Source organism: Hemitrygon akajei, chromosome 11 (assembly GCF_048418815.1).
Source record: "Hemitrygon akajei chromosome 11, sHemAka1.3, whole genome shotgun sequence".
Classification (NCBI taxonomy): domain Eukaryota; kingdom Metazoa; phylum Chordata; class Chondrichthyes; order Myliobatiformes; family Dasyatidae; genus Hemitrygon; species Hemitrygon akajei.
Genome location: NC_133134.1, coordinates 68,929,817 through 69,475,571, shown reverse-complemented (window position 1 = coordinate 69,475,571; position 545,755 = coordinate 68,929,817). Strand labels below are relative to the sequence as shown.

Sequence of the window (545,755 nt, the reverse complement as noted above, 5' to 3'; positions counted from 1 at the left end):
GGATGACATAGGATCAGAAGGTGTAGAGTCACTGTGGGTTCAGTTAAGAAATTACAAGGGTAAAGGGACCCTAATGGCAGTTGTATACAGGCCTCCAAACAGCAGCCAGGATGTGGATTATGAATTACAGCAGGAGATAGAAAAGGCGTGTCAGAAGGGCAAAGTCATGATAATCGCTGGGGATTTTAACATGAAAATGGATTGGGAAAACCAGGCCAGTACTGGACCTCAAAAGAGAGAATTTGTAGAATGTCTAAGGGATGGCTTTTTAGAACAGCTTATTGTTGAGCCCACTAGGGGATCGTCTGTGCTGGACTGGGTGTTGTGCAATGATCCGGAGGTGATAAGAGAGCTTAAGGTTGAGGAACCCTTAGGGAACAGTGATCACAATATGATCAAGTTCACTTTGAAATTTGAGAAGGAGAATCTAAATTCCAATGAGTCGGTATTTCAGTGGAATGAAGAAAATTGCAATGGCATGAGAGGGGAACTGGCCAGTGTTGACTGGAAAGGGACACCAGCAGGAAGGACAGCAGAGCAGCAAGTGCTGGAGTTTCTGTGAAAAATGAGGGAAGTACAAGACAGATATATTCCAAATAAGAAAAACATTTTGAATGGAAGAAGGACACTACCGTGGCTGACAGGTGAAGTCAGAGCCAAATTAAAAGCAAAGGAGGAGGCATATAAGGAAGCCAAAGTTAGTGGCAAGACAGAGGATTGGGAAGCTTTTAAAAACTTGCATAAGGAAACTAAGAAGGTCATTAGGAAGGAACAGATGAATTATGAAAGGAAGCTGGAGACTAATATCAAAGAAAATACTAAAAGCTTTTAAAGTATATAAAAGGTAAAAGAGAGTTGACAGTAGATACAGGACCAATAGAAAATGACGCTAGAAATATTGTAATCAGAGACGCAGAGATATTGAATGCCTATTTTGCATCAGTCTTCACAGTGGAAGACATCTGCAGTGTACCGGACATTCAAGAGTGTCAGGGAAGTGAAGTACGTGCAGTGAAAATTATGACTGTGAAAGTACTCAGGAAGCTTAATGGTCTGAGGGTGGATAAATCTCCTGGACCTGATGGAATGCACCCTTGGGTTCTGAAGGAAGTAACTGGAGAGATTGCGGAGGCATTAACAATGATCTTTCAAGAATCGATAGGTTCTGGCATTGTACCAGATGACTGGAAAATTGCAAATGTTACTCCACTAATTAAGCAGAAAGGAAACGATAGATCTGTGGATGGGATGTTGTTGGAATCAACTGCTAGAGATGGGATTATGGAGTACCTGGAGGCACATGAAAAGATAGGCCAAAGCCGGCATGGTATCGTAAAAGGAAAATCCTGCCTGACTAACCTACTGCAATTTTTTGAAGAAATTACAAGAAGGGTAGACAAAGGAGATGAAGTAGATGTGGTGTACTTGGATTTTCAGAAGGTCTTTGACAAGGTGCCACACACGAGGCAGTTTAGCAAGATATGTGATGCACCATCAATTACTCTCAGAGACGGGAGGCGATCGATAGGCTTTTATTAGCAGCAAAACGGAGCACAGCATCTCGGAGACTGAGAGGGGAGCAGTGCCTCCAATTGCCTTTATACAGGGGTCTGTGGGAGGAGCCACAGGAGCAGTCAGCAGAGGGGCGTGTCCAGACAGGTATACATAGTTTACCACATTATGAGCCCATGGAATTACAGGGAAGTTACTAGCATGGGTAGAACATTGGCTGATCAGCAGAAAATGGAGAGTGGGAATAAAAGGATCCTATCCTGGCTGGCTGCCGGTTACCAGTGGAGTTCCACTAGGGTCAGAGTTGGGACTGCTGCTTTTTACGATTTATGTCAATGATTTGGACTATGAGATTAATGAATTTGTGGCTAAATTTACCAATGATGCAAAGATAGGTGGAGGAGCGGGTAGTGTTGAGGAAACAGAGCCTGCAGAGAGACTTGGATAGTTTAGGAAAATGGGCAAAGAAGTGGCAAATGAAATACAGTCGGCCCTCCTTAACTGTGGATTCCGCATGCGTTGATTCAACCTACCAAGGATCGGGAAAACCCAGAAGTTAAGCATTGTTCACCTTGCGTCTTGTTCGTTCACTACTTGTGTTGTGAGCGAGAGGAAGAAGTTTAAAGCTAGTAAGGGATGGCTGGCTGCTATGTAAAGCGCTACAGCCTGAATAACTTAAAGATCACGGGAGAATCGGGATCGGCTGATGCCGAGGCGGCATCAGCGTTCCCAGAAGAGCTACGATGGTTGCATCTGTACTGAATGTGTACAGATTTTTTTTCTTGTCATTATTCCCTAAACAATACAGCTTAACAACTATTTTACATAGCATTTACATTGTATTAGGTATTATAAGTAATCTAGAGATGATTTAAAGTATATGGGAGGATATGAGTAGGTTATATGCAAATACTACACTATTTTATATAAGGGACTTGAGTATCTGCGTTTTTTGGTATCCGCGGGGGGGTCCCGGAACCAATTCCCCGCAGATAAGGAGGGCCGACTGTACAATGCTGGAAAGTATGGTCATGCACTTTGGTGGAAGAAATATACAGGCAGACTATTATTTAAATGGGGAGAGAATTCAAAATGCAGAAATGCAAAGGGACTTGGGAGTTCTTGTGCAGGATACCCTAAAGGTCAGTTGGTTCCCAACCACTGGGCCACAAAGCACGTGGTACCGGGCCACGAGGAAACGATATGAGTCAGCTGCACCTTTCCTTATTCCCTGTCACGCCCGCTTTTTAATTTTAAATGCACGCGAGGTCATTACCCACGTGAGGTCATCAGTCGTTATACCCTTGTGCTAGGGATCACTGGTTGGCGTCAGGTAAGTGAAGAAGTCAAGAAGTGCCGTTGCTACTGGCCTGGAGCACAGACAGATGGGCGCCACCTCCAACCTGGTGCTAAAATATTCACAGATGACCTAATTTGGGCTCAGGGTCTCATATGTAGCATAGCAGCTACCTCGCTGCGATCTACTGAAAGTCATCCCTTGAGCCAAACTTTTGTCGGCCGATAGATCCTACCTATTTACAAGGGGGGGGGGGGGCGGGCGGGCACCCTGTTGCACTCCTCACTCGGTCGGTCGCTCTCTCCAGACTGCGAATACCGCGGCCCTGGTACGGAGACCTCCGGTCCTCACCATGTCCTCTCACTGGTGTGTTGCAATAATTTTATATGTTCATATGAGGAAAGTATGCGCTGTGTTTAATATTAAATTTGTTAGATAAACCCTTTTAGAAACGAATTTGAGTGTATTAGCCACTTATAAGTGACTTATAATTGACTTACCACCTATATTCCAGTCGAGTTTAACACCCACAATGCCGTCCCTCCCCCCCCCACCGGCTGGTCTGCAAGAATATTGTCAATATTAAACCGGTCCGTGGTACAAAAAGGGTTGGTGACCCCTGCTAAAGGTTAACCTCCAGGTTGAGTTGGTGGTGAAGAAGGCGAATGCAATGTTGGCACTTATTTCTAGAGGTATAGAATATAAGAACAGGGATCTGATATTGAGGCTCTATAAGACACTTGTGAGACCACACGAGGTATTGTGTGCACTTTTGGGCTTCTTAGTTTAGAAAGGATATACTGACATTGGAGAGAGTTTTGAGAAGATTCATGAGAATGATTCCAGGAATGAAAGGGTTACTGTATGGGGAGCATCTGGCAGTTCTTGGGCTGTATTCCCTGGAGTTCAGGACAATGAAGGGGGATCTTATAGAAACATTCTGAATGTTAAAAGGCCTGAACAGATTAGATATGGTAAAGTTATTTCCCATGGTAGGGGAATCTAGGACGAGTGCTCGACTTCAGGATTGAAGGATGTCCATTTAGAACAGAGATGCGGAGAAATTACTTTAGTCAGAGGGTGGAAAATCTGTGGAATTTTTTGCTATAAGCACTGTAGAGGCCAAGTCATTGGGCGCATTTAAGGCAGAGATGGATAGGTTCTTAATTAGCCAGGGCATCAAAGGGTATGGGGAGAAGGTAGGAGAGTGGGGATGACTGGAAGAATTGGATCAGCCATGATTGAATGGCAGAGTAATCTCATGGTTGCCCAAGCCTGCTATTTGAGAACAACTTCTTCTGTGGGACACATCTATTCTGCTCCTTGTAAACTATTCCCAGCTGTCTCTGTTCTGCCATCATCCCCTCCAGCATCCTCCTCCAATCCACCTGGGCAAGCTCCTCTCCCATGCCTCTGCAATTCCCTTTATTCCATTGCAATACTGATACATGTGACTTGTGCTTCTCCCCCTCCAACTGCAGTATGAATTCAATGGTTTGGGAACGATATTCCTACCTTCATGGGGCCTTCTGGAAACATCCATCAGGGGAAATGGATCTCAATTTAATACATACACCCAAAAGAGGACCCCATTAATATTCACCCTCTGACTGACCCTCCCTTACTTGAATGCAATTTAAATATTCAAGCCAAAGAAAATAAATGGGATGATAGAAGAAAATGTGATCTCGTGAATAGGATCTATATAGCCACCTGCACCCTGTGGGATATGGTGGGGTCAAGTCCCTGGGGTCAGTTTCTCCACTTGGACCTAGCAGCTGCTTAGAAAAGAGGAAATGCAGCTGGGTGAGTGTAGTCCAACAATCAAGAAGCTTGATAGGATCCAGGTCAAAATAACCACCTGATCAACACTCTTAAACATTCACTTGGTCACAGTGTAAACCATTTACAAATTTTCAAACTTCCTTTGAATGCCCCTCACAGATCTGTGACCTCCACTACCTTAATGAAAAAGGGTAAAATGCTCATGGGAATGTTACAGCCTGCAAATTCCCCTTACAAGTTACTCACTAACCTGGGTTGAGAAACACTGTTTATTGACACTATTAAATCATGGAAATCCTCAGCCAGCATTTGTTGGGACAAACTTCACTATAAACATTGCTCTGGTACTCAAAATTTAGACGGGCCTTTCCAAAGACCCTCACATTGCATACATCCATTAATACATATAAACGATAAAGCACCAATAGAGGCTGAGAGAATTTGGTTCAGATTCAATTACAGAGCAGTAGAATCTTGTAATAGGTATTAACCTTGAAACACATTAAATAGGAAAGCAGTGACCAATCAAATGCAGATATGTTATTTCTCTCAAGTTTTAATGATTACACACAGCATCAGATTAACTATTCAACATCACCCAATTGCACTGTTTTATAGCACTAGGTGTTAAGCATTTGCCTCCAGATGCCCATAGAGGAAAAACTATTTTCATCATATTTCTTGAATGAACAGCTTATGTAGGAGACCCAAACAACACACAAAACATGCTGGAGGAACTCAGCAGGCCAGGCAGCAAAAACAACTAGCCTTCTTTGGCTTGAATATTTAAATTGTTGCTGCCTAGCCTGCTGAGTTCCTCCAGCATGTTTTGTGTGTGTTGCTTGGATTTCCAGCATCTGCAGATTTTCTGTCGTTTACGTAGGAGACCTATTGCTATTGCCATTCTTTTCGACTGAATTACCAAGGAAACAAGCAGCATATGATGATACTGGACAGAATAACTTTAACAATATTCTTAACTTGTATGAATGTTGCATAACAGCTTTACATGTCTTCATGCTGCACAAAATATCCTTAGTTTTTAATACTAGTGCACAAATTCAGGATATCTGATGCAATATTACTATGTGTTAATTATATTGCATCAGGTATCCTGAACTCATTCTTCAAAACTACCGTTTTCACTAACTGTAATGGACCTTTACACAAATAATTTCCTTAAATGCTACAAAGCTTACAGTCCTCTTCAGAATGTCCTGGTTTAGGAGAGCTGCTGGTTACTTTAACATAGTTCAAGTGGACAGCACAAACATTTCACTCACTAACATTCTGAAACTCTGAAATCCTGGTGTCAGAGCTGAGGCTTACTAACTGCAGTGTAAGTTACCATCTTGCAGCTCAAGTGGCAAAATCAGGTCTGCTATTAGAATATGCAGAAAGGTTCCAGCCCACAGCAACTTGGATCATAGTGACTCATTACAGCAAATGGATAGGAATCCATTTCAATGTGCTTGGAGTGGAAAAGGACACGGAGAAGGAAAGGTAGGCACGCATCCTTTGGAGATATTCATCCCAGGACACTGTCATTGAAGGCCAAGCAAACAACGGCTTTCTGATGTCCACTGTACTCCCGTTTAATTTCACCAGTCTCCACACACCACAACCGGGCAAGGTTATCTGAAGAAGCTGTGTTTGGAAAGAAAGATGTTAGCCTTTTCATGTAAAGAATGAAAGCTTCTAGATTATAATCATGTATATTGCAAACTCCATCCTCTCAAACAAGCTCTCTTGCTGGATAGTCACCAAAGCAAATGAACAGCTTGTCTGGGTTAACATACATTTAAAAATAGCAAAATAGTATCTCCCATTTATGCAGTGCCTACGGGATGTGCCTGCACATTTTTCAGCTAAATACTTCTGAAGTGTATTCACTCTTATAATGCATTTGTCAAATCAGACTTGGATAGGTTTTATGATGTTGGTTGAAAGATTAATGTTGAATAGGGTTGAAGAGACCACCCTAATAGTCTTCAGGATGCCTCCATAAATTTTCTTTATCTAAAAGAAAAAAAAATGGGATTTTAATTTAACACCCTACTTCCAGCAAAACAGCATTCCCTTTTAATGCTATGGAACGATAGCCTAATTTACAATGTCAAACCTTGGAGTGAGAACCGAACTCACAACCTGATGTCTCAGAGCCGAGACTGAGTATCTATCTATCTAACTAAAACGTGGAGAACTGCAGAATTTCTTAAAAGGGTATGTAAGTTATCCAGCTACAAATGCAATTTCATTCTTAATCCAACACAACTCCAAAAAGATTTCCTACAATATTTCTGACGTCCACTGCCCAAGAGATCTAACTTTGGTATTGTGTTGGCAAACAAGGAATTCTTGAGAGGTTTTCCCAGTGGTCTAGATTACAAATTATTCCAGGAACCTAATTGTACTTCGGAGACACAAGAGGAACTTTAGAGTGAGTGCATTTAGTCTATATGAAATTGGGTGCAGATATCAGAACAGAACTGTGTACTGGAATAAACAATGCTTAAATAGCACCAATCCCTTATTTGCATAGTTCACTTCTAACCTGTGACAATATATTGTGAGTCCCCTGAAAATGCACAGTCCCACATCCAGCCACGTGATGTCTCTCCAGGGTTATTGCTCTTGATGCTAAGCTCAGTCATTAGGGAGAAGTTGGATGTCCTCCAAATTTTGCAGGTCTGGTCAGCTGAGCACGTGGCAAGAAGTCTGTTGGTAAGGAATAACAGAGCTTAACGCAGTATATAATAGTGTAATATATCACACAATTGTAGGAGAGCTGAAACAGGAATACACAACAAGTGATGTTGGAATGATCATTCCATACAACATTGTGGGCTGAAGGGCCTGTAATGTGCTGTAGATTTCTATGTTCTATAATACATATCCTTTGCAACAGTGGTCAGATATACTGTACTATTAGAATCACAATTAAACCACCTCAGCTCCATTTAGATGTTGGTCCCATGGTGAGGAGAGAATTAAATCAGCATGACAAGTAAAAAAGCCAAAGCTCTAAACAGAAAAGTAGACACTGTGAAGAAAGGATGAAGAAGAAACTAGATACGACACAATCACTACAAATGTATTTGTCAAATATATGCCATACAAGCCTGCTCCACCATTTAATATGATCACGGCTGCTCTGATAGTAATCTCATCTACACAGTCCTATCTTTCACCTTCTTGCTTTCTATTGCAGCTGTTATCAGATTCCATTGAGACACCTAGCAGCAGGAGTTTGTCAGCATTTCTGATTCAGCAAGTACAAGACGTTAACGTCTCACACCTAGAAGGCTCAGCAGGTTTCCTTCCCACTGAAATTCAGAGCTGACGCTGTCAATGAATAAATTATACAATACAAAGTTATTGTATACAATACAAGGTATCTGTAAACTATAAGCAGATTGTGGTACTGAGGCATTCTTGACTGAATTTAAAAACATTCGTTTAAGATAAATTGCCATGTGCTTTTACTGGGAAGTTAACAGCATTCCCTTCTCAGTTCCCTATTCTGTGAATGCCTCAAGGAATAAATAACAGAAAACATGCTTATAGGCTTCTTAGTGTGACTCCAGAACCACCGCTTAAGTGTTTTGCAACTACGTAGCTGATTACGTCTAGATTCTTGGCGGCCACTTTCTCATAGTGAGATGTCCCCAATGACACTGAAACAACTGATCCACCAACATGTTTCAATAGTGGTAATTCAGCTAGGAGTCTGATTCCTCTGCTCAAAGAAAAGTCAGCAGAGGCGCAAAAAAGCTAAAATCAATTCAATAAACAGGTAATTTACATTGAGGGCTTAGGAAAGTAACAGCAGAACCAATGTGTACTTGATCTGACAGATGAAAGTATACAGGCAGCACAATCATCTTAGCTTACTCTTGCCTTAAGCTTTAGTAGAAGATAACACAAATGCAAGGTACGTACAGTTTTCACATACAGTGCCTATAAAAAGTATTCACACCCCTGGGAAGTTTTCATGTTTTATTGTTTTACAACATTGAATCACAGTGGATTTAATTTGTTTTTTTTTACACTGATCAACAGAAAAGACTTTTGTTCAAAGTGAAAACAAATTTCTACAAATTGGTTTAAATTTATTTCAATTATTAAACACAATATATTTGATTGCAAAATTATTTATCCCCTTCAAGTCAGTGTTTAGTAGATGCACCTCGAGTCTGTGTGAATAGGTCTCGATCAGCTTTGCATATCTGGACACTGCAATATTTCCTCATTCTTCTTTGCAAAAGTCCTCAAGTTCTGTCAGATTGCATGGGGATCATGTGTGAACAGCCCTTTTCAAGTCCAGCCACAAATTCTCAATTGTATTGAAGTCTGGACTCTGCAGGACACTAATTAACTTTGTTTTAAAGCCATTCCTGTGTAGCTTTGACTTTATGCTTGGGGTCATTGCCTTGCTGGAAAACAAATGTTCTCCAAAGTAGCAAGTTTCTTGCAGACTGCATCAGGTTTTCCTCCAGGATTTTCCTGTATTTTGCTACATTCATTTTACCCTCTACCTTCACAACCTTTCTAGGACCTGCTGCAGTGAAGTATCTCCACAGCATGATGCAACCACCACCAGTGTGTAACATTCTCGCTCGGGTGTAACGGACCCGAATTAAACGTCGAGTTAAACCGGAGTCAATGAAAACAAGGTCGCAGTAAGATTAACCATTTACTGTTCACTCTTCACATTAACGTATGGTGAAAACTGTTGATAAAACAATACAAGATTGGTACAGTGTTTGTTTCCTTCTAAATATCACATTTACATCGTGAATACTTGCAAAGGTAAAACTACAATAACTACATTACATTAAAGTGCAGCATACAGTCAGAATCTACCTGCTCCATTGACTGCTTTAAATACACTTCAACACAAACTATCCCGACTCTTTAACTAACGAAAACATAAACCTTATCGACCGTCGTTACTTTTAACAGAATCGGCATTAACATTTTAACTCAACATATCGATTATCTAATGACTTACAGCGTTGCTTTCACTGTGTTTTTGGTGCGTAGGGAACTACCTACTGGTGCTGAACTGCCACATGTGAGCGACCCCCACCCTTGCGTTTATCCCAAACCGGTATTTTCCCACAAGACGCGGCGAACCCGGATGTGACGTCATCGCAGCCGCGATATATTACAGACAAATGAATTTACTTAAACAATCCTAACTTTAACTAAAAAATGCTAACAAATTACTAAGCGAAAATATTATAAACTAAATAACTGCCATAAAGGCAGCACACTCCCCGCTTGACCTTCATAAGGTCACAATGAACATAATACAAAACTTCAGTCTCTAAATCAGTCATTAGGTAGAAGTAGAATGACTTCTGTAACTGGCCTTTGGTAAATTTTCACATCGCCTTGGTCGGTAGTTTTCAACTCGACTTTCCTGACATGTCCATCCCGACTAGGGAATGTGGCAGTGATTCTGGCCATTGGCCAGCAGTTGCGGGCGATTTGCTTGTCCCTGAGCAGGGACTCCAACTTGAAGGTTCCTTCTCCATTGCTTTGTGTACAAATCCTTATCAGAGAAGTCCCCTGGTGGAGGGGCAGCTCCTGCCTTCTGCGTAAGGAGCATTGATGGCGAGAATATGAAGGGGTTTTCCGGGTCAGAAGACACGGGTAGGGGTGGTCGTGCATTTATAATGGCTGTGACCTCTGCCATTAGTGTGCACAGTACCTCGTGGGTCGATCGGGTGCGTTGCTGCATCTCAGGTTTCCTTTTCATGGTTTTTTGCAAGGACGTGAACCGCTTGACTGCCTGCTCTTTGTTGTTTGGCAAGCGCCGGCGTGGTTCTCTGAAAGGTAGTGAGGCAACCCCACTATTTGCTTTGTCTCTGAAGACCTTGGTGTCCTCTGTTTTTAAGATGATGGCGTCTTGAGCCAATGGAGCAATTTTATTATCATGCTCCGTTTGAGCGAAGACTGACTGACCCAGCGTCTCATCAGTTACTTTGCGCTTGTTAAAGCCTTGTTGTGCTTCCTGGACGCACATGGAACTTGTGCGGGGTTGAAGAATCGAATGGCGGCTACTCTCTAGCACATTGGTCTTGAGTGTGTTAACCGTTGATTTGTGTTCGTTGCCAGGGCACACCTCTCCTATCACCACCCAGCCCAGATCCAGGCGTTGCGCAAAGGGGGCGTCGTGTGGTCCATTGACCTGCTGCCTAACCTTGTGTACCCGGAGAACATCCCTCCCTAATAGCAGGAGTATTTCTGCTTCTGGATCCAGTTCTGGGATGTGTTTGGCAATGTGGTGGAGATGTGGCTGGTGTAGCACCACACTTGGCGTCGGGATCTCAGTGCGGTTATTCAAGATTTCATCGCACTCTAAGAGTGGAGGGAGACAGATGAGGACTTTACCATCCAGCGACTCGATCTGGAAGCCTTCAGCCCTCCTTCCGTAAGTTTTCATGTTGCCTGAGCAAGTTCTAAGGTAGTATGGGAACTGCTCACTCTCAATGTTGAACAAGTTAAAGAACTCTGGACGGACTAGCGAGCGATTGCTCTGATCATCCAGAATTACGTAGGCTTTGGTGGCCTTGTCTTTGGCTCCCTTAGGGTACACCTTAGTGAGACAGATCTTTGAACAAGAACGGCTTGCCTGAGCTTGGCCGCAAACTTCCGTACAGCTCGAGCTGACAACAGTTGTCCTGGAGTGAGCTTCTCCCTCCCCACCGTCCTGTTGTGGGGGTGAAGGAGCGTTGTCGGTTCGCGGTAACGGGCCGGGATGCATAGCCCCGTCGTGATTAGTGCTATTACATTCCGGGCACTTCACGGCGATCGTACACTCTCTAGCACAGTGAGAGGTCGAGGAACAGCATTTAAAACATATTCTTTTCTCCTTGAGAAGGGCCTTCCTCTCTTCAAGGAGTTTTTCCCTAAACGTTCTGCATCTTTTGAGGGGGTGGGGTTTGTTATGCAATGGACAATTCTTGCTAGGGTCGTTGTTAGTTGTAAAGACTTCAGTCTTAAGCGCTGAGACTGGTTTAGTAATGTTGAAATTATTCGAAGAGGATTTATCTGGCTTGGTGTAAATCGTACTGCTTCCTGGACCTATGAGGCTAGGATCATTTCGCTTCTTCGCCTCCTTGCACACAAACCTAGTGAAATACTCGAAGGGAGGAAATCGACCTCCGTGTTCTTCCTTGTACTCTGAAGCAACGGACAACCACCTGTCCTGCAGCCCAAATGGAAGTTTGTCCATGAGTTGTCTAATCCCGGTTGGAGTGTCTAGGTATACTAGACCAGCTGAGTAGCCATCTTCTTTGGCGCCTTGAATCTCCATGAGTAAATCTCCGAATTCTCTTAGCTTGGTGTGGTCCTTGGCTGACACCTTAGGAAAATTTCCCAAACGTTGGCATAGCGCCGCTTCAATAATTTCGGGGGCTCCATAGCCCTCCTGAAGTCTCTGCCATGCTTTCTTCAATGCTAGCTCGGGTTTGTTGATGTACACTGAACGTATGCGTCTCACCTGTTCACATGATTCTTTTCCCAGCCATTTTGCCATAAGATCCAACTCCTGGGTTGCTCTGAGCTGGACTCCGTCGATAGCGTTGGTGAATGTGGAGTACCATGCACGGTAATTTTCAGGTTTATCGTCGAACTGGTATAGTCCTGAAGTGACGAGATCCCGTCGTGCAAAATACTGTGCTACGGGTTCGTCTGCAAGTGGCATGCAGGCTGAGGGAACATGTCTGCAGGTACACGACTGAGGGCGTACATTTGTTGTGGAATTTGCTGTCCTGAATTCGACCCTTGCCTCTCTTCTCCCCAAATCTGGTAAGTTTGGTGTCGAGAAGTACTGGTCATGAGCCCTTTCATTCCTGGATTCATCGCGGAGTTGCGAGGGTAAATTATCTTCCTCGGATGGATGTGATGCAGTCGGGCCCCTCTGAGCCTCCTCATGAAGTGGGACGTTATCAAATAAGTAAGGAGAGGAAGAAAGAGTCTTCCATTCTATTTGAGATTGGACATAGTCGCTTGTGCGTTCCAATCTGATCTTTTCTGAAGTAGATTTTCTGTCAACCCGATCATACATTTCTTCAGCATCTTCTATTAACTCTGCTTCCACCCTGGCAGCAGCTGCTTCTCGTTCTAGTTTCAGCACTTCTAACTTTGCCTCTACCCTTTTTCTTTCCAACTCATTTTCGGCTTCTCTGGCAGCCTTTTTCCTCTTGTTTTCGGCTTTTCTCCTCTGGTTTTGCTCTTCCAACTCGTTTTCGGCTTCTCTGGCAGCCTCTTCCTTCTGGTTTTCAGCTTCTCTGGCAGCCGCTTTCATTTTTACTTCTAATTCTTGTTTGGCAAAGCACGCTCGCACACTGGCGAGTTCTGCTTTAGCTCTTGCTTGGATGGCCTTACTTGATGCCCTACTGCGCCTGTCGCAGGATGGCAATGACTTGATGCTGGACCGAGTTGACATTGCTGCACTTGAAACACCTGATAATGCCGCTTTTTCACTGTAACGTTCTCGCTCGGGTGTAACGGACCCGAATTAAACGTCGAGTTAAACCAGAGTCAATGAAAACAAGGTCGCAGTAAGATTAACCATTTACTGTTCACTCTTCACATTAATGTATGGTGAAAACTGTTGATAAAACAATACAAGATTGGTACAGTGTTTGTTTCCTTCTAAATATCACATTTACATCGTGAATACTTGCAAAGGTAAAACTACAATAACTACATTACATTAAAGTGCAGCATACAGTCAGAATCTACCTGCTCCATTGACTGCTTTAAATACACTTCAACACAAACTATCCCGACTCTTTAACTAACGAAAACATAAACCTTATCGACCGTTGTTACTTTTAACAGAATCGGCGTTAACATTTTAACTCAACATATCGATTATCTAATGACTTACAGCGTTGCTTTCACTGTGTTTTTGGTGCGTAGGGAACTACCTACTGGTGCTGAACTGCCACATGTGAGCGACCCCCACCCTTGCGTTTATCCCAAACCGGTATTTTCCCACAAGACGCGGCGAACCCGGATGTGACGTCATCGCAGCCGCGATATATTACAGACAAATGAATTTACTTAAACAATCCTAACTTTAACTAAAAAATGCTAACAAATTACTAAGTGAAAATATTATAAACTAAATAACTGCCATAAAGGCAGCACAGGTATACTTTTGATGATATCATCAGCTGTCCAGACCTTCAACATTATGAACGCTTGTCAAAGATTTCACAAATGTTCAAAAATCACGAAATCTTTCAAAAATAAAACTTTAAACATAAAAGGCTAAATATACACTATACTTAGAAACATATTAAGTTACAAGTAAATCATAGAGAAATCTCAACGATTTAATTGCAACATTTACTTACATTTCACTCAGCAATAGTTCCTACTTTTGAACGGTTTGAGTGTATTAGCATTAGGATAACTTGACTGAAGTGTCGTGGAAGTATACATTTGGGAATAGCCGGGTCACAGGCTGATCTGCTCCAGTATTTCTACTGCACACTTCACCCTTTGCAGTTATTGTTCAACCAGGGCTCACTTGCTCATAAATTACTGTGCAATTAGGATGATGTTTTGGATCATAAGTGTGGTCGTTTATAGTAGGTTCAAATATACGTCCCTAACACCCATGTAACCCTCAGATTTGGCTAGTGGCAAAAAAGAAAAAGTGCCCATTCTCAATAAACAGTCTAATGTGCAATGTTGGAGCTCACAGATTTCCTGTCTATTTGTTCTCCATTGATTTTCCCCCTGGTCACCGACACCCAACCCCATTCCAAGCCCACTCCATCCTACAGTCTACGACTTCTCCATTCTGGCATCTTCTCTCTCCATCTTCTGCCAAACAAAAGCTCACAAAAACCTCTCTCGGCCCCACAAGAAAGAAGAAACACGCCTCTCATTGGATGGCGCACATTCCAAAGCCCTCATAATCTCGAGTCATAACCCATATATTGCTGCTACAAAGAAACCATTACCTTAGCAGCGAAACATTACAGAGAAGCCATTACATTAGCAGTGAAACCTTACAGAGCGTTACACCCTCACCCCACCAAATTTAGTCATGTCTTCATGATGTTGAGATAATTTGCCAACCCTTCCTGCAAAACACAAAGTCCAATCCAGGTGTAAAAGGCAGTGACAAAGCTCCCCAAAATAGTAGGGGCCACACTTTGTTCTCCCAGTGCTACATAGGCCAGCCTATCTGGTGGTCTTCTAATTCTGAGACCCCTGCACCCTCTCATCTAACTTTTCAGTTTCAGACACGACTGGGGATACTTCTGGACTACCTGGCGATTCTTACCCCTGGCCTCTCACTTGTGTCCATCTGCAGCTCCTCTGTCCCATGTCCGAGCCTCGCTTCATCTCTTGCAGGGTCCAGCTGCAACCCAGGCTGTCCAGATAGCCTCCACCTCCCCCCCCTCCAACAACTTCATCTGACTCAGTGGAAGAGGAGTTGGGAATCTCTTTCTCAATCAATGGGGAGTTAACAAAAGGCAGCATATACCACACATCCAGATCCTCATTCTCTGAATCAGTATCCTTCTCAGGGGTGGGGGCTTATCCTCTCCTGCTGTGGTCCCTGCAGTTGCCCCAGGTCACTGTAAAGTCCTCTTACTGGGTATAGACTTCAGGTTGGGCTCTGGGTCAACCTGCACCACTTGTCCTAGATGCAGGTGGTTCCAGCGGAGAACCTCAACAGGCCCATTCCCATCTTCTGGTTTCACCCGGAAAACTGGTAGGTTTGGCATCTGACTCTCCATCACATAGGGTGTAGCCGCCCAGTGATCAGCCAACTTATGCTTCCCAGGTAGCCCCAAATTCCTTATGAGGTCTCGGTCTCCCGGCAGGGGTTGGAGAACCTCACCTTTTGATCACACCTATTTCCTTGATTCTGCTGGGCAGCCACAACCTCAGCTAATTCATAAGCCCTTTTCAGCTCCCTTCTCATATCAGACAAATATTTCAAAAAAGTCTTTGGTGGTAAATCACCCTCATCAGTACCAAAACAAAGGTCAATGGGAAACCTTGCCTCGCGTCCAAACATCAGATAGTATGGCGAGTACCCAGTAGCTTCATTTCATGTACAGTTGTAACTGTGGACCAGATGTCCAATATATTGACTCCACCTGCTCTTCTTGCTGATCTCCAAGGTCCTGAGCATGTCTAGCAAAGTCCGATTAAACCTCTTGGGCTGGGGATCACCCTGCGGGTGATAGGGTTTGGTCCTTGACTTCTCTACTCCAAGCATGCCCAGTAACTCATGGATGAGTCTGCTCTCGAAATCGCATCCCTGATCACTATGTATCTGGTTGGGAAGACCATAATAAATGAAATGCTTCTCCCATGACACTCTGGCCACCGTGGCTGCCCTTTGGTCCTTGGTAGGAAAAGCCTGAGCATATCTGGAGTAGTGGTCCGTGACGACTAAGACATTCGCCGTGTTGCTGGCATCGGGTTCTAGTGACAGGAAATCCATACGCACCAGGTCCAGGGACCCTGCACTCTGAAAGTGGGACAAGGGAGTAGGCACGTAGGCAGTGTCTTCCTCGAATGCACGAATGCACAATTTGCAGTATTCTTCAACCTCCGGCTTCATTTGGGGCCAGTAGAACTGATCTCTGAGCAATCCAGAGGCCTTTTCCAGGGGTCACCAACCTTTTTTGCACCGCAGACCAGTTTAATATTGACAATATTCTTGCGGATGGGGGGGGGGGGGGGGGTGGTGTAGATATTGATATCGACCGGAATATTGGTGATAAGTCAACTATAAGTCACTTTTAAATGGCTAATACACTCAATTTTGTTTCTAAAAGGGTTTATCTAACAGATTTAATATTAAACACACAACGCATATTTTCCTCGCATGAACGTATAAAATCATTACAACACACCAGTGAGAGGACAAGGTAAGGGCTGGAGGTCCCCGTACTGGGGCTGCGGTGGTCGCAGTCCGGAGAGAGCGACTGACAGAGTGAGGAGTGCAACAGGCTGCACGCCCGCCCATGTAGGTAGGTAGGATCTATCGGCTGACAAAAGTTTGGCTCGAGGGATGACTTTTAATAGATCGCAACAAGGTAGCTGCTCTGCTACTTATGAAACCCTGAGCCCGAATTAGGTCATCTGCAAATACTTTAGCACTGGGTTCCCCATGAACATTTGGTGTGCTAAACAGGTTTAGAGGCAGCACCCATCTCCAGGCCAGTAGCAACGGCACTTCTAACCAGCCGTGCGAGGTGGCCGGTTACCCGAGGCCAACCAGTGATCCCTGGCGCTGGGGTATCACTGTGTTTTGGCGACTGATGACCTTGCATGGGTAATGACTTCGCGTGCGTAATGATTTTGTGTGCGTTCAAGTTCAACAGTGGACGTGACAGGGTATGAGGAAAGGTGCAGCTGACTCATATCGTTTCATATCGACAAATCATATCGTTTCCTTGTGACCTGGTAACGCATGCTTTGCGGCCCAGTGGTTGGGGACCACTGGTCTTTTCAAAACCCAAACATCCAGAATCTTCATTAAGTGACTTCAACGCAATCCTCCGATACTTCTCTGGCAGAACCAGCTGTGAACGCCAAGGTCAGGATATATGTTAGGGGATTGTTGTCCGTTCTTACCTCAAACTTGACACCACAGATGTAGTCACTCAGCTTATCCACCACAACCCATTTCAACACCAGAAACTCCAATTTGTGCATGGGATAGTTCTTCTTGGAAGGCGACAGACTCGGATGACAAATGCAATGGGTCTCAACCCGGTGCCCTGATCCTGATACAGTATACCCACTTAGCCCTCTCGGCTAGCATCCGTATGCAGTACATACAGCAAGCGGGGGACTACAAAAGCCAGCACCGGCACCTGGGTCAGCAGCTCCTTCAGCGCCTGAAAAGCCCCTTTACATTTCGCATCCCACCTCGGTCCAAAGGGCTCTGATGGGCTAAGACACTCTCCACCCTCCTGTTCTTTTATCCCCCTCCATTTCTTCCCCAAGGGAAGGTAACCACAGAGAAGCTAATTCAACTTCGTGAAGCCTTTCATGAACCTCTGACAGTAACCACAGAACCTGAAGAATGAGCGCAGAGATCTCACAGTCTGGGTCTTGGCCAAGTGGTAACTGCCTCTATCTTAGCTGGGTCTGTAGCGACCCCATCCCATGAGACTATGTGCCCAACAAAGCTAAAAGACGTTTTGCAGAACTGGCACTTGTCCAGGGAAAGTCTTAACCCTTCAGCCTTCAGGCGGCCCAACACCTTCAGCAGCTTCGCTTCATGTTCTTCCAAGATGGACCCAAACACTATGAGGTCATCCAGATACACCAATACCTCAAGCAAGTTCATATCCCCCACCATCTTCTCCATGACCCGCCGGAAGGTTGCAGGAGCTCCCAATATGCCCTGGAGCAACCTTTCAAACTGGAAGAATCCCAGGGGACATATAAATGCCGTCTTCTCTTTGTCAGCCTCACTCATTGGGACCTCGTAATATCCACTCCTCAAATCCAGCACACTGAACCACTTTGCACCACTCAGACAGGCCAGCGCGTCTTAGACCCTCGGGATCGTATACTGGTCAGGGATGGTGTGCCTGTTCAGAGTCTACACACTACCACACCTTTCCATTCTTTTCTACTATTGGAGACGCATAGGGGCTTCGGGACTTGGGGATGATCCCAGCTTTCTTCAACTTACACAAATGTTGCCGTATGTCTTCCACCTCTGCAGGGGCCAGGTGCTGTGACCTCTCTGAATGGGGTGTCCTCGGTCACCCGGATAGTGTGACGAGTGATCATGGAGCAACCCACATCAAACTCATCAGTGGAAGAGACACTTTCCAGCTTCAACATCTTCTCTACCAACCCTCCTCTTCCAACCCACAGGAATCAGGGAGTCCTCCAAGTTGAATGACTCAGCGGTCAACTTTCCCCTCTTTTCCAATAGTTTCTCCCCGGCTTGTCTCACAGGGAAACTAGGCAATACCGTCACCTGGAATAAATGCGCCAGGGGCGTCCCCTGCTTGAATGTGACTTCCCGCTTCATAGTGTTCCTGATGATCACTGCCACTGCTTGCCTCTACAACCAAGGGCTTCGGCAATTCAGGCCTCACCAGAAGCCCAGCAGGAAATCCCGACTCCCCTCTCGTGGTCTTCTAAGAGGGACTCGCCCTCAGGTATTCTGGGAAATTTGGGGGTCCCCATCACTCTCGATACTTCCCCAGGCCATAACACTATTGGCTTTGACTGGGTGAACCACACAGTCCCTCATTTAAAGTCAGTACCTGGCCCAATGCAGCCATGCACTTCTTCAAAAGCAGCTCGGAACACCAGGTGCACGGACAATGTTCCCAGAAAGCTCTCCCCAGCCTTCTCCTTGCAGGAGCCCATCAGCCTCCTCACCAGAGGAGTGTTGGTCCCCACCAGGATTGAAACACTGCCCTTGTCATTGGGGTCCGGATAAACCAGCACTAGTGTATCAAGGACCTCAGACACTCCCACATCAGCCTCTTAAAACCCCAGTTTCACTGACAAATAACCATTGTATGGATAATCACCTGCACTAAGACCCCAGATCTCTAATGCACTGAATGGTGTCAATGGTAAATGCGTCAGATACCTGTTGTAAAATGAACGGTAGAACAACTTGACCTGTGACCCGGTGTTGAGTATGGCTTTAACATAAATACCTTCTATCTGAAACAATACACTGGAGCATAGCACCACTAAGGTCTTTTGCTTTCGGGGGTTCCTTAGTACATTGCTGGGAATGTGTTCCCCAGAGATGCCAGGCTGTTCCCTCACTGGGTCTCCTCTAAGTTTTCCCAACGACTCTCTGCTTAGGTACCCGGGGGCTCACTCCCCTTCTCGCATGACACTGGCTGCTAGCAATCAGGTCACTTCACCACAGGGTCCACGACTGAGGACTGTACCCTGCTGACTGAGGCCTCTCGCACCTCTGGCACATTCTCCTCCTCCTGAACTTCTCCGATCAGTTCAACAAATGAGGGAGAGGGCACATCTTACGACAGTTGGAGACCCAAGCAATCAGATCCTGGGATTGAGCACCCTTTGCTATCTGGTCCATTCTTAACCGATCTACCACAGCCTCCTCAAAGGCTTCTCTGCACCGCAAGCAATTTAGCTGCCTCTCCAGCCAAAAGATGAAGGCAGAAAGCTTCTCCCCCTTCTCCTGACGCATGTTCTGAAACCCAACCACGAGCTCCACTGGGCTTCCTGTCAGGCCAAAGGCATTTTCTAGTGCTTGCATGTAATCGCCCATAGTTGCTACGGGAAACTGCAACCTGATGGCTCTCACAACGACAGCAGTCCGCCCACTCAAAATCTCAATCAATCTGTCACTTTACGTCATCAGAGCATTGCCACTCATTTAACAACTGACAGGTCTGCTCCACCCAAGTTTCATACTCCTCTTCTCCTTTAGGGACGGGCTTTGTTACCGAGAATATGCGGAGCCTACCATAGCTGGGACTTTGGCGAATGAATGGAAAAATGATTCAGAGAGGCAAGGGCGGATACTAACTCAGAATTCTTTTTTTTTGTAATTTATTTTTTTATTGAAGTTCATCATCAAACAAACATTTCCATAAGATGTATTTCAGACATTGTACCTATATATCATATAATCATATATATCACAAATCTCCACAAAGTATTTATCTGAGGTATACACTCATAGAAAAGAGTGGAAAGAAAAAACAAGCAAAAGGAAAGAACTATGTACAAGTAGGGAGTGATCTTTTTTTTTACAACAGATTCATTGATTTGTGAGAATAAAATCAGGCCTATGAGGCATTATGTAGTTAAACCATTTTTCCCAGAATGAATCAAATTGTTCCAAATTGGATAAAATTCTCTTATGTTTGATTGGATTTAATAGCCCATTGACATTAAAAGAAATGAATTTACCTTGTCCTTAGCCATCTGTATTTATCTGTCAATGTACCATTGAAATTAGAATGAAACTTAATCGATCTACTCCCTGAACAAATAAGAACCAAGAAACACAAATAACAACAAAAATGGCAACAAACGTGTGATTCCAAGGCTGAGGTCTCTAGTAGATGACCCTGCGTTGAGCTAGAGGAAATGTCTAGCTGTGGGGGATAACCCCTCCTACTTGTGAGTTGAGGGCCCCCAATGCAGTATTCATAAAAGTCAGTGAACAAATTCACACACACACACACACACCCCTATATATATATATATATATATATATACACACACACACACATACACTTGTACATACACATATATATATTCTCATTTTGGTGGGGTAAAAGGAGTAAGTGAGCGAATAAAGAATAACAACTAAGTAATATAAAATCCACATTATAATAAGTATTTTTCGAGATAGGTATATCACCGTGTACTTTTGCTTCCATTTAGCTTCTCAACATTTTTAAAGTTAGCCAAACCTTATGGCTCTTCTGAAGGGGGTGAGGACTGTCTTTGGGAAACTCCCAGTTTCTTCCTGATATATTTCTCTCGGTCTCCTCCCGTCTCCTGCCTTCTCGATTCTCGCACTATTTCCCAAGCGGAGCGAGATAATTCCTCAGTCAGGCTTTCCCTCGTTTTGGTGACACTAACGGGCAACCCTCTGGCCTTCATGTCTGTAGTCGCCTCTTCCACCGTCTGGTACAACGGCGTCCCGTTGTCATAAAACACTCGAAGTTCAGCAGGGTACGGAGTTTGAGATCTAATCTTGTTTTGCTTTAGTACTCGCTTTACTTCAGAGTATTCTTCGTGTTTCTGCAGGACCGTGGGGGGGTAATCTTGGTCGAAATATATTAATTTATCGTCGTAAAACACTCTCTTCTTACCCCAGGCCCTTTGTAGAATCTGCGCCTTGGTGCTGTACCGAAGAAATTTAATTATTATTGAGCGTGGCTTTCTATCCTGGGTAGGTTTCGGAACAAATGCACGGTGGGCTCTCTTGACTTCCAGCTCCATAGCCGAAGGAAGATCCAGCGCGTCCCGCAGTAACTTTTCGACAAACTCCGTCATAGACAAGCCCTCCGCTTCTTCGGGAACGTTGTAGATTCTGATATTTTTCCGCCGTGATCTTCCCTCCAGGTCAAGCAGTTTACCTTCTTGGTGATGTATTATTTTTATTGTCTTGTTCAGTATCCGTTCCATGTTTTGAACACGATCTTCCACCTTCTCAATTCGAGTCTCTGCCACCGCTATTTTTTGATTAACGCTGGCGAGCTCTGATTTAAAATCACGGAGCTGCTGCTTTATTTCTTTCTGGACTTCGAAGATATTCGCCGCTTTGTCTGAATGAGGCCCAGCACCCTCCTCGCTAGCACGCGGTCGGGTCGGAGAGCCACTTGCTGCACTCCTCTCGGACGCAGGCTCTGCAGTGTCACTTTTTTTATTTCCATTTCTTCTCCCCATTCTTGCCCCTCTTTTCAGTTCAAATATTTTTTGAAAAATATTATATTTGATGGGATAACGGGGCTTAATACGCATTTTTCCGGAGGAGCTAGTGACTTAAGCTGCCATTCTCGACGATGATGTCACCAGAACTCTAACTCAGAATTCTTATGGTTGAAGTTTTGGCTCGTAGACTGGAGAACATTGTACCCCCAATTATTTCTGAAGATCAAACTGGTTTTTATCAAAAATCATCTTTTTTAAAAATAAACGGAAGCTATTTAATACCATATATTCACCCTCAACTGGGATTCCTGAATGTGTCATTTCTCTTGATGCGGAGAAAGCGTTTGATCGTGTGGAGTGGTATTATCTTTTCACGGTTTTAGAAAAATTTGATTTTGGACAAAGTTTTATTACGTGGATTAAATTGCTATATTCATGTCCCACTGCTTTGGTTTTGACTAACTCTCAGCAATCCCAGCCCTTTAATCTTAAAAGTGGCACCTGGTAAGGGTGCCCCTTAAGTCCCTTACTTTTTGATCTGGCCATAGAGCCACTGGCTATTGCGTTTTGTAGCTGTGCTGAATTGATGGGGATTTGGAGGGGAGGTGTTGAGCATAAAGTTTCTCTTTATGCCGATTATCTTTTACTTTTTATATTGAATCTGACTACTTCTTTACCCCTAATATTTTTACTTCTTAATAAATTTTGCCAGCTTTCTGGATATAAGCTTAATTTACATAAGAGCAAACTCTTCCTAATTAATAGAGAAGTACAAATATTAGAATTTCATGACCTCCCTTTTAAAGTAGTAAATAATAAATTTACTTACCTTTTAAACTCTACAAAACAGAGTTTGGCACAGTGGTCACCCCTGTCCATGTCTCTGGTAGGTCGAATTAATGTTGTTAAAACGTATATCATTCCTAAATTTTTATACTTATTTCAATCTTTACCAATTTTTATTTCTCAGGCTTTTTTTGATTCGTTAGATTCTATTATTTCGTCCTATCTATGGAAGGGCAAATGTTCCAGACTTAATAAGGTTCACCTTCAAAAACCTAAATGGAAGGTGGTATGGCCTTGCCCAATTTTTGTTTATATTACTGGGCAGCCAATATTCGTTGTCTTACTTTGGTCTTTCGTTCATCATCAGCCTGACTGCCCAAAATGGGTGGCAATGGAGTTGAACTCTAGTAAGGATTTTTCCATTTCTGCATTTCTTGGATCCGCGCTTCCTTGTCATTTGCCTAGACTAATTGTTAATCCTCTTATTAGACATACAAACCCCATTTCCAGAAAAGTTGGGATATTTTCCAAAATGCAATGAAAACAAAAATCTGTGATATGTTAATTCATGTGAACCTTTATTTAACTGACAAAAGTACAAAGATTTTCAATAGTTTTACTGACCAACTTAATTGTATTTTGTAAATATACACAAATTTAGAATTTGATGGCTGCAACTATTGAAAATCTTTTCTTTGTACTTTTGTCAGTTAAATAAGGGTTCATGTGAATTAACATATCACAGATTTTTGTTTTTATTGCATTTTGGAAAATATCCCAACTTTTCTGGAAATGGGACTTGTACTTTGAGAATATGGGCTCAGTTCAGAAGATATAATGGCCTTCACGGTTTCTCTCTTTCTAGTCTTTAAATAACCATCTTTTTCGACCTTCTATGCAAGACTTAACCATGACTGGTACAGAAAGGGCATTAGGCGCTTTGAAGATCTTTTCATTGATAATCGTTTTGCAACTTTTGAACAGTTTAAACAGTCTGCAAAGTTTAGCCTACCTAATACTCATTTCTTTAGATATCTTCAAGTTAGATATTTTATTAACCCTTTAATATCAAACTTTCCTGAGATACCTGAGAAAGATGTTGTGGGCTTGTTTCTTTGTATAAAGCCATTGGGCAAAGTTTTAATATCTACTTGCGATAAGTTAGCAACCTTGAGGCGTGCCCCCTTTGATAAAATCAGAACTGCCTGGAAGCATGATTTAAATATTTCTCTGTCCGATGAGGTTTGAGATTCAGTTCTTAAATCAGTTAACTCAACCTTTTTATGTGCTCGCCACTGCCTTTTGTAGTTCAAGGTTGTTCATAGGGCTCATAAGTCTAAAACTAAATTATTGTGGTTTTATCCTGATATTAGTCCCTTTTGTGATAAGTGTAAAGGGGGCGAGGCTTCTCTTATTCATATGTATTGAGCCTGTCCTAGTTTGGAGAAATTTTGGAGTGATGTTTTTTAACTTTATCTTATACTCTTGGGTTTATCTTTATCTCATACTCTTGCCATTTAGAACCTAACCCTCTGATTGCTCCTTTTGGGACCTTGGGTGAAGTTGACATGCATTTGAGTCCGACTAAACGTTGAACATTATCTTTTGCATCTCTTTTGGCTAGATGGTTAGTTCTTCTCAAGTGGAGAAATGTTGCCCACCCACTCATGCTCAATGGCTCTGAGATATTATGTCCTATTTAGACCTTGAAAAAGATTCATTATTCACTTCTTAATTCGGACATAAAATTTCATAAGGTGTGGGGACCTTTTCTCAAATATTTTCATAATTCCTCTTTAGATTAAAAGTTTATCCTTTTTTTTGTACTACAATCCCTTACTTTCAGCTTTTTTTTCTCTGGTTAAGTTTTACGTTTTTTTATGTGAAATACATTATAGTTCAGGTAGTAGGCATTATACTTTTTTATATTTACAGCTCTGTGGTGAAGAAAGCTCTGATTAACTTTTCTTTACATTGTAATGGTTGGTTTGAAGGTTTGTAGTGGGAGGGTGGGGAGGATACTAACTTAATATGATTTCATTTTGGGTGCTTTTTCTGTATTGTTATGAATTGTATATTTGATACGCTTGTTTAGCACTGTATAAATCTCCATTTTGTTGGCATTTTTTTTCTGTTGTAGTGTAGAAATTTATAAAAGATTTATAAAAATTAATTATTCTTCCTTGGGAGACGAAGACTAATTAGACATTCCGAATCCCACCACTCCTTCCCCTTACTCCTCAGAAGTGATAGAAATCTGCCTTTGAAATCTCTGCCCCAGCTGTGGGAAAATCGACTTGTGATTCAGCCTGCTCTGCCACCGCTGGTCTGCATTAAAATGAGAGCTGATCCTGCCATTTTATCAAACCTCTGCCCATAATTGCAACTTTAACAGAACTTAACAGGCAAATTAATAATTCATCTGGAGTACGAATATCTCCCCCACTGGTTCAATGCTCAGGGTAATCACACAGTATCCAATGATGGTTTTCCCATCAGTTCATCCTCCAATGATTTTCCCCTGGTCACCGACTCCCGACCCCATTCCAAGTCCACACTGTCCTGCAGACTATGACTACCCCAATTCTGGTATCTTCTTTCTCCATCTTACGCCAAACAAAAGCCCACAAAAACTTCTCTCAGCCCCACAAGAAAGAAAAAAACATGCCTCTCATTGGATGGCGCACATTCGAAAGCCCCCCCCCCCTTATCTCTAATCATAACCCAATGTGTGCTGCTACAGAGAAACCTTTACATTAGCAGTGAAACCTTACAGAGTACACCCACATCCCCAAACAAGAATGCTGGGGACTAGAAAGCCATAAAAAGGAAAACACTTACGTGGAATCGGGGCTGAACTTACAGCGAAGAGCATAGCGTTTGTGAGCTGGAATTTTGGTCTTAGGAATGAGTTGAGTAACATCATCACCAATGCCCCCTGTCAGGTTCCATACATAGCAATTACCCTAGCAGGAATGAATGAAGAAAGTAGATAGTGACCCAGAAATATCAGGGCAAAAATAAAAAGTAAAATGAAGGATTAGCTTTGTCACATACATCAAAATATTGAAACATAGAGTGACATGCATCATATGCATCAATGACCAACACCATCTGAGGATGTGCTGCGGGCAGCCCACAAATAGTCATGCTTCTGGCACCAAGATAGCTTCCCCTCAAGTTACTAACCCATATGGAATGTGGGAAGAAAGCCACACAGTCACTGGGAGAATGTACAAAATGCTTCAGGCAGCACCAGGAATTGGTACTGTCAAGCACTACTCTAACTGCTACACTACCATGGCACCTGAGAATATCCCTGAAATTTGAAAGAGAAAACAAAGTGCCAGAAACACACAGCAGGTCAGTCAGTACCAGTGGGAAGAGAAAGACTCCCCTCAACCTCACCTTCTCCCCTCCAGCCTCCACATTCCACAGATCACTAGCTTCAACAAAATTCTCCCACAAGACATGTATCTCCCTCCCATCTCCGTAATCCAAATGTGAGTTTTCCTTTGTGATTACCTAGTCTACTCTTCTGTTCCTAGCAACCTTCCCTTCATCTTATGAACCAGGGGACTTTGAGAGATGGTTCAGATGCTTAGAGATTTCGGGTTGCAAGCAATCTGACTCAGGCTTCAGAAGAGCATTAAGTAAGCACACTGATATACTGCACAGGGACAAAGCAGATGACAAGTGAAACAAAGAGCAGTTACAATGTGCAACTGCAGGTTATGCAGCGTCTCCATTTCAGCAAAAAAAGTGAAATGCCACCAATGCAGTAGAGTTGGCTGTTATAAAAGCTAGTCTCACTCAAAGACATTTCTTCAGAAGGTCAAGGAAGACCATGATTCATACAAAGAGAGAGCTTTCCTTGGTGCTCTAGATTCAAATAGACAAGGCTGGTGTACTACAGCTCAGTTGCAAAATGAGACAGTGATGTTCAAAATGGCCACTGGGGCAGATATCACAGCCATCCCCGAATGTCTGTTCACAAAACTAATGAAGAAAACAGGCATTACACTAAATCCGACAAAAGCAGTGCTCATGGGATCAGGGAAACACAAGCTCAGTGTGAAAGGGATGTTTTCTACTTCCATCATAAAAATGAGAAACAGTTAAAAGAGGATATCTATGTTCAGAATATCTTCTCACCACTACTGGGACGACATGACATTGAGAAGATCAACCTCATTGCAAGGCTGGATTCACTAAACAATGTTTTCATTTTTTTAATATATGTTAAAATTCTTTTTCTTTTTACTAGCCCATTAAGCCCATTAACATTAAAACTTAAAAAATTTAGTAGATTAGTCATTATTTTTTTTATTATATTACTCCAATCTATAATAATACCTAATCTTTCAACTTTCGTGGTATCCTGGGAAATCTTTATAAAAATCTCCATGTTACTATGTGTGTCCCCACCAATCATCCAGGCAAAAAGATAGAAGAAAATTAAAATATAAAGAAAAAAACAAAATACCCCCCTACTAATGTTGTGGGAAAAAAGCAACCGCCATGATTACACACGTGAATCCCGCAGTAACCAATCCAAAGCTCCCCAGCCCCCCCGCAACACAAAAAAGTATATGTATAAGAGAGAAAAAAAATACTATTCTCATTTAGTATTTCTAAAATTTTGCTTTTCTCTTCTATAATATCCATAAATGTCCATCACTTCTGTTCGTTGGGTCTATCTTCATCTTTAATCCATTACGTTTGGAAGCCTCTATGTGTAATTAGCGAATAGATGGAAGTTCTTGTACAAACTCCTCTGCTTTTCGATAATTGGGAAAAAAAATTTTCCCTCCTCCAAAAAAATTATTAGTGTTGCTGGATGACGCATTGTAAATTTATAACCCTTTACCCATAAGGCTTTTTTCACTGGGTTAAATTCCTTCTTTCTCTTCAACAGGTTGTAACTTATATCAGGATAAAAAAGAACTGGTTTCCCTGCTATCATCAATGGCCCGTTTCTATTTTTGGCACTTTGGGCAGCGGCCTTCAGGATCTTTTCTTTGTCTTGGTATCATAAGCATTTTATCAAAATTGATCATGGGTTTTGATCAGCTCGAGGTCTTGGCCTTAAGGATCTATGAGCCCTTTCAATCTCAATTGCAGTTTCTCCTTCCATTTCCAATTTTTCAGGGATCCATTTTTGAAAAAAATTTATTGGATCTTCTCCTTCTATATCTTCTTTAAGTCCAACAATTTTAATATTATTTCGTCTACTGAAGTTTTCAAGCTTATCAATTTTTTCCATAAATTGTTTTCTTTCTGATGCCCAAGCAGTACCGTAGATTTCGCACTACAGAGCGCACCTGATTAAAAGCCGCTGGCTCTAATTTTAGAAAGAAAATCAATTTTGTACTTGTACAGGTCGCACCGGATTTTAGGCCGCAGGTGTCCCACGTTGTAATATGAGATATTTACACAGAAAGATATTACACGTGAGGATTTTTTAACTTTTAATTAAATCCATATGGTAGCAAACAAATACATATTGCAAATGCTTTTTTTCGAACCGTGCCTGTAATACGGCTACTTTTAAATATACATATGTATCGGTAACACACAAATTACGTTGCATATACATTCCAATATCTCCTAGCGACTGGTAAAAATATATATACTGCAGCCTACCAGGAAAAGTTATTGATCGCCTTTAACTTAAAAGCAGCGTTTTGGCTCCGCCGCTCCCCCCCCCCCACCTTCCTGTTTATCGCAAACCGGTATTTCCCACAAGACGCCGCGAAACCGGATGTGACGTCTAGCATTCCGGGCTGTAGTACAGAAAACATACTAACAAATGAATTACTAAGCGAAAATATTATAAACTAAATAACTGCCATAAAGGCAGCACAATGCTTTTCTTCGAGTGTTTTCCATGTTGATGAGGGTGAGTACAAATGACTGATTTACAATAATTTAATTGTGAAAGTGCGCTTGATTTATCGTACAATTTCATTGGACCTCTGTGAACTACTCATCAATTTTATTGGTCTACTGTTACGAGGCAAAATGTTTTTGGCGGCATGAAAAAAAATCATGCATTAGCTGCACCGTAGTAAAGGCCGCAGTGTTCAAAGCTGATCAAAATGTGGGAAAAAAGTAGCGGCTTAAAATCCGGAATCTACGGTATTTTCATTTTCTATTTTGTCCATTCTTTCAACCATGTCCTCCGTTGTAGTTTCCAAGTCCGTAATTCTTTTTTCCATTTTTTCCTGTCTCTTTGTCATTTTATCAAGCATAATCTCCATTTTGGTCATTTTTTTTTCGAGTATTTTTTGATTATTTTTAATTACTTTTAATGTGTCTAATTTACGCATTATTTGCCTCAAAGTCTTTTCTATATTTCTAGAAGGACTTTTAACTCCTTCATCTGATCCTTCCGAGAGATTTAACTCTCCCTCTGATTCACTATCACTTTCAGTTGCAGTGGTAGCTGGGCTTTATAGTTTTTGTTGCTCCCGTTTGCGCATGCTCCATCCTTCGCGTTTGCGCAATTCACGATGGCCTTTTCCTTTAGGAATGGCCAATGTTGCCGCAGTCTCCTGTTCCGTATCGCCGGTGGTATAATGTACCTGAGCCCGCGGTTCCTCGGTAGACGTGGGCCTTGTTCTTGTTCCAACTTGCGTAGTCTTCCCGGTATTAGTTTTCTTCATCTTCCTTCCTTGAGGCATAGCTTGACACAATCCGGAGTAGTTTATAAGTAACTTTTAGAAGGTACTGACTAACTTTTCTTCATTTAGACATTAATTTATTAACTTTTTTCGGGGGAGCTGGGTTCCAGCGTCTCGATCCTACGTCATCACATGACGTCCCCCCACTAAACAATGTTGAGTGGATAAGAACCCAGAGTTGTTCACAGGCTAAGGGTGCTGAAAGAAGAGTACCTTATCCAACTGAGGCCAGGAGCAATGCCCTACTCTCTGACCACAGTGAGGCGTATAACAGAGTGAATAAACCTACTAACTGTGTTCCTGGTTCCCAAGCCAGCTGGCACAGTAAGGATCTGTGTTGATCTAACAAAATTGAGTAATACTCTGAGGTTGGAGAAGTTCATTCTACCCTCTGTTGAGCACACATTGGGTATGGTGGGTGGAGCAAAGTTCTTCACCAAATCTGATCCATTTAGCTCCTGAGTCACAGAAGTTCACAACCTTGATCACACCACATGGAAGCTATCCTTCAAGAGACTCCCTTGTGGCATCTCATCAGCCCCTGAACTCTATCAGATGAGGATGAACCAAATTTTGGAGGGACTGGAAGGAGTAGTCTGCCACATGGATGATATACTCATCTTGGGAGGCTCAAATTAAGAACATGACAAAAGAATGGAAGCTACCTTGGTCAAACTGAAACAGACTGGAATCACCCTGAACAAAAATAAATGAGAATTTGCAAAGATGGAGGTGAAGTTCTTGGCCACCAACTATCCTCAGAGGGAGTGCAACCAGATTCAGACAAACTGGCAGGAGTTCATGGACAACCTATGAATGTATCAGAGATTCGCAAATTCCTTGGCATGGTAAACCATCTGCAATTCATTCCCAATTTGGCACAGAAAACAAACCCACAGTGTGACCTCCTCTCTCAGAGAAAAGTTTGGACCTGGGATGCATTACAGGAGAAGTCATTCTCATCACTTAAATCAAAATTTAAATCTCCACCAACATTGGCGTTCTTTGATCCAAACAAAACAAACAAGGTCTCAGCAGACACCTCTTCCTTTGGCCAAGGGGAATGCTCATGCAAAACTACAGTGGTGCATGGAAACCGGTGACATATGCATCAAGAACACTGACTCCTACTGAACAGCATCATGCCCAAATCGAAAAGGAGATGTTCGCTCTCATGTGGGCTTGTGATCACTTTAGTGATATGCACTAATTTCCTATTTGAAACAGACCACAAGCCTCCTCACCTCAAAACACATGGGACGACTTAAATCCATGTCTGCAAATATTCAGAATGAGTTTTATTCAATATTGTTATGACAATGAACATGCCCCGGCAAAGTGTTCACAACACCAGACACTCTATCCAGGACGTCATCCAAAAGTGAGTGGATGGAAGCCAACTCTGCCCTGATGGAAAATACCGACATCTACTTAGTTCAGGTATGTGAAAGCTTTCTAGCATCAGGAAAACTGGACGAAATTTATGTTGAGTTGAAAAGGGACTAAATCTATAACAAGGTCATGCAATACTGTGAGCATGGATGGCCAGCTGTTCCAAAAGGAGCTCATGAGCTCAGACCTTACTGGCTTGAAAGAGACACATTCATCATTCTGGATGGTTTGCTGCTAAAGGGCTCCAGATTCATCATTCCTTCTTCTATGCATGCCAAAATCATCAGTTATTCCTCCAAGGACATGAAGGCATAGGTTTTTGCAAATAAAAAGGTGTGAGGCATTGCATGTTAAAGAAAAACTGTAATAACTCATTTATTGTACTCCAAATATTGAACACAAAAAGCATGGTAAAAGAACTTCATGTAATATGTCACCGCATCAGACCAGCCTCTTAAAATGAACTGTAACTCAATGTCAGTGGTTGTGAATTACGTATGTTTCACCAATTACATTAGCCTACACAGACCCCCCCCCCCCCCCCCCCACCGCCAGAGTTCACCAAAACTGGCATTATGAGCATGTCTGGAGCTCGGATGAGCCGTCTGGCTTGGGTCCCATGTTCCATGGGTAGAGGAACAGCAGTTACCTCTGGCTTGTCCAGAGGTGCATTGACACGCTAAGGTCATGTTGTGATGGCAGGAGCATGGTAGCAAAATCTTCCAAATCTTGGCTGGCCAGTTTAAGGCGATCTACCAAAATACATTTGGGGTTATCCCTCGTATCTGTGATAAAAGTCTTTTCTCTCTGTACCAAAACAGAATGGGCCATCATAAGGGAGCCAAAGGGGATGTTGGTATGCGTCATTGCAAGCTCATGACACAATTAGAGATATTGGTTGTTATGACGTTGTGGGCATCACTGAGTTGTGGCTGAAAGAAGGCCATAGTTGGGAGCTTAACACCAAAGGATGTACTTTGTATCAAAAGGACAGGCAGGAAGGCATAGATGGTGGTGTGGCTCTGTTGGTAAGAGATGGAATTACATCTTTAGAAAGAGGTGATGTAGGGTCAGAGAATGTTGAATCTTTGTGGGTGGAGTTAAGAAATTGCAAGGGGTAAAAAAAACATTATGGGAATCATATATTGGCCTCCAAATAGTAGCCAAGGTGTGGGGTTGGGATTGCAAGGGGAGCTGGAAAGAGCATGTCATAAGGGCAATGTCACAATTGTAATGGGGACTTCAAAAAGGGGTGATATGCTGAACACCATGGTTCTGGGCTATTGCAGTCCAGAGGTTTAATATGAACTGGGGAACATGGTCAGAGGAAATATCAGATGGGGTGCCAAACCAGACAACCCTGCTGCTGATGAATGCTCGAGCCACGTCTGTGGCCGTCGTCGATGTCAGAGGGAGGACCTCTGGCCACCTGGTGGTACGGTCCACCATGTTAAGAGGTGTGAAACTGCAGGACAGGGGAAGAGGACCAACAAGGTCCACGTTGACATGGTCAAACTGTCTCTTATGGACCTCATAAGGTGCCAATGGCACCTCAACATAATGGTTAATTTTTGTCCGCTTCACTCCAATCACATACATGCTTTCTATGGGTGTGCACACACACTTTAGTGCAACCAGATTCTGTGAGGCTTTCCCAGATGCAAGAACCCATGTATGGAGTCAAAAATAGATCACCTGGCACTGTGGGGTGAGGCTGACCAGTTGAAGCCTCACACAAGAGAGAAAACCCAGCTTCCCAGAACTTAATGTCAGCCAGCCGCAGGTCCAGGCTGTGAGTAAGCCTGGATCTCTGGGTCAGTAGCGTGGTTGGCTGCCAAGTTGGCATAGTCAACCCCATGTATATAGCTTCAACAGCTGACCGCAAGAGGCAATCTGCCAAGTCATTATTTTTCCACTTGATATGTGGTGTATCAGTTGTGAACTCTGATATATAAGCCAGGTAGTGTTGCTGCCGTGCAGACCAAGGGTCCAATATTTTGGCCATTGAGGGGTTTGTGTTCAACAAAATGGTGATCCTCCAGAAGAAAGCAAAAATGGCGGACAGCTAGATAGAGACCGAGAAGCTCACGGTCAAATGTGCTGTACTTCCTTCCCTTTGGATGAACAGATCTGCCAACTGAAGGTGGCGAGCAGATGCCACACACCTCCAGCCAACTGTTCGTGCACAACAGTCATAGCATAGTCTGAAGCTCAGTAGTAATGGTTGGGGACTGGGAGCTTCAGTAGGATCACGTTGGGAAGAGACTGTAGTCTGCTATCCATAATAGCAGCTAACTTTGACAGGAGGGGCTTTGGACCTTCTGTGGAGATGCAATGGCCAAGAAAGTCAATGGTTGACAACTCAAACTGGCATATAGCAGCATTAATAATCAACCCATGTTGGTTTAAGCACTTGAAAAGTAGGGGGAGATGAGATGTGTTCAGATTTGGATGCACTGGTGACAAGTATGTCATCCAGGTAAACAAAAAGAAAATCTGAGTCTTTTAATAGAGTCCATCAGCCATTGGAAACTCTGTGCTGTTGTTTTCAGTCCAAATAGCATGTGCAGAAACTCAAAAAAGCAAAACAGGGTTATCATAGTCGCTTTGGGAATGTCATCTGAGCCTGATGGTAGCCCCTAACAAGATCAACTTTGGAAAAAAATTAACTTTCCAGCTAACATGCCAAAACGTCTTAGATGTGTGGAACCAGGTACTGTTTGAGGGTGGTGGCCTCGTTAAGACATCGGTAATCCCCAAATGGGTGTCAACCACCATCGGACTCAGGGACCATATGGTGGGGCAAAGCCCAGGGGCTATTCGACCAGTGTACAATGCCAAGTCTTTTCATGTTGGGAATTCATCCAGATGCCGAGTAAAACTCACATCTGGTGGTGCATGCATTTGACAGAGTTGTTGTGGGGAACTTACTGGGGGAGCAGTGTAACAACCCAAAGTCCCTGACACCCACAAGCCGGCAGTTCTTAAGATCGACTAACAGCCCTTGGGCACACAGGGTATCTGCACCAAGCAAAGATCCAGCCACTTTAACCAAGATTCCTAACATTCATACCAAAGGGATCATGATTAAAAAAAAGGCCAGTGTCATTTGTTTTACAGTCACAGGCATGCACGTGTTGGTGATTTGCTGACCAGGCTTATTGAGGCAGGGAAAGGAGGAGGAATTATGTATCTCTGCCTGGCTTAGTCTAGACTATCTGCCATTTTAGTAAGCTTCCTATAGTCCATCACGGGTGCATTAGTGAGGTCTATGCAAACTTGATCAGGCATTTGTTGCATGAAGAGTCTTTAAAAATAAAAGGAGGATGGTTTCTCACTGTTACCATCAGGCAGGAGGTACCGGAGCCTAAAGGCACACACTCAGCGATTCAGGAACAGCTTCTTCCCCTCTGCCATCAGGGAGGAGGTACCGGAGCCTAAAGGCACACACTCAGCGATTCAGGAACAGCTTCTTCCCCTCTGCCATCAGGCAGGAGGTACCGGAGCCTAAAGGCACACACTCAGCGATTCAGGAACAGCTTCTTCCCCTCTGCCATCAGGGAGGAGGTACCGGAGCCTAAAGGCACACACTCAGCGATTCAGGAACAGCTTCTTCCCCTCTGCCATCAGGCAGGAGGTACCGGAGCCTAAAGGCACACACTCAGCGATTCAGGAACAGCTTCTTCCCCTCTGCCATCAGGCAGGAGGTACCGGAGCCTGAAGACACACACTCAGCGATTCAGGAACAGCTTCTTCCCCTCTGCCATCAGGCAGGAGGTACAGGAGCCTAAAGGCACACACTCAGCGATTCAGGAACAGCTTCTTCCCCTCTGCCATCAGGTAGGAGGTACAGGAGTCTAAAGGCACACACTCAGCGATTCAGGAACAGCTTCTTCCCCTCTGCCATCAGGCAGGAGGTACAGGAGCCTGAAGGCACACACTCAGCGATTCAGGAACAGCTTCTTCCCCTCTGCCATCAGGCAGGAGGTACAGGAGCCTAAAGGCACACACTCAGCGATTCAGGAACAGCTTCTTCCCCTCTGCCATCAGGGAGGAGGTACCGGAGCCTGAAGGCACACACTCAGCGATTCAGGAACAGCTTCTTCCCCTCTGCCATCAGGGAGGAGGTACCGGAGCCTGAAGGCACACACTCAGCGATTCAGGAACAGCTTCTTCCCCTCTGCCATCAGGCAGGAGGTACCGGAGCCTAAAGGCACACACTCAGCGATTCAGGAACAGTTTCTTCCCCTCTGCCATCAGGCAGGAGGTACCGGAGCCTAAAGGCACACACTCAGCGATTCAGGAACAGCTTCTTCCCCTCTGCCATCAGGCAGGAGGTACCGGAGCCTAAAGGCACACACTCAGCGATTCAGGAACAGCTTCTTCCCCTCTGCCATCAGGCAGGAGGTACCGGAGCCTAAAGGCACACACTCAGCGATTCAGAAACAGCTTCTTCCCCTCTGCCATCAGGGAGGAGGTACCGGAGCCTAAAGGCACATACTCAGCGATTCAGGAACAGCTTCTTCCCCTCTGCCATCAGGCAGGAGGTACCGGAGCCTAAAGGCACACACTCAGCGATTCAGGAACAGCTTCTTCCCCTCTGCCATCAGGCAGGAGGTACCGGAGCCTGAAGGCACACACTCAGCGATTCAGGAACAGCTTCTTCCCCTCTGCCATCAGGCAGGAGGTACCGGAGCCTAAAGGCACACACTCAGCGATTCAGGAACAGCTTCTTCCCCTCTGCCATCAGGCAGGAGGTACCGGAGCCTGAAGGCACACACTCAGCGATTCAGGAATAGCTTCTTCCCCTCTGCCATCAGGCAGGAGGTACCGGAGCCTAAAGGCACACACTCAGCGATTCAGGAACAGCTTCTTCCCCTCTGCCATCAGGCAGGAGGTACCGGAGCCTAAAGGCACACACTCAGCGATTCAGGAACAGCTTCTTCCCCTCTGCCATCAGGCAGGAGGTACCGGAGCCTAAAGGCACACACTCAGCGATTCAGGAACAGCTTCTTCCCCTCTGCCATCCAATTTCTAAATGGACATTAAACCTGTGAACACTACCTTACTTTTTAAATATATATTATTTCTGTTTTTTTGCACGATTTTTAATCTATTCAATATACGTATACTGTAGTCCTGACGAAGGGTCTCGGCCCGAAACGTCGACAGCGCTTCTCCCTATAGATGCTGCCAAGCCTGCTGTGTTCCACCAGCATTTTGTGTGTGTTGTTGTACGTATACTGTAATTTATTTAGTTATTTATTTTTCTATATTATGTATTGTATTGAACTGCACCTGCTAAGTTAACAAATTTCATGACACATGCCGGTGATAATAAACCGGATTCTGATTTCCCAGAAGAGACAGAATGCAGTCCAGTAGCTCCAGTGCTTTATCGTTGCAGAGGCTGGGCAAGGTTTGTCGCGCTCAGACTCTGAAAGTACAAAAGTCTATAGAAGGTGAGTTATCAGTGATCAGTATTTATCATCCTCAGGCGGGTGTTCTAGTAGACTCACCACTCTCGTAGCCATGGAGCTACAGCCCATCAGAGCGTAAATGGGCTGGAGACCAAGACAAGCCTGCCTATTCTTCCTTCCCTTCTCTAGGTCTACTGGACTTAGACAAAGTGAAAAATTTAGAGACAACACAGCATGAGAAAACAAAGAGCATGCATGATCTCAAACACAAAACAAAATTTAGTCAGTGCTCAGGAGTGGTGAAGCTGTTTGGATTACAGAACAATTCACCAAAGTATCAAGAGTCCGGCAGCATGCATGACGATTGTTTGTGATCACCACATCACAAGGTGAAATCTGGCGGAACAGGCGTGCGATCGTGTAACTTCAAAGTCCACGAAAAGTGGAGAAAGAAATAGAGTAGCCTGATGCTTATGAAGAGGATTTCTTACCTGAGGTGGCCACACTTTTCAAGAATCTTCATCTGCTCCAACACTTCCACGAACTATACCAGATATGGTCGTTTATCTGTCCCACCACAGAGATGTACTGTACTCTCTATTCTAACATCTTCGAGCAAATGACCAAAGAGGGAGCATAATCCTCTCACTTTGCCAGAGTGTTCAGATAGATTACCCTGACCTCCATTAGATTTTTAAAAAAGGGTTCTAATGTTGAAAATGTAAGGAATTCTTTTTATGCTCATGTAAGGAGCACAAGTTATGTGATATGAGTAAAGTGAACTGAATCATGTAATTCAGTAACTATATTTTCAATGCAGTTCTATAGACAAGAAGAACTTAACCTAGTTTTTCTTTTTTTCCCCAAGTAGTTTCACAAACACAAGAAAATCTGCAAATACGCAAATCCAAAGCAACACACACAAAATGCTGGAGGAACTCAGCAGGCCAGGCAGCATCTATGGAAAAGAGTATGAAGGGTTTCAGCCCGAAATGTCAACTGTTTACTCTTTTTCATTGATGCTGCCTGGCCTGTTGAATTCCTCCAGCATTTTGTGTATGTTCTGGTAGTTAATGGGTTAATCCTAAGCCACTCAGTTCGCCACTCCCACATGGGAGTAGTTCATATATTGTACAAGCAGTGTTATCAATAAAGTTCAGTTGAATAGTCTGCATGATGTGTTTCTCTGCATTCTTCCTCAATATCAAACACAATCCCCGCAATACAGATGTTCCCTTTCTTCTATCCATAATGCCTTACCTCTGCAAATTTAAACTAATTTTCTTTGTCTTTCTTTATAAGAATCAATGAAGTAGTCTTTAACCAACCATATTACCCGTTCCACTTGCACAGATGTGCTGAGCAAATGAGTGTTCCAGCATTCTTTCAGAAACATCAAGCAGACCTCCCTTCCCCCTCCCTCAAATTCAGATATGAAAATTATTCAGAAAAAGAGGGGGTGGGGATGGTCATCTTTATTGCCCACCTTTAATAGTACTTAAAACTTGAGATGAATGGCCTTCTGGAACCACAGCTGTGGAGCAGTGTCCAGGAATTTGATTGCTCAGGCAAATTTGGAGTGTAGAAGGTTGAGGGGGGACTTGATAGAGGTATTTAAAATAATGAGGGGGATAGATCGAGTTGACGTGGATAGGCTTTTTCCATTGAGAGTAGGGGAGATTCAAACAAGAGGACATGATTTGAGAGTTAGGGGGCAAAAGTTTAAGGGTAACACGAGGGGGAATTTCTTTACTCAGAGAGTGGTAGCTGTGTGGAATGAGCTTCCAGTAGAAGTGGTAGAGGCAGGTTCGGTATTGTCATTTAAAGTAAAATTGGAAAGGTAAATGGACAGGAAAGGAATGCAGGGTTATGGGCTGAGTGCGGGCCAGTGGGACTAGGTGAGTGTAAGCGTCGGTACGGACTAGAAAGGGCCGAGATGGCCTGTTTCCGTGCTGTAATGGTTATATGGTTATAAATATTGCCAAATCAGAGTGGTGTATAACCCAGGGAGAATTTGAGGATGGGAATATTAACTGGCACATAATGTTGGTTTGAGAGGTGCTGTGAAGATGCTTGGCAAGTTGTTTAGCCTATCTTGATGATTCCAGTCCCACCTTACAGACAGCTCACTCTACCATCACCAATGCCACCATCACACAAGTGCAGACCTCAAGCACATTGTTCTTATCTAATTTTGAGCACATCACGAAGACGCGTGCTATGATTGAGGTTCCAAATAATTTACCGAACTGTTTACTGCTGCCATGTAGCTTGCATCCGGATCAATGTGAACAGCATTAACTGATACATCTGGCTCAGGGATCAGCTGCTCATTGTGGTCAGTTTTCAGGTCCCAGATGTGAATGGCTCCACTCTGATCACCAACAATTAGCTCTGCCTACAAAGACAGAACAAAACAAATGGATACAATCTGCGCAGGTAGGAAGAGTCCGAAATGGAACTGAAACTTGTCAAGGAGAATGAACAGGTGTGCAGATATGTGAACATCCTGGAGATGCTGTTAATAATACACAATGGCATGCTTGGGGATTTTGGGATTCAGTATCAGACATCATCAGGAACAGTTATAAGAGACTGCAGGAAACAAGGTCATTCTTAGAATACAGAGGCTGAGGGAAATTTAATGAAAGCCTTTGATGGATGAGATGTAGATTTACTATTCACTCTAGAAAGTGGATCAAAAACAAGAGTTTACGGATTGAACATTTAATTAAGGTTCAGTAGATTATTTAAAGCATTGTGGAGGTGCTCACTTCCAGGCAAGTGTATTCCATCACAATCCTGTGGTGTGAGTGGTGTCATTTCAAAACCAAAGCTGTGCTGTAGGGATCACAGTCAAGGTCAGTATTCAGTCCAGCCCTGAATGCCCTTCCTGCAGTACTAGTGGTAAAGGTACACCCCTCCCCTGCGTACTCCCATCCCCTCCCCCATGGTGCCCAGTGGCTAGGGAGTTCAGTGTCCAGATCCAGCAATGTGAAGGAATTGAGTCATATGGCTTCAGAGTACAGTTAGATCCCTGGTCAACAATGAGCAATTACAGGGGAGTACTCACAAAGGTCAATGTCTTTGAACATCAAGGGGAAAAGTTTTTAGATTTGCTTTTCAGTGCTGGTCATTGTCTGGCACTTTATTTGCCCTTTATCCACACCAAAAAGATGTTCTACATGAACAAACTGGTACATTCACAATAATTGCAACTAGAACAGGACATTAAGCAGCCATTTGCAAACATCTCCACCTCTGACCTCATGCTGGAGGAGAGGCCATTTCTGAAGCAAATGAAGATGCTTGTGCCCATGACTATGCTCACAGCATTTTCCACAGTGAGATCTTTCTAAGATGTATGGCCTTCTGCAAACCCCATTTTCATTTGCCAAGGGATGGCTCCCACTACTGGACTATTCCCTTCAAATTCCAAGGTCTTTCATTTCCCCCGGACCACTTATTGTGAGAGAAATGCTGCCTTGATCAACCCACCTCATTTCTGAAATTGAGCTCTTATGTCCACGCTTGCTCAAGCGTGTAATGAGGTCTGGAGTGTCAAATGAGATTAGGCTGGGTTGGGGGATGTTATTTCAGAACCAAAAAGCTACAGAGAAAAAACTTTGTAAAGAACAGCAGTGCCACACACTGGCAATTAATGTAAACTGAAGCATGCATTTCCAGCTGCAAATCCCTTTGTGGTGGAGAGAATGCAGAGGTGATTCAGCAGGATTTTGCCTAGACTGGAGGACTTTAGATACAGGAATAGGCTGACCTTGGTTCCCTGCCCCAATTTTATATGTTTTATTATCTATATATCTATATTATATCTATCTATGGGGGTACTTTTTTGTTTACACACCAAGGGGTTGATCGCTAGAACACGCTGCCAGAGAAGGTAGTGGAATCTGATGCAATTTGTATGCTTACGAGACATTTAGAGAGACTTTTAAATAGATAAGTCCAACAAGGATGTTAATGTGGGCAAATGGAATTAGTATAGATGGACTAAAGGGCTGGCAGTGAGGGCTGACGGGCCTGTTTGTGCTGTATTGCTCCTGGCTCTATACATCTCCACTGGAAACAACAATAGACAAAGTCTGAGGGGCGGTGGGGAAGCGCTGTCCATTCTTTTGGAGTCGTGCAATATTGCACCTTACCTGATTGGGATGCAAGCAGACACAGTTTATTGGAGCATTGACCTGGAAGATTCTCTGGCACTGCAGGTTGCGTGACCTGTTGGAAGACAGAAGGATATTTGAGGTTCTATATAGACTAGATTAGCAGTTGTGCCTTGATTAGAGCCAGCGTTCAGAAGTCTCCTCTCTTCTACCTTTGACCAATAGACTTGTTGTTTCTAGGTTGATGTAGCTCACCAGTTATTCATTTTGAAGGTCTATACATTAATTTAGCTACTGCCAATAGCAATGCAAAAGAAATCAGAAGCTTAGTGAATCCTACCCCTTCATTCAACATTCAAGCAGAGGAATGGTCAGGATTGTACTTCTTAGTGTACCTATACAGCAATCAATTATTGAGTTGCATTTGTATCACTTTATCAAGTTCCTCATACCTAGCAGACAAGATCTCACGCTGGAGAAACGTTTATCAACTCTTCCTTTCAACTAAGGCTTCCCCATCCAACTATTACATGAGAGTACATGCACTTACAGAGTCACAGAGAGATCCAGCACCAAACAGACACTTCAGTCCACACTGACAATCAATGACCCATTAACAATAATGCAAACACTCAACATTCTATCAGCTCTCTGCAGATATAACCACTCATCTAGACACTAGGGGCAATTTACAGTGGGCAATTAAGGTAATGACCCCACACATCTTTGAGATTGGGGAAAGCAGAAACAGCCAGGAGAAATGCACAGAGGCAAAGTGAGACATATCTGTCAACAAAACATGTCTGGCAAAACATTACTAAGATCCACCCAACTACATGATCTAATATCTTATCCAGAGGACATCACTTCGCTTCTGCAGCACTCCCTCAGAACTGTCAATGTAGAGTTTCTACTAAAGCAGAACTTGAACTACCCTAATATTGGTGTAAAAGTGGCATCAACCAAGTCAACTTGTTGTGGGCCCCAATAAATACCTGAGGTCCCAGATTCGAGCCATGCAGTCCTCACCACCAGTATACATCCAACGTCCATCCTCGTGGAACCCAACTGAGGTGATGTTTTTGCTGACCCCATCATAGCTGACAACTGGGTTTGGGTTGTTGGAATTCAAGTCATACATTCGGATGTGCTGGTATCCTACAAGATGAAGCAAAGAAAATATCCAAAAACTATCTGCACTATTTATCTTGCTTCTGCCACATGTTCCAAACAGTAACAAAATCAAAATTCTGTTCAAATTTGTTGGTACAGATGAGGCAAAGATGCACTGTGTCTTTCCTTGACTGCTTGCGAATACCACTAACTTTCACCTTTCACAAACAGAAAACTCAAACTCTGAGGGAAGACTAAAGAATAAAAAAAACATGTTCCTCTCCTCTCCCCCTACTACAGGCCAAAGGATATATGATGCAGCACCTCTAAAGTAGAAATAATGTTAATTTTACAGAAACTACTTCCATCTCATGCATCCAGAAATAGTGTATTAAAACCACCTTTAGACTTTCAACAAGAGGAGAGCAATAAAATACATATTTCAGTGAGCTACGTTGTAGAGGAACTCCCATTTAGTGGTTAAGGAAGCAGAAGCACACTGCTGGATGAAAGTACAAGTGCTCACCTGCTGCTGCAATCATACTGCGGTCCGGAGTGATTTCCAAAGCATTCACCTGCTAACACCTTTGCTAAGGAAATGAAAGGAATGAAGTAATTCACAGCAACTCAAACTCAACTCTGAATATATTCAGAGGTGGTGGAAAGGAGCACCCCAGTACCACTAGAAAGGAAACAGAACACTCAGGCTCATCAAAAATAGACAAATGCAAAAACCTTTGTAAAACATAACAGGAAAACAAAAAATATCATAACAAATAATTGGATGATGGTGGAGGTTGCTTTTATGATTGAAGCCTGTGCCCAGCAATGTACCAGAAGGATACAAAGTTCAAAGTAAATTATCAAAGTACATATGTCACCATATACAACCCTGAGATTCATTTTCTTGTGGCATACACAATAAATCCAAGAAATACAATAGAATCAATTAAAAATTGCACCCAACAGGATGGTCAACCAACTAATGTGCAAAAGACTACAAGCTATGCAAATACAGAAGTAAAAATAAATTGAAAGTATGGAGAACATGAGATGAAGAGTTCTTGAAAGTGAGTCCAGTTCAGTAATGGGACGAGTGAAGTTCTCCCCTTTGATTCAAGAACCAGATGGTTGAGGGGTAAGAACTGTTCCTGAACTTGGTGGTGTGGGTCCTGAAGTTCCTGTACCTTCTCATAAGACCATAAGATATAGGAGAAGTACACCATTTGGCCCATCAAGTCTGTTCTGCTATTCAATCATGGGCTGATCTAATTCTTCCAGTCATCCCCACTCCCCTGCCTTCTCCCCATACCCTTTGATGCCTTGTCTAATCAAGAAGCGACCTATCTCTGCCTTAAATAAACTCAATGACTTGGCCGCCACAGCTGCTCGTGGCAACAAATTCGACAGATTACCACCCTCTGACTAAAGTAATTTCTCTGCATCTCTGTTCCAAATGGAAGTCCTTCAATACTGAAGTCGAGCCCTCTTGTCCAAACTCCCCTACCAGGGGAAATAACTTTGCCATATCTAATCTGCCTTTTAAAATCTGGAATGTTTCTATGAGATACTCCTCATTCTCCTGAACTCCAGGGAATACAGCCCAAGAGCTGCCAGACATTCCCCATACAGTAACCCTTTAATTCCTGGAATCATTCTTGTGAATCTTCTCTGAACTCTCTCTGATGTCAGTATATCCTTTCTAAAATAAGGAGCCCAAAACTGCACACAATACTCTAAATGTGGTCTCACAAGGGTCTCATAGAGCCTCAACATCACATCCCTGCTCTTATATTCTATACCTCTAGAAATAAATGACAACATTGCATTTGCCTTCTGCACCACCAACTCAACCAGGAGGTTACCTTTAGGGTATTCTGCACAAGGACTCCAAGTCCCCTTGCATCTCTGAATTTTGAATTGTCTCCCAATCTAAATAACAGTCTGCCTGTTTATTTCTTCCACTAAAGTGCATGACCATACACTTTCCAACATTGTATTTCATTTTCCACTTCTTTGCCCATTCCCCTAAACTATCTAAGTCTCTGCAGGCATTTTCCTCAACACAACCTACCCCTCTACCTACCTTTATATCATTGGCAAATTTAGCGACAAATCAGGAACCGTGGTGTACAAAGACTGTAATAAATCTAGTCAAGAAGAAAAGCTTACAAAAGGTTCAGAGAGCTAGGTAATGTTAGAGATCTAGATTATAAGATACTAGGAAGGAGCTTAAGAAGGAAATTAGGAGAGCCAGAAGGGGCCATAAGAAGGCCTTGGCAGGCAGAATTAAGGAAAACCCCAAGGCATTCTACAAGTATGTGAAGAGCAGGAGGATAAAACGTGAAAGAATAGGACCTATCAAATGTGACAGTTGGAAAGTGTGCATGGAACTGGAGGAAATAGCAGAGATACTTAACGAATACTTTACTTCAGTATTCACTACGGAAATGGATCTTGGCGATTGTAGGGATGACTTGCAGAGGACTGAAATCGTGAGCATGTAGATATTAAGAAAGAGGATGTGCTGGAGCTTTTGGAAAGCATCAAGTTTCATAAGTCACTGGGACCAGGCTACTGTGGGAGGCAAGGGAGGAGATTGTTGAGCATCTTTGCATCATCAATGGGGACGGGAGAGGTTCCCGAAGATTGGAGGGTTGCAGATGTTGTCCCTTTATTCGAGAAAGGGAGTAGAGATAGCCCAGAAAATTATAGACCAGTGCGTCTTACCTCAGTGGTTGGTATGTTGACAGAGAAGATCCTGAGAGGCAGGATTTATGAACATTTGGAGAGGTATAATATGATTAGGAATAGTCAGCATGGCTTTGTAAAGGGCAGGTTGTGCCTTATGAGCCTGATTGAATTTTTTGAGGATGTGATTAAACACACTGATGAAGGAAGAGCAGTAGATGTAGTGTACATGGATTTCAGCAAGGCATTTTGTAAGGTACCCCATGCAAGGCTTTTTGAGAAAGTAAGGAGGCATGGGATCCAAGGGGACATTCTTTTGTGGATCCAGAACTGGCTTGCCCACAGAAGGCAAAGGGTGGTTGTAGACGGGTCATATTCTGCATGGAGGTCGGTCACCAGTGGAGTGCCTCAGGGATCTGTTCTGGGATCCTTACTCTTTGTGATTTTTATAAATGACCTGGATGAGGAAGTGGAGGGATGGGTTAGTAAGTTTGCTGATGACACAAAGATTGTGGATAGTGTGGAGGGCTGTCAGAGGTTACAGTGGGACATTGATAGGATGCAAAACTGGGCTGAGAAGTGGCAGATGGAGTTCAACCCAGATAAGTATGAAGTGGTTCATTTTGGTAGGTCAAATGTGATGGCAGAATATAGTATTAATGGTAAGACTCTTGGCAGTGTGGAGGATCAGAGGGATCTTGGGGTCCGAGTCCGTAGGACACTCAAAGCAGCTGCACAGGTTGACTTTGTGGTTACGAAGGCATACGGTGCATTGGCCTTCATCAGTTGTGGGATTGAGTTTAGGAGCCGAGGGGTAATGATGCAGCTATAGAGGACCATGATCAGACCTCACTTGGAGTACTGTGCTCGTTTCTGGTCGCCTCACTGCAGGAATGATGTGGAAGTCATAGAAAGGGTGCAGAGGAGATTTGCAAGGATGTTGCCTGGATTGGGGAGCATGCCTTATGAGAATAGGTTGAGTGAACTCGGCCTTTTCTCGTTGGAGCGAAGGAGGATGACAGATGACCTGATAGAGGTGTACAAGATGATGAGAGGCATTGATCGTGTGTATAGTCAGAGGTTTTTTCTCAGGGTGGAAATGGTTGCTACAAGAGGACACAGGTTTAAGGTGCTGGGGAGAAGGTACAGAGGAGATGTCAGGGGTAAGTTTTTTACTCAGAGAGTGGGAGAGCGTGGAATGGGCTACCGGCAACGGTGGTGGAGGCGGATATGAGCTATAGACTTTCTGTGTTTCTATGTTTCCCTGTAATTCCATGGGCTTTTATCTTGCTAAGCAGCCACACGTACAGCACCTTGTCAAAAACCTTCTGAAAATCCAAGTACACCACATCTACTGCATCTCCTTTGTCTACCCTTCTTGTAATTTCTTCAAAAAATTGCAGTAGGTTAGTCAGGCAGGATTTTCCTTTCAGGAAACTGTGCTGGCTTTGCCCAATCTTGTCATGTGTCTCCAGGTATTCCATAATCTCATTCCTAACAATCGATTCCAACAACTGCCCAATCACTGATGTCAGGATAACAGGTCTATAGTTCCCTTTCTGCTGTCTCCCACCCTTCTTAATTAGTGGAGTAACATTTGCAATTTTCTAGTCATCCAGTATAACCATATAACAATTACAGCACAGAAACAGGCCATCTTGGCCCTCCTAGACCCTCACCTAGTCCCACTGACCCGCACTCAGCCCATAACCCTCCATTCTTTTCCTGTCCATATACCTATCCAATTTTGCTTTAAATGACAATACCGAACCTGCCTCTACCACTTCTACTGGAAGCTCGTTCCACACAGCTACCACTCTCTGAGTAAAGAAATTCCCCCTCATGTTACCCTTAAAATTTTGCCCCCCAAGTCTCAACTCATGTCCTCTTGTTTGAATCTCCCCTACTCTCAATGGAAAAAACCTATCCACGTCAACTCTATCTATGCCCCTCATAATTTTAAATACCTCTATCAAGTCCCCCCTCAACCTTCTACGCTCCAAAGAATAAAGACCTAACTTATTCAACCTTTCCCTGTAACTTAGGTGCTGAAACCCAGGCAACATTCTAGTAAATCTTCTCTGTACTCTCTCTATTTTGTTGACATCTTTCCTATAATTCGGTGACCAGAACTGTACACAATACTCCACATTTGGCCTTACCAATGCCCTGTACAATTTTAACATTACATCCCAACTCCTATACTCAATGCTCTGATTTATAAAGGCCAACATACCAAAAGCTTTCTTCACCACCCTATCCACATGAGATTCCACCTTCAGGGAACTATGCATCATTATTCCTAGATCACTCTGTTCTACTGCATTCTTCAATGCCCTACCATTTACCATGTATGTCCTATTTGGATTATTCCTACCAAATGTAGCACTTCACACTTATCAGCATTAAACACCATCTGCCATCATTCAGCCCACTCTTCTAACTGGCCTAAATCTCTCTGCAAGCTTTGAAAACCTACTTCATTATCCACAACACCATCTACCTTCGTATCATCTGCACACTTACTAATCCAGTTTACCACCCCATCATCCAGATCATTAATGTATATGACAATATTGGACCCAGTACAGATCCCTGAGGCACACCACTAGTCTCCGGCCTCCAACCTGACAAACAGTTATCCACCACTACTTTCTGGCACCTCCCATCAGTGGTGCCTCCAACCACTGTTGAATCCATTTTACTACTTCAATATTGAGACCTAACGATTGAACCTTCCTAACTAACTTCCCGTGCAGAACCTTGTCAAAGGCCTTACTTAAGTCCATATAGACAACATCCACTGCTTTATCCTCATCAACTTTCCTCGTAACCTCTTCAAAAAATTCAATATGATTTGTCAAACATGACCTTCCATGCACAAATCCATGTTGACTGTTCCTAATCAGACCCTGTCTATCCAGATAATTATATATACCGTCTCTAAGAATACTTTCCATTAATTTACCCACCACTGACGTCAAACTGACAGGCCTATAATTGCCTATAAGGTTTACTCTTAGAACCCTTTTTAAACAATGGAACCACATGAGCAATACGCCAATCCTCTGGCACCATCCCCGTTTCTAATGACATTTGAAATATTTCTGTCAGAGCCCCTGCTATTTCTACACTAACCTCAGCACCCAGAGATTTATCCACTTTTATATTCCTTAAAAGCACCAGTACTTCCTCCTCTTTAATTGTCTTAGTTTCCATAACTTCCCTACTTGTTTCTCTTACCTTACACAATTCAATATCCTTCTCCTTAGTGAATACCGAAGAAAAGAAATTGTTCAAAATCTCCCCCATCTCTTTCCGCTCCACACATAGCTGTCCACTCTGATTCTCTAAGGGACCAATTTTATCCCTCACTATCCTTTTGCTATTAATATAACTGTAGAAACCCTTTGGATTTATTTTCACCTTACTTGCCAAAGCAACCTCGTATTCTTTTAGCTTTTCTAATTTCTTTCTTAAGATTCTTCTTACACTCTTTATATTCCTCAAGCACCTCATTTACTCCATGCTGCCTATATTTATTGTAGATATCTCTCTTTTTCCAAACCAGGTTTCCAACATCCCTTGGAAACCATGGCTCTCTCAAACTTTTAACCTTTCCTTTCAACCTAACAGGAACATAAAGATTCTGTACCCTCAAAATTTCACCTTTAAATGACCGCCATTTCTCTATTACATCCTTCCCATAAAACAAATTGTCCCAATCCACTCCTTCTAAATCCTTTCACATCTCCTCAAAGTTAGCCTTTCTACAATCAAAAATCTCAACCCTGGGTCCAGTCCTATCCTTCTCCATAATTATATTGAAACTAATGGCATTGTGATCACTGGACCCGAAGTGCTCCCCAACACATACCTCCATCACCTGACCTATTTCATTCCCTAACAGAAGATCCAACACTGCCCCTTCTCTAGTTGGTACCTCTATGTATTGCTGCAAAACAAATCCTGCACACATCTTACAAACTCCAAATCATCCATCCCTTTTACAGTATGGGCTTTCCAGTCTATGTGTGGAAAATTAAAATCTCCCACAATCACAACCTTGTGCTTACTACAAATATCTGCTATCTCCTTGCAAATTTGCTCCTCCAATTCTCGCTCCCCATTAGGTGGTCTATAATACACCCCTATAAGTGTTACTACACCTTTCCCATTCCTCAAATCCACCCAAATACCTCCCTAGACAAGCCCTCTAATCTATCCTGCCAGAGCACCGCTGTAATATTTTCTCTTGACAAGCAATGCAACACCTCCCCCTCTTGTCCCTCCGATTCTATCGCACCTGAAGCAACGAAATACAGGAATATTTAGTTGCCAATCACATCCCTCCAGCAACCATGTTTCACTAATAGCTACAACATCATATTTCCAGGTATCAATCCATGCTCTAAGCTCATCCACCTTTCTTACAATGCTCCTAGCATTAAAATAAATGCATTTAAGAAATTCTCCACCTCTTCCTCTCTGTTTATCTCTAACAGTACAAAGAACTTTACTGTCTTCTTTTTCTTCCTTCTCCCATACATCTGTTCCTACACTCTGGTTCCCCTCCCCTCTCATATCTAGTTTAAATCCACTGGAGCCTCTCTAGCAAACCTACCTGCAAGAATATTTGTCCCCCTCCAGTTCAGATGTAAACCGTCACACCGGACGGTACAATGCCAGAAACTATCGATTCTTGAAAGATCATTGTTAATGCCTCCGCAATCTCTCCAGTTACTTCCTTCAGAACTGAAGGTGAATTCCATCAGTCCAGGAGATTTATCCAACCTCAGGCCATTAAGCACCCTGAGCACCTTCTCAGTTGTAATTTTCACTGCACACACTTCACTTCCCTGACACTCTTGAATGTCTGGTACACTGCAGATGTCTTCCACTGTGAAGACTGATGCAAAATACGCATTCAGTTCCTCTGCCATCTCTGCTTCCCTCATTACAATACTTCCAGCATCATTTTCTATTGGTCCTATATCTACCCTCAACTCTCTTTTACCCTTTATATACTTTAAAAGCTTTTAGTATTTTCTTTGATATTAGTCGCCAGCTTCCTTTCATAATTCATCTTTTCCTTCCTAATGGCCTTCTTAGTTTCCTTTTTTAAGTTTTGAAAAGCTTCCCAATCTTCTGTCTTCCCACTAGCTTTGGCTTCACTGTATGCCCTCTCTTTTGCTTTTACTTGGGTTTTAATTCACTTGTCAGCCATGGTAGTGTCCTTCTTCCATTCAAAAATTTCTTCTTATTTGGAATATATCTATCTTGTACATCCCTCATTTTTTGCAGAAACTCCAGCTGTTGCTGTTCTGCTGTCCTTCCTGCCAGTGTCCTTTTCAAGTCATCTTTGGCCAGTTCCCCTCTCATACCATTGTAATTTAGTTTCTCCTTCTCAAATTTCAAAATGAAGTCGATCATATTGTGATCACTGGTCCCCAAGGGTTCCTTAACCCTAAGCTCTCTTATCACCTTCGGATCATTGCACAACACCAAACCAGCAAAGACGATCCCCTAGTGGGCTCAACAACAAGCAACAATTGCCTTTCTGGCACACCTTTTTTATCTCTTGCTGTAATTTGTAATTCACATGCTGGCTGTTGTTTGGAGGCCTGTATACAACTGCCATAGAGTCCTTTTACCCTTTCCATTTCTTAATTCAACCCATAGAGATTCCACACCATCCAGTCCTATGTCATCCCTTTCAAATGATTTAATATTATTTCTTATACACAGGGCCACACCACCACCTCTGCCTACTAACCTATCTTTCTGATACAATAATATCCTTGGACGTTCAGCTCCCAATGGCAGCCATCCTTTAGCCAAGTTTCAGAGATGGCCACGACGTTGTACTTGCCAATCTGTAGCTGAATTTCAAGATTGTCCATTTTATTTCTAATGCTGCGTGCATTCAAATATAACACTTTCAGTCCAGTATTTGTTGTTTTCTGTTTTAACTGTACTATGCCTCTATTGCCCTGTAACTCATCCTACTGGCTGTGACTATGCCTCATCTCATGCCTGTCCTTTCTATCATCTCTGTTGCACGCTATCTTTGATTTATTTCCGTTTTCCCCTTCCTCAGCCCTATCACTCCGGTTCCCATCCCCCTGCCAAATTAGTTTAAACCCTCTGTAACAGCTCTATTAAACCTACCTGCTAAGATATTGGACCCCTTTGAGTTCAGGTGTAACCTGTCCTTTTTGTACAGGTTGTACCTCCCCAGAAGAGGCCCTAGTGATCCAGGAACCCAAAGCCCTGACCCCTAGTCTTTCAGCCACACATTTATATGCCTGATCATGCTATTCTGGTGCTCGTTAGCATGTAGCACAGGCAGCAATCCTGAGATTACTACCCTGGAGGTCCTGTTTTTCAGCTTCCAACCCAACTCCCTGAATTCTCTCTTCAGGACCTCCTCCCTTTTTCTACCTGTGTCATTGGTACCAACATCTACCAAGACTGCTGGCTGTTCACTCTCTCCCTTCAGAATACTCTGCACCTGATCTGAGACATCCCATACCCTGGCACCTGGGAGGCAACACACCATGCAGGTATCTCTATCAGGCTGTCCGTTCCCCTCACTATGGAATCCCCTATGACTACCGCATTCCTCATCTTCTTCTCTCCCTTCTCTCCCCTCTGTCAGGGCACCACCCCCCAACAGCATCAAAAATGAGGTAATGATTACTAAGGGGGATGGCCACAGGTGTGCTCTCTACTATCTGAGCTGTTCCCATCTCTTCCCTGACCGTCACCCACTTCTCTAACTCCTGAAGCCTCAGGTGACTAACTCCTTGTAGCTCCTATCTACCTCCTGCTCACTTTCCCTAATAAGCTGTAGGTCATCAAGTCACAGCTCTGGATCCCTACCTAACATGGTATCTCAGTAGCTGCATCTCAATGCACCTGGCACAGATGTGGCCATCTGGGAGGCTGGAAGAATCCCAGGATTCCCACATCTGACACCCAGAGCAAAGTACAAACCCTACAGACATGTTCTCTATTCCTCAAAAAAATGCAGTTTGTTATACACATTAACAACTAACATGAGAGGGCACAGTTTTAAGGTGCTTGGAAGTAGGTACAGAGGGGATGTGAAGGGTAAGTTTTTTTTAAGCAGTGAGTTGTGAGTGTGTGGAATGGGCTGCTGGCGACTGTGGTGGAGGCAGATACAACAGGGTCTTTTAAGAGGCTCCTGGATAGGTATGTGGAACTTAGGAAAATAGAGGGCTATGGGTAATCCTATGTAATTTCAAAAGTAAATAGTAAGTACTTGTTCAGCACAGCATTGTGGGCTGAAGGACCTGTATTGTGCTGTAGGTTTTCTGTGTTTCTAACTGACAAGTAAATGCAGAGGCAACATTTGTAAGTTTGCAGATGACACAAAAAAAGTGTGGTTGAGTGACAAGAATAGTGTCAGGCTACAAAATGTTATTAATCAGTTGGTAAAACAGGCACTGCAACGGCACATAGACTTTAATTCGGACAAGTGTCATGTAATTGCTTTTGTTTGGGGGGAGATTGTCTACTAAGTGCAGGATATATATACCATGAATGGAAGGGATCCTGCTGTTAATTTCATCGATCCCTAAAGGTTACAGCACACGTAGATAAGGTGGTTTACGGGATGCTTGCCTTCATGAGCCAGGACATAGGGAGGACTTGATAAAACTGTCTAAAACTTTGGTTGGACCACAGCTGGAACATTGTGTGCAGATCTAATTGCCACACGACAGAAAGGATATGATCATACTGGAGTGGAGGCAGCAGAAATTTACCAGGATGTTGTCTGGTATGGAGAGTTATAAGAAAATAAATAAGTTGGGTTTAGTTTTTTTTTTAAGAGCACAGGAGGTTGAGGGGACACCTGAAAGATACACAAAATTGTATAGGATAGGTAGCAGGAAACATTTTCTTCATGGCATAGATGTTGATGTGTAATGGGCATAGGTTTAAGCTGAGGAGTTAGGAGGTTTGGAGCGGATCTGAGAAATAATTTTTTCACCCCGAGGGTGGGTACAATCCTGTACACACTGCCTGGTGGTGGTAACAGGTTCTCCCTCTCCCTCAACATTTCAGAGTCTGCACAGCAGGGCAAAGTAAGCTAAAGACCAAGTACTGGTTAATGGGATCAATTTTGCTCTGTGCAAACAAAGAAATGAAATGTTGAAAATCTGAAAAATGAATGTTATAAATTTAACAAATCTCAATACAGTTGGATCTATATAATTTGACAAAATAGTAAGCACACAATTCAGTTTGATCTGCAGAGTTGCTGTTCATGCAATCAGTCAGCCTCAGGGTCGACAAATCAGATTATGTTTAATACCATGGATAGCATCTCAGTTGGGTGATCACAAACGTTGCTACCAGTCTTGAGCATGATACCCAGACTGACAGTGCACAGAATAAGTACAGTGCTTTCAATATAGTGTAGGGAAGTCCATAGTCATTTTGCTGGAAGGAATACAGGCGTAGACTATTTTCTAAATGGGGAGAAAATTCAAAAATCAGAGGTGCAAAGGGACTTGGGAGTCGTTGTGCAAGATTCTCTAAAGGTTAACTTGCGGGTTGAGTTAGTGGTAGTGGAAATGCAATGTTAGCATTAATTTTGAGGGGACTAGAATATAAGAGCAAAGATGTGATGCTGAGGCTTTATAAGCAATTAGTCAGACCATACGGAGTATTGTGAACAGTTTTACGCCATCCAAGAAAAGATGTGCTGGCATTGGAGAGGGTCCAGAGGAGGATCACAAGAATGATTCCAGGATTGAAAGGGTTACCATATGAAGAGTGTTTGATGGCTCTGGGACTGTGCTCATTGGGGTTTAGAAGAATGGGGGGTGGGGGGAATCTCACTGAAACCTCTCAAATATTGAAAGGTCTAGATAAAGTGGATGTGGAGATGATGTTGAGGGACATCCACTTAAAAAAGAGATGAGAAGGAATTAGCCAGAGGGTTGTGAATCTGTGGAATTCATTGCTGTGGAGGCCAAGTCACTGGGTATATTTAAAATGGAGATTGATAGGTTCTTGGTTGGTCGGGGCATTAAAGGTTACAGGGAGAAGGCAGGAGAAAAGGGTGAGAGAGATAATAAATCAGCCATGTTGGAATGGCGAAGCAGACTCGATGGGCCTTATCGCCTAATTCTGTTTCTATATCTTCTGGTCTTTATGGAATAGTGAGTGAATGCTGCACTGTCAGAGGAGAATCAGAATCAGAATCAGACTTTAATCGCCAATTACCTATGCACATACAAGGAATTTACTTCCGGCAGATGTTGTCTCTCTACTCATAACAATAATAATGATAAATATAAATGAAAATATAGATTATACATACAGGTAGTGCAATCCAAGTAATAGTTGGCCGACAGTTAACCGGCAGTTAACTGTTCAGCAAAGTGACCGCAGTAGGGAAAAAACTTCTCCAGTGCCTATTAGTCTTAGTCTGGAGGGATCTGAAGCGCCTACCAGACGGAAGCAGATCAAACAGTCCGTGCGCAGGATGGGAGGAGTCCTTTATGATGTTCCCCGCCCTCTTCTTCAACCTGGAAGAGTACAGGTCCACAATAGAGGGCAGGGAGGCTCCAATGATGCGCTCGGCAGTCCTCACTGTGCGCTGTAGTCTGGTTCTATCCTGCTTGGTGGCGGCTCCAAACCACACAATGATGGAGGTGCACAGGACAGACTCAATGACTGCAGTGTAGAACTGCAGCAGCAATTCCTGAGGCAGACCGTATTTCCACAAGAGCCGCAGGAAATACATCCGCTGCTGGGCTTTCTTCAGGATGGAGCTGATGTTCTGCTCCCACTTCAGATCCTGAGAGATGGTGGTTCCCAGGAACCTGAAGTTCTCCACGGTGGACACAGGGCTGCTGAGAACTGTGAGGGGAGACATAGCGGGGGGATGTCTCCTGAAATCCACTATCATCTCCTTTGTCTTGAGCGTGTTCAGCTCCAGATTGTTTCGACTGCACCAGAGCGCCAGTTGGTCCACCTGCTGTCTATATGCAGACTCATCACTATTCTGGATGAGTCCGATGACGGTAGTGTCGTCTGCAAACTTCAAAAGCTTCACATAGGGGTTGGAGGAGGTGCAGTCATTGGTGTAGAGGGAGAACAGCAGTGGAGAGAAGACACAACCCTGGGGGGCGCCGGTGTTGGTGATTCGAATATCCGAGGTGACCTGTCCCATCCTTACCTGCTGACTTCTGTTGGTCAGGAAGCTGTAAGTCCAATCGCAGAGGTCAGGTGGCACAGCAAGGTGAGACAATTTGGAGCAGAGGGTATGAGGGACGATGGTGTTAAACGCCGAACTGAAATCCACAAACAGCATCCGAGCATAGGTCCCAGGACGATCCAGATGTTGCAGGATATAGTGCAGTCCCAGGTTGACTGCATCGTCTACTGACCTATTTGCCCGGTAGGCAAACTGCAGGGGATCCAGCAGGCTGCTGGTGAGGGTCTTCAGGTGGTTCAACACCAAGCGTTCAAAGGATTTCATGACTACAGATGTCAGTGCGACAGGTCTGTAGTCGTTCAGTCCTGTGATGGTGGGTTTCTTGGGGACCGGGATGATGGTAGAGCGCTTGAAGCAAGTCGGAACCTCACTCAGCTCCAGAGATCTGTTAAAGAGCTGAGTGAAGATGGGAGCCAGCTGATCAGCACAGGCTCGTAGACAGGAGGGGGAGACCCCATCTGGGTTTGGAGATTTTCGGGTCTTAAGTCGCTGGAACAGTCGACATACTTCTCCTTCGCTGATTCTAAGCTGTGATCCAGGGGGGCTGGGCAGAGATGGTGGGGAGGTGATTGCAGTGATTGGGGGATGAGTGCCAGTGAGTGACGGTCGAGGGAAGGCAGGAAGAGAGACCGAAGAGTGGGGAGGGACAGGTGTAAGATGGACCCTCTCAAATCTACAGTAAAAGGTATTAAGGTCGTCAGCCAAAGCTTTGTTAACCTCAGCAGGGGGGGGCAGGGCGTCTCCTGTAGCCAGTGACCTCCTGCAGGCCTCTCCACACCGACAATGAGTCGTTAGCTGAGAAATTATTCCTCAACTTTTCGTAGAACCGCTTGGCCACTCTGATTTCTCTGGTCAGTGCATTTCTGGCCAGCCTGTACAGGGCCCTATTCCCACTCCTGTGGGCGTCCTCCTTAGCTTGGCGAAGATGTCTGAGTTTGGGGGTAAACCATGGCTTATTGTTGGCGAAGGTCCGGAAAGTTTTTGTGGGTACACGTGCATCCTCACAAAAACTGATGTAGGATGTCACAGTATCTGTCAGTTCATGTATATTGGTGGCTGCAGCTTCAAAGACACCCCAGTCAGTGGTGTCAAAACAGTCCTGAAGTTGCTGTTTTGCCTCACTGGTCCATTTCTTCACTGTCCTCACCACAGGCTTAGCAGATTTAAGTCTCTGCCTATAGGCTGGGATGAGGTAGATCAGACAGTGGTCAGAGAGTCCTAAGGCTGCACGGGGAATAGAACGGTAAGCATTATTTAGGATAGTATAACAGTGGTCCAGAGTGTTACTGTCCCTGATGGGGCAGTTAACATGTTGTCTGTATTTCGGGAGTTCGTAATTCAGTTTAGCTCTGTTAAAATCTCCTAGGATGATCAACAGCGAATCTGTGTGTTCCCGTTCTAAACGCATAATATGATCAGCCAGCCGCCGAACGGCCTTGCTCACGTTGGCCTGAGGTGGAACATAAACACCGACAAGGATAAATGAGGAAAACTCTCGCGGAGAATAGAAAGGCTTACAGTTCAGAACGAGAAACTCCAGGTTCGGGTCGCAGTGTCTGTGAAGAACCTTAACGTCAGTACACCAGCCTTCATGGATGTAAAAGCAGATGCCACCACCCCTTGATTTCCCCGATAACTCCGTGACGCGGTCCGCTCACAGCAGCTGGTAGCCGGGGACGTGCAGACCTCCATCCGGAACAGAATCACCGAGCCACGTTTCAGTGAAACAAAGAGCCGCAGAATTCGCAAAGTCTCTGCTGGTTCTGGTCAGAAGAAGCAGCTCGTCCATCTTATTAGGAAGAGAGCGAACGTTGGCGAGGTGTATCGCTGGGAGCGCGGAGCAGAACCCCGCAGTCTCAGTTTAACAAGCACACCTGCTCTCTTCCCTCATTTACGACTCTTCCATAATCCATACAGAACCGCTGCTCCGCCGACCAAGATCTCAGAAAAACTATTCGGGTCAGAGTGGAAAGTTGGAAGGTAGTTGTTAATGATCTGCCTGGTGTTCAGGAGCTCATCCCTGCTGAATATGACTGGATCTGCTTGAACAAAAACAATAAAAAGACACAAAAACACACAAAAAGCCAGAGAGCTCGGCACAGAGGCCGCCATCTGCGGCGCCATTTTGAAAAATATATATTACAATATACAATACTCTATATTACAAGGAGTTCCCCCCCCCCCCCACGACTCTCCGCAAGTTTAGCGTAAAAGGTTTGAGAGGAAAGCAGATGAGTTCCTAAGCAACACCATAGTGAAGTTAGTGGATCTACTGCCTCACATCTCCAGTGACCCAGGTTCAATTCTTACCGCCAGTGCTGTCTGTGTGGAGCCTGCACATCCTCCCTGCGACTGTGAAGGTTTCCCTCCACATCCCAAGGATATAAAGGCAGGTAGATTAATTAGCCACTGTGAATTGTCCCTTGTGTGAAAGTGAGTGGTTGAATCTAATGGGAGTAGATGGGAATGCTGGGTAAATGAAATGGCATTCATGTGGGATTAGTATAAATGGCAGATGTTTGACGTCACGTGGACTTGATAGGCTGAACAGTTTATTTTAGTACCGTATGACTAAGATTTCTTCTTTGAATTTTACCAAATCAAACCAGTTACTCATTTATCTAACTACAGTTTGTTGGACTGCGAAAAATGTAATTTGCTGAGATGAACTTCAAGGATACGGAGTCCTGATGCTGTACGGTCCGGGTGCAGATCCCACTGTGTGCCTGCCAGAAGCGAACAGTGTGATCGTAACCAGCAGTGGCCAGGATGACAGGGTCGCTGCCCACAGTGCCTGGACTTGTGTTCATGGTGTCACCCTGCGTAGGTAACTCACACCTGTAATAAGAAATGAAATTAGCATGGCCATCTAGGCTGCTACCATCACAGTCTTTAAAGAAATGATAAAGATTTGTCACATGCTCATCAAAACACACAGTGAAATGCATTGTTTGCATCAACGGCCAACACAGTCTGAGAATTGTGCTGGGGGCTGCCCACAGGCATCACTATGCTTCTGGCAACAAATTGGCATCACTAATTTTAACCATATGTATTTGGAATGTAAAGCACTTGTGCTAATTGCTACGTTACTGAGCCACCCGCTAACATTGCCAGCTTTAGCCAGTGTGGTAGCACAATGGCAAAATACTGGACCACAAACTCAAAACTCTTAGGTCTCCATCACTGAAAGTGATTAAACTGAATTTACTACCAAATGGATACATACAGCTACTGAATGCTGGGAAAATGCCAATGTGATCATGTAACCATAGCAACCGAACAGCCTGTAACTCTGCAGACAGCTCAGTCTCTCTCTCCCTCCTTCCTTTTCCTCAATCCATTTCTCTGCCTCCCTCAACCTCCTCCACCCCCACTCACCTCTCCCCCTCCCTCCAGCACCCACACACTTTATCTCCATCCCCTACACTGAACCCTCTCTCAACCCTTCCTCTGTCACCCCTCACCCACTCCTTTACTCATGTCTTTTTTCTCTTCCCTGCTCTATTCATCCCAACGGCCCCTCTCCACTTTCCTTGCAACATCCTCCCTCCCTGTCCCCAACTGCCAACTTACCATGTTCCTTCCTCAAATCTTACTTTCCCCCTCCCTGCCCACCACCTCCAAACCTCCCTAACCCCAACACCCCTCTCCGAATCCCTTCCTGCCTCTCCTTCCCACGCCAATCTCAACTCAATGACTCCCCTTTCCCACACACATCCTTATCACCCGCTCCCTTAAACCCCTCCCTCCCCACCCTGATTTCCCCTCCCCACCATGCCATCACCCGTCACTACTCACAGTCCCTCCCCACCTCTCTCACACTCACATCTCCCCACCCCCCCCAACACACTCATGTAATATACAAGATATAGGAGCAGAATTAGGCCATTCAGCCTATCATTTCTGCTCCACCATTTGCTCCTGGCTGATTTATTATCCCTCAACCCCATTCTCCTGACTTCTTTTACCAATCTGAAGTAGCGAGAGAGACACTGCTGCAAAATGGAACCCATTTGGGAAGAACAAGTCTTGTCAGGAGTGAGTTTTATTTGAGCCAATAAAAAGGGAGGTGTAAGTGGAGGCCAGTGCTAGAGGAGGCGGCGTTGGCAAGAATCAGCTTGGGCAAGCACAGGCAGAGGTTCCAAGTATGTTTTAATAAATTTTCTTTTCTCTTTCTTTGTCTGTTATTGCATGGCGATGAGAATCGGTCCAGAGTCAGTGATATGTTCTTTGTTTTATGTGAGATGTGGAAACACTGAGAGACCTCCAGTCTCCCTGATAACTACATCCACATGAAGTGAATCGAGCTGCAGCTCCTGAAAGACTGTATTAAGGAACTGAAGCTACAGCTCGATGACCTTTGGGAAAATGACATGGTAGCGACAGGGAGGTAGCCACTCCAAATTGCAGGAGGCAGGGATCAGGAGAGGGGAAGGGAATAGGCAGCCTGTGCAGAGTACCACTGTGACCATTCTGATCCCGCTCAATAATAAGGCAACAACTTTAGATACTGTTTGGGGGGTGGGGGGGTGCAACCTATCAGGGAGAAGCTGCAGCAAGTAAATCTCTGGCACTGAGAATGGCTCTGTGGTTCAGAAAGGAAGGTGGAGAAGAGGAGTACAGCAGTGATAGGGGATTCCACAGTTAAATAAGCAAACAGGAAATTCAGTGGAGAAGAAAGAGACATCCAAATGGTATTTTACCTCCCAGATCCAGGGTCTGGGATGTCTCTGTTCAGGTCCAGAGAATTCTAAAGAGAGAGGGTGAACAGCTGGAAGTCGTGGTATATATTGGTACCAACTAAGTATGTTGGAAAAGGGAGGAAGTCTGAAAAGAGAAAATAGAGAGTTAGGTAGAAAGCTGAAAAGCAAGTATTATGACCTCGGCCCCCTCCTTTGTGAGAATCGCAAGAGCCCTAGTCAAGGGGGGGTCAACTGACCCAAGAGGGGGAGAGACGTGCTGAATAGACACAGGAAATGGGAGAGAGAGAGGGAGACGTGCGGAAGACCACGTTCTCCCGAGAAGCAGAATAAAGGTGACATTGACTGTTTCTCATGGAGACCACGTGAAAAGCCCTCGGGCAAAGTGGGCTGGTTGAGAGAGAGATCGCATCACCTGCAACCTGATTGACACCTGCGATCCCGTGAAGAAGTATAAAGGAGGGTCTGAGGGGGGGACAACCCTCAGACGCACCAAGGAGACACCAAGGAAGCACAATACCGATTCCCGTGGGAGCGGGAAGGCATTTTGAAGGAAGCCACGTGCGTCAGATTCCGATTTTTGAATCTGTGGCTGGAACCATCGGAAGACCGCTTTTAACTAACAACGGGGAAGCCTGCTCCCCTGATTCCAAGGATTTGCTCTGTAAAGACAACGGGCAAGTGTTTATCCTTTCTCAACCATCTCTCTCTCTCCACAACGTGAAACCCCAGCGGTTCCCAAAAGGGAAAAGCCTGCAGACTTCTGAGTGACTCTTTATATTTCAATTGGACTCAGTATTATCCCCTAGACAACTATAGAGCTTATTTCTGATTGATTATTATTACACCGGCGTTTTAGATTGAGTTTTGACGATGTATATGATCTGAATGTTTTGTATTAACCATACGTTTGTGCCCCTTTTTGAATAAAACGTTTGAAAATAGTAGCATCCGACTCAGCTGATCCCGCTATCTTTGCTGGTAAGTTACCTGGTTACGAGGTTACGTAACAAGTGGGGTTCTCGTCCCGGATTTGAAACCAAAGGGGAGGGTCAGTGAATTGGGCTGTAAGTCCAAACTTAAATCTGGTTACGCAGGTAGCCAGACAGGAAACCAGCAAAGATGGATGTGGATGAATTTACGAGAAACCTGACGGTAGAGGCGCTAGGGAAGGCTACAAAATCAGACTTGGTAAATTTGGCGCAGGCGTTAGACCTCACAGCGGTGAAGCCAGCAATGAAAAAGCAGGAAGTGCGAAAGGTCATAACACAAGATACTTAGGCAATAAACTTTAGATTGCTGCCTATGCCACACACTACACGGGACAAGAATAGGCAGATGAATATGCGGTTGAGAAACTGATGCAGAGTTTCAGATTTCTGGATCATTGGGATCTCTTCTAGGAAAGGTATCATCTGTACAAAAACTATGGGTTACACCTGAAACCCAAAAGGAACCAATATCCTCATAGGCAGGCTTGCTGGAGCTGTTGGGGAGGGTTTAAACTAATGTGGCAGGGAGCGATAGGGATGACGATGGGGCAGTTGGTATACAAGTGGATGCAGTGCACAGTGAAACTGTGAGGAAGGACAGGCAGATGATAGGCATGAGTTGAAGTGTAATATGGGGACAAAAATCAAAAAGGGGGATAAATACAGGACTGAAGATGTTGTATTTGAATGCATGCAGGTTGGCAAAGAGGGTGGAGTGGCTCTGTTGGTAAAAACATTAATCCAATCCTTACAAAGAAGCAACATAGGATCAGATTATATAAAATCCTTGTGGGTAGAGTTAAGAAACTGCAAGGATAAAAAGACCCTTTTGGAAGTTATACACAGGCCTCTGAACAGTAGCCAAGATGTGGGATACAAATTACAGAAAAATATAATAATGGCAATGTTACAATAATCACAGAGCCTTTTACAGGTAGATTGGGAAAATCAGGTTGGTGCTGGATCAGAAGATAGGGAATTTGTAGAATGCCCATGAGATGGCTTTTTAGAGCAGTTTCTGGTTGAGCCTGGCAGTGAAAAAGGCGGTGATCCTAACATGACAGAAATCACCCTGCTGTTTAAGAGGGAGAAACTAAAATCAAAAGTATCAGTATTACAGTGGAGTAAAGGGAATTAGAGGCACAAGAGAAGAGTTGGCCAAAGCTGATTGGAAGGGGACACTAGCAGGGATGATGGCAGAACAGCAGTGGCTGGAGTTTCTGGGGGAAATTTAGAAGGTTCAGGATAAATACGTCCTAGAGATAGAAGAAGTATTCTGAAGGGAGGATATGGCAAGGAATTCAAAGACAGCATAAAAGCACAAGAGAGGGCATATAGTATAGTAAAGAGGGGTTTGGCAAGCTTTTAAAAACCAACGTAAGGCAACTTTAAAAAAAAACCATAAGGAGAGAAAAGATGAAATATGACAGTAAGCGACTCAATAATATAAACGAGTATACCAAAATTTTGTTCAGAAGTAATGAATATGAGAGAGGGGAGGGTGGCCATCTATAATTTTGCTGATGATACATCCATTATTGGCAGAATCTCAAGTGGAGATGAGAGGGTGTACAGGAGCGAGATATACCACCTAGTTGAGTGGTGTTGCAGCTACAACCTTGCACTCAATGCCAGTACAATCAAAGACCTGATTCCCAACTTCATAAAAAGTAGGACAAGGGAACACGACCCAATCTTCTTTGAGGGATCAGAAGTGGAGAGAGTGAGCAATTTCAAGTTCATGATTGTCAAGATCTCTAAGGATCTAACTGCTCTCAACATATCCATGCAGAAACATATTTTTTATAAAGAAGGCAAGATAGTGGATATATTTCATTAAACATTTGAGGAGATTTGGTTTGTCATCTAAAATACTTGAAAACTTCTACAGAAGAGCATTCTGACAGGCTGCATCACTGTCTGATATGGACAGGGAAGGGAGGGTGTGTACTGAACAAGATCGAAAGAAGCTACGGAAAGATATAAAATTAGTCAGCTCCGTCACAGGTACTAGCCTCCGTAGTATCCAAAACACCTTCAAGGCACAGTGCCTCAGAAAGGCGGTGTTCATTATTAACACCAGGTTAATGCCCCAGGTCATGCCTCTTCTCAGTGTATGAAACCATCAGCACCCTGAAGAATGTACACCCGGAGGCTGCTTTCATTGCCGCTGGAGAATTTATTTGAGCGTCGCTGACTAAAGTGTCTCTGAAGTTTTGTCAACACATCCAGGTGAGCACATAGGGAGACAGCATACATGACCACTGCTACTCTCCCTTCCGCAATGCTTACAGAGCACTCCTCTGCCCGCCACTTGGGAAGTCTGATCATTCCTCCATCCTTCTTTCAGGCAAAAGCTGAAACAAAAGGTGGCCATATTTAAAATTGTCTACTGTTGATCTGACCAATCAGTCTCCATGACACAGAACTGCTTTAATGACATCATTTGGAATGACTTTGGTAATGAGGATGACTCCGAGTTCATGGAAGGGGTCACAAACTTCATCCAGAAGTGTACCGAGAACGTTGCCCCCCCCCCCCAAAATCGGTCAGAGTCTATCCAAACCAGAAATCCTGGAACAACAGTTCCATGAGCGCTGCACTCACCACATGAGACTGAGCTTTTGCCACCGGTAACCACCAAGAACTCAAGAAATGCAGCTACGATCTACACAAAGTAATCAAGGCAGCAAAACGACAATACAGGGACAAGATCCAGACACAACTCTCCACCAACAACACACACAGCTTATGGGAAGGTCTGCACACCATTGCAGACTTCAAAGCTAAACGTAGTGGTGCTGCCAACATCACTGCCTCTCTCCCAGATGAGCTAGATCTTTTTTACAGTTGGTTTGATGTCGACAACACTGAGCTCCCGAGGAGAGCTGCTGATGCGACTTGTACCTTGGTCATCTCGGAGGCTGAAGCATGCAGGTGTTTCCAATGGGACCAGGCGGGTACTCAGAGAGCGCACAGCACAACTGGCTGGCTGGTGTGTTTGCAAACATGTTTAATCTCTCCCTCTCCCAGTGTAGAGTGTCCTCCTCCTTCAAAGCATCTATCGTTGACCCTGTACCTAAAAAGAACAAGGTAACCTGTCTTAACGACTGGCATCCTGTCACACTCACCTCAATAATAAGCAGATGTTTTGATAGGCTGGTCAAGGACTACATCTGCAGTATGCTACCACCCACATTGGACTCCCTACAATTTGCCTACCGACACAACCAATTGAGAGATGATGCAATAGCCAGAGCTCTACACACTTGGAGAGGAGAGATGTTTATGTGAGAAAGCTGTTCTTGGACTACAGTTCAACATTCAACACCATAATTTCCTCCAGGCTTGACGAAGCTCAGAGACCTTGGCCTTCACCCTGTCTTGTGCAGCCGGATCCTGGACTTCCTGTCAGATTTCAGGCAGGTGGTAAGAGTGGGCTCCCTCACCTCTGCCCCTCAACACAGGAGTCCCCAGGACTGTGTCCTAAGCCCCCTCTTTTACTCTCTGTACACCCATGACTGTGTCACCACCCAGAGCTCCAATCTGCTAATTAAATTTGCAGATGAAACTACATTGATTGGCCTTACTTCAAATAATAATGAAGTGGCCTACAGAGAAGTCATCACTCTGGCACAGTAATGTCAAGAAAACAACCTCTTCCTCAATGTCACAAAAACAAAGGAGTTTGTTGTGGACTACAGGAGGAACAGAGACAGGCTCGTCTCTATTGACATCAATGGATCTGGGGTTGAGAGGATGATCAGCTTCAAGTTCCTTGGCATACACATCACCAAGGATCTCACGTGGTCTGTACATACTGGCTGTGTGGTAAAAAAAAAAGCACATCAGTGCCTCCTTCACCTCAAATGTTGAAGAAGTTTGTGATGAATGCCCAAATCCTAAGGGCTTTCTCCAGGGACAAAACTGAGAGCATCCTGACTGGCTGCATCACTGCCTGGTATGGGAACTGTACTTCCCTCAATCGCAGGACTCTGCAGAGTGGTGCAGACATCCTAGTGATCTGTGGAAGTGAACTTCCCATTGTTCAGGACATTTACAGTGACAGGTGCGTAAAAAGAGCCCGTAGGATCATTGGGGACCCATGTCACCCCAACCACAAAGTGTTCCAGCTGCTACCATCCGAGAAACATTACCGCAGCATAAAAGCCAGGACCAACAGGCTCTGGAACAGCTTCTTCCACCAGATCATCAGACTGATCAATTCCCACTGACACAATTGTATTTCTAAGCTATATTGACTGTTCTGTTGTATATCTTACTGTACATATTATTTATTACAAATTACAATTTGCACATTCAGAAAGAGACGTAATATAAAGATTTTTACTCCTCATGTATGTGAAGGATGCAAGAAATAAAGTCAATTCAAATTCATTTCAAGAGGGCTAGAAGAGCAAAGCTGTGATGCTGAGGCTTTACAAGGCATTGTTTAGACCGCATTTAAGAGTTTTGGGCCTTTTATCTAAGAAAATATGTACTATTGGTTCCAGGAATGAAAAGGTTAATGCATGATGAGCATTTGACAACTCTGGGCCTGTACTCACTGGAGTTTTGAAGAATAAGATCATGAGACATAGGAGCAGAATTAGGCCATTTGGCCCATTGAGTCTGCTTCACCATTTCATCATGGCTGATCCAATTTCCCACTCAACCCGAATCTCCTGCCTTCTCCCCATATCCCTTTATGGCCTGACCAATCAAGAATCTATCAACCTACGCCTTAAATATACACAAAGACTTGGCCTCCACAGGTACCTGTGGCAACGAATTCCAGATTCACCACTCTGTGGCTGAAGAAATTCCTCATCTCCATTCTAAATGGACACCCCTCTCTTCTGATGTTGTATGTAAGGGGGAATATTTAAAGGCCTGGATCTAGTAGAAATAGAGAGGATGTTTTCAATAGTGGGTGAGTCTAGGACCAGAGTGCACAGTCACAGAATAGAGGGATGTCCATTTAGAACAGAGAGGGGAGGCATTTCTTTAACTAGAGGGTAGTGAATCTGTGGAATTCATTGCCATAGATGACTATGAACGCCAAGTCACTGCATACAATTTAAAGTGAAGGTTGATAGGTTCTTGATTACTCAGAGTGTCAAAGGTTACAGGGTGAAGGCAGGAGAACGGGATTGAGAGCCGTGATGGAATGCTGGAGCAGACATGATTGGCTGAATGGCCTAATTCTGCTCCTATGTATTATGTCTAATCAATAACCCATTAACCTCAGCTTTAAATATACTAATGACATGGTATCCACGGTCTGTGACAATGAAATCCACAGAATCGTCACACTTGGTGAAAGAAATTCCCCTTCATCTCTACTCGAAAGGAAAGTCTTTCTATTTTGAGGCAGCGACGTCTGGTTTCCACAATAGGAAACATCCTCTCCTTGTCCACACACTCTTAGCCTTTCAGTAATCAACATATTTCAATGAGAACACCCCTCATTTTTTGAAACTGCAGTGAGTACAGGCCCAGAGCATTATACGTTCCATAATTAACATTACATAATGAAACATAATTTCATTACAGTATCATTGTCGAGAATCTCCTTAGACTCTCCAATGCTAGCAGATCCTTTTTCATATAAGAGGGCCAAAATTGCTCACAATCCTCCAAGTGTGGCCTGACCATTCCTCTTTCCTCTCTACCTATTTAATCCTACATTCATTTAATTCCCGCTCCTTCCACACTCTCTTCCCTTCACCCTACCTCACTTACCTTTCCCCTCATTTCCCCACTCCCCATTCTCCCTCTCCTGCTCCTCATTCCTCCTATTCCCAACCCTTCCCCCTTCTCCAACTTCTTCCCCTTCCCTCAACTTCCTTCACTATTTTCTCAAAACTCCCCTCTCCCGACTTCCTTCCCTTCCCTTCCCCCTCCCCAACTTGCTTCACCATTCTCTCGTGACTCCCCTTCCCCAGCGTCCTTGACCATTCTCACAACCATTCCCCTTCCCCAACCCTCCGCACTACTACCACCCCTCTCCTCCACCCCACCACCCCAAGTCTCTCACCTATTCCCCGGTACGGATTCACCCACCAGCAAATCCTGGTCCGTGCTACTAAACCATCCGGTCTGCCACCACAACTGGGAACTATCGGCCGGACCGAGCCGAGCAGTGAACTCCGTTCTCCTCTGTACCCCAGCTCCCTCCGGTTTCCTCCGTCCTCAGCCACACGGGATGGTAGATGATACACCGCCTCTCTGCCCTGGGTCTCATTCAACGAATGGCGTAGTTGGGACCTTGTGGGAAATGTATGCAAATCTAATCGGGGTGAGGCAACTATCAGTAATAGCATGAACTGTTTAAATAACATTATTATTCATCGTCAGGATGTTCCCAATGATCTAGAACGGGATGCTTCCCCGGATATCTCTGACACCACCACACTCCCTCCCTTTCTGCTTCAGTCGCCCACTCCCCCACCCCTCCCCCTCCCGTATCCACTACTTTTTTGGTGAGTTTTTCCGTTCATGTTTACATATCAGACCGTGATGCAACCAGTCAGGATTCTCTCCACTGTGCATCGAGAGAAGTTTTAGAGGACACGTCGAATCTGCGCAAACGACAAAGATAATGCCAAGGAATTTAAAGTTACTGACCCTTTCCACCGCCAATCCCCCGATGAAGACTAGCTCGTACACCTCTAGTTTTCAGCTCAGTGTTCTAGATAATCTAAACAAGCAGAACGGGGAAGTTGGTGGCAGGTGCAGTACAACAGACAGGGTGAGTTTCATTTCAATGTTAGAAGAACCAGAAAGGCAGAATGTCAGTGTCCTGTTCCTGCTCCAACTCTCCAAGCTTCTGAGAGTGCCTATGTCCCCGACGCATTCTGGTTACAGTTTTTACTGGAGCATGGCAGTAAAACTATGCAAGCATTCATCATCGGTAGTTTCAATGTTGTTAAATGGCAATAGAAGCTAGCAGGGTGGCTTAGTGGGTGAGGGGGACCCAGTTTCAGGATGCACAGCTATCTTCCCGAGTGCTGTAGGAAGTTACAGAAGACACGGGTAGAAGATTGTGTTTCTTTAATTAATACAACTTCATAGTAAACGTCTTGATGACCCCCCCCCCCCCGTTGGTTTGTCATTCATGTACATCAGAGCTGTTTTATGTGACTGAACTTCACCCAGCAACACAAAATTACATTGCCCAACCGAAGATGTGAATAGGTATCTCCAACGGCACAAACTCTGCCAGCTCTGTAAGAATGAATATCTGTAGTAAAGACAAATAACACAACAATTGCTATTTAATTTCAAAGAAAACTCTATTTACAATCACAGGAGCCAAAGTATAGTAGTGGATAGCTGGTGTTTTTCTTCCCCCAGGGTGGAAATGTCTAACACTAGAGGACATACAGTTGTCAGAAGGGGCAAGTTCAAAGGAGATGTGCGGGGCAAGATTTCACACAGGGAGTGGCAGTGCCTGAAATACACTTCAAGTGTGATGGTAGAGCAAATAGGACAGAAATGCTTAAGAGGCTCTTCAGCAGTGGAAGGATTTGGACATCATGTAGTCAGGTGTTTTTTTTAAAATTAGTTCAGCAAATCATTGGCGTACTGTTCTATGTTGGGAAGATGTTGGAGTCCATTTTTAAGGATGAGGTTTCGAGGTACTTGGAGGCACATGATAAAAATAGACCAGACAGAAAGTCAAAGAACGAGTTGGCATAGACCGGTGAGCAGTTTCCGAAAAGGGTAATCTTGCCTGACAAATCTGTTGGAATTCTTTGAGGAAATAACAGACAGGATAGATAAAGGAGAATCGGTTGCATTTTCAGAAGGCCTTTGACAAGGTGCCACACATGAGGCTGCTTAACAGGTTAAGAGCCCATGGTATTATGGGAAAGATACTATCATTGACAAAAGAATAGCTGACTGGCAGCAGGCAAGGAGTGGATATAAAACAGGCCAATTCTGACTGGCGGCCAATGACTAATGGTGCTCCACTGGGGTTGGTATTGGGACCACTTATTTTCACATCATATGTCAATGTTTTGGCTTTGAAGGGGGGAGGGGAAGGGGAGTGAGTGAGGGTAGGTAGAGGGGGAGAGAGGGAGGGAGGTAGAGATGGAGGGAAAGGGAGCAGGCTATGGAGTGGGGGAGGGGAGAGAGGGAATGGGGAGGGGGTGATGGAGTGTGGGAGGGAGGGGGAGAGAGGGAAGGGGAGAGAATGGGGAGGGAGAGGGGTGGAAGGGGAGATGGAGGGGAGGGGGAGCAGAAGGGGAGTGAGGTGGAGGGGAGGAGAGGGAGAATGGAGAGAGATGGGTGGGAGGGGGAGATGGAGGGGAAGGGAGTGAGGGGGAGGGGAGGGATTGGGGAGAGAGTAATGGAGTGGGGAGGGAGAAGAGATGAAGTGGAGTATGGGGAGGGAGGGTGGGGAGAGAGGGGTAAGACAGGGAAGGGTAGAGAAAGGGGAAGAGGGGCAGAGGAGAGAGGGATGGAGTGGAGGAGGGAGGACGAAGAGAAGGGGGAAGAGGGTGTAACTTTAAATTTGCCAGACCAATAACCACACCACAACAGTTCATTACTTTATCCTTTCACCAGTTTATTTGTTCGAACTCAGCTGGCGAGAAACTCGGAGCCAAGCATCAAAGAGACAGAATACCTCTCTCTCTCTGGCGGCTCGTAATGAGCTTCTGTCTAACACCCAGAAATGTTACAATTTATAGAAAAGCAAGACAAAAAGCAATCAGTTCAACAGATATTCCCGCCGAGTCAGTTAGAGCAAAACTTAATACTTAGATAAGAGAGTTCACTAAATCAAAGTTTTAATTACGGGTGGATGTACTGTCCAATCATTATCAGTTATTCCCTTTGCTAGGCCCTGACTTAATTACAGACAGTTGTTCATTCCTGTATCTGTGAGAGTGTCCTCCCTATTGCTAAACAACAAGAGCACTTAGCTCAATACATGTGAAACCATAGGTCAGGATGTGTGCGAGCAATAAGCAGACCCCAACTGTCAGAGCATAACAGTCAGGAGACACCAGCAAGGTCGTTAGTCTCAAACCTGCCTCAGGTGGGATTACTCACAGTACAAAACAGACTTTTGTACGCAATTTGTAACCTGTTTGTTACAAGAGTCCAAGAATCATTTCTTACGTCCCCAATATCCTTAAAACTTCATCAAGAGTGAGGGGAACAGTGTGGAGGGAGGAGGGATGGAGTGGAGGACGGGAGAGGGAGTGAGGAGAGAGGGGAAGGGAAAGAGGGGAGAGAGGCATGGAGTGGGGAAGGGATGGATGGAGTGGAGGACAGGGGAAAGGAGGCGAGAGAGGGACAAGATGGAGGGGAGGGGGAGAGCAAGGGGAAGGGGAGAGGGATGGAGTGGGGGAGGGAGGAGGGATTGAGTGGAGGACGGGGAAGGGAGGGGAGTGGGAGAGAAGGGGAAGAGGGGAGGGGAGTGAGGGGGAGAGCGTGGGGATGAGGGGGTAGTGGGGAGGGGAGTGAGGGCAGGAAGGGGAAGGCAGGGGAGGGGAATGAGGGTGGGGAGGGGGATGGAGAGGGAGAAGGAAGGGGGAGGTGATTGGAGTGATGCGGAGCGCGGAGGGGTGAGGTGTGTTGGGTATGGGGCGTGAGGGGAGGGGAGGTGAGAGGAGGAGGGGGGAGAGAGATGGACAGGGAGAGAGGGGAGGGAGAGGGGATGGGGAGGGATGGTACGTTCCTCGTATGTTGACCCTTGATAATTCTCATTATGCTCCTCTGGACCCTCTCCACTGCCAGCTCATCATTTCTTAGATAAAGGGCCTAAAACTGCTTACAATACTCCAAGTGTAGTCTCATCAATGCCTTATAAAACCTCAGCATAGCATCCTTGCTTTAAAACAAAAGGACCTAGTGCTTTCCAAGCATATAAGACGAACAAACTCATCTTGGGCGTTCAGCCGGGTACAGATATCAATCCTAACAGACATTTTGATGACATACTCTGCCATCTTCATCAAGGATGAGGCCTGCCACGTCTAGCCTAGTGGTATTTATACCCCCATAGTCCATCCCTCCCGATTGGTTAGATCTCATCCACTTAAGTTTCTGCTCTCTCACTTTGTTTACAATCGCATTTAACAAAGACGAAGGTCTCGCTCTAAGTAAGAAGTGGAATTCGATTGTGAACAAGATGGGGGAGCAGAAACCTGCTTGGATGAGGTCTAACCAATCAGGAGGGACGGACTACAGGGGTTTAAATACCACCAGATAAGCCATGCCCTGGCATCATCCCTGATGAAGATGGCAGAGTTTGTCATCAAAATGTTGGTTATAATTGACACCTGTAACCAGCCGGAAGCCCGAGAAGACTTTATCCTTGCTTTTATAGTCTAGTCCTCTTGAAATGACCATTGCATTTACCTTCTTTACCACCAGCTCAACCCGCAAGACAACCTTTAGGCAATCCTGCACAAGGATTCCAAAGTCCCTTTGCACCTCGATAATAGTCTATGCCCTTATGCCTTTGACCAAAGTGCATGAACATACACTTCCCTGCACTGTAATCCACCTGCCACCTCTTTGCCCATTCTCCTCATCTGTCTCAGTTCCTCTGCAGACTCCCTGCTTCCTCAACACTACCTACCCCTCCACCTATCTTCGTTTTGTCCACAAACTTGGCCACAAAACCATCAATTCCATCATCCAAATCATTGACATATAATTTGAAGAAGCAGTCCCAAGACCAACCCCAGTGGTTTCAAATTCCTGGGTCTCTGAAAATCTATCCTGGGCCCAACATTTTGATGCAATAACAAAGAAGGCACCCAAGTTTCCTCAAACTCCTAATGAGGTATAGACACTGTTGTGCCTAAAGCTCATTAGGAGTTTGAGGAAACTTGGTATATTACCAAAGACACTCACAAATTTCTACAGACGTACTCTGGAGAGCACTCAAACTCATTGCATCACTGACTGGTATGGAGGGGGCCACTGCACAGAATAAAAAAAAAGCTGCAGACAGTTGTAAACTCAGCAAGCCCCATCATGCCTACCCAAAGTCACCTTCAAAAGGCAATACCTCAAAAAGGCAGCATCCACCATTAAGGACCCCAACACCCAAGACATGCTCTGATTCTCATTGCTCTGATCAAGTAGGAGGTAAAGGAGCCTGAAGGTACACACTCAACTTTTCAGGATCAACCTCTTGCCCTCTGCCATCAGATTTCTGAACGGACAATGAACCCATGAATACTACCTCACTATTTTCTCTCTCTTTTTGCACTACTTATTTAATTTTGCATATGCATCTTATTGGAATTTATGGTTTTATTACTATGTATTGCAATGTACTGCTGCTTCAAAACAACAAATTTTACAACATATAGAACCATGGAACACTACAGCACAGTACAGGCCCTTCAGCCCTCCAGGTTGTGCCAACCCATATAATCCTTAAAAAAGTACTAAACCCACACTATCCAATAACCCTCCATTTTTCTTTCATCCATGTGCCTGTCCAAGAGTCTCTTAAATACCCCTAATGTTTTAGCCTCCACCACCATCCCTGGCAAGTCATTCCAGACACTCACGACCCTCTGTGTAAAAAACTTACCCCTGATGTCTCCCCTAAACTTCCCTCCCTTAATTTTGTACATATGCCCTCTGGTGTTTGCTATTGGTGCCCTGGAAAACAGGTACTGACTATCCACCCTATCTATGCCTCTCATAATCTTGTAGACCTCTATCAAGTCCCCTCTCATTCTTCTACACTCCAAAGAGAAAAGTCCCAGCTCTGCTAACCTTGCTTCATATGACTTGTTCTCCAATCCAGGCAACATCCTGGTAAATCCCCTCTGCACCCTCTCCATAGCTTCCACATCCTTCCTATAATGAGGTGACCAGAACTGAACACAATACTGTAAGTGCGGTCTCACCAGAGATTTGTAGAGTTGCAACATGACCTCTCTACTCTTGAACTCAATCCCCCTGTTAATGAAGCCCAGCATCCCATAGGCCTTCTTAACTACCCTATCAACCTGTGCAGCGACCTTGAGGGATGTACAGATTTGAACCTCAAGGTCCCTTTGTTCATCCACACTCTTAAGTAACTGACCATTAATCCTGTACGCAGTCTTCTGGTTTGTCCTTCCAAAATGCATCACCTCACACTTGTCCAGATTGAATTCCATCTGCCATTTTTCTGCCCAACTCTGCAGCCTGTCTTTATCCTCTTGTAACCTTTGACCACTTACAGCTCCATCCACAACTCCTCCAATCTTTGTGTCATCCGCAAACTTACTCACCCATCCTTCCGCTTCTACATCCAGGTCATTTATAAAAATCACAAATAGCAGGGGTCCCAGGACAGATCCCTGCAGCACTCCACTAGTCACCAATCTCCAGGCAGAATACTTTCCTTCCACAACTACCCTCTGCTTTCTTCCTTTAAACCAATTTTTTTATCCAAACAGCCTTATCCCATGCCTCATGACTTTCTGGATGAGTCTCTCATGAGGGACCTTGTCAAATGCTTTGCAAAAGTCCATGTAGACCACATCCACTGCCCTACCCTCATCAATTTCTTTTGGTACTTCTTCAAAAAACTCAATCAGGCTCGTGAGGCATGATCTTCCCTTCACAAAGCCATGTTGACTATTCATGAGTAGACTGCACTTCTCCAAATGCTCGTAGATCCTATCCTTAAGAATCCTTTCCAGTAGTTTGCATACCACCGACGTAAGACTCACCGGTCTATAGTTCCCAGGTTTCTCCCTATTATCTTTTTTAAACAAGGGAACTACATTTGCCATTCTCCAGTACTCCGGCACTTCCCCTGCAGCCAAAGAGGATTCAAAGATCATAGCTAATGCTCCTGCAATCTCTTCTCTCAATTCCCACACCAACCTGGGGTGTATCATATCCCTGGGGATTTATCAATCTTACTGTTTTTAAGAAGATCCAGCACTTCTTCCTTAATCTCCACATTGTCCATCACACAGGCCCGCTCTACTTCGACCTCATCCTGATCAAGATCCTTTTCACTTGTGAATACTGAAGCAAAGTATTCATTTAGGACCTCCCCAACCTCCTCCACTTCCAGGCACATGTTGCCCTCTTTATCCTTTAGCGGTCCCACCTTCGTTCTCATCGTCCTCCTATTCTTCACATATGCATAGAACACCTTGGGATTCTCCTTAATCCTACATGCCAAGGCCTTCTCATGCCCCCTTCGAGCCCTCCTAAGTCCTTTCTTTAGCTCCTTCCTGGCTACCCTATATTTCTCATAAACCCCTCCTACTTCCTGCTTCTTATATCTAACATATGCTTCCTTTTTCCTCTTGACGAGTTGCCTCACGTTTCGTCAGCCACGGTTCCCTTTTCCTACCATTTTTTCCTTGCCTCAGTAGGACAAACCTATCGTGAACCCAGCTCAAGTGGTCCCTAAACTTCTCCCACATTACTTCTGTGCTTTCCCTTTTGAACATCTGTTTTCAATTTACTCTCGCTAGTTCCTGCGTCATCCCTTCAAAGTTAGCCCTTCCCCAGTTAAGCACTTTACCATTTTGTCTGACTTTATCCCTTTCCATAGCTATGCTGAAGCTAATGGAGTTGTGGTCACTCTCACCAAAATGCTCCCCCACCAAGAGGTCTGTCACCTGACCAGGTTCACTACCCAGAACTAGATCCAGTACAGCCTCTCCTCTCGTCGGCCGGTCCACATACTGTGTCAGGAATCCTTCTTGAATACCCCTGAAATTCAGCCCCATCTATCCCCCTTGCACTCAGGAGGTGCCAGTCAATATGAGGGAAGTTGAAATCACCTATAACTACTACCCTGTATTTCCTGCACCATTTTAAAATCTGCCTGCTTATCTGCTCCTCGGTGTCCCGAGGGCTATTTGGGGACCTATAGACAACTCCCAGCACAGTGATTGATCCCTATCTAGGAGATCTAGGAGTCCTTGTTCATCTGTCACTGAAGGTGAATGAGCAAGTGCTGCAGGCAGTGAAGAAGGCTAATGGAATGTTGGCCTTTATTACAAAGGGAATTGAGTATAAGAGCAAGGAAATCCTCTTGCATTTGTACAGAGCCCTGTTGAGACCACACCTGGAGTATTGTGTACAGTTTTGGTCTCCAGGGTTAAGGAAGGACATCCTGGCTGCAGAGGAAGTGCAGCGTAGATTCACGAGGTTAATTCCTGGGATGTCTGGACTGTCTTACGCAGAGAGGTTAGAGAGACTGGGCTTGTACACACTGGAATTAAGGAGATTGAGAGGGGATCTGATTGCAGCATATAAGATTATTAAGGGATTGGACAAGATAGAGGCAGGAAATATGTTCCAGATACTGGGAGAGTCCAGTACCAGAGGGCATGGTTTGAGAATAAGGGGTAGGTCATTTAGGACAGATTTAAGGAAAAACTTCTTCTCCCAGAGAGTTGTGGGGGTCTGGAATGCACTGCCTCGGAAGGTAGTGGAGGCCAATTCTCTGGATGCTTTCAAGAAGGAGCTAGATAGGTATCTTATGGATAGGGGAATCAAGGGATATGGGGACAAAGCAGGAACCGGGTATTGATAGTAGTTGATCAGCCATGATCTCAAAATGGCGGTGCAGGCTCGAAGGGCCGAATGGTCTACTTCTGTACCTATTGTCTATTGTCTATTTCTGACTTCCACCCAGACTGACTCCGTGGACACTCCTTCTGCAGAGTCCTCCCTTTCTATAGCCGTGATACTATCCCTGACCAGCAATGCCACTCCCCCCTTTTCTACCTCCCGTCCTATTCCTTTTAAAACACCTGAACCCTGGGACCTGCATCATCCAATCCTGCCCTTCCTCCAACCAAGTTTCAGTAACGGCCACAACATTGTAGTTCCACGTACTAATCCATTCTCTAAGTTTATCCTCCTTGTTACTAATACTCCTAGCATTGAAATAGACACATTTCAACCCCTTTAACTGGCTACAATTATGTTCTGTCCCCTGCCTGTCCTTCCTCATCAACTCAGAACTCTTAGCATCATGCCCTTGTCCTTCTACTTTAATCCCTGCACTCATTCTGATTCCCACCCCCTTGCCAAACTAGTTTAAACCCTCCTCAACAGCTCTATCAAACCTGCCCGCCAGGATATTGGTCCCCCTGGGATTCAAGTGCAACCCGTCCTTTTTGTACAGGTCACACCCACCCCAAAAGAGGTTCCAATGATCCAGAAATCTGAATCCCTGCCCCCTGCTCCAATCCCTCAGCTACACATTTATCTTCCACCTCATTCTATTCCTATTCTTACTGTTGTGTGGCACAGGCAGTAATCCCAAGATTACTACCTTTGAGGTCCTGCTTTTCAACTTCCTTCCTAACTCTCTGTAGTCTTCTTTCAGGACCTCTTCCCTTTTCCTGCCTATGTCATTGGTACCAATATGTACCACGACCTCTGGCTGTTCTCCCTCCCACCACAGGATATCTTGGATGCGATCAGAAACATCCCGGACCCTGGCACCTGGGAGGCAAACTACCATCCAAGTTTCTTTCCTGCGTCCACAGAATCACCTGTCTGAACCCCTGACTACACAGTCCCCTATCACTACTGCCTTCCTCTTCCTTTCCCTACCCTTCTCAGCCACAGGGCCAGACTCTGTGCCAGAGGCACGACCACTGTCGCTTGCCCCAGGTAGGCTGTTCCCCCCAACAGTACTCAAACAGGAGTACTTATTGTCAAGGGGTACAGCCACAGGGGTACTCTTGGAAGAGTACCTGACTCTTCCCCTTCCCCCTCCTGACTGTGACCCACTTGTCTGTCTCCCGTGGCCCTGTTGTGACCACCTGCCTATAACTCCTCTCTATCACCTCCTCACTCTCCCTGACCAGATGAAGGTCATTGAGCTGCAGCTCCAGTTCCCCAATAGGAGTTGCATCTCGATGCACCTGGTGCAGATATGGCCGTCCGGGATGCCGGGAGACTCCAGGACCTCCCACATCTGACACCGACCACAGAAAACTGGCCTCAACACACATACTGCCTCCTTTTGCAATCAACAACTGCCTCACCTCGTACCATTACTGCCGAAGCCCGTTGAGCCAAAACCCTTTCACTCTGCTGCCTCTCACTCCACTGCCTGCTGGATATGGCTGCCTTCTTTTTAAAACTGTTCGCGCTCAACTGGCTGACGTCACGCGCCTGCACAGTCTGGCTTCTCTCTTCTCCTGAAAATATCTTCCTGCTGGAAATCCTTAGGTGCTCTCCCGCCGCCTTCTTGTTCCGAATCAAAAAAAATGCTGATGATATTATACCCGATTCTGATTCATCCTTAACAATGGACTCCAACATTTTCTGAGCAACAGAAGCCAGGCTAACTTGCTCACTGTACAATTTCCTTTCTTTTGTGTCCCTCCCTTCTTTAAGAATGGAGTGATATTTGCAATTTTCTAGTCCTCCAGAATTGTTAGTGATTCTTGAAAGGTCATTACTAACGCCTCCACATTCTCTTCAGTTATCTCTTTTTGCCACCTGGTTCAGGTAAGTTACCTACCTTCAGACCTTTCAGCTTCTCAAGCACTTTCTCCCTAGTGATAGCAACTGCACTCGCCAATGTCCCTGACACTCTTGAACGCCACCCCCCCCCCCCCCCCAGCAAGTAACTACAGCATTTTGATGCTCCATATTCTAGTATTCCAGTCACTTTAGTCTCACGTCTCCAAATTTAAGAGATGTTGATATTCGATTGTAGTCATGAGGACCACCCATCTAGATTAGGAATTTGTTCGGATGGACTCAGTAAGTCAGTCTGCTTAATCAAGTTCCACAAAATTGTGAAAGGTCTGAACAGGGTGAATTCAAAACACATTTCCCTTTAGAAGATACAGCAACTTCCACTTATCACCTCTCAGCTTAACATAATTTCCACTCTCCCCTCTCACCTTTACTCCTCACCCATTCCCTCCACCTCTTTATAATGGCTATCATCTTCCCTGTATCTTTCAATCTTAATGAACAATCTCAAGTTGAAATGTTAACTGTCTATTTCCCTACATGGATGCTGCCTGACCCGCTGAGTTCCTCCAACGTTTTGTGTTGCTCCAGATTCCACCCTCTGCAGCCTCTTTGTCTCCCCTCCGGCAATAACTGAGGATTGGAATTAAATTCACTGTTGGGCACAGTGGATAACTGAGGGAGGCTTTTGGCCAAATAGCCTAATTCTGCTCCTATGTCTTATGGTCTTTTCAGAAAGCAGGAATAAGGAGAGCCAATAATTCACTGTTCAATCGATGCAGAATCTGTTTTCCACAAGAACTGTGTCAGTGACAAATTTGGTCAGTTGTTCTGTCAGGAGGCATGTTGTACGTCAAGATGTTTAAATGTATGGATGACATCACCGAACAACAACTTCTGACTTAATGGCGGTTGGCAGTCGAACTTAAAGGTGCATTGGCGCCACCAACTGGACTGGAGTGTGGTGTAGAGAATTGGGAAATAAAACCCCTACTAGTTCTTCATCAAATGAAAACTAAATTACCCCAAAAGATTGTAAATAATGAAAGACAATATTGTGAATTAAAGTCATTTCCCTAACTTACAGTTTTGAACTGAAGACTATCAACCCCTAAAGATAGGAGTAACTTCTTTCAACCTTATATGCTTCACAATGTAATAGAATGTGTTCAATTGTTTCATAATGATGACAACACCTGCACACCCCAGAATGATGTTTTCCAAGAAACAAGGAATAATTAAGCATACTATACCCAATTCTATGTTGAGTTAATATAATTCCTTCCCTTCTTGTTTTACCCCATTCTCCCATCAATCCAACAGTTTTATGTATTCTGTAAAGGTGTCTCCCCTTATGCCCATTATCCCACAAGTCTTGCCATTATTCCCTAATTCTTAGCCCACTAGGTCCTTAGTTCCTGATTTGCTAAGTTGAAGGTCTATACCCACAGTTGAACAGCTACTTTAGCTAAACAATCAACCTGCTCATTCCCCTCAATACCTTTATGTGCAGAGACCCACAAGATAACAGGTAAAACAATACTTTGAATATGAAATGAAGTTTGAAGAACTTCCAGCAGTAAATTTGACCCATTGCTAGAATGACCTGTGTTAAGACTAATCAAAACCAAAAAATATCTAAACAAATTACAACATTGCAAGGACAAATTTCCCCCACCTACTGTAAACCCACAATGATGGCAACCAATTCAGCTGAATATTCTGATAAATGGTTAGTAAGACATTACTTTATCATTACCTGACACAAAAACAGCCACACCAGCATTCCCAGTTAAATTATCTTTTGATCCATCAGTAAAAATGGTGAACATACCAAAATAATTTTCCGTAACATATTGATGAACCAACACTCTCAGGCATATTTGGATTCTTGGACTTCATTAAATCATTATAACGTAAAATGAACTAATGTCACTGGGGGAAAAAAGCAAGAAGAGGTTACTGAGAAAGCTAGAATGGGGCATATTGCGTAATCCAGCACCTATGTTCCAAGCGTGGGAACCTAGCCACCCAAAATTAAAAACACTCTCCATGTGAATCTTACCACTACATTTCTTCAAGAGTTTGGCCATATACTTTCAAATCAAGTGCAGGTCTATTGCTCCTCTTTGTAAAACACATAACTTGTGTTTTAGCTACTGAAAGCTTAAAACCCATGTATTTGCCCTCTCTTTGACTTTATTAAACGCTAATTGCATCCTAAATAGTTAAACTGAAATTTCTACCTTTAATCCATAAAGCTCCACCACCTACAAAAAATTATTTGCCCATCCCTAACTCAGGGAAAATATCATTAATCATAATATTAAACAATAAAAGGCTACAAATACTGCCTTGTGGGGTCCCGTTCTCTACCTTATAGAATCCTGAATATAGCTTATTTACCCCGACCTACACAGAGCATCCCAAAATTAAAAACACTCTCCATGTGATTTTCCCAAAAGTCTTCCAACACACTTTTGACAGAGTAATCATTTCTCTGCACCCTCAAATTAATCTAGTATGTTAACACCAGCTTCAACAGCACTGCTCCAAAGAGCGCTATGAGGCCATTCTTACCCTCGGCCATTAAGCTCTATGAGTCAATCTATAGCCAGGGAAGTGATGACCCTCCCTCCTATTAGAATGTTTGTGGTAACTTATTTTTTATTCTTTCTACTTCTTTTCTAATATTTATATCTGTGCACTTGTAATGCAACTGTGACACTGTAATTTTACTTGGGATCAATAAAGTATTTATCTATCTAACCTCTGCTACTGTAAGGGTATTTGTCTCATTTCAACCAGTAAAGCTGAAACAGGAGTTGACCTTACAATACAAATTTAAAGCCTGTGCTTGGATCACATCCAAACATTTGAAATGTGCAGATGAAGCTGATCCATAAGCCACACAGCCTGAATAAAGAACAGATAAAATTAAACAAATATATATGGTCAATGAAGATTTTCGTGAAAATCCACATAGACACCAAGGATACTTAATGCTCCTTTACATTTATCAATTATTTTACTGATATGGCGTTTCCATGTCAGCTAATTATTCAGCCACATGCTGAGAAATCTTACCACTACATTTCATCAAGAGTTTGGCCATATACTTTCAAATCAAGTGCAGGTCCATTGCTCCTCTTTGTAAAACACATAATTTGTGTTTTAGCTACTGAAAGCTTAAAACCCATGTATTTGCCCTCTGTTCGACTTTATTAAACGCTAATTGCATCCTAAATACAATTAAATTGAAATTTCTACCTTTAATCCATAAAGCTCCACCATCTACAAAAAATTATTTGCCCATCCCTAACTCAGGGAAAATATCATTAATCATAATATTAAACAATAAAGGGCTACAAATACTGCCTTGTGGGGTCCCGTTCTTTATCTTATAGAATCCCGAATATAGCTTAATTTACCCCGACCTACATAGAGTATCCAAATAAAAAACTCAGAAAAAATTACATAACCTTCCTCTCACTCCTAATTTCCCTAGTTTAAGTAAAAGACATCCCCTCCATAACACATCACATGCTTTTTCAATATCAAAAAATACTGCTATTACAACTTCTTTAGTTATCCATGTTTTCGTAATATAATTTTGTAAACATAAAACTGAATCCAAAGTCATTCCACACTTCCGAAATCTGCTCTGATCAAACACTGTATCGCCTTTCTTTTCCAAAATGTAATTCAACCAGTATATTAGTATCTGTTCCATAAGGTTACACAATGGGACATGGCAACGGTCCATGCCCCGCGAGCGGGCAGTTTTGGCGCGCTCGGAGTCCCGCGTGCAGGTGGTTTTGGCGCGCTCGGAGTCCCGCGTGCAGGTGGGCTGGGCGCGCTCGGAGTCCCGCGTGCAGGTGGTTTTGGCGCTCTCGGAGTCTCGCGTGAAGTTGGGCTGGGCGCACTCGGAGTCCCGCGTGCAGGTGGGCTGGGCGCGCTCGGAGTCCCGCGTGCAGGTGGGCTGGGTGCGCTCTGAGTCCCGCGTGCAGGTGGTTTTGGCGCACTCGGAGTCTCGCGTGCAGGTGGGCCGGGCGCGCACGGAGTCCCGCGTGCAGGTGGTTTTGGCGCACTCAGAGTCTCACGTGCAGGTGGGCTGGGCGCGCTCGGAGTCCCGCGTGCAGGTGGTTTTGGTGCGCTCGGAGTCTTGCGTGCAGGTGAGCTGGGCGCGCTCGGAGTCTCGCGTGCAGGTGGGCTGGGCGCGCTCGGAGTCTCGCATGCAGGTGGTTTTGGTGCACTTGGAGTCTCGCGTGCGGGTGGTTTTGGTGCACTTGGAGTCTCGCGTGAGGGTGGGCTGGGCGCGCTCGGAGTCTCGCGTGCGGGCGGTTTTGGCGCGCTCGGAGTCCCACGTGCAGGTGGTTTTAGCGCGCTCGGAGTCCCGCGTGCAGGTGGGCTGGGCGCGCTCTGAGTCCCGCGTGCAGGTGGTTTTGGCGCACTCGGAGTCTCGCGTGCAGGTGGGCCGGGCGCGCACGGAGTCCCGCGTGCAGGTGGTTTTGGCGCACTCAGAGTCTCACGTGCAGGTGGGCTGGGCGCGCTCGGAGTCCCGCGTGCAGGTGGTTTTGGTGCGCTCGGAGTCTTGCGTGCAGGTGAGCTGGGCGCGCTCGGAGTCTCGCGTGCAGGTGGGCTGGGCGCGCTCGGAGTCTCGCATGCAGGTGGTTTTGGTGCACTTGGAGTCTCGCGTGCGGGTGGTTTTGGTGCACTTGGAGTCTCGCGTGAGGGTGGGCTGGGCGCGCTCGGAGTCTCGCGTGCGGGCGGTTTTGGCGCGCTCGGAGTCCCACGTGCAGGTGGTTTTAGCGCGCTCGGAGTCCCGCGTGCAGGTGGGCTGGGCGCGCTCTGAGTCCCGCGTGCAGGTGGTTTTGGCGCACTCGGAGTCTCGCGTGCAGGTGGGCCGGGCGCGCACGGAGTCCCGCGTGCAGGTGGTTTTGGCGCACTCAGAGTCCCGCGTGCAGGTGGTTTTGGTGCGCTCGGAGTCTTGCGTGCAGGTGAGCTGGGCGCGCTCGGAGTCTCGCGTGCAGGTGGGCTGGGCGCGCTCGGAGTCTCGCATGCAGGTGGTTTTGGTGCACTTGGAGTCTCGCGTGCGGGTGGTTTTGGTGCACTTGGAGTCTCGCGTGCGGGTGGGCTGGGCGCGCTCGGAGTCCCACGTGCAGGTGGTTTTAGCGCGCACGGAGTCCCGCGTGCAGGTGGTTTTGGCGCACTCAGAGTCCCGCGTGCAGGTGGTTTTGGTGCGCTCGGAGTCTTGCGTGCAGGTGAGCTGGGCGCGCTCGGAGTCTCGCGTGCAGGTGGGCTGGGCGCGCTCGGAGTCTCGCATGCAGGTGGTTTTGGTGCACTTGGAGTCTCGCGTGCGGGTGGTTTTGGTGCACTTGGAGTCTCGCGTGCGGGTGGGCTGGGCGCGCTCGGAGTCCCACGTGCAGGTGGTTTTAGCGCGCTCGGTGTCTCGCGTGCAGGTGGTTTTGGCGCGCTCGGAGTCTCACGTGCAGGTGGGCTGGGCGCGCTCGGAGTCTCGCAAGCAGGTGGTTTTGGTGCACTTGGAGTCTCGCGTGCGGGTGGTTTTGGTGCACTTGGAGTCTCGCGTGCGGGTGGGCTGGGCGCGCTCGGAGTCTCGCGTGCGGGCGGTTTTGGCGCGCTCGGAGTCCCACGTGCAGGTGGTTTTAGCGCGCTCGGTGTCTCGCGTGCAGGTGGTTTTGGCGCGCTCGGAGTCTCACGTGCAGGTGGGCTGGGCGCGCTCGGTGTCTCGCGTGCAGGTGGGCTGGGCGCGCTCTGAGTCCCGCGTGCAGGTGGTTTTGGCGCACTCGGAGTCTCGCGTGCAGGTGGGCCGGGCGCGCACGGAGTCCCGCGTGCAGGTGGTTTTGGCGCACTCAGAGTCCCGCGTGCAGGTGGTTTTGGTGCGCTCGGAGTCTTGCGTGCAGGTGAGCTGGGCGCGCTCGGAGTCTCGCGTGCAGGTGGGCTGGGCGCGCTCGGAGTCTCGCATGCAGGTGGTTTTGGTGCACTTGGAGTCTCGCGTGCGGGTGGTTTTGGTGCACTTGGAGTCTCGCGTGCGGGTGGGCTGGGCGCGCTCGGAGTCTCGCGTGCGGGCGGTTTTGGCGCGCTCGGAGTCCCACGTGCAGGTGGTTTTAGCGCGCTCGGTGTCTCGCGTGCAGGTGGTTTTGGCGCGCTCGGAGTCTCGCGTGCAGGTGGGCTGGGCGCGCTCGGTGTCTCGCGTGCAGGTGGGCTGGGCGCGCTCGGAGTCCCGCGTGCAGGTGATTTTGGCGCGCTCGGAGTCCCGCGTGCAGGTGGTTTTGGCGCACTCGGAATTTCGCGTGCAGGTGGTTTTGGCGCGCTCGGAGTCTCGCGTGCAGGTGATTTGGGCACGCTCGGAGTCCCGCGTGCAGGTGGTTTTGGCGCACTCGGAATCTCGCGTGCAGGTGGTTTTGGCGCGCTCGGAGTCTCGCATGCAGGTGGGCTGGGCGTGCTCGGAGTTTCGCGTGCGGGCGGTTTTGGCGCGCTCGGAGTCTCGCATGTAGGTGGGCTGGGCGTGCTCGGAGTCTCGCGTGCAGGTGGTTTTGACCCGCTCGGAGTCCCGCGTGCAGTTGGTTTTGGCGCACTCGGAGTCCCGCGTGCGGGCGGTTTTGGCGCGCACGGAGTCCCGCGTGCGGGCGGTTTTGGCGCGCTCGGAGTCTCGCGTGCGGGTAGGCTGGGCGCGCTCGGAGTCCCGCGTGCGGGTGGGCTGGGCGCGCTCGGAGTCCCGCATGCGGGTGGGCTGGGCGCGCTCGGAGTCTCGCATGCAGGTGGTTTTGGCGCGCTCGGAGTCCCGCGTGCAGATGGTTTTGGCGCGCTCGGAGTCCCGCATGCGGGTGGGCTGGGCGCGCTCGGAGTCCCGCGTGCAGGTGGTTTTGGCGCACTCGGAATCTCGCGTGCGGGTGGTTTTGGCGCGCTCGGAGTCCCGCGTGCGGGTGGGCTGGGCGCGCTCGGAGTTCCGCGTGCAGATGGTTTTGGCGCGCTCGGAGTCCCGCGTGCGGGTGGGCTGGGCGCGCTCGGAGTCCCGCGTGCGGGTGGGCTGGGCGCGCTCGGAGTCCCGCATGCGGGTGGGCTGGGCGCGCTCGGAGTCTCGCATGCAGGTGGTTTTGGCGCGTTCGGAGTCCCGCGTGCAGATGGTTTTGGCGCGCTCGGAGTCCCGCATGCGGGTGGGCTGGGCGCGCTCGGAGTCCCGCGTGCAGGTGGTTTTGGCGCACTCGGAATCTCGCGTGCGGGTGGTTTTGGCGCGCTCGGAGTCCCACGTGCGGGTGGGCTGGGCGCGCTCGGAGTTCCGCGTGCAGATGGTTTTGGCGCGCTCGGAGTCCCGCGTGCGGGTGGGCTGGGCGCGCTCGGAGTCCCGCGTGCGGGTGGGCTGGGCGCGCTCGGAGTTCCGCGTGCAGGTGGTTTTGGCGCGCTCGGAGTCCCGCGTGCGGGTGGGCTGGGCGCGCTCGGAGTTCCGCGTGCAGGTGGTTTTGGCGCGCTCGGAGTCCCGCGTGCGGGTGGGCTGGGCGCGCTCGGAGTTCCGCGTGCAGATGGTTTTGGCGCGCTCGGAGTCCCGCGTGCGGGTGGGCTGGGCGCGCTCGGAGTCCCGCGTGCGGGTGGGCTGGGCACGCTCGGAGTTCCGCGTGCAGGTGGTTTTGGCGCGCTCGGAGTCCCGCGTGCAGATGGTTTTGGCGCGCTCGGAGTCCCGCGTGCGGGTGGGCTGGGCGCGCTCGGAGTCCCGCGTGCGGGTGGGCTGGGCGCGCTCGGAATCTCGCGTGCAGGTGGTTTTGGCGCGCTCGGAGTTCCGCGTGCAGGTGGTTTTGGCGCGCTCGGAATCTCGCGTGCAGGTGGTTTTGGCGCGCTCGGAGTCCCGCGTGCGGGTGGTTTTGGCGCGCTCGGAGTCCCGCGTGCGGGTGGGCGGGGCGCGCGGCACGTGATGCGGTCGATTAGGAGAAGCCATTGCGAGGATGTGCTGGAGCGTGTTGGCATTGCGGAGCCTGGCGGTGTTTACCGGCGCTCTGTTGACAGCCGAAGGCCTCTATTACCTGCTCCGTTACGTGAGGAAGTTTCGTGAGCAAAAGCCCAGGGTGCTGTTTTTCCCGACACCGGTCACCTGCTTGCGGCCGCTGCTGTTGAGCCCCAGACACTGTGATTGCAGCCTGCCGCACGGGGAAAGCGCGCTGAGTAGCCTGGCCCGCCTGTTGCTCGGTGCAGGCCGCTCGCTCGACGTCTGTGTGTTCACCATCTCCAGCTCTGACTTGGGCAGCCTGGTGCTCGCCGTGTACAGCCGCGGGGTGCGGGTCCGTGTTATCACCGACTCCGACTACATGGCACTGGCTGGCTCCCAGGTGGGCATATTCCGGAAGGCAGGTGAGTGATAATGGCCCTCAACTAACCTATGCTCAACACCTGAAATGGCCGGTCAGCGTCACTGTCTCCACATGCAACTCCCAAACCCATATCTCTGTATTCCAACCCCGACCCGGTTTGCCTGCTCCACCTGCGCGCAGATTAGCCTTAATCTGCTTCACTGGTAACTAAACCACGATGCCAGGTATTCCATGTATTAAAACGAACAGACGGCACGAAAATTGAAATATAAAAGACTGCAGATGAATTGAACTAATGGTCTGGCATATCTGAAGCCCGATACAGGGTCTTCACTTGAAATGTCAACGTCCTTCCACCACACTGAACGCCCATGCTCTCTACCTGCTGTGTTCTTCCAGCAGTTTGCTATTTTTTGCTTTAATGCTAATACAATGTGATTGAACAGTTCAGCAGTTTAAAAAAAACTGGTAGACCCTTGTAGCAAATTAGAATTCAATTGAGTGGTTCCAGGAAACAGCGGAAGATAGAAAACATTTGTGGAATTGTTCATAGGTCTCATTAGATAGTTAAAATGTGCTTGGTATAAATAAGCACATTAATGGTATGTTTAAAGGGGAGACTTTAAAGGTTTGCGGGTTGTTGGCTGGAAGCTATGTGAGAGGATGTGTTGATGACTAGCATTTAAAGAAGTACAGAATTCACAGCAAATAAGTTCCTTAGGCACAGAGACATAACTGGAAAAGTGGTGCAGCCATGAATTACAAGAGAAATTGCAGTTGGTACCAAATGTAAGTTGCACAGTTGCCATAAAAATGCAAGTATGATTTATTTAGCAATACAGGGTGGAGCCTCACAACCCTAACTCTAACCTAATCACAGGACGATTTTTTACAGTGGCCAATTAACCTACCCTGGGAGGAATCCAGAGCGTGTGGGAAAACCCACATGTTCCGTGAGGAAGAGGTACAGACTCCTTGCCAGAATTGAACTCTGAACTCCGTGTTGACCCAAGTTGTCATAGCGTCCTGCTAACCCTGCCAGAAAAGGTGTGCAATTTGGTAAAAGGTGTCGAGGGAATTGAGAAGGAAAACTAAAACAAAATTAGAGTAAACTATTAAGAAACACAAAAGCTGAATTTCTATACTTTAGAAATAAAATAGCTAGCAGGAACAAATGGGGAATATTAAAATTTAAAGCCAGTAAAATCAGAATAAAAGATCCCAATCCATTACTGCTTGCCACTTCTGGTAACTTTCTTTGCCTTTTCCTTTGATTTAACTTTTTTTCTTTTGTATGGACCACTGTTTGTGCTTTTATTGTGCTTTAAAGGAATTTTGTTTTGCAAGTAATGTTATTTCTGTAAATGCTAGTCCTAATTTACTACAGCCACCTGGCCTTCATACTTTCACAGTAGTCTTGGTTAGATTTAAAATTCTATATTCACCGACTCTTTAAATCACTGCTGTGCCAGACGGAACTGGACAAGAGAGGTCTAGGGTACCTTTCTCGGGAGGTCTCAAGATGGCGCTTATGGAGTGAGACAGTTTTAGGCTTTGCTCCAATCCTTTTACATTTTTCTACCTACAATCACCCCCTAATTGACCTGTCTATACCTATTCTAAAGGGGTTGATATTTATGAATTTTTTTCGACTGTTTGAATTATTTTTCACCTCGTTAAAATGTCTAAACCACGAGAACCTAACGAATTGAAACTCGAGAAAGAACCTTTAACTTTGGAAGCAATTGCGAAACTTATGGATGAGAGACTTGAGAAAGTGGAGAATAAACTAACTCCAAAGCTTTCTATGTTCAATGAAACTTTAAAGACAGTTAATGCAAAACTTAAATCACTCACACTGGATTCTCAACAACAAGAAGCAAGAATTTTAGCTCTCAAAGATGCTGCTCGCCAGAGAGATCGCAAAATTGAAATTCTGGAACAACAACAATCTTCGACTTTGCAACTGCTGGATTGTTATAAATCTAAACTTACTGATCTTGAAAACCGGTCTCGAAGACAGAATCTCCAGATAATTGGGCTTCTGGAAAATGTGGAGAAAGGTGATCTGAATGTATTTTTCTCTAAATTTTTAATGGGCGTCTTCAACTCAGAAGTTCTCGATACCCCTCTAATAAACGACCGCGCACATCGCATTTCTCGTTTTCAACCAGCTCCAGGTACGAAACCACGGCCAGTGATTCTTCGGATTCATTATCCTCATACTAAATGATTCATACGTCTGATTCGGGCTGCCTGGAAAAAGGGTGTGATCAGCTTTCAGAATTTCAAATTTCGTATTCTGGAAGACTACAGTCCCGAAGTTTTGAGGGCAAGAGTGGCTTTTAAATCGGTTATGTTGGAAATCCATTGGAAAGGCTACAAACAAGCGTTGTTATTTCCAGCACAATTGAGAGTCACTCTCAAAGATGAGACTTGTCGGTTGTTCAAATCTCCAGCGGATGCCCAAAGATTTCTTGAAGAATAGTACTTTTTCACTACGAGTTGACTGCTGTATTTTTACTATTTGTATTAACTTTCTTCTTTATACTGACATTTAGTCTATAGATTCAGACCTTTTATAATTTGATGATTCTTACGTAATGGTTGATAGTGCACTTTTTACACACTTAAGTAAAAGTCCGGTTTTTTTTTTGGTTTATTCTGAGTTCGTTCTTTTTAAATTATTCCGTTAGTTTTGTAAGTAACTCATTAGATGTTTTTTAAGCTTATACATATTTTATATCTTTAACACTTAAATATTAAGGTTTTTTTTTAAAAAAAAACTTTTTCTAAGATGTCATTTCTTCTTCCCATAAGACCTTAGTGCTTGGATACGTCACATCTGTTTGGATGTGTCTGAACAAGATTGAGGACTTTCTTTTAAAATATTAATATAATGTTATCCACTTTTGGGTTTTAATGTTCCAGTATTTTTCTTTTTTTTTAAAAAATCCTTTTGTTTTGTGTGTGTGTGTGTTATATATATATATAAACACTAATTTTATAGTTTAATCCTTGTTATGCTAACCCCTTTTTTAATATGGGTGGTTTGTGTCTGCTTTTTTTTTTACTTTTTCATTTCAGTTGCCGTCTTGAGACATGGGGGTAAAGTTAGTATTAGTTTGCCTGCTTGCCTCTTTCTGGTTTTTTTCTGGGGTTTTGAGGGTGGGGGAGGGGGATTCTTCTTTTGCTTTTGCTTTTTGCTTAGTTTTACTTCATGGGCTGACTCAAAACTACCAAAATGGTTGAAGTGTCGTAACTTCCGGTTCCTCCTTGAACTTGCTTTCCTCTTCCGGGTTCATGAGTTCTTCTTTTTAACCTTGTGTGTTAACTGCGATAAATATTGGCAATATGGATAAGATTATCAATTTTGTTTCTTGGAATACTAACGGTTTAAATCATCCAATCAAATGGAAAAAAATATTTAAAGTATTCCACAGAATGAATGCTAATATTATCTTTGTACAAGAGACTCATGTGAGGAAGGAGGATAGTCAATTTTTTCTAGGTTTTGGAAGGGACAACAGTATCATTTGAATTCCCAAGCCAAAGTAAGAGGCGTTTCCATTTTTATAGATTCCTCAACCTCATTTATACACTATGAAACAATTATGGACCCACAAGGTAGATTTTTGCTTCTCACTAGTTTACTTTTTAATCAAAAAGTTGTTTTAGTTGACGTTTATGCTCCAAGTACTGATTGTCCTGAATTTTTTAAGTGTTTATTTACATCTTTTCTTAATTTAAATGAGTACACGTTGATAATGGGTGGGGATTTTAACTGTTGCTTAAATCCCTTGATGGATAGATCTAAGCCCATCAGGCTCTTCCGAATAAATCTCTTATTAATTCCTTTATGGTTGATTCTGGAATTTCTGAAATTTGGCGATTCTTACACCCCAACGACAAAGAATTTTCATACTTTTCTAATGTTTATCATAATTATTCAAGACTTGACTACTTTATTGATCATCGTTTACTTACAGATGTTATTGATTGTAAATATGATTCCATTACCATCTCTGACCATGCACTTTTGAAGCTATCTATTAAGACAATGGATTCATCTTCTAATGCTAAATCTTGGAGATTCAACTCTACTTCAGGACTCAGACTTTCTTAACTTTATTAAACAACAAATTGATTTGTGTTTTTCAACAAACTCTACAGAAGAGATCTCTAGTGGAATACTGTGGGACACTTTTAAAGCATTTATTCGCGGACAGATTATTTCATACTCTGCTGGAGTTAGGAAACGAACTAATGCTGAAATACTAACATTGGTCGATAAAATTAAAGAAATTGATAAGATTTATTCAGTGACCCCCCAGTAAAGAACTTTATAAAAAGAGTTGAACTTCAAATGGAGCACAGTTTATTATTATCCTCCTCGATTGAAAATCAGTTACCGTAGATGCCGGATTATAAGCCGCTACTTTTTTCCCACGCTTTGAACAGCTTTGAACACTGCGGCCTTTACTACGGTGCGGCTAATGCATGTTTTTTTTTCATGCCGCCAAAAACATTTTGCCTCGTAACAGTAGACCAATAAAATTGTTGAGTAGTTCACAGAGGTCCAATGAAATTGTACGATAAATCAAGCGCACTTTCACAATTAAATTATTGTAAATCAGTCATTTGTACTCACCCTCATCAACATGGAAAACACTCGAAGAAAAGCATTGTGCTGCCTTTATGGCAGTTATTTAGTTTATAATATTTTCGCTTAGTAATTCATTTGTTAGTATTTTCTAGTTAAAGTTAGAAGTGTTTTAACTATATTTGTTTTCTGTACTACATCCCGGGATGCTATGACGTCACATCCGGTTTCGCCGCGTCTTGTGGGAAATACCGGTTTGCGATAAACGGAAAGGTGGGGGGGAGCGCATTAGACGAGCGCATTAGACCCGTGCGAGAACGCTGCTTTTAAGTTAAAGGCGATCAATAACTTTTCCTGGTAGGCTGCATTATATATATTTTTTTACCAGTTGTTAGGAGATATTGGAATGTTGTTCGTGCACTGTTCAGTAAAAAAGTATACGCAACGTAATTTGTGTGTTACCGATACGTATGTATATTTAAAAGTAGCCGTGTTACAGGCACGGTTCGAAAAAAAGCATTTGCAATATGTATTTGTTTATGTTAACCATACGGATTTAATTAAAAGTTAAAAAATCCTCACGTGTAATATCTTTGTGTAAATATCTCATATTACAACGTGGGACACCTGCGGCTTAAAATCCGGTGCGGCTTGTACAAGTACAAAATTGATTTTCTTTCTAAACTTAGAGCCTGCGGCTTTTAATCAGGTGCGCTCTGTAGTACGGAATCTACGGTAATTAAATCTAGAACCCAGTTATATGTACATGGAGATAAATCTGGCAAATTATTGGCTAATCAATTGAAAACTGCTTCGGTTAAACGATAAATCATTAAGATTCGTAAACGAGATGGCACTTTGACGATTGATCATAAAGAGATAAATAAAGCCTTTCAAGATTTTTATAACCCTTTATATCAATCAGAATTTGTTGAGGATTCTTCCATAATGGATGAATTTTTAAGAAAATTGAATATCCCGACATTAACTGCAGAAGATTGTGTATCTCTAGATGCACCTGTTACGGAAACCAAAATAAAAAAGGCTTTTTTCAATGAATTCAGGTGAAGCCCCTGGTCTGGACAATTATACTGCGGAATTTTTTAAATCCTTTTCTTCTATACTCTTTCCTTGGCTTTGTAAAATTTTTAAAGATGCGTTAACTGTAGGTAAATTACCACAATCTTTTTATGATGCCTCCATTTCTCTAATTCTTAAAAAAGATAAAGACCCCACTGAATGTGCAACCTATCGATCTATATCCTTGCTGAATATGGATTCTAAGATTTTTACCAAAATTTTGGCCACTAGATTAGAAAATATATTACCTCAAATTATCTCTGAAGACCAGACTGGATTTATTAAAACATTATTCATGTTTTAATATTAGAAAATTAATTAATATAATTTATACACCTTCATCTAAAATACCAGAATACGTCATTTCCTTAGATGCTGAAAAAGCATTCAATAGAGTTGAATGGCCATATTTATTTAATACGTTGCATAATTTAAATTTTAGCTTAATTTATATTATGGATTAAATTAATATATTATAAACCTTTGGCTTCGGTTCTTACCAATAATCAGAGATCTTTTTTTCAATTGTCCGTAGTACGAGGCAAGGCTGTCCTTTAAGTCCTCTATTATTTGACATCGCTTTGGAACCTTTAGCCATTGCCATTCGTGAATCACCTAATATTTTTGGTATTGCCCGTGGGGAAGGGACTTATAAGTTATCATTATATGCTGATGATTTGTTACTATACATATCTGACCCTGAGAGATCTATTCCTGCTATTTTATCCTTGCTCAGTTTAGTAGCTTTTCTGGCTACAAACTGAATTTTAATAAGAGTGAATTATTTCCATTAAATATGCAAGTTTCAATCTATAAGCACTTACCATTTAAAGTTGTCACAAATCATTTTACTTATTTGGGTATTAAAATTACCAAGAAACATAAGGATTTATTTAAAGTTAATTTTTTACCTTTAATTGACCAAATCAAGCAACTTATTACCAGGTGGTCCCCATTATCTTTGTCATTGGTTGGTTGAATTAATGCTATCAAGATGATAGTATTACCCAAATTTTTATATTTATTTCAAGCATTACCAATTTTTATTCCTAAATCTTTTTTTGATATTATTGACTCCAAAATATCCTCGTATGTGTGGCAGAATAAAAATCCTAGATTAATTAAAAAATATTTACAGAAGCCTAAGAAGGAAGGAGGTTTTACTACTGGGCAGTTAATATTCGATATTTAACATTTTGGATGCAAGAATCGGTTATAGTACCTTGCCCACAACGGGTAAATTTGGAGATTAAATCTGTACAAGACTTTTCATTGTTTTCTATTTTAGGATCTTCGCTTCCTTTTGCTTTATCTAAATTGAATAAACAAATAACTAATCCCATAGTTAAACATACATAGCGAATATGGTTTCAATTTCGTAAATTCTTTGGCTTGAATCTTATCAAGCTCTATTATATCTTAACTTTTTTTCGACCCTCTTTTATGGATCAAGCCTTTGTGTTATGGAAAACAAAAGGTATAACATGTTTTTGTGATCTATTTTTAGATAACAGTTTTATGTCCTTTGAACAGCTATCCAATAAATATAATTTGCCTAAAACTAATTTTTTTAGATACTTGCAAGTTAGAAATTTCTTGAATAATATTTCCAAAATTGTCCAATGGACATTACGGAAAAAATTTTAGCTCTGAATCCTTGCCAGAAGGGTTTAGTAGCCATCATTTATAATATGATCATGAAAATACAGCCAGGAGTATCAGGAAAAAATTAAGAAGGAATGGGAAAAAGAACTTCTCTGTCTTATACCCACAGAGCAGTGGGAGAAAATTTTACAATTAGTCAATTCTTCTATTTGTGCTAAACATGCCCTAATACAATTTAAGGTTGTACATAGGGCTCACATGTCTAAGGATAAACTTGTTCGATTTTATCCTTATGTTAATCCAACCTGTGACAGATGTCATTCTGAAGTTGCTTCATTGACCCACATGTTCTGGTCTTGCCCCTGTTTGCAAAATTATTGGAAAGATATTTTTGGTATTATTTCAATAGTTCTGAATATCAAATTGCGACCGCATCCTATTACTGCAATTTTTGGTTTACCAATGGTGGATAATAGTTGTTTATCTCCCCCCCCCCCCCCCCCCCCCCAGCCCGGTGGATGATTGCATTTGTTACATTAATGGCTAGAAGATCTATCCTATTGAATTGGAAAGAAATTAATCCTCCAACTATATTTCAGTGGTTTTCTCTAACTATTTCTTGTTTGAGTTTAGAAAAAATTAGAAGTGCTGTCTTTGACCCTTCAGTTAAATTTGAAGAAACTTGGAGACCATTTATTCAACATTTTCATATGAGCTAAACTGACTTTTCCTAAACCTTACTTTTGTTATCCCTAATTATTTGGATGGAGGTGCGGAGTTATTGAAGCTACTGTGTATATTTGATATAATGCAATGGCCCATGTTGGTTAGGTTTTTCTTTTTTCTTTGGGTTTTTAAAAATTTTCTCCATTTTTTATAACCACTATGAGTTTGGGAGGTTATTATATATGGATTATCATCTATTTGTATTTATACCTTAACCTATTAATTATGTACTCTCAAACTCTTTGTATTCATGTTTCATTTATATTTGTTTAAAATCGATAAAAAGATTTAAAAAAGAAAAGGATACCTTTCTCGGGGGTGAAGGGAGTTCAGAGAGGTGTGACTAGAAGGACCCCACTCAGGTTGAAGAGACCATCCCTGCGATTCCAGCTTAACTCACTGCAGAAGGCACACTCACTCCCTTCTGAATATCCACATTCAGCTCCCTGTTCTATAACCCACAACCATTCACTTATGTTATCCCTTCCTACTTTTCACCTTTCTTGAGTTCCTTTTGCTGCTTGCACGTACCCCACCTCACTTCCTACAGCTCCTTGGTGACTGAACTCCTGTCCCTGCACTCTTGCCCTGTCAGTGGCCCTCTCCTCAATCCTTATCCACTTTCACCATCCAGACTGCGGGTCCCTGATCTCCCTCTCAGGAGCTCTGATTGGGTACCAAAGACTGGCTGTCCATCTCACTGCTCTATATTTATTGTGCCCATTAACAATGTGTCTCCATACACAAAAAAAAACTGACTGCATTTGGAAATGCATTGCCCCTTCGTGATTTTCATCCTTCTGAAGCATTCTTTACTGGTTGTTGTTTAATAGTCTACAATATTAATAAAGTAACTAAAACACCATGTAACTGTGGGCATAAAGTCATCAATTCTGCAAATATTTTACTGATGCAAATGAGGCATTTTTCATTCCATAAGGACCAATACATTCTTCATTTTTTGCCAAGAAACCTATTGGCATGCAAGTATGATTTGACAAAGGTCCATACTTAAGTGGAGGTAAAATAATGTGCCAAATCATTTAACTTATTTGATATTTAAAAATACTTGGCAATTTAAACATAACTGCAGAGTGCATCATACCTTTCTTGGGAGTCAACAGAGAGACTGTAAAGAGAATTTAAAATCATAAGTGATATAATTTAACTTGAAATCAGGGCCATATTTCAGATTATAGGAAAATCACTGAAGTATGAGTTGACTGTGCTAAATAGGGAAATTGCATTAAAAGTTACGACAGTAAATTATCAGTAGCTGATTTATATTACCTTAATCAGCTGTGATGTTTCTGCTGCTGGACTGTCGAGTCATCAGCCAGGTCCATCCATCTTCAGATGTTTCATCCCCTAACCTGGAACATCCCCGGGATGGTGGGACAGCAGAAGCTGATCAATCTACCCCCGACGGTCAGACATTCAGCTACTATCGTCCCTTCGCAGCCAAAGCCAACTGGATGCTCTCTGCTGCTTGGGCCATGGTGTTAACGGCTCTCTTCCTGGTTCTCCCTTGTATTCCTAAAGCTGCCATCATCTTCCAGCATGACATGGCAGGAAATCCTCTTGCCCCCAGATCGACAGGGCAGTTCCACGTCTGCCAGCCCTGCCATCTGCAGTCCACCATCAGGTCTTTGTACCTCACAAGCTTCCTCTCGCGAGCCTCTTGGCATCGGGTCTCCCATGGTACTGTTAGCTCTATCACCACGAGCTTCTTTGCACTCTGACAATAGTAGAACGTCTGATCGAAGTGTGGTCTCTACTACTGGTGGAAACACCAGCTTCTTTCCAAGATCGACCTTCATCTCCCAGTCTTTTGCCATGCTCAGGATACTGTCTCTATACTTGTTTGTTGCTGCAGCATGTTCCCTGGTCCTGATGAAGTTGTTGAAGTTTAGTTGGCTGTCCTTTTTGTGGTCCTTTTATCTCTCGGTTTCCAAAGTGTGGGCGAGTGCTCTCAAAACCTGGTCGTGTCTCCATCTGTACCATCCCCGGAAAAGGGCAACCTGGCATGAGGAAAGAATATGCTCTAGGTTGGCTGGTTTCTGGCACAGATGGCACATTAGGTCTTTTGTTACTCCCCGGTTCCGCAGGTTTGTTGGAGTTGGTGGTACATTGTACACAACCCTCAGAACTGGATTTGGGAAGATGTATATTTCCATGTCATCCCATGCTCTCTGTTCTGTTTCCCCACTTCGTCCAGGTCCCTTGACTCCCCATCTCCACTGCTCGCACATATCTAGCCGTCTCCTCTTTCTTCCTTATCTCCTGCTGGACCAAGTGCTGTCTGGCCTCCCTCCACCTGGTTGTCGACTCACATCCCAGGCCTTGTCTGCCCTTACTCTTCTGACAATGTCTCTGTGGTGAAGTCGGGACTCTGCTTCTTCTACCGCCTCTGCTGCCTTCCATTTGCTCCTTGTCTGTATCTTGACTCATGCTTCACTGACCTTGTTGTCTTTGGAGTCTTTGAGGGTCATGATGAGGCCTACTTTCCTTGACTTAAATTTCTTTATGACCGAGGAGAGAGGCAACCGGAGCTTGGCTGACTTGCTGTAGAGCCCTATTGAAGAGAAGCATTTTAGAAACTGTCAGACGAAAGAATAATCTAACTGTTGCTGTCAAGACAGCTGTCAAAAATTTTAGACTGAAGGAATTACTGTACTTTTTCCCACATCTCAAATGAAAATATGTAGATTGGTAAGTTATTGTCCCTACTTTATAAATGTGCAGTAGAATTTGTAGGGGGGGAAGGGTGGGGGAATGGGGAGGGAAGAATAAAATAAAAATGGGTGCTTGAGGATTACCACGGATCCAGTAGCTGAAGACACTGTTTCAGTGCTGTATCTCTCTGATGTTATGAGATTAGAACCATCATTGTCACACAGTAGCAAGACTAATTTGGTAAATTGGGACCAAGGTAGTTATAATGAAAGGAAAAAAGAGTGTGATCAATGAAATAAGGCATAAAAAAAACTTCAGTTGATGTAGAAGAAGGAAATATTACCAAAAGTTAAAATGTTGGCAAAGACTAATATATTTTGAGGAGCAAGAAAACAAAAGTGAAATTGAACAAATTTCTTCCATCTTCATGGAAAAGGATAGATAAAAGCTAGTAATATTGGGGTGCTATGGCGTTGTAGTGGTTAGCGTGACGCTATTACAGCTTAGGGCTTCAGAGTTTGGAGTTCAATTCCAACACCATCTGTAATGGATTTTGTATCTTCTCCCTGTGGAATGTGAGGGTTTCCACTGGGTGCCCCAGTTTTCTCCCACATTCCAAAGACTTGCCAGTTAATAGGTTAATTAGTCATTGTAAATTGTCCTATGACAAGGCCACAGTTAAATAGGTGGGTTACTCGGCGGTGTGATTTATTGGGCTGGAAGAGCCTGTTCCGCGCTTTATCGTCAAATAAATAAAACAGAGTCGGACTACAATTTGGGCTACATGTGCTGCTGTCTCTCTACAGACCCTAATGCCATTCTGTCTCAATTTCCAGCCTCCCATTTGGCCTGTTGAGTCTACTCTGGTATTCCATCATGACTGATTCATTTCCCTCTCAGCCCAATCTCTTGCCTTCTCCCTGTATCCTTTTGTGCCCTGCTCCAAACTTTGGATTCCACCACCACTGGGAGCATCTCATCATCTTGTTCACTCCAATGTGTCCTGAGGAGTGTATCTGCTGTGCCAGATAAGGAAGCAATGTAGTTGGACCTACTAAGTCTGTAACTAGTGTCATAATCACTGTATAATTTCCAACCATTCTCCATCCATATAACCATATACCAATTACAACATGGAAACAGGCCATCTCGGCCCTTCTAGTCCGTGCCGACACTTACACTCACCTAGTCCCACTGGCCCGCATTCAGCCCATAACCCTCCATTCCTTTCCTGTCCATATACCTATCCAATTTTACTTTAAATGACAATACCGAACCTACCTCTACCACTTCTACTGGAAGCTCATTCCACACAGCTACCACACTGAGTAAAGAAATTCCCCCTCATGTTACCCTTAAACTTTTGCCCCCTAAGTCTCAAATCATGTCCTCTTGTTTGAATCTCCCCTACTCTCAATGGAAAAAGCCTATCCACGTCAACTCGATCTATCCCCCTCATTATTTTAAATACTTCTATCAAGTCCCCCTCAACCTTCTACGCTTCAGAGAATAAAGACCCAACTTGTTCAGTCTTTCCCTGTAACTTAGGTGCTGAAACCCAGGTAACATTCTAGTAAATCTTCTCTGTACTCTCTCTATTTTGTTGATATCTTTCCTATTATTCAGTGACCAAAACTGTACACAATACTCCAAATTCAGCCTTACCAATGCCTTGTACAATTTTAACATTACATCCCAACTCCTATACTCAATGCTCTGATTTATAAAGGCCAGCATGCCAAAAGCTTTCTTCACCACCCTATCCACATGAGATTATACCTTCAGGGAACTATGCACCATTATTCCTAGATCGCTCTGTTCTACAGCATTCTTCAATGCCCTACCATTTACCATGTTTGTCCTATTTGGATTATTCCTACCAAAATGTAGCACCTCACACTTATCAGCATTAAACTCCATCTCTCATTGTTCAGCCCACTCTTCTAACTGGCCTAAATCTCTCTGCAAGCTTTGAAAACCTATGTCATTATCCACAACGCCACCTACCTTAGTATCGTCTGCATACTTACTAATCCAATTTACCACCCCATCATCCAGATCATTAATGTATATGACAAACAACATTGGACCCAATACAGATCCCTGAGGCACACCACTAGTCATCGGCCTCCAACCTGACAAACAGTTATCCACCACTACTCTCTGGCATCTCCCATCTAGCCACTGTTGAATCCATTTTACTACTTCAATATTAATACCTAACAATTCAACCTTCCTAACTAACCTTTCGTGTGGAACCTTGTCAAAGGCCTTACTGAAGTCCATATAGACAACATCCACTACTTTGCCCTCGTCAACTTTCCTCGTAACCTCTTCAAAAAATTTAATAAGATTTGTCAAACATGACCTTCCCACGCACAAATCCATGCTGACTATTCCTAATCAGCCTCTGTCTATCCAGATAATTATATGTACCATCTCTAAGAATACTTTCCATTAATTTACCCACCACTGACATCAAACTGACAGGCCTATAATTGCTAGGTTTACTCTTAGAACCCTTTTTAAACAATGGAACCACATGAGCAATACGCCAATCCTCCCGCACCATCCCTGTTTCTAATGACATTTGAAATATTTCTGTCAGAGCCCCTGCTATTTCTACACCAAATTCCCTCAAGGTCCTAGAGAATATCCCGTCAGGATCCAGAGATTTATCCACTTTTATATTCCTTAGAAGTGCCAGTGCTTCCTTCTCTTTAATTGTCATAGTTTCCATAACTTCCCTACTTGTTTCCCTTACCTTGCAAAATTCAATATTCTTCTGCTTCGTGAATACCAAAGAAATGAAATTGTTCAAAATCTCCCTCATCTCTTTCGGCTCCACACATAGCTGTCCACTCTGATTCTCTAAGGGACCAATTTTATCCCTCACTATCCTTCTGCTATTAATATAACTAGAAACCCTTCAGTTTCATTTTCACCTTACTTGCCAAAGCAACCTTGTACCTTTTAGCTTTTCTAATTTCTTTATTAAGATTCTTTTTACATTCTTTATGTTCCTTGAGCACCTCATTTACTCCATGCTGCCTATATTTATTTATAGATCTCCCTCTTTTTCAGAACCAAGTTTCCAATATCCCTTGAAAACCATGGCTCTCTCAAACTTTTAACCTTTCCTCTCAACCTAACAGGAACATAAAGATTCTGTACCCTCAAAATTTCACCTTTAAATGACCTCCATTTCTCTATTTCATCCTTCCCATAAAACAAATTGTCCCAATCCACTCCTAAGTCTTTTTGCATCTGCTCAAAGTTAGTCTTTCTCCAATCAAAAATCTCAACCCTGGGTCCAGTCCTATCCTTCTCCATAATTATGTTGAAACTAATGGTATTGTGATCACTGGATCCGAAGTGCTCGCCAACACATGTCCGTCACCTGACCTATCTCATTTCCTAACAGAAGATCCAACACTGCCCCTTCTCTAGTCGGTACCTCTATGTATTGCTGCAAAAAACTACCCTGCACACATTTTACAAGCTCCAAACCATCCATCCCTTTTACAGTATGGGCTTCCCAGTCTATGTGTGGAAAATTAAAATCTCCCACAATCACAACCTTGTGCTTACTACGAATATCTGCTATCTCCTTACAAATTTGCTCCTCCAATTCTCGCTCCCCATTAGGTGGTCTATAATACACCCCTATAAGTGTTACTACACCTTTCCCATTCCTCAATTCCACCCAAATAGGTTCCCTAGATGAGCCCTCTAATCTATCCTGCCAAAGCACCACTGTAATATTTTCTCGGACAAGCAATGCAACACCTACTCCTCTTGCCCCTCCGATTCTATCACACCTGAAGCAACAAAATCCAGGAATATTTAGTTGCCAATCACACCCCTCCTGCACCCATGTTTCACTAATAGCTACAACATCATATTTCCAGGTATCAATCCATGCTCTCTCATCCACCTTTCTTACAATGCTCCTAGCATTAAAATAGATGCATTTAAGAAATTCTCCACCTCTTCCTCTCTGTTTATCCCTAACGATGCGATCAACTGTATTTTTCTTCCTTCTCCTCTACATCTTCGGTCTGAGCGCTTCCCTTCTCTATCACCTGCCTATCCTCCGTCACACACTATCGACAAGCTTTCTCTATTTGTGAACTAACCTCCTCTCCCCATGTCACTTCAAATTGATTCCCACCCCTGAACTATTCTAGTTTAAAGTCTCCCCAGTAGCCTTAGCAAATCTCCCTGCCAGGATATTGGTCCCCCTAGGATTCAAGTGTAACCCGTCCTTTTTGTACAGGTCACACCTGCCCCAAAAGAGTTCCCAATGATCCAGAAACTTGAATTCCTGCCCCCTGCTCCAATCCCTCAGCCACGCATTTATCCTCCACCTCATTCCATTCCTACTCTCACTGTCGCATGGCACAGACAGTAATCCTGAGATTACTACCTTTGTGGTCCTTCTCAACTGCGTTCCTAACTCCCTATATTCTCCTTTCAGGACCTCTTCCCTTTTCCTACCTATGTCATTGGTACCCATATGTACCATGACCTCTGGCTCCTCACCCTTCCACTTCAGGATATCTTGGACGCAATCAAAAACATCCCGAACCCTGGCACCAGGGAGGCAAACTACCATCTGGGTCTCCTGATCGCATCCACAGAATCGCCTGTCTGACCCCCTAACTATTGAGTCCCCTATTTCTGCTGCCTTCCTCTTCCTTTCCCTACCCTTCTTGAGCTACAGGGCCAGACTCTGTGCCAGAGGCACGGCCACTGTTGCTTCCCCCAGGTAGGCTGTCCCCCCCCCCCCCCCCACCAACAGTACTCAAACAGGAGTATTTATTGTCAGAGGGTACAGCCACTGGGGTACGCTCTAGTACCTGACTCCCGTGGCCCCGGTGTGACCACCTGCCTGTAACTCCTCTCTATCAACTCCTCACTCTCACTGACCAGCTGCAGCTTCAGTTCCCTAACATGGTCCCTTAGGAGCTGCAGCTCAGCGCATCTGGCGCAGATGTGGACTTCCAGGAGGCTAGGGCACTCCAGGACCTCCCACATCCGATACCGAGAACAACAAGCTGCCCTCACACTCGTACTTCCCCTTTCCTCAAATAACAGGAAAAACTGAAACCTAATCCTACCTTGCCTTGCTTCCGCCTAAGCCCTTAAGCCTTCACTCTGCTCCCGGCTCACTCCACTACCCACAAACGATGCTGCCCACTGTATAAGGCTGTGTCCTTTTTAAATCTTCCCCGCTTCACTGCCCACCGTCACACGCCTGCGCAGTCCCGCCTCTCAACTCCAATTAGAATAAGAAAAATTCAAGATGGCTCCCGCTGCGCTCCCGTTCTGATCCTCCGACTTCCTTCTCCAAACGAAAATCGATTCAGGATTTCTGCCCTTTTATAACCACTTTTGCAGAGTACTGAGTTTGAATCTGAATATATTGTACAGTGTGTGATAATTCAAATTTGTTTCTATAACTGTTCTGTTGGTTCACTTCATCTGCTTTCTGTACTTCTAATTCTTTGATTTCTTTTACTACCTTTATCCCTTCTGGCTTGCTTTTTCACAATTTCGCCTGCAAATGCATTTCCATAGCTTTCCATTGTATTCCTTTTGGAGTGGCAATCAGCCACTTCTGATGGCAATTGTATAGCATACATTAGTTCTTTATAAGCTAGTCGTTTTTGATTGGATGTCTGCAGCCATAAGAAATCCCCTTTGCTTCTGTAAGTTTCCAAAGTTGTGAACAACTCCAAAGGTATATTGCAAATCTGTGTAGATGTTAGCTGATCTTCCTTCTGCCATCTTAAAGGATTCAGTCAGGGCTTTCAATACTGCCTGTTGTGCAGCAATACCAGGAGTCATACTTTCTGATGAAACCATAGCCCATCCAACCGTTCAGACTCCTCTTTAATCATTGAGGAGCTATGTGTGTTGAATCAGCTATGGGTCTAATAGAGGCATTTTTCTGTAATGGTTTGCATCACCATGGCATGTTATTGTCCTTGTACAGTAATATCCTCATAGTCCTCCATGCTCAATGACAATAGTGTAGCTGAACTCACTAGACCTGTTCATTGGATGATATTATGTGCCTCAAGAATGATAGATTATTTGACCATTTATCAGTCTTTTCTATTTCAGGTGGTTGATGGAAAAACCATCTGTCTCCTTTCATGGAGTTCATCTCCAGATCTGCATGTCTTCACTTATAGTCTTTATTTGGGGCTTGTCATATGGCTGCCAACATCCTATTGTTCCATCATTGCCATTCTCACATAAACCACTGGGGGTCACTGTAGTTTGTCTTGTGCATCGCCTAATTACTGAGGTCAGGTGATGGTGCTGCTTCGGAGGACTGTGATGTAGGGACTGTATCCTGTGGAGGACTGCCACTAGTGGAGCACCCACTTGAGAGCCCAGCTGGGTTTTCTTATATTAGTTCAGTTTGTCCTTGAGTGTCTGCATTTCAGTCTGATTACACTGGTTCTGTTGTTTGCTTGCTTAGTGAATGAAGACATTTGCTCTTTATAATTTGTACAGTCTTATCCTGTTTTTGTAGTTTATCCCAGTTTTCCTTTTCCTTTATTACTTGTTCTATAAACATTTCAACCTGCATATTTGATCTTCAGACTTAGCTTGATCTCATTCCAATACACATACTTGATTTTCTAGCTTAGCACGTTCGCGTTTCTTTAACTGATAAGATTGCTAATGTTTTTTCCTTCAGGCATTCTCTAGATCTTACCCCATGCCCTTTTAATTTTGTCTAGCAGCCAAATTTCATTAGATTCAACACTGAAAACATTGTTCTAATTTCTTCATTAGTCTGGTCAAGTAGAAATACTAATATTTTATTGTGCAGAACATTTAATTTGTGCTTGCTTTTACCTTCAACTTGTACAATCTGATGATACTAATTTTACTGCTACTCCACCAGCATGTACCTTTTTAATATTATGGGTACTTAAGCTTGTGCCAATTTTTGTCATGCAGAACACTTAATTTGTGCTGGTTTTTATCACTAGATTGCAACCAAATTTCATTTTATGTGCATTTAACTTTACCAAAAGAGAGCAAATTATAATAGTTTTCCTTCACTCTTAACACTTCAGATGGTGTATTGCAGCTAGAACTAGACAATTTCTATGCAATAGAAAAGTAAGGAGGAAGGTCTTACCTCCTATTAAATATATACAGTAAAGCTTTTCCCTTCATCTGGGATCCTTCAATTTCCTTAAATCTTTGCAACCATTCCTGCCAACTATGCCAAGGTGTTGGATCCTGATGCTTTTGCAATCCAAAGGTTTTTCAGAATTCAAGAATTAGGCGTAAAGCTTTTGCTTTTGATTGTTTTATCAGCTATTAAAAGAGTAAAGAAGAACAAGATGAAGTGTTGAACAAACAAGAAAAGACCAGACTACAAAGTAGTAGACTTCTCATGCTCAGATAAAATTGCATTGATTACAATTAACCTATAAAATAGCCAGATTTATGCAGCATGATGACTGCTGCTAAAAACTAACAAGTTTCTAGAAAGATACAGTAGCAACTGTACCATAATTACTGGGAAATTCACTGAACAATCACATGCATATGGGCTATTTTCGTCACAATAAAGGAAAGATTCCATTAAGCTGGGAAGTTTTTGTTATTTTGTTGTTTGTCCTTCATAGTCAAAGACGACCACGACTGCTGTCAGGTGGAGGGTTTGTGACAGTGGGTCTGGAGGTGACTGCTGAGGCCAATCCGGCCCCTGAAAGCTCGCCCACATGTGGGACACATGAGGGTAGGTGCTGCAGTGGAAGTGGAGGTAGCTCGAGCCTTGCGCGCGGCGAGTTTCCTCTGAACCTCTGCGGTGCATCTGATTTCTGCTGCATACGCTCCTTTAGTGGTCCTGTTCCACCAGGTTTGGCGGTCCAGAGCAAGCGATTCCCGGCTGCTCTGGAAAGTATGTAGCAGCAATTTACAAGGAAGGTGCTGTGACTTGGACTGAGTTACAGAGAGAGGTCGAGCATACTGTGGCTATTTTCATTGGAGAGTTGGAAAACAAGGGTGATCTCAGAGATATAAAAAAAAACCATGATGGATATAAATAGAATCAATGTGTCGTCTTTTTCCCAGGGTTGCGGAATCAAGGTTCAAGGTGGGGGGGGGGGGGAGAGAGGAACCTGAGGGGTAGCATTTTCACCCAGAGGTTGATCAGTATATGATAACTTTAGCTATATTCTGGTATTCTGGCCCCTCGCTTGTGGCTAAGGATGTTTTAAATACCTCTGCCATGGCGCCAACATTTTTTCCTCTAGCCTCCCACGAGGTCTGAGAAGGATACCTTGTCAGGCCTTTGGGACTTATCCATCCTAATTTACTTCAAGAAAGCAAGCAGCACATCCTCTGTAATCTGTGTATGGTCCATGACTTCAGTGCTGTTATGACTTGGTTCAGTAGACTCTGTCCATCTGCTGAATGGATACGGATGCAAAAATACTCCTTAAGATCTCCCCTCTCTTTCAGGTCCATGCGTAGATGACCACACTAATCTTCAAGTGGACCGATTTTATCTCTTGCTATCTTTTTGTTCTTATATCTCTAGAATCCCTTAGGATTCTCCTTCACCTTTTCTGCCAGAGTAACCTCTTGCATTTCTTTAGCCCTTCTGATTTCCTTCAAGTATTCCCTTGCATTTCATGTACTCCTGAGCACCTCATTTGTTCCTTGCTGCTTATATCTGTTGTGCAGTCCCCCTTCTTAACCAGGGCCTCAATATTTCTCAAAGACCAAGGTTACCTAACTTGTTATAAGACCATAAGTTGCAGGAGCAGAACTAGGCCATTTGGCTCAGCAAATTTCCTCTCCCATTTTGTTGTGGCTGATCCATTTTTCATCTCTGCCCAAATTTCCTGCCTTCTCCCTGTATCCCTTCATGCCCTAACTAATCAAGACACTATCAATAAAAACACAAAATGCTGGCAGGACTCAGCAGGCCAGACAGCATCTATGGGAGGAGGTAGTGACGACGTCTCTGGCCGAAACCCTTCACCAAGACTCTATCAATCTCTGTTTTAAATATGCCCAATGACTTGGCCTCCACTGCTGCCTGTGGCAGTGAATTCCACAGATTCACCATCTGGCTAAAGAAATTCCTCCTAATCTCCATTCTAAATGGATGCCCCTCTATTCTGAGACTGTGTCCTCTGGTCTAGACGTCCCCCACCATATGAAGCATCCTCTCCGCACCCATTGTCAAGGGCTTTCAACATCTTTCAATATTCAATAGATTTCAATGAGATTTCCCCGATTCTTCTGAATTCCAGTGAGTACACGTCCAGAGCCAACAAACATTCTTCAGTTCTAGAATCATTTTTGTGAACCTCCTTTGAACTGTCTCCAATGTCAACACATCCTTTCTTAATAAGGGGCTCAAAATTGATCATAATATTCCAAGTTAGGGCTCACTGATGCCTTATATTACGTCCTTTCTGTTATATTTTAGTCCTCTCAAAATGAATGCTAACATTGCATTTGCTTTCCTCACCACTGACTCAACCTACAAATTATTAACCTTTAGGGTAGTGGTCGCCAACCCATCGATCGCGATCGACTAGTTGATCTTTGAGACTTTCCCAGTAGATCCCAAAAAAAGATGAAAAATAAATGCACAAATACTGTTGAGAGATTGCTTCCGGGTTGTGGGGTTTTAGTTCTGTTCTTTCTGCCCAGTGTGCATGCGTGTAGCTCCCCCGCACTACACAGTGTAATTCAGTGGTCCCCAACTACCGGGCCACGAGGAAATTATATGAGTCAGCTGCACCTTTACTCATTCCCTGTCACGCCCACTGTTGAACTTGGGACTGAAGGACTGATGACCTTCGGTGAGGTCATCAGTCGCCGAAACGCAGTGATACCCTCGCGCCGGGGATCACTAGTTGGCCTCAGGCGGCCAGCGGGAAGTGCCGTCACTACTGCCCTGGAGCGCTGCCTCTAAACCTGTTCACCACACCGAATATTTGTGGGGAACCTGGTGCTAAAATATTCGCAGATGACCTAATTCAGGCTCAGGGTTTTGTAAGTATCAGAGCAGCTACCTCGCTGCGATCTACTGAAACAAGCTTTTGTCGGCTGATAGATCCTACAAGGGGGGCGGGCGCTCTGTCGCACTCCTTGCTCAGTCTGGACTGTGACAGCTGTGGCCCCGGCACGGGGACCTCGGGCCCTGATCTCGTCCTCTCACCCCACCCACGACCAGCTGCACCAAGCCAAGGCATCTGGTGGCGGGCGGGCGGGAGGCTGTCTAATGAGGCATTGAAGCCCTCAGAACTGCTTCGGTACCTTGAGTCCAAGCACCCTGCAATTAAAGACAAACCCATTGAGTTTTTTCAGCGGAAAAAAACGTGAGCAGCGCGGGACAGAAGCTAAGTGCCGAGAGCCGCGAAAACTAAATTACGGAATAGACTGGACATAAGGAACCTGCTCCGAGTATCGCTGTATTCCCATCGTGTTTAACACCCCCCCCCCCCCCCCCCACCCCGTTGGCTGGTCTGCAAGAATATTGTCAATATTAAACTGGTTTGCGGTGCAAAAAAAGGGTGGGTACCCCTGGTGTTTATACATTATTTCTACTTCCGGGTTGCGGGGTTGGTTTTACTTCTGGCCTTTTCTGCCCCGGTGCGCATGCGTGTAACTAATTGATCTGGGGGTTGATCTTGCCTTTTACTAAGCTTAAAAAGGTTGGTGCCCACTACTTTAGGGAATCATGCATGAGGACACCCAAGTCGCTTTACACCTCATTTTTTTTTTATCTTCACCCCATTTGGAAAATAGTCTCGGCTTTTACTTCTACCAAAGTGCATGACCACACCCAACGCTATTCCATCTGCCACTTGTTTGCCCATTCTCCTCATCTGTCTAAGCCCTTCTGTAGCACTTCTGCTTCAACCTTACCTGCCCCTTCACATATCTTCGTATCATCTGCAAACTTGGCCACAAAGCCATCAATCTTGTCATCTAAATTATTGCTATATAACGTAAAAAGAAGCAGTTGCAATACAGACCTCTGTTTGAACACCACTAGTCACAGGCAGCCAACCAGAATAGGTGCCCTTTATTCCACTGTTTGCCTCCTACCAATTAGCCAATGCTCTATGCATGATAGTATCTTTCCTGTAATACCGTGGGCTTTAACTTGCTAAGCAGCCTCATGTGTGGCACTTTGTCAAAGGTTCTCTAAAAATCCAAGTACACAACATCCAATGATTCTCCTTTGTCGATCCTGCTTATTTCTTCAAAGAATTCTAACAGATTTGTCAGGCAAGATTTTTTCTTAAGAAAACTATGTTGTCTACAGCCGATTTTTATCACGTGCCTCCAAGTACCCCAAAACCAGATCCTTAACAATTTACTCCAACATCTTCCCAACCACTGAGGTCAGACTTACTGACCTATCATTTCCTTTCTTCTGCCTTTCTCCCTTCTTAAAGAGTGGAGTGACATTTGCAATATTTCAGTTGTCCTGAACCATTGACTCTTGAAAAATCATTCTAATACCTTCACGATCTCTTCAGCTGCTTCTTTCAGAACCCTGGGGTGTGGGCCATCTGGTCCAAGTGACTTATCTACCTTCAGACCTTTCAGTTTCCCAATGGCAACTTCACCCATTTCTGTCCCCTGACACAGTCGAACTTCCAGCATACTGCTGGTGTCTTCCACATGAAGACTGTTGCAAAATAATTAGTTTGTCTACCATTTCCTTGTTTCCCCCATTAATAACTCTCCAGAATCATTTTCCATTAATCTGATATCTATTCTTGCCTCTCTTGTTAGCCTTGTGTCTTATTAAAACAGGAACATAGGAACTCTCTGCACTCATTTCACTTTTGAGGGCCTCTCAATTACCAAGCATTCCTTTGCCAGAAAACAACCCATCACAATCCACATACTTTCTGATGTGATCAAAATGATTCTTTCTCCAATTTAGAATCTCACCCAGAGGACCAGACCAATCCTTCATAATTACCTTGAAACTAATGGAATCATGATCGCTAGATTCAAACATGTTCCCCTACATACACTTCTGTCACCTGCCCTATCTCATTCCTTGATAGGAGACCCAGTGTAACACACTCTGATTGGGACCTCTATATTCCTAAAATAATTTGACAAACTATCCCATCCAGCCTTTTTACAGTTTGGGAGTCCCAGTTAATATGTGAGAAGTTAAAATCATCAGCTGTCACAATCTTAGTTTTCTTGAACTGTCTGCTGCATCTCTACAAATTTTATCCTCTAAGCCCCACTATTGGTTGGTCAGTAATATGATCTCATTAACATGGTCAGTAGGGTAAATTTTTCAGCTGTGTCAAATCTTTTCATGGCATCTTGGAAAGGGTCAAAATAAAAAATAACAATTATCAAAAGTCACTTCTGTTTGAATCAGTGCCCGTTGGACCAAACAGATAACATGACACATATATGCAGCTGATGCTATTTAAAAACTGTCCACTCTTAAGCACAGTGTAGTATCTAATGGCCACACAACTGCATGCAACTGAGGCTAGTTTAAAAACTGTTCGGCACCAGTCTGCAGTGGCAAGGTGACCGAGGTAAACAAAGGGAATCCCAGCTACTTTCTCGATTAGTTTTACTTCCTTAAGAGTTGTTCCAAATATGCAGCTACCCCAATTGACCTTGGGGAGGGATGCACGCACACATACACATGCTCCAAATCCTTGTAAATCCTTATTCTAAGAATCTTCAATAGCTTCCCACCAATAATGTAAGACTCACTGGTCTATATTACCAGGGTTATCCCTGGTACCTTTTTTGAACAAAGCACTAACATTTGCCACCGACCATTCTTCTGAATGTACTACTGTGGCCATCTCCAAAAGCCGAGCAATCTCCTGCCTCACTTCCCGTAGTAATCTGGGGTATATTGTATCTGGCCCAGGGACTGACCTATCCTAATATTCTTCAAAATTTTCTTAGCATCCTCTTTATTAACATTGATAAGTTTCAGCAAATCAGCTTGTTCTGTGTTCAATGTAGGTGAACGGTGAATTTATTATAGTTCTCTCCAACCTCTTACAGGCATATGTTTTTCTCTTTCATTCCAGTTGGTCCTATTTTAATTAGTCATTCTCTTGTTTGTAAGCTCCTTGACTTCCCTGTAACTATAGAGCACCGTATGATCCTTAATTCTTAAACCTACAGATTCCTTGAAAGTGGCATCACAGGTAGATAGGGTCATAAAGAAAGCTTCTGCAGCATGGCCTTTTATAAATCAGCCTACAGAATACAGGAGTTGGGCTGTTACATTGAAGGTGAGGTCAACTGTAGAGTGCAGTTGTGGTCACCTACCTACAGGAATGATAGTGATAAGATTGACAAAGTACAGACAAGATTTACAAGGATGTTGCCAGGACTTGACAAACCTGAGTTATAGGAAAAGGTTGTATTGGTTATGACTTTATTCCTTGAAGTATTGGAGATTTGATAGTTGTATAAAATTGAGAGGTGCAGATAGGATAAATCCATGCAAGCTTTTTCCACTGAGGTTGGGTGAGACTAGAGCTAGATGTCTTGGGCTAAGGGTGAAAGATGAAGTTTTCAAGGGTAACCTGAGGGGAACCACTCAGAAGGTGGTGTAAGATCAAGCTACTGGTAGAAGTGATAATGGGGATTTGGATAAGTATATGAATGGGAGTGGTATGGCAGGCTATGGTTAAAAGTTTATGAAGAGATTATCTTTTATATAATGTCAAAAACAAATATCAACGGAGAATCGATCTACAACAAGCTCAAAATGTATATTGAGGATAAAAGTATTCTGATTAGAAATGTGATTTCTTGTGAAACAGATGGAGCACCACATATGACAGGTTGCTATGCAGGTTTAGCGGCATTTATGAAAAAAGAAATTCCAAGTCTGTTTGCAATCCATTGTGTAATTCATCATCAGTGTCTCTCAACCAAAACCTCAGCCAGTGGCTTTTTTCAAGCATGACTCTCGTAATCTGTGCCATCAACAAAATTGAAGCTTATCCATTAAATAGCAGAAGATTTCACCAATAATGCCAAGATAGTGATGAAGAGTTTATACACTTGCTTCTTCACACTGAAGTGTGTTGGCTGTCAAAATCCTGCTGCTTAAAATGTTTCTTTAATCTTTTTGATACTGGTTGAATTTTTGCTCAAAGTTGACAAGGGCATGGGAAATATGATTGAACTTCTGTGTGGGGATGTGGCATACCGAGCTGATCTGTATGATAAAATTAACATTCTAAATATGAACTGCAGGGTGAGAATTTCAAATTAATTTCAAAGTGTCCATTTTTATTGGAAGATAGGAAATGCATAAGAAAAACATTGGGAAAAGAATGTTCTCACAGTTTCTCCACATGGAAAATATGGCGCACTTTCACAGACAGTGATTTGCAAGAGTACTGCTTACATCTGTGGTCATTGAAGAAGGATTTTCAGAATTGGTTCAAGGATTTCAATGATCTTGAAATCCTGGACTGGGTAATTAACCCATTTCTTTACAAGGTAGAAAAACAGGAAGAGAACTTGCAAGAAGAAATTATTAAAGTTCAGAATTAAGAAGAAACAAAAATGCTTTTCAAAAATGTCGGCTTTTGTGGTAAACGGCTGCACAGTTATACAAAGTTTCCTGGTCTTTGGAGAAGAGCCAACCTGCTCTTCATTACATTTCCATCCCTACCTTGTTGAAAGGTGCTTCAGTACAGTGAGCTACATGCTCACAAACAGAAACCGCTTGGATATTATTACGCATGGGGACTTGTGGCTTTTGCTGTCACAACTTGAACCAGATATTTCAACTCTTGCTAAAAAACCATTAAGCTTAAGGATCACATTGATATTGAAGCTGCTGTACAGTGCACAAGTACTGTGTTAGCTAGGTTTAAAGACCTAAAAATTCAGAATTAATTTTTTCATGTTAGCATATGGTAGACATGTATTTTACATTATGGGGGTGCTGGAAAGTGTATTGATCCCAAGAGACTGTTCGCAAGTATGAAGGTGCTTTGGGGGAGGGGATTGGGAAACACTGCTCTATTCTGAGGCTGTATTCTCTGGTCCTAGAATCCCCCACCATAAGAAACATCCTCTCCACACTCTGTTTTAGCCTTTCAATATTCAATAGGTTTCAATGAGATTTCTCCCTCATACTTCTAAACTCCAGTGAGTATGCCCAGAGCCATCAAACACTCCTTATCTGTTAAATCTTTCATTCCTAGGATCATCTTTGTGCACCTCCTTACAGTGTCAGCAAATCTTCATATTGTACGCAAATTTGGCCAAAAAGCCATCAATTCTTTCATCCAAATCATTGACATATAATGTGATAAAAAGCAGTCCCAGCACTGACCCCTGTGGAACATCACTAGTCACTGGCAGTCAACCAGAAAAGGCCACATTTATTCCCATCTTTGCCTCTTGCCAGTCAGCCAGTCTTCTATCCATGCTAGTATCTTTCCTGTAATACCATGGGCTCTCGTTAGTGCAGGTAGTCCCCGAGTTACGAGCGTCCGACTTACGGACGACTCGTACTTATGAACCAAGGAAGGAGAACGCCGTCCGCCATTTTGTCAGATCACGATACCGTCTGCCATTTTAAGTCGTTGCCGTTGACATTGTGAGTGTTTAACTTTGTATTTGGCTTAAATTTTTCTTAGTAAGATTCACCCTGACCCCGCCCCTCCCCCCCCCCCCCCCCCCCCCATTCTGGTTGGCTGGTGGCACAGTGAGATCAGCGCCGCGCTGGAGAACAGAGGTTCCTGAGTTCGATCTAGTGACAGACCACTCCTGTGCTGGGTTGATGTAGATCCAGTGACTCCCGTACCATCTGTGCCAGGTTGATGTCGAGCTCGCAACTCCACCTCATTTAAAAAAAACACTGCCACCTCCAGTTTAAATTCCCACGCGGAATATTGTGGAGGCTGAAATACCCAAACCCAGCACAGCCCCCACTTGTCCTATTTAGCCTGTCTTAGTGCGGTGGTCCTTAGGACCCAGTGGACCTCGGGAGCTGGCGGAGCTCGAGACCCACCGCCTGCAGTGTTTCTGTTCTATTGATGGGAAGCAATCGCGATTGAAAATAAAGTGGAAATTATAAAGCGTTTGGAAAGAGGTGAAACGCCATCGGTCATTGGAAAAGTGTTAGGCTACAATGGTCAACGATTGGAACAATTTTTAAATTTTTTTTTATTGAAGTTCATCATCAAACAAACATTTCCATAAGATGTATTTCAGACATTGTACATATATATCATATAAACATATATATCAGAAATCTCCACAAAGTATTTATCTGAGATATACACATAGAAAAGAGTGGAAAGAAAAAACAAACAAAAGGAAAGAACTATGTACAAGTAGGGAGTGATCTCTTTTTTACAACATATTCATTGATTTGTGAGAATAAAATCAGGCCTATGAGGCATTATGTAGTTAAACCATTTTTCCCAATATGAATCAAATTGTTCCAGCTTATGATTACCAGATGCTGTTATCTTCTCCGTTTTGTAAATGTCCATTGTAATTTCCATCCATCTATTTAAAATTGGGCTTTCCTGTGATAACCATTTCCTAGTAAGAGTTTTTACCAGCCACCAACAGTATATTTATTAAATATTTATCTCTTTTCAACCATTCTTGAGGAATATATCCAAAATATATGGTCTTACTCTCCAAGGGTATTTCACATTTAAAGATGTCTTGTAGGGCATTGTGTATCCCCCTCCAATAGTTTTTGATAACAGGGCAGTCCCAAAAAATATGATAATGATTTGCATTTTGATTTCCACAATTTCTCCAGCAAACAGGGAGGTTACTATCATAATGGGATTTCTGAGAGGGTGTAATAAAATATCTTATCAAGTTTGTCCATCCAAACTCCCTCCATTTCTGTAAACTGGTACACTTCCATTGATACCTCCATATTGTTGTCCATTCTTCCTCAGGTATAATTATCCCTCCTTCCTTCTCCCATTTTGTTTTAATGTATGAAGTCGAATGTGTTTTAAGATTTGACAACCCCTTATACATGCTTGAAATGATTCTACTACCATTATCTGAATTAAATGCTTTTCTAAGTAGCTCTATCAAGCATGTACTTGCCTTGGTTACATTTTTAAGTGTCTTATTAACATTGTCGTATCTGTAAATACTGATTTTTTTAAAAAATCTTGTTTTTCTAATAAGTGTTTTTCTTTAAGCATTTCAAAACTGAACAGTGTTCCTTCTTTCATGATGTTGCAAAGAACTGTTATTCTTTTAGCTGTCCAGTCCTTAAATCTAGCATCCAATTTATTTGGTGTAAAATCAGAGTCATATGCACACCATTTAAGAATTGCAATATCTCCCTCTAGATTATATTCTTTTATAGTAGTTTTCCACATTTTAAGAGTCAATTTCACCAATGGGTTATCAATAGTATTTATGTACCTTTGCAGGTTATCAGCCAAAATTGCTTCTTTGGGGATGGGAAGTACCCGCTCCTCAATGTTTTTCCATTGAGCGTCATATGATGGGTTACACCAACATATCACAGCTCTCAACTGTGCTACAAGATAATAATCTCTAAGAGAAGGTAGGCCCCATCCTCCCTTTTCCTTTGCTAATAGCAAAGTTTTGAGACGAACTCTAGGCCTTTTACACTGTCAAATATACCTTGATAACATCCTGTTCCATTCGTTGAATTGATTTTGATTAATCTCTATTGGTAAGGTCTGAAAGAGATATAACAGTCTGGGCAGTATATTCATTTTAATAGACTCAATCCTTGAACTGAGACTGAAAAAAGGGATCTGGTTCCATCTTGCCACATCTTCCTTAATTTTTTTTATATAAAGGCTGATAATTACATTCTGATAATTTTGCCAAATCTTTTGGCATAATGATGCCCAAATATTTGAAAGATTCTGTGTGCCATGCCCAGGGGTATCTACTTTCAATTTCTCTTGGTCGGTTATAGTAATATGAAAGTAATTGGGTTTTATCTATGTTGATCTTGTATCCTGATAATTGACCATATTGTTCAAAGGATTGCATCAATTTAGGTAAAGAGTATGTTGGTTGCCCTGGATAGATCAAAATGTCATCCGCATAACAAGCCAATTTATGCTCTGTCCCTTTAATAGTAATTCCCTTGGTATCTTCATTTTGTCTGATATATTGAGCTAATGGTTCCAGATATAAAGCGAAGAGTAGCGATGACCATGCACAACCCTGTCTCATGCCCCTTTCTAGAGTAAGACTATTTGATAAATATCCATTGATTTTAATCCTAGCAGTAGGATTGTCATATACTGTCTGTATAGTTTTAATAATTGTCTTGGAAACCAAATCTATGTAAAACTCTGTAAAGAAAATTGCAATTAACCGAATCAAATGCTTTTTTCAGCATCCACGCTTATCATTATTGCTTCGATTTTATTTTTTTGTATATGATCCATAATGTGAAGTGTCCTTCATATATTGTCTTGTGTCTGGCTTTGTCGTATAAAACCTGTATGATCGTTACGTATCAGTATGGGTAGAAACTCCTCTAATCGTTTGGCCATGATGGAGGTAAATATTCTATAATCTACTTTAAGAACGGATATTGGTCTAAATGACCCGCATTCCGTTTTATCCTTGCCTTCTTTCGGTATAGCTGAGGTTATCACTTCCTTCCAACTGGGTGGCATTTGTGCCTTTTTTAGAGCCCAGTTTAGTGTGGGGAGTGAAACAGGAATTAACTCATTTTTAAATTATTTGTACCACTCTGCCGTATACCCATCTGATCCTGGTGACTTGCTTAATTTAAGCCTACTAATTGCAGCTTTTAATTCAACTTCAGTTATGTCAGCAGTCACCATTCTATTTTGTTCTTTGCTTAAAGTGGGTAACTAGAGAATTCCAGAAGGTGTCAATTTGGGTTATGCTTCCCCCTGGAACTTTGGAATATAGAGTTTTGTAAAACACTTCAAAAGCTTCTTGAACAACACACACAGATTGGTGGAACACAGCAGGCCAGGCAGCATCTATAAGGAGAAGCACTGTCGACATTTCAGGTCTAGACCCTTCGTCAGGACGAAGGGTGTGTCCTGGCGAAGGGTCTCGGCCCGAAACGTCGACAGTGCTTCTCCTTATAGATGCTGCCTGGCCTGCTGTGTTCCACCAGCATTTTGTGTGTGTTGTTTTAATTTCCCCCATCTGCAGATTTCCTTGTGAAAAGCTTATTGAATTTCACTTAGTTTATTTTTTATCACTTTCGTTCTTGGGTCCCTAATTCTATGAATTGTATTTTCTGCTATCTTTTTTTTTTTCAGTTTCCACGCCAGTATTTTCATAGATTTCGATCCACTTTCATAATGTATCTGTTTCAGAAACATTAAATTTTTCCTGATTTCTTGTGTAGCCAAACTATTAATTTCATTCCTAATTCTTTTAATTTCCCCTAATGTATCCTGTGCCAAATTCAATTTGTTTTTCCTCTAGTTCCTTCAGCCTATTTTGTAATTCCTCATGTTTTATTCCTTATTTTTTTCTTATATGAAAGATATCATTATAATTTTCCCTCTCAAGGGAGCCTTCAGAGTATCCCATAAAATGGGAGGTGAAACCTTTCCATTATCATTAAATTCTAAGTAGAGACCAATTTCTTTAATTTGTTCCTTAAAGTATGGATCATTGCGTAGACTTGAATTTAGTTTCCAAATAGTATTCTTTGGTTGTAGGTCAAAATCAACAGATAAATATATAGGTGCATGGTCACTTACATCTATTGTCCCAATTCCACAGGTGTTTATTTTGTCTGTCTTTTCCAAATGTTATGAAATAGTCTATTGTATATACAGAATGGGGAGCAGAATATGAATGTATTCCCTTCTGTGGGGTAAAAGGTCCCTCCATATATCAATTAAACCAACATCCTCAAAAAATGTATTAACTTTCTTATGTAAAGATTTTGTTTCATAGGTTTTTCTATTGGAAGAGTCTAAGTTTGGTTGTAATTTTAAATTTAAGTCTCCCCCCACATATCAGGTGGCCTATTGTTTCCATTACCATAATATCAGTAATTTTCTGAAAGAAACCAATATCACTTCCCGGGGGTGCGTATATATTCAATAGAGTAACTGAATTTCCGTCTATATTCCCCCTTACCAGAATATATCTGCCCTCTTTCTTTCTTTTTAAATCTTTTTATTAATTTTTAAACAAACATAAATGAAACATGAATACAAAGTGTTTGAGAGTACATAAACTGATAGTTTAAGTAGACATTCAAATATATAATAATCAATATATATAGCCTCCCAAACTCATAGTATTTATGAACAAAAGAAACAAAAAGAAAAAAAAACCCCAAGAAAAGAGGAAAAAAAACACTAACCAACATGGGCCGTTGCATAATGTTAAATACATACAGTAGTGCCAATAACTCCAAACCTCCATCCAAATAATTAAGGATAATAAAAGTAAGGTTTAGGAAAAGACAATTTAACTCATATGAAAATGTTGAATAAATGGTCTCCAAGTTTCTTCAAATTTAACTGAAGGATCAAAAACAACACTTCTAATTTTTTCTAAGCTCAAACAAGAGATAGTTTGAGAAAATCAGGGAAATATATTTGGAGGATTAATTTCTTTCCAATTCAATAAAATAGATCTTCTAGCCATTAATGTAACAAATGCAATCATTCGTCGAGATGAAGAGGATAAACGACTATTATCCACCATTAGTAAACCAAAAATTGCAGTAAAAGGATGCGGTTGGAAATTGATATTCAGAACTCCTGAAATAATACTGAAAATATCTTTCCAGTAATTTTGTAAACAAGGGCAAGACCAAAACATATGGGTCAATGAAGCAACATCAGAATGACATCTGTCACAGGTTGGATTAACATGAGAATAAAATCGAGCAAGTTTATCCTTAGACATATGAGCGCTATGTACAACCTTAAATTGTATTAGGGCATGTTTAGCACAAATAGAGGACGAATTGACTATTAGTAAAATTTTCTCCCACTGCTCAGTGGATATAAGACAATGAAGTTCTTCTTCCCATTCCTTCTTAATTTTTTCTGATACTTCTGGCTGTATTTTCATGATCATATTATAAATGATGGCTACTAAACCCTTTTGACAAGGATTCAGAGCTAAAATTCTTTCCGTAATGTCCAATGGACATAGTTTCGGAAAAGACTGTAACTCATTATACAAAAAATTTCTAACTTGCAAATATCTAAAAAAAAAAAATGGGTTTTAGGTAAATTATATTTATTAGATAGCTGTTCAAAGGACATAACGCTATCATCCAAAAACAAATCACGAAAACATGTTATACCTTTTGTTTTCCATAAAAGAAAAGCTTGATCTATAAAAGAGGGCCAAAAGAAATAGTTAGATATTATAGGTCATGATAAAATAAACTTATTCAAACCAAAAAATTTATGAAATTGAAACCAAATTCGCAATGTGTATTTGACTATAGGATTAGTTATTTGTTTATTCAATTTAGATAAAGAAAAAGGAAGTGAAAATCCTAAGATTGAAAACAATGAAAAGTCTTCTACAGATTTACATTCCAAATTTACCCATTGTGGGCAAGCAGCTGTAGTCAATTCTTGTGTCCAAAATATTAAATATCGTATATTAACTGCCCAATAGTAAAATCTCAAGTTTGGCAAAGCCAAACCGCCCTCCTACTTAGGCTTCTGTAAATATTTTTTGCCTAGTTTAGGAATTTTATTCTGCCACAGATAAGAAGATATTTTGGAGTCAATAATATCAAAAAAAGATTTAGGAATAAAAATTGGTAATGCTTGAAATAAATATAAGAATTTGGGTAATACCATCATCTTAATAGCATTAATTCTACCAACCAATGACAAAGATAGTGGAGACCACCTGATAGCAAGTTGCTTAATTTGGTCAATTAAGGGTAAAAAGTTAGCTTTAAATAAATCTTTATGTTTTTTAGTAATTTTAATACCTAAATAAGTAAAATAATCTGTAACAACTTTAAATGGTAAATGTTTATAAATTGAAACTTGTATATTTAATGGAAATATTTCGCTCTTATTAGAATTCAATTTATAACCAGAAAAGTTACTAAACTGAGCAAGCAAGGACAAAATAGCAGGAATAGATCTTTCAGGGTCAGATATGTATAGTAACAAATCATCAGCATATAATGATAACTTATACGTCCCCTCCCCACGAGTAATACCCAAAATATTAGGTGATTCACGAATGGCTATAGCCAAGGTTCCAAAGCAATGTCAAATAGTAAAGGACTTAAAGGACAACCTTGCCTTGTACCACGGAATAACTGAAAAAAAAGGAGATCTTTGATTATTGGTAAAAACCGAAGCCAAGGTTTTTTTCGAGGTAATATATTTTCTAATCTAGTAGCCAAAATTTTACTAAAAATCTTAAAATCCGTATTCAGCAAGGATATAGGCCGATAGGATGCACTTTCAATAGGGTCTTTATCTTTTTTAAGAATTAAAGAAATAGAAGCTTCATAAAAAGATTGTGGCAATTTGCCTATAATTAATGCATCTTTAAAAATTTTACAAAGCCAAGGAGAAAGTATAGAGGAAAAAGATTTTTAAAAATTCTGAAGAATAACCATCTGGACCAGAAGCTTTACCGGAATTCATTGAAAAAATAGCCTTTTTTATTTCAGTTTCCGTGATAGGTGTATCTAAGAATACACTATCCTCTACTGTTAATTTTGGAATATTCAATTTCCTTAAAAATTCATTTATTATAGAAGAATCCTCAGCAAATTCTGATTGATATAAGGAATTATAAAAATCTTGAAAGGCTTTATTTATCTCTTTATGGTCGATCGTCAGAGTGCCATCTTGTTTACGAATCCTAGTAATCTGTCGTTTAACCGAAGCAGTTTTCAATTGATGAGCCAATAATTTACCAGACTTATCTCCATATACATAAAACTGGGTTCTAGATTTAATTAACTGATTTTCAATCGAAGAGGATAATAACAAATTTGAAGTTCCACTCTTTCTTTATAAAGTTCTTTGCTGGGGGTCACTGAATAAATCTTATCAATTGCTTTGATTTTATCAACCAATGTTAATATTTTAGAATTAGTTCGTTTCCTAACGCCAGCAGAGTATGAAATAATCTGTCCACGAATAAATGCTTTAAAAGTGTCCCATAAAATTCCACTAGAGATCTCTGCTGTAGAATTTGTTGAGAAAAACAAATCAATTTGTTGTTTGATAAAATTAACAAAGTCTAAGTCCTGCAATAAAATAGAGTTGAACTTCCAAGATTTAGCATTAATAGATGAATCCATTATCTTAATAGATAACTTCAAAGGTGCATGATCAGAAATGGTAATAGAGTCATATTTACAATCGATAACATCTGTAAGTAAACGGTGATCAATGAAAAAGTAATCAATTCTTGAATAATTATGATAAACATGAGAAAAGTATGAAAACTCTTTGTCATTGGGGTGTAAAAAACGCCAAATTTCGATAATTGCTGAATCAGTCATAAAGGAGTTGATAAGAGAGGCCGATTTATTTGGAGGAACTTGGGTGGGCTTGGATCTATCCATCGAAGGGTTTAAACAACAGTTAAAATCCCCACCCATTATCAGTCTGTACTGATTCAAATTGGGAAAGGATGTAAATAGACACTTAAAAAATTTAGGACAATCAGTGTTTGGAGCATAAACATTAACTAATACAACTTTTTGATTAAAAGGTAGACCAGTAATAAGCAAAAATCTACCTTGTGGGTCTGAAATTGTTTCATGATGTATAAAGGAGGTTGAAGAATCTATAAAAATGGAAACGCCTCTTACTTTGGCTTGAGAATTCAAGTGATATTGTAAAGCGTTGACTATCCACCTTCCTTACATGAGTCTCTTGTACAAAGATAACATTAGCATTCATTCTATGAAATACTTTGAATATTTTTTTCCGTTTGATCGGATGATTTAAACCATTAGTATTCCAAGAAACAAAATTAATAACCCTATCCATATTGACAATATTTATTACAATAAACACATAAGGTTTAAAAAAAATGAACTCATGAATCCGGAAGAGGGAAGTAAGTTCAAGGAGAAACCGGAAGTCACGGCACTGCAACCATTTTTGTAGTTTCATATGAGCCCATGAAGTAAAACTAAGCATAAAGCAAGCAAAAAGAAAAGAAAGAAGAAAAATCTCCTTCCCTCCACCCTCAAAACCCCAGGAAAAAAGCCAAAAAGAGGCAAGCAAGCAATCTAACACTAAAATTACCCCCATGTCTCAAGACAGCAACTTAAACAAAAAAAAAGTTGAATAAAAGATACAAACCTCCCATATTATAAGAAAGGGTTGGTATAACAAAAATTAAAATATAAAATTAGTATTATATATATAAAACAAAAGGATTTAAAAAAATTAAAATGATAAAACCCATAAATGAATAATACTGAAGTAGTGTTTTAAAAGAGAGTTTGAAACTTATTCAAACACATCAAAACGGATGTGACGTTCCAAGCACTAAAGTCTTTTGGGAAGAAGAAACGACATTTTATTTTTTTTTAAATCTTAATATTTAAACGTTAAAAATATAAAAAAGTGTATACGAACTTAAAAGAAAACCCTAATAAATTACTTTCAAAACTAACAGATTAATAATATGAAAAAATAACAAACTCAGAATAAACCAAAAATGAACTTTTACCTTGTATAAAAAATACATGTAAGCCATACATAAAAAAAACATCATTTTATAAAAGATCCAAATCTTATAAACTAATTATTACATTAGTCAACCCGATAAAATGTTATTCTTCCAGAAATCTTTGAGCATCCTCTGGAGATTTAAACAGCTGATAAGTTCCGTCTTCGAGAGCAACCCTCAAATGTACTGGAAATAACAGCGCTTGCTTGTAGCCTTTCTGATGAATTTCCGACATAACCGATTTAAAAGCCATTCTTGCCCTTAAAACTTCGGGACTGTAGTCTTCCAGAATACGGAATTTAAAATCTTGAAAGCTGATCACACCCTTTTTCTGTGCAGCCCGAATCAAACGCTCTTTGGTATGAGGATAATGGATCCAGAGAATTACTTGTCGTGGTTTCAAACTTGAATCTGAATGAAAATGAAAAATGCGACGTGCACGGTCAATTATTAGAGGGGAATCCAGTACTTTTTTAAAAAATATTATTTATTTATTAAATTTTAGAGATTACAAAGAATAAATGTGATAAAATAGTAAGAAAAATGATATTAACCCTCCCCCCTCTCCTTAACCCTCCCCCCCTTAACCCTTATCTAAAGAAAGAAGAGAAAGATTGCCTGGATATCGGAGGATCCCCACATGCTCCATGGAGTTCAAAATAATTTTTATTTTCACTTTCCCCAATTACTATAATTTTATCTTCAAAGGACCTATGTATCTAATCCTATCTTTTGTAAGTATGGGGACCAAATTTTCAAAAATATATCATATTCATTTCTTAGATTATACGTAATTTTTTCAAGTGGAATACAACTATGTATTTCATTATTCCAACGATCCATAGTTAAATTTAAATCAGATTTCCAAGTAACTGCGATAACTTTTTTGGCTACTGCCAATGCAATTTTTATAAATTTTTTCTGATACTTATTCAATTTAAATTTCGTTATTGTCCCTTCAATGTCTCCTAATAAAAATAATAATGGACTATGTGGGAGTTGTACTCCAATAATTTGTTCCAGTAAAAGTCTTAAATTAATCCAAAATGGTTGAATTTTAAAACAAGACCAAGTAGAATGTAAAAAAGTACCAATTTCTTGTTTACATCAAAAACATTGGTCAGACATATTTGAATTTAATCTATTTATTTTCTGTGGTGTTATATATAATTGATGTAAAAAATTATATTGTATTAATCTAAGTCGAACATTTATTGTATTTCTCATACTATCAGAACATAATCTTGACCAATTTTTTCCATCAATTTTAACATTCAGATCAAATTCCCATTTTTGTCTTGATTTATGAATTCCTAATTTAATTGTCTGCTTTTGAATCAAATTATACATACAAGATGTAAATTTTTTAATTTTTCCTTTCTGAATTAATATTTCTATTTCACTAGGTTTTGGCATCAACATTGTTTGTCCCAGCTTTTCTCGTAAATAGGCTTTTAATTGAAAATAACAGAAAAGAGTGTTATTTGATATTTGATATTTATTTTTTAATTGATCAAATGACATCAATATACCTCCTTCAAAACAGTCACCTATATATTTAATCCCCTTTTGAAACCAATTATGTAAAAGTGTATTATCCATTGTAAAAGGAATAAGCCTATTTTGAATTAAAGTCCTTTTTGCTAATAAAGATTTCTTTATCTCATCGTCCATATTTACCTTATTCCGTAAATCAATCAAATGTCTTAATATAGGAGATTCTTTTTTTTCCCATATCCATTTGGATTCCCATTTATATATAAAATCTTCTGGTATATTTTCTCCTATCTTATCTAATTCTATTCTAATCCATGCCGGTTTTTCTTCATCAAAAAAAGACGCAATAAATCTAAGTTGATTTGCTTTATAATAATTCTTAAAGTTTGGAAGTTGTAACCCTCCTAAATCAAATTTACATGTCAATTTTTCCAATGATATTCTTGACATCTTTCCTTTCCATAGAAATTTCCTTACATATTTATTCAGTTCTTGAAAAAACTTCTGAGGTAATTGTATTGGTAAAGTTTGAAATAAATATTGCAATCTAGGAAATATATTCATTTTTACAGCATTAACTCTACCTATTAATGTTATTGGTAACATCATCCATTTATCAAGATCCTCTTTTATTTTTTTAATAATGGCAAATAATTTTGTTTATATAAATTTTTTACATCATTATTAACTCTAATACCTAAATATTGTATCCCATTTATTGACCATCGAAATTGAGTTGCTATTCGACATTGATTATAATTTCCTTTGGTAAGGGGTAAAATTTCACTTTTATCCCAATTTACTTTATAACCCGATACTTTCCCATATTCTTCCAATCTAAAAGATAATCTTTGCAAAGATTGCAATGGGTTTGTTAAGTAAATCAAAACATCATCAGCAAATAAGTTAATCTTATATTCTTCTTGATTAACTCTAAAGCCCCCAATATCTGAATCTGTTCTAATTAATTCAGCTAATGGTTCTATTGCCAATACAAATAAAGCAGGTGATAATGGGCAGCCTTGTCTAGTTGACCTCATTAAACAAAATGGTGTTGAAATCTGACCATTTGTAACTACTTTAGCTTGAGGATTAGTATTTAAAATTTTAATCCATTGTATAAAAGATTTTCCTAATTCATATTTTTCCAATAGCTTAAATAAAAAATCCCATTCCAATCTATCAAATGCTTTTTCTGCATCCAAAGCAACTGCCACACTCATTTCCTCTCTTTTTTGTGCCAAATGAATTATACTAATTAACCGGGTTATATTATCCATTGATTGTCTATTTTTAATAAAACCTGTTTGGTCCATATGTATTAATTTTGGTAAATATTTAGATATTCTATTAGATAAAATTTTTGCTATTATTTTATAATCTGTATTCAACAAAGAAATAGGCCTATATGATGCTGGTTTTAAAGGATCTCTATCTTTTTTTGCCAGTACAGTTATGATCGCTGTTAAAAAAGATTGTGGGAGTTTATGCATTCTTTCCACTTGATATATTAATTCCATAAAAGGAGGAATTAATAAATCTTTAAATTTTTTATAAAACTCAGGAGGAAAACCATCTTCTCCTGGAGATTTATTACTCTAAAGTGATCCTAAAGCTTCTTCAACCTCTTTTAATGTAAAGGGCATATCTAATCCTTTCTGTTCTTCCAAATTTAATTTTGGAAGAGTTATTTGTGATAAAAATTTATCTATCTCAGCAATCTTATTTTTTGATTCTGATTGATATAGTTCAGTGTAAAATTTCTTAAAAGTTTCATTAATTTCTAAAGGCTTATAAGTAACCTTATTTACACTTGTTCTAATTGCATTTATTGTTTTAGAAACCTGTTCTGTTTTCAACTGCCAAGCAAGAATTTTATGTGATCTTTCACCTAATTCATAATATTTCTGTTTAGTTCTCATAAATACTTTTTCTGTACAATATGTCTGGAGTGTATTATATTGTAGTTTTTTGTTAACAAGTTGTCTTCGTTTTTCTTCTGTCATGTGTCTTTGAGATTCCTTTTCTAACTTTATAATATCTTTTATCAACTGATCTATTTCTGCTGCGTATTCCTTCTTAATTTTAGATGTATAACTTATAATCTGACCCCTTAAATATGCTTTCATCGCTTCCCATAATACAATTTTATCCTCTACTGAATGTAGGGAATCCAGTACTTCTGAGCCAAAGACATCCATTAAAAATTTGGAGAAAAAAACAGTGAGATCGCCATTCTCAAATTTTTCCGGAATCCCAATTAACCGAAGATTTTGTCTTCGAGAGAGGTTTTCAAGATCAGTAATTTTAGATTTATAATGATCCATCTGTTGAGAAGTCGAAGTTTGCTGTTGTGGCAAAGTTTCAATTATACAATCTCTCTGGCGAGCGGCTTCTTCAAGAACTAAAATACTTGCTTGTTGTTTTCGTGACTCCAGTGTAAGTGCTTGAAGTTTTGCGTCAAATGTCTTTAAAATTTCATCGAACGTAGAAAGCTTTGCAGTTAATTTACTCTCCAGTTTTCCAAGTCTGTCGTCCATAAGATTTGCAATTGCTTCTAAAGTTACCGGTTCTTTCGTTTGTTTCGATTCCTTTGCTTTAGACATTTCAGCGAGTTGAAAATGATTCAAACAGTTGAAAAAAATTTCATATGTTTAAACCCCTTTAGAATAGGTATAAAAAGATCAATTAGGGGGTGTTTGTAGGTTAAAAAAAAAGTAAAAGGTTTGGAGCAAAGCCTAAAACCGCTTCACTCCATAAGCGCCATCTTGAGACCCCTCTGCCCTCTTTATCTCCCATTTTGAATACGTTTTCAAAATTTAGCTTACTTGAGATAAGAATAGCAATTCCTCTCCTATGTCCTGATTTATATGAGGAGAAAAACAAATTAGTGAAGCCCATTCTCTTTAGTTTTTTATGCTCATTATCACTTAAATGAGTTTCCTGTAAATATACTACATGGGCTTGTTCTTTTTTCATTTTGGATAAAATTCTATTACATTTGATTGGATTTAATAGCCCATTGACATTAAAAGAAATGAATTTTACCTTGTCCTTAGCCATCTGTATCATTGAAATTAGAATAAAACTTAATCGATCTACTCCCTGAACAAATAAGAACCAAGAAACGCAAATAATAACACAAATGGCAACGACCGTGTGATTCCAAGGCTGAGTTCTCTAGTAGATGACCCTGTGTTGAGCTAGAGGAAATGTCGAGCTGTGGGGGATAACCCCTGCTACTTGTGATTTGAGGGCCCCCATTGCAGTATTCATAAAAGTCAGTGAACAAATCCATTACACAGAAAAGATAACCCTGTGTATGTGTGTGTGTGTATGTATATATATATATACACACACACACACAAACACACACATACACACAAACACACACATATATACACACACACACATACATACATACACACACATATACATATATATTACATACATACATATATATATTCTCATTTTGGTGGGGAAAAAGGAGCAAGTGAGCCAATAAAGAATAACAACTAAGTAATATAAAATCCACATTATAATAAGTATTTCTCGAGATAGGTATATCACCATCTACTTTTGCTTCTGTTTACCTTCTCAACATTTAAAAAGTTAGCCAAACCTTATGGCTCTTCTGAAGGGGGTGAGGACTGTCTTTGGGAAACTCCCTGTCTCTTCCTGATATACTTCTCTCGGCCTCCTCCCATCTCCTGCCTTCTTGATTCTCGCACTGTTTCCCAAATGGAGCGGGATAATTCCTCTGCAAGGCTTTCCTTCGGTTTGGTCACGCTGACGGGCAACCCCCTGGCCTTCATGTCTGTAGTCGCCTCTTCCACTGTCTGTCCCGTTGTCATGAAGTTTAGCAGGGTACGGAGTTTGAAATCTAATCTTTTTTGGTTTTAGTACTCACTTTACTTCAGAGTATTCTTTACATTTCTGCAGGACCGCCGGGGGGGGGGGGGGGGTAATCTTGGTCGAAATATATTACTTTACTGTCTAAAAACACTCTTCTTACCCCAGGCCCTTCATAGAATCTCCACCTTGGTGCTGTACCGAAGGAATTTAATTATTATTGAGCGTGGCTTATCTTGGATAGACTTCGGGGCTAGTGCACGATGGGCTCTTTCGATTTCCAGTTCCATAGTTGAGGGAAGATCCAGCGTGTCCCGCAGCAACTTTCCGACAAACTCCGTCATAGACGAGCCCTCTGCTCCTTCAGGAACATTGTAGATTCTGATATTTTTCTGCCGTGATCTTCCCTCCAGGTCAAGCAGTTTACCTTCTTGGTGGTTTAATATTTTCATCGTCTTACTCAATATTCGTTCCAACGTTTTGAGCACGATCTTCCACCTTCTCAATTCGAGTCTCTGCCACCGCTGTTTTTTGATTGACGTTGACGAGTTCTGACTTAATATCATGTAGCTGTTGCTTTCCTTCTGGAACTCCCATATCTCTTTCAGGATATCGATCATATTTGCCGCTTTGCCTGAACAAGGCCCAACAGCCGCCTCACTAGCATGCAGTCGGGTAGGAGAGCTGCTTGCTGCACTCCTCTCGGCTGCAGGCTCCGCGGTGTTGCTTTTTTTATTTCCATTCTTTTTCCCCATTCTTGCCCCTCTTTTCAGTTCAAATATTTTTCAAAAAATACTATATTTGATAGGTTAACAGGGCTTAATATGCGTTTTTCCGGAGGAGCTAGTGACTTAAGCTGCCATTCTCAACGATGACGTCACCGGAACCTCGATCAGAACGATTTTAAAGGATAAAGTGAGAATAATGGAGCATGTGAAAAGCCCTGCCCTGATGAAAGCTACAATTATTACTAAGCAACGCAGTGGTTTTATTATTGGAATACGTATGTTTCTTAAGTGTTTTATATGCATAAAAAGATAAAATATATATTATACTAAGACAAACGTTTGACTCACTGACGCTAAATAATACCGGATGTACTTGTTCCAACTTATGTACAAATCTGATTTAAAGTCGGACTCAGGAACAGAACTCGTACGTAACCCAGGGACTGCCTGTAGCCTTATATGCAACACTCTGTCAAACAAAGGCCTTCTAAAACCCGAACACACAACGTCTACTGATTGTCCTTTCTCTATCTTCCCTGTAATTTCCTTGAAGATTTGTCACACAAGATTTCCCCTGAAGGAAACCATGCTGACTTTGGCCTGTTTTATCATGTGTACCCTAAAACCTCATCCTTAATAGATTCCAACAACATACATAGAATCAAGAGAAAATCTGCAGACGCTGGAAATCCAAACAACTCAAACAAAAATGTTAGAGGAACTCAGAAGGCCAGGTAGCATCTATGGAAAAGAGAACAGTCGACATTTTGGGCCAATACCCTTTAGCGAGTCCTGATGAAGAGTATGGCTTGAAATGTCTACTGTTTACTCTTCCCCATAGATACTGCTTGGGCTGCTGAGTTCCTCCAGCATTTTGTGTGTTGCTGGGTTTTTCAACTTCTGCAGATTTTTGTCGTGTTTGTGAATAGACTCCCAACATCTTCCCAACTATTGAAGTCAGGCCAACTAGCCTATGATTTCCTTTCTTTTGCCTGTCTTCCTTCTTAAAGAGTGGAGCGACATTTGCAAATTTCCAGTCCTCTGGAACCATTCCAGAATCTAGTGATTCTTGAAAGGTCATTGCTAATGCCTTCACAATCTCTTCAGCTACTTCTTTCAGAACCTTGGGGTGCTGTCCTTCTAGTCCAGGTGACTTAACAATCTTCAGACCTTTCAGCTTCCCAAGCACCTTCTTAGAGCAATGGCACTCACTTCTGCCCCTTGACACTCGTGTTTCTGGCATTCTTCTAGTATCTTTCACAATGAAGACTGATGCAAAATACTTTTTAAGTTTACCGTTTATTTGTCCCCCATTACCACCTTTCCAGCATCATTTTCCAGAGGTCCGATATCCACTCTTTTAATCCTTGTAGACCTGAAAACAAATTTTTGATATCTGCTTTGATATTATTGGCTAGCATATTTCGTCTTTTCTCTTATGGCTTTATTTAGTTGTCTTCTGTTGGTTTTTAAAAAGCTTCCCAATCCTCTACCTTCACACAAATGTTTTTGCTATATTACATACCGTCTCTTTTCCTCTTGTGCTGCCCTTGACTTTCATTGTCAGCCCACGGTTGTGTCATCCTACCATTTGGAATACTTCTTCATTTTTGGGATATATCTTTACTGTACCTTCTGAATTTCTCTCGGAAACTCCAGCCATTGCTGTTCTGCCGGCGTTCCTGATGGTGTCCCCATCTAATCAACTTTGGCCAGCTCCTCTCTCGTGCCTCTGTTATTCCTTTTATCTAAATTCAGTGCAATACCAATAAATGCAATTTTAGTTTCTCCTCAAACTGTTGATACATACTATGATCACTGACTCCTTAAGGGTTCCTTTATCTTCAGCTCCCTAATCAAATTTGTCACTCTGTCCAGAACTGCTGTTCCCTTAGTGGGCTCAAACATAAGCTGCTTTGAAAAGCAATCTCATAGGCTTTCTACAAATTCCCTCTCTTGGGATCCAGCATCAGCCTGATTTCCCAATTTACCTACATATTGAAATCCCTCATGACTTGCTACATTACCCTTATTACATGCCTTTTCTATCTCAAGTTGTAATTTGTAGCCCACATCCTGGCTATTGTTTGCAGGTCTGTATATAACTTCCACAGAGTATTTTGACCCTTGCAGTTTCTTAACTACCCATAAGGATTCTACCTCTTCTGATCCTATGTTACCTGCTTCTAAGGATTTGCTTTTACTTTATACCAGTATCACCCCAACCCCTCTGCCTACCCTTTCCATACAATGTGTATCCTAACTGCGATCTTTCAGCCATGACTCAGTGATGACTTCAGTGATATACCGGTCTATCTCTTACTGTGCTACAAGATCATCTACCTTAATCTGTATGCATTTTTGCATGCATTTAACTATAACACTAAAAGTCCTGTGTTCATCACCGTTTTGGATTTTGGCCCCTTGATGCACTTTAACTCATCCCACTGACTTCAATTTTGCACTATCATCTGCCTGTCCTTCCTCGCAGTCTCACACACACTGCATCTAGTTAAATATCAATTGCTCCATAGATTAACTATGATTTTAATGAGTGACAAACTAAGGACAAGAGGAAAATGGCCTAATTTTACTATGTTTCCCCTTGACAGGTATAGAAGTCCGACATGATCAGGATACAAACTACATGCACCACAAATTCGCACTGATTGATGGATCTATTCTTGTAACTGGATCTTTGAACTGGAGTGCCCAAGCTATATTTAGAAATAAAGAGAATGTAATCATAATTGAAGACTTTGACATTGTGAAAGCATTTATAGAAGAATTTGAACGACTTTGGAATGAATATGATCCAACAAAGTACAGCTTTTCTCCACAAAGGCAACGAGAAACAACTAACTGAATCCTTTAAGGAGTCTATTGTAGTACATTGACAAAAATTGTCAAATAACACAAATTTCTATATATATCTTGTTTTTCCTTGATGCTGTATATTATTATAAAATATTCACGATAAAAAGACAAATGACTATAATCCATGTTGTTGTATGAATGAAATCACCGGAGAGAGTTACTGGTAGTTACTAGCAGCTTCTTTATTTGACAAAACAGGGTACAGCAGGCATCATATGGAGACGCTTTCAGTGGAAAGGTCTGCTGGCACAATGTGGGGATTGATGTTTATTTGCTAAACACAAAGGACAATCCATATTTACAAAGTATAGACAATGCTTTCTTTTAAAGCTACATACAACCTTACACCTTCTGATTCACATCCATCCCACAGATGCCAGCAGGTCTGTGGACTGGGATTCACAGCTTCTAGGAATGCATTATTCCAAATTAAATCAACAATACATTTTCAAGGAACAGAAGACTGGTAGCCAAAGCAATTTGCTAAATGTAAATGACCTAAACCCCAAATCACTCTAAAATGCATATTCAGAAACGTGTGTTTCTTACTGATGTTTTACTTTTATGATAAAATGTTCCAGTGTAAAATTGGAAAGGAGAAAAAATATATACAAATAGAGAAATTTGGCTCTGAATTAAAACATTTTAATAATATTTAGCATAGGCAATTGAATATTGAAAAGAACACTGATGCAAGTAAGAAAGAAATTAAATTTTGGTTCATGTCAAAGGGCTTTAAGGAGTGTTGAATCAGTAACTCAGAAATACAGAAGAATTACTTCTGGAATTTGGGGCCACAACAGCTGAAGGCACATTTGCCATTTGTGGGTAAAGTGTGGGTTGTGTGAAAGACTAGATGTGGTAAACCATGTATATATGTCTGGACACGCCCCACTGCTGACTGCTCCTGTGGCTGCTCCCACAGACCCCTGGATAAAGGTGATTGTGTCACTGCTCCTCCCACAGTCCAGGGCAGTCATCCGGCATGGACCTGCTCTGTTTTACTGCTAATAAAAGCCTTTCAGTATTTACTTCCGGTCTTTTGGAGTTATTGATAGTGCATCAATTTTATTAGCAGTAATTTTAAAGCATGGAGTGCGCTTTGAGACCCAACAAATTGGACATCGACCCATGAACACCTGAGGCCGGCAACACTTTCGAACTCTAGCCAGCCTGCTTCGAATCATACCTGGAGGAGATTGAAGTGAAGCACAGAGTTCTCCTCTCCAGGGTCAGTCCACGGGTCTACTCGATGATTAGAGACCAGCCGAGTTACGACGGCGTGATGAGCGGCCTCAGAAGACAATACCTGTGGCCGGTACATACCATCTATGCAAGACATCGCTTAGCAACACAGTGGCAGCGGGCAGGAGAGTTGAGCACTGAGTTTGTCCGGGCTCTACAGACACTTGTGCGGGCCTGCGATTGCTGGGGGCTGACAGCCGAACAGCATGTGGAGCTCCTTGTAAGAGTAAGAGCTCCTTCGTCACAGGGATCAGGTCAGTGTACGTACACCAGCGGCTACTGGAACATGCCGATCTTACCTTACATTCGGCGATTGAGCTGGCCGACACGCTGGAGGCTGCTCTGCACAACTCTGACGCTCTCCAGGTACGCGATCTCCCGACAGCGTCGTGGACGCCGCAGACCCCACAACCCCCCCCCCATGCGAATCGACCATGGCTGCTGCCAGTCACGAGTCTGCGAAGTGTTACTTCTGTGGACTCGAGAAGCACCCCAGAAAATGCTGCCCGGCCGGAGAAGCTACCTGCTCCAGCTGCGGAAAGAAGGGCCACTTCGCCAAGGCCTGTAAGTCCAAACTGTGAGCGGGATCGAGCAGTGCTGTGTGCGAGGCATGGGGGTCACCATCTTGGCTGTTGCCATCTTGCCTGCCCACCGCTGCATGCAAGGCATGGGGGTCGCCATATTAGCCATCGCCATCTTGCCTGCCCGCTGCCACGTGCAAGGCATGGAGGTGGCCATCTTGGTCGGCACCTCCTTGCACCGCCTACGACCCACGGGTGCTTACCGGGCACCCCACTGTACCGGCGATTCGACTCTAGCCTCCGTGACCCTCGACCAAAATGCTCCCCACCAGCTGGCAACATCAATGATGGACATCCTGGTGGAGGGACGCAGAACAAGCTGCCTGTTTGACATGGGCAGCATGGAGAGTTTTATCCACCCGGAGCAACGCTGCGGACTTGTGACATGGTCGGTAAGCCAAAGGGTCACCGTGGCTTCTGGGTCGCATACAACAGACATCCGTGGGGGTTGTGTAGCGACACTAGTGGTGCAGGGCACAGAATATCGAGACTTTACATTACTGGTCATGCCTCAACTGTGTGTCCCTGTGCTATTGGAGCCTGACTTCCAGAGCCACCTGAAAAGCGTGACAATGGAGTATGACGGGCCCCTCCCACCAATCACTGTCAGTGATCCCCAGTTCTGTGGGAATTCATCACATACCCCGCTACTGACCACACTCACACCGGCCTACACATCTCACCCAACACCATGCCAACAGCCACACTATGGACACCACTTGTGGCCTCTCCACCCTCAAGATGCCACCGCTGTTCGCCAACCTGACCCCCAACTGTAAACCTGTGGCAACTAAAAGCAGGAGGTACAGCGCGGGGGACAGAGCCTTCATTAAGTCGGAGGTGCAGTGGCTGCTCAGGGAGGGGATCATTGAGGCAAACACAAGTCCTTGGAGGGCCCAGGTGGTTGTTTTCGGAACGGGGAGAAAAACAGGATGGTCCTGGACTATAGCCAGACCATCAATAGGTTCATGTAGCTTGACGCGTACCCCTACCCCGCATCACAGACGTGGTCAATCAGATAGCTCAGTACAAGGTGTACTTGACCATAGACCTAAAATCCGCTTACCATCAGCTCCCCATCCACCCGGAGGACCGCCCTTACACCGTCTTCAAGGTGGACGGCAGGCTTTATCACTTCCTGCACGTCCCCTTTGGTGTCACAAATGGTGTATGTCTTCCAGAGGGAAATGGACCGGATGGTGGACCAGTGCCAACTGAAGGCCATGTTCCCATATCTGGATAACATCACTATCTGCGGTCACGACCGTCAGGATCACGACAACAACCTCCAAAAATTTTTCCAAGCAGCCAAAGCTTTTAACCTTGCCTATAACAGGGACAAGCTTGTGTTTGGAACAACCCATCTTGCTATCCTTGGGTGTGTCGTGAAGAACGGAGTCATTGGCCCTGACCCTGACCGTATGCGCCCCCTGTTGGAGCTCCCTCTTCCCAACTCCCTCAGAGCCCTCAAAAGGTGCCTAGGCTTCTTTTCCTATTATGCCCAATGGGTCCCTAACTGCGTAGACAAGGCCTACTCCCTGGTCAAGTCCACCATATTTCCCCTCTCAGCCAAGGCATGCGCGGCCTTCAGCCGCATTAAAGGGGACATTGCCAAAGCAGCATTGCATGCGGTGGACGAGACCATTCCCTTCCAAGTGGAGTGTGACGCCTCCGACCGCGCTGGCTGCTACCCTCAACCAGGAGGGCAGACCGGTGGCATTCTTCTCCCGTAACCTTCAAAGCCCTGAAATTCGGCACTCCACAGTAGAGAAAGAAGCCCAGGCCATAGTGGAAGCTATTAGGCACTGGAGGCACTATCTCGCCAACAAAGAGTTCACCCTGCTGACCGACCAGTGCTCAGTCGCATTCATGTTTAGCGACCAACAGCGGGGCAAAATCAAAAATGATAAAATTTAGAGGTGAAGAATTGAACTCTCCACCTACAACTATGACATCACGTACAGGCCTGGAAAGCTTAATGAGCTCTCCGATGCCCTATCCTGGGGAACGTGTGCCAGCGCACAGATTGACTGGTTATACGCCCTACATGCGGATCTTTGCCACTCAGGGGTCACCCGGCTTTTCCATAGAACACTACGGCACAGTACAGGCCCTTCAGCCCTCCATGTTGTGCTGACCCATATAATCATTTTTTAAAAAAAAGTACTAAACCCACACTACCCCATAACCTTCCATTTTTCTTTCATCCATGTGCCTGTCTAAGAGGCTGTTAAATACCCCTAATGTTTTAGCCTCCACCACCATCCCTGGCAAGTCATTCCAGGCACTCACAACCCTCTGTGTAAAAAAAAAAAAAAAAAAACAAAAAAAAAAACTTACCCCTGATGTCTCCCCTAAACTTCCCTCCCTTAATTTTGTACATATACCCTCTGGTGTTTGCTATTGGTGGCCTAGGAAACAGGTACTGACTATCCACCCTCTCATGATCTTGTAGACCTCTATCAAGTCCCCTCTCATTCTTCTACGCTCCAAAGAGGAAAGTCCCAGCTCTGCTAACCTTGCTTCATATGACTTGTTCTCCAATCCAGGCAACATCCTGGTAAATTCCACTTAGTGAAAGCCCGGCACCTGCCTTACTCCCTTGAGGAGATCAGGACGATGAACAGGGACTGTCAAGTCTGCACAGAGTGCAAACCGCACTTCTACTGACTCGAAAAGGCACAACTAATCAAGGCCACCCACTGCTTTGAGTGACTGAGTATTGACCTTAAAGGCCCCCTTCCCTCCACCGACCGCAATGTGTACTTTCTTAACGTAATCGAGTACTCATAGTTCCCCTTCACCATCCCCTGCCCCGATACCACTGCCACGTCAGTCAAAAAGGCCCTGCGCAAGCTCTTCACTCTGTTTGGATACCCATGCTATATCCACAGTGACAGAGGGTCCTCATTTATGAGTGACGAGCTGTGCCAATACCTGCTGGCTAGGGATATTGCAACTAGTAGGACCATGAGCTATAATCCCCGGGGGAATGGACAGGTGGAGAGGGAGAATGCCACGGTGTGGAAGGCCACACTCTTAGCCCTTAGGTCAAAGGGACTGCCAGTGTCTCGCTGGCAGGAGGTCCTCCCTGAGGCACTCCACTTCATCTGCTCCCTGTTATGCACGTCCACCAATGCCACCCCTCACGTGCGACTCTTTTCTTTTCCCAGGAAGTCGACCACCGGGACCACCCTACCGTCTTGGCTAACGTCCCCGGGGCCAGTGCTGTTCTTGAAACATGCGAGGAGCAATAAATACTCCTCGATGGTTGAGAGGTTCACATACTTCATGCGAACCCCCAGTATGCCTACGTGGTCTTACCTGATGGGTGGGAGGACATGGTCTCCATCCTTGACCTGGTGCTCGCAGGAGCACCAGACCCCTAGCCTGAACACTCCTTTGTGACTATGAACCCCATACCCACGGATATATATGCCGACGAGACACTATGCACTCCAAGCCCTACACAGACACCATACAACACTCCCATACCGGGCGTGACACACAAATGAGGGATTACTGATGCTTAACGGGCTGGCACCTCAAGTCAGGCTGGAGCCAGCACAACCACCGTTGCTGGTGCAATCACCACCGGTGCTAAATAGATCGCAGCAGCAGACTCGACCGCCTGATAGACTTGACCTGTAAATGTACTTGTCTTAAATATTGTCAGTCACTTCACCCCGTGGGACTCTCACCCCTCCTTTTTAAAAAGAATGTGGTAAACCATGTATATATGTCTGGACACGCCCCTCTGCTGACTGCTCCTGTGGCTCCTCCCATAGACCCCTGGATAAAGGTGATTGTGTCACTGCTCCTCCCACAGTCCAGGGCAGTCATCGGCATGGATGTGCTCTGTTTCACTGCTTCATTTTACTGCTAATAAAAGCCTTTCAGTATGTACTCTACTTCCAGTCGTTTGGAGTTATTGATAGTGCATCACTAGAGTTGTAGGAACAGAAATGGGAGAGGGAGGGAAGAATGAGCAAAGCCATGAAAAGAATTTAGATTGATACTCAGAACTCAGTTAATTTTGTCGGCCCTCCTAAAACAATTTGCAAAGTGTATTTTGGGCTATTAATGGTAAGACTCGGCAGTGTGGAGGATCAAAGGGATCTTGTGGTCCGAGTCCATAGACACTCAAATCTGCTGCGCAGGTTGACTGGTTAAGAAGGCATATGGTGCATTGGCCTTCATCAATCATGGGCTTGAGTTTAGGAGCCGAGAGGTAATGTTAGAAACATAGAAAACCTACGGCTCAATACAGGCCCTTCAGCCCACAAAGCTATGCTGAACATGTCCTTACCTTAGAAATTACCTAGGGTTACCCATAGCCCTCTATTTTTCTGAGCTCCATGTACCTGTCCAGGAGTCTCTTAAAAGACCCTGTCGTATCTGCCTCCACCACCGTTGCCAGCACCCCGTTCCACGCACTCACCACTCTCTGCGTTTTCTTAAAAAAAAACAAGAACTAACTAACTTACTCCTGACATCTCTTCTGTACCTATTTCCAAGCACCTTAAAACTGTGCCCATCATGCTAGCCATTTCAGCCCTGGGGAGAAAGCCTCTGACTATCCCACACAATCAATGCCTCTCATCATCTTCTACACCTGCATCAGGTCACCTCTCATCCTCCTTCGCTCCAAGGAAAAAAGGCCGAGTCCACACAACCTATTCTCATAAGGCATGCTCCCCAATCCAGGCAACATTCTTGTAAATCTCCTCTGCACCCTTTCTATGGTTTCCACATCCTTCTTGTAGTGAGGCGAGCAGAACTGAGCACAGTGGGGTCTGACCAGGGTCCTATATAGCTGCAACATTACCTCTTGGCTCCTAAACTCAATCCCACAACTGATGAAGGCCAATATACCTTATGCTTTCTTAAACACAGAGTTGACCTGCGCAGCATCTTTGAGTGTCCTATGGCCTCAGACCCCAACTTACTATTAATACTACATTCTGTCATATTTGACCTACTAAAATGAACCACCTCTGGGTTGAACTTCATTTGCCACTTCTCAGCTCAGTTTTGCATCCTATCAATGTCCCGCTGTAACCTCTGACAGCCCTCCACACTAACCCCAACACCTCCAAACTTTGTCATCAGCAAATTTTTACTAACCCATCCCTCCACTTCCTCATCCAGATCATTTATAAAAATCACAGAGTAGGGGTCCCAGAACAGATCCCTGAGGCACACCACTGGTCACTGACCTGCATGCAGAATATGACCTGTATACAACCAATCTTTGCCTTGTGTGGGCAAGCCAGTTCTGGATCCACAAAGCAATGTCTCTTTGGATTCCATGCCTCCTTTCTTTCTGAATAAGCCTTGCATGGGGTACCTTGTCAAATGCCTTGCTAAAATCCATGTACACTACATCTACTGCTCTTCCTTCATCAATGTGTTGAGCCACATCCTCAAATTCAATCAGGCTCATAAGGCATGACCTGCCTTTGACAAAGCCATGCTGACTATTCCTAATCATATTATGCCTCTCCAAATGCTCATAAATCCTGCCTCAGGATCTTCTCCATCAACTTACCAACCACTGAGGTAAGACTCACTGGTCTATAATTTCCTGGGTTATCTCTACTCCCTTTCTTGAATGATGGAACAACATCCGCAACCCTCCAATCCGCCGGAATTTCTCCCGTCCTCGTTGATGCAAAGATCATTGCCAGAGGCTCAGCAGTCTCCTCCCTCGCTTCCCACAGTTGCCTGGAGTACATTTCATCTGGTCCCAGTGACTTATCCAACTTCATGCCTTCCAAAAGCTCCAGCACATCCTTTTCTTTAATATCTACATGTTCAAGCTTTTCAGTCCGCTGTAAGTCATTCCTACAATAGCCAAGATCCTTTTCCGTAGTAAATACTGAAGTACTCATTAAGTACCTCTTCTGTCTCCTCCGGTTCCGCTTTTCCACTGTCACACTTGATCGGTCCCATTCTCTCACATGTTATCCTCTTACTCTTCACATACTTGTAGAATGCCTTGGGGTTTTCCTTAATCCTGTCCACTAAAGCCTTCTCATGGCTCCTTATGGCTCTCCTAATTTCATTCTTAAGCTCCTTCCTGCTAGCCTTGTAATTTTCTAGATCTCTATCATTACCTAGTTTTTTAAACCTTTTGTAAGCTCTTCTTCTAGACTAGATTTACAACAGCCTTTGTACACTATGGTTCTTGTACCCTACCATCCTTTCCTTGTCTTATTGGAACGTACCTACGCAAATACCCCTTGAACATTTGCCGTATTTCTTCCGTACATTTCCAAGAGAACATCTTTTCCTAATTTAGAATTCCAGGTTCCTCCCTGATAGCCTCATATTTCCCCTTACTCCAATTAAACACTTTCCTAACTTGTCTGTTCCTATCCCTCTCCAATGCTATGATAAAGGAGATAGAATTGTGATTCATTTCCCAATACCAGATCAAGTACAGCCTCTCTTCTTGTAGGCTTATCTACATATTGTGTCAAGAAATGTTCTTGAACACACCTAACAAACTCCACCCCCATCTAAGCCCTTCGCTCTGGGTACATGCCAGTTGGTATTTGAGCAATTAAAATCTCCCACCACAACAACCCTGTTATTATTACACCTGAATCTGTCTCCCTATCTGCTCCTTGATGTCCCTGTTAGTATTGGGTGGTCTATATAAAAAAAAACACCTAGTAGGGTTATTGACCCTTTCCTGTTCCTAACTTCTACCCACAGAGACTCTGTAGACAATACCTCTATGTCTTCCTCCTTTTCTGCAGCTATATAAGACCCTGGTCAGATGCTATTTGGGAGTATTGTGCTCAGTTCTGGTCGCCTCACTACAAGAAGGATGTGAAAACTGTAGAAAGGGTGCAGAGGAGATTTACAAGCATGTTGCCCAGATTGGGGAGCATGCGTTATGAGAACAGGTTGAGTGACTTGGCCTTTTCTCCTTGGAGTGACGGAGGATGAGAGGCATTGATCGTATGGTAAGTCACAGATTTTTCCCAAGGCTGAAATGGCTGCCACAAGAGGGCACAGTTTTAAGGTGCTGGGAAGTAGGTACAGAGGAGATGTCGGGTGAGTTTTTTACGCAGAGAGCGTTGAGTGCATGGAATGGGCTGCTGGCGACGATGGTGGAGGTGGATACGATAGGGTCTTTTAGGAGACTCCTGGACAGGTCCATGGAGCTTAGAAAAATAGAGGGCTATGGGTAAGCCTAGGTAACTTGTAAGGTATGGACATGTTTGGCACAGCTTTGTGGGCTGAAAGGCCTGTATTGTGCTGTAGGTTTTCTATGTTTCTATTCCCTTCATTGGTGTACTGCCAAAATTCTTCTATATAAGATGTGCATTTTTTTTCATCTCCAGTGACATACACTGCATTAATAGCCATATTAGAACATAGAATAGTACAGCACATTACAGGCCCTTCAGCCCATAATGTTGTGCCAACCCTCAAACCCTGCCTCCCATATAACCCTCCACCTTAAATTCCTCCATATACCTTTCTAGTAGTCTCTTAAATTTCACTAGTGTATCTGCCTCCACCACTGACTCCGGCAGTGCATTCCACGCACCAACCAATCTCTGAGTGAAAAACCTTCCTCTAATAGCCCCCTTGAACTTCCCTCCCCTTACCTTAAAGCCATGTCCTCTTGTACTGAGCAGTGGTGCCCTGGGGAAGAGGCACTGGCTATCCACTCTGTCTATTCCTCTTAATATCTTGTACACCTCTATCATGTCTCCTGTCATCCTCCTTCTCTCCAAAGAGGAAAGCCCTAGCTCCCTTAATCTCTGATCATAATCCATACTCTCTAAACCAGGCAGCATCCTGGTAAATCTCCTCTGTACCCTTTCCAATGCTTCCACATTCTTCCTATAGTGAGGCGACCAGAACTGGACACAGTACTCCAAGTGTGGCCTAACTAGAGTTTTATAGAGCTGCATCATTACATCACGTCTCTTAAACTCTATCCCTTGACTTATGAAAGCTAACACCCCATAAGCTTTCTTACCTACCCTATCTACCTTGTGAGGCAACTTTCAGGGATCTGTGGACATGTACCCCCAGATCCCTCTGCTCCTCCACACTACCAAGTATCCTGTCATTTACTTTGTACTCTGCCTTGGAGTTTGTCCTTCCAAAGTGTACCATCTCACACTTCTCAGCCCACTTCTCCAGCCTATCAATGTCTCTCTGCAATCTTTAACAATCCTCTACACTATCTACAACGCCACCAACCTTTGTGTCATCTGCAAACTTGCCAACCCACCCTTCTACCCCAACATCCAGGTCGTTAATAAAAATCACAAAAAGTAAAGGTCCTAGAACAGATCCTTGTGGGACACCACTAGTCACAACCCTCCAGTCTGAATGTACTCCCTCCACCATGACCCTCTGCCTTCTGCAGGCAAGCCAATTCTGAATCCACCTGGCCAAATTTCCCTGGATCCTATGCCTTCTGACTTTCTGAATAAGCCTACCGTGTGGAACCTTGTCAAATGCCTTACTAAAATCCATGTAGATCACATCCACTGCACTACCCTCATCTATATGCCTGGTCACCTCAAAGAACTCTATCAGGCTTGTTAGGCATGATCTGCCCTTCACAAAGCCATGCTGACTGTCCCTGTTCAGACCATGATTCTCTAAATGCCCATAGATCCTATCTCTAAGAATCTTTTCCAACAGTTTTCCCACCACAGACGTAAGGCTCACTGGTCTATAATTACCTGGACTTTCCCTACTACCTTTTTTGAACAAGGGGACAACATTCGCCTCCCTCCAATCCTCCGGTACCATTCCCATGGACAAAGAGGACATAAAGATCCCAACCAGAGGTTCAGCAATCTCTTCCCTTGCCTCATGGAGCAGCCTGGGGAATATTCCGTCAGGCCCCGTGGACTTATCCGTCCTAATGTATTTTAACAACTCCAACACCTCCCCTCCCTTAATATCAACATGCTCCAGAACATCAACCTCACTCATATTGTCCTCACCGTCATCAAGTTCCCTCTCAGTGGTGAATACAGAAGAGAAGTATTCATTGGGGACCTCACTCACTTCCACAGCCTCCAGGCACATCTTCCCACCTTTATCTCTAATCGGTCCTACCTTCACTCCTGTCATCCTTTTGTTCTTCACATAATTGAAGAATGCCTTGGGGTTTTCCTTTACCCTACTTGCCAAGGCCTTCTCATGCCCCCTTCTTGCTCTTCTCGGCCCCTTTTTAAGCTCATTTCTTGCTACCTATATTCCTCAATAGACCCATCTGATCTTTGCTTCCCAAACCTCACGTATGCTGTCGTCTTCCACCTGACTAGATTTTCCACTTGTCACCCATGGTTCTTTCACCCTACCATTCTTTATTTTCCTCACCGGGACAAATTTATCTCTAACATCCTGCAAGAGATTCTTAAACATCGACCACATGTCCATAGTACATTTCCCTGCAAAAACATCATCCCAATTCACACCTGCAAGTTCTAGCCTTATAGCCTCATAGTTTGCCCTTCCCCAATTAAAAATTTTCCTGTCCTCTCTGATTCTATCCTTTTCCATGATAATGCTAAAGGTCTGGGAGTGGTGATCACTGCCCCCCAGATGCTCACCCACTGACAGATCCGTGACCTGACCCGGTTCATTACCTAATACTAGATCCAGTATGGCATTCCCCCTAGTCGGCCTGTCAACATACTGTGACAGGAATCCATCCTGGACACGTATAGGTTGAAAGGCTGTTAAAATATGATAAGTGGAATAGAAATGTGTACTGACAAAGTCTGGAAACAAAATAGACCTCAGTGACCCTAACGTTAGATTGTTTATAAGGATATTCAGTGGATTCCATTTAACTAGGATACATTGGGACCCATACATCTTGGCCCAATTAAACACAGCTGAAATTTCATTGAAATAGTTAAAAAGGTATATAATAGAAGCAAGCTACCATTTAACATGGTAACAAATTATCTATTTAAATGAAATACAGAACAAATTAGAATGCTGCTAAAACTATAACTATAAATACAACTATAATAGTTTCAAATAATTATCGATGAAGGAATTCATTCACTGCATGCTGCCATGTAAGACAATTTTTTCAGCTAGTGTCAAGTCTTTTCATGGCATCTTGGTAAGGTTCTGAAAAGTTTAAAGTCAAAATAAACAATCAAAATGATTAAAAATCGCTACTTTTTGTATTGGCGTATGACAGCCCAAATGGATAACATAAACACAAATCCAGTCAATTGACGCTAGTTCAAAATTTTTCATTATTAATCATGGTGTTGTTTCTAATAGACAGCTGACTCTGTCGCCATGAAAAAGAAACCAGGATGGCGTGTTGTCTCCTAGGTGTTAGTTTCCAGCATGTCCAGAGCAACTGCAAATGATTTTCAAGAGAGAGGGTGAGCAACCCGAGGTTGTGGTATACATTAGTACCAATGACATGAGTTTTTAAAAAAAAGGTGGAGGTATGGGAAAGGAGTCTTATGTAGTGAGTATAGTAAGTTAGGGTTGATACGTTCCCCGTAACTGGGTGACTTACCAGCAAATATAGAGAGGTCCGCTGAAGTCTGATGGTACTATTTTCTTTCTTTTTTTTTCTTTTTTAAAAAATTTTTTTTTAATGTTTTTCAAAACATTTTACAAAATTAAAAACCCCAAATCCCAATGAGGAGCATTAATACAGTGCAAGATTAAGCATACAATAACAATATGCTACAAAGGAAGAGAATTTAACAAAAAAAGCACCTAAATTAAAGACAAGTGAGCTTAGCGTCCTCCCCAAGCCCCACAAAACAAGAAAAAAACAACAACAACTCCAGACCAACCACCACACAGTATAAAGAGTATAAGTCCGGACAGTCAAACTCCCAGACTGTGAATACACTTAGCAACAGAGGATAATAATGCCTACTACCAGAAAAAAAAGGGAGCTGAAAGCAAGGGACCGAAAAGAAAAAAAAACCCTAGTCAAGAGGGAGGTTATGAAAGTACTCGATAAAAGGTCCCCAGACCTTATGGATCTTTAGATCCGAATTAAGAACCGATTGAATAGCTAAGGCAGATTTAGTAGGTGATCTGGTAACAGAGGACGATCGGTCCAGTTTAGGATCCAACCAACAGTTGAAATCACCACCCAATATAAGAGAGTATGAGTTTAAGTCTGGTAGTGAGGAAAAAAACCGTTCAAAAAAGTTAACATCATCAAAGTTGCTAGTGCAACTTTAGTGTTATATAGTTTACCAGAAACAATAATAAAACGGCCATTTGTATCAGATATTTTATTATGGAGTTCAAAAGGAATATTTGAATTAATAAAAATGGAAATTCCCCTAGCTTTAGCGGCAAAGGATGAATGAAAATGCTGACCCGCCCACTTTGACAGAAGCCGGGAGTTATCAAAACAACGAATATGAGTTTCTTGAAGGAAAGCAATGTCAGCTTTGAGTTGCCTGATATGTGAGAATACCTTCCTCCTTTTAACAGGGTGGTTCAGTCCCTTTACATTCCAGCTCACGAATTTAAGTGCACTAGCCATTATCAATTACTAATGCATAAAAGGCAGCAGGCATATAAAAAGCCAAGCAGTACAATAGCAGTCTGGGAGCAGAGATGTAAAAATAGATTCGTAAGGTCAAAATATAAAAACATGTCCTAAGCAATAAAGAGATGTTGGAACTGGAAAACCCACCCCACCTGCACAACCCAAAACTAGACGGCTACCAAAACAAGTAGCTAGCTCTACCAAAAAAATTAACCCAAATACAACTTCCAGATCTGTGTCATTAACAACATTTCCGTATAAATATTATAGCAAATAATAACTAGTTTATGCACTAGAAAACATAACTACAGATTAGAACACCTTCTGCAGAAATATACAACTTAATACAGAGAAAATCGGAAGAAAACCAAAACTAACCTACCCGCGAAACATTATAGAAGAATAAAGTAAGAGAAAGGGGAAAAAAAAGGTAAGAAGGAAAAAGAAAAAGAGGAAGGGGAAAGTTATAAATTCAAGACGAGTATCAACCATTTACAGAGAAGGGAGAAAAAAATTCAAGAGATTAGAAAAAAGGGGTGAAGAAAAGAAAAAGATAAAATAAATAGATATTTAAAACAAAGGAAAAATAAATCAGCAGTTGAACTGTGAACCGACAAACAGGGAGGCCTTCACTAAAGACTTCGAACCTCCAAAACAAGTTAGAATTAGTTGCAGAACTCTGTAGGTAAAGTTATACAAGAATAAAAATAGATTACACACACACCAAATCCCGGGAGAGATTCATTAAAGTTTCAATGAATAATGTCCGAGTGATTCAAGTGAATTCCGAGTCCAGAGAAAGTAATTTTACTACGAGGAGTACTTATCCACCATTTTATGAGGTCCGATCAGATTCCGAAGGTGGCTGGGTAGCCGGAAGACTTGCCACAAACGCTTCAGCTTCCTTCGCTGATTTGAACCACTTATATTTCCTGGTATTAAGCTTGATTCGTAGATCAGCAGGGTTGCGAAGGGAAGGTTTGAAACCACGATCAAAAAGCACCTTCATTGCACCTTTAAACTCAGCGCGCATCTTTAAGGTCTGGGGTGCAAAATCTTGCACAAAGCGAATGGTTGTATCCTTGAAGGGAAGCGACCCCCTGCGACGCGCCTCTACGATCAGACTGTGTTTTACCTGGTATTGATGGAAACACAAGATTACTGGTCGCAGGCAGGAGCCCAGAATTCGTGGGGGAAAGTAAACTCTGTGTGCCAGTTCGAGCTCGGGCGGCTTCGGAAGCAAATCTTTCCCGAATAACTCACAGAGAAACTCGGCGAAAAACTTCACGGTTGATCCCTTTTCAGTCGCCTCTGGTAATCCCAGAATTCTGATGTTACAGCGTCTGCTACGATTTTTGAGATCCACCAGTTTGGAAAGAAGTTTGTTAGATTTTTCCTCTAAGCTGGAACAGAGAGTCTCGAAGTATCGAACACGACTTTCTAAATCTTCAGAAGTCGAATCGATGCGAGATAAATGTTCAGCATGTTTGTCCACTTTATCGTTGATCCGATCCAGTTTGTGTTCTAACTGTTTGACAGCGGTTTTAAATTCCTTTAAGATTTCGTCTCGGAGCTTTCCAAGCGCAGCCAGCGTCTCGTCCGACGGGGTCATGGCTTCTTTTCCCCCGGGTTTAGAACTCTTGCGGAAGTCCCCAGCGGTTTTAAATTCCTTTAAGATTTCGTCTCGGAGCCTTCCAAGTGCCACTATAGTCTCGTCCGACGGGGTCATAGCTTCTTTTCTCCTGGATTCAGAACTCTTGCTAGACATTGTAAGTTAGATATATTCACAGGCAAGTAAGAGATACCAAAATAATTCCTAACTAAGGTTTAAAAAATGGAGACATTTAGTGCAAAGGTAGCGACAGTAACGGAACAAAAGTTCGGAGCAGCTAAACAATCGCCATCTTACCGGAAGTCCTCCGATGGTACTATTTTCAAATGTTTTTTATTTATAAAGGGGCACAAACGTATGGTTAATACAAAACATTCCGATCATATACGTCATCAAAACTCAATCTAAAGCACAGGTATAGTAATAATCAATCAGAAATAAGCTCTATCGTTGTCTAGGGGATAATACTGAGTCCAATGGAATATAAAAGTCACTCAAAAATCTGCAGGCTTTTCCGTTTGGGAACCGCTGGCATTTCACTGGTTGGAGAGAGAGATTGGTAAGAAAAAGGAACACTTGCCCATCGTCTTTGCGAAGCAAATCCCTGTTGTTAGTTAAAACGGTTTTCCTTTGGTTTCAGCCACACACTCCCAAACCGGAATCTAACGCACGTGGCTTCCTTCAAAATTGCTTCCCGCTCCGACAGGAAGCGCTATCGTGTCTTCCTAGTGTGTCTCCTTGGTGCGTCTGAGGGGCCGCCTCGGCAGCCCACCTTTTATCAGGACTTGCAGGGTTGTAGCTGTCAATCAGGGTGGGGTGAGGCAATCTTTCCCCATCACCCAGCCCACGTTGCCCTGAGGGTTTGCACGTAGTCCAGTCCCCATTCCACAAAGGTGTCTCCAAGAGACAATGGCCATTTCCGTGGCTTTTGTCTGGCTGAGAGGCCAGACCACATTCCAAACCTTAAGGCTTTTCTCTTATTTTCCTGAGTCCAATTTCAGCACGTCGCTCTCTCTCTCTGGCGATTCTCACAAAGGAGGGGGCTGGGGTCATAACAGGGTAGAAGCTGAAGAGCAGCACCTCCAAGGTTGTAATCTCTGAATTACTCCCAGTATGTGCTGCTCAGGGCAGGAATAGGTTGATAACACGGATGAATGGGTAGCTGAGGGAGTGATGCAGGGGGCCAAGTTCAGATTTCTGCATCATTGGGATTTCTTCTGGGGAATGTATGATCTGTACCAAAAGGATGGGTTACCTCTGAACCAAGGGGACCAATATCCTTGCATGCAGATTTGGTAGAGCTGTTGAGTAGGGTTTAAACTAATTTGGCAAGGGGGTGGGAACTAGAGTAGTAGGGCTGAGTACAGTTGGCCCTCCTTATCCATGAGTTCCACATGCGCGAATTCAACCAACCACGAATCGAGAAAACCTAGAAGTGCTCTTCTGGCACTTGTTCGAGCATGTACAGTCTTCTTTTCCTTGTCATTTTTCCCTAAACAATGCAGTATAACAACTATTTTACATAGCATTTACATTGTATTAGGTATTATAAGTAATCTAGAGATGATTTAAAGTATACAGGAGGATGTGCATAGATTATCATGGATCGGGATCGAAAAAATATCGTAAGTTCTCTTACTAAGTAAGTCGGAACAGGTACATCCAGTATTATTTAGTGTCAGTTAGTCAAACATTTGGCTTAGTATATAGTGTATATTTTACCTTTCTATGCATATAAAACACTTAAGAACCCATGTTTCAGCGCTGGGCTCAGGAACGTAAGTTACCGAGTTCGATCCAGTGACAGATTGCTCCCGAGTGCGCTCTCCACCTGTGCCTGGTTGACGTGGAGGATCCAAAACCCAATAATTAAACCACTGCATTGCTTGGTAATAATTGTAGCTTTCATCGGGGCAGGGCCTTTCTCACTTTATCCTTTAAAATTGTTCCGATCGTTGACCAACTGTAGCCTAAAGCTTTTTCAATGACCAATGGTGTTTCACCTCTTTCCGATCGCTTTATTATTTCCACTTTATTTTCAATCGTGATTATGATTATTTTTGTGAACAGTAACACTGCGGATTCAGAGCTCTGCCGCCAGGTCCTAATGTCCTGAGACAGGTTAAGTAAGGTCTGGGGTTCCGCTGGGTCCTAAGGTCCACCGCATTGAGACAGGTTGAATAAGGGACCTGAGCATCTGCGTTTTTTGGTATCTGCGAGGGGTCCCAGAACCAATCCCTTGTGGATAAGGAGGGCCGACTGTACAGGCAATTGGAAAACAGGTAGATGCATTGTGTAGCAAGACTGAGGAAGGATGAGCTGAGAAGAGGACAAAATTGGTGTGAGTTGGATGAGTTCAAGTGTAATGGGGAAAATCAAAGGGTGCTGAATACAGGACTGAAGGTGTTATATTTGAATGCACACAGTATATGGAGTAAGGTAGATGATGCAATGCAGTTAGAGATTGTTAGGGATGACATTGTGGGCATTACTGAGTTGTGGTTCAAAGAAGATCATAGTTGGAAGCCCAACGTCCAAAGATGCACATTATATCAGGTAGGCAGAGAGTGAGGAATGACTCTGTTGGTAAAGAATTAAATCAATTCTTTAGAAAGAGGTGACATAGGATTGGAATATGTAGAATCCTTGTAGGTAGAGTTAAGAAGTTGCAAGGGTAGAAAAACCCTGATGGAAGTTATATACAGGCGCCCAAACAGTTGCCAGGTTATGGGATATAATTTACAACAGCCAAAAGAAAAGGTATGTATCTGTGGGCAACACACACAAAATGCTGGAAGAACACAGGCCAGGCAGAATCTATAGAAAAGAATACAGTTGACGTTTCGGGCCGAGACCCTTCATCAGGATATTTTTTTCCTTTGATGCTGCCTGGCCTGTTGAGTTTTTCCAGCATTTTGTGTGTGTTGTTTGGATTTCCAGCATTTGCAGATTTTATCTTGTTTATGTATCTATGGGCAATGTTACGATAGTCATGGGGGATTTCAATATGCAGGTGGACTGAGAAAATCAGGTTGGTGTTGGATCCCAAGCGAGGGAATTTGTAGAATGCCTACATGATGACTTTTTGGAGCAGCTTGTGGTTGAGCCCACTCAGGGAAAGGCAATTCTGGTTTGGGTTTTGTGTAATGAACCAGATTTGATTATGGAGTTTAAGGTAAAGGAACCCTTAGGAGGTAGTGATCGTAATATGATAGAATTTACCTTGCAGTTTGAGGGGGAGTAAATGGAATCAGAGGCACGAGAGAGGAGCTGGCCGAAGTTGATTGAATGGGAACACTAGGGATGTTTCTAGTGTTGAAGTGGGTGAAGTTTCTGGGGGCAATTCAGATGATGCAGGGTAGATACAAACCAAAGATGAAAAAGTATTCTAAGCAGAGGATGAGGCAACCATAACTGACAAGGGAAGTCACAGACAGCATAAAAAGAAAGAGAGGTATATAATCTAGCAAAAATTAGTGTGAAGCTAGGGGATTGGAAAGCTTTTAAAAACCAAAAGAAGGCAACTTAAGAGGTCATAAGAGTGAAGATAAAATATGAAGGTAAGTTTTATTCATGTATATAAAAACTAAGAGAGGCAAGAGTGGATATTGGACCACTGAAAGATGACATTGAAGAGATGGTAATTGGGGACACAAATTGGTGAATGAACCAATTGGTATTTTGTATCAATTTTCATGGTGGAAGACAATAGCAGTATGCTAGAAATTTGATAGAGTTGCTGTTACTAAGGAGAAGTTGAAAAGGGAAGCTTGGGAAGCTGATAAGTCTTAAGTAGATAAGTTTCCTGGACCAGATGGACAACACCCCTGGTTTCTGAAAGAGGTAGCTGAGGAGATTGTGGAGGCATTAGTAATGATCTTCCAAGAATCACTAGATTCTTGAATAGTTCTAGGAGGCTAGAAATTGAAAATGTCACCCCACTCTTCAAGAAGAGAGGAAGGCAGAAGGAGGGAAATTATAGGGCAGTCAGCTTGACTTTAGTGATTGGGAAGGTGTTGGAGACCATCATTAAGGATGTGGATTTGGGGTACTTGGAAGCGCATGATAAAGTAGGCCAAAATCATCATGATTTCCTTGAGAGGAAAACTTGACAAATCAATAGAATTCTTTAAGAAAATAAAAGGCAGAATAGACAAAGGAGAGTCAGTGCATGTTAGATTGCTGACTGGCAGAAGGCAAAGAGTGTGAATAAAGGGGGCCTATTCTGGTTGGCTACTGCTGACTAGTGGTATTTTGCAGGTATTGGAACTGCTTCTTTTCACATTGTATGTCAACAATTTGGACGATGGAGTTGATGCCTTTATGACAAAGTTTGCAGATGATACAAAGATAGGTGGAGGCTCAGGTAATATTGAGAAAGCAAGGAGTCTGCAAAAGGACTTGAACAGTTTGGGAGAATAGATAAAGAAGTGGTAGGTGGAACATAGGAAAGTATATGGCCATGCACTTTGGTAGAAGGAGTAAAGGCATAGACTATTTTCTCAACATGGAAAAAATACAGAAGACAAAGGTCCAAAAGTGAGTGAGTCCTTGTGTAGGATTCCCTAAAGGTTAACGTGCAGGTTGAGTCAGTGATAAATGCAATGTTAACACTCATTTTGAGAGGAATAGAATACAAGAACAAGAATAACAATATAAGAACTAGTCTCCCAATTAAGCAGCATAGTATTTCAAATAAATGGCTGCCCCGATTAACTAGTGGCCCAATTAATCGGAATCCAATGTGTGTAACTTGGCATGCATCCTTATTTCACCTCATTATTCTGTCCTTTTGTAGTTTGTTTGAATGGTCTGATGATTTTATAAAATATGAGTTTGAGCCATAAGCATCTGAAGGCACCACTAACTTTATACCCAATGAGAGATAATTATGGGTTGTTATTCCTCAGAAGAATTCAATCATTCTACACTTAGTGTATTCCCAAATTATGTACCTTGGTTTGACATTAATACGGTACACCCACACGTTACAGAGGAGTTGAGTTTCTCCAAAGCAAACCCTTGCCAGAATTTATTGCTTCTTTTACGTTTTGTGATTTCTTTATTTTTCTCAAGTTCCATGAGATCAAATTTTATTCCATATCTCAGGGTTTTTTTGGTGATTTATGCCTTCTGTAAGGGGGATCTTCCATTAATTAAACTGTTAATAAGGGGATCTTGTTGTTGATTGGTTACGTGGTGAACTCTTTGTGTTGTGGTCTGGAATTTTGTGTGCATTGGCTCATAAATAGCATCAGGTCTACATGCATGTTTACAGAACTGTTCACAGAAAGCCATGCTTCGAAGAATTCTCTTACATGCCACGTGTTTGTTCAGCATGCAACCGATCAGTGACAAGATACCCTCCCTACATCACAATTGAGTTTCCATAATGGCGACCATCATAATGCTTGATAAGTATGTAAAGATCAAGTATTCGGAGGACACACCACAAACTAACAGCATACTGAAGATGTCTTCTCATATGGTGACAAAACGTTTGCGAATGAATTGCCAAGATGAGAGAACAACTCAACCCAACCATCAACCCCTTGAGGTACATATTTTCCAAATTATTTCTAACTTGACTTTTAAGCATCATCAGAGACGTCAAGTGCATACAAATGGTGAATTAGAGGGAGATTTTGTCTTGTGTTTAAAACTTGGTGCACTAGGCAGAGAATGCCTGTGCTTTTGTCTGTATGTGACTGTTGCTTACAATATAAAGAAATGTTTGTTACTACTGCTGCTATCATAAAACCATGCAAACAGTGCTGCTTTCTTTTGTAGAGTCAAAATAAAGATGACTTTTAAAATTTGCATTGATGTTGAATCTGTCATTTAACCAAATGATGAATAAATTAAATGATGGTGTTTGGGTATTAAACATTGACTTGTGAATATGAGCTATCAGTATCAGTCATGTATTTGTATATTCTGAATATTAGCATATATTAGGTCAGTATCTAGTGTAATACACCCTGGTTAAGAACATGTTTTATTGTATTACTTCAGTTAGGCTGTTGAGTATTTTATTTTCTGCAGCTTTTCTGTAAAATGCAGTGTGTTCTGTTAATCAAACTTTGCAGTCCAGTATTTTGGTTTCTGTAAAGATAAGGAGTCATTTGATCCACTGCAGAATGTTGTGTCACATTTGTCTTGATCAAGTTCTCTTGGGGCACTAGATGGAGTAAGTTACATTTTGACTTTGCTCCATTCATTTTTCAATTTTTTTTTTACCACCCTTTCACTATCTATATTAAAGTGTTTATAACACTTTTATATGCCTGAACTTTGATTTTTAATCGCTGGAATTGAATACCAGAGGGCAAAAGGCATCAGCCAAAGGCAAGGAAGCCGGTAATGGAAGTGGAAGGAAAGAAGGTGAAACACTGGAACAGTATAAACTCAAGATTATTGACCTGGAAAGTCACAGTGGTAGACAGAACCTGTGAATAATAGGACTCCGTGAAGACATTGAGAGTGGTGACCTCACTAAATTCTTTTCTTAATTTTAAATTTTTAATTCTTAATTTTTAATGGAGCTCTGAAGCTCTCTCTACTACCCCTACACTCGATCGTGCCCACCGTACTTTAAGAGCAAAACCTCCTAAAGAGTTGAAGCCTCGACCTGTTATACTACGATTCCACTATGTGCATACCAAGGAGCATTTAATTTGAATTGCCCTTCTGGAAGGGGTCATTGAACAGGGAGACCTCAAGTTTTGAAAATAATTAAGAATTTGACTTGGTCATTGTTTTCTTTCCCTGAAATATTAATAAGATTGTATTCTGTTTCACTTTTCAAGATCTCACCTTTCAAAATGTTTTGCAAATGGCTGATTTTTTTTAAACATTTGTTTTTTTTATGGCATTCTTTTTTCAATGTTTTGACTATGGGTGGTATTTTGCATTTTTTTTTTCAATTTTGGAGATTTGCCTTCAAGAGAGTGGGGGTAGGGGAATTTCTAGTTAGCTTTCTGGCTGTCTATTGGCCAGTTTTTGGGCTTTTATAGGTGGGGATCGGGCTATTTTTTTGTTCAGTTTTCTTCATCTGGGCTGATCTGAAACTACAAATATGTCTGAATTGTTGTAACTTCTGGTTCCCCTTTAAACCTTATTCCCTCTTCCTGATTCATGAGTTTCCAATGCAATGACCCTTTACATACCATAAGGTTTATTCAAATAAAATGGATGATATTATTAACTTTGTCTCATGGAATACAAGAAGATTTTTAAAGTTTTTCATAGATTGAATGCTCACATTATCTTTGCCCAGGAAGCTTGTGAGGAGGGAGTGGTTTTTTTTAGGTTTTGGAAAGGACAACAATTTCACTCTAACTCACAGGCTAAGGTGAAAAGAGTATCTGTTTTTATAGACTCCTCTTTCATTTGTTCGCTGTGAAACAATCTCAGACCCGAATGGTAGATTTCTATTAATTACTGATTTACTTTAAAAGTTGTTAATGGTTAATATCTATGCACCAAATGCCGACTTTGCTGAATTCTTAAAACATCTATTTGCATCTCTTCCTAATTTAAATGAATATACGTTGATAATGGGCAGAGATTTTAACTGAATCAGGTACTTCCGAACAAATCCACTAATCTTATTAATTCCCTTTTAGTTGACTCTGGAATTTTTGAAGTTTGGAGGTTTTTAACATCCTAACGATAAAGAATTCTCATTCTTTTTCCATGTATATCATAATCACTCTAGAATTGATTATTTTTTTTATCGACTCTCAATTAGTTCCATCTGTTACTGCCTGTGAGTACGATGCAATCACCATTTCCGATCATGCACCCTTGAAACTATCAATCAAATTAACTGATGTAACTTTTAGTGCTAGACAGTGGCAGTTCAATTCTACTCTACTTCAGGACTTAAACTTTGTTTAACTTTATTAAAGAACAGATTGCTTTTTTCTTTTCAACTAACTTTATGGAAGAAATTTCCAGTGGGATATTTATGGGATACTTTTAAAGTATACATCCGTGGGCAAATTATTTCATATTGTGCTGGATTGAAAAAACAAATTAATAATGAAATATGTACATTGGTTGATAAGATTAAAGAAATTGATAAAAAATATTCTGCTGCTCCTAATCTGGAGCTTTATAAAAAGAGAGTTGAACTTCAGATGCGACAGACAGACAGACAGACATACTTTATTGATCCCGAGGGAAATTGGGTTTCGTTACAGTCACACCAACCAAGAATAGTGTAGAAATACAGCAATATAAAACCATAAATAATTAAATAATAATAAGTAAATTATTCCAAGTGGAAATAAGTTTAGGACCAGCCTATTGGCTCAGGGTGTCTGACACTCCGAGGGAGGAGTTGTAAAGTTTGATGGCCACAGGCAGGAATGACTTCCTATGACGCTCAGTGTTGCATCTCGGTGGAATGAGTCTCTGGCTGAACGTACTCCTGTGCCTAACCAGTACATTATGGACAAACACAGTTTGTTATTAACATCCCCGACTGAAAATCAATTACTTAAAACTAAGAGTCAATTTTATATACATGGGATAAATTGGGTAAATTACTAGCCAACCAATTGAAAGTTGCTTCGGCTAAACATCAGATTAAAGTTTGTAAACGGGGTGGTATTTTGACGGTTGACCATCATGAAATTAATAAATCTTTTCAAGAATTCAATACCTCTTTATATCAATCAGAATTTCCTAATGATTCTACCATAATCCATGAATTTTTAAGGAAATTGAATATTTGAAAATTACCACTTAATGAACATTTAGCATTAGATGCACCCATCATGGAAGAAGAAATAAAGCAATTTCTTTGATGAATCCTGGTAAAGCAGCTGGTTCGGATGGGTATACGGTAGAATTTCTAAAATCTTTTTCAAATCTACTTTCTCCTTGGTTATGTAGAATCTTTAAGGATGCCTTATTTGTAGGTAAATTACCACAATCCTTTTATGAAGCATCTATTTCTTTAATTCCTAAAAAAAAGATAAAGACCCTACTGAATGTGCATCATATAGACCTATATCCTTATTGAATGTGGACTCAAATCTTTTCTAAAATATTGGCAATTAGATTGAAAAATGTATTACCACAAATTGTCTCTGACGACCAGACAGGATTTATTAAAATTCGTTATTCGTATTTTAATGTTAGGAGGATAATGAATATTGTATATACTTCATCTAAAACTCCAGAATGTGTTATTTCGCTTGACACCGAGAAGGCGTTTGATACAGTTGAATGGGAATATTTATTTAACATGCTTGGGAAATTTAATTTTAGCCCAAAATTCATATCTTTGGATTAAATTGATATACCATACACCTTTGGCTTCTGTACTTACCAATAATCAGAGATCCCCTTTTTTCAGGCTTTTTTGAGGTACTAGACAGGACTGTCCTTTAAGTCCCTTACTATTTGACATTGCCTTGGAGCCCTTGGCAATCGCTCCTTGTGATTCACCCAATATATTTGGCATTATTTGTGGGAATGGGATGCACAAGGTATCACTATATGCAGATGACCTGTTACTATACATCTCTAACCCAGAAAAATCCATCCCTGCAATAATATCACTACTTGCTCAGTTTAGTAGTTTTTCTAGTTATAAATTGAATCTTAATAAGAGTGAGCTTTTCCCATCAAATATGCAAGTTCCAATCTATAGAGAGATAGATAGATAGATAGATACTTTATTCATCCCCATGGGGAAATTCAACTTTTTTCCAATGTCCCATACACTTGTTGTAGCAAAACTAATTACATACAATACTTAACTCAGTAAAGAATATGATATGCATCTAAATCACTATCTCAAAAAGCATTAATAATAGCTTTTAAAAAGTTCTTAAGTCCTGGCGGTAGAATTGTAAAGCCTAATGGCATTGGGGAGTATTGACCTCTTCATCCTGTCTGAGGAGCATTGCATCGATAGTAACCTGTCGCTGAAACTGCTTCTCTGTCTCTGGATGGTGCTATGTAGAGGATGTTCAGAGTTATCCATAATTGACCGTAGCCTACTCAGCGCCCTTCGCTCAGCTACCGATGTTAAACTCTCCAGTACTTTGCCCACGACAGAGCCCGCCTTCCTTACCAGCTTATTAAGACGTGAGGTGTCCCTCTTCTTAATGCTTCCTCCCCAACACGCCACCACAAAGAAGAGGGCGCTCTCCACAACTGACCTATAGAACATCTTCAGCATCTCACTACAGACATTGAATGACGCCAACCTTCTTAGGAAGTACAGTCAACTCTGTGCCTTCCTGCACAAGGCATCTGTGTTGGCAGTCCAGTCTAGCTTCTCGTCTAACTGTACTCCCAGATACTTGTAGGTCTTAACCTGCTCCACACATTCTCCATTAATGATCACTGGCTCCATATGAGGCCTAGATCTCCTAAAGTCCACCACCATCTCCTTGGTCTTGGACATCACCATTGTCCTGACGAAGGGTCTCGGCCGGAAACGTTGACAGTGCTTCTCCCTATAGATGCTGCTTGGCCTGCTGTGTTCCACCAGCATTTTGTGTGTGTTACAATCACCATTCAGACTGGTTACTGATTACTTACTTGGGTGTTAAAATTACTAAGAAGCATAAGGATCTATTTAAAGTTAACTTTTTACCCTTAATTGATCATGTTAAACAACTGTTTACCAAATGGTCTCCATTGTCCTTATAATTGATTGGTAGAATGAATGCTATTAAGATGATTATTTACCTAATTTTATGTATCTATTTCAGGTGGTACCAATTTTCGTTTCTAAATCTTTTTTTGATATTATTGATTCTAAAATTTCTTATATATGGCAGAATAAAAATCCTAGTTTAAGTAAGAAATATTTACAGAAATCAAAAAAGGATGGTGGTTTGGCAATGCTGAACTTAAGATTCTATTATTGGCCAATTAATATTTGATATTTAACGTTCTGGACACAAGATCTGGATGAAATTCATTGTCCACGATTGGTGAACCTTGAGTGCGAGTCTGTACAGGGGTTCTCATTGGCTTCTATTTTAGGGGCCTTGCTTCCCTTTGCACTTACTAAACTGAACACACAAATGACTAATCCAATAACTAAACATACAATATGAATATGGTTTCAATTTTGTAAATTTTTGGATTTAATAAATTTATTCTGTCAAGTCCTATTCTATCTTAATTTTTTCTTCCAACCATCCAGAACTGATCAAGCTTTTCTTTTATGGAAAACGAAGGGAGTAACATGTTTTTGTGATTTATTTTTGGATAACTGTCTCATGTCTTTTGAACAGCTGTCTTAATAAATATAATTTGCCTTGATCACATTTTTTCAGATATTTACAGATTAGAAACTTCTTGAATGTTATTTTACCTACTTTTTCGATATCACGTCAAACTGAAATTACACGAAAAAAAATAGATTTAAACCCCTATCAGAAGAATTTAATAGCAATTATTTATGATCTGATTATGAAAATACATCTAGGTGCATCTGATAAAGCTAAGAATGAATGGGAAAGAAAACTTCAGGTATTTTTACCTATAGAGAAAAGGGAGAATATTCTCCAACTAGTTAACACTTCTTCAATATGTGCTAGACACGCTTTGATACAATTTAAGGTGGTTCTTAGGGCCCATATGTCTAAGGATAAGTTAGCTTGTCTTTATTGCCATATAAATCCTGTCTGTGACAGATGTAATTCTGAGGTAGCTTCCTTGACACATATATTCTGGTCTTGGCCTCTTTTGGAAAAATATTGGAAAGACATTTTTAATATTATTTCAGTAGTTTTGCATATTGATTTACAACCTCATCCTATACGGCAATTTTTGGAGTACAGAGATGGACTCTAGTCAATTTGCCCCTTCAGCTTGCTGTTTGATTGCAATAGCCATAAGATCCATTTTATTTAAATGGAAAGATTCTAATTCCCCTACTACATTTCAATGGTTTTCCCAAACTATAACGTGTTTGAACTTAGAAAAAATTAGGAGTGGCACGATCGACCCTTCGGTTAAATTTGAAGAAACTTGGAGGCCATTTATTCAACATTTTCATATGATGTAAGCTGACCTTTTCCGAATCCTTCTCAATAGCTTTTTGTTTGTATATAGATGAACGGAGTTAATGACAAATAATGATCTTAACCGAAGAAACATGGCAGCCCAGCTTTTATTTTGTTTTTATTTTGTTTATTTTTAGTTTAGAGGGATTTTTATAATGTATAAATTTTTTTGAATCTTCTTCATGTTCAGTTATTAAGAGATTGGGAGGCTTAGAATATATATATTACTCGGAGTCTGTTTATGTGTACGTTAGCCATTATTAATGTAATCCCGATCTCTTTGTATCATTATCATTGTTATGTTTATCTATTTGAAACTTAATAAAAAAGATTGAGAAAGAAAGGTTTGTCTTGATAACATTCTGTCCTGTGGGAGCCATGGAACATTTGAGGGAGATTGGCGGCTTCACATCTCTAGGAGAATGTGGGTTTCTTTTGTCTCTTTTGCTGGATTGGTGGAGAAGTGAGACGTGAAGAGGAGCACAATTGAAAGATGTTTGTGGAACCCTGCCCACAGGACTTACACCATAAGAAGTTCCTGGTGCAGATAAATGGTTCCACGAAGGAAGTGCAAACACGAAGAGATCTGCAGATGCTGGAAATTCAAACAACACACACAAAATGCTAGTGGAACACAGCAGGCCAGGCAGCATCTATAAGGAGAAGCACTGTCGACGTTTCAGACCGAGACCCTTCATCAGGACTAACTGAAAGGAGAGATACTAAGAGATTTAAAAGTAGTGTGGAGGAGGGGGAAATGCGATATGATAGGAGAAGACCGGAGGGGGTAGGATGAAGCTAAGAGCTGGATAGGTGATTGGCTAAAGTGATACAGAGCTGGAGAAGGGAAAGGATCATGGGACAGGAGGCCTAGGGAGAAAGAAAGGGGGAGGGGGAGCACCAGAGGGAGATGGAGAACAGGCAGAGAGAGAGAAAAAAAAACTAAATATATCAGGGATGGGGTAAGAAGGGGAGGAGGGGTATTAACGGAATTTAGAGAAGTCAATATTCATGCCATCAGGTTGGAGGCTACCCAGCCGGTATATAAGGTGTTGTTCCTCCAACCTGAGTGTGGATTCATCTTGACAGTAGAGGAGGCCATGGATAGACGTATCAGAATGGGAATGGAACGTGGAATTAAAATGGCCACTGGGAGATCCTGCTTTCTCTGGCGGACTGAGCATAGGTGTTCAGCGAAATGGTCTTCCTGTCTGCGTCAGGTCTCAGCAATATATAAAAGGCCACACTGGGAGCACCGGACGCAGTATACCACACCAGCCGACTCACAGGTGAAGTGTTGCCTCACCTGGAAGGACTGCCTGGGGCCCTGAATAGTGGTGAGGGAGGAAGTGTAAGGGCAGGTGTAGCACTTGTTCCACTTACAAGGATAAGTGCCAGGAGGGAGATCGGTGGGAAGGGATGGGTGGGGGGGGATGAGTGGACAAGGAAGTCGTGTAGGGAGCGATCCCTGCGGAAAGCAGAAAGGGGGGAGAGATGTGTTTGGTAGTGGCGGAAGTTACGGAGAATTATACGTTGGACCTGGAGGCTGGTGGGGTGGTAGGTGAGGACAAGGGGAACCCTATCTTGAGTGGGGTGGCGGGCGGATAGGGTGAGGGCAGGTGTGCGGGAAATGGGAGAGATGCGTTTGAGAGCAGAGTTGATGGTGGAAGAAGGGAAGCCCCTTTGTTTAAAAAAGGAAGACATTTCCTTTGTCCTGGAATGAAAAGCCTCATCCTGAGAGCAGATGCGGCGGAGACGGAGGAATTGTGAGAAGGGGATAGCATTTTTGCAAGAGACAGGGTGGGAAGAGGAATAGTCCAGGTAGCTGTGAGAGTCTGTAGGCTTATAACCATATAACAATCACAGCACGGAAACAGGCCATTCCGGCCCTCCTAGTCTGTGCCGAACTCTTAATCTCACCTAGTCCCACCTACCCGCACTCAGCCCATAACCCTCCACTCCTTTCCTGTCCATATACCTATCCAATTTTACCTTAAATGACACAACTGAACTGGCCTCTACTACTTCTACAGGAAGCTCATTCCACACAGCTATCACTCTCTGAGTAAAGAAATACCCCCTCATGTTTCCCTTAAACTTTTGCCCCCAACTCTCAAATCATGTCCTCTCGTTTGAATCCCCCCTACTCTCAATGGAAACAGCCTATTCACGTCAACTCTATCTATCCCTCTCAAAATTTTAAATACCTCGATCAAATCCCCCCTCAACCTTCTACGCTCCAATGAATAGAGACCTAACTTGTTCAACCTTTCTCTGTAACTTAAGTGCTGAAACCCAGGTAACATCCTAGTAAATCGTCTCTGCACTCTCTAATTTATTGATATCTTTCCTATAATTCGGTGACCAGAACTGTACACAATATTCCAAATTTGGCCTTACCAATGCCTTGTACAATTTTAACATTACATCCCAACTTCTGTACTCAATGCTCTGATTTATAAAGGCCAGCGTTCCAAAAGCCTTCTTCACCACCCTATCTACATGAGACTCCACCTTCAGGGAACTATGCACTGTTATTCCTAGATCTCTCTGTTCCACAGCATTCCTCAATGCCCTACCATTTACCCTGTATGTTCTATTTGGATTATTCCTGCCAAAATGTAGAACCTCACACTTCTCAGCATTAAACTCCATCTGCCAACGTTCAGCCCATTCTTCTAACCGGCATAAATCTCCCTGCAAGCTTTGAAAACCCACCTCATTATCCACAACACCTCCTACCTTAGTATCATCGGCATACTTACTAATCAAATTTACCACCCCATCATCCAGATCATTTATGTATATTACAAACAACATTGGGCCCAAAACAGATCCCTGAGGCACCCCGCTAGTCACCGGCCTCCATCCCGATAAACAATTATCCACCACTACTCTCTGGCATCTCCCATCTAGCCACTGTTGAATCCATTTTATTACTCCAGCATTAATACCTAACGACTGAACCTTCTTAACTAACCTTCCATGTGGAACTTTGTCAAAGGCCTTGCTGAAGTCCATATAGACTACATCCACTGCCTTACCCTCGTCAACATTCCTCGTAACTACTTCAAAAAATTCAATAAGGTTTGTCAAACATGACCTTCCACGCACAAATCCATGCTGGCTACTCCTAATCTGATCCTGTCTATCCAGATAATTATAAATACTATCTCTAAGAATACTTTCCATTAATTTACCCACCACTGATGTCAAACTGACAGGTCTATAATTGCCAGGCTTACTTCTAGAACCCTTTTTAAACAATGGAACCACATGAGCAATAAGCCAATCCTCCGGCACAATCCCCGTTTCTAATGACATCTGAAAGATCTCCGTCAGAGCTCCTGCTATCTCTACACAAACTTCCCTCAAGGTCCTGGGGAATATCCGGTCAGGACCCGGAGATTTATCCACTTTTAAATTTCTTAAAAGCGCCAGTACTTCCACCTCTTTAATTGTCATAGGTTCCATAACTTCCTTACTTGTTTCCCACACCTTACACCATTCAATATCCTTCTCCTTAGTGAATACCGAAGAGAAGAAATCGTTCAAAATCTCTCCCATCTCCCTCGGCTCCACACATAGCTGACCACCCTGATTCTCTAAGGGACCAATTTTATCCCTCACTATCCTCTTGCTTTTAATATAACTGTAGAAGCCTTTCGGATTTACTTCCACCTTATTTGCCAAACCAAACTCGTAACTTCTTTTAGCTTTTCTAATCTCTTTCTTAAGTTTCCTTTTACATTCTTTATATTCCTCGAGCAATTCCTTTACTCCATGCTGCCTATATCTATTGTAGACATCCCTCTTTTTTCGAACCAAGTTTCTAATATCCCTTGAAAACCATGGCGCTTTCAAACCTTTAACCTTTCCTTTTAATCGCTTATAGTAGATATCAGTAGATAGGCCGTCTCCAGAGATGGAGACAGAAAGATCAAGAAAGGGGAGGGAGGTGTCGGAAATAGACCAGGTAAATTTGAGTGCAGGGTGAAAGTTGGAGGCAAAGTTAATGAAGTCAACGAGTAACTTAAAATCATTGAAAAAATTCAAAGCATGAGAAGTGTCAGGAACATAGGTGGGAAGAGATTGAACAAGGGGGGGATAAGACAGTGTCAAGGTATGTAGAAATGAGTTCGGTGGGGCAGGAGCAAGCTGAGACAGTAGGTCTACCTGGACAGGCAGGTTTGTGGATCTTGGGCGTCCAGTCCCTATATACCTCCATCCCCCACCCGGATGGTCTCAAAGCTCTTCACTTCTTTTTGGATTCCAGACCTAACCAATTCCCCTCTACCACCACTCTCCTCCGTCTAGCGGAATGAGTTCTTACTCTCAATAATTTCTCCTTTGGCTCCTCCAAACCAAAGGTGTCGCCATGGGCACCCACATGGGTCCCAGTTATGCCTGCCTTTTTGTTGGCTTTGTGGAACAGTCCGTGTTCCAGCTCTATACGGGTATCCGTCCCCCTCTTTTCCTTCGCTACATCAATGACTGCATTGGCGCTGCATTCTGCACACATGCTGAGCTAGTTGACTTCAACGTATAATTCTCCGTAACTTCCGCCACCTCCAATGGGATCCCACTACCAAGTACATCTTTCCCTCCTCCCCTCTTTCTGCTTTACGCAGGGATCACTCCCTACGTGACTTCCTTGTCCACTCATTCCCCCCCCCCCCCCCCCATCCCTTCCCACTGATCTCCCTCCTGGCACTTATCCTTGTAAGTGGAACAAGTGCTACACCTGCACTTACACTTCCTCCCTTACCACCATTCAGGGCCTCAGACAGTCCTTCCAGGTGAAGCAACACTTCACCTGTGAGTCGGCTGGTGTGGTATACCGTGTCTGGTGCTCCCGGTGTGGCCTTTTATATATTGGTGAGACCCGATGCAGACTGGAAGACCGTTTCGCTGAACACCTACGCTCGGTCTGCTAGAGAAAGCAGGATCTCCCAGTGGCCACACATTTTAATTCCACGTCCCATTCCCATTCTGATATGTCTATCCATGGCCTCCTCTACTGTCAAGGTGAATCCACACTCAGGTTGGAGGAACAACACCTTATATACCGGCTGGGTAGACTCCAACCTGATGGCATGAACATTGACTTCTCTAACTTCTGTTAATGCCCCTCCTCCCCTTCTTACCCCATCCCTGACATAGTTGGTTGTTTTTTTTTCCTCTCTCTGCCCATCACCCTGCCTGTTCTCCGTCTCCCTCTGGTGCTTCCCCCTCCCCCTTTTTTTCTCCCGAGGCCTCCCATCCCATGATCCTTTCCCTTCTCCAACTCTGTATCACTTTCGCCAATCACCTTTCCAGCTCTTAGCTTCATCCCACCCCCTCTGGTCTTCTATCATTTCTCATTTCCCCCTCCCCCCACTACTTTCAAATCTCTTAGTATCGCTCCTTTCAGTTAGTCCTGATGAGGGGTCTCGGCCCGAAACGTTGACAGTGCTTCTCCGTATAGATGCTGCCTGGCCTGCTATGTTCCACTGGCATTTTGTGTGTGTTGTTCCACAAAGGAAGTGCCAGTACTTCTGTGTTAGCCAGTTAATTTGTAACGGGCTTTGAGGAAAGTTTGAATTGTGGCTGGTTTCTTTCATGCAGAACATTGGTTTAGCACCGTGAGTAATTAAAGCAAAGCACTTGACTACCCAGCAATGAGCTACTACGTTTTTGTGCACATTATAGACTGGTTTAACTGTAATGGGCCACTTTTCTTGTTAACTGTTAAAGTTGAAATAATTGTAAATACACTTACACTTTAAGTTTATGCTTGTGTAAGTTCCATTATTTCCAGGCAAATGATAACTTTTGCACGGGACAGTATTTGTACAGTATTCACCATCACTTTTGTTCCCTTAACAGAATATTCCCACTTTCTCGTTTGGTTGAACCTGAACCTAGATGTATGTCGCTGATTGGAGATAGCGATCTCACCATTACCCATCTATTGTTGAGTCACTTGGCTGTCAGCCAGAGACAGCTAACGAGCCTAATTTGTTACTAGTAATAGTGAGAGGATTACACTAGTAATTCACAGATGGGAACTATCTTTGGTGAATTTCATTTATACAATAGGAACAGGAATATGCTACCAGGTCCTTCAAGCCTCTCGGCATTCAGTATAATCATAGCTGAACTGCAACAAGTTTCTGTGCCTCCTCTCCATATTCTTCAAATTGCTCTTCTTTCAAAAAATTATCTGCCACTTTAAATAATAGATATTCTACCCCACATTCCTTCGGAGTAGAGAATTCCAGAGATTCAATACTGCCAAGAAGTTCCTATATGCCTTTGTTTACATGAACTCCTTATTTTGTGACTGTCCTTTTGTTCCACTTGTTCATCTGGAAATGTTCCCAGATTTTATACACAAAATATTGGAGGAACTCAGCAGGTCAGGCATCATCTATGGAAAAGAGTACAGTCAGCATTTCAGGCTGAGACCCTTTGGCAAGACTGGAGAGAAAAAAAACTGAGTAGTAGATTTATCAATCTACATCAATTTCTTGAAAATGTGGTAATGCCCCCGCCTTCACCATTCCCTATCCCTTTTCCCTCTCTCATCTTATGTCCTTGCCCGTCCATCGTCTCCCTCTGCTGCTCCTCTCCCTTTGCTTTCTTCCATGACCTCTGTCCTCTTCTATCAAACTCACCCTTCTTCAGCCCTGTATCTCTTTCACCATTCAACTTCCTGGCTCTTTATTTCACTCCTCCTTCAGGTTTCACCTATCACCTTGTGTTTTTCTCTTTCCCCTCCCACCACCTTTTAAATCTATTCCTCAGCTCTTTTTCTCCAGTCCTGCTGAAGACTCTTGGCCCGAAACATCGACTGTACTCTTCTCTGTAGATCCTGTCTGGCCTACTGAGTTCCTCCAGCATTTTGTGTGTGTGGCTTGTATTTCCATCAACTGCAGATTTTCTTTTATGTTTTTCAGATTTATAATTTTCATTCACCCTTAGGATCTTTTAAACTCTAAAGAATGCTTTAGCTACTCGTGATTTGACAACCATCTCTTCCCAGAAAAAATAGCTTAGTAAATCTCTTTTGGACTGCCTCCAATGCAAGTAATAGAATCAGGTTTATTATCACTATCCATTGTTTTGCAGCAACAGTACAATGTAAAAAGAAAATTACTGTAAATTGTGACTCCACACAATAAGCTAATCTGCCCTACTCTGAACACCTCTTTGTTGCCATCTAATATATTATCAATATCAGTGTTGTCATTTACACATTTTTAGAAGGGCATTTGAGTTGTTCTTAGCCACAGATTCGAACTTCTAAGAAAACAAGAGATGCAGCTGTGCTGCCTTTGTGATGGCACTTCTGTGCTAGTCCTCTGATATGGTAATACTTAGGAATTTAAATTGAAGATTATTTGTTTTTCAATTCATTGGTACTCTCTTAGAACTCAGGTCTATCTACTGACCCCCGGTTGAGAACCCCTGGTTTAAAAGAAACCTGAGTGAGGCCTTTGCTCAGAGTGTGATGCAAGTGTGGTACGAGTTGCTGACAGAAGCGATGGATTCAGGTTTGATTGCAACGTTTAAGAGAACTTTGGATAAATGCCTGGATGTGAGAGATATGGAGGATGGTCCATAAGACAAGGAGCAGAATTAGGCCATTCAGCCCATTTAATCTGCTCTGCCATTCCATCATATCTGATCTCACTCAACTCTACATACCTGCTTTCTTGCCATATCTTTTGATGCTCTGACCAATCAGGAAACTATCAACTTTCACTTTTAATATACCCATGGACTTGGCCTCCACTGCAGTCTATGGCAGAGCATTCCACAGATTTAATACTCTGGCTTTAAAAAAATCCTCCTTACCTCTGTTCTAAACGGTCACCCCTCGATTTTGAGGCTGTGCCCCCTAGTTCTTGATACCCTCACCATAGGAAAAATCAACTCCACATCCACCTTAGCCTGTCCTTTCAACAGTTGGTAGGTTTCACTGAGAACCCCCACCCCTGGCATTCTTCTAAATTCCAGTTAGTACAGGCCCAAAGCTGCCAAACACTCCTCATATGTTAACCCTTCATTCCTGGAATCCTCCTCATGAACTTCCCTGGACGCTTTCCAATGACAACACATCCTTTCTGAGATATGGAGCCCAAAACTGTTGACAATACTCCCAAGTGTGATCAAACTAATGTCTTACAAAGCCTTAGCATTATCTCCTTGCTTTTATATTCTATTTCCCTTGAATAAATGCCAACATTACATATGCCACCTTTACCACAGACTCAACCTGTAAATTAACCTTATGGAGTCTTGCACGAGGTCTCTTAAGTCTCTCTATACCTCTGTTTGAACTTTCTCTCCATTTAGATAATAGTCTGTATTTCTGTTCCTTTCACTACAATGCATTAGTTTCACAACCCTCTACCATCTGCCAGTTTTTGCCCATTCTTCCAATTTGTCCAAGTTCTGCTGTAATCGCATTGATTCCTCAGCACTACATAACCCCTTCACCTGCCTTCGCATCATCCACACACTTTGCCACAAACCTATCAATTCTATTATCTAAATAATTGACAATGTGGAAAGTAGTGGTTCCAATACTGACCCCTAAGAAACACCACTAGTCACTGGCAGCCAATCAGAAAAGGGCCCCTTTATTCCCACTCACTGCCTCCTGCCTGTCAGCCATTCCTCCATCCATGCCAGTATCTCCTGTTACGCCACAGCATTTTATCTTGATAAGCAGCCACGTGTGGCAGATTGTCAAATGCCTCTGAAACTCCCAAGTAAATGGGCATCCACTGCCTTTCCTTGTCCACCCTGCTTGTTACTTCCTTGAAGAACTCTTTAACAGATTTGTCAGGCAAGATTTCCCTTCACAGAAACCATGCTGACTTTAACTTATTTTATCATTAGTCTCCAAGTAACTTGAAACCTCATCCTTAGTAATAAACTCCGACGCTTTCCCAACCACTGAGGTTAGGCTAACTGGCTTATAATTTCCTTTCTTTTGCCTTCCTCCCTTCTTGAAGAGTTGAGTGACATTTGCAATTTTCTAGTCCTCTGGAACCATGCCAGAACCAAGTGATTCTTGAAAGATCATGACCAATGCATCTATTATCTCTTCAGAAACCTCTCAGGGCTCTGGAATGTACTCCACCTGGTCCAGGTGACTTAAGACCTTTTCAGTTTGCTGAGCACTTTTTCCTTTGTAATAGCAATAGCACTCACTCCCTGACACTCACAGACCTCTGGCATACTGCTAGTGTCTTCCAGAGTGAAGACTGATGCAATGTACTCATTAAATTCATCTGCCGTTTCTTTGTCCCCCATTACAGCCTCATCAGCGTCATTTTACAGTGTCCAATGTCAACTCTCACCTCCCTTTTGCTTTTTATATAACTGCAAAAACTGCTTTGTATGATTCGCTCGTTTGCCCTGTTTTTGTTTTCCTTTCTTAGTTTTTTTAGTTGTCTTTTGTTGAATTTTAAAAACTTCCCAATCATTTTATCTATTTTAGATATCCTTTCCTTGGCTTTTCTGCAGTCCTCAACTTTTCTTGTCAGCCATAGTTGCCTACCCGTGCCATTTGAAAACTACTACTTCTGTGAGATGTATCTACCCTGTGCCTTGTGAACTATTCCCCGAAACTTCAGCCATACTTCTTAGTCCAGCTGCAGATCAGTGTAACTAGGCAAAACAACAGTTTGGCATGGAGTAGATGGCCAAAAAGTATATTTCCATGCTTTAGCATTCTATGACTCTTCAAAATAAGTTGATAATTGGAATCTCCCTACTTTAAGATCTGGTTCAAGTTTGTGCCACTGAAGGCAAGCGCCAGCTTTTTCGAAAAATGAAAAATTTGACTAAAACATTAATAACCAGTTTTCTCAAGTAAATTGTGGTAAACTTGCTGAAAACAATAAAAAGTGAAAGCAGTCAAAGCTGATTGGAAGGATGAACCGTGCTGTTGTATTGCAAAGTCGAAGCGTAGCACGTTCACGACAGGGTTGTAGATGGAGTTGAAAGGAGCAAAGGAAATAAGTTTTCAGAGGAGCGTAGGAACACGCTTGCTTTGACTTTGGAATGCATCAGCATGCCTCATCCCTCCAATCAGCTTTGCCTTTTTTTGTTTGGTTTACTACAATTTACTCCAAATCAAGGCAGAGGAGTTTTGATGCTGATCTATTTAACCTGGGTGTGAGGTTGGATCACTCTAAGCACTGTATCGATTTGGAGAGGCTTTGGGCTGTGTGGCAAGCTCTAGTCCCGAAGTGTACCACTGCAGAGCACCCGAGTCCTAATGGGAGGCATGATCCTGTGTTTGGCCAATTGAAAGTTGACCTGAGTAGACTGGAAGGGCAGGATGTTGGGACTGGAGGTGAGGGTTAGGCCCATCTCGCTGGCTCTCCTGCAATGTTCACTCCTCACTCCTCTCTGCTGTGCTTCAATTCTATGAGCTTGGCAGCGATTTGCCCACTAATATGAACTGAGGCCAAGGTTTTAGCCCTACTACGGCTGCTCCGGGGATTCAGATCTGAGGTCTCAATGTGGTGTGGAGTGCCGTTGTTTGCTGCCATTGTTTGCATGAAGTTTGTTTTTTCTTTCTCTGTGCATTGGGTGTTGGCCTTTCTTTTAAATTGGGTTCTTTCAGGTTTCTTGCTTTGTGGCTGCCTGTAAGCAGACAAGTCTCAAGGATGTATAATTTACACATACGTTGATAATAAATGTACTTTGAATCCTTTGTTGCCCTTTGTATCTAGTTCTGATAACTGGAACTAACTAGATCTGTGCCCTCCCATTTAAAAAAAATTGAACTCTGTTCTTAGGCTTCCATTTTTTTAAAAAACTCATTTCCAATGCTTCGAATGTTGTTTTGTTCTGAACACATTCAATTTTTAAGCTAGCATACCTCATGATGGTTGTCGATGTTGGGAGTATTCCCTTGCTACCTATAGAATGAGTAGAATGTGCTTAGGACGAATAGCATAATTGTGATATCTTATCCAGAAGACCAACTTTGTGCATCACTCTCAGCCTACACTACTTCTGGCTCAAATTCATGAGTTATAATTCCAAAAGTGGTATCAGTAAAACGAAGCTGATGGAATTTATCTCCAAAGGCTTGGAAGAACTGAAATGAGATACATAATTTGACAAGTGCTTTAAGACTATTAAGTATTCATGTCAATCTACAGCCTGGTATCTTGTAATTGCTTGAGTAATTTCCCTGGTTTGAGAAGATAATGCAAGACTCTGTATTCCATATTTCTCTTATAACACTTGTTATACAAAGCTAACACAAAATGAAGAGTTGTATAATCTATTTGTAAGACAATTACTTTTTGGTATTTGTTATGTGTATTTCCTTTCTTAAAAAGTAAAACAAACAACAGTGAAGGGAAGTGCACACACAAATAAGTTATGCTGAAAGCAACAGCCCAGCTGTTTGATTAACCACATATTTGCAATGCAAATTAGGACCCCAGGTGGCACCTGAAGCTATAAATTCAAGAAGCATTAATTAACGTGTTGTAGCCTAAATTTATATTGACCATCTTCCAAATAAAGATTACAATACATGTGTAAACATTTAGTTTTTCAGTGGAATATGGTTAGTACTTTTCTGACCTCTTAGTGTGTATAGGGGAACACTGGTGATCATTAGTATCAAGATAATTATGAAAGATAGAATCTCAACCTGAGGACTAGTCCCAAATTGTTGAAAGGTCAATATTGATGGCATCAGAAGAGATTTGTCAGTTGTGTATTACGATAGCTTGTTTTCTGGCAAAGGGATGCTTGGCAAGTAGGTGGTCTCCAAAAGTGAACTACTGAGAATAGAGAGTATATATGTTCCTGTTAGAGTAAAAGTCAAGGCTAACAGGTTTAGCATACTTTTGTTTTCCAGGGATATTGAGGCCCTGGTTAAGGCCAAAGTTGATTGGAAGGGGACACTAGCAGGGATGATGGTGGAACAGCACTGGCTGGAGTTTCTGGAAGCAATTTGGTGCAAGATAGGTTCATCCAAAAGAAGTAGTATTCTAAAGATAGAATGAGGCAATTATGGCTAACAAGGAAAGTCAAAAACAGCATAAGAGCAAAAGAGAGGGCATAAAATATAGCAAGAAAAGTGGCAGCTAGATTAGAAACTTTTAAAAAACAAACAGAAAATGACCTGACTTGGCAGGTCAAGCAGAGTCCACTGCCAAGAAGGCCCACCAGCACCTTTACTTCCTGAGAAAGCTGAAGAAATTCAGCCTGTCCCCTAAAACCCTCACTAATTTTTATAGATGCACTGTAAAAAGCATTCTTCTAGGGTGCATCACAACCTGGTATGGAAGTTGTCCTGTCCAAGACTGGAAGAAACTGCAGAAGATCATGAACATAGCCCAGCACATCACACAAACCAATCTTCCATCCTTGGACTCACTTTACACCGCACGCTGTCGGAGCAGTGCTGCCAGGATAATCAAGGACACAACCCACCCAGCCAACACACTTTTTGTCCTTCTTCCCTCCGGGAGAAGGTTCAGGAGCTTGAAGATGCATACCACCAGATTTGGGAACAGCTTCTTTCTGACTGTGATAAGACTGCTGAACAGATCCTGACCTGGATCTGGGCCGTACCTTCCAAATATCTGGACCTGACTTGCACTACCTTACTTCCCCTTTTCTCTTTTCTAATTATGATTTATAATTAAAATTTTTATTATATTTACTTCGATTTGTACTTCAGGGAGCGCGAAGCGCAGAATCAAATATCGCTGTGATGATTGTACGCTCTGGTATCAATTGTTTGGTGACAATAAAGTAAAGTAAGTAAGAAGGCAACTTTAAAAAAAACTATAGAGAAAAGATGAAGGTAATCTAGCCAGTAATATAAGCTGGTTTAAGATGGTGCTGGTGATGCTCAGTGACTACTTACCAGTGACAAAATACAAAATTAAACACCTTATTAATAACCATGACTGCCAGCAATGGAGAGGCATGCAGAGGTGAGGCTAAGTGAATAGAGTTGGCAGGGGATGGCGGAGGCGGGAGCGAGGTAAGTTCCAATGTCTGATTGACATAAACACTAGGCTGAATTAGAGGGTTCAGGTGCGGGTGGAATTGTGATGGTGGGGTCCTGGCTCCAGAGCTCAAGAGTGAGGAATGACTCAATGTTTGTACAATTTAAACGCTGGGCCAGATTGAAAAGGTCAAGATGTTGGGTGTTTGGTATTTTTTTTAAATGGGTTCTTTTGGGGTTTCTTTGTTTTGTGGCAGCCTGTAAGGAGATGAATCTCAAGGTTTTATAATGTATTTTGAATGTTGAATAGCTTTTTCAAATGCATTAAAAAATAAAAGAGTTGAGTAGATGGTGGGCTGCGGAAAAAATGACTGATGGAGAGGTAGTAATGGGGGACAAAGAAACAGCAGGCTATTGTCGAGGTTGATGGGACTAAGCAGAATAACAGTTTGGCATGGTTGAGATGGGTGGAAGGGCCTGTTTCTGGACTGTAGTACTCCATAACTCTATCAATTAGATTGGTGACTGTTTAGAAGAAACTTAGCAATTATATAAGGTCTAGATCAAATACTAAATACAAAGTAATAGTACAAACTTGGTTTTCCCTATTTTGTGCTCTTACATTGTAGTAAATCAGCAAATATAAACAAGTTACCAATTAGAAATTACAGGATAATCTATAAATTGTATTACCTTGTGAACTAAGTGTTAAGTGCTTTTATATCTTGGAAATGTGGGTTTAAAGTAGAAACATAAGAAAAGTTGTAGCAGTCCTCATCTCTGCCTCTCATGCAGAAAAACCACCACAAGTACAGAACCACAATGTACATTTATTTATCACTCACTACAAATACAATTTCTGACCGTGGCCCTTCAAAGTTCACTGCCACAGACCACAAGGAAATAGCAACAGATCAGTGGTGTCTGGGCAGAAAGTACACCTGAACATTGGAATGCAGTGCTTCCATAAATAACTCACAAGCACAACATAGTGTGTGCAGCATTTTCTATAATAGTTTAAAGTATGTAAGTCAAGTTACAATATCAGGAATTAATGCAGTGTATGTTTCACTAGTTTCTTTCTCAGCTACTGCAGTGCAAGCTTAGTGATATGTCAGTGGTTTATGCCTCATGTTCAGTTATTAAAGAGCTGAATACTTCAGAATTTGATCTAAAGAAATTACCTCAAACCATCAAGTTTTAATATTAATTATTTTTAATTTGGAGATAAAACAAATGCAGTTGTTTAAAAAAAAAGCATCCCAGCCCCAGACAATGCTCAAGTGTTCCTTGGTTTATTGCTTTTAATTTGGGACTCACTGGTGTCAAGCATTCCTGCATCAGGAAACTCACAGATCATATAATGTTAAGCTCCTATACTAGTCCATCAAGCACAGTACAGATGTAGAACTGTTTCTCAAGTTATTCCATTCACCTCATTTTTCTCATCAATTTAGCTATATTAGTTTGAGAAAAGGCTGATTGTTCTTCAATACAATGAATTTTCCATTTTCAGATGAATAAAGATTTACATTGTAGTGCCATACTGGCAGATTAAAATGCACTCATTAGATTAGGATAACTCCAAAAATTCAAAAGAAATTAAGAATTGGTAAAATTACTTCACTGGACAGTCATACTTGGCACAAAGGAAATCAGTTGCATTTGTTGGGAGATCTCAGCTCCAGACATTGCTATAGGATATTATTAGGGCCTTCAACGGTCCAGCCAATTCCCTCCATGTTAAAGGTGAGTATGTCCACTCTTGGTTGCACTTTCGCATTTTTAAATAATGAAGCAGTCCACACACGTACATAAAACACTTGATAGAATTTTAGCATAGATGAATAATAATCGTACCATTCCATGGTTATTTTTATTCAAAACATCTGTAACTGTTGTCTGTCATTTGGTAGCATTTCATCAGGAATTTGTTGAAATGTAATGGAATGAATTTAGTTAGTTAATTTAGCACTATCATTGTCCTTGAGAAAATCCAGGACATAGGAATCTGCAAACACTGCTAATTCAAGATACCTTTACTAGCACAATGTTCTGACTTGAAAATATATGTTTTTTTGTGTGTGGGGGGGGGGGGTCAGAATCACAAAAATTCTGTACCTAAAACTCTGGGAATTCCTTAATAACATAGATTGCAACAATCAAGGCAGTAGCTGATAAACTTCAGAGCCAATTAGGAAGCAACAAAAAATATAGGCAACATATTGTGAATGAATTAAAAACAAATCCCCAGAATGTTAACTCAGAGACATATTTATTAAGCTATATGAAGCACTACTGGACCCTCTCTGGCTTCCCTGTTTATTGGCACCAATCTCCTGTTTTAATCTTTGCTCTTTTCATTCAATGCTTTACTTCCATGTTCAGCTAACCTGAAATGTTGGGAGTTGAAAGGTCATCTTTGTGTACATCCATTTATAGTGAGAACGTTGTGGTGAGATCCAAGAGAAATAGTTTACAACTGGAGCTGATCCTTTGCCCAACACCATTGTACGAAAAGAAAAGCATTTTCTGAGTTCTATATCCATCTGCCTCGTCACTTCACTAGTTATCCCATAGCTTTGATCTGGATGGTCTATTGGCAAGTGAATGAGAAAAAAAAAAATCACCTGAGAAAGTTAGAAAAGCTCTGTTGATTTCGCCTGAACCTAATGTTTATTTGACCACCTGTCTTCTACCTGGTTAAAAACAGTTAACACCAGGTTCGTTCTGTATAGAGGATTGTACAGGAAGTTCTTCCCTAATAGACAAAGCCATTTAAAAAAAAAATTAGTTTACTTGAGAGAGCCTTTACTATACAACACCACACTAAGTGCAACTTCAAGGTTAGGCTTATGAACTTGAATATATTAGGTGTTCACATTCAGGACTGAAGTGCAAAGTCAGAAAGAACAAGTATATGTTCTCTGTAGGATTATTATTAATGTGAGGCAGTTTCTTTACTGTGAAGGTGTAGATATGGCCTGAGGCAATGATGTAGCATTCGCTTCTTATTCCTGGGGTTCAAATAGTTTCATCCGCTCTTGCACTGTGAGACCTTCTTTCAGACTCTGAAAAATAAAAGACACAGTTAATTGTTATTTCTGTTTTTAAAAAAAGAATGCTTGGTGCTTGGGGTTTTATAGGCAGGATTGTTGTTAATTGTGATTCATTGCTGCTGATGGAAGTGAACAGCTGGTGAATGATGGAATTTGGGAATTGAACATTCATTGACAATTAAAGCAGGAACCACATAACATGCACCAGTCTTTTCCCCCGTCGCAAATTATTTGAGTTACACATGAAGCAAGTCTGTTGCTGGGGCATATTAATTACTGCTAAAACTATGCACAATGTAGTTCAGTCATTTAATATCCATATTACAACAGCCATCTATGAATAGATTCAATGTGCCAAATGGCCCGATTCCACTCCTATATAGTATGGTCTTAAACCAAATTACTGTGCAACAATTAATATCGTAGTTTCTACACCGGTCTAACATTACAAGAACTGCATTTGCCCCCACTGAATCTATCATTGTTGTTTTCATGGCTTCATGCACCTTTAAATATATCCAGATAAAAATCTGAATTAAAGCTCAAATTCTAGAATGTGAACTCTTATTTGAGGGAACAACTTTGAGTCACCACACTGCCTGAGATCAAGATGTATAATTCCTCAAATCTTTAATTAACATTGGCACCAGCTCAACCATTCCTCATTGTACCCAAACCATATTCTGCAACAGTTGTTCACAACAGATAGTTATTTTTCTCAATCACAGAAGCTTAAACATAGCAACAAAGGTTGATAAAAATAGGAGGTCCTTTGGTGAGTTCAGCATCCTATCATTTATATTACAGAGCTGAAGGTAAAAAAAAACCTTTGTATTGGTTGCCTGTCGTTTCCGATGATTACATAACCTGTGCGGGGAGGATTTTTATAGTGAAAAAGCCATTGCACTGGGACAGTTCCACTCTTTTGGCCTCAAAAATCTTGGTCCAGTGGTAAGAAAAATCATCACTACAGGAGACTTCCTTGGCTGCAGTGCATGGCCATGACGCCTTCTACGTCTTCGCTCTTCATGCCATTGGATCTTGTAGTTGATCTCATCTGCCAGTCCGCTGGAACTAGCTTCGCATGCTGAGATAGGCATATCCCTATCTCACTGGGGTCGGAAGTTCCCAGCTACCCTCATCTAGCCCGACTGTCAAAGCAGTGTACTGGGGTTGGCCATTGTTACATGCAAATAATTTTGGAGTCACAGATGAGAACTGGGTGGCAAGTGGGTAGACAAGCTGCCCCTGCCACAACAAACCCACCACCAAAGGTGCTACCCTTCCCTGGACACCCCAAGGAAAGAACCCTTGGGGCAAATGGTCATAATATGATAGAAGTCACCCTGAAATTTTAAAAGGAGGAACAGGTGAGAAGGGCTCTGGGAAACTCAAGACATTGCAAAGCATTGGGATTAGATGGTGTGAACCCAAAGATCCTGAAGAAATGTGTTGAGCAGCTTTGTGGAGATCTCCAGCACATTTTCAATCTGAGTCTTAGTCTGGAAAGGGTCCCAACTGTGTGGAAAATATCACTTGTGGTCACATGACCTAAGAAGGGGCAATGCAAAATCTTCAATGGCTACCATCCAGTGACGTCACACATAATGAAGATCATAGAGAGGCTGGTCCTGGATCACCTCTGATCCCTGGTCAGATCAGACAGTGATACCCTGCAGTTCGCCTACCAAGAGAACCCTGGAGTCGATGATACTGTCATCTACCTGCTGAACAGAGCCTACTCCCATTTGGATAAACAAGGCAGCATTTTGAGGATCATGTTTTTTGATTTCTTCAGTGCCTTTAATAGCATACAACCCTCATTGCTGGGAAAAAGCTCCTCTATTCAATGCAAGTTGGCACTTCCATTGTATCCTGGATAATGGACTATCTGACTGGCAGACCACAGTTTGTGTGGCTTCAGAGCTGTGTGTCAGACATAGCTATGAATACAGGACTACACTGGTTCCCTTCCTGTTTACCCTGTATACCTAGGACTTCAGATATAACACTAAGTCATGTCATCTTATGACTCAGAATAATTAGGTGTATAAAGAGGGGTCAAGAGAATGAATACAGGGCCTTGCTGGAGGATTTTATGGTAATGGACTTTAAGAAGACTAAGGCTGTACAGCTCCGTGTTACTATTAATGGTGAGGATGTGGATGTGTTGAGGGCCTACAAGTACCTGGGGGTGCTGACAGAACCTACTCTTCTCAAGAAAGGTCTGTTTATGTGCTTCAATCAAAACATATTTCAGAGGACATTAAAAGAATTGTAGAGATGCATGAAACTGGAAAAGGCCACAAAAGCATTTCTAAAGACCTGAGTGTTCATCAGTTCAGAGTAAGAGAAACTGACTACAAATGGAGGAAGATCACACCAAGAGCACAATGTGCAATGCTGAAGGAGGTGAAAAATTTCAGTTCAGTTCAGTTTCAGTTTATTGTAATTTAGAAACCATAAATGCAATGCAGTTAAAAAATGAGACAACGTTCTCCAGAATAATATCACAAAAACACACGACAGAACAGACTACACCAGAAAATCCACATAACATAAAGAACCCAAGAGTAACGGCAAAGGACCTGCAGAAATCTTTAGAACTTGCTAAAGTCTCTGTTCATGTGTCCACTATAAGAAAAACATTGAACAAAAATGGTTGTTCATGGAAGGACATCATGGAGGAAACCACTGTTCTCCAAAAAACATTTCTGCATGCCTCAAGTTTGCAAAAGGCCACCTGGATGTTCTACTAAGTTTCTGGAACAATGTTCTGTGGATAGAAAAAAGTTGAACTTTTTGGCAGAAATGCACATTGCTATGTTTGGAGGGAAAACAGCACAGCACACCCAATCCCAGCTCATCTCAACTGCAAAGCATGGTGGAAGAGGCATCATGGTTTGGGATTGCTTTGCTGCCTCAGGCTCTGAACAGCTTGCAATCGTTTTGGGATTCAAAATTTGTATCATGACATTTTACTGAAGAATGTCAGTGTAGCAGCCCATCGCCTGAAGCTTAATAGAAGTTGGATAGTGTTAACAAGACAATGATCAGAAAGACAACAGTAAATCAACAAAATGGTTTAAAAAGAAGCAAATTTCTGTTTTGGAATGACCATGTCAAAGTCCTGACCTTAATCCTATACAAATGTTGTGGAAGGACATGAAGCAAGCAGTTCATGCAAGGAAGCCCACCAACATCTCAGAGTTGAAGCAGTATTTTTTTTTGAGGAATGGCCTAAACATTCTCCAAGCTGATGTGCAGGATTGATTAACAGTTACTGGAAACATCTGGTTGAAGTTATTGCTGTACAAGGGGGTCACAGCAGTTACTGAAAGCAAAGGTTCACATATATTTTTCAACAAATATATGTAATAGTGGATCATTTTTCACAATAAATAAGTATGATGTTTTTGTATTATTTATTTATCTAGTTTTAGGACTTATGTGAAGATCTGATCACATATTAGGTAATATTAATGCAGAAGTAAGCAAAAATCTACAGGGTTCACAAACTTTCTAGCATCACTGTATACTGTATATCCCAAAGAGGAAGCAGTATTCTAAATGCAAGATAACACAACCATGGCTAACAAGAGAAGTCAAAGCCAAAAAGAAGGCATATAATAAAGCAAATTTAGAGGCAAGAAGCAATAGTCATTAAGAAGGTAAAGATGGAATATGAGAGTAAGCTAGCCAGTAATATTAAAGAGGATACCAAGAGTTTCTTCAGATACACAAGTGCTAAAGAGAGGCGAGAGTGGATATTGGACCACTGGAAAATAGTGCTGGAGGGGTAGTAACGGGGGAAGGAAATGGTGTACGAACTGATTTAAGTATTTTGTGTCAGTCTTCACAGTGAAAGATAATAGCAGTATGGTGGAAGTGTGTGAAGTTACCATTATTAGAGAGGCTTAGACAAGTCACCTGGACAAGATAGTGTATACCCAGGGTTCTGAAAGAGGTGGCTGAAGAGATTGTGGAGGCATTAGTAATAATCTTTCAAGAATCACTAGATTCTGGAATGGTTCCAGTGGCCTGGAAAATTGCAAATGTCACTCCACGCTTCAAAAAGGGAGGGAAACAGAACTATAGGCCATTTAGTTTGACCTCAGTATCTGAGTAGATGTTGGAGTCAATTATTAAGGATGGAGGAACACAATAAAATAAGCTGTTGTCAGCATGGTTTCTTCAAGGGACAATCCTGCCTGACAAACCTGTCGGAATTCTTTGAAGAAATAACAATCAGGATAGACGAAGTAGAATCAGTTGATGTTGTGTACTTGGATATTCAGAGGGCCTTTGGCAAGTTGCAACACGAGGATGCTTAATAAGCTACGAGCCCATTGTTTTAGAGGAAAAATTCTAGCATAGATAAATCAGTGGTTGATTTGCAAGAGGCAAAGAGTGGGAATAAAGGGAGCTTGTTCTGGCTGGCTGCTTGTGACTAATGGCATTTTGCAGGAGTCTGGGTTGGGACTGATTCTTTATATGTTATATGTCAATGATTTGGTGATGGAATTGATAGCTTTGTTGCAAAGTTTACAGAGCATATGAAGATAGGTGGAGGGGTAGGTAATTTTGAAGAAGTAGACAGGCTACAGAAGGACTTAGACAGATTAGAAGAATAGGCAAAGAAATGGCAGATGGGATACAGTGTGGGGAAATGTTTGGCCATGCACTTTGGTAGAAGAAATGAAAGGGTTCACTATTTTCTAAATGGAGGGAAAATACAAATACTGAGACACAAAGAGACTTGGCAGAATTCCCTGAAGGTTAATTTGCAGGTTGAATTTGTGGTGAGGAAAGCAAAAGTGATATTAGCATTTGTTTCAAGAGGACTAGAATATAAAAGCAAGGATGTAATGTTGAGGCTTTATAAAACACAGGTGGTGCCTCACTTGGAGTATTGTGAGCAGTTTTGGGCCCCTCATCTTTGAAAGAATATGCTGAAACTAGAGGGTTCAAAGGAGGTTCATGGAAAATGATTCCAGGATTGAATGGCTTGTCATATGAAGAGCATTTGATGGCTCTAGGCTTGTATTCTCTAGAATTCAGAAGAATGAGGGGTGACCTCTTTGAAACCTACCAAATGATGAAAGAGCTTGATAGAGTGGATGTGGAGAGGATGTCTCCTTTGATAGGAGAATCTAAGACCAGAGGACACTGCCTCAGAATAGAGGGGTGTCCTTTTAGAATGGAGATGAGGAGGAATTTCTTTAGTAAGAGAGCGGAGAATCTGTGGAACTCTTTGTCAATGGCAGTTGTGGTTGCTAAGTCTTCATGCATATTTAAGGCAGAAGTTGATAGATTATTGTTTGGTCAGGGCATGAAGTGATACAGTGAGAAAGCAGGGATTTGGGGCTGAGAGGAAAATTGGATCATCCATGATAAAATGGCGGCGAAGACTTGATGGGTCAAATGACCTAATTCTGCTCCTATATCTTATGGTCTTAACCTTGAATGTCTTTATGAAAACGGAGGTTTGGAGAAAGCAATTGTTGAAAGCATTGTGTGAAAGCAGTACATTATCTGCTCTAGATGTCAGTGCTAGTTTTGTTCATTTACAGTCAAAAGAACACAGTAACATACACTGGATGAATTCTTCAGTCTTTAACTTAGTGGAACTAATAGACAATTTTATAGTACTGTAGTACCTTTGGTGATGTTTTAATTTGTTTTGTATTTCATTTAAATACATAATTTGTTACTCGGTTTGTTTTTTTAAAATACCTTTTTAACTATTTCCATGAAACTTCTGCTAATTGGGGTAGTCGCTTAATTGGGTCAAAATGTGTCCCAATTAATTGGAATCTACTGTATACTGAGAATAAGAAAGTGACCAGCGAAAGAGAAGACTCATTACAGACGAAAAAGACAATCTGTACTTCTATTTCTCGTTTATAGGCAGATTTCTAGTTTATAGGCAGAGAGTGAGGAACGCAGCACCAGTGGTGAGGACCATGAAGGTATGGCCAAGGGAGGTAGATGAGCGCTTACAGGACTGCTTTGAATTGGTGGACTGGACAATATTCAGGGATTTATCCTTGAATCTGTATGCCATAGCTGTCTGTCATTGACTTCATCAAGACCTGTGTGGATGAGTGTGTACCTTTGAGAACCTACTGGATATACCCAAATCAAAATCTGTGGGTGATCCAGAAGATTTGCAGTCTGCTGAGGGCTAGATTTGTAGCATTCAAGAGTGGTAATCCTAAACTATACAAGTCTAGGTATGACCTATGGAAGGTTACTTCAAGACTGAAAAAATTAAGTTAGAGATGGAATCAGCTGCACATCAGCTCTGGTGGGTGTTGCAAGCCATTAATTTCTATAAAATGAAACCTAACATCATGAATGGCTATGATGCTTCACTCCTAGATAAACTTATTCATTCTTTGAAAAGGAGAATAAAACTACACCTGAACAAATCCCTGCAGCATCTGGCATCCGTAAGCGGCCTGGTCGAGGTAAGTGCCTGGTGTTAGAAGTGCCAGTCTTTGGCTCAAGAGATTTTGGCAGTTGGATAGTGCAATCATGAATTGATTAGCAGTTAAGTGGCAATCAAGATTTGAATAGCTCAGACTCAGCAGAAAACAGCTGATTGGGCAATCAAGGTCAGGTGACCTTGCAGCTGGCAAAGCTCAAGCAAATAAAAAGAGGGAGAGCTCTAGCAGAGTGGCCTGGTTGAGAGAAGTGCCTGGTGTGAAAAGTGCTAGTCTTTAGGAGGCTGAGGGAGGAGACTACACCAGGTACAATTGGAGAGAGTGAAGACATGACTGTTAAGCTGATTCAGTGGTGCTACGTGCATGATGTGGGAGGTCAGGGACACTGATGGTGCCCCTGGCTGCTACAGCTGTGGAAAGTGTGTCCAGATTCAGCTTCTGAAGGAGCATGTTGCAGCACTGAAGAAAGAACTGGATGACCTCAGGTTTATCCACGAAAATGAGAGTTTTCTGGACAGGACCTACAGTGAGGTTGTTACACTGAGGATACTGGAAGAGAGAAAGGGGGTGACAATGAGGAAGGAAAGGATGTTTGAAGTACAGGAGACCCCAGGGGATGTACCTCTTGTAAACAGGTTCACCCTCTTGGAAGCTGTCAGGACAGAAGATACTGCCAGTCTGAGAGGCGGACAGGTCTGCGAGCCGAAAATTAGTGCAGAAGCAGAGCCGAGGAGTCAGACATCAGGAAGAGCTGTGGTAGTAGGGGACTCCATAGTAAGAGGTACGGAAAGGGGTTTCTGTGGCAACAGGTGAGATTTAAGAATGGTGTGTTGCCTCCCTGGTGCTAGGATCCAGGACAGCACGGACCGATTGCAGGGAATTCTCAAGGGTGAAGGTGAACAGCCGGAAGTGGTAGTGCATGTCGGCACAAATGACATCGGGAAGAAGAGGAAGGACATTCTGCAGTGGGACTTCAGAGAACTCGGAAGAAGGCTGAAAAGGACTTCCAGGGTGATTATCTCTGGTTTGCTTCCAGTTCCTCGTGCTGGAGAGGGCAGGAACAGGGAGATGATGGATCTGAATGTGTGGCTGAGGAACTGGTGCAGGAAGCAAGGATTTACATTCTTGGACCACTGGGATCTGTTTTGGGGTACGGATGAATTGTACAAAAGGGACGGGTTGCACCTTAATAGGCGGAGGACCAGCATTCTGGCAGACAGGTTTGCCACTGCAACACGGATGTGTTTAAACTAAGTAGTGGGGGGGGAGGGGATGAACTGGAAATATAAGGATGGAGTTAAAGGGAAAGTGAAAATAAGAAAAGTTAAAAAGGACAACAGAATTAATGGAGTAGAAAGCTCAAGAAGAGATCATACAGTATGGCCAAGTGAAATAGGAATTGATATGAAAGGAGAGGAGAGTAACGAATTAAAAGTATTGTATATGAATGCATGAAGTATAAGGAATAAAGTAGATGAGCTTGAGGCTCAGTTGGAAATTGGCAAGTACAATGTTGTGGGAATAACAGAGACATGACTTCAAGTGGACAGGGCCTGGGAAATTAATATTCAAGGATATACATCTTATCGAAAGGACAGACTGACTGGCAGAGGGGGTGGGGTGGCTCTGTTGGTGAGGAATGATATTCAGTCCCTTGCGAGGGGGGACATAGAATCTGGGGATGTAGAGTCAGTATGGATAGAACTGAGAAATTCTAAGGGTAGAAAGACCCTAATGGGAGTTATCTACAGGCCTCCAAACAGCAGTCTGGATGTAGGGTGTAATTTGAATGAAGAGTTAAAATTGGCATGTCGCAAAGGTAATGATACAGTTGTCATGGGGGATTTCAACATGCAGGTAGACTGGGAGAATCAGAATGGTACTGGACCCCAAGAAAGGGAGTTTGTGGAGTGCCTCCGAGATGGATTCTTAGAACAGCTGGTACTGGAGCCTACCAGGGAGAAGGCAATTCTAGATTTAGTGTTGTGCAATGAACTGGATTTGATCAGGGACCTCAAGGTAAAGAAACCATTAGGAGGTAGTGACCATAATATGATATGTTTTAACCTACAATTTGAGAAGGAGAAGGGAAAATCGGATGTGTCAGTATTACAGTTGAACAAAGAGCGCTATGGAGCTATGAGGGAGGAGCTGGCCAAAGTTCAATGGAACAATACCCTAGCAGGGAAGACAGTGGACAACAATGGCAGGTATTTCTGGGAATAATGCAGAAGGTGCAGGATGGGCTCATTCCAAAGAGGAAGAAAGATCCTAAGGGGGGTAAGGGGCAGCCGTGGCTGACGAGGGAAGTAAAGGGCAATATAAAAATAGAGAAGAAATATAACATAGCAAAGATGAGCGGGAAACCGGAGGACTGGGAAGCTTTTAAAGAGCAACAGAAGATAACAAAAAAGGTAATACATCAAGAAAAAATGAGGTACGAAGGTAAACTAGCCAAGAATATAAAGGAGGATAGTAAAAGCTTCTTTAGGTATGTGAATAGCAAAAAAATAGCTAAGACCAAAATTGGGCCATTGAAGACAGAAATAGGTGAATTTATTATGGAGAACAAGGAAATGGCAGACGAGTTGAACAGGTACTTTGGATCTGTCTTCACTAGGGAAGACACAAACAATCTCCCAGATGTAATAGTGGCCAAGGGAACTAGGGTAAAGGATGAACTGAAGGAAATTTATATTAGGCAAGAAACAGTGTTGGATAGACGGTTGAGTCTGAAGGCTGATAAGTTCCGGGACCTGATGGTCTGCATCCCAGGGTACTTAAAGAGGTGGCTCTAAAAATCGTGGACGCATTGGTAATCATTTTCCAATGTTCTATAGATTCAGAAACAGTTCCTGCTGTTTGGAGGGTGGCTAATGTTGTCCCACTTTTCAAGAAAGGAGGGAGAGAGAAAACAGGGAATTATATACCAGTTAGGCTGACGTCAGTGGTGGGAAAGATGCTGGAGTCAATTATGAAAGAGGAAATTATGACACATTTGGATAGCAGTAGAAGGATCAGTCCGAGTCAGCATGGATTTATGAAGGGAAAATCATGCTTGACTAATCTTCTGGAGTTTTTTGAGGATGTAACTATGAAAATGGACAAGGGACAGCCAGTGGATGTAGTGCACCTGGACTTCCAGAAAGCTTTTGATAAAGGAGATTAGTGGGCAAAATTAGGGCACATGGTATTGGGGGCAGAGTACTGACATGGATTGAAAATTGGCTGGCTGACAGGAAACCGAGTAGCGATTAACGAGTCCCTTTCGGAATGGCAGGCTGTGACCAGTGGGGTACCGCAAGGTTTGGTGCTGGGACCGCAGCTGTTTACAATATACATTAATGATTTAGATGAAGGGATTAAAAGTAACATTAGCAAATTTGCCAATGACAAAGCTGGGTGGCAGTGTGAAATGTCAGGAGGATGTTATGAGAATGCAGGGTGACTTGGACCGGTTGGGTAAGTGGGCAAATGTATGGCAGATGCAGTTTAATGTGGATAAATGTGAGGTTATCCACTTTGGTGGCAAGAACAGGAAGGCAGATTACTATCTAAATGGAGTCAAGTTAGGAAAAGGGGAAGTACAACAAGATGTAGGTGTTCTTGTACATCAGTCAATGAAAGCAAGCATGCAGGTACAGCAGGCAGTAAAGAAAGCTAATGGCATGCTGGCCTTTATAACAAGAGGAATTGAGTATAGGAGTAAAGAGGTCCTTCTGCAGCTGTACAGGGCCCTGGTGAGACCCCACTTGGAGTATTGTGTGCAGTTTTGGTCTCTAAATTTGAGGAAGGACATTCTTGCTATTGAGGGAGTGCAGTGTAGGTTCACAAAGTTAATTCCCAGAATGGCGGGACTGTCATACATTGAAAGATTGGAGCAACTGGGCTTGTATACACTGGAATTTAGAAGGATGAGAGGGGATCTGATTGAAACATGATTATTAAGGGATTGGACACGCTGGAGGCAGGAAGCATGTTCCCGCTGATGGGTGAGTCCAGAACTAGAGGCCACAGTTTAAGAATAAGGGGTAGGCCATTTAGAACAGATGCGGAAAAACTTTTTCAGCCAGAGTGGTGGATATGTGGAATGCTCTACCCCAGAAGGCAGTGGAGGCCAAGTCTCGATGCATTCAAGAGAGTTAGATAGAGCTTTTATAGATAGCGGGGTCAAGGGATATGGGGAGAGGGCAGGAACGGGGTACTGATTGTGTATGATCAGCCATGATCACAGTGAATGGCAGTGCTGGCTAGAAGGGCTGAATGGCCTACTCCTGCACCTATAATATCTTTCAGGGTAAACCTTGCCAAGGCCCTGATGGTGTACCTGGTGGAGCATTGAAAATCTGTGCCATCCAACTGGTGATAATGTTCAAGGTCCACAAAGAGCAGAGTGATCTGCCTCAATGACTATTGCCAAGCTGCACTCACATCTACTGTAATGAAGTGCATTGAGAGGTCGGCCATGGCCAGAATCAACTCTCGCCTAAGCAAGGGCCTAGATCCACTGCAATTTGCCCATTGCCACAATAGGTCTACAGTGATGCAATCTCACTGGCTCTCCATTTGGCACTGGACCACCTTAACAATAGCAATACCTACATCAGGCTGCTGTTTTTTGATTACATCTTAGTGTTCAACATCATCATACCCTTGGTACTAGTCAACAAGCTCCAAACCTTGGGCCTCTGCACCTACCTCTGCAATCGGATCCTTGACTTCCTCAGTGGGAGACCATAAGATATAGGAGCAAAAGTAGGCCATTTGGCCCAGTGAGTCTGCTCTGCCATTCAATCATGGGCTGATACAATTCTTCCAGTCATCCCCACTCCCCATGCTTCTTCCCCATACCCTTTGATGCCCTGGCTAATCAAGAACCTATCTTTCTCTACCTTAAATGCACCCATTGACTTGGCCTTCACAGCTGTTCGTGGCAACAAATTCCACAAATTTACCACCCTCTTACTAAAGTAATTTCTCTGCATCTGTTTTAAATGCATGTCCTTCAATCCTGAAGTCATGCCCTCTTGTCTTAGACTCCCCTACCAGTGCAGATTGGAAACTATATCTGCGCACCTTAAGGATGTATGCTTAGCCGACTGCTCTACTCTCACTACATCCACAACTGTATGGCTGGGCACAGCTCAAATAGCATCTATAAATTTGCCAAGACACAACTATTGTTGGAATAAATTCAAATGGTGACAAGGAGGTGAGATATGTCAGCTGGTTGAGTCTTGTTGCAACAACATAGCACCGTAAGACCAAGAAATTGATTGTGGACTTCAGGAAGGGCAAGTTGAAGGAACACAGACTAGTCCTCATTGAAGGATCATCTGTGGAAAGGGTGAACAATTTCAAGTTCCTGGGTGTCAACATCTCCAAGATCTATTCTGAGCCCAACATACTGATGCACTTACAAATAAGTGGTTATATTTCATTAGGAGTTTCCAAAGACTGGCAAATTTCTATAGGTGTATTGGGGATGGCATTCTTACTGTCTGATATGGAGGGGCCACTGCACAGTTCGGAAAAAGCTGCAGGAAGTTACAACTCAGCTAGCTCCACCATGGGCACGAGCCTCCCCAGCATCCAGCACTTCTTTAAAATGTGATGCCCCAAAAAGGCATCCATCGTTAAGGACCCTCATCAGCCATTACTACCATCAAGGAGGTGGAGAGAGGTACAGAGAGAGAGAGAGAGAGAGAGACTCACTCACTGCTTTAGGAACAGCTTTGCTTTCTTATTTCTGAATGAACAGTGAAGCCATATACATTACTTTCAAATCTCTTAGTATCTTTCCTTTCAGTTAGTCCTGACGAAGGGTCTCAGCCCGAAACGTCAACAGCGCTTCTCCCTATAGATGCTGCCTTGCCTGCTGCGCTCCACCAGCATTTTGTGTGTTGTTTTAATTTCCAGCATCTGCAGATTTCCTCGTGTTTACACTACTTGACATTTTTTGCTCTCTTTTTGCAATACTTATTCAATTTAACTCTAGATATCTATACACGTGTGTATATGTATTTTTGCAATTCATAGCTTTTTTTGTATTGTACTGCTGCCGCAGAACAGCAAGTTTCACAACATATGCTAGTGATATTAAACCTGATTCGGATGCTGTGCATAGGACCAGAGAGTATGGGTATGGTCTTAAATAAATTCTTCTTGTCTGTATTAACAAAAATATTGTATTTAGAATTCAGGAAGGGCGAAGACAGAATTCTCAAATTAGTTCCCATTAAGCAGGATGAGTTAGATGCATTAGTGGGCTTAATGAGATGGAAACCAGGCTATATAGGAGGCAAGGAAGACATTGCTGTGGCTTGATATCCAAGTATCTCAAGCCATATTGAGGGACCAGATAAATGAAGGATAGCAGGTATAGTATCTTTATTCAAGAAGACTAATAGGAAAAATTATTGGAAAAAATTCTGAGATATTGGAAAGGGAGGGCTTAATCACAGATAGTCAATAAGGTAACCTGAGGAATTTGAGTGAATTTTTCAGAGGTAAAAAATGTATTGATGAGGGTACGGTGGTTGCTGTAATCTGAATGGACTTCACTCAGGCTATTTACAAAGTACCACATATGGGTTTTAAGTTAAGTTGGATCCAAACTGCTTTAGTAGTAGAGGATTGCTTTTCTGATTGTATCAGTGTGTAATCAAGATTCATCAGAAATGGAGAGCTTTAGTTATGAGGAGAGAATGAGTTTGTTTTTCTTGGAACAGAGAAGACTAAGGGGGAAACAAATGGAGGTATATAAAATTATGAGGGTCTTAGTATGAAACTATGAAGAGGTAGTAAGAAACAACTTCTCCCATAGCAGAAGTACCTAGAAATAGAGGGCATAGCTTTAGTGTAAGGGATAAGAGGATTAGAAGGGATCTGAAGAATTTTTCATAGCCAGAAGGTGCTTGAATCTGGAACATGCTAACTGGGAGGGTGATAGATGCAGGTACAGTACTCTCAGATATTTAGCAAGTATTGAGACAAACAATGAATTGCCATGGCACAGAGGGAAATTGCCCAAGTACTAGTAAATATGATTACCATGGATAGGTACTTGACGGTTGGAATGTATATGGTTGGCAGATAGACCTGTTTCCATGCTGTTTGACTCTTCTCATTATGATATATTTATCATCTATGACAGAAAACTCTGAAATCGAACATAATCTTGTCAGGGGGTCTATGATCAACTATCTCTCCCCTTACTTTCAATTCTGGACACCTCATAACAGGCCATTCTACCCATGTGCCAGTTATGAAGCAGGCTAGAGAGGAACATTTGTTGGCATGTGGCCCATGTTCACTATTCATAAGTTCATATACAGTGCCTATAAAAAGTATTCTCCTCCCCTCTTGGAACTTTTCATGTTTTATTGTTTTTCCAACATTGAGTCACAGTGGATTTAATTTGTTTTTTTGACACTGATAAACAGAAAAAGATTCTTCTGTGTCAAAGTGAAAATAGATCTCTACAAAGAGATCTAAATTAATTACAAATATAAAACACAAAATAATTGATTGCATAAGTATTTACCCCCTTTAATATGACACACCCAAATCATCACTGGTGTAGCCAATTAGTTTTAGAAGTCACATAATTAGTTAAGTGGAGATTACCATGTGCAGACAAGGTGTTTCAATTGACTGTAGTAAAAATTCACAGGTATCTGGAAGGTCAAACTGCTGGTGAGTCAGTATCCTAGCAAAAACTACACCATGAAGACAAAAGAACACACCAAGCAACTCTGCGAAAAGGTTATTGAAAAGCGCAAACCAGAAGACAGATACAAGAAAATTTCCAAGTCACTGAATATCCCTTGGAGTACAATTAAGTCAATTCTTGAGAAATTGAAAGAATATTCTATAGAGCCAGAGATCTTGGTACATATTCGTACCGATGACGTAGATAGAAAAAGGGAGGTTGTTCTGAAGAGAGAATTCAGGGAGTTGGGTAGGAAGCTGAAATGCAGGACCTCCAGGGTGAATATCTCAGGATTGCTGCCTGTACCATGTGCTAACAAGTGCAAGAAGAGCATCAGGTGTATTAATGCGTGGCTGAGAGATTGGAGTAGGGGGCAGGGCTTTGGGTTCCTGGATCATTGGGGCCTCTTCTGGGGGAGGTACGATGTGTACAAAAAGGACAGGTTACACCTGAACCTGAAGGGGTCCAATATCTTAGCATGCAGGTTTAATAGAGCTGTTAGGGAGGTTTAAACTAATCTGGCAGGGCGATGGGAAACGGAGTGATAGGGCTGAGGAAGGGAATGTCTAAGAGATGGCTTTTTAGAGCAGCTTGTTGTTGAGCCCACAAGGGGATCGGCTGTGCTGTATTGGGTGTCGTGCAATGATACGGAGGTGATGAGAGCTTAAGGTTAAGGAACCCTCAGTGCACAGTGATCACAAAATGGTCAGTTCATTTTGAAATCTGAGAAGGAGAAACTAAATTCCAATGTGTTGGTATTTCAGTGGAATAAAAGAAATTACAATGGTGTAAGATTCAAAATTAAGATGTGCGTTTCTGAAAGAGGTCTGGGTTAAAGTCAAAGGACAAATGTGATTTAATTATGTCTGGGTTAAAGTCTGTAAACAAATGTGATTTAATTATGAATGCAGAAGCCCTGACAAGATTAACTGTTTGTGGAATCATTGAAGTCCTGAGATATGGACTATTGTTTTACAGAAACGTGTAAAAAAACAACTCCAAACATGGAATGGGAAAACACTGTGTACCTCCCGAGTCAGGGAGGGGGGTGGTAAGGAAGAAGGATAAAACCTGCTGCCCTGTAAGGTTCAGGGTTCCCTTCTCTGAAGGCACCCAGCTCTGCAGAACTGTTAATAAACTTTGTTTCCTTGAATTTGTCTTAAAGCCATTATTCGGGAGCATGGCTCGTTTCTGACAAATGGCATGAGAGGGGAACTGCCCGAAGTTGACTGGAAAGAGACACTAGCAGGGAGGACAGCAGAGTAGCAATGACTGGAGTTTCTGTGAAAAATGAGGGAAGTGCAAGACAGATCTATTCCTAATAAGAAGAAATTTTTGAATGAAAGAAGGACACTACCGTGGCTGACAAGTCAGAGCCAAAGTAAAGGCAAAAGAGAGGGCATACAAGGAGGCCAAAGCTAGTGGAAAGATAGAGGATTGGGAAACTTTTTAAAAACTTGCAAAAGTAAACTAAGAAGATTATTAGAAAGGAAAAAATGAATTATGAAACGAAACTGGCGACTAATATCAAAGAAGATACTAGAAGCTTTTTTAAGTATATAAAGGGTAAAAGAGAGTTAAGGGTAGATATAGGACCAATAGAAAATGACACTGGAGATATTGGAATGAGAGATGCAGCGATGGTAGAGGAACTAAATGTGTATTTTGCATCCATCTTCACAGTGGAAGACATCTGCAGTACTGGCCATTCAAGAGTGTCAGGGAAGTGAAGTATATGCAGTGAAAATTACGACTGAGAAGGTGTTCAGGAAGCTTGATGGTCTGAGGGTGGATAAATCTCCTGGACCTGATGGAATGCACCCTCGGGTTCTGAAGGAAGTAGCTGGAGAGATTGCAGAGGCATTAACAATGATCTTTCAAGAATCGATAGATTCTGGCATTGTAGCAGATGACTGGAAAATTGCAAATGTTACTCCACTATTTAAGAAGGGTGGGAGGCAGCAGAAAGGAAACTATAGACCTGTTAGCCTGACATCAGTGGTTGGGAAATTGTTGGAATTGATTGTTAGGGATGAGGCTATGGAGTACCTGGAGGCACATGACAAGATAGGCCAAAGCCAGTATGGTTTCCCGAAAGGAAAATCCTGCCTGACTAACCTACTGCAATTTTTTGAAGAAATTACAAGCAGGGTAGACAAAAGAGATGCAGTAGATGTGCTGTACTTGGATTTTCAGATGGCCTTTGACAAGGTGCCACACATGAGGTTGCTTAGCACGCTCATGGAATTACAGGGGAGTTACTAGCATAGGTGGAGCATTGGCTGATCGGCAGAAAACAGACAGTGGGAATAAAGGGATCCTATTCTGCCTGACTGCAGGTCACCAGTGGAGTTCCACAGGGGTCGGTGTGGGGACCGTTGTTTTTTTTACAATGTATGCCAATGATTACGATATTAATGGATTTGTGGCTAAAGTTGGCAATGATACAAAGATAGTTGGAGGAGTGGGTGGTGTTGAGGAAACAGAGAGCCTGCAGAGACTTAGATAGTTTAGGAGAATGGGCAAAGAAGTGGCAAATTAAATACAACGTTGGAAGGTGTATGGTCATGCACTTTGGTGGAAGAAATAAACGGGCAACTATTACTTAGATGGGGAGAGAATTCAAAAAGCAGAGATGCAAAGAGACTTGAAGTCCTTGTGCAGGATACCCTAAAGGTTAACCTCCATTTTGAGTCAATGGTGAAGAAGGCAAATGGAATTTTGGCATTCATTTCTAGGGGTATAGAATATAAGAGCAGGGATGTGATGTTGAGGCTCTATAAGGCACTTGTGAGTATTGTGTGCAGTTTTGGGCTCCTTATTTTAGAAAGGATATACTGACATTGGAGAAAGTTCCGAGAAGATTCACAAGAATGATTTCGGGAATGAAAGGGTTACAGTATGAGGAACATCTGGAAGCTCTTGGGCTGCATTCCCTAGAGTTCAGGAAAATGAGGGGGGATATCATAGAAACATTCTGAAAGTTAAAAGGCCTGAACAGATTAGATATGGCAAGGTTATTTCCCAAGGTAGGGGAGTCTAGGACAAGAGAGCACGACTTCAGGATTGAAGGATATGCATTTAGAACAGAAATACGGAGAAATTACTTTAGTCAGAGGCTGGTAACTCTGTGGAATTTGTTGCCACGAGCGGCTGTGGAGGCCAAGTCATTGGGTGCATTTAAGGCAGAGATAGATAGGTTCTTCATTAGCCAGGGCATCAAAGGGTATGGGGAGAAGGCAGGGGAGTGGGGATGACTGGAAGAATTGGATCGTCCCATGACTGAATGGCGGAGCAGAATCGATAGGCCAAATGGCCTACTTATGCTTGCAATGTCTTATGGTCTTAATATGGCATAGTTGTAAATCTGCCTAGAGCAGGCTGTCCTCAAAGACTGAGTGACCATGCAAGAAGAGAACTAGTGAGGGAGGCCACCAAGAGACCTATGATAACTCTGGAGGAGTTACAAGCTTCAGTGGCTCACATGGAAGAGACTACTTACAAAAACCACTGCCCAGTTGCTTCACTAGTCACAGCTTTATGAGAGAGTGGCAAAGAGAAAGCCAGTGTTCAAAAAAATTCACATGAAATCTTGGCTAGAGTTGGTTAGTAGGCAAGTGGGAGATGGAAGAAGGTTCTATAGTCTGATGAAACGAAAATTAAGCTTTTTAGCCATCAGATTAAAACACTGCACATCTTCAAAAACACATCATCCCTACCGTGAAGCACGGTGGTGGCTGCATCATGCTGTGGGGATACTTCACTGCAGCAGGCCCTGGAAGTGTTGTGAAGGTAGAGTGTAAAATGAACACAGCAAAATACAGGGGAATCATGGAGGAAAACTTGATGAAGTCTGCAAGAGAATTGCGACTTGGGAGAAGATTTGATTTGCAACAAGACAATGAGCCAAGCACAAGGGAATGGCTTAAAAAAAAAGTTAATGTCCTGGAGTGGCCAAGGCAGAGTCCAGACCTCAATCCATTTGAGAATCTGTGGCTGGGATTGAAAAGGGCTGTTCACTCACAATCTCCTGCAATCTGACAGAGTTTTTGTAAAGAAGAATGGGGAAAATTGCCGTGTCCAGATGTGCAAAGCTGATAGAGACCTACCCACAAAGACTCTAGGTTGTAATTGCTACCAAAGGTGCATCTATTAAATACTACCTTGATGGGGGTGAGTAATTATGCAATCAGTTATTTAGTGTTTAATAACTGTAATAGGTTTAGACCAATTTCTAGAAATTTGTTTTCACTTTTGAAATGAAAGAGTCCTTTCTGATGATCAGTGTCAAAAAAGCTAAATTAAATCCATTGTGATTCAAAGTTGTAAAACAATAAAACATGAAAACTTCCAAGGGATAGGCACTATAAATGCACAGCACATCTTATAATTAACTAAACCTATTAATGTCAGCAAAACACAAGAGTTGGTCATTGACTTCTGGAAGCGGGGCAGAATATAAGCCCCTGTATGTATCAATCATGCTGAGGTGGGAAATACTGAGAGCTTCAAATATCACCAGTAGTTTGTTCTGGTCCAACCATGTAGTCACTATAGCTAAGAAAGTATACCAGTACCTCTACTTCCTCAGAAGACTAAGGAAATTTGACATGTCCCCATTGTCCCTCACCAATTTGTATAGATTCATCATAGATAGCACCCTATACAGATACATCACAATTTGATTTGGAAACTGCATTGCTCAAGACTGCAAGAAATTGCAAAGTTGTGGACATGACTCAGTACATCACAAACACCTGGAGAAGAAGGATGCTTACGTGAGAATGCTGTTGTTGGAGTACAGTTCAGTATTAACACCATAATTTCCTCCCAGGGCTGTGTCCTAAGGCCCCTCCTTTACTCTCTGTACATCCATGACTGTGTTGCCACCCAGAGCTCCAATCTGCTAATTAAATTTGCAGATGATACTACATTGATTGGCCTTACCTCAAACAATAACAAGGCGGCCTACAGAGAAGTCATCACCCTGGCACAGTGGTGTCAAGAAAACAACCTCTCAATGTTCAAAAGCAAAGCAGCTGGTTGTGGACCACAGGAGGAACAGAGACAGACACACCCATATTGACATCAATGCATCTGGGATTGAGAGGGTGAACAGCTATAAGTTCCTTGGTATACACATCACTGAGGATCTCACATGGAGTGTAAATAGCACAACAGCGCCTCTTTCACCTCAGACGATTTAAGAAATTTGGCACGAGTCCCCAGATCCTAAGGACTTCCTACAGGGGCACAATTGAGAGCATTCTGACTGGCTGCATCACTGCCTGGTATGGGAACTGTACTTCTCTGAATTGCAGGATTCTGCAGAGATTGGTGCGGACAGCCCAGCGCATTTCTAGATGTGAACTTCCGACTATTCACAACATTTACAGTGACAAGTGCACAAAAAGGGCCTGAAGGATCATTGGGGATTCATGCCACCCTATCCACAAAGTGTTCCAGCTGCTACCATCTGGGAAATGGTACTGCAGCATTAAGCCAGGACCAACAGGCTTTGGAACAGCTTTTTCCACCAGGCAATCAGACTAATTAACTCACACTGACATAATTGTATTTCTATGCTGTATTGACAGTTCTGTTTTACATACTATTTATTACAAATTAGTATAAATTGCACGTTCAGATGGAGACGTAATGTAAAGATTTTTACTCCTCATGTATGTGAAGGATGTAAGAAATAAAGTCAATTCAATTCTCCTCCCCTCTCGTCCCCAACCCTTTCATTAGGTGGAAGATACGAAAGCTTGAAAACACATAGCACCAGGCTCAGGGACAAATTTGATTCTGCTATATTACATATGAGCAGTGCAAGAATGATAATAGAGTCATCATCATCATCAGGTGCCGTGGCCAGTTTGAGCTTTGATGCCATGGCCCCCCCACTCCTGTTTCGGGTCAAGTGGATCAGTTCATTGGTATTCATGTAATGGAGTGGTAGCATTAAAATATCAAGCAGTAGTAAATCAAGGCAACTATACTTGCTGCGTTGTCTAGAAGACTTTTGCACTCATCCGAGAGGCTTCTTCAGATCTGACCCATTGGGGGTGGGGGGGGAGTTTTCCGGCTTATAAACTCTGTGAGTTGTTTAAAAGTATAGCAATCACATGAGGGCTGTTGAGACTCACAGAGGTAATAAGAGGGTCATTGGTCTTATCTTTGCATGAATGGAGGTGTGAACTGTTGTGGAGATGCTGGGGTAAGTATGGTAGGATGGCATTGTAAGTAGGTGATAGGTGTTGTACCACACCCCCTCTGTTCAGGGGTGGGATTTCCAATTTGACAAAGATGGCTTCTTTAACCTCTCTTTCAAACCACCTGTCCTCCCTGTCCAAATTGTGCACATTGTTATCATCAAAGGAGTGTCCTTTGTCCTATAGGTGTAGATATAGAGCTGAGTCTTGACCTGAGGTGTTACCCCAAATATGTTGGGCCATCCATTTGTGAAATGGCTGTTTTGTCTCACTGATATACAGATCTGTGTAGTTCTCATTGCATTGGATAGCATAAAAAATATTGCTCTGTTTGTTACAAACATACTCAGACAGAAACTTGTCCACCCCAAGGATCCTACACCCAAACATAAACAGAGTAATTTTGTACAGGTGCTCCCCCCCCCTTACAAAGGTAGAGCGTTCCTATGAAACCTTTCTTAAGCCAAAATGGCATAAAGTGAAGAACAATTAATTTATATGGGAAGAATTTTCTTAAAAGCGAAAATCTTTGTAATGCGAAAACAGGTTACTAATGTAGGTCTTTTGTAAAAGTGAACTGGCGTAAAGTGAATATTTGTAAAGCTGGGGCACCTGTACATGCTATCCAATGCAATGAGAACTGCACAGATCTGTAGGACAAAACAACCACTTCACAAACAATTACATTGTGTTATAAACAGGTAAAATTGCAAGTACTGTTTCCAATGATATTCTCTGTGGTATTTCCGCAAGATTCTGAGAAAATTGGTTGCTGAATAGCAAGTGATAAGAGTGTGGACAAACACCAGGCAGTGAAAGTAGACATTGAAAATAGAATGAGGCTTCTGAACAGACTCATAGAACCATAAAACATTACAGCACAGTAACAAGTCTTTTGGCTCTTCTTGGCTGTGCCGAACCATTTTTCTGCCTAGTCCCACTGACCTGCACCTGGCCCATATCCCTCCATATACCTTTCATCCATGTACCTGTCCAAGTTTTTCTTAAATGTTAAAAGTGAGCCCGCATTTACCACTTCATCTGGCAGCTCATTCCACACTCCCACCACCCTCTGTATGAAGAAGGCCCCCCCTAATGTTCCCTTTAAACTTTTACCCCTTCACCCTTAACCCATGTCCTCTGGTTTTTTTCTCCCCTAGCCTCAGTGGAAAAAGCCTGCTTGCATTCATTCTATCCATACCCATCATAATTTTATATACCTCTATCAAGTCTCTCCTCATTCTTCTATGCTCCAGGGAATAAAGTCCTAACCTATTCAACCTTTCTCTGTAACTCAGTTTCTCAAGTCCTGGCAACATCCTTGTAAACCTTCTCTGCACTCTTTCAACCTTATTAATATCCTTCCTGTAATTCGGTGACCAAAACAATACTCCAAATTCGGCCTCACCAATGCCTTATACAACCTCACCATAACATTCCAACTCTAATACTCAATACTTTGATTCATGAAGGGCAATGTACCACTTTTAGGGAATTTTGTATCTGTATTCCCAGATCCCTCTGTTCTACTGCACTCCTCAGTGCCCTACCATTTACCTTGCATGTTCTACCTTAGTTTTTCCTTCCAAAGTGCAATACCTCACACTTGTCTGTATTAAACTCCATCTGCCATTTTTCAGCCTAGTTTTCCAGCTGGTCCAAATCCCTCTGCAAGTTTTGAAAACCTTCCTCACTGTCCACTACACCTCCAATTTTTGTATCATCAGCAAATTTGCTGATCTAGGAGAGAGTTGCAGAATAATGGTACAGGTGTCCCCCGCTTTACAAATGTTCGCTTTACGCTACTTCGCTTTTACAAAAGACCTACATTAGTAACCTGTTTTTTGCATTATAAAGAGGATTTTCGCTTTTATGAAAATTTTCCCCATATAAATTAATGGTTCTTTGCTTTATGCCATTTCAGCTTAAGAAATGTTTCGTAGGAATGCTCTACCTTTGTAAACGGGAGGGGGGGAACACCTGTACTTTGTTCTTTATTATAGCAATAATAAAAAAGGCTTTCTTGGGAACTATAAGCTAAGGCAAAGAGTTAGATCCCTAAAAAATGGTAAATCTATAAAAAATGATAATGAGACTGCCACACATACAATCCTATAAAGCAAATGTAGTAGATATAGAAAATTATGACCAAAGATATCTACCAGAAGGCTGAAAAAGCTATTTAGATTAGCCAGAGGCTCAGGAGATGTTAAGCAAATTTCTTAATAGAACTACTAAGTTGAACTTGACAGATGAAATGAATGCGTATCCAGACCACAGATCTCATTGTCTCCAACTCTGGTTCCAACGGCCCTGAATGCCTCAAGACTATAGTTCCTGCTGACTCCCACTTAAACCTCAATTCAATCAGACACCTCTAGACTGCAGATCCTGCCGTCTTCAACTCCAGTTCCAAAGGCCCTGAGTGCCTTCAAACCATGACCCTCGCCACCTCTTGCTCAGACTTCGATTTGATCAGATGCCTCCAGACAACAGATCCTACCATCTTCAGCCGAAGTTCTAAATGCCCTGGACACCTGCGGGCCGTGGATATCACCATTACTAACTCCAGCTCCAATGACATCAGGTGGCTCCAGACCACAATCCCACCAATGCCAATTGTGGTTCCAACAACCCCGGCACCTTGAAAACACAAATTAATGTGGCCTCTACCTCTTGTTCCAGCCTCAACCTTGGCCACCACTACCTCCAGGCCGAGACCTTCTTCGCTCCACTGGGTCCCTGGGCTTCCTTGCTCTAATCCCAGGTCTCTCAGGCTGCCCCATCATGTCTTGGGTTTTCAGAGCCTCCCTCATACTCCCACCCTACCTTTCATGTACACCCAACCCGCCTCCCTCCTCTAATACCAAAACTCTCCTCCCCACTCCTATCCCATCTCTAATCTCTACCATGTCTTCACCATTCTCTCTGACCTTCCCATCTCCGAGACAACATTCTGTCCTTACCTTTGTACTTTTTTGCCCACACCTCAGTGAGTTCTGCACCCACAATGAAGGCTCTTCTTCACTGCCTCCGTCTCTGAGCCCATTTCTTTAAAAAGAATTCCCCACCCCACACGGATGACTTCTCTTCCCACCTCCAATCTTCCTCCTCCTCTTGGACACCTCTCTTTGGTACTCTGCCTGCTCTGGATCTTTTCATCTCTAATTGCCGACTAGACATCAACCAGCTTGACTTAAGCACTCCTTTCCTCAAAGCTTAACCCCTCTGAACACACTGCCCTCAATTCTCTCTGCATCCACTCTCAGAATATGAAATTACATCAATGATCTTCAGATTTCATGTTTGACAGTTAAATGTGGAGTTGAAGTGATGAACTACGGCAGAACAGTGAAGCAAGGCCCCTTAAGGCTCAATGCCAATGGCTGAAAACATGGCAGCAGAGCTGGAGTTCAAACCAGGCTGAAGCACAAGGGGATGAGGCCTCCTCTACCTGGTATTTTGTTGGCAAATATGCAGTTACTGGAAAGTAAGATTAACGATATCAGAGCAAGATTGCTGAATCAGAGGCAAATCTTAATTGTTAGTTGTACTGAACTTAGTGAATACTCCTGATGCAATGATACAATCAGAAGGTTTTATGAATTTCGTAATGGATTGAACAGCAAACTGTTAAAGAAAAGGTGGCAGCGTGTGCTTTTTAGTCATTGGTGCACAGACATTGGGGTTATGATGACTTCTTGTTCCCCTGACTTAGAACAACTAACGACTAAATGTAGGCCATTTTTCCTGCCTTGGGAGTTCTCATCTGTGATCCTGACTGCAGTTTACACACCACCAGTGGCCAATTATAAACAAGCACTTGTGAAACTGCACAATGTTGTCTGTGAACAAGCAACAGCCCACACTGAAGCATTTCAAATTATAGTCAGTGACATTAACCAGGCCTGCTTGAAGAAAATGCTGCCCAATTATCACCAGCATATAACCTGTTGCACCAGAAGTCCCAACACACTAAATCACTGCTACATTACGATAAGGAATGCCTATCGTTTCTTCCCGAGACTGCATTTTGTCAAGTCAGGTCATTTGGCTGTAGTCCTACTACCTGCAAACAGGTAGAGCCTGAAAAGTAAGGCTCCAGAGATCAAGACAACTAAGAGGTAGCCATAGGAGGCAGAGGAACAGTTACAGGATTGTCTTGAGTCAGTGGACGGATCGTATTCAAGAAATCATCTGAATGATTACTTCAGGGTCATTACAGACTTTATTAAAACAGCTGTGGATGAGTGTGTCCCCACAAAAGCATTCAGGGTTTTCCCCAAAGGCCCTGGATGAAAAATGAAATCTGGAATCTGCTGAGAGCCAGATCAGAGGCATTCAAGTCTGTAGATCAAGAATGCTACAAGAAGTGCAGGTATGATCGCTGGAAAGCCATCTCACAGGTAAAGCGGAGATTCTGGACTAGACTGGAATCAATGAGGGATGTCAACAGCTGTGGCAGGGTTTGAATGCCATAACCTCCTTCAAAGTGAGATCTTGCAACATAGGGGACAGCAGAGCCTCACTTCCAGATGAGCTCAATGCCTTCTATGCTTGCTTGATCACCAGAAAAGTGAGAAACTGTCACGCACCCCCACATCCACTAATGATTCTTTGGTCTCAGTATATGAAGACTGTTATAACATAGTCCACAGTGAATCCAAGGAAAGCATCCAGTCCGGATGGCGTACCTGGCCGAGTACTGAAGACCCGTGCTGATCAACTAGCTGGTGTTTTCATGGATATTTTCTACCTCTCACTCTGGCAGTGTGTGGTACCCACCTGCTTCAAGCAGGCCTCAATCATATCAGTGCTCAGTAACCTATCTAAATGACTACTGCCCTTACATCCACAGTGATGAAGTGCTTTTAGAGACTGGTGTAGAAGTATATACACACACACGGGAACACCAATGCCTTTGATTGGAAAATCCTACAAAAGGTAGTGGAGTTGGCCCAGTGCATCATGGGTAAAACCCTCCCAACTATTCAGCACATCTACATGAAACGTTGCTGTAGCAAAGCAGCATCCATTATCAAAAATCATTACCACCCACGCCATGCACTTTTCTTACTGCTGCCATCAGGTAGAAGGTACAGGTGCCTCAGGACTCACACAACCAGGTTCAAGAACAGTTACTAACTCTCAACCATCAGACTCTTCAACAAAGGGGAATAACTACACTCATTTAAGGACTCTTATATCTTGTTATTTCATTCTCGTTATTTATTTATATCTGCACTTGCACAATTTGTTATTCATTTATCTCATTTACAGTTTCTGTTTTATTTAGATTTTCTAAGTATGCCTGCAGAAAAAAAGAATCTCAGGGTTGCATGTGGTGATGTGTATGCACTCTGATAATAAATTTTACTTTGACTTTTGACTTTGACCAATCCTAATCTTATCGTCAAACCTGTAGATAAAGGGCGTACAGTTTAAGTGGGGCAGACTGACCTCTACCTTGCTGAGGCCAGGTGGCAACACTGAAGCATCTCCTCTTGTTTACCCCTTAAAAAGGACCAAACTCTGGACGATCAGAAAATTATCTCCAACACCAATACTAACCTCAAACTTTAGAGACTCTCATCTGCTGTAACCAAACTCATAGTTCCCTTACCCGCACTGCTTGTTTCTACATCCTACCCAGATCCACAAACCTAACCGTTCAGGTAAGCCCATTGTCCCTGCCCCACTGAACTCGTGTCTGCATATTGACTCCATTCTAACACCCCCTTGGGTCAGACATTCCCACATATATCTGTAACAATTCACATGCTCTTAATCTATTCAACAACTTTCAATTCCCTGGCCCTAGTTGTCTCATTTTCACTGTGAATATGACCACCTCATTTTTACTATGTTTGGTCCCCATAAACTTTGATCTCCATTAAGAAGGCCTTCAGGCTCTCCACTTCTTTCTCAACAAAAGGGCCAACCAATCCCCTCCAACACCACCCTCCTCCGTCTGGCAGAACTGGTCCTCATGCTCCAATTTCTCCTTTAGCTCCTCCCACTTTTTCCAGATTCAAGGGGTCGCCATTGGCACCTGCATGGGTCCCAGCTATGCCCTCCTTTTTGTCGGCTGCTTAGAATAGTCTAGGTTCCAAGCCTTCCCTGGTAATGTTCCTCAACTCTTCCTGCGCTACATTGATGCTGTTTCATGCACCCATGCTGAGCTCATCAATTCCATCAACTTTGCCTCCAACTTTCACACTGCACTTAAATTCACTTGCTCCATTTCTGACACCTCTCTTTCCTTTCTCGATCTTTGTCTCCATCTCTGGAGAAAAAATGTCTACTGACATCTTTTACAAACCTACTGATTCTCATGGTTATCTTGACTATACCTCTTGCTCCCCGTCTCCTGTAAAATTGCTAATCCCATTTTTCAGTTCCTTCATCTCCAACACATCTATTCCCAGAATGAGATTTTCCTTTCTAGGACATCAACAAAGTCCTCCTTCAAAGAATGGGGCTTCCCATCCTCCACCATTGATGCGGCCCTCACCTGCACCTCCTCCATTTCCAAGACATCCACTCACCCCATCTTCCCACCACCTTGAAGGGAGAGTTCCTCTTGTCCTCACCTACCACTCCTTGAGCCTCCACATCCAACATATCATTCTTTGCAACTCGCGCTATCTCCAAAGGGATCCTAGCAACAAACATATCTTTATCCCATTCCCTGTGCTTCCCTTGTCCATTTGGCTCTCCCTACTAATCTCTTCCTTGTACGTATCCCTACAAGTGACAGAAATCCTCCTCCCTTATCTCCATTCAGGGCCCCAAACAACCTTTCAGCTGAGAAAACACTTCACCTGTGAATCTGCTGGGGTTGTCTACTGTATCCGGTGAGATCCGTGTAAATTGGGGGACTGCTTTGTTGAGCACCTCCACTCTATCTGCTAAAAGCGGAATATCCCTGTGCCCAACCATTTTAATATCAATCCCCATTCCTGTTCTGACATGCCATTCCATGGCCTCTTCCTTCACCACAATGAGGCCACTCTCAGGGTAGAAGACCAACACTTCATAGTCTGTCGAGGAAGCCTCCAGCTTGATGGCATGAACATCAATTTCTCCTTTCCCTCCCCCTTCCCTCTTCTTCTATTCCGCACTCTGGCCTGTTACCTCTTCTTACTTGCCTATCACTAATCCTTGGTGTCCCTCCTTCTTCCCTTTCTCCCATGGTCCAGTCTCCTCTCCTGCCTTTTCCTGCCCTTTACCTTTCCCACCCACCTGACCACCTATGACTTTTCACCTCGTCTTTTCCCCTCCCCCCACATTTTTATTCTGGCAACTTCCTCCTTCCTTTCCAGTCCTGAAGAAGGGTCTTTGCTTGAAACATTGACTTTATTCCTTTCTGATGCTACCTGACCTACTGAGTTCCTCCAGCATTTTGTCTGTGTTGCTCTGGAATTCCAGATCTGCAGAATCTCTTGTGTTTATATGTGTGTTGTTTTAGTGATGTACTTAAAATTGCTAAAATGTCAGTTGATGGACGGTTCATGTTTTCTCTAGCTGTTGTAGTGACTACCTGGAAACATAGCTAATGGACCAAAGGTTGTGAAAAATTAAAGGAAGTATTGGTCAGGTAATTGATGATATGGGAATAACCATTTGGAACCCAAAGGCTTTTTTAGTTCTACCCTCAATGTGTTTCTTAACCTCTGCTTGCAGCACTATTAGGTAAGGCAATGCCTGAAGGCTTCAGAATGGACATCAACATCCATTCATGCAACTTACAACTGGATGGCATGGTTAGCATAAAATGAGACATTTCTGCAACTTAATGACTTGAGTCAGTTTCACTTTGTTTCCCCACTGCCCAACACACAGAACAGAGACAAGGCAAGGCAAGACCTTTAAGAAAATACAAGGGATATGCATGCGAAATAGGGCATTTAACCACCCTGATACCTACATAATAGCAAACTTGATACTTGCATCTTTCATCTTTCCCATGAGACCCATTCTATTACAGACTGCTTGAAGAAGAACAAGAAGAAAAAATTTTGAGAACCAATGGAGAGAGGTAAAGCAATCAATCTTTGTACATCAGAAATATTGGATACTTGTTGGACAAAATAGTTAACAAAGCCACGTGCACTTACACCTACAGCTTCATACCGAAGTTTAACTGATATAAATAAATTTCCTTACAGTACATCAGTTATCAGAATGAGAGTGCCATTCTACTGTGGTAGTTAGGTCTGGAACAGTAGAGTGTCACTAATGAACAATCTAAGACTCAATAAGATAGCTAACTGGGATTTGTAGAAAATGCTGGAGGAACTCAGCAGGCCAGGTAGCATCTATGGAAAAGAGTACAATTGACGTTCCAAGCCAAGACCCTGGTCTTGGCCTGAAACATCGACTGTACTCTTTTCCATAGATGTTGCCTGGCCTGCTGCATTCCTCCAGTGTTTTGTGTGTGTTGCTTGGATTTCCAACATCTACAGGTTTTCTCATTTGGAATTTGTAGAAATATTTTTATGTTCTTAAAGATTTTCCCCAAAGATCTAAGAATTAAAAACATCAACGGTGTACTTTATTATGCACAAGACCATAGCAGATCCTAGAACCTGTTCATTTTCCAGCCTAGAACCAACATATTCATTCCTTAGTTTCCAAAGGTCTATCCACTTATGACTTTTCTTCCTATCCAAACTGAATAACCCATTTTTCCAACTAGTCTCATTGAAACATACAAAACTCTTAGGGTAAATGATAAATTCTTTATTCACCTCCGTAGATGCAAGGATGTTTCCCTTTGCTGTCATATCACGAACCAGGGAAATACTTTCAAAATAAAGGCTGGATTACTCAGGACTAAATGAAGAGGAAATTTCTTGACACAGAGATAATGAATTTTTGGACTTCTCCATCCACAGTGGCTGTGGAGACTCAATTGTTTATAGAGTCAGAGGTATTATTCAGAGCCCTTATTCATGTTGAACAAGATACCTATCCAAGCTAGTATATGTTAGACAGATTAATTGATTTTTAAGCAATAAGGGATATGGGGTTTATGTCAGTAAGTACAATTAAGTGAAAGATGAACTATCTCCTTATTGAATGGTGGAATGGGCTACTCCTGTTTATGTACTTTGATACTTCTTCCAGTATCAACTTGTCTATTTACAAGCTCTCTGCATCCTCCTTACAGCTCACTTTTCCTCTAAACTTTGAATCATAAGTGCAATTCAATGCAATAAATAATAGTATTTCATCTCAGTTAGTGAAGGTTATAGATAATGATTTAGAACCAAATATTAGTGGTTTATGGTACCCTACTGAGATAGTCTCCCAATTCTTTACCTTATTTAACATCTTTTGTAATAGTCTGCCCTTATCTACCCTGATGTCAAAAACTACAAACTCCACTGGACTGAGAAAATTGACCAAACACACAAACTTGGAGGCTAGTATGACTAAAGAAAAACAAAATAACGTGTCCAAGTGAAGGACAAATGCTAAACTGAGGAATTTTATGCAGCTCAGATGACAGATCAGTCCAATAAATAGCTCTAGAACTATGGCTGATGCCATGTGATCCAAGCAAGGAATTTATGTAAACCCCTACCATCACCATTTTGCAGAAATTTAGGATGCACAGAGCTGTGGGAGGTGGAGGAGTGGTATTCTAGCTTTCCTCAAAGCATAGACATAAATACAAGATAGCTAGGTGATGAGTCTAAATAACATACAATCTTAGGACCATTGCATCTTCTCAAAGGCAGTAAGATTTAGTGAGGAGGACAGCAGGCATCACTGCTTGAATTCCTGAGTGAAATATACTAGACAACGTTGTCCCTTGAGCCCTCTGCTTTTTGATTTGGCATTAGAACCCTTAGCAATTGCTTTTCGAGAGTTTAAAGAGATTATTTTAAGGAGAGGTACTATGCATAAAGTGTCACTCTATGCTGATGACTTATTGCTTTACATATTTAATGTTACAACCTCTTTACCATTTGTGTTCTGTCTACTGACTAAATTTTATTCAGTTCTCAAGACATGAATTAAATTTACGTAAGAGTGAACTGTTTCCTTTAAACAATTTAATACCAACTGATATTACCCTTCCTTTTAAAATTTTAAGAAAACAATTTACGTATTTAGGAGTAACAATTATTAAGAATTATAAAGATTTATTTAAGGAAAATTTTTTAACTTTAATGAATTATGTTAAAAACTTTCTAACTGGTCGCCTCTCTCTTTATCACTGATCGGCCGAATTAATTCTATTAAAATGAATATCTTAACTAAATTTATATACCTTTTTCAAGCTGTGCCTGTTTTTATTCCTAGATTTTTTTTTTGACTCTTTGGATTCAATTCTTTCTTCCTATATATGGAAGAATTAAAAAAACGTCGAGTAAATAAAGTTCACCTTGAAAAGACCAAAAAGAATGGAGGCTTTGCCTTACCCAATTTTAGATTATATTATTGGACAGTTAATATACAAAATATTATGTTCTGGATATATTACATTAACCACGAGAATTGCCCTATATGGGTTTCTTTGGAAGTCAACTCTGTTATGAAATTCTCCATTATTTCTTTACTTGGATCCTCGCTTCCTTTATCTTTAAATAAACTAACTAACAATGTGGTGGTCAAACATACTTAGAGGATTTCGTTACAGTAGTGGTCACCAACCTTTTTAAGCCCAAGATCCACTATCTCAGCCTTAGTTCAAGGTGAGATCGACCCCAGAGCAGTTAATTACACGCATGTGCACCAGGGCAGAAAAGACCTGTAAAACTCCGCAACCCGGAAGTAGAAATAATGTATGAACACCAGGGATACCCACCCTTTTATGCACTGAGGACCGGTTTAATATTGACAATATTCTTGCCGACTGGGGGGGGGGGGGGGGGGGGGTGTGAGGAGGGTGTTAAACACGACGGGAATACAGCGATACTCGAAGCAGGTTCCTTATGTCCAGTCTATTCCGCAGCTTTCGCGGCTCTTGGCACTTAGCTTCTGTCCCGCTTGCTCACAAAACTCAAAGCATTTGTCTTTAAGTGATGGGCGCTTGGACTCAAGGTACCAAAGCAGTTTGGAGGGCTTCATTGCCTCGGGCAGCCTCCCGGCCCAAACTCCAGCCTCCCGCTCGCCCGCTGCCAGACACCTTGGCCAGGTGCAGTTGGTCGTGGGTCGGGTGAGAGGATAAGGTCAGGGCCAGAGGTCCCCATACTGGTGGGCGGTGGTCGCAATCCGAAGAGAGCGATTGAGTGAGCGAGGAGTGTAACAGGGAGCGGCCCCCCCCCCCCCCCCATAGGATCTATCGGCCGACAAGTTTGTTTCAGTAGATCGCAGCACGGTAGCTGCTCTGCTACTTACGAAACGCTGAGTCCGAATGGGGTCTGCAAATATAATAGCACCAGATTCCCCACGAACATTCCCTGTGTTAAACAGGTTCAGAGGCAGCGCTCCACGCCAGTATCAACGGCACTTCCCACCAGCTGCCCGAGACCAACCAGTGATCCCTGGCGCGAGGGTATCACTGCGTTTAGGCAACTGATGACCTCGCGTGGGTTCAAATTCAACAGAGGGCTGACAGGGAATGAGGAAAGGTGCAACTGACTCGTATTGTTTCCTCCCGGCCTGGTGGTTGGGGTCCACTGAAATACACTGTGTAGAGCGGGGGAGCTACACACATGCACACTGGGCAGAAAGAACGGAACTAAACTCCTGCAACCCAGAAACAATCTCTCAACAGTATTTGTGCATTTATTGTTCATTTTTTTCAAGATCTATTGGGAAAGTCTCAAAGATCGACTAGTCGATCGCGATCGACGGGTTGGTGACCACTAGGTTACAGTTTAGAAAACATTTTGGTTAATTGGGATTCTCCTTCTTGAGTCCCATCTTTTCTAATTGTTTTTTTTAAACCATCTTTAATTGACTTGTCTTTTAAAGAATGGGATAGATTGGGTATTGAACGATTTCAGGATTTGTTTGATGGAGGGAATCTCTCCTCTCTTGTGCAACTTTCAACGAAATTTAACCTTTCCAATATTCACTTTTTTCGAAACTTACAGATTAGAGATTTTTTAAGATCCCAACTACATGCATTTCCTACAAATCCAGACAAGAATATAATAGATACAATTTTTAATCTGAAACCCTTTGACAACGGTTCAATATCTTACATTTACAGTCTGCTGTTGGGACTGAAAAAGGCCTCTTTAGATAAAATTAAAGGAGACTGGGAAAAGGATTTACAGATTTTCATATCTGAAGAGAGCTGGAAGAGTATTTTAAATTCTTCATCATTATGTGCTCGTCATTCTTTATTACAATTCAATGTGATACATAGAGTTCATATGTCTAAAGACAAGCTCTCTCGTTTCTATGCAGATATGGAAAAGATTCTTAGAGATAGGATCTATGGGCATTTAGAGAATCATGGTCTGATCAGGGACAGTCAGCATGGCTTTGTGAAGGGCAGATCATGTCTAACAAGCCTGATAGCGTTCTTTGAGGAGGTGACCAGGCATATAGATGAGGGTAGTGCAGTGGATGTGATCTACATGGATTTTAGTAAGGCATTTGACAAGGTTCCACACGGTAGGCTTATTCAGAAAGTCAGAAGGCATGGAATCCAGGGAAGTTTGGCCAGGTGGATTCAGAATTGGCTTGCCTGCAGAAGGCAGAGGGTCATGGTGGAGGGAGTACATTCAGATTGGAGGGTTGTGACTAGTGGTGTCCCACAAGGATCTGTTCTGGGACCTCTACTTTTTGTGATTTTTATTAACGACCTGGATGAGGGGGTAGAAGGGTGGGCTGGCAAGTTTGCAGACGACACAAAGGTTGGTGGTGTTGTAGATAGTGTAGAGGATTGTCAAATACTGCAGAGAGACATTGATAGGCTGCAGAAGTGGGCTGAGAAGTGGCAGATGGAGTTCAACCCGGAGAAGTGTGAGATGGTACACTTTGGAAAGACAAACTCCAAGGCAGAGTACAAAGTAAATGACAGGATACTTGGTAGTGTGGAGGAGCAGAGGGATCTGGGGGTACATGTCCACAGATCCCTGAAAGTTGCCTCACAAGGTAGATAGGGTAGGTAAGAAAGCTTATGGGGTGTTAGCTTTCATAAGTCAAGGGATAGAGTTTAAGAGACGTGATGTAATGATGCAGCTCTATAAAACTCTAGTTAGGCCACACTTGGAGTACTGTGTCCAGTTCTGGTCGCCTCACTATAGGAAGGATGTGGAAGCATTGGAAAGGGTACAGAGGAGATTTACCAGGATGCTGCCTGGTTTAGACAGTATGGATTATGATCAGAGATTAAGGGAGCTAGGGCTTTACTCTTTGGAGAGAAGGAGGATGAGAGGAGACATGATAGAAGTGTACAAGATATTAAGAGGAATAGACAGAGTGGACAGACAGTGCCTCTTCCCCAGGGCACCACTGCTCAGAACAAGAGGACATGGCTTTAAGGTAAGGGGAGGGAAGTTCAAAGGGGATATTAGAGGAAGGTTTTTCACTCAGAGATTGGTTGGTGCGTGGAATGCACTGCCGGAGTCAGTGGTGGAGGCAGATACACTAGTGAAATTTAAGAGACTACTAGACAGGTATATGGAGGAATTTAAGGTGGAGGGTTATATGGGAGGCAGGGTTTGAGGGTCGGCACAACATTGTGGGCCGAAGGGCCTGTAATGTGCTGTACTATTCTATGTTCTATATTTCCCCCTACTGTGATAGATGCACTAATGGAGTGGCCACACTAATTCATGTGGTTTGGACATGTCCGAGCCTTGAAAATTTTTGGAAAGATGTATTTCAAACTTTTTCTGTACTTTTCAATGTTAGTTTTAAGCCCAACCCCTTGACTGCCATGTTTGGTATTGCTGAGGATAGCACTACAAAACTGAAGCCATCTAATTTGTGGGTATTGGCCTTTATGTCTCTTATTGCCAGGAAGGTGATCTTGCTCAAATTTAAGGAGGCTGCCCCGTCCACTCATGTTTAATGGCTATCTGAAATTATGTTGTGCCTTGATCTACAGAAGATTCGATGTTTGATTTTTGATTATAAACATGATTTTCTAATGTTATGGGGACCCTTTCTGAGTTATTTTCATAAACTTTGAACTGTTATTAAAGTATGGGTCTGAGCCTTTATTAATATATTATTAGATGGTAAGGTTTTTTTTTCTCATTTTTTTCACCAACCATTTTGGTAGTGGGGGTAGATTTTTTTTAATAAAATACAATTATTTTATTCCATTCCATTTCATAATTCAATCTTTTTTTCTACATAATTGATTTGGAATATAGGATACTGTGATCATATTACTGTGATTTAAATGTAATGTAATTTGTATTACTTGTATCCTTATGAATTTTTTATTCATGCAATTTATATATTAATAAAAATACTGAAAGAGAAATATACTGATCAAATGGTTTTGCATGACAAAATACTAATTGCAATTTTTTCAATGCTCTAGATTCAGCTTTGTTCTTTTTAACTGGATAATAAGCATTATTCATATTAAAGAGATGACAAAAAAAGAGAGGTAGTCAGTAGCTCAGTATCTCATTACCCAGCAATGAGCCAATTTTTCACTGATTGCCCAGTACTCACCTTTGACCTCAGGGACCTCAAAGACCTGCCAGAGCTCAACTTCTCCTTCTTCAAAAAGTCAGGGTTACTTTTTGATTTCATGATATCTGGAAGTGGCAGATTAAATAAAATAGAAAAACAAAGATAAATATTTGAAATCATTGCATTGTTGAAAGAAATCAATCTCGTAAAGTTAAGAGATCTGTTGAACTAAAGAATGACGCAACTAAACATTTTGAAAGAGATGCTGTGGGTCAAGATAGAAAATATGCACCAGGGAACTACGGCTGGAGCCCTGTTAAACACATAACTCCAATGAATCTCTGACAACTCAGGCACAACAAAATATGTGGTAAGAATATGAACGGAAAAATTGAGACGGCAATCTGTCCATTGAGTATGGTCTGTCATTTTTAATTAAAAGTGGCAGCTGCCTGTGGAATCCCAATTTGTAGTCTTCACATTATTTACTTACAAAGTGAATGTTGTTTCTTTTAAATAACTCTGCAAAGGGAATTAAATGTACCGAGTTTAGGTTGTGTGCAGTCATTATAGGAAACACTAGGCTTCCTCATTGACCTGTGTGCTATTCAAATAATACCTTTCTGAATTTTGAAATAAAGAAACTCCCATTTTTACCATAGCTAGTAACATCATGGTTTATTGTCTTCTCTCCCATTGCTTCAGTGGCAACCTTTAGTTGTTCTTTTAATCGGTTGACATCACAATCAGCTTTTGCTCGAACAATGCTCAACTCAGTGTAGATACCTTTATACTTATCTGTAGCATACTTCTTGTCCTTAAAGGAAGTGCAAACATACACCATTAAATTGGTTTAGTAAAGTAAGATAGAAAATTGTATAGAATACCTTCAGAAATAAAAATGATTATTTATCAAGGAAAATATCACTAACATTTTTACAGCATTCACTTTTTTAAGGAGTTATTTAAGCATTAATGACTGTAAGGGGCTGTGTTTGGAAATCAGAATACTGATAAAGGAATAATAAAGTTAGTAACATAGGAGTTACTGACTTCTGGCAGATTAGTTGTCATTGGCTAGAATTACATGACTGAATCAAAGATTACCATATCAAAAACATTTTAGCACAATCATAAACCAATTATCCTGTCTTTTCCCCACAATGAGCATAGCTCCCTCTTAGGACAGATTTCAGAATTCTATTTTACCATTTTCAACTCCTATCCCATTTTATCAAGTTTTTTAATAATTAAATTAGTAGTTACTTTTTTGAATGTAGCAATTTTGTTTAACAAGAAACACCACTTGTATTAATCTAATCTGCTTCTCATTGTTCTCATGTCTTTAAATCTCTGCCCCATCTATTCCATTTTTCATTTTGAACAGTTCATGTCTCCCGCTTGGTTTTATTTTCTGAGAAAGTGGTCCTAATTACTTTATATTTCTGCACACTTTAAACTTGATATGATTTCTGTTAATTTTGCATCGCATTAGGTCTTGTATAGTGATGATAACAAAATTTCAGATGTGACTTAACTATAGTTTTATATAAATACTGTAATTAATTAGTTATACATCTGTATTCACTTACCCTCAGTGCAGACTGTAGTTCATCCTTTAGAGAATTAATTTCCTGTTTCAGATACTGAATTTCAGATTCTTTGACCCGCAATAAAACCTGCAAATTTAATAAATTAGAAACCTTTTATACTTTTCCTAATGATAATTTATGAGGCACTCAGCAATTACTTGAGCAGACAGAAGGAAAGGAAATGTGCAAAAGAGTTTGTGTTATGATGTTAGAGTATGAAGTTTTTACCATTGTGACCAAATGTGAAAAGCAATTATTCAGTCTTCTGTCTTAGTTTAGAAAGAAGACCATCTAACTGAGGTTTTTGAAGAGATGACAGAGACAAAAACACATACAACTTCAACAGGCCAAAAGGAAATAGTATTTATTGCTTGCCCTTACCTCAAGTTCGTAGACATCTTTCCCCAGTGAGAGGAGTGAGCCAGCACCCTCATCCTTCTCCTCCCCAATAATCAACATTCTTAATCGTGCAAATTCTGCAGCCAGATGGTTATTTAGTTCCTGTAAAGCAAGTAAGAAACAAAAAGGAATACAGCTGCCATCTTTTATAGTATAGGGTAATTATTCTATATTTTATTTGTAACTTGTAAAAATCATGAAAATTTATTGGAGAATTAAATACTGTTATTGAGTTATGAAATATGGTTTCAGTCACTGGGTAGTACCCAAAAATAAGAATTCTGGATGGTTTTCGCTTTCCCTGGTTCTGGGGCACTGATATACTGTCCTTGCTGTCTATCAGTATGAATAGTGCTCTGTTTAGCACAGTTTCAAGCATTACCTGGTTGTGGGCATTTAGCTCTTGATTCTCACGCTGACACTGCTGAAGTGCCTGTCGTTCAGCCTCCAAAGCTTGAGCCAAGTGAGCATTTTCTAAACACTTATGAGAGTACTGTTCTGACAGAACTTGCAGCTCCCGTTGGATAGAACCCATTTCTTCTCTGTAAATTTGAGAAAAGAATAAGAAGTTCAATGTGAGGAAAGCTACATAAAAAATGAAAGCAGACAGATGTTTAAAAAGAATATATCCTAACATATCCAAGGGAGTCTCGCCGAAGGGCTTCAGCCTGGAACGTTAACTGTACTTTTTTCCATTGATGCTGCCTGGCCTGTTGAGTTCCTCCAACATTTTGTGTTTGTTGCTTGGATTTCCAGCACCTGCATGTTTTCTCTTGTCAGTAATATTTTTCAGTTTGGTCATTATGGACTAAAGAACCTTCATTTTACAGATATCAATATCAAGATTCATAAAATATCTTTTTTTACATCTGTTTTCCATCTTAAATGCTTCTGGGACTGTTAAAGCCTGCAATTTTAGTTTGGAGATTGTTTGAGTGATTCAGCCCTTTGCTGTCTCTGAGAAGATTCTGGGAAGTGAGGGCGTACTTGGACATCCTCAATATGAAGAAACTTTGAGACGGGGTGCGAGCTGATGTTCAACTCCATTTCACATTTAAAGTGTCCATTAATCAATGATTAAAGAGCCAAGGCAGATTGAGACATTGAGGCAAATGCAGAAGGCGAGCGAGAGTTTCAGTGCCGACTGCCTGCCTTTTGATCACTGCTGGAGAAAAAGTCTGTGAGCCTTTCATTGTGGCAGGCGAGTAGGCCTCACTGCTTCATGTGGTGTCTTTCTCTTTTAATGAATGTCAGCTATATCGTAGGATAGCATCGTGGTTCTGCGTTTATGGACTGAACTTTTTTCTGACTTAGGGTTTCTCTTAGGGTCTCTGTTTTCTTAATCACCTGTTCCCTTCTGTTTTGTTGTGCAAGGGGAGGGAGTTTTGGTATGATGTTCTGTTAGCTTTTGTGTGGGGAAGGGGTTGTTTTTTTTGGGGGGGTTGATGTTTCTGTTCCATTTTGTGCAGGGGAGGGGGTTTTGGGTGGGTTGGGTTGATGCCGTTCTTTGTTTTTTTTGGGGGGGGAGGGCCAGGGGTTTGATGTTTCTCTCATAAAGTTAAAGATGTTCATTTCAACATTTTAAGCAAGATTAGTGTATTATTTTTGTTTTGTACAATTTTAAAGTGATAAAAAGGAAAGAAGCACCGCACAAAAGTTTGGGCACCCCAAGAGATTTGAGATCTCAGATAACTTTTACCAAGGTCCGAGACCTTAATTAGCTTGTTAGGGCTTGTTAGCTTGTTCACAGTCATCATTAGGAAAGGCCAGGTGATGCAAATTTCAAAGCTTTGTAAATACCCTGACTCCTCAAACCTTGTCCCAACAATCAGCAGCCATGGGCTCCTCTAAGCAGCTGCCTAGAACTCTGAAAATTAAAATAAATGATGCCCACAGAGCAGGAGAAGGCTCTAAGAAGATAGCAAAGCGGTTTCCTCAGTTCGTAATGTAATTAAGAAATGGCAGTTAACAGGAATGGTGGAGGTCAAGTTGAGGTCTGGAAGACCAAGAAAACTTTGAGAGAACTGCTCGTAGGATTGCTAGAAAGGCAAATCAAAACTCCCATTTGACTGCAAAAGACCTTCAGGAAGATTTAGCAGACGCTGGAGTGGTGGTGCACTTTTCTACTGTGCAGTGACACCTGCAGAAATATGACCTTCATGGAAGAGTTGTCAGAAGAAAACCTTTCCTGCGTCCTCACCACAAAATTCAGCGTCAGAAGTTTGCAAAGGAACATCTAAACAAGCCTGATGCATTTTGGAAACAAGTCCTGTGGACTGATGAAGTTGAAATAGAACTTTTTGGCTGCAATGAGCAAAGGTATGTTTGGAGAAAAAAAGGTGCAGAATTTCATGAAAAGAACACCTCTTCAACTGTTAAGTATGGGTGTGGATCGATCATGCTTTGGGCTTGTGTTGCAGCCATGCTAGAGGGAAGAATGAATTCAATTAAATACCAGCAAATTCTGGAAGCAAACATCATACTGTCTATAAAAAAAAAAAAGCTGAAGGTGAAAAAAGGATGGCTTCTACAACAGGGTAATGATCCTAAACACACCTCAAAATCCACAATGGACTACCTCAAGAGGTGCAAGCTGAAGGTTTTGCCATGGCCCTCACAGTCCCTTGACCTAAACATCATCGAAAATCTGTGGATAAACCTCATACTGCATGCAAGACAGCCCAAGAATATCATAGAACTAGAAGCCTTTTGCAAGGAAGAATGAGCGAAAATCCCCCAAACAAGAATTGAAAGACTCTTAGCTGGCTACAGAAAGCATTTACAAGCTGTGATACTTGCTAAAGGTGGTGTTACTAAGTACTGACCATGTAGGGTGCCCGAACTTTTGCTTTGGGCCCTTTTCCTTTTTTGTTATTTTGGAACTCTAAAAGATGGAAATAAAAAAGTAATCTTGCTTAAAATATTAAGGAAATGTGTCATCTTTAACTTCATGCCTTTTGAAAATCAGGTCATCTTTTACTCGCTTAGCTATTTATAGTAACAGAAATTTTGAACAGGGGTGCCCAAACTTTTGCATGCCACTGTACATCGGGGTGAGAAACAGAGATACTTGTGTAACCAAAACTGGTAACTATTATTATACTGAATTGTATAGAATCAAGCATCAACTTTACTTCCCATATACTTTTATATGTATTAGGAATTGCTATGGTGTGTTGGCATGACATGCAACACAAAACACAATTTTCAACAATTCCAAAGAATGAAGGTTTACATATGTAACACCCTGGTTCCATCGACTGCGTATGTCTAGGGAAGACAATCTCCAGCCCCTGCCAAACGTGGAAGATTGAAGTGCAAGCCCCCCAAATTTTCCTGTTTGTGTGGATGCTGCATGATTTGTTACCGTTACAAATAAGTACCATGAAATAACACAGTACACCGCATACAATTAAAAGATCTAGCTTCATAATTCTTAATTTGACTAAAGGGTTAATAACGGAAAAACAAATGTTAAAAAAAAGAAAAGGGCCCAGTTTAATGAAACAGTCTAATATGCACAAGTTTGAGCTCACAGTTTCCCCGTCACCGATCCTCCTTCGATTTCCCGATCTTAGACACACTAGTGAAGTTTAAGAGACTACTAGACAGGTATATGGAGGAATTTAAGGTGGGGGGGTTTATATGGGAGGCAGGGTTTGAGGGTCGGCACAACATTGTGGGCTGAAGGGCCTGTAATGTGCTGTACTATTCTATGTTCTATGTTCCCCAGGCTTCGTCGAATCACGGCCCTACTCTGGGTCGACTCCTACGACCTCTTCTCTCTGAGGTCTCTTCCCCCCAACAAAGCCCAAGCCCAACCTTAGTGTCCCTCACCAGAGAAACCTACCCTAAATCTAGCCATCCTAATTGGATGGGATACAGCTCTCCTATCTCTTATCTTCAACAGTAACCAGTTATGACCTCGGCCCCCTCCTTTGTGAGAATCGCAAGAGCCCTAGTCAAGGGGGGGGTCAACTGACCCAAGAGAGGGAGACGTGCGGAAGACCAAGTTCTCCTGAGAAGCAGAATAAAGGCGACATTGACTATTGTCTTATGGAGACCACGTGAAAAGCCCTCGGGCAAAGTGGGCTGGTTGAGAGAGAGATCGCATCACCTGCAACCTGATTGACACCTGCGATCCCGTGAAGAAGTATAAAGGAGGGTCTGAGGGGGGGGAACCCTCAGACGCACCAAGGAGACACCAAGGAAGCACGATATCGATTCCCGTGGGAGCGGGAAGGCATTTTGAAGGAAGCCACGTGCATTAGATTCCAAATTTTGAATCTGTGGCTAGAACCAACAGAAGACCGCTTTTACCTAACAACGGGGAAGCCTGCTCCCCTGATTCCAAGGATTTGCTCTGTAAAGACAACGGGCAAGTGTTTATCCTTTCTCAACCATCTCTTTCTCTCCACAACGTGAAACCCCAGCGGTTCCCAACAGGGAAAAGCCTGCAGCCTTCTGAGTGACTCTTTATATTTCAATTGGACTCAGTATTACCCCCTAGACAACTATAGAGCTTATTTCTGATTGATTATTATTACACCGGTGTTTCAGATGGAGTTTTGACGATGTATATGATCTGAATGTTTTGTATTAACCATACGTTTGTGCCCCTTTTTGAATAAAACGTTTGAAAATAGTAGCATCCGACTCAGCTGATCCCGCTGTCTTTGCTGGTAAGTTACCTGGTTACGAGGTTACATAACAAGTGGGGTTCTCGTCCCGGATTTGAAACCAAAGGGGAGGGTCAGTGAATCGGGCTGTAAGTCCAAACTTAAATCTGGTTACGCAGGTAGCCAGACAGGAAACCAGCAAAGATGGATGTGGATGAATTTACGAGAAACCCGACGGTAGAGGCGCTAGGGAAGGCTACAAAATCAGACTTGGTAAATTTGGCACAGGCGTTAGACCTCACAGCGGTGAAGCCAGCAATGAAAAAACAGGAAGTGCGAAGGGTCATACAACAGTATTACGTAGGGAAGAAGGTGTTTGCAGCTGAGGAGTTGGAAAATATCCCCGAAAAGAGATTAGCGAGTGGGGAAGCTCAGTTAGAGTTGGAGAAAGCCAGGATGGACCATGAGCTTAAAGTAAGGCAGCTAGAAGCAGAAGCAGAAGAGAAAGAGAAACAAAGGAGCCATGAATTGGAGCTGGACAGGCGAAGGCAAGAGCGAAGAGCTCAAGGGGGAGAGAGAGAGGAGGGGGACGATTTAGCCGAAGGTAGGATTTGGGCAGCCAGGATGCCGACCCGCCGACCGGCGAGTACGGTCTCCCCGCCCCTAGAGTCCCAAAGCTATCGCGCATGCGCGGTCACTCGCAGCCTGTCGAGAAAAGCAGCTGAGAACCAGAGCAGTTTAAATCGGGCCAGTAGTGAATTGGCCAAGACGTTTTTACCGACCCTATACCACGAGGGTTCCGAGGGTGGTAAAACAGAAAGGAGTAAAGTGAAAGGGGGTAAGGGCGAGGAGATAGCCCCCCCCTTAGTGAAGAGAAAGGTCCTAGAGGTAGGAAATAAAGATGAGAAACGGATAAAGCTGTTAGAAGGTCCAGAGTTGGACATGGTTGATCTGTCTGGTTTGGCAAAATTGTTTGGAGAAGTTGAGAGTTCTAAAGGTGTTCCCGATGGTCCCGAGAGTGAAATGAGGGCAGTCTTAGAGAGGAAGGGTATCCTTGCTGTGGAGAAGTCAGCTGAAATGGCCGAGGAGGTTGTTTCAGCTCGCAGGGTTGCGCCTTCCCCAACGGGGGGCTGCCTAGAGAGTAGCTGGAAGGATCGGGGGACGTTAGAATTTGAAAAAGGTACGGGTGTTGAAAGCCTGGAAGAGGCCAATGTCCCGTTTGAGTGTGTCCAAGATGGGGATGCACGTGGTGCTGAACCTAGTCACGGAGCTCAGGAAAAAGCTGAGGTATTTGACTCAGCTGGACGAGACGGCCGTCCTTTTGGAGCAGATAGACTCGGTTCGGAAAAAAAAGGGTTAACCTTGGGAAGTGAGAGTTCCCAGGTGTTTGTGCTCGAAAGTGGGTTACAAGTTGGTGAGGTGAATATTATTATTGAAGGAAAAGGGAAATGTGTAGTTCCCAAATTGAATGAAGAAAATTTAAAGGCTGGACTGATATCAGAAGCAGCAACCAGGCTACAGAGACAATGGCTTGGTACCACAAAGCCTGTGAATCAATTACAGGTTGAGTTGGAAGGTAAAGGGGCCCCACACGCTATTGTTATTCCAGAGTGTGGTGTGAAAAGGCAGAATTTGAAATGCTGTTTGAACAAAGAGTTTAAACTGAAAACTAATAGCCTGAAGGGTCCTGAAGAGGAAACTAACAACTTGCATAAAATTAAAGAATTGGGTGGAAATTCGGAAGATGGTCTAAGTTTGGAACACATTGTTGATAAAATAACTCCTATGAAAGGAGCGGGCGAAAGCCTATTTCGCCAGGGTGCCCAAGATCACCACGAGGGAATTAACCGGAAAAGAGGCAAGGGTTAATGGGGACGCCATTTTTAAATAGCAGAAGCCGGTTTTAAGGGATTTTGACAAAGTATGTGAATAATAAAGACAACACCCATGGAAGCTTGACTGTTAAGTTTGAAAGTAACATAAAAATTAGTATTTTGCATGAACTTTTGTAGTACACACGTAAGCTAAGATCACACCTCCTTAGTTATGTTGCTGAAGAAAGCAAATAAATAAGGTGGTTATTGAGCTGAAGTTTGATGCTACCAGACTTTAGTATGGCACGTGAGGTTAAGGTATTAAAGAAAGGGGCACTGTACTTGTTACCTGTTTAGATACTGACTTGAATGTATAACAGTAGTACTCTGTGAAGAGAAAAGCTTGTGTAGTATGTAGATTCAAAAAAAAAGTCCTGTACCAACCTGTTTTTAACCGCTGGTAAAAAACCTGCTATGGGGGGAGGTGTTATGACCTCGGCCCCCTCCTTTGTGAGAATCGCAAGAGCCCTAGTCAAGGGGGGGTCAAATGACCCAAGAGAGGGAGACGTGCGGAAGACCACGTTCTCCTGAGAAGCAGAATAAAGGCGACATTGACTATTGTCTCATGGAGACCACGTGAAAAGCCCTCGGGCAAAGTGGGCTGGTTGAGAGAGAGATCGCATCACCTGCAACCTGATTGACACCTGCGATCCCGTGAAGAAGTATAAAGGAGGGTCTGAGGGGGGGGAACCCTCAGACGCACCAAGGAGACACCAAGGAAGCACGATACCGATTCCCGTGGGAGCGGGAAGGCATTTTGAAGGAAGCCACGTGCGTTAGATTCCAAATTTTGAATCTGTGGCTAGAACCAACAGAAGACCGCTTTTACCTAACAACGGGGAAGCCTGCTCCCCTGATTCCAAGGATTTGCTCTGTAAAGACAACGGGCAAGTGTTTATCCTTTCTCAACCATCTCTTTCTCTCCACAACGTGAAACCCCAGCGGTTCCCAACAGGGAAAAGCCTGCAGCCTTCTGAATGACTCTTTATATTTCAATTGGACTCAGTATTACCCCCTAGACAACTATAGAGCTTATTTCTGATTGATTATTATTACACCGGTGTTTTAGATGGAGTTTTGACGATGTATATGATCTGAATGTTTTGTATTAACCATATGTTTGTGCCCCTTTTTGAATAAAACGTTTGAAAATAGTAGCATCCGACTCAGCTGATCCCGCTATCTTTGCTGGTAAGTTACCTGGTTACGAGGTTACGTAACAAACCCAAACAAGCAGTATACACAGAACAAAACAGCATAACAGAGAGAAAAAAAAAATGAACCAGCTGATCCATACCAGGGCATTACACATAAAAATAAGTTAGCAGTTAAAGTACAGATATGGAATAAAATGCACATAAATACAATACTTAAATATCAGCATGTATTTAGAATATAAACAGCATTATTAAAAGTATTTTTAAGTGTCTACAGAGCTGTGCAGTGATTGAGGTAATAAAGTGTGGGGGGAGGAGGGGGCTAACTGGAATGACTGCATGGGGGAAGAACCTTTTAAGATGGCATAAACTTTTTGTTTGATTAGCTTTCTCATGCTTTCCAGAAAGAAGCTTTTGGAAAAGGCAGTTTGCAGGTTTAGTAGTTTCCACAGTGATTTTTCCCGTCTGCTCTTCATGGGCTTCTTAAGCAAGTGGAGCAACAAATATGTTATACAAATCAAGCTTAGAGGTATACAGTATTTTGCTATCAACTTCTGAATGCTGTTCTGAAGGAGTACTTACTTGTGCTGTCTGCCTAGAGCGTCTATATCTGCATTCATACTACTGATCTGTGACCGATGGGTTTTCTCTAACTCTCGCTGCAGCTCCTCTCTGTGGGCATTCTTCATGGCTTCAATAGCTACAAAGAAACAGGAGACAGCAAAGAATGGCTCAACAACACCAGCCTCTAATACACAGTTACTTTTAGCTCAGTAAATCTGACAAAAGATTGGGTACAGTGAAAACAGAGTAGTTGACAAAAGCATGGTCAAAATGATAAGAACGTAAGAACATAAGAAATAGGAGCAGGAATAGGCCATCCGGCCCATCGAGTCTGCCCCGCCATTCAATAAGATCATGGATGATCTGTCCATAAACTCAGCTCCACCTACCTGCCTTATCTCCATAACCCTTAATTCCCTCACTATGTAAAAACCTACCTGTTTCTTAAATATATTTAGTCAGGAAGCCTCAACTGCCACCCTGGGCAGAGAATTACTCAGATTCACCACTCTCTGGGAAAAACAGTTTCTCCTCATCTCCGTCCTAAATCTTCTCCCCTGAATCTTGAGGCAATGTCCCCTAGTTCTAGTCTCACCTACCAATGGAAACAACTTTCCTACTTCTATCTTATCTATCCCTTTCAAAATTCTGTATGTTTCTATAAGATCCCCTCTCATTCTTCTGAACTGCAGAGAGTATAGTCCCAGGCAACTCAATCTCTCCTCACAGGTTAACCCCTTCATACCTGGAATCAACCTGGTGAACCTCCTCTGCACTGCGTCTGAAGCCAGTATATCTTCCTCAAGCATGGAGACCAGAACTGCACACAGTACTCCAGCTGCGGTCTCACCAGCATCCTGTATAGTTGCAGCATGACCTCCCTGCTCTTGAATTCAATCCCTCTAGCAATGAAGGCCAACATTCCATTTGCCTTCTTAATAACTTGTTGTACCTGCAAGCCAACCTTTTGCGATTCATGAATAAGCACTCCCAAGTCCCTCTGCAAAACAGCATGCTGCAATCTTTCACCATTTAAGTAATACTCTACTCTTCTATTATTCCTTCCAAACTGGATGATCTCGCATTTACCAACGTTGTATTCCATCTGCCAGACCTTGGCCCACTCACTTAACCTATCTATATCCCTCTACAGACTTTCCACATCCTCTGTACAATTTGCTTTTCCACTCAGTTTAGGTCATCAGCAAATTTTGCTATGCTACACTCAGTCCCCTCTTCCAAATCATCAGTGTAAATGGTAAACAGCTGTGGGCCCAGCACTGACCCCTGCGGCACCCCACTCACCACTGACTGCCAACTGGAGAAACACCCATTTATACCAACTCCCTGCCTTCTATCGATTAACCAATCCACTATCCATGCCAATACACTTCCTCCGACTCCATGCATCCGTATAGGTCTCCTGTGTGGCATCTTACTGGAACACCTTCTGGAAATCCAAGTATATGACATCCACCTGTTCCCCTCTATCCACTGCACTCATTATGTCCTCACAGAACTTCAAAAAGTTTGTCAAACAGAACCCACCCTTTCTGAATCCATGCTGTGTCTGTCTAATGGAACCATGCCTTTCTAAATGTTTCGATAAGTTATAAGGAAATGATTAGAAGAAAAAAAACAGCAAAACTTAGTAAGGTAATGCAAGCAAGTAGCTAGCTAAAGTACAAGTAACTCTAGCAGAGCAATTAAAATGGCCTGAGCTAAAGCAGTACAAATACTTTGAAGGGGTGTACAGTTGGAAGATATTGTAGCTCAGCAAAACCATAAAAACAGGATCTGAACATTAAACACATCATTGATGGGTGACTGGGAACTGGTCCAAAGAAAAAGTTGCATATTTGTGATTATGTGGGTTTCCTCCTGGTGCTCCTTTTTCCTCCCACATCCCAAAGAAATGCTGTGTGGTTAGTTGATTACCTCTTAATGTAGTTAAGTGACAAAAGAATAAAAAAGGAAAACTGGTGAGCGTTTGGGGGAAAATAATTTGCAGGCCTGCAGAATAAGATATGGGATAATTGTTTTGCTGGTAGCAAAAACTCAACATGACGAATAGCCTCCTTCTGTTTCATAATAAATATGGTAGTATATATGTAAGATATAGAATTTACATGGATATGCGATTGGAATGTTGGTATTTATCACCTATAAACCAAAAAATAGAAAAATTTGATTCAGCTTCTGACAATCACCAAGGAAATGTTGAGACGGATGGGATACAACCATCATATAGTTACACCAAAAAAAAATCCTGAATTTGGGATCAGTTATTAATTTAAAAAGTTCAGATCCTGATACAAATACAAATTAATTTATATATAAACTGTTTCTACCAGCTACAGTTGCAGCAGTTTCCTCAGCCAGTAGGCGATCTTTCTCCTGCTCTAGTTTCTCCAGTTCACGCTGGTGTTGCTTTTGTAGTTCATCAATCACCTTCTGATGTGATTCTTCCATTGCTGTGAAACCACGTTCACAGGTTGCCTGCAGGGATGGATACAAATTTATTTACATTGCATTCCATCATCTTATGGGGAATTATCATCAATAAAGACCCATCAATAACAAATGTTTGTCCTAATCTCAAATTTAACTTTTGTAAGGGCAATCCTAATGGCTGCCTGATACTTTGGTCCTTTTGATACACAGGTTCCACAATAATTTCAAATTTGGTGAACTTGACTACCATGTTCCATAGCTAGAAAGAGATATGGACAGATTATAGAACATAGAATAGTACAGCATAGGCCTTCAGCCAACAATACAAGTGTCCCCCATTTTTCGAACGTTTGCTTTACGTCAACTCGCTGTTACAAAAGACCTACATTTGTTACCTGCTTTCACTAACAGAAGGTGTTTTCACTGTTACAAAAAAAGGCAGCACGCCGAGCAGCCACACTCCTCCCCCGGAACTGCATTCTAGCTGGCATTGCTTAAACACGTGCCTGTGAGCATGTGCTTTATGTCAATTTGTTTTGTGCATCTGTTTGCAAGATGAGTTCTAAGATATCAGAAAAACCTAAAAGAGCGCGTAAGGGTGTTACACTTAGCGTAAAACTAGACATAATAAAGCATTTCGATCGTGGTGAACAAAGTAAGGACATAGTGAGTTTGACTAAGGGTTTGTGGAAGTTGATGAAGATGATGTTGAAGAGGTTTTGGCATCCCATGACCAAGAACTGAGAGATGAAGAGCTGATGAAGAGGAAAGGGTAACAATTGAAACCGAACGCAGTAGCAAATGGCCCAAAAGTGAAGATGTCTAGGAACTGAACGGGAAGCAATTGCGTGAGATTTTTGCTGCGATTGACAATGCTGCAATGATTGCAGAAAAGTATGACTTTAATTTTGAAAGAGTACGTAGGTTTAGGGCATATTTGCAGGATGGTTTGAGTGCTTACAAAGAACTGTATGATAGAAAAATGCGCGAGGCTAAGCAGTCAAGCATACTGTTGTTTTTCAAGCCTTCCACATCAGCCACAGCAGACGACGGAACTCGACCTTCGACATTGAGGCAGGCAGACATAGAAGAAGGTGACCCGCCTGCCCTGATGGAAACAGACGACGATGAGATGACACCCCAGTGTACCACCACCCCAACCTCCGACGACTCAGCCTAACGTACCATCATCAGTGTGCTCACTGTCTTCCCAATTCCGGTAACTGAAACTACACTGGGTGTACATTATTTCTGCTTTATATAGGCTGTGTATTTTTATGTGTTATTTGGTAGCTTCATAGCTTAAAGGTTACTGGAAAGAGTGCTTCTGCCGGGAGCGCTTGTGCCGTGTGTTTTTGCTGTGAGTGCTGCCAAGAGCGCTTGCGTGAGATTTTCACTGCGGTGGACAGTGCTGCAATAATTGTAGAAAAGTATTCCTACATTATATAGGCTGTGTATGTATCAGATCATTCCTGCTTTTCCTATATATTACTGTTATTTTAGGTTTTATGTTTTATTTGGCATGATTTGGTAGGTTATTTTTTGGGTCTGTGAACGCTCACAAATTTTTCCCATATAAATAAATGGTAATTCCTTCTTCACTTTACGACATTCCGGCTTACGAACCGTTTCATAGGAACGCTCTACCTCCGAATAGCAGGGGGAAACCTTTATCGCGCTGACCTTTTTAAACCTACTCCAAGATCAATCTAATGCTTCCCTTATGTATAGCTCTCCATTTTTCTTTTAAGCATGGCCTAAGAGTCTTTCAAATGCCCCTAATGTATCTGTCTCTGTCACTAGCCCTGAGTGCATCTTTCACACACATTATTATCTATTTAAACCTACCTCTGACATCCCTTTATACTTTCCTCCATTCAACTTAAAACCATGCCTTCTCATATGGGAAAAGAGTGCTTGTTGTCCACTCTATCAATACCTCTTATCGTCTTATAACACATCTATTAATTCGCCTCTCATTCTCTGCTCCAAATAAAAAAAAAGCTCTAGCTTACTCAACCTTTTCCAAAAGCCACGTTTTCTAATCCAGGCAGCATCCTAGTAAATTTCCTCTTAACCTCACTCAAAGCTTTACTAACTTCATATAACGTAGCCACCAGAACTGAACACAATATCCCAAATATGTTCTAACCAGGGTTTTATAGACTTGTAACATTGCTCTGCAGCTCTTGAATTCTATCCTCTGAGAAATGAAGACCCATAAACCATATGCCTTTTTAACTATCTTATCAAATTGCCTAGCAACTTGAGGGATCCTTGGATTTGGACTCCATATATTTAATTTTTCACATATTGACTGGGACTCCCATACTGTAAAAGGGCTAGGTGGAATAGAGTTTGTCAAACGTATTTGAAAGTTTTTTTAATCAGTACATAAAAGTCCAAATGAGAGAGCGGACAATACTTGATCTGCTATTAGGGCAGGTGACAGAAGTTTGTATAGGGGAACATTTTGCATCTAGTTTCAAACAAAATATGCAGAAAGATAAGTCTGGTCCATGGGCTGAGATTCTAAATTGGAGAAAAGCCAATTTTGATGGTATCAGAAAGGATCTGGTAAGTGGATTGGGACAGGCTGTTTTCTGGCAAAGGTGTACTTGGTGAGTGGGAGGCCTTCAAAAGTTAAATTTTGGGAGTACAAAGCTTTCATGTGCCTATCAAAATAAAAGTTAAAGATAACACGTGTAGGGAACCTTGGTTTTCAAGCGATATTACGGCCCTGGTTAAAAAAAAATGAGGTGCATTGCAAATAGGAACAAATGAAGTACTTATGGAGTATAAAAAATACAAGAGAACACTTAAGGTTGCCCTAGCAGACAAGGTGAAGAAGAATCCTAAGGGATTCTACAAATACGTTAAAGAGTAAAAGGATTGCAATGGACAAAATTGGCTCTCTGGAAGACCAGAATGGCAGCCCATGTGTGGGGCCAAAAGAGATGGGAAGACCTTAAATGCATTTTTGCATCTGCATTTACTCAGGAGATGGACACAGAGACTATTGAGGCATGGCAAAGCAGCATCAATTTATGGACTCTATACAGATTACAGAGGAGTAAGTGTTTGCAATCTTGAGGCAAATTAGGGTGGTTAAGTTCCCAGGGCCAGACAAGGTGTTCCTTTGGACTCTGCAGAAAGCACATGCAGAAATTGTTGGGGCCCTAGCAGAGATAAACCATACTTAGTGATAGGTGAGGTGCCAAGAGAATTGGAGGATAGACAATGCTGTTCTGTTGTTTAAGAAAGGCTATAAAAATAAACCAGGAAATTATAGGCTGATGAGCCTGATATGTGTAGTGGGAAAATTATTGGAAGGTATTCTAAGGGGCCAGATATATGGACTGATTAAGGATAGTCAGCATGGCTTTGTTAAGTCATGTCTAACCAATCTTACAGAGTTTTTTGAGGAGTAGAGTTTTTTTGATGTTATCTACATAGACTTTAAGAAGAACATCCAGTCTTTAAGAAAGGAGGAAGGCAGCAAAAAGGAAATTATAGACCAGTTAGCCTGACCTCAGTGGTTGGGAAGATGCTGGAATCAATTGTTAAGGATGAGGTTATAGAGTACTTGGTTACACAGGACAAGATAGGACAAAGTCAGCATTGTTTCCTTAAAGGAAATTCTTGCCTGATGAACTTGTTGGAATTCTTTGAGATTATAAGTAGGATAGGTAAAGGGGATGCAGTGGATGTTGCATATTTGGACTTTCAGAAGGCTTTTGACAAGGCTCTCTGGCACTGAGCTTGGTTCTGTGGTGCAGAAGGGAAAGAGGAAGATGAGGAATGCGGTAGTCATAGGAGATTCCATAGTGAGGGGAACGGACAGCCCGACAGAGATACCTGCATGGTGTGTTGCCTCCCAGGTGCCAGGGTACGGGATGTCTCAGATCAGGTGCAGAGAATTCTGAAGGGAGAGGGTGAACAGCCAGAAGACTTGGCACACGTTGGTACCAATGACACAGGTAGAAAAAGGGAAGAGAGAATTCAGGGAGTTAGGTGGGAAGTTGAAAGGCAGGACCTCTAGGGTAGTAATCTCAGGACTGCTGCCTGTGCCACATGCTAGCAAATACAAGAACAGCATGATCAGGCATATTAATATGTGGCTGAAAGACTGGTGTAGGGGGCAGGGCTTCAAATTCCTGGATCACTGGGGCCTCTTCTGGGGGAGCTACATCCTGTACAAAAAGGACGGGTTACACCTGAACCCAAAGGGGTACAATATCCTAGCAGGCACCTTTAATAGAGCTGTTAGGGAGGGTTTAAACTAATTTGGCAGGGGTTGATAGGGCTGAGGATGGGGAAAACAAAAATAAATCAAAGAAAGCGTGTAACAGAAAGAACAAGCAGGAGATGAGGCTTAATCAAAGCCAGTGGCATGAGTTACAGGACAATAGAGGTGTGGTGTAGTTAAAACAGAAAGCAACAAATACTGGACTGAGAGTGTTGTATTTGAATGCACACAGCATAAATAAAATGGATGATCTTGAAATTCAGCTACAGATTGGTAAGTATGACATTGTGGCCATCTCTGAAACTTGGCTAAAGGATGGCTGCCATTGGGAGCTGAATGTCCAAGGATATACAGTGTATCGGAAAGATAGGTTAGTAGCTGAAACGTGGGAAGACATCCGTGATAATGCAAAGAAAGTTTCAGTTTGTAATAGAACTAAAGCGGATGCAGTATGTAGTGTAAATGTCCGTGATGGCGGGAAGAGAGACCCCGATGATCTTTTCAGCTGACCTCACTATCCGCTGCAGGGTCTTGCGATCTGAGATGGTGCAATTTCCGAACCAGGCAGTGATGCAGCTGCTCAGGATACTCTCAATACAACCCCTGTAGAATGTGGTGAGGATGGGGGGTGGGAGATGGACTTTCCTCAGCCTTTGCAGAAAGTAGAGATGCTTCTGGGCTTTCTTTGCTATGGAGCTGGTGTTGAGGGACCAGTCATATTATTAATGCACATCAGAGAAAACTTTTTAACATCCTGACTTTTTGTGCGAGGAAGAACATTTTACTTTGTTGGATATCCAATAAGGCCCTTGGACTTTTTGGTTGGCGTAAATTAATCATGGAATACATTCCTTTGGATTTTTTGATATGTATGGTATACTCAAAAACAAATAGTTTTCATAAAACATGGCAACCTTTTCTGCAGTATGTAGATATAAACCTGTCTGCTATACTAATAAGCTTTTGTATAGGATGTTGTGGTGATGTCTATATTTTGATGGAAGTGTTCTGGTAGCTGATATCTGTGAGGGGAAGAAATGTAAATGTATCTGGAAATTGAAAGTTTTGTTATGCTGAGCAAAAAAAAAAGATGACATAGAATTGGAAGCTGTAGAGTCTCTATGGGTTGAGTTAAGAAATGGCAAGGGTAAAAGGACCCTAATGGCAGTAGTATACAGGCCTCCAAACAGCAACCGGGATGTGGATTACAAATTACAGCAGGAGATAGAAAAGGCTTGTCAGAAGGGCAAAGTAATCATAATCATTGGGGATTTTTAACAGGAAAATGGATTGGGAAAACCAGGTTAGTACTGGACCTCAAGAGAGAGAAATTGTAGGATGTCTAAGGGATGGCTTTTTAGAACAGCTTTTTGTTGAGCCCACTAGGGGATCGCCCCTGCTGGATTGGGTGTTGTGCAATGATCCAGAGGTGATAAGAGAGCTTAAGGTTAAGGAACCCTCAGGGAACAGTGATCACAATATGATCGAATTCACATTGAAATTTGAGATGGTAAAAATAAAATCCAATGTTTCAGTATTTCAATGGAATAAAGAAAATTACAATGGCATGAGAGGGGAACTGCCCGAAGTTGACTGGAAAGGGACATTTGCAGGAAGGTCTGCAGAGCAGCAATGGATGGAGTTTCTGCGAAAAATGAGGGAAGCGCAAGATAAATATATTCCAAATAAGAAGACATTTTCAAAGGGAAGAAAGGCACTTCCATGGCTGACAAGTGAAGTCAGAACAAAAGTAAAAGCAAAAGAGAGGGCATTCAAGGGTATAGAGGATTAGGGAGCTTTTAAAAACTTACAGAAGGAAACTAAGAAGGTCCTTGGGAAGGAAAAGATTAATTATGAGAGGAAGCTAGCGACTAATATGAAAGAAGATACTAAAAGCTTTTTTAAGTATACAAAGGGTAAAGGAGAGTCAAAGGTAGATATCGGTCTAATAGAAAATGACGCTGGAGATATTGTAATGAGAGATGCAGAGATGGCAGAGGAACTGAATGTGTATTTTGCATCAGTCTTCACAGTGGAAGACATCTGCAGTATACCGGAAATTCAAGAGTGTCAGGGAAGTGAAGTTTGTGCACAGAAAATTACAACTGAGAAGGTCCTCAGGAAGCTTAATGGCCTGAGGTTGGATAAATCTCCTGGACCTGAAGGAATGCACCCTCGGGTTCTGAAGGAAGTAACTGGAGAGACTGCGGAGGCATTAACAATGATCTTTCAAGAATTGATAGATTCTGGCATTGTACCAGATGGCTGGAAAATTGTAAATGTTACTCCTCTAGTTAAGAAGGGTGGGAGGCAGCAGAAAGGAATCTATAGACCTGTTAGCCTGACATCAGTGGCTGGGAAGTTGTTGGAATCGATTGTTAGCGATGAGATTACAGAGTACCTGGAGGCACATGACAAGATAGGCCAAAGCCAGGATGGTTTCCTGAAAGTAAAATCCTGCCTGACTAACCTACTGCAATTATTTGAGGAAATTACAAGCAAGGTAGACAAAGGAGGTGCAGTAGATGTGCTGTAATTGGATTTTCAGAAGGCCTTTGATGAGGTGCCACACATGTGGCTGCTTAGCAAGATATGAGCTCATGGAATTACAAGGAAGTTACTAGCATGGGTGGAGCATTGGCTGGTAAGCAGAAAACAGACAGTGGGAAAAATGGGATCCTATTCTGGCTGGCTGCCGGTTACTAGTGGAGTTCCACAGGGGTCGGTGTTGGGTCCACTGCTTTTTACAATATATGTCAATGATTTGGATCACCGTATTAATGGATTTGTGGCTAAATTTGCCAATTATACAAAGATAGGTGGAGGACTGGGTAGTGTTGAGGAAACAGAGAGACTGTTTAGGGGACTGGGCAAAGAAGTGACAAATTAAATACTATGTTGCGAAGTGTATAGTCATGCACTTCAGTGGAAGAAATAAATGGGCAGACTATTATTTAGATGGGAAGAGAATTCAAAATGGAGAGATGCAAAGGGACTTGGGAGTCCTTGTGCAAGATACCCTAAAGGTTAACTTCCAGGTTGAGTCGGTTGTGAAGAAGATGAATGCAATGTTGGCATTCATTTCTAGGGGTATAGAATATAAGAGCAGGGATGTGATGTTGAGGCTCTATGAGGCGGGGAGGTTTGCAAAGGCTATTGGGGAGAGTTTAAACTAGGATTGCTGGGGGGTTGGAACCAAACTGAAGAGACGGAGGAAGAGGTGGTTGGATCACAAATGGAGAAAGCTTGGAGACAGTGTGACAGGGAGGATAGGCAGGTAATTGAGAAGGGATGTGCTGAGACCGATGGTTTGAGATGTGTCTATTTTAATGCAAGGAAAATCATGAACAAAGTGGATGAGATTAGAGCATGGATCAGTACTTGGAGATATGATGTTGTGCCCATTACAAAGACTTGGATGGCTCAGGGACAGGAATCGCTACTTCGAGTGCCAGGTTTTAGGTGTTTCAGAAAGGACAGGGAGGGAGGCAAAAGATATGGGGGCGTGGCACTATTGATCAGAGATAATGTCACGGCCGTAGAAAAAGAGGAAGGCATGGAGGGATTGTTTATGAAGTCTCTGTGGGTGGAAGTTAGGAACAGGTAGGGGTCAATAACTCTTCTGGGTGATTTTTATAGACCACCCAATAGTAACAGGGGCATCGAAGAGCAGATAGGGAGACAGATTCTGGAAAGGTGTAATAATTACAGGGTTGTTGTGGTGGGAGATTTTAATTTCCCAAATATCAATTGGCATGTCCCTAGAGTGAGGGGTTTAGATGGGGTGGAAGTTGTTAGGTGCATTCAAGTCGGTTTCTTGACAATATGTAGATAAACCTACAAGAGGAGAGGCTGAACTTGATCTGGAATTGGGAAATAAACCTGGTCAGGTGTCAGATCTCTCAGTGGGAGAGCACTTTGGAGATAGTGATCACAACTCTAGCTCCTTTACCATAGCATTGGAGAGGGATAGGAACAGACAAGTTAGGGAAATGTTTAATTGGGGTAAGGGGTAATATGAGGCTATCAGGCAGGGATCTTGGAAGCATAAATTGGAAACAGATGTTCTCAGGGAAATGCATGGAAGAAATGTGGCAAATGTTCAGGGGATATTCGCGTGGAGTTCTGCATAGGTGCGTTCCAATGAGACAGGAACCGTGGTGAACAAAGGCTGTTGTAAATCTAGTCAAGAAGAACAGAAGAGCTTACGAAAGGTTCAAACAACTAGGTGATGATAGTGAGCTAGAAGATTATAAGGCGAACAGGAAGGGGCTAAAGAAAGATATTAGGAGAGCCAGAAGGGGCCATGAGAAGACCTTAGTGGACCAGGATTAAGGAAAACTCCAATGCATTCTACAAGTACGTGAAGAGCAAGAGGATAAGATGTGAGAGAATAGGACCAATCAAGTCTGACAGTGGAAAAGTGTGTATGGAACCGGAGGAGATAGCAGAGGTATTTAATGAGTACTTTGCTTCAGTATTCACTTGGGAAAAGGATCTTGGCGATTGTAGGGGTGACTTACAGTGGACTGAAAAGCTTGAGCATGTAAATATTAAGAAAGAGGACATGATGTACCCCAGGCTACTGTGGGAGGTGAGGGAGGAGATTGTTGAGTCTCTGGCAATGATCTTTGCATCATCAATGGGGACGGGAGAGGTTCCGAAGGATTGGAGGGTTGCGGATGTTTTTCCTTTATTCAAGAATGGGAGTAGAGATAGCCCAGGAAATTATAGACCAGTGAGTGTTACTTCAGTGGTTGGTAAATTGATGGAGAAGATCCTGAGAGGCAGGATTTATGAACATTTGGAGAGGCATAATATGATTAGGAATAGTCAGCGTGGCTTTGTCAAAGGCAGGTCATGCCTTACGAGCCTGACTGAACTTTTTGAGGATGTGACGAAACACATTGATGATGGTAGAGCAGTAGATATAGTGTATATGGATTTCAGCAAGGCATTTGACAAGGTACCCCATGCAAGGCTTATTCAGAAAGTAAAGAGGCATGGGATGAAGGGGACATTGCTTTGTGGATCCAGAACTGCTTGCCCACAGAAGGCAAAGAGTGGTTGTAAATGGGTCATATTCTGCATGGAGGTCGGTCATCAGTGGTGTGCCTCAGGGATCTGTTCTGGGACCCCTACTCTTAGTGATTTTTATAAATGTACTGCATTTTATAAATGTTAATCAAAATGGCTTCTTTGTTTGTTAAAAGTAAAACTGCTTCTTTGTTATGCTAACTGGTGAGGGAGTGTTTTCTTGCAGAGCATTCTCAAAGCTTGTTTAGATTAAAGTTGTTGATAAGAAGAATTGACCTGGATGAAGAAGTGGAGGGAGGGGTTAGTAAATTTGCTGATGACACAAACGTTGGAGGTGTTGTGGATAGTGTGGAGAGCTGTCAGATATTACAGCGGGACATTGGTAAGATGCAAAACTGGGCTGAGAAGTGTCAGATGGAGTTCAACCCAGAAAAGTGTGAGGTGGTTCATTTTGGTAGGTTAAATATGATGACAGAATGTAGTATTAATGGTAAGACTCTTGGCAGTGTGGAGGATCAGAGGGATCTTGGGGTCCGAGTCCACAGGACACTCCAGGCTGCTGCGCAGGTTGACTCGGTGGTTAAGAAAGCATAGGGTGCATTGGTCTTCATCAATTGTGCGACTGAGTTTGGGAGCCAAGAAGTAATGTTGCAGCTATATAGCACCGTGGTCAGACCCCACTTGGAGTATCGTGCTCATTTCTGGTCGCCTCACTATAGGAAGGACATGAAAACCATAGAAAGGGTGCAGAGGAGATTTACAAGGATGTTGCCTGGGTTGGGGAGCATGTATTTGAGAATAGGCTGAGTGAACTCGGCCTTTTTCCCTTGGAGCGACAGAGGATGAGAGGTGACCTGATAGAGGTGTGTAAGATGATGAGAGGCATTGATCGTGTGGATAATCAGAGGATTTGTCCCAGGGCTGAAATGACTAACACGAGAGGGCACAGTTTTAAGGTGCTTGGAAGTAGGTACAGAGAAGATATCAGGGGTAAGTTTTTTTACGCAGAGAGTGGTGAGTGCATGGAATGGGCTGCCAGCGACGGCAGTGTAGGAGGATATGATAGGGTCTTTTAAGAGTCTCCTGGACAGGTATATGGAGCTCAGAAAAATAGAGGGCTATGGGTAACCCTTGGTAATTTCTCAGGTAAGGACATGTTCAGCACAGCTTTGTGGGCCAAAGGGCCTGTATTGTGCTGTAGGTTTTCTGTGTTTCTAAGGCACTTGTGAGACCACACTTGGGAGTATTGTGTGAATTTTTGGGCTCCTTATTTTAGAATGGATATACTGACATTGGAGAGGGTTCAGAGAAGATTCACGAGAATGATTCCAGGAATGAAAGGGTTACCGTATGAGGATTGCCTGGCAACTCTTGGGCTGTATTCCTTGGAGTTCAGGAGAATGAGGGAGGATCTCATAGGAACATTTTGAATGTTAAAAGCCCTGAACAGATTAGATATGGCAAAGTTATTTCCCATGGTAGGGGGAGTTTGGGCAAGAGGGCTGGACATCAGGATTGAAGGACGTCCATTTAGAACAGAGATATGAAGAAATTTCTTTAGTCAGAGGGTAGTAAATCTGTGGAATTTGTTGGCTGTGGAGGACAAGCCATTGGGTGTATTTAAGGGAGAGATAGATAGTTTTTTGATTAGGAAGGGCATCAAAGGGTATGGGGAGAAGGCAGGGGAGTGGGGATGATTGGAAGAATTGGATTAGCCAATGACTGAATGGCGGAGGAGACTCAATGGGCCAAATGGCCTACTTCTGCTCCTATATCATATGGTCTTATGGAATGTTGATAGGCCCTAACAGAGTAGATGTGGAAAAGATGTTTCCCATGGCAGGGGAATCTAGGACAAGAGGGCACCACCTCAGAATGGAGGGGTGTCCATTTAAAACAGATGCAGAGAAATTTCTTTAGCCAGAGTGTGGTGAATTTGTGGGATTTGTTACCACAGGCAGCTGTGGAGGCCAGGTTGTTTGGTGTATTTAAGGCAGAGCTTGATAGGTTCGATTGGACTGGCATCAAGGGTTACAAGGAGAAGGCCGGTGAGTGGGGCTGGGGGAAGGGATCAGTCATGATTGATTGCTGGAGCAGACTCAATGGGCGAAATGGCCTTATTCTGCTCCTATGTCTTATGGACTTCAGCAAGGCATTTGAAAAGGTCCCGCATGGGAGGTTCAGTCACTTGGTACCCAAGATGAGGTAGTAAATTATATTAGACATTGGCTTTGTCAGAGTGTGGTAGTAAATGTTTGTCTGACTGGAAGCCTATGACTAGTGCAATGCTGCAGGGATCAGTGCTGGGTCACATTTTGATTGTCATCTATATCAACGACACGGATGACAATGTGGTTAACTAGATCAGCAAATTTACAAATGACAGAATGAGTGGGGGGGGGGGGGGGGTTGTGCAGTGGACAGTGAGGAAGCCTAGCATGGCTTGCAGTGGGATCTGTACCAATTGGAAATTTGGCCGATGTAATTTAATACAGACAAGTGTGAGGCGTTGCATTTTAGTTGCACCCACCAGAATAGGTCTTACACAGTGAATGGTAGGCCACTGAACTAATGGTAGTGCACCTGAACTGGAAAGGGACCTGGTGGGCAGGTTTGCTAGAGCTGTTGGGGAGGGTTTAAACTAGTTTGGCATGGGGGTGGGAATCAGAATGTGAGTGCAGAGATTAGGGTAGAAGGACAAGGGCATGATGCTATGTGTTCTGAGTTGGTGAGGAAGGACAGTCAGGGGACAAAACATAAATGTAGCCAGTTAGAGGGGTTGAAATGTGTCTATTTCAATGCTAGGAGTATTAGGAATAAAGGGGATGAACTTAGAGCATGGATTAGTACGTGGAACTACGATTTTGTGGCCGTTACTGAAACTTGGCTGGAGGAAGGGCAGGATTGGCTGATACAAGTACTGTGGTTTAGGTGTTTTAAAAGGAATAGGATGGGTGGTAGAAAAGTGGGGGGAGTAGCATTACTGGTCAGGGATAATATCATGGCTATAGAAAGGGAAGACGCTGCAGAGGGAGTGTCCACTGATTCGGTGTGGGTAAAAGTCAGAAATAGGAAAGGATCAATCACTGTGCTGGGAGTGTCAAGAGGCCCCCAAATAGCCCTCAAGACACCGAGGAGCAGATAAGCAGGCAGATTTTAGAATGGCTCAGGAAATACAGGGTTGTAGTTATGGGTGATTTCAACTTCCCTCATATTGATTGGCACCTCATGACTGCAAGGGGGTTTTCTTGAGTCCTGTTTCTCCACACTGCTATGAATCCTATCATTAACTTGCTTTTAAGTTCAACCTTGTAAAGCATATCACTTCATACTTTTTCAGATTGAACTTCATCTGCCACTTCTCAGCCTAGCTTTGCATCCAATCAAAAGCATTGTTGATCCTGTAGGGTTAGTTCACTGAGAACCATTTTTCTGGCTTTGTCCAAGTACAAAATCCAGTTGCTTGTTGATTGGAACAGTGAGAGTGAGAATAGCCACAATTTTTTTTTAAACATTTCTGGAGAAAATTCACATTAATACAAATCCACAGACTAGTGAAAGTATGAAATATAGAGAATGTAGAAACAATAGGAATCAAACAGTATCACAGCTGCAGAATAGGAAGATGTGGTGGAGGGATTGTATTGAAGTCAGAAACAGGGAGGGAGTAATCAACTGTACTGGGAGTATTCTATAGACATCACAATAGCAACAGAGACACTGAGGAACAGATTGGGAAACAGGTTTTCAAAATTTGCAAAAATAACAAGGTTGTTGTCTTGGGTGACTTCAACTTTCCTAATATTGATAGGCATCTCCTTAGTGAAAAATGTTTGGATGGGGCAGAATTTGTTAGGTGCGCTCAGGAAAGATTCCTGACACAATATATAGACAGGCCAACTAGAGGAGAGACCTTAAGACCTAGGAGCATAATTTTGCCCATTTGGCCCATCAAGTCTGTTCCATTATTATTCCTCTTAACTCCATTCTCCTGCTTCTTTCTGTAACCTTTGATGCCCTGATTAATCAAGAACCTATCAACCTTCATCTTAAATATACTCAATGACTTGGCCTGCACAGTTGTCTGTGGCACAGATTCAGCATGCTCTGGCTGAAGAAATTTTTTTTCACCTCGGTTCTAAATGGACATCCTTCAATTCTAAGGTTGTACCCTTTAGTTCTAGACTCCTCCACAATTGGAAACAATAGAAACATACTCTCCACCTCCACTCTATCCAGACCTTTCAACATTCGATAGGTTTCAATAAGATATCCCACTCATTCTTCTAAACTCCACTCAGAGCCATCAAATGCCCCTCGTATGTTAACCCTTTCATTCTTGTGATTCTCATAAACCTCCTCTGGATCCTCTCCAATATTAGCACATCTTTTGTTAGATATTCAGCCCAGAACTACTCACAATATTCCATATGCAGTCTGACCAATGCCTTATGAAGCCCTAGCATTATATCCTTACTTTTGTATTCTAGTTCACTCAAAATGAATGCTAACATTGCATTTTCCTTCCTTACCACCTAGTCAGTCTGCAAATTAACCTTTAGGAAATCCTGCACAAGGACTCCCAAGTCCCTCCGCACCTCTGATTTTGAACTTTCTTCCCATTTACAAAATAGTCCGCGCCTTCATTCCTTCTGTGAAAATGTATGACTGGGCCACATTAGATTTAGTGATAGGCAATGAACTAGGTCAGGTGTCAGGTCTCTGAATAGGAGAGCATTTCAGAGACAGTGACTACAACTCTCTGATCTTTACTATAGCCTTGGAGATGGATAGGGCAGAGAGAATGGGGAAGTATTTATTGGAGGAAGGGAAATTATAATGCTATTAAGCAGGAACTGGGAAGCATAAATTGGCAACAGATATACTGTGGGAAGTGCACAACAGAAATGTGAAGGTTGTTTGTGGAGCACTTGCTCGGGATTATGGATAGGTTTATCCCATTGAGTCAGGAAAGGATGGTAGGGTGAAGGAACCATGGTTGACAAGATGTGAGGAACAATTAGTCAAGGAGAAAGAAGATTATTTAAGGTTTTGAAAGCAAGGATTGGACAGGGCTCTAGAGAGTACAAGGTAGCCAGGAAGGAGCTGAAGAATGAACTTACTAGAGCTAAAAAAAAGGGCATAAGAATCCTTGGCAAGTAGAATTAAGGAAAAGCAAAAGGCATTCCACACATATGTGAAGAACAGGAGAATGACCAGATTGAGGGTAGGATCGATCAGTAATAGTAGAAGAAACATGCCCCGAGTCAGAGGAGGTTCTTGATGAATACTTTGCTTCATGGGAGAAAGGGACCTCGACAATCGTGAAGACAGTGTAAAACAGGCTAATATGCTTGAACACATTGATGGTAAGAAAGAGAATGTGCTGAAACTTTTGGGAAAAAACGTTAGGATAGTTAAGTCCCCAGGATATAACCCAGGTTAGTACAAAAAGTGAGGGAAGAGATTGCTGCATCTTTGGCGATGATCTTTGTGTCCTCACTGGGCACAGGAGTGGTACCAGATGATCTAAGGGTGGTAAATGTTATTATTCCTTTGTTCCAGAAATGGAGTAGGGATAAGCCTGGCAATTATAGATCTTACTTCAGTGGAGAGATAGAATTTACAAGTACCGTATATTCCAGAGTATAAGCCGGCCCAGAGTATAAGACAAACCCCCATTTTCAGGGTTAAAAAAGTGACTTTTTCATGTTACCTTTGTATAAGCTGACCCCTTTGTAGAGGTTTTTGATTTAACCAGAAAAGATCATAAGATCTCACATGCCGGTACTCAGCTTTGCCGGATCCGGACCCTGGAAATTCTGTGAACCAGTACCTGCTAAGAAAACAGGCCTACACATTGTAGAGCATTATAGGTGAATTCTTAATAAATAAATCAGGCGAGAAATTTTGGAATAGGTTTCCAATGGAAAAGAATCCTCTGAAATGTAACCCCCGTGAAACCATTTAGCGCCCATAGTAATCTCGTTAAAACATAACACGGGGTGGCGGGATCAGTACGTGTACTCAGTATTGAGTTTGCGACAACCATGTACAAAAGTCTGAAACAAATTCGATATGATGCTGGCTTCAAGCTGAAGGTTGTTGATTTTGCTAAAGGAATGAATAATTCTGCAGCTGCTAAGAAGTTTAGGGTAAACGAGAGAGAGTGAGAGAGTGGAGAAAGGCAGAGGACACGCTGAGGGAAATGCCAAAGATGAAATGTGCAAACCGCGAGAAAACATGCCAGTGGCCAGAACTGGAAGAAAAAGTTTTAGAGCAGGTGAATCGCCAGCCATCATCTGGACACACTGTTACCAGAGAAATGATTTGAGTTCAAGCATTGAAATGGGCCAAAAAACAGTGTGAGGTCAACGAAAATTTCAAAGCTACGCGAAGTTGGTGCACCCGATTTATGAATAGAGGTGATCTTGTGTTGAGACAGAAAACAAAGATTGCTCAGAAAATTCCCGTGGGGTGTTGTTGTTTACATTCAAGAACGCTGCTGGATGGACGAAGCAGGTTGCTTGAAGTGGGTTCAAGAGGTGTGGTGTCGATGTCCCGAAGGTGTTAGGAAGGAAAAGTCGCTACTTGTCTGGGACATGTTCAAAGCGCGCTTGTCAAGTGAGACAAAAGCAGCACTGAAAGCTGAAAATACAGACATTGCAGTCATCCCCAGTGGTTTGACGTCCATGCTCCAGCCACTAGACGTGAGCTTAAAGACACCAAAGAATTCATACGTTGACAGTGGAACCAATTTGACTCAAAAACAGCCAATAAATGCGACCTGTCTTCCGTGTATTCGTTTTTCCAAAGTTGGCACCCTCTGTATAAGCTGACCACCTAATTTTAGGACAAAAATTTAGGGCCAAATTCTCGGCTTATACACCGGAATTTACGGTATTTGGATACGTATACTCTGATTAGGGATAGTCAGCATGGATCTGAGAGGGGCAGGCATGCCTGAGCTTGACTGAATTTTTTGAGGATGTGACAAAGCACATAGATTAAGGTAGAGCATTGGATGTATTGTATATGGATTTTATTAAGTCGTTTATAAGGTTCCCTATTGTAGGCTCATTCAGAAAGTCAGGAGTTCAAAGTTAATTTATTATCAAAGTACATATATGTCACCATATACAACCTTGAGATTTGTTTTTTTGTATGCATACTCAGTAAATCCAAGAATCATATTAGAATCAATGAAAGACCTCACCCAACAGGACAAACAATTAATGTGCAAAAGACAACAAACTGTGCATACACAAAATTTACAAAAGAAATAATAATAACAATAAATAAACAATGAATATCAAGAATATGAGATAGAGTCTGAGATGAAGATTCCTTGAAAGTGAGTCCATAGGTTTTGGGAACAGTTCAGTGAAACATAGCTGTGTGAATACAGAAATAGCTTGCCCATAGAAGTTAGAAGTTGGTAGTAAATGAAGTGGTATTCCACAAGGATCCGTTCTCAGACTCCTGCTCTTTGTGATTTTTATAAATGACTTGGAGGAAGAGGTGGAAGGGTGGGTTAGTAAGCTTGCAGATGATATGAATGTGTTGTGAATGGTGTAGAAGATTGTTGTAAGTTACAATGGGACATTGACAGGATGTAGAGCTGGGCTGAGTAATGGCAGATGAAGTTCAACCCAGAAGATTGTGAAATCTCATGTGAAGGCAGATTATAAGAGTTAATGGCATAATTCTCAGCAGTGTGCAGGAACAGAGGGATCTTGGGAGCTACGTCCATAGATCCCTTAAAGTTGATAGGGTTGTTATATGGTGTATTGGTTTTCATTAGTTGGGGATTTGAGTTCAAGAGCCGTGAGGTGGTGTTGCAAATCTATTAAGCCCTGCTTAGATCAAACTTGGAATATTGTATTCAGTTCTGGTCACCTAAGAAGGATTTGAAAGCTTTAGAGAGGGGTGTAGTGGAGATTTACCACAATGTTGCCTGGATTGGAGGCATATCTTATGAAGATAGGTTGAGTGAACTAGGGCTTTTCTCCTTGGAGCGAAGGAGGATGACAGGTGACCCGGTAGAGGTGCACACAATGGTAAGGGTCATAGGTAGGATGAGTAGCCAAAAAACTTTTCCCAGGGTGGAAATGGCTCATATAAGTGAGTATAATTTTAAGGTGATTGGAGGAAAGTATGGGGGGGATGTCAGAGGTAAGTTCTTTACACAGATATTGATGAGTGCATGGTTGGTGGTACAGCCAGATACACTAGGGATATTTAATAAATTCTTAGATAGACACAAGGATGATAGAAAACATGGAGAATTATGTGAGAAGGAAATGCTAGATTGATCTTAGATTAGGCTAAAAGGTTGGCACAGCAACAAGGGCTGAATGCTGTTCTTGCTGTAACATTCTATGTTCAAGTAGAGCTATGCAGAACTTAACTGCAAAGTCATCCACTGGAAAAGGGTAGGAGAAAAGCAAATAAAAAGCTCAGTATAGATTATCTTTCAGTTGTGCTGTTCTGATAACAAAGGCCAGAGAAGCTACTGTCGATTGTCATCTGAAAAGATTTTTTGCTTTGCTCTCATATAGTTGCATACTAAATAGAGTTAAGAGCTAAAAACATGTAGCAAGTTAGGCACAAACTAATAAATCATATTATATAATGCACAATGTCACAATGATTTAACACATGCATGTATATTTACTAATTAGAAATAAATTTTAAAAACCATTATTAAAAACTTCAAAGTTCCACAACTGATTATTTTAAATACAGGAACATAAGTAGGAGCAGAAGATGTTTTAATATTGACTGAACACATTTACAGTCCTGATGGATAGCACAGTATAAAGGCTGTAATTGGTGTTTACCTGGAGAACATAGCCATCCCTTGCACTATGCTCTCTTTCTCGTGCAGCCTTCAACTGCCTCTGTAGTTCTTTATTTTCTTCATGCAACCTGGAGACTTCCTGATGTAACTTCTCCAACTACAGAGATAAGAAACAATTTCAACTTTCTACAGTTGGGAAAAATTACTGGGAACCAAAATATAACGTTTTACTGAGTGGATACTGAGCAATATTAAAGTTCTTAATAGAGATGCTAGAAGAACTTCATACTGTTACGAAGGATGAACAACTCTGATGGGCAGAAGGGTGTAGGGTTGCCCATGTCCCCTCCCCGGGAGAATTACAAACCGTTACTGTTGCCAGGCTGCTAATGAGAGAGAGAGAGATGGAACAAACCATACTGGGACTGGAACATTTGCTTCAGACACACCAGTAGACGCACCAAGAGACACACCAAGAGGTGTACCAGGAGACACACTAGTGAGCACTGCTTAAGTGTTGGAACCCACGAGAAGGTGTGGGGGCATCGGAGACCGAACGAAGGATTGGTCAATTTTAACTCACAGTGTTTATAGCGAGGCCGGTGGGGGCTTGTGTGTGTATCCACCCTTGCCTGGGTGACGAGTCCACCATAGAAGAACGGTCTAGCTAAAGGACAGAGGGGTCATACCTGAATGGCCACAACAACACATCAACGGATCAAGAGCGTAAAGGAAGGTTTGCATGACTGTAGCTGTCACTGTTCGCTCGCTCTCTCTCTCTCCAACAGTTACAACAAAAGAACCAACAACTACCTCAGCCTGTATGAACTGAACTGAACTTTATATTCACATATGACAATTCATTATCCCCTAGACAACGATAGAGCTTGTTTATTATTGATTATTATTATACCCACACTTTTAGGTTTAGTATTGCTAATGTGTATTATCTGTATATTTGCATTGTTGATATTGATTTGTATATTTTACTAATAAACACTGTTTTGAAAATAGTACCAGACTCCAACGGATACTTCTATCTTTGCTGGTATGACATCCAGTTACGGGGTACGTAACAATACAATTGATGATGACTGAAATTTATGAGAAAATTAAAGAAAACCAAAGTTGTAGCTTCTGAAAGTTAGGTGAAATCTTGCAGAGGAAAACTGATCTATTCTCATTGCAGCATAGGAGGCTGAGGGCTAACCCTCCAGAGGTAGACACAGTCATTTTTCCAAGTATAAAACTAGAAAAGATATATGTAGGGGGAGAAGGGAAATATTTAAAAGAGATCTAAGGGAGTAGTTTTTTCCACAGAGGTGGAAGATCTTTGGTAAAACTTGCCAGAAGAAGATGGAGTGGCAAGTATTGTCAACACATTTTAAAAACATTTGGACAGGTAATAAATAGGAATGGAATAGAGAATATGGGCCAAATACTGGCAAATTGGAGCATCATGGTCAATACAGGCAATTCTGTACTATACAACATTGATCAGGATGAGGTAGCTGACCAGTGCATCTTCAAGACCGAGCAGCTCTAATTTTGCAAGACTAACCATTGTGGCAAATAGATTTAAGTATTTGGTACAAGCAAGATCTGGTTTTGATGCAAGAGGCAAAAAGAGTGACACAAACCTTTGAATTCCTATTAAGAATTAATGCTGGCTTTAAGTTTGAGTCCTTCAGTGTCCATTTATTGCAGCATAGTGTTTTATGCAAAACTGGGTCAGGTGACAGTTCTCTTGGTGGATGAGTATATCTGAGAAAGTGCCCACAACTCCCTGGCCTTTATCAAAGCCTTGGAGAGGATAGGAGCAGAAGGTTATCCGAAAGTATTTAATGGGGTGGGGTAGGGGGGTTGTTATGATACTATTAGGCAGGAACTTGGGAGCATAAATTGGGAATGATGTACTCAAGGAAATGTATAACAGAAATGTACAGTTTGTGTAGGAGCACTTGCATGGAGTTGTGGATAAGGTTGTCCCATTTAGGCAGGAAAAAGATGGTAGAAGGAAGGAACCACAATTGACAAGAGATGTGGAGCTTCTAGTCAAGAGGAAGAATGAAGCTTACTTAAGATTTAGGAAGCAAACATCAGACAGGGCTCCAGAGAGTTACAATAGAACCAGGAAGGAGCTGAAGAATGGATTTACAAGAGCTCAGAGGCATAAGAAGTCCTTGGTGAGTAGGATTAAGGAAGATCCCAAAGCACTATACACGTATGCGAAGAACAGCAGGATTATCAGAGTGAGAGTAAGACTGATCAGGGATAGCAGAAGAAATATGCCTGGAATGGGAGGAGGTCCTTAATGAAAATTTTGCTTCAATATTCTCCAGTGAGAGGGACCATGACAATTAGGAGGACAGCTAATATACTAGAACATGTGGATGTTAAGAAAGAGAATATAGTGAAACTATTGAAAATATTAGGATAAAAGTCCCCAGGGCCAGACAGGATATATCCTGGGTTATTACAGGAAGTGAGGAAAAAGATTGCTGTGCCTTTAGCAATGATCTTTGCATCCTCACTGGGTACAGGAGTCGTACCAGATGATTTGGGGGTGGTAAATGTCACTTCTTTGTTCAAGAAAGTGAGTAAGGATAACCCAGGGAATCTTACTTCAGTGGTGAGCAAATTATTGAAAAAGATTCCAGAAACAGGATTTACAAACATTTGGAGAAACATAACCTGATTAGGGATAGTCAGCATAGCTTTGTGAGAGGAGGTCAAGCTTCACGAGCCCAACTGAGGATGTGAAAAAGCACATTGATGAAGGTAAAGCAGTGTATGTGGTGTATATGGATTTTAGTAAGGCATCTGATAACCGTGATAAGGTAGGCTCATTCAGAAAGTCAGAGGGTGTGGGATCCAGGGAAATTTGGCTGTGTGGGTTCAGAATAAGCTCGATCGCGGAAAGGATGATTGTAAATACAGTGTATTCTGCATGGAATTAGGTGACCAGTGGTGTTCCACAGGGATCTGTTCTGGGCCCCTGCTCTTCGTGATTTTTATAAATGAGCAAGTGGAAAGGTGAAATCTTTAAAAATTAAGTGAAATGAAGGTTGGCTGAGTTGTGAATAGTTGTGATTATTGTAGGTTATAACATTGACAGAATGCAGAGCCGTGTTGAGAAGTGACAGTTGGAGTTCAACCTAGAAAAGTGTGATGTGATTCACTTTGGAAAGTTGAATTTGAAGGCAAAATATAAGGTTAACTAGGACTCAGTGTGATCTTGAGGTCCATGTCCATAGATCTCTCAAAGATGCCTCAAAAGTTGATAGGGTTGTTAAGAAGGCATATGGTGTTTTGGCCTTCATTAATTGGGTGACTGAGTTCAAGAACCATGGGGTAATGCAGCAACTCTATCAAAACCTGTTTAGATCACACTTAGAATACTAATGAGTCCTGATGAAGGGTCTCAGCCCAAAAAGATGACTATTTACTCTTTTCCATAGATGCTGCTTGGCTTGCTGAGTTCCACCAGCATTTTGTGTGTGTTGCCTTGGAATACTGAGTTCTGTTCTGGTTGGTCATTGTCAGAATGATGTGGAAGCTTTCGAGAGGGTGCAGAAGAGATTTACCAGGATCCTCTCTGGATTAGACAGTGTGTTTTCTAAGGATAGGTTGAGTAAGCTAGGAATTTTCTTTCTGGAGTGAAAGAGGATGAGAGGTCACTTGATAGAGGTATACAAAATGATAAGGGACATAGATCAAGTGCATAGTTAGAAAAATGGTGAGTTATGTAGGAGGGAAGGGTTAGATTGACCTTACTGTAGTTTATAAGGTTGGCACAACAATAGACAGTAGGTGCAGGAGTAGGCCATTCAGCCCTTCTAGCCAGCACCGCCACTCACTGTGATCATGGCTGTTCATACACAATCAGTACCCCTTTCCTGCCCTCTCCCCATATCCCTTGACCCTGCTATCTATAAAAGCTCTATCTCTCTCTTGAATGCATCCAGAGACTTGGCCTCCACTGCCTTCTGGGGCAGAGCTTTCCACATATCCACCACTCTCTGGGTGAAAAAGGTTTTTCTGCATCTCTGTTCTAAATGGCCTACCCCTTATTCTTAAACTGTGGCCTCTAGTTCTGGACTCACCCATCAGCGGGAACATGCTTCCTGCCTCCAGCGTGTCCAATCCCTTAATAATCTTATATGTTTCAATCAGATCCCCTCTCATCCTTCTAAATTCCAGTGTATACAAGCCCAGTCGCTCCAATCTTTCAACATATGACAGTCCCACCATTCTGGGAATTAACCTTGTGAACCTATGCTGCACTCCCTCAATAGCAAGAATGTCCTTCCTCAAATTTAGAGACCAAAACTGCACACAATACTCTAGTTGGGGTCTCACCAGGGCCCTGTACAGCTGCAGAAGGACCTCTTTATTCCTATACTCAATTCCTCTTGTTATAAAGGCCAGCATGCCATTAGCTTTCTTCACTGCCTGCTGTACCTGCATGCTTGCTTTCATTGACTGATGTACAAGAACACCTACATCTCATTGTACTTCCCCTTTTCCTAACGACTCCATTTAGATAGTAATCTGCCTTCCTGTTCTTGCCACCAAAGTGGATAATCTCACATTTATCCACATTAAACTGCATCTGCCATACATTTGCCCACTCACCCAACCTGTCCAAGTCACCCTGCATTCTCATAACATCCTCCTGACATTTCACACTGCCACCCAGCTTTGTGTCATCAGCAAATTTGCTAATGTTACTTTTAATCCCTTCATCTAAATCATTAATGTATATTGTAAACAGCTGCGGTCCCAGCACCAAACCTTGCGGTACCCCACTAGTCACAGCCTGCCATTCCGAAAGGGACCCGTTAATCGCTACACTTTGTTTCCTGTCAGCCAGCCAATTTTCAATCCATGTCAGTACTCTGCCCCCAATACCATGTGCCCTAATTTTGCCCACTAATCTCCTATGTGGGACTTTATCAAAAGCTTTCTGGAAGTCCAGGTACACTACATCCACTGGCTCTCCCTTGTCCATTTTCATTGTGGTCTATAGTGTTCTCTGATGTTCTGTTTTCTGTGTAAAAACTATGCTGGTCATTTCAGAATGTATTAACAAATTTTAAATGTCAAAATGGGGGAAATGTATTACCTTAACAAGTGAGCTTTAAAAATAAGGGATTCACTACAGTGCTTAAAAGATCATGTTGGAAACCAAAATCCTTGATCTATCTGAATTCAACAGAATAAAGCATGAATAGCGGTTTTTAAATTAATATTTGACTGAACAACAACTGTCAATTTTAGAAGAAAATTCTAAACTTGGAACATTCCCAACTTCAAACTCGCAAAGACTAACAGTCAATTTTAGATTTGCCCTAAATCTAATCTCTGCCCAAGAATTCACAAATAGCTGGTTTCTTTAAGGGAAATTCTTGCCTGACAAATATGTTGGAATTCTTTGAAGAAATAACAACAGGACAGACAAAGGGAGAATCAGTGGATGTTGTATACTTGGATTTTCAGAAGGCCTTTGACAAGGTGCCACATGTGAGGCTGCTTAGCAAGTTCACAGCCCATGGTATTACAGTAAAGTTACTAGCAAGGAGAGAACAATGGCTGATTGGCAGGAGATGAAGAATAGGAATAAATGGAGCCTTTTCTGGTCGGCTGCCAGTGACTAGTGGTGTTCCATAGGAGTTTGTGTTGGGATTGCTTCTTTTTATATTATATGCAAATGATTTGGATGACAGAATTGATTCCTTTGTGGTCAAGTTTGTGGGCAATACAAAACCATAAAATAAAGATACAAGAGCAGAATTAGGTCATTTGGCCCATCAAGTCTGCCCTGCATTTCATCATGGCTACCCAATTTTCCTATCAGCCCAAATCTCCTGCCTTCCCCCCTCATCTCTTCATACCCTAACCAATCAAGAATCTATCAACCTCTGCCTTAAATATGCATATATTTTAGAAAGTTTAGAATTTTCTTCTAAAATTGCCCGTTGTTTTTCAATCAAATATTAATTTAAAATCCAAGATTCATGCTTTATTCTGTTGAATTTAGATAAAGTTAATTACACATCAGTCATGATTCACAGAATGGTAGGAATGATCATGAACTAAATCAGGTGCTGCTAGTCTGGAAACATCAAGAATTTTGGTTTCCAACATGATCTTTAAGCATTGTAGTGAATCCCTTACTTTTAAAGCTCACTTGTTAAGGTAATACATTTTTCCCCATTTGACATTTAAAATATGTTAATACATACTGCAATGGCCAGCATAGTTTTTATACAGAAAATAGAACATCAGAGCACACTATAGGCCACAATAGTGTGCCAACCTTATAACCTTGGTCTCTACAGCTGCCTGTGGCAAAGAATTCACCAGTCTCTGGCTAAAGAAATTCCTCCTCATCTCTGTTCTAAAAGGACATTTCTCTATTCTTAAACTGCGTCCTTTGGTCTTAGACTCTCCCACATAGGAAACATCTTCTCCAAATCCACTCTGAAAGGCCTTTCACCTTTTGATAGGTTTCAATGAGGTCATCCCTCATTTTTTATGAATTCCAGCAAATACAGGCCCAGAGCCATCAAACATTCTTCATATGACAAGCCATTCAATTCTGGAACCACTTTCGCAAACCTCCTTTGAACCTTCTCCAGTTTCCTTTCTTTCCCTTCTTGAAGCGTGGAGTGCAACTTTCCAGTCTTCTGGAACCATTCCAGGTTCGATTGATTCTTGAAGGATCATTACTAATGCCTCCACGATCTCTTCAGCCATCTCATTCAGAACTCTGGGGTGTACACCATTTGGTCCAGATGACTTATCTACCTTCAAGACCTTTCAGTATCCCAACAACCTTCTCTAAAGTTATGGTAACATCACACATTCATTACCCCGGACACCTGGAACTTCCACTATAATGCTAGTGTCTTCCACAGTGAAGACTGACGCCAAACAGTTATTCGGTTCGTTCACCATTTCCTTGTCCCCCATGTCTACCTCTCCAACATTGTTTTCTAGCAGTTCATTATCCATTCTCGTCTCACTTTTACACTTTATGTACCTGAAGGAACATTTGGGATCTTCTTTAATATTATTGGCTAGCTTAGCGTAAAGTATTCAATCTTTACCCTAATTACTTTTTTAGTTGCCTTCTGTTGGTTTTTAAAAGCTTCTCAATCCTCTAACTTCCCACTAATTTTGCTGTATTATGTGTCCTCTCTTTGGCTTTGACTTCCCTTGTTATTCAGTTGTGACTTTCCTTTAGAATACTTCTTCCTCTTTGAGATGTATAGATCCTGTACCTTCCAAATTGCTTCCAGAAATTACAGCCATTGCTGCTCTGCCGTCATCCCTAACAGTGTTTTTTCCCCAATCAATTCTAGTCAACTCTTCTCTCATGCTTATATAATTCCCTTTACTCTACTGTAAAACTGATTCATCTGACTTTAGCTCCTCCTTCTCAAATTTCAGGGTGAATTCAATCATGTTATGATCACTTTCCCCTAAGGGCTCTTTTACCTTAAGCTCTCTAATCAATTCTGGTTCATTGCACAACACCTAATCCAGAACAGCTTATGCTCTAGTGGGCTCAACCACAAGCTGCTCTAAAATACCATCTCATAGGCACACTAGAAATTCCCCCTCCTGGTATCCAGCACCAACCTGATTTTCCCAATATATCTACCTATTGAAGTCCCCCATGACTACTGTAACATTGCCCTTTTAGTGGGCACTTTCTATCTCCTGTTGTTATTTGTAGGCCACATCCTTGGGGGTCTGTATAGGACTCCCATCAGGGTCTTTTTACCCTTGCAGTTCCTTAGCCCTATTCACAATGATTCAACATCTTCCAACCCTACATCACCTCTTTCTAATGATATAATTTCATATTTTATGAACAGAGAAATGCCACCCCCTCTGCCTTCCTGCCTGTCTTTTCGATACAATGTGTACCCTTGGACTCCCACCTATAATCTTTCAGCATTGATTCACTGAAGCGTACAAGGTCTTATTCCTTATATTGCATTCAAATACATTGCAACTTGGCCTGTTGACTGCAATGTTGCCCTAACAACAGCCTCTCCTCACTACACATTGCTTCTGTTTGTAAACCAGCTACTTCACCTTCAGCACTATTCATCCGCCTTTCCTACAATACTACTTGCTTTGAACTATACACAGCTCAGGACATTAGTCGCACCATGCTCAACCTTTTGATTTCTAACTATGTCTGAAGTCTGACCAACATCTGCCACCACAGCCTCTCCACTAACTGTTCTGGCACTCTGGTTCCCCCTGAATCTCTAGATTGAACCTCACCGTGTAGCATTAACAAACCTTCCCACTAGGGTATCAGTCCCCCTCCAGTTCAGATGCAAGCCATCCATTCTGTACATGTCTCACTTTCCCTGAAAGAGAGCCCAGTGATCCAAAGATCTTATGCCCTCCCTCCTAAAACAACTCCTGAGCTACATATTAAACTGTATAATCTTCCTTGTTCTGGCCTCACTAGCACCTGGCATATGTAGCAATCCTGAGATCACAGCCCTGGAGGTCCTTTAACTTAGCACCTAACTCCCTATGCAGAACCTCATCACTCGTCCTAACCATGTCATTACTACATACATGGATTATGACTTTTGGCTGTTCACCCTCCCACTTAAGAATTCTGAGGATTCAATCTCAGATATCTCAGACCCTGACACCTGGAAGGCAACATACCTAGAAATCTCTTTCTCGGTCACAGAACCTCCTATGTGTTCCCCTAACTAATGAATCCCCCATCACTGCAGCGTGCCTCTTCTCCCTTCCCTTCTGAGACACAGAGGCAAACTCAGTGCCAGAGACTCGACTACTGTGACTTTCCTCTGTTAGGTCATCCTCCCCAATAGTATCCAAAGTGATATACCTGATGTTGAGGAACATATCCACAGGGGTACTCTACACTGGCTCCTAAACCACTTTCCTCTTCCTGACTGTCACCCAGTTTCCTGTGTCCTGTATCTTGGGTGCAACTACCTCTCTATATGTTCAATCTACCACCCCCTCAGCCTCCTGAATAATTCAGAGTTCATCCAGCTCCAACTCTTTAAAACAGTTTGTTAGAAGCTGCAACTGGATGCATTTCTCGCAATAGTAGTTGTCAGGAACACTCGAGGTCTCCGTACTTTCCCACATCCCGCAAGAGAAGCATTGTACTATCCTGCCTGTCATCCCTGTAATGAAGATAGGTGGAGGGGCAGGTAGTAGAGGAAGTAGAGAGGCTACAGAAGGACTTAGACAGATTAGGAGAAAGGGCAAAGAAGTGGCAAATGGAACAGATGTCGGGAAGTGTACGGTCATGCACTTTGGTGGAAGAAATAAAAGCGCAGACGATTTTTAAAGAAAGAGAAAATTTAAAAATCTGAAGTGCAAAAGGACTTGGGAGACCTTGTGCAGGATTCCCTAAAATTTGCAAGTTGAGTTGGTGGTGAGGAAGGCAAATGCAATGTTAGTATTCATTTCAAGAAGACCAGAATATAAAAGCAAGGATGTAATGTTGAGGCTGTATAAGGCACTGGTAAGGCCTCACAAAGTATTGAGAGCAGGTTTGGGCCCCTTATCTTAAGAAAGGATGTGCTGACATTGGAGACAGTTCAAAGGTTCACAGAAATGATTCCAGGATTGAAAGGCTTCTCATATGAGGAGCATTAGATGGTTCTGGGCCTGTATTCACCGGAACTCAGAAGAATAAGGAGGTGATCTCATTGAAATCTATCGAATATTGAAAGACCTCAGCAGAGTGAATACAGAAAGGATTTTTTTCCCTATGGTGGGGGAGTCTAAGACTAGAAGACACAGCCTCAGAATAGAGGGATGTCTATTTAGAACAAAGATGAGGAGGTATTTCTTTAGCCAGAGAATGGTGAATCTGTCAAATTCGTTGCCACTGGTGGCTCTAGAGGCCAAGTCATCGGCCTTATTTAAAGCAGAGGTTGATAGATTCTTGATTAGTCAGAGCATGAAGGATATGGGGAGAAGGCAGGAGATTGGGGCTGAGAGGGAAATGGATCAGCCAAAATGAAATGACGGAGCAGATTTGATGGGCCAAATGGCCTGATTCTTCTCCTATATCATATGGTCATCTGGTTCTCCTTAAAACCTTGTAAACTTCAGTCAAAGCATCTTATGGTCTATAGTCTTGTAATACAAATTTAAGATTTATAACTTTGGTTAGACAGCATTTGAAGTACAGTTGATTCTAGTTAATTGGGTCATTGGTTAATTGGTTAAAGAAAAAAAACTAATCAAGAAAATAGCTAGGAATGCCTTTGTTTATTTGGGACATTATGCAACTTAGTTGTGAAAGGAGACTATTGCCCAACAGTTTCTAACTTGCTTCAGTCATGCGTCATGGCACTTATGTGACCATTAGACACTACGCCATGCTTAAAGCAAATAGTTTTTAAATTGTGTCAATTGCGTGTTTTTGTGTTCAAAAAACAGTGATTCTTGTCACTGTTCGTTGGTGAGAAATAAGCAGTAAGACAATTCAGAATTGTTTTCCTTGCTGTTGTTTCAAGCCTTCAACAGCTGGGAGTGAAAATGAAATGTTTTCACTATTCTAGAAATCGTGGACGCATTGGTAATCATTTTTCAATGTTCTATAGATTCAGGATCAGTTCCTGAGGATTGGAGGGTAGCTAATGTTATCCCACCTTTTAAGAAAGGAGGGAGAGAGAAAACAGTGAATTATAGACCAGTTAGCCTGATATCAGTGGTGGGGAAGATGCTGGAGTCAATTATAAGATGAAATAGCGGCACATTTGGATAGCATTAACAGGATCAGTCCGAGTCAGCATGGATTTACGAAGGGGAAATCATGCTTGACTAATCTTATGGAATTTTTTGAGGATGTAACTATGAAAATGGACAAGGGAGAGCCAGTGGATGTAGTGCACCTGGACTTTCAGAAAGCCTTTGATAAGGTCCCACATAGGAGATTAGTGGGCAAAATGAAGGGATTAAAAGTAACATTAGCAAATTTGCAGATGACACAAAGCTGGGTGGCAGTGTGAAATATGAGGAGGGTATTATGAGGATGCAGGGTGCCTTGGACAGGTTGGGTGAGTCGGCAGTTGCATGGCAGATGCAGTTTAATGTGGATAAATATGAGGTTATCCACTTTGATGGCAAGAACAGGAAGGCAGATTACTATCTGAATGGTGTGAAGTTAGGAAAAGGGTAAGTACAATGAGATATAGATGCTCTTGTACATCAGTCACTGTAAGTAAGCATGCAGGTACAGCAGGCAGTGAAGAAAGCTAATGGCATATTGGCCTTCATAACAAGGGGAGTTGAGTATAGGAGCAAAGAGGTCCTTCTGCAGTTGTACAGGGCCCTGGTGAGACCACACCTGGAGTATTGTGTTCAGTTTCGGTCTCCAAATTTAAGGAAGGACATTCTTGCTATTGAGGGAGTGCAGCGTAGGTTCACGAGGTTAATTCCCCAATGGCGGGACTGTCATATGTAGAAAGATTGGAGCGACTGGGCTTGTATACACTGAAGTTTAGAAGGATGAAAGGGGATCTGATTGAAACATAAAAGATTATTTTGGGATTGGACACACTAGAGGCAAGAAACATGTTCCCGATGTTGGAGAAGTCCAGAACCAGAGGCCACAGTTTAAGAAGAAGGGGTAAGCCATTTAGAATGGAGTTCAGGAAAAACTTTTTCACCCAGAGAGTTGTGGATCTATGAAATGCTCTGCCTCAGAAGGCAGTGGAGGCCAATTCTCTGGATGCTTTCAAGAAAGAGTTAGATAGAGCTCTTAAAGATAGCGGAGTCAAGGGATATGGGGAGAAGGTAGGAACGGGGTACTGATTGTGGATGATCAGCCATTGAATGGTGGTGCTGGCTCGAAGGGCCAAAGGGCCTACTCCTGCACCTATTATCTAAATGACGTGCTCGAGGAATATAAATTATGTAAAAAGTATCTTAAGAAAGTAATTAGAAAAGCTAAAAGATATGAGGTTGCTTTGGCAAGTAAGGTGCAAATAAATCCAAAGCGTTTCTACAGTTAAATTAATAGCAAAGGGATAGTGAGGGATAAAATTGGTCCCTTAGAGAATCAGAGTGGACAGCTATGTGTGGAGCCAAAAGAGATGGGGGAGATTTTGAACAATTTCTTTTCTTCGGTATTCCCTAAGGAGAAGGATATTGAATTGTGTAAGGTAAGGGAAACAAGTAGGGTAGTTATGGAAACCATGACGATCAAAGAAGAGGAAGTACTGGCACTTTTAAAGAATATAAAAGTGGATAAATCTCCAGGTCCTGACAGGATATTCCCCAGGACCTTGAGGGAAGTTAATGTAGAAATAGCAGGGGCTCTGACAGAAAAATTTCAAATGTCATTAGAAACAGGGATGATGCCGGAGGATTGGCGTATTGCTCATGTGGTTCCATTGTTTAAAAAAGGATTCTAAGTGTAAACCTAGCAATTATCAGCCTGTAAGTTTGACATCAGTGGTGGGTAAATTAATGGAAAGTATTCTTAGAGATGGTATATATAATTATCTGGATAGACAGGGTCTGATTAGGAACAGTCAACATGGATTTGAACGTGGAAGGTCATGTTTGACAATCTTATTGAATTTTTTGAAGAGGTTACTAGGAAAGTTGACGAGGGTAAAGCAATGGATGTTGTCTATATGGACTTCAGTAAGGCCTTTGACAAGGTTCCTAACCTCAGAGAGTGGTAGCTGTGTGGAATGAGCTTCCAGTAGAAGTAGTAGAGGCAGGTTCAATATTGTCTTTAAAAAAAAATTGGATAGGTATATCGACAGGAAAGGAATGGAGGGTTATGGGCTGAGTGCAGGTCGGTGGGACTAGGTGAGAGTAAGCGTTCGGCATGGACTAGAAGGGCCGAGATGGCCTGTTTCCGTGCTGTAATTGTTATATAGTTATAGTTACAAATATTTCAATGATCATTTGCAAAATAAGCTGTACTATCTCCCACCTCGCAGGATTGGTTATACTTTACCTCCTCTTCTAGCATTAATGTTAGTTCCTGGGAAGGAGATCTATCTTCATTGGAAGGCTGCACAATGTGAATTGGAATTTGCTTCTCCTCTCGTAGTGGTGTACTTTCCACTTGTTGCCATTGATTTTCAATTTCCACATTAACACTCTTAGGTTCTTGGCATAAGGATGTATCCACTTCCATCTTGTTCATATCATCAAGAGCAGTTGTTTCAAATCGCTTACGTCTCTCCTCACGCCTTTGTGCACGGTCCAGCTCCAAGTCCTGGAAGTCTCTTTCAGAATTAGATAGAGTCTTGAGGAATAGAGTAGTAGTTCTGCGGACATTTCCTCCATGGGACTCCCGTTGTCCTGGGCGAAAGTCTGCCCAGTCAAATGTTTTTGAACGCCCTTCTTTCCTTCGTTCCAAAGCCCTACTTTTCTTTTGTTCAACTTCTACACTAGTTCCATCAATGGAGGTCTGCTGTGTCTGCCTTCCGTTTCTAGATGCACCTTCAAATAAAGTTTTCACTTTAAACTTCTCTTCTGGCAAACTTCTGTTGGAAACCAAAAAATATTACAATCATCAGGTTAAAACTGTCAGATGGATATACTCATACAGTGGTTTTCTTCTTGATTCCTGGTGACTCTGCTTTTGTCATTTAATTTTGCATGTGTACAAACTAAATAGATTTGATGAGGATGGAGATAGAGTAAAACTAAACCACAAATACAATGTAAATGTAAAATATAAACCAAAAATAAAAATGGAAACAGCAAGTTAGACAGTATCTGTGGTAAAACAGAGGTAATATTTCAGATCAGTAACCTTGCATAAGTGGTTGAAGTATTTATTACACTGTACAGTGGATTCACAGCCCAATTTCTGGCTTGTTGATCCAGACATCAGTTTATGTTCAATCACAGTAGTAATTATTGATAATGGATTTCAGGAAGGGTAGTCAAGGGAACACACACTAGTCTTCATCAAGGGATCAGCAGAGCAAAGGGTGAGCAGGTTCATATATAACCATATGTAACAATGACAGCACGGAAACAGGCCATCTTGGCCCTTCTAGTCCGTGCCAAACGTTTACTCTCACCTAGTCCCACCGACCTGCACTCAGCCCATAACCCTCCATTCCTTTCCTGTCCATATACCTATCCAATTTTACTTTAAATGACAATACCGAACCTGCCTCTACCACTTATACTAGAAGCTCGTTCCACACAGCTACCACTCTCTGAATAAAGAAATTCTCCCTCATGTTACCCCTAAACTTTTGCCCCTTAACTCTCAACTCATGTCCCCTTGTTTGAATCTCACCTACTCTCAATGGAAAAAGCCTATCCACGTCAATCTATCTATCCCCCTCATAATTTTAAATACCTCTATCAAGTCCCCCCTCAACCTTCTACGCTCCAAAGAATAAAGACCTAACTTGTTCAACCTTTCTCTGTAACTTAGGTGCTGAAACCCAGCTAACATTCGAGTAAATCTTCTCTGCACTCTCTCTATTTTGTTGATATCTTTCCTATTATTCGGTGACCAGAACTGTACACAATACTCCAAATTCAGTCTTACCAATGCCTTGTACAATCTTAACATTACATCTCAACTCCTGTACTCAATACTCTGATTTATAAAGGCCAGCATACCAAAAGCTTTCTTCATCACCCTATCCACATGAGATTCCACTTTCAGGGAACTATGCACCATTATTCCTAGATCACTCTGTTCTACTGCATTCTTCAATGCCTTACCATTTACAGTGTATGTCCTATTTTGATTAGTCCTACCAAAATGTAGCACCTCACACATCAGTATTAAACTCCATCTGCCATCTTTTAGCCCACTCTTCTAACTGGCCTAAGTTTCTCTGCAAGCTTTGAAAACCTACTTCATTATCCACAACGCCACCTATCTTAGTATCATCTGCACACTTACCACTCCATCATCTAGATCATTAATGTATATGACAAACAACATTGGACCCAGTACAGATCCTTGAGGCACACCACTAGTCACCGGCCTCCAACCTGACAAACAGTTATCCACCACTATTCTCTGGTATCTCCCATCCAGCCACTGTTGAATCCATTTTACTACTTCAATATTAATACCTAACGATTGAACCTTCCTAACTAACCTTCCGTGCGGAACCTTGTCAAAGGCTTTACTGAAGTCCGTATAGACAACATCCTCTGCTTTACCCACTTCAACTTTCCTCGTAACCTCTTCAAAAAATTCAATAAGATTTGTCAAACATGACCTTCCACGCACAAATCCATGTTGACTGTTCCCAATCAGACACTGTCTATCCAGATAATTGTATATACCATCTCTAAGAATACTTCCCATTAATTTACCCACCACTGACGTCAAACCTACAGGCCTATAATTGCTACATTGACTCTTAGAACCCTTTTTAAACAATGGAACCACATGAGCAATACACCAATCCTTCGGCACCATCCCTGTTTCTAATGACATTTGAAATATTTCTGTCAGAGCCCCTGCTATTTCTACACTAACTTCTCTCAAGGTCTTAGGGAATATCCTATCAGGACCTGGAGATTTATCCACTTTTATATTCCTTAAAAGTGCCAGTACTTCCTCCTCTTTAATTGTCATAGTTTCCATAACTTCCCTATGTGTTTCCCTTACCTTACACAATTCAATTCCCTTCTCCTTAGTGAATACCAAAGAAAAGAAATTGTTCAAAATCTCCCCCATCTCTTTTGGCTCCGCACATAGCTGTCCACTCTGATTCTCTAAGGGACCAATTTTATCCCTCACTATCCTTTTGTTATTAATATAATTGTAGAAACCCTTTGGATTTATTTTCACCTTACTTGCCAAAGCAACCTCGTATCTTCTTTTAGTTTTTCTAATTTCTTCCTTAAGATTCTTTTTACATTCTTTATATTCCTCGAGCACCTCATTTACTCCATGCTGCCTATATTTATTGTAAGATAGCTCTCTTTTTCCAAAACAAGTTTCCAATATCCCTTGAAAACCATGGCTCTCTCAAACTTTTAACCTTTCCTTTCAACCTAACAGGAACATAAAGATTCTGTACCCTCAAAATTTCACCTTTAAATGACTGCCATTTCTCTATTACATCCTTCCCATAAAATAAATTGTCCCAATCCACTCCTTCTAAATCCTTTCGCATCTCCTCAAAGTTAGCCTTTCTCCAATCAAAAATCTCAACCCTGGGTCCAGTCCTATCCTTCTCCATAATTATATTGAAACTAACGGCATTGTGATCACCAACACATACTTCCGTCACCTGACCTATCTCATTCCCTAACAGGAGATCCAACACTGCCCCAAGTTCATGTTCCTGATTGTTAAAATCTCTGAAGATCTATCCTGCACCAGCATATTGATGCAATTACAAAGAAGGCACGACAGCAGCTACAGTGCCTATGAAAAGTATTCATCACCCACCCCTCCTAATAGTTTTAATGTTTTACTGTCTTACAACACTGAATCAGTGGATTTAATTTGGCTTGATTGACACTGATCAACAGAAAAAGACTTTTTAATTTCAAAGATCTCTACAAAGTGATATAAATTAATTACAAATACTCAAAATAATTGATTACCTAAGTATTCACCCCCTTCAAATCAATATTTAGTAGATGCACCTTTGGCAGCAATTACAGCCTTGAGTTTGTGTGGAAAGATCTCTATCAGTTTTGCACATCTGGACACTGCAGTTTTTTTCCCATTCTTCTTTACAAAACTGCTCAAGCTCTGTCAGATTGCCTCTCAACCATCAGGCTCTTGAACCAGAGGGGATTACTTCACTCACCCCAACACTGAATTGTTCCCACAACCTATGGACTCACTCTGAGTCCTGATGATGGGTGTTGGCTGAAACATTGACTATTTACTCTTTTCCATAGATGTTGCCTGGCCTGCTGAGTTCCTCCAGAATTTTGTGTGTGTGACTCACTTTAAATGACTCCATCTCACGTTCTCCATATTTATTGTTCTTATTCTTATTGTTTGTTTTTCTTTTTGTATTTGCAGTTTATTGTCTTTTTCACATTGGTTGTTGTCCATCTTATTGTATATAGTTTTTCATTGAATTGTATTTACAATGAATGCCCCAAAGGAAATGAATCTCATGATTGTATATGATGACTTATATGTACATTGAGAAAAAAAATTACTTTGAACTTTGAATATTCTTTCTATAAAGAATCTTAAAGGTAGCAGTGTGGCTGAGGGTAGCAGACACCAACAGAATCAACAAACTCATTCGTAAGGCCAGTGATGTTGTGTGGGTGGAACTGGACTCTCTGACGGTGGTGTCTGAAAAGAGGATGCTGTCCAAGTTGCATGCCATCTTGGACAATGACTCCCATCCACTCCATAATGTACTGGTTAGGCACAGGAGTACATTCAGCCAGAGACTCATTCCACCGAGATGTAACACTGAGCGTCATAGGAAGTCATTCTTGCCTGTGGCCATCAAACTTTACAACTCCTCCCTCGGAGTGTCAGACACCCTGTGCCAATAGGCTGGTCCTGGAGTTATTTCCACTTGGCATGACTAAATTATTATTTAGTTATTTATGGTTTTATATTGCTATATTTCTTCACTATTCTTGGTTGGTGCGACTGTAACGAAATACAATTTCCCTCGGGATCAATGAAGTATGTCTGTCTGTCTATAATGAGGAGACCCAAACTGAACACAATATTCCAACTGTGGATGAAAAATAAATGTTACCTTGGTGAGGATGGACAAAGATTTAAAATAGCTTGGAGCTTTTTGGAATTTTTGGTGGGCTGCAATCATTGTGAAAGTCGTGAGTTTGAGCCCCAGCTGAGGCAGCATATTGTGCCCTTGAGCAAGGCACTTAACCACACATTGCTCTACTCCACCCAGCTGAAATATGGGTACCGGCAAAATGCTGGGGGTTAACCTTGTGATAGACTGGCGTCCTATTCGGGGGGGGGGGGGGGGCGGAGGAGTCTCGTACTCTCAGTTGCTTCACGCCATCGGCATAAGCACCAGCCTGATGAGCCTATAAGGCTCGGAACACACTTTAACTTTATAATCATTGTGAGAGGTTATTTGTTGGTGAGGCTGTGCGAGGTTTCAGAAGAGCTTTTCAGTGGGTTGCAATCATCGCAATCCTTTAGACACTCAGAAGGGGCCAATAAAAAGAAACTAGCTATAAGCAGAGTGGCCAGTGTAAGAGTTATCAGTCTTTGGTTCAACATGCTTAGGTGAGAACAGGTGCAGGCTAGAACTTAAGCTTGAGAATTTAGAGGCTTAACAAGTGTAGGCAGGATGGTAGTTAAGCAGTGGAATGTTCTTCCTGTGAGATGTGGAGTTTTGCAGTACCTAACGATCTCACTGATGATGACATCTGCAGTAAGTACACCCAACTTCAGCATCTGACTGACAAGATCAAGGAAATGAGAGCTGGAGTTGGATGGACTCAGGACCATCCAGGAGGCCAAAAACCTCATAGAGGAGACTTCTACAGCAGTGGTTACACCCAGAAGTGCAGGCTTCAGATCGTAGTTGGGTACTTTGGATACTACTGGGGGGGCGGAACAGACTCTGAGGCTCAGCAGGGAAGGGTAAAGTGAGGAAGAGCGATAGTGATAGGGGATTTGATAGTTGGTGAGGCAGACAGCAGATTTCATGCCTGTGAAAGTGAAGGCAGGATAGTGTGTTGCCTCACAGGTAATAAGAGTCCAAAATGTCTCAGAGTAGCTGCAGAAGATTCACAAGAGGAGCAGCCAGAGGGTATGATGCACAATGACACCAATGACATAGGTAAAAAGGGGGAAGAACCACTGCTCAGTGAGTATAGGGATTTAGGGAAGAGGCTGAGGAGCAGGACCACCAAAGGAGTAATCTCTGGAGTACTCCCAGTATCATGTGCGGGTCAAGGCATGAATAGAGTGATAATACAGATGAATGAGTGACTGAGGTAGTGGTGTAAGAGCCAGGGTTTCAAATTTCTGGATCATTGGGATTTCTTCTGGGGAAGGTATGAACTGTACAAAAAGAACTGGTGACACCTGAACCCAAGGGGGACCAATATCCTTGTGGGTAGGTTTACTAGAGCTGCTGAAGAGGGTTTAAACTAACCTGGCAAGGGGATGGGAACCAGAGTAATAAGGCTGAGGATCAGACAATTGGTATGAAAGTCAAAACATTCTGCAGTGAGGAAGGACAGGCAGATTATGGGGCAAAATTGCAGTCAATGGGATGAGTTGAAATGTAACATAGCGAAAAAAAATTGAAAAGGGCGATGAATACAGGATTGAAGATGTTACATTTGAATGAACACAGTATACGGAATAAGGGAGATGATCTTGTAGATCAGTTAGAGATTGGCAGGTATGACACTGTGCATCACTAAGTCATGCCTGAAAGAAGATCATAGCTGAGATCTTAATACTCAAGTATACACCTTGTATCAAAAGGACAGACAGGTAGGCAGAGGGAGTGGGGTGGCTCTGTTGATAAAAAATAAATAAAATCCTTAAAAAGAGGTTGCATATGATCAGAAGAAATAGAATCCCTGTGAGTAAATAAATTTCAAGACTTCTGAACAATAGCCAAAATGTGGGCTACAAATTACAATGGGATATAGAAAATGTATGTCAAAAGGTTAATGTTACTCTAGTCATTGGGATTTCAATATGCAGGTAGATTGGTGCAGGATCCCAAGAGAGGGAATTTGTAGAATGTCCACAAGATGGCTTTTTAGAGCAGCTTGTGGTTGAGCCCACTAGGGGAAAGTCAATTCTGGACTGAGTGTTGTATAATAAACCATTTGATTAGGGAGCTTAAGGTAAAGGACCCCTTAGGAGACAATGATCATAACATGTCAGAATTCACCCTACAGTTTGGATTGGGAGAAAGTCAGATGCATCAGTATTATATTACAGTGGAGTAAAAGGAATTACAGAGGAATGAGGGAGGAACTGTCCAAAGCTGATTGGAAGGGGACATTAACAGGGATAGTAGCAGAACAGCAATGGCTGCAGTTTCTCCAGTTATTGGCTGACCAAAACTGTACATAATAATCCTTTGGTTTCATCAGACCATATAACCTTCTTCCAGCTGACTTCATAGTCTCCTACATGCCTTCTGGCAAACACTACATGACTTACATGCACTGTAATACACCAGCTCCTATTCTCAATGCCCTAACGGACAAAGGCCCCCTGGTAAATGCCTTTTTCGCAACCCTGTCTACCTGCAATGCTACTTCAACAAACTATGTATTTGTACTGCTAGATTCCTCTATTCCATTACACTCTCCAGTACCTTACTATTCACAGTTAGTGCCCTACACTGATTTGACTTTCCAAAATGCATTACCCAACACTATCAGTACTGAAATCCATTTGCCACTCTTTGGCCAACTACCCTAACTGATCAACATCCCCTCTATAACCTTCTTCACTATCAATAGTACTTCCTACTTTCATATCATCCATAAACTTACTGATCAAGTATTTTGTATTGGCATCCAAATAATTTATATAAATAAGAAATAACAAGGGTTGGCTGTGGCACATCATTAGCCATCAGCCTCCATTCCAAAAACAACCTTCAATCACCGACCTCTGTTTCCTATCCCCAAGCTAATTTTGAATTCACTTAACCAGCTCTCCCTGGATTTCATGGGACAAAACCATTCAGACCAACCTACTAGGCAAGATCTGTCAAAGGCCTTGCTAAATTCCACATAGACAACATCCACTACCTTTTTTAAGAACTCTGAAAGGTTTGTTAAGCTGATCTTCCATGCACAAAACCATTTTGACTCTTACTAATCACACTGTCTATCCAACATAAAATAGTACAGCACTAGACAGGCCATTTGGCCCAGGATATTTTGCCAATGTTGATGGCAATTTATACTGAAGGTTCTCCTCCTGTTTATCATCAATATCCCTCCATTCCATTCACATTCATATGGCCATCTGAAAGCCTATTTTAAATTTCACCAAATTGCCTAATTCCACTACTATCCCTGTTGACCTTTCTCAGGCACCTGCCACACTCTGCGTAAAAAAAAAATCACCTCTCACATTGCCTTTATAATTCCCCCCTCTAACCTTAAAAACATGTATCATGGGGAGAAGATTCTGATTGTCACATGTATACCTCGCATTGTTTTAAAACCCTCCATCAGGTCTCCTTAGCCTCTGCCGTTCTAGGGAAAATAACCCAAATTTATCCAAACTTTCCTTTTAGCTCAGAGCCTCTAATTCAGGCAGCATTCCTGGTAAACCTCTTCTGTACCTTCTCCACATTCATCCATTTATGGGGCAACCAGAAGTGCATGCTGATTAAAGCTTCATATGCCTTCTTTACCAATTTATCCACTTGCATATTCACTTTCAGTAAACTATACACCTGGACCCCAAGATCCCTCTGTACCAATGCTATTAGGGGGTCTACCATTAACTGCATACTTTCTCCCTTCACTTGATCTTCCAAAATGCAACACTTGCCTGGAGAAAATACCATCTGCTACTTCTCTGCCCACATCAATCTGTATCGATATCCACTGTATTCTTTGATTCATGTTTACATTGCCTACAGTTTACATTGCATACAGGAAGGATGAAAGCTTTCATCAATCTTAATGTCATTCATAAATGTGTAAATCCACCCATCTACATTTTCATCCGAACCATCGATACATATCACAAACAATCCTTGTGAAACACCTTTGTTCACAGACCTCTAGCTAGAATAACCACCTTACTCTTTTATGCATAAGCTAGTTCTGAAATCAAACTTGCAATTCACTCTGGATCTCATTTTCTGAATTGGCCTACCATGTGGGACATATCAAAGCTTTACTATAACTATATAACCACATAACAATTACAGCACGGAAACAGGCCATCTTGGCCCTTCTAGTCCATGCCGAACACTTACTCTCACCTAGTCCCACTACCTGCACTCAGCCCATAACCCTCCATTCCTTTCCTGTCCATATACCTATCCAATTTTATTTTTAAATGACAAAATCGAACCTGCCTCTACTACTTCTACTGGAAGCTCGTTCCACACAGCTACCACTCTCTGAGTAAAGAAGTTCCCCCTCGTGTTGCCCCTAAACTTTTACCCCTTAACTCTCAACTCATGTCCTTAGTTTTTAGAAACCGTCTTTGTGCTATTGATGTGTTCTATTAGCGCAAACCATCCATGTTTCGACTGACTTGTCATTTCACTGTTCTCTTGTGTATATTGTACCTTTGCTGTGTTTGTTGCATTATGCCTTGGATCAGGAAAGCCGGGGGAGGTTTCATACGAGAACCATGGGCTGGCTGGGGGCGGGCAGAGAGATGGAACTGGAGTCAGATTCAAAGCACCAAAGGTGTGGGCAGAGGTCTTACAGCGTCCTACACAGCTTAATCTCTTGGGTCTCTGGGTAGGCTTGGGTACACGGTACTGCTGGTCAAATGAAATCTTTACTAACGTCCACATAAACGGCATCAACTGCCTTACACTCATCACGCTCCTTTGTCACTTCCTCAAAAATCTCTATCAATTTGGTAAGGCATGATCTGCCCTGCACAAAGCCATGTTGACTGTCCCCAACAAGGCTATGACTTTCCAAACCTACACAAATCCTATCCCTCAGTATCCCCTCCAATAGCTTGCCTATCATGACATGAAACCACATCATTTGTACATCAAGGAACACAAATTGAAAAAAAATACTTGATAATTTACCCTTTCTTCCCCCCCCCCCCACATAAATTAAACAAGAACAAATTTTATTCTGTATCTCAAATTTTTGGGTGGTGACTTGTGAATTATGTAAGGTAAAATTTCCATTACCCTAATGGCTGTAACACAGGAATCACCTGTGTACGATATCAAAATAAATTTCACTCCTGTTGAATCAATGAGCATTGCCAAAGACCGTAGAACTACTGTTGTATCGGATATATGTGAAAGTCACTCACACACATACTTCCTAAGCACCTACCTGGTCACATCTGGAGTATCTGCAGGATGAACATTTTTCATTATTGCCTGGATCCAGTTCCGGCGAATTCCAGACGTCATGGCAGACAACGTGTACACTTTCCCTTTTGTCTACATCATGGGGTATTAACAAAAATCATCAGTGGAGTCAGAAACACACAGTACGGAAACTGGCTTTATGGCACACCAGATCTGTGCTAACCCCCAATTTATCTTATCAACATCCCCCTTAACATTTCAGATCCTACCGTCCAACTTTACACTAGCAGCCAATTAAACTTCTATCCTACACAACTGCTGGTGGAAGAAAACCAGAACATTCAAAAGAAACATATGCAGTCACATAAACAACATGTAAACTCCACACACAGTGTGGAGCTGTAAGGCAACAGTTACACTCATGCTGCTGTACCAGCATGAGACAAAGAGACAAAATGAGTAACACTTAATACACAGCAAATTAGAACACTACCAGTAATACTATAAAACTGTGTATTAGTTCCTAATATTTAATGACAGAGGAATGCATCCAGTATATGCAATGAACAAACAAAATCAACACAAATACCTAGAGCAGATAGTGGACAGATGCGATAAACGAAGATCCTCCAGATCTTCACTTTCATTGTAACATTCAAGATGATTGTTCATACCTACAAATCCTTTGTAGTTCCTAACTTGTTTAAGTCATGAAATGGTTTTATTTTTTACTCCCGGCCATTTCTGGCATCTCCAAGCCTGAATGCTTGAAACCACAGTGAGCAAAACAGTTCTGAATTGTCTTACTGTTTATTTGTAGCCAACTGGCCACAGGAGTCATACAAGATGATTAGATGGTGACAAATGTTATTACTTAGTTCAAGAAAGGGAGTAGGGATAATCCTGGGAATTACAGATCAGTGAGTCTTACTTAAGTGGTAGGCAAATTATTGGAGAAGATTCTTAGAGATAGGGTTTGGAGAAGCATAGTCCAATTAAGGACAGTCGGCATGGCTTTGTAAGGGGTAGCTTATGCCTCATGAGCTGATTGAATTGAATATGAGACAAAACACATTGATGAAGGTAGAGCAGTAGATACAGTGTATATGGATTTTAGTAAGGCGTTTGATAGTGTTCCCCATAATAGGTTCATTTGAGTTAATAAGAATGGAGACTCCCCTAGCTTTAGCGCCAAAGGATGAATGAAAATGCTGACCCGCCCACTTGGACAGAAGCCGGGAGTTATCGAAACAACGAATATGAGTTTCTTGGAGGAAAGCAATGTCAGCTTTGAGTTGTTTAATATGTGAGAATACCTTCCTCCTTTTAACAGGGTGGTTCAGTCCCTTTACATTCCAGCTCACAAATTTAAGTGCACTAGCCATTATCAATTACTAATGCATAAAAGGCAGCAGGCATATAAAAAATCAAGCGGTACAATAGCAGTCTGGGAGCAGAGATGTAAACATAGATTCATAAGGTCAAAATATAAACATGTCCTAAACAATAAAGAAATGTTGGAACTGGAAAATCCGCCCCACCCACACAACCCAAAACTAGACGGCTACCAAAACAAGTAGCTAGCTCTACCAAAAAAATTAACCCAAATACAACTTCCAGATCTGTGTCATTGACAGCAGTTCCGTATAAATGCTATAACAAACAGTAACTAGTTTATGCACTAGAAAACATAACTACAGATTAGAACACCTTCTGCCGAGATATACAACTTAATACAGAGAAAATCGGAAGAAAACCAAAACTAACCTACCCGCGAAATATTATAGAAGAATAAAGTAAGAGAAAGGGAAAAAAAAGGTAAGAAGGAAAAAGAAAAAAAGAGGAAGGGGAAAATTATAAATTCAAGACGAGTATTTATCAACCGTTTACGGAGAAGGGAGAAAAAAACATTCAGAGAATGGAAAAAAAAAGGGGGTGAAGAAAAGAAAAAGATAAAATAAGTAAGTATTTAAAACAGAGGAAAAATAAATCAGCAGTTGAACTGTGAACCGACAAACAGGGAGGCCTTCACTAAAGACTTCAAACCTCCAAAACAAGTTAGATTTAGTTGTAGAACTCTGTAGGTAAAGTTATAGAGGTAGAAATAGATTACACACACACCAAATCCCGGGAGAGATTGTCAACAGCCTTTAGAGTTTCAGTGAATAATGTCTGAGTGATTCAAGTGAATTCCGAGTCCAGAGAAAGTAATTTTACTACGAGGAGTACTTATCCACCATTTTAGGAGGTCCGATCAGATTCCGAAGATGACTGGATAGCCGGAAGACTTGCCACAAACGCTTCAGCTTCCCTCGCTGATTTGAACCACTTGAATTCCCCGGTATTAAACTTGATTCTTAGGTCAGCAAGATTACGAAAGGAAGGTTTGAAACCACGATCAAAAGGCACTTTCATTACGCCTTTATACTCAGCGCGCATCTTTAAGGTCTGGGGTGCAAAATCTTCCACAAAGCGAATGGTTGTATCCTGGAAAGAAAAAGAGCCTCTGCGATGTGCCTCCACAATCAGACTGTTTTACCTGGTATTGATGGAAACACAAGACTACTGGTCGCGGACGGGAGCCCAGAATTCCGGGGGAAACATAGACTCTGTGTGCCCGTTCGAGCTCGGGCGGGTTTGGAACAGATCCTTCCCGAATATCTCACAGAGAAACTCGGCGAAAAACTTCACGGTTGACCCCTTTTCAGTTGCCTCTGGTAATCCCAGAATTCTGATGTTGCATCATCTGCTGCGATTTTCGAGATCCACCATTTTGGAAAGAAGTTTATTAGATTTTTCCTCTAAGCTGGAACAGAGAGTCTCCAAGTATCGAACACGACTTTCTAAAGCTTCAGAAGTCGAATCGATGCGAGATAAGTGTTCAGCATGTTTGTCCACTTTATCGTTGATCCGATCCAGTTTCTCTTCTAACTGTTTGAAAGCGGTTTTAATTTCCTTTAAGATTTCGTCTCGGAGCTTTCCAAGCGCCTCCATCGTCACGTCCGACGAGGTCATAGTTTCTTTTCTCCTGGATTTAGAACTCTTGCTAGACATTGTAGGTTAGATATATTCACAGGCAAGTAAGAGATACTGAAATAATTCCTAACTAAGCTTTATAAAGTGGAAACATTTAGTGCAAAGGTAGCGACAGTAATGGAACAAAAGTTCGGAGCAGCTAAGCAATCACCATCTTACCGGAAGTCCCAATAGGTTCATTTGAAAAGTCAGGAGGTATGGGATACAGGGAAACATGGCAGTATAGATTCAGAATTTGCTTGCCCATAGAAGGCAGAGGGTGGTAGTAGATGGAGCATATTCTGCCTGGAGGTTGGTGATCAGAGGGTGGTAGTAGATGGAGCATATTCTGTGGAGTTCCACAGGAATCTGTTCCACAAGGCACTTTTACTTCGAGATTTTTCTAAATGAATTGGACAAGGAAGTGGAAGGGTGGGTTAATAAGTTTGCAAATGACATTAAGTTTGGTGGAGTTGTGGATTTCGGAGAAGGTTGCCATAGTTTACAACATGACACTGACAGGATGCCAAGCTGGGCTGATAAAGTGGCAAAAGGAGTTCAACCTGGAAAACTGAGAGGTATTTCCCTTTGGAAAATCAAATTTGAAGGCAGAATACAGGGTTAACATCAAGATTCTTAGCAGTGTGGAGGTACAGTGGCATCTTGGGGTCCACATCCATAGACCTCTTAAAGTACTATGCAAGTTGATAGGGGAGTAAAGATGGCGTATGTTGTGTTGGCCTTCATTAGTCAGGGGATTGAGCTCAAGAGCCATGAGGTAATGTTGCAGCTCTAGAAAGCCCTGGTTAGACCACACTTGGGATATTGTGTTCAGTTCTGTAAGCTTTCAAGAGGATACAGAGGATATTTATCAGGATATTGCCTGGACTAGAGGACATGTCTTATGAAAAATGGTTGAGCAGGACAGGTGTTTTTTTCTCTCTGCAGTGAAGGAGGATGAGAGGTGATTTGATAGAGGTGTACAAGACAAGGGGCATAGATCGAGTAGATAGGCAAACACATTGTCCCCCAGGGGGCAAAATTTTAAGGTGATTGGAGTAAAGAAATTGTGGAGATGGGTGTCAGAAGTAAGTTTTTTTTACACATAAAGAGAGTTGCAAATGTGTGGGACGTGCTGCCAGGAGTGGTGGTAGAGGGAGATAAAATAGAGACATTTAAAAAGTCTTAGACAGACATATAGATATTAGAAAAATACAGGGCTATGGAAGAGAGAAGGGTTAGATTGATTTTAGAGTTGGTTAAAAAGTTGGCACAACATCTATGTTCTATTTCACTGTCTAAATCAGTGGTTCCCAACCTTTTTATGCCATGGACCCCAACCATTAACTGGGGGAGGGGAACCTACATACCCCATGTTAGGAACATCTGGTCTAAGTAGAGTATTAGACTCTTGTTTCCTATCACATCCTATTTGTGATATGCCAGTTGTACCATTACAGGAGGAAATAACTTCTCTTTGAGGATGGATTCTTTAGCATTAGATTGGATAACATTCGAGTGTGGCTCAGTAATGAATTACTGTAAACTGATTTTGTGAATAACCTTACAGCTGCTTCAGGAAACAGCTCTCAACCCGACAAAACTACTGAAAACCATACTTGGTTTCTGATCCAAAGTGCGTCAACAGACAAACATCTAAGCATTTATCTATCAAGAGGAAATTAAAAAACAATCCAGTTATAGATTTTTAAGACATCAAGCTCATTATAAAGGGAAAATTATCCGAACAACTATTCTGAGAGTAATAGTTCCATTAAGAGGGTGCAAATTGCTGTGACAACATGCCAATATACATATTCTGCCTACTAGAAAACAAAGCCTTTGGCTCAATACAAATAAAAATGATCTTAAATACTTTATGAAATAATTGTCTCTTTTTCATGAATTTATTCTGGAATATAATTTCAGGTGAAATCTATACTTACAAGGATCTGAAATCCATAATTCCTTTGAAGTTCATATTCAGTCACATCATAGCAGCCACTTAAATCAATCTCCCCATCTAAATCCACTGCCTGTCGAGACAGAAAAAAAGGAAATCCTTATTAAACGTAGGTGCTCATCGGCTGCTTACCCTCCACCTTGAGAATATTCTGCAGCTGCTCTGAGATATCTTCCTGGACTCTGGCACCTGGGAGGCAACGCACCATCCTGGCTTCTCCATCACAGTCTCAGAATCTATCCATTCCCTTATCAAGTCTCCAATCACTATTGCTCTGCCTGACTTTACCCTTCCCCGCTGAGCCTCAGAACCAGCCACAATGCCACTAACCTGGCTGCTGCAGTAATGCCCTGATAGGTCATTTCCCCAGCAGTACCCGAAGGGGTATACTTGTTTTGCTGAGGTGTAATAATACTGCTCAAAGAGTCAATGGTGATCACAAGTGCAACCCCTGCTGGTCCCAATTTCTTGCATTTGGCCCATATTCTAGTAAATTTTAACTCTCCATGTCCTTATCCTGAATGATGTAACTTTTACTTTGAGACTGTGACCCCTTTGGAGATGGTGCAGGGGTAGTGTTTCAGGTTTTTGGATTATTGGAACCTCTTCTGGGACAGAGGTGACCTGTACAAGAAGGAAGGGTTCCTCCTGAACTGGAGGCAAACCAGTATCTTAGCCAAGTTTGCGAGTGCTATGTGGGATGGGAACCAGAGCACCAAATCAGAAAATGGAGTAATGGAGAGGAAGGAAGATGCAGAGCCAGTAGAAACTGGCTGAAGCAAAGTCATAAATAAAATGAGACATATAGTTTAAAGTGTTTGTGTATTTTAATGCTAGGAGTATTATAGGTAAAGGTGATGAACTTATGGATCAGTTCATGAAACTATTACAGAGCCATTACAGAGACTTGATTGAGAAGGGACAGGAATGGGTGCTTCAATATTTAAAAAAAAGAGAGGGAGGGGTAAAGGTGGAGCTGCACCACTAATCAGGGACAAAATATCACAGCTGCACTCGCAGTGGATATAATGGCAGGATCATCCACTGAGACTATATGTGTAGAACTCAAAAATACAAAGGGTGCAATCATTCATATGGGATTATACTATAGATCTCTTCCCCCAGCAGTCACCAGGACATTGAGGACCAGATTTGCAGGCAGATTAAGGAAAGGTGTTAAAACAATTGTTGTCATGGGGAACTTCAACTTCCCTAATATAAATTGGGAGCTACTGAGTGTAAGAGGTTTAGATGGGGCAGAATTTGTTAGGTGCACCCAACAAACAGACTGCTACAAGCAACAAAATGTTGCTATAGTACAAACAAGAAAAAATCTGCAGGTGTTGGAAATCTGAGCAACACACACAAAATAACCATATAACAATTACAACACGGAAACAGGCCATCTCGGCCCTTCTAGTCCATGCCGGACGCTTACACTCACCTAGTCCCACTGGCCCGCACTCAGCCCATAACCCTCCATTCCTTTCCTGTTCATATACCTATCCAATTTTACTTTAAATGACAATACCGAACCTGCCTCTACCACTTCTACTGGAAGCTCATTCCACACAGCTACCACTCTCTGAGTAAAGAAATTCCCCCTCGTGTTACCCTTAAACTTTTGCCCCCTAACTCTCAAATCATGTCCTCTCGTTTGAATCTCCCCTACTCTCAATGGAAACAGCCTATTCACGTCAACTCTATCTATCCCCCTCATAATTTTAAATACCTGTATCAAATCCCCCCTCAACCTTCTACGCTCCAAAGAATAAAGACCTAACTTGTTCAACCTTTCCCTGTAACTTAGGTGCTGAAACCCAGGTAACATTCTAGTAAATCTTCTCTGTACTCTCTCTATTTTGTTGACATCTTTCCTATAATTCGGTGACCAGAACTGTACACAATACTCCAAATACGGCCTTACCAATGCCTTGTACAATTTTAACATTACATCCCAACTCCTATACTCAATGCTCTGATTTATAAAGGCCAGCATACCAAAAGCTTTCTTCACCACCCTATCCACATAAGATTCCACCTTCAGGGAACTATGCACCATTATAGCTCCCTAGACACAGGCCCACTAGAGGCAATGCCATACTAGATCTAGTATTAGGTAACGAACCAGGTCAGGTCACAGATCTGTCAGTGGGTGAGCATCTGGGGGACAGTGATCACCGCTCCCTGGCCTTTAGCATTATCATGGAAAAGGATAGAATCAGAGAGGACAGGAAAATTTTTAATTGGGGAAGGGCAAATTATGAGACTATAAGGCTAGAACTTGCAGGTGTGAATTGGGATGATGTTTTTGCAGGGAAATGTACTATGGACATGTGGTCGATGTTTAAGGATCTTTTGCAGGATGTTAGAGATAAATTTGTCCTGGTGAGGAAGATAAAGAATGGTAGGGTGAAGGAACCATGGGTGACAAGTGAAGCGGAAAATCTAGTCAGGTGGAAGAAGGCAGCATACATGAGGTTTAGGAAGCAAAGATCAGATGGGTCTATTGAGGAATATAGGGTAGCAAGAAAGGAGCTTAAGAAGGGGCTGAGAAGAGCAAGAAAGGGGCATGAGAAGGCCTTGGCGAGTAGGGTAAAGGAAAACCCCAAGGCATTCTTCAATTATGTGAAGAACAAAAGGATGACAGGAATGGAGGTAGGACTGATTAGAGAAAAAAGTGGGAAGATGTGCCTGGAGGCTGTGGAAGTGAGCGAGGTCCTCAATGAATACTTCTCCTCCATATTCACCAATGAGAGGGAACTTGATGACGGTGAGGACAATATGAGTGAGATTGATGTTCCGGAGCATGTTGATATTAAGGGAGAGGAGGTGTTGGAGTTGTTAAAATACATTAGGACAGATAAGTCCCCGGGGCCTGATGGAATATTCCCCAGGCTGCTCCACGAGGCGAGGGAAGAGATTGCTGAACCTCTGGCTAGGATCTTTATCTCCTCGTTGTCCACAGGAATGGTGCCGGAGGATTGGAGGGAGGTGAATGTTGTCCCCTTGTTCAAAAAAGGTAGTAGGGATAGTCCAGGTAATTATAGACCAGTGAGCCTTACGTCTGTGGTGGGAAAGCTGTTGGAAAAGATTCTTAGAGATAGGATCTATGGGCATTTAGAAAATCATGGTCTGATCAGGGACAGTCAGCATGGCTTTGTGAAGGGCAGATTGTGCCTAACAAGCCTGAAAGAGTTCTTTGAGGAGGTGACCAGGCATATAGATGAAGGAAGTGCAGTGGATGTACTCTACATGGATTTTCGTAAGGCAATTGACAAGGTTCCACACGGTAGGCTTATTCAGAAAGTCAGAAGGCATGGGATCCAGGGAAGTTTGGCCAGGTGGATTCAGAATTGGCTTGCCTACAGAAGGCAGAGGGTCGTGGTGGAGGGAGTACATTCAGATTGGAGGGTTGTGACTAGTGGTGTCTCACAAGGATCTGTTCTGGGACCCCTACTTCTCGTGATTTTTATTAACGACCTGGATGTGGGGGTAGAAGGGTGGGTTGGCAAGTTTGCAGATGACACAAAGGTTGGTGGTGTTGTAGATAGTGTAGAGGATTGTTGAAGATTGCAGAGAGACATTGATAGGATGCAGAAGTGGGCTGAGAAGTGGCAGATGGAGTTCAACCCAGAGAAGTGTGAGGTGGTACACTTTGGAAGGACAAACTCCAAGGCAGAGTACAAAGTAAATGGCAGGATACTTGGTAGTGTGGAGGAGCAGAGGAATCTGGGGGTACATGTCCACAGATCCCTGAAAGTTGCCTCACAGGTAGATAGGGTAGTTAAGAAAGCTTATGGGGTGTTAGCTTTCATAAGTCGAGGGATAGAGTTTAAGAGACGCGATGTAATGATGCAGCTCTATAAAACTCTGGTTAGGCCACACTTGGAGTACTGTGTCCAGTTCTGGTCGCTTCAATATAGGAAGGATGTGGAAGCATTGGAAAGGGTACAGAGGAAATTTACCAGGATGCTGCCTGGTTTAGAGGGTATGGATTATGATCAGAGACTAAGGGAGCTAGGGCTTTACTCTTTGGAGAGAAGGAGGATGAGAGGAGACATGATAGAGGTGTACAAGATATTAAGAGGAATAGACAGTGTGGACAGCCAGTGCCTCTTCCCCAGGGCACCACTGCTCAGTACAAGAGGACATGGCTTTAAGGTAAGCGGAGGGAAGTTCAAGGGGGATATTAGAGGAAGATTTTTCACTCAGAGAGTGGTTGGTGCGTGGAATGCACTGCCTGAGTCAGCGGTGAAGGCAGACATAGTAGTGAAGTTTAAGAGACTACTAGACAGGTATATGGAGGAATTTGAGGTGGGGGGGGGGTTATATGGGAGGCAGGGTTTGAGGGTCAGCACAACATTGTGGGCCGAAGGGCTTGTAATGTGCTGTATTATTCTATGTTCTATATTCTATTATTCCTAGATCACTCTCTTCTACTGCATTCTTCAATGCCCTACCATTTACCATGTATGTCCTATTTGGATTATTCCTACCAAAATGTAGCACCTCACACTTTCCAGCATTAAACTCCATCTGCCATCGTTCAGCCCACTCTTCTAACTGGCCTAAATCTCCCTGCAAGCTTTAGGAATGCTGAAGGAACTCAGCAAGTCAGGCAGCACTCATGGAAGAAAGTACAGTTGATGTTTCAGGCAAAACCTGCGGAAAGGTTTTAGCCCAGAATGTTGACTGTACTTTTTTCCATAAATGCTGCCTGACCTGCTGAATTCCTCCAGCATTTTGTGAAGTTGTTATAGTAGGTGATTTTAACTTTCCACACAATGACTATGACTCCCATACTGTTAAAGGACTAGTTTGGATAGGTTGTCGAATGTGTTAAAAAAAGTTTCCTTAATCAGTACATATAAGTCCCAATGAGAGAGTGTATGATACTTGATCTGCTATTATCTCTTGGTGTTCACCTGGTCCCTCAACACCAGCTCCATAGCAAAGAAAGCCCAACAGTGTCTCTACTTTCTGCAAAGGCTGAGGGAAGTCCATCTCCCACCCCCCAAACCTCATCACATTCTACAGGGGTTGTATTGAGAGTATCCTGAGCAGCTGCATCACTGCCTGGTTCCGAAATTGCACCATCTCGGAACGCAAGACCCTGCAGCGGATAGTGAGATCAGCTGAGAAGATCATCTCTCTTCCCGCCATTACATACATTTACACTACACACTGCATCCGCAAAGCAAACAGCATTATGAAGGACCCCACGCACCCCTCATACAAACTCTCCCCCTCCTGCCATCTGGGACAAGGCACCGAAGCATTTGGGTTCTCACGACCAGACTATGTAACCATTTCTTCCCCCAAGCTATCAGTCTCCTCAATAACCAGAGCCTGGACTGACACCTTAAAGCCCTATTGTCTTGTTTATTATTTATTGTAATGCCTGCACTGTTTTGTGTACTTTATGCAGTCCCGGGTAGGTCTGTAGTCTAGTTTTTTTTCTGTGTTGTTTTTTACATAGTTCAGTCTAGTTTTTGTACTGTGTCATGTAACACCATGGTCCTGAAAAAACGTTGTCTCATTTTTACTATGTACTGTAACAGCAGTTATGGTCAAAATGACAATAAAAAGTGACTTGACTTGAGGAATGAAACAGGGCAGGTGACAGAAGTTGCATCTAGTGAACCTAATGCCATTAGCTTAAAAGTAATATGGAAAAAGGATAACAGGTCTAGTTGAGATTGTAAATTGGAGAAAGGCCAGGTTTGATGACATCAGAAAGGATCTGGCAAGTGAATTAGGACAGGTTGTTTTCTGGCAAAGATGTGGGAGGTATTCAAAAGTGAAACATTCAGAGTACAAAGCTTGCATTTGGCTATCAGAATAAAAGCTAAAGGTAACAGGTTTAGGAAATCATGGTTTTTGAGAGATATTGAGGCCCTGTAAAGAAAAGAAAATGAGGTGCATAGCAATAGAGGCAGGTAGGAACAAATGAAGTACTTATGGAGTATAAGAAATGCAAGAGAACACTTAAGAAAGAAATCAGGAGGGGTCACAGAAGCCATGAGGTTGCCCTAGCAGACAAGGTGAAGGAGAATCCTAGGGGATTCTACAGATATGTTAAAAGCAAAAGGATTGTAAAGAGCAAAATTGGTCCTCTGGAAGATCAGAATGTTAATCCATGTATGGAGCCAAAATAGATGGGGGGGGGGGGTGAACCTTAAATGCTAACATCTGTGTTTACTCAGGAGATGGACACAGTCTATAGAAGTGTGGCAAAGCATCAGCAAAGTCATGGACCCTATACAGATTACAAAGGAGAGGGTGTTGGCTATCTTCAGGTAAATTAGGGAGGATAAATCCCCAAGGCCTGACAAGGTCTTTCTTCAGACCCTGTGGAAGGCAAGTACAGAAATTGCAAGGTCCCTAACAGAGATAATCATCCTTAGTGACAGGTTTCTTTACTGGAGGATAAGCTGTTCGTTGTTGTTCTGCTGTTTGAGAAAGGCTCTAAAAATAAACCAGGAAATCATAGGCTGTTGTACTAAGGAACCAAATATACAAGTAAAAACACAACCATGAGAGAATCTGCAGATGCTGGAAATATATGAGTATTTGGATAGACTTGGACTGATAAGAGATAGGTAGGCCATGGTAAGTCATGTCTATCCAATCTTAAGAGTTTTTTGAGAAAGTTACTAGGAAAGTTGATCAAGGCAAGGCAGTGGATATTGTCTACATGGGTTCTAGCAAGACATCTGACAAGGTCCCAGATGGAAGGTTAATTAAGAAGGTTCAGTTGCTTGGCATTCAAGATGAAGTACTAATTGGATTAGACACTGACTTTGTGAGAGAAACCAGAGAGTGGAAGTAGATGGTTGCCTCTCTGACTGGAGGCTTATGCGTAAATGAGTGTGCAGGGATCAGTGCTGGGTCCGTTGTTTGTCATCTATATAAATGATCTGGGTGAGAATATGGTTAACTGGATCAGCAAATTTACTAAACCATCCCTCCACTTCCTCATCCAGGTCATTTATAAAAATCACGGAGAGTAGGAGTTCCAGAACAGATCACTGAGGCATAACACTGGTCACTGGCCTCCATGCAGAATATGACCCGTCTACAACCATTCTTTGCCTTCTGCGGGCATGCCAGTTCTGGATCCACAAAGCAATGTCCCCTTGGATCACATGCCTCCTTACTATGTCAATATGCCTTGCATGGGGTACCTTATCAAATGCCTTGCCAAAATCCATACACACTACATCTACAGCTCTACCTTCATCAATGTGTTTAGTCACATCCTCAAAAAATTCAATCAGGATTGTAAGGCACGACCTGCCTTTGACAAAGCCATGCTGAGTATTCCTAATCATATTATGCCTCTCCAAATGTTCATAAATTCTGCCCCTCAGGAACTTCTCCATCAACTTACTGTTAACTGTCCCATGAGCATGATGTAATTATCTTGTGATGGGCATGATGTAATTGTCTCATGATAGTGGGGTGAGGTAATGTCACATGATGGCATGTTCCCACTGGTATAAAAGGGAGACCGTAATTGCGTAGTTGTTTTGTTGGGAGTCACAGTCGGTTGTTACGTAATTGGATAAGGAGAGAGGGAGTGAAGAAATACCAGCTTCGTGTGAACCCAAAGAACTGGGTAGGAATCATCAGTGTTCTGTGTGTATCAATATGACTGACGTGAAGTGTGGCATGCACTTTTGGTTAACCCCTGCAAGTTTCTGGGTGTGTGTTGACCACCTCTGGCCAAAGGTCAGTTACTTTGAGAAATCTTATTCTTCGGGATCTTCAGAAAATGCATTTATCGGCTGGGATCTGCATCAGCAGTTTCGTCTTTTCTTCAAGGCTCGGCTTTTCGCTGGTTCGAGAAGTCTCTCCTCTTAATTATTTCATAAATCACTTGGATTTTTTTAAACTACCACTTTAAGACTGTGATTGAATAAGCTCTGTTAAGAATTATCTCTAAGTTCGACTGTTTGATAACGACAGACGCATAACACTGTTAACTTCCATTTAAGTTAGTCAATGTTTACTTCTGGATGTTTTTGAGTAGAGGTTAATAAATTTCTTTGTTTATTTATAAAAACCCGACTCAATTTCATATCTACTGCTGCTGGTGCGTAACCAAAGTAAGAGTCACTGGTCTATAATTTCCTGGGCTATCCCTACTCCCTTTCTTGAATAAGGGAACAACATCTGCAGCCCTCCAATCCTATGGAACCTCTCCCGTCCTCATTGATGATGCAAAGATCATTGCCAGAGGCTCAGCAATCTCCTCCCTCTCTTCCCACCGTAGCCTGGGGTACATCCCGTCCAGTCCTGGTGACTTATCCAACATGCTCAAGCTTTTCAGAGCCCTGCAAGTCATCCCGATAATCGCCAAGATCCTTTTCCATAGTGAATACTGAAGCAAAGTATTCATTAAGTACCGCTGCCATCTCCTCCGTTTCCATGCACACTTTTCTACTGTCACACTTGATCGGTCCTATTCTCTCACGTCTTATCCTCCGCCTTGGGGTTTTCCTCAATCCTACCCTCCAAGGCCTTCTCATGGCCCCTTCTGGCTCTCCTGATTTCATCCTTAAGCTCCTTCCAGCTAGCCTTATAATCTTCTAGATCTCTATCATTACCTAGTTTTTTGAATCTTTCTAAGCTCTTCTTTTCTTCTTGACTAGATTTACAACAGCCTTTGTACATCATGGTTCCTGTATGCTACCATCCTTTCCCTGTCTCATTGGAACGTATCTATGCAGAACCTGATGCAAATATTCCCTGAACATTTGCCACATTTCTTCCATACGTTTCCCGGAGAACATCTGTTTCCAATTTATGCTTCCAAGTTCCTGCCTGATAGTCTCATATTTCCCCTTACTCCAATTAAATGTTTCCCTAACTTGTCTGTTACTATCCCCCTCCAACGTTATGATAAAGGAGATAGAATTGTGATCACTATCTCCAAAATGCTCTCCCACTGAGAGATCTGACACCTGACCAGGTTCATTTCCCAATACCAGATCAAGTACAGCCTCTCCTCTTGTAGGCTTATATTGTGTCAAGGAACCTTCCTGAACACACCTAAGAAACTACACCCCATCTAAACCCCTCACTCTAGGGAAATGCCAATCAATATTTGGGAAACTAAAATCTCCTTCCACAACAACCCTGTTATTATTACACCTTTGCAGATTCTGTCTCCCTGCCTTGCTCCCCTGTTTCCATCCAAGGGGTCAGTGTGGACATAGTGGAGGATTACAAAAACCTGGGGATACGAATGGACAATAAACTGGACTGATCAAAGAACACTGAGGCTGTCTACAAGAAGGGGCAGAGCCGTCTCTATTTCCTGAGGAGACTGAGGTCCTTTAACATCTGCCGGACAATGCTGAGGATGTTCTCCCAGTCTGTGGTGGCCAGTGCTATCATGTTTGCTGTTGTGTGCTGGGACAGCAGGCTGAGGGTAGCAGAAACCAACAGAATCAACAAACTCATTCGTAAGGCCAGTGATGTTGTGTGGGTAGAACTGGACTCTCTGACGGTGGTGTCTGAAAAGAGGATGCTGTCTAAGTTGCATGCCATCTTGGACAATGATTCCCATCCACTCCATAATGTACTGGTTAGGCACAGGAGTACATTCAGCCAGAGACTCATTCCACCAAGATGCAACACTGAGCGTCATAGGAAGTCATTCCTGCCTGTGGCCATCAAACTTTACAACTCCTCCCTCGGAGTGTCAGACACCCTGAGCCAATAGGCTGGTCCTGGACTTATTTCCACTTGGCATGATTAACTTATTATTATTTAATTATTTATGGTTTTATATTGCAATATTTCTTCACTATTCTTGGTGCGGATGTAATGAAACCCAATTTCCCTCGGGATCAATAAAGTATGTCTGTCTGTCTTTATCCCTGTTACTATTGGTTTACTACTGTTATTATAAGGTAAGATTAAATAGGTTAGGACTTTATTCCTTGTAACATTAGAGGACTAAGAGAAGATTTGATAGATGTATACAAAACTGAGAGATATAGATAAAATAAATGCAAGCAGGCTTTTACTGCTGAGGTTGGGTGGGGTTACAACTAGAGGTCTAAGGTTAAGGCTGAAAGGTGAAAAGTTTAACGGAACATGAAAGGAAACTTATTCACTCAGAATTTTGTGATTGTGTGGAACAAGCTGCCAGCGCAAATGGTGCATGTGAGCTCAATTTCAACATTTAGAAGTTCGAAAAGGTACACGATGGTATAGTGATTTGGGGTTTTGGTGCTATTGTCACTGTTCTTTTCTGCGAGTGAGAGAGTCGGGGATTGTTATGTGAAGAGGATCATTGATTGTTTTTGTGGATGCTAGTGCTGCGAGTGAGGGTCTCGAGTTTTGTTTCTTTTCTTTTTCATGCCGGTTTAGGGGGGAGGGAGTTGATACGTCTTTTCTTTCATCAACACCCATGGTCTTTCTGTATTAATGGCTAAGTGGAGTACACAAATAGCGAAGTTGTATGATATATGCATACTTTGACAATAAAACAAAACTTTGAACCTTTGATAGGGGTATGGAGGGCTATGGTCTGGGTGCAGGTTGATGGGACTGGGCAATTTAAATGGTTTGGCATGGATTAGATGGACCAAAAGGCCTGTTTCTGTTCTGTACATTTCTATGACCACTTAAGGATAAAGGGGGATCATTTGCTTGGATATGGAGGATTTTTGTCAGGTCCTTAATCAATATTTTACATCAGCATTTACCAAGGAGAAGGAGATGGAGAATAGGGAGATCAGTGCCAAGCATATTAATACGCTAGAGCATTTTGAAGCAACAGAGAGGTCTGTTTGGTCTCTTAAAGAGTATTGAGGTGGATAAGTTTCCAGGGCCTGATGGGATATACCCCAGGATGTTGAGAGAGGCAAGAGAAGAGATTGCTGGGAATTTGACCAATATCATTTTGTCCTCTCTAGCCACAGGTGAGATTCTATTATTTAAGAAAGGGAACCAAGGTTAATCCTGGAAATTACAGACAGCGGGTCACCCGTCAGTGGTAGCTAAGTCAATGGAGAGAATTATTATGGATAGATTTTATGAGCATTTGGAGAACCATGGCCTAATTTGGCAGAGTGAACATTGTTTTGTGTGAGGAAAATTGTGTCTTACTAACTTGATTTGAGTTATTTGAGAAGTTGATGAGGGTAATTGATGAAGGTAGAACCATGGATATTGTTCACGTGGATTTCAGTAAGGCATTTGAAGTTCACCCAGAAGATTAAGATGCATGGAATCCAGATTCAGAACTAGCTTGCCCATAGATGATAGAGAGTACTGGGACCTCTGCTGTTTGTGATGTATATTAATTTGCTGGATGAAAATTCAGATGGGTGGGTTAGTAAATTTGCAGGTGATATGAAGATTAATGGTGTTGTGGATAGCATAGAAGACTAGCAAAGAATACAGTGGAATATAGATCAGTTGCAGGTATGGGCATAAAAATGGCAGATGGAGTTTAACCTGGCCAAATGTGAAGTGTTGCACCTTGGTAGCTCAAATGTAAAGAGACAGTACTCTGTTAAGGACAAGACTCTTAACAGTGTCGATAAGCAAAAGGGATCTTGGAGTCCAAGTTAATAGCTCCCTGAAAGTGGTGACACAGGTTGGTAAGATGGTTAAGACAGCACATGGCATGCTTGCATTTTTTAGCAGAGGCAAGGAGTTCAAAAGTCAGGAAGTTATGTTGCAGCTTTATAAAACTCTAGTTAGGCCGCATCTGGAATATTGTGTACAGTTCTGGTCGCCCCCATTATAGGAAGGATGTTCAGGTTGTGGAGAGGGTGTAGAAGAGGTTTACCAGGAAGCTCCCTGGATTAGGAGGTATCTGCTATAGGTAGAGGTTGGATAAACTTGAGCTGTTTTCTCTGGAGCAGAAGAGGCTGAGAGGAGATCTGATAGAGGTTTATAAGATTATGAGAGGCATAGATAGAGTAGACAGACAATATCTTTTTAACAGGATTAAAAAGCTTCATACCAGAGGGCATGAATTTAAGGAGAGGGGATAACTTAAAAGGAGATGAGAGGCAAGTAGTTTTTTTAAAAACACAGGGAGTGGTGGGTGCCTAGAATGTGCTGCCTGGAATGGTGGTAGAGGTAGATGCATTGGAGAATTTTAAGAGATGTTTAGATAAACACATGAATATGAGAGAAATGGAAGGATATCGATATATTGAGGGCAGAAGGAATTAGTTAGGTTGCCCATTTGATTACTAATTGAATTGCATTGGCACAACGTTGTGGGCAGAAGGGCCTGTTCTTCCAATGTAATGTTCTTTTTCGATTACTCTATGCTCTATACAAAACACAGTATAAATAACTCACACACAACATAAAGTAATATTACCACAAATAACTTAACAAATAATAAAATATGTTCAAGATGATTGACATTTAGCATAAGGTGCATTTATGACACAAATCAAAAAGTAAACAGAATAACACTACTGGCACTTCATAAGTGGTGAGACCTGGGCGACGGCAGGGAGTTCAGTAGTCTCACAACCTGGGAGTAAGAAGCTGTTTCTTCACCCTACCAGTCCTTGTCCTAATGGTACAGTACCTCCTGCCTGATGGTAGGGGTGAAAAAGACCATGGGATGGATGGGAGAGATCCTCAATAATGCTAAAGGCTTGTGTAGCAGTGCTCCTGATAAATATCTTAGGTGGGATCCTCACAGCCGTCTTCACAATACTTTGTAGGGTCTTGTAATTCCCTTAACAGGCGGTGATGCAGCAGATCAGGACACTCTCAATGATGTTCCTGTTAAAATTGGGGATGGTGAGCTATGTTCATCTTTATCTCCTCTGGAAGCAGAGATGCCACTGTGCTTTCTAGACTAATTAAGTGGGTTGAGAGAGCGGGTGAGACTGTCTGTTCTGTGGACACCCTGGTGCTCCTAACTCTCTCCACAGACGACCCTTTTATGTGCAGTGAGGAGTTGTTAGCCTGCACTTTCCTGAAGTCCACAATCATCTCCAAGTTGAGACTCAAGTAGTTGTTCTTTGAACCATTTTATAAGCTGCACTACCTGCTCTCAGTATGCCGTCTCATTGTCACAAATTTTCTGATTCAGTTTGAGCTGGATCTAGCAGTATAGACATTATATTTTAAAAATTTAAGGCAAATTCCACACACTTAATACTGTGTAAAAATCCTATTTGACCTGCAGCACCCCCATACTTCTCCCATCACCTTGTCCTCTCATATTAGTCAGTGACACCCTGGGAAAAGGTGCTGTCTGTCCATCAATCTATGACATTTATCACTTTATGCATCTTTATCGTGTCGCCTCTTATCCTCCTTCACTCCACAGAAGAGCCCTAGTTTACTCAACCATTCCTTATAAGATATATTCTCTAATCCAGGCAGCAACCTGGTAAATCTCTGTTCCTTCTCTAGAGCTTCCACCTTAATGCTACTGAAATGACTAGAACTTAACACAATACTCCAAGTGTGATCTACCCAGAGTTTTATAAAGCTCCTGAACTTATTTTCGACTAATGAAGGCCACCACACCATGCAGCTTCTTAACCAGCCTACCAATCTGTGTGGCAACTTTGAGAGATCTATGAACTGAAACCCAAAATCCCTTTGTTTCTCTACACTGCTAAAAATACTGCCATTAACATTGTACTCTGCCTTCACATTTAACCTTCCAAAGTAAATCATCACACTTATGCAGATTGAATTCCATCTGCCACTTCTCAGGCTAGCTCTGCATCCTATTAATGTCACGTGTATGCTACAACAACCTTCTACACCATCCACAACACCACCAACCTTCATGTCATCTGCAAACTTACTAATCCATACTTCCATGTCCTCATCCAAGTAATTTATAAAAATCACAAATAGTAGGGGTCCCAGAGCAGATCCCCACAGAACGCCACTGGTCATGGACCTCCAGTATGCTCCACCTACTACTTCCCTCTGCTTCAGTGAGCAAGCCTCATTCTAAGTTAATGAGCCTACCATGGGGAACCTTGTTGAATGTCTTACTAAAATCTATATACACCACATCCACTGCTCTACCTTTATTAACTGGTTATGTCACTTCCCGAAAAGAGTCCATCAGGCATGTGAGACTCGCCTTGTCCCACACAAATCCATGCCAAATAGTCTCACTGGTGATGAGACATAACTTTGCCCACCAAATAAGACTCTGCATCATCCCTGAATTTGGGTCTAACAGATTACAAATCCTTGATTTGGTCCATAGGCTGTGTGACAGTAATGGATTTCAGCTGATGTATTGAAAAGAAAGCTTCAATTGGGCTTGGTGTGTATGGATTAATGAGGAACAATTTAGCCTAAAGTCAGTCTATTGACAACCTGCTGTAATACTCATCTGGGAGTAACTGAAGTAAATTGTTCAGACCTTCAAGTGTGCCTTATACTCTTTAGTTGAATATTATGCTTGTATGTCAACACTTAGTCAGAAGGTTGGATTGTTGGCTATCAAGAAAGGAAGTCAATGAATGAATTTGAAACAAAAATTCACAATACAAGGCATACACTATCACTGTCCTCCCGCAAACTCTGTCCAGTCTGCAAGGTAAATACCATGACACTTACCTCCTCTGCCGCAGAATCACGGTAATACTTTAGAACCTTGTTACTGAGAACAAACCAATGCTTCTTCCACTGTAAGAAAACAGAGCATGTTCCTGAAACTTTCCTATTAGGTCTTTCTATCTGTCTTTCACATATGCAGAAGCACAAGACACTTATTTCTATCACATGGTATTGAATGTGAGAGTGGCCACAGGCATTTGCCTGTCTGTCACCACTGAAGGCAAACAGCTTTCACTTTATGATTTCATATCAATGTTTTTACAGACTAGGAACCTAAACAGGGTTGAAAAATGCAACAGTACCAGTTCTCAAAAGGTGAATAAGAACAAGTTTAAAAGTGCTTCACTGAGATGAGTTAATTTGATGATGTTTCTAGCATGTGTTCATGCCAATATCCAGCACACACCTACACCAATCTCATTATCCCTCTAATTTCATCATCTACTTCCCACTGCCCTTCAGAATTTTTGAAGTAAATTAAAAGAGAAAGACAATGTGACACATTGTGTGTGTTGAGGAAGACATTGAATTTTGAAATCATCTGTAAATAACAAACTAGTAAATCTGTAGGAAAGAGAGAAAAAAGTTGCAAAAAAAACTAGAAAAAAAGATTTTAAATATTTATGTGAGCTCTCATGGGAAAGATATGAATGAATTACATGTTACTCTTAGCAAGTAGAGGCACATGATAAAGAAGGGGCTGAGACATTAAAGTTTGCTTTTATCTGTTTACACATCAGAAAATAATAACACCTAGTAGTTGCATATAGAGGGTACTGCAACAGTGAGAAACCTGACGATATTAGAGTCAGAGTCATAGAGCACTGAGGCACAGAACAGAGCCTACAACTGATCCAGCCCATGCCAACATGTTTTTTTTTGCCTAGTCCAATTTACCCACACCAGAACACAATCCTTCATATTCCTATCATCTAAGGACCGACCCATCCAAACTTCAAAGATTTAAAAGATTCAAAGTACACTTACTATCAAAGTATGTATGCAGTATACACCCAATATTCATCTTTCTGCCAACAGCACGAAACAAAGAAAACACATGGAACTCGTTCAAAGAAAACATCAAACACCCAATGTGGGGGAAAAAAATAATAAATCATGCAAACAGTGAAAAAAGAGTGAATAACATACAGGATATTAAACATCAAACCGAAAAGTTCTTGAAACAGTCTAAGAACATTCAGTTTAGTTCACTTCAGCTCAGTTGAGCACTGTGTCATTTGTTCACACTGATCAAAAACGCCCAAAATAGCAATAAAAAAAAAGTAACCAGAAACACATACAAACATTAACTGCACTGGTCACTAGCGCCATCTTGACCTGTTAAATATTGCAATTAGGACTGCATCCACCACTTAGACCGGCAGCTCATTCTACCACCCACTGAGCGCACCAATACATCACCATTTTCAAGATATTACGGATCTGAATTTCCAGATCCCTGTGTTCTACCACACTCCTAAGTCCTTCCGCACTAAATGAGCTAAACATTTAGATTCATTAGGATTCAAAAAAGAATTACTAGCCTGATTTCTGGAACAAGACAATTATCTTATCAGAGAGAATGGGTTGGGACATCAAAACCTGTACTTTCCAGAGATTAAGATAAGAAAGAGGTGATTCCACTGAAATACATACACCTCTTGTTGGGACCGATACCTGGTGAGTCTGGAACTAGACAGAGTTTTAGAACAGGGAGTTGACTATTGCAGTGTTATGGGAAGAAATATCTGCACTAATGAAATCATGAACTTTTGCCCAAAGGGACAGAAAATGATGATGAGATAGAACAGGAAAGAGATGTGCAAATAAAAGATTCACCATGACTTAACAGAAATTCAGATTTGCATCATGAGAGGAGGAAATGTATGACAATTTTAGTTTCTCACCTTGCCATCTGCAGAGAGTTTTGTCATCCAACCTTTCTTAAAATTCAGCAGGTCTGGCTGAAAATGGGAAATGGAAGATTGAAAATAAAATGTCTTACGGCCTCAATAACAAGAGATAAAAGACAGTCAGCAACTTAAACAATTAAAAATTGTAAATAAGAGGAAACTCTGCAACATTCATGATTAAAATCAGGTGGCAGCTTACAAATGAGAACCATACACCAAACAAGCACGAGTCATGTTAAAACAAATCTGTATTTGATTGGTTACCCCTCCATTCCCAGCCGCGTTCTTCCTTCAGTTCACATTTTCTCCCCTCTTGTTCTCCGTGCTCGCCATCATCACAGATGTTCTTGCATTTTGCCCATCTTTCCCCATTTCCTAATAACCCAGTATTTTGATAGTGAATCTTGTTACCGTCACTGTCGATTCACTCGTTCTCCTGTCCAGTGACTTAGCCCTGCGAGACTGTGAAATGGGCACTGCAGAAATGTCTGGGGAAGAGCTGATCTGGTTTGATTCACAGAGCAAATCCTGTGGCAAATATCAGCAAATGAATGAAAAATTAATACACAGAAAATGCCAGGAACTCAGCAAGTCAGGCAGCATCTATGGAGAGAAATAAAGAGCCAATGTTTCAGACCAGACCCTTTGTCAGAACTGGAAAGGAAGGGGAGAGAATCCAAAATAAATGTGTGGGAGGGGAAGGAGTAAGAAGGGAGGAGGTTAAAATTACCAAAAATTAGAGAAATCAATGTTCATGCCTTCAGGTTGGAGGCTACCTACATGGAATGAGGTCTTGCTCCTTCTTACTCAGTATGACTCCATCATAGCAGTAGAGGAAGCCACGGACAGGCATGTCAGAATGGGAATGGGAAGATGAACTGAAATAGGTACCTCTAGGAGATCCTGCCTCTTGCAACAAATGGAGCGAAGATGCTGACAAAGCAATCTTCCACTCGGTATCGGCCTCACCAATGCAGCGGAGGTCACATTGTGAGTACCTGATATAACAGATAATTCCTACAGACTCATATGTGAAGTATCACCTCACCGGGAAGGACAGTTTGGGCTCTGAATGCTGGTGAGGGAGGAGGTATAGGTACAGTAACCATATAACAATTACAGCACAGAAACAGGCCATCTCAACCCTTACAGTCCATGCCAAATGCTTACTCTCACCTAGTCCCACTGGCCCGCACTCAGCCCATAACCCTCCATTCCTTTCCTGTCCATATACCTATCCAATTTTACTTTAAATGACAATACCAAACCTGCCTCTACCACTTCTACTGGAAGCTCGTTCCACACAGCTACCACTCTCTGAGTAAAGAAGTTCCCCCTCGTGTTACCCCTAAACTTTTGCCCCTTAACTCTCAACTCATGTCCTCTTGTTTGAATCTCCCCTACTCTCAATGGAAAAAGCCTATCCATGTCAACTCTATCTATCCCCCTCATAATTTTAAATACCTGTATCAAGACCCCCCCAACCTTCTACACTCCAAAGAATAAAGACCTAACTTGTTCAACCTTTCTCAGCAACTTAGGTGCTGAAACCCAGGTAACATTCTAGTAAATCTTCTCTGTACTCTATTTTGTTGACATCTTTCCTATAATTCGGTGACCAGAACTGTACACAATACTCCAAATTTGGCCTCACCAATGCCTTGTACAATTTTAACATTACATCCCAACTCCTATACTCAATGCTCTGATTTATAAAGGCCAGCATACCAAAAGCTTTCTTCACCACCCTATCCACATGAGATTCCACCTTCAGGGAACTATGCACCATTATTCCTAGATCACTCTGTTCTACTGCATTCTTCAATGCCCTACCATTTACCATGTATGTCCTATTTTGATTAGCCCTACCAAAATGTAGCACCTTACACTTATCAGCATTAAACTCCATCTGTCATCTTTCAGTCTACTCTTCTAACTGGCCTAAGTCTCTCTGCAAACTTTGAAAACCTACTTCAGTATCCACATCGTCACTTATCTTAGGATCATCAGCATACTTACTAATCCAATTTACCACCCCATCATCCAGATCATTAATGTATATGACAAACAACATTGGACCCAGTACAGATCCCTGAGGCACACCACTAGTCACAGGCCTCCAACCTGACAAACAGTTATCCACCACTACTCTCTGGCATCTCCCATCCAGCCACCATTGAATCCATTTTACTACTTCAATATTAATATCTAACGATTGAACCTTCCTAACTAACCTTCCATGTGGAACCTTGTCAAAGGCCTTACTGAAGTCCATATAGACAACATCCACTGCTTTACCCTCGTCAACTTTCCTCGTAACCTCTTCAAAAAATTCAATAAGATTTGTCAAACATGACCTTCCATGCACAAATCCATGTTGACTGTTCCTAATCAGACCCTGTTTATGCAGATAATTATATATACCATCTCTAAGAATACTTTCCATTAATTTACCCACAACTGATGTCAAACTTACAGGCCTATAATTGCTAGGTTGACTCTTAGAACCTTTTTAAACAATGGAAAAACATGAGCAATACACCAATCCTCCGGCACCATCCCCATTTCTAATGACCTTTGAAATATTTCTGTCAAAGCCCCTGCTATTTCTACACTAACTTCTCTCAAGGTCTTAGGGAATATCCTGTCAGGACCCGGAGATTTATCCACTTCTATATTCCTTAAAAGCACCAGTACTTCTTCCTCTTTAATCATCATAGTTTCCATAACTTCCCTACTTGTTTCCCTTACCTTACATAATTCAATATCCTTCTCCTTAGTGAAAACCGAAGAAAAGAAATTGTTCAAAATCTCCCCCACCTCTTTTGGCTCCACACATAGCTGTCCACTCTGATTCTCTAAGGGACCAATTTTATCCCTCACTATCCTTTTGCTATTAATATAACTGTAGAAACCTTTTGGATTTATTTTCACCTTACTTGCCAAAGCAACCTCGTATTCTTTTAGCTTTTCTAATTTCTTTCTTAAGATTCTTTTTACACACTTTATATTCCTCAAGCACCTCATTTACTCCATGCTGCCTATATTTATTGTAGATATCTCTCTTTTTCCAAACCAGGTTTCCAACATCCCTTGGAAACCATGGCTCTCTCAAACTTTTAACCTTTCCTTTCAACCTAACAGGAACATAAAGATTCTGTACCCTCAAAATTTCACCTTTAAATGACCGCCATTTCTCTATTACATCCTTCCCATAAAACAAATTGTCCCAATCCACTCCTTCTAAATCCTTTCACATCTCCTCAAAGTTAGCCTTTCTACAATCAAAAATCTCAACCCTGGGTCCAGTCCTATCCTTCTCCATAATTATATTGAAACTAATGGCATTGTGATCACTGGACCCGAAGTGCTCCCCAACACATACTTCCGTCACTTGATTCCCTACTTCCGTATCTCATTCCCTAACAGGAGATCCAACACTGCCCCTTCTCTAGTTGGTACCTCTATGTATTGCTGCAAAAAACTACCGTATCCTGCACACATTTTACAAACTCCAAACCATCCAGCCCTTTTACAGAATGGGCTTCCCAGTCCATGTGTGGAATATTAAAATCTCCCACAATCACAACCTTGTGCTTACTACACATATCTGCCATCTCCTTACAAATTAGCTCCTCCAATTCTCACTCCCCATTAGGTGGTCTATAATACACCCATATATGTGTTACTACACCTTTCCCATTCCTCAATTCCACCCAAATAGTCTCCCTAGACGAGCCCTCTAATCTATCCTGCCAGAGCACTGCTGTAGTATTTTCTCTGACAAGCAATGCAACACCTCTTGTTCCTCCGATTCTATCACACCTGAAGCAACGAAACCCAGGAATATTTAGTTGCCAATCACACCCCTCCTGCAACCATGTTTCACTAATAGCTCTAACATCATATTTCCAGGTATCAATCCAGCTCTAAGCTCATCCACCTTTCTTACAAAGCTCCTAGTATTAAAATAGGTGCATTTAAGAAACTCTCCACCTCTTATTCTCTGCGTATCACTAACGGTGCAAACATCTTTACTATCTTCTTTTTCTTCCTTCTCCCATACATCTGTTCCTACACTCTGGTTCCCCTCCTCCCTTGTATCTAGTTTAAATCTACTGGAACCACTGTCGCAAACCTACCTGCAAGAATATTTGTCCCTCTCCAGTTCAGATGTAAACCGTTCCGCCGGAACAGGTCCCACCCTCCCTGGAAAACTGCCCAATTATCTATAAATCTGAAGCCCTCCCTCCTGCACCATGTCTTCAGCCACGTGTTGATCTGTACTATCTTACTATTTCTAAACCCGCCTGCACGTGGCACTGATAGCAATCCTGAGATTGCTATCCTGGAGGTCCAGTCCTTTAACTTGGTGCCTAACTCCCTAAACTCACCTTCCAGGACCTCCTCACTCTTCCTACCCACATCATTGGTCCCTACATGGACCACGACATCTGGCTGCTCACCCTCCCTCTTGCTGAGAACTCGATCCGAGATATCGTGGACCCTGGCACCAGGGAGGCAACAGACCATCCCGGATTCTTGATCTTATCACACTTGTAAGGATAAGTCTCAAGAGGAAGATCAATTGGGAGGGACCCTGGCAATGCTCTTTTCTTGCTGCTGCCATCAGGTAGAAGGTACAGGTGCCTCAGGACTCACACCACCAGGTTCAAGAACAGTTACTACCCCTCAACCAAAAAGGTTCTTGAACAAAGAGGAGAACTACACTCAGTTAAGGACTCTTTTAACTTGTTATTTCAAGCTCATTATGTATTGCTATTTATTTATTATCTGCATTTGTAAAGTTTGTTTACAGTTTACATATCCTGTTTACAGTTACTGTTTTATAGATTTGCTAAGTATGTCCATAAGAAAAAATCTCAGGGCTGTATGTGGTGACGTATGTACTCTGATAATAAATGTTACTTTGAAATTTAAATGGACAAGGAAGTCACATAGCGATCCCCCTGGAGAGAAGGAGTTCAGGGGTAAGGAGGGAAAGATGTGCTTAGTTGTAGGATCCTGCAGGAGATGGCAGATGTTCCAGAGAATGATATGCTGGATACAGAGGCTTGTGGGGTGGTAGGTAAGGACAAGGGAAACCTTATCGCTATATAATTGTGGAAAAATGGAGTGAGGGAAGATGGGGAAATGGAGGAGGTATGGGTAAGAGCAAATCTAAATAAACTTCCAACTTGTAGGGAAACATATTATACATTTCTTTAGAGAGAAATGTTACATGAAAATTTCAGAAGAAATGTTTTATGTAGCCCCACTGGAAAGTTGAAAAGAAAATGGACTTGGGCACTCCTAAAATCAGTGATAAGTGCCAAGGAAAAATCTAGGCAAAATTCAAGAGAAGGGCATTAGTAATATCAAGTTATATTGATGCTATTCAGACTAATTGTAACATCACTTAATTGACAATGTAGGGTTGAAATGCTTGGGCTAATTGGAGACAGTTTTACATTTGTTTAGAAATGGTTGGATACAGCCTTGGAGAAAGGGCAGGTGTTTTGACACAAATATATAACATTCAGAAAGCCAGTATGAACACAGTAAGATTGATCCAAGATGGCAGCGCGACTCAGCTTGCAGCTGCCATTCCAGAACTGATTATCTGTTATTTGTGAAGTGGAGTGCCATGCACAATCATAATCGATTGAAAACGGACATGGGAGCACGGAGGAACATCGGGAAATTCCAGGAAGACCTTCTTCGTTGCTGCTGCTGCTGTGAGGTCCGGGACTCTGCTGGGAAGAACAGGCCCCCAGTCCTCGGGATCGCATTGCCGATGGCCATTGGCGGGGCCGTTCTTAATACGCTCGGCAGAGGATGGTGCTTGGAGAAGCTGTGCCGAAGGGGATGGTCGTCGGCTCGGAGGTTCGCCGGACTCGGAGTCTGCTGCGGTCAGGTCGCTTTTGGTGTGTGCTGCGTCTGCGAAGCTGAGTCCGGCAGCGCCGTGGGTGCCGCCGGCGTGGGATGGCGAGTCTGTTGGGACCCTGGGGACTTGTGGAAACTGTGTGGTAATTTCTTTTGAACTTATAGTCCTTTAGCATCTTTGGACTATTTTTACTGTGCCCATGGTCTGTTTTTTTTTTATCAATTATGCTATTGTTTGCACTGTTGTAACTATATGTTGTAATCATGTGGTTTTTGTGCAGGTCTTGTAGCTTTAGTTTTTGGTCTTGTTTTTGTTTGGTGGATTTGGTGCTCCTTTCCGGGGAACGCGCTAAGACGGTAGCGCAATATTAATACGCAGCAGCCTCTCTGGACTCTGGATTGGGGATTGCCAAACATTATGTGGATTTTCTGGTGTAGTCTGTTTTGTCATATGCTTTTATGATATCATTCTGGGGGAACGTTGTCTCATTTTTTAACTGCATTGCATTTGTGGTTTCTAAATGACAATAAACTGAATCTGAATCTGAAATGAATAACATCATTCTGTGTGCAAAGTATTATGGGTCTTAACAAACCTTGTTGAATATTTCGAAAATAACAATCAGTGGACAAAGGGTGTAGGCTAATGTTCCCCAACTAAATTGACAGCATTATTTGATGAGGTACTAAGTTTGGAATGTACAGCTTTAAAATAAATTGCTCCTTGAAACAATGAGCTTTACACATTAAATATGAAAAGCAAGGAAATTATTTTGCATTTGTAAGGTAAGTATTTTGTTACAAATGTGATAATGCATGTAATTTGGTACATTACAGCAGATAAATCAAGTTGTTTTAAAGGAATAACAAGCAAGATAGACATAGGAGAATTGGTTGATGTATTTGGATTTTCAGAAGGCCTATGACAAGGTGCCAAACATGAGGCTGCTTAACAAGCTATGAACCCATCGTATTACAGGGAAAATTCTAGCATGGATAAAGCACTGGCTGATCACAGGAGGCAGAGTGGGATTAAAGGGAGCCTTTTCTGGTTAGCTGCCAGTGACAAGTGGTGTTCCACAGGGTGTGTTGCGACTGATTCTTTTTACATTATATGTCAATGATTTGGATGATGGAATTGATGCCTTTGTTGCAAAGTTTGCAGACGATACGAACGTAGGTAGTTCTAAGGAAATAGAGAGACTACAGAATGACTTTGCCAGATTAGGAGAATGGGCAAAGAAGTAGCAGATGGAATACAGTGTTGGGAAGTATATGGCCATGCACTTTGGTAGCAGAAATGAAAGGGTTGACTATTTTCTAAATGGAGACACAGTACAAAAAAATTGAAGAGCAAGGAAACTTGTAAGTCCTTGTGCAGGATTCCATCAAGGTTAATTTGCAGGTTGAGTCTGTGGTGAGGAAGGCAAATGTGATATTAGCATTCATTTCAAGAAGAATAGAATGTAAAAGCAAGGATGTAATGTTGAAACTTTATGAAGCACTGGTGAAGCCTCACTTGGAGTATTTCCCCTTATCTTAGAAATGATGTGCTAAAACTGGGGAGGGTTCAAAGGAGGTTCATGAAAATGATTCCAGGTTTGAATGGCTTGTCATATGAAGAGGATTTGATGGCTGTGGGCCTATATTCACTGGAACTCAGAAGAATGAGGGGTGACCTCATTTAAACCTATCAAGTGAAAGGCTTTGACAGAGTGGATGTGGAGAGGATGTTTCCAGAGAATGCAGTATTTTCGAGCATTGCCTTTTTAGAATGGAGATGAGGAGGAATTTCTTTAGCCAGAGAGTGGTGAATCTGTGGAATTCATTGCTACAGGAAGCTGTGGAGGCCAAGTCTGCATGTACATATAAGGCAGAGGTTAATAGATTCTTGATTGGTCAGACAATGAAGGGATATGGAGAGAAGGCAGGAGATTGAGGCTGAGGAAAAATGGACCAACCATGATGAAATAGTGGAACAGATTCTAAAGGCCAAATGGCCTAACTCTGCTCCTATGTATTTTGGTCTCAATAAAAGGGGATGGTGAAGTTTAATATGATAACATCACACAAGGAAGCAAGTACAGTTGGCCCTCGTTTTTCGAATGTTCGCTTTATGACAGCTCGCTGTTACGAAACACCTACATTAGTACCTGCTTTCACTAACCAAAGAGGATTTTCACTTTTACAAGAAAAAGACGCCTGCTTTATACGTGTGTTACCTCGAGAAAGACTACCATAACCATGAAGCCTTGTGTGGGCAGTTGTACGCGCATGCGTGTATGTGCGTAGGTGTGTACGTGCTGATTTTTTTCTCCACATCGATTTTGGCTCACTGTCTTCCCGATTTTGATAAGTGAAACTACACCGTACATACAATATTTTTATTTTATATAGGCTGTATATTTATCATATCATTCGTTTTTACTATATGCTCGTGTTATTTTAGGTTTTATGTGTTATTTGGTTTGATTTGGTACGTTATTTTTTGGGTCTGAGAACGCTCAAAAATTTTCCCCATATAAATTAATGGTAATTGCTTCTTCGCTTTACGACATTTTGGCTTACAAACGGTTTCATAGGAATGCTCTACCTTCAGATAGCAGGGGAAACCTGTACCAAAGAAAATTGGAGCTTTTTCCATCAATGCTGATGATTTAAGCGAATATAGTGGAGGGCTTTACAAATCTGATTTAAACTGGTAACTCAAGGAAGATGCAATGCATCAAGATAGTTATTCTTACTCTTTTCCTTGGATAAGATCTCTTCTCACTTCGACCCCGATGTCTTCCATTGCAAACATTAGACTCAGAAGAGGAATTGGACTCCATTTGCTGGTCTCTCTCAATCTCCAGTGACTCAAAGAGTTCAATGACCTGTGACTTCCTACAAGGAAACAATGGGAACTTATCACATAACTCATCCATAAGAATTTAGACGAAGAAGTACTACAGCTTTTAAGTAATTCAATGTGATTTTGGCTACAATGATATGCAGCACGGTGGGAGTATTAGAAACACTGACAAGAGAACAATACTGTATGATTTTGTCTGTGCTACATATAATAAAAGCCACAAGAAAGACCGGTCTTATTTGACATCTAAAGCTGTTAGTTAATGCCTTGGAATATAACTGTTTATAAACAACTATAATAGTATTATTTTTATTTAGATCTTGCAATGATTTTCTTTCCAAAATGCAAATGATCTGCTCATCTCAGAATATCAAAGTATTTAAAGTTAAAAACAGATAAGATAAAGAATGAATAACGAATAATATACTATGCTAGAAGCACATTTTCTTTGGCTATTTTGCAGTAGATGTGGAAACAGTAGAGAACAGTAAAGATTTCAGAATTAAGCAGACTTGATTCAACAGCTGCTTGTGAATCCACGAGTCATTTTAATAGTTGCTTTGCCTGGCTACTATACATTTCATTGACAAAATGTGTATTAAAATAGCTTGCAAATCCAGTACAAATTTTACTTCCCCTTTGTCGTTACACAATCATCATTAGTTCTAAAATGCAATACCTCCAGTGTTAGTTGAAATTATTAAATATAAATATATGCAAGATGAACAGCATAAGACAGCATAAACTTACTTGATTTCAGACCACGTAAAATATTACCACTGTTAAGAATAATACACTGTGTACTCAGCCAGTACAAAAATGTGGTTACTGATTAATAGACACTGTGTTTTGACTGTAAGAAGGGTAAACTGAAAAATCTGGAGAGGGAACAAGCTACAGTACTGTGAGGTCCTGAGAGGAACATTAGGTACATAATTATTCATTGAATCTTAAGAAGCAATTTTTCTTCTTGTGCTTGCATCTCTCTCAGACTAGATCATTTACTGTTGCTCCTATTCCGTCTTTTCATTGGTGAGCCCATTTAATTGCATTCTCATGTAACTTCACTGTAATTCTTACATTCCTTTAAGTATTTAAAACTGGATTTGCTTCAGATGTCTTTGTAGAGCATTTATGTTCAATCCAACTTCATATTTTCACGTTATCCTTAATTTACCCACAGTGGTAACTTTTTCAACTTTGCAAGATCTGAGATTTTCAAGGCATATTTGACAAAAATGCACTTTTTCACTCATCATCCTTCATTGACTCGGATCCCAACACCTAACTGAAGTGTCTACATCAAGTGGCCAGTGCAGCATTCAATCAGATATGATATAACTGAAGATTTAAAAAACGGTAATACATTTTCAAGGACCAGACTCTGTTTACAGAGTTAAATACCACAATTTCACAATTTACGATTATGCCAGTTTGTTTAAATGGAAAGAACAGCAACTGCGTTGTTGATCTAGAGGGATTACAATGAGGTATCCAATAACTTAAATTTAGAGCAGCTGCTTTTGGAACATGTTCACCTGCATTTGATCAGTGGGTTAACAGGAGAGCTGAGAAAGTCGATGTGATCTCCTGTAATCATCATTAGTTATTTTTTGCACTAAACAGCTAGTTGCTGAAATCTCCTAAGCAGTCCATGTATATATAGGCTGGTGTAATGAGACAGTTAGAAAGACATCTTTTTACTTGGAATGGAGTTGTCTGTTCACAGTACACATAAGAAGCAAGCTTGTTAATTAGAAAAATAAATAAAGCATAAAGTCTTGATTCATGAGGTCCATGAGGCTTTGAAGTATACAGATATAAGCCATTAAGCCAATATGATAATTTGTTATTGTTTCCAAAGATGAGCAAAACCATTTTGGTTGGCAAAGTCTTGAATGATGAGAATTTCAGAAACAAGTGAGGCTAGTTCAGTGGAAACATAAAATCCTCCCTTTATATCTGTCATTAAGAGCTAATTATTTTAGAATTGTAGCTGACTGGTATGTGTAGATTTAAAAAGCACCAGCTTTCTTGATTATATAAGTGTGAACAGTGAGTTAACTTATCGGACTTCTGTCCTCGGACTGGATCACAATTAATGCCAAGGACACGTAAGAGTCTCCAGGCCAGTCATCGTAAATCGGAGTCATCAACGAGCAGAAGTGTGTGTGACTTGCTACTGTATTAATTATTCCATACTCTGTTTTAGACTTGTTGTGTTAATCCTTGGCATCACTTAGCAGAAGACCATTGGGTTTGTTCTTTTATCAATTATTTTACATATTGGTTTAGACTTTGTGTTTTATATTAATATCTTTTGTTTCTTTTTCCATATCATTAGACTCTGATAAAATACCCTGCAGCACTTTAGAGTGTTCCTTCTCCCTCATTGATCCGAATCCTTGAAGCCTGCTTATGTAGGCTGACCTCCTGGCAAAAGCATAACAGTGTACTAATCTTAACTGGCAGTGAAACGAAAACAAGTCAAATCATTTATTGTAAAATGAAGTTTTGATTTTTTTGACAAGAAGCAGGCAGAATCACTCTTCTAGAATCTGCAATCAAATGGATGCGTGGCAGAGGGCGGGTGACAATGCTGGACACACAGCTAAGAGCAAATTATCGGCAACACCTGCAAAAGAGCACTGGACAATCAGAAATGGATCAGAAAAAGGAAAAACATCAGTAAATCATTAACTGTCTCCACTGGAGGTAATTCAAATATCACCTGTGCATGCCAGTCTATGATAAATGTTTCTTTAATATTAAATCAAAAGAAGAACTTAAATAGTAACCAGTTAAATGCAGGCCATAACTAGACTATCTGTGCTATTGTCAAGGTGGTTGTCAAGCAGGAAACGCTAACATTCTTTTCACTTCCAGACGACATTTTCCCATTCCGCCACTTGTTCTCTCTCCATTTTACATTCATGTCTTTCATCAGATTTTCCATTTGTTCATCTTTCATTTCCATCTGTCCATGTGTACCTCCCACCTTCATCCATATCAATCTCTTCTTTTTCTTTTACTTATTTTCCACTTCCCACCATTTTGTTCATTTTTGTCCTGGTCCTTTCTGATATTGAATGAAACAGATTAGGAATTTATCCTTGATTACCCACCCCAAGCATCTAAAACAGCAGCAGTTGTAAGATCTACTGTAGGAAGGATCTGACTGGGACAGCCCCTCACACCACCAGCCTACTGAATCGTCAGTGAAATGATGGAAAGTATCATCAATAACACTATTAATCAGCAGCCATTTCCAAAAACCTGCTCACTAATGCCCATTTTCAAAGTTCAAAGTAAATTTATTATCAAAGTACGTATATGTCATCATATACTCCCTGAGATTTATTTTCTTTTGGGCATTTACAGCAGACATGAAGAAACATAATGGAAATTTCAGACAAAGATAAAGTGAATCTATAAGTTGTACCTCCTTCTCAATGGCAGAAGTGAGAAGAGAGCATGGCCTAGATGGTGAGGGTCCTTGATGGTGAATACTACTTTCTTTAGACAGCACTCCTTGTAGATGTGCACAATGGTAGAGAGGGCTTTTCCTGCAATGGACAGGGCTTTTTATAGATTTTCTGTTGAACGGCATTGCCGTTTCCATACCAGCCAGGATAACCTTCACTGGTTATCTATATAAGTTTATCAGAGTTTCAGATGATATGCCAATTATTTTAAGGAAGTAGAGGCACTGCCATGCCTTCTTTGTAATGGCTCTTGCATTTGGTCTTAGGACAGATCCTCTAAAATTTAAAGTTACTGGCCCTCTCTACCTCTGATTCCCCGATGACTACTGGCTCATGGATCTCTTGTAGTCAATAATCAGCTCTTTGCTTTCGCTGACATCAAGTGAGAGGTTGTTGTTGTGGCACCATTCAACCAGATTTTCAACTCCCTCCTATGTACCGATTTGTCCCCAGTTTTGATTTGGCCAACAACGGTATTGTTAGCAAAGTTGAATATGGCATTGGAGCTATACTTAGCTTCACAGTAATAAGCATAAAGCAAGTAGAGCAGACTACCACCACTGACAACAAAGCCATCAGACAGTGGTCAACATAGAATGTCTTGTAGACACTGCAGGAAGGATCTGACTGGGACAGCCCCTCTCACCACCAGCCAGGCAAGGTCTTGGTGCCTTTTGGCGAGGCCTGGTGATCAGACATTGTGTCAGATGGTCTGGACAGTCTGCAATGTCTACAGGATGTTCCATGCTGACCATTACTGATGGCCTTGTGGTCAAAGGTGTTTGGAAGAACTTTTCAATGAAGGATAGGTAATATGGCACTGCCCAGCTGACTGGGACTTGTGCAGCAACAGGGCCAAATACATCCTTCACAACACCAGGGACAGGTAGAATTTTGGTACATAGTGGTACTTGGTGCCCACTCATTTAGTTCCACGCACAGCCTGATGCAGCCATACACAACAGTGCTCATCAGGGTGAGGACGACATTGGGTATGTTTTTGTCCCCACAGTCTAGGGACTTGTGCATTGTGACCCACCTGACCCATTCTATTTGGTTCCTGGATGAACCTGCAGACAGCTCGGTAATTCCTAAGCTGGACGCTTGTGCCAAGTACAGCAGCCTGAGAACACCTCACACGTCATGACCAGGTTCTTCCCAGTTACTGACAAAAAGTAGCCTTCTCACAGCCCCAGTTTCTGTTTAACCTTCCCAGTCAGCTCCCTGCTGCATACTTCGGTCCCTCCGAACCAAATCCTCAGCACCTTCATGTAATTGGACCTGACAGTGAAGAGGACACTGGATCGGCTGGGCCAGTTGCTGACAAGCATGGCCTTGCTTTGTAGTTATCCCTGGCCTCTGATGCTATCAATATGCAAACTGACGTTGGATCTGAGCAGAAGATGGCAACGTTGTCTATGTACGGGGAGTCTTTCCACTGTCTGACAGTGTCACTCATTTTATGCTCTCGTCTTTCCTGATGGCTTTGGCAAAAGGTTCCATACAGCACACAAACGAGAATAGGGAGAGTGGGCAACCCTGCCTGACCTAAAAACTGTTTCCCACCCATTGACGGATGTCTGTGTAGAGCAGTTGGGTCAAATTCCTGATTCTCTCCCCACATTCTATTTTAGTGCCTCATCCATCATGTACATGTGTGATATCCTGTCAAAGGTTTTCTCTGGGTCTAAGTTGACGAGACGGCCATTCATTCCCTGACCAACCACCCTGCACATAGGCGATAGTGTCTCTCAGCAGCACAAGGCTGTCAAAGATCTTCCAACCTTCCTGCGAGGTACAGCACAGGTTTGGTCTAGGCAGATCACCTGTCCCAGAACAGACTTGACCCTGTTGGCGATAGCCTTGGGCAGGATCTTATAGTCTACATTCAAGAGCTTAACAGGTCTCCAATTCTTCATGTCACCCCTTTCCCCCTTTTGCTTGTGTATGAGGGTAATAATGTCCTTCATCATGGAGTCCAAAATGCTGCCAGCTAGCAGCACAGCATTGCACACTTCCAGCAGTCATGGGCTCATCCAGTCCCACAGAGCTGAGTACAACTCAGCCAGCAAGCCATCGCTTCCAACAGGTTTAATCAAATTAAAGGAATGGATGGAGCCAGTCAGCTTCTCCAGGGTTAGTGGCCGGTCCAGACTCTTCCTGCTTGCTGTCGTCTAACACCTCTGTGATAGAAGACAGGAAGTTCTGGGAGGCTGTGGTGCTTGTGGATTTTCTGACATACAGGCTGGCATAGTAGGATCTACAGATGCTCATCATGTCCATTTGTGAGGATCCTGCTGAGCCCTTCTCTTCTTAAGGCTGTGGATCATAGAGCGCCCCCTGAAAACCTTATGGAAGGAGAAATGTGAGCACATCCCATCCTGTTCCATGGTGCGCATTGTGGATCTGAAGATGATATTGGAGCATTTTGCAGCGAAGTTCTGGGCTTGCCAGCTTTTTACCTCTCATAATTCCTCCCTCACATCCACCATTTTTGATTACAGAAGGAGAACCTGTTGCAACTCTGTCTGAAGTTTACACAGTTTCCTCTGAGCCTGCCTTACTTTCTGAAACTCGCTGATGAAGAATCTCTTGATGTCCACAACCTTGGCCACTTCCCACCATCAAATAGGGGAATCAAAGAAGGGCTTCAAAGTTCTCCAACCTGTGTATTCCTTCTCTCGTTCTTTAATGTTCTCTGGGGTCAGCAGTTTAACATTCAGCTTCCATGTCTCTCTGCCTGCTTTCTGGTCCTCCTGTAGGTGACAGGAGGCTCACAGAAAGTAGTGGTCAGATAAGAACTCCAGCACGACATCAGTGTATCCAAACGTGATGTGCTCTGATATGAAGAGAAAGTCAATCTGGGAGCGGGTTGAGGAGGCTTATCATGACCAGGTGGGTTGTGGCTGTGTTCTTCCTGGAGGCATCTCACAGCTTGGTTATTTTAACCAGTCCCATCACGAATCTGGAGGTGCTGTCGACACTAACGGTTTGTCCAGCCTCACTGATAATGTGGTTGAAGTCACCATCCAGAAAGACCAATTGGGACGTCACAGTAACGATGAGTGCTGCTCAAGGACGGCCAGCCATTTGCTCCGCATGGGTGAGGTGCACATTGATTAGCTGAGTGGAGTATTTCAGTTTATTACTTCTGCCACAAGGAGACACTACACCACAACCTCTTTGAATTAGGTGTTTGAGAAGTTGCCTCCCTCAGCTGGAAGCATGAGGGAGGCACTGCCCCCTGATCACACAGACAAACAAACCCTAGGGCCACTACTGGGACCACTTCTGGTAGTTGTTGAAGTGTAGTGGTCCACAATCCTGCAGTAAAGACATGTTGGCCTTGACCTTGGCCAGGTACTGTAAGGCACTGATGCATCGCACCGTTCTCTTTACAATGTGCAGGTTCACAGATGCCAGTTTAAAGTCCATGGTTAGTTCAAGGCACAGTTCTTCTCCTGTTCGCTCAGCCTGAGCCATTATTCCCATGGCCTTCATGAATGCAGGCTCTGGTACTGAGGATAATCCTACATCAGGTGTGGTGATGCTAGTGGTGTGACAGGGGAGGGGGTGGGAAGAAAGCCTGGTCACTGGTTCAAGTACCGATGATAATCTTCCCCTGGGTGTGGTGATGTTCGTGGTGTGATTGGGTGCGGAGCCACTGGTTCAAGCACTGAGGATAATCCACCCCCAGGCATGGTGTTGCTGGTGGTGTGACTGGGGGGAGGTTGGTCACTGGTTCAGGTACTGAGGATAATCCACCCCCAGGCGTGGTGTTGCTGGTGGTGTGACTGGGGGGAGGTTGGTCACTGGTTCAGGTACTGAGGATAATCCACCCCCAGGCGTGGTGTTGCTGGTGGTGTGACTGGGGGGAGGTTGGTCACTGGTTCAGGTACTGAGGATAATCCACCCCCAGGCGTGGTGTTGCTGGTGGTGTGACTGGGGGGAGGTTGGTCACTGGTTCAGGTACTGAGGATAATCCACCCCCAGGCGTGGTGTTGCTGGTGGTGTGACTGGGGGGAGGTTGGTCACTGGTTCAGGTACTGAGGATAATCCACCCCCAGGCGTGGTGTTGCTGGTGGTGTGACTGGGGGGAGGTTGGTCACTGGTTCAGGTACTGAGGATAATCCACCCCCAGGCGTGGTGTTACTGGGGGGAGGTTGGTCACTGGTTCAGGTACTGAGGATAATCCACCCCCAGGCGTGGTGTTGCTGGTGGTGTGACTGGGGGGAGGTTGGTCACTGGTTCAAGTACTGAGGATAATCCACCCCCAGGCGTGGTGTTGCTGGTGGTGTGACTGGGGGGAGGTTGGTCACTGGTTCTCCTCCAACGTCCTGCATTGGTTACCAGCACCTTCCAAACCGCTGATCTGGGGTACGCTGGATGCAGGTCTGCTCACAGTCACAGTCCCTATTTTAGTGCTGGCCATAACCTTTATTCTGGTGGTGGGTGGGTCAGTGTTTGCCCAGCTCCCTCTCCTGTTGTCTGTACATCGGAGCTGGCATGTTTTGGATAGCCTCTGAGAGGTGACCCCTCTCCACAAAGGATGTAGCATTTGCTCTTCTGGCAGTCCTTTGCCTGGTGGCCTTTCTGTTTGCAGTTCTTGCAGATCACTGCACTACATTGGGTCATGACATGTCCATTCTAGCCAGGTGTTGTTTATGGAAAAGGGTGTTAGATTGACTTCCCAATCAGCATGAGGATCCACCCCTATGTCAGTAGGTTCAGCTCTTTTCAGCCTCTTGATCACGGCAAGTCCACAACAATACTACACTTGGTCTTAGCCAAGTGGCCAAGAGGCGTATTCTTTCAGATCCTCTGATGAATCCTCAGTCCACTGATTAAAAGCACTCCTGTAGCCACTCCTCTGCCTCCCCTGACCCATCTCTGTTGTCCTTACCTCTGGTACCTTGCTCTTTTTGGATTAAACTGTTGTTTTCCTCGTAGTTTAACTTCATATGCTTGTTTGTACTCTTACATAGTACACGCAATTGTTCAGTGTGTTTCCTAGAGTTATTCTGTAAATTTACTTAAATAGGGACAATGGAACTTATGCTAATTAGCAAATTGATATAGGATGGCCAAACTATGCTGGATTTGGTTTCTTTATCTCCCTCTCCATCTCATGCTTCATCTTTTTTCTTCTCGTTTCGCTCTTGTAGCGATTAGTAAACGATCTTAAGCAACAATTTTTATGCCTCAGTCTTAACTTCCAAAGAACCTCAGATCAAAAACAAAAGTATCCAACACTCTCCAGCCTCAACCTGCATGTAGGTAAGAAGAGGACAGTCAGATAGATAATTTATTGATCCCAAATAAAATTACAGTGCCACAGTAGCATTACAAGTGCACAGATATACAAATATTAGAGGAGAAGTAAGAAAGAAACATTGAAACCCTACAGCACAATACAGGCCCTTCAGCCCACAAAGCTGTGCCGAACATGTCCCTACCTTAGAAATTACTAGGCTTACCTATAGCCCTCTATTTTACTAAGTTCCATGTACCTATCTAAAAGCCTCTTAAAAGACCCTATCTTATCTGCCTCCATCACCATTGCCAGCAGCCCATTCCACGCACTCACCACTCTCTGCGTAAAAAACTTACCCCTGACGTCTCCTCTATACCTACTCCACAGCACCTTAAACCTGTGTCTTCTTGTGGCAACCATTTCAGCCCTGGGAAAAAGCCTCTGACTATCCACACGATCAATACCTCTCATCATCTTGTATACCTCTATCAGGTCACCTCTCATCCTCCTTCACTCCAAGGAGAAAAGGCTGAGTTCACTCAACCTGTTCTCATAAGACATGCTCCCCAATCCAGGCAACATCCTTGTAAATCTCCTCTGCACCCTTTCTATGGCTTCCATATCCTTCCTGTAGTGAGGCAACCAGAACTGAGCACAGTACTCCAAGTGGGGTCTGACCAGGGTCCTATATAGCTGCAACATTACCTCTCGGCTCCTAACTTCAATTCCACAATTGATGAAGGTCAATACACCATACGCCTTCTTAACCACAGAATTAAAAAAATTACCTCAAACTTGATCAGATTTCCAAAAATGCAGTCTAGGAATAGAACAGTAGGCATTCTTGATGGTAGTATAGCAGTGACTGAATGTTGTTCGGACCCCTGGTGCTGTAAATGATATGCTGATTAATTGGGCAGAGATTTCTTCAAGCTAGCTCGATTGAAGTCCCCTTCAAGGATGTGAAAGTCATTGGAGTAGACTGTTTCTTGTTTGCTATTCACTGTATTGAATAACGAGTGCTTGATTAACATCTGTATTTGCCAGCATGAACAGCTGAGAGCTCTCTTGCTAAGTAGAACAGTAGACACTTAGATGTCCTAGGTCAGGAGAACAGGACTGTGACAAGATAGCTACGTCTCAGCACCACTAAGAGTTTATCATGAAAGACAGACCCCCACCTCCTGCCTTCCTCAAATGTTCTGCAGTTCAATCCATCCAACAGATGAAGAATCTGCTGGGTGGGATCACCCCATCCAGTGCAGGTCGTGTCTCAGTAAAACATAGGGGGCAGCAATCCCTCTTTTCCCTCTGTTATAGCCATCCTGTCCTTAGGTCCTCTTGTCTTCCAGTGACTGTACATTTGCCAATAGAATGCTGGGAAGAAGCAGCTTCATACCACGATGCTTTAGTCTAGCTCTCTTCTGGTGATGGCCAACCTACATTCCTGAGAGTCAAGTCTGCCAAATACTTCAGGAGATCGTAAAATTACTTGTTCGTTTAGACAGTTCAAAAGTATCTTACTTAAAGGGAAATTACAAGCTGCAGATTGCAGTTCAGAAGTATATCTCGGTTTGTGAGCTGCCTACAAAATGTCGCCATGTATCAGCAGTGCCATCTTGTCCATTTACTAAGGTCACTTGGTTTCAGACCTCATCTTACTCTTAATCCAAATATGGACTGAAAAGGTGACATCCAGACAGAAGGCAAGGTTGATTGTGACATCACAGCAGCATCTGATGGTATCAGGAGGCCTTGGAAAACTGAATTCACTGAGCATCCAAGAGAAAAAAAACACCAGTGATCACAGTCGTTCTTTACAAAACAGAAGCTGATTCTAGCTGTTGGTAGTCAATCATCCCAGCCTCAAGATAGTGCTTCTTAAGACAGTGTCTTATGCCTAGATACTTTGCTTTATTCTTTTAAATCTTTTTATTAATTTTAAGAAAAACATAAGTGAAATATGAATACAAAACGTTTGAGAGTACATAATTAATAGTTTAAATAGACAATCAGATATGTAATAATCAATATATAAGGCCTCCCAAACTCATAGCATTAATATAAAAGAATCGAAAAAGAGAAAAAAAAAACCCCAAAAAAACTAAAAGAAAACTTAAAAAAAAACTAACCAACATGGGCAATTGCATAATGTTAAATACATACAGTAGTGCCGATAACTCCGAACCTCCATCCAAATAATTAAGGATAATAACAGTAAGGTTTAGGATCAGACCATTTAATTCATATGAAAATGTTGAATAAATGGTCTCCAAGTTTCCTCAAATTTAACTGAAGAATCAAAAACCACACTTCTAATTTTTTCTAAACTCAGACAAGAAATAGTTTGAGAAAACCACTGAAATACAGTTGGAGAGTTAATTTCTTTCCAATTCAGTAAAATAGATCTTCTAGCCATTAATGTAACAAATGCAATCATTCGTTGAGATGAAGCGGATAGATGATTATTATCTATCATTGGTAAACCAAAAATTGCAGTAAAAGGATGCGGTTGGAAATTGATATTTAAAACTCTTGAAATAATATTAAAAATATCTTTCCAATAATTTTGTAAACAAGGACAAGACCAAAACATATGAGTCAATGAAGCAACATCAGAATGACATCTGTCACAGGTTGAATTAACATAAGAATAAAATCGAGCAAGTTTATCTTTAGACATGTGAGCTCTATGTACAACCTTAAATTGTAATAGGGCATGTTTAGCACAAATAGAGGACGAATTTACTAATGATAAAAAATTTTCCCATTGCTCAGTAGATATAGGACAATGCAATTCTTCTTGCCATTCCTTCTTAATTTTTTCTGATACATCTGGCTGTACACTCATAATCATATTATAAATGATAGCTACTAAACCCTTTTGACAAGGATTGAGGGCTAAAATTCTTTCTGTAATGTCCAATGGACATTCTTTCGAAAAAGACTTTAATTCATTATACAGAAAATTTCTGACTTGCAAATATCTAAAAAAATGGGTTTTAGGTAAATTATATTTATTAGATAGCTGTTCAAAGGACATAATGTTATCATCCAAAAACAGATCACGAAAACATGTTATACCTTTTGTTTTCCATAAAAGAAAAGCTTGATCTATAGATGAAGGCCGAAAGAAGTAGTTAGATATTATAGGACATGACAGCATAAACTTATTCAAGCCAAAAAATTTACGAAATTGAAACCAAATTCGTAATGTATACTTGACTATGGGATTAGTTATCTGTTTATTCATTTTGAATAACGAAAAAGGAAGTGAAGATCCTAAGATTGAGATCAGTGAAAAATCTTGCACAGATTTACATTCCAAATTTACCCATTGTGGGCAAGCAGCTGTAGTCGATTCTTGTGTCCAGAATATTAAATACCGTATATTAACTGCCCAATAGTAAAATCTTAAGTTTGGTAGAGCCAAGCCGCCCTCTTTCTTAGGCTTCTGTAAATATTTTTTGCCTAATCTAGGATTTTTGTTCTGCCACAAATACGAAGATATTTTAGAGTCAACCATATCAAAAAAAGATTTAGGAATAAAAATTGGTAATGCTTGAAATAAATATAAAAATTTAGGTAGTATCATCATCTTAATGGCATTAACTCTGCCTACCAAAGACAAAGATAATGGAGACCACCTATTAGCAAGTTGCTTAATTTGATCGATTAAAGGTAGAAAATTAATTTTAAATAAATCTTTATGTTTTTTAGTAATTTTAATACCTAAATAAGTAAAATAATCTGTAACAATTCTATATGGTACATGATTATAAATTGGAACATGCATATTTAATGGAAATAGTTCACTCTTATTAAAATTCAATTTATAACCAGAAAAGTTACTAAATTGAGCGAGCAAAGAAGAAATAGCAGGAATAGATCTTTCAGGGTCAGATATATATAATAACAAGTCATCCGCATATAATGATACCTTATACGTCGTCTCCCCACGGGTAATACCGAAAATATTGGGTGATTCACGAATAGCTATAGCCAAGGGTTCTAAAGCAATGTCAAATAATAAAGGACTTAAAGGACAACCTTGCCTTGTACCACGAAATAGCTGAAAAAAAGGGGATCTTTGATTATTGGTAAAAACCGAAGCTAAGGGTTTATGGTATATTAATTTAATCCATGATATAAATTTTGAACTAAAATTAAAATGTTGCATTGTATTAAATAAATATGGCCATTCGACTCTATCAAATGCTTTTTCGGCATCTAAAGAAATGACACATTCTGGTATTTTAGATGAAGAGGTATAAATAATATTAATTAATTTTCTAATGTTAAAAGATGAATAGCGATTTTTAATGAATCCAGTCTGATCTTCAGAAATAATTCGAGGTAATATATTTTCTAATCTAATAGCCAAAATTTTACTAAAAATCTTAAAATCCATATTCAACAAGGAGATAGGCCGATAGAATGCGCATTCAGTAGGGTCTTTATCTTTTTTAAGAATTAAAGAAATAGAAGCTTCATAAAAAGATTGTGGTAGTTTACCTATACTTAATGCATCTTTAAAAATTTTACAAAGCCAAGGAGAAAGTATGGAAGAAAAAGATTTTAAAAATTCTGTAGAAAAACCATCTGGACCCGAAGCTTTACCCGAATTCATTGAAAAAATAGCCTTTTCTATTTCAGATTCCGTAATAGGTGTATCCAAAAATACACTATCCTCAACAGTTACTTTTGGAATATTCAATTTCCTTAAAAATTCATTTATTATAGAAGAGTCCTTAGTACATTCTGATTGATATAAGGAATTATAAAAATCTTGAAAGGCTTTATTTATCTCTTTGTGATCGATCGTCAAAGTACCATCTTGTTTACGAATCCTAGTAATCTGTCGTTTATCCGAAACAATTTTCAATTGGTTAGCTAGTAGTTTGCCAGACTTATCTCCATATATATAGAATTGTGCTTTTGATTTAATTAACTGACTTTCAATCGAGGAGGATAATAGTAAGCTATGCTCCATTTGAAGTTCCACTCTTTCTTTATAAAGTTCTTTGCTAGGGGTCATTGAATAAATCTTGTCAATTGCTTTGATTTTATCAACTAGTGTTAATATTTTAGAATTAGTTCGTTTCCTAACTCCAGCAGAATATGAAATAATCTGTCCACGAATATATGCCTTAAAAGTATCCCACAAAGTTCCACTAGAGATCTCTGCTGTAAAATTTGTTGAGAAAAACAAATCAATTTGCTGTTTAATAAAGTTGACAAAGTCAGAATCCTGCAATAAAACAGGATTAAACCTCCAACCTTTAGTATTAATATATGAATCCGTCATCTTAATAGATAACTTCAAAGGCGCATGATCAGATATGGTAATAGAGTCATATTTACAATCCATAACATCTGTAAGTAAATGGTGATCAATGAAAAAGTAATCAATTCTTCAGTAATTATGGTAAACATGGGAAAAGTATGAAAACTCTTTGTCGTTAGGGTGTAAAAAACGCCAAATTTCACAAATAGCTGAATGAGAGAAGCCGATTTATTCGGAAGAGTTTGGGTGGGCTTGGATCTATCCATCAAAGGGTTTAAACAACAGTTAAAATCCCCACCCATTATCAATCTATATTGATTCAAATTAGGAAAGGATGTAAATAAACATTTAAAAAATTCAGGACAATCAGTATTTGGAGCATAAACATTAACTAAAACAACTTTTTGATTAAAAAGTAAACCAGTAATAAGCAAAAATCTACCTTGCGGATCTGAAATTGTTTCATGATGTATAAAAGAAGTTGATGAATCTATAAAAATGGAAACACCTCTTACTTTGGCTTGCGAATTTGAGTGATACTGTTGTTCCTTCCAAAACCTAAACAACGATTGACTATCCACCTTCCTTACATGAGTCTCTTGTACAAAAATAACATTAGCATTCATTCTATGGAATACTTTGAATGTTTTTTTCCGTTTGATCGGATGATTTAAACCATTAGTATTCCAAGAAACAAAGTTAATAGTCCTATCCATATTGACAATATTTATTACAATTAACACATAAGTTTGAAAAAAAAGTGAACTCATGAACCCGGAAGAAGGAAGTAGGTTCAAGGAGAAACCGGAAGTCACGGCACTGCGACCATTTTTGTAGTTTCATATAAGCCCATGAAATAAAACTAAGCAGAAAGCAAGCAAAAAGAAAAGAAAAAAGAAAAATCCCCCTCCCTCCACCCTCAAAACCCCAGGAAAAAAGCCAAAAAGAGGCAAGCAAGCAATCTAATACTAAAATTACCCCCGTGTCTCAAGACGGCAACTCAGACACAACAAAGTTAAAAAAAAATACAAACAACCCACATTATAAGAGAGGGTTGGTATAACAAAAGTTAAAATATAAAATTAGTATTATAAATGTATATAAACAAAAGGGTTAAAAAAGAATTAAAACGATAAAACCCATAAATGACTAATACTGGATTGGTATTTTAAATGAAAGTTTAAAACTTTCAAACACATCAAAACAGATATGACGTTCCAAGCACTAAAGTCTGTCGGGAAGAAGAAACGACATTTTATTTTTAAAAAAATCTTAATATTTAAATGTTAAGAGTACAAAAAAGCGTATATCAGCTTAAAAAGAAAAGCAAAAAGGAGAAAAAAAACCCTAATAAGTTATTTTCAACGCTAATAGATTAATAATATGGAAAAATAATAAAGTCAAAATAAACCGAGTAAAAAGAGCTTTAACCGTATATAAGAAATACATGTAAGTCATACCTAAAAAAAAACCAAACATCATTCTGTAACAGATCCAAATCTATAGGCTAAATTACATTAGTCAGCCCGATAGAATGTCATTGTTCCAGGAAACTTTGAGCATCCGCTAGAGATTTAAACAGCCGAAAAGTTCCGTCCTCAAGAGTGACTCTCAAGTGTGCTGGAAATAACAGCGCTTGCTTGCAGCCTTTCTGGTGAAATTTCGACATAACCGATCTAAAAGCCATTCTTGCCCTTAAGACTTCAGGGCTATAATCTTCCAGAATGCGAAATTTAAACTCTTGATAACTGATCATACCCTTTTTTCGAGCCGCCCGAATCAAACGTTCTTTGGTATGAGGGTAATGGATCCGAACAATTACATGTCGTGGTTTCAAACTTGAATCAGACCGAAAACGGGAGACACGGTGTGCCCGATCGATTACCGGGAGAGAGTCCAGTACCTCTGGACCCAAGACATCCATTAGAAATTTAGAGAAGAAAACGGTAAGATCACCGCTCTCAAATTTTTCCGGAATCCCAATTAATCGAAGATTATGTCTTCGAGAGCAATTTTCCAAATCAGTAATTTTAACTTTATAACGATCCATCTGTTGAGAAGTCGAAGTTTGCTCTTCTTGTATTTTTTCAATTATATGATCTTTCTTGCGAGCTGCTTCTTCAAGAGCCAAAATACTTGCTTGTTGTTTTTATGATTCCAGTGAAAGTGTCTGGAGCTTTTCTTCAACTAGTTTCAAACGCTCATCAAACCGAAAAAACTTTACGGTTATTTTTCTCTCCAGTTCTTCAAATTTGTCTTCTATAAGCTTCACAATTGTTTCTAAAGTTATCGGTTCTTTCGTCTGTTTCGATTCTTTTGCTCTAGACATTTCAGCAAGTTGAGAATAATTCAAATAGTTAAAAAGAAAAATTCTGTATGTTTAGACCCCTTTAGAATAAGTATAAGAAGATCCTTTAAGGGGTGTTTGTAGGTTAAAAAGCCGTAAAAGGTTTGGAGCAAAGCCTAGAAGCCATGAGCGCCATCTTGAGACCTCCTGCTTTATTGATATTCCTTCTATTATATGGTCAGAAGTGAGGATGCTCACTGATGAAACTGTGAGCATTCCTTCACAAATGCAACAGTCCACACGTACACACAGCAAGAGAAAATGTGCAGATGCTGGAAATCTGAGCAACACACACAAAATGCTGGAGGAACTCAGCAGGCCAGGCAGCATCTAGTATAGTCAAAATTTTGCCAAAGGGTTTTGGCCCGAAACGTTGACTGTACTCTTTTCCATTGATGCTGCCTGGCCTGCTGAGTTCCTCCAGCATTTTGTGTGTGATACACACAGCAAGATCTGGACAGTTATTCAGTCACAAGCTGATGAATGACCAGCCCATGACCAACAAAAATCAAATCAACCTTAACCATGTTGCCACTACAATATCATAGGGTCACCATTTACCAGAAACCCAACTGGACCAACCAGAAAATAGTGTGATCACATTAACAGGTGAAAAGATTGCTGAAAGTAGCTCATCTTCTGATGCACCAAAGACCTTCCACTCCAATCAACCCATAATTCAGAAATATAATAAAAAATTCTCCACTTGAACTTAGACTTGTAGATAACTAGTACCCTCCCATCACTATATCATGGTTGCAATATGCAGCACCTTTGTAATGTACAGAATCGGTTATACATCTGTCTCTAAGCCCATCAAATCCATTCGTGTCATCAAATATCTATCTATATTAATTTCTATTTTCAACAGTCGGCCCCAAATCCTCTAGGCTATGGTGTTTCAAGTGTTCCCCATCTTTATTACTTCACCTATGATTTGTCTATATTTAAGGGCAAAGTGCTCAACCCCTTTTTTGTTTCTCGTCTCCATCTGAGAGATTCATCATCTCACCACTCACACCTGAAGCTTTATACCCTGGGTTAATGAGTTGTCATTCCTGCCATCTTTTCAACAACAGCAATAATAATATTCTAATGCCATTTGCTCAGTAACATCCTCAGTTCATCTGTCCTATTTATCAGACTCTTCATGTTGAAATAGATGGAATCCAGCATTTTGTACTCCTATTCTGTATTCCCAATCCCTGCCAAATCAGTTTCAACAGCAGAAGCAAACGTTCCATGCAAGGTCACTGGAATGCTTCTAGTTCAGGTGAAAGCCATGCAGCCTATACAGGCTGCACCTTCCCTAGAACTGATTGAGTGATACAAGAATCTAAAAATGCCTCACCTACAATATATCTTAAGCCAAGCTATCCAGCAATTCCACAGATTTCTGAAAGAGGTCCATATTTTTGTTGTATATTTTTGTGAACCAAGTACATTTTGATTACATTCCTAATTGAAGTGGATTCAATGTTAACATTTTTTTTCTCACCAATTACAATCAGAGCAACATACGTAAAGAGGAAGGTAGACCACAGAGATAATCCACTGTTTAAAGTCAGCTTCCCTGCTTAACCACTGTTCAAAACCTGCATTGCCAGACTAGATCTTAATGCTGTGTATGTACCACAATGCCTCTTCCATTGCTACATTTAAGAATTACAAGTATTTTAACAAAGGGAATGTAGATGTTGTCTTTTTTTGATACTGAGGCCAGCACACCATCACTGCAATGTGGAATTCCAGTAAGATCATGGTGCACTTGTTTCAACCAATGATGTAACTGCTCATCCTTTATGTCTTTCTTATGATCACAAGGACAGTGCTGTATACTAAGAACAGCAAGTACTGCAAGTTTACCTCACTAGTGAATTGCTGGATAGACAGACAGACATACTTTATTGATCCCGAGGGAAATTGGGTTTCGTTACAGTCGCACCAACCAAGAACAGTGTAGAAACATACCAATATAAAACCATAAATTATTAAATAATAATAAGTAAATTATTCCAAGTGGAAATAAGTCCAGGACCAGCCTATTGGCTCAGGGTGTCTGACACTCCGAGGGAGGAGTTGTAAAGTTTGATGGCCACAGGCAGGAATGACTTCCTATACGCTCAGTGTTTAATCTCAGTGGAATGAGTCTCTGGCTGAATGTACTCCTGTGCCTAACCAGTACATTATGGAGTGGATGGGAGACATTGTCCAAGATGGCATGCAACTTGGACAGCATCTTCTTTTCAGACACCACCATCAGAGAGTCCAGTTCCACCCCCACAAACTCACTGACCTTACCAATGAGTTTATTGATTCTGTTGGATCAGAAGAACTGTGCAGAATAGGCTTATTGCATACAATGTTGTCGCCTGCTACAGTTACACAGGGAAGGTGGTGTCAGAAACGGTGCACAGTCTAACAAATGGTGCAAATATTTTATTAAATGTTCTTGTGATCGCAAGACCCTGTTGGACATTGGTAACATAAAATACTCCAAGCCCGGTTCAATGCTGAACCAACGGCGGGAGACCTTCATGGCTACTGTTGTTGTACGGACCAAGACCTTGTACTGCGGCGTCACCTGTTAGAGACATCCGAGGGAGGAGGCATTGAAGGTGATGTGGGAGAGAACAGGGGCACGGTGGGTGCACTGGATATGCTGAGTTGGGTGTTGATCCCTCCTGTTGGTACTGCTCTCCGGGGTTTGTTCCTGGAAGACAAGCTGGTTTGCTTTCTCTTGTGGCTGACACGGCATTACACAGGCTGATCTATAGAACACAGAACAATACAACACAGTACAGGCCCATTGGCCCACAATGTTGTGCTGACACGTAAACCCTGCCTCCCATATATCCCCCCCACCTTAAATTCCTTCATATATCTGTCTAGTAGTCTCTTAAACTTCACTAGTGTATCTGCCTCCACCACTAACTCAGGCAGTCCATTCCACACACAAACCACTCTCTGAGTAAAAAAACCTTGCTCTAATATCCCCTTCCACATCTTTCCTATAGTGAGGCGACCAGAACTGGATACAGTACTCTGTGTGGCCTAACCAGAGTTTTATAGAGCTGCATCATTACCTCGCGACTCTTAAACTCTATCCCTTGACTTATGAAAGCTAACACCACATAAGCTTTCTTAACTACCCTATCTACCTGTGAGGCAACTTTCAGGGATCTGTGGACATGTACCCCCAGATCCCTCTGCTCCTCCACACCACCAAGTATCCTGCCATTTACTTTGTACTCTGTCTTGGAGTTTGTCTTTCCAAAGTGTACCACCTCACGCTTCTCCGGGTTGAACTCCATCTGCCACTTCTCAGCCCACTTCTGCTTCCTATCAATGTCTCTCTGCAATCTTCGACAATCCTCTACACTATCCACAACACCACCAACCTTTGTGTCGTGTGCAAACTTGCCAACCCACCCTTCTACCCCCACATGCAGGTCGTTAATAAAAATCATGAAAAGTAGGGGTCCCAGAACAGATTCTTGTGGGACACCACTAGTCACAACCCTCCAATCTGAATGTACTCCCTCACCACGACCCTCTGCTTTCTGCAGGCAAGCCAATTCTGAATCCACCTGGCCAAACCTCCCTAGATTCCATTCCTTCTGACTTCTGAATAAGCCTACCGTGTGGAACCTTATCAAACGCCTTACTAAAATCCATGTAGATCACATTCACATCCACTGCAGTACCCTCATCTATATGCCTGGTTACCTCCTCAAAGAACTCTATCAGGCTTGTTAGACAAGATCTGCCCTTCACAAAGCCATGCTGACTGTCCCTGATCAGGCCATGATTCTCTAAATGCCCACAGATCCCATCTCTAAGAATCTTTTCCAACAGCTTTCCCACCAGACACAAGGCTCATAGGTCTATAATTACCCGGACTATCCCTACTACCTTTTTTGAACAAGGGGACAACATTCGCCTCCCTCCAATCCACCAGTACCATTCCTGTGGACACCGAGGACATAAAGACCCTAGCCAGAGGCTCAGCAATCTCTTCCCTCGCCTCGTGGAGCAGCCTGGGGAATATTCCATCAGGCCTCGGGGACTTATCCGTCCTAATGTATTTTAACAACTCCAACACTTACTCTCCCCTAATATCAACATGATCCAGAACATCAACCTCACTCATATTGTCCTCATCATCATCATCAAGTTCCCTTTCATTGGTGAATACAGAAGAGAAGTATTCATTGAGGACCTCGCTCACTTTCACAGCCTCCAGGCACATCTTCTCACCTTTATCTCCAATCGGTCCTACTTTCACTCCTGTCATCCTTTTGTTCTTCACATAATTGAAGAATGCCTTGGGGTTTTCCTTTACCCTACTCGCCAAGGCCTTCTTATCAGAATCAGAATCAGAATCAGTCTTTAATCGCCAAGTATTTATGCACATACAAAGAATTTACTTCCGGCAGATGTTGTCTCTCTGCTCATAACAATAATAATGATAAATATAAATGAAAATATAGATTATACATACAGGTAGTGCAATCCAAGTAATAGTTAGCCAACAGTTAACCGGCAGTTAACTGTTCAGCAAAGTGACCACAGTAGGGAAAAAACTTCTCCAATGCCTATTAGTCTTAGTCTGGAGGGATCTGAAGCGCCTACCAGACGGAAGCAGATCAAACAGTCCGTGCGCAGGATGGGAGGAGTCCTTTATGATGTTTCCCGCCCTCTTCTTCAACCTGGAAGAGTACAGGTCCACAATAGAGGGACCTGTATTATGCTCCCTTCTTGCTCTCTTCAGCCCCTTCTTAAGCTTTCTTGCTACCCTATATTCCTCAATAGCCCCATCTAATCCTTGCTTCCTAAACATCATGTATGCTGCCTTCTTCCACCTGACTAGATTTTCCACTTCACTTGTCACCCATGGTTCCTTCACCCTACCATTCTTTATCTTCCTCACCGGGACAAATTTATCCCTAACATCCTGTAAGAGATTGCTAAACATTGACTACATATCCATAGTACACTTCCTTGCAAATACATCATCCCAATTCACACCTGCAAGTTCTAGCCTTATAGCCTCATAACTTGCCCTTCCCCAATTAAAAATTTTCCTCTCCTCTCTGATTCTATCCCTTTGCATGATAATGCTAAAGGCCAGGGAGCAGTGGTCACTGTCCCCCAGATGCTCACCCACTGAGAGATCTGTGACCTGACCCGGTTCGTTACCTAATACTAGATCCAGTATGGCATTCTCCCTAGTCGGCCTGTCAACATACTGTGACAGGAATCTGTACTGGACACACTTAACAAACTCTGCCCCATTTAAACCATTGGAACTAATCAGGTGCCAATCAATATTAGAGAAGTTAAAATCACCTATGATAACAACCCTGTTATTTTTGCACTTTTCCAAAATCTGCCTCCCAATCTGCTCCTCGGTATCTCTGCTGCTACCAGGGGGTCTACAGAATACCCCCAATAGAGTAACTGTTCCCTTCCTGTTCCTGACTTCCACCCATACTGACTCAAAAGAGGATCCTTCTGCATTACCCACCCTTTCTGTAGCTGTAATAGTATCCCTGACCAGGAATGCCACCCCTCCTCCCCTTTTTCCCCCCATCCCTTTTAAAACACTGAGATCCAGGAATATTGAGAATCCATTCCTGCCCTGGTGCCAGCCAAGTCTCTGTAATGGCCACTACATCATAATTCCATGTATGTATCCAAGCTCTCAGTTCATCACCTTTGTTCCTGACGCTTCTTGCATTGAAGTACACGCACTTTAGCCCTTTTACCTTACTAGCTTTACACCCTTTATTCTGCTTCTTTCCTCAAAGCCTCTCTATATGTTAGATCTGCTTTACTCCATGCACTATACTTGCAGTTCTCGCATGACCTTTATCCTCCTCCACCTCACTATCTGCTCTAACACTCTTGGTTTCCCTCCTCCTGCAAATCTAGTTTTGCCTTTGTCTGTGATTAAACCAGCACAAAGAGAGGAACTGTTGCATATTTATTGTTGCAGAAATGTGACTCCAGGACAACATCCCATGCACCATCAATCTTCAGGCCATGCCACTCAGGCCTGTGTTAATATTGTTTGTTGTGACTATATGTACTGCATTGTGCACCTTGGCCCTGGAGAAACGCTGTTTTATTTATCTGTATACATGTGTATGGTTGAATGGCAATTAAATTTGAACTATCTATTCTATGCCCATATATTCTCAAGACATCTTCAATTGCCCCTCCTAAATCTGTTATTTTAATGCATTGGAGAGGGTAGTCAAGAGCACAAGAATTACATTCCCTTGACAGCACAAATTTTTCAGACTTGGAGACTGATCACCACCCCTGTTATTGTTGGGTCATGATTCTGAAGCTCCCATTCATAGACACTGATGTGGAGAAAATGCTTGGGTAGTTAATAATAGGAATAACCCAATGAAAAAACAAACTGCGTGATGCTGAATGTTTCAGAGACCAGCAGGAAATGCTATACTGATTTCACACCGGGATTTTGTTTGGTCTAGAAAATGCCCATATTTAGTCTCCATCTCACACTGGTCTATAAACAACTATCTTTGGTTAGTCAGGAAATAAACTTTCACTAATGCTGTTGCTCCTGAAAACATGGTATTTAAATAGAACACATTGCTAGGCTTCTTCACAGCATTCTATAGCCTCAGTGCCCATCTTACATGCTACCCACACTTAAGGCTGAACATTACCTACATTAGGTACTGACACACTACAAAAAACACATACTATTGATCACCACATACCTTTAACCCCCTTTTGTAAATATCAAGCTGTACTTCATCAACATAGTTTTCAATGGCACTGAGGAGCTGCAGTCTCAATTCAAGGCTCAGCAAGTGTTGGGACTACTCTACAGTCAAGGTCACAGTCACTTTCAGCTTCTGTCACAGCTGTTCTCAGTTTGCTGCCCACCACCACATCAGAGATGTCACCCAAGCTCCATTCTCAGGAGAAGAACGCTCAATCTTATTTTCTTTTAGCCCTGAGTAGGCAGCACTTCGGGCACAAGCATCTGTTAGTGCTTCAGATTTCTCAAACATACAAGTACTCAGAAATGATGCCTCAGTTACCCTGGACAGTCTGCAAGCTGCTTCCCTCTCTGCCTCCATCCCATCTTTATACAGGTTTTCTATCCTACAGTTGATCTCTGTAATAAACCGGGATAAATATTCCCCTTTCGGTTTGCAAGGTTGCAGATGCCCAGCTAGGTTCTGGCAGCTGCACATTATTACCAGGAAAAGAGGTGTCTGACTGCTATACCTGACAGCACATTTGCATGATGATTCCATTAAGAAATCTTTCTTTACCTTATCAATGGGGTGGGCTGAAACTCATAGATAACCCTCCCATGCTGAGGAAACCTTTCTTCACATCTTAGCAATTCATTTCCTGGGCCTGATGGAGCACATACAGTAGATGATTGTCAAAACTTTTCACTGCAATGTTCCATTCCCCAAAATAGGTTTGCTCAGTGAACAGGGAATATCATCGGATATTTCTGTCCAGGCATTATTACTGGATTCATGGCAAGAAATTTGCTGCTTCCAATAAAGGCACATTTGAGATCACAGTGCAAAGAAAAATATTCCTCCAATTCCTTTTGTGCTCTAACTACCCAGTTTCTTTTGAATTACACCCCCACCACCACTGATAGGAATAGCCTTGTGTCTAAGTGGTGCTGTTTTTGCTGGTTACTTTTAAATCTATTTGAGAGCAAGACTTAAGATGGAAAGATGAAATAGGCTTGTCATGTCTTTTGGTCTTCAATATACCAGAAATTGCATTTTCTTACCTCTGGGTGAATAAGGTCACTGGAAATGCTCTATTTTAGTTTTACACAGATGGACCTCTGTAAAATTCTGAGGCCAGAATGAGGAATTTGCAAATTCAGCTTTCTTTTATTTATTGGAAGATATAGCACGGTAACAGGCCCTTCCAGCCTAACGACCATGCACTACCCATTTACCCCCTTGTGACCAATAAATCTTCTAACTCATACATCTTTTGAGTGTGGGAGGAAACCTGAACATCCTGATGAAACCCACATGGTTGTTGGGAGAACACACAAATTCCTTAAAGACAGGCAGAATTGAACCTGGGTCGCTGGCACTGTACAATGATATGCTAACTGTGACATTACCATGCCATCCCTTTACAGCAACCACTTATGCCTTGCATATGCACATTTTTGCCTATGTTATCATCTCCAAATTTTCCCTTTCCACTTAAGAGGAAAAACTGATGATATAATTCTCCAGCTGTGGTGGGAACTTATGTAGAGAACAAAGTTCTCTAGCTTGTTCACCATTCAGTTAGAAGATGGCTGATATACACCTTAGCTGCACCTACTTGACTTATTTCCGTAACCCTAAATACCACTGACTAGTAACAATGTTGACCTAATGATCAGTTTTCGGAGAGGAAGGGGGTGATATTTTGTGATTTATAACATCCCTCAAGTGGAGAAAGTTCATTCAGATAAAATCTCTGACCAGCTGAGCTTGGTCTGATTTATATGTAGCTCCAGCGCCACCAATATGGTTTACTTTTAAATGCCCTCTGAAATATTCTAGCAAACTACTTAGTTCAGAGATCAAGCAATAATGACTGTAGATTCTTATCTTGTCAATGACACACTATTTCTCTTTCATTCTCTTGGCCTTTTCCGTTTCCCTTAAGTTTCCATGTTTGTATCCAGAGATACCGGCCACGTGATAGACGCACTGCCACCTGGCTGGTCAGATGACACATCACATGCCAATCAACATTTGGTCCCTCCCAGCTAATCAATGCACACCTAAATTATTGGTCACCTTAACTGGAGTATCTCGCCCAGCCCCATGCTATAAAAGGTGAGACTTGTGCCTGGCTCGGTCTCTCTTACAGACCACCTCATTGAAGGTAAGTGCATTGATTTATGTTTGGGAAGGTCTATTGTTTGTCCTGGTAAGGGAGCCGCAGCTATCCAAGGTCCAGGGGGATAGTTGTCTTAGTACTTTTCCCTTGTTCTTTGTCTGTGTAACCGTACCCTGTCCCCACACCGCTTCCTGTGTATTCTAGTTGCTTGTGTTGACCCGACTTCCCCTTGTAAATAAATTCCTTATTATTAAAACTGTGTGTGTCCAGGCCTCTACTGTTTAGACTCAAAGAACCAGTTATTTTCCATCACAACAATGTTTAGGAATGGCATTTGGGAATCATATTTTTATTATACTAACAAAACCTGATTAAATTCATGGTGGCAATAGAAAGGAAGGTCTTTGTGGATAAGCAGCAATCATAATAAACAACAACCTTGCACTCAACATCAGTAAGACCAAGGAAGGGATTATGGACTTCAGGGAAAGTAAGTCAAGGGAACATTCACCAGTCCTTATAAAGGGATCGGCAGTGGAAACGGTGAGCAGTTTCATGTTCCTGAGTGTCAACATCTTTGAATATCTATCCCGGGTTCAACATATTGATGCAATTACAAAGAAGGCACAAATGAGACTATATTTCATTAGATTTGATATGTCACCAAAGACTCTAGGCAAATTTCTACAGGTGTACCATGAAGATCATTCTAATTGGTTCTTTCACCATCTGGTATGATGCAAAAGATCGGAAAAAGCTGGTGAATGTTACGAACTCAGGCAGTTTCATCATGTCCAACATATAATTCTCCGTAACTTCCGCCACCTCCAACGGGATCCCACTACCAAGCACAGCTTTCCCTCCCCCCCACCCCTTTCTGCTTTTCGCAGGGATCGCTCCCTACGCGACTCCCTTGTCCACTTGTCCCCCCCATCCCTTCCCACCAATCTCCCTCCTGGCACTTATCCTTATAAGCGGAACAAGTGCTACACCTGCCCTTACACTTCCTCCCTCACCACCATTCAAGGCCCCAGACAGTCCTTCCAGGTGAGGCGACACTTCACCTGTGAGTCGGCTGGCGTGGTATACTGCGTCCGGTGCTCCCGGTGTGGCCTTTTATATATTGGTGAGACCCGAAGCAGACTGGGAGACCGTTTCGCTGAACACCTATGCTAGGTCCGCCAGAGAAAGCAGGATCTCCCAGTGGCCACACATTTTAATTCCACGTCCCATTCCCATTCTGATATGGCCTCCTCTACTGTCAAAATGAATCCAAACTCAGGTTGGAGGAACAACACCTTATATACCGGCTGGGTAGACTCCAACCTGATGGCATGAACATTGACTTCTCTAACTTCTGCTAATGCCCCTCCTCCCCTTCTTACCCCATCCCTGACATACTTAGTTGTTTGCCTGTTCTCCATCTCCCTCTGGTGCTTCCCCACCCCCTTCTTTCTCCTGAGGCCTCCCGTCCCATTGATCCTTTCCCTTCTCCAGCTCTGTATCACTTTCGCCAATCACCTTTCCAGCTCTCAGCTTCATCCCACCCCCTCTGGTTTTCTCCTATCATTTCGCATTTCCCCCTCCCCCCACTACTTTCAAATCTCTTACTACCTTTCCTTTCGGTTAGTCCTGACGAAGGGTCTCGGCCCGAAACGTCGACAGTGCTTCTCCCTATAGATGCTGCCTGGCCTGCTGTGTTCCACCAGCATTTTGTGTGTGGTGTTGTTTGAATTTCCAGCATCTGCAGATTTCCTCATGTTTGCAGTTTCATCATGAGCATATTATTTAGGAGAAATCGCACAAAAGCAGAAACACATTTTATAGAGAAATTCTTTGAGCTTTTTTAATGATCTTTGGTAATGATCAGTCACTTTAAACAGTATGTGAGGGAAATTTGGTTCAAATAACCTGAGGGGATTTCTTCAAAGCAGATAAGGTCAAAATGTTGCTCTATTTGCAGAAATCCTTCCTTAATGGCAGTTAAAACAGTTTTGAGACTCAAGTTGTTCACGTGCTTAATCAAGTTACTGCATTATTCAGCCAGAGGATAAGAAATCAGGCATAACCTGCCAAGCAAATAGAAATTCTTCACTACCAGAAAACAAATTGCAAGCAATCCTTGTCATCTGGCATATCAGCAGTTTAGGGCTTCTGTACTAATTCTTACATCACATGTCCTGCAAAACCCAGCCATTGCTGGTTTCCCATCTTGCCCAATCTCTCAGGCATGTATTTAATAGTAAACACAAATTGTTTTTAAAGAGTAAAGTTAAGGTACCGTCATCGAGGCCACTGTACACAGTTCAAGAGGCCCTTTGATGCTCAACAGGTTTTCAGAGGCAAATCTAACTCTTGACCTTTAATCTACTGCAGGTCTGTTAAAGAGTCAAGTTCAGAAAATAGATTTATTCTTCCATGCAATATGCAATTTTCCAAGTTCTCTACAAGGCCTTAACGATATTAAATTGTAAGCTTCTTAACGCTTGCTGGGATGTACAGGCTGTACACAAGTTCAAAAATCAGAAGCTGGGGAGGACCATTGTTAAGACTTTTTGGGTTAAGAATCACATCTATTGTAGAACATTGGTGAAATGGGTGCATTTTAAACAATGGATTAACACACAGATAAACTGGGATGTAGATGTGAAAATGTAGTTGTTGATGTGACATAAATAGGAGAAGGCATCTCAAATGCCAATTTAGTGGGAACTAGATGCCTCAGATAAATTCCAACTACTATCTTGCTGAGGAGGCCTCGATAAGGTTACAGAAACTGTAACAAGCTGCAGTCTAAATTACATGCAAAATCTGACAGGAGCAGCACTATGTTTGAACATTTTTGTACAGCAGAGTCTCACTCATATTCTTAGTATGTGCTGAAAATAAGATGTACAGTATTTCAGCAACAAAGTCTTTTCAAGCTTAATTTTTGCTTTAAATTAAAATAACGGGCTCAAGTGATTAAACTGTGTCAGAAACTATAGTGCATTAAAGAATACATGAAAAAAGATCAGTCAAATTTTAATAGAAACAATGAATAATTTAATTTCTTACCTCCTTTCACGTCCAAATAAACGGTCCACTTCCATTCTACCAGGGCTGCAAGTTTGCAAATGCTGCTCATCGACCTGAAAGGCTTCTTTGTTGCTGATCCTTCTGGCTCTGGGAACAACTGCAAACGCAGCATAGTTCTGTTTCATCCTTTTAGCTGGGGTCTGGCTTGGATGTTCCCCAAGCCTGCTGTCTGAGCTTCCTATGCTCACTGTAACATCACTGGTCTCGGAGTCCAAAGAGCTCTGGGAAGAGCTAATACAAGAACCATTGGAGAGGAGGTTACCTGTAGGAAGGAAAGAATTTCTGTACAGGCTAGAGTGGCAAGGGACTACCATGCCACTTTCAGAGGGACTATACCTGTCAGTGGTGTTGCTGCTAGGTGAAGAGGTTAAATGCTTTGAGTCAGGCTTCAGCTTCTCCAGAGAAAAGTAGCCACTCTCTACACGTTTCTTCTCCTGTCCATCCAGTTCGTCACCATTAACAACACCTTGTGCTATGTTTAGGAGGGAGACAACTTGTTTATAAACAGAATAATATTCATTGAACCTGCACCTGTGCACATGACAATAAACTCAACTTGTGTATGAAGATACAATTATCCTGAAAACAAGGCAACCATTCTCATCATGCCACTGTAAATTAAATGCAACAATGATTCACTCTCACCAGTGAAGGTAAATTATATGGTGAAGTGCTGCTCTCTACTTTAGTTCCAATCAAGAGTTACTCTTGCAAAGCAATTAACAAAGGCCACGAGGATGAGAAGAAAGTTTATTTTATTCAAGCCTAAAGTTAGTTATGAGTTTGTGTTAAAAGAAAACCTTGAAAATTTAATGATATCACTGTTACTAAGTGATCTGGCTAGTTTAAGTTGGTTAAAATACGGGTGGTGAATTACTCAAAAACACTTTTGGCGGAGCTTGAGATCACAGAAGCCATTTCCTGTGCTAAGCATGGAACTGAAAAAGAGAGCAGGGTCTCTCAAAATGTCTAGCAGACCTCAAAGTCACTTGAACATAGAACAGTACAGCACATTACAGACCCTTCAGCCCACAATGGTCTGCCAACACTTTAACCTACTCCAAGAACAATTTGACCCTTCCCTCCCAATTAGCCTTCCATTCTTCATTCATCCATTAGCCATTTTGACCCTGGGATAAAGTCTCTGGCTCTCTACTTGATCTATGCAACTTATCATCTTGTACATTTCTATCAAGTCTCCTCTCATTCTCCTATGCTCCGAAGAGAAAAGCCTGACCTTGCTCAACTGATCTTCATAAAACATGCTCTTTAATCCAGGAAGCACCCTGGTAAATCTCCTCTGTACTCTCTCTGAAGTTCCCATATCCTACCTATAATGAGGCAACCAGAACTGAACACAATACTCCAAGTGTGGTTTGTCTGAGTTTTATAGAGCTACAACATTAACTCACGGCTCTTGAACTCAATCTCTCGACTAATATGTCAACACAACATACACCTTATTTGATTGGGGAGCCTTCATCGAGCACTGTGTCTGTTAGGGCACAGTTAGAGCAGTGAGAATGACTCCAGGAGCTGTGTTATATTCTTGGTGTAAAATGTGATAATTCTAGGAGTCCTCCAGCCTCACAGATAGCCACATCTGCACCAGATGAACCGAGCTGCAGCTCCTCAGAAAACATATCAAGAGAAGGACTGCAGGAGATTCCAGTCAGAGGAACAAAGACGAGATTCTATGGGCATAGAAGAGACACCTGGATGGTATGTTTCGGATCGGGTCCGTGGCATTCTAAAGAGGGAGGATGAGCAGCCAGATGTCATGGCACCGGTGACACAGATAGGGAAGGCAAGGGGGAACGTGTAGAAGGTGTACAAGATGGCTTTTTAGAGCAGCTCACGGTTGAGCTCACTAGGGGTTCAACTATTCTGGATTGGGTGGTGTGCAATGAATTGGAATTGATTACAGAGCTTAGGCCACTGATCATATTATGATGGAAATCACCCTGCAGCTTGAGAGGGAGAAGCTAAAGTCAGAATTATCAGTATTTGAGTGGAGTAAAGGAAATTACAGAGGCATGAGAGAAGAGTTGGCCAAAGTTGATTGGAAAGGGAAACTAGCAGGGAAGACAGCAGAGTTGTCAAATGGTTGGAATTTCAAGGAGCAATTTGGAAGGTGCAAGATAGATATATCCCAAAGAAGTAGTAATATTCTCTCAGCAGGATGACACAACCGTGGCTGTCATGGGAATTCAAGGGCAAGATAAAAGCCAAAGAGAAGGCATATAATAGAGCAAAAATTAGTGGGAAGTTAGAGGATTGGGAAGCCTTTAAATTTCAACAGAAGTTAACTAAAAATAGTCATATAGAGGGAAAAGATGGAATACGACAGTATGCTGAAAAAAATATACAAGGAGACAAAACATGCATCTTCAGATGCATGAAGAGTAATAGAGAGGAGAGAGGTGTGACCTGTACGAAAGAGTAATAGAGAGGAGAGAGGTGTGACTTGTACAAAAGGGACAGGTTGCACTTAAATCAGAGGGGGACCAATATTCTTGTGGGCAGGTTTACTAGAGCTGTTGGGAGTGGTTTAAACTAGTATGACAGGGGATGGGAACCAGTATGACAGAGCTGAGGATGAGCCTGCAGGTTTACAAGTAGATGATGGGAGTAATATGAATGTAAGGAAGGACAAGCCAATAATTGGATACGAGTGCAGATAGTGCAAAGAGTTCAATTGTACCACAGAGGCAAAGTTCAAAAGGGTGAAGAATGCAGGATGAAGGTGCTGTATTTAAATGCCCATAGCATTTGGAATAAGGTAGATGAACTCGTGGCACAATTAGAGATTGGTCAGTATGATGTTGTGGGCATCACTGAGTCGTGGCTGAAAGAAGGCCATAGTTGGGAGCTCAACATCAAAGGATATACTTTGTATCGACAGGACAAGCAGGAAAGCACAGGCAGTGGTGTGGCTCTGTTGGTAAGAGATAGAATTACATCTTTAGAAAGAGGTGACAGAGGGTCAGAGAACGTTGAGTCTTTGCAGGTGGAGTTAAGACACTACAAGGGTAAAAAATAACTACTATGGGTATCATATATAGGCCTCTAAATAGTAGCCAAGATGTAGGCTTGGGATTGCAAAGGGAGCTGAAAGAGGCATGTATTAAGGGTAATTACCCTTAATGTCACAATTGTAATGGGGGGGGGGGTCTTAAATATGCAAGAGGATTGGGAAAACCAGGTTGCTGTCAGATCGCAAGAGATGAAATTTGTTGAATGCCCATGAGATGGCTTTTTAGACCAGCTTGTGCTTGAGCCTACCAAGGGAAAGGCTATCTTAGATTGGATGTTATGTAATAACCGAGATCGTATTATGGAGCTTAGCATAAATAAAACTTGAGGAGGCAGTGATCATAATATGATTGAATTCATACTTCAGAGATGGCTGAAGTTTCTGGGATACTTCCACAGAAGAAGTCGTTCTCAAATGGTAGGGGTAGCCAACTGTGGCTGACAAGGTAAGTTAAAGACTTCATGAAAGCCAAGGGAAGGGCATATAAGGTAGCAAAAGTGAGTAGGAAGATGGATGATTGGGAAGCTTTTAAATCCAACAAAAGGCAACCAAAAAGCTATAAGAAGGGAAAAGATGAAACATGAGGGCAAACCACCCAATAATATGAAGCACAATACTAAAAGTTTTTTTTTCAGTTACATAAAGAATGAAATAGAGGTGAGGGTGATATTGGACCACTGGAAAATGATGCTGGTGAGGTAGTAATGGGGGCAAAGAAATGGCAGATGAATTTGATAAGTACTTTGCATCAGTTTTCACTGTGGAAGACACTAGTGGTCTGCCAGAGGTCCATGAGTGTCATGGAACAGGAGTGAGTGCCATTCCCATTACAAAGGAAAAAGTGCTAGGCAAACTCAAAGGTCTTAAAGTTGATAAGTCACCTGGACCAGATGGACTGCGTCCTAGAGTCCTGACAGAGGTTGCTGAAGAGATAACAGATGCATTGGTCATGATCTTTCAAGAATCACTTGATTCTTGTGTTATCCCAGAGGACTGGAAGATTGCAAATGTCACTCTACTCTTTAAGAAGGGAGGAAGGCAAAGGAAAGGAAATTACAGGCCAGGTAGCCTAACCTCAGTGGTTGGGAAAGTGTTGGAGTCTATTACAAAGGATGAAGTTGAGGATGAAGTTTGGGAAAATATTGGGACTGCTACATTTCACATTGTTTGTCAATAATTTAGATAATGGAATTGATGGTCCTGTGGCAAAGTTTGCGGATGATACAAAGATGGGTGGAAGAGTAGATAGTGCTGAGGAAGCAATGTGATTGCAACAGGACTTAGACAAATTGGAAGAACGGGAAAAATGTGGCAGATGGAATACAGTGTTGGGAAACGTGTGATCATTTATTATGGTAAAAGGAACCAAAGTGAAAACTATTATCTAAATGGGGAGAAAATTCAAACACCAGTGGTGTAGAGGGACTTGGGAGTCCTCGTGCAAGACCTCAGAAGGTTTATTTACAGGTTGAGTCTGTGGTAAAGAAGCTTAATGCAACATTAGCATTTATTTCAAGGGTAATAGAATATAAAAGCAAGGAGATAAAGCTGAGCCTTTATAAGACACTAGTCAGGCTGCACTTGGAATATTGTCAACAGTTTTGGGCCCCATATCTCAGAAAGGATGTGTTGTCATTGGAGAGAGTCCAGAGGTGATTCACGAGGATGGTTCTGGGAATGAAGGGGTTAATATGAGGAGCAGTTGGCAGCTTTGGGCTTGCACTCACTGAAATTTAGAAGAATATTGGTGGGGTGGGGAATCTCATTGAAACTTACTGAAGATAAAGTGGACGTTTCTTATGGTGGATGTATCCAGAACTGGAGAGTGCCTTCAAAATTGAGGGGTGACCTGTTAGAACAGAGGTAAGTGAGTGGAATTTTTTTTTAGCCAGAACAGTGAATCTGTGGAATGTTCTGCCATAGACTGTGGTGGAGGCCAAGGCCATGTCCATGAGTTTATTTAAAGCGGAAGTTGATAGTTTCCTGATCAGTTATGGCATCAAAGGATATGGCAAGAGGGCAGGTTGTGGATTCCAGGATCGGCCACGATGGAATGGCGGAGCAGATTTGATGGGCTGAATGGCCTAATTCTACTTCCATGTCTTATGGTCTGATAGACTGGAAAATGATGCTAAAGAGGTAGTAATGGAGAACAAGGAAATGACAGACAAATTGAGTTGGTATCTTGCATCGTCTTCACCGTGGAAGACACTAGCAGTATGCCGGAAGTTTAAGAGTGGGTACAAGTGAATGAAGTTGCCATTACAAGGAAGATGGTGCTTGGGAAACTGAAAGGTCTGAAGGAAGATAAGTCACCAGAAAATCTGGACCAGATTGTCTACATGCCAGGGTTTGAAAAGAGGTGGTTGAAGAGATTGTTGAGGCAAAAGAATCATTAGATTGTGGCATTGTTCCATAGGACTGGAAAATTGCAAATTGAGGCAGAAGGAAGGAAATTATAGGCCAGTTAGTCTGACCTCAGTGGTTGGGAAGATGTTGGCATCAATTGTTAAGGATGTGGCTTCAGGGTATTTGGAAGCACATGATAAAATATGCCAAAGCTGCAAATGTGGGTTTGATCACATTTCAGAGAAGTTTAAATTTATTTGGATGGGAAAGCTATAGTCCAGGTACAGATTGATGTGACTAGACAGAATAACAGTTTGGCATGGACTAGATGTTTCTCTGCTGTAGTGCTCTATGACTCTAAAACAGGGGTTCCCAACCTGGGTCCCACAGACCTTCTTGGTTAATGGTAAGGCTCCATGACATTAAACAGGTTGGGAACCCCTGCTCTAAAAAGACCTTGGAATTGTCATCTGAAAACAATCCAGATTGTCTTCATGCAACTTCTGAATTAAATTTGTTTCCATTCTGTGCTCTTATACTCTATTCTTAATATAATTGCAAATTAAACTGACAAATCATTGCAATAAGTTTGACAATCAATTCTCACAGGTCCAGGACTGGAATTGATTCTAACCTTGTGTATTGTCTGTGTAGGGTTTGCACATTCCTTCAAGGTGTTCCAGTTTCATCCCACATCCAACAGGGAGAGTTTACAGTAGCCACCTACTCTATCAGCACAAGAGTTACAATGAAATGAGGGGGAAAAGGGACTAATTGGATTTCTTTGCTGGGAGCTAACATGGTCTCTATGGACAGAATGGCCTTCTGCATCATAGAAAACTAGTTAAACGTTTTTACAATCACCACCTGAAGGTCTCTGACATTTCATTTTTAATTAGTAAATAGATTGTTTTACTTCAACTGTGTACTTAAGTCAGTGGTACATGTCAGTAAACAACTTCATTTTGAATAATCGAATTCTGGGAACATCCTGAATCACAACTAAGAACTCTCCACTGCTGTCAGGCAGTTCCTATGAAAATGAACGTTGACAGAGAAAAAAGTATGTTCTAATTTCATAGATCCTAACAGCGAAACACAAACTCTGTTTAATTCTGAACATGTTGGGACAAAAAAGTGGAATGTTACATCAGAAAATCATCAGGAAATATGTAGTAACTGGCTACTTAAACTGGGGGAAGGTGTTGTGATCCCACCCCGCACCATGGAACCAGCAGCTTCACCAGACAAGTGGATTTCAACAAAGTAAGCTGATTTATAGGAAATAGCAGGCAGAAGCAGCATTATAGGAGAATTAAAATCCCAAATTAGCTCGCTGCCCTTACCCAGCCCAGCCCAATCCCTGTTGTATTCTCTCACCTTCCTTGGGTATTGCTGTTGATCCAAGAGACTGGGTCTGTGAAGAACTTCTTGGCAGGGTACTGGCAACATGTGGATCCTTGTTTTTAAACTCTTCTTGCCAGAGTGTTGACTTGGTACTAGGAATTCTCTCATCTCTTGGTATACTGCTACTGGTAACTGCAACTTTAGCAGGTCCAGGTTCCTGTAATAAGCAAGACCACAGTGTCTGTTTAGTACTTACAAAATATCAATTCATCATCTGATTTGTATTAAATTAGGAAAGCGATTTGTTAAGTACCTAAATTAATAAAGGTTATCAATAATTTGTGAAGTGGAATTCAAATAAGCTCAAATTTACACGGGGAAGCCTTCAGCAACTGATATCCTTTGATTAAATGACAGGAACTGAGAAACAAACAGAATTTTAGGTTTAAATGACAGCACTTCATGCAACAGATTGGCTAGTGGTTTAATGGCAACCAGACCAAACTTTAGACGAGTAGTCCCAGGTTTGAATCCAGCCGACTCCTAACACGCTTTCCATCCGTGCTCCGTTGAGCATCAAGCTAGCAACTCGATCTTGTAAAAATCAGACAAATGCTGAAGAAACAGTAAGGCCACCACCCAATGCACCACAAGGTGCATAAAGGAACTAACGTGAAACAGATAGCAGCATACGTTATAAATACTGCGCAATGGCACAATAAAAAAACAAACTTTATACTACAGTATCTTAAATCAATTAAATATATCAACTCTCAAACCTGACTGCCATTATGCATAATAACCATGACAACCTATTCTGTCAAAAGCTTTTCTACTTTTATATTCTATAAATACAAAAACAAGTAGAGTCACTCCCACTATTGTTTAAGCCCACTTCAGTTTATCCAGGAAGAGCTCACTAAAACACGTTTCCTGTTATTTTCCAAAAATATGCTTTCAGTTAATTCAATTTCCACAAAAAATGGATTCTTATTACAGTTTTTGTGCTTAGAAATTCAATGGCACGACACCCATTGCTTAGATTCAATAGTGGAAGGGGGGGGGGAGTCTCTTTAATCAGAATCAAATTTAGTATCACCACCATATGTTGTAAAATCTGCTAATTTTACAAGAGCAGTACAATGAAATACATAATAAATATAGGGAAAATTTTAAGTCACTCACTCACACTGAGAGTGAGTGAGAGTGTGTGTGAATGAGCCAGTGTGAGTGTATGTGTGTGCACGCACGTGCGCATTTCAAATAGTTGTTAAAATAAGTAGTACAAAATAAAAGAAATGAAAAAATAGTGTGTAGTGTTCATGGGTTCAATGTCCATTTAGAAATTGGATGACAGAGGGGAAGAAGCTGTTCCTGAGCCTCCTTCCCAGCAGTAAGTGTAAAGGGGGCATGTCCTGGGTGGTGGAGATACTTAATGATGGATGCCGCCTTCCTAAGGTACCACTCCTTGAAGATGTCTTGGATACCAGGGAGGCGGTACCCATGATGGAGCTGACTAATCTTACAAGCTTCTGTAACTTATTTTGATCTTGTACAGTAGCCCCCCACTTCCATAGCACCCAGCCAGAATGTTCTCCACAGTACATCTGGTTTTCAAGTGTTTGAGTTGACAAACCAAATCTCCTCAAACTCTGTCTTGCTTTCCTTATAGCCTTCTTCAATATGTTGTGTCCAGGTTAGGTCCTCAGAGATGCTGACATCCAGGAACTTGAAATTGCTCACTTTCTCTATTTCTGATCCCTCTATGAGGATTGGTTTGTATTCCCTTGTCTTACCCTTCCTGAAGTCCAGTCGGCTTTGATCTTGCTGATGTTGAGTGCAAATCATTGCTGCAACACCACTCAACTAACAGGTATATCTCACTCTCTGTATGTCCTTTCGTCACCATCTGAGATTCTGCCAACAATGGCGTACCATCAGCAATTTATAAATGGCATTTGAGCTGTGCTTAGCCACACAGTCATGGGTGTAGAGAGAGTAAAGCAGTGGGCAAAGCACACATCCTTGTGGTATCGCCAGTGTTCATTGTCAGTGAGTTGGAAATGTTACTTCCAATCCACAGATAGTGGTCTTCCATTAGAAAGTTGAGGATCCAGTTGCAGAGGGAGGTAGAGAGGCCTAGGTTCTGTAGCTTTTCATTCAGGACTGTAAGAATAATGGTATTAAACGCTGTGCTATAGTCAATAACCAGCATCCTGACATAGTTATTTGCATTGTCCAGGTGATCCAAGGCTGCATGGAGAGCTGTTGAGTTCATCTCTAGTATAGACCTATTGTGGCGATAGGCAAATTTCAGTGGATCCAGGTCCTTCCTGAGGCAGGAGTTGATTCCAGCCATAACCAACCACTCAAAGCATTTCATTACCATAGATGTGAGTGGCATTGGCTGATAGTCGCTGAGCAGCTTACCCTGCTTTTCTTGGGCACTGGTGTAATTACTGCCCTTTTGAAGCAGGTGGGAACTTCCAAGTGTAGCAGTGAGAGATCAAAAATGTCTTTGATTGGCACAGGTTTTCAGAGCCTTACCAGGTACACGATCAGGTCTTGTGAGGGTTCACCCCTCTGAAAGACAGCCTGACGTCAGCCTCCAAGACAGATCACAGGGACACTGGATGCTGCATAGATCCTCATCGCTTTGATCTTATTCCCCCTTTCAATTAAAAGGCATTGAAATCATCTGGTAGTGAGATGTCGCTGCCATTCACAATGTTGGGTTTTCCTTTGTAGGAATTAATAGCTGCCAGAGTTGACATGCATCTGATGTCACCTCTAATGTCTCAGAATTGTTTCTTGGCTCTTGAAATAGCCCTCACAAGTCATATCTGGTTTTCTTATACAGACTTGGATTGCCAGATTTAAATGCCACAGATCTAGCCCTCAGCAGACTACGGTCCTCCTGGTTCATCCACGGGCTTTAGTTTGGGAATGTACAGTAAGTTTGCATAGGCACACATCCACACAGGAAGACAGACAGGTGTTTTTGAGTGCAAAACTCCAGGATGGTGTGTTGGCTCACTAATGCTAGGATCAAGGATATCTCTGAGTGGTCACGGGATATTCTGAAAAGGGTGAGCAGCTAGAGGTCGTGGTCCATATTGGTACCAACGACACAGGCAGGAAGCAAAATGATGGCATTAGGTTTGCTGTCTGCAAAGTTCTGAACTCAAACAAAGACCTTCAGCCCTATCCAATATAGATAGCTATGGGTATCCTCACTGAAGGGAAGTTGTACTGTAGCCACCTACCCCTTGAAGGATAGACCACTTCATTGTTTACCCTCCAAAGTAAGTTAAGCTTCCAATACCCATTACTTGAGCGTGGGTCTCCTCTCCCTACAAAGGAGGAGATGCTTTCAGCTAGCAAAGTCATTTAAATATAGTTAATTGATTTTTCATGATACATGTTTAAATTTAGATTAATTTCTAAAAAATGTATTTAAAACTCAGAGGATTTCTATCTGATAAAAGATTTGCAAATTTACAAATGATTTCTAAAATACAAAGGATTTTCAAAACACAGGTACAATTCCTATAAACTAAAATGACATACCAATAAATTACAGACAAATGAGCCTACAAATTATAGAAATCGAAGGCAGAGGACTGGATTCTAGTCATCCCATTTTTCTGCCATTCTTCTTGTCATTCCTTGACCATTCCTAACAAGCCTGACTTATCTGTAACATTCATACTGTTTTTTTGCTACTTGGTGACTTCACACACACGATCTTTTTCAGATACCTTTGCTAAGAAATTCACACAGGTGCTCTAAAAGCTTCTGGGGACAGAGATTCCAGATACCCAAAATTAATGCTGCAAGGGCTGACTCTGAATAGACAAATCTCCCAACTATGGACAGATCAGCAATTTAACTTGCTAAATGATAGTGATGGACTGGTCTGCAAACTTCCTTGAACTAAATAACAGGCCTAAATAATATAACCTCATTGTTTTACACTGCATCACTTAAACAGTCAGCCCTGTGCTGTGGACCACCGCTGTTTGTTTGAAAAGCTGTCCTTTTATCTTCAGACTGATTATTGCATCCAATTTACATTCAGAGCTGAAGAAAGTTTTTTGGTTATTCCTTTACTTAAGATGGGCAATAGGAACAAACAGGAAAATCACAATCCTGTGAGTGGTGTGGAAAGTACTGAATCTACTTCCTACAGAATACAGCGTAATGGCAGAATTCTCAAAAGTGTGGAGGAACAGAGAGATCCTGAGGTTCACATCCATAGACCCATCAAAGCAGCTGTACAAGTTGATTGGGTGGTTAAGAAGGCATATATTGTATTGGCCTTCATCACTGAGTTCAGGAACCGCAAAGTAATGCCAAAACTCTATAAAATCTTGGTTTGACCACATCTGAAGTACTGTGTTCAATTCTCATTTCCTCATGATAGAATGGGTGTGAAAGCTTTAGAGAAGAGTAACACATGCTGCCTGGATTAGAGAATATGTCTTCTAAGGATAGTTTGAATGAGTGAGGGCTTCGCAGAAGATAATTAAAGATGGTTAGATAGAGGTGTACAAGATGATTCGAGGCATAGATCGAGCGGACAGCTGGAGACCTTTCTCCCGGGACAGAAATGGCCAATTACACCGGACCATAACTTTCAGTGTTTGGAGAAAGAGGTAGTATATTCCCCCCCACTGAGTGGAGTAGTGCATGGAATGCACTGCCAGGGGTGATAGTAGAGGCAGATATATCAAGCACATTTAAGAGACTCTTAGATAGGCACATGGATGAAAGAAAAATGGAGGGTTATGTACGAGGGTAGGGTTAGATTGATCTTGGAGTAGGAGGAAGGACCAGGACAACATTGTGGGCCAAAGGGCCTGTACCATTCTGTTATATTCTATGCTCTATATACTCACATCTGGAAAAGCCATGCTTGGAAGTAGGTACAAGGTACAAAGTAGGTTAGAGGTAAGATTTTCACACTTGGTGAGTGCATGGAATGCACTGCCAGTGACTGTGGTAGAGACAGATACAATAAGGTCTTTTAAGAGACTCTTAGATAGATACACGGAGCTTAGAAAAATAGAGGGTTATGCGGTAGGGAAATTCTTGGCAGCTTCTAGAGTAGGTTACATGATCGGCACAATATTGTGGGCTGAGGAGCCTGTAATGTGCTGTAGATTTTCTGTGTTCTATTTAGGGACAGTCAGCACTACAGGTCATGTTTTACAAATATAATGCTTACGCGGCAGGCTGGTATATGTCTAGGGGAAAAATTCCAGCCACTCTCCAACCCCGCCTCCCGTATACGCAGGTGCTGTGGAAAACAAGTTAATGCAGCGTCGCACACACCATATCAAGCATATCATACTGAGAATGTGAAAGAGGGTAAGGGGTACATGTAGAAGGGGTGGGCAAGGGGTAAGTGTAGCAAAATATGTAGACAGGACCAGGGAGAGGATACGTCATTGGGGAAGTGTAGGAGGACAGGGAAGAGGTAGCTAAATTAAGGTGCCAGACAGCATGTGGCAACCACAAAGAAGAGGAACCTTGCGACCACAAGACAATGTGTTCGGCAAAGTATTTTGAGCTATATACCTATTTCAAGTGTTTTGTTTGCGTCCATACCCATTCCAAGTATTACGCTTGCATCTATGCTTATTCCGAGTGTTTCGCGTGCTTAGCTATGCAATAGCCAATCAATTGATGGATTTGAATCGGTAACCATATTTGCGAATGTAGTACCCTGCTTTTGGGTGACCTTTATAAACCAACAAATTGGGAGTTGGCTACCTTACGCCCGAAGTGCGTGGGGCTGCAAACTCCTCTCTGAATAAAAACCATGTCAGAGGTAATTTCGTGTCTCTGGTGTTTTTCCTCAACTGAGCAGGTTAATAATTTCAGGTTGACAATACCAGATACAGTTAATAGAATATACTTTAATGATTTTACTAGAACTAAATGATACAGCATATATGAAGGAAAAGAAACATAGAACATAGAATAGTACAGCACATTACAGGCCCTTCGGCCCACAATGTTGTGCCGACCCTCAAACCTGCCTCCCATATAACCCGCTCCCACCTTAAATTCCTCCATATATCTGTCCAGTAGTCTCTTAAACATCACTAGTGTATCTGCCTCCATCACTAACCCAGGCAGTGCATTCCATGCACCAACCACACTCTGAGTAAAAAACCTTCCTCTAATATCCCCCTTGAACTTCCCTCCCCTTATCTTAAAGCCATGTCCTCTTGGACTGAGCAGTGGTGCCCTGGGGAAGAGGCGCTGGCTGTCCACTCTGTCTATTCCTCTTAATATCTTGTACACCTCCATCATGTCTCCTCTCATCCTCCTTCTCTCCAAAGAGTAAAGCCCTAGCTCCCTTAATCTCCGATCATAATCCATACTCTCTAAACCAGGCAGCATCCTGGTAAATCTCCTCTATACCCCTTCCAATGCTTCCACATCCTTCCTATAGTGAGGCGACCAGAACTAGACACAGTACTCCAAGTCTGGCCTAACCAGAGTTTTATAGAGCTGCAACATTACATCACGACTCTTAAACTCTATCCCTCGACTTATGAAAGCTAACACTCCATAAGCTTTCTTAACTACCCTATCTGCCTGTGAGGCAACTTTCAGGGATCTGTGGACATGTACCCCCAGATCCCTCTGCTCCTCCACACTACCATTTACTCCACATCCTGCCATTTACTTTGTACTCTGCCTTGGAGTTTGTCCTTCCAAAGTGTACCACCTCACACTTCTCCGGGTTGAACTCCATCTGCCAATTCTCAGCCCACTTCTGCATCCTATCAATGTCTCTCTGCAATCTTTGACAATCCTCTACACCACCAACCTTTGTGTCGTCTTCAAACTTGCCAACCCAACCTTCTACACCCACATCCAGGTCGTTAATAAAACTCACGAAAAGTAGAGGTCCCAGAACAGATCCTTGTGGGACACCACTAGTCACAACCCTCCAATCTGAATGTACTCCCTCCACCACGACCCTCTGCCTTCTGTAGGCAAGCCAATTCTGAATCCACCTGGCCAAACTTCCCTGGATCCCATGCCTTCTGACGTTCTGAATAAGCCTACTGTGTGGAACCTTGTCAAATGGCTTACTAACATCCATGTAGATCACATCCACTGCACTACCCTCATCTATATGCCTGGTCACCTCCTCAAAGAACTCTATCAGGCTTGTTAGGCACGATCTGCCCTTCACAAAGCCATGCTGACTGTCCCTGATCAGACCGTGATTTTCTAAATGCCCATAGATCCTATCTCTAAGAATCTTTTCCAACAGCTTTCCCACCACAGAAGTAAGGCTCACTGGTCTATAATTACCCGGAATATCCCTACTACCTTTTTTGCACAAGGGGACAACATTCGCCTCCCTCCAATCCACCGGTACCATTCCCGTGGACAACAAGGACATAAAGACCCTAGCCAGAGGCTCAGCAATCTCTTCCCTCACCTCCTGGAGCAACCTGGGGAATATTCCGTCAGGCCCCGGGGACTTATCCATCCTAATGTCTTTTAACAACTCCAACACCTCCTCTCCCTTAATTACAACATGCTCCGGAACATCAACCTCACTCATATAGTCCTCATCATCATCAAGCTCCTTCTCATTGGTGAATACCGAAGAGAAGTATTCATTGAGGACCTCGCTCACTTCCACAGCCTCCAAGCACATCTTCCCACCTTTATCCCTAATCAGTCCTACCTTCACTCCTGTCATCCTTCTGTTCTTCACATAATTGAAGAATGCCTTGGGGTTTTCCTTTACCCAAGGCCTTCTCATGCCCCCTTCTTGCTCTCCTCAGCCCCTTCTTAAGCTCCTTTCTTGCTACCCTATATTCCTCAATAGACCCATCTGATCCTTGCTTCCTAAACCTCATGTATGCTGCCTGATACAATGCCCACCCTTTCTGTAGCTGTAATAGTATCCCTGACCAGTAATGCCACCCCTCCTCCCCTTTTCCCCCCTCTCTATCCCTTTTAAAACACTGAAATCCAGAAATATTGAGTCCATTCCTGCCCTGGTGCCAGCCAAGTCTCTGTAATGGCCACTACATCATAATTCCAAGTATGTATCCAAGCTCTCAGTTCATCACCTTTGTTCCTGTTGCTTCTTGAATTGACGTACACACACTTTAGCCTTTCTACCTTACTACCTTTACACCCTTTATTCTGCTTCGCTTTCCTCAAAGCCTCTCTATATGTTAGATCTGACTTTACTCCATGCACTTCTTTCACTGCTCTATCACTCTGGGTCCCATCCCCCTTGCAAATTAGTTTAAACTCTCCCGAACCATGCTAGCAAACCTACCTGCAAGGATATTGCTCGCCCTTGAGTTCAGGTGCAACCCATCCAATCTGTACAGGTCCCACCTTCCCCAGAAGAGATTCCAATGATACAAAAACGTAAAACCCTGCCCCCTGCACCAACTCCTCAGCCACGCATTCAACTGCCATCTCCTCCAATTCTTATCATCATTATCACGTAGCACTGGCAGCAATCCTGAGAACGCCACCCTTGAGGTCCTGTTCTTCAGCCTTCTGCCTAGTTCTTGAAACTCACTCTTCAGGACCTCATCCCTCTTCCTGCCTATGTTGTTGGTACCAACGTGTATCATGACTTCTGGTTGCTTTCCCTCTCGTACCAGGATGTCATGCACCCGGTCAGAGACATCCCGGACCCTGGCACCCAGGAGGCAGCAAACCATGCAGGTGTCCTTCTCACATCCACAAAATCTCCTGTCTGCTCCCCTGACTATTGAGTCTCCAATGATGATAGCTCTCCTCTTCTCCGTCCCATCCTTCTGCACCATGGGTTCAGACTCAGTGCCAGAGGCCCTGCCATTGTGGCTCACACCTGGTGGGTCGTCCCCGCCAACAGTATCCAGGACGGTAAAGTTATTATTCAGGGGAATGGCTACAGGGGTGCTCTACACTACCTGTCTACTCTCCTTCGCTTTCCCCCCTCTGACTGTCACCAAATGACCTGCTTCCGGTAGCCAAGGTGTGACTACCTCCCTGTAGCTCTCATCTATGACTGTCTCATTTTCCCTTATGAGTCGAAGGTCATCCAGCTGCTGCTCCAGATTCCTCACACGGTCTTCCAGATTGCCCAGCCACATCAAACTCGCCCTGAGAAAAGACATCTTCCAGGTTTCCGGTGACATCATCATCGAGAATGGCAGCTTAAGTCACTAGCTCCTCCGGAAAAACGCGTATTAAGCCCCATTAACCCGTCAAATATAATATTTAGAAAAATATTTGAACTGAAAAGAGGGGCAAGAATGGGGAGAAGAAATGGAAATTAAAAAGCGACATTGCGGAGCCTGCGTCAGAGAGGAGTGCAGCGAGCGGCTCTCCGACACGACTGCGTACTAGCGAGGTGGCTGCTGGGCCTCGTTCAGTCGAAGCGGCGAATGTCTTCAAAATCCTGAAAGAAATAATGGAGGTCCAGAAAGATATAAAGCAACAGCTCTGTGATATTAAGGCAGAGGTCGCCAGCGTTAATCAAAAAATAGCGGTGGCAGAGACTCGCATTGAGAAGGTGGAAGATCGCGTTCAAAACGTGGAGCGGATACTGAGCAAGACAATAAAAATAATACATCACCAAGAAGGTAAACTACTTGACCTGGAGGGAAGATCACGGCAGAAAAATATCAGAATCTACAACATTCCCAAAAGAGCGGAGGGCCTGTCTATGACGGAGTTTGTCGGAAAGTTACTGCGGGACGCGCTGGAGCTTCCCCCGGCTATGGAGCTGGAAGTCGAAAGAGCGCACCGCGCGTTCGTTCCGAAACCTACCCAGGATAGAAAGCCACGCTCAATAATAATTAAATTCCTTCGGTACAGCACCAAACGGAGATTCTACGAAGGGCCTGGGGTAAGAAGAGAGTGTTTTTAGAGGATAAATTAATATATTTCAACCAAGATTACCCCACCCCCCCCCCCCCCGCGGTCCTCCAGAAACGCAAAGAATACTCCAAAGTAAATCGAGCATTAAAGCAAAATAAGATTAGATTTCAAACTCCGTACCCTGCTAAACTTCGAGTGTTTTATGACAACGGGACGCAGTTGTACCAGACAGCGGAAGAGGCGACTACCTACAGACATGAAGGCCAGAGGGTTGCCCGTCAGCGTGACCAAAACGAAAGAAAACCTGGCTGAGGAATTGTCCCGCTCGGCTTGGGAAATAGTGTGAGAAACGAAAAGGCAGGAGACGGGAGGAGGCCGAGAGAAACATATCAGGAAGAGACCGGGAGTTTCCCAAAGACAGTCCTCACCCCCTTCAGAAGACCCATAAGGCTTGGCTAACTTTTAAAATGTTGAGAAGGTAAACAGAAGCAAAAGTACATGGTGATATACCTATCTCGAGAAATACTTATTATAATGTGGATTTTATATTACTTAGTTGTTATTCTTTATTTGCTCACTTACTCCTTTTTCCCCACCAAAATGAATGTGTATATATATATATGTGTGTATATATAGGAGTACACAGGGAAATCTTTTCTGTGTAATGGATTTGTTCACTGACTTTTATGAATACTGCAATGGGGGCCCTTAACTCACAAGTAGGAGGGGTTATCCCCCACAGCTAGACATTTCCTCTAGCTCAACGCAGGGTTATCTACTGGAGACCTCAGCCTTGGAATCACACATTCGTTGCCATTTTTGTTATTATTTGCGTTTCTTGGTTCTTATTTGTTCAGGGAGTAGATCGATTAAGTTTTATTCTAATTTCAATGATACATTGACAGATAAATACAGATGGCTAAGGACAAGGTAAAATTAATTTCTTTTAATGTAAATGGGCTATTAAATCCAATCAAACGTAAGAGAATTTTATCCAAAATGAAAAAAGAACAAGCCCATGTAGTATATTTACAGGAAACTCATTTAATTAATAATGAGCATAAAAAACTAAAGAGAATGGGCTTCACTAATCTGTTTTTCTCCTCATATAAATCAGGACATAGGAGAGGAGTTGCTATTCTTATCTCAAGTAAGCTAAATTTTGAAAAAATATTCGAAATGGGGGATAAAGAACGCAGATATATTCTGGTAAGGGGGAATATAGACGGCAATTCAGTTACTCTATTGAATATATACGCATCCCCCGGGAAGTGATATTGGTTTCTTTCAGAAAATTACTGATATTATGGTAACGGAAACAGAAGGTCTCCTGATATGTGGGGGAGACTTAAATTTACAATTACAACCAAACTTAGACTCCAATAGAAAAACCTATGAAACAAAATCTTTACATAAGAAAGTTAATACACTTTTTGAGAATGTTGGTTTAATTGATATATGGAGGGACCTTTCCCCTGACAGAAGGGATTACACTCATTATTCTGCTCCATGTTCTGTATATACAAGAATAGACTATTTCATAACATTTGGAAAAGACAAGGACAAAATAAACACCTGTGGAATTGGGACAATAGATGTAAGTGACAATGCACCTATATATTTATCTGTTGATTTTGACCTACAACCAAAGAATACTATTTGGAAACTAAATTCAAGTCTACTCAATGATCTGAACTTTAAGGAACAAATTAAAAAAGAAATTGGTCTCTACTTAGAATTTAATGATAATGGAGAGGTTTCACCTCCCATTTTATGGGATACTCTGAAGGCGGTCTTAAGAGGGAAAATTATAGCGATATCTTCATATAAGAAAAAAATAAGGAATAAAACATTAGAGGAATTACAAAACAGGCTGAAGGAACTAGAGAAAAAACACAAACTGAATTTGGCACAGGATACATTAGGGGAAATTAAAAGAATTAGGAATGAAATAAATAATTTGGCTACGCAAGAAATCAGGAAAAAACTTAATGTTTCTGAAACAGAGACATTATGAAAGTGGATCGAAATCTATGAGAATACTGGCGTGGAAACTGAAAAAAAAAATAGCAGAAAATACAATTCATAGAATTAGGGACCCAAGAACGAAAATGATAAAAAAATAAGCTAAGCGAAATTCAAGAAGCTTTTGAAGTGTTTTACAAAACGCTATATTCCAAAGTTCCAGGGGGAAGCATAAACCAAATTGACACCTTCTGGAATTCTCTAGAGCTACCCACTTTAAGCGAAGAACAAAATAGAACGATGACTGCTGACATAACTGAAGTTGAATTAAAATCTGCAATTGGTAGGCTTAAATTAAGCAAGTCACCAGAATCAAATGGGTATACGGCAGAGTGGTACAAAGAATTTAAAAATGAGTTAATTCCTGTTTTACTCCCCACACTGAACTGGGCTCTAAAAAAGGCACAAATGCCACCCAGTTGGAAGGAAGTGATAACCTCAGCTATACCGAAAGAAGGCAAGGATAAAACGGAATGCGGGTCATTTAGACCAGTATCCGTTCTTAAAGTAGAATATAGAATATTTACCTCCATCATGGCCAAACGATTAGAGGAGTTTCTACCCATACTGATACGTAACGATCATACAGGTTTTATACGACAAAGCCAGACACAAGACAATATACAAAGGATACTTCACATTATGGATCATATACAAAAAAAATAAAATCGAAGCAATAATGATAAGCATGGACGCTGAAAAAGCATTTGATTCAGTTAATTGGAATTTTCTTTACAGAGCTTTACATAGATTTGGTTTCCAAGACACAATTATTAAAACTATACAGACACTATATGACAATCCTACTGCTAGGATTAAAATCAATGGATATTTATCAAATAGTCTTACCCTAGAAAGGGGCACGAGACAGGGTTGTGCATGGTCACCCTTACTCTGCGTTATATCTGGAACCATTAGCTCAATACATCAGACGAAGATATCAGGGGAATTACTATTAAAGGGACAGAGCATAAATTGGCTTGTTATGCGGATGACATTTTGATCTATCTAGGGCAACCAACATACTCTTTACCTAAATTGATGCAATCCTTTGAACAATATGGTCAATTATCAAGATACAAGATCAACATAGATAAAACCCAATTACTTTCATATTACTATAGCCCACCAAGAGAAATTGAAAGTTGATACCCCTGGGCATGGCACACAGAGTCTTTCAAATATTTGGACATCATTATGCCAAAAGATTTGGCAAAACTATCAGAATGTAATTATCAGCCTTTATATAAAAAAATTAAGGAAGATGTGGCAAGATGGAGCCTGATTCCTTTTTTCAGTCTCAGTTCAAGGACTGAGTCTATTAAAATGAATATACTGCCCAGACTGTTATATCTCTTTCAGACCCTACCAACAGAGATTAATCAAAATCAATTCAATGAATGGAACAAGATTCTATCAAGGTATATTTGGCAGGGTAAAAGGCCTAGAGTTCGTCTCAAAACTTTGCCATTAGCAAAGGAAAAGGGGGGATGGGGCTTGCCTTCTCTTAGAGATGATTATTTTGCAGCACAGTTGAGAGCTGTGATATGTTGGTGCAACCCATCAAATGACGCTCAATGGAAAAACATTGAGGAGCGGGTACTTCCCATACCCATACAAGCAATTTTGGCTGATAACAACCTGCAAAGGTACATAAATACTATTGATAACCCATGGGTGAAATTGACTCTTAAAATATGGAAAACTACTATAAAAGAATATAATCTAGAGGGAGATACTGTAATTCTTAAATGGTGTGCATATGACTCTGATTTTACACCAAATAAATTGGATGCTAGATTTAAGGACTGGACAGCTAAAGGAATAACAGTTCTTTGCAACATAATGAAAGAAGGAACACTGTTCAGTTTTGAAATGCTTAAAGAAAAACACTTATTAGAAAAACAAGATTTTTATCGGTATTTACAGATGCGACAATATGTTAATAAATTGACGCTTAAAAATATAACCAAGGCAAATACATGCTTGATAGAGCTCTTTAGAAAGCATATAATTCAGATTATGATAGTAGAATCATTTCAAGCATGTATAAGGGGGTTGTCAAATCTTAAAACACATTCGACTTCATACATTAAAACAAAATGGGAGAAGGAAGGAGGGATAATTATATCTGAGGAAGAATGGACAACAATATGGAGATATCAATGGAAGTGTACCAATTCACAGAAATGGAGGGAGTTTGGATGGAAAAACTTGATAAAATATTTTATTACACCCTCTCAGAAATCCCATTGATGGTAACCTCCCTGTTTGCTGGAGAAATTGTGGAAATCAAAATGCAAATCATTATCATATTTTTTGGGACTGCCCTGTTATCAAAAACTATTGGAGGGGGATACACAATGCCCTACAAGACATCTTTAAATGTGAAATACCCTTGGAGAGTAAGACCATATATTTTGGATATATTCCTCAAGAATGGTTGAAAAGAGATAAATATTTAATGAATATACTGCTGGTGGCTGGTAAAAAGGCCCTTACCAGGAAATGGTTATCACAGGAGAGCCCAACTTTAAATACATGGATGGAAATTACAATGGACATTTACGAAATGGAGAAGATAACAGCATCTGTTAATCATAAGCTGGAACAATTTGATTCATACTGGGAAAAATGGTTTAACTACATAATGCCTGATAGGCCTGATTTTATTCTCACAAATCAATGAATTTGTTGGGAAAAAAATCACTCCCTACTTGTACATAGTTCTTTCCTTTTGCTTGTTTTTTCTTTCCACTCTTTTCTATAAGTGTATTCCTCAGATAAATACAATGTGGAAATGTTGTGATATATATGATTATATGATATATATGTACAATGTCTGAAATACATCTTATGGAAATGTTTGTTTGATGAACTTCAATAAAAAAATAAATTACAAAAAAAGAAAAGACATCTTCCAGCTTCAACATCTTCTCCACTAGCCTGCGTTTCCACTCCGGCGACACAGGAGAATCCCCAAAGTTAAGAGCCTCAGCGGTCAGCTCCCCTCGGTGTTCCAATCCTTCCCCTTTAGTGGCCCTCACTGGTGCGCTAGACATTATCGTCACCGGGAACAGATGTGCCAGCGGCATCCCTCTCTTAAAGGTGATGTCTCTTGCCGTAGTGTTCCTGACACTTACGGCCACCTGCCTCGCATTTACCACCACTGGCCTCTGCACTTCAGGCCTCACCAGCGCCCCACCAGAAATCGTGTCTTCCCCCTTAAGATTGTCCGGGGCGTCTACTAACAGGGTTTCGCCAGCCAGCACTCCGGGAAATCTGGGGGTCCCCATCACAAATGCCACCTCCCTGGTCGGATCACCTTAGGCCTCGCCTGTGTACACCACACCTTCCCTCGTTTACACTCCGGGTCCAGCCCTTGGGGGGCACCCCTTTCTTCGAATACCGCTCGAAACACTGGATGCACCGAGAGGGTCTCCAGAAAGTTTCTCTCCCCCCCCCCCCCCCCCCCCCCCACCTTTCTCCTTACAAGCTCCCTGGAGCCATCGCACAACAGGGGAGTTAGTCCCCACCAGGAAGGCAGCACCCACCGGTTTCCACCGGGTCCGGACACACCAACACCAACGTCTCAATAGCTTCGGACACTCCCACATCACCCTCCAAGATCTCCAGGGACGTATGCTTGATCCAGGTCTCATAACAAAGAAGCAGTCTTACTTTGTTAAAAGAAGCCATTTTGATTAACATACGCAGTACACAAATTTGACTTGATTTTTTCTGAGGAGTTGACTGAGATGATTGATGAGAGTAAGGCAGAGAATGTAGTACGCATGGATTTTGTCAGCTAATCCAGAAGATTAAATCACATGGGATCCACAGAGATTTAGTAGATTGGCTTCATAACTGGCTTAGCCATAGAGGAAAGAAGTGGTGGTGGAAGATATTATTCTATCTAGAGGTCTATTCGAAAAAGATCAGTGCTGTTTGTGACACATGATTTAAAGGAAAATGTAGATGAACATAAATGGCACATGGAGAAGTCATTTTACTTTAATTTAACACAGAGTTTCCAGAACACACTGTTGAGGAGATGGTGAGATTCTACAAATGCTAGAAATCTTCAGCAATGCACATAAAATGCTGGAAGAACTCAGCTGGTCTGGCTACATCCATGGAGGGAAATAACAGTCAATGTTTTGGGCTGAGACCCTTCAACAGGCCAGGGAGATGGTGTTAGCAATTATGATGGCAAAATATAAGAGAAATTTAGTCACATAAACAGGTAGGGGTGGAGGGATAGAGACCATTTGCAGACAGATGGATTTGTTACAGTGTCTATAAAAAGTATTCAACCCTTGGAAGTTTTCATGTTTTATTGTTGTACAACATTGAATCACAGTCGATTTAATTTGCCTTATTTTGACACTGATTAACAGAAAAAGTCTCTTTCAAGTCAAAGTGAAAACAGATCTCTTTCAGATATAAAACACAAAATAATTGATTGCATAAGTATTCACCTCCTTAATATAACACACTAATTCATCACTGGTGCAGCCAACTGGTTTTAGAAGTCACATAATTGGTTAAATGGAAATCATCAGGCGCAATCAAGGTGTTTCAATTGATTGTAGTAAAAATACACCTGTATCTGGAAGGTCCAACTACTGGTGAATCAGTATTCTGGGAAAAATGACACCATGAAGACAAAAGAACACTCCAAGCAACTCTGCAAAAAGATTATTGTAAAGCACAAGTACATGCATACATGAAACTTTCCAATTCACTGAATTTCCTTTAGAGTACTGTTAAGTCAGTCATCAAGAAATGAAATGAAAAGAAAATGGCACAGCTGTAAATCTGCCTAGAGCAGGCTGTCCTTAAAAACTGAACGACTGTGCAAGATGGGGACTAGTGAGGGAGGCCACCAAGAGACCTGTGACAACTCTGGAAGTTACAAGCTTCAGTGGCTGAGATGGGAGAGATGGCTTGGCTTGTACAATAACTGTTGCCTGGGTGCTTCACCAGTTCCAGCTTTATGGGTGAGTGGCAAAGAAAAAACCACCTTTGAAAAAACTCACATGAAATCTCAGCTAGAGTTTGCCAGAAGGCTTGTGGGAGACATTGAAGTCAGCTGGAAGATGGTTCTATGGTCTGATGAAACCAAAATTGAGCTTTTTGGCCTTCAGACTGAACGTTATGTTTGGCATAAGCCAAACACGGCACATCATCAAAAACACTTTATCCCTATCATGAAAAATGGTGGTGGTTGCAACATGCTGTAGGGATGTTTCACTGCAGTAGGCTCTGGAAGGCTTGAAAAGGTAGAGGGTAAAATGAATACAGCAAAATATAGGGAAATCCTGATGCAGTCTGTAAGAGAACTGCGACTTGGAAGAAGATTTGTTTTCTAGCAAGATAATAAGCCCAAGCATAAAGCCAAAGCTACACAGGAATGGCTTAAAAGCAACAAAGTTAATTACCTGGAGTGGCCAGATTAGAATTCACACCTCAATGCAGTTGAGAATTTGTAGCTGACCTTGAAAAGGGCTGTTCACTCATGATCCACATACAATCATACAGAGCTTGAGCAGTTTTTAAAGAAAAATGGGGAAAAATTGAATGTTCAGATGTGCAAAGCTGATAGAGACCTATCCACCAGACACAAGGCTGTAATTACTGTCAAAGGTGCATCTACTAAATACTGATTTGAAGGGGGTGAACACTTATGCAATTAATTATTTTGCGTATTATATTTGAAATTAATTTAGATCACTTTGTAGAGATCTGTTTTCACTTTGACATGAGTCTTTTTCTGTTGATCAATGTCACAAAAGCCAAATTAAACCCACTCTCATTCAATGTTATGAAACATGAAAATATTCAGGGGGAGGGTGAATACTTTTTACAGGCTCTGTAGATTGGCATCATGGTAGCGTTGATGTAGTTGGCTGAGCAAATATCCTGGCTTCAGCATAGAGATCTGTAAGTATTCATTATGAGCCATATTAGTTCCAGCAAAAAAAAGGTACATTACATCGGAACTTAAGCCCTTCCAAATGTGAACAATTTGCTTAATTCATGTTTACAGCCTCATGTGCAACACTGGATTGCAAGAATGTACTGTAAGTAACATTTAAAGAAATTATGTTTGGAGAAGGTGGTCGCAGATGTGCATTATTCAAACTGCATTGGAGCCGCACAGACAGCTGCCACCATCCGCCAGTCATATCCAACTTAAATGACATTCATCTGGGGACCATCGTGTATCCATGCAGTGGCACACAAAAGTTTGGGCACCCAGGTCAAAAATTCTGTTACAGTGAATAGTGAAGTGAGTAGAAGATGAACTGATCTCCAAAAGTCATTAAGTTAAAGATGAAACATTCTTTTCAACATTTTAAGCAAGATTAGTGTATTATTTTTGTTTTGTACAATTTTAGAGTGAAAAAAAGGAAAGGAGCACAACGCAAAAGTTTGGGCACCCCAAGAGATTTGAGCTCTCAGATAACTTTTACCAAGGTCTCAGACATTAATTAACTTGTTAGGGCTATGGCTTGTTCAGTCATCGTTAGGAAAGGCAAGGTGATGCAAATTTCAAAGCTTTATAGATACTCTGACTCCTCAAACCTTGTCCCAACAATCAGCAGCCACGGGCTCCTCTAAGCAGCTGCCTAGCACTCTGAAAATTAAAATAAATGATGCCCACAAAGCAGAAGGCTGTAAGAAGATAGCAAAGCATTTTCAGGTAGCCGTTTCCTCAGTTAAGAAATGGCAGTTAACAAGAACGATGGAAGTCAAGTTGAGGTCTGGAAGACCAAGAAAACTTCCTGAGAGAACTGCTCGTAGGATTGCTAGAAAGGCAAATGAAAACCCCCGTTTGACTGCAAAAGACCTTCAGGAAGATTTAGCAGACTCTGGGGTGGTGGTGCACTGTTCTACTGTGCAGCGACACCTGCACAAATATTTCTTCATGGAAGAGTCGTCAGAAGAAAACCTTTCCTGCATCTTCACCACAAAATTCAGCATCAGAAGTTGGCAAAGGGTCATCTAAACAAGCCTGATGCATTTTGCAAACAAGCCCCAACTTCATCAGCCCCAACTTTTTGGCCACAATGAGTAAAGGTATGTGTAGAGAAGAAAGGGTGCAGAATTTCATAAAAAGAACACTTCTCCAACTGTTAAGCATGGTGGGGGGGGGGGGGAATCGATTATGCTTTGGGCTTGTGTTGCAGCCAGTGGCACGGGGAACTTTTCACTGCTAGAAGGAAGAATGAATTCAATTACCGTAGATTCCGGACTACAGAGCGCACCTGATTAAAAGCCGCTGGCTCTAATTTTAGAAATAAAATCAATTTTTTAATTGTACAGGCCGCACCGGATTTTAGGCCGCACCGGATTTTCCGCCGCAGGTGTCCCACGTTGTAATATGAGATATTTACACAGAAAGATATTACACGTGAGGATTTTTTAACTTTTAATTAAATCCATATGGTAACATAAACAAATACATATTGCAAATGCTTTTTTTCGAACCGTGCCCGTAACGCGGCTACTTTTAAATATACGTTGCGTATACTTCTTTACTGAACAACATTCCAATATCTCCTAACGACTGGTAAAAAATATATATACTGCAGCCTACCAGGAAAAGTTATTGATCGCCTTTAACTTAAAAGCAGCGTTCGCTCAGATCCAAAGCCGCTCGCGTAATGCGCTCCCTCCCTCCGTCCCGTTTTATCGCAAACGGCATTTTTCCCACAAGACGCGGCGAAACCGGGTGTGACGTCATAGCATCCCGCGATGTAGTACAGAAAACAAATATAGTTAAAACTCTTCTAACTTTAACTAGAAAATGAATTACTAAGCGAAAATATTATAAACTAAATAACTGCCATAAAGGCAGCACAATGCTTTTCTTCGAGTGTTTTCCATGTTGATGAGGGTGAGTACAAATGACTGATTTACAATAATTTAATTGTGAAAGTGCGCTTGATTTATCATACAATTTCATTGGACCTCTGTGAACTACTCATCAATTTTATTGGTCTACTGTTATGAGGCAAAATGTTTACGAGGCGGCATGAAAAAAATCATGTATTAGCCGCTCCGTTTTAAAGGCCGCAAAGTTCAAAGCTGTTCAAAATGTGGGAAAAAAGTAGCGGCTTAAAATCCGGAATCTACAGTAAATACCAGCAAATTCTGGAAGCAAACACCACACTGTCTGTAAAAAAAAAACTGAAGATGAAACGAGGATGGCTTCTGCAACAGGATAATGATCCTAAACACACCTAAAAACCCACAAAGCACTACCTCAAGAGGCACAGGCTGAAGGTTTTGCCATGGCCCTCACAGTCTCCCGACCTAAACATTATCGAAAATCTGTAGATAGACCTCAAAAGAGCAGTGCATGCAAGACGGCCGAAGAATCTCACAGAACTAGAAGCCCTTTGCAAGGAAGAATGGGCAAAAATCCCCCAAACAAGAAATTAACGACTCTTAGCTGGCTACAGAAAGCATTTACAAGCTGTGATACTTGCCAAAGGGGGTGTTACTAAGTACTGACCATGCAGGGTGCCCGAACTTTTGCTTCAGGCCCTTTTCCTTTTTTGTTATTTTGAAACTGTAAAAGATAGAAATAAAAAAGTAATCCTGTTTAAAATATTAAAGAAATGTGTCATCTTTAACTTTATGCCTTTTGGAAATCAGGTTATCTTTTACTCGCTGAGCTATTAACAGTAACAGAAATTTTGACCAAGGGTGCCCTAATTTTTGCATGCCACTGTAACTCACTAAACTCAATGTTGCATAATGCTCTCGTTACTATTTTTATTTCTTAAATAGTATTGGTTTCTTCATTCTTTGGTTTGGGTACTGTGTGAAATAGACAAACACCAAAATCAGCCTGAAGGAGGCAATCTAAACTAAGGCACAAACAGACCTGGGTGATGATACAGTGGGTTTCAGCTATGGGAATACACATTAGGATCAGTACATTTTGGTCCAAATAAACGGCTGCCGCAATCAGCTGAAGTTCAATGGAAATAGTTAAAAAGTAATTAAAAAAGGACAACTACCATTTAACTGAGTAACAAATTATCCATTTAAATAAAATACAGAACAAATTAGAACATTACTAATACTACTACAGCAGCACTTACAAAATGCTGGGGAACTCCACAGGTCAGGCAGCATCTATGGAAATGAATAAACTCTTAACGTTTTGGGCTGAGACTCTTCTTGAGGTCTGAAGAAGGGTCTTGGCCTGAATTGGCAACCGCTTATTTATTTTGATAGATGATGTCTGACCTGCTGAGTTCCTCCAGCATTTTGTGTGCGTTGCTTTGGATTTCAAGCCTCTGCAGAATTTTTCGTGTTTACATTGCTACCACAGTACTATAAAATTCTGTATTAGTTCCTAAATATAATCGGTGAAGGAATTCATCCAGTCCATATGCTGCCATGTTATTTTGATTGACTAAATGAACAAAATCAGCACTGACACCTCAGGTGTCAGGTAATAGGCTGCCTTCATACAATGCTTTTGGCAATTGCATCCTCCAAATCTGCAACAGGCAGTTTTTGCCATTGTTATTTCAGGTGTTTAAGTCAATTCTAGATTATCCACATGGTTTTATTTCTTTGTGACTTTTTAATGGTTTATTACAACTGAATGGTTTGCTGGGCCTTTTCACATTGCAGTAATTCTGGAGTCATGCGCAGATTAGGAAGGGTTGATGTATCTCATCCCCTACAGTATATTCAATGGATCAGGTGGATCTTTAAATAATTAACAATGGTGTTTCATGGCCTCACTAGATTTTTTAAATGACAGAATTCAGATTTATCAACATCTGCCATGGTGAGATTTCAACCTGGATCACCAGGACTTTGCCTTGGGTACCTAGATTATCAATCCAGTATTAAACATTTCCACCAACTTTCATTACATCTGCAAACCTCATCAATCAGACCACCTGTATCCCAATCCAAATTACTTACATATATTACAAATGACAAAGATCTCAGCACCTCTCATTACTGAGATGTTAATAAATGTGTAAATTGATCGGAACTAAGAGGAAGAATGAAAATGGAGGGGGAAATAAAATAAAACTAGAATATTCTGAAGGCTTTGGAATTTAGGGCGGCTCCACGACTTTGCTGTTGCTGTCCATTTCCATTCTTATCTCAGGCTGTATCTGTCCAGAGTTTAAACTAGTGGATTTAAACTAGATACAAGGGGGCAGGGGAACCAGGGTGTAGGAACAGATGAATGGGAGAAGATAGAAAAAGACAGTAAAGTTGTTTACCTTTAGAGATAAACAGAGAGGAAGAAGTGGAGAATTTCTTAAATGCATTTATTTTAATGCCAGGAGCATTGTAAGAAAGGTGGATGAGCTTAGAGCATGGATTGATACCTGGAAATATGATGTAGTAGCTATTAGTGAAACATGGTTGCAGGAGGGGTGTGATTGGCAACTAAATATTCCTGGATTTCATTGTTTCAGGTGTGATAGAATCGGAGGAACAAGAGGGGGAGGTGTTGCATTGCTTGTCAAGAGAAAATATTACAGCGGTGCTCTGGCAGGATAGATTAGAGGGCTGGTCTAGGGAGGCTACTTGGATGGAATTGAGGAATGGGAAAGGTGTAGTAACACTTATAGGGGTGTATTATAGACCACCTAATGGGGAGTAAAAGGGCTGGATGGTTTGGAGTTTGTAAAATGTGTGCAGGATAGTTTTTTGCAGCAATACATAGAGGTACTAACTAGAGAAGGGGCAGTGTTGGATCTCCTGTTAGAGAATGAAATAGGTCAGGTGACAGAGGTATATGTTGGGGAGCACTTTGATCACAATGATCACAGTGATCACAATGCCATTAGTTTCAATATAATTATGGAGAAGGATAGGACTGGACCCAGGGTTGAGATTTTTGATTGGAGAAAGGCTAACTTTGAGGAGATGTGAAAGGATTTAGAAGGAGTGGATTGGGACAATTTGTTTTATGGGAAGGATGTAATAGAGAAATGGAGGTCATTTAAAGGTGAAATTTTGAGGGTACAGAATCTTTATGTTCCTGTTAGGTTGAAAGGAAAGTTTAAAAGTTTGAGAGAGCCATGGTTTCCAAGGGATATTGGAAACCTGGTTCGGAAAAAGAGAGAGATCTACAATTAATATAGGCAGCATGGAGTAAATGAGGTGCTCAAGGAATATAACGAATGTAAAAAGAATCTTAAGAAAGAAATTAGAAAAGCTAAAAGAAGATATGAGGTTGCTTTGGCAAGTAAAGTGAAAATAAATCCAAAGGGTTTCTACAGTTATATTAACTGCAAAAGGATAGTGAGGGATAAAATTGGTCCCTGAAAAGAATCAGAGTGGACAGCTAAGTGCGGAGCCAAAAGAGATGGCGGAGATTTTGAACAAATTCTTTTCTTTGGTATTCATTAAGGAGAAGGATATTGAATTGTGTAAGGTAAGGGAAACAAGTAGGGAAGTTATGGAAACTATGATGATTAAAGAGGAGGAAGTACTGGCGCTTTTAAGGAATATAAAAGTGGATAAATCTCCGGGCCCTGACAGGATATTCCCTAGGACCTTGAGGGTAGTTAGTGTAGAAATAGCAGGGGCTCTGACAGAAATATTTCAAATGTCATTAGAAACGGGGATGGTGCCAGAGGATTGGCGTATTGCTCATGTGGTTCCATTGTTTAAAAAGGGTTCTAAGAGTAAACCTAGCAATTATAGGCCTGTAAGTTTGACATCAGTGGTGGGTAAATTAGTGTAAAGTATTCTTAGAGATAGTATATATAATTATCTGGATAGACAGGGTCTGATTAGGAACAGTCAACATGGATTTGTGCGTGGAAGGTCATGTTTGACAAATCTTACTGATATTTTTGAAGAGGTTACTAGGAAAGTTGACGAGGGTAAAGCAGTGGATGTTGTCTATATGGACTTCAGTAAGGCCTTTGACAAAGTTCCGCACGGAAGATTGGTTAGGAAGGTTCAATCGTTAGGTATTAATATTGAAGTAGTAAAATGGATTCAACAGTGGCTAGATGGGAGATGCCAGAGAGTAGTGGTGGATAACTGTTTGTCAGGTTGGAGGCCAGTGACTAGTGGTGTGCCTCAGGGATCTGTACTGGGTCCAATGTTGTTTGTCATATACATTAATGATCTGGATGATGGGGTGGTAAATTGGATTAGTAAGTTTGCAGATGATACTAAGATAGGTGGCGTTGTGGATAATGAAGTAGGCTTACAAAGCTTGCAGAGAGATTTAGGCCAGTTAGAAGAGTGGGCTGAAAGACGGCAGATGGTGTTTAATTCTGGTAAGTGTGAGGTGCTACATTTTGGTAAGACTAATCAAAATAGGACATGCATGGTAAATGGTAGGGCATTGAAGAATGCACTAGGAATAATGGTGCATAGTTCCCTGAAGGTGGAATCTCATGTGGATAGGGTGGTGAAGAAAGCTTTTGGTGTGCTGGCCTTTATAAATCAGAGTATTGAGTATAGGAGTTGGGATGTAATGTGAAAATTGTACAAGGCATTTGTAAGGCCAAATGTGGAGTATTGTGTACAGTTCTGGTCACCGAATTATAGGAAAGATATCAACAAAATAGAGAGAGTACAGAAGAGATTTACTAGAATGTTACCTGGGTTTCAGCACCTAAGTTACAGAGAAAGGTTGAACAAGTTAGGTCTTTATTCTTTGGAACGTAGAAGGTTGAAGGGGGACTTGATAGAGGTATTTCAAATTATGAGGGGGATACATAGAGTTGACGTGGATAGGCTTTTTCCATTGAGAGTAGGGGAGATTCAAACAAGAGGACATGAGTTGAGAGTTAAGGGGCAAAAGTTTAGGGGTAACACGAGGGGGAAATTCTTTTAGAGAGTGGTAGCTGTGTGGAACGAGCTTCCAGTAGAAGTGGTAGAGGCAGGATCGATATTGTCATTTAAAGTAAAATTGGATAGGTATATGGACAGGAAAGGAATGGAGGGTTATGGGCTGAGTGCAGGTCAGTGGAACTAAGTGAGAGTAAGCCAGAAGGGCCAAGATGGCCTGTTTCCATGCTGTAATTGTTATATGGTTATATAGTTATAAATGTTGTCTGAGACTGTGTAGGTTTGATCCCTCACCCTAAAAATGGTCCGCAGGTTAGCCGGTTGCTGTAAATTATCCCTGTGGATGTGTGCTATGAGGTGGTCAATGGATATGAGAGAGAAAGGAGTTACAAATAAACTGAGAATATTGGACTGATGGAAATACTCTGATGGTTGGCAAAGATCCAATGGCCCAAGTGTCCTCTTGCTTTGTAATGAAATACAAGAAACAATAAGAGATTGTGGAATTATCAGACAAGTTTAATGGACAAGCTTCCATCATGCAAAGTCAGCTAAACTTTGTGAAGTGTCAAATGGTTATTTTACTTGGGAGGATGCCTATACTTTTCAACATATGTTTGCAGATCACAATGCTCCTGTTCTTGATGGGAGATTTTCACAGTACCTTCATCAATATTTATCCCTCACTTTCTTCAGCTCAATTAGTCATTTATCTCAGTTCTGAGATTTTGCTGATCAATTGACTGTGAACTACTTAGAATATCTAGGGTCAAATGTGCTATATACTCCCCACATGCTAGATACATGTCCTCCTCAGGTTGTGGAGGGTTCCAGTTCTGAGAACCATTCACAAGTCAGGAACACAGCTGCCTGGCAATATGTTTAAATAACGACATAGGGCAACATGAAGTTAAACTATGGCATTTAACTTAACCATTCACATATGCCTCCAACAATGTTCCCATATGACAGGCAATAACTGCAATCCCAGTCAGTAAATCCATCTCATTGGTCTCCCAACTACAAGTCTGTACACTCACGCTGTATAGAAGTCGAGTAGTTGCTACCTGGGGAGAACCTGTAAATGCATGTTAGATATATATATATATCTCCTGCAAACAGCCTAGCCTCACAAACTCCAAATCTGATGGAAATTATTATTTTGCATAAGCTGAGTTAATTTTAAAATCATTTATTCAATAGGGGAAATAAGGAGAGTCCATCATTGAAAGGCTAAATAAAGAGTGGAGTCCCTTTGATAGCAGACTTTTCTGAGTCCAGCATATCATCCATAATACAGCCAACTTAAGTTACTCCAAAATAAGTATAACTAACGTTGAGGCTTTCCATTCTGTGGCTGTAAAATAATTAATATATGCAGAGGCAAGGTGCAGCTTCACCAAATCTTTTAGCAGTAAGACATGCATTCATATTTCATGGTTATTTATGATCAATTTTTGTATCTTGCATTCAATTAAACAGTTTGGTTTCCTAATCTTTATATTCAAGCCATCAATAAACTTACCGTAGATGTCGGATTATAAGCCGCTACTTTTTTCCCACATTTTGAACAGCTTTGAACTCTGCGGCCTTTACTACGGTGCGGCTAATACATGATTTTTTTTCATGCCGCCAAAAACATTTTGCCTCGTAACAGTAGACCAATAAAATTGATGAGTAGTTCACAGAGGTCCAATGAAATTGTACGATAAATCAAGCGCACTTTCACAATTAAATTATTGTAAATCAGTCATTTGTACTCACCCTCATCAACATGGAAAACACTCGAAGAAAAGCATTGTGCTGCCTTTATGGCAGTTATTTAGTTTATAATATTTTCGCTTAGTAATTCATTTGTTAGTATTTTCTAAGTTAGAAGTGTTTTAACTATATTTGTTTTCTGTACTACATCGCGGGATGCTATGACGTCACACCCGGTTTCGCCGCGTCTTGTGGGAAAAATGTCGTTTGCGATAAACGGGAAGGAGGGGGGGAGCGCATTACGCGAGCGGCATTAGATCTGAGCGAACGCTGCTCTTAAGTTAAAGGCGATCAATAACTTTTCCTGGTAGGCTGCAGTATATATATTTTTTACCAGTCGTTAGGAGATATTGGAATGTTGTTCAGTAAAAAAGTATACGCAACGTATATTTAAAAGTAGCCGCGTTACAGGCACGGTTCGAAAAAAAGCATTTGCAATATGTATTTGTTTATGTTACCATATGGATTTAATTAAAAGTTAAAAAATCCTCACGTGTAATATCTTTCTGTGTAAATATCTCATATTACAACGTGGGACACCTGCGGCGGAAAATCCGGTGCGGCCTGTACAATTAAAAAATTGATTTTATTTCTAAAATTAGAGCCAGCGGCTTTTAATCAGGTGCGCTCTGTAGTGCGAAATCTACGGTAGTTGTTTTGCAAATGGAAAAAAATATTATAGGCCAGTGAGCCTTACATCAATGGCAGGGAAGCTACCGGAGAGGATACTGAGGGATAGGATTCCTGCACATTTGGAAAGTCATGGCCTGTTTAGCAATAGTCAGCATGGCTCTGTGCAGCCTTTTTGAGGTGACCATAAGGGAGCTTGATATGGGTAAGGCAGTGGATATTTAATAACGTTCCTCATGGTAGATTGATTCAGAGATAAAGATGCATAAGATCGATGACAAATTGCAAGTTTGGATTGGGAGCTGTCTTGTCCTTAGAAGACAGAGAGTCAGGGTGGAAGGCTATTGTTCTGGCTGGAGTTCTATGACCACTATTCTTCAACAAGGATCAATGCTGGTACTCCTGCTGTCTAGCCACTTGTTAGTATTGAGGTATAGAGGGAACTTGGGGTCCAGAACAAAAGTTCACTTTAAGTGGCTATACAAGTAGATAAAATTGTAAGGAAGATATATAGAATATTTGCCTTCATTAGTAGGGGCGTCAGTATAAGAGTAAGGAAGTTGCACTGCAGCTCAGATCATGCTTGGAAGTGCTGTGTGCAGTTCTGGTTGACCCATTATAAGAAAGATATGGAGACTGTGGAAAGGGTGTAGTAGTTAACTAGGATGCTGTCTGGTTTAAAGAGTGTATAAGGTATAAGGTTGGACAAACTTTAGTTGATCTCCCTAGAGCACTGAAGGCTGAGGGGAGTGATGATGAGGTTTTTAATGCATTGATAAGGTTGGCAATCAGAACCATTTCCCCAGGGTAGAAATGATCAACACCAGAGAACGTGTATTCTGCCCTCACTCAAGAGTTTCCCATGTTCTCAAGCTACACAGATAGGTAACTCCAGCATAGTTGTAGATGAAGGCAGCTTTATTATTCACCAATGTGTTACAATATGTGTTATAAGTAGCTAGTGTAAAAAGTCAGTACATCTCGGCATTCTTATGAAAGGCAGATTCAAATATTGATTGAAATTCCTTCAACTTCTAACAAGAGCTTCTAAATGAAATGTACAAATGATATAAAATGGCTGACCTGATGACAAAAGCAAATTGCTTAACAATGCAATAATGAGTAATCAACAACAGCTGTGAATGCACAAGTAAGCAGTGAAATCTAGTAATTAGAAATAAAATAACAATCCAAATCAGGAAAGACATAACAACATGTGTTTAAGATTAGTGGGGGAAAGTATAATGGCAACGTGAGGGACAAGATTTTTTTTAATGCAGATGGTAGTTGGTGCCAAGAATGGCTTACTGTGGTAGTGGTGGAAGCAGGCAGGGGTAGCGGTGGAGTTCAAGGAGCTTTTAGATAATCACATGAAGGGTTTGGAGGGATATGGATTATACATAGGAGGAGGACATTCAGTATAAATTGGCATCAAAATCAGCAAAACATCGTGGGCTGAAAGGACTGTTCAGTGCTGAACTGTTCTATTAATTTAAAATAAGAGTGATACACAGTAACAAGGATAAATTCCATTAAATGCCATGTTCATCTGACATGTATTCTCCTACATACTGTCTTCCCAAATGTCCTTTACCTGAAGTGTAAGAGGTTCCACTTTCCGTTTCTTCTTTTGATTCTGTTTATTGGTGTGTGGATACACAGTCAGTGTTTCAAACCAGCTGAAAGAAGATGCAGAAGAGCGTTAGATTTAACAATTATTTATACCTTAGGATTTTATTAAAAACAAATTGGAATTTGCTCATGTTAAATATAAAGCACAAAATACAATATTTTGTGCCCATGCAAGTGGTTAGGATAGATAATAAAAAAACTAAAAAGGTTTACGATCTTAGGAATTAATATTGCAAAGGTTCAGAGCAAATTTAGACTTTCAGTTGAGATGGCAATGGTTTAGTCACTAAAAGCTATTGCTCTGTTTTATTTCTTATCTCTGCACTCCTTCTCTCCCTTTTGTTTTTAACTCCAAACTGTTAAATTTTTTATTTTTTCCTATCTGCCTGAGAATACACCTGTTTTGCGATGGCTTCAAAGACCACCAAATCTGGGAAGAAAGAAGTTCCTGCCACTGGCCCCCTCGGGCAAGATTACCTCAATTTTGGTGCAACACAGACAGGAGACAATAGCTAAAATTAAGTCTTCTATTAGTTCGATGAATTCAAAATTGGATTCTATTACGTCCATAGTGGAGGATCATGCCCGACGCATATCACATCTAAAGTCTACTACAGATATGCTAGACCACCGTTTTAAAGAGCTCGAAAGCATTTGTTCCAACTTACGAGATCACAACAGTAAGTTATTATCCAAAGTTACTGATTAGGAAAGTTGGAGCAGATGTCAAAAGCTGCATATTTTCGGCATGCCAGAACGTATCGAACATGGATCTCCTGTCGAATTCTTCTCTACTCTGGTATGTGAGATTTTCGGGAACGAAATACTTCCGACCCTGCCCGAGATAGACAGAGCTCACTGCACTTCAGGGCCTATCCCAGACCCAGGACACAGGCCACGTCCTGTAATTAGCTGTTTTCATTGTTATCAGACGAAAGATTCTCTCATTAAAGAAGCTCGTCAGAGAGGAAAGCTGGTTTATAAGGATCAACCAATTTGTGTTGTCGAGGACTATGCTCCCCAAGTTCTGAGTCTGCGAGCTGAGTTTAAAGGAGTTATGACAGAACTATATAATCGCGGATTTAGGCCTTCCCTTCGATTTCCAACTTGCCTCCGAATAATTCTTACTAGTGGAGACAAAACGTGGTTTAATTTGGCTTCCGATGCTCAGAAATTCATTGATGACCACCCTGGGGCTTCGACTCCTTCTGGTTCCGGCTGATGACTTACTTTGGTAGAGAAGTACTTTTTTTTCTCTCTTTTTTCCAATTTTTCTTTCTTAAGTCTTTTTTTTCATAGTTTTTTTATGGGTAGGTTATTAGGTAAAATGTGTTTACTTGTCTTTATATTTTTTCTTAAGCACTAATTCATTTCTTTTTTTTGGATTATTACCTTGAGTTAATCATATCAAATTTCAGTGGAATGGTTTTTCTTTTCACTTTGTATAACTTTAGTTTGTAGTGCTAAAAGTGTTCTTCTTTGTAACCGATACAAAATGGAGATGATGATATTAAGAAACAGGAAGTGGGATTATGAGGTGATTTTGTTTTTTGAAGAGCTTGCTGCTGTTTTTTGGTAGCTTTCTTGTTTTGGGGTCGGGGGGGGGAAGGAACCCTAACACCAACATTATTCATAGAACTTTTAGACATTTGTATTATTCAGGATGTTTTTCTGTACTGTTTTTCTCGTTTTACACTTTTGCCCCAGAGCTGTTACTTGAATTTCAGACAATGCTTATGCCTACTATCCTCTATTTTTTTTTAAAGGACAATGGTTAGTCTGTTGATTTCTGTAAGCTGGAGTATTAAAGGATTGAACCATCCTGTTAAAAGGAAGGTGTTTTCACATCTTAAACAGCTTAATGCAGCAATTGCTTTTTTGCAAGAAAGTTCTTAGTTCTGATAACTCTCGTCTTATGTCTAGATGAGTGGGGCAGCACTTCCATTCAACTTTTCAGGCTTAAGCCAGCCGTGTTTCAATTCTTATAAATCAAAATGTTCCCTTTGAACTTCATAATGAAGTATCTGATACAAATGGTCATTTTATTATTGTCTCGGGGAATTGGTAGTCTTGGCCAATTTATATGCCCCCAATTCAGATGATGTGGAGTTTTTTGATCGTTTCTTCTCTTTATTGCCTGAGAGCTGAGTTCATATTCTCTCATATTGGGTGGTGATTTTAACTGTTGGTTAGATCCAGTTTTGGATCGATCGTCCTCTATTCCTAGATTACCAAGTAAACCTGCTCTATCAATTCAGTCTTTCCTTTCTAATTATGGTATCTTGGATGTATGGCGTTTTCTTCATCCAAATGTGAGAGATTATTCTTTTTTTCCCCACATGTCCATCATACTTTTACTAGAATTGATTTTTTTTTAATTGATAATCAGTTGATCCCATCTGTTTGCTCTTGTGATTATCGGAGTATATTTATTTCAGATCACGCCCCAGTCACCCTGTCTATAATTCTTCCTGGTTCCCCCCCCCCAAATGAATAAACATTGGCATTTCAACCCGACCTTGTTGTCGGATAATGATTTTGTAAAATTTATGGAGGACCAGATAACTTTTTTTTTTAAAAAACTAACATGTCATCTGAAACCTCAAGTCAGGTTGTTTGGGATGCTATGAAAGAAAACCTAAGGGCTCAAATAATTTCATATACTGTGAATTTAAATAGAAAGACCCATAAAGAATGATTAGATCTGGTTAATCAAATTAAGGCAATAGACCAACTATATGCCCAGACTAAAAATCCAGAGCTGTATAAGAAGCGAGTGGAACTTCAAACTAAGTTTGACATTATTTTCACTCACCCAATTAACACCAACTTTTGGAAAGTAAAAGCCGGTTTTATATCCATGGTAATAAATCTGGTAAAGTTTTAGTCAACCAACAAAGACGCTCCAAAGTTAAACAACATATTACAAAAATTCAATGGAAAATGGGAATATTACCTTGAATCATTCTGAAATTAATGATACATTCCAGAACTACTATTCTCGACTTTATACTACTGAATCCCCAGATGATAATATTCCTGTTGAGTATTTTTTAAACAGTTTAAATATTCCTACGCTTTCTCCCGATTTTAAAGCAAAATTGAATGCACCATTATCACTAGAGGAAATATCATCAGCTATATCTATACTGCAGTTTGGGAAATCTCCTGGACCTGATGGGCTCTCTGCAAAATTCTATAAATCATTTTCCTCATTGTTTTCGTCTCAATTAATGTTAGTTTTAACTGACACATTTAAACATGGTAAATTGCCAGTACTATTTAATGAGGCATGTATTATTCCTTTAGCAAAAAAAGGTAAAGATCCAATAGAGTGTTCCTCGTACAGGCCGATTTCTTTGCTAAATGGTGATGTTAAAATTTTGGCTAAAGTTTTGGCCCGTAGATTGGAGAATTTATACCTTCAATTATTTCTGAAGACCAAACGTGTTTTATTAAAAATCGCCTCCCTTATTAAAATATACTGAGTCTATCTAATATCTTATACTCACCTTCAGCTAGGATTCCTGAATGTGTCATTTCTCTAGATGCGGAGGAAGCATTTGATCCTGTGGAGCGGAACTATCTTTTGGTGGTTTGGGAAAAATCTGATTTTGGACGAAGTTTTACGACATGGATTAAATTGTTATATTCACACCCCACTGCTTCAGTCTCGACTAATTATCAGCAATCACAACATTTTAGTCTTAAATGTGGCACCCAGCAAGGGTGTCCTTTAAGTCCCTTACTTTTCAATTTGGCTATAGAGCCATTGGCGATTGCGTTTTGAAGTTGTGCTGAATTGACAGGGATTTGGAGGGGGGTTGTTGAGCACAAAATCTCTCTTTATGCTGATGATCTTCTACTTTTTATATCAAACCTGACTACCTCCTCATCCCCAATGTTTTCACTCCTTAATAAATTCAGTCAGCTTTCTGGATACAAAATTAATTTACATAAGAGCGAACTTTTTCCAATAAATAGAGAAGCACAATCACTAGAATTTCATAACCTCCCTTTAAAAGTAGTAAATAATCAATTATTTACCTTGGCAATACAGTAACAAGAAATAATAAGCGTTTTTTGGAGAAAATTTTACTAATCTTTTAAATCATACAATATAGAGCTTAGCACCATGGTCACCCTTGTCCATGTCTTTCATAGGTTGAATTAATGTTGTTAAAATGTTTATTCTTCCTAAATTTTTAGACTTATTTCAGATAAATTATATTTATTTCAATCTTTACCAATTTTTATTTCTAAAGCTTTTTTGATTCGTTAGATTCTATTATTTCGTCCTATCTATGGAAGGGCAAACGTCCCAGACTAAACAAAGCTCATCCTCAAAAACCTAAAAGGGTAGGTGGTATGGCCTTGCCCCATTTTTGTTTATGTTACTGGGCAGCCAACATAAGTTCCCTTACCTTTAGGTCTTGCTTTTATAATCAGTCTGACTGCCCAATATGGGTGGCAATGGAGTTTCACTTTAATAAGGATCTCTCCATCTCCGCACTTCCTTGCCATTTGCCTAAATCAATTGTTAATCCAGTTATCAGACACACTGAGAATATGGCCTTAATTCAGAAAACATAACAGGCTTCATGGTTTTTCTCTCTCCACTCCTATTCTACATCATCATCTTTTTCAGCCTTCTATGCAGGATTTAACATTTCTAGACTGACACAGAAAGGGCATTAGGTGGTTTGAAAATCTTTTTATAGATAACTGCTTTGCAACTTTTGAACAATTGTCTGTAAAGTTTGGCCTACCCAACAGTCATTTCTTTAGATAGCTCCAAATTGGACATTTTATCAACCCTGTAATACCAAACTTTCCTGAGGTACCCGTTAAAAATGTTGTGGATTTGTTTCTTCACATAGATCCATTGGGTAAAGGTTTAATATCTACTATTCGAGATATGTTAACGATGTTGAAGCGAGCCCCCTTCAACAAAATTAAAACTGCCTAGGAGCATGATTTAAATTTTTCTTTGTCTGACGAGGTTTGGGATTCAATTCTCAAGTCAGTTAATTCAACTCCTCTATGTGCTCGCCACTGCTTTTTACAGTTCAAGGTGGTACACAGGGCTCATATGTCTAAAACCAAATTGTCACGGTTCTATCCTGATATTAGTCCCTGTTGTGATAAGTGCAAAGGGGGCAAGGCCTCTCTTATTCATATGTATTGGGCTTGTCCTAGCTTGGAGAAATTCTGGAGAGATGTTTTTTCAACTTTATCTCACATATTTAATTGCTATTTTGAACCTAACCTTCTGATTGCTCTTTTCGGTACTTCGGGAGAAGCTGACATGCATTTAACTCTGACTAAGCATTGTACATTGTCTTTCGCCTCTCCTTTGGCCAGACGTGCAGTCCTTCTTAGGTGGAGAGATGCTGCCCCACCCACCCATGCTCAATGGCTTAGAGATGTTATGTCCTGCTTAGACCTTGAAAAGATTCATTATTCACTTCTTAATTCAGATATAAAGTTCCAAAAGGTGTGGGGACCTTTTCTTGAATATTTTCATAATGCCCATATTGATTAAGAGTGCATCCCTCCCTTCAATGGAACAGATACAGTACAGTACGGTTGCATCGATGTCTTGCATACCGAAAGGGGCATTTGTGAGGTAACATGATGGACCTGGTGCTGGAGAGTCGTTACGAACCATTGTATTTAACTCTGATTTTCAATATAATAGGCTTTATGGCAGGCCATTTGTAAGTACGAGTTGTCCGTAAGTCGGATGTTCGTAACTCGGGGACTGCCTGTAGTTCTGATTAACTTTTTTATATATTGCAAGGTTGGCTTGGAGTTGGGTAGTGGGAGGGTGGGGTGATAACTAACTTTACATGATTCTACTGTGGGTGCTTTGCTTAATTTGTTATGAATTGTACTTTGATATGTTTGTTTTGCACCGTATAAACCTCTTTTTCTTTTTTTTTGTTCTGTTCCATTGTAAAAACTCATAAAAAAGAGTAAATTTATCTTAAGTGTATATATGTCACCATATACAACCCTGAGATTCACTTTCTTGCAAGTGGTGCGGGTCTTGAGCCCCCTGTACCTTCTTCCTGATGGCAGCTACAGGAAGCGTCTCTGAAGATCGATACTGCTTTCCTGCGATAAGATAAGGAAGTAGAGGCACTGCTATGCTTTCTGCGTAATTGCACTTATGAGTGGGCCCAGGACAGGTCTTCCGAAATAATAACATTGAGGAATTTAAAGTTGCTGACCCTCTCCACCTCTGATCTTCTGATGAGGACTGGCTGATGGATTTCTAGTTTTCTCCTCCTGAAGTCAATAATCAGCTCTTTAGTCTTACTAACATCGTTGTCAGCCAGATTTTCAATCTTCCTCCTATATGCTGATTCATCACCACCTTTGATTCAGTCCAAAACAGGCTTGAGTATGGCATTGGAGCCATATAGTCATAAGAATAAAGCGAGTACAGCAGAGGGCTAAGCACACAGCCTTGAGATGCACTTGTGCTGATGGAAATCATGAAGATGTTGTTGCCAATCCAAACTGTCTGGGGTCTGCAAGTGAGGAAATCGAGGATTCAACTGCACAAGGAGGTACTGAGGCCAAGGTCTTGAAGCTTATTGATTGGTTTTGAGGGGATGTTGGTATTGAATGCTCAAACTGTAGTCAATAAAGAGCATCCTGATGTATGCATCTTTGCGCTCCAGATGTTGGAGTGTCAAGTAAAGAGTAAATGAGAAGTCATCTGCTGTGGACCTGCTGTTCCAGTAGGCAAATTGAGGCAGATCCAAATCACCTTTTAGGCTGGAGCTGAAAAACTCTCAAAGCACTTCATCATTATGGATGCAAGTGCTGCTGGACGATAGTCATTGAAGCAGGTGGGTACCACACACTGCTGAAGCAAGAGGTTAAAGATCTCAGTGAACACTCCAGCAAGTTGATCAGCACAAGTCTTTAGTGCCTGGCCAGGTTCTGTTTGGGATGGGTGCTTTTTGTGGGTACACCCTCCTGAAGTCTGCCTACATGTCTGCCTCAGAGACTGCAATCACAGGATTATCAGGGTTGCAGGAGTTCATGATGGTTCTTCCTTGTTTTGACTGTCAAAGCGAGCATCGAAGGCATTGAAGTGAAGCATTGTTGTCACCCATGTTTTCACAAACAACATAGCAAAAGATAAAGTACAAAAGGGCAAAAACTTTGGTTATATCAACTTGTTTTTAAATTTAAATGTTCAGATCACAGACAGCAAAATAAATCTTTATTTAGTCTTTAACTAGACTTAACTCATTTATTTTGTCAACCTATAATATTTTCAGCTGCTGAGAATCATACTGCCTACATTACAAACTAAACATATTTTGTATTCAATTGTCGCACTCGCACTTCAGTTTAAAATTTGTGCATTCCAAATCTCACTCCAGGTACTTGAACACAAATATCTGAGTGAACACTTGGGGAAGACTTGGGGAAATACTGTGCTGACAGAATTAACATCAGCTGATTTGCTAAATTGTGGCCATCTCTCCTGCATGGGTGGATGGCAATATTACTCAGACTAGAGTTGTTTTTCCTGGCATCTCACTAATGTTTAGCTCACTATCAACATCACAAAAACTCATCTTCTGATCTTTATCATGTTGCTGCCTGTGAGGCTTTGCTGTGTTCAAGTTGACTTTCCTACTGTGACTGTACTCAGAAGGCACATAACTGTAAAACAAAAATTATTTGGGATGAATCAAAGCTACAAATTCTTCTTTATTTCTCAAATGACATAGTACAAAATGAATTTAAAACAATGCTTTTTCACTTGCGCCAATTGCTTCTTTATTCTCTGCAATGCTCTTTAAGGTACTTTGTTTATATTTCAAGATCTGACAAACTAGGAATCAAAACATAACAGTAATTGCTAAGACTCCAGTTTCACTCAGATATAGGGTTAGTGCAGATAAGAGTCAGCCCTGCTCTGCCAGTATGGTGAAATACAAGGGGACAAATAGTCTATTCCTATTTCCTTTAAACAAGAGCAAGAAATGTTACAGAACCTTGTAAATCCTCGCCATGTTTAACAGAGAAAATAATCTAAGCACAGAAATCTTTGATAAACACAGAGCTTATTAAGCGATCCAAAAAGTAATAGAACAGTAATATCCAGCTTCAAGTTAGATATCTTGAGACAGTTAGAGACAGTGAATATATTGAACAAAAATGATTCAGAATCAGCCTTTAAAAAGGAGTTAGGTGAATATGTTTGGTGATAGAGGACTGTTAAGCATTGTAGAAGTATTAATTGCATGTTTGTTTATTCAGGAAAATAATGAATGATAAAATTTAGTACAGGTAGTACAGTACCCCCTTATCCCAAAATGATTGGGGCTGGAAGTGTTTCAGATTTTGGATTTTGGAATATATAATGAGATAGCTTGGGATCATCATCATTTCTGATTTTGAATTTATGTGCTACTGGTAAGCAGTCCTTGTCTTACAGTTGTTCATCACACACATGTACATAACCAAGAATTATTACGTACCATTAATATAATGAAAGTATAATGTGTGCAAGGTAACAAAAACAGCACAGCAGCATCGGGAGAATACCCGAATCAGCTGTTAAACACCGACAGACAACGGCAGGCTTTCAGTCAATACTGACAATGCCACGTTTTGATTAAAAGGTTACAAAGTCAAAGTACTTTTATTATTAACAAATGTATAGATTATACAACCTACAGATTTGTTTGCTCACAGGCAGCCACAAAGCAAGAAACCTGAAGAACCCAATTTTAATAAGAGAAAGACCAAAACCACCCCTCTGAGAAAGACAGGAAAAACATGCACACGTCATGCAAACAACAGCATTCCAAACCAGATCGAGTCCTTAGATCCACTGCCTGGAACAGCCAGAGTAGACCCAAGACTCAATCTCAGTTCATCATATTTGTGGGCACAAATGGCATGAAACTCGCAGCCACCAGAGCAGTTCACAGCCTCGGTGCTGCAGAGAGAGGAGTGAACATCACAGGAGAGCAAGCGAAATCAACCCAACCCTTTTCTCCTGCCCCGACACTCGGGCCTTCCAGTCTGTCGAGACCAGCATTTAAATTATCCAAACACTGGGGAGTGCTTCATTCTAGAACCCAGATCCCAGATCCCACTTGGGCTGCACAGACCAAAGCCATTCTCGATCTCTCTAAATCAGCTCAGTGCCTGGAGCGATCTAACCTTCCACGTGGGTTAGGCGGACAGTCATCGAACCTCTTCCACATCGACTCCTCTCCATATCACTCACTCCATCACCAATAGTCATACCAACTCTGTCTGTGACCCCATGAACACGCTTTGCGATGCACCCACACGGCCCATTCTACAAATCAGCTTCACTTCTGCTTGCTTCTTCGTTGTTTGTGGTGATAGTTTACTACAATTTACTTCAGAAAAGGTGTTGTTAATGAAGTTTTTAGTCAAATTTCTTGTCTTTCCAACTATCCGTGAGCTGTTGCTCACATTTGGTAGTGCAATCTTAAACCGGAAGATTCCCAAAAAAAAAATCACAGTACACTACATCTGTATTTTACCTTTTTTGAGGTTTATGTAAACAATCAACATCATGGTTCTGGTGATCAGCAAACTCTTTAAAAATTTAATGCTGTGCCTTTTCTCAAATTTCTGCAACCTGCCTACTGAATATTCACATTTACCTTCAATTTTCAGTTCATCATGATAGATCTTTGCTTATTTCATGATCAGCACTAAATGGGACATTTTCACTCCAATGCTGACAATACACAATTATGATGTTCAGTTTTCATTTTATGCAATTTTTCTATTTTTCAATAACTTATATTCACTACTGTCAGGTGCACATCACCTAGAAAACTTCCCAGTGGTTTGTGGAATTTTCCATTTGTGACATCATGTCAGCACTCAAAAAAAATTCAGATCTTGGAATTTCGGATTCAAATACTTGCTTGTTTGCATTAAACTCACCACACAGTTTCAACTGGGAATGATACTGTGCTCCTGAACTTTAGTTGCAGAATTTTGACAAATCAAAATGGCAAAAGTAGCTACAAGGATAGGGTCATTCGGACATCTGGGCAACTTCTCCGAACAATACCTTGAGAAACTAACCAGGAAATAGGTTGGTCATGTGTACTGAGGCAGGATTAATTAACAGATGCAGCTCCACCTGCCAAGTCTTTCCAACATCCTCTGAATTTAATTTAAAAATGAAAGGTGCTGTTTTAATACATAGAAAATTCTGAGGGAGTCAGACCCAAAGGAATGGTTCAGACAAGAGTTTACCCATTTAAGACAGATAATGAGGATAATTTTTTTACTCCCAGGAGGTTCAGTGTTTATGGAACTTTCCAGGGAACCACAGAAGCCACAAATGACTGAATATATTATATGCAAATATAGATTCTGGTCAATTAACTCAATTACTAGGAAGAGGTAGGGAAGTGGAAATGAGACAATGCTCAGATCAGCCATGTTCTTGTTGAATGCCAGAGCAGGCTTACAGAGCATTTACTCATTATCCATAATTTTCATTATATCATAATCTAGCAGTCTGTTCAACCATGCATACAGGCTTTAAAAAAGCCTAAATGTCAATAAAATTGAAGACATATAGTGCAAGATATTACCAAAGATGAAGAGAGAATTAATCTCAGGGTAGCACGTAACAGCAAAAGGTAAAGTGCTGGAAATACCTACAATGTAAAAGGAACGGCCGTGGAATTTTCAGGATGGTGTGGATATGTTCAAAGTAAACCTATGGCAAAATGGACATTTGCTTTCCCTACACCAGCTCTAAGCCCATAGTCTCAGCTTGACTTTACTCTGTATATACTCACAACTGGTCTGTGTTATATTACACTTGGCTAAATTGTTCTATTTATGTAGTTCAATGTGATCAGAGCAACACACACACGCACGCACGCACACACACACACACACACACACACACACAGTGCTGGAGGAACTCAGCAGGCCAGGCAGCATCTATGGAAGAAAAAGTACAGTTGACGTTTCTGTATTTTTGAATAACCAAAAATAAGGGGTTAGAGAAGTAATTATACAAACAAAACAGTAGTCATGAAACACAATGGCTGTTAATTCTCAGTTATTATGAGAGGGTTATTGAAATAAATGAGATACTTCAACTTGTGACATCTTATAGAGATATACAAGAAATAAAGCACAATAGACACTTGGATTGATTCAGTACTTCCGGGACAACTAGGGGAGACACGAGTAGTAGCAGAACTCTCAATGGATACGACTAAATATTTTCGTTTCAGCCTGTTTAAATGAACTATCACTGAAACAATACTGATTGTGGACGGATGCGCCCTCGTAGAATTCCACGAAGGAAGCATGGTCAGGGATACAAATGCGTTTAAAGAAACGGGGTTTTAAACTCCCAATACTGACTATCTTGCTGGCAAATATGCAGTCTCTGGTGAATAAAATTGATGATCTCAGAGCTGGGGTGCTGAATCAGAGGGATATTACGACCACGTGTGTCCTTTGTTTCACGGAATCCTGGTTAACCCCTTCCATCCCAGATGCAGCCATTCAGATCGACGGGTTTACTATACACTATATATAGATTTATACGATAGATCTATAGAGTCTTTCAAAAGCAGAGGTGCAGGAGTATGCCTTATGATCAACTCTTCTTGGTGCACAAATATATCAGTGCTGTCCCAATTCTGCTCACCTGACCTGGAATATCTAGTGGTTAAGTGCCATCCTTTTTACCTACTGCTGGAGTTCTCCAGGATCATTTTGGTAGCGGTATACATTCCACCTCAGGCCAATATCAGTCAGGCTTTAGATGATCTGAGTAATGGGATCAACATGCATGAAACAGCTCACCCTAATGCCCCCTCCATCATTTTGGGAGACTTTAACCAGATCAGTCTGCAAAAGATCACTAAGCAATTACCATCAACAGATCACTCACAATATTAGAGGAAACAACACACATTGTTACACCACAAACAAGAATGCCTACCATGCTATACCATGCCCTCACTTTGGGAAGTCTGATCACCTGGCTGTACTTCTACTCCCTGAGTATAGGCAGAGATTGAAGACTGCAGCACTAGTAGTGAGGACCAAGGTCTGGACAAGGGAAGCACAGAAGCGCCTACAGGACTGCTTTGAATCAGTGGACTGGACTGTATTCATTGTTACCGACTTCATTAAAACCTGTGTGGATGAGTGTATGCCTAGAAAGACTTACCGTACATTCCCAAACCAAAAGCCATAAATGAACCAGGAGGTATGTCGTCTGCAGAAGGCTAGATCTGTGGCATTCAAGTCTGACGACCCAGGCCTGTACTAGAAAACCAGGTATGATTTGTGGAGGGCTATTTCAAGGGCGAAGAGACAATTTTGAATGAGGGTGGTGACAGTGGATGTTCGACAACTCTAGCAGGGTTTGCAAGACATTACTTCCTACAAAGCAAAACCCAATAGCATGAATGATAGCGATGCTTCACTACCAGATGAGCTCAAGGCCTTCTATGCCCACTTTGAAAGGGAGAACACAACTATAGCTGTGAAGATCCATGCTACACCTCATGATCCTGTGATCTCTGTCTCAGAGGCCGATGTTAGGCTGTCTTTAAAGAAAGTGAACCCTCGCAAGGCAGAAGGTCCCAATGGGGTACTTGGTAAGGCTCTGAAAACCTCTACCAACCAACTGGAGGGAATATTAAGGGGCATTATCAACCTCTCACTGCTAAGGGCAGAGGTTTCCACTTGCTTCAAAAAGGCAGCAATACCAGTGCCTAAGAGTAATAATACCAGCTGCCTTAATGACTATCATCCAGTAGCACTCACATCTATAATGACAAAATGCTTTGAGAGGTTGGTCATGACTAGACTGAACTTCTGCCTCAGCAAGGAACTGGACCCATTGCAATTTGCCCATCACCACAATAGTTTAACAGCAGATGCAATCTCAATGGCTCTTCACATGGCCTTAGACCACGTGGACACCACAAACACCTATGTCAGGATGCTGTTCATCAACTATAGCTCAGCATTTAATACCATCATTCCCACAATCCTGATTGAGAAGTTGCAGAACCTGGGCCTCTGTACCTCCCTCTGCAATTGGATCCCTTCTTAGCTGGAAGACCACAATCTGTGTGAATTGGTGATAACATGTCCTCCTTGCTGACGATCATCACTGGTGCACCTCAGGGGTGTGTGCTTAGCACACTGCTCTACTCTCTATATTCCTATGACTGTGTGGTTAGGCATAGTTCAAATACCATCTATAAATTTGCTGATGATACAGCCAATGTTGGTAGAATCTCAGATGATGACAACAGGGCATACCGGAGCGAGATATGCCAGCTAATGGAGTGGTGTCGCAGCAATAACATGGCACTCAACGTCAGTAAGATGAAAGAGCTGATTGTGGTCTTCTGGAAGGGTAAGACGAAGGAATCGTCTTATCGAGGGATCAGAATTGGAGAGAGTGAGCAGCTTCAAGTTCCTGGGTGTCAAGATCGCTGAGGATCAAACCTGGTCCCAACATATTGATGCAGTTATAAAGAAGGCAAGACAACAACTATACTTCATTAGGAGTCTGAAGAGATTTGGTATGTCAACAAACACACTCAAAAACTTCTGTAGATGTACTGTGGGGAGCATTCTGACAGGCTGCATCTCTGTCTGGTATGGAGGGGAGGGGGGCTACTACACAGGATTGAAAGAAGTTGTAGAGGGTTGCAAACTTAGTCAGCTCCATCTTGGGTACTAGCCTACAAAGTACCCAGGACACCTTCAGGGCGCAGTGTCTCAGAAAGGCAGCGTCCATTATTAAAGACCTCTAGCACCCAGGGCATGTCCTTTTCTCACTGTTACCATCAGGTAGGAGATACAGAAGCCTGAAGCCACACTCTCAGTGATTCAGGAACAGCTTCTTCCCTTCTGCCATCCGATTCCTAACTGGACATTGAACCCTTGGACACTACCTCACTTTTGTAATATATATTATTTCTGTTTTTTGCATGATTTTTAATCTATTCAATATACATATACTGTTATTTATTTATTTATTCTATATTATGTATTGCTGCTGCTGAGTTAACAAATTTCACGACACATGCCATTGATTATAAACCTGATTCAGATTCTGAGCCTTGTCTGCAAAGGAAGGTGATATTGGTTCAAAACTTGCAGGAAAGGGATCTTCCCACAAATATTACTCAAAGCCACGAGTAAGAGAACACAAAGTAGCAGGTGACTACTGTTTTAAGCATGGGGGGAGGGGTGGTCATGGTCATTCACTGACAAATCTGGTCCTGTCTAAGTGTCACGTACCCCGCGACGGGTTAATGAACCAGCAGAAATAGAAAACACCGTGAAGCCTGGTATTGCTATAAACTAATACTATTTATTAGTAACTATGCAATACAGTAATATAAATGCCGATATATCAAACAAGTTAGCGATAGATATATATATATATATATATATATATATATATATATAAAAGTGTGGAAATAGGAAAACCAAGCTTCTTCAAGCCTAGGGGTAAATGGGTACAGTCTTACGATGATGAGTGAAGTTCAGTTCAGTTCGTGGTATTGAGTCGAGTAATGATGGAGAGAGAGTGAGGGAGTTTTGAGTCTCCAGGTAAGCTGACGTCATCAATCGTCCCGTTGTCCTCCGAAATCCTTTGGAAGTCACCAACTGTGACTACAACACAGGGGACCATTCTTCTGTGGTGGAATTATTAACCCAGGCGAGGGTTGGACACATGAATAATTCCCCACCGGTCACACCTTTTTCACACTGCGAGAGCTACTGATCGATTCTCCTGATCGATCCTCCAAAACCCACCTTTTCTGTGGGCACAACAAAGCTCATTCAGTGTCCAAAACCATGTGTCTGTAGGTCTTTTTATCTCACCATGCTGAACACCAGCTATCTATCAAACAGCTCCTCCCTTCTCTCTGTAAGGATACAGAAGCTGACAGTGTCCTTGTAAAAGTGTAAACGTGCTTGCAGAGAAATCATAACACCATCTCCGAGCAGCCTTTGCCTCTCTCTCTTAATAACAAGGTGTCCGGGGATGAATAACAACTCCCTCTCTCTTTCAGGACCCCGTCACACTAAGCAAGTGCGTGATTAACAGCCCACTGCCTTTCACGCTGCTGACTCACAACTGCACTGTCAGATTCAGCTCAAGCTGCAGCATCATGTTTGCTGATAATATGACACTGCTTGGCCTCATCAACAAAAGTGATGAGCTGGCAGACAGAAAGGAGGTTCAGAGCTTTATCAAATGATGTGAGAACAACAACCTGAGACTCTATGTGAACAAGACAAAAGAGAAGATTGTGAGCTTCAGAAAGTATAGATCAGCCACTCTCCAATGCACTTCAATGGCTCTGCCATGGAGAGAATGAAGAGCACAAAGTTCCTTGGAGTTTACATAACAGATGATTTAACCTGGACCCACACCACCACCTCATTAGTGAAGGTGGCACAGCAGCATCTACGCTTTAAGGAGACTGAGATGCACAAGGCTCCCCAGCCCCATTCTAACAACTTTCTATAGAAGCACCATCAAGAGTGTCCTATCTGGCCATATCATTGTGTGGTACAGAGGCTGTAAGGCACTGGACCGCAAGACCCTACGGAGGACAGTTAAAACCACTAATAGGATCACCGAGGTCTCCCTGCCCTTTATTTGTGACATTTACTAGGAGCATTGCAGATGAAAGGCCCAAAGCATTGTTGAGGATCCCCACCACCCACCCCACAATCTCTTTAACCCACTACCGTCAGGACGGAGATACAAATGTATCAGGACTAGGACTAGGACTGCTAGGCTGGGTAACAGCTTCTTCCCCCAGGCTGTGAGACTAATGAATACTCTGCCACTACTGAGTCTTATCACTAAGTCAGCAAGCTGTTTACTGTTTACCTGTGCTGCATACAATTTGAATTATATTTTATTAACTTATTTATGTCAATATTTTAGTTTTCGTGCTATGTGTGTTGTGTTTTGTGGGTGCACCATGGTCTGGAGGAACATTATTTTGTTTAGTTGTATACATGTACAGTCAAGATTACCATAAACCTGAACTTGAAAATGGAATCAAAGATCTGTCTGCCAACTAGCTCATGCAGAGACTAAACAAGAGAAAATCTGCAGATGCTGGAACTTCATGGAACATCCACAAAAGGCTGAAACCTTCAGTCACAATTCCAAACAACACATCGTATCTGAACATGTAATACCAGAAACAACACTCACCCATTGATGGTCTCTTTACTTTCTGCACGAATGAAGTACTGTTTTTCTGGTGTTATGATACACACAGAGTTCTTCTGAGCTGTCTTACTCTCTCCATCAGTAACATCGGTAGAGAGATTCATATTGATGGTACCTTGCGGAAGAGTGGTAGGCTGTTTAGAGCAAAAAGAATCCTGAGCATATTTTTCTGAGTATTTTACGGTTTTACATAAAAACAAACCACATTAAAACTATATTTCAATTGTTAGTGAATAGATGTCATTTTTATCATTTTATACAGCCAACTCAATTCCCTACTTCAAATCTTAGACAAGTCAAAGGCACTCATATAAATCCACGTTGTGAAATATTCATCTGGAATTAATCCTTTTCCTTAAAATTAATGCTTGCACGTTTATTGTCTTACTGTGAATTGGTCCACCGTCTTTGTCTTTGGTGGGCTGCTCTTCTCCCCCCACCATTCACCTGCCTCCAACACGCCCAAGTAAAATCCAACTAAAACTCTGCTGATGTTTTGTACATACAACACGTGTTCATTACTCTCTGATGTTTTGTACATACGACACGTGTTCATTACTCTCATTAGTCGTTTATCCATCGACAATTCAGTTTAAAAGATCTCAACCACAAACTTACATCCCTTTAAACCATTGTGCCTCACATCTTTCAACACTCTGTACAATCAATCTTTAAACATTGATCATATCAACTTCTCTAGATCAGTGTCAATGCTTATCTGGTCACACACAATGGGATATTTTCTGTATTTTTATAGGGCATCTCTAGAAACATGGCTGGTTAGTCCCTCACTAACAAGCCAATGGACAGCAGTGAGACCACCTTTCTCGAACTCCATATGTCTAGGGTCAATATAACTTAGGTCCCACTAGACCGGGGGAGCCAGGATGTTTCGACCATCTGCATCCCAATCTGAGCGACTACTGTATAAATGCTGCCCACATGCTATTACCTGTCGGTGAGGAATAACAGATCATCCACTGCACAGAATTATAAAGAAAGCATATTTACAAATTTCAGCTTTATTGAACTGTTAGTAGGAAAAAGAAAAGAAAAATAAATAGGGCCCATTATAGTTAACCCAGTCCATTCGTGTATAAGTTGGAGCTTATCTTGAAGTTTGTGGTCTACGTGAAAGCACACAACACCAAAGGTCTCTCAAAACCGATTACGAACAAATGGGCTCCCCCACAGGAGTATTGGTCCTTCCCCTTGAAGGAATTCATCTGCACAAAGCACCTTGTGGAACAGGGACAGCATCCTGAGCCATCTTCCCTCCTGTCTTCTAGTTTCCACCCAAAAGACTCTGACTCACATCAGTGTCCATCACATGCTAAAAGACTGCTCTTACGTAACTGCTAAAATGAAATACTTAGAGTATAGCAGTAAAAATCTTAACCAGGGTGTTACAATAAATAGATAAAAGGTGTTGAAATCAGCTTCACATTCTCTATATCCTGTAATTCCTAGTTTTGCTATAAAGCCATTGCTCACGTAACTAACATTTTAGAACAGGGATGAGGAGGAATTTCTTTAGCCAGAGGGTGGTAAATCTGTGAAATACATTACCACAGATGATTGTGGAGACCAAGTCATTGGGTATATTTAAAGCAGAGATTGATAGGTTCCTGTTTAGGAAGAGTGTCAAAGTTTACAGTGAAAAGGGAGGAGAATGGGTTGAGAGGGAAAATAAATCACCCTTGACAAATAGACTTACTGAGCTGAATGCTGCCCTCATCTTATGGTCGTATTGTAACCCCCACACGTATAATTGTACAACAAGTCTGTCTGTGCTGACCTATTCTTGCTTTGTCTGGAATACAGACATTATGTGCAGGTGGTATCTCATTATCTGAATACACTTTGCTATTTTTATGATTCTGTGATTTAATTCCATACATCCCAAAATTTTGAACCTTTCAGTACAAATAATGGGGTCCAGCCAATTATAAAACGTGGAAGTCAATAGGATGGCCTGAAACTTAAAAGGTATATTCATTAGGAGGTAGTGACCATAATATGATAAGTTTTAATCTACAGTTTGAGAGGGAGAAGGGAAAATCAGAAGCGTCAGTATTACAGTTGAACAAAGGCGACTATGGAGCCATGAGGGAGGAACTAGCCAAAGTTGACTGGAAGGATACCCTAGCAGGGATGACAGTGGAACAACAATGGCAGGTATTTCTGGGAATAATACAGAAGGTGTAGGATCAGTTCATTCCAAAGAGGAAAAAAGATTCTAAGGGGAGTAGGGGACAACCATGGCTAACAAGGGAAGTCAAGGACAGTATAAAAATAAAAGAGAAGTATAACATAGCAAAGATGAGCGGGAAGCTAGAGGATTGGGAAACTTTTAAAGAGCAACAGAAGATAACTAAAAAGGCAATACGGGGAGAAAAGATGAAGTACCAAGGTAAGCTAGCCAAGAATATAAAGGAGGATAGTAAAAGCTTCTTTAAGGTATGTGAAGAGGAAAAAATTAGTTAAGACCGAAGTTGGGCCCTTGAAGGCAAAAACGGGTGAATTTATTATGGGGAACAAGGAAGTGGCAGACGAGTTGAGCAAGTACTTTGGATCTGTCTTCACTAGGGAAGACACGGATAATCTCCCAGATGTAATAGTGGCCAGAGGACCTAGGGTAATGGAGGAACTGAAGGAAATTCACATTAGGCAGAAAATGGTGTTGGGTAGACTGATGGGACTGAAGGCTGATAAATCCCCAGGGTCTGATGGTCTGCATCCCAGGGTACTTAAGGAGGTGACTCTAGAAATCATGGACGCATTGGTAATCATTTTCCAATGTTCTATAGATTCAGGATCAGTTCCTGAGGATTGGAGGGTAGCTAATGTTATCCCACTTTTTAAGAAAGGAGGGAGAGGGAATTATGGACCAGTTAGCCTGACATCAGTGGTGGGGAAGATGCTGGAGTCAATTATAAAAGATGAAATAGCGGCACATTTGAATAGCAGTAACAGGATCGGTCCGAGTCAGCATGGAATTATGAAGGGGAAATCATGCTTGACTAATCTTCTGGAATTTTTTGAGGATGTAACTATGAAAATGGACAAGGGAGAGACAGTGGATGTAGTGTACCTGGACTTACAGAAAGCCTTTGATGAGGTCCCACATAGGAGATTAGTGGGCAAAATTAGAGCACATAGTATTGGGGGTAGGGTACTAACATAGATAGAAAATTGGTTGGCAGACAGTGACGAGTGGGGTACTGCAAGGCTCGGTGCTGGACCACAGCTATTTACAATATACATTAATGATTTAGATGAAGGGATTAAAATTAACAAATTTGCAGATGACACAAAGCTGGGTGGCAGTGTGAAATATGAGGAGGATGTTAGGAGAATGGAGGGTGACTTGGACAGGTTGGGTGAGTGGGCAGATGCATTGCAGATGCAGTTTAATGTGGTTAAATATGAGGTTATCCACTTTGGTGGCAAGAACAGGAAGGCAGATTACTATCTGAATGGTGTCAAGTTAGGAAAAGGGGAAGTACAACGAGATATAGGTGTTCTTTTACATCAGTCACTGAAAGTAAGCATGCAGGTACAGCAGGCAGTGAAGAAAGCTAATGGCATGTTGGCCTTCATAACAAGGGGAGTTGAGTATAGGAGCAAATAGGTCCATCTGCAGCTGTACAGGGCCCTGGTGAGACCACACCTGGAGTATTGTGTTCAGTTTCGGTCTCCAAATTTAAGGAAGGACATTCTTGCTTTTGAGGGAGTGCAGCGTAGGTTCACGAGGTTAATTCCTGAATGGTGGGACTGTCATATGTTGAAAGATTGGAGCGACTGGGCTTGTATACACTGAAGTTTAGAAGGATGAGAGGGGATCTGATTGAAACATATAAGATTATTAAGGGATTGGACACGCTAGAGGCAAGAAACATGTTCCTGATGTTGGGGAAGTCCAGAACCAGAGGCCACAGTTTAAGAATAAGGGGTAGACCATTTAGAACGGAGCTCAGGAAAAACTTTTTCACCCAGAGAGTGGTGGATCCTGAGGAGGCGTGGCACAACAGCAGCGGCCTTTCAGACCTGGTGTTACTTTAATTTAATTTAATTTTCTATTTTAAGTTTGATACACAATTTTCGATTAGGGCACATGGATAACAGAGCGGCTATCTACCATCGCCAGATACTACAACAATACAAAGATCGCCCAAAAACAAACCTCCACAAAGATCTGCTGGCTGAATTACACGACGTCGGCTTGCTGAGGGGAACGGGCCTACATTCCTCGGACCTGCCTGATGCTGGGAGCCGGAGATGGAGACGTCGAAAGCGATGTGCGAGGAAGCAGAAGCGAGACAAACGGGCAGGAGTCCGTGCCAGGCTAAAAGCAAACCCGAGCCGGTTGGCTCTCCCGTCCATTCTGCTCTCCAACGTCCACTCCCTGGACAATAAAATGGACTACATCTGACTCCAACGTAATACTCGGCGGGAGTACAGAGTTTGCTCCGCGTATGTCTTCACAGAGACATGGCTCACTGATGGGATTTCGGATGCTGCCATCCAGCTAGACGGGCTAGCTTTGTTTCGTTTGGACAGAGATGCAGCTGTCTCCGGTAAGACTCGCGGTGGCGGTGTCTGTGTTTACATCGACACGGAATGGTGTAAGAACTTTGTGCTGGTTTCCAGACACTACTCATCGTTAGTGGAGTTTGTGGCAGCTCAATGCAGACCATTTTATTTGCCACAGGAATTCACCTCTGTCCTTGTACTCGGAGTCTACATTCCCCCCAGCGCTAATGCTAAGGAAGCGCTCTGTGAACTGTACGGGGCTATTAGCGAACTGCAGAACGCACATCCTGATGCTCTGTTTATTGTTACCGGTGATACTAAAAACGCGATCCTCATGTCAGTGCTCCCCAAATTCCATCAGTATGTGGACTTTGCAATGAGGGGGGAGAACGCATTGGACCTGGTTTACACAAACATTCCCGACGCGTACCGGGCAGAGCCCCACCCCCACCTCGGATACTCAGACCACATCTCTGTTATGCTAATCCCAGCATACAGACCGCTCGTCAGGCGCTCCAGACCAGTTCAGAAACAGGTGAAAACCTGGCCAGCAGGAGCCATCTCTGCTCTTCAAGACTGCTTTGAGCACACTGACTGGCACATGTTCAGGGAGGCTGCAACCGATGGCGACTCTACCAACTTAAAGGAGTACACAGCATCAGTGATGTTACTCTGTCCAAGACCATCACTATACGTGCCAACCAGAAGCCATGGATGACCACAGAGGTGCATGCGCTGCTGAGGTCCCGCGACTCCGCCTTCAGAACAGGCGACAAGGCAGCTTTAACAACAGCAAGGGCCAAACTGTCCTGAGCCATCAGAGGGACAAAGCGTGCACATGCCCAGCTAATCCACAGTTACTTCCAGGACAGTGGCGACATGCGGCACATGTGGAAGGGCATCCAGGACATCACCAATTACAAGACAACATCACCTGACTGTGCAGGTGATGCCTCCCTCCCAAATGCGCTGAATAACTTCTACGCCCGGTTTGAGGCGGAAAATGATGTGGCAGCAAGGAAGTCCACCCCTCCTCCAAATGCCAGGTGCTGTGTCTCTCCGTGGCCGACGTGAGAAGAACCCTGTGCAGGGTCAACCCACGGAAGGCTGCTGGACCAGACAACATCCCTGGTAGAGTGCTCAGAGGATGTGCAGACCAGCTAGCAGATGTTCTCACTGACATCTTCAACATCTCCCTGAACAGCGCCACCATTCCAATGTGCTTCAGGGCCGCCACCATCGTCCCCGTGCCGAAGAAGTCTTCAGTGTCCTGCCTAAATGACTACCTTCCCGTTGCACTTATATCCATCATCATGAAGTGTTTCGAGAGGCTCGTCATGAGGCATATCAAGACCCTGCTGCCTCCCTCACTGGACCCCCTACAGTTTGCGTACCGTCCCAACCGCTCAACAGATGACGCCATTGCCACCACCCTCCACCTAACAAAAAAGACATACGTTTGGATGCTGTTCATAGACTTTAGGTCAGTCTTCAGTCAATCCGGATAGGGAGCAGCATCTCCAACACCATCACACTGAGCACAGGGGCTCCCCAGGGTTGTGTGCTCAGTCCACTGCTGTTCACTCTGCTGACCCACGACTGTGCTGCAACACACAGCTCGAACCATATCATCAAGTTCGCCGATGACATGACCGTGGTGGGTCTCATCAGCAAGAACGACGAGTCAGCTTACAGAGAGGAGGTGCAGCGGCTAACAGACTGGTGCAGAGCCAACAACCTGTTTCTTAATGTGAACAAAACAAAAGAGATGGTTGTTGACTTCAGGAGGGCACGGAGCGACTACTCCCCGCTGAACATCGACGGCTCCTCGGCAGAGATCATAAAGAGCACCAGATTTCTTGGTGTTCACCTTACGGAGAATCTCACCTGGTCCCTCAACACCAGCTCCATAGCAAAGAAAGCCCAGCAGCGTCTCTACTTTTTGCGAAGGCTGAGGAAAGTCCATCTCCCACCCCTCATCCTCATCACATTCTACAGGGGTTGTATTGAGAGCTTCCTGAGCAACTGCATCACTGCCTGGTTCGGAAATTGCACCATCTCGGATCGCAAGACCCTGCAGCAGATAGTGAGGTCAGCTGAGAATGACATCGGTGTCTCTCTTCCCGCCATCACGGACATTTACACTACACGCTGCATCCGCAAAGGAAACAGCATTATGAAGGACCCCATGCATCCTTCATACAATCTCTTCTCCCTCCTGCCATCTGGGAAAAGGCTCCGAAGCATTCAGGCTCTTACGACCAGACTATATAACAGTTTCTTCCCCCAAGCTATCAGACTCCTCAATACCCGAAGCGTGGACTAACACCTTGCCCTACTGTCCTGTTTATTATTTATTGTAATGCCTGCACTGTTTTTGTGCACTTTATTCAGTCTGTAGTCTAGTATAGCTTTCTCTGTGTTTTTTTTAATTACATAGTTCAGTCTAGTTTTTTGTACTGTGTCATGTAAACCATGGTCCTGAAAAACGTTGTCTCATTTTCACTATGCACTGTACCAGCAGTTATGGTCGAACTTGACTTGACTTGAAATCTATGAAATGCTCTGCCTCAGAAGGCAGCGGAGGCTAATTCTCTGGATGCTTTCAAGAAAGAGTTAGATAGAGCTCTTAAAGATAGCGGAGTCAAGGGATATGGGGAGAAGGCAGGAACGGGGCACTGATTGTGGATGATCAGCCATGATCAGATTGAATGGTGGTGCAGGCTCGAAGGGCCGAATGGCCTACTCCTGTACCTATTGTCTATAAAACCTTCTGTTACTCTCACTCCCTCTACAATCAGTTGGAGACCATCTGTTATCTGATTGAGGTTCAACTATTAGAAATGGCCTGTTGCTCCTTGACAGACAGTGCTGCAAGTTTCGGTTGATCCTGGTTGCCTCTTTGTAGCAAATGAGTGTTATCACACATTCTTCTGGATATATTTTCATCATATGAGCGCAGGAACCATGATTCTACCACTGTTGCAACTTTCTCGGTTGTATATCTTTCTGCCAGCACTAGTCTGAGCAAATTTAACAAAGCTACTCTGGTAGATTCAATGTTACATGAATTTTCAATTAAACAATACTGAATGCAATACAGACACAAACATATGGGTCTAGAAATCTGTCATAGCTTGAAGTTGCCATTTCCCCAACTTCAAAATTGGACTTGAGTGCGCTCAGACAGCAGTTAAACTCAGAGGGACAACATTGTACTCCATACAGTCATACAGCAGTACAGCACAGAAACAGGCCATTTGGCCCATCTAGTCCATTCTAAACTATTTTCTGTTTACTCCCATTGATCTGCACCTGAACCATAACCTTTCATATCCCCCTTGTCCATGTAACTTATCTAAACTCATCTTAAATAAATGGTGGAAACTGAACCTACAGCCACCATTTCCTCTGGTAGCTTGTTCCACACTTCTACTATCCTCTGAGTGAAGAAGTTCCCATGCAGATTCCCAGTAAATGTTTCACCTTTCCTTCATAACTCATGATGACATGGCTCCATCGGATAGAATCAGCTAGCACCAAAAGGGAAATTTTAATCTGTGCCCCCAAAACAGGTTCATTATCACTGAAAGTTGTTGTTTTGAGACTGCAGCACAATGCACAACAAAAATTATTATGAATTACAAAAATAAATACTGCAAAGTAACAAGACAGTATTTATGGATGACATGGCCTTTAGCATTATCATGGAAAAGAATAGAATCAGAGAGGAGAGGAAAATTTTTAATTGGGGAAGGGCAAATTATGAGGCTATAAGGCTAGAACTTGCGGGTGTGAATTGGGATGATGTTTTTGCAGGGAAATGTATTAGAGATAAAAGTGGGAAGATGTGCCTGGAGGCTGTGGAAGTGAGCAAGGTCTTCAATGAATACTTCTCTTCGGTATTCACCAATGAGAGGGAACTTGATGACGGTGAGGACAATATGAGTGAGGTTGATGTTCTGGAGCATGTTGATATTAAGGGAGAGGAGGTGTTGGAGCTGTTAAAATACATTATGACGTTTAAGTCCCCGGGGGCTGATGGAATATTCCCCAGGCTGCTCCACGAGGCGAGGGAAGAGATTGCTGAGCCTCTGGCTAGGATCTTTATGTCCTTGTTGTCCACGGGAATGGTACCGGAGGATTGGAGGGAGGCAAATGTTGTCCCCTTGTTCAAAAAAGGTAGTAGGGATAGTCCAGGTAATTATAGACCAGTGAGCCTTACGTTTGTGGTGGGAAAGCTGTTGGAAAAGATTCTTAGAGATAGGATCTATGGGCATTTAGAGAATCATGGTCTGATCAGGGACAGTCAGCATGGCTTTGTGAAGGGCAGATCATGTCTAACAAGCCTGAGAGAGTTCTTTGAGGAGGTGACCAGGCATATAGATGAAGGTAGTGCAGTGGATGTACTCTACATGGATTTTAGTAAGGTATTTGATAAGGTTCCACATGGTAGGCTTATTCAGAAAGTCAGAAGGCATGGGATCCAGGGAAGTCTGGCAAGGTGGATTCAGAATTGGCTTGCCTGCAGAAAGCAGAGGGTCGTGGTGGAGGGAGTACATTTGGATTGGATGGTTGTGACTAGTGGTGTCCCACAAGGATTGGTTCTGGGACCTCTACTTTTCGTGATTTTTATTAACGACCTGGATGTGGGGGTAGAAGGGTGGGTTGGCAAGTTCGCAGATGACACAAAGGTTGGTGGTGTTTTAGATAGTGTAGAGGATTGTCGAAGATTGCAGAGAGACATTGATAGGATGCAGAAGTGGGCTGAGAAGTGGCAGATGGAGTTCAACCCGGAGAAGTGTGAGGTGGTACACTTTGGAAGGACAAACTCCAAGGCAGAGTACAAAGTAAATGGCAGGATACTTGTGAGTGTGGAGGAGCAGAGGGATCTGGGGGTATATGTCCACAAATCCCTGAAAGTTGCCTCACAGGTATATAGGGTAGTTAAGAAAGCTTATGTGGTGTTAGCTTTCATAAGTCAAGGGATAGAGTTTAAGAGTCGCAAGGTAACGATGCAGCTCTATAAAACTCTGGTTAGGCCACACTTGGAGTACTGTGTCCAGTTCTGGTCGCTTCACTATAGGAAGGATGTGGAAGCATTGGAAAGAGTACAGAGGAGATTTACCAGGATGCTGCCTGGTTTAGAGAGTGTGCATTATGATCAGAGATTAAGGGAACTAGGGCTTTACTCTTTGGAGAGAAAGAGGATGAGAGGAGAGACGATAGAGGTATACAAGATATTAAGAGGAATAGATAGAGTGGAGGGCCAGCGCCTCTTCCCCAGGGCACCATTGCTCAATACAAGAGGACATGGCTTTAAGGTAAGGGGAGGGAAGTTCAAGGGGGATATTAGAGGAAGTTTTTTTTACTCAGAGAGTGGATGGTGCGAGGAATGCACTGCCTGATTCAGTGGTGGAGGCTGATACACTAGTGAAATTTAGAAGACTACTAGACAGGTATATAGATGAATTTAAGGTGGGGAGTATATGGGAGGCAGGGTTTAAGGGTCGGCACAACATTGTGGGCCAAAGGGCCTGTACTGTGCTGTATGTTTGACGTTCTATGAAAATGTGATGGCAGAGAGGAAGAAAGTGGCTACCATAAACTTGCAGAAATTTACAAGCCTTTGGCGACATCCCAGACCTCTTCAAGCTAATGAAGTAGAGCTGCTGGCATGCTTTATTCGAGATTATATCAATATGTTGGATCTAGGAAAGATCCTCTGAGATGTTATAACCACGGAGTTTTGGGACATCCATGAAACCATTTTGAAAATGTGGGTTGCTTTTAAAATACTTAAACGAAACTTTCTCAAATGTTGAGGTTTACTTGAATTTATTTTCTGGTGACTAGGTATCACACAATGCATGAAATTTCAAACTGAAAAGAAATATGCTTTTCCAGCCCAGCTTCAAATCCAGAGGAAGTGTTCATCAAGCAAATTTTTTTATGTAATGACATATTTTCCAAAAGTTTCCCATATTTTGATCATCCCCCATTACTGGGGTCTGTCTTCTATGAATCCTGGCCACAACCTTGCATCATTTGCTTTCTGAGGCAGCATGCTCATCAAACAGGCAAGCCTTTAACAGGAAGCAAAGGGAAAATTCCAAATGAGATGCTGCTATTAAATTCAAGACATTTACAAATTTGGTGGTTGTTTGAACTCAGAAACTCTTGCTGCTTCCCAGCAAATCTCTGACCTCAAGTCTCGTAAAAATCAAAATTTTCTTGAGCTTTTTTATTCAGTTGGTGTCAAATATAACAGCTTAAGTTTGGCAAAAACCTTAGAAGATGACCTAGTGAAGGCAGTCACTGAATTATTCTAGTTACAAAGGCAAATGATTTCAACAGCTACAGGTTTCATTGTATTTGTAAACATCTTGAGTTTATAACAGAAGTGGCGGATATAATTTTCTGCTGTCCCGATTGCAATATTTTAAGCAAATGCAAGGACATTGTCAAGTCAGGAAACAGATATTTTTTGGAACATCTGGGTAAACAAACTTAATAATAACAGGAAAGTAAATATGTCACAAGGACTCTATTATACTCACATCTGGGACCAACACAGAAACCCTCAGCTGGGTATTCTCACATCCGCCCAGTTCTTTCTCACATTCACACCATGAGAGTGGCATTCTTTACATAGGCTTAAGGATTGTAAAAAAAAATCCTGTACATCCAGTATATTTCTCCTCAGAACGTGTCCATGTTTTTCACCTCCCATGCAGTTATTTATAGTGAGAGACATGAGAGACTGCAGATACTGGAAATCAGAAGCAACTCACACAAATGCTGGAGGAACTCAACAAGTCAGGCCACATCTATGGAGGGATGGATACATAGTCAATGTTTTAGGCCAAGATCCTTCAATTATTACTAATTAATACTAATGAAGATTCTCAGACCAGAACGTTATCTGTGCATTACAGTTCATAACTGCTGCCTGACCTGCAGAGCTCCTCCAGCATTCTGTATGTGTTGCTTCAATTATTTGTAGTCACTATTTTAATGCAGCTAAATATTGAAGATTAAGGATCAATTTCAGCTGTGAAAGTAAAGTTCAAAGCTCACAGTAAATTTACTTATCAGAGGACATATTTGTTGCCATATACATTATTATACATTATATTATAATATACATTATACATAATATACATTATATAATACATATAAAGAAGATTCATTTTCTTACAGGCATTTACACGATTTTATGAAAAGCTATACATAAACTTACAAAGATTGACAATGTGCAAATAAAAATGATATTGAGAACACGAGTTGTACAGAGTCCTTAAAGGTGAGACTGCAGGTTATAAAGTCAGTTGTAGTGATGAATGAAGTTACTCACACCACTTCAGGAGCCTGATGGTTGTAGGGTAATAGCAGTTCCTGAACCTGGTGGTGTAGGACCCAAGGCTTTTTATCTCCTGCCCAATGGTAGTAGTGAGAAGAGAGCATGGCCTGGATGGTAGGGGTCTTTGATGATGAATGCTGTTTTTTTATGGGAGTGCTCTATGTAAATATACTCAATGGTGGGAGGACTTTACCTGAAATGGACAGGGCTGTATCCACCACTTTCTGTATCTTTTTCCATTCCTGAGTATTGGTGTTTCCATACAAAGTTGAGATGCAACCACCTAGGATACTCTCTAAATCTAGAAGTTTGTCGAAGTTCTAGATGACATGCCAAATCTATGCAAAATTCTAAGAAAGTACAAGCGCTGCTGTCTTCTTTAAGATGACACTTATGTGTTGGTCTTTGATATGACAATGCAGGAATTTAAAGCTACTTCCAATCCCCTAATGAGAACTGGCTCATGGACCTCCAGCTTCTTCCTCCTGTAGTCAATAATCAGCTCTTGGGTTTGAGTGAGAGGTTGTTGTGACACCACACAAACAGATTTTTAATCTCCCTCCTAGTATACCAATTCATCTCTGCCTTTTATTCAACCAGTGACAGTGGTGTCATCAGCAAACTTAAAAATGGCATTGCAGCTGTACTTAGTTGCACTTTCATAAAAATAAAGTGAGTAAAGGAGGAGGTTAGTACACAGCTCTGCAGTGTGGAAGACATGCTGCTGCCAATCTGTACTGACTGAGGTCTGTCAGTGACAAAATCAAACACTGGGTACCTAGGGCTGGGTAGTGATGAGTTGAGGAAATAATAGCATTGAATATTGAGCTGTAGACAATGAAGAGCATCCTGGTATAGGCATCTGCATCTTCACTGCTCAGAGCTGAATGAAGATCAAGTGAAATTAATCTTTCTTTAATATCTGGACATTCTTTCTCCCTTTTGTGCACATTTCAGTACTGCTTTGATATTCTCTTGATCGAGAATAAACCTGAAAGGGTATACATAGCATTGTAAAATGTAATCAATAAGACGGTCCAATTTTCAATAAATTTCCAACAATCCAAGACTGATCTCCCCTTCCCAAACTAGACCTACCCTTCTTGGGATAACGAATTCCACAGAATATCTGAGTCAACGCCTATCTGCCCCAGGGTCTATCATTATCCCAATTACTACTGAAAGATGCTTTGAACATTGCAGAATTTCCTCCTGTTAATTTAAACAACATTGATGCACACTTCCTTCAGACATCCAGTTCAAACTAATCATAAATAGTTGGTATAATATTGATATACCGTACTTAATAAACACCTTTCCAACTGCAATGAACTATGACATGCTCTTCAGAATAAGAATTACCTATTATTATAAATCAGCAGGGCACAAAAATACTCACTGATCTATTCATCAACCAGAAAATTAGAAGTAAAAATAATTTCTCCGTTGATTCAAGCCAATTCACCAGTCCTAACACTAGGTCTATAAACTAAATCACACTTAATAATGATCTATAGGTAGGGAAGAAAAATAGAGAATGGTGCTGCTTATCAGAGAAGAATCCAGACCAACCTTGGACAGAATCCTTGGACTAGGAATTTGCCACCAAACCTCCTCCAGGCCAGTTATTATCATTGAGATTTGAAAAATCAGCCAAGAAACTAAAATGACCAATCATATAATTTGTCAAGAAAGTTACCTGGAAAATTGATGTTGTCTATATGGACATTAGCAAGGTCTTTGACAAGGTCCCACATGGGAGGTTGGTCAAGAAGGATCAGTTGTTTGGCTTTCAAGGTAAGATAGCCAACAAGAATAGACACTGGCTTTATGGAAGAAGCCACAGAGAGTGGTAGATGTAGCTTCTCTGACTGGAGGCCTGTGACTAGTTGAGTGCCACAGGGATCAATGCTGGGATCGTTGGTGTTTGTCATCTATATCAATGATTTGGATGATAATGTGGTTAATATGGATCAGCAAACTTGTGGATGACACCAAGACTGTGGGTGTAGTGGATAGTGAGGAAGACCATCAGAGCTTGCAGCAGGATCTGGACCTGCTGGAAAAAAACAGGCCGAATAATGGCAGAAGGAATTTAATGATGAAAGGTGTTGCACTTCAGTGGAATCAACCAGGGTAGGTCTTACACCAGACTACCCCAATAGGCAGACCGCGGGCACCAAATGTCTGGACCTAGCTGACTCATTGGCACTTACATGAACGCACCTGTCATAACATTTAAATAAATTGCGCGCCGCTCTAATTTATTTTAACCTCATCCCACACCGTACACCTGACTTACGCCCTTAGAGCGCGCAACATTCACAGGAGAAAGTTGCACTTTCCATGTCTGCGGGAGCATTGGGAGAAGAACAAAATGTAAGAGGATCCAGTGATGAAGGATTTCATGACCAGCCTGGCAGAAAACTTCAGGAAACGATTTGAAAGCTCCCCTAAACTCTCAGGTGACATCCTCCTCTTCCTGAGACAGCCGTTCTCCATTTTGGCTGATGGCCAGTGGACTGCAGAGGCCAAAAGGCATGTGCCTTCCATAGATGAGGCAACTCTTCAGATGGAGGTCTTGGAAATGGGAACATCTGATTTGCTCAAAGCACAACACAAGGACGTTGGGGTGAGTGACTTTTGGATCAAAGTGGTTCCTCAAGCTCAGTTCAAAACCACGACAGCTATTGCAATGCTTCTCCTCACACTGTTCCCCTCCACGTACATATGAGAGTCATCGTTCTCTTCAATGAACTCTATCAAGAATCAGGACAGAAACACAATCTCCAATGCACATCTTTGCCAATGCCTCAGGATTGCCACAACAGAATACAGGCCCGACATCAGAAGGATTGCCTCATCCTGTCGCTGTCACTTCTCTCACTGATTGGTGAGTGAATCAATTTATTTTTCTCCATTTGTCAATCTTATTGTGGTATAATAATATTACAACAACAATAATACTGATAATTTCATTTATAGCTGCACTTCATACTTCAAACGCTACATAGCTTAATTAAAAAGAAGAAATAGATAAAATGAGAGAACAGAAACAGTGGAAAAGGCAGTACTACTAAAACTCTGTGTGGAAGAGGGAGAGAGGGAGAGAGGGAGGGAGGGAGGAGAGAGAGAGAGAGAGAGAGAGAGAGAGAGAGAGAGAGAGAGAGAGAGAGAGAGAGAGAGAGAGAGAGAGAGAGAGAGAGAGAGAGAGAGAGAGAGAGAGAGAGGGAGAGTGAGTGAGTGAGTGAGTGAGTGAGTGAGTGAGTGAGTGTGTGTGTGTGTGTGTGTGTGTGTGTGTGTGTGTGTGTGTGTGTGTGTGTGTGTGTACACACTCCCAGATGACTTCTCAATGTGACAGCTGACAGTTGTGATAGCTAGAGTCATAATTAAATGGTTGGTTTTGGACTTCTGTTTCAAGAGTGCATTTTTTTTCTTCTGTGACCCACAACACAGGCTTTGAGAATCCCAGGCTGAATTATTACTACTACCACTACTAATAATGGTAATAGCAGCGACAACATCTGCCCATAAAACAACTTATTGGCGCAATGAAAAAAAACCCTGGATGTTTTGGCCCTTGGCTTGGCATGCTTGACATAATTTGGCCCTTGTGGAAAACTAATTGGGGAACCCTGTCATATACGGTGAATGGTAGGGCACCAAGGATTGTGGTGGACTAAGATAGATCCATAATTCATTGAAAGTGCTGTCACAGATGGATAGAGTCATTGGCCTTCATAAATCAAAATATTAAATACAGGAGGTAGGATGTTACATTGAAGTTGTATAAGACATTGGTGAAGCCTGAAAGCTTCCCTCTCAAGTGTAATATTGGCGGATGTAACGGCAATAAGCAATTTATTGTACTGTCATCAACATTTGCCTGACTGTGAAGCATGAGGCTGTGTACAATGATGGTGGTTGAAACTGCCAAAGGGAAGACATGTCATGGGCAAGGCATCTACCTGCAATAGTAACGGCCTAAAGACTGACCCAGTGCTGATTCAAATATTTATTAACCCAAGAAAATGGAGTAAATACTTATCAGAAAGTGATTTAAAAATAAAATTAGCTAAAATAACTAAAACATTATAAGAATAAAAATAATCTTAAAATTTAACTTACTTTCCCACTTGATTTATTATTTACAATCCTACAACCACTCTAAAATCAATAATGCTATGGAACCTGTCCTGGGGTCCAAAAAGCTATTACCTTTTGACATCCAGTTGTGAAGACGCAGTTTGTGGCTTGACCACAAGTTTAGAATTTCTACAATCCACATGTTGCTATCAATGACCTGCTTCTATTCATCAGCAAGGTGAAAGCCATTGAGATCCTTGTGACAGCAGTAACTCCACCTTTCTCACTGTACATGTGATTATATTACTTTCATGCATGCAATTTATACAGCCTCAGGAATGCCATCATAGTGAAAACCTCAAACTACCAATGCAATAGCAGTGATTTGACAGCTGTTAAACCTTTCAAGGATATTTTGAGGACAAGACTTCACTGAACCATTGAACCACTAAGGCAACAACATTCTGTCGAAGACACTTCAGGCTGGGAAATTAGGCCCTCCATGCCTGGATGCTCCTAAAGGACCAAACTATGAGTAACAACCATCTACAAATGGAAAGAATAAAAGTGAATAGTTCCTCTGAATCTTGGTTTAATCAGGAGAGTTATTATATTTCTCATCTTAAAATTAAAATCAAAACCATGTAAATGCAGATTTCTATTAAAATTTACAACCAGGCTCAGTAATAATTTTGTTCCCCTTTACACTTGTGTACTGGAAAAGATATTAAACAATCTTGAGTCTATCACAATGTGTATTCTCCTAACTCTTTTTGTGAACTGGAAAGAATATAGTTGGATTTGAAACATTATAACCCATCCTAAGATTGCTTGAAATTTTATTTATATCCTTGAGTGTGCATTCACAAGAGTCAATCTGCAGAAAACAACATGTTTAATGGTCTACTAATGTGGTGTGGCATCAAAGAAAATGCTCACATTGCAAAGACATTTACTTTTAATAAGGTACTTTCCTTAATATTTTTACATTTACTTGCTCCAGCATAAATCTCTACATTTCACTAATGTATTAAGCCTGCAATATTAAACTCTATTGAAGGTAACAAATAGTTTGGTCAAAAATAATGATATATGTAGAGTGAATGTTGGCTACTTAAACAAAACATAAATACAGTCCAGCGCAATCCTGACTTGATGTGATATGTATGAATGTTATTTTTAAGTATCACTGATAGTGACAGGGATGAGTAACTTCAGCATAGGCAGGATTACTGATCTGCGCTGCTCAGGTCCTCACTGGCTGCACTGAGCCACCAAAGGCATAATCCCATGTAAATATTATAACCATTTTAAGGCCACAGCTGATAAGATCAACTTTTAAAGGGGAAATAAACAGTTTTAAAAATGAACATGGGCAACAGGATTAGTGCTTACAGAGAACTAACATTAGCAAGATAGATTGAATCAAAAAAAAACAAATTGCTGGAGGAACTTAGCAAGTCAGGCAGCATCTGCGGAGGCAGTGTTTTAGGTTGCAACTCTGTATCAAGGTCTGGCAGAATCAGATGCTGCCTAACCCAATGAGATCCTCCAGCATCTGCAACCTCTTTCACTTGCCCTTGCCATCTTATTCATTTCTGAAATACCATAAGATCAAAAAAATGCACAATTCAAATCTGCACAGGCCAGAAGGAGCCCCAGAACCCAACCCTTCCTCTCAGCTTGTTGAATTTTATTTATTATTTATGGTTATTTTTTATTCAGATCTCCTGGCTTCACATCTAACAGCAGCATAAAATGATATTATTAGTTAAAAAGGTGCAGACTGGATTACCAGTAGTAAAAGCTTTCACTAGAATAGCTTCTACTTGGAATTTAGAAGAATATTAATTTTTGTATGTGGAAACATTTTAATTGGCCTCAAGCAACAGAAATCAAGGGTTCCTATATATAGACTTTATAAGGCCCCACGTTCTCTTTCTTTGAAATTTTCCCAAAACAATTTTATTTCTTTAGCATCTTGTTTACCTTTAAAATGTTGCAATGTTTTAGTATGTGATAAATGCATGCTTTCACCTGTTGTTTCAAAAGACATCAATCTTCAAAATTTAATTAGATATTGGCATTAAAAACACATTGAGTTTACATTCAAGATTGCCTCATCCATCATCTGCCTTGAGATCTCCGCTTCCTGCAGAGGTTCAGGTGCACACCATGCTGCAATGCCTAAACTCAATGCAACTTCTAACTCATGGTGTTAAAGTCATCGTCGTCATCATTAACATGGAGCTACTGGATTTCATCAACAAAGATGGTCACACCTAGTGGAAGCAAGAATGGGTAGAACAGTGACACAGCTAACTGAGCACTGGTGACCCAGGGATCTGTATTGGGACTGCTACTTTTCATATTGTTTGTCAATGATTTAGTCAATGGAATTTGATAGCTTTGTGGCAAAGTTTGCAGAAAATACGAAGACACGTGGAGGGATAGGTAGTACTGAGGAAGCAATGCAATTGGAAGAATAGGCAAAAGGGGTGGCTCTGCCTTTAATACCATCATTCCAAATAAACTGATTCCTAAGCTCCGGAACCTGGGTCTTAGCACTCAGATCTGCAGCTGGATCTTCAACTTCCTCACAGACAGGACCCAGGCTGTAAAAATAGGGGACAAGCTCTCCTCTACAATCATTCTGAGCACAGGTGCCCCACAAGGCCATGTACTCAGCCCCCTGCTGTACTCACTGTACACCCATGATTGTGTAGCCAATTTTCCATCGAACTCAATATATAAAAGTTTGCTGATGACACCACAATTGTAGGCCGCATCTTTGGTAAAAATGAGTCGGAGTACAGAGAGGAAGTTAAGAACCTGGTGGCATGGTGCGAAGACAATAACCTATCCCTCAATGTCAGCAAGACGAAGGAATTGGTTGTTGAATTCAGAAGGAGTAGCGGACCGCATGACCCCATCTGCATCGGTGGTGCGCAGGTGGAACAGGTCAAAAGCTTTAAGTTCCTTGGGGTAAATATCACAAATGACCTGACTTGGTCTAACCAAGCAGAGTCCACTGCCAAGAAGGCCCACCAGCGCCTTTACTTCCTGAGAAAGCTGAAGAAATTTGGCCTGTCCCCTAAAACCCTCACTAATTTTTATAGATGCACCGTAGAAAGCATTCTTCTAGGGTGCATCACAACCTGGTATGGAAGTTGTCCCGTCCAAGACCGGAAGAAGCTGCAGAAGATCGTGAACATAGCCCAGCACATCACACAAACCAATCTTCCATCCTTGGACTCACTTTACACCACACGCTGTCAGAGCAGTGCTGCCAGGATAATCAAGGACACGACCCACCCAGCCAACATACTTTTTGTCCCTCTTCCCTCCGGGAGACGGTTCAGAAGCTTGAAGATTCGCATGGCCAGATTTGGGAACAGCTTCTTTCCAACTGTGATAAAACTGCTGAACAGATCCTGACCTTCCAAATATCCGGACCTGATTTGCACTACCTTACTTGCCCTTTTCTATTTTCTAATTATGAGTTATAATTTAAATGTTTATTATATTTACTTCAATTTGTACTACAGGGAGCATGAAGCACAGAATCAAATATCGCTGTGATGATTGTATGCTCTAGAATCAATTGTTTGGTGACAATAAAGTAAAGTAAAGATGGAATACAGTGTTGGGAAACGTAAAAGAGTGCATTTTGGTAAAAAGTACAATACTGCGGACTATTATCTAAGTGGGGAGAAGCTTCAAACATCAGAGGTGCTGAGGGACTAAGGAATCCTCATGCAAGAAGGTTAATTTACAGACTGAGTCTCTGGTAAAGAAGGCAAATGCAATGCTGGCATTTATTTCAAGGGGAATAGAATATAAAAGCAAGGAGATAATGCTGAGGACTTATAAGACACTAGTCCAGCCGCACTTGGAGTATTATAAATAGTTTTGGGCCTCATATCTCAGAAAGGATGTAATGTTATTGGTGAGAGTCCAGAGGAGGTTCATGAGGATGATCCCAGGAATGACAATGAAGGGGTTAACATATGAGGACCGTTAGGCAGCTTTGGGCCTGTACTCACTAAAATTCAAAAGAATGCGGGGGGGGGGGGGGAGAAACTCATTGAAACCTACTGAATATTGAAAGGACTAGATAAGGTGGATGTGGAGAGATTGCTTGCACTGGTGGGGGTATCCATAAGTACAGTGCATAGCCTCAAAATTGAGGGGTGACCTTTTACAACAGAGGTGAGGAGGAATTTTTTTTTTAGCCAGAGAACGGTGAATCTGTGGAATGTTCTGCCATAGACTGTGGTGGAGGCCAAGTCCACAGGTATATCTAAGACAGAAGTTGATAGTTTCCTGATTAATCAGGGTATGAAAGGATATGGTGAGAATGCAGGTGCATGGGGTTGAGTGAGATCTGGGATCAGCTATGATGGAATGGCAGAGCAGGCTTGATGGGCTGAATGGCCTCATTCTGCTCCAATATCTAATAGTCTTATGTACTTTTGTAGGTTAATTGACAACTGTAAATTGTCCCTGGTGACATATATGAGTGGTCGAATGTATGAGGAACTGACGGGAATGTGGGGAAAATAACATGATTTAGGACAGAATAAGTACAAAATGCTGCTCAATGGATCAGCATGGGCAGTGGGCCAAATGGCCAGCTTCAATGCTGTATAGTTCTGTGTTTGTTGTGCAAGCTTATTGAGCTCACATTTGTTAAACTTCCAAGACCAAATTTCAAACAAAAATCACAACATACCATGGAAGTGAGCAGCAAGTGTGGACCCTAACCATTGTACCTTAATTAATATGGGCAGCAAAATGATAAAATGGAAGTCAACAATGCACAAAATGACAACAACAGAGATCTGTGTTATTTTAAATGGTTAATAAGACAGGAAGAAGAAATGATTGAGAAATAATCACCTGCTCGGATGGTTCGGGGCTTTAGTGAGCTGAAAACCAAGAGTAACAGAACTGCCTCTGTTCCAGTTCTCAGAGCAACACCAGGGCCTCAGTGTAGTTTCAAAGTTACAGTCCTGCATACCATGCCAAGTGGAAAAATACTGCCAGCAACCACATCCCTCTGACCTCTTCTAGCAGAACTGGATTAAACTGTAGTTCACAGACTAATACACACCGGTACAATAGTTGCTCTCTGTCTAGGTTACATAAACAACATCTCATGAACACTTTTCCAGATACAAGTTGAAGCTGATTAGTAGCTGTATCTGACAAAAATGCAACAATATAGAATTAGAGAGGTTTATTTGCATGTCCATTTTAGTTTTTATTAAAAACTGCTAATTCTATTCTTTAAAAAAAACACTTTTCAAACGCCTCCTGCTACTCATTGTACTGATTGGTTAAAAAACCCAGTTGGGCTTAGAAACCAGTCATCTAAATACCCAAAGCTCCTGCACACTATTTGACAAAATATCCCATTGTTACAAGTGTAGATAATAACTCAAGCTCTACGCATTATTGCATAAAAGTGAATAAGCAGAGTTTATAACTGCACACTACTCCCCGTCACTGCTCCAAACATCTCTTGATATTCATCCTCCTTCCTACTGTGCCAGTTACTTGGAGCCACTGCCCAAACAGCACACACAAGCATCGATGTCAAGTACTGGCAGACCGTTCAAATGCAGTAATCATAAATGTGCCCTAGTTATATTCACAGTAAATGTTCATGTTCAAAAGTCACTTGAGTAGAATGACAAATTCCCAACTGCGGCAAACTGTAACATCGTAACACCGACTGTTATTTTTGCATAGTAGAGGAATTAAGGGTTATGGGGGAAAAGGCAGGTAAGTAGCGATGAGCCATGGTCAGATCAGCCATGATCTTATTGAATGGCAGAGCAGGCTAGATGGGCCAGATGGCCTACTCCTGCTCCTATTTCTTATGTTTTTGTTTATCTCCCTCTTGCTGTGGTGACACCTCTCTCTCCCTTGTTAGTGAGAGAGAGAACCTGTGGCATGTCAAATTGTTGCGTGAACAATAGTTTTTGTTGGACAGGAGATCATGGTCTCTCTTTCGGGACTTTGCTATTGCTTGCTCGATGTGTGGTGAGTGCTGATGCTTCCAGTTGAATAAGTGGAGGAGGAGGGGGATGGAGGAGGGAAAAGGGTTCATGCTTTGCTGCTGCTTGTGTGGGAGGGAGAAGGGGGGACTTGGGGTTTTTAACATTTTTCTGTTACAGGTTTCCCCCACAATCCGAAAGTAGAGCGTTCCTATGAAACCATTTGTAAGCCGAAATATTGTAAATCGAAGAAGCAATTACCATTAATTTATATGGGAAAATTTTTTTGAGCGTTCCTAGATCCAAAAAATAACCTACCAAATCAAAGCAAATAACACATAAAACCTAAAATAACACTAACAAAAAGTAAAAGCAGGAATGATATGATAAATATACACCCTATATAAAGTAGAAATATTGTAGTTTCACTTATCAAACTCGGGAAGACAGCGAGCCAAAATTGATTTGGAGGGGAAAAAAATCGGCACGTACACGCATGCGCAAACAACAACCCGCACAAGGCTTTACGGTCATTGTAGTCTTTCTCGGGGTAAACACATTTTTTTTCCGTAAAAGCAAAAATGCTCTTTGGTTAGCAAAAATAGGTACAAATGTAGGTCTTTCGTAACAGCGAGCTGTCGTAAAGCGAACATTCAAAAAACGGGGGACACCTGTATTCATTCTTTGGGATTCTCTTCTGTTTTTTGTGGATGTCTGTGAAGAGTAAGAATTTCAGGTTGTATACTGTATACATTCTCTGATACTAAACTGAACCTTTGAACCATTCAAATTACTTCCCTTACACCCTCTATGCACAGAATCCTATTTATGCTTTATCATTTAATCACAACAGTTAGAGCCATTAACCTCTGTTTAAAACCAAAAGGGTCACCTCAGAAGGGTGATGATCAGCAAAAGAAAAAATATCTCCTAGCCTGAAATCAAAACATACTGCAATTCAATGGCCACTGGTGAACTTGAAGAAAAGAGGAAGATAGAAATGTGGAAAATCCACGGATAAAATGAGCTAGCAATTAGAATAGAAGGGAGTAACAATGTAGCAGGTTGCAAAAAAAATGTATCAGATGTTACAATCCAAGCCTGCGCAAATCAATGAGTTCATCCCATGGGTGAAGATGTTGCATGGCAGAAGATTCAAAACAGCAACTGGGTGTGGAAGATTTATCCTATTATCGTTATTCCTGGAAGGCAAGGCCTGGCAGACTGAGGAGTTTAAGGACTGCAATAATAATAGGGTTGTTGCGATGAGTGATTTTAACTTTCCTAATATTGACTGGCATCTCCTTAGAGCAAGAGGTTTAAATGAGGTGGAGTTTGTTAGGTGTGTTCAGGAAGGTTTCCTGATGCAATATGTAGATAAGCCAACGAGAGGAGAGGCTGTACTTGATCTGGTGTTGGGAAATGAACCTGGTCAGGTGTCAGGTCTCTTGGTGCGAGATCATTTTGGAGGTAGTGATCACAACTCTATCTCCTTTAACCTAGTGCTGAAGAGGGATAGAAGTAGGAAAATTTGGGAAAACATTTCATTGGGGTTGGTAAGATGCTATTAGGCAGGAGCTTGGGAACATAAATTGGGAGCAGATGTTCTTAGGGAAATGGATGGCAGAAATGTGGCAAATATTAAGAGAACATTTACAAGGTGTTCTGCATAGATATGTTCCATTGAGGCAGGGAAAGGATGGTAGGGTAAAAGAACCATGGCGTACAAAGGATGTAGAAAATCTAGTTAAGAAGAAAAGCTTACAAAAGGTTCAAGAAACTAGGTACAATTAGAGCTCCAGAAAATTACAAGGGTGCCAGGAAGGAGATAGAGAATGAAATTACGAGAGCTAGAAGGGGCCATGAGAAGGCCTTGGCGGCCAGGATTAAGGAAAACCTCAAGGCATTCTACAAGTATGTAAAGAGCAAGAGGATGAGCTGTGTGAAATTGGACCAATCAGGAGTGAGAGTGAAAACATGTGCATGGAGCCAGACGAGGTAGCGGAGGTACTTAATGAATACTTTGTTTCAGTATTCACCAGTGCCAAGACCTTAGCAATTGTGGGGATGACTTACAGCAGACTGAGATACTGAGTGTATGGACATTAAGAAAGAGGATGTACATGAGCTTTTAAAAGGTATTAAGTTAGATAAGTTGCTGGGACCGGCTGAGATATACCCCAGGCTACTGTGGGAAGCAAGGGAGGAGATTGCTGAGCCTCTGGTGATGATCTTTGCAACATCAGTAGGGGCGGGAGAAGTGCCAGAGGATTGGAAAGTTGCAAACATTGTTCATTTGTTCAAGAAAGGGAGTAGAGATAACCCAGGAAATTATTGACCAGTAAGTCTTACTTCAGTGGTGGGCAAGTTGTTGGAGAAGATCCTGAGAGGCAGGATTTATGAGCATTTGAAGAGGCATAATCTGATTAAGTAGTCAACATGGCTTTGTCAAGGGCAGGTCCATACTTTATGAACCTGATTGAATTATTTGACTATGTAACAAAACACATTGATGAAGGTAGAGCAGTGGATGTAGTGTATAAGGATTTCAGAAAGGCATTTGATAAGGGTCCCCATGCGAGGCTCATTCAGAAAGTAATGAGACATGGGATCCAAGGAGACCTTGCTTTGTGGATCCAGAATTGGCTTGACCACAGAAGGCAAAGGGTGGTTGTGGATGGTTCGCATTCTGCATGGAGGATTGTGACCAGTGGTATGCAGCAGGGATCTGTTCTGGGATCCCTCCTCTTTGTGATTTTTATAAATTACCTAGATGAGGAAGTAGAAGGGTAGATAAGTAAGTTTGCTAATGACACAAAGGTTGGGGGTGTTGTGGATAGTCTGGAGGGTTGTTCAGAGTTTACAGCATGACATCAATAGGATGCAGAACTGGGCTGAGAAGTGGCAGATGGAGTTCAACCCAGACAAGTGTGAAGTGGTTCATTTTGATAGGTCAAATTTGAAGACAATATAATATTAAGACTCTTGGCAGTGTGGAGATCAGCGAGATCTTGGGGCCTGGGTCTTTCGGACACTGAAAGCTGCTGTGCAGGTTGACAGTGTTATTAAGAAGGCATATGGTGTGTGGCCTTCATCAACCGTGGAAATGAGTTCAAGAGCCATGAGGTAATGTTACAGCTATATAAATTAGACCCCACTTGGTGTACTGTGTTCAGTTCTATTCACTTCATTACTGAAAGGATGTGGATAGTATGGAGAGAGTGCAGAGGAGATTTACAAGGATGTTGCCTGGATTGGAGAGCATGCCTTGTGAGAATAGGTTGAGTGAACTTGGCCTTATCTCCTTGGAGCGACGGAGGACGAAAGGTGATCTGATAGAGGTGCCTAAGATGATGAGAGACATTGATCATGTGGATAGCCAGAGGCTTTTTCCCAGGGCTGCAATGGCTAATATGAGGGGGCATAATTTTAAAGTGCTTTGAAGTAGGTACAAGGAGGATGTCGGAGGTAAGTTTTTTCACACAGAGTGTTGTGTGCGTGGAATGCACTGCCAGCGATAGTGGTAGAGGCAAATACAATAGGGTCTTTTAAGAGACCCTAGGTACATGGAGCTTAGAAAAATCGAGGCAGTTTCTAGAGTAGGTTACATAGTCGGCACAACATTGTGGGCTAAAGGGCCTGTAATGTGATGTGGATTTTCTATGTTTCTAAAGTTTAATAGAAAGTTCTATGTAATACTCAAATCATGTGGTGCAGTTATACTTCACCTCTCAGACACAAGGATGGTGTTGGGCCTCATCGTCAACATTAAGCACTGTGTTGGATGACGTGGGCGATCATGTCTTTGATCTGGCATGACCGTGATTGTTCTTGGCAAAACTTTCCACAGAAGTTGTTTATTATTGCCTTCTTCTGGGCAGTCTTAACAAGACGGGTGACCACAGCCATTATCAATACCCCTCAGAGATTGTCTGGCTGGCAGAAATGGTCGCAAAACCAGCACTTGTGATATGCACCAGCTACTCATACGACCATCTACACTACTCTCATGGCTTCACGTGACCCAGATTGGGGGCTAAACAGGTGCTACACCTTGCAAGGGGGACCTGTAGGCTAGCAGTGGGAAGGAGCACCTTCTACCTCCTATGGTAGAGATGTATCTCCAACCAGTTGGCCACACAATTATAATTGAATAACTGGCCTATGGGAACTAATACATGGAAAGTAATACTACAATTAATCAGCTAATGGTGCCAGATGTGTTGTTACAGTGCCAAATCCAGACAGTGTTACGTTTCACAGCCAGGAAAAGTTTTCCCACCACCCTAATGTTGATGGAAATTATTATTGGGAGAATTTAGTGGTTAACTGTGATGAAAAGTTGGTTTCATAAGCACACAGGTACATAAGACCATAAGATATAGGAGAAGAATTAGGCCATTTGACCCATCAAGTCTGCTTCACCATTTCATCTTGGCTGATCCAATTTTCCTCTCAGCCCCAACCTCCTACCTTCTCCCCATATCCTTTCATGCCCTGATCAATCAAGAATCATCAAATTCTACATTAAATATATATAACAACTTGGCTTCCACAGCTGCCAGTGGCAATAAATTCCAGATTCACCACTCTCTGGCTAAAGGAATTCCTCCTCATCTCTGTTCTAAATGGACACCACTCTCTTCTGAGGCTGTGTCCTCTGGTCTTATATTCTCCTACCATAGGAAACATACTCTCTACATTCACTCTGTCAAGACCTTTCATTTAGTAGTGCCTGGTTCCTTTTTAAAAGGGAAGGAAAGCAGAGGCAAATCCACCCCAAATAATTTTCTTTAAAAGCTTATTGTTATGGATGCATACACAATGCACAGTGCCTCCTATAATAGCATAAATGTTCATGGGTGATCCTGCAAAAGCCAACATATAACCATATAACAATTACAGCACGGAAACAGGCCATCTCGGCGCTTCTAGTCCGTGCCGAACGCTTACTCTCACCTAGTCCCACCAACCTGCACTCAGCCCAGAACCCTCCATTTCTTTCCTGTCCATATACCTATCCAATTTTTTTAAATGACAATATCGAACCTGCCTCTACCACTTCTACTGGAAGCTCGTTCCACACAGCTACCATTCTCTGAGTAACAAGTTCCCCCTCATGTTACCCTTAAACTTTTGCCCCCTAAGTCTCAAATCATGTCCTCTTGTTTGAATCTCCCCTACTCTCAATGGAAAAAGCCAATGCACGTCAACTCTATCTATCCCCTCATAATTTTAAATACCTCTATCAAGTCCCCCCTCAACCTTCTACGCTCCAAAGAATAAAGACCTAACTTGTTCAACCTTTCTCTGTAACTTAGGTGCTGAAACCCAGGTAACATTCTAGTAAATCTCCTCTGTACTCTCTCTATTTTGTTGACATCTTTCCTATAATTCGGTGACCAGAACTGTACACAATACTCCAAATTTGGCCTCACCAATGCCTTGTACAATTTTAACATTACATCCCAACTCCTATACTCAATGCTCTGATTTATAAAGGCCAGCATACCAAAAGCTTTCTTCACCACCCTATCCACATGAGATTCCACCTTCAGGGAACTATGCACCATTATTCCTAGATCACTCTGTTCTACTGCATTCCTCAATGCCCTACCATTTACCATATATCTGTCCTATTTTGATTAGTCCTACCAAAGTGTAGCACCTCACACTTATCAGCATTAAACTCTATCTGCCATCTTTCAGCCCACTCTTCTAACTGGCCTAAATCTCTCTGCAAGCTTTGAAAACCTACTTCATTATCCACAACGCCACCTATCTTAGTATCATCTGCATACTTACTAATCCAATTTACCACCCCATCATCCAGATCATTAATGTATATGACAAATAACGTTGGACCCAGTACAGATCTCTGAAGCACACCACTAGTCATCGGCCTCCAACCTGACAAACAGTTATCCACCACTACTCTCTGGCATCTCTCATCCAGCCACTGTTAAATCCATTTTACTACTTCAATATCAATACCTAAACGATTGAACCTTCCTAACTAACCTTCCATGTGGAACCTTGTCAAAGGCCTTACTGAAGTCCATATAGACAACATCCACTGCTTTACCCTCGTCAACTTTCCTAGTAACCTCTTCAAAAAGTTCAATAAGATTTGTCAAACATGACCTTCCATACACAAATCCATGTTGACTATTCCTAATCAGACCCTGTCTATCCAGATAATTATATATACCATCTCTAAGAATACCTTCCATTAATTTACGCACCACTGACGTCAAACTTATTGCTAGGTTTAGTCTTAGATCCCTTTTTAAACAATGGAACCACATGAGCAATACGCCAATCCTCCAGCACCATCCCTGTTTATAATGACATTTGAAATATTTCTATCAGAGCCCCTGCTATTTCTACACTAACCTCCCTCAAGGTCCTAGGGAATATCCTGTCAGGACCCGGAGACATATCCACTTTTGTATTCTTTAAAAGCCCCAGTACTTCCTCTTCTTTAATCATCATAGTTTCCATAACTACCTTATTTGTTTCCCTTACCTTACACAATTCAATATCCTTCTCCTTAGTGAATACCAAAGAAAAGAAATTGTTCAAAATCTCCCCCATCTCTTTCAGCTCCACACATAGCTATCCACTCTGATTCTCTAAGGGACCAATTTTATCCCTCACTATCCTTTTGCTATTAATATAACTGTAGAAACCTTTTGGATTTATTCTCACCTTACTTGCCAAAGCAACCTCGTATCTTTTAGCTTTTCTAATTTCTTTCTTAAGATTCTTTTTACATTCTTTATATTCCTCGAGCACCTCATTTACTCCATGCTGCCTATATTTATTGTAGATCTCTCTCTTTTTTCGACTATGTTTCCAATATCTCTTGAAAACCATGGATCTCTCAAATTTTTAACATTCCTTTCAACCTAACAGGAACATAAAGATTCTGTACCCTCAAAATTTCACCTTTAAATGACCTCCATTACATCCTTCCCATGAAACAAATTGTCCCAATCCACCCCTTCTAAATCCTTTCGCATCTCCGCAAAGTTAGCCTTTGTCCAATCAAAATGATGTAAAGTCCTCGGCATATCCATGTTGATCAACATTTAAGAATTATAACTCACCTAAACTAGGGGACTTTTAGAGTATCTAAAAAACTCAACAATGTGAACCTCTGGCATGTGGAAGGAAACCAAAGTAGTCAGGGAAAGCTCACAAGTTACAGAGATAATGTACAACCTCCACATAGGTAGCACATAAAGCCAGGATCAAACCCAAGACTCTGGAGCTTTCAGTCAGCAGTACCAACCACTGAGCAACTGCGCCATGATGCAGAGATGTTTATTACAGATAGAGGGAAACTTGAAAACACAAAAGAGGAGGGAAAGCCTGAGGTCATGAAGTTGAAGGGTTCGTGAGGAAGGGTGGTTGATGTTAAAGACTAAGAACTTAACTCTCTCAAGTGCCTTTTGATGTTTTACCAGAGTAAGAACTCTATGCATGCAAATTGCTACTTTATTTAGGCAATAAATTTTCTTCACTGTGACTTCTGTCAGATCTTGGAACCTTAATTCATTTAGTGATGCCTGGCTCCTTTTTCAAAAAAAGATGCAGAACAATTGCAGCGTATGCTTCTTTTGTAGTCTGCAGCCCATTAAATATGGTATCATTTCATGTCAATACAACAGACATAGTTTTGTTTACAATGACATTGTGCATTTCTTTATGAACACACTCCTTACATAATGTCAAGGCTATGACCGAGATTTGTAATACTAGATCCACTTACGCCACAGACCTGTCACTTTGCTTTCTGCAGATGACTACACCTTCATGTGCTTTGGTTTCATTTTGCTCCCCCGCCCTCACCTTTGGCTTAACAGAAAGACTGAAAGCCTGAAGCCCCACACTCACAGACAATTCCCCCCATCTCCTCCCTCCATCAGATCCTGAACAGTCTATGAATACTACCTCATTAAAGACAAAGATTAGCTTTATTTGTCATGTACATCAAATCATACATTGCAATGCATTGATTGCACCAATGTCCAACAGATTCCAAGAAGCCCATAAGTGTCACTATGTGTCCAGTGCCAACGCAGCATGAAAACGAACCCAGACTGACAGGTGGCACTTTAAGCATGACGCTAACCACTATGTTGCCGTGCTGCCCCGTCTTCTTTGCACTATTTTCTTTGCAATTTATAGTCATTTTAAATCTTTGCATTGTCAGCTGCCTCAGAACAACAAATTTCACATCACATACAGTGAGATTGGTTTAAAAAAAACCTGATTGTAATTCTGGCAGAGGGCCTCAAGGTGGCTGTGGCTCAAGAGAGGGGAGCCATGGAGTCATGTGTAGCTAACCATCTGGACACAAACTGGGGTCTGATCAGCCCCGGCTGGGTCACCTGGAGAAGGGTGTATGATGTTGAAAGACCTAAAACACCCGATGATTCCAGGAACATCACTGATGATGTGTCCAGAAGCATCAGTAGATGTATGCAGACAGTGGATCTTGTCAAACCCACTGTGGTGAACTACATATACCTGTCTGGACACGCCCCCCCCCCCACCCCGCTGACTGCTCCTGTGGCTCCTCCCAGACCCCGGTATAAAGGCGATTGGAGCCACAGACCCTTCCTCAGTCTCCAGGATGTTGTGTGGTGGTCACTTGCTGCTTGTGCTTTCTTCCAGCCAATAAAAGCCTACCTTAACCCACGTCTCAGAGTTATTGATGGTGCATCAATTTTATTGGCTGGAAGTTTTAAAACATGGAAAGCATTTTACATCTGGAAAAATTGGACATTGATCCTTAAGACTCTGAAGCAGCTCTTGCCTTTGAACTCTGGCTTGCATGCTTCCAATCATACTTGGAACAGATTCCCGTGACTGAGCCCGCTATTATGCACAGAATCCTCCTTTCGAGGGTCAGCCCGAAAGTTTACTCCCTTATCAGGGACCTGCTGACCTACCAAGGGGCACTGGATGCCCTCAAAAGACAGTACCTGTGGCCGGTGAACACCGTCTACGCAAGACATCGCTTAGCGACGCAGCGGCAGCGGACGGACGAGTCGAGCACTGAGTTTCTCCGAGCCCTACAGACACTCGTGCGGGCCTGCGACTGCAAGGGACTGACGGCGGAGCAGCATGCAGAGCTCCTGGTACGAGACGCCTTCATTACGGGGATCAGGTCAGTGTACGTGCGCCAGCGGCTGCTGGAAAATGCCGATCTTACCTTACGCTTGGCGATCGAGACGGCCGACAAGCTGGAGGCTGCTCTGCACAACACTGACGCTGTCCAGCCGCGCAATCCCCCGCCGGTTCCATGGATGCCACAGACCCCGCCACCCACGAGCGAATCCACCACCGCTGCTGCCAGTCGCGAGTCCACGAACTCCCCGAAACCAACCACAGCTGCTGCCAGTCGCAAGTCCGCGCAGTGTTACTTCTGCGGACTGGAAAAGCACCCCCGAAAACGCTGCCCGGCCCGAGAAGCTACCTGCACCAGCTGTGGAAAGAAGGGCCATTTCGCCAAGGAATGTAAGTCTAAACCACGAGCGGGGTCGGGCAGCGCCATGTGTGAGGCATGGGGGTTGCCATCGTGGTCGCCGCCATCTTGCCTGCCCGCCTCGTGCGAGGCATGGGGCGGCCATCTTAGTCGCCGCCATCTTGCCTGCCCGCCTCGTGCAAGACATGGGGGCGGCCATCTTTGTCGGCGCCACCTCGCCCCGCCTCCGACCCATGGGTGTTTACCGGGCACCAAGACGGCGGTTCAACTCTGGCCTCCATAACCCTCGACCAAAGCGCCCCACACCAGCTTGCAAGGTCAATGATGGACATCCTGGTGGAGGGGCACAGGACTAGATGCCTGTTTGACACAGGCAGCACTGAGAGATTTATTCACCCGGACATGGTGCAACGCTGCGGACATGGCCGGTAAGCCAGAGGGTCACCATGGCTTCTGGGTCGCATTCCACAGACATCCAGGGGGGTTGTGTAGCGACACTGGGGGTGCAGGGCACAGAATATCGGGACTTTGCGCTACTGGTCATGCCTCAACTGTGCGCACCTGTGCTATTGGGGCTGGACTTCCAGAGCCACCTAAAAAGTGTGACTATGGCATATGACCGGCCCCTCCCACCACTCACTGTCAGGAACCCTCAGTTTTGTGAGACTTCGTCACATACCCCGCTACTGACCACGCACACACACCGACCAACACATCCCACCCAGCACCATGCCAACAGCTGCGCTACTGACACCACTTGCAGCCTCTCCAACCTCAAGATCCCTCCCCCACCGCTGTTCGCCAATCTGACCCCCGACTGTAAACCTGTGGCAACTAAAACCAGGAGGTACAGCGCGGGGGACAGGGCCTTCATTCAGTCGGAGGTGCAGCGGCTGCTCAGGGAGGGGATCATTGAGCCAAGCAGAAGTCCTTGGAGGGCCCAGGTGGTTGTTGTTCGGACCAGGCAGAAAAATAGGATGGTCGTGGACTATAGCCAGACCATCAATAGGTTCACGCAGCTTGACGCATACCCCCTACCCTGCATCGCAGATATGGTCAACCAGATAGCTCAGTACAAGGTATACTCGACCATAGACCTGAAATCCGCTTACCATCAGCTCCCCATCCGCCCGGAGGACCGCCCCTACACCGCCTTCAAGGCGGGCGGCAGGCTCTATCACTTCCTGCACGTCCCCTTCGGTGTCACAAATGGTGTCTCTGTCTTCCAGAAGGAAATGGACCGGATGGTGGACCAGTGCCAACTGAAGGCCACATTTCCCTCCCTGGATAACATCACCATCTGTGGTCACGACTGGCCGGATCAAAACACCAACCTCCAACGATTTTTCCAAGTGGCCAAAGCCCTGAACCTTACTTATAACAGGGACAAGTGTGTGTTCGGAACCACCCGACTCGCTATCCTTGGGTATGTCGTGGAGAACGGGGTCATTGACCCTGATCCCGACCGTATGCGCCCCCTGTTAGAACTCCTTCTTCCCAACACCCTCAGAGCCCTCAGACGGTGTCTGGGCTTCTTTTCCTATTACGCCCAATGGGTCCCTCATTACGCAGACAAGGCCCGCCCCCTGGTCAAGTCTACCACTTTTCCCCTCTCTGCCGAGGCCCGCGCGGCCTTCAGCCACATTAAAGGGGACATTGCCAAAGCAACGATGCATGCGGTGGACGAGACCATTCCCTTCCAAGTAGAGAGTGATGCCTCCAATTTCGCGCTGGCTGCTACCCTCAATCAGGCAGGCAGGCCAGTAGCATTCTTTTCTCGTACCCTTCAAGGCCCTGAAATTCGGCACTCCGCGGTGGAGAAAGAAGCCCAGGCCATAGTGGAAGCTATTAGGCACTGGAGGCACTATCTCGCCGGCAAAAGGTTCACCTTGCTGACCGACCAGCGCTCAGTTGCATTCATGTTCAGCAACCAACAGTGGGGCAAAATCAAAAATGATAAAATTTTGCGGTGGAGAATCGAACTCTCCACCTACAACTATGATATCCTCAATGAGCCCCCTGATGCCCTATCCCGGGGAGCGTGTGCCAGCGCACAGCTCAACCAGCTACACGCCCTCCATGCAGATCTTTGCCACCCGGGGGTCACCTGATTTTACCATTTCGTGAAAGCCCGGAACCTGCCGTACTCCCTTGAGGACATCAGGATGATGACCAGGGACTGCCAAGTCTGCGCTGAGTGCAAACCGCACTTCTACCGTCCTGAAAAGGCGCAACTTATCAAGGCCACCCGCCCCTTTGAGCGACTGAGTGTTGACTTTAAGGGCCCCCTTCCCTCCACCAATGTCTACTTTCTCAACATTATCGACGAGTACTCGCGGTTCCCCTTTGCCATCCCCTGCCCCGACACCACTGCCACGTCCGTCATAAAAGCCCTGCGCCAGCTCTTCACTCTGTTCGGATATCCTTGCTATATCCACAGTGATAGAGGGTCCTCCTTTATGAGTGACGAGCTGCGCCAGTACCTACTGGCTAGGGGCATTGCTACTAGTAGGACCACGAGCTATAATCCCCGGGGAAATGGACAGGTGGAGAGGGAGAATGCCACAGTGTGGAAGGCCACACTTTTAGCCCTTAAGTCAAAGGGTTGCCGGTCTCTCGATGGCAGGAGGTCCTCCCCGAGGCACTCCACTCTATCCGCTCTCTGTTACGTACGTCCACCAATGCCATCCCTCATGAGCAACTCTTTTCTTTTCCCAGGAAGTCTGCCACTGGGACCACCCTACCGGCTTGGTTGACATCCCCAGGGCCAGTGCTGCTCCGGAAACATGCATGGAGCAATAAATACTCTCCGCTGGTCAAGAGGGTTCACCTACTACATGCGAACCCCCAGTATGCCTACGTGGTCTTACCTGATGGGTGGGAGGACACGGTCTCCGTCCGCGACCTGGCGCCCGCAGGAGCAGCAGTCCACTACCCCGAACACTCCACGGTAACTATGAACCCTGTACCCGAGGTGACACCGTGCACACCGAGCCCTACACAGACTCCTCACAACACTCCCATACTGGGCGCCTCGCACACGCATATACCAGGCACCTCGCACACGCATGAGGGATCACTGATGCCTAGTGGGCTGATACCTCCAGTCAGGCCGGAACCAGCACAACCACCGTCTCCGGTGCAATCACCACCTCCGGCACCTGTGCAATCACCACCACCGGCACCTGTGCAATCACCACCGGCACCTGTGCAATCACCACCACCGGCACCTGTGCAATCACCACCACCGGCATCTGTGCAATCACCACCACCGGCACCTGTGTAATCACCACCACCGGCACCTGTGCAATCACCACCACCGGCATCTGTGTAATCACCACCACCGGCACCTGTGCAATCACCACCTCCGGCACCTGTGCAATCACCACCACCGGCATCTGTGCAATCACCACCACCGGCATCTGTGCAATCACCACCACCGGCATCTGTGCAATCACCACCACCGGCACCTGTGTAATCACCACCACCGGCACCTGTGCAATCACCACCACCGGCACCTGTGCAATCACCACCGGCACCTGTGCAATCACCACCACCGGCACCTGTGCAATCACCACCACCGGCATCTGTGCAATCACCACCACCGGCACCTGTGTAATCACCACCACCGGCACCTGTGCAATCACCACCTCCGGCACCTGTGCAATCACCACCACCGGCACCTGTGCAATCACCACCGGCACCTGTGCAATCACCACCACCGGCACCTGTGCAATCACCACCACCGGCACCTGTGCAATCACCACCTCCGGCACCTGTGCAATCACCACCGGCACCTGTGCAATCACCACCGGCACCTGTGTAATCACCACCACCGGCACCTGTGCAATCACAGCCGGTGCTACGTAGATCGCAGCGACAGATTCGACCACCTGATAGACTTAACCTGTAAATATACTTGTAAGAAACTTCGCCCCATGGGGACTCTCTTTTAAAACAAATGTGGTGAACTACATATACCTGTCTGGACACGCCCCCCCCGCTGACTGCTCCTGTGGCTCCTCCCAGACCCCGGTATAAAGGCGATTGGAGCCACAGCACCTTCCTCAGTCTCCAGGATGTTGTGTGATGGTCACTTGCTGCTTGTGCTTTCTTCCAGCCAATAAAAGCCTACCTTAACCCACATCTCAGAGTTATTGATGGTGCATCACCCACATACAGACATCTTTCCTTTTTAACTTGGGCACTTTGTCCTGCATATTAAGATCACTCAATGCCCTACAGTTGACACTTTGGGGTGGATGTAGTTGTTACGCCCACTTTTGCACCAGCTTGATTTCCTTCAACCACTGCAGTTTAAACTTTTTTTTGTATAATAAACCAGATTATTGACAATGCATAGAGCAAATCTCATCTACATGCAGTTCACCTTCAGCAGTCCCTCTGTTAATTTCTACAACACAGTGGATTCCAATTAATCAGAGCAGCTGTTTATTTGGGCCAACTCTTAATGAACAAAAACTAATTGAGAAAAAGCCGGGATTTATTTGGGACACAATGGTGTTTCAACAGGGCAGGAGACTGATACCAAACAATTTCTAACTAGCACCAGACGCATTCACTTGTAAGGCCGTTAGACACTACACTGTGCTCTGAGCAAAAACCTTTTAACTAGCATCAGTTGTGTGTATTTGTCTTCAAAAAGCAGTGATTTTTGTCACTGCTGGCAAAAATAAGCAGCAAAACATTTTTAATTGTTTTGCTCATTACGATTTCAAGCATTCAGGCTTAGAGATGGCAAAAGTGAGCAGGAGTGAAAATGACACAATTTCACTACTACAACAAGTTAGGGACTACATAGAATCTGATAGTATCGACAATCATCTTGAATGTAACAATGAAAACGAAGATTTGGAGGATGCAATTATCGATAGCATTCTACAAAGGCAGTCCATTATTTACACCAGGTTTCTGCATTGATTTTGTTAATCAAAAGAACGTAGCAGCATACGCTGATTTCCTCCATCAATAACTATTCGGAAATAATAGTTTAATAGTACTGTCGTAGTATTGATAATGTTCCAATTTGTTCTGGATTTCATTTAAATACAGTACCATGCAAACGTCTTGGGCACATATATATAGCTTTGTTGCCTAAGACCTTTGCACAGCACTGTCCTAATTTTATGTATTGCTCTGTACTGCTACCACAAAAGAAATCAAATTTCATGACATAAGTACCGGTAAGTAACGATAAACCTGATTCTGATATGGTCTCTATTGTGGACAGAGAGTGGGAAGGGGTCAGAGAGAGAGGAATCATGGAAGAGAAATGGGGAAGAGTGAGGGGAGAGAACGGGAAGCACCAGAGAGACATCCTGTAATGATCAATAAACCCAATTGTTTAGAATCAACTGACCTTGCCTGGTGTCTCAGGGCACCCACATCATCACCAGCCCCGCCCTGGCACTCCTCCTCAGCCACCTGTCCTACACCCTTCCTGCAGTGCTCAACCCTCACCGTTCCCAACATCCATTGCTCGTGCCAGATTTACAAACTCGCTCTCCGTCCATGTTGACAAACACAGTAATGTGCAAGTCTCAGGCACCTTGGCAATATATATATGCTTTTGCACAGTACTGTACATAATTTGTTATTCAGTACAGCAGTAGTTTGTCTTTTTAATATCTTTTTTACTAGTTCCATGAAACTTTAGCTAATTGGACAGGCACCTAATGGAGCCAAAATGTCCTGATGCATCCCGATTATTTATATTTGTTTTCTTGAGTTCATGCAAATTAACGTTGGGATGTGAACACAAACCAAGGGGTCTCTAGCCCTCCCACAGAAAACTTAAGTGAGCACAAGCTCTACAGTTTACTTCCATGCATTCTGCTGATGGTTAATTTGAATGATTCTCAGAACCACTTGGAACCAGTCACTCATTCTTAATTCTCACTCAACAACAGAATTTTGAAACAGCATCTGCTTGTAATTCCATCTTGCCTCGAGCTTCCTTTTACTTCCTTAAGAAGCTATTACAGACAGAGACACAAAGCAAAGCTCTAGTAAATACAAACACTTCAAAATCAGTTCTGGCCACTGTTAATATCCCACAGTGCTTCACCGTACATTCAAGTACAAACAAGGTAAGAAGCAGAATTTTAACTTTCTCCGCAGTAAATGCACATTGTTACACAATTGGGTTAGATGTTTATGACTGCTGTTGAGGTGCTGGGATTAGCAGATGGATTCCTGATATTCCCATCCATCAATGTAAATGACTATTTTTCTCATAGTGGTTAAAAAGTGAATGATCTGGTATCATTTATAAAAATGGTTCATAGATGTGAGTTTATTTATTCAAATTATCGGGCTGAATCGGCCCCTCGAGCCGAACCGCCCAGCAATCCCCAATTTAACACTAGCCTAATCACGCAATGGTTGGCACAGTGCTTTACCACACCAGCGACTGTCTGGAAGGAGTTTGTACATTCCCCCGTGACCATGTGGGTTTCTTCCAGGTGCTTCGGCTTCCTCCAGCAGTCCAAACATGTACTATTTGGGAGGTTAGTTGGTCATTGTAAACTGCCCTCTGATTAGGCTTGGGTTAAGTTGGAGGCTGCCGGGCAGTGCAGCTTGAAGGGCTGGAAGGGCCTGCTCCACCCTAACGAGATAGAGCCATCGTCAGAAAGCTGGGAGACTGTGGAGTGGGTGCAGAACAGGAATGTTAAACACCAAAGGACACGCTTTTAAGGTTACAGGTGGCAAGGTGAGGAGCAAGTTTTTTTTTGCGCACTGTATAGTAGGTGCTCAGAACAGATTACCAAGTTTACCAGGATAGTAGTGGAATCGGGCAGTTAAATAGAGCTTGAGCTTTTAGATAGAAAGGTGAATATGAAAGGATGGATAAGAAAGATACATTTAGTATAAATTGTCATCAAGATTGACACAATGTTGTAGGCCGAATGGTCTATCCAGTGTTGCATTGTTTTATTCTATAGTGCCTACACACCTCGTGATGTTCCAAAATACGCTGGAATCAGGATATTTTTTTAAATTGAATTCACACTTGTAAGTAGTAGCCAAATGAGTTGCTGTTTTCAAATGAATTGAATTGATATTTAATCAGCTTTGTTCATGTGGGTTATTAATGGAGAATTTTGATTGAAATAATAGTACCGCCTTTTCCTTCTAATGCAGTTTTTATATTTTGTACTGATTCAGGTGTGCACAAGGCTGAATTGGCTGAATGCCTCACCAGGAAAACTGTGTCAACAATGCTTTGCTTCTCTGATGCTTAACTGAAGAAGCAATTTGCAAGGTCACTGGGAATGCAAAAATCAAAAAACACTACAGCTACTGCCTTGTGAAAAAGAAATGCTGGAACTATTCACCTCAGACAATATCAGAATCAAGTCAAGTTCTGATGAAAAAATATTATCCAGTTGAAATGTCAATGCCCTTCCTCTCTTCATAGATGCTTCTTGAATTACTAAGTATTTCCTGCATTTTCATTTTGGTCCAGAAGCCAGAATTGTTAAAGGCACTTGGAAATGATTAACAGATGAGCTTTCACCCTAATCTTTGCTTCAAAATTCCATTAGTCGTAAGAATGTTGGCAAGATGGGAGTAGGTCATATCTTTAATGTAGTGAATGGTTCTTGGGTTTCAACCTTGGGGATGTCCAGGGCGAACAGCACAAAACTGAGGAACGGCACAAGTTGACATTTCAGTGAACATAGTGATGACTTGGAGAAGAGACCATTAAAGTCATGAAATGGAGAGTGTGATATATAATAATACAAGCAGCTTTTTTCTATTGTTTCCAGATCTGAGAAAGCATTGAAAAATTGTTTCAGATATAGACATCAAATACTCTTCTTGGACCTACTTGGAGAAGAAACTAGCAGTAAACAGAAGTTCTTAGAAACCACTTTACCATAGCATGGAGCTATACTTTACATTAGATCACTGATAATCTCCAGTGCCATCATCTCTACATTGTTTGTAAGGTACTTCAGTGACATTGTGCACAGATGATTTTCATGCAGAATTTCTAAGTATTTCATGAAGAAGATGGTGAATATGTGCTACAGACAGTAGAGCAGGTGGTGCATGAAATTAGGTATTTCAGAGAAGGCAACTGAGAATTAATTTCACAGCAATCAATTGAGTCTTTAGCTATCTCATATCTTCATATAACACAAATAATAATTACAGAAATACAATTATTATCCATGGTCCTTTGCCTCTAACCCCGCTGCAACTGCCTGTTAACAGATGCTAACACTTCTCGCATATCATCTCAGCCAAGTTAAAGTCCCAAATAAGTGTCTGAACATGTGAATTGCACACCTTCACTAGGAAACTAAGAATACTTAAAGGAGATCTTAATCACTGTGTGGCAAGGGAGGGGGCATAAAGTTGAGGGAAAATTATTTTATAATAATTTATTGTTATATAACAATGTCATATCAGAAAGAATTACGTGGCATGAGCAGTCACTACTTGCAATCATTTTTGCTCAATGCCACAGGGCAAGGTGTGCCTTGGGATAACAATTCTGATGGCCTGGAGTATGTCCAGTGTGCATCATGCTGCACTAATTCAAGTCAAATCAGATTGAGATAATTTTGAGAAAAAATTTATCATATTACTCCCAGGTTTCTTCAAATCAAATGTGTAACTACAAGTTCTTCAAATCAAAGGTGTGGCAATGAAAACAAGCTCTGTCCTTAGTACAGTTCTACACAGGTCCCTCCCTCACTTCTCTTCCCAATGTTGACGACTGTAATGGTATTGCTTCCTGCACATGTACAGAACTCAAACAACTCTTCACCTTTGCTGCCAATATCCATCCTTCTCTCATTTTCAAATGGTCTGCAGCTGTCTTTGCACTACCTCTCTTTCAAGAGATAGGTCACTGACAAATTCCTCTGCTCATCAACACTGTTAAGAATCTTGCCCTGTACTGTCTCTTTATATTTGACCTACTAAGGTGCAACACCTCACATTTGGATGGTTAAACTCCATCTATTTCTCCACTCTTGTCTGCAACTGATCTATATCCCACTGTATTCCTTGCCAGATTTCTAAGCTATCCATAACATCACCAATCTTCATATCATCTGCAACCTTACTAATCCACTTATCTTTATTTTCATCCATGTGATTTATATACATCATAAACAGATCCCTGCAGAACACCACAAACCACAGACCTCCAGCTAGAATCCCTTTGACCACTACCCACTGTCTTCTATAGACAAGCCGGTTCTGAGTCCAAACGGCCAATTCACCAAGGATCCCATGCATCTTAATATTCTGGGTGAATATTAAAGAAGGACCTTGTCAAATGCCTTACAAAATTCCACATAAACAGCAGCCACATCTCTACCTTCATGAATCATATCCCTAAGAATTCTCTCCAGTAACTTTCTTACCACTGACATGAAACTCACTAGTCTGTAATTTTCAGAATTATCCTTTGTTCCCTTTTTTAATAATGGAACAACATTAGCTACTCACCATTCCTCTGGGACCTCACCTGTGGCTAGAGAGGACACAAATATATTGGTCAAGGCCCCAGGAATCTCTTCTTATTTCTCTCCCAGTGACCTGGGGTGCATCCCTTCATGCCCTGGGGACTTATCCATTTTAATGATCTTTAACATGACCTCCTCTTTTACCTTGATACTCACCAGCATATCAATACACTCAGCACTGAGCTTCCTATCCTTCTCCTTGGTAAATACTGATGTAAGGTACTCATTAATGACCTCACCCACATCATCTGCATCCAAAGAAATATTCCTCCCTTTATCCTTGAGTGGTCCCACCCTTTCCCAAGTTATCCTCTTGTTCTTGATGTTGTATAGAATGTCTTGGGATTCCCTTTAATTCTACTTCACAAGGACTTTTCATGGCCCTCCCAATTCCCTTCTTGAGTTCTTTTCTGGCTTCTTTATAATCCTCATGGGCTCCATTTGATTCCACCTTCTTCCTAAGCTTTATACACTTCTCCTTTTTCCTCTTGACTAAATCCATCACCTCCTTCGAAATCAAGGTTCTCTTACCATGCCATCCTTCTCCTTCCTTCTTACTGGAACATACCTGTCCTGAACTCTGTGCAGTTGGTCTTTAAACACTCTCCACGTGAGAGATGTGGACTTGCCCAAAAACAGCTGTTCCCAATTAACTCTCCTGACGAAGGGTCTCGGCCCGAAACGTTAACTGCTCATTTCCACGGATGCTGTCTGACCTGCTGAGTTCCTCCAGCGTGTTGTACGTGTTGCTTTGACCACAGCATCTGCAGTGTACTTTGTGTTTATAACTCTCCCTAGTTCTTGCCATATACTCTCAATTTGCCCTGCACCAATTTAATAGTCTCCCACAAGGTCCACACTTAAGCTATCTTAAAACTTAAGGACTTGTGATCACTGTTCCCTAACTGTTCACCCACTGCAAGGTCGATCACCTGGGTCAGATTCATTATCCAACCCCACGTCCAATATAGCCCCTCCTCTTGTAGGACTATCTACATATTGATTTAAAAAACCTTACTGGATGCACTTAACACACTCTGCCCCATCTAACCCACTTACACTAAGGTGTATACTTGAATACACGCAGCATAAGAAATAAAATGGACGATCTTGGAAGTATGGCATTATGGCCATTTCTGAAACTTGGCTAAAAGATGCCTGCCATTTGGAAATGAACATCCAAGGATATACGGTGTATCAGATAGATAGATTAGTAGGCAGAGGGGGTGGTATGGCCCTGTGTTTAAGAAATAATATTAAATCATTAGAAAGGGATAACAGAGGTTAGGAAAGTGTAGAGTCTCTATGGGTTGAGTTAAGAAATGGCAAGGATAAAAGGTCCCTAATGGCAGTTGTATACAGGCCTCCAAACAGCAGTCAGGATGTGGATTACAAATTACAACAGGAGATAGAAAAGGCGTGTCAGAAGGGCAATGTCATGATAATCGTTGGGGATTTTAAAATGAAAGTGAATTAGGAAAACCAGACCAGTACTAGACCTCAAGAGAGAGAATTTGTAGAATGTCTAAGGGATGGATTTTTAGAACAGCTTGTTGTTGAGCCCACTAGGGGATCAGCTGTGCTGGACTGGGTGTTGTGCAATGATCCGGAGATGATAAGCGAGCTTAAGGTTAAGGAACCCTTAGGGAACAGTGATCACAATATGATTGAAATTTGAGAAGGAGAAACTAAATTCCAATGTGTCAGTATTTCAGTGGAATGAAGGAAATTACAATGGCATGAGAGGGGAAGTGGGCAAGGTTGACTGGAAAGGGACACTAGCAGGAAGGACAGCAAAGCAGAACTGGCTGGAGTTTCTATGAAAAATAAGGGAGGTGCAAGACAGATATATTACAAATAAGAAATTTTCAAATGGAAGAATGACACTACCGTGGCTAACAAGTGAAGTCAGAGCCAAAGTAAAAGCAAAAGAGAGGACATACAATGAAGCCAAAGCTAGTGGCAAGATAGAGGATTGGGAAGCTTTTAAAAACTTGCAGAAGGAAACTAGGAAGGAACAGATGGATTATGAAAGGAAGCTGGCAACTAATATCAAAGAAGATACTAAAAGCTTTTTTAAGTATATAAAGGGTAAAAAAAGAGTTGAGGGTAGATACAGGAACAATAGAAAATGACACTGGAGATATTGTAATGAGAGACGTAGAGATGACAGAGGAGCTGAATGCATATTTTACATCAGTCTTCACAGTGGAAGACATCTGCAGTATACCGGACGTTCTGGGAAATGAAGTATGTGCAGTGAAAATTACGACTGAGAAGCTCAGGAAGCTTAATGGTCTGAGGTTGGATAAATCTCCTGGACCTGATGGAATGCACCCTCGGGTTCTGAAGGAAGTAGCCGGAGAGATTGCGGAGGCATTAACAATGATCTTTCAAGAATCGATAGATTCTGGCATTGTACCAGATGACTGGAAAATTGCAAATGTTACTCTGCTATTTAAGAAGGGTGGGAGGCAGCAGAAAGGAAACTATAGACCTGTTAGCCTGACATCAGTGGTTGGGAAGTTGTTGGAATCGATAGTTAGGGATGAGATTGCGGAGTACCTGGAGGCACATGACAAGATAGGTCAAAGCCAGCATGGTTTTCTGAAAAGAAAATCCTGCCTGACTAACCTACTGCAATTCTTGAGGAAATTACAAGCAGGGTAGACAAAGGACATGCAATGGATGTGGTGCACTTAGATCTTCAGAAGACCTTTGACAAGGTGCCGCACATGAGGCTACTTAGCAAGATAAAAGCCTGTGGAATTACAGGGAAGTTACTAGCATGGGTGAAGCATTGGTTGATCGGCAGAAAGTAGAGAGTGGGAATAAAGGGATCCTATTCTGGCTGGCTGCTGGTTACTAGTGGTGTTCCCCAGGGGTCAGTGTTGGGACTGCTGCTTTTTACGATGAATGTCAATGATTTGGTCTATGGGATTAATGGACTTGTGGATAAATTTACCGATGATACAAAGATAGGTGGAGGAGCAGGTATAGTGTTGAGGAAACAGGGAGCCTGCAGAGGGACTTAGATAGTTTAGGGGAATGGGCAAAGAAATGGCAAATGAAATACAAAGCTGGAAAACATATGGTCATGCACTTTGGTGGAAGAAATAAATGGGTAGACTATTATTTAAATGGAGAGTGAATTCAAAATGCAGAGATGCAAAGGGACTTGAGAGTCCTTGTGCAGGGTACCCTATAGGTTAACCTCCAGGTTGAGTTGATGGTGAAGAAGGTGAATGTAATGTTGGCATTCATTTCCAGAGGTATAGAATACAAGGGCAGGGATGTGATGCTGAGGCTCGAAAAGGCACTCATGAGACCACACTTGGAGTATTGTGTGCAGTTTTTGGCTACTTATTTTAGATAGGATATACTGGCATTGGAGAGGGTTCAGAGAAGATTCACGAGAATTATTCCAGGAATGAAAGGGTTACCATATGAGGAACGTCTGGCAGCTCTTGGGCCGTATTCCCCGGAGTTCAGGACAATGAAGGGGGATCTCATAGAAACATTCCGAATGTTAAAATGCAAAGTTATTTCTCATGGTAGGGGAGTCTAGGACAAGAGGGCACAACTTCAGGATTGAAGGATGTCCATTTAGAAAAGAAATGCAGAGAAATTACTTTAGTCAGAGGGTGGTAAATCTGTGGAATTTGTTGCCATGAGCGGCTGTGGAGGCCAAGTCATTGGGTGCATTTAAGGCAGAGATGGATCAGCTCTTGACTAGCCAGGGAATCAAAGGGTATGGGGAGAAGGCAGGGGAGTGGGGATGACTGGAAGAATTGGATCAGCCCATGATTGAATGGCACAGCAGACTCGATGGGCTGAATCGCCTACTTCTGCTCCTACATCTTATGGTCTCAGTTTACATTTGTGAAGCTGAAGAACCCATGACAACAACCTGATTGTTTTTACACCTTTCGTTAATCTGCTTGCATATCTGTCCCTCAGTGTTCCAGTGGCTACAATTACAATCACATAGACTGCCACAAAATATAGACAACACCTCCTCCCACCTGCTTCCTACAATAATTCATCAGCACCTTTGAAACTGCCCACAGCAGTGGTGTCATCAGCAAACTTGAATATGGCATTGGAGCTATGCTGAGCCACACAGTCCAAGGTGTAAAGCGAGTAGAGCAGGGTGCTACGCACACAGCTTTGAGGTGCACCAATGTTGGAGATTGTGGAGGAGGTGCTTTTATCAATCCAAACTGACTGAGGTTTGAAAGTGAGGAGATCCAGGATCCCATTGCTCAGTGGGGTATTGAGACCCAGCTCTTGGAGTTTACTGATTAGTTTTGAGAGGACGATGACACTGAGCTGTAATGAATAAAGAGCATCGTGATGTACACATCTTTGCTGGCCAGGTATTCCAGGGTTATGTGAAGAGCCAATGAGATGTGCACCTGTTGCTTCAGTAGGCAAATTGGTGCAGATTCAAGTCACCACTCTGACAGGAGCTGATAGTTCGAACAAGAGTCTCTCAAAAACTATCATCGCTGTGGATGCAAGTGCCATTGGGCATAGTTACTGAGGCAGGTCACCGCGCTCTTCTACAGCACCGGTATAATTGAAGCCTGGTTGAAGCAGTTGAGTACCTCAGACTGCCGAAGTGAGAGGTTGAAGATATCCATGAACACACCAGCCAGCTAAACAGCACAGGTAGTCAGTCCAGATCAGGTCTTTAGACCAGATTTGTTGGATTCACCACTCCAGGAGCGGATCTAGACTCAGTCTGGTTCGGAATACTGTTGACTTGCTTCTGTTGCTTGCACTACGTGTTTTCTCTCTCTCTTTCTCTGCACAGTGGTTTTTGATTCTTTGCTTTTTTGTTCGGGTTATTTAAGTTTCTTGCTTTGTGGCTGCCAATAAGTAGACACATTTCTATGCATTCTTTAATAATAAATGTGCTTTGAATCTTGAATTCACTTTCAAAGGCAGCCAGCACATCATCTTCAGATACTGAGACCAAATAACCTTTGAGGGACATGTGGGTGCATGATGATCCTTCCTGTTCTGGTGGTCCAAATGAACGTAGGAGGCATTGAGCTTATCTGGGAGTGAAGCTTTGCTATCCCAGGCACGTTGCAAGATTTCACATTGGAGGAAATTATGGCATTCAAACCCTGCTACAGCTATCGAGCATCCCTCACTGACTCCAGTCTAGTACGGAATCTCCACTTCAACTGTGAGATGGATTTCCGGAGATCTTTCCTACACCTCTACAGACTTGAATGGCTCAAATCTGGCCCTCAGCAAATTTGGATTTCAAGGTTCATCCTGAGCTTCTGATTGGGATAAATCCTGAAAGATTTTGTGGGGACACACTCATCTACAGCAATTTTAATTAAGTCTGTAACAAGCGTTGTGTGGCCATTCAGATCCTCAAATGAGTGTTTGAACACAGCACAGTCCACTGACTCAAAGCAATCCTGTAACTGTTCCTCTGCCTCCCATCTATTGCATTGATTGACCTCATACTGGTGACCTGCATTACAAGTAATTGTAGCCAAGATCAAAGAAACAATAAAATCTGTCTACTTCAACAGCAGCTTCAAAAAGATATGACAAACAGCTGGTGAAAGTAACAAGAACATTCCTTAATTTATAAGAATATGACATGACAAAGGATACGGTTCCTCAATCTTTTCAACCAAAACCAATTCTTTTATTTCCTTCCAGGTGCTGTACCAGCTGCCTCTTTCCCTCCTCCCAAATTACAGCAGTGTACTTTCATGACACATTCGTGGCTGGAAACTGTCCACCAACAGGACAAATACCAACATAATGCATTTGTAACATTAAATCAGCTACATGATTCTATTCCAAGCTTGTCAAGCTGTTGAACGCAAATGTCTTCCAAGTCTCTTGCTAATGTTAAGGCAACGCAAGTAAAGATTAACACAAAATGTAGTTGTTTAGCTTCCAGTACAGAGATTAGAGGTTGGCAGTCATTTCAAAGGTATATAATTCTGCAGGAGGGTTTGTTGAAATGGGAATTAACGCATTCCTGCCAGATTCAACTGGCTTTTCACTGGTGAAAGCAACAGTAAATGCACTCCCCAAGTACCAAACAACATGAATTTCTGCTGGAAACTTTCAGGCCAGTTCTTGTTAATCATACAAATTTATGCTGTGGGTGTGCTCACATTGGAATGTTTGATAATCTGATGACTGCTAAAAATTATGGAAAATAGAGGCTTGTACCCAAACACGTGAAATCAGTGAGGCTCACCTCAAACTGTACATGCCACAGGGAATATCTCCAAATTTACTTCATACAATACAGAATGATGTTAAGGAGGAATAAATGTCCCTCACAGAACCTTCGATTGGTGGCTGTTGGAATAAAGAACCCAAATCCTGTTTCCTGTAGGCTTTCCAGAATCACTGATGATAAGGACAAAAGAGCTTCCAATATAAACAAACAATTAGGCCAGGATACGCAGCCTTTTAGATAAGGAAAAATTTTTACTGCAACACGTTTTCAACACACGTTTTCACACACATCCTTTGGGGTACATAAAATTGCATCTTCTCTCAAAGAATTTTACTATTGCTTAACACCAACACAGTAATCTTAGACCATAAGATATAGGAGCAGAATTAGGCCATTTGACCCATCATGTCTGATCCATTTTCCTCTCAGCCCCTATTTCCTGACTTCTTACCGTAACCGTTCATGCCGTGAATAATCAAGAACCTATCAACCTCCGTCTTAAATACACCCAATGACCAGCCTCCATAGCCACCTGTCTACAAAAATTCTTCCACAATTCTGTTCTAAGTGAAGACTGATGTGAAATAATTATTCAGATCGTCCGCCATTTCCCTGTCCCTTATCACTACCCCTGCAGTGTCATTTTCCCGCAGTTCAATATCTACACATGTAAATTGTTTATTCCTTTCCATCGATGCTACCTGACCTGCTGAGTTCCTCCAGCACTTTGTATGTGATGACTACTCTCATACTCTCATTTCTGAGAAAACTTTTAGTATTCCCTTTGATACTGTTGGCTAGCTTACCTTCACAATTCACCTTTTCCCTTCTTATGGCTTTTTTAGTTGCCCACTGTTGGATTTTACAAGTTTCCCAATCCTCTAATTTCCCACTAATCTTTGCTCTATTATATGCCCTCTCTAGCTTTTATGTTGGATTTGGCTTCCCTGTCAGCCATAGTTGCATCATCCTGCCTTGAGAATACTTCTGTGGGATGTATCTATGCTGCACCATTCAAATTGTTCCCAGAAACTCCAGCCACTGCTGTTCTATTGTCATCGCTATTAGTCTCCCCTTCCAAACAACTTTGGCCAGCTCCTCTCTCATGCCTCTATAATTCCCTTTACTCCACTGCAATACTGATACATCTGATTTAGCTTTTCCCTCTCAAATTGTAGGGCAAATTCTGTTAATTTATGATTATCGCCTTCTAAGGGTTCCTTTACCTTAAGTTCCCTAATCAAATCCAGTTCATTACACAACACCCAAGCCAGAATAGCTGTCTGCTTAGTCATCTGCTCTACTCACCTTATACTTATGACTGTGAGGCTAGACATAGCTCCAGTGGTTTGCTAATAAAACCATGGTTTTTAGCTGAATCAAAGGAGGTGATGAATTAGCATACAGGTGAGAGATTGAAAATCTAGCTGAGTGGAGCCACAACAAGAATATCTCACTCAGTGACTGCAAGATCAATGAGTTGATTATTGACTACAAGAGGTGGAAACTGGAGATCTATGAGCCAGTTCTCATTGGGAAAGCAGAGGTGGGGAGGGTCAACAACCTTAAAACCTCAATATTATCATTTCAGAGGATCTCTCCTGGGTCCACCACTCAAGTGCTATTACACAGAAAGCACAGCAATGACTCTACTTTCTTAGAAGTTTACAAAGATTTGGCATGTTACCTAAAATTTTGACAAACTTCAAGAGATGTGTGATGGAGAGTACATTGACTGGTTGCATTACGACCTGGTAAGAAAACACCAATGCCCTTCAAACAGTAGTGGATACAGCCCAATCCATCACTGGTAAAGCCCTCCCCACTACTGAGCACACCTACACAAAATGCTGTCACAGGAAAGCAGCATCAATTATCAGGGACCCCACTATTACTAAGGTCAATTTCTCTTCTTGTTGCTGCCATCAGGAAGTTGGTACAGGAGACTCAGGACTCTCACTACCAGGTTCAGGAACAGTCACTGCCCCTCAATCATCAGGTCCTTGAACAGAAGGGATAACTTCACTCACCCCAACAATGTTCCCACAACCTATGGACTCACTTTCAAGCATTTGTCATCTCATGTTCTTGATATTGATTGCTTTTTTTTTGTTTTCTGGCATAAGACCATAAGATAATGGAGCAGAATTAAGTCATTCAGCCAATCTAGTCTGCTCCACCATTCCATCTGACTGATCCCAGGTCCCACTCAACCCCATACACCTACCTTCTCGCCATATGTCCTGACTGATCAAGAAACTATCAACTTCTGCTTTAAATATACCCACAGACTTGGCCTCCACCGCAGTCTGTGGCAAAGCATTCCAAAGAATCACTACTCTCTGGCAAAAAAAAATCCTCCTTACCTCTGTTCTAAAAGGTTGCCCCTCAGTTTTGAGACTGTGCCCTCTTTTTCTGGATACCCCACCAAAGAAAACATCCTCTCCACACCCACCCTATCTAATCCTTTCAACATTCAGTAAGTTTCAATGAGATCCCCACGCATTCTTCTAAATTCCTGTGAATACAGGCCCATAGCTTCCATACGCTCTTCATTCCCAGAATCATCCTCGTGAACTTCCTCTGGACTCTCTCCAATGACAACACATCCTTTCTGAGATATGGAGTCCAAAACTGTTGACAATACTCCAAGTGTGCCCTGACCAGTATCTTATAAAATCTCAGCATTATCTCCTTGCTTTTATATTCTATTCCCCTTGAAATAAATGCCAACATTGCATTTACCTTCTTTAGCACAGACTCAACCTGTAAATTAACCTTCTGGGAGTCTTGCACGAGGATCCTAAGTCCCTCTGCCCTTCTCCCCTTTTAGATAATAGTCTGCACTATTATCAAAATGCATTATCATAAATTTCCCAAAACTGTATTCCACCTGCACCTTTTTGCTCATTCTTACAATTTGTCTAAGTCCTGCTGCAATCACATTGCTTCTTCGGCGCTACCTACCCCTCCACCTATCTTTGTATCATCCACAACCTTTGCCACAAAGCCATCAATTCCATTAACTAAATCATTAACAACAATGTTAAAAGTGGCAGTCCCAATACTGACCCCTGAGGAACACCACTAGTCACGGGCAGCCAACCAGAAAAGGCCCCCTTCATTCCCACTTGCTGCCTCCTGCCTGTCAGCCATTCCTCTATCCACGCCAGTATCTTTCCTGTAATGTCATAGGATTTTATCTTGTTAAACAGCTTCATGTGTGGCACCTTATCAAATGCCTTCTGAAAATCCACAGTATTTACTGTGAACGTCTGCAAGAAAATGAATCTCGGGCTTGTATATGCTGATCTATATGCACTTTGGTAATAAACTTGGGGTGTAAGGGGTATCACCTCTGGTGAAGGGGCTTGTCGTGTCCAATACCAGGCAACTCACTCACCTTTGGTCCCCACTTGTACTCCGCTCTCACCCAGTAGCTGTTTGCATGTGACAGTGGCCACACCCCAGTATACCGCTTCGACAGGTGGACTAAACCAGGTGAGGGTAGCTGGTAGGCCTCAAACCTCGGTAAGGTAGGGACATGCCTGTCCTAGCATGCAAAGCCAGCTCCAGCCGACTGAACGTATGAGATCTACACTGAGATGAAACTGCCAGGAAGGTGGTTCTGCAACGTTCCGAAGGGCATAACGAGACACAGATGTCCTGGCCATCCACTGCAACCAAGGAAGACTCCAGTTCGTGACACTTGTTTGTATCAGTGGACCCAAACTTCTGAGCTCAAGAGAGTGGAACTGCCCCACTGCAACAGGTTTTCCACTTTAAGAACTCCCCTGCACAGGTCTCCTGCCGTTGTTGGTCACGACAGACAACCAGTTTAAACTATAACGATAGCAAACTTTCTTGGCAACACTCTCCGTCCACATCATTTTCTAAAATATTTCTCCAGCAATCCGTATTTGCAACAAAACAGGATGTAACCACAATAACAAAACTTGAATCCTGAGACCTTATCTACAGAAGAGTACTGTCATCTCCAAGGGGAGCTGAAGGCCTCTGCTTCTGAATGGAGCCAGCCATTCCCATTCTTACAATGAAATAGCAAGAACGTAGACCAGTACTGTAAGAAATCATTAGTGCTGTGCTCAATTTGTTATAAAGTATCTAATCATTTACTGCAAACACACATATGTGCAAACAGATTAGACTTGGGCAGCCCATTGGAGTGAAGGATGACTCAGTTCTACTCCATTTGTGAGGTTAATAAGGCCAGTGTATATACCCAAAACCAACAGATGAGGCTGATGGAACAGAGAGCTGAGTAGGTCATTTGCAAGGTGTAATATTCCTTTCACCATTTTTAAGGCCCCCAATGCATAGATTCTAGGTTCCAAATACCAACTCAATGCTCCCTTTCCACCTTAAGAGACCATGACAGAGACTCCCAAGATTTGGTCAGACTGTTATGTTGTTTCAAGGATGTTATGGCACATCTTTTAATCCTTTTCTCAGTCAGCCCTGGAGTAAAGTGCTCGCTTTAGGAGGCTGATGTAGCAAACAAAGTTTTCTGCCACAGGTACTCATATGAGTTTAACTTGGGCCTTAATGCTAAGGAAGTTTTCTAGTGAGAGAACACTGACAAAGACTTGTTTATCATTCCAATAAATTTCAATGATTTTGCACAGCAATGTTAGTGGAATTGCACCAGTTACTTCAGATGTCTACAGTGGATAGTCCAAGTTGCAGAAACATACAAGCTAACAGGAATCACTACAGCTGACAGAACATGCATTCTGTAGCAGAAATGATTGTCAAATGTTTTTTCCTCAATTAACCAAAGACAGTGCCAGCACGTTGAAAACAGTGCCAAAAATAATTCACGATAACAGGGTCTTACAGCTAAGAGCATGAGGGCAAGGAGTCATCCAAACAAAAAGGGTAAGTTTGTGCGCAGAGCAGGACAATGGTAAAATATTTCACTCAACATACCAAGCAATTAAAAAAGGCCTTAACACCTCTGTCTAATCTTCTATGCAATCTCAATCTATTGGATAAATAAACAATTTAAAGCAGAGAAGCTTGTTCTTCAAAACTGCAAGTACATCAATAAACTCCAGAATTTGGAAGGCTTGACACTCAGAGCAATTTTTCAAGAGGTGACATGAATTGTCAAATTGAAAAGGTATGTTAGATCCCTGCCTTTATAGATACCGTCAGCAATCCTTCTTCCACCTTTGTAAATCAAACCTCCTGTCTGAACCACCACCCAGTAAAACATACGCCATTGTGCGGAATCATTCTCCCACTCTGAGCCCTGGGGCAGGTCAACTCCCTGCGTAGCTGCTGAACCAGTTGAGAAATCTCAAGTACTATTGCACAAAAAATAAACCTAGCTCACCGCCATTTAAACAAGTGACAACGGTATCATACAGTGTACCAAAAGAAGGAAGTCGTGCAAAATTCATTATAAAAACACCTGCTTCCATTTTGAATATTGCAGCTAATTCAAGGAACTACAGGAAGAACAAGAAGGCTCCAAAGAGATGCCAAGATAAGTGGCAAGATCAGCGTTAGGGTGGAGAGACTTGAGAAACTAGGTTGTTCCCTTTAGGACACAAAGTTACAAAGAAATGTTCAAAATTATGAAGTTTTTAATAAAGTAAATAAGGAAAACCCTTTTGCAAATCATATTTGTTGGCAAACAGATTTAAGGAAATTGGTAAAGTGCTTAAGTGACTCCAGGGAAAATAATTTACTTTGTGAACCATCATGATCTACATGTATTTCCTGAAAAGATAGGGTAAACAGTTTCAACAATAATGTTAACAAGAACTTACTGGACTACAGAAAAAAAAGCAAGGGGGTTGAGTACAATGTTAGGATGATCTAAATTGATCTTTCAGAATCAGCACAGGTATGATGGGGTGAACGGCCTTATATGGTTATGCCGTGTGACAGCAGGATCTGTCTTAATTCTGAAGCTTAGGAGGACAATGGTGCCTAACAATGATTCCTTTGCTTGCATCTTCAGAAACAGCTCTATTTCTATCTTTGATATCTCCTTTTTTTTTCCTTTTCAAGGTTCTTTTGTATACCCTGACCTGGAGATACACACTGACTTCGGTTCTTTGCGGAAATGGGACCCTCTCTCAGGGCCTCATGACCAGCTGCTTTTCGATATGCCAAGGACGCAGCCTGGATGACTAGCACACTTTCAGGGTACCAGATTTTCATGGCTCTAGAGGCGGGCGGATTCAAGGCCAGTGCCGCTGCCTGATGAATTGTGGGAGACGGAAGATCGTAAGTAGTGAGCTGGCTGCTGGCTGTGTGCCCAGAGACCCGAGTTCTTTGGGCAGAGCTCGGAAGGAGTAATGCAACAGACTTTTAACACCATAAATCAGTGAGTTGCTTGAATGTCACCCCTCTCGTCGTGAAACATGGAAACCTCTTTTTCTCTTATTAGGGAGAGAGAGAGCCTGTATGTCGAAATACTGGGTGAACAAGTAGTCTTTGGGGTATTGCAAGTCTGTGTCTTTATTGATGCTTTGCTGCACACTCAAGTGCTCGGAGGCGGGTACTGATCCCTTTTTTTGCTGGTGGGGGAGGGGGATCGTTGCTTTGCTGCTGCTTATGCATGGAGGGCAGCTGGGTGGTTTGGGGTTCTAACATTTAACTGTCATTCATTCTTTGGGACACTTCTCTGCTTTTGTGGATGTTTGCAAAGAAGAATAATTTCAGGATGTATATTGTATACATTCCTCTGACATTAAATGTACCTATTGAAAGTAAATTTTTATTATCAGAGTACCTACATGTCACCACATACAATACTGATAATTATTTTCTTGCAGGCATACCTAGCAAATCTGAATAGTAATTATACAAGATCAATGAAAGATTAAGTAGAGTGCAGAAGACAACAAACTATTCAATTGCAAATATAAATAAATAGCATTACATACAAGAACATGAAATAACATGATAAAGAGTCCTTAAAATGAGATCATTGGTTGCGGGAACATCTCAAGGGATGGGCAAGCAAGTGTAGTTATCCCCTTTTGTTCACAAGCCTGATGGTTGTTGGGTAGTAATTGCTTTTGAAGCTGGTGGTGCCAGTCCTGAGGCTCTTGTACCTTCTACCCAGTGGCAGCAGTGAGAAAAGAGCATAGTTTGGATGGTGAGGATCTCTGATGATAGATGCTGCTTTCCTCTGACGTTTCATGTGAATGTGCTCAATAGTTGGGAGGGTTTTACTTGTGATGTACTGGGTCAAATCCACTCCCTTTTTTTTAGGATTTTCCATTCAAAGGCATTGGTGTTTCCATACCAGGACATGACACAGCCTGTCAAAACTCTCTCCACTACAACATCTTTTGAAGCTTGTCAAAGTTTTCATCTGTGCAGACTCCCAAAGAAGTAGAGGTGCTGCCATGTTTTCTTCACAATTGCATTTATGTGCTGAGCCCAGGACAGATCCTCTGAAATAGTAACACCCAGGAATTTAACATTGCTAACATTTTCCACTACTGATCCTCCCATTATTACTGGCATTGGTTTCCCTCTCCTGAAGACTTCAATCAGTTCCTTGGTCTTGCTACATTGAGTGAGAGATTGTAGTTTTGACACCACTCAGTCAAATTTTCAATCTGTCTCCTGTATGTTGATTCATCACTACCTTTGATACCGCCCACAAAAGTTGCGTTATCAACGAACTTGTCTTTTGGTGTTGGAGTTATGCTAGCCACACAGTCATGTGTAAAGCAAGTAGAGCAGGAGGCTAAACACATAGTTCTGTGGTGTATCTATTCTAATGGAGATTGTGGAGATGTTCTTGCCAATCCGAACTGACTGGATCTACAAGTGAGGAAATCCAGGATCCAATTGCACGAGGAGGTATTGAGGCAGAGGTTTTGGAGCTCATTGATTAGTTTTGAGCAGATGATAGTATTAAATGCTGAGCTGTAATTGATAAAGAGTATCCTGATGTACACATCTTTTCTGCCCAGATGTTCCAGGGTTGCGTAAAGGGTCAATGAGATGGCATCTGCTGTAGACCTGTTGCTCCAGTAGGCAAATTGGAGTAGATCTAAGTCACCACCCAGACAAGAGCTGATAGGTTTGAACACCACCCTCTCAAAACACTTCATCACTGTGAACGTAAGTGCACAGGTCACCACGCGCTTCTTGGGCACCGCTATAATTGAAGGCTCCTTAGCAAGTGGGTACCTCACACTGCTAAAGCAGGAGGTTTAAGATCTCAGGTACCACACCAGCTAGTTGGTCAGCACAGGTCTTTATCCTGTCACCTACACCACAAATAGCCATTTGCATACCGAAACACACCCGCAATACATACAGCAATAACTTGGCTAAGACACATATTAGAAGTGCAGAAAAATATCTGGAAGCGCAGAATGGCCTGGATTTTTACAGGCAATGGTGAAACAAGTGATTGTTAACCAAAGAATGTTGGCCATAGGTATCTCAATATCTTTGTGGAGTGGGCTCTCTTTTCCAAACCAGTTGTCATCATCCATCAGATGAAAGGAATACTGAGATCCAGCAACTGTAATGTCATAAAGCTGACTGAGCATTCTCACTAATAACTGGAATGATCATGCACCATACTTTAATAATTAAATATTGAGTTTCAAATTAAGATTTGCAAATGGCCACAAGATTAAATATATGAAATAGAGTCATGTATAGTTTCTTAAGTTAAAATGCATTTTATTTTGTCATATTTGCATGAACTTATTCCAGATATGTAAATTATTTCTTATATGAAGAGTGGCATGTTTACCAACCATGGTTTAATGGATAAGAATTCAAGTCATGGAACAATGCATGTTTTATTTATTTGCGTCTGAGATGCATCTGAAAATTCCAACTTTTATTGCCCATCTCAATTGCTCCTCAACTGGGGAGACAGTTAAGAAATCAACCACGTCAATTCAGTTGGAGTTACACAAATGCCAGACTAGATGGGACAGTAGATTTCCCTCACTGAAGCAGATGAGTTAACCAGACAGGATTTTACCAGAATCCATTGGCTTCTTGGTTAATATTATTGACTCTGGCTTGTTCATTTATTAATTAATTTAAATTAAATTTCCGAACTGCAGGGGTGGTTTTGGCTCCTGTCTCTGGATCAATGGTCAGAATTCTGGTTGCTACACCAACGCCTCAACTACTAGTTTGCCAATCCACAGGGAATTATACAGGACTGCTTTACAGGATCTTGCCACTTTAACAAGTTTAATTTGATTTCTGTAGGGAAAACTGCAAAACAGTGCAACTTGTGAGCAGTATCAGATCACTGGCATCAGGACTGTCAAGTTAAACCACACTTGCAAGAAATCCTGAACATGCCAATAGTTCTGTGGTCATCACAATCATAGAACTTGGCCAATCATTCGAGAGGAGTTCAACATCAAATATTTTTTTCATTTAATTTAATGTTATTTCTTTAGAGATACAGTGTGAGCTAGGCCCTTCCCGTCCATCCGGCCTTATCACAAGACGATCTACCACAACCAATTAGCCTACAGCACTGGACTGTGAACAGGAAACTGGAGCACCTGGAGAAAAGCCATGCATTCCTTGGGGAAGGACATACAAAGTCCTTACAGAGCACGCTGGGACTCTGACACCCCAAGCTGTAACAGTGTTGTGTTAACCTCTACTTTACCACGGCATCCCTGTGTACGGGCAGTTCCTTCTTCACAGTTTATATTAACCATAGATTTGGTCTCAGCTCACTTGAAAATATTGAAAGTGCTTGGAAAGAGAGAAGTTTAAAAGCAGTGTATTAGAAACAAGCATTGTCAACTTAAATTCACTCACAATTGGCTCCATCACAAAATGAGCATTTCAATCCACTATGACTTTCAACCGACATTGCCGTTTCCAGAAGACTGTATGTAGCTGAGTGTGGTTAAACGTTCTCCAAGCAATTAAACAACAGACAGAACAACAACATAACCATAATAGATGCAAGGTGAATGGTGCCTCAACCTCCTTCACCTAACACTCATGTACCATAGCCGAATATCACATATTTCTTGGGGAAAAAAAACTAGCCAAGTTTTCTCTACACATTTTCAAAAATACATTGGTATTCTGTGGTATTCGAAAACTAATTGCAATCTGCAATATTATGCAAATTCCTTGTTCAGAATTGTAAGGAAAACTAAGGAAAACATTGTTTGGAATTCCAAGGAATGTTTCCAAGCATTTCTTCATTTGTGCATTATATTTAGAACTATCGGTATTTGTTCTAGTATGCTGGTAACTTTGGATCTAATTTTCCATTAACTACATTTCCTTCTGTGCTTCATCTTTCATTTTTTGCCTTAAATTGTTGAAAGTAGGTCTTCAAAGGTTACAATCACAATTTTTGATATAAATCTCCCAGCCTCAACTCAGGGCCCACACTGTGCAGGCTAATTGCAGTATAGACCACTAACAGAATGCCTGATGACATCATTTAATCTGACAATTCAGAAACAACAAATATACAATGTTTGGTATTTTGAGAAGGGGTACAATGCTTTCATTACAAAATTAACTATTAATATTTAAATAGAGAACTCTTAATATCTTTATTTCTCTCGAGTTGAAGAATTGCAGTTGGCAATGGTGTGTATAGCAGAAAAGAACACTTACAGGCAAGAATACAAACTTAACCTGCAAACAGTGCTTGGACACATCTGCTGATCCAAATTATGATGCAGCAAACAAGTGTAACTGCCTCAGTATCCAGTTGCTGAGCTTAACAACAAATCTCACAGCCTAATTTGTTTCCAGGTGCAAAATAACCAACAGCTGAATACCATCTACATTGATATTGCTGTCAGGCTGATGTCTTATCTACATACCAGTCATCTTTCCACTGTAGGCTACCTTAAGAAATTATGACACTGCCCTCACTTTTGTTACCAATGAGATTCAAGACATTAGCTTGATATTGCTATGGAATGTACAGTGCCTTGTAAAAATATTCAGCTCCCAACCCGTTGTTCACATAACTGGGATTTTGATCAATTTAACTGAGAATTTTATTTGTGAATCATATCCTTTTTTCACAGTAGAGCCCAAAACAGAGAAAAATATAAAGCATGAAAACCAAAACTTCAAATACTGGAATGACAGCAGTTCAGAAGTATTCATCCTCCTTTCCTCAGTACTTAGTTGAACCACCTCTCGCAGCTATTAAGCCAATAGTCTTTTTGGATAAGTCTCTATTCGCTTTGCACACAGTGATGGAGCAAGGTTTGCCCATTCCTCCTTGCAAACTTGCTCAAGCTGTGCCAGGTTAGTTGGGGAGCAGTGGTAGACAGCAATCTTAACGTCTTACAAAGATGTTCAATCAAGTTAAGGTCAGGACTTTGACATGCCACTTGAGGACATATATTTTCATTTGAAGTCACTCTATTCCTGCTCTGGCAGTGTCCTTTGGGTCACTGGCCTGCTGAAAGATGAATTTCCTCCCTTGTTTATGCTTTCTGGCAGAGGCTAACAGGTTTTAATCCAGGTTATTTCTGTATTTAGCAGCATTCATTTTCCCATCATATTCTGACCAGATTTCTTATCCCTGCTGCTGAAAGCATCCCCATGCTTTTTGTCATACTTCCAGTTGGATGGTATTACCTGGCTGATGCGCAGTATTAGATTTATGCCACATGTACCACTTAGAGTTGAGGCCAAAAAGTTAAATTTTAGTCTCATCTGACCACAAGACTTTCCTCCACATCTTTACAGTAGCTTCTAAGTTAAACTTTTTAAGGCAGGGCTTCTTCCTTGTCACTCCTCCATAAATACCCTTTGAGATTGTGAAGCCATGAATTTCCTTCCCAGTTGCAGCCACTGAATTTCTCCAGCTCATTCAGAGTGACTGTTGGTGTGACAGTAGCCTCTCTTACAAGTGACATTCTTCACCAGCAACTAAGTTTGGAGGGGCGACCTGACCTAACCAGTATGGCTATGGTTTCATATTCTTTCCACTTTTCCACGATAGACTGCACTGATCTCTGAGGCCTGTTCAGTGCCTTTGAGATGGTCTTGTACCCTTCCCCAGATCTGTGCTTCTCTGTTATCATTTCCCTGACTTGCCTTGAATGTTCTTTTGGCTCCATTTTGGTTTGGTCTATTGAAACTGTATAATACTATTGGAGAGAGGGTATTTATTCTTATGAATTAATTCACTGAAAACAGGTGATCCTCCAATTTTCTACGTCAACAAATTTGGTGAGGTAAGGCAATACATACAGTGGCATGCAAAAGTTTGAGCACCCCAGTCAATATTTCAGTTACTGTGAATAGTTAAGTGAGTAGAAGATGAACTGATCTCCAAAAGTCATAAAGTTAAAGATGAAACATTCTTTTCAACATTTTAAGCAAGATTAGTGTATTATTTTTGTTTTGTACAATTTTAGAGGTGAAAAAAGGAGCACCACGCAAAAGTTTGGGCACCCCAAGAGATCTGAGCTCTCAGATAACTTTTATCAAGGTCTCAGACCTTAATTAGCTTGTTATGGCTGTGGCTTGTTCACAGTCATCGTTAGGAAAGGCCAGGTGATGCAAATTTCAAAGCTTTATAAATACCCTGACTCCTCAAACCTTGTCCCAACAATCAGCAGCCATGGGCTCCTCTAAGCTGCTGCCTAGCACTCTGAAAATTAAAATAAATGATGCCCACAAAGCAGGAGAAGGCTATAAGAAGATAGCAAAGTGTTTTCAGGTAGCCATTTCCTCAGTTCGTAATGTAATTAAGAAATGGCAGTTAACTGGAATGGTGGCGGTTACGTTGAGGTCTGGAAGACTAAGAAAACTTACTGAGAGAACTGCTCGTAGGATTACTAAGAAGGCAAATCAAAACCCCCGTTTGACTGCAAAAGACCTTCAGGAAGATTTAGCAGACTCTGGAGTGGTGGTACACTGTTCTACTGTGCAGTAACACCTGCACAAATATGACCTTCATGGAAGAGTCATCAGAAGAAAACCATTCCTGCATCCTCACCACAAAATTCAATGTCAGAAGTTTGCAAAGAAACACCTAAACAAGCCTGATGCATTTTAGAAACAAATCCAATGGACTGATGAAGTTAAAATAGAACTTTTTGGTCGCAATGAGCAAAGGTACGTTTGGAGAAAAAGGGTGCAGAATTTCATGAAAAGAACACCTCTCCAACTGTTAAGCACAGGAGTGGATCGATCATGCTTTGAGCTTGTGTTGCAGCCAGTGGCACGGAGAACATTTCACTGGTAGAGGGAAGAATGAATTCAATTAAATACCAGCAAATTCTGGAAGCAAACATCACACCATCTGTAAAAAAGCTGAAGGTGAAAAGAGGATGGCTTCTACAACAGGATAATGATCCTAAACACACCTCAAAATCCACAATGGACCTCAAGATGCGCAAGCTGAAGGTTTTGCCATGGCCCTCACAGTCTCCTGACCTAAATATCATTGAAAATCTGTGGATAGACCTCAAAAGAGCAGTGCATGCAAGACGGCCCAAGAATCTCACAGAACTAGAAGCCCTTTGCAAGGAAGAATGGGCAAAAATCCCCCAAACATGAATTGAAAGACTCTTGGCTGGCTACAGAAAGTGTTTACAAGCTCTGATACTTGCCAAAGGGGGTGTTACTAAGTACTGACCATGTGGGTGCCCAAATTTTTGCTTCAGGCCCTTTTCCTTTTTTGTTATTTTGAAATTATAAAAGATGGAAATAAGAAAGTAATCTTGCTTAAAATATTAAAGAAATGTGTCATATTTAACTTTATGGATTTTAGAAATCAGGTCATCTTTTACTCGCTTAGCTATTCACAGGAACAGAGATTTTGAGCAAGGGTGCCCAAACTTTGGCATACCATTGTACATCGCACCCAAGGAAAGTTAGCATAATAATTGCAAAGGGGATGAATACTTTTTCAGTCTCAGAATTTTGGTTTTTAATTTTTAGTAGATTGACAGGTTTTGGAATTTCTCTTTTGATTTGACGTGATGCACAATGTTTTGTAGATTAGCTCAAAAAATCCTACTTCAGTATATTTTAAATTTAGAAAATGAGATAGTTAAATGTAAAATTAGTTGGAGGGGCTGAGTACTTTTTCAAGGCACTGTATTGGGAACAGGAACACCTACAATAATTTTGTATAGATCCTTCCATAAAAACATAAGAAGCAGGATCTGGAGGAGAGCCCTCATTTATTGAACTATTCACCAAGATTATGTCTGATCTCTTACTTCTGTCACTTCCTTACGCTAACTACATACCTCTTGATTTCCTAAATACCTAAAAATCTATACAACCCTAATCAAACCACCCCACAGTCCTCTTGGGTAGAAAATTCCCAGTAATTAGGTTCATTATGAAAATATTAAACTCAAAACAAGTCTTATTCAGCTTTTCACACAGAAGCCACTAACTTTACTTTCTCCTAAAATTATGGTTTCTTGAAATTCTACCTTTAATGAAGAAGTTCAATTCCATGTTATCCCTAGCTAATTCAAGACCATCACAATCAACAGCAACGAGATATGGAAATCATTCTCCAAACCTCAGTTTGCACCTTCACTTACATACAATTTGGAAGATTAAAATAATCTTCTCAAACTCTAGTTATAAACAATAACAGCTCTGCTGACTCCCCAAACCCTTGGTATATATTTAGGATCCAAACTTTGGTTTCCTAAGACAGAGAACAAAATTAACTAAAAATAAATCTCAAAGAGGGTAAAACTGCATTTACCAGAATTAAATGCAGTATTTACTATTGTAGGCCTTTACTTGAAGAATGGAGAAAGAAAGGTAATTTGAGCTCTTCCACCCAGAGGCTATGATCATTTATTCCAGTAAAGATCTGTCTCCACATGTTGACCCTATTCCTGAAGAGATGATGACAATCTCTCACAATTTGGTTATGGAGAGGTGGGAAAGGGTCAGAAGAGGAAAGAGCCAGGCAAAACAATAAAAATAAAAAATAATTCATATTTCCTTTAACCTAAGAACAGAATCAAAAGGTTAAAATGTCCGTCAATGGTCAGGAATTAAATTCCGTATGCTGCTCATCAGTAACACATTGGAACATGAAGACATTCTGTCATTAAGATTCACTTCTTAGAAGCTAATGGTTGTACAGGCTTACTCTTCATCACACATCTCAAGACGTTTATCTAAATGTATGTTGATCCCTGTTCTTTTACTCACCCAGGACTCCATGCTTCCAGTCAAATTATTCTGCCACTGAAATCTAAATTTTTTTGTTGAGAACAATTCCAATTCAATGAAATTCACATACATTACTTCATTGACCTCCGACACTTTCAGAACCAATCCACAAACTCAGGCAGAGAATACTTACTGCAAGCATTAGTACCAATGGTCAAACAAATGAGTCACCACATCCTTTACAGAGACTGAGAACTCATTACCTCTCATCTCGCGGTACCTGTACATCTATATTCACAGTCCCTATTAGTCTTCGCAGTGCAAAACAGCAGGGAAAAACACGCATGGGAAGTGTTGTTAAGGAAGAAGCAACATGAAGCAAGACACTGAAGGTACCAAGATTTGCCAGAGACACAAATTGGCACCAATGTTTAACATGAAAACTGACAAAACACTCTCTGTACGATGAGTGGTTAAGATCTGATAGGCAAACTGCAGGGCTTACCACTGTCTGCTTTGACTTACAGAAATCTTTAGTAGTTATTCATCAATCATATAGGGTTACTTCCAGGGAAACGTTATCAGATAAACTGACGGGCTCATGTACCGGGTAACTTACTGGGTAAAGCCACAATTACCTATTACAACAATTATTAAGCAATGTATACCACACCTCAATAGTTAATTGCAGCAATTCAGCTAAATGTTTTGAATCTTCTTTATTCGGAACCACAAGTAGTATACATTCAACAGATTATTTCACTCACACACATGGAGGCAATTTAAAATGTAAACACCTGGAATAAAGGATTTATTAGTTACACACCACAGCCTCCTTGCTCTGTCTAAATTTATTTAACCTACCAGCTCATCTACTCATACTCACAAAAGAAGCAATTTAGCCATTTTGCAAATGGCCCCAAAATTCTAAACACGTCCTGCAACTTGAAACAGCATGCCTGGACAGAAATCTGGACACTAACAATGATGACAGGGTAGACAATTCCCTGGGCTAAATACAACATCTGCTGTGTGGTTTCTGGTATTTCTCCTGCCTTTGCAATCTCAACTACAAATCCTCCAAATATTTGAGCCTATTTTTCTCAACATCTTTTCTTTTTATGAATTTTTCTCCTCCCAACCAAAAGTTATCGGGCTAGAAATTCCTTGGCCCCTGAAAGTCATGTTAAAAAGACATGAGGACACCCCATCAATTCTGCCCTTCAGAAAGCTCAATGACAGACTAAGCCTCATCACAGTGTTGAGAAACCTCAAAAGGCCTTTTCTCCATGGAGTTGTAAGAACAATGAAGCCCAGAGACAGCCCCTTCAGCCCATCAAGTCTGTGCTGAACTGTTATTCTACCACATGCCATTAACATGCACCAGAACCATAACCCTGCTTACCCCTCCCACCCATGTACTTATCCACATTTCTCTTAAAATTTGCAAACAAATACACGTCTACTACCACTGTTGACAGCTCGTTCCACACTTGCACCACTCTGAATGAAGTTTCCCCTTCAGGTTCCCCTTAATTATTTCACCTTTCACCCTTAGCAATGACAGCACCTTCACTATTGCAGTTAACCAAGCTGAATGTAACACAGATGACTGGGGGATCACTGTGGTCAGGAGGAATGGTTGTGGTCTCACAGTAAAGAAGCCTGATCATCAGCAGTGGTGGGGATAAGGCAGTGCAGGCAAATGAAAGAAATATTCTTCAAGCAGGAGCTCAGCACCTCACTGGCCCAGGTAAGTGTGTAATTAAAACAGACTCAGAATTTCTCTCTTCACTTACCCCGAAGTGAGTGGCCTATGACATTAGCAAATAAATATTGTTCAAATTACATTAAAATATTGATGCATAGCATTTTAATTACTGATCAAACTAAGCTGTCCCTGTGCACAGAAGACCAGACCGTATTTTGGAAACTATGCAACCCTAAACAAATCACATTTACTGATTGGGTTTTAAATTATTTTGTGTTCTTCACAAAACTATTGTATCGTGCAAAACAACAGAGTGAATAAACTGAAGCAAAACCAAGAAATGGCCACGGAAATAATATCAACAACAAAAATCGGAAGAGCAAAAAGAAAGGTGATGATTAGGAAAAAGGGAAGCTACGATACACCTTTCATGAATTCACCTGGCACATGACAACTCAACAGAATCTAGACCAGATTTAAATAAATAAACTTACAGAGTCATCCAGTGCATAACGTAGTAGCCCATGCTCGTACAGAAGAAAAAACCTTCTCTGCCATTTCTGTAAAAGACATTAAGTTTTCAGTGTCACATACACACTCAATAATTAAATACAAATTATTTCTGCAACAAGGCAATGCCAATATTTGGGAGAGGGGACACAGGTGCTTTCTTTGATGTTCAATTTGATACTGTCATTGAGTATCTGATACCCAAGTCTAGAACTTACCGTAATAGCTAGCCACCCTGCAGAGAGTCATAAAGTCATAGAATACTTAGAGCACAGAAATAGACCTTTCGGGCAATCTAGTCCATGCTGAGCTATTAATCTGCTTTGTCCAATCGACCTGCACCCAGACCACAGCCCTCCATACCCCTCCCATCCATGTACCTATTGAAATTTCTCCTAAATGTTGAAATCAAACCCGCATCCACCACTTCCACTGGCAATTCATTCCACACTCTCTGAGTAAAGACATTCCTGCTCATAGAAACATAAAAATCCTAAAGCACAATACATGCTCTTCAGCCCACAATGCTGTGCCGAACATGTATATACTTTAGAAATTACCTCGGGTTACCCATAGCCCTCTATTTTTCTAAGCTCCATGTACCTGTCCATGAGCCTCTTAAAAGACCCTGTTGTATCCGTCTCCACCACCATCGCCAGCAGCCCATTCCACGCACTCCACACTCTGCTTAAAAAACTCACCCCTACTTCCAAACACCTTAAAACTGTGCCCTCCCATGTTAGCCATTTCAGCCCTGGGAAAAAGCCTCTGACTATCCACACAATCAATGCCTCTCATCATCTTATACACCTCAATCAGTATCAGAATCAGGTTTATTATCACAGACATGTAACATGAAATTTGATAACTTAGCAGAAGCAGTTCAATGCAATACATAATCTAGCACAGAGAAAAAAATAAAATAAAAATAATAATAAATAGACAAGTAAATTAATTACAGTATACGTATATTGCACAGTTTAAAAGTGTGCAAAAATACAAATACTATATTTTTTTTAAATGATTTAGTTTCCAAAGATTCAATGTCCATTTAGGAATTGGATGGCAGAAGGAAAGAAGCTGTTCCTGTATCACTGAGTGTGTGCCTTCAGGCTTCTGTATCTCCTACCTGACGGTAACGGTGAGAAAAGGGCATGCCCTGGATGCTGGAGGTCCTTAATAATGGACACTGCCTTTCTGAGATACCGCTCCTTGAAAATGTCCTGGGTACTTTGTAGGCTAGTACCCAAGATAAGATGTACAACCCTCTGCAGCTTCTTTCGGTCCTATGCAGTAGCCCCTCCATACCAATGACGCAGCCTGTCAGAATGCTCTCCATGGTACAGCTATAGAGGTTTTTGAGTGTATTTGTTGATATGCCAAATCCCAAACTCCTAATGAAGTAAAGCGCTGTCTTGCCTTCTTTATAACTACATTGATATGTTGGGACCAGGTTAGATCGTCAGAGATCTTGACACCCAGGAAATTGAAACTGCTCACTCTCTCCACCTCTGATCCCTCTATGAGGATTGGTATGTTTTCCATTGTCTTACCCTTCCTGAAGTCCACAAGCAGCTCTTTCATCTTACTGACATTGAGTGCCAGGTTGTTGCTGCAGCACCACTCCACTAGTTGGCGTATCTCAGTCCTGTACACCCTCTCATCACCACCTGAGATTCTACCAACAATGGCTGTATCATCAGCAAATTTATAGATGATATTTGAGCTATGCCTAGCCACAATGTCACGTGTATATAGAGAGTAGAGCAGTGGACTAAGCGCACACCCCTGAGGTGCGCCCGTGTTGATCGTCAGCTAGGAGGATATGTTATCACCAATCCGCACATACTGTGGTCGTCCAGTTAGGAAGCCGAGGATCCAATTGCAGAGGGAGGTACAGAGACCCATGTTCTGCAACTTCTCAATCAGGATTATGGGAATGATGGTAATAAATGCTGAGCTATAGTCGATGAACAATATCCTGACGTAGGTTTTTGTGTTGTCCACGTGGTCTAAAGCCATGTGCTGAGCCATTGAGATTTCACCTGCCGTTGACCTATTGTGGCAATAGGCAAATTGCAATTGTTCCAGGTCCTTCATGAGACAGGAGAGTTCAGTCTAGTCATGACTATCAGGTCACATCTCATTCTCCATCGTTCCAAGGAGAAAGGGCCAAGTTCACTCAACCTATTCTTGTAAGGCATACTCCCCAATCCAGGCAACATCCTTGTAAATCTCCTCTGCACCCTTTCTATAATTTCCACATCCTTCCTGTAGTGAGGTGACCAGAGATGAGCACAGTACTCCAAATAGGGTCTGTAACATTACCTCTCGGCTCTTGAATTCCATCCCACAGTTGATGAAGGCCAATGCACTGTATGACTTCTTAACTACACAGTCAACCTGCGCAGCAGATTTGAGTGTCCTATGGACACGAACCCCAAGATCCCTCAGATCCTCCATACTGCCAAGAGTCTTACCATTAATACTATATTCTGCCATCGTATTTGACCTACCAAAATGAACGACCCCACACTTATCTGGGTTAAACTCCATTTGCCACTTTTCAGCCCAGTTTTGCATCCTATCAATGTCCCACTGTAACTTCTGACAACCCTCCACACTATCCACAACACTCCTAATCTTTGTGTCATCAGCAATTTACTAACCCATCCCTCCACTTCCTCATCCAGGTCATTTATAAAAATCATGAAGAGAAGGGGTCCCAGAACAGATCCTTGAGGCACACCACTGGTTACCAAACTCCTTGCAGAATAAGACCCATCTACAACCACTCTTTGTCTTCTGTGGACAAGCCAGTTCTGAATCCACAAAGCAATGTCCCCTTGGATCCCATACCTTCTTACTTTCTCAATAAGCCTTGCATGGGGTACCTTATCAAATGCCTTGCTAAAATTCATATACACTACATCTACTGCTCTACCTTCATCAATGTGTTTAGTCACATCCTCAAAAAATTTAATCAGGCTCGTAAGGCACAACCTGCCTTTGACAAAGCCATGCTGACTACTCATAGAAACATAGAAAACCTACAGAACACGGGACCTTCGGCCCCACAAAGTTGAGCCGAACATGTCCCTATCTTAGAAATTACTAGGCTTACCTATAGTCCTCTAAGCTCCACGTACCTATCCAAAAGTTTCTTAAAAGACCCTTTCATATCCGCCTCCACCATCGTTGCCGGCAGCCCATTCCAGGCACTCACCACTGAGTAAAAAACTTACCCATGGCATCTCCTCTGTACCTACTCTCTGGCACCTTAAACCTGTGTCCTCTTGTGGCAACCATTTCAGCCCTGGGAAAAAGCCTCTGACTATCCACACGATCAATGCCTTTCACCATCTTATACATCTCTATCAGGTCACCTCTCTTGAGCGTCCTATGGACTCAGACCCCAAGATCCCTCTGATCCTCCACACTGCCAAGAGTCTTACCATTAATACCTGCCATCATACCAAAATGAACTACTTCGCACTTACCTGGTTTGAACTCCATCTGCCACTTCTCAGCCCAGTTTTGTATCCTATCAATGTCCCACCCATCCCTCCACTTCCTCATCCAGGTCATTTATAAAAATCACAAAGAGTAAGGGTCCCAGAACAGATCCCTGAGGCACTCCACTGGTGACCAACTTCCATGCAGAATATGACCCATCTACAAACATTCTTTGCCTTAAGTGGGCAAGCCAGTTCTAGATCCACAAAGCAATGTCCCCTTGGATCCCATTCCTCCTTACTTTCTCAATAAGCCTTGCATGTGCCTTATCAAATGCCTTGCTAAAATTCATATACACTACATCTACTGCTCTTCCTTCATCAATGTGTTTAGTCAGATCCTCAAAAAAATTCAATCAGGCTCGTAAGGCACAACCTGCCCTTGACAAAGCCATGCTGATTATTCCTAATCATACTATACCTCTCCAAATGTTCATAAATCCTGCCTCTCAGAATCTTCTCCATCAACTTACCAACCACTGAGGTAAGACTCACTGGTCTATAACTTCCTGGGCTATCTCTACTCCCTTTCTTGAATAAAGAAACAACATCCGCAACCCTCCAATCCTCCAGAACCTCTCCCATCCCCATTGATGATGCAAAGATCATCACCAGAGGCTCAACAATCTTCTCCCTCGCCTCCCACAGTAGCCTGGGGTACATCTCATCTGTTTCCAGCAACCTATCCAACTTGATGCTTTCCAAAAGCTGCAGCACATCCTCTTTCTTAATACCTACATGCTCAAGCTCAGTCCGCTGCAAGTCATCACTAAAATCACGAAGATCCTTTTCCATAGTGAATACTGAAGTATTCATTAAGTGCCTCTACTATTTCCTCCGGTTCCATACACACTTTCCCACTGTCACACTTGATACTGCTAATCATATTATGCCTCTCCAAATGTTCAAAAATTGTGCCTCTCAGGATCTTCTGAATCAGCTTACCAAGCACTGAAGTAAGACTCACCGGTCTATAATTTACTTTCCAAAAGCTCCAGCACATCCTCTTTCTTAATGTCTATATGCTCAAGCTTTTCAGTCTGCTGTAAGTCATCCCTACAATTGCCAAGGTCTTTTTCCGTAGTGAATACTGAAACAAAGTATTCATTAAGTATCTCCTCTGGTTCCATACACTTTTCCACTGACACACTTGATTGGTCCTATTCCCTCACATCTTATCCTCTTGCTCTTCACATACTTGTAGAATGTCTTGGGGTTTTCCTTAATCCTGCTCGCCAAGGCCTTCTCATGGCCCCTTCTGGCTCTCTTAATTTCATTCTTAAGCTCTTTCCTGCTAGCCTTATAATCTTCTAGATCTTTATCATTACCTAGTTTTTTGAACCTTTCATAAGCTTTTCTTTTTTTGACTAGATTTTCAACAGCCTTTGTACACCATGGTTCCTGTACCCTACCTACCTTTCCGTCTCACTGGAACGCTCCTATGCAGAACGCCACGCAAATATCCCCTGAACGTTCGCCACATTTCTGTTGTACATTTTCCAGAGAACATCTGTTCCCAATTAATGCTTCCAAGGTCCTGTTGATGGCTTCATATTTCCCCTTACTCCAATTAAATGTTTTCATAACTTATCTGTTCCCATCACTCTCCAATGCAATGGTAATGGAGATAGAATTGTGATCACCATCTCCAAAATTCTCTCCCACTGAGAGACCTGACACCTGACCAGGCTCATTTCTCAATACTGCTCATGGTCCCCTTAAACATTTCACCTTTCACTCTTAACTCATGACCTCCAGTTCTTGTCTAACCCAACCTCAGAGGAAAAAGCCTATTTGCTTTTACCCTGTCTATACCCCTCATAATGTTGTATAACTCTTATCAAATCTCTCCTTATATGTTACAACTGTACAAGACCTTGGTCAGACCCCACTTGGAGTACTGTGTTCAGTTCTGGTTTCCTCATTACAGGAAGGATGTAGATACTACAGAGAGAGTGCAGAGGAGATTTAGATGGATGTTACCTGGATTGGAGGGTGGCATATCTCATAATAGGTTGAGTAAATTTGGCCTTTTCTCCTTGGAGCAACAGAGGATGAGAGGTGACCTGACAGAGGTGTATAAGATGATTAGAGGTATTGATCGCATGGATAGCCAGACGTTTTTTCCCAGGGCTGAAATGGCTAACATGAAGGGGCATAGTTTTAAGGTGCTTGGAAATAGGTACCAAGGGGATGTCAGGGTGAAATTTTTCCACACAGAGAGTGATGGGTGTGTGGAATGCACTGCTGGTGGCGGTGGTGGAAGTGGATACAATAGAGTCTTTTAAAAGCCTCTTAGATAGGTACATGGAGCTTAGGAAGATAGAGGGCTATATGCTAGGGAAATTATAGGCAGTTTCTTGAATTGGTTACATGGTCGGCACAACATTGTGCGCTGAAGGTCTTATAATGTGCTATAGATTTCTATGCTCAATCTTCTACTTTTGAGGGAAAAAAATTCCTAGTCTATTCAATTTTTCCTCAGAACTCAGGTCCAAATCTTGGCAACATCCTTGAAAATTTTCTCTGCACTCTTTTTAAGCTTATTAACATCTTTCTTGTAGGTAGGTGCCGAAAACTGCACATAATACTCCAAATTAGGGCTCACCAATATCTTACATAACTTCAACATAACTTTCCCAACTCCTGTAGTCAATACTTTGATTTATGAAGGCCAATGTGCCAAAAGTTTTCTTAATGAAACTATCTACTTGTGACGCCACTTTCAAGGAATTATGGATCTGTATTCCTAGATGCCTCTGTTCTACCACAATCCTCAGTGCTCTAGTGTTCACTATGTAAGACCGACGCCGGTTTGTCCTCCCAAAGTACAATTCCTCACATTTATTTGCATTAAATTCCACCTGCTAATTTTCAGCCCATTATTCCAGCTGGTCCAGATCCCACTGCAAGCTTTGACAGTCTTCCTCATTCTCCGCTACACCTCCAATCTTGCTGCCATCCACAAATTTGCTGATCCAGTTTACCACATTATCATCCAGATCGTTGATATACTGCAGATGACAAACAATGGACACAGCACCAATCCCTGTTGCACACCATTAGTCACAGCCCTCCAGTCAGAGGTCTCTCTGCCACTCTCTGGCTTCTCCCACAAAACCGATGTCTAATCCACATTGCTACTTCATGCCAGGTGACTGAACCTTCTTGACCAATCTCCCATGCAGGACCTTGCCAAAAGCCTTCTAAAGTCTATGCAAACAACATCCACTGCCTTGCCATCATCAACTTTCCTGGTAACTTCCTCGAAAAACTCTGCAAGATCGGTTAGACATGATCTACCACATACAAAGCCATGATCAGTATCCCCAATCAGTCCCTATCTATCCAAATACTTATATATCAGGTCCCATAGTATACTTTCCAATAACTTACCTACTACTGATATCAGGCTCACTGGCCTATAATTGCCTGGCTTATGCTTACAGACTTTCCTAAACAACAGAAATCCTCCAATCCTCCATCATCTCATCCAGTCTAAGTATCTGTTAGGGTGCCTACCATTTTTGTACTAGCCTCCCACAGGGTCCAAAGGAACACCTTGTCAGGCCCTGGGGATTTATCGACACTACTCTGCCTCAAGACAGCAAACACCTCCTCCTCTATAATCTGTTCAGGGTTTACGACCTCACTGCTGCTTTGTCTCACGTCCACAGACTCTCTGTCTGTCTCCTGAGGAAGTACAGATGCAAAAATATAATCCATTTAAGATCTCCCCCATCCCATTCAGCTCCACGCATAGATCACCACTCTGATCTTCCAGAGGACCAATTTTGCCCCTTGCTATCCTTTTGCTCTTAGAATATCTGTAGAAGTCCTTGGGATTCTCCTTCACCTTGTTTGCTAGAGCAAATACATGCCTTCTTTTAGCCCTCTTGCATTTCTTATTCTCCTCAAGCACCTCATTTGTTCCTACCTGCCTATACCTGCTATGCACCTCCTCCTTATTCTTAACCAGGACCTCAATATGTTTTGAAAACCATATTTCCAGAAACTGTTCATCCTTGCCTTTATTAGACCATAAGAAATGAGAGCAGAATTAGGCCATTTGACCCGTTGAGTCTGCTCCCCAATTCAATCATGGCTAATCCTTTTTTTCCTTGCCTCAGCTCCACTCCCCGGCCTTCTCCCCATAACCTTTGATGCCATGTCTAATCAAGAACCTATTAAGCTCTGCCTTAAATACATCCAACGACCTGACCTCCACAGCTGCCTGTGGTAATAATTTCTACAAATTCACCACCATCTGGCTAAAGACATCTCTCCACATCTCTATTTTAAATGGACGACCCTCTATCCTGAGGCTGTGCCTTCTTGTCCTGGCCTCGCCTACATGGGAAACATCCTTTCCACATGTACTCTGTCAAGGCCTTTCAACATTCGAAAGGTTTCAATGAGATCTTCCTCCCCCCCCCCCCCCCCCCCATTCCTTCTAAATTCCAGCAAGTTCAGACCCAGAGCCATCTTCTTATGATAACCCTTTCATTCCCGGAATCATCCCTGTGAACCTCCTCTGAGCACTCTCCAATGCCAGCACATCTTTTCTTAGATGCAGAGCCCAAAACTGTTCACAATATTCAAGGTGAGGCCTCACCAGTGTCTTCTAAAGCCTCAGCATCACATCTCTGCTCTTGTATTCTAGACCTCTTAAAATGAATGCTAAAGGTGGTTTGCCTTCCTCACCACCGACTCGACCTGCAAGTTAACCTTTAGGGTGTTCAACACAAGGACTCCCCAGTCCCCTTGCATCTCAGATTTTCTCACCATTTAGAAAATAGTCTGTGTATTTATTTCTACTACCAAAGTGCATGACCATGTATTTTCCAACATTGTATTTCATTTGCCACTCTCTTGCCCATTCTAAAAATCTATCTAAGTCTTTCTGCTGCCTACCCATTTTCTCAACGCTACCTCCCCCTCCACCAATCTTCGTATCATCTGCAAGCTTGGCAACAAAGCCATCCATTCCATTATCTACATCATTGATATACAGCATAAAAAGAAGTGGTTCCTACACCAACCCCTGTGGAACACCCCTACTCATTTGCAGCCAACCAGAAAAGGATCCTACCAATCAGCCAATGCTCTAACCATGCCAATAACTTCCCTGTAATACCATGGGCACTCAACTTGATAAGCAGCCTCATGTGTGTTACTTTGTCAAAGGCCTTCTGAAATTCTAAATTTACAACATACACTGCATCCCCTTTATCTATCCTATGGGTAATCTCCTCAAAGAACTCCAATAGGTTTGCCAGGCAAGATTTTTCCTTAAGGAAACCATGCCGACTTTGTCCTATCTTGTCCTGTGTCTCCAAATACTCATAACCTCATCCTTAACAATTGACTCCCACATCTTGAGGAAATAATGAGTGCAGTGGATAGGGGCGAACAGGTGGATGTCGTATACTTGGACTTCCAGAAGGCGTTCGATAAGGTGCCGCACAAGAGACTTATAAATAAGATACGGATGCATGGAGTCAGAGGAAGTGTATTGGCATGGATAATGGATTGGTTAACCAATAGAAGGCAGAAAGTTGGTATAAATGGGTGTTTTTCCAGTTGGCAGTCAGTAGTGAGTGGGATGCCGCAGCTGTTTACCATTTACATTGATGATTTGGAAGAGGGGACTGAGTATAGCGTAGCAAAATTTGCTGATGACACTAAACTGAGTGGAAAAGCAAATTGTACAGAGGATGTGGAAAGTCTGCAGAGGGATATAGATAAGTTAAGTGAGTGGGCCAAGGTCTGGCAGGTGGAATACAACGTTGGTAAATGCAAGATCATCCACTTTGGAAGGAACCATAGAAGAGCAGATTATTATTTAATTGGTAAAAGATTGCAGCATGCTGTTGTGCAGAAGGATTTGCGAGTGCTTGGGCATGAATCACAAGAAGTTGGCTTGCAGGTACAACAGGTTATTAAGAAGGCAAACAGAATGTTGGCCTTCATTGCTAGGGGGATTGAATTCAAGAGCAGGGAGGTCATGCTGTAACTATACACGGTACTGGTGAGGCCGCACCTAGAGTACTGAGTGCAGTTCTGGTCTCCATACTTGAGGAAGGATATACTGGCTTTGGAGGCAGTGCAGAGCAGGTTTACTAGGTTGATTCCAGGGATGAAGGGGTTAACCTATGAGGAGAGATTGAGTCGCCTGGGACTATACTCTCTGGAATTCAGAAGAATGAGAGGGGATCTTATAGAAACATACAAAATTTTTGAAAGGGATAGATATAGATAAGATAGAAGTAGGAAAGTTGTTTCAATTGGTAGGTGAGGCTAGAACTAGGGGACATTGCCTCAAGATTCAGGGGAGAAGATTTAGGACAGAGATCAGGAGGAACTGTTTTTCCCAGAGAGTGGTGAATCTGTGGAATTCTCTGCCCAGGGAAGCAGTTGAGGCTTCCTGACTAAGTATATATTTAAGACACAGTTAGATAGGTTTTTACATAGTAGGGGAATTAAGGGTTATGGGGAAAAGGCAGGTAGATGGAACTGAGTTTACGGACAGATCAGCCATGAGATCATTGATCAATGGGCCGGACGGCCTACTCCTGCTCCTATTTCTTACGTTCTTATGTTCTTATCTTCCAGTTGAGGTCAGGCTAACTGGTCTATAATTTCCTTTCTGCTGCCTTCCTACTTTCTTAAAGAGTGGAATGACATTTGCAATCTTCCAGTCCTATGGCACCATGCTAGAGTCCAATAATTTTTGAAACATCATTACTAATGCCTCCACGATCTCTACTGCTACCACTTTCAGAACCCTAGGCTGCAGTTCATCTGGTCTGGGTGACTTATGTCTTAGGTCTTTCAGCTTTTTGAGCACCTTCTTCCTTGTAATAGTAACTGCACCCACTTCACTTCCCTCATACCCTTCAATATCTGGCACACAACTGCTGTCTTCCACAGTGAAGGCTGATGCAAAGTATTCATTTAGTTCATCTGCCATCTCCTTAGCCTCCTTTATTATTTTGCCGGCCTCATTTTCTAGCACTCCTATATCTACTCTGATCTCTCTTTTTTTTACATACTTGAAAAAGCTTTTACTATTCACTTTGATAGTTTGCTAGCTTGTTTTCATATTTCATCTTTTCCCTCCTACTGATTCTGACAGGAACATCTAGATTCTATACTCTCAAAATTTCATTTTTGATGGCCTCCCACTTGTCAACTATGCCTTTGCCAAAAAACAACCTGTCCCAATCCACACTTATCAGATCCTTTCTGATACCATCAAAATTGGCCTTTCTCCAATTTAGAATTTCAAGCTGAGGACCAGAAAGTTTGAAGTTAATAACTCATCGGGGTGATTGATAAGTTTGTGGCCTAAGGTAGAAAGAGATGAGTTATTAACTTCAAATTTTCTGCATAATCACTCAAAGAGTTGAACTGCATGTGCATGTAACGAGAGCTGTATCTCCTTCTACCTTAGGCCATGAACTTATCAATCACCCATCTGTGGACACTTTCTGGAGGTTCAAGATCTGTATGCTCCACAACCAGGATGAGGAGAATCTTCTTCACACAGAGAGTGGTGAATCTGTGGAATTCTCTGCCACAGGAAACAGTTGAGGCCGGTTCACTGGCTATATTTAAGAGGGAGTTAGATATGGCCCTTGTGGCTAAAGGGATCAGGGAGTATGGAGAGAAGGCAGGTACGGGTTCTGAGTTGGATGATCAGCCATGATCATACTGAATGGCGGTGCAGGCTCGAAGGGCCGAATTGTCTACTCCTGCACCTATTTTCTATGTTTCTATGACCACTGGACTAAGTGTGTAAATGTAGGAGGGGACTACGTTGAAAAATAAATGTGCTAGGTTTTCTAAAATTGACTTCTACCATAGGCCATGAACTTATCAATCACCCCTCGTATGATAATATTCACTTAATGAGTGGCAGTGTCAGTGTGAGAATCCCAGGGTCTAGGCAGTACTGAGCAGATACCCCCACAACCTAGTAGCCTGAAGACAAAGAACCTCATGTTACGGAGTAGTATTTAGAAGGGTGGAGCAGAATGTGAAACAGAAGTTGGGAAATACAGAAGAAAGGATCCTGAGAACTGGAAGCATTTTGAAAAGAATTTGGATTTGATAAACTGATAAAAGTCAAAGAGATTTTGACTAGCTACTGGAATTTAATGTTTTCAGATAGCAACCCATAAACAAACACAAGGCTATTTAAATGTTTTCAGTCTAGTGCATAGATCATTTAGTGGAGGATTAGGAAAGATGATAAATCAAAAATAATTCTTTATAGAAAATACATATTTTGTTTAATAGGAACCTTTTTGTTTAGTCTAGAACACATCTCAATTCTCAGATAATTAAGAATCAGAAAAATGTTTCAGTTCAAGTTCAAAATTATCTGTACTTTTGTCTTAATTTCATAAATTCAAGTGTGTCTGAGACTGCAGGGTTAGAATCTCAAAACCATTACAGGCAGTCCATAGAAATGCCCGTTAACTAAATTCTCCCCAAGTCAGAAACATCTGCTTTCTCTAGCTACTCAAACCATATCACCTACATATAACAGCTGTAAATCAATCATTTTATCACCCTAACTCTAATTGAACAGATGGAATAAATACTACATACATTCATTAATACCATGAACATTTATTACTACAATTCATTTAATTTTACTTAGCGACACAGTGCAGAGTAGGCCCTTCCATCAAGTCATGCTGCCTCAGCAACCCCCGACAAATACTTGGGAGAGTTTGCAAAAAGTCTGATTTCTGTAGGGCAACTTATCCATAACTCTAGAAGCCCCTGTACTTGCATTAAAAAATGCAACAATCCTTTCTCCCAAATAAGAAGATTGTGAAGAATCTCTATCTTTGCTAAAATAGAAAGAACAAAAAATATACAGATGCTGAAAAATCTGAAGTAAAGGCAGAAATGGAAACACTCAGCAGATCAGTCAGCTTTGGTGGAGAGAGTAACAGCTAGTGCTTTCATTAGCACAAGGAAAAGTTAGAAATCAAACATGTTTGAAGTTGAAGAGAAGGGTGTGAGGAGAACAAAAGACTTGAATGTGTAATGGTGCAGATTAAGACGACTATATACACAAAGATAGTGCTGGCTGTGTCATGGTGAAGGTTTGTAAAGGGCAGGTGTCATCAGAAGGTGGTAACTGAAGAGGAGAATAGGGCAACAGTATGGGGGAGAAGGAAATAAAACATTGAAACTATGAAATTCAAACTGGAAAAGTAAAACACCACAGGTGTTGAAACTCTGGAAAAAAGTGAAAATCTTCAGCCTGAAATGTTGACTCTGTTCCCATCTCCATAGATGCAGCCTAACCTGCTGGCACAACCAGACTTGTCTATTTTTATGTCAGTTGGATTTGCAGAAGTGATCACTTTGTTAACTTACTGCTGTCAACTAATCAATGTAGATATATTTCCAGCAGCAGCACAGAAAACCTTACCACATTAATACTAAGTCTGCCAAATTCCATAGCCCAACCTATCGTATTCCAGTTTTCATTTTATCTTTCAACAGTTGAGCTTAGAAAGATAATCCAAGCTGGACAGCACGTCTATGCCAACCATCACATCCATCTGTACTAATCCCATTTGCCTGAAGTAATTCCATATTCCTCTAAACCTTCCTCATACAAGTTCCTGTCCAGATACCATTTAAATGTTGCTGGCTCCATCACATCACAGTACCAACCACTGCGTGTGAACAATTTACCTTTCGGATCCCCTTTAAACATCCTTCCTGTCGCTTTAAACCTACACCCAAATATTAGGCACCACTGCTATTGGAAATAAATGCTATCTATCCTATCACTGGCTCTCAATTTGTCACCCTTTAGTTCCTTTGCTCCAGGGAAAACAGTCCTAGCCTATCCAATCTCTCCTCTGCACTCAAGCACAACATTCTGAAGAGTGGCGACAATACTCTCACCAACACTTTGGCCAATGGAAGCAACTAAGCTTTATGCTTTCTTCACCATCTATCAACCTGTGCTGTTACAGACAAGGAACCATGAGCTTTTATCGATAGTCCTCTTTGTTCAACAACACTCTCTGGGTCCATACTGTGCTATTTACTATGTTCTGATCTAATTAACTTGCCAAAATGGTTCACTTCATATCTTTCAGAGTTAAATTCCATCTGCCATTCCCTTACTCACTTGCTCAATTGAGGAAATTCCCACTGTGACCGTGACAAACTTACTCACTGTCCATTGTACACCAATTTCAGTATCACCTACAAACTTTCTAATCATGCCTCCAGTCTGAAAAAGAACACCACCAACTTTGTAAATTAGTTAACTCACCCTGGATTCCACAGGTTCCAAGATTCTGGAGCAGCCCATTATGCAGAACTTGTCAAAGGCCTTGCTAAAATCCATGTAGACAACATCTATGGCTCTTTGTCAGTTCCCTTAGTCACTTCTTCAAAGAACTCAAATTAAATCCATGAAGCACAATTTGCCATGCACAAAGACATGCCATCTATCCCTATTCAGTCCTTGCCCTTTCAAATACAAAGAAAATTCTGTCTCAGAATCTTTCCAATAACTTTCCCACCACTGATATTAAACTCTGTATTTCCCCGTCTTGTCCTTGTGGGTCTTCTTAAATAAAGACATAGCCCTCCAGTCTTCTGGCACCTCACCCATGGTTAACAAGATGACAAAGATCTTTGGCAGGGCCCCAACAATTTCCTCATGTGCTTCCCACCATGTGCTATGATACATCTGTTCAGGCCCCAGGGATTATCCACTTTATGCGTTTCGAGACCTCCACCACACCTCGTCCTTGTAAAACTGATATGCTCCACAGTATTGGAGCTCTTTCCCGATTGCACACTAAATTGCTCTTTGTTCTATAAATTCCACACTATTCCTTACCAGCCTCTCCACTGACATTTTATTATTGTCCTTTATCAGCTGCTCCATGATGTTTTTATAGCTGTAAGAAGGCCAAAGGTGGCAGGAAGAAGAACTGGGTAAAATGGTCAACTAAAATTAATTCAACACTCTTTCCGATGCTTTATGGCCAGACACCAAGTTCATTGGGAAGCCTTATTCACCAGCTTCCTTGTACCCTCTTCTCACCAACATAAAACCACATCTTATCATAACTGAACCCATGCCAACAGATTCCATCTTACGAATGTGCTTTCAATTACCTTTTAATCGTTTAGTCACTGTTCCAGCAAAGCAAATTTCTTGTATATCTGATATACACCAAAGAGGTTTAAGTCTTAAGAACATCTGTTAACTAATTATGCAAGAAGTAGCGAAACAAACTACTTTTCAACTTACCCTTGATCGCTGCACTGGGTTTTCAAAGTCAGTCCCTTCTGGAGCCAAGAGCAGCCAACCCCCATATATAGGCTTTGCCTGAAATATTACAATAACACAATCAATAATTTAAAGATTAACTACAAGAGTCATAACTGAGATGTATAGCAAGTAGAAAAGTTTGCTTTTGCTGTGAAGGTGCTGATCCTTGCTGGATCCTTGCTGAACCCTCTAGTGCCTCTCAGAAGTGGGCATTTCTTCAAGAAATATTGAATGGTAGTCATTTGTGGGACACCTAAACCCCTGGACACCTCTTATCGATGTTCGCCAATCTCACTATTTTTCACACATACTGTACATTTTCTCCAGGACATACCAGTATCATTAGCTTTTTTTTTGTTCAGATTCCTTAGCACAGATTAGATAAGGTCAGATATTGAATCCTGTCTGCAGATTGGAGTCTCATCTTTGGATCTTCAATATCTGGATTGTTCAATGGAAGACCATCTAGCCTGAAAGCAAATTGAACCTATCACCTGGTATTTCTCTCTCCCCTCCCCCATCTTTTAAATCTACTCCTCAGCTTTCTTTCTCCAGTCCTGCTGAAGGGTTTCGGTCCAAAACATCAACTGGACTCCTTTCCATCGATGCTGCCCAAGTTCCTCAATATTTTATGTGTGTTGCTCAGATTTCTAGCATCTGCAGGTTTTCTCTTGTTGGGAACCAACAGGCCACATACTTAAGGCAAATGTAACAAACATAGAAGCCAGTAGATTAAATCTGAAATCTAATTATGTATAGTTAGCCAAGTTACAGATCAGAACAGCAACTACTTCCAAGATGGTCAACATTTACAGAGTTTCTGAATAGTGAAGCAGCCTTCCATGACAGCGAACGCAATCACACCTGCTATTCTGTCTGAAAGTAACATGGGCCACAGTAGCAAGGCTTGTTAACTCTCTTGGTGTCTGGAGCCTGTGTGTGCACTTCCACTACAGACTTAAACTACCATTACTGGAACTGAAGCAACTGTGTATAGTGGTTCACATCCCTGCCTGTCACGCTGTTACACAAGTGACAAAGGTTCAGTTCCTTGGGGTGTGGGTGAAGGGAGGGGCAGTTATGGACCAGCAGAAGACACAACTAACAGATTGGTTGCCTCACAAGCTCTAACATCCTGGGATCAATCCTGATCTTTGCCAATCTGTGGAGTTTGCACATCCCCACAATATAGATGAAAAACAACGAAGGACCCAGCACCAAACCCCACAGCACATCACTAGCCACAGGTATCCAGTCAGAGAGGCAACCCTCTACTACCACTCTCTGGCTTCTCTCACAAAGCCAATGTCTAATCCAATTTACCATCTTGTCTTGAATGCCAAGTGATTGAACCTTCTTAAACAACCTCCCAAGCAGGACCTTGTCAAAGGTCTTGCTAAAGTCCATGCAGACAACATCCACTACCTTGCCCTCATCAACTTTCCTTGTAACCTTCAAAAAACTCTACAAGATCAGTTAGACAAAACCTACAACACACAAAGCTATGTTAACTATCCCTCATCAGTCCCTGTCTACCCAAATACTTAAATATGTGGTCCATCAGAATACTTTCCAATTACTTACTTTCTACTGATGTCAGGCTCAACAGCTTATAATTTCCTGGCTTATTCTTAGAGACCTCCTTAAACAGTGGAACAACATTAGCTGTCCTCCAATCCTCCAGTACCTCACCTGATCCAAAGGACGATTTAAATATCTCTGCAATTTCTACACTTGCCTCCCACAAGTTCTGAGAGAACACCTTGTCAGGCCCTGGGGATATCTCCATCCTAATTTGCCTCAAGACAGCAAACAACTCCCTCTCTGTAATCTGTATAGGGTCCACAACCTTAATACAGTTTTGCCTCGCTTCTACAGACTCCATGTCCATCTTCCAAGTCAATACAGACGCAAAAAAATCCATTTAAGATCTCCCCCATCTCTTTTGGCTCCACACATAGATTACCATTCTGATCTTCCAGACCAATTTTCTCCCTTGCTCTTAACATATCTGTATTATCCCTTATGATCTCCTTCACCTTGTCTGCTAGAGCAACTTCATATCGTCTTTTAGCCTTCCTAATTTTTTTCTTAAATGTTCTCTTGCATTTCTTGTGCTCCACAAGTACCTCATTTATACCTACCTGCCTAAACCTGCTATACACCTTTTTTTCCCCTTGACCAGGACCGCAATATCTCTTGAAAAACAAGGTTCCTAAACCTGTTGTCCTTGCCTTTTATTCCAACAGGCACATATAAAGTCTGTACTCTCAAAATTTCACTTTTGAAGGCCTCCCAATTACCAAGCACACCTTTGCCAGAAAAGAGTCTGTCCCAATCCATTTGCCAGATCCTTTATGATATCATCAAAATTGGCCTTTCTCCAATTTAGAATCTCAACTGGCGGACCAGACCTATCTTTTTTCCTTAATTACTTTGAAACTAATGGCATTATGATCACTAGAAGCAGAGTGTACAAACTTCTGTCACCTGCCCTGTCTCATTTCCTAACACCAGATCAAGTATCACACTCTCTAGTGAACTTCTATGCATTGATTAAACAAACTTTCCTGAACACTTTTGACAAATTCTATCCCATCTAGTCATTTTATAGAATGGGAGTCCCAGTCAGTACGTGGAAAGTTAAAGTCACTTACCATAACAACCTTGTATTTCTTGCAACAGTCATGCAATCTCTACAAATTTGTTCCTGTAAATTCCGCTTCCTTGGGTCTAAAGTAAGACCCTCTACTCTCATCTAGTCATAAAAGGATCATATGTCACCTGTTAGAAGTGACCAAAGAACTTCTCCCCTTTGTCCTAACAAACTGCCATTTATAGAAGCTGTCTATGTCATCTGGGCTGCCACTTCCTGTTTTACATTGGTCACTGCCCTGCAGAAGTACTTCATTGACTGTAAAACTCTTTGGCATGTTTCGAAGATGTAAAAGTTCAAAGTAAATTTATTATCTAAGTACATATGTCATCATTTACAACTCTGAGATTCAGTATTTTTGCGGGCAATAATGAATAAAAGGCATAATGTAAACAATTTTTGTTTTGTTTCTTAAATTGTCTTCCTATGCAGAAAGGGATTTTGATTACACAACAGACTGTTAGGTTTCTGTGATTTTATAGTAGACTCTCATCAGGATCAGCAACAAGTACTTTAGGGAAGTTTTCTAGTATTACACAGGTGGATTTAAATTTGTAAGGCAATGGGTGGGGCCCAGAATGGCAGTGAGCCAATGGGAATACTTACTCATACTTAGAAAGTAAAACAGTGAGACGAGCTGACCAAGACAGGAGGGATGACGCATAAGAGGCTTGCCCTCATTGGATTTAATGGAAGAAACCTCACAAGTAAGACTGATGACCTGAGAGTGCAGATCAGCTCATGGCATTATGTGTTGCAATCACAGAAACATGGTTGAGGCATTTAGAACTTGCAGCTCAGTATTCCATGTTATAGATGGTTCAGGCGTGAGAGGATTTTGCACTGTTGCTCTAAGGCAGGACTCAGGAAGGATACACTGGAGGATTGGCCTTTGGATGTAGGAATAAGAAATAGGTAGTCACTTTGATGGGGTTATTCTATAAACCTCCCAATAATCAGCAAGGATTAGACAATAAAATATGCAGGCAGGAGGGGTGTAAAAGCAATAGTTTTATAGTAGTGGAGAATTTTAGCATGTCTAGTATTGACTGGGATTGCCTCAATGCAAGAGGCTTAGATGGGGTTAAATTCGGAAGTTTTCTAAAGCAGAAATTATAGGTTGCCCTTCACTTTCATCTTAAGGAATGAGAATGGAAAAGTCACTGAAGTGTCTGTGCAGGAACCTGACAAGTTCAGTAAGCTTCACGGTGTTTATTGAAAAAGACAAGGTTGGTCCTAGCATCAAAGACTTAAATTGCGAGAGGGTTTGCTTTTATAATGTAAGAGTTAGAAAACAACTCCTGATAAGTGGACATGTTTAAAAGTGAGATAGAAAGAATTCTATATATGAGACAAAGATGGCAAATTCAGGGAACCTTAGTTAACAAAGGATATTGAAGGTTTGATTGGAGAAAGGAGGAAACAAATGTTAGCTACACGAAACATATGAAATGAATCCTTTTGAGGTTTCTAGGGAAAGAGTTTGCTTTTTCTGCTACCACCTCTTTTCTTTTCATTTATAACTTTTTGTTATAATCTGAGCATTGCTGGCAATTGTAAGATACCGAGAACAACTACAGTGAAGGTAGGACACGCCGGCAATAGAAGAGGAAACATGCCTTAAGTCGAAGGAGATCCTTAATGATTACTTTGCTTCTGTATTCAGTGAGAGGAACCTTGATGTTTGGCAGAATAACCTAAAACAGGCTGGTACACTGGAACATGCTGCTGTTAAGAAAGAGCATGTGCTGGAACTTTTCAAAAACATTAGGATAGGTAAGCCCCCAGGATACATCCCATGTTACTATTGAGAGCAAAAGAAAAGATTGTTGCACCTTGGACAATCTTTGTGTCCTCACTGGCCACAGGGAGCTGTAACAGATGATTGGAATGAAAGAAGTGAAAGGTGATTTGAGAGAGATGTTTAAGATGGTAAGAAATATATAGATTGAGTGGACAGCCAGAGACTCTTTCCCAGGGTGGAAGTAGCTAACACAAGGGGGGAATAATTTTAAGGTCCTTGGAGGAAAGTACAGGCAGGATGTCAGAGTACGATTTATTTATTTATTTAGGGGGGTTTTCCACACAGTGTGGTGGGTGCGTGAAAAGCTCCGCCGGGGGTGGTGGTAGAGGCTGATACATTACAGGCAATTAAGAGGCTCTTGATAGGCACATGGATGATAGAAAAATGGAGGGCTCTATGGGAGAGAAGGGCTAGATTGATCTTAAGAGTAGGTCAAAAGGTTTGCACAACGTCAGGGGCCAAAGAGCTGTAATGTTCTATGTTGCATAGTAGTCGTTCTAGTAAAGGAGCTCACACTGTGCTTTTTGACAGGGATTTCCAGGATTTAGACCCAGAAATGAAGGGATAGAGATGGACATCCAGGTCAGGACTTGGAGGGGAATCTGCAGGAGATGGATTTGGGAGGTCCGGGTGGAGGGAACGAATATTTAGGGTGGCTAAAGAAGTGTCAATCAAGCAACTGCTTTAACCTGAGTGATGTGGCACTTTTAAGAGTTGTTGGAATGGCACTCATTCAAACAAGCAGAAAGTATCAATCGCACTTGTAATTAATGCTTTGAGACATTAGCAAAGCCTTTCACAAGTCCCACATGGAAGGTTGGTCTGGAAGATTAGGTCCCATCGATTCGGGGAGTGCCAAGATCTACCCAGATTCAATACTGGCTCAGAGGTGGGAAGCACAGGGTGGTAGTGAAGGTTATTTCTCAGAATGGAGCCAGTGACTAGTGGTGTGCTGCAGGATCAGTATTTGGGCTCTTATTATTTGTTAATTATTTATAAATAATTTGGATCCAAATACTCAAGGCTTAATCAGCAAATCTGTGGATGACCTGAAATTAGGAGGCATTGTTGATAGTGAAGTTAACATAGATAACTCAATCAGTTCGGGAAATGGACAGAGGAATGGTAAACAGATGTGTGTGTGACGTGATGCATAATGTTAAATCAAACCAGCACAGGACTTGTAGTATGAATAAAAAGGCACGAGATAATATAATGGAACAGAGGGTCCTTAACAGTGCAAGTGCATAGTTCATTAAAATCAGTATCACAGGTAGACAGGGTGGTGAAAAATACATTTGATCTCTAACTTTTCCCGGATGTTAAAACATTACCTGTCTCTCTCTACAGTTCCTGCCACACCTGCTAAGAATCTACAACATTCTCTATTTAAAGATTCTCAATATCAACAGCAACTTCCTGTTGTCAAGTAAGTCAAGTCCTCATCTCTGTTCTAGTTAAACGTATGTGCCGTAAGTAGTGCACTTACAGGTCTATTACAAAATGTTACCCAAACAAATTTATTCTCCTGGGCTGTTTCAATCCACAACATCATAAGCCTGACTCCCTTCTTTACTCAATTCACAAAAATCAAGCGCAAATTCCTGCTTCAGGTAAGCTTGATTCAAACATTCAATTCAGAGAACTTAAAGAATCAGCATTTTGCTTTGAAAAGGAGAATAACACTACATCTATGTGAATCCATGCACAATCCAGTGACCCTGTGATCTCTGTCTCAAAGGCTGATGACAGAACATCTTTCAGCAGAGAGAACCATCACAAGTTGTCAGGTCCCGATGGTGTAACCCTGTGCCAACCAATTAGTGGAATTTCCAAGAACATCTTCAATCCCTCCCTGCTGCAGTTAGAGGTTCCCATCTGCTTCAGAAGGGCAACAATCATACCAGTGCTTAAGAGAAGGGTGAGCTGCCTCAACATCTAGCACCCAATGGCACCCACATTTACTGCAATGAAGTGCTTTGAGAGATTGGTCATGGCTGCAGTCAACTCCTATCTAAGCAAGGACCTGGACCTGTTGCAATTTGCCTATCGCCACAATAGGTCTACAGCAAATGGAATCTCACCAGCTCTCCACTCAACCTTGGATCACCTGGACAATAGTAATACTTGCATCAGGCTGTTTATTGATAACATCTCAGCATTCAACACAATCACACCCTCAGTTCTAATCAACAAGTTCCAAAACCTGGGCCTCTGCAAGTGAATTCTCGACTTGCTCTCCAGGAGACCACAGTCTATATCAATAAGAAATAACATCTCCTCGCTGACAGTCAACACTGGCACACCTCAAGGATGTGTGTTTAGCCCTGCTCTCCCTACATTCATAACTGTGTGGCGGGCACAGCTCAAACGGCATCTATAAATTTGCTGACTACACAACATTGTTGGCAGAATTTCAGATGGTGACGAGGTGGTGTACAGGAGTGAAACAGATCAACTGTTTGTGTGGTTTCACAGCAACAACCTTGCACAACATCAGTAAGACCAAGGAATCGACTGTTGATTTCAGGAAGGGCAAGTCAAAGTACTTAACAAGGAATCATAAGTGGAAAGGGTGTGCAGTCTGAAGTTCCTGAGTGTCAACATAAGACACAGGAGCAGAATTTGGCCATCAGCCCATCAAATCCTCTCTGCCATTCTATCATAGCTGATTTCATTATCCCTAACAAACCCATTCTCCTGCCCTCTCCCTGTAACATTTGACACCTTACTCAAGAATCTATTAACCTCTGCTTTAAATATACCCAATGGCTTGGGCTCCATAGCCATCTGTAGTTATGAATTCCACAGACTCATCACCCTCTGGCTAAAGAACTGCCTCCTCATCTCTGTTCTAGATGGATGTCCCTCTATTCCAAGGTTGCGCTCTCTGGTCCGAGACTCACCCGCTATAGGAAACATCCTCTCCAAATCTACTCTACCTAGGCCTTTCAATATTCAATAGGTTTCAATGAGATTCCCCTTCATTCTTCAGAACTCCAGCGAGTACAGGCCCAGAGCCAACAAACACTCCTCATACATTAACCGTTTCATTCCCAGACTCTTTATCCTGAACCTCCTCTGGACCCTCTCTATTGCCAGCACATCTTTTCTTAGATAAGGAGCCCAAAAATGCTCACAATCTCCAAGTGTGGTCTGACCAGTACCTTATAAAACCTCAGCATTACATCCTTGCTCTTACATTCTAATTTTCTTGAAATGAATGCAAACATTGCATTTGCCTTCTTTACCACTGACTCAATCTGCAAGTTAACCTTTAGGAAATCCTGCACAAGGACTCTCAAGTCTCTTTGCGCTTCTGATTTCTGAATTTTCTCCTCATTTAAAAGTTTGCTTTTAGGGAGTATTACAATTAGCAATGTAAATCAACAGAACGGCCACATACTTGGGTGTAAAAGACTGGAGTTCGGACACAGCATCTATTGAGTTTAGCTGAAACTTTACTGGTTCAGGAGAACATTCTGGAACAAAACTGGTTTAGGAGAACATTCTGGAACAAAACTGGTTTAGGAGAACATTCTGGAACAATACTGGTTTAGGAGAACATTCTACATTGCAATGGCTCCATTCATTATCCTCAGTATGAAACTTTTACTTAGGCAGCTGCTGGCTTGGTTGGCAAGCTCAGTTGTTCAGTCTCTGGTCAGGGACTGGGAGAGATCAAGCCATTAGCTTCTCTCCAGTTAAAAAACATGAAACTGTTTAATCAAGGGGTCTGCTAAAGATGGCAAGGAAGCAAGACTTAGAAGGGTGACTTCCTCCTTAACTTCAAGGCCATATACAGCTGCAGACAGTGTTGCTTGTTCAAATACTGGTTTCAAAGCAGCTTGGCTAAATTAGCATTTTTCAGGTTTTTTTCCTGGACTGGAATTGTGTATGTGGAAGCATGCGAGCCATGTATCTGGTTCTTGAAAACCATTTTATTACTTTGGCTCACTATCACAGGTCAATAAAGGTGAAGATGTCACAGGATATGAAGGAGACCAGAGGACATTGAGGAAAGGAAAACTGTAAGCATGACATGATAGGGCAAGATATATATGTGCTCCACAATATACATCTGGACAAGAAAGACATTATCCAGGTCTTCAGAAACTAACAACTCAAAGTTATGAGAGGCCTTTATTGTTGCCGTGCACATGATCTGATATGGCAATCTCTTTTCTGTTTCTATGATATGGATAATGAAAATATCCAGGGCAAACTTTGCTGTTACGGGTCAGGAATTTATTCCTTTCTCCAAATCCCAATAACATTGGGATCTTTCTCTCTTTTCATTATCCTATTCAAAATCTGCATATAGTAATTCCATAATTTCTATAATGTTTAGGAAATAAAACTAGAAAGTACAGACTTCTATTTGTTTAATGTTTGACCCAATTTCAAAGTCCCAAAACACTCTGACATTTGGAATGTAACTCATGTAGGATCTACAGTTGTTAATCTATTCGCAGCAAAATCACCAAGATTAAGAGTCAGGTTATCTATTTCAGTGGCATCACTAAGAGATAAACACCAGCCTGATTACCAGCTCATTTTGCTTTTCTTCAAACAGTGCTATGCAAACCTTTTACCAAGGTGCACCTTCAACAGAGCAGACTGCTTCATCAACGTATGTAAACAAGAGCATGGATTTTACATTGCAGAGATAGGTGTCAGCCAGGGAACCACAGTCTTGCCCTGTATCAGGTGCTGTTTTCAGAGGTAACTCTAGCATATACCCACAGTTCAACTATTCCCAATTCAGATAGGGTCTTCGGGATAGATTTGGCTATGGTGAAAGGAATGGAGATGTTGGTTACGAGGAACAGTATGGGAAAGTTAGTTTAGGTTACATTCAGCTCCATATGATTTTAATGGGTTTACTACACCCATCAATTCTACCAATGCTTACAGCCACCGGTTCGCTTTTAGAGAGGATGTCATCACTAAAGATCAAATCAACTCTCTGCTCTTCTATGGGAGAACAAAGTAGTTTATTTGTATTTGGACTGTTGTTGAGTAATGTGAACTGTCAGAAGGATTTAAGCTCTGATATGAAATTGAACACACATTCCCTTTCTGCACCAGAGGGAGAGAATTCACAATTCAAGTATCCAGTTTCACATCAGCAGCAGGCAGCAGAAAAGAACATGAAATAATCAACTAATTACGCAAGGTAGGAACAGAAAAACATCCTGTAATTGAAGATCAAATAAGTTGCTATCTAAATGGACAAAGTACAGAAATGGACAAAAGATTTTTGAAAGAAAGGGTCGTATTTAACATACATACATCAGTAACAACTTCCTCACCTGAACATTGTGGTTTCAAACACCATTCCAGAGCTTTCAGCTCAAAACTGCAGGCCAGAGCTCCAGTGCAGTCTCGAGGGAATGGCACAGCTATATTTTAGATGAAGTATTAAACTGAGGTCCCACTGCTCTCACAGATGGAGAACTCCAGAGAAAAGTGTCCTGACCAATAAGTTTCTCAGACATTATCACCAGAGAAATTGATTATCTGGGAGTCATACATTCATGCTCTTCTGTGTGCAAATTAGTTGGCATGCTTCCTACTGTACATAACTGTGATTGCACTTTGAAAATACCCACCAATTATCAAGTGCTTTACAAAATCACAAGATCACAAAAGTCATTACTTAAATCCAAGTCTTTTTTTTAACTGAACATGGTTTTGAGTGAATGACAAATAAGGGAAGGCAATTAGAGCACAGAATTCGGAACAAGTTTATATCAAATGTCACCAAATAATATATTTGCAACACAATGTGAAAATTACCATGCAATTAAAATTAAAACTGCCCAGTCTCTTCCCACCTAAATGCCTTCAGAATCCCCTCACTTGTATTTTACCTTCTTGTTATCCCGCCATTACTTACAACTTGCATGGCATTGACCAGCATCTCATCTGTACTCACAGCACTCCACTCATCATGGACCAATCCCAACACTGATGTTTAACCTGCAGACAGAGTTAATGCTGATATTGCACAAAAAGTAAATTCTATCTTTCTGAGAACAGCTCATATCTTCTTCTGGATCTGACTCAGACAATGGAGACTGGGCTAATCCCAGACAATGACAGGCCTCGTTCAGCTGGAGACCTCTCTTCCAGACTCGCACAATGTCCACTTCCGCACAACATCTACAATTTGGACTGTGCAATAGTTCTAGTCCGTTATTAATTTCTACCATAATTTCTCCTCTAACACACTCTTTCCATCTGCAACACTTTCTTTCACCTTGCACTGCCAATAGTTGATATAGACACAAAATACAAAGACTTAACCAGTAGTTCCTGATTTTATTTCTGATTTCCACCATCCCCAGTATTGCTGGTATGGACATGGAAATAATTGGAACAATAATTAAGAAATTACTCATAGATTTGCAGGTACTTGTGGCATTCGAACATACAAATAATTGTTTTATGCATCATACAGTTGCTATATATAATCCTAAATTCCTGTGGTTATTTTTGATATTTATCTATTTCTTTATTACTGTTGAAAACATTTTTCACTTAATTTTGCAGTTATCCTCCAATTTTGGGCACTAGATTTAAATTCCTAGCAACTCCAAGATCTTGTCAGTAAAAAGCATTCCACCATCCAACCACAGGCTTTACTTTGACTAGGATATAGAACAATCTACATTTTGGCATTTCTAGGGGCAAACATTGAAGATTTGTTTTGATGTTAGAATAAGAAATGCAGTAAACAGGAAGGATGCAGGAAGAAAACTACAGAAAGTCACCAACAAAAGAAAGAAGAAACAAGCAGCATATATATCCCAAACAAAGTGATACAATATATATTTAAACATATATTGGAAAAAATAATATGTGCATTTATTAGTATTATTAAAGGTGAGAATCTAGGACAGTTCATAATAGAAGTTCAAAGGAGATTTGACAGAGGTGTACAAAATTCTGATCATTTAAGGGGGGTAAGCAGTGAAAAACTGCTCTCATCAAAGGGTTCAGAGACAAATTAGCAGATTTAAACTGACGGGCTGAAGATCCAGGGATGACAAATTAACAAATTTTTCAGAAACAAGGAGACTGGTTGAAATCTGCAAAATTCTAACGAAGCATGGTGGATACAGGCACACCTGTGCTTTCTGAAAGAAACTGGTTAAATACTAAAAATTATGAAAAGCCAGCAGAACATATCTGACTACACTGCACAAAAGGCCAACACAGACCCCATGGGCCAAATGACTATAACAGCCAGCAAGCAACAAATTTCACAACGTATGCCAATGATATTAAACCTGATTCTGATTCAGGCCCATCGTCCATGCCAAAACCATACAAACTGCCTATGCCGAACGACCTGCATCAGGACTAGTGCCCTTCAAATCACTACTATCCATGTATCTATCCAAACTTCTCTTAAACATTGAAATTAAGCTCCCATGCACAACTTGCGCTGGCAGCTCATTCCACAATCTCACAACCCTCTGAGTGAAAAAGTTTTCCCTCATGTTCACCTTAAACTTTACACATTTCACTCTTAAGCCATGACATCTGGTTGTAATCCCACCCAATCTCAGTGGAAAAGAGAAGTGGCCACAAAATTGAGAAACATTATTCTGAACTTGATATGTAGAGACATTAATACAAAAGCAAAAATCCATAAATAGGACCATAAAAATAATTAGTTTCTTGCTGGAGGAAGAATGTCAGACTTTTTCAAAGAAGCTGGTTCTAAAATTTATCAAGAGGATATCAGGGATGAGATGCAAGGAAAGATTACAATAATACAATGGTCAGACAATACAAAGATCATGTGGAGGAGCAGCTAGTGTTGAGGAAGCAGGGAGTCTGCAGAAGGACTTAGATTGGGAGAATGGGCAAAGAAGCGGCAGATGGAATATAGTGCAGGGAGGTGTATGGTCATACACTTTGATAAAAGGAATAAAAGTGCAGACTCTTTGCTAAACGGAAAAAATTCAAAACTCCAGGTGCAAAGGGACTTGGAAGTTCTTGTACAGGACTCCCTAAAGGTTAACTCGCAGGTTGAGTTGGGGGGGGGGGTAAGGAAGGCAAATGCAATGTCATTTCAAAAGGACACAAATGTAAAAATAAGGATGTGCTGCTGAAGCTTTATGAGGCATTGGTCATACCGCACTTAGAATATTGTGAGTAGTTTTCAGCCCCTTATCTATGAAAGGATGGGCTAGCATTAGAGGGGGCCCAGAGGATGTTCATGAGAATGATTACAGGAATGAAAGGAATAACCTATGAGGAGAATTTGTTGGCTCTGAGCCTGTACTCGCTGGAATTTAGAGAAGAATGGGGGGGAGGGGGAATCTCATTAAAACCTACCAAATTTTGAAAGTGGATGTTGGGAAGAGGTTTCCTATAATGGGGGAATCTAGGACCAGAGGATGCAGCCTCATAATATACGGATATCCATTTAGAACAGGGATGAGGAGGAATTTCTTTAGCCAGAGGACAGTGAATCTGTGGAATTTGTTGCCACAGACAGCTGTGGAGGACAAGTATATTTAAAATGAAGGTCGATAGGTTACTGAAGGTGTCAAAGGTTACAGGGAGAAGGCAGGAAAATGGGGTTGAGAGGGATAAAAATCAGCCATGACAGAATAGCGAAGCAGACTCGATGGGCTGACTGGCCCAATTCTGTTCCTTTGTCTTACGTTGATTTGCTTTGCCATGGGTAGCAATAGTTGCCAAAGCTGATCATAATATTCAAAAAGCTACAGAATATAACAGGCAAGAACAGGAAGCAAGTAAATAAGTTCAGTAAATCAGAACAGGAAAACCCAAGTTCACCATGAACATGGCAAAATAACTGCTTGTACTAACAGTTCTGTGTTTCATACTTTATTTAGTCTCAGACAGCTATTGACAGCTGCACAGTAGATCAAAAACTTTAGTAAGATTGCAGAGATGGGAGTATATACTACAAGCTTGGGAGCACTGTGCAAAATTCTCACAGACCAAATTACCGTAGATTCCGGATTATAAGCCGCTACTTTTTTCCCACATTTTGAACAGCTTTGAACTCTGCGGCCTATAATCCAGAGCGGCTAATACATGGTTTTTTTTCATGCCGCCTCGTAAACATTTTGCCTCGTAACAGTAGACCAATAAAATTGATGAGTAGTTCAGAGGTCCAATGAAATTGTACGATAAATCAAGCGCACTTTCACAATTAAATTATTGTAAATCAGTCATTTGTACTCACCCTCATCAACATGGAAAATACTCGAAGAAAAGCAAGACCCGAGCGCATCAGACCCGATTAGACCCGATCGCGTTACGCAAGCGCGTCAGACCCGATCGCGTTACGCAAGCGCGTCAGACCCGATCGCATTACGCAAGCGCGTCAGACCCGAGCGAAAACGCTGCTTTTAAGTTAAAGTCGATCAATAACTTTTCCTGGTAGGCTGCAGTATATATATTTTTACCAGTCGCTAGGAGATATTGGAATGTTGTTCGTGCTGTTCAGTAAAAAAGTATATGCAACGTAATTTGTGTTACCGATACGTATGTATATTTAAAAGTAGCGGTGCGGCCTAAAATCCGGTGCGGCCTTTACAATTAAAAAATTGATTTTATTTCTAAAATTAGAGCCTGCGGCTTTTAATCAGGTGCGCTCTGTAGTCCGGAATCTACGGTACCTGCATGGCATTTTGTAATTGAAAACTTTCACCACCTAAAATACTGCATATGGTGCCTATCATTTCAATCTTAAGGGATCTGTTACTATTACCTTCTCCAAATTGCCATCAAAACCAAGGCAAGTGATTGCATAGATGAACTGCTATTGCTCTCTCCTTATGTCCATGGTGAACAGAGCAGATACTACAGCGAGACCAAGGCAAGAATTGAATACGTAACTGAACAGAAGCCAAAGGAGAATATTCATTTCTTAAACTACTGAAATACTGTCATCTTTTACATTTCAATTTGTATCTGCCAGTTCAGTTCTAGATCCAAGAGTCCTTCGTAACTACAAGAGAGCAATGTGTTATACAGTCATACAAGAGAGCTTTTAATACAGGGAACTCTCTCACAAGCACCCACAGTGATTAAGATTCAGTACATTTTGCCGTTTCCACTCTCTGCATCAGTCAGTCCTGCACACTACCCATCTATTAGCTTCCCGTGAGTCAGCAAGCTGCCCAACTGCACTCTCTATCATTAAGTAAACAGCTGCACCTCCAGTCCATATCACCCTCCCCACCCAAATCACATCACTCAGCAGCCGCACCTCCTGCTCTATCACTGCCTTCCGCCTTATTAGATGCAACACAATGTCCCACACTTGCTCTATTAGAAATCAGAGTTGTACAGCTCATTACACTCGTGCCCACCTACACTAATCACATCTGTGATTAGAATGGTATGCTTTGGCTATTCAAGTCCAGTTGTCTCTTAAAAGTAGTGATCGCATCTACTTCTACTTCCTCCTCTGACAGTGCCTTCCAGTTATCCACTCTCTATGCATTGAAACTTGCACCTCAAATCCCCTTTTAAATGCGTTCCTCTCACATTAAACCTATCCCTTTGTGGTTTTGATAACCCCATGATGGGAAAATGATTTACCTTTTATCTATGCCTCTCATAATTTTAGATAATTATCAGAGGTCAACCCTCAAACTCCTTCACTCCAGAAAAATAAGCCCAGCTTTTCCAACCTCTTTACAAAACTAAAATCCTCTAACCCCAACACGATCACATCCTTTCTGCAGAATAGCAACCAGAACTGCATATGATACTCCAAGATTGGTTTAACCAGTACAGTTTTACAAAATGTTATATCCCATATCCCAGTCTATGAAAACAGGTATCATTCTCTTGCTAGATATCATCTGCCTGCACTCCATCTCAAGCTCCCTGCTGTATACTTTTCCAGCTTAATGTCTTTGGTCAAAGGAAAGATGGACAAAATTATGGTCAAAGGCAAAATTCAGGACAGATTTTCAATAGGAAGACTAAGGCAGATAAGACAGATTTACTAAGACTATACTAATGTGTGATGTGGAACAAGAAGGTATAAAATTATGGCTAAGAGAGCACTGAGTCCTGTATCAAAGGCAAAGATGTGTGAGCTGCAGGTGGATAGAGAGAGAAATGAAACAGAGGATACTGAACTGGAAGCTCAACTCGAGGATAGGAAGGAGAAATACAATTTATAAACACAAGAGATTCTGCAGATGCTGGAAATCCAGGGCTATACACACAAAATGCTGGAGGAACTCAGGTCAGGCAGCATCTATGTAGAGGAATATACAGTCAATGTCTCAGGAAAGGAAGAGGGAAATAAGGTGGTGGGAGAAGGGAAGGAGGACAGGCTGGCAGGTGATAGGTAAAGCCAGTTGAACGAAAAGGTGGGTGGCTGAGAAAGGGGAGATGAAGAGAGAAGCTGAGTGATCGGAAGAGATAAAGGGCAGAAGAGGAATTGATAAGAGAGTAGACCATTGGAGAAAGGGAAGGAGAAAGGGACCCAGAGGGAAATGATAAGCAGGTGAGAAGAAGAGAAGAAATGAGAGGGGAGCCAAAATGGGAAAAGTAAAAAGATATTTGTTTTGAATAATGTTCAAAGAAAATGTAACACAATTTATGCTTTGTGAATTTGTGCTGGATTTTAACTTCCCAACGTTTATCTTTAAGAAATTCTGACTCATCAAGCCTGGTTATTGGACAAGCTCCCCCAGAATCAGATTTATTATCGCTGAGATATGTCTTTTTTTTATTTTGCAACAGCAGTGCAAAACATTAAAAAAATACTGTTACAATAACATCTAACATTAAGATCTCCCATTAATAACCAACAGAAAATTGCACTGAAAACCCCTGCAGTTTTCTAATCAGTTGTCTGATGTGTGGAAGCCCCCACCCCTATTCTACTAGCACCATCCATGAAGAACAATCTGAAAGAGATGCAGTTATCTGTAGAACGGCAGCTCAGCAAGAATTTCAAGAGTTGGAAAGAAAGGCTGCAGTGGTTTCAAATTACCAAACAGTGTCATTGAAAGACTAAGGATGGTGTCATGAACTCTAACTGAATCACTTCCAACTAAATCCACACACAAGGCATCTTCTCATCAAAAGCCAAAGCATGCAGGCAATAATTAAATAGCTACTTTAAAAGTGAACAATGTAAGCTTATTATTAAACATTTTTAAAAACTGACCAAGTGAATCAACTGGATAGTTAAAGCATTTAGAGTCTCACAATACCAGCTGAGAATGAGACATTAAACTGAATTGTTGATTTCATGGAGGGATATAACTGTAGCTAATAAGTTACATACAGTAGATAAGAATTTCTAAAGGAAAAACTTGACACGGCAAAGAAATGAAGTTGCAACACACACAAAATGCTAGAGGAACTCAGCAGGCCAGGCAGCATCTATGGAAAAGAGTACAGTTGTTGCCATTTGCTCAATTTGTTTTGTTTACACATGAAAGTGGGAGGAGTTTGATGTTTTTTTCTTTGGTTCCATGGTTCTTTGTTTTGTGACTGTGGGACAACAAATCTCAGAGTTTTACACTGCATACATACTTTAATAATAAATGCACTTTGAATACACGGTGATGTCCTCAACAAAGATAGACTGGCAGATAAAACAACTGAAAATGTTTAACAATCGTAAGTGCAGTGATTTTCTGGGATAATTAGAAAAATGTAAATTCAAAATGTAATAAATTATTGAGATATCTCTGGAATTTTAAATCCCATGTTTTTTGGGGTGGGTTGTCACAGAAATTCATTCTTGCTCTTTTCAATTCAATCAATAATTGAGAGTTTAAGAAATCAGTGCATGTTACAAACACTAAAATACAGTAATAAAAAAAACAAAAGATGCTGTACGGAAAACTTCAAATTGTCCAAGAATCTTGATCTACAGTACCTCTGCTTAGAAACATAGAAATCCTACAGCACAATACAGGCCCTTCGGCCCACAAAGCTGTGCCGAACATGTACTTAGTTTAGAAATTACCTCGGGTTACCCATAGCCCTCTATTTTCTAAGCTCCACGTACCTATCCAGGAGTCTCTTAAAAGACCCTATCATATCCGCCTCCACCACTGTCACCGGCAGCCCACTCCACACACTCACCACTCTCTGCGTACAAAACTTACCCAACATCTCCTCTGTACCTACTTCCAAGCACCTTAAAACTGTGCCCTCTCGTGTTAGCCATTTCAGCCCTGGGGAAAAACTTCTGACTATCCACATGATCAATGCCTCTCGTCATCTCCTACGCCTCTGTCAGGTCACCTTTCTTCCTCTTCCACTTCCACTACAAGAAGAAAAGGCTGAGTTCACTCAACCTATTCTCATAAGGCATGCTCCCCAATCCAGGCAACATCCTTGTAAATCTCCTCTGCACCCTTTCTATAGTTTCCACATCCTTCCTGTAGTGAGCACAGTACTCCAAGTGGGGTCTGACCAGGGTCCTGTATAGTTGTAACATTACCTCTCGGCTCTTAATCTCAATCCCACGGTTGATGAAGGCTAATGCACTGTATGCCTTCTTAACCACAGAGTCAACCTGCACAGCTGCTTTGAGCATCCTATGGACATGGACCTCGAGATCCCTCTGATCCTCCATACTGCCAAGAATCTTACCATTAATACTATATTCTGTCATCATACTTGACCTACCAAAATGAACCAACTCACACTTATCTGGGTTGAACTCCATCTGCCACTTCTCAGCCCAGTTTTGCATCTTATCAATGTCCCACTGTAACTTCTGACAGCCCTCCACATTATCCACAACACCCCCAACCTTTGTGTCACCAGAAAATTTACTAACCCATCCCTCCACTTCCTCATCCAGGCCATTGATAAAAATCACGAACAGATCCCTGAGGCACACCACTGGTTACAGATCTCCATGCAGAATACAACCCCTCTACAGCCACTCTTTGCCTTCTGTGAGCAAGCCAATTCTGGATCCACAAAGCAAGGTCCCCTTGTATCCCATGCCTCCTTACTTGGAGTACCTTATCAAATGCCTTGCTGAAATTTATTACTATATCTATATCTATTACTTTCATCAATGTATTAGATTGTGAACATCCTCTGGACTCTCTCCAATGACAGTACATCCTTTCTGAGATAAGGGGCGCCAAACTATTGACAATATTCCAAGTGTGACCTGACTAGTGTGTTATAAATAACCCATCCCTCCACTTCCTCATCCAGGTCACTTATAAAAATGACAAAGAGTAGGGGTACCAGAACAGATCCCTGAGGCACACCACTGGTCACCAACCTCCATGCAGAATATGACCCGTCTGCAACCACTCTTTGCCTTCTGTGAGCAAGCCAGTTCTGGATCCACAAAGCAATGTCCTCTTGAATCCCATGCCTCCTTACTTTCTCAATAAACCTTGCATGGGGTACCTTATCAAATGCCTTGCTGAAATCCATTTACACTATACCTACTGCTCTACCTTAATCAGTGTGTTTAGTCATATCCTCAAAAAATTCAATGGCTCGTGAGGCACGACCCGCCTTTGACAAAGCCATACTGACTATTCCCAATCTCTACTCCCTTTCTTGAACCCTCTGCAACCCTCCAATCCTCCGGAACCTCTCCTGTCCACATTGATGGTGCAAAGATCATTGCCAGAGGCTCAGCAATCTCTTCCCTCGCTTCCCACATCTCATCTGGTCCCAGAGACTTATCCAACTTGATGCTTTCCAAAGCACGTCCTGTTTCTTAATGTCTATATGCTCAGACTTTTCAATCCACTGTAAGTCATCCCTACAATACGCTATTCCGTAGTGAATACTGAAGCAAAGTACTCATTAAGAACCTCTGCCATCTCCTCCGGTTCCATACACACTTTTCCACTGTCACACTTGATTGGTCCAATTCTCTCACGTCTTATCGTCTTGCTCTTCACATACTTGTAGAATGCCTTGGGATTTTCCTTAATCCTGTTTGCCAAGGCCTTCTCATGGCCACTTCTAGCTCTTCTAATTTCATTAGCCTTATAATCTTCTAGATCTTTATCATTACCTAGTTTATAGAACCTTTTGTAAGCTTTTCTTTTCTTCTTGACTAGATTTTCAACAGCCTTTGTACACCACGGTTCCTGTCCCCTACCATCCTTTCTGTCTCATTGGAATGTACCTATGCAGAACATCACACAGATATCCCCTAATCATTTGCCTCATTTCTGCTGTACATTTCCCCGAGAACATCTGTTCCCAATGTATGCTTCCAAGTTCCTGCCTGATAGCTTCATATTTCCCCTTACTCCAATTAAACGCTTTCCTAACTTGCCTGTTCCTATCCCTCTCCAATGCCTCTCCAATAAAGGAGATACAATTGTGATCACAGGAGATAGAATTTATCTATTAGAAATATAAGAAATGCAAAAGAACACTTAAGAAAGAAATCTGGAAGGGTGAAAGAAATCTGGAAGGGTAAAAGAAGGCATGAGGTTGCTCTAGCAGACAACATGACGGACAATCTTAGTGGATTCTGCGATATGTTAGGAGCAAAAGGATTGCAAGGGACAAAACTGATCCTCTGGAAGACCAGAATGTGGAGCCAAAACAGATGGGGGATGATTTTTGCATCTATATTTACTTAGTGTCTGTCTTCTGAATCTATAAAAGGCAGGCAAAGTGGCATCAACTTCATGGACCCTGTACACAGTACAAAGGAAATGTTGAGGCAAATTGGGCTAGATAAATCCCCAGGGCCTAACGAGGAGTTCCCCTGGACCCTAAGGAAGGCAAGTGCAGAAATTACCAAGGCCCTAGCAGAGATATTAATCCATCCTTAATGACAAGAGAGGTACCAGAGGACTGGAGGATAACCGATGCTGTTCAGCTGTTTAAAAAAGGCTCTAAACTTAAACCAGGAAATTATAGGCCAGTAAGTCTGATAACAGTTGTGGGAAAGTTATTGGAAAGTATCCTAGGCGACTGGATATGCAAGTATTTGGATAGACAGGGACTGATTAGGATAGTTAGCATGGCTTTGTGCATGGTAGATCATGTCTAATCAATCTTACAGTTTTTCAAGGAAGTTACCAGGGAAGTGGATGAAGGCAGGGCAGTGGATATTGTCTACATGGACTTTAACATGGCATTTGACAAGGTCCTACATGAGAGATTGGTCAAAAATGTTCTGTGGCTCAGCATTCAAGATGAGATAGTAAATTAGATTAGGCATTGACTGTTTGGGAGAAGCCAGAGAGTGGTAGTAGAGGGTTGCCTCTCTGACTAGAGGTGAGCCACAGGGATCAGTGCTGGGTCCTTTGTTGTTTCTCATCTATATCAATGATCTGGATGATGGTGAGTTCAAATGGATCAGCAAACTTGCAGATGACACCAAGATTGGGTGGTACTGGACAGTGAGGAAGGTTATCACGGCTTGCAGAGGGATCTGCATCAACTGGAAAAATGGCAGATGGAATTTAATGCAGATAAGCGTGAGGTGTTGCTTCTGCAGCACTGGCCTTCATAAATCAATGTCTTGAATGCAGAAGATAGAAGTTGTACAAGACATTGCTGAGGCCTAATTTGGAGTATTACGAGCAGTTTCGGTTACCTACCTACAGGAAAGACATAAACAAGATGGAGAGAGTGCAGAGAAAATTTACAAGGATGTTGCCGGGTCTGGAGGATGTGAGTTATGAGGAAAGATTGAAATAGTTAGGACTGTATTCTTTAGAACGTAAAAGATTGAGAGGAGATTTGATAGAGCTATACAAAACTATGAACAGTATAGATAGGGTAAATGCAAGCAGACCTTTTCCATTGAGGTTGGGTTGGACTACAACCAGAGAGCATGGGTTAAGGTAAAAAGTTTAAGTGGATCATGAGGGGAAACTTCTTCACTCAAAAGAATTTGAGTGGAATTGAGGAATGGGAAAGGTATAGTAACACTTATAGGGGTGTATTATAGACCACCTAATGGGGAGCGAGAATTGGAGGAGCAAATTTGTAAGGAGATAGCAGATATTTGTAGTAAGCACAAGGTTGTGATTGTGGGAGATTTTAATTTTCCACACACAGACTGGGAAGCCCATTCTGTAAAAGGGCTCGATGGTTTGACTAGAGAAGGGGCAGTGTTGGATCTCCTGTTAGAGAATGAGATAGGTCAGGTGACGGACGTATGTGTTGGGGAGCACTTCGGGTCCAGTGATCACAATGCCATTAGTTTCAATATAATTATGGAGAAGGATAGGACTGGACCCAGGGTTGAGATTTTTGATTGGAGAAAGGCTAACTTGGAGGAGATGCAAAAGGATTTAGAAGGAGTGGATTGGGACAATTTATTTTATGGGAAGGATGAAATAGAGAAATGGAGGTCATTTAAAGGTGAAATTTTGAGGGTACAGAATTTTTATGCTCCTGTTAGGTTGAAAGGAAAGGTTAAATGTTTGAGAGCGCCATGGTTTTCAAGGGATATTGGAAACTTGGTTTAGAAAAAGAGGGAGATCTATAATAAATATAGGCAGCATGGAGTAAATGAGGTGCTCGAGGAATATAAAGAATGTAAAAAGAATCTTAAGAAAGAAATTAGAAAAGCTAAAAGAAGATATGAGGTTGCTTTGGCAAGTAAGGTGAAAATAAATCCAAAGGGTTTCTACAGTTATATTAATAGCAAAAGGATAGTGAGGGATAAAATTGGTCCCTTAGAGAATCAGAGTGGACAGCTATGTGCGGAGCCAAAAGAGATGGGGGAGATTTTGAACAATTTCTTTTCTTCGGTGTTCACTAAGGAGAAGGATATTGAATTGTGTAAGGTAAAGGAAACAAGTAGGGAAGTTATGGAACCTATGATGATTAAAGAAGAGCAAGTACTGGCACTTTTAAGGAATATAAAAGTGGATAAATCTCCGGGTCCTGACAGAATATTCCCTAGGACCTTGAGGGAAGTTGGTGTAGAAATAGCAGGGGCTCTGACAGAGATATTTCAAATGTCATTAGAAAAGGGGATGGTGCCAGAGGATTGGCATATTGCTCATGTGGTTCCATTGTTTAAAAAGGGTTCTAAGAGTAAACCTAGCAATTATAGGCCTGTCAGTTTGACGTCAGTGGTGGGTAAATTAATGGAAAGTATTCTTAGAGATGGTATATATAATTATCTGGATAGACAGGGTCTGATTAGGAATAGTCAACATGGATTTGTGCATGGAAAGTCAAGTTTGACAAATCTTATTGAATTTTTTGAAGAGGTTACAAGGAAAGTTGACTAGGGTAAGGCAGTGGATGTTGTCTACATGGACTTCAGTAAGGCCTTTGACAAGGTTCCGCATGGAAAGTTAGTTAGGAAGGTTCAATCGTTAGGTATTAATATTGAAGTAGTAAAATGGATTCAACAGTGGCTAGATGGGAGATGCCAGAGAATAGTGGTGGATAACTGTTTGTCAGATTGGAGGCCGGTGACTAGTGGTGTGCCTCAGGGATCTGTACTGGGTCCAATGTTGTTTGTCATATACATTAACGATCCGGATGATAGGGTGGTAAATTTGATTAGTAAGTATGCAGATGATACTAAGGTAGGTGGCGTTGTGGATAATGAAGTAGGTTTTCAAAGCTTGCAGAGAGATTTAGGCCAGTTAGAAGAGTGGGCTGAACGATGGCAGGTGGAGTTTAATGCTGATAAGTGTGAGGTGCTACATTTTGGTAGGAATAATCCAAATAGGACATACATCATAAATGATAGGGCATTGAAGAATGCAGTAGAACAGAGTGATTTAGGAATAATGGTGCATAGTTCCCTGAAGGTGGAATCTCATGTGGATAGGGTGATGAAGAAAGCTTTTGGTATGCTGGCCTTTACAAATCAGAGCATTGAGTATAGAGTTGGGATGTAATGTTAAAATTGTACAAGGCATTGGTAAGGCCGAATTTGGAGTATTGTGTACAGTTCTGGTCACCGAATTATAGGAAAGATGTCAACAAAATAGAGAGAGTACAGAGAAGATTTACCAGAACGTTACCTGGGTTTCAGCACCTAAGTTACAGGGAAAGGTTGAACAAGTTAGGTCTTTATTCTTTGGAGCGTAGAAGGTTGAGGGGGGACTTGATAGAGGTATTTAAAATAATGAGGGGGATAGATCGAGTTGACGTGGATAGGCTTTTTCCATTGAGAGTAGGGGAGATTCAAACAGAGGACATGATTTGAGAGTTAGGGGGCAAAAGTTTAAGGGCAGCATGAGGGGGAATTTCTTTACACAGAGAGTGGTAGCTATGTGGAATGAGCTTCCAGTAGAAGTGGTAGAAGCAGGTTCAGTATTGTCATTTAAAGTAAAATTGGATAGGTATATGGACAGGAAAGGAATGGAGGGTTATGGGCTGAGTGCGGGCCACTGGGACTAGGTGAGCGTCGGCATGGACTAGAAGGGCCAAGATGGCCTGTTTCCGTGCTGTAATTGTTATATGGTTATAAAAGGCCATGAGAGTGTGGAATGAGCTCCCTGCACAAGTGGTGCATGTGAGCTTGATTTCAATGTTTAATAGAAATTTGGATAGGTACATGGATGGTAGGTGTATGAAGGGCTATGGTCTGGTGCAGGTAGATGGGAGTAGGGAGTTTAAATGGTTCAGCATGGACTAGATGGGTCAAAAGGCCTATTTCTGTGGTCTACTTTTCTATGACTCTATTAAACCTACTGCATGCTTCCAAAATAATTTAAACTAGCCAACATTTGGTAATAAAGTGTTGGAGTTCAATACTGAACTTTAAATATATTGATAGAAACTGAAAGACATTTGAATAAGCCCCTGGGCAGAATTCTTTCAGCTCACTGCACAGAAATTAAACACAGCTTTGACCTTGATAGAAATCAGTCAAAATAAGTATAGGACTGAAATCTAATTAAACAGATTACCCATTGCACTGTGATGGCTGGGATTAGACTAAGCAATTGCCACAACAGATGAAACGATTATAGAAACACAGCATTCCAGTAATTACAAGGCTAGGAGGGGGTGGGGGAAGACTGGGGGGGAGAGAGGGAGAACAGGCAGGAGAGGGGGGATGTGTCCCTGGGATGGTTGGGGAGGAGATAATCGGGAGGTGGAGGGGGTCAGGGGGACTGGGGAGGTCAGCAGGATCCGTGGGCGGGGAGTGGGGGGTCGGTCCGTTGGCTGGTTGGGGGTGGTGGGGATAGTTGGGAGGGATTGGGGGATAGTTGGGAAGAGGGAGGGGTAGGGGGGGATAGTTGGGAAGAGGGAGGGGTCGGGGGCGAGAGGGGACGAGAGGGGACGAGAGGGGGAGGGGGAGGGGGGGAGAGGGGGAGGGGGAGGGGGAGGGGGAGGGGGAGGGGGGGAGAGGGGGAGGGGGAGGGGGGGAGAGGGGGAGGGGGAGGGGGGGGAGGGGGAGGGGGAGGGGGGGGGAGGGGGAGGGGGAGGGGGAGGGGGAGGGGGGGGGAGGGGGAGGGGGAGGGGGTGAGGGGGGTGAGGGGGGTGAGGGGGGGGAGGGGGTGAGGGGGGTGAGGGGGGTGAGGGGGGGGAGGGGGGTGAGGGGGGTGAGGGGGGGGAGGGGGTGAGGGGGGTGAGGGGGGGGGAGGGGGGGGGGAGGGGGGGGGGAGGGGGGGGGGAAGGGGGGGGGAGGGGGGGGGGGAGGGGGAAGAGGGGGGGGGGGAGGGGGAAGAGGGGGGGGGAGAGGGGGGGGGAGAGGGGGGGGGAGAGGGGGGGGAGAGGAGGGAGGGAGGAGAGGGGGGTCGAAGGGGAGAGAGAGGGGGAGAGTGTGGAGGGAGGGGGAGAGTGTGGAGGGAGGGGGAGAGTGGGGAGGGGGGAGGAGGGGGAGAGTGGGGAGGGGGGAGGAGGGGGAGAGTGGGGAGGGGGGGGGGGAGAGTGGGGAGGGAGGGGGGAGAGGGGGGAGAGTGGGGAGGGAGGGGGGAGAGGGGGGAGGGAGGGGGAGGGAGGGGGTCGGGAGGGGAGAGAGAGGGGGAGAGTGGGGAGGGAGGGGGAGAGTGGGGAGGGAGGGGGAGAGTGGGGAGGGGGGAGGAGGGGGAGTGGGGAGGGGGAGGAGGGGGAGAGTGGGGAGGGGGAGAGTGGGGAGGGAGGGGGAGAGGGGGGAGAGGGGGGAGGGAGGGGGGAGGGAGGGGGTCAGAGGGGAGAGAGGGGGGAGGGAGGGGAGAGAGGGGGGAGGGAGGGGAGAAAGGAGGGGAGAGAGGGGGTCGGTGGGGAGGGAGGGAGGGAGGGGTCCGGGGGCGAGAGAGGACGAGCGAGGGGTCGGGAACGAGCGAGGGGGCAAGAGGGGAGATGGGGAGGTGAGATGGGCGAGGGGGGAGAGGGGCGAGGGGGGAGAGGGGCGAGGGGGGAGAGGGGATAAGGGGAGAGGGGAGAAGGGGAGAGGGGAGAGGGGAGAAGGGGAGAGGGAGAGGGGAGAAGGGGAGAGGGGGAGGGGAGAGAGGGAGGGAGGGGGTCGGAGGGGAGAGAGAGAGGGAGGGAGGGGGTCGGAGGGGAGAGAGAGAGAGGGGGGAGAGGGTCAGTGGGGAGAGAGGGGCGAGGGAGGGAAGAAAGGAGGGGAGAGAGGGGGTCTGAGGGGAGAGAGGGAGGGATCCGGGGGAGAGAGGGGAGGAGGGAGGGGTCGGAGGGGCGGAGAAACGGGGGGACGAACTCTGTCCGGGGAGAGGCAGCGCTCTGTCCCGGGACAGCAGTGGGCTGTGCGGCGTGATCTCGGCGTCTTCTGACCCACTACACGGAGCCGGCGAACCTCCGCCGGACGGCCCGCTCACCTGGTTCAAATCCTGGTCGGATGCCAGGTGCGACTGCCGGGCTTTGAAGCAGTTCTGACACTTGCTCTGGTTGAAGACGTTGGCTTGGAACTTTCTGCAGGCTGCCGTTTCTTTGGCGGTCATGGTCCCCGAGAGCGGCGGCCAGACGAGCCCGGGCCCGGGGAACTCCCATGGATGTCAGGCGGAGCCAGCGAAACTGCCGGAGGTGGGACACCCTCTACGGCCGCTAACCGACGGGTACCCCGCTAATCGCCACCGTCCGGACCACCGTGCCGCATTCCCAGGCAGCGGGGAAATCTAAAGATGTGAACGGGATCTATGCTCAACCAGCGCCGCTCAAGCCTTCTGCAGGGAATCCTGGCCACGAACTCTCCGCCGCACACAACGCCAAACCTCGACAGCAGCCCCGCCACACACAACGCCTGCGCATTGCCCGATCTCGTCAGCCGGAGGCACAGAGCGCTGGAGGAGGGCACGAGTGAGTACCGACCTCAACCTGGAGCCACCTGGTCAGGGCAAGAACCAACGCGGAACACGAAACGGATCGGGTCAGGAAAAGGAACAGAGTGAGGCCGGATGTGGAGCTACCTGACTAGAGCAGGACACAGAACAGCCCGGGACCGAGCCAGGTCCCGGACTCATCTATCACAACTATGTCACGTTCTTCCTGATCTCTGCAACTTCCAATCTTCTTCCAGTCTGGACTGGTCAAAGAACACTGAGGCTGTCTACAAGAAGGGGCAGAGCCGTCTCTATTTCCTGAGGAGACTGAGGTCCTTAAACATCTGCCGGGCGATGCTGAGGATGTTCTCCCAGTCTGTGGTGGCCAGTGCTATCATGTTTGCTGTTGTGTGCTGTGGCAGCAAGCTGAGGGTAGCAGACACCAACAGAATCAACAAACTTGTAAGGCCAGTGATGTTGTGGGGGTGGAACTGGACTTTCTGACGGTGGTGTCTGAAAAGAGGATGCTGTCCAAGTTGCATGCCATCTTGGACAATGTCTCCCATCCACTCCATAATGTACTGGTTAGGCACAGGAGTACATTCAGCCAGAGACTCATTCCACTGAGATGCAAAACTGAACGTCATAGGAAGTCATTCCTGCTTGTGGCCATCAACTTTACAACTCCTACCTCGGAGTGTCAGACACCTTAAACCAATAGGCTGGTCCTGGACTAATTTCCACTTGGCATGATTTACTTATTATTATTTAATTATTTATGGTTTTATATTGCTATATTTCTACACTATTCTTGGTTGGTGCGACTGTAACGAAACCCAATTTCCCTCGGGATCAATAAAGTATGTCTGTCTGTCTGTATTCAAGACAACTGGACATCTCCACCAATCAAACTCAACTACATTAGGATATACAGGCTGTCCTCCATCTCTGAAAATAGGCAGTTCCCGGGACAATAAATAATTGTGGCTATCTGCTGAAAAGGAAGAGTGTCGGGAGTGACCTGGAGGTAATCTTTGGATCAGATCGGCCACTGCATGTGAAGAGTCTGTACGATCTCCCTGTGATCACATGGGTTTCCTCGAGTGCTCTGGTTTCCTCCCATAGTCCAAAGATTTCCCAGTTGGTCAGTTAATTGATCATTGAAAATTATCCCATGATTAGGCTAGGGTTAAATCTGGGGATTGCTGGGTGGCGTGGTTTGAAGGGCCTATTTTGTGTCGTGCCTCAATAAAATAATAAATATTCACCATTCCCAACAGCAAACATTTACAATTTTACATAAGATATATGGTTTCCAGAAAGATGGCAGCGCACTCAGACACAGCGGTCTTTCTGGGTCCAACCAAAGGTGCAATTGTTCAAATTTTATGCCCTTTTCATCATTGCAAGACACTGCTAGATATCAAGAACATCAAGTACCACAGGTTTACTGCACTAGTGAGTTGCTGGATAGTGACAGAGCAGGAACTGGTGCGCACTGTGTTGCGGACTGCTTCTGCCACCTGGAGAAGAAGGAACCAGCAGTGGCAGTGCACAAAAAGGATGGAAGTGATTGACTTGGACCCTGGAAAATACCTGGTAATGTAGAATACTGTAAGTCCTATTCACTGGCTCTTTGGTGAGAGCCACAAGCTGCACAGATTAGGCTTCATTCATGCCTTGCAGCCGCTGAGTCAGGAGACACTGAAGTTGGTTGTATCCTGCTGGATTCTGCACAGGGTTGGAGGCTCGTCCCTCCCACTCGGTGGGAGTCAAGTTGGACTGCTGCGGGTTGTTCTTTCAGAAACATGGTTCCAGGACAGTATACATGCACCAATAATCAACAGGCCATGACACTCAGAGAATCGGATATATTATTACTTTTTAATATTTTTGTAACTATGTTTTCCACTATGTGTTGTGTGACTGTTGGTCCTGTGGCCCTAGAGGAACACTGTTTAGTTTGGCTGTATTCATATCTATGGTTGAGTGACAATTGAACTTGAACTTGAAACTGGTGTCATCTTTTTCCAACACCCAATCAATGTACTTCAGGTTCTTTCACTCGGAATGGAAACTCCCGAAAATTTAACAGCCTACTCTCCAGTGGATTTTCCAACAGAACTCTGAAACAGCCTTTGAACTAAGCATCAATATCAAGAGATTAAAAGCTCCAACACAAACTCATGCTAATCCAAACTGAATGAAAAAGCCATTAGCCTGTCAAAAGATAAAGGAAAATACAAACTTAATAACATTGTAAATATACTTGATGCTAGCTTATTCTTAAAATGAAGGAAACCTTCACTGTTATGATTAAACTAACTAAAACCAAAATTCAAAAATAACTGTTTAGGAAAGCAGCAGATGAATTCTTAACATCTTCATAAAGAATTGTATATTATACATCCCTTTTGCAGTTACAACTTCCTCTAGAATGGCAGGCAGAGCTGTGTAATTTAGATACTTTCCATCTTATCATTAACTATAATTTCTTACCTCAAAACACTGTTTGCTTCAAATCCCGATACAAACTCTCCCACTCTAAAATTAAATAAAATTACAAAATGTGTTGATCAAGATTAAATTTGTCCAAAGTTTGCTCCTTTACAAAAGTATTCACTCAAATAAATATAAAACCACATTGCAAACAAAATCCTATTTATAAGAAATGAAAATTAAAAAACAACTTGTGTATATGTGTGTAACACGCTGTAATGTAATGGCCTCTTTGTAATGATCACTGCTAATGTAATGGTTTCTCTGCAGCGGCAATGTTTGGGTTATGACTAGAGATAACGGGGGCTTTGGAATTTGCGCTATCCAATGAGAGGGATGCTGTTCTTTCTTGTGGGTCTGGGAGCAGGGATTTCATGGTCTTTTGTTGGCGAGAGATAAAGAGAAGATGCGAATGGAAAGAGTGGGTAGACCAGCAGACGGAGTGGACAAAGTGAAAGTCCAACAGTCAGTGATGCTCGGAGGAGGTCGATGGGGAATGAATGGATGGATCCGTGAGCTCCAATGTGTATATTACACTAAAATTACATTAAAATGGGCCCTTTGTATTTACTTTACTAACCCTATAGTCAGATTAAGATTTATAAAGTTCAGCCATTTAATTGCATACAGTATACTGTCAGATATTTTGTGGTTTGGATTTGTAACCAGGTAACACATCACACAGCAGCCACACAAATGAGATTTCTCAGTTTGGCTGGGCCAGAGGCTGTCTCCCCCTAGACAAATGCATGCTGGCCAAACCTGAGGGTTACATGTGCATGACAGTAAACTAGATTTTTAACTTTTTTTAACGTTAACATGTTAAAGATTGCAAACAATTGATAAGTTTTATGAAATTCTGTCACTCCCCAAAATTCACTTTAAAAATAAGCTCAAAGCAAATTGGTTTTCTAGAGAATTTTGGAATGAGCCTACCTTATGAGGTAGTGTTCATGGGTTCATGGACTGTTGGGAAATCTGATGGTAAAGAGGAAAAAGCTGTTCCTAAATCATTGAGTGTGGCTCTTCAGGCTCCTGTATCTCCTCCTTGATGATAAGAAGAGGGCAAGTTCTAGATAGTGAGGGTCCTTAATAATGGATGCCACAATCTTGAGTCATCACATCTTGAAGATGTCCTCAGTGGTGGGGGATGGCTGTGCCCATGGTGGAGCTGGTCAAGTCAGACTTTTACAATCTTATGCATTGGAGCCTCCACACAAGAGTCTTTCCTAGCATACTAAATATTCTCAACTTCTAACAAAGTAGAGGCACTGCAATGCCTTCTTTGCGATTACATCAGTGTATTGGGGCCAGGGTAGATCCTTCAAGATGTTGATATACAGGAACCTGAAACTGCACACCATTTCCACTGCTGGATCAGTATGCGTTCTCCCAACTTCCCCTTTCTTAAGTCCACAATCAATTCCTTGATCTTGCCGATGTTCTTTTTTTTGGTTGTTGTTGCAAAACTACTCAACCAACCAAACTATCTCACTCCTATATGCCCCCTCATCACCATCTTACTCTTTCTCACGTGAATGAGGCTGAAATCAAATAAGATTAAACAAAGCAACACACATAAAATGCTGGAGGAACTCAGCAGGTCAGGCAGCATCTATGGAAATGAATAAACAGTTGGCATTTTGGGCCTAGACCATTCTTCAGGACAAACAATACTGGTTTTCTTTGTGTTTTACCCACTTGCCAATGTCTTTGCATTTGGCCCAATTTATAGCTGAGCATTTCAGAGCCTGAGCAGCAACTGTTGTCATACAAGTGAAGTTCCACTTTGCAGGTCACAGCTGAAAGATATAAATATTGACAACTGAGGGTTAGACACGTACTGATATTCTTCAAATTACAAATATTCCATTCAAGCTTCTCGCTCTAATTTACTGACTCTTTAGTGTACATATCCACAATTTACAAACTTTTCAATTTGCTACATTGAACACATGTAACTCTCTGCCCATAGGTTGGCAGTCTACCAATGATATAATTTACCCAACCTTTTAGACTTGCTACATTTCACTTAAATCATTTTATAAACCAGAGATTGGTGATGGAATCCCCTGGCTGTATCTTGTCTCAAACTGTGAGAGCCACAGTTCCGGGAAAAACAATTCCATGGTACCAATGAGAGAGTTAGGGAGGGTTCAATAATTGGAGCAGGCAAAATTTCTGTGATTACAGGCATACTTCTTCGGAGATGTCACTGAAGAACTACAGAATATTTGAGGGAGCAGAGTGAAAAGAGATCATGGTGCATATTTGGTACCAATGAGTTGGCAGGAAGGGGGATAAGATCCTTTATGCAAATTTCAAGAAACTGGAAGAAATAATGGACACATGTCACTGAGCAATAACTTGCAGTTCCAAGGATATTCATTAACTGTGAGCTCTTCACACCTAAGGAAGTGTGCTAGACACAGTATAGACTTTCAGGATGTTTTGAAAGAAATTGATTAGGTTATGTAAATATTTTAAGACAGGCAGGTGATGTATTTGGTATGTGGGAAGTGATAGAAAATACTGGGATTCATTTCACCCATGCTCCCTGTGAGCTCAGGTGATACGCTAAAGTCAAAGATTTGAACACAACAGTGCATCAGAAAGGGGAAAAGTCATCTGGACACTTTGTTTCAGGAAGTAGTTTTACCCCTTGGATTAAGTACCATAGAATTGGCCAAGAGGACAAGAGGGTGTGATTGTAAGGCTTCCGAAGGTGTTGCAGCAGCCTCAGCCTTGCACTTGTCCAACTAGTATGCAGAGACTGAAGGGGGAATGAGCAAGCTGATCACAACACTATGATACAGATACAAATTGGGAGAACAATGGGGAATTTAATGGTAAGTGCAAATCAGGTTCCATTTGGTTTATTGTGCAATGAAATTCCTCGATTGTATGGTAATAAATACAATGATGAGTGCAAAACAACAGAATGGTGCAAAGTATAACCATGCAGTCTGAGTTAGTGCTAACAGAAGTGCTTAACCGACAGTGGCAAATAACCAAGGGAGGTAGAAATAAGAACCTAAAAGTGTGGCAGTGTCACTGGGAACGTGACAGGCTCAGAAATGTGATAGCAATGGGGAGGAAGCTATCTTTCGGTCTAGTTGTCTGGGCTTTCAAGCTCCTGTATCTTCTCCCAAAAAGTCAAAGAGAGCAATGGTAATGGCCAGGCTGGCAGGCATCTTCAATGATATTACCGTACTCTTCCTGAAGCAATGCAGCAGAGGTGGAATGGATGGAAGGAAGTAATGAACACAAGATGGTCTTGGTAGTGTTTACTGCTCTCTGTAGGTTTGGAAGGCTTTGATGCCTGTCTGGTGCCAGGTTAAGGATATTATCTTGGAGTTGGAGAGGAACATGGTGGGATTTCACTGAATTTGTCACAGGTTTGGTAGGTGTCTTGGCAAATAACAACAATGCCTTTTGTAGATGATAAACCTACAGCTATTGTCTATCAGTTAGAGTCATAGAGCAAAAGAACACAACAGCACAGAAACAGGCCCTTCAGCCCATCTAGTCCATACCAAACTATTATTCTGCCTAGTCCCATCGACATGCACCCAGACCATGGCTCTCCATACCCTCCCATTCATGTACCAATACAAACTTCTCTTGAATGTTGCTGGCAAACCCGCCTAAACCACCTCCACTGGCAGTTCGTTCCACTCTCACCAACCTATGAGTGAAGAAGTTTCCCTCATGTTCTCCTTAAACATTTCACTTTCACCTTTAACCAATGACCTCTAGTTCTTGTCTCACCCAACTTCAGTGAAAAAAAAGTCTGCTTGCCTCACTCAATCTATACCCTTCATGATTTCACATACCTCCATCAAATCTCTCCTCATTCTACACTTTAAGGAATAAAGTCCTAACCCATTCAACCTCTTCCTATAACTTAGGTCATCAAGTCCTGGCAACATCCTTGTAAATTCTCTCTGAACTCTTTCAATTTTATTTTCATCTTTCCTGTACATAGGTGACCAAAACTGCACACAAAACTCCAAATTAGGCCTTACCAGCATCATAAAAAACTTCAACATAACATCCCAACTCCTGTACTCAATACCTTGATTTATGAAGGCCAATGTGCCGAAAACTTTCTTTATGCCTCTATCTACTTGTGGCACCACTTTCAAGGAATTATGGATCTGTTTTCTCAGATGCCTTTGTTCTACCACACTCCTCAGTGCCTTACTATTCTCTGTGTAAGTCCTACCCTGGTTTGCACCCCCCCCCCCACATTGTAACTTGTCTGCATTAAATTCCATCTGCCATTTTCAGCCTGTCTTTCCAGTTGCTGCAAACTTTGATCGTCTTTGTCACTGTCCATTACATCCCCAATCTTAGTGTCAGTTTACCACATTATCATCCAGATTGTTGGAACAGATGACAAAGAACAATGGACGCAGCACCAATCTTTGTGGCACTCCACTAGTCTCAGGCCTCCAGTCAGAGTCTATAGAAGTAGGCTATTACCACCCTCTGCTTCTACTACGAAGCCAATGTCTAATCCAATTTAATACACACAAAATGCTGGAGGAGCTCAGAAGGCCAGGCAGCATCTATGGAAAAGAGTAAACAGTTGACATTTCAGGCTGAGATCTTTCATCAGTTCCTTTTTTCCCTTCCCTTCTTTATGTCTGCCCAGGTAGAACAATAGAGATGCCAGGCAGAATGCTCCTCTTGCAGGATGTTGGAAGGCAGGGATACCTCCAGCGTCCCTGACGATCACAACCGCAAGAAGTGCATCCAGGTCCTGATGAAAGATCTCAGCTCAAAATGTCGACTGTTTATTCTTTTCCATAGATGCTGCCAGGCCAGCTGAGTTCCTCCAGCATTTTGTGTGTGTTACTAAGAAGATTATACAGTTTAACATGTGGCTAAAGAGTTGGTGAAGGAGGGAGGGCATAAGATTTTTGGATCATTACACTCTCTTTCAGGAAAGGTGAGATCTGTACAGAAGGGTTGGTTTGCACCTGAACTGGAGAGGGACTAACATACGAGTGGGAAGGTTTTTAAATGCTGCACAGTGGGGTTTATACTAGAGTGGTAGGGGGATGGGAACCAGAATGCCAGAACAGTTAGTGGAGAGATTGTGGAGCCAGACGTTGGTAGGTCCTCAGACAAAGTTAGGAATCAAAATATTGAGCAAGGTGAGACTAGTGTCCTGAGCTGCCTGCACTTCAACGCAAAAAGAATTGTAGGAAAGATGGATGAGCTCAATACATGGAATTATGACATTGTAGCCATTAGTGAGACTTGGTTTCAGGAGGAGCAAGATGGAAAGCTAAAATATTCCAGGGTTCCATTATCTAAAATATTCCAAGGGAAAATGTCACGGCAGCACTCAGTCAGGACAGACTGGAGAACTCAACTAGTGAGGTGTTATGGGTGGAACTGAGGAATAAGAAAGGTATGATCAAGTTAATGGGGCTGTAATACAGACCACTCAACAGTCCTCAAGATTTAGAGGAACAAATTTGTAGAGAAATTGCAGACTGCTGCAAGAAACACAAGGTTGTTATGGTAGGTAATTTAAACTTTCCACATATTGACTGGGACTCACACACTGTAAAAGGACTAGATGGGATAGAGTTTGTCAAATGTGTTCAGAAAAGTTTCCTTAATCAGTACACAGAAGTCCCATGAAAGAGTGTGTGAAGTTTGATCTGCTATTGGGGAATGAGACAGGGCAGGTGACAGAAGTTTGTGTAGGGGAACACTTTGCATCCAGTGACCACAATGCCATTAGTTTCAAAGTAAATATGCAAAAAGATAGGTCTAGTCTGCAGGTTGAGATTCTAAATTGGAGAAAGGATATTTTGATGGTATCAGAAATTATCAGGCAAGTGTGAATTGGGACAGGCTGTGTTCTGGCAAAGGTGTACTTGGGAAGTGGAGCCCTTCAAAAATGAATTTTTGAGAGTACAAAGCTTGTTTGTGCCTGTCAGGATCAAAGGCAAAGGTAATAAGTGTAGGGAACCTTGGTTTTCAAGAGATATTGAGGCCCTGGTAAGAGAAAAAAGGAGGTGCATGGCAGGTATAGGCAAGTAAGAACAAATGAGGAGCTTATGGAGTATAAGAAATGTAAGAAAACACTTAAGAAAGAAATCAGGAGGGCTAAAAGAAGGATAAGGTTGCTTTAGCAGGCAAGGTGAAGTAGAATCCTAAAATATTCTAGATATGCCAAGAGCAAAAGGATTGTAAGGGACAAAATTGGTCCTCTGGAAGAGTAGAATAGTAGTCCATGTGTGAAGCCAAAACAGATGGGGGAAACCTTAAATGAATATTTTGCATCTGTATTTACTCGGGAGATGGATACAGAGTTTATAGAAGTGAGGCAAAGTGGCATCAACTTCATGAACCCTGTACAGATTACGGAGGAGGAGGTGATTGCTATCCTGAGGCAAATCAGGGAGGATAAATATCCAGGGCCTGACAAGGTGTTCTCTCAGACCCTACGGGAGGCAAGAGCAGAAATTACCAGGGCCCTAGCAGAGATATTTAAAATATCCTTAGCGACAGGAGAGACACCAGAGGATTGGAGGATAGCCAATGTTGTTCTGATGTTTAAAAAAGGCTCTAAACATAAACCAGGAGATTATAGGCTGGTGAGTCTGACAACAGCTGTGGGAAAGTTACTGGAAGATATTCTAAGGGACAGGTTATATAAATATTTGGATAGACAGGGAATGATTAAAGATGGTTAGCATGGCTTTGTGCACAGTAGGTCATGTCTAACCAATCTTACAGGTTTTTTCAAGGAAGTTACCAGGAAACTGGATGAAGGCAAGGCAGTGGATGTTGTCTACATGGACTTTAGTAAGGCATTTGACAAGGTCCTGCATGGGAGAATGGTTAAGGAAGTTCAGTTGCTTGGCATTCAGGATGAGGAAGTAAATTGGATTAGATATTGGCTTTATCATAGAAGCCAGAGAGTGGTAGTTGATGGTTGCCTCTCTAACTGGAGGCCTGTGACTAGTGGCGTGCTGCAGGGATCGGTGCTGGGTGCTTTGTTGTTTGTCATCTATATCAAATTTGCAGATGACACCAAGAACAGGGGTATACTGGACAGTGAGGAGGGCTATCATTGTTTGAAGAGGATCTGCATCAGCTGGAAAAATGGTCTGAAAAATGGCAGATGGAATTTAATGCAGGTAAGTGCAAGGTTTTGGACCAACCAGGATAGATCTTACACTGTGAATGGTAGGGCACTGAGGAGTGGGGTAGAACAAAAGTATCTGGGAATACAGGTCTATAATTCATTGAAAGTGGTGTCACAGGTAGACAGGGTCATAAAGAAAGCTTTTGGCACATTGGCCTTCGTAAATAAAGTATTGAATAGAGGAGATGTGATGTTATGTTGAAGTTGTATAAGACATACGTGAGGCCTAATTTGGAGTATTGTGTGCAGTTTTGGTTACCTAACTGCAGGAAAGATGTAAACGATGTTTAAGGAGTACAGATAAAACTTACAAAGATGGAATTTTATGCAGACAAGTGTGAGGATAGCAAGCACCTCCTCCTCCAAAATCTGTACAGAGTCCATGAAGTTGATGCCACTTTGCCTCACATCTATAGACTCTGTATCCATTTCCTGAGTAAATGCAGATTCAAAATATTCATTTACAAAGATGTTGCCCGGTCTGGAAGACCTGAATTATAAGGAAGGATTGAATAGGTTAGGACTGTATTCTTTAGAACGTAGAAGATTGAGGGAAGATTTGATAGAAGTATACAAAATTATGAGGGGTATAGATAGGATAAATGCAAACAAGCTTTTTCCACTGAGATTGGGTGGGACTACAGCTAGAGGTCATGGGTTAAGGGTGAAAGATAAGAAATCTAAGGGGAACATGAAGAGAAATAGTAAGGGTCTAGTGAGATGGAGGAACTGAGGGAAATACATGTTAGTAGGGAAGTGGTGTTAGGTAAATTGAAGGGATTAAAGGCAGATAAATCCCCAGGGCCAGATGGTCTGCATCCCAGAGTGCTTAAGGAAGTAGCCCGAGAAATAGTGGATGCATTAGTGATAATTTTTCAAAACTCCTTAGATTCTGGATTAGTTCCTGAGGATTGGAGGGTGGCTAATGTAACCCCACTTTTTAAAAAAGGAGGGAGAGAGAAACCGGGGAATTATAGACCGGTTAGCCTGACATCGGTGGTGGGGAAAATGCTAGAATCAGTTATCAAAGATGTGATAACAGCACATTTGGAAAGAGGTGAAATCATCGGACAAAGTCAGCATGGATTTGTGAAAGGAAAATCATGTCTGACGAATCTTATAGAATTTTTTGAAGATGTAACTAGTAGAGTGGATAGGGGAGAGCCAGTAGATGTGGTATATTTAGATTTTCAAAAGGCTTTTGACAAGGTCCCACACAGGAGATTAGTGTGCAAACTTAAAGCACACAGTATTGGGGGTATGGTATTGATGTGGATAGAGAATTGGTTGGCAGACAGGAAGCAAAGAGTGGGAGTAAATGGGACCTTTTCAGAATGGCAGGCAGTGACTAGTGGGGTATCGCAAGGCTCAGTGCTGGGACCCCAGTTGTTTACAATATATATTAATGATTTAGACGAGGGAATTAAATGCAGCATCTCCAAGTTTGCGGATGACACGAAACTGGGCGGCAGTGTTAGCTGTGAGGAGGATGCTAAGAGGATGCAGGGTGACTTGGATAGGTTAGGTGAGTGGGCAAATTCATGGCAGATGCAATTTAATGTGGATAAATGTGAGGTTATCCACTTTGGTTGCAAGAACAGGAAAACAGATTATTATCTGAACGGTGGCCGATTAGGAAAAGGGGAGATGCAACGAGACCTGGGTGTCATTGTACACCAGTCATTGAAGGTGGGCATGCAGGTACAGCAGGTGGTGAAAAAGGCAAATGGTATGTTGGCATTCATAGCAAAAGAATTTGTGTACAGGAGCAGGAAGGTTCTACTGCAGTTGTACAAGGCCTTGGTGAGACCGCACCTAGAATATTGTGTGCAGTTTTGGTCCCCTAATCTGAGGAACGACATTCTTGCCATAGAGGGAGTACAGAGAAGGTTCACCAGATTGATTCCTGGGATGGCAGGACTTTCATATGAAGAAAGACTGGATCGACTAGGCTTATACTCACTGGAATTTAGAAGATTGAGGGGGGATCTTATTGAAACGTATAAAATTCTAAAGGGATTGGACAGGCTAGATGCAGGAAGATTGTTTCCAATGTTGGGGAAGTCCAGAACGAGGGGTCACAGTTTAAGGATAAAGGGGAAGCCTTTTAGGACCGAGATGAGGAAAAACTTCTTCACACAGAGAGCGGTGAATCTGTGGAATTCTCTGCCACAGGAAACAGTTGAGGCCGGTTCATTGGCTATACTTAAGAGGGAGTTAGATATGGCCCTTGTGGCTAAAGGGATCAGGGAGTATGGAGAGAAGGCAGGTACAGGGTTCTGAGTTGGATAATCAGCCATGATCATACTGAATGGCGGTGCAGGCTCGAAAGGCCGAATGGCCTACTCCTGCACCTATTTTCTATGTTTCTAGAAACCTCTTCACTCAGAAAGTCATGAGGGTGTGAAATGAGCTGCCAGCTGAAGTGCTGCCTGTGAGTTTGATCTCAAAGTCTAAGAGAAATTTGGATGATAGGGATATGGAGGGCTGTGGTCCCGGTATAGGTCAATGGAAATAGGCAGTTTAATGGTTTCAGCATGGACTAGATAGGCTGAACCTTTTCTCCTTGCCTTTTATTCTGACAGGTGCATACAAACCTTGTGCTCTCAAAATTCCCCTTCTGAAGGTTTCCAATTTACCAAGTACACCTTTGCTAGAAAACAACCTGTCCCAATCCACACTTGCCAGATCCTTTATGATACATCAAAATAAGCCTTTCTCCAACTTAGAATTTCAAGTTGAGGACCGGACCTTTCCTTTTCCATAATTATCTTGAAACTAATGGCATTATGATCACAACACACAAAATGTTCTATACAAATTTCTGTCTCATTCTCTAATAGATCTAGTATTGCACTCTCTCTAGTTGGGACCTCTATGTACTGATTAAGGAAACTTTCCTGAACATATTTGATAGACTGTTTCCCATCCAGCCCTTTGACAGTATGGGAGTCCCAAACAAAAGGTGGAAAGTTAAAAATACCTACTGATCTCTCTGCAAATTTGCTCCTCTATATTCAACTGACTATTAGGTTGTCTAAAATATAACTCCATTAATGTGGTCATCCCTTTCTTATTCCTCGGTTCCACCCATATAGCCTCAGTCTGTCCTGTCTGAGTACTGCTGTGACATTTTCCATGACTAATAATGCTCTCCTCCCCTTTAATACCTCCTGCTCTCTCACGTCTAAGACAACAGAACCCTGGATTATTGAGCTGGCAGACCTTCGCCTCATGCACCAAGTCTCACTAATGGCTACAATATCACAATTCCACGTGCTGACCCATGTCCTAAGCTCATCCACCTTTCCGACAATACTCCTTGCATTGAAATATATACAGCTCTGAACATTAATCCCACTGCGCTCAACCTTTCAATTAATGACAACTACATTCTTTCCCCACAGCCACTCCACTATGCACTCTAGTGCTCTGGTTCCCATCCCCCTGCAACTCTAATTTAAATCCCCAATGCAGCACTAGCAAACCTTCCAGCTAGGATATTACCCCCTTCCCCCCTACCACCAATTCAGTTCAGGCACAAACCATCCCTAATGTACAGTTCCCAACTTCCCTGGTAGAGAGCCCAAAGAACCAAATATCTGAAAGCTTCCCTCCCGCACCATTTCCTTAGCCATGTGTTACACTGAATGATCTTCCTATGTTTGGCCTCACTAGCACATGACGTAGGTAGCAACCCTGGAGTGGTAGAGTAAATGAATATCTCTATACTCCTCTTATTGTCATTCTTCAATATACAAACGTAAAGGAGAACAAACTGATTGTTTCTTCAGATGGGATGCAGCATAAAAAACAATAAATGTAAGCTTGTTATAATCCTATAGATTCCTTAAGGTTATTATAGCTGGGGGTGGCAATGGGGATAAGGTCTCACTACCTTTTAAACACTCCCAATGGTGTGCATCACAGATAGCCTCTGACAACCAAGTGCATCTCTTGGGAAAGCCTGGCAGAACCGTTTTTGCTGACAGGAGAAGGGGCAGAGGCAGGTGACTGGTGCCTTGAAACCAGTCATTTTGGGCAGATGGGGCTCATCAACCATAGTTGGCAGCTCATCTAAAAGAAGGAAAAACTCTGATCTGAAACCTCCACTACTTGCAGCTATATCCACTCATACGGAAGGCTTCAGGAGTAAATCCCGAGGGAAAAATCCAGAGATGGAGTCCCTAAGGCAGTCCTATGTTGAGTTCAATGCTGACTGGCAACTCTTGCAACGTTGCTGGTACCAAACTGTATTGGTCTCTGCCGTTCCTTTGGATTCATCAGATGCGTGGAGAGGGGGAGCTTGCTACATGGGCAACAGCTTGCTCTCTATAGTATACTGCCCAGGCTTGTGTATCTAGACAGCTAGGATGCAGTATCTCTGACTGACAGAGGCCCTCACCTCACAATCCTATAAAACACAATGTACAAGTAGCTGTTGAGTGTGGCTGTATATATATACATATATATATATGTATATATATATATATATATATATACATATATATATATATATATGTGTGTGTGTGTGTGTGTGTGTGTGTGTGTGTGTGTGTGTGTGTGTGTGTGTGTGTGTGTGTGTGTGTGTGTGTGTGTGATTAGTTTACATACATAGAAAGATTGTATGTACATAAAATGACATGAGACACAGGAGTATCTGAACATAAGGTGTCTCTGACAGGAAATGATAAAGTGGCTGATGTGGTGGGTTGATGGGCGGAGTTGTTGGTAAAGCTGATGGCTTGAGGAAGTAACTGTTTTTGAGTCTGGTGGTCCTGGTGTGGGTGCTGAGTGACCACTTCCCTGATGGGAGTGGGACAAATAGTCCATAAGAGGGTTGGGTTAAGTCCTTCATGATATTGCTGGCCTTTATCCAACACCTTTCTGTATATATGCCAGTGATGTGTAGGCCAGTTATAACTATCCATTGTAACGCCTGTCTCTCTACCGCAGGGCACTTTCTATATTACACAGTGATGTATCGTGTTAGGATGCTCTCAACGTGCATCTGTAGAAGGCCATGAGTATTGATATGCACAGTTTAGCTCTCTGTAGCCTCCTCAAAAAGTAGAGGTGTTGGTGAACTTTCTTGACTGTGGAGAATGTGTTCTAGGACCAAGAGAGGTTATGTTAGATGTGCACTCCCAGGAGTTTGAAACTGCTCGCAGTTTCCTCTGCTGTGCTGCTGATGGGAAGAGAGATGTGTGTGGCGTGCGTTTTCTGGAAGTGACCACCAAATGACTGTTACCAGCCATGGACCCAGAGGTCAGCTTTGTTTCTGGTAGCATTATCATGCTACTCTTGGCGGTGGGCACTGAAGTCCTCAATCCAGAGGACATTCCATACCATTGCTATATTCACTGCATTTTGCCTGTTCTCTAACATGGAGGAGCACTGATGCATCATCTGAGGGAAAACAGTAAGTGGTACATATCCAGAAAGAAGTTCCATTTCCTATCTGTGACTTGGTGTTGTGAAACACTGAAGGGTCAAGAGTTAATGTTCAGCACTTCAAGGGAATCTTGGAAAATCTCATCCAATGCATCCAGTAATCACCTCCTTCAGAACTTTTGGAAGCAACAAGGATTTGGTCACATGAACCCAGTTGTTACGAGCTGCCATTCTGTAATAGTTGTTGGACCTTGTAGAATGTGTTTGAACATCAGAGACAACTTTGACTGCTAGTTCAGCCCGTGGGACAGACTCATTTCCTGTTGAAGTATTTCTGCATGATTTATGCACCCTCACGGGGCCTCACCAGTCCGGTTGGAGCCAGTTCCCTTGAGGAAGTTCTCACAGACATCATCCCACAGCACAAATGGGCTTAGCTGATTGGTCAGCCACTCATTGAAATTCTGGGTCAACAAATGTGTTAGGTCCTTTTTTTTGCCTCTTGGTTACAAATATTTTTTGTAATGTTTATTGTGTGTTAATGAGAAGACAGAGAGAAAATATTTATTTAACATTATGGTCTATTTTCATTACTCCTCACTATTAATAATTCTATCAGCTTTTAAACTGAGACAAACATCTATGCTTGCTACATTCCTCTACAATTTTACATTCTTTAAACTTTTTTTCTGCTTGATACTGATATTCTATACCATCCGTTGGAAGTAATGGTGAAATATTCTATTTTTTTCTGTCCTCTAAAATACATCAACATGATGAATTTCATCATTGACGTCCGCCTTTGCTGAAAGGTAATATGGGAATTGGTTCACGTTTTCCTGGGTCTCAGCATGAATCTTTATTGTAGGAGGGCAGTAGGTGCAGCAAAGGCAGGTTGGTAGAGGGTTTTTGTCTTGTGGAGATTGAGTGTGAGCTTGCTAACCTCATATGATTCAGTGAAAGAGTTAATTCCACTTTGAAGCTCTGTCTGTGGCATTAGCAGTGGACCAATCGAATCGCGATTCATTAGCAGGAGCAAATAAAAGTAAAGCAGAGTCAAAGCAGAGCGGCCATTGTGTGAGTGGACCACTGTAAGAGTGGAAACTCGAGGCTCTGGTGAGAAGGCATAGGTTAGTAACAGGTAAGGCTTTTGTAGTGGTTGAATAAAAAGTCACTAAATTATAGCTAATTAAATGAAGTAGTGATGATGCAGGATGAGGTGATGTGCTGTAGCTGCAAGATGTGGGAGCTAGTGGACCCCATTGTGGTTCCTGGTGACCACATCTGCAGCAAGTATTGGCTATTTGAGGAATTCAGGGTCAAAGTTGATGACCTGGAATCTGAGCTTCAAACACTGCGGCACATCAGGAAGGGGGGGAGAGTTACCTGGATTCTCTGTTTCAGGAGGGAGTCGCACTCATTAGATTAGCTGCCTCAAATTCAGTCTATGGTCAGGGATAGGAGGGTGTGACTGTGAGGGTAGTGAGGGTAGTGGCATCCAAGAGACAGTGCTGGAGGAGCCTCAGCCCTTGAGCTAGTCCAACAGGTCTGAGATTCTTGCTCCCTATGTGGATGAGAGTGGGGGCTGTAAGAAGGATGAGCAACCTAACTATGGCATCATAATTCAGGGAGCCATTCAAGTATAGTAAGGGGAACAGACAGAGTTCTCTGTCATGAGGATAGAGTGTCCCGAAGGCTATGTTGCCTGCCTGGTGCCTGGGTTCGGGACATCTTACCTGATCTGCAGAGGAATTTGCAATGGGGGGGGGGGGGGAAGATCCAGTTGTCATGGTCCATGTGGGTACCAATGACATAGGTAGAATGAGGAAAAGAGGTTCTGCTGAAGGAATTTGAGCAGCTAAGGACTAAATTAAAAAGCTGAACCAAAAAGGTGGTAAACTTTAGATTACTACCTGAGCCACGTGCAGATTGGCACGGGGTCAAGAAAATTAGAGTTAAATGTGTGGATCAAGGATTGGTGTGAGAGAAGTGGGTTTGAATTCATGGGAAATTGGCAACAGTATTGGGAAAGGAGGGAGCAGAACCAATAGGACAGGCTCTATCTGAACTGTGATGGGACCTGGATCCTAGGGAATTGCATAAATAGGGCTGTGGATAAGGCTTTAATGGTAGGAGGGTGGGTTCAACAGATTGGAGAAGTATGGATAAAGTAAAAAAGAAAGAGTGGATAAAGATAAAGAAAAAACAAAAGATGAAAAAGAGAAAAGTAGGAGGGAGTGAGGAAAAGTCAAGTGCAAAATAGTAAAAGATTACAAGGTTTGATAAAGCACAATGAGTGTAAGGGCACCTTATCTGAATGCCCGCAGTATTCGAAACAAGGTTAGTGAACTTGTGGCACAAAACACTACAAAGAGGTATGATTTAGTGGTCATTACAGAGTCATGGTTGCAGGATGGAGAGGATTGGGAATTAAATATCCAAGGATATCAGGTAATATGGAAAAGATGGGCAGGAAGGTAAGGGAGGTGGGGTAGCACTCTTAATTCAACATGAGATCAGGGCGATAGTGAGAGATGATATAAGATCTAAGGAGAAGAATGCTGAATTCATCTGGGTAGAGATTAGGAATAGTAAAGGGAAAAAAATCACTGGTGGGAGTTGTCTTTCGGCCACCATTACAGTGGCACAGACAATAAATGGAGAAATATCTGAAGGATGTAAGAATGGAACAGCAGTTATCATGTGGGACTTTAACTTGCACATAGATTGGGTGAATCAAGTTGGTTGAGGCAGTCTTGAGGAGGACTTCACAGAATGCATCCATGATGGCTTTCTTGAACAGCATGTTACTGAACCTACAAGAGAATGTGCTATCTTAGATCTGGTCCTGTGCAATGAGACAGGTAAAATTAGTGAACTTGTAGTTAGAGATCCTCTGGAAAGAGCGATCACAGTATGACTGAATTTCTCATACAAATGGAGGGTTCAATAGTTCAATCTAAAATCTGGTTCAATCTAAATCTAATAGTTCAGTCATACTGTGGTCACTCTTTCCAAGAGAATCCCTAACTACAAGATCACTAATCTAAAACCAGAATATAATGCCTAAACAATGGAGACTACAATGGGATGAGGGAGGATTTGGCTAGTGTAAACTAGAAACACAGGCTACATGGTGGGATAGTTGAGGAACAGTGGAAGACTTCCAAAGAGATTTTTCACAGTGCTCAACAAAAGTATATTCCAGTTAAATGCAAGAACAGTAAGGGTGGAGAGAACCAGCCATTGATAACTAACGAAATAAAAGGCATCAAACTAAAAGCTTGTGCATACAAAGTCACCAAGAGTAGTAGGAAACTGGAAGATTGGAAAAACTTTAAAAAGCAACAAAGTGCCACTAAGCAAGCAATAAAGAAAGGGAAGCTAGATTACAAAATAAACTAGCACAAAATATAAAAACAGATAGTAAAAGTTTTTATAATTATATAAAGCAGAAAAGGTTGGCTAAAGTGAATGTAGGTCCACTGGAGGATGAGAAAGGGGAATTGATATTGGGTAACGAGGAAATGGCTATTTTGTGTCAGTCTTCACGGTGGAGGAAACGTCTAACATGCCAAAGAGAGATGTTATGGATGCGATGGGAGGTGAGGACCTCGCTACAATAGCCATCACTAAAGAGGTAGTGTTGAGCAAACTTGTGGGCCTGAAGATAGATAAGTCCCTTGGTCCTGATGGAATGCATCCCAGGGCACTGAAAGAAATGGCAAAAATTATAGTAGAGGCTTTGGTGATAATTTATCAAAATTCTCTAGACTCTCGGCAGGGCCTGGTTGGAAGACAGTGATTGTCACGTCACTGTTCAAAAAAGGATGTAGGCAAAAGGTAAGTAACTATAGGCCAATTAGTTTAACATCCATAGTTGAGAAAATGCTTGAAACTATCATTAAAGAAGAAATAGAGGGGCATCTGGAAATAAATGCATCCATCAAGCAGATGCAGCATGGAGTCAGCAAAGGCAGGTCCTGTTTGACAAACTTACTGGAGTTCTTTGAGGATATAACGAGCGTAGTAGATAGAGGGGAACAAATAACAGACATTACTTACTTGGATTTCCAGAAGGCATTCATTCAGGTGTCACATAAAAGACTTATCCATAAGATAAGGATGCATAGATTGGAGGTGATGTATTAGCATGGATAGAGGATTGGTTAACAAATAAAAATCAGAGAGTTGGGATACATGGGTGTTTCTCTGGTTGACAATCAGTGGTGAGTGGTGTGCCACAGGGGTTAGTGCTGGGCCCACAACTGTTCACAATATACATTAACGATCTGGAAGAGGGGACCAAGTGCAGTGTATATAAGTTTGCTGATGATACTAAATTGAGTGGAAAAGCAAATTGTGCAGAAGATACAGAGAGTCTGCAGAGAGATATAGATAGGTTAAGTGAGTGGGCAAGGTCTGGCAGATGGAGTACAATGCTTGTAAATGTGAGGTCATCCACTTTGGAAGGAAAAATGAAAGAGCAGATTATTATTTAAATGGTAAAAAAAATGCAGCATGCTTGTGCATGAATCACAAAAGGTTGGTTTGCAGGTGCAGCAGGCCGTCAAGAATACAAATAGAATGTTGGCCTTCATTGCTAGAAAGATTGAATTTAAAAGCAGGGAGGTTATGCTGCAAATGTAGAGGTGAGGCCACACCTGGAGTAGTGCATGCAGTTCTGGTCTCCTTACTTGAGGAAGGATATAGTGGCTTTGGAGGCGGTGCAGAGGAGGTTCACCAGGTTAATTCCACAGATGAGGAGTTAGATGATGAGGAGAGATGAAGTTGCCTGGGACTGTACTTGCTGGAATTCAGAAGAATGAGAGATCTCATAGAAACATATAAAATTATGAAAGGGATAGATAAGGTAGAGGCAAGAAAGTTGCTTCCACTGGTAGGTGAGACTAGAACGAGGGGACATAGCCTCAAAATTCAGGAGAGTAGATTTAGGACCGAGATGAGGAGGAATTGATTTTCCCCAGAGAGTAGTGAATCTGTGGAATTTTCTGCCCAATGAAGCAGTGAAGGCTACCTCAATCAATATATTTAAGACAAGGTTGGATAGATTTTTGCATAGTAGGGGAATTAAGGGTTATGGGTGGAGATGAGTCCATGGCCAGATCAGCCATGGTCTTATTGAATGGTGGAGCAGGCTCGACGGGCCAGATGGCCGACTCCTGCTCCTATTTCTTATGTTGTGTCTCTGAATGTGCTTAAACACAAGAGCGGTCTGCAGGCTGCAGAAAACCTGCTGACCTTTGGGTCATCTTGGTTCTGAAGGTACAATTACCTTCCATTGATTCTGAAGGTTAGATTCATTGGAGCTGACAATTCACACTGGCACACCTCAGGGGTGTGTGCTTAGCCCACTGCTCTACTCTCTCTATACCCATGACTGTATGGCTAGGCATAGCTCAAACACCATCTATAAATTTGCTGATGATACGATTGTTGGCAGAATCTCATATGGAGATGAGCGGGTGTACAGGAACAAGATATACCAGCTAGTTGAGTGGTGTCATAGCAGCAACCTTGCACTCAATGTCAGTAAGACCAAAGAGCTGATTGTGGACTTCAGGAAGGGTAAGATGAAGGAACAGATGCCAATCCTCATAGAAGGACCTGAAGTGGAGAGTGTGACCAATTTCAAGTTGCTGGGAGACAAGATCTCTGAGGATCTAATCTGGTACCAACGTATTGATGCAGCTATAAAGACAGCAAGACAGCAGCTCTATTTCATTAGAAGATTGAGGAGATTTGGTGTGTTACCTAAAGCCCTCAAATACTTCTACAGATGTACCATGGAGAGCATTCTGACAGGCTGCATCACCGTTTGGTATGGGTGGGGTTGGGGTGGGGGCTATTGAACAGGAAGAAACTACAGAAAATTAGTAAAATAAGTCTGCTCCATCTTGGGTACTAGCCTTCGTAGTATCCAAGACATCTTCAAGGAGTGGTGCCTCTGAAAGGTGGTGTCAATTATTAAGAACCCCCATCACCCAAGACATGCCCTCTTCTCATTGTTGGCACCAGGAAGGAAGTACAGAGCCTGAAGGCACACACCCAGCGATTCGGGAACAGCTTCATCCCCTCTATCATCCGATTTCTGAAAGGTCATTGAACAAAAGAACATTACCTCACTAGTTTTTATTATTTCTGTTTTTCCACTACTATTTTAAATGGTACTATTAATATGCAGCTACAGTGCCTATAAAAAGTATTCATTCCCTCCTGACGAAGAGTCTCGGCCCGAAACGTCAACAATGCTTCTTCCTATAGATGCTGCCTGGCCTGCTGTGTTCCACCAGCATTTTGTGTGTGTTATTCATTCCCCTTGGAAGTTTTCATGTTTTATAGTTTTACAACATTGAATCATGGTGGATTTAATTTGGATTTTTTGACACTGATCAAGAGAAAAAAACTCTTTCATGTCAAAGTGAAAACAGATCTCTACAAAGTGATCTAAATTAATTACAAATATAAATTACAAAATAATTGATAGAAAAGTGTTCACCCCTTGAAGTCAGTAATTGGTAGATGCACCTTTGGCATCAATACAGTCCTGAGTCTGTGTGAATACATCTGTATCAATTTTGCAATCTGGACACTGCAATTTTTCCCATACTTTACAAAACTGCTCAGGCTCTGTCAGATTACATGGGGCTCATGAGTGAACAGCTCTTTTCAGGTCCAGTCACAGATTCTCTATTGGATTGAGTTCTGGACTCTGACTTGGCCACTCCAGGACATTAACTTTGTTGCTTTTAAGCCATTCCTGTGTAGATTTGGCTTCATGCTTGGGGTCCTCGTCTTGTTGGAAAAGAAATCTTCTCCCAAGTCAACAGTTCTCTTGCAGACTGCATCAGGTTTTCCTCCAGGGTTTCCCTGTATTTTGCTGCATTAATTTTACCCTCTACCTTCACAAGCCTTCCAGGGCCTGCTGCAGTGAAGCATCCCCACAGCATGATGCAGCCACCACCATGCTTCATGGTAGGGATGGTGTGCTTTTGATGATGTGTGGTGTTTGGCTTATGCCAAACATAACATTTAGTCTGATAGCCAAAAAGCTCAATTTTGGTTTCATCAGACCATAGAACCTTCTTCCAGCTGTTACAGAATCTCCCACTTGCCTTCTGGCAAACCCTAGCTGAGATTTCATGGGAGTTTCTCTTGCATTATCAGTGCATTATCATTATGCATTATCAGTGACTTTCTCTTTGCCACTCTCCCAAAAAGCTGCATCTGGTGAAGCATCTGGGCAACAGTTGTTGTAGTACAGTCTCTCCTATCTCAGCCACTGAAGCTTGTAACTCCTCTGGAGTCGGCGGCCTCCCTCACTAATCCCTTTCTTGCACAGTCACTCATTTTTGAGGATTGCCTGCTCTGGGCAGATTTACAGCAGTGCCATATTAGACCATGAGACATAGGAGCAGAATTAGGCCATTCAGCCCATCATATTTGCTCCACCATTCCACCATGGCTGATCCTGGAAACCCTCAACCCCATACACCTGCCTTATCCTTTGATACTCGGACCACTCAAGAAACGATCAACTTCCACCTTAAATAAACACTCGGACTTGGCCTCAACAGTAGTCTGTGGCAGAACATTCCATAGATTTACTACTCTCTGGAAAAAAACAAGTTCTCCTCAACTCTGTTCTAATGGGTTGCCCCTCAGTTTTGAAGCCCCTCTAGTTCTGGATACCCCCACCCAAGAGAGCATTCTCTCCATATCCACTCTATCTAATCCTTTCAACATTCGATGGGTTTCAATGAGACCCACCCTCCATTCTTCTAAATTCCAGTGAGTACAGGCCCAAAGCTGCCAAACGCTCTTCATATGTTAAATCCCTTCATTCTCAAAATCATCCTCATGAACCTCCTCTGGACTCTCACCCATGACACCACATCCTTTCTGAGATATGTGCCCAAAACTGTTGACAATACTCCAAGTGCAACCTGACTAGTGTCTTATAAATGCCTAGCATTATCTCCTTGCTTTTATACTCTATTCCCCTTGAAATAAATGCCAACATTGCATTTACCTTCTTTACCACAAACTCAACCTGTAAATTAACCTTCTGGGAGTCTTGCATAAGGACTCCTAAGTCCCCCTACACGTCTGATGTTTGAACCTTCTCCCCATCTAAATAACAGTCTGTAAAATTGATCCTTTTACCAAATGCATTATCATACATTTCCCAACGCTATATTCCATCTACCACTGTTTTGCCCATTCTTCCAATTTGTCTAACTCTTGCTACAATTGCTTTGCTTCCTCAGCACTACCTAACCCTCCACCTATCTTCATATCATCCGCAAATTTTACCACAAAGCTATCAATTCCATTATCTAAATCACTGATAAATAATGTGAAAAACAGCAGTCCCAATACTGACCCTGAGGAACACCTCTAGTCACTGTCAGCCAACCAGGGAAGGCCTTTATTCCCACTCACTGCCTCTGCCTGTCAACCATTCCTCTATCCATGCCAGCATCTTCCCTGTAACGCCATACGATTATATATTGTTAAGCAGTCTCTTGTGTGGCACCTTCTCAAATGTCTTCTGAAAATCCAAGTAAAGGACATCCACTGCCTCTCCTTTGTCCACCCTGCTCATTACCACCTCAAAGAATTCTAACAGATTTCTAAGCCAAGATTTCCCTTTACAGAAACCATGCTGACTTTGACTTATTTTATCATTGGTCTCCAAGTACCTCGAACCTCATCCTTAATAATTGACTCCAACACTTTCCCAACCACTGAGGTGAGACTAAATGGCCTGTAATTTCCTTTCTTTTGCCTTCCTCATTTCATAAAGAGTGGAGTGACATCTGCAATCTCCCAGTCCTCTGGATCCATGTCAGAATCAAGTGATTCTTAAAAGGTCATGACCAATGTATCTGTTATCTCCTCAGCAACATCTTGCAGAACTCTGGGATGTAGTCCAGCTGGCCCAGGGGACTTATCCACCTTAAGACCTTTCAGTTTGCCTAGCACTTTTTCCTTTGTAACTAGCAATGGCGCTCGCTCCTGCTCCCTGACACTCACCGACCTCTGGCACACTGCTAGTGTCTTCCACACTGAAGACAGATGCAAAGTGCCCATTAAGTTCATCTGTCATTACTTTGTCCCCCATTTCATGCATATTCTTTCCATTTCTTCATAGTTGATTTAACTGTACTCCAAGGAATATTCTGTGACTTGGAAATTTTTACTAGTGTCTGTTGAAGCACCTTGACTGTACAGAGGTCTCCAAAAACAGATCTACATTTAATTAATTATGTCATTTTTAAAACCAATTGGCTGCACCAGTGGTGATTTGGTGTGTTATATTAAAGTGGGTGAATACTTATGCAATCAATTATTTTGGGTTTATATTTGTAATTAATATAGATCACTTGGTAGAGATCTGTTTTCAGTTTGAAACAATCTTTTTCTGTTGATCAATGTCAAAAAAGACAAACTAAATCCACTGTGATTCAATGTTGTAAAATAAAACATAAAAACTTGCAAGAGGGGGTGAGTACTTTTTATAGGCACTGTATATAGAACATAGAACATAGAATAGTACAGCACAATACAGGCCCTTCGGCCCACAATGTTGTGCTGACCCCCAAACCCTGCCTCCCATATAACCCCCCACCTTAAATTCCTCCACATACCTGTCTAGTAGTCTCTTAAACTTCACTAGTGTATCTGCCTCCACCACTGACTCAGGCAGTGCATTCCACGCACCAACCAATCTCTGAGTGAAAAACCTTCCTCTAATATCCCCCTTGAACTTCCCTCCCCTTACCTTAAAGCCATGTCCTCTTGTACTGAGCAGTGGTGCCCTGGGGAAGAGGTGCTGGCTGTCCACTCTGTCTATTCCTCTTAATATCTTGTACACCTCTATCATGTCTCCTCTCATCCTCCTTCTCTCCAAAGAGTAAAGCCCTAGCTCCCTTAATCTCTGATCATAATCTATACTCTCTAAACCAGGCAGCATCCTGGTAAATCTCCTCTGTACCCTTTCCAATGCTTCCACATCCTTCCTATAGTGAGGCGACCAGAACTGGACACAGTACTGTAAGAGTAGCCTAACTAGAGTTTTATAGAGCTGCATCATTATATCGCGTCTCTTAAACTCTATCCCTCGACTTATGAAAGCTAACACTCCATAAGCTTTCTTAACTACCCTATCTACCTGTGAGGCAACTTTCAGGGATCTGTGGACATGTACCCCCAGATCCCTCTGCTCCTCCACACCACTAAGTATCCTGCCATTTACTTTGTACTCTGCCTTGGAGTTTGTCCTTCCAAAGTGTACCACCTCACACTTCTCCGGGTTGAACTCTATCTGCCAATTCTCAGCCCACTTCTGCATCCTATCAATGTCTCTCTGCAATCTTCGACAATCCTCTACACTATCTACAACACCATCAGCCTTTGTGTCATCTGCAAACTTCCCAACCCAACCTTCTACCCCCACATCCAGGTCGTTAATAAAAATCATAAAAAGTAGAGGTCCCAGAACAGATCCTTGTGGGACACCACTAGTCACAACCCTCCAATCTGAATGTACTCCCTCCACCACGACCCTCTGCCTTCTGCAGGCAAGCCAATTCTGAATCCACCTGGCCAAACTTCCCTGGATCCCATGCCTTCTGACTTTCTGAATAAGCCTACCGTGTGGAACCTTGTCAAATGCCTTACTAAAATCCATGTAGATCACATCCACTGCACTGCCCTCATCTATATGCCTGGTCACCTCCTCAAAGAACTCTATCAGGCTTGTTAGGCACGATCTGCCCTTCACAAAGCCATGTTGACTGTCCCTGATCAGACCATGATTCTCTAAAAGCCCATAGATCCTATCTCTAAGAATCTTTTCCAACAGCTTTCCCACCACAGACGTAAGGCTCACTGGTCTATAATTACCTGGACTATCCCTACTACCTTTTTTGAACAAGGAGACAACATTCACCTCCCTCCAATCCTCCGGTACCATTCCCGTGGACAATGAGGACATAAAGATCCTAGCCAGTGGTTCAGCAATCTTTTCCCTTGCCTCATGGAGCAGCCTGGGGAATGCTCCGTCAGGCCCCGGGGACTTATCCATCCTAATGTGTTTTAACAACTCCAACACCTCCTCTCCCTTAAGGATGGGTTAGTAAGTTTGCTGATGACACTAAGGTTGGAGGTGATGTGGATAGTGTGGAGGGCAGTCAGAGGTTACAGTGGGACATTGATAGGATGCAAAACTGGGCTAAAAAATGGCAGATGGAGTTTTACCCAGATAAGTGTGAAGTGGTTCATTTTGGTAGGTCAAATAGGATGGCAGAATATAGTATTAATGTATATAATTATATTATATATTAATTAATATAGTAGTAATTATAGAATATAGTATTAATTAATTAATTAATTAGTACTCTTAGCAATGTGGAGGATCAGCGGGATCTTGGGGTCCTAGTCCATAGGACACTCAAAGCTGCTGTGCAGGTTGACTCTGTGGTTAAGAAGGCGTACGATGCATTGGCCTTCATCAATCATAGGATTGAGTTTAGGAGCCGAGAGGTAATGTTGCAGCTATATAGGACCCTGGTCAGACCCCACTTGGAGTACTGTGCTCAGTTCTGGTTGCCTCATTACACGAAGGATGTGGAAGCCATAGAAAGGGTGCAGAGGAGATTTACAAGGATGTTGCCTGGATTGGGGAGCATGCCTTATGAGAATAGGCTGAGTGAACTCGGCCTTTTCTCCTTGGAGCAACAGGGGATGAGAGGTGACCTGATAGAGGTGGACAAGATAATGACAGGCATTGATCATGTGGATAGTCAGAGGCTTTTTCCCAGGGCTGATATGTCTAACATGAGAGAGTACAATTTTAAGGTGCTTGGAAGCAGGTACAGAGGAGATGTCAGGGGTAATTTTTTTACACAGAAAGTAGTGAATGCGTGGATTGGACTGCCAGCGACAGTCGTGGAGGTGGATACGATAGGGTCTTTTAAGAGACTTCTGGATAGGTACATGGAGCTTAGAAAAATAGAGGCTATGGGTAACCCTAGGTAAATTCTAAGGTAAGGACATGTACAGCAGGGCCTGTATTGTGTTGCAGATTTCTCTATGTTTCTTTGAAATCATAGGCAGACAACGCCGCCAACCACCGATGGCCTGTGGCATCCAGTTTCTCGAGGTCAGGATATGTTAGGGGATTGTTGTCCATCCTCACCTCAAACTTGGCCCCGTAGAAGTAGTCACTGAGCTTAACCACCACTGCCCATTTCATCGCCAGAAATTCCAGCTTGTGCGTGTAGTAGTTTTTCTCGGAGGGCGACAGACTCCGACTGACAAACGCAAAAGGTCTCAACCCTGTGCCCTGATCCTGATACGGGTCACCCCCAAACCCTTCCTGTTGGTATCTGTACGCAGTACATACGGCAATCGAGGGTCTGCAAATGCCAGCACAGGCACCTGGATCAGCAGCTCCTTCAGCGACTGAAAGGTCTCTTCACATTTTGCATTCCACCTCAGTCCAGAGGGCTCCAATGGGCTAAGATACTCTCCACCCTTCTGTCCTTTTATCCCCCTCTCTTTCTTCCCCAAGGGAGGGTAACCACACAGAAGCTGATTCAACGGGTGACTCACTTTTGTGTAGCCCTTCGTGAACTTCTGGTAGTAACCACAGAACCCGTGGAACGAGCGCAGAGTGCTCACAGTCTGGGGGTTGAGGGTGTTGTGGATAGAATGGAGGGCTGTCAAAAGTTACAGTGGGACATCGATAGGATGTGGAACTGGGCTATGTGGCAGATGGAGTTCAACCCAGATAAGTGTGAGTTGGTTCATTTCGGTAGGTCAAATTTGAAATCAGAATATAAGATTAATGGTAAGGCCCTTGGCAGTTTGGAGGATCAGAGATCTTGTGGTCACTGTCCATGGGACATTCAAAGCTGCTGCGCAGGTTGACAGTGTTGTTCAGAAGGCGTATGGTGTGATGGCCTTCATCAACCATGAGATTGAGTTCAAGATCGTGAGGTAATGTTACAGCTATAAACGACCTTAGTTAGACCCCACTTGAGATCACCTGTATTCAGTTCTGGTCACCTCATTACAGAGAGGATGTGGATGCTATAGAGAGAGTACAAAGGAGATTTACAAGGAGGTTGCCTGGATTGGAGAGCATGCTTTATGAGAATAGGTTGAATGAACTTGGCCTTTTCTCCTTGGAGTGGCAGACGATGAGAGGTGACCTGATGAGGTGTACAAGATGATGAGAGGCATTGATCATGTGGATAGTCAGAGGCTTTTTTCCTAGGGCTGAAATGACTAACACGAGGGGGCATAGTTTTACGGTACCTGGAAGTAGGTACAAGGGGGATGTCAGAGGTAAATTTTTCCACACAGAGTGGTGGGTGCGTGGAATGTACTGCCAGAGAAGGTGGTAGGGGCGGATATAATAGGGCCTTTTAAGAGACTTTTAGATAGTATAGCAGCTTAGAAAAATAGAGAGCAATGGAGTAGTGAAATTCTAGGCAGCTTCTAGAGTAGGTTACATGGTCGGCACAACATTGTGGGCCGAAGGGCCTGTAATGTGCTGTAGATTGACTATGTTCTAAAACTATGTTCCCAATACTCAAGGTGATGCCTCACCAATGCCTTATAAAGCCTCAGCATCACATCCCTGCTCTTGTATTTTGGACCTCTTGAAATGAATGCTAACATTGCATTTGCCTTCCTCACCACTGACCCTACCTGCAAGTTAACCTTTAGGGTGTTCTGCACAAGGACTCCCAAGTCCCTTTGAATCTCAGATTTTTGGATTTTCTCAACAGTTAGAAAATAGTTTGCACATTTATTGCTACTACCAAAGTGCATGACCATGCATTTTCCAAATTGTATTTCATTTGCCATTTTCTTGCCCATTCTCCTAATCTGTCTAAGTCCCTTTGCATCCTACCTGTTTCCTTAACACCAGCTACCCCTCCACCAATCTTCATCTACAAACTTGGCAACAAAGTCATCTATTCCATCATCTAAATCATTGATATACAGCATAAAAAAAAGTGGTCCCAACACCGACCCCTGCGGAACACTACTAGTACTGGCAGCCAATCAGAAAAGGATCCTTTTATTTCCACTCACTGACTCCTACCAATCAGCCAATGCTCTAACCACGTTAGTAACTTTCCTGTAATGCCATGGGCTCTTAACTTGGCAAGTCTTGACGAAGGGTCTCGGCCTGAAACGTTGACTGCTTGTTTCCACAGATGCTGCCTGACCTGCTGAGTTCCTCCAGCTTGTTGTACGTATTGCTTTGACCACAGCATCTGCAGTGTGCTTTGTGTTTACTGAGGTCAGGCTAACTGGCCTATAATTTCCTTTCTGCTGCCTTCCTCATTTCTTAAAGAATGGAGTGGCATTTGCAATTTTCGAGTCCTCTGGCACCATGCCAGAGTCCAATGATTTTTTTTGAATGATCACTACTAATGCCTCCACAATCTTTACCACTACCTCTTTGAGAACCCTATGGTGCAGTTTATCTAGTCTGGGTGACTTAAGTACTCTTAGGTTTTTCAGCTTTTTGAGCACTTTCTCCCTTGTCACTTCTCTATCCTCACACCCTTCCACATCTGACACACTGCTAGTATCTTCCACAGTGAAGACTGATGCAAAATACTCATTTATTTCATCTGCCATCTCTTTGTCCCTATTATTATTTCTCTGGCCTCATTTTCTAGTGGTCCTATATCCACTCTCATCTCTCTTTTTATTTTTCATATACTTGAGGAAGCTTTTACTATCAAATTTGATATTGTTTGCTAGCTTGCTTTCATATTTCATCTTTTCCCTCATGATTCTTTTAGTTGCTCTCCATAGGTTTTTGAATGCTTCCCAATCCTCTACCTTACTGTTAATTTTTGCTTTGTTTTATTCCCTCTCTTTTGTTTTCACATTAGCTTTGACTTCCTTTGTCAGCCACGGTTGTACTATTTTGCTATTTGAGTATCTCTTTGAGTTTGGAATACAGCTATCCTGCACCTTCCTTTTTTCCCCCAGAAACACATGGCATGGCTGCTCTGCTGTCACCATCTCTTTCCAATTTACTTTGGCCAACTCCTCTCTCATACCACTGTTATTTCCTTTACTCCACAGAAATACTGCAACATCAGACTTTACTTTCTCCCTATCCACCATGATGTTAAAGAAGGAAGAAGCAGACTTAAGTATCAAATGCCCTTCCTCTCTTCCTACTTTTCATGGTGTAAACCTATCTACAGATGCCCACAGAGGGGGAGTTGAGATCATAATGCACAGTCAAAGTTCTGTGATTTTATTGGAGTTAGTGTTGTAGCAGGATAGTGACAAGAATCAGGATGTACTTACTTTGTATCCAGACCAAATTTCTTCAATCTTTCCAACAGCGTGGGGAAGTCACGGAGATCTTGCCCAACAATGGTATAATGATCAGAGTCCATGCTGCAACCATCTGACAAGTTGTCAAAGTTAATATCTTAACTGAACATTCTTCATGATTACTACAAATGCTGTTCAAAAATATTTTTTAAAAAATTAATTGCCCAACATCATTTGGCAGAGATCTGAAGTTAAATAGTTTGCTGTGCTGAAACACATTGGAGAGTCTGCAACCTCTCCTACCACATCAAGCTAGACACGATGAAAAAGTAGTAACCAACGAGCATAATATATTCACGCAACATCATTTAAAAACCAAACATGCTGAAGTTGCATAACTAATCTAATTGTCCAAATTCAGGACTAGAATTCAAAAATGTAACTCCATGTTTTGTGGCTCTCACTAGGACTGGATCAACTGTTATGCACAATAATTTGTCCAACTAGTTAATCAGCAGGACATCAATAGGATGCAAAACTGGGCTGAGAAGTGGCAGATGGAGTTCAAGTGTGAGGTGGTTCATTTTCTAGTCAAATATGATGACAGAATATAGTATTAATGGCAAGACACTTGGCAGTGTGGAGGATCAGAGGGATCTTGGGGTCTGAATCCATAGAACACTCAAAGTTGCTGTGCATGTTGACAGTGTTGTTAAGAAGGCATATGGTGTATTGGCCTTCATCACAATGGGATTGAGAGCTGAGAGGTAATGTTACAGCTATATAGGACCCTGGTCAGACCCCACTTGGTTGCCTCACTACAGGAAGGATGTGGAAGCCATAGAAAGGGTGCAGAGGAGATTTACAAGGATGTTGCCTGGATTGGGAAGCATGCCTCATGAGAACAGGTTGAGTGAACTCAGCCTTTTTTCCTTGGAGCGACAGAGGATGAGAGGTAACCTGATAGAGGTGTACAAGATGATGATAGGCATTGATCATGTGGATAGTCAGATGCTTTTTCTCAGGGCTGAAATGGTTGCCACAAGAGGACACAGGTTTAAGGTGCTAGGGAGTAGGTACAGAGGAGATGTCAGAGGTAAGTTTTTTACACAGAGGGTAGTGAGTACATGGAATGGGCTGCTGGCGACAGTGGTGGAGACGGATACAATAGGGTCTTTTAAGAGGCTCCTGGATAGGTACATGGAGCTTAGAAAAATAGAGGACTATGGGTAACCCTAGGCAATTTCTAAAGTAAGTACATGTTTGACACAGCATTGTGGGCCGAATGGCCTGTATTGTGCTGTAGGTTTTCTACTTTTTTTTCTATGAAATGTTAGCATTCATTTTGAGAGGACTAGAATATAAAAGCAAGCATCTGAGAAGCAAGCCCTGCTAAGTCAGATTTCATGGAGTATCATGAACGGTTTTGGGCCACTTATCTAAGAAAATGTGTTGGCATTAGAGAGGGTCTAGAGGAAATTCACAAGAATGATACTGAGAATGAAAAGGTTAATGCACAAGGTGAGTTTGATGCCTCTAAGCCTGTACTGACAGGAGTAGAAGAATGGAGGGGGGAGGAATCACATTGAAGCCTATCAAATATCGAAAGGCCTTAATAGAGTGGATGTGTTGAGGATGCTTCTTATAGTGGGGAGGTCTAGGACCAGAGGGCACAGCCTCAAAATAGAATGACATTCCTTTACAGCAGCGATGAATTTCTTCATCCAGAGGGTGCTGAATCTGTGGAACTCATGGCCACAGATGGCTGTCGAGGCCAAGTCATTGGAAATATGTAAAGCAGAAGTTGATAGGTTCTTGATTAGAAAGGGCATCAAAGATAACGGAGAAGGCAGGCAAGTGGGGTTGAGAGGGATAGTAAATTAGCTATGATGGAATGACTGAGGAGACAGGGCTTAGTAACCTAATTCTGCTGCTATGTCTTCTGGTCTTAAAATGAGAATATCATTAAAATCACTGTGTGTGTAGGGCACATGATCTCTTCCCACAGAAATGAAACAGTCCAGCTCTAAGGCCAAATGGTTAGTAATCATATAAAAAACAGAAGATGTTGGGAACATTCAGCAGATGAAACAGTATCTGTGGAGAGAAAAATCGAGTTAGGATTCACAATGCTATGTGGTAGTGAATTCCCTGGGGAAGAAACAGCCTATATTCTGCCATATCTTGCTGCTTGTATTCATTGCTCTCCCCTCATTGTGTTAATAAGTATCCTAATCAGACTTCCAATTAACTTATGGGCCTCAAATAGTTCATTTCTAATTCAATGGTGCTCTCAAGTAAAACAATCAATTACTAGATCCTTTTTCCAGTGGCTGATATTCTTTAAGTGTGGAATCATTTTGTAGGTCTCCTTTCCCAAAGTCACCCAACATATCGCACATTCATAGCTACTGAAAACTGAGAAATCTGAGTTTGAGACCATGATCATTTAGTTGCAACAATGACAAATATAATAAGACAGCACAAACAATAGTAGTTATACAAATGTGGAGAAATAGCTGGAAATGAGTCACTGCTGCAACCAACTCAATTGTCTGGAACTGAAAGCTTCACTAAGGAAATTACATTGATTATTCCTCTCCATGGTTATGAGTGTCCAAAGGACAATTTGAGCTATTGTCCTTTCAATAGTAATCAGTGATTTTTATGAGGTCACAGTTCAACTCATATTCTTTATGCTAAAACCTTTATTAACAAATGCTTGTTTAATTTATACTGTTTCAATTGAGAGTGTGGGAAATATTTGAATGGCAAATAGTAAGTTTCATTAAAACTAAAATCAAGTTTCCAGCAAAAAACATTTAGTAAAATCAACTAAAATAAAGATCTTCACTGAGCAAATATTCTGTGAAAGTAGTTGTACTCAGTATATGAGTGACAGCTCCAATTAATAATTTACACAACTTGCCTTGAACAAGCTGCAAAACAGCCCATAGAAAGAAGCAAAAGAGTTCAAAGTCCCCTGGCAGCAGTAGGGTGTTGCCTTTGGTTATCACATGAAATCGGCTGGGTGGTTGCAAGTATTTTTACTGGTTGGAGCGTGCTGCAAGGCAGGAGCCCACATTCAAATCAGTCGATTTGAAATGGAAAGTTGACGTGGAAATGGGGAGAAGTGTTTTAAATATCCCACAGCTATTCAGACAGGGAGAGTTTTTCCTGGTCAATTCTTGTTACGGGCAGTATATGGAGAAGTGTTAGGAAAGGAAAGTTGGATGGAACTTTTTAAAACTGTATTTGACAACTTTCTTCAGCTCATCTGAAGGATGACATTGTGGAAATATTCAACTAAGAAACTGGTTGCTATAGTTAGTGTGTCTCTTCAAATTATGATGTGAAAAGCGCATAGGGTTGGAAGCAAACTGCATGGCAGATCATTACTTTCAGTATCCCAAGTGTTCAGAATTTTTAACTAATTATCTCAGGGTCTCAGATCGGTCTCTGTATACTAGGGACCTTGAACCTTCTCAGTTCCACTTCCAGTTAACATAAGAACATAAGAAATAGGAGCAAGAGTAGGCCATCTGGCCTATTGAGCCTGCCCTGCTATTCAATAAGATCATGGTTGATCTGACCATGGACTCAGTACTCCAGGTGTGGCCTCACCAGTACCCTATCCAGTCGTGAGATAACATCCCTGCTCTTAAATTCAATCCCTTTAGCAATGAAGGCCAACATTCCATTTACTTCCTGATAGCCTGCTGTACCTGCGAACCAACCTTTTGTGATTCATGCACAAGCACTCCCAAGTCCCTCTGTAGAGCAGCATACTGCAATTTTTTTAACCATTTAAATAATAATCTGCTCTTTTTTTTTCCTTCCAAAGTGGATGACCTCGCATTTATCAACATTGTACTCCATCTGCCAGACCCTTGCCCACTCACTTAACCTATCTATATCTCTCTGCAAACTCTCTGTATCTTCTGCAAAATTTGCTTTTCCACTCAATTTAGTATCATCAGCAAACTTAGATACACATTTGTCTGCGTTAAATTCCATCTGCCATTTTTCCAACTGGGCCAGATCCTGCTGAAAGTTCTGATAGTCTTCTTCACTGTCCACTTCACCCTCAATCTTGGTTTCCCTAACATTTTTTGTAATTAATTTTTGGGATCAGGGTGTTCCATCTTAATTGCTCTCAAAAAGATATTGGTGTTCAGCTGCAATGCTCCTCAGACAGGATGAAGAGGTCAATACTCCCCAATGCCATTAGGCTTTACAATTCTACCGCCAGGACTTAAGAACTTTTTAAAAGCTATTATTAATGCTTTTTGAGATAGTGATTTAGATGCATATCATATTTTTTACTGAGTTAAGTATTGTATGTAATTAGTTTTGCTACAACAAGTGTATGGGACATTGGAAAAAAAGTTGAATTTCCCCATGGGGATGAATAAAGTATCTATCTATCTATCTATCTATCAATTCTTCTTACAAAGATATTCCCATGGCAATGTTGAGTTGCAAGTTGTGGAGTTTAGAACCAGCAAAACTGAAAGACCAAGTCAGGATAATGTGTGGCTAGCAGGGGAACCTCCAGGTGGTGGTTCTCTCATACACCTGATGCTATGGTCTGCTTGCAAGTAGATAACTCAGATGCCGTTGGAGTAACCTGGGTGGGTAATGTCGTAAATGTCCATGGAGATACACTGAAGGTAGTAATATAAAAGGATTTTGTTCGTAATGATGCATAGTCATCCTCCTGCAGAACCTCTCAGTAGAGTCTCCGTCTCCCCAACTACATCACATTTTTAACTCAAGAACAAAGATAACAGTAGGTGATTCAATGCAATTTCAGTAGCTACAGTGGCAGTGTTGACTTCAATATTCTGAATCTAACAATTCCAGTGCTACCATGTACAGTGGAAGACACTGTGTATGTTCAAATACCTTTGCTGGGACAAAGTAATTCACCAGGATGGTCTAAAAGGTTCTGAGGATAGAGAACCCAGATACCCATGATTACTATTGAGACTATCAGAGTACATAAATATCCCAAACTCTTGATAGATCAAATCTGCGTATGACCATGTTTGTTGTGTGACAAATGTGACTAAGCCATGTGACAATGACAGTCTGGCCTGCAAACTTCCTTGAGCTTGTTCACAATGATGCAATGTAACTGCAGTAGTGTGGCTTGGCCTGAGGTAGACTAATTAACGTAATCCCATTGTTTTACATTTGGTTGATGCATATAGGAACATCTGGTGGTCAATTCACTTTGGAAACTATAGCACTTGAGCAGCTAGGCCCTTACTAGCAGAAGCCTGTGCTCTGTAGACAAAACTGTTGGTTTACAAGGCTGCAATTTTAATTTCAAACTAATTGCTGCCTGTAATTTACATTAAGAACTAAAATTGTTAATTCCTGTTAAATTCATATAATTCCATAATTCTCAAATCCGTAATAAGTAATTGATGGATAAAGAAGTGGAAGGGTGGGTTGGTAAGTTTGCAGAGGATGAGAAATTTGATAGAGTTGTGGATAGTGAGGAGAGTTGTTGTAGTTTGCAACAGGACACTGACAGGATGCAGAGCTGGGCTGAGAAGTGGCAGATGTAGTTCAACCGGAAAAGTGTGATGTGTGGGCACCATGGTAGCATAGCAGTTAGCATGATGCTATTATAGCTAGGGACATTTCAGAGTTTGGAGTTCAATTCCAGTGTCGCCAGCAGGGTGTCCAAATGCCCTCCCCATAGAATGCATGTGTTTTGCTCAGGTGCTCCAGTGTCCTCTCACAATTCCGAGACATACCAGGAATGCTAAAAGGTCATTGCTTACTGTCCTGTGATTAAGTTAGGGTTAATTGGGTTTGCAGGAGCGGTGTGGCTCAAAGGCCTGTTTAATGGAAAGATTCTTAGCAGTGCAGAGGGATAAAGGGATCTTGGAGTCCATGTTCACAGGTCATTCAAGGTTGCTGTGCAAGTTGATAAGATTGTATGGTGTTTTGGCCTTTTTTAGTCAGAGGATTAAGTTCAAGAGCCGTGAGGTAATGTATATAAATCCTGATTAGACCACACTTGGAATATTGTGTAAAGTTCTGGTTGCCTCTTTATAGAAGGGATGCAAAAGCTTTAGAGGGTGCAGAGGAAATTTGCCAGGATGCTGCTTGGATTAGAGAGCATGCTTTATGAAGGTAGGTTGAGTGAGTCAGGGCTTTTCTCTGTTAAGCAAAGGAGGACATGAGGTGACTTGATAGAGGTGTACAAGATAATAGGAGGCATAGATCAAGTGGACAGCCAGAGACTTTTGCACAGGCTAATACCTGGGGGCATAATTTTAAGGTGATTGGAAGAAGATATAGGGGGGGATGTCTGAGGTAAGTTCTTTACACAGTAAGTGGTGGATGTGTGGAACACTCTGCCAGGGTGGTGTTGAGGCAGATATATTAGGGGCATTTAAGAAGCTCTTAGATAGGGAAATGGATGATAGAAAAATGGAGCATTATGTAGGAGGGAAGGGTTGGATTGCTCAGCAAGTCGATTAAAAGGTTGGCATGACATAGTGGGCTGAATGGCCTGTACTGTTCTATGTTCTATGTAACTGCAGTGCATTTTATTGATGATGCACAATGGATTTTCGAAGTGCCAGTGGTGGAGAGAATGAATATTCAGGGTAGAGGATCATGTGCCAAGCAAACAGCCACTTTGTCTTGGATGGTTTCAAGCAGATGCTCATCCAGATAAGGGGAGAGTATTCCATCATGCTCCTGAGTTTTGCCCTGTGGATGCTGTAAAGAGTGTTGGCTGTCAAGGGGTGATTCAGTACTTACTGGTTATCCAGCCTCCGAACTGCTCTTGTAACCACAGTATTTATGTGGCTGGTCCATTTGAATATCTGGTTAATGATTGAATGATATCAATGGTGGGGTAATTAAATTAAGAATCAATCATAGATACTAGATGGCTGTTGTGGCATGAATGTTATTTACCACTTATCAAACTTTGCCCGAATGTTGTCTAGGTCTTGTCAGGGATGCTTCATTTGCGAACAGAATTGGACATCTTGAAATCATCTGACCTTATGAAAGGACCTTGGTGAAGATAGTTAGGTCAGGGACTGTGCCCTGATGAACTCCTGGAGCTGGATGGATTAATTACTATTAACCACTATTGTCTTCCTTCACATGAGGTCTGACTGTAGCTACTGGAATGTTTCGATGCCCATTGACTCACTGATGCTATTCTTGGTCAATGCTGCCTTGCTGTCAAGGCAGTCACTCTCATCTCACTTCTATAATTCAGCCCCTTGTCTGTTTGCAGACCAAGATTTTCATAAAGTCTGAAGCCAAACGGTCCTGGTAAAACCAAAAATGAGCATCCTTATGTAATTATTGGTGAGTTAAGTACAATTTTACAGCAGCTCACATTACTTTGCTGAGAGTGGACTGATTGGCTGGCAAATAACTGGATTGGATCTGCCTTTTGTGAACAGAACATACCTGGGAAAGTGCCTACACTGTCAGGTAAATGCCAGTGTTACACTCTACAGGTTGGAGAAACACAGTTTCACTGGAGCTCAAGTCTTCAGCACTACTGCTTGAGGTGTTATTTGATTCCATAGGTGCTGACGTTTTTTCCCTTACCCTATAAGAAATCACAAACCTAGCAGAGCAGAGCAGAGCTAAAACTCTAGTGACCTGGGTTCAATCCTGGCTCTGGACACTATCTGCAGATTAATGACACCCTGTGACTGCATGGCTTTCCTCTGGGTGCACGAGATTCCTCCCACAAGACATAGGCATGGAATTGGACCATTCAGCCCATCAGGGCAGATTTACTTTCCCATTCTCATGACTTCTACTATAAACTTTGAAGTCCTTACTAATCAAGAAACTACCAACCTCTGCTTTAAACATACCCAGAGATTTGGCCTCCACAACCACCTGTGGCATAGGAATCCCACAGATTCACCACCCTCTGTCTGAACAAATTCCTCCTAAAACGACATCCTTCTAATCTAAAATTCTGGCCTCTGGTCCTAGACTTACCCACCATTGGAAACATCCTCTTCACATCCACTACATCTAGGTTTTGATAGGTTTCAATGAGATCCCTCTCCTTCTAATTTCCTGTGAGTATAGTCCCAAGGCCACAAAGCCATGCATGTCAGTGGGTTAATTGGGTGCTTACACTGCCCTTAGTGTGTAGGTGAGTGGTAGCGTCTGGAGGGAGGCGGTGGCACTGTGGGCAAAATAAATGACATTAGTGTGTGATTAGTGTGCTGAAGGGCTTTTTAACATGCGTACGACTACTTGGCCAAGATTTCACTTTAACACTCTCCATTGGCTTTGTCTATCTTTTAGAATTGATTTTAAACTTCTCTTACTAGGTTTATAGCTCTCAACGGTCTAGGAGCAGAGTACATCACAGAATCCCTTTCATTTTATAATCCTGCTCATGCTCTCAGGTCTTCTTAAATTTAAACAATCTCCCTCAAAAGTAAATTGGCAGGTCAGCTTTTATTAAACTATGCTTCTAAACTGTGGAACTCAATACCATCTAACCAAATAACAATTACATCACGGAAACAGGCCATCTCGGCCCTTCTAGTCCATGCCGAACACTTACTCTCACCTAATCCCACTGACCCACACTCAGCCCATAAACCTCCATTTCTTTCCTGTCCATATACCTATCCAATTCTGCTTTAAATGACAATACCGAACCTGCCTCTACCACTTCTACTGGAAGCTCGTTCCACATGTTCTCTGAGTAAAGAAATTCCCCTTCATGTTACCCTTAAACTTTTGCCCCCTAAGTCTCAACTCATGTCCTCTTGTTTGAATCTCCCCTACTCTCAATGGAAAAAGCCTATCCACGTCAATTCTATCTATCCCCCTCATAATTTTAAATACCCCTATCAAGTCCCCCCTCAACCTTCTACGCTCCAAAGAATAAAGACCTAACTTGTTCAATCTTTCCCTGTAACTTAGGTGCTGAAACCCAGGTAACATTCTAGTAAATCTTCTCTGTACTCTCTCTATTTTGTTGACATCTTTCCTATAATTCAGTGACCAGAACTGTACACAATACCTAAAACAACAAGGGATACTTTTAAACACCAGATCAAAACCTATTTATTTAACCTTGCTTTTAACTAATATCATTTTTGTCTTCTGTTTTTATGTTTGAACTTTATTCCATTGTAAAGTACTTTGAACTTTCTCTGTGCTCGATATATAAGTTATGATTAATATATAATAATAAAACCTCTGCTTTAGTTGGCTTTTAAACTTCCCACCATTGTTCCCGTTTTCAAACTGTCTTGTACGCTAACTCGCTCGGTAATTTACTGTGGACACTGGAAGTTTCTTCTTTCCTGCTTATAAAGCCACGGCATCCCCTCCTCTGACTCTCCCTTCCTAGATCATTTCTAAGAATTTCGCCTCTGTCCTGACCGTGCTGCACTTTGGCTGCTCTGCCTTGGACTGAAATCAAAAAGTCTACAGCTATTCTGACCTTCTGTAAGGGATCTTTGAACTCCACACTGAAATGCAGTTCCTTCTTAAAGTATCCATTTCATTCTGTGTTAGATCCAGGCCATTCAGCAATTCTGTCAACACGGACTTGACAACAAAGAGCCCTTCAGCAGAACTCTCGTAGTCTCTTCCTCTCCATCAGTATTCTTTATGTCAGATTCAGTCTCTAAACCTCATACAGCAACCTTGTCCTTCTGTCCTTCCACTTCTATGGATTCTTGCTCTGAAGTACCAATGAAAGGGCTCTCTGGGACTGTGTAAACACACTACCAGTCTTCCCATTGAGCCTCAGTATCCTGATCCGGCCTATTCTTTGGCCAGGTGATGCTTTTGACTCATTACGGACTGCCACCCACAAGCTCCAGATTCAACACATCCAGGATATCTCAGTATAATCCAGTTCTTGGCCAGCTCCACTACCTGTGATCTCTACTGCACTCACGCTGGCTAACGCACAACCAGCACCTGTTAACATGAACATAAAGAAAAGAATGTAGAGGTTGTGAAATACAAAGCTGGAAGACATGTCGAGCATGCTAGCTGGGCATGTCCTCCACTCCCTGAAGAAAAGAAGGTGAAGATGCTGTATTTAAATGCACATAGTATTTGGAATAAGGTGGATGAACTCATACTATAATTAGAGACTGGTTGGTATGACATTGTGGGCATCACTGAGTTGTGGTTGAACTAAAGTCCGAGTTGGGAGCTTAATATACTTTGTACCGTAAGGACAGGCAGGAAGGCATAGACAGTGGTGTGGCTCCATTGGCAGTGATGGCTTTGTGGCAAAGTTTGCAGATGATACGAAGATAGGTGGAGGGGTTGATAGTGCTGAGGAAGCAATGTGATTGCAGAAGCACTAAGACAAATTGAAAGAATGGGCAAAAATGTGGCAGATGGAATATATAATAATATATAGGTGGAATATATATGCATTTTGGTAAAAAGAACACTAGTACAGACTATTATCTGAAGGGGGGGAAAATTCAAACATCAGAGGTGCAGAAGGAAAAAGGAGGAAACAACAAATGCAGGATATAGTTACAATTGTGTTGCCACGGGGCACCACAGAAATATAATGGTATCCGCAATGCTCTACAGCACAGGATGGTGGGGTTCAGAGTTTAATTCCAACATCATCTGTACGGAGTTTGCATGTTCTCCCCATGTGCTTCCTTCCACATTCTGGTTGGTAGGTTAATTGGTAATTGTAAATTCTCCCATGACGAGGCCAAAGTTGAACAGCTGGGTTGCTGGATGGTAGAGCCCACTTGGCCAGAAGGTTGTACTCCACACTGTATCTCTAAGTAAATAAATTACAGAGGAAGTGCAGTACAGGTAGCAAATAAAATGATGAGGCACATTGGGACAGCAAGGCATCCGCTAGTCTCGTGAGACCATGGATTTGCACCTTGGAAGGTTTCCAGGGTGCAGGCCTGGGCAGGGTTGTATGGGAGACTGGCAGTTGCCCAAGCTGCAGGCCTTCCCCTCTCCACGCCACCAATGTTGTCCAAGGGAAGGGCACTAGGACCCATGCAGCTTGGCACCTGTGTTGTTAGCAATGTGTTGTTAAGTGCCTTGCTCAAGGACACAACACGCTACCTCAGCTAAGGCTCGAATCAGTGACCTTCAGATCACTAGACCTGATGCACCATCAATAACTCTAGGGGACTGGAAGTGAACAATAGGCTTTTATTAGCAGCAAAAAGGGAGCACGACATCTCGAAGACTGAGGGAGGAGCAGTGCCTCAATCACCTTTATACAGGGGTCTGTGGGAGGAGCCACAGGAGCAGTCAGCAGAGGGGCGTGTCCAGACAGGTATACATAATTTACCACAAGACTGATGCCTTATCCACTAGGCCACGTGCCAACACGAGTTCATCTTGATCATTAACACAAGAAATTCTGCAGATGCTGGAAATCCAGGGCAATGCACAAAATGCTGGAGGACCTCAGCAGCTCAGGAAGTGTCTGTGGAGAGGAACAAACTGCAGAGACCTTTCATCAGGATTCATCTTCATTATATAATTCATGAGTCTGATAGAAGATATACTTTTATATATCTTTGATATTCAGACACACACCAGCTAAAGCAGCCTTCCCAAATGGATTTTATCTACACTTCTCGCTGCCTGAGTAAAATCAAATACCCTCCCCATCCCAGACATTTTCTCTTCTCCCTCCTCCCATCAGGCAGGAAATACAAAAGCCTGAAAGTATGTACCACCAGGCTGAAGGACAGCTTCTACCCCTCTGTTAAAAGACTTGAATATTTCACTGGTACAATAAGATGGACTCTTGTCCTCACAATCTACCTTATTGTGACCTTGCACCTCACTGTCTTGCTGCACTGTACTCTCTCTGTAACTTACCCTGCCCTCTGTTATCTGTACTACCTGAATGCATTGTTATAATGAATTGATCTGTGTCAACGGCAACCGACGATAAACCAATTTTCCAATTTCTATTTAAATATTAAAATTACTTTAAATATTAATGTTTATTGAAATATATTAAGAAACTATTAATGAATGAATAAAGTAACATAAGCAAAATAAATGAATGAGGTTACCTTTGCCTTTCTAATCCCTAGGTTTGGGATCCATAAGGAATAGGGATTCTGATCCTACCTGGAGCTGGATCACAGAGGCACATTTCCTAGGTCCAGCTGGGAATTCGACTACATCCAGGCTTGACAGCTGGGTTCCATGTGCAACACCAGATGCACTGGCATCAGGCATTCAGCTTCTCAGCTCCTCCTGGAATGACTGCAAGGTCCCTCTGCCTTCAGAGATATACCTGCAGCATTGAGATCCAACCTTCCCTTGCAGCTGAGGGCACAGCCAACTTGATCTGATCATTAACTAAAACAGCTTGTGGCCACTTCCCCATTTCACTCTCCCACTGATCTCCTTTGCCTTGGTGTCTACCAGGCTCAGCTCAAATACTAGGAGCAGCACACCACATTTGGCGAGGTACTTCATCATCATACAGTCTCAGTGTTGAGTTCACCAATCTCAAAATCAACCCATGTATCTGACCCAGTAAAATATCCGTTACATTTTGTTGTAATTAAGCAAAAACTCCAAGCTACTTCCATTTATCAGAACTAATAAAGCCTAGTAACTTGGCAAAACCCCACAGGTTTAAGAATAATATTCAGATCTTGAACCAACCAGCAAAATACTAATCACCACAGTTTAGCAAAACTATGTCCACTTTGACTACCTAGCAGTTATATGGACTTTTGGAAATTCTGTTTGTGTCTTCTTGTAAAAATTGTGTGTAATTTATGTTTCGATATGCTCAATGGTGTGTGCTCTACACTGCTCTACTCTGTCCAGACACAGCTCAAACACCGTCTATAAGTCTACAACTGTTTTGCTGGCAGAACCTCAGATGGTGATGAGCAAGTGTACAGGAGTGAGGTAGATTGGCTGGTTGAATGGTGCCACAACAACAACCGTGCACTCAATGTCAGTAAGACTAAAGAATTGATAGTGGATGTCAGAAAGAGGGAATCAGGAGAACACACTACAGTCCTGATCGAGGAGTAAGTAGCTTTAAATTCCTGGGCTTCAGCATCTCAGAGGATCTATCCTGGGCCCAACATATTGATGCTGTTATGCCTGTGCCCAACTCTGAAGGGTCGAAGGGTCCCAAAGCAGCCCCCTCCTTTTTGAGAATCGCAAGATCGCTATTAATTCAGGTCAGGAGACCCAGGAAATGAGAGAGAGACATTTGGAATGTCTTGGCCCCTCGGTGATACAAAGCTACGGGAAACGGCCATTGTCTCTTGAAGATGGAATTGTGTATTGAGTACTGTGCTTCGTGGAAGCCCTCAGGCAACGTGGGCTGGTTGGGGGATGGCATCATTCCACTCTGATTGACATCTGAGACCCCGTGAGTGGGGATAAAAGAGGGTCTGTGGGAACAGCCCCTCAGACACACCAGAAGAAACGCTAGAAATCCTGTAACAGCGTAATAGCGAAAGCCGGTGGAAAGCCATGTGCGTCCTTTTCCATTTGCCTCGGAATTGGTGGGCCTTGCCACAGAAGAACGGCTTTAGCTAACACCAAAGGAGAAATCAGCCCCAACGACTCTTGAAGGATTGACATCATAAAAGGAATGGGCAAGTTAAACCTCCGTCTCTCTCTCCAACCAAAAGCTGCAGCTTGAATGAACTTGAGTGACTTTTATATTTCCATCGGACAATACATTATCCCCTAGACAACGATAGAGCTATTTCTTATTGATTATTATTATACCCGCGCTTTTAGATTTAGTATTGACGACGTATATTATCTGTATGTTTGCATCGATGTTATTTTTGTGTATTTTTATCAATAAATACTGTTAAAAATAGTACCATCAGACTTCAACGGACCTCTCTATCTTTGCTGGTAAGTGACCCAGTTACAGGGTACGTAACAATGCAATCATGAAGGCTCACCACTGGCTATACTTCATTTGGAGTTTGATGAAATTTGGTACGTCACCAAAGACTTGCAAATTTTGACAGATGGAGAGCAATCTGACTGCTAGCATCATTGCCAGATATGGAGGCTCCAATGCATAGGGTCAAAAAAAGCTGCAGAGAATTGTAGAGTCAGCCAGCTCCTTTGTGGTTATCAGCCTCCCCATGATCGAGGTCATCTTCAGAAGGCAGCACCTCAAGAAGGTGCCCTCCATTCCCCTGAACTCACCATTGGAAGGAAGTCCAGGAGCTTGAAGACATTTCAGAAACAGCTTCTTCCCCTCCGCCACCAGATTTCTGAATGGTCCATGAACACTACCTCACTACTTTGTTTTCTTTTTGCACTATTTATTCATTTATTTTTATGATTTGTATTGTAAATTATCGTACGTTTTTATATAATTGCACTGTACTGCAGCCATAAAACAACAAATTTCACTACATGTGCCAGTGATAATATACCAAGTTCTGATTAATTTATGATTTTCTTCTGAATGCTGTTTATACAATGCTATGTGTCTGTGATGCTGCTTTAAGTTTTTCATTGTACCTGTGTCTATGATAATAAACTTGGCTTTGACTTTGTTAAGATGTAAAACAGTGTTCAGTTTGTCAAAAAAAAACACAAGACTACGGAACTCCGCAGGTCAAACAGCATCGAGGGAGAGAAATAAACTGTTGACACTTTAGGCCTGACCTGTGGAGGTCGTCCACCACGTTTTGTGTGTTGCTCCGGATTTCCAGCATCTACAGAGTCTCTTGTGTTAATATCAGACTATGGTTAAGATAGTGCAGCTCCAAAGTGGCAAAATTCAATTCTGATATATCTTGTATTAAGAAATGTATCTTATTATCAGAAGGCAGTGGCTTTTTGTTGTACAACTCACAGATTTTCATCCATCAGAGGTCACTAAACTTCAATCATCATTTTCAGATGATCATGAAATGATTGAAAGAACATAGTTAAATTAACTCTGTAGTGTATTTGAAGTCAAATAAAATCTTTAAATTAGAAATTGCATAGTTACTCTAAAATGGAAAATAGACAAGCAAGTAAACAAGTTAGCTCAGAACTAAGAACCTAGGCTTGCCAATCAGAAGTCTTCCCCAGGAGTCAGTGTTCAGACAAAAGTTACACACATCTCCTACTTTTGAAATGCAGTCAACAGTGAGGAGGATATTGAAGATCAAAATCTGGAGATAGGTAGCCTGACAGAATAGAAAGACAAGATAAATGAAATTTAATTGCAGGAAGCATCATTTAGCAGAAGCAGGAATGGTGAGAGGGTAGTCCTTGATCAGGCCCAGTGCTCATCCTGCAGACTGACCTCACGCTAAGGACCTCCAGAAAGAACTCCTGCAAAGTGAGGTGAGTGGAAAGGAGTGACCGAGCATCAGGCGGTGGAATGTGAAGCCTTGGACACCCTGATGGTTCTCTCAGTTTATCACCATCAAAGGCCTTACCGGCTATTTCTAAATGTTTCTGACGTTCAGAAGCATTTAAAGACAGGTGAAAATGGATTAAAACAGTAAAAGAAAGCAAACTTTAAAAAAATCCTTAAGAATGTCTTAGATGGTTGGGAATTAACAGCAACCTAAAATGAATGACATCTTGACTTCATGTAAAATGCTTCACTGGGTCTCAGCCCCAAACATCAACTCTATTCCATAGATGTTGCCTGACTTGCTGAGTTCCTCCAGCATTTTGTGTGTGTTACTCTGGATTTTCAGCATCTGAAGAATCCCTTCTGTTTCTGACATAATACACCTTCTTAATGAAAATTGGTGAATTCATTAAAATGGAATAGCTTTGCTGTTTATATGTTAGCCCTGGCTGTAAGAGAGTGTGGTGAACTACATATACCTGTCTGGACACGCCCCCCTGCTGACTGCTCCTGTGGCTCCTCCCCCTGCTCTCTCTCTCTCACACACATACACACATGCCTGCTCTCTCTCTCTCTCTCTCACACACTGTGGTGAACTACATATACCTGTCTGGACACGCCCCCCTGCTGACTGCTCCTGTGGCTCCTCCCACAGACCCCTGTATAAAGGTGATTGGAGGCACGGCTCCTCCCTCAGTATCCAGGATGCTGTGTGGTGGTCTCTTGCTGCTGACGGTGCTTTCTTCCAGCTAATAAAAGCCTATCTCGACTCACGTCTCCGAGAGTTATTGATGGTGCATCAGAGAGGAACAGAATGCAAAGATCAGGCACTTGCCACATAGACACTGACAGGTCTGAATGTAGTGGTATTCAGGTGGGCTAGCATCCAATCCCCAGATTCTGTCTGCCCCATTGTAGTGTTTATACTCTGAGAGTGAACTCAGGTCAGATCAGTTGAACAATGCTTTTTCTGATCATGTTACATAGAGTCTAAGACAGCTGCATCACGAGCCCAAGCCAACTTTCCATAGATACTAAATCTAAATTATTGTGTATTATTTTCCCCACGTTTTGGGTTCCATATCTAAGGAAGGAAGTGCTGGTATAGGAGTAATGGTTAATGTATGAGAAGCGTTTCGTGGCTCTGGAATTGATCTCGCTGGTATTTAGAAGAATGAGGGAGGGTCTTATTGAAACCTATTGAATATTAAAAGAACTTGATTGAGTGGACATGGAGAGGATTTTTCTAACAGCAGGTGAGCCTAAGACCAGAGGCCATAGCTTCTTATCTACCTTTCAGTTTCCCAAGAACCTTCTCCCTATTAATGATAACTTCACACACTGCATGACCCCTGACACCTGGAACTTCCACTATACCGCTAGTGTCTTCCACTGTGAAGGCTGATACAAAATACTTATTCAGTTCATCTGCCATTTCCTTGTCCCCCATTACAACCTCTCCAGCATCGCTTTCCAGTGGTCCAATATCCACTCTCACTTCGCGTTTACACTTTACGTAGCTGAATAAACTTTTGGGATCCTCTTTAACATCATTGGCTAGCTTACTTTCATATTCTGCCTTTTCTTTCTTAATGATTTTTTTTAGTTGCATTCTGTTGGAATTTAAAAGCTTTCTGATCCTCTAACTTCCCATTAATTTTTGCTCCATTATATGCTTTCTCTTTGGTTTTTATTTTGGCTTTGACTTCTCTTGTTAGCCATGGTTGTGTCATTCTGCCTTCAGAATACTTCTCCTTCTTTGGGATGTCTATCCTGTGCCTTTTGAATTGCTTTCAGAAATTCCAGCATTGCCGCTCTGCTGCCATTCCTGCCAGTGTTCTTTTCCAATCAATCGTGGTCAGCTCCTCTCTCATGCCTCTATAATTCCCTTTACTCCACTGTAATACTGATATGTCTAACTAGCTTCTCCTTCTCAAATTTTACAGTAAATATGATCACTTATCACTAAGGGTTCTGAGGGTATCAAAACAATAGGGTCTGGGTCTGAGAGCAAGGTCTGGACGATTTAAGCCCAGGGAGTCCGGGCCAGAGGTGAGGCATGGGTTGGTTCAACTCATTACTCTGCGAGGTTTACTCATCTCTGCACCAAACTTCAACTCGTTACTCCGCGAGTTTACTCTTCTCTGCACCGAACTTCAACTCGTTACTCCACGAGGTTTACTCGTCTCTGCACTGAGCTGTGGCCTGTAACTATCATAGTGTGAACTCACTTTTGTGAACTTCTGTTCTGAATGTTATTTTTACTTTTACTGTTAGCACGTTTTTTTCTTTCTTGTTTTTTTCTCTGCACATTGGGGGTTTGACGGTCTCCTTTTGTTTCAATGGGTTCTGCTGAGTTTCTTCATTTTGTGGCTGCCTGTAAGGCATATATGTCAAACTCAAGGCCCGCGGGCCAAATCCGGCCCGCAGTGGAATTATCTTTGGCCCGCGAGATAATATCTAATTACTATTAAAGCTGGCCCCAGTAATCAAAGCGCCTATGGCATATGATATGGCTAATGCTGAGTTTATTCAGGTACCAGGTTTTCAGGGTTTTTAGTGTTTATTCGGCAGTCTTCTTCACAAGAAACGGAATTTGTAAAGTGAAACACTTTGTAGTTATAGCAGAGACTGAGACACATGAGAGCAGGCTGAAAAAACGGAGGCAACGAAAGCTGCGTTTGCACGCATCCGACTGATCCGGCCCGCATGAAGCTGCATTTTGCTCAATCCGGCCCGTGACCTAAAATGAGTTTGACACCCCTGAGTGTAAGGAGACGAATCTCAAGGTTGTATAAAGTACGCATCCTTTGATAATAATTGTACTTTGTCTTTGACCTTCAGCTCTCTAATCAATTTCGGTTCATTGCACAAAACCCAAGACAGAATAGCTCACCCTCTTATGGGCTCAACCCCAAGCTGCTCTAAAAAGCTATCTCGCAGGCATTCTGGAAATTCCCTCCCCCCTCGTGATCCAGCACCAACCCGATTTTCCAAATCTACCTGCATATTGAAATCTCCTTTGGCTATTGGAATATTTCACTTTTGTTATGCATTTTCTATCTCTCATTGTAATTTGTTGGCCACATCCTTACTACTGTTTGGGGGTCTGTATACAACTCCCATCAGGGTCTTTTTACCCTTGCAGTTCCTTAGCTCTGTACACAATAATTCAACACTTTCCAACCCTATGTCACCTCTTTCTAATGATTTGGTTTCATTATTTACCAGCAGAGGAACACCACTCCCTCTGCCTTCCTGCCGGTCCTTTCGACACAATGTGTATCCTTGGACTTTAAGCTCCCAGCTATAATCTTCTTTCAGCCATGATTCACTGATGCTCACAACGTCATACCTGTCAATCTCTAACTGTGCTACAAGTTCATCTACCTTATCTTTGAATGCTCGCAGTATACAGAATAACACCTTCAGTCCTGTATTCACCCTTTTCTATTTTGTCCGCCTTTTACATTGCAACTCATCCTGTTAACTGCAATTTTGCCCTATCATCAGCCTCGTCTTGATAGAAGTCTCACTACACACTTCCTCTGTTTGTAAACCCACTATCTCATCTTCAGCCCTATCAGCCCAGTTCCAATCCCCCTGCCAAATCAGTTTTGAACCTGGTCAGGATTGAACCTGGGACTTTGCTGCAGTGAGGTAAATGTTTAACTAGATGCACCACAGGGCTGGATATAATGAAGCACAATCTGGCACAACCCATGATGGGTTTGGGTTTACATGATCTGTTAGAATGTTCCATGGATGGGCACTTCATCTTCAGAGTTACTCTGCTGAAACTGAGAGGGTACAGGAAATCTGATTATCAAAAACAGTCTTCAGGGTCAGAGGGTCAGTAGTGCCCATTGGTTTAACAATCAAGAGCCACAGATTTAAAGTTTTGGGGTAATATTGCAAGGGGAAGTATGAGGAAAAGCTTCTTTTCCCAGAGGGTTGTTGTGATCTACAATTCATTGCCTAGAGAGATGCAGAATCATCTTGTTCTGGTCTTCAGAAGGAATGGGATGGGGATGAGAGAGAATAATCTTAGAGCTAAGGACTGGAGGAACAAGAATAAAAACAGAAATGTTGGAAGAACTCAGCAAACCAGGCAGCGTTTGTGAAAAGAGAAACCAGCAAATGTTTCAGATACAAAAAGCTTCATCAGGTGGGACTATCGGCATTGATGCTGGAAAACAATGCTGGAGAGGTAGTAATGGGGGACAACAAAATAGCGTATGAACTGAGTAAGTATTTTGCATCAGTGTTCACTGTGGAAGTTCCAGGTGTCAGGGGACATGAAGTGTGTGAAGTTACCATAGCTAGAGAGAAGGTTCTTGGGAAACTGAAAGGTCTGAAAATAGACAAGTCACCTGGACCAGATGGTGTACACCCCAGAGTTCTGAAAGAGGTGGCTAAAGAAAACATGGGTGCATTAGTAATGATCGTTCAAGGATCACTAGATCAGTTCCAGAATGATTAATGGCTCCAGAAGACTGGAAATTTGCAGATTTCACTCCATTCTTCAAGGTAGGGAGGCAGAAGAAAGGAAATTTTAGGCCAGTTAGCCTGACTTCAGTGGTTGGGAAGATGTTGGAGTTGATTATTAAGGATGAGGTCTCAGGGTACTTGGAGGCACTTGATAAAATAGGCCATAGTCAGCATGGTTTTCTCAAGACAAAATCTTGCCTGACAAATCTGTTAGAATTATTTGAAGAAATAACAAGCAGGGTAGACAAAGGATAATTGGTTGATGTTGTGTACTTGGAATTTCACAATTTGACAAGGTGCCACACAAGGCTACTTAACAAGTTACAAGCCTGTGGTATTACAGGAAAGATTCTAGCATGGATAAAGTAGTGGCTGATTGGCGGGGGGCAAAGAGTGGAAATAAAGGGAGCCTTTTCTGACCAGCTGCTGGTGACTAGTGGTGTTCCACAGGGGTCTGTGTTGGGACCGATTCTTTTTATGTTGTATGTCAATGATTTGGATGATGGAATTGATGGCTGTTGCAAAGTCTGCAGATGATATGAAGAAAGGTGGCGGGGCAGGTAGTTTTGATGAGGTAGAAAGGCTACAGAAGGACTTCGACAGATTAGGAGAATTGCAGGTGGAATACAGTGTCAGGAAGTGTAGGGTCATGCACTCTAGTAGAAGTAATGAATGGGCTGACTATTTTCTAAATGGAGATAAAATTCAAAAATTTGATGCGTTAAGGGACTTGGGAGTCCTTGTGCAGGATTCCCTAAAGGTGAATTTGCAGGTTGAGTCTGTGGTGAGGATGGCAAATGCAATGTTAGCATTCATTTCAAGAGGACTAGAATATAAGGATGTAATGCTGAGACTTTATAAAGCACTGGTGAAGCCTCATTTGGAGTATTGTGGACAATTTTGGGCCCCTTATCCTAGAAAGGATGTGCTGAAACTGGAGAGGGTTGAAAGCACGTTCATGAAAATGATTCCAGGTTTAAACAGCTTGTCATATGAAGAGTCTCTGATGGCTCTGGGCCTGTATTCACTAGAATTCAGAAGAATGAGGGGTGACCTCATTGAAACCTATCAAATTGTTAACAGGATAAAATCCTACTGGCATGGATAGAGGAATGGCAACAGACAGGAGGCAGTGAGTGGGAATAAAAGGGGCCTTTTCTGGTTGGCTGCCAGTGACTAGTGGTGTTCCTCAGGGGTCAGTATTGGGACTGCTATTGTTTGTCAATGATTTAGATAATGGAATCGATGGCTTTGTGGCAAAGTTTGCGGATGATACGTAAATAGGTGGAGGGGTAAGTAATGTTGAGGAAGCAATGCAATTGTATCAGGACTTGGACAAATTGGAAGAATGGCCAAAAAACTGGCAGATGGAATACAGTGTTGGGAAATGTATGATAATGCATTTTGGTAAAACGAACAATAGTGCAGAGTATTATCTAAATGGGGAGAAAATTCAAACATCAGAGGTGCAGAGGGACTTAGGAATCCTTGTACAAGACACCCAGAAGGTTAATTTACAGGTTGAGTCTGTGGTGGAAAAGGAAATGCAATGTTGGCATTTATTTCAAGGAGAATAGAATATAAAAACAAGGACATAATTCTGAGGCTTTATAAGACACTAGTCAGGACACACTTGGAGTATTGTCAATAGTTTTACCCCCCATCTCAGAAAGAAGGTATTGTCATTTGAGAGTCCAGAGGAGGTTCACGAGGATGATTCCAGGAATGAAGGGGTTAATATATGAGGGATGTTTGGCAGCTTTGGGCCTGTACTCACTGGGATTTAGAAGAATGTGTGGGGATCTCATTGAAACCTACTAGAATGTTGAGGTGGATGTGGAGAGGATGTTTCCTCTGGGGGAGGAGGCCGGGCACAGCCTCAAAATTGAGGGTCAGAGGTAAGGAGGAATTCTTTTTAGCCAGAGTAGTAAATCTGTGGAATGCTCTTCCACAGGCTGTGGTGGAGGCCAGGTCTGTGGGTATATTTAAGGCAGAACCTGATAGATTCCTGATTAGGTGGGGCATCAAGGGATATAGTGAGAGGGCAGGTGTATGGGGTTGAATGGGATCTGGGATCAGTCATGATGAAATGATGGAGCAGACTCGATGGGCTGAATGGCCTAATTCTGCTCCTATGTCTTATGGTGAAAGGCCATGTTAGAGTGGATGTGGAGAGGATGTTTCCTATGGTGGGAGAGTCTAGGACTAGAGGACAATGACACAGAACAGGAGGGCATCCTTTTAGAATGGAGATGAGGAAGAATTGCTTTAAGCAGTGGTGAATCTGTGTAATTCTTTGCCACAGGCAGCTGTGGAGGCCAAGTCGTTATGTACGTTTAAGACAGAGGTTGATAGATTCTTGATCAGTCGGGACATGAAGGGATATGGAGAGAAGGCAGGAGATTGGGGCTGAGAGGAAAATTGGATCAGCCATGATGAAATGGCAGAGCAGACTCAATGGGCCAAATGGCCTAATTCTATTCCTCTCCTCTGCACACCATTGTTAGGAGTAAATGTTACTAATAAAGTATTTGGTAGTTTTCTTTGTTTTGACTTTTGCCACCTGTAAGTAGTTGCCGGGCATCACCAGTGCCATCGGAAGAGTATTTGCAGCTTGGTCAGTGCTGACCTGCAGGATGCTGGTGGTAAACTGTTTTAATGTCAAAACATTTTATTTGCCTGTTCCTTTTCTGAAGTATCTATTGTTGCTACTTGGGTCACGTGGATGTTACTTACCTCTTATTAGACCAAACCTGAATGTTGTCTGGACCATGCAGCAGACAGGTGGGACTGCTTCATTTGTAGTGCTACCTCTGGCCTTCTGGTGAAAGGGACCCCACTGAATAAGCGCACTCGGTCAAAAAGCGATCACTCATCTCACCTCTTCAGTTCAGCTCTAGGCACCAAGTTTGGACCAAAGCTGTGATGAACTCTGAAGGTGATTGGACGTGGCAAAACACAAACCAGGCATTGATGAGTAGCTAGTGAGTACTACTTAGAAATGAAGGGAGCCTTGTCAGATTAGTTGCTGGTGACTAGTTGTGTTCCACAGGGGTCTGTGTTGGGACCGCATCTTTTAATGATATATGTCAATGATTTGGATGATGGAATTGATGGCTTTGTTGCAAATTTTGCAGATAATACGAAGACAAGTGGAAGGGCAGGTAATTTTGAGGAAGTAGAGAGGCTACAGAGGACTTAGATTAGAAAAATGGGCAAAGAAATGGCACATGGGATACAGTGTCAGAAAGTGTATGGTCATAGACTTGAGCAGAAGAAATGAATGGGCTGACTCTTTTCTAAATGGAGAGAAAATACAAAAATCTGAGGAACAAAAGAACTTGGGAGTCCTTGAGCAGGAGTCCCTCAAGGTTAATTTGCAGGTTGAGTCTGCGTTGAGGAAGGCAAATGGTGAGGCCTCACTTGGAGTATTGTGAGCTCTGTTTTGGCCCACTTATCTTAGAAAGGATGTGCTGAAACCGGAGATGGTTCAAAGGAGGTTCACGAAAATTATTCCAGGTTTGAACAGCTTGTCATATGAAAGCGTCTAATGGCTCTGGGCCTATTTTTGCTAGAATTCAGAAGAATGAGAGGTGACTTCATTGAAACCTGTTGAATGGTGAAAGGCCTTGATAGAGTGGATGTGGCGAGGATGTGTCCTATGATGGGAGAGTCTAGGACCATCATTGGATAGCCTAGGATGGTCTCAGAATAGAAGGGCATCCTTTAAGAGCAGAGATGAGGAGGAATTTCTTTAGCCAGAGGGTGGTGAATCTGTGGAATTCTTTGCCACAGGCAGCTGTGGAGGCCGTCTTTATATATATTTAAGCCAGAGGTCGATAGATTCTTGATTAGTCAGGGCATGAAGGGATACGGGGAGAAGGCAGGAGATTGGGGCTGAGAGAAAAATTGGATCAGCCATGATGAAATGACGGTGCAGACTTGATGGGCCGAATACCCTAATTTTGCTCCTAAATCTTATGGTCTCAGGACACCTTCCATTATTTTTATGATGATTAACTGATTGGACAATAATCAACTGGACTGGGCTTGTCCTGCACTTTGTTTTTGGGACAATCCTGGGCAAATTTTCACATTGTCTTGCAGGAAAGAAACACGGATGGTAGTTTGCCTCCCAGGTGCCAGGGTCTGGGATGCTTCAGATCAAGTCCACAATATCCTGAAGTGGGAAGGAGAACAGCCAGAGATCATGGTACACATTGGTAGAAACAACACAGGTAGGAAAAGGGAGGAGGTCCTGAAAAAAGACTACAAGGAGTTAGGAAAGAAGTTGAGAAGCGTGACCTCAAAGGTAATAATGCCTGGATTACTGTCTGTGTCATGTGACAGTGAGAATAGGAATAGAATGAGGTGGAGGATAAATGTGTGGCTGAGGGATTGGAGCAGGGGGCAGCGATTCAGATTTCTGAATCATTGGGACCTCTTTTGGGGCAGGTGTGACCTGTACAAAAAGGTTGGGTTGGATTTGAATCCGAGGGAGACTAATATCCTGGCGTGGAGGTTTGCTAAGGCTGCTGGAGAGAGTTTAAACTAGAAGTGCTGGGGGGTGGGAACCAAACTGAAGTGATGGAGGAAAGGGAGGTTGGCTCACAAATAGAGAAAGTTTGGAGACAGTGCGAAAGGGAGGATAGGCAGGTGATAGAGAAGGGACACACTCAGTCCGATAGTTTGAGATGTGTCTATTTTAATGTGAGGAATATCATGAACAAAGCGGATGAGCTTAGAGCGTGGATCAGTGCTTAGAGCATGGATCAGTACTTGGAGCTATGACGTTGTGCCCATTACAAAGACTTGGATGGTGCAGGGGCAGGAATGGCTACTTCAAGTGCCAGGCTTTAGATGTTTCCGAAGGGACAGGGAGGGAGGCAAAAGAGGTAGGGGTGTGGCACTGTTGATCAGAGATACTGTCACGGCTGCAGAAAAGGAGGAAGTCATGGAGGGGTTGTCTACAGAGTCTCTGTGAGTGTAAGTTACGAGTAGGAATGGGTCAATAACTCTACCGGGTGTTTTTTATAGACCACCCAATAGTAACAGGGACATCTAGGAGCAGATAGGGAAACAAATTCTGGAAAGGCATAATAATAACAGGGTTGTTGTGTTGGGAGATTTTAATTTCCAAAATATTGATTGACATTCTCCCGAGAGTGAGGGGTTTAGATGGGGTGGAGTTTGTTAGGTGTGTTCAGGAAGGTTTCCTGTCACAGTATGTAGATAAGCCTACAAGAGGAGAGGATGTACTTGATCTGGTATTGGGAAATGAACCTGGTCACGTGTCAGATCTCTCAGAGGGAGAGCATTTTGAAGATGGTGATCACAGTTCTATCTCCTTTCCTATAGCATTGGAGAGGGATAGGAACAGACAAGTTAGGGAAATATTTAATTGGAGTAAGGGGAACTATGAGGCTATCAGGCAGGAATTTGGAAGCATAAATTGGAAACAGATGTTCTCAGGGGAAAGTACGGAAGAAATGTAGCAAATGATCAGGGGATATTTGCATGGGGTTCTGAGTAGGTACATTCCAATGAGACAGGGAAAGGAAGGTAGGGTACAGGAACAGTGGTGTACAATGGCTGTTGTAAATCTAGTCAAGAAGAAAAGCTTACAAAAGGTTCAAAAAACTAGGTAATGACAGAGATCTAGAAGATTATAAGGCTAGCAGGAAGAAGTTTAAGAATGAAATTAGGAGAGCCAGAAGGGGCCATGAGAAGGCCTTGGTGGACAGGTTTAAGGAAAACCCCAAGGCATTCTACAAGTATGTGAAGAGCAAGAGGATAAGACATGAGAGAATAGGACCAATCGAATGTGACAATGGAAAAGTTTGTATGGAACCGGAGGAGATAGCAGAAGTACTTAATGAATACTTTGCTTCTGTATTCACTATGGAAAAGGATCTTGGCATTTGTAGGGATGACTTGCAGTGGACTGAAAAGCTTGAGAATGTAGATATTAAGGAAGAGAATGTGCTGGAGCTTTTGGAAAGCATCAAGTTGGATAAGTCACTGGGACTGTATGGGATGTACCCCTGGCTACTGTGGAAAGCGAGGGAGCAGATTGCTAAGCCTCTGGTGATGATCTTTGCATCATCAATGAGGATGGGAGAGGTTCCAGAGGACTGGGGAAGCTGCATATGTTGTTTCCTTATTCAAGAAAGGGAGTAGAGATATCTCAGGAAATTATAGGCCAGTGAGTCCTACTTTAGTGTTTGGTAAGTTGATGGGGAAGATCCTGAGAGTCAGGATTTATAAACATTTGGAGATGTATAATATGATTAGGAATAGTCAGCATGGTTTTGTCAAGGGCAGGTCGTGCCTTACGAGCCTGAATGAATTTTTTGAGGATGTGACTAAGCACATTGATGAAGGTAGAACTGTAGATGTAATGTACATGGATTTTTAAAAATTTGTTTTTAAATTTTTATTTTTTTGCTCAGTGTAACAAAACTTTCAATTTCCAGATACATTTACATTTCTTCCCCTCACAGGTATCAGCTATTAGAACATTTCCATCAAAATAAAGATGTCACCACAACATCCTATACAAAAGCCCTTATTAGTATAGCAGACAGGTTTACATCTACATTCTGCAGAAAAGGCTGCCATGTTTTATGAAAACTATTTGTTTTTGAGTATACCATACATGTCAAAAAGTCCAAAGGAATGTATTTCATGAGTAATTTACGCCAACCAAAAAGCCCAGTGGCCTTATCGAATATCCAACAAAGTAAAATGTTCTTCCTTGCACAAAAAGTCAGGATGTTAAAAAGTTTTTTCTGATGTGCATTAATAATACGACTGCTGGGTAAGCCTAAGAGAAAAGACACTGGGTCCAGTTCAAGCTCCATCTTCAGAATCTTTTCCATTTCACCCAAAATATCACTCTAGTATGCCTGAAGTTTGGGACAAATCCAAAAGCAGTGGGTGAAAGTTCCAGTATTTACTTTACATCTAGAACACATTGGGGAAACCCCCGTGTTAAATTTCGAGAGACGATCTGGAGTCAGATGGACTCTATGCAGAATTTTGAGTTGCAATGCTTTTGTTCTATTACAAACTGAAATTTTCTTTACATTATCACAGATGTCTTCCCATGTTTCAGCTGTAATTTCTACTCTCAGCTCTTCCTCCCAGACCCTTCCCAGCTGCTCAGCCTCTCCACAAGAACATTCCCTCAGGATACTGTAAAAAGTACTAATGGAGACTTCACCCTTAGAACAAAACACCCTCTTTTCTATGTCAGAACTATAGAAATCAGTTAACAATGATGTTTTTTTTTCTGTATATAATCTCTTACCTGAAAGAAACAAAAAAGATCCTTGTTGGGTATGTTAAATTTCTGTACTATTTGACTAAAAGACATCATCGTTTCTTCATCAAACAAATCTCCTAGATGGAAAATACCCTTAGAAATCCAAAGTTTAAATCCAGAATCCATTATGCCAGGCTGAAAATCTGGACTGCCGGTTATTGGAGTGAAGGGTGATATTTTCGCTGCGTTGCCCTGAATTTATCGCACCGCCCTCCAAGCCCTGACTGTATTAATTGTTATTGGATTGCAACAATATTCCTTAACTAGTTTCATCTTATTGAGGAAAAGCAGATTAATAAGAGGGAATTTTGCTTCTGAAACTTCAATGTCTAGCCAAACTGAGGAGGGGTCCCTGCAAACCCAGTCAACCACATAAGATAAAAAGGAACTTAATTGATACTTTTTGATGTCTGGAAAATCCAGACCCCCTAGACTACTGGGAAGCTGTAACTTAGACATTTTAATACAGGGTCTTTTTTTGTTCCAGATGAAAGAAACAAACAAGCCATTTTTTTCCCCCAGTATTTGTTGGGTAAAAATGCCTGGAATCATTCGTATTGGGTAGAGCAGACGAGGAAGAATGTTCATTTTGAGCAAGGATATTCAGCCAAGCCAAGAAATGGGAAGAGCGCTCAATCGCTCAAAATCCTGTTTGATTTTGTCAAATAACTGTGTAAAGTTAGCTTTGAACAATTGATCAAACGTAGGTGTGATAAATATGCCTAAGTAAACAAAACCTGTCTGCAACCATTTAAAGGGGAAAACACCCTGAGTGTCAGGTACCTGCTGCAGATTCCCTCGAGGCATAGCCTCTGATTTAGTAAAGTTGATTTTATAACCTGAAAAGGTGCTAAGTGAATTGATGCATTGTATAAGGTGGTGCACTGATACAGCAGGGTTTGATAAGAAAATTAGAATATCATCTGCATACAATGTGATTTTATGTGACTTTAGTCCTATATCTGGAGCAGATAAACAGGGGTTTCACATCATTAGTGTGAAAAGTAGTGGTGATAAAGGGCAGCCCTGCTGGCTACCCCTCAGAATACTAAAATTATCTGACCTAATACCATTAGTGAGAATCGCAGCCAAAGGGTCATTATAAAGAACATTCACCCACTTAATAGAATCATTGCCCAAACCAAATTGTTCTAAAGTGGAAAAAAAGGTATGGCCATTCGACACGATCAAAGGCCTTTTCTGCATCTAAGGAAACCGTCCACTTAACCATCGATCTAAGCCGTCCACTTCCTGTTGCTGGCGGGCCTGAATCACATTAAGTAATCTCCTGATATTGTTCGATAATCTACGGCCTTTTACAAAACCCGTTTGACCCTCTTTTATGATAAAAGGTAACACAGTTTCTAATCGCAACACTAAGGTTTTAGATAAGATTTTAAAGTCAACATTTAACAATGAAGTAGGCCTGCAGGAGGCACAATCTTCAATGTTCTTTCCCTTCTTAAGAATTAAGGAGATATTGTCTTCTCTCAATGATGGTGGGAGGAGACCACAATTAAATGCATGATTGAACATGTTTAGCACAGGCTCTGATAATAACCCTGTGAATTCGTTATAGAACTCACTAGTGAGTCCATTAGGACCAGGGACCTTCCCACTGGAGCTGCCTCACAGCTTCCTGTATCTCATGGATAGATAATGGAGCACTGAGGAGGGACTCTAGTTCAGAAGAGATGCCTAGGAGATCTAAATTCCTGAAAAAGGTCTCAATCCTAAATTGTCCATCATTACATTGCTCAGGTTGATACAGTTTAGAATAAAAATTCTTAAACACAACATTAATCATTTTAGAATTACTATTGAGGGCTCCTGTCCTATCCCTAATTGAAGCAATAGTCTGAGAGGCATTTTTCTTTCTAGCTAAATAAGCCAAATACCTACCTGGTTTTTCACCATGTTCAAACAATCATTGTTTAGCAAATGTCAATTTTCTTTTGGCTGTTTGTGTAAGTAAAGAGTTTAATGTACAGCGTAAGGCTGTGATGTACTGTAGCTTGGCTGCAGAAGGTTTATTAATGTAATCCTTTTCAGCTGCCGCAAGCCTTGCTTCCACTAGGCGCTGCTGTTCCGCAGCTTGTCGCTTCTTACTAGCAGAGTAGGAGGTAATTAATCCCCTTGCATAGGCCTTAGCGGTTTCCCAGAACATTGATGAACTACTAGCTGATTGGGAATTAATAGATAGGAAAGTTTTGAATTCAGAAGTAAAGTAGTCTATAAATTTATTATCTTTTGGAATAAAAGGGTTCCGCCTCCAATGTCTAGATCGTGCTGAATTATCTTTGGGCTGAATATTTAAATATACTGCTGCATGGCAGAAATAGCGATATTTCCAATTGTGCAGGATACAACTAAATCTAGGAGTGTTTTGGGAGTTAGAAAATATCTTGGTGATCCCGTTGTAGGTGATTTTCAGTGCCGCTGGGTATAGCATAAAGTATTAGATTCCAGATTCTCTCAGCGGCTTCTTTACCTGGTCGAATTCCTTGTGCTTCTGAATAACGGCTGCCAAAAAATCTTGGAAAAACATAAGCCTGGATCCCTCATATATTAAAGCCTGGGCTTCAGTCCCGAGTGTCTCGAAGCATCCATCACTCTTTGCTTATCACCGAAATTATGGCACCGGACAAGGACAGGTCAAGGGTGTTGGCCTGGGCCCGGTTTTAGAGCCAGCGTACGGTGAGCTCTTTCCACTTTAATGCATTTCCAAATCAAGGAAATTAGGCAGCCAGCCCTCAAAAAAGTTCGCTGGCCAGCTGCCTTCTGTACCTTCAGGTAGACCGATGATCCATATATTCTTCCTCCTACTTCTGTTCTCAAGATCATCAATATAGTCAGACCAGCTTTGAACTTGCTTTTCCAGTGCCCGGATGGCTTTGGGCCTGATCAGCTACAGTCTCTACCGCGGAGACTCAGCCGTCGGCCTCAGTCATTCTTGTAACAAGCTTTTTAAGCTCCAATGTGTGGTTTTGGAGTGTTAGAGAGAGAGTGGAGCCAGCTTCTCGTCCATCATTTTGGACATGTTCTCCGTAACTTCCTGAATTACTTGACGAAGAGCAGGGTCCAACCTGTTAGCCGAGCTAGCAGCAGCGAGCTCCTCAGCCCCCGGCGAGCGCTCTGTGCAGTCCAGTTTGGCCGCCTTTTTAGTACCTTTCCATGGCACGGTGTTGAAGCAGCTCAAAAAAAACCCATCAATGTTCATGCTATTAAATCCGACAATTGGGCATTTTAAAAGTTTGAAACGGATAGGCTTATATGTGAAATTATCAGTGCTGCGGTGCTGAGCTCAGCAAAGCAGACCTTTCACTGGACTGCCATCTTGAAAAAACTGTGTATATGGATTTCAGCAAGACATTTGATAAGGTAGCCCATGCAAGGCTTATTGAGAAAGTAAGGAGGCATGGGATCCAAGGGGACATTGCTATGTGGATCCAGAACTGGCTTGCCTATAGAAGGCAAAGAGAAGGCAAAGACAGGTCATATTCTGCATGGAGGCCAGTGACCAGTGGAGTGCCTCAGGGATCTGTTCTGGGACCCCTACTCTTCGTGATTTTTATAAATGACCTGGATGAGGAAGTGGAGGGATTGGTTTGTAAATTTGCTAATGACACAAAAGTTGGGGGTGTTGTGGATAGTGTGGAGGGCTGTCAGATGTTACAACGGGACATTGAGAAGTGGCAGATGGAGTTCAACCCAGATAAGTGTGAGATGGTTCATTTTGGTAGGTCAAATATGATGGCAGAATATAGTATTAATGGTAAGACTCTTGGCAGTGTGGAGGATCAGAGGGATCTTGGGGTCCAAGTCCATAGGATGCTCAAAGTTGCTATGCAGGTTGACTGTGTGATTAAGAAGGCATCCTAATTCATTCGTCATTCGTGGGATTGAGTTTAAGAGCCGAGAGGTAATGTTGCAGCTATATAGGACCCCGGTCAGACCCCACTTGGAGTACTGTGCTCAGTTCTGGTTGCCTCACTACAGGAAGGATGTGGAAGCCATAGAAAGGGTGCAGAGGAGATTTGCAAGGATTTTGCCTGGATTGGGGAGCATGCCTTATGAGAACAGGTTGAGTGAACTCAGCCGTTTCTCCTTGGCGCAATGGAGGATGAGAGGTGACCTGATAGAGATGTACAATATAATGAGAGGCATTGATTGTGTGGATAGTCAGAGGCTTTTCCCCAGGGCCGAAATGGCTAGCACGTGAGGGCATAGTTTTAAGGTGCTTGGAAGTAGGTGCAGAGGAGATGTCAGGGGTACGTTTTTTTATGCAGAGAGTTGTGAGAGCATGGCTGCCGGTGGTGGTGGTGGTGGAGGCGGAAATGACAGGGTCTTTTAAGAGACTCCTGGATGGGTATGTGGAGCTTAGAAAAATAGAGGGCTATGGGTAAGCCTAGGCAGTTCTAAGGCAGGGACATGTTCGGCACAGCTTTGTGGGCCGAAGGGCCTGTATTGTGCTGTATGTTTTCTATATTTTTCTAATTTTGTTGGAGCAGTTTGATAAGTGATATGGTTAGTCTGGAGTCCAAGTGTTCTACAATACACATGCTGGACCCTGCTTTTGTTGAGGATGAAGATGTTCTCAGAGCTGCCTTCTCCTGCCTTTTGTTGTTCACTGTCACTCATTAAAAAACATAGCAGGACTGCAGCATCAATCTGATCGATTGGTTGTAGGAACATTCAGCTCCATGTTATGACTTCACCAGGTTTGCCCTCACATTTTGATACGTGGTACTGCATGGGTGTCTCACCCATGGGAGACAGCTGTCCAGGTTGTTATGATCCAGGGTCAAGTGTTGCTCGGTGCTAGGAGCTAGGAGCTTGGCTCTCATTCTATCTAATTTTGTGCTATATAATATGGCAAAGGTATAAAAAGAGGTCTTTGTCTCTGAAGGATCATGCAATATTCACTCTTACTGTTAGTCAGCAAGGAGGAAGAGATGTTAACCCAAAAGAGTCATCTCATTTCAGTCTGCTTTCACCATCCCAGGTAAAACCTGAAGCAAAATCCCAGAGATGCCTATGTGAATGCGAGTGTGTCTGCGAGAGAGGAAAGGGGCCGTTGTTTTGTTGCTATAGATGTATTGTTGTTGTGCTTGTGTTGTTCTGCTTTACGTTGGTGTCAGAATGTGTGGTGACACTTGTGGGCTGCCCCTTGCACATCCCAAGGTTGTCAACGGTACATTTCCATTTAAGTCTGATAAGTGAATGTGAATCTGAAGCAAGCACCCTTGCTATTCCTCTTTCCTTGTGTGTTCTTTGCTCTCATGCTTCTTGGCTCCACTCATGTTTATTTAAAATGTTGCATGTGTTAACTCACACACTTAAAACCAATTGCAGAAGTATTCTCTAACTGGCAATCACCGCCAGCAGCTGACTTTATGAAAGACCCACTGAAGAGAAAGTTAGATAGAGGTGTTTGAGACTGTCTGTGGTTGGTCATGCCTTGGATGAAGAGGAATACAGGGTCAACATGGTGGAGGCAATAGATGTTGGAAGGGTGATACTGTGGGCATGAAGAAACCATTGATAATGAAGAAAAGGCAACAGATCTTCACTGTAACCCTGGAGTAGTGATCAGTTCAGAGGAGGATTGAGGCAAGGAAGGTTAAAGAAGCTAATTTAATAGATTACATAAAGAGCATACATAAATGACTTGGAGATAAAAGGCCAAGTAAACTAGTGGAGGATGAAAGGATTATTTTAAGAGCACATACCAACCAAGGATTAGTGGTAGACTAAAAAAATCAACCAGCAGATGAAAGTAAAACTGTGGAGGAAATCTCTTGGATACAGAAATCTAAGGAAAAGCAAGACCGACAATGAATGTAATTGGGTTGCATAGTTCTTCCAAAAGCTTACATTTCTTATGTCTTATGTGCAATTGTCCAATTAATTCAGTACTAAACTGTACTGGGTGGAAATTACACTTGATTCAAAGAGAATGAAAGGGTGAGAGGGGGTAAAACATGGACAAGGAATACTGACAGCTTCTGCAGACGGAGAGATGTGCTGCTGGAAGGAGCCTTCAGCATGGTTACAGGACAGGTCTTTGTAGCATTGAAACTGCAGAGAAACTAATTCCTCTTTGAAACTGGTGTTAGTCTGTTGTTAGTTTTATAAAACAGGTCTGCTGGCGCCAGCAAGTGGCCCAAGTGAGTACTGCAGAAGATTAAAAATGGACTTACTGGGGCTGCTCCAGCGTCAGGCTCTCAGAAGAGAAAGTTTGCATTTCAGACATTGTCCTCTCACCAGAAAGACACTGGAATCTGAAGCAAAAATCAAACTACTGGAGGCAGCACCTCTGGAGGGAAATATACAGTTGGGGTCAACACCCTTCATCAGGTAAAATATTTTCCTGACATAACAGGACATTTACCCACTGCTTAGAGGGTGAAAACTGGCTGGGGGCCAAACACCAAAGCTCCACTTCATATGTTGGGATAATGAGGTGTTGTAACCCTCACAGGCTGAGTGGATACTGCATGCATGTGTGCTTATGTGTATCTTTAACAATAAAGTGCACTGTGTGGTATGACATACAGTACATGTTGTCCCAACAACTCTCTTCACTCACTACATGTTGGCCAGGTAGAGATCAAAGATCTAGTAATGAGTTGCTTTCTCCAACACTGTCCTGCTGCTATCTCACAAATTGAGACCAGATTTTTTTCTTCTCCTTCCCTTTTACTTTATCCATTCTTTTATTATTCGGCATTTAAATTTAGCCCCTAGCTGCACAAATTCCTTCAGCAGAACCACTTTCCTTTTCTTCCCATGTCATTGGTACCCACATGGACCATGACAATTGGATTATTCCCCTCCCATTCCAAATTCTTTGGCAACTCATATGAGATGTTCTGAACACGGACATCAGGTTGACAGCTCAGGCTTTGGGATTCTTCAACATTACAACAGAGAATCGTGTCTGACTATGTTATCCCCAATTACTGCCGCATTTCTCTTCTTTCCCCTCCCTTGAATGGTTCCCTGAAGCATGGTGCCACAGTTCAGTTGTTTATCCTTCCTATAGCTCCCACTCTCATCGGCACATCTCAGACCTCTTGGGCAAGCTCAAAGGGTGAGGTTCCTCCAGCAATACCTCTGGGATCCCCCTACCTGACTCACTTACAGTCACGCTTCTTGTCCATGGCCACAGATGGAATTTGAAGTAGTGACTACAGTGTGCAGGTAACTCTGCCTCTCCCCGATACATTGCAGCATTTGAAGCTCAGAATCCAGGGCACAACTTTGAGCCTGAGTTCCTCCAGCAGCCAACACTTGCTGCAGATGTGGTCACCAGGAACCACAATGGGGTCCGCCAGCTCCCACATCATGCCACAGCATTTCATCTGATACCCATGTTATTTTTCTTTACATTTTTATTTAGAGATACAGTGCAGTAAAAGCTCTTCAGGACCCATGAACTGTACTACCCAAGTATACCCATGTGACCAATTATCCTACTAACCTATATGTAGGAGGAGACTGGAGCACCCGGAGGAAACTCACGCAGTCACGGGAGAGCGTAGACTCCTTACAGAAACTCTCGCAGTCACGGGAGAGCGTAGACTCCTTACAGAAACTCACGCAGTCACGGTAGAACGTAGACTCCTTACAGAAACTCACGCAGTCACGGGAGAATGTAGACTCCTTACAGAAACTCACGCAGTCACGGGAGAGCGTAGACTCCTTACAGAAACTCACGCAGTCACGGGAGAGCGTAGACTCCTTACAGAAACTCACGCAGTCACGGTAGAACGTAGACTCCTTACAGAAACTCACGCAGTCACGGGAGAGCGTAGACTCCTTACAGAAACTCACGCAGTCACGGTAGAACGTAGACTCCTTACAGAAACTCTCGCAGTCACGGGAGAGCGTAGACTCCTTACAGAAACTCACACAGTCACGGGAGAGCGTAGACTCCTTACAGAAACTCACGCAGTCACGGTAGAACGTAGACTCCTTACAGAAACTCTCGCAGTCACGGGAGAGCGTAGACTCCTTACAGAAACTCACACAGTCACGGTAGAACGTAGACTCCTTACAGAAACTCTCGCAGTCACGGGAGAACGTAGACTTCTGCGATTGCTCCCATTTAGAAAATAGTCTACACCTTTATTCCTTCTACCAAAGTGCATGACCACACACTTCCCTGCACTCTGTTCCATTTGCCACTTCTTGTCCATTCTTCTAATCTGTCCAAATCCTTCAGTAGACTCCTTGATTCCTCAACACTACCTAGATTTGTATCATCTGCAAACTTGGGCAGAAATCAGAGGCACAAGTGAACTTGGGATTCCTAATGCAGGTTAACTTGCAGGTTAAATAGGTAGTGAAGAAAGCAAATGCTTTCTGAAGGGTTTTGACCCAAAATGTTGATTATAATCTTTTCCATAGATACTCCCTGGCCTGTTGAGTTCCTTCAGCATTTTGTGTGTGTTGCTCGGACTTCCGGCATCTGCAGATTTTCTCTTGTTTGTGTTAAGGAAAGCAAATACAAGGATAGCATTCATTTTGAGAGGGCTAGAATATAAATACAAGAATGTAATGTAGGAGCTTTATAAGGCATTGGTCAGACCACATTTGGAGAATTGTGAACAGTTTTGGGCCTCATTTTCAAGAAAGTGTGTGCTGGCAAGGAAGAGGATCCAGAGGAGATTTACAAGAATGTTCTCAGCAATGAAAAGTTTAATGTATGAGGAGCATTTGATGGCTCTGGGCTTATACTCACTGGTGTTTAGAAGAATGAGCAGGGATCTCATTGACCTCTACCAGAAATTGAAAGGCCAGGATAGAATGGACATGGAGAGGGTGCAAGAGAGTATAGGACCAGAGAGCACAGACTCAGAATAAAAGGGGGTTATTTAGAACAGAGATGAAGTGGAATTTCTTTTGACAGAGGGTGGTGAATCTGTGGAGTTCTGTGCCATAGAATGCATTGGAGGTCAAGTCATTGGGTATATTTAAAGTGGAGGTTGATAATCTTCTTGATTAGTAAGGTCTTTAAAGATTATGTGGCGAATGCAGGTGATGGTGTTGAGATAGAAGATAAATCACTCATGATCAAATGGCAGAGCAGACTCGCTGGGCCGAATGGCCTAATTCTGCTATCATGCTCTATGGTCTAATTATGTGGGGGATTACAATGTCACTCTGAACAAAACTGTTCAGGATGTGCCATATCCACAGCCCAACTTACAGGAGTACTTGATGGAGCTGGTGGGCTCTCGAGATGTGGATTTACAGGGTCAAAGGTAGTATAGTAGTGTAGTGATTAGCATAACACTATTTCAGCACCAGTGACCTGTTGTTGTCTGTAAGGAGTTTACGTTCTACCGTGACTGCGTGAGTTTCTGTAAGGAGTCTACGTTCTACCGTGACTGCGTGAGTTTCTGTAAGGAGTTTACGTTCTCCCGTGACTGCGTGAGTTTCTGTAAGGAGTTTACGTTCTGCCGTGACTGTGTGAGTTTCTGTAAGGAGTTTACATTCTCCTGTGACTGCATGAGTTTCTGTAAGGGGTCTACGTTCTCCCGTGACTGTGTGAGTTTCCTCCGGGTGCTCCAGTCTCCTCCTACATATAGGTTAGTAGGATAATTGGTCACATGGGTATACTTGGGTAGTACAGTTCGTGGGTCCTGAAGTGCTTTTACTGCACTGTATCTCTAAATAACCTCAAAATAAGTTAGTTGACTGAATGATTGAAAAAAAGAGCTAACTGAGCACTTTAAACGTATTGAAGAGACCCATATATGCTGGAGGTAAATTTTTCAGAATGAGGGGGTGTTCCAAAAACACATGCATGTAACAGTGAGGAATTGCAAGTTAAGTTCTTAATTCAAAGCATTTTCAGAAAGTGGAAAATACAATCGTATGAAGTGGCTGAGATAAAGATTGTGGATTTTTTTCTTTATGTGGTGTACTGTAGATAATGTTATTAGATAATAGTAACCAGAATACATTGATGGGTCAGGTGAAATGATGCTTGTGAGAAAGCAGGCCATTTGAACTGTGAACATCACATCAGTGCATGAAGGGTAGATGGAATTTAGCAATGTCTACAGCACAGCAGATTAGGGGGAAGTTTATGTGGAAACAGAATCTCTAAAGACTTCTGAAACCAGTATTTGCATTCATTTCTGGACTACTGCTAGACTTGCTACGTAACATACCCAGTCACCCTGAGAGACTGGAATAAAAATGTAAATACATTGAAATTTATTTTAAAATAAATCAAAACTAAATTGAATAGCTAAACAGAATATTGTACAAGAAAGACAATATTCATACATAGACATAGAATAGTACAGCGCAAGAGCAGGCCATTTGGCCTACCATGTTGTGCTGAACCAGCTGTAAAGCAAATCAAAAACACCAAAACACTAATGGTTCCTACTTACACAATGTCCATATCCCTCCATCTTCCTTACATCCATGTGACTATTTAAATGTCTCTTAAAATCCTCTACTGTATTTGCCTCTACCAACATACCAAAACCATACCCTCCGCATTCCCCTTGAACTTACCCCTCTCACTATCAATGGATGCCCTCTTGTATTAGACATGTCAGATCTCCCTGTCTAACTATGCCTCTCATAATCTTACAAACCTTTATCGAATCACCCCTCAACCTCCACCGTTCAGAGAAAACAACCCAAGTTTGTTGAGCCACTCATAATAGCACATGCCCTCTATACCAGGCAGTATTCTGGTAAACCT

General features: G+C 42.1%; 3 protein-coding genes across 14 annotated transcripts; 1 reads left to right on the top strand and 2 right to left on the bottom strand.

Moving 5' to 3' along the window:
- Positions 1–5,134: 5,134 nt before the first annotated feature.
- mlst8 (MTOR associated protein, LST8 homolog (S. cerevisiae)) lies at positions 5,135–66,829 on the bottom strand. Of its 5 annotated transcripts, none has more exons than XM_073061049.1 (9): positions 66,805–66,829; positions 57,161–57,317; positions 42,057–42,108; positions 41,413–41,575; positions 40,457–40,532; positions 38,539–38,691; positions 25,637–25,761; positions 7,149–7,312; positions 5,135–6,241 (listed from the first exon to the last, which is right to left on the bottom strand). In XM_073061049.1, the coding sequence occupies exons 2-9, from the start codon at positions 57,287–57,289 to the stop codon at positions 6,123–6,125; spliced, it is 981 nt and encodes a 326-aa protein (XP_072917150.1). In that variant the 5' UTR covers positions 57,290–57,317; positions 66,805–66,829; the 3' UTR covers positions 5,135–6,122. The 5 variants fall into 5 exon arrangements, with proteins under 5 accessions (XP_072917150.1, XP_072917148.1, XP_072917147.1 ...); XM_073061047.1 differs by lacking the exon at positions 66,805–66,829 and adding an exon at positions 66,241–66,382; XM_073061046.1 differs by lacking the exon at positions 66,805–66,829 and adding an exon at positions 66,215–66,309.
- Positions 66,830–84,575: 17,746 nt separating this feature from the next.
- On the top strand, positions 84,576–130,261 carry pld6 (phospholipase D family, member 6). Its single transcript, XM_073059909.1, has 2 exons — positions 84,576–84,984; positions 129,041–130,261. The coding sequence occupies exons 1-2, from the start codon at positions 84,582–84,584 to the stop codon at positions 129,292–129,294; spliced, it is 657 nt and encodes a 218-aa protein (XP_072916010.1). The 5' UTR covers positions 84,576–84,581; the 3' UTR covers positions 129,295–130,261.
- A 39,866-nt stretch (positions 130,262–170,127) lies between these two features.
- On the bottom strand, positions 170,128–477,582 carry LOC140735685 (myosin phosphatase Rho-interacting protein-like). 8 transcript variants are annotated; one of them, XM_073061038.1, is made up of 25 exons: positions 476,983–477,581; positions 450,771–450,848; positions 435,929–435,994; positions 371,338–371,489; positions 355,021–355,105; positions 326,361–326,544; positions 319,931–320,066; positions 319,574–319,825; positions 291,160–291,301; positions 282,941–283,057; positions 282,524–282,580; positions 280,617–280,685; positions 266,005–266,094; positions 261,066–261,175; positions 251,080–251,614; positions 238,111–238,227; positions 219,879–220,026; positions 217,546–217,663; positions 209,696–209,855; positions 209,296–209,415; positions 208,915–209,001; positions 207,980–208,139; positions 207,362–207,447; positions 200,685–200,748; positions 170,128–172,388 (listed from the first exon to the last, which is right to left on the bottom strand). In XM_073061038.1, the coding sequence occupies exons 1-24, from the start codon at positions 477,103–477,105 to the stop codon at positions 200,713–200,715; spliced, it is 3,228 nt and encodes a 1,075-aa protein (XP_072917139.1). In that variant the 5' UTR covers positions 477,106–477,581; the 3' UTR covers positions 170,128–172,388; positions 200,685–200,712. The 8 variants fall into 8 exon arrangements, with proteins under 8 accessions (XP_072917139.1, XP_072917140.1, XP_072917143.1 ...); XM_073061039.1 differs by having other exon boundaries at positions 200,685–200,745; XM_073061042.1 differs by lacking the exon at positions 282,941–283,057 and having other exon boundaries at positions 200,685–200,745; positions 476,983–477,582.
- Between the last annotated feature and the right edge of the window lie 68,173 nt (positions 477,583–545,755).

Excerpts from the sequence above, each read along its gene's own strand:
- mlst8 (XM_073061045.1), bottom strand. The coding sequence starts at position 65,832 with ATGGTCAGGCCACACTTGGAGGATTGTGAGCAATTTTGGCCCTCTTAT. Across the intron at positions 41,576-42,056 it reads CAGTATGATTGCAGCAGCAG|GATACCAGCACATCCGAATG; the intron begins GTGAGCACTTGT and ends TTCATCTTGTAG. Across the intron at positions 25,762-38,538 it reads TGGCAGCAGTAAACAGTTCG|GGTAATTGCTATGTATGGAA; the intron begins GTAAATTATTTG and ends CATTCCTGCTAG.
- pld6 (XM_073059909.1), top strand. The coding sequence starts at position 84,582 with ATGTGCTGGAGCGTGTTGGCATTGCGGAGCCTGGCGGTGTTTACCGGC. Across the intron at positions 84,985-129,040 it reads GGGCATATTCCGGAAGGCAG|GTATAGAAGTCCGACATGAT; the intron begins GTGAGTGATAAT and ends TCCCCTTGACAG.
- LOC140735685 (XM_073061044.1), bottom strand. The coding sequence starts at position 477,105 with ATGACCGCCAAAGAAACGGCAGCCTGCAGAAAGTTCCAAGCCAACGTC. Across the intron at positions 450,849-476,982 it reads CCGACCAGGATTTGAACCAG|GCAAAGCCTATATATGGGGG; the intron begins GTGAGCGGGCCG and ends GTAATATTTCAG. Across the intron at positions 238,228-251,079 it reads CATTAATGCTAGAAGAGGAG|TTGGAGAAGTTACATCAGGA; the intron begins GTAAAGTATAAC and ends TTATCTCTGTAG.